At 35.1% G+C, this 561,338-nt stretch overlaps 81 protein-coding genes, 9 long non-coding RNA genes, 4 other non-coding genes and 7 pseudogenes across 113 annotated transcripts in view; 53 read left to right on the plus strand and 48 right to left on the minus strand.

The window, feature by feature from the left end:
* Positions 1-227: 227 nt before the first annotated feature.
* LOC106407086 (E3 ubiquitin-protein ligase RMA2-like) lies at positions 228-2,515 on the minus strand. Of its 3 annotated transcripts, XM_048734999.1 has the most exons (4): positions 2,277-2,515; positions 1,968-2,033; positions 1,614-1,677; positions 228-997 (listed from the first exon to the last, which is right to left on the minus strand). In XM_048734999.1, exon 4 carries the CDS (start codon positions 991-993, stop codon positions 406-408), a length of 588 nt encoding a protein of 195 aa, XP_048590956.1. In that variant the 5' UTR covers positions 994-997; positions 1,614-1,677; positions 1,968-2,033; positions 2,277-2,515; the 3' UTR covers positions 228-405. The 3 variants fall into 3 exon arrangements, with proteins under 3 accessions (XP_048590956.1, XP_013703333.2, XP_022568561.2); XM_013847879.3 differs by lacking the exon at positions 1,614-1,677 and having other exon boundaries at positions 2,277-2,512; XM_022712840.2 differs by lacking the exon at positions 2,277-2,515 and having other exon boundaries at positions 1,968-2,270.
* Positions 2,516-5,735: 3,220 nt separating this feature from the next.
* LOC106407330 (GPI-anchored protein LLG3-like) lies at positions 5,736-6,962 on the plus strand. The gene is made up of 3 exons (XM_013848172.3): positions 5,736-6,127; positions 6,211-6,267; positions 6,437-6,962. The coding sequence occupies exons 1-3, from the start codon at positions 6,046-6,048 to the stop codon at positions 6,775-6,777; spliced, it is 480 nt and encodes a 159-aa protein (XP_013703626.1). The 5' UTR covers positions 5,736-6,045; the 3' UTR covers positions 6,778-6,962.
* Positions 6,963-12,335: 5,373 nt separating this feature from the next.
* LOC106452836 lies at positions 12,336-13,321 on the minus strand. 2 transcript variants are annotated; one of them, XM_048735025.1, is made up of 3 exons: positions 13,106-13,321; positions 12,837-13,013; positions 12,336-12,638 (listed from the first exon to the last, which is right to left on the minus strand). In XM_048735025.1, the coding sequence occupies exons 2-3, from the start codon at positions 12,957-12,959 to the stop codon at positions 12,522-12,524; spliced, it is 240 nt and encodes a 79-aa protein (XP_048590982.1). In that variant the 5' UTR covers positions 12,960-13,013; positions 13,106-13,321; the 3' UTR covers positions 12,336-12,521. The 2 variants fall into 2 exon arrangements, with proteins under 2 accessions (XP_048590982.1, XP_013703625.2); XM_013848171.3 differs by lacking the exon at positions 13,106-13,321 and having other exon boundaries at positions 12,837-13,085.
* Positions 13,322-14,874: 1,553 nt separating this feature from the next.
* On the plus strand, positions 14,875-17,009 carry LOC106452853 (ETS translocation variant 5-like). The gene is made up of 2 exons (XM_013895038.3): positions 14,875-15,229; positions 15,383-17,009. The coding sequence occupies exons 1-2, from the start codon at positions 15,089-15,091 to the stop codon at positions 16,652-16,654; spliced, it is 1,413 nt and encodes a 470-aa protein (XP_013750492.2). The 5' UTR covers positions 14,875-15,088; the 3' UTR covers positions 16,655-17,009.
* A 234-nt stretch (positions 17,010-17,243) lies between these two features.
* On the plus strand, positions 17,244-20,154 carry LOC106407081 (annotated as a pseudogene).
* Positions 20,155-20,320: 166 nt separating this feature from the next.
* On the minus strand, positions 20,321-25,134 carry LOC106392615. Its single transcript, XM_048735003.1, has 2 exons — positions 23,664-25,134; positions 20,321-23,590 (listed from the first exon to the last, which is right to left on the minus strand). The coding sequence occupies exons 1-2, from the start codon at positions 24,537-24,539 to the stop codon at positions 22,871-22,873; spliced, it is 1,596 nt and encodes a 531-aa protein (XP_048590960.1). The 5' UTR covers positions 24,540-25,134; the 3' UTR covers positions 20,321-22,870.
* On the plus strand, positions 20,996-22,711 carry LOC125589791. The gene has a single exon (XM_048762344.1). It carries the CDS (start codon positions 20,996-20,998, stop codon positions 22,709-22,711), a length of 1,716 nt encoding a protein of 571 aa, XP_048618301.1.
* Positions 25,135-26,752: 1,618 nt separating the features above from the next.
* LOC106452913 (mannan endo-1,4-beta-mannosidase 5-like) lies at positions 26,753-28,774 on the minus strand. 2 transcript variants are annotated; one of them, XM_013895116.3, is made up of 5 exons: positions 28,147-28,768; positions 27,834-28,031; positions 27,630-27,752; positions 27,322-27,533; positions 26,753-27,252 (listed from the first exon to the last, which is right to left on the minus strand). In XM_013895116.3, the coding sequence occupies exons 1-5, from the start codon at positions 28,504-28,506 to the stop codon at positions 26,850-26,852; spliced, it is 1,296 nt and encodes a 431-aa protein (XP_013750570.2). In that variant the 5' UTR covers positions 28,507-28,768; the 3' UTR covers positions 26,753-26,849. The 2 variants fall into 2 exon arrangements, with proteins under 2 accessions (XP_013750570.2, XP_013750562.2); XM_013895108.3 differs by having other exon boundaries at positions 27,322-27,752; positions 28,147-28,774.
* A 5,751-nt stretch (positions 28,775-34,525) lies between these two features.
* Positions 34,526-35,457, minus strand: LOC106409221. The gene has a single exon (XM_013849883.3). It carries the CDS (start codon positions 35,217-35,219, stop codon positions 34,743-34,745), a length of 477 nt encoding a protein of 158 aa, XP_013705337.2. The 5' UTR covers positions 35,220-35,457; the 3' UTR covers positions 34,526-34,742.
* A 3,877-nt stretch (positions 35,458-39,334) lies between these two features.
* Positions 39,335-40,479, minus strand: LOC125575876. 2 transcript variants are annotated; one of them, XR_007314422.1, is made up of 3 exons: positions 39,953-40,479; positions 39,769-39,837; positions 39,335-39,665 (listed from the first exon to the last, which is right to left on the minus strand). It is a non-coding gene; the product is annotated as an uncharacterized LOC125575876 (long non-coding RNA). The 2 variants fall into 2 exon arrangements; XR_007314421.1 differs by having other exon boundaries at positions 39,335-39,837; positions 39,953-40,158.
* A 1,473-nt stretch (positions 40,480-41,952) lies between these two features.
* On the plus strand, positions 41,953-47,708 carry LOC125575873. Its single transcript, XR_007314420.1, has 3 exons — positions 41,953-42,243; positions 42,341-42,463; positions 42,591-47,708. It is a non-coding gene; the product is annotated as an uncharacterized LOC125575873 (long non-coding RNA).
* Positions 47,709-47,731: 23 nt separating this feature from the next.
* On the plus strand, positions 47,732-49,868 carry LOC106420499. The gene is made up of 2 exons (XM_013861344.3): positions 47,732-48,112; positions 48,429-49,868. Exons 1-2 carry the CDS (start codon positions 47,840-47,842, stop codon positions 49,677-49,679), a joined length of 1,524 nt encoding a protein of 507 aa, XP_013716798.1. The 5' UTR covers positions 47,732-47,839; the 3' UTR covers positions 49,680-49,868.
* Positions 49,869-64,884: 15,016 nt separating this feature from the next.
* Positions 64,885-66,384, plus strand: LOC106452931. Its single transcript, XM_013895127.3, has 3 exons — positions 64,885-65,206; positions 65,323-65,548; positions 65,749-66,384. The coding sequence occupies exons 1-3, from the start codon at positions 64,982-64,984 to the stop codon at positions 66,195-66,197; spliced, it is 900 nt and encodes a 299-aa protein (XP_013750581.2). The 5' UTR covers positions 64,885-64,981; the 3' UTR covers positions 66,198-66,384.
* A 5,865-nt stretch (positions 66,385-72,249) lies between these two features.
* On the minus strand, positions 72,250-73,342 carry LOC106364233 (early nodulin-like protein 2). Its single transcript, XM_013803859.3, has 2 exons — positions 73,001-73,342; positions 72,250-72,886 (listed from the first exon to the last, which is right to left on the minus strand). The coding sequence occupies exons 1-2, from the start codon at positions 73,185-73,187 to the stop codon at positions 72,441-72,443; spliced, it is 633 nt and encodes a 210-aa protein (XP_013659313.3). The 5' UTR covers positions 73,188-73,342; the 3' UTR covers positions 72,250-72,440.
* An 834-nt stretch (positions 73,343-74,176) lies between these two features.
* On the minus strand, positions 74,177-75,642 carry LOC106364245 (pollen-specific leucine-rich repeat extensin-like protein 1). Its single transcript, XM_013803864.3, has one exon. The coding sequence runs from the start codon at positions 75,616-75,618 to the stop codon at positions 74,374-74,376; it is 1,245 nt and encodes a 414-aa protein (XP_013659318.3). The 5' UTR covers positions 75,619-75,642; the 3' UTR covers positions 74,177-74,373.
* A 535-nt stretch (positions 75,643-76,177) lies between these two features.
* On the plus strand, positions 76,178-76,820 carry LOC106364254 (protein ARABIDOPSIS THALIANA ANTHER 7). Its single transcript, XM_013803876.3, has 2 exons — positions 76,178-76,444; positions 76,544-76,820. The coding sequence occupies exons 1-2, from the start codon at positions 76,262-76,264 to the stop codon at positions 76,697-76,699; spliced, it is 339 nt and encodes a 112-aa protein (XP_013659330.3). The 5' UTR covers positions 76,178-76,261; the 3' UTR covers positions 76,700-76,820.
* Positions 76,821-78,531: 1,711 nt separating this feature from the next.
* Positions 78,532-80,302, plus strand: LOC125575889 (annotated as a pseudogene).
* A 759-nt stretch (positions 80,303-81,061) lies between these two features.
* LOC106452950 (palmitoyl-protein thioesterase 3) lies at positions 81,062-83,389 on the plus strand. The gene is made up of 9 exons (XM_048735080.1): positions 81,062-81,452; positions 81,531-81,615; positions 81,718-81,837; positions 82,211-82,331; positions 82,420-82,470; positions 82,559-82,597; positions 82,679-82,801; positions 82,916-83,008; positions 83,101-83,389. The coding sequence occupies exons 1-9, from the start codon at positions 81,353-81,355 to the stop codon at positions 83,260-83,262; spliced, it is 894 nt and encodes a 297-aa protein (XP_048591037.1). The 5' UTR covers positions 81,062-81,352; the 3' UTR covers positions 83,263-83,389.
* A 1,315-nt stretch (positions 83,390-84,704) lies between these two features.
* LOC125589898 lies at positions 84,705-85,673 on the minus strand. Its single transcript, XM_048762665.1, has 2 exons — positions 85,058-85,673; positions 84,705-84,916 (listed from the first exon to the last, which is right to left on the minus strand). The coding sequence occupies exons 1-2, from the start codon at positions 85,671-85,673 to the stop codon at positions 84,705-84,707; spliced, it is 828 nt and encodes a 275-aa protein (XP_048618622.1).
* A 149-nt stretch (positions 85,674-85,822) lies between these two features.
* LOC106369735 (glutathione S-transferase T3-like) lies at positions 85,823-86,938 on the minus strand. The gene is made up of 2 exons (XM_048763040.1): positions 86,183-86,938; positions 85,823-86,014 (listed from the first exon to the last, which is right to left on the minus strand). Exons 1-2 carry the CDS (start codon positions 86,936-86,938, stop codon positions 85,823-85,825), a joined length of 948 nt encoding a protein of 315 aa, XP_048618997.1.
* A 2,003-nt stretch (positions 86,939-88,941) lies between these two features.
* LOC106452959 (palmitoyl-protein thioesterase 1) lies at positions 88,942-90,773 on the plus strand. The gene is made up of 8 exons (XM_013895163.3): positions 88,942-89,178; positions 89,249-89,333; positions 89,426-89,675; positions 89,762-89,815; positions 89,922-89,960; positions 90,032-90,154; positions 90,246-90,338; positions 90,430-90,773. The coding sequence occupies exons 1-8, from the start codon at positions 89,082-89,084 to the stop codon at positions 90,589-90,591; spliced, it is 903 nt and encodes a 300-aa protein (XP_013750617.2). The 5' UTR covers positions 88,942-89,081; the 3' UTR covers positions 90,592-90,773.
* A 502-nt stretch (positions 90,774-91,275) lies between these two features.
* Positions 91,276-93,510, plus strand: LOC125575882 (palmitoyl-protein thioesterase 3-like). The gene is made up of 9 exons (XM_048735061.1): positions 91,276-91,573; positions 91,652-91,736; positions 91,839-91,958; positions 92,332-92,452; positions 92,541-92,591; positions 92,680-92,718; positions 92,800-92,922; positions 93,037-93,129; positions 93,222-93,510. Exons 1-9 carry the CDS (start codon positions 91,393-91,395, stop codon positions 93,381-93,383), a joined length of 975 nt encoding a protein of 324 aa, XP_048591018.1. The 5' UTR covers positions 91,276-91,392; the 3' UTR covers positions 93,384-93,510.
* Positions 93,511-94,509: 999 nt separating this feature from the next.
* On the plus strand, positions 94,510-97,609 carry LOC125575890 (palmitoyl-protein thioesterase 1-like). Its single transcript, XM_048735093.1, has 9 exons — positions 94,510-94,747; positions 94,818-94,902; positions 94,995-95,244; positions 95,331-95,384; positions 95,508-95,546; positions 95,695-95,792; positions 97,013-97,037; positions 97,128-97,220; positions 97,311-97,609. The coding sequence occupies exons 1-9, from the start codon at positions 94,651-94,653 to the stop codon at positions 97,470-97,472; spliced, it is 903 nt and encodes a 300-aa protein (XP_048591050.1). The 5' UTR covers positions 94,510-94,650; the 3' UTR covers positions 97,473-97,609.
* A 546-nt stretch (positions 97,610-98,155) lies between these two features.
* On the plus strand, positions 98,156-98,275 carry LOC125579427. The gene has a single exon (XR_007317462.1). It is a non-coding gene; the product is annotated as a U5 spliceosomal RNA (small nuclear RNA).
* Positions 98,276-99,205: 930 nt separating this feature from the next.
* Positions 99,206-100,706, minus strand: LOC106378399 (homeobox-leucine zipper protein HAT1). Its single transcript, XM_013818535.3, has 4 exons — positions 100,274-100,706; positions 99,884-100,194; positions 99,717-99,796; positions 99,206-99,616 (listed from the first exon to the last, which is right to left on the minus strand). The coding sequence occupies exons 1-4, from the start codon at positions 100,422-100,424 to the stop codon at positions 99,331-99,333; spliced, it is 828 nt and encodes a 275-aa protein (XP_013673989.1). The 5' UTR covers positions 100,425-100,706; the 3' UTR covers positions 99,206-99,330.
* Positions 100,707-130,591: 29,885 nt separating this feature from the next.
* On the plus strand, positions 130,592-134,817 carry LOC125590246. The gene is made up of 2 exons (XM_048763704.1): positions 130,592-130,624; positions 133,880-134,817. The coding sequence occupies exons 1-2, from the start codon at positions 130,592-130,594 to the stop codon at positions 134,570-134,572; spliced, it is 726 nt and encodes a 241-aa protein (XP_048619661.1). The 3' UTR covers positions 134,573-134,817.
* Positions 134,818-135,781: 964 nt separating this feature from the next.
* LOC125607386 (pentatricopeptide repeat-containing protein At1g22960, mitochondrial-like) lies at positions 135,782-137,589 on the plus strand. Its single transcript, XM_048777270.1, has one exon. It carries the CDS (start codon positions 135,961-135,963, stop codon positions 137,272-137,274), a length of 1,314 nt encoding a protein of 437 aa, XP_048633227.1. The 5' UTR covers positions 135,782-135,960; the 3' UTR covers positions 137,275-137,589.
* A 507-nt stretch (positions 137,590-138,096) lies between these two features.
* Positions 138,097-138,902, minus strand: LOC106364307. Its single transcript, XM_048764008.1, has 3 exons — positions 138,889-138,902; positions 138,251-138,683; positions 138,097-138,168 (listed from the first exon to the last, which is right to left on the minus strand). The coding sequence occupies exons 1-3, from the start codon at positions 138,900-138,902 to the stop codon at positions 138,097-138,099; spliced, it is 519 nt and encodes a 172-aa protein (XP_048619965.1).
* Positions 138,903-146,821: 7,919 nt separating this feature from the next.
* On the plus strand, positions 146,822-148,697 carry LOC106452972 (transcription factor KUA1-like). Its single transcript, XM_013895184.3, has 3 exons — positions 146,822-147,258; positions 147,470-147,678; positions 147,797-148,697. Exons 1-3 carry the CDS (start codon positions 146,973-146,975, stop codon positions 148,376-148,378), a joined length of 1,077 nt encoding a protein of 358 aa, XP_013750638.2. The 5' UTR covers positions 146,822-146,972; the 3' UTR covers positions 148,379-148,697.
* Positions 148,698-152,990: 4,293 nt separating this feature from the next.
* LOC106452999 lies at positions 152,991-155,063 on the plus strand. Its single transcript, XM_048765972.1, has 10 exons — positions 152,991-153,222; positions 153,369-153,428; positions 153,526-153,565; positions 153,634-153,812; positions 153,913-153,951; positions 154,054-154,149; positions 154,301-154,361; positions 154,455-154,582; positions 154,667-154,758; positions 154,854-155,063. The coding sequence occupies exons 1-10, from the start codon at positions 153,175-153,177 to the stop codon at positions 154,966-154,968; spliced, it is 858 nt and encodes a 285-aa protein (XP_048621929.1). The 5' UTR covers positions 152,991-153,174; the 3' UTR covers positions 154,969-155,063.
* Positions 155,064-162,058: 6,995 nt separating this feature from the next.
* Positions 162,059-164,062, plus strand: LOC106452980 (O-fucosyltransferase 30-like). Its single transcript, XM_013895196.3, has one exon. The coding sequence runs from the start codon at positions 162,237-162,239 to the stop codon at positions 163,767-163,769; it is 1,533 nt and encodes a 510-aa protein (XP_013750650.2). The 5' UTR covers positions 162,059-162,236; the 3' UTR covers positions 163,770-164,062.
* Positions 164,063-164,144: 82 nt separating this feature from the next.
* Positions 164,145-166,160, plus strand: LOC106452989. Its single transcript, XM_013895206.3, has 10 exons — positions 164,145-164,399; positions 164,546-164,605; positions 164,687-164,726; positions 164,795-164,973; positions 165,074-165,112; positions 165,215-165,310; positions 165,462-165,522; positions 165,617-165,744; positions 165,829-165,920; positions 166,020-166,160. Exons 1-10 carry the CDS (start codon positions 164,352-164,354, stop codon positions 166,132-166,134), a joined length of 858 nt encoding a protein of 285 aa, XP_013750660.2. The 5' UTR covers positions 164,145-164,351; the 3' UTR covers positions 166,135-166,160.
* Positions 166,161-168,156: 1,996 nt separating this feature from the next.
* LOC125591525 (extensin-2-like) lies at positions 168,157-169,770 on the minus strand. Its single transcript, XM_048765931.1, has 2 exons — positions 169,628-169,770; positions 168,157-169,321 (listed from the first exon to the last, which is right to left on the minus strand). Exons 1-2 carry the CDS (start codon positions 169,706-169,708, stop codon positions 168,284-168,286), a joined length of 1,119 nt encoding a protein of 372 aa, XP_048621888.1. The 5' UTR covers positions 169,709-169,770; the 3' UTR covers positions 168,157-168,283.
* Positions 169,771-172,240: 2,470 nt separating this feature from the next.
* On the minus strand, positions 172,241-174,392 carry LOC125591491 (extensin-2-like). Its single transcript, XM_048765849.1, has one exon. The coding sequence runs from the start codon at positions 174,187-174,189 to the stop codon at positions 172,372-172,374; it is 1,818 nt and encodes a 605-aa protein (XP_048621806.1). The 5' UTR covers positions 174,190-174,392; the 3' UTR covers positions 172,241-172,371.
* A 2,327-nt stretch (positions 174,393-176,719) lies between these two features.
* LOC125591606 (extensin-2-like) lies at positions 176,720-178,533 on the minus strand. Its single transcript, XM_048766110.1, has one exon. The coding sequence runs from the start codon at positions 178,432-178,434 to the stop codon at positions 176,851-176,853; it is 1,584 nt and encodes a 527-aa protein (XP_048622067.1). The 5' UTR covers positions 178,435-178,533; the 3' UTR covers positions 176,720-176,850.
* Positions 178,534-181,136: 2,603 nt separating this feature from the next.
* Positions 181,137-183,312, plus strand: LOC125590599. Its single transcript, XM_048764346.1, has 3 exons — positions 181,137-181,682; positions 181,845-182,717; positions 182,842-183,312. The coding sequence occupies exons 1-3, from the start codon at positions 181,137-181,139 to the stop codon at positions 183,310-183,312; spliced, it is 1,890 nt and encodes a 629-aa protein (XP_048620303.1).
* Positions 183,313-185,857: 2,545 nt separating this feature from the next.
* LOC111211515 (B3 domain-containing protein REM7-like) lies at positions 185,858-187,010 on the plus strand. The gene is made up of 4 exons (XM_022712667.2): positions 185,858-185,992; positions 186,078-186,140; positions 186,221-186,583; positions 186,736-187,010. Exons 1-4 carry the CDS (start codon positions 185,858-185,860, stop codon positions 186,991-186,993), a joined length of 819 nt encoding a protein of 272 aa, XP_022568388.2. The 3' UTR covers positions 186,994-187,010.
* Positions 187,011-187,495: 485 nt separating this feature from the next.
* Positions 187,496-187,952, minus strand: LOC125591097 (uncharacterized protein At4g04775-like). Its single transcript, XM_048764595.1, has 2 exons — positions 187,785-187,952; positions 187,496-187,714 (listed from the first exon to the last, which is right to left on the minus strand). Exons 1-2 carry the CDS (start codon positions 187,950-187,952, stop codon positions 187,496-187,498), a joined length of 387 nt encoding a protein of 128 aa, XP_048620552.1.
* Positions 187,953-195,942: 7,990 nt separating this feature from the next.
* Positions 195,943-212,307, minus strand: LOC106378404 (extensin-2-like). The gene is made up of 2 exons (XM_048766059.1): positions 211,315-212,307; positions 195,943-196,957 (listed from the first exon to the last, which is right to left on the minus strand). Exons 1-2 carry the CDS (start codon positions 212,246-212,248, stop codon positions 196,074-196,076), a joined length of 1,818 nt encoding a protein of 605 aa, XP_048622016.1. The 5' UTR covers positions 212,249-212,307; the 3' UTR covers positions 195,943-196,073.
* Positions 200,424-202,443, minus strand: LOC106376185 (extensin-2-like). The gene has a single exon (XM_048766089.1). It carries the CDS (start codon positions 202,367-202,369, stop codon positions 200,555-200,557), a length of 1,815 nt encoding a protein of 604 aa, XP_048622046.1. The 5' UTR covers positions 202,370-202,443; the 3' UTR covers positions 200,424-200,554.
* LOC106355063 (thioredoxin reductase 2-like) lies at positions 202,715-205,317 on the plus strand. The gene is made up of 7 exons (XM_048765313.1): positions 202,715-202,753; positions 203,343-204,058; positions 204,282-204,339; positions 204,437-204,480; positions 204,570-204,687; positions 204,766-204,954; positions 205,047-205,317. Exons 1-2 carry the CDS (start codon positions 202,715-202,717, stop codon positions 204,045-204,047), a joined length of 744 nt encoding a protein of 247 aa, XP_048621270.1. The 3' UTR covers positions 204,048-204,058; positions 204,282-204,339; positions 204,437-204,480; positions 204,570-204,687; positions 204,766-204,954; positions 205,047-205,317.
* A 5,188-nt stretch (positions 212,308-217,495) lies between the features above and the next one.
* On the minus strand, positions 217,496-222,954 carry LOC106425442 (E3 ubiquitin ligase PARAQUAT TOLERANCE 3). Of its 2 annotated transcripts, XM_048766200.1 has the most exons (16): positions 222,428-222,954; positions 222,058-222,232; positions 221,660-221,756; positions 221,498-221,570; positions 221,236-221,402; positions 221,067-221,149; positions 220,922-220,978; positions 220,637-220,793; positions 220,407-220,558; positions 220,152-220,316; positions 219,781-220,074; positions 219,620-219,658; positions 219,239-219,539; positions 219,024-219,146; positions 218,849-218,933; positions 217,496-218,328 (listed from the first exon to the last, which is right to left on the minus strand). In XM_048766200.1, the coding sequence occupies exons 2-16, from the start codon at positions 222,221-222,223 to the stop codon at positions 217,705-217,707; spliced, it is 2,583 nt and encodes an 860-aa protein (XP_048622157.1). In that variant the 5' UTR covers positions 222,224-222,232; positions 222,428-222,954; the 3' UTR covers positions 217,496-217,704. The 2 variants fall into 2 exon arrangements, with proteins under 2 accessions (XP_048622157.1, XP_048622182.1); XM_048766225.1 differs by having other exon boundaries at positions 222,058-222,954.
* On the plus strand, positions 222,744-223,453 carry LOC111214968. The gene is made up of 2 exons (XR_002664105.2): positions 222,744-222,861; positions 222,987-223,453. It is a non-coding gene; the product is annotated as an uncharacterized LOC111214968 (long non-coding RNA).
* A 1,314-nt stretch (positions 223,454-224,767) lies between these two features.
* Positions 224,768-228,680, plus strand: LOC106425444 (formyltetrahydrofolate deformylase 2, mitochondrial). Of its 4 annotated transcripts, none has more exons than XR_007327794.1 (10): positions 224,798-225,080; positions 225,166-225,278; positions 225,490-225,640; positions 225,724-225,797; positions 225,878-226,037; positions 226,132-226,230; positions 226,303-226,389; positions 226,479-226,684; positions 226,978-227,269; positions 227,409-228,680. XR_007327794.1 is itself a non-coding variant. In XM_048766310.1 (8 exons), exons 1-8 carry the CDS (start codon positions 224,925-224,927, stop codon positions 226,623-226,625), a joined length of 987 nt encoding a protein of 328 aa, XP_048622267.1. In that variant the 5' UTR covers positions 224,768-224,924; the 3' UTR covers positions 226,626-226,804. The 4 variants fall into 4 exon arrangements, 2 of the variants coding, with proteins under 2 accessions (XP_048622267.1, XP_048622312.1); XR_007327793.1 differs by having other exon boundaries at positions 226,479-226,679; XM_048766310.1 differs by lacking the exons at positions 226,978-227,269; positions 227,409-228,680 and having other exon boundaries at positions 224,768-225,080; positions 226,479-226,804.
* Positions 226,776-229,030, minus strand: LOC106425443 (VAN3-binding protein). Its single transcript, XM_013866178.3, has 6 exons — positions 228,434-229,030; positions 227,837-228,233; positions 227,564-227,740; positions 227,435-227,484; positions 227,293-227,350; positions 226,776-227,225 (listed from the first exon to the last, which is right to left on the minus strand). Exons 1-6 carry the CDS (start codon positions 228,722-228,724, stop codon positions 226,987-226,989), a joined length of 1,212 nt encoding a protein of 403 aa, XP_013721632.1. The 5' UTR covers positions 228,725-229,030; the 3' UTR covers positions 226,776-226,986.
* A 1,645-nt stretch (positions 229,031-230,675) lies between these two features.
* On the minus strand, positions 230,676-231,829 carry LOC106425417 (probable aquaporin TIP2-2). Its single transcript, XM_013866147.3, has 2 exons — positions 231,376-231,829; positions 230,676-231,253 (listed from the first exon to the last, which is right to left on the minus strand). Exons 1-2 carry the CDS (start codon positions 231,751-231,753, stop codon positions 230,879-230,881), a joined length of 753 nt encoding a protein of 250 aa, XP_013721601.1. The 5' UTR covers positions 231,754-231,829; the 3' UTR covers positions 230,676-230,878.
* A 4,203-nt stretch (positions 231,830-236,032) lies between these two features.
* Positions 236,033-240,351, plus strand: LOC106425416. The gene is made up of 7 exons (XR_001285115.3): positions 236,033-237,866; positions 237,936-238,059; positions 238,127-238,633; positions 239,006-239,198; positions 239,295-239,423; positions 239,674-239,751; positions 239,993-240,351. It is a non-coding gene; the product is annotated as an uncharacterized LOC106425416 (long non-coding RNA).
* LOC111214970 lies at positions 240,331-241,744 on the minus strand. Its single transcript, XR_002664106.2, has 2 exons — positions 240,504-241,744; positions 240,331-240,385 (listed from the first exon to the last, which is right to left on the minus strand). It is a non-coding gene; the product is annotated as an uncharacterized LOC111214970 (long non-coding RNA).
* Positions 241,745-247,758: 6,014 nt separating this feature from the next.
* LOC111200341 lies at positions 247,759-249,923 on the plus strand. Its single transcript, XM_022691174.2, has 2 exons — positions 247,759-248,955; positions 249,488-249,923. The coding sequence occupies exons 1-2, from the start codon at positions 248,749-248,751 to the stop codon at positions 249,839-249,841; spliced, it is 561 nt and encodes a 186-aa protein (XP_022546895.2). The 5' UTR covers positions 247,759-248,748; the 3' UTR covers positions 249,842-249,923.
* A 1,766-nt stretch (positions 249,924-251,689) lies between these two features.
* On the plus strand, positions 251,690-252,550 carry LOC111214978. The gene is made up of 2 exons (XR_007327847.1): positions 251,690-252,210; positions 252,302-252,550. It is a non-coding gene; the product is annotated as an uncharacterized LOC111214978 (long non-coding RNA).
* LOC106425466 (asparagine--tRNA ligase, chloroplastic/mitochondrial) lies at positions 252,509-255,578 on the minus strand. Of its 2 annotated transcripts, XM_013866200.3 has the most exons (13): positions 255,085-255,577; positions 254,896-255,006; positions 254,700-254,804; positions 254,411-254,548; positions 254,247-254,327; positions 254,077-254,154; positions 253,924-253,992; positions 253,750-253,824; positions 253,551-253,634; positions 253,369-253,455; positions 253,107-253,277; positions 252,886-253,012; positions 252,509-252,772 (listed from the first exon to the last, which is right to left on the minus strand). In XM_013866200.3, the coding sequence occupies exons 1-13, from the start codon at positions 255,532-255,534 to the stop codon at positions 252,657-252,659; spliced, it is 1,692 nt and encodes a 563-aa protein (XP_013721654.2). In that variant the 5' UTR covers positions 255,535-255,577; the 3' UTR covers positions 252,509-252,656. The 2 variants fall into 2 exon arrangements, with proteins under 2 accessions (XP_013721654.2, XP_013721655.2); XM_013866201.3 differs by lacking the exon at positions 253,369-253,455 and having other exon boundaries at positions 255,085-255,578.
* Positions 255,579-256,521: 943 nt separating this feature from the next.
* On the plus strand, positions 256,522-256,602 carry TRNAL-CAG. The gene has a single exon. It is a non-coding gene; the product is annotated as a tRNA-Leu (tRNA).
* Positions 256,603-262,786: 6,184 nt separating this feature from the next.
* On the minus strand, positions 262,787-264,163 carry LOC125591279. The gene has a single exon (XM_048765312.1). It carries the CDS (start codon positions 264,161-264,163, stop codon positions 262,787-262,789), a length of 1,377 nt encoding a protein of 458 aa, XP_048621269.1.
* A 1,426-nt stretch (positions 264,164-265,589) lies between these two features.
* Positions 265,590-267,249, plus strand: LOC106425350 (cytochrome b561 and DOMON domain-containing protein At4g17280). Its single transcript, XM_013866085.3, has 3 exons — positions 265,590-266,376; positions 266,472-266,726; positions 266,812-267,249. The coding sequence occupies exons 1-3, from the start codon at positions 265,732-265,734 to the stop codon at positions 267,118-267,120; spliced, it is 1,209 nt and encodes a 402-aa protein (XP_013721539.2). The 5' UTR covers positions 265,590-265,731; the 3' UTR covers positions 267,121-267,249.
* A 22-nt stretch (positions 267,250-267,271) lies between these two features.
* Positions 267,272-269,842, minus strand: LOC106425351 (annotated as a pseudogene).
* A 1,959-nt stretch (positions 269,843-271,801) lies between these two features.
* On the minus strand, positions 271,802-273,753 carry LOC106425371 (L-lactate dehydrogenase B-like). Its single transcript, XM_013866109.3, has 2 exons — positions 272,991-273,753; positions 271,802-272,412 (listed from the first exon to the last, which is right to left on the minus strand). Exons 1-2 carry the CDS (start codon positions 273,597-273,599, stop codon positions 271,969-271,971), a joined length of 1,053 nt encoding a protein of 350 aa, XP_013721563.2. The 5' UTR covers positions 273,600-273,753; the 3' UTR covers positions 271,802-271,968.
* Positions 273,754-276,314: 2,561 nt separating this feature from the next.
* Positions 276,315-278,453, plus strand: LOC106425464 (protein WHAT'S THIS FACTOR 1 homolog, chloroplastic-like). The gene has a single exon (XM_013866198.3). The coding sequence runs from the start codon at positions 276,495-276,497 to the stop codon at positions 277,758-277,760; it is 1,266 nt and encodes a 421-aa protein (XP_013721652.1). The 5' UTR covers positions 276,315-276,494; the 3' UTR covers positions 277,761-278,453.
* A 2,070-nt stretch (positions 278,454-280,523) lies between these two features.
* On the plus strand, positions 280,524-282,745 carry LOC106425468. The gene is made up of 7 exons (XR_007327891.1): positions 280,524-281,425; positions 281,539-281,552; positions 281,636-281,703; positions 281,874-281,968; positions 282,032-282,316; positions 282,422-282,507; positions 282,620-282,745. It is a non-coding gene; the product is annotated as an uncharacterized LOC106425468 (long non-coding RNA).
* A 1,891-nt stretch (positions 282,746-284,636) lies between these two features.
* Positions 284,637-286,946, plus strand: LOC106425414. The gene is made up of 5 exons (XM_013866144.3): positions 284,637-285,324; positions 285,463-285,657; positions 286,181-286,249; positions 286,354-286,437; positions 286,537-286,946. The coding sequence occupies exons 1-5, from the start codon at positions 284,638-284,640 to the stop codon at positions 286,714-286,716; spliced, it is 1,215 nt and encodes a 404-aa protein (XP_013721598.2). The 5' UTR covers position 284,637; the 3' UTR covers positions 286,717-286,946.
* Positions 286,947-290,750: 3,804 nt separating this feature from the next.
* Positions 290,751-294,229, minus strand: LOC106425411. 3 transcript variants are annotated; one of them, XR_002653986.2, is made up of 8 exons: positions 292,950-294,229; positions 292,615-292,730; positions 292,252-292,411; positions 291,957-292,162; positions 291,771-291,869; positions 291,586-291,684; positions 291,343-291,494; positions 290,751-291,229 (listed from the first exon to the last, which is right to left on the minus strand). It is a non-coding gene; the product is annotated as an uncharacterized LOC106425411 (long non-coding RNA). The 3 variants fall into 3 exon arrangements; XR_001285112.3 differs by having other exon boundaries at positions 292,252-292,420; positions 292,950-294,224; XR_001285111.3 differs by having other exon boundaries at positions 291,586-291,679; positions 292,252-292,420; positions 292,950-294,222.
* Positions 294,230-294,846: 617 nt separating this feature from the next.
* Positions 294,847-297,571, plus strand: LOC106425457 (scarecrow-like protein 13). The gene is made up of 2 exons (XM_013866190.2): positions 294,847-294,998; positions 295,659-297,571. Exon 2 carries the CDS (start codon positions 295,747-295,749, stop codon positions 297,352-297,354), a length of 1,608 nt encoding a protein of 535 aa, XP_013721644.1. The 5' UTR covers positions 294,847-294,998; positions 295,659-295,746; the 3' UTR covers positions 297,355-297,571.
* Positions 297,572-298,794: 1,223 nt separating this feature from the next.
* On the plus strand, positions 298,795-301,673 carry LOC106437425 (microtubule-associated protein 70-5-like). The gene is made up of 11 exons (XM_013878319.3): positions 298,795-299,043; positions 299,143-299,228; positions 299,396-299,461; positions 299,553-299,723; positions 299,812-299,982; positions 300,072-300,227; positions 300,304-300,450; positions 300,544-300,615; positions 300,692-301,117; positions 301,211-301,362; positions 301,452-301,673. Exons 1-11 carry the CDS (start codon positions 298,983-298,985, stop codon positions 301,471-301,473), a joined length of 1,530 nt encoding a protein of 509 aa, XP_013733773.1. The 5' UTR covers positions 298,795-298,982; the 3' UTR covers positions 301,474-301,673.
* A 188-nt stretch (positions 301,674-301,861) lies between these two features.
* LOC106425405 lies at positions 301,862-303,713 on the minus strand. Its single transcript, XM_048766832.1, has one exon. It carries the CDS (start codon positions 302,417-302,419, stop codon positions 301,862-301,864), a length of 558 nt encoding a protein of 185 aa, XP_048622789.1. The 5' UTR covers positions 302,420-303,713.
* Positions 303,714-304,321: 608 nt separating this feature from the next.
* Positions 304,322-306,183, plus strand: LOC106437470 (ubiquitin-like domain-containing CTD phosphatase). Its single transcript, XM_022718017.2, has 6 exons — positions 304,322-304,673; positions 304,767-304,911; positions 305,189-305,303; positions 305,391-305,454; positions 305,557-305,722; positions 305,812-306,183. Exons 1-6 carry the CDS (start codon positions 304,396-304,398, stop codon positions 306,055-306,057), a joined length of 1,014 nt encoding a protein of 337 aa, XP_022573738.1. The 5' UTR covers positions 304,322-304,395; the 3' UTR covers positions 306,058-306,183.
* A 135-nt stretch (positions 306,184-306,318) lies between these two features.
* Positions 306,319-308,198, plus strand: LOC111215019 (putative WEB family protein At4g17210). The gene is made up of 2 exons (XM_022718013.2): positions 306,319-306,560; positions 306,633-308,198. The coding sequence occupies exons 1-2, from the start codon at positions 306,390-306,392 to the stop codon at positions 308,022-308,024; spliced, it is 1,563 nt and encodes a 520-aa protein (XP_022573734.1). The 5' UTR covers positions 306,319-306,389; the 3' UTR covers positions 308,025-308,198.
* Positions 308,002-309,885, minus strand: LOC106437469 (glucan endo-1,3-beta-glucosidase 5). Its single transcript, XM_013878362.3, has 2 exons — positions 309,477-309,885; positions 308,002-309,350 (listed from the first exon to the last, which is right to left on the minus strand). Exons 1-2 carry the CDS (start codon positions 309,791-309,793, stop codon positions 308,237-308,239), a joined length of 1,431 nt encoding a protein of 476 aa, XP_013733816.1. The 5' UTR covers positions 309,794-309,885; the 3' UTR covers positions 308,002-308,236.
* A 6,991-nt stretch (positions 309,886-316,876) lies between these two features.
* On the plus strand, positions 316,877-318,585 carry LOC106437479 (ras-related protein RABB1c). The gene is made up of 5 exons (XM_013878371.3): positions 316,877-317,119; positions 317,325-317,464; positions 317,544-317,626; positions 317,843-318,047; positions 318,240-318,585. The coding sequence occupies exons 1-5, from the start codon at positions 317,074-317,076 to the stop codon at positions 318,399-318,401; spliced, it is 636 nt and encodes a 211-aa protein (XP_013733825.1). The 5' UTR covers positions 316,877-317,073; the 3' UTR covers positions 318,402-318,585.
* Positions 318,586-321,937: 3,352 nt separating this feature from the next.
* Positions 321,938-324,085, plus strand: LOC106437457 (beta-amylase 3, chloroplastic-like). The gene is made up of 4 exons (XM_013878350.3): positions 321,938-322,591; positions 322,675-322,885; positions 322,969-323,079; positions 323,154-324,085. Exons 1-4 carry the CDS (start codon positions 322,059-322,061, stop codon positions 323,946-323,948), a joined length of 1,650 nt encoding a protein of 549 aa, XP_013733804.1. The 5' UTR covers positions 321,938-322,058; the 3' UTR covers positions 323,949-324,085.
* Positions 324,086-328,124: 4,039 nt separating this feature from the next.
* Positions 328,125-330,698, minus strand: LOC106437472. Its single transcript, XM_013878366.3, has 3 exons — positions 329,477-330,698; positions 328,813-329,071; positions 328,125-328,699 (listed from the first exon to the last, which is right to left on the minus strand). Exons 1-3 carry the CDS (start codon positions 330,556-330,558, stop codon positions 328,529-328,531), a joined length of 1,512 nt encoding a protein of 503 aa, XP_013733820.1. The 5' UTR covers positions 330,559-330,698; the 3' UTR covers positions 328,125-328,528.
* Positions 330,699-333,028: 2,330 nt separating this feature from the next.
* LOC106437404 lies at positions 333,029-334,439 on the minus strand (annotated as a pseudogene).
* Positions 334,440-339,500: 5,061 nt separating this feature from the next.
* Positions 339,501-342,309, plus strand: LOC106437384. The gene is made up of 5 exons (XM_013878278.3): positions 339,501-340,085; positions 340,317-340,415; positions 340,779-340,823; positions 340,910-341,047; positions 341,813-342,309. The coding sequence occupies exons 1-5, from the start codon at positions 339,699-339,701 to the stop codon at positions 342,164-342,166; spliced, it is 1,023 nt and encodes a 340-aa protein (XP_013733732.1). The 5' UTR covers positions 339,501-339,698; the 3' UTR covers positions 342,167-342,309.
* A 151-nt stretch (positions 342,310-342,460) lies between these two features.
* On the plus strand, positions 342,461-344,065 carry LOC106437476 (protein FIP2-like). Its single transcript, XM_013878370.3, has one exon. It carries the CDS (start codon positions 342,639-342,641, stop codon positions 343,878-343,880), a length of 1,242 nt encoding a protein of 413 aa, XP_013733824.1. The 5' UTR covers positions 342,461-342,638; the 3' UTR covers positions 343,881-344,065.
* On the minus strand, positions 344,020-347,883 carry LOC106425451 (annotated as a pseudogene).
* Positions 347,884-348,230: 347 nt separating this feature from the next.
* LOC106425359 ((S)-ureidoglycine aminohydrolase-like) lies at positions 348,231-350,775 on the minus strand. Of its 2 annotated transcripts, XM_013866093.3 has the most exons (13): positions 350,604-350,775; positions 350,383-350,511; positions 349,996-350,083; positions 349,836-349,912; positions 349,709-349,748; positions 349,537-349,603; positions 349,319-349,404; positions 349,141-349,222; positions 348,981-349,037; positions 348,858-348,896; positions 348,690-348,760; positions 348,567-348,620; positions 348,231-348,425 (listed from the first exon to the last, which is right to left on the minus strand). In XM_013866093.3, the coding sequence occupies exons 1-13, from the start codon at positions 350,641-350,643 to the stop codon at positions 348,356-348,358; spliced, it is 900 nt and encodes a 299-aa protein (XP_013721547.1). In that variant the 5' UTR covers positions 350,644-350,775; the 3' UTR covers positions 348,231-348,355. The 2 variants fall into 2 exon arrangements, with proteins under 2 accessions (XP_013721547.1, XP_048623026.1); XM_048767069.1 differs by having other exon boundaries at positions 348,858-349,037.
* Positions 350,776-350,930: 155 nt separating this feature from the next.
* On the plus strand, positions 350,931-354,213 carry LOC106425454 (ATP-dependent Clp protease proteolytic subunit-related protein 4, chloroplastic). The gene is made up of 8 exons (XM_013866189.3): positions 350,931-351,278; positions 351,771-351,974; positions 352,115-352,170; positions 352,391-352,517; positions 352,650-352,727; positions 353,000-353,113; positions 353,212-353,322; positions 354,016-354,213. Exons 1-7 carry the CDS (start codon positions 351,012-351,014, stop codon positions 353,281-353,283), a joined length of 918 nt encoding a protein of 305 aa, XP_013721643.1. The 5' UTR covers positions 350,931-351,011; the 3' UTR covers positions 353,284-353,322; positions 354,016-354,213.
* Positions 354,214-360,157: 5,944 nt separating this feature from the next.
* Positions 360,158-361,874, plus strand: LOC106437435 (expansin-like B1). The gene is made up of 4 exons (XM_048767178.1): positions 360,158-360,395; positions 360,740-360,849; positions 360,954-361,265; positions 361,486-361,874. Exons 1-4 carry the CDS (start codon positions 360,263-360,265, stop codon positions 361,681-361,683), a joined length of 753 nt encoding a protein of 250 aa, XP_048623135.1. The 5' UTR covers positions 360,158-360,262; the 3' UTR covers positions 361,684-361,874.
* A 1,209-nt stretch (positions 361,875-363,083) lies between these two features.
* Positions 363,084-366,246, plus strand: LOC106437385 (general transcription and DNA repair factor IIH subunit TFB2). Its single transcript, XM_048767210.1, has 15 exons — positions 363,084-363,388; positions 363,458-363,625; positions 363,796-363,864; positions 363,945-364,038; positions 364,166-364,266; positions 364,348-364,393; positions 364,473-364,532; positions 364,620-364,688; positions 364,783-364,866; positions 364,983-365,066; positions 365,169-365,254; positions 365,336-365,426; positions 365,559-365,639; positions 365,781-365,855; positions 365,943-366,246. The coding sequence occupies exons 1-15, from the start codon at positions 363,276-363,278 to the stop codon at positions 366,078-366,080; spliced, it is 1,359 nt and encodes a 452-aa protein (XP_048623167.1). The 5' UTR covers positions 363,084-363,275; the 3' UTR covers positions 366,081-366,246.
* Positions 366,247-367,179: 933 nt separating this feature from the next.
* LOC106437437 (subtilisin-like protease SBT4.8) lies at positions 367,180-370,607 on the plus strand. Its single transcript, XM_013878332.3, has 9 exons — positions 367,180-367,640; positions 367,739-367,833; positions 367,947-368,038; positions 368,113-368,365; positions 368,434-368,917; positions 368,998-369,227; positions 369,313-369,424; positions 369,514-369,730; positions 369,817-370,607. The coding sequence occupies exons 1-9, from the start codon at positions 367,476-367,478 to the stop codon at positions 370,362-370,364; spliced, it is 2,196 nt and encodes a 731-aa protein (XP_013733786.2). The 5' UTR covers positions 367,180-367,475; the 3' UTR covers positions 370,365-370,607.
* A 6,277-nt stretch (positions 370,608-376,884) lies between these two features.
* On the minus strand, positions 376,885-378,507 carry LOC106425397. Its single transcript, XM_048766680.1, has one exon. It carries the CDS (start codon positions 378,505-378,507, stop codon positions 376,885-376,887), a length of 1,623 nt encoding a protein of 540 aa, XP_048622637.1.
* Positions 378,508-379,211: 704 nt separating this feature from the next.
* On the plus strand, positions 379,212-382,313 carry LOC106425374. The gene is made up of 9 exons (XM_013866112.3): positions 379,212-379,471; positions 379,656-379,720; positions 379,803-379,864; positions 379,948-380,856; positions 380,950-381,028; positions 381,115-381,228; positions 381,328-381,444; positions 381,536-381,633; positions 381,738-382,313. The coding sequence occupies exons 1-9, from the start codon at positions 379,327-379,329 to the stop codon at positions 381,967-381,969; spliced, it is 1,821 nt and encodes a 606-aa protein (XP_013721566.2). The 5' UTR covers positions 379,212-379,326; the 3' UTR covers positions 381,970-382,313.
* Positions 382,314-384,512: 2,199 nt separating this feature from the next.
* Positions 384,513-385,342, plus strand: LOC111207628 (glycine-rich cell wall structural protein-like). Its single transcript, XM_022705856.2, has one exon. The coding sequence runs from the start codon at positions 385,016-385,018 to the stop codon at positions 385,283-385,285; it is 270 nt and encodes an 89-aa protein (XP_022561577.1). The 5' UTR covers positions 384,513-385,015; the 3' UTR covers positions 385,286-385,342.
* Positions 385,343-387,952: 2,610 nt separating this feature from the next.
* On the plus strand, positions 387,953-392,829 carry LOC125592381 (probable serine/threonine-protein kinase cdc7). Its single transcript, XM_048767448.1, has 14 exons — positions 387,953-388,485; positions 388,562-388,629; positions 388,736-389,425; positions 389,756-389,816; positions 389,905-389,967; positions 390,058-390,121; positions 390,206-390,383; positions 390,474-390,563; positions 390,777-390,804; positions 390,884-391,354; positions 391,435-391,496; positions 391,710-391,819; positions 391,913-392,000; positions 392,371-392,829. The coding sequence occupies exons 1-14, from the start codon at positions 388,092-388,094 to the stop codon at positions 392,659-392,661; spliced, it is 2,658 nt and encodes an 885-aa protein (XP_048623405.1). The 5' UTR covers positions 387,953-388,091; the 3' UTR covers positions 392,662-392,829.
* A 547-nt stretch (positions 392,830-393,376) lies between these two features.
* LOC106437386 lies at positions 393,377-395,097 on the minus strand. Its single transcript, XM_013878280.3, has 2 exons — positions 394,915-395,097; positions 393,377-394,544 (listed from the first exon to the last, which is right to left on the minus strand). The coding sequence occupies exon 2, from the start codon at positions 394,442-394,444 to the stop codon at positions 393,503-393,505; it is 942 nt and encodes a 313-aa protein (XP_013733734.2). The 5' UTR covers positions 394,445-394,544; positions 394,915-395,097; the 3' UTR covers positions 393,377-393,502.
* A 182-nt stretch (positions 395,098-395,279) lies between these two features.
* On the minus strand, positions 395,280-395,960 carry LOC106425367. Of its 4 annotated transcripts, none has more exons than XM_013866106.3 (2): positions 395,720-395,960; positions 395,280-395,544 (listed from the first exon to the last, which is right to left on the minus strand). In XM_013866106.3, the coding sequence occupies exons 1-2, from the start codon at positions 395,958-395,960 to the stop codon at positions 395,540-395,542; spliced, it is 246 nt and encodes an 81-aa protein (XP_013721560.2). In that variant the 3' UTR covers positions 395,280-395,539. The 4 variants fall into 4 exon arrangements, with proteins under 4 accessions (XP_013721560.2, XP_013721559.2, XP_048623592.1 ...); XM_013866105.3 differs by having other exon boundaries at positions 395,280-395,547; XM_048767635.1 differs by having other exon boundaries at positions 395,280-395,569.
* A 127-nt stretch (positions 395,961-396,087) lies between these two features.
* Positions 396,088-398,048, minus strand: LOC106425365 (pentatricopeptide repeat-containing protein At4g16835, mitochondrial). Its single transcript, XM_013866100.3, has one exon. It carries the CDS (start codon positions 398,032-398,034, stop codon positions 396,088-396,090), a length of 1,947 nt encoding a protein of 648 aa, XP_013721554.2. The 5' UTR covers positions 398,035-398,048.
* Positions 398,049-398,255: 207 nt separating this feature from the next.
* LOC106425366 (RGG repeats nuclear RNA binding protein A-like) lies at positions 398,256-405,974 on the minus strand. 3 transcript variants are annotated; one of them, XM_048767567.1, is made up of 8 exons: positions 405,430-405,974; positions 405,260-405,337; positions 405,079-405,166; positions 404,926-404,994; positions 404,718-404,841; positions 404,416-404,574; positions 398,801-398,851; positions 398,256-398,723 (listed from the first exon to the last, which is right to left on the minus strand). In XM_048767567.1, the coding sequence occupies exons 1-8, from the start codon at positions 405,593-405,595 to the stop codon at positions 398,544-398,546; spliced, it is 915 nt and encodes a 304-aa protein (XP_048623524.1). In that variant the 5' UTR covers positions 405,596-405,974; the 3' UTR covers positions 398,256-398,543. The 3 variants fall into 3 exon arrangements, with proteins under 3 accessions (XP_048623524.1, XP_048623511.1, XP_048623484.1); XM_048767554.1 differs by having other exon boundaries at positions 405,079-405,337; positions 405,430-405,597; positions 405,691-405,929; XM_048767527.1 differs by having other exon boundaries at positions 405,079-405,337; positions 405,430-405,918.
* A 2,592-nt stretch (positions 405,975-408,566) lies between these two features.
* On the minus strand, positions 408,567-412,159 carry LOC106425415 (phospholipase A1-Ibeta2, chloroplastic-like). Its single transcript, XM_013866145.3, has one exon. It carries the CDS (start codon positions 411,490-411,492, stop codon positions 409,954-409,956), a length of 1,539 nt encoding a protein of 512 aa, XP_013721599.2. The 5' UTR covers positions 411,493-412,159; the 3' UTR covers positions 408,567-409,953.
* A 262-nt stretch (positions 412,160-412,421) lies between these two features.
* Positions 412,422-421,635, minus strand: LOC106425425 (annotated as a pseudogene).
* Positions 421,636-427,720: 6,085 nt separating this feature from the next.
* Positions 427,721-428,868, minus strand: LOC106425396 (annotated as a pseudogene).
* Positions 428,869-433,824: 4,956 nt separating this feature from the next.
* LOC106437445 (polycomb group protein VERNALIZATION 2-like) lies at positions 433,825-438,987 on the plus strand. Its single transcript, XM_013878338.3, has 13 exons — positions 433,825-436,060; positions 436,211-436,266; positions 436,346-436,413; positions 436,517-436,569; positions 436,725-436,778; positions 436,864-436,923; positions 437,008-437,051; positions 437,143-437,273; positions 437,358-437,481; positions 437,576-437,624; positions 438,030-438,109; positions 438,293-438,382; positions 438,474-438,987. Exons 1-13 carry the CDS (start codon positions 435,905-435,907, stop codon positions 438,883-438,885), a joined length of 1,377 nt encoding a protein of 458 aa, XP_013733792.2. The 5' UTR covers positions 433,825-435,904; the 3' UTR covers positions 438,886-438,987.
* Positions 438,988-441,732: 2,745 nt separating this feature from the next.
* On the minus strand, positions 441,733-443,735 carry LOC106437440. Of its 2 annotated transcripts, XR_002653994.2 has the most exons (6): positions 443,648-443,735; positions 443,269-443,292; positions 443,073-443,137; positions 442,704-442,892; positions 442,255-442,377; positions 441,733-442,177 (listed from the first exon to the last, which is right to left on the minus strand). It is a non-coding gene; the product is annotated as an uncharacterized LOC106437440 (long non-coding RNA). The 2 variants fall into 2 exon arrangements; XR_001287265.3 differs by lacking the exon at positions 443,648-443,735 and having other exon boundaries at positions 443,073-443,289.
* Positions 443,736-443,887: 152 nt separating this feature from the next.
* Positions 443,888-446,601, minus strand: LOC106380001 (translocase of chloroplast 132, chloroplastic-like). The gene is made up of 2 exons (XM_048767866.1): positions 444,611-446,601; positions 443,888-444,394 (listed from the first exon to the last, which is right to left on the minus strand). Exons 1-2 carry the CDS (start codon positions 444,724-444,726, stop codon positions 444,043-444,045), a joined length of 468 nt encoding a protein of 155 aa, XP_048623823.1. The 5' UTR covers positions 444,727-446,601; the 3' UTR covers positions 443,888-444,042.
* Positions 446,602-452,831: 6,230 nt separating this feature from the next.
* On the plus strand, positions 452,832-454,503 carry LOC106437468 (uncharacterized protein DDB_G0284459). Its single transcript, XM_013878361.3, has one exon. The coding sequence runs from the start codon at positions 453,016-453,018 to the stop codon at positions 454,450-454,452; it is 1,437 nt and encodes a 478-aa protein (XP_013733815.1). The 5' UTR covers positions 452,832-453,015; the 3' UTR covers positions 454,453-454,503.
* A 1,080-nt stretch (positions 454,504-455,583) lies between these two features.
* Positions 455,584-456,897, minus strand: LOC106437464 (homeobox-leucine zipper protein HAT4). Its single transcript, XM_013878356.3, has 3 exons — positions 456,629-456,897; positions 456,130-456,508; positions 455,584-456,040 (listed from the first exon to the last, which is right to left on the minus strand). The coding sequence occupies exons 1-3, from the start codon at positions 456,786-456,788 to the stop codon at positions 455,722-455,724; spliced, it is 858 nt and encodes a 285-aa protein (XP_013733810.2). The 5' UTR covers positions 456,789-456,897; the 3' UTR covers positions 455,584-455,721.
* Positions 456,898-478,886: 21,989 nt separating this feature from the next.
* Positions 478,887-485,954, plus strand: LOC106437408. The gene is made up of 6 exons (XR_007328482.1): positions 478,887-483,692; positions 483,807-483,921; positions 484,013-484,070; positions 484,142-484,198; positions 484,278-484,322; positions 484,411-485,954. It is a non-coding gene; the product is annotated as an uncharacterized LOC106437408 (transcript).
* Positions 485,955-494,459: 8,505 nt separating this feature from the next.
* Positions 494,460-498,348, plus strand: LOC106437449 (peroxisomal acyl-coenzyme A oxidase 1). The gene is made up of 14 exons (XM_013878341.2): positions 494,460-494,775; positions 494,863-494,971; positions 495,061-495,122; positions 495,191-495,400; positions 495,486-495,573; positions 495,665-495,827; positions 495,955-496,153; positions 496,295-496,492; positions 496,687-496,818; positions 497,112-497,232; positions 497,327-497,437; positions 497,525-497,594; positions 497,690-497,873; positions 497,964-498,348. Exons 1-14 carry the CDS (start codon positions 494,638-494,640, stop codon positions 498,171-498,173), a joined length of 1,995 nt encoding a protein of 664 aa, XP_013733795.2. The 5' UTR covers positions 494,460-494,637; the 3' UTR covers positions 498,174-498,348.
* Positions 498,349-501,928: 3,580 nt separating this feature from the next.
* LOC106437409 (zinc finger BED domain-containing protein RICESLEEPER 2-like) lies at positions 501,929-504,584 on the minus strand. The gene is made up of 3 exons (XM_048766979.1): positions 504,462-504,584; positions 502,042-504,214; positions 501,929-501,960 (listed from the first exon to the last, which is right to left on the minus strand). Exons 1-3 carry the CDS (start codon positions 504,582-504,584, stop codon positions 501,929-501,931), a joined length of 2,328 nt encoding a protein of 775 aa, XP_048622936.1.
* A 2,727-nt stretch (positions 504,585-507,311) lies between these two features.
* Positions 507,312-508,192, plus strand: LOC106437428 (ethylene-responsive transcription factor ERF039). The gene has a single exon (XM_013878322.3). The coding sequence runs from the start codon at positions 507,399-507,401 to the stop codon at positions 507,942-507,944; it is 546 nt and encodes a 181-aa protein (XP_013733776.2). The 5' UTR covers positions 507,312-507,398; the 3' UTR covers positions 507,945-508,192.
* Positions 508,193-512,106: 3,914 nt separating this feature from the next.
* Positions 512,107-512,213, minus strand: LOC125579496. The gene has a single exon (XR_007317562.1). It is a non-coding gene; the product is annotated as a small nucleolar RNA R71 (small nucleolar RNA).
* Positions 512,214-543,914: 31,701 nt separating this feature from the next.
* LOC125592671 (probable glycosyltransferase At5g03795) lies at positions 543,915-548,402 on the minus strand. Its single transcript, XM_048768027.1, has 5 exons — positions 548,303-548,402; positions 547,629-548,207; positions 547,195-547,325; positions 546,772-547,120; positions 543,915-546,698 (listed from the first exon to the last, which is right to left on the minus strand). The coding sequence occupies exons 2-5, from the start codon at positions 548,073-548,075 to the stop codon at positions 545,985-545,987; spliced, it is 1,641 nt and encodes a 546-aa protein (XP_048623984.1). The 5' UTR covers positions 548,076-548,207; positions 548,303-548,402; the 3' UTR covers positions 543,915-545,984.
* A 7,665-nt stretch (positions 548,403-556,067) lies between these two features.
* LOC106437444 ((E)-beta-ocimene synthase, chloroplastic) overlaps positions 556,068-561,338 on the minus strand; it is a 7,195-nt gene continuing 1,924 nt past the window's right edge. Inside the window, exons 3-7 of the mRNA XM_013878336.3 lie at positions 558,287-558,677; positions 557,932-558,150; positions 557,282-557,420; positions 556,930-557,181; positions 556,068-556,576 (exon numbers count right to left, since the gene is read on the minus strand). Of these exons, the coding sequence (XP_013733790.1) occupies positions 556,277-556,576; positions 556,930-557,181; positions 557,282-557,420; positions 557,932-558,150; positions 558,287-558,677 (1,301 nt within the window). The 3' untranslated portion in view covers positions 556,068-556,276. The remainder of the gene's footprint in view (positions 556,577-556,929; positions 557,182-557,281; positions 557,421-557,931; positions 558,151-558,286; positions 558,678-561,338) is intronic.

Raw genomic sequence — 561,338 nt, forward strand, 5'->3', positions numbered from 1 at the left:
CTATTAAATTAATGTTTCCACTTTTCTATCTAACAGACTAACATTGTCTTGTTCGCCGTTATCAATCAAATGTAGGTCCCCGTTTCATGTATACTTATTTATTTTAGAAAATATTGTGATCCGACAAGCAACACCGTTTTGCGTCGCATTCGAATGCCACTATCATCGTTTTTTGGTACAAGATCGATGGAGTTGAAGATAAGCCTCTTTTTTATCACCATCCAAAATTATACAAAAAGCCAACTGGTGCCGTTTCTTGATTTTGACTTTATTATGTTTCTCATCACGCGTTTCAGGATTCAACACTCTTACACACATACACATACCAGAGATATATACACTTTTAGTTAGATCCATGTATATAAGTAATATGCACACTCATTATTAGGCGAAATGACATTATAACTAGAAGAGAAGTAGACACATAACCATGAAGCAAAGCAGGAATAAGTAGACTCTGCTTAGCGACTCATCCACCTGCATTGTCCGCCGCATTGACCGTAGACTTGTGTCATGGTCGCTACGGTACGGTGTTATGTTCGTAGAAGACTCTCCAAATAGTCTCCGATATACCATTTCGCATACCACACCCATCACTGGATCAGGCATTCTATACATGTACCGTTGACTCTCACCTTCTCCTAAACGTTGACCAACTCCTCTTGAGTCATAAAGCGGACCGGATGGTCTGTTCGGTACGTTTGAACCGGACTGGGGTATTTTCTGCCCCCGGCCGTAGATAGGGACAAGCGTAGCGTCCGAGACATCAGATTTGCAGACCGGACATTTTGGGGACTCCTTTTTATCGTACTGATCGACACGTCTTCTTGTATTGTTGGTGGAATAAGTCCACTTGTATATGCAGGGCCAACAAAACAAGTGGCCACATAATGTCACGACCGGGTCACGTACTTGATCCAAACATATGTTGCAGTCGAAGTCTCCTCTGGAGTCACCCAATGCTGCTGAGTCTTCTACCTTATCTATCTCCATTTTACTGAAATGAAATGTACAAGACAAACTCATTGACTTGACTAGTCGTTGTTTATAAAATGAGATTTCACCTAAACAGTACTCTGTTTTTAATTATAAGTAGTTTTACTTAAAAGCACAAATATTTAGAAAGTTGTTATCTAAAAAAAATATATCATTTAATCAATTAATTCAACCAATTATAAAAAGCTTAACATTATTTTATTGGTCATACAATATCCAATAAATAAAAAAAGTGCATTGAAATATGTAAACTACTTATATTGTGAAACAAACCTACAGACTACAGTATTATACTAATTGGTCAAGTAACTACTTCCAATATTGACAAAAAAAGATCCAACCCCAATAGAGGTTTGAAAAGCATTGATTTTATATATGGAAACAAGAAATATCATCAAAGATCAATACAAACTAAACACAGTCAGCTACACACCAATCATGATCTTGCTTTAAGAAAAAAAATTGAGAGAAAAAGGAAGATTATGATAATTAATTAAAAGAAGGGTAAAGGATCTCTAATAAGTTGAGGTTATGAAAGTATGGAAAGTGATAAGGAAATGAAACCCAAGCAGTGAAGCTGGCGTATTAACCAGCTAAGCAGGTTTTGAATACTTGACCTAATCACTTTCGTTTTTCATGCCTTGCTCTGTTTTCACTTAATCTCAAGCATACGTTATCATTCTGCATATACCATTTAATAAGAAAAAACACAAATAACTAAAGAAACCGAGTAGTTAATTAAGCAAATAAGTGATGACAAAGAGGAATCTAATCAAATCACATCACAAGTAGTTCATTTGAATGATCTGAAACTGTCATCTTCGTGCGTAGTATCCCAAAATAAACGGTGCAGATCTATTGATTTTTTTTTGGAGCACCAATATATTGATTTTATATATACACATACAAACGCAACGACATAGTTATATATAATAAAGAGTGATGATCCCAGGAGTTAAAAAGAGACGTACCCTTGGAAGAGGTTATAGGATATATAGATCTCTTCTGACTTGAGTGCTAATTAAGCCTTTCGAAACCTGCAGAGATTTTGTTTGCTTTATGTGACAATGGCTTGAAGACGAGAGGCGAGTTAAAAAGAGAGAGAGATGAGAACTGTTTGGAAATAGAGAAAGCAGAATGGGCAAGAAGAATAACAGATAGAGAATGGTGCAGAAGCACAAGAGCTTATATTATACACACACATACAATTATTATTTTTATCTTGTAAGGTGCAAAATTAAAATCCGCAAAAGTTATGATTTTAAAGAAGAAACGTCTACCTAATTAAAAATAAGTAGATAAAGTAACGAAACGCCATTCTTCCTTTTTAAAGCTTTTTTCCTATACTTGTTTAACTTCCGTAAGCCTCTTTCTTTAATTTATGAAAAGGTCAGCAACGGATGAGCATCGTTTATTAAAAGAAAAAGGTAAACAAGATAACATAAAACATGTTTATTCACAGCTAATAATATTTTTGGAACAACTCCATTATTCAGCTGATAAACCTATAAAAACGACACAAAACATTAGAAATTGCAAAATTTTCCCATAACTTTATCGATTTATCCATATCACAAGATAAGAAATTGGCGGCTTCTGTTTCTGGCAACACCATAGATACTCCCCAAAGTTTAATGACGTAAAAAAAATTAATGACGTGGGACTCCATGGCTGCACCGTTACGGCATTATTTTCCAATTGCTTTTTCTTATTTTTTTTTTTTGTCAATTGCTTTTTCTTGTTTTTTTTTTCTTTTTTCATTAATTATTTGAAAACTTCTGCTTATTTCGGTACTTTACTTTTTTGTATTCTTTCAAATTTTGTAATTATTAGGTGTTGATTAGTGACTTGAAAGAAGAAACGGTGCTGAATAAATAACAATATCAATTTGGTTTAGACAAAAAAAAATCAATTTGGTAAGTTGCTTCATTAAATAGAATTAGGGGAATAATAAATTTTCGTTGAAGCCTTAACTAAAGGCTTGATCAACCAATAGCCATATAGTTTAAACCACAAAAATAGGTTATACGTCGGGGGGAAAAGCCATTGGTGTTCACCAGACCATATTTAAATTCGTGTTATTTAATTAATTGTCAGTAGGCAACCCCAAATTCACTCCTTGAAATGATAAAACATTGCCTAAATAAATGTATTTGTTGTGCCGTCACCATTATGTTTGGGTCTAACATGAAAAACATGGTTTTGAAGATTCATGGTCACAGTATCTGCGATCAACTTACAATTTCGTGCATTATATAAATAAACATATTGCCTGACGTTCGTATTCACTTAAGTCAAAAAATAATGGGAAAATTGCCAAAAGAGAACAAAAAAATCAGGTTGTTGTCTATTTGTTATAAAACTAATTTTGTCCATTTTTTCTCGTTTTTACCCTTTGTATTTCTGAAAACTAATGAAATAAATAATTTTGTGAATCAAAAAAATTAATAAAATATCCATATACACAAGCTGGTAATTTTCTTTTGTTCAAAAAATTGGTAAATAAGATTTTTAAAATACGTTTTACTAAAAGTAGAATGTGTCTTCTACGAAAAATGGTATAGTAGAAAACGATTTCTAAAATAAACACATTCATCTACTTCTTTTAGAAAGCCCATTTTACTATTTACTAAATTTCTAAAAAAGAAGAATTTGCATTCTACTAATCGTAAAGGTATTCACTTTCCTTCCAAATGCATCTTCTACTTTTATAAAGTATTCTAAATTTCGGGGAATATGTTTTCTACAATGTACTCTTACGTCTACTCAAAGTAGAAAGTGTATTCAGAATTTTTATCATTTTTCTAAACTTTTAGAAGTCACCTTCTACATATAAGAATACCTGATTTTTTGCAAAAATTAATGAAATTTCAGTTAAGAAAATATTCTAAAAATCTCCTAGAAATATTCTAACTTCCTAAAACGTGTTATGGTCGATTTTACTTGAAAAAATTAAAAAAAAATGGTTCTCCATTCTCTTTTTCATCAATCTATGGTTTTTCCATAGCTTTTTTTTGATTATTCTCATAAACTCTTGTTCTCTATGATGTATATATATACCTCTTTTTTTCGATTGCCTTTCAACTGTTTTTTTTTTCCTTTTTTCTATTAACTTTTTTTTTTAAATTCAAATTAACTTTTAAATTCTGTTTAATTAGATTAAATATAGGGTTAGTTTTGGGATTATGAGAAAAATTATACTATTGAGATAACTTTATGTTGGTTTTATATCAAGGGGACAACAACCTTGTTTTTTTGTTCTCTTTTAGCAATTTTCCCAATAATAATATTCTCTCCTTTTCTAAATAATCCATGTTCTACTATTTTTTACTTGTTTCTAAAAAATCAGTATTTTAGATTTTTTATTTATTTTTAATAATAAATTGTAAACTTCATAAAATATTAATTGACAATTTTGAATTTATTGAATTAATATTGGTTTAAATTTATGGAAATTTGTTATAATTTTAAAAGTTAATGCATTAATATTTAAATATTAATTTTTTTTATTATTTGTGAAAAATCTAAAATATGCATTATTTAGAAACAGATAAAATATTATTTAATTAAATTTTGTTAATTTCACTAAATAACAAAAAAGTATAAATATGGCACCCATTCCAGGACTGGGAGAACATATAATTGGTAGTTGTATTCGGCATTTTTTAATAAAATATTTTTATAAAACGATTATTTTATTTTTATATATTTTTGAAAAAAATATTGGTACATATGAAAAATCGTCAACAAAATTAGCTGCGTAAATGCTATGTAGTAAATTAGATGTCATGACAACTGATGTGACGACTGGTGTATGATTTTGCTAAAATATAAATAAAATGTATGTTTCTTAAATTTTCAAAAGCACAAAATATTTTTATATGGTCATATAAAAGAAATGGTAAACCATTTTCTGGAGAGAGAATGTGAAAGTTTCGACGGCCACGCACTGTGAAAATCTGATGTGGTGCGGATTCGAACTCGGGTTCCTTGGAGATCCGCTTTAACCACCCAACCACAGACGCATGGTTTATACCGTCATATAAGCTGGTATAAATTAAACATATCACAATATGTTAAATATGAACCGATTGTCTCCCCGTTACTCGCGCATATCCGAACCGATTGTATAAACATAGCCATATCTCATGGCCAAAACATTTTGGGTCAAGTATTATTTATAAGTTATTGTTCGATTCTCGCACTAACGAGAGCATGGTGTTATATCTAACAATGACATTTTAGTTCTCTCGAGTGTTTTACAACTTCACCGAGGGTGTTGTTATATAAGGCATATATGTTTTAGAAATATCATTGATTAAGTAATAAGTGACGATTTGCACACCAAAAAAAAGAGTAATAAGTGACGAACCTGTTGAGAAAATACATTCCTGGGGCAGACATCAAGTTAAGAAAATACCTTTACTATTGTTTAAATATAAACATATGATAAAACATTGTTAACTGAACCTAAAACATATCTAATCACCCTACGGAGCACCCGTCTATCCCAAACAATTTTTTGTGTGTCATATAGTTCATTTGTAAACAATGATAACAAAAGGACTGGAATCCGAATACAGTTCTAACTTGTATTATATATAATACTATTGTTCAGTCGATAAAAAGAAATACTATTGTTCTAGACGTAGATATAAAAATAGATATACAAGTCTGTGATAATATTTTCGAAGTCTCATATCAAATTATTGGAGCAAGTTGCCTTTAACGATTAGAAGAACTGGGTCAATAAATGGGCGTCTCCCAGTTGATTATGGATATCAACTAGTGGTAGCTGAATCAAAATAATATACTTATTCCTTTTCTTTTCTATATACAATGTTTGTTTATTTGATGGTTTTTCAAAGATTAAAATAGTAAATAGTATTTTTGGCAGATCACTGATTCTATTGTTTATTCTACGTAATTATCCGGTACATCCGCAACATTTTTCTCTTCTCCTATAACTCAAACAAAAATAACAGCAAAAAAGAGTTTAAGAAAATCAAATGTGATAAAGACAAATACAGAGAAGGAAGAAACATAAGCATGGAGATTTCTCCTCATTGTTTGGTTTCTCTTCTTGTAACCCTTCTTTTGTCTGGACTCGCCTCGTCTCTCCACATCTCTCGTAATTTATAGTCATTTGATATTTTATTCATGTCTATAAAACTTGTTTTAGAGTTCTTTTTAATGGAGTGTATATATGTGCAGTTGATGAATTTGAGTCACATCCAGCCACAAGCCGAGCTCTTCTTCAGGCAAAGACACGTAAGAAATATAATCTCCCAAAATTTGAATCATTTTTTTTGTTGCTAAGACAAAATTTGAATCATTGATCGTAATAAGAACTCATGCATGCTCTATTGATGATTAGCATATCCAAACTCAAATTATAATAATAAGCAAGATTCATGTTAATGATCTGATAAAATAATAGCATGCAAGGAAGATTTTGCGAGCAAGAATTACACAATTATAACGAGCAAATGCAAAGGACCAAATTATCCAGCCAAGGCATGTTGCTCGGCCTTCAAGGACTTTGCTTGCCCATTCGCAGAAGCTCTTAATGACGAAAAGGCAGACTGTGCCTCTACAATGTTTAGTTACATCAATATCTATGGTCGTTATCCTCCCGGAATATTCGCAAACATGTGCAAAGAAGGCAAAGAAGGGCTCGATTGCGCCAACGTCACCGCTACCTCTTCTGCTCATGCATCACTCCCTCTTGTCTCCACACATGCATTGCTTATCACCGTTCTCTTTTTCTACTTCTTCTAAAGACATATGTTACGCTATGACATGAGATTTATTATATATGATGATTCCGTCGTTATATAATTAGTTGTTGAGTGACCCATTAAGTCGTTCCTGCAAAACCATAGCTGAAAATTTTCTTTCTTGTGTTAGGCTCTCGTGAACTATTTGTTTCTTTTTTCTCAGTAACATGCATAATGAGGGGTTAAACCCATATGATCTCGCATCTGTGATGAATCGAATCTCCTAACGAACTTCACAGATCGTAAGCTCTAGTTCTCTGTTACGCTTTTACCAAAACGCTATCTCTCTAACTCTCTCTCACTCGTTCGATAGAATAAGACCTCTAAAGAATCTTAAAGAAAGACACCGAGAATTTGGTAACCCAGTTCGGGATCCAATGTGGATCCTTTACATCTGGGGCTTGACGGCACAAGCAAAGGTTTCACTAATCACTTCAAGAGTCTTTACAAAGAAGATGATCAAGAGATGATACAAGAACAGTACACTCAAGAAACGATCTTCTTCCTCTCTCTGATTCTGTAACAACCTTCTCTCTCTCAGCTCAAATCAGCTGACACTCGATAATTGACTTCTCCTTTCTTCTTCTATATATAAAGAAGACCGGTACACTTGAGTCATAAGCCGATTCCAATAACCACCCCGGTTATCACCTTCTTATAACCTTGTACCAAGACGCTAATTGAACCAGCTCCGGTTTAGCTATTCTTATTGTTGAATGTCACCAAAATCATAACAATCTCCACCTTAACATCAACAATATAAGTCAATCCTCCTTTGCCGTCAAGCATAGCCATGCTTCTAGCACCTGGCTACTCCGAGCTCTGCTAACGCCTGCTCGAACTTCATACTTGGAATCACCTTAGTTAACATATCAGCTGAGTTCTTCGATGTGTGCACCTTCTGTATATCCACCTCTCCGGCTTCAATCATTTCTCGCACAAAACTCATTTTCAGAGCTACATGTTTTGAGACTGCAACATGTTTCATTCTGTCATGAAACACATTGTTCTTTGCCAAACATATTGCACTCTGAGAATCGCAACCTATACTGACCTCTGACTAATCATACCCCAACTCTTCTGTCAACCCTCTCAGCCACAAGCCTTCTTTAATTGCTTCCACCAGTGATATGTACTCAGCCTCGGTTGTTGACAATGCTACTACCTGTTGTAGACCTGATTTCCAACTCACAATATTTCCTCCTACCATGAACACATATCCAGTTGTTGATCGTCTTCGAATTAAATCTCCTCCAAAGTCTGAATCAGAGTAGCCCTTCACTCTGAATTTATCTGTATTTTTCTTGAATACTAACCCAACATCCTGTGCTCCCACCAAATACCTCAAGATCCACTGTACAGCTTGCCAGTGTTCTCTACTCGGATTGCTCATAAACCTACTGACAAGACCCACACCAAATGCCAGATCAGGTCTCGTGCTAACCATAGCATACATGATGCTTCCCACAGCATTAGCATATGGAAACTCATCATCAGAACTTGCTGAACCTTGCTCTCCTTCTTCCAGAGCCACCAATTTAAACTGAGCTCCTATAGGCGTAGACACACTCTTCGCTTCTTCCATTCTGAAAACTTGAAGAATCTTTTTGATGTATCTTGATTGAGATAACTTCAGAACTCCACCTGCTCTGTCCCTCTTAATATCCATGCCAAGTATTCTTTTTGCAGGTCCAAGACCCTTCATGTCGAACTCCTGACATAGCATCTCCTTGACCTTCTTAATATCCGTCATGTCCTTAGCTATCAGTAGCATATCATCTACATACAGAAGTAGATATATGTACTCATTCTCCTTCAGTTTCTTCAAATAGACGCACAAGTCATATTCGCTCTTCGAGAATCCATTCTTGATCATAACCTGATCAAAACATTTGTTCCACTGACGTGGTGCCTGCTTCAAACCGTAGAGAGACTTCACCAACTTGCAGACCTTATCTTCATGCCCTTTTACTATATACCCCTCTGGCTGATCCATATATATATATCTTCATCTATAGTGCCGTGTAAAAACGCTGTCTTAACGTCTAACTGTTCCAGCTCCAGATCTTTATCCACCACGATTGATAGCAGCAATCGTATTGAAACATGTTTGACTACTGGAGAAAAATCTCCTGATAATCCACACCTTCACGCTGTGAGTATCCTTTTGCGACTAACCTCGACTTGTGCCTTGGTTTCTCAATTCCCGGTATGCCTGGTTTAAGTTTATAAATCCACCTGCATCCAATAGCCTTCTTGCCTTCTGGTAAATCACTTAGGAACCAAATCTTATTTTTTTTAAGAGAGTCCATCTCTTCATCCATTCCTGCGTTCCATTTCTTCCAATCTTTGCTCCTCCTTGCTTCCTCAAAACTTGTAGGCTCTGTTGCTTCAACGACTTCAGCAACAGATAGAGCAAAAGCAACCTCTGAGTCTTCAGTGAACCTAGCAGGTTTCACAATCTCACGTCTTATTCGATCTCTAGCAAGTTGATAATTGCTAAGATCTTCGGTTTCATCAGTTGATTCTTCAATCATGGATTCTGACTCCGGCTCCGCAGCTCCACCTTCAGAGTTACCCCTTGACATAGTACCTGACGCTTCCCCTATTTCAACTGAACCTTCAACACTGGCCTGACTATCTGATCCCATCTGCTTCTGTTCTGCATTCTGATCCTTGACGATGTCACGATACAACTTGTCTTCCCTGAATACTGCATTTCGACTGATGATGCATTTCTTCTCCTCAGGGATCCAGATCTTGTACCCCTTTACCCCACTAGGATAACCAACAAACACGCCTCTCAAAGCTTTTGGTTTTAGCTTCCCTTGATCAATGTGAACGTATGCCACTGCACCGAACCTTCTCAGATGATTGTAACCAGGTGTTTTTCCAAGCCAAAGCTCTTCTGGAATGTTGCAGTCATTCGCTGCTGATGGAGTACGATTGATGACATAAACTGAGGTAGCTATTGCCTCTGCCCAAAACTTCTCTTCGAGTCCTGATTCGTTGAGTAAGCACCTCACCTTCTCCATGATCGTTCTGTTCATACGTTCTGCGACTCCATTTTGTTGTGGAGTATATGCGCAGGTCCTGTGTCTCTCAATGCCATGCTGCTTACAAAAGTTGTCAAACGCAACATTGCAAAATTCTAATCCATTATCAGTCCTAAGGCATTTTACGTTCTTGTTCACCTGATTCTCAACTAACCCTTTTCATTCTCTAAACTTACTAAAAGCCTCATCCTTAGTAGCTAAGAAGTAAACCCAGACTTTCCTAGTATAGTCATCTATGATAGAAAGAAAATATTGCTTCCTAGACAGAGACAAGTGAACATTAGGAGAACCCCACAGATCAGCATGAACATACCTTAGAACCGCATCAGAATTGTGCTTACCGACGTTGAAACTTAACCTTTTGTTCTTACCCATGACGCAGCTCTCGCAGAACTCTAAGTCACTGATCCTTCGTTTATCCAGAATCCCTTTCTCTACCAGCACTTTTAGATTTCTGATGCTGGTATGAGCTAGCCTGCTGTGCCACAGTGCTGTGTCGTCTTTTGATATAGCTGCATACGCTGAAGGCTCCAACGTATCTCCGTCTAGCAGGTAGAGACTCCCGCACAGAGTTCCTTGGAGAGCAAGCTTCCCGTTCTTGTAGAAGCTCGTCTTTCCTTCTCCACCTTCTTGTCTAAACCCCTGCATATCAAGTGAGCTGACAGAGATCAAGTTCCTTTTAAGATTAGGAACATACCTGACCTTTGTGAGATTCTTTACAGTGCCTCCTTTTGCATTTATCCTGATAGACCCAATTCCTTGAACAGAGACTGATCTATCATCTGCAAGAAGAACTTGACCACCAGCCACTTCCGAGAACTCAACAAACCATTCTCTCCTGGAAGTCATGTGATACGAACACCCTGAGTCAATGACCCACTTATCTCTTGAATCCTGGTCAGTAACAGCGAGTGCATCCACTTCTTGTAGTTTGTCTACCATCACCGCTGCTTCTCCATCTTCCTCATTCTCCATCTTTCTCTTTCTGGCGAAACAGTTTTTTTTGATATGTCCTTCTTTCTTGCAGTACCAGCAAGTGACCTTCGTTTTAGATCTTGACCGAGACTTATTGTTGAAGCCTCAGCCTCTTGAACTCTCTCTTCTTTCTGGTCTACCTCGAGTGACATAAGCCTCTCCAGACCTTTGTGAAAGACTGGAATCTTTCACTTCCTTCAGTTCTATCTCTTTGGACTTCGCAGCATTTGTAACATCCTCGATTGTCAACGTCTCTCTTCCGTACTTCAATGTCTCCTTCAGTTGATTATACTGAGACGGTAGAGAGCTCAACAGCAAGATCCCCTGAACCTCTTCTGAAACAGAAACATTTACACTGCTTAACCCGGAAACTAACTTCAAGAAATCATCTATGTTCTCATCTATAGATTTAGATTCAACCATCTTAAATGTATAGAACTTATGCTGTAGATGAATTCTACTAGGAAGAGTTTTGGAATTATACAACCTTTCAAGTGCAGACCAGATTGATGCTGCAGTTGTACAATCCTCAAGTTTCCTCAACACATGATCTCCAAGATTTAGGATCATCATGTTCATCGCCTTCTCAACTTTCTCCGACTTCTCGACTTCGAGATTCTTGATACGCTCTTTGAAGTCTTCCTCCTCCTCGCCTTTCTTCATCGTCACCTCAGAGCCTAAGGTCGCCGGTGCTTCCGTCAAAGCATCCTTGAGGCCGAGGATCGATAGATGCGCCAGCATGCGCTTCTTCCACAACGAGAAATCCCCTTGACCGTCGAAAACCGCAATCTTGATCTTCGCCATCGAATCCTTCATCGCTGATCGCACTCAACCGTGCTCTGATACCACTTTGTGATGAATCAAATCTCCTAACGAACTTCACAGATCGCAAGCTCTAGTTCTCTGTTACGCTTTTACCAAAACGCTATCTCTCTAACTCTCTCTCGCTCGTTCGATAGAATAAGACCTCTAAAGAATCGTAAAGAAAGACACAGAGAATTTGGTAACCCAGTTCGGGATCCAATGTGGATCCTTTACATCTGGGGCTTGACGGCACAAGCAAAGGTTTCACTAATCACTTCAAGAGTCTTTACAAAGAAGATGATCAAGAGATGATACAAGAACAGTACACTCAAGAAACGATCTTCTTTCTCTCTCTGATTCTGTAACAACCTTTTCTCTCTCAGCTCAAATCAGCTGACACTCGATAATTGACTTCTCCTTTCTTCTTCTATATATAAAGAAGACCGGTACACTTGAGTCATAAGCCGATTCTAATAACCATCCCGGTTATCACCTTCTTATAACCTTGTACCAAGACGCTAATTGAACCAGCTCCGGTTTAGCTCTTCTTATTGTTGAATGTCACCAAAATCATAACAGCATCAACAACACTAGTATCATCTGAAATGCTGCAGAACCTAGTAGTCATGAAACTAGGATGTCATAACATGTGTGACTTTTGGTAACTAATAATGGGCTGAGTTAATCTCCAAGGCCTTTAATATAAGAAGGCATGATTATCAAGAACAACAAATAGGAACATGCCTCTTGGTGGTGTATAAAGTTTTCCAGGGTGTTACATATTAACCCAAAGTTACTATAATGAGATGAAAAAAAAAAGAAACATTTAAATCAGTAATTTTTGTTGTTTTTTTGATCAATTGGAGAAAAAAATATAGCAAACTCTGACAAATGAGAATAATGGAAAAGGTCACCGATGAGCAGTAACAAGCGTCTCGATGAATCTTAACCCATCAAACCTTGGAGCAAACTTTTCATCTCCTTCATCTTCCGAACCTTTCTTCTTCCTCTGTTTTTCTTTTGAATCCTAATGAAAACCATCCAAGTAATTATAATATTACAATTAGTTACCCTTACACATCCGAACCAATGAAAACACAACCTATTTATGGCAAGTCTTTTATATTCAGCAAAAAGCTCGAGTGAGTGAGTACTTAAAGACAAGCAAGCAAAAACAGAGGTACTTAACGCTATGGTTAAACCCATAAAAAAAGGTTTTTTTTACCTGGCGGGAAAGATTGGTTTCCGGCAAAGAGAATGATAGGGAGGTGTTGGTAGACGCGGCGGAGATGGCCGTGGCGGAAGCGACTGCAGAGATAGAGGCTGCAAGAATTCCAGATTTCTTCATTTCTCACGCTTCAAGTTCGTTTTCTTCTACTCTCCTTTAATAAACTAAATAAATCTGTAACCGTTGGCAGATGAAGAGAACATGTTAACTTCCGATAATGGACGGTTTATATACGCAACGGGAAAAGTTAAACTATGCTATTTGACCATTTATCTATTATATTCCCTTTTTGCCCCTTCTTTAAAATGCCTTAAGCATGTTAAACTTGTGTGTCAGACACAGTTAGAGATGATTTGTTTTGATAGAGATGGGTATTCTCGTGTGATTTGCAAATTGATTATCTATTTATCTTCTAGAAGAGTTTTAATTGGACAAGAATGGGAGGAGAGGAGGGTTAATATAGTCAAAAATAACAAAAAAGTAATGGACTTTAGACCTCGAAGTTAGAACCACACAAAGAGCTACATGATTGGTTGATCTTATAAACGAACATGGGTCCATCATTGGTTATTAAGCCACCCACGTGTCCAGGACATTGCTGCCATTGTTGAGTTGGTGTTTTTCAGAATGTAATACGAAGTCAGCTTCTTTATTACACTGATTATACTCTTCTTTTATGCTGATAAGATAAGGTTTTTATGTGTGGATAAATGTCATAAGATAAGGTCTAATGGCGGGGAGAGAATGGCATTGATTTGAACAAGTGGATGCAGACTGACTTGTGGCAAAGAAGAGCTTAACAAATCCAAATCCATATGGTTTTCTGGTGAGATTTTTCTACGTCAAATTTAATGGTGCCACATTTATTCTTTGATAAGACATTATAACCTCGTGAAATTTTTACTCAAATTATGTTCGATTATTTTTCTTTTCTAAACAAAGTATTCCTAGTTAGGTAGAATAATTTACTAAACTTGGTCAAATGATATAATCGTTCACCTAAAGCATCTTATGGTGACATATAGAAACCGCTTAACTAATGTTTTATTATTGAAGCTTTTTAATTAGGATGTATGGATACAAATCAAAGCAGAAACTTTGCGGCTAGTTTCTTTATGGGTTTTATGATAATTTAATCACCTTTTGAAGGGCTTTATCCTTTGCGCAATATGATATTGCCAAAGTCATAATCGTGTCTAGCTAGTCCACATATCTTCACTTTTTCACCGGCCAAAATTGATTAGGTCATCCACATCCGTATCTTGATGTGAATCACTGATCACATCTAAAATCAAGAACGTGAATCATTTTACCACCAAAAGTGATTGTGGAATGTCTGCAAGAGTTTGAAAGCAATAGGTTATTACAAAGAGCTGAAGAGAAGAATCCGAAGCAAGTCAGTGTGTTATATGTTGGAGTCCTTGTCAATAGACAATAACACAACAGGGCAATCTCGAGAAGCGGTTTAATACTAATCATAACTCCAAACAAGTTTCAGATTTTTGAGTAGAAATCAAAGATAAATATAAGAGAACCACCAGCAGTAAAAGAGCAATACGATGGCTAGACTACAAAATACCAAGATCAAATCTCCTCTCCAAGTCCAACAATTTTACTTCGAGTGTAGACCTGGTCGCAGATTAGAGAAGCATCTTTAGAAACAAATCAAGGAAGAAAATTTATCAATGTCGCGAAGCTTGTTTCCTTCACATAGACATTACTGATCAAGTGATGATCATAGAGCATTCACTTTCAGTTTTATGACCAGAGGCACACCAAAGTACACAATAACCACACATGATGCACTATTTCTAAAGGGACCAAAAACTTTGTACTCGTGTCGGAGTTTCCGTCCCTCGACGTGTTACAAAATCAACCTCAAAATTTATTCTGGAGTAACTAGATAACAAGGTCGTAAGAAAATTCAAAGGTTATAAATTGACAAACAGAAACAAACGGGGCAAAACAAAAGTAATCAATATATACGGGGATGTAGATATAAAATATTAATAAAGAAGGAAAAAAGAAGTCGGTTTGGCTGTTTCCTTCTCGCTTCGTCCTTATCACAAATTAATCAAAACCTCCATTGAAAGAAAAAGATAGAAAACGTTTTCCTCCTGCTTTTGCATATTCTCGAAGCTTTGAAGAAAAACGAGAACACCAAGCTTTGCTTTACTCCCAAGACTAATCCAAGCGTTTTCCCCTTTTTGATTCTTAAAATCAGAAAATCGATATCAGCGTTGGGATCGATGGCGTCGGATCGGGTCAACTCGGGATCGAAAGGCTTCGATTTCGGGTCCGATGATATCCTCTGCTCTTACGACGACTTTGCCAACCAGGAGGACTCCTCTAATGGTCCCAACTCCGATCCTGCCATCGCTGCCAACAAGGTAGCGTCGCCTTTGCAAACGATTGTTGATTTTTTTTGGGATTCGATTTTTTTAAGTTTATAATTGTTAAGGTGTTAAATAGAAATAAAATATCATTTACTTGATCATATGATACAGAGCTGCTCTTTTCTTTTTCGTTTTTGGCCTCTGCAGGAGTTTCACAAGACCAGGATGGCGAGGTCTTCTGTTTTCCCTACAAGCTCTTACACTCCACCAGATGACTCTTTGAGCCAAGACATTATTAATGCAACTGTTGAAAGGACCATGAAGAAGTATTCTGACAACGTGATGCGCTTTCTTGAAGGCATCAGCTCTCGCTTGTCCCAGCTTGAGCTCTACTGCTACAACCTTGATAAGACTATTGGCGAGATGAGGTCGGAGTTGACTCGCGATAACGAGGAGGCTGATGCCAAGCTTAGATCTATGGACAAACATCTTCAAGAGGTGCATAGGTCTGTCCAGATTCTTAGAGACAAACAAGAGTTATTTGATACGCAGAAAGAGCTTGCGAGGCTTCAACTTGTGCAGAAAGATTCTTCTTCCTCTTCACATGGTGAGGAGCGGGTTGCCACTCCTGTTCCAGAGCCTAAGAAGAGCGAGAACACCTCAGATGCACACAACAACCAGCTTGCGCTTGCTTTGCCTCACCAAATAGCACCGCAGCCACAGCAACAGCATCAGCAGCAGTATTACAGGCCTCCTACTTCACAGCTTCAAAACACACCTGCACCAGCGCCCGTTCCTGCGCCACCAGCGCAGGCTCAGTTCATGCCCCCACCTCCTGCTCCATCTCACCCAAGCTCAGCTCAACCTCAGTCATTTCCGCAATACCAGCAAAACTGGCCTCCTCAGCCACAGTCCAGTGGAGCCTACCCAACATACTCGCTTGCGCCACCAAGCAACCAGTCTCCAGTAGAACCGTTGCCAAGCACCATGCAGATGCAACCACGATACGCTGGACCTCCTCAACAGTCGATGCAAGCTTACGGATACGGTGCACCACCACCACAGGCTCCGCAGCAGACAAAGATGTCTTATAACCCCCAGACAGGCGATGGCTATCTACCCGCAGGGCCTCCTCCTCCTCCGGGGTATGCCAATGCCATGTATGAAAGTGGTCGGATGCAATACCCACCACCTCAACCACATCAGCAGCAGCATGCCCATTACATGCAAGGTCCACAAGGTGGTGGGTACGCTCCTCAGCAGCACCAGGCAGGTGGTGGAAACACTGGGACACCACCTCCTGTGTCAAGATCAAAATACGGTGAACTGATAGAGAAGCTAGTGAGCATGGGTTTCAGAGGAGACCACGTGATGGCCGTGATCCAGCGGATGGAGGAGAGTGGTCAAGCTATAGACTTTAACGCCCTTCTTGACAGATTGAGCGCGCAGTCCTCAGGTGGGCCTCCCAGAGGGTGGTGAAGCCACGGTGGCTCCTTTACTTGTGTATGTTCCACAATAAAAACCGCTTCCTCCCTTTACCAAGGCTCACATCTCTTGCGTTAATAGGCCCTACTTTTATTGGGTCCCATTAGATTTGGGTCTGTTGTGCATTACTCCTCGATGCCCTCCCTGTCATTTGAGTGTTACTCTTGAGCCCAATATCTGATTTTGAGTTGCTTTTCTTTGTGTGTATGGAGGGAGTTTGTCTTTGTCTGCTTCAGCTTTGTGTTGGATCGCCTGCTTTTTTATATGGAACCTTGTGTATAGAAAATACCTGAACGGAAAGCTCCTTAATTTTAAATAATAATTCAAAACGAAATTATTTGTCTACTTATTCATTTGATATCTATGCTCTTATTTGAAAAATTAATACAAAATATATTCGAAAGTAAATCTGTAATATTCTTTTTTTTTAAACTGATTTATTTTTGATGTTACAATTATAATATAAAAAACATTAATCGACAATACTATATGTCTACTTTATGAATGTCAGACCTAAATGTAAAAACCTTTAAACTTTAATCAATAGACTATCCGCAATCAGTAACATTCATGAATATAATTAAGAACACACACGATCCTATATCTATACTAATACTAAAAGGGATATATGAGCCTCATCTAGACTATCCACCTCATCAAATTAAATCAACCAATTAGAGAGCAGTATGATGCCACATCACTCCATCTTTGTCGAAACCTTATGTCTCATCGTCTTCACCTTCTATGTTTCTATGTGTTTCTAACTTCTCTGATTCTCATCTGTAACGTCAGAGACCAACTCATAAAACCATTTATTTACTGCAACAATCGAGACCAAGAAACTGCTAAACCCTTTATTCTCTTCCCCTCGCGCCGCATCCAGAGCGACGCGTACAACCACAACCGCTCGACGAACCTCTGGAAGATGAGAGGATTCCTGACGAACAGCTACAGCCCCAAGAAGTTTCGATCCAGGCACAAGAAGCTCTGCTTCGGGCCCACGACGATGCCTGATTGCGTCGTGGTGTTTGATGCCGAGAGGAAGAGCTCGGTGATTCTGGAGGCGGCAAAGCTTCAGGTTCCCGTGGTGGCGATCGTGGATCCGAATGTGCCGTTGAAGTTCTTTGATAAGATTACGTATCCTGTGCTGGCGCGTGACTCGGTGAAGTTTGTAATGTGATTACGAAGTGCTTTGTGGCGGAGCAGATGAAGATGGGGATCGAAGATGGGGGCATGGTCAATGACTCAGCTGCTTGATTGATTTGGTTATGAGTAACAAAGTTTGAAACTTTTTTTTTTAGTATTGAATAATTGTTCTTCAGAATTTGAAGTTCTGAGTGTTTATTTTGCACATTTGGATTAATTTTGCAGTTGCAATGCATAGCCAACTGAAAAAGCTTCCATTGACTTTGCAGAATTCCTTACAGAAGCAGATCCATTAATTGTATCCCTTCCTCTCAAGTTTTCCAACTATGGTGCTGTCTTGAATGTAATCTATCTTCTCTTTTTCTTTTATAGCATTAGTAAGAAGAAATAGTTGTTCATTGTTGTGTGCAGGTTACGATTGAGAAGATCCAAAGATGCATTGATTTAAGGTAAAATAGTTTCTACATAAGTTATGTGTACCTGCTGTTATTGTATTGCTTTCAATCATGTTATGAGATTCTTAATTTCAAGTTATTGCAGATTTTTTAAGATGAAAATAAGGTCAATACTTTCCAAAGAGGATAGCTTCAGAAGCCTACCGAGCAATGATTATTTAGAGGGATATAACAAAGACGTAAGGTTATTGGTTTAGAGAGTTAAAACTAGCTCAAACGTCCACTGAGAAATTGTATTGATCTTTGTGTTTTTTCGCAGGAATTGAGCTTAGATGTTAACATGGCTTAGACTGTTGGTCTAGGAGGTTCAACTGGTTCCATAGGTGAATTACGTGGATGGATGGTTTGGAAGGGAATGCACACTCGCCAGTTCCTGCATCAATAACACATTATTGTTTTTTGACCCCACTAATATTCAATCCTGGGTACAAATCAAAATGGAAGAATAAAGTCCAAACCTCTCTAGGTGCCCAAAGGAGTTGGAACTGATTCCAATGAAGGGTTCGACCTCAGTAGAATGAAACGTCCCATGCTTCGTCTCCACAATCCTCATCTCAAAAACAAGATCCGTGGACGTAGCAGATATTGGAAAGAACTGGTGCTGACAAAAGGTAATTGGCAATGATTATTATTATATTTTGAGTCTTTGACCAGTAACACAACCAGACACCAATAGACTAACAAATTTGGTTATGTTGTTATAAACAATAATAGGTTCATATATTGTATTTGGGTAAAAGAACATGATGATTATGAGTTTGTCACGGAATCTCATTATCAGATGTAGTAAACTTCTTGGATGGTATGTGAGAATAGTTTTTCTTTTCCACGTTTATATTAATGTCTCAGTTGTTACTGTTGGTTGTTCCCATGATTATATTAAAGAGGATGCTCATGATTCAATGGTGTACAGTTACTAACATGGCTTCTCAGGTTTTGGGGAAAAGCTTACGAAGTCCCAAGCTAAGCAAATAGCAGGTACTTTGTCTTAAGTCTCATCTTTTCTTGGGTTTCTTATTAAATAAGGTTTTTATTTACTTAAACTGCATAGCAAACCATCTCTTCAACTTTCTTTAACTGATCACCCACGTCATATGCATGTCTTTTATTCCTTAACACCACATCTAGCGACCCATGTCTACTTTGACAAACATACAGCAGCTGGCAAGAGCTTTTTCAGAGGTATGTATATTTGACATCATCCATTTTGTAGTTGAGAAGCTATACCAGACTTTTAAACATTTTATCAGTTCGAAATACCAATGTACAATGCATTAGGTTGGAGTCTAATGCCGACACTAACCCAGGAGCTGTTCCTTCAGTCGTGTTTTTGCAAAGATATGTTGGGAATGTGTCATCACCTATGCACCTCTGGTATACCATTGAGCTCTCTCGATTAATACCTTTGCAGCTTTCCGAAATTTGTTTAAAATGTTGGCATAGTTACAAAACTCGAGCCTTATTAGTTGACCATAAAGATAACCACAATGATTCTGTCATAAAAGGGAGGCAACGGTGAATCTGGTGACGATATGCCTGGAGTGGCGTCAGTGACTTCCAAACCCACGTTGGTTACTAGCAATGCATCTGACTCGACTGGTGGCCCAAGTGTAGGTGGTAAATCACCCACCAAGATATTGCTCTCACCTGGCTTCAATGCAACCAAGAAAGTCCGCATGGCTTAAAATCCGAGAGGATTCACTTTTTTCCCCAACCCCAGCTTCTAAAATAATGCAACAGCAGCTGGTTTTCTTTTTTCCATTTCATCCCCATACAGCTTAAACGTATTTTCACATTTCAGTTAACTTTAGTATAATTTTATTTCAAGCTCATAAACTTTCTGGTCCTTCAAATATGTTCAATCTAGCAACTATTGGCTTTGTTAGGCTCCGACTTGAATCCATGTTAGGCTCTGACTTCAATATCCAATATGTCATGCATTAAAAATAGGGAAAATTGGGAAAATAGAACAAGTAAACTAAGGTATTGTCCCTTTAGAACAAAATAAACTTTTGTCACTTTTGGACATTCACTACCCTTTTTGTATATAAAAATTCATATTAATTTTTTTAGAAGGCAAAAAATTCTGAAAAAATTGTATATTAGATGTAGATAAACAACTGCATATAAGAAAAATAAATTTGGATTCAAAAAATGTTTGAATAATAATTTCAAAAATGGGGTAAAGGGGTTAGAAAATCAGATCTACCATCTACGGAGGTTTAGAATATATAATCTAACAAAGACATAGTGATCTACTAGTCGTAGCATGCACAATACACCGAAAACATAAACAACTACTGGAGAAGAATATAAATTCCTCATTCCCTCTATGCTCTACGTAACTGGTAGATTTGATGCGCTACAAAAACTAATTAACCTACTAAGGTAGGAAATGCATTATTCGGATTGTATTTTTGTCTACACCAGTGGTATACAGTATTCTACCAGGTCTTCTAATTTCTAAATAGATAGAATGCAAATTCTACCTAATAAAATTACAAAATCCGGAAATCTAGCCAAAAACGGTTAGGAAATATTCAGAAAATCTTTTAAATGTTTTGAATTTCCTTTTTTAATTGTCTTTCCTAAAATCTTGTTTTCTTGTTCAACATACCACGATTTCTGAAATTCAACGTGGAAGTTTTCTTCATTTTTTAGTTCTTTCAAACTTTTGTCATTCTAAAATATGAAGATTAACATATATGCTTCATGTGGTTTGTGGAAATCGTCGATGAACAATGGATGGGGATTTCTTGTTGATGAAGAAAAAGGAGGCAGGTTACTTACTTTGGACACAAGTTCAAGCTTTGAAAACCTAAAGGCTATGGTGTGTGAAGACTTTGGAATTGATGTAAACATGGTCAATATAGAGCTGAGTTATTTACCTTCCGATTTGATCAATAGCATCTACTCACCCCCTGTTATCATCACCAGTGAAAGACAAGTTCGAAATTTTCTTACATATGTAAAGAACAAAGCTTCGACGCAGTTGTGTGTGAGTACTCAAGCCTCTAACATAGCGGAAGAAGGTAGTGAGTCGCCTAACAGAGAGGAAGCGCTTATGGAGTCTGACGATTCAAGTGATATGGATTCAGAACAAGATGTTGAGGTACCTGACAGTGAAGATGACAAAAAGTGTGACAAAGAAAAGATCAATGAAGATGGTGTTCGCTTTTCTTTGGTAGATGTTGTGAAGAAGGGTCAATCTTTTACTTCCAAAACACTTTTGAAGGCAGCATTCGAAATATGTGCAATGAAAAATAATTTCGACTACGTGGTTGTCAGATCGGATAAAAAAGTATGGTACATTCGTTGCTCAGATGATGACTGCACATGGCGTGTTCGTGCAGAGGGTTTAACAGGCTCATCGTATTTTATCATCAAAAAGTATGTACCTGATCATTCATGTGCTGCCTCCAATAGGAAGGGTTCTGTTAGGACAGTTTCAGCAAAAACAGTGGGTACTCTGATCATGCATAAGTATGAAACTGCTAAAGAAGGACCGAGATCGGATGATATAATCCAGTATATGCGTATGGTATATGGAGTTGAGATATCCTATTCTTTGGCGTGGGATGCACGTGAATATGCAATCAACGCAGTTAAAGGTATTCCGGAGAAAGGTTATGAAAAAATTCCTAAATACTTGCATATGATGAAGGAAGCTAATCCAGGGTCACACACATTTTATGAAAGGGATACAAAAGGGAGATTCAAATACCTCTTCATCTCGTTTGGTCAGAGTGTTCGCGGTTTCTATGCTGCAATTAGAAAAGTTATTGTGGTGGATGGGACTTTTTTGAAGAGCAAATACAAAGGAGTATTACTAGTTGCTACAGCATTAGATGGAAACTCGAGTTTATATCCTATTGCCTTTGGAGTTGTCGACTCAGAGAATGACCTCGCGTGGAACTGGTTTATGAGACAACTTAATATGGTCATTGCTGACGACCATAGTTTAGCTTTTGTGTCTGATAGGAATTCCTCAATTGCTAAAGCTATTGCGAGAGTGTACCCGCAAGCTCATCATGGAATTTGCATTCACCACTTGCTGAATAATGTTGTAACATATTTCAGCGGGAAAGGTGTGGCTGGTTTGGTTGCTAAGGCTTCTAAAGCTTATCGAGCTGCTGATTTTCGTAAGGTCTTCACTGCTATTTTCGCTATTAGTCCTGAAATTGGACAGTATCTCATAGATGCCGATGTGAGGAAGTGGGCTCGTTGTCAGTTTCCGGGTTACAGATATGATATTAGGACTACTAACCCTGCGGAGTCGATAAATGCAGCTTTGCGTACGCCTAGAGAGTTTCCAGTGATACCTTTGTTGGACAGCATTAGGGAAATGATGACTCGATGGTTTTTTAAACGTAGAACTTTAAGTTCTAAGCATTCGAAGCCACTAACCATTGCTGTGGAGAATAGCCAAGTTCTAAACATTACAAAATAGCCAAGCTAACATGTCAAAGTTATCAGTTCACTTCATAGCAAACAAAAAGATACATTACAAGCCGATATGCAACATAGCACAATACAAGGACATTACAAAATAGTCAAACCACATAAACACTTACAACGGAAGATGTTTCGTCCTACATAATTCAAAGCTTCATGTTTTGGTTACCTTTCTTACTGGCCGAGGGCTACGACGAAGCGGAGGAGGATCAACACTCACAGATGCCTTGCCTTTGCCTTTTCCCTTTGCTCCTGAAGGACCCGGACTCTGTGATGATTTCTCTTGCTCTTTCCCAAGTGTTGCAGAAGGACAGAGAATCTCAGATGCTATGTCTCGTCCCACTGCAACTGAAGGACCCGTAATCTGCGACACTGTTGCCTTCAGTTGAGCCATCTCATTGTCGACCTTGTCAAAACGCTCTTGTATGTCCTTCTGCAGCAGCTCCTTAAAAGAATTGAAAGAAGAGTTGAACAAACCTTCAATGAAGGTCTTCATATCACCGGAGACAACACTGTTATGTTCAGCCGCTCTTTGACAAAGAAGTTGTTTCTTTCGAGACTCGACACCAGGATCAATTAGCTTACGCTTCCCCCTTTTTGTAACAACAGCTGGTTCCTCTTCAACAACAGCCGGTTCCTCCACAGGTGTTTCTGTGACATTTTCAACTTCGACATCCTCTTCTGCGTCAGATAACTCCATATTTGGAGGCAGAGTCTCAACTTCCCAAGTGAATTGCTTCCAGTCTTGTTTGGCACTGATCAGAGCAACAATGCGATTGACTCTTTCGTCATTCTTCTCATCTTCCCTAAAGAACTCAGCATTATCAGTTGCATCCAAGCTCCCAGTAGATGATATAAACGGGAACAGCTCTCCCTGAAAAAAATGAAACAATAAGCTTCAGTTGTTCGATTATTGAACTCAACTTTAATATAAGAAAGATAACTACCTTATCAAAGTTGGACTCTAGGCTGGTGATATCTTGATATGATACTTTTCCACTTCCTTTCCAATTCCTACATCTCACTTTCGTCAAGTTGTTTTTGATCTTTTTACCCACCATAGAACCGATGTCTGGGATTGCCTCCATAATCCATATCTGAAACGCATATGAGAATCCATCCAATACATAGCTGTTCTTCAGATGCACATCTTCCCTTGCTTTGAATATTGATGCAAGCAGCTCATCATAGGCGCGAAGACCCCAACGATACATCCTCATTTTCTCAAAATCCATCACCAAACGGATGAACTCGTGAGGGATAAACACTCTCAAATCCTTCGCAATGACGAATCCATGTATTATACACAGATACACTAGTCGCACCCTGTCCACATACGTCCACTCCTTACAGACTTTAAGGAGCTCATCCCTTATAACCAATAAGTTGATCTTCTTATTTTCCTTCAGCACCGTGCTCCAGAACCCCTTATCACTCTTCCAGTTATTGAAGTCTACGTCGGGTTCTTCTTTGAACTTCAATCCAGTCACAGCATAAAACTCTTGCATAGAAAACCTGAGAGGCCTCTTTGCAAATAGAAACCACAACTCGTGAAGCTTGGAAACCTTGAGCTGCTTGCATATGAAACTGTGAATAACCTTTCCTGAGTAAATAAGCTTGTTCTCTACGATTGCCAGAATCGGACCGAAGACAGGGTCTTTCAAAACTTCTTGATACTCATCCCTGAGAACCACCTTCAGCGTCCCCAGAATCGTGCGCCTACAGGTGTTGTTAATCTTATCAATCTTGGTCTCAGCTCCTTCTTCAATAAAGCGTTTTGGAAACTGGTAATCCATTCCTATAAAACATGAAATCAAAAACATCAACTCATTAGCCTTTTAAGTCCATTACGAATTCAAAACACAAAGCAAATTCAATACCAAACAAAATATAACTCAGAATCGTATAGAACAAGAACTACGATGACCTCACAATCAACTCAACCCACAAACGAAAATCAAAATGCGATTCGATTTGTATTTTTAAACAATTCATGCTCTTTATACTACATGCACGTAAACAAAAACGGAAAAAAATCAGAAAGGGGATTTCCAAACCCTAACCTTCAATTCTCTGTAATCGATGATTCAAAAAGAGTAAAGACGACAGAAGGAGGACGAAGGAGAGATGTGACGACGATATCGTCGTCTCCGACGAACTTGAACGGATAAAATAAAGAGAGAGTCGACGGCGGAATCGCCTTTTGTTCCTTATGAAACGGGAGTCGGAGACAAAGAAAGTGAAGCAATTTTTCACTGAATCCGTTTGTTTTTTACTTCTTACTATTAACCTATTTTATTAAAAAGGACAAAACAGGTTTTTCATTTTTTTTTGTTCTAAAGGGACAAAGTTTGGGTTTTTTATTGTAAGGGGACAAAGATATGCTTTTTTTGTTCCTTATCGGCAAAAATCCCTTAAAAATATGTGTATATATATATATTAACATATTGAATCACCAAGCGGGTTTATTATAACTTGGCTAAATTATGATCTTACAAATTTGACAGTGTGGTATGCTTCTCTCTGGACAGCAATTTAACACAGAAGCTGCTAACAAAACACAAATTCCAGAATTAGGAAAAAAAAAGCAATTTCTCCTGCATTCTTAAAGAAAAAAATGAATATGTAAATTTATACGTATACAATACGTACATCTTATGTTTAAACCGGCTTCCCTCAAACTTTGATCATCCACCAAAATATCATTCTACAAAATGTATTACACACTTCAAGAGCTTATTGTAAACCACCAGAGCGAACATGGTATGTGAGGGTAACATGAATGCCCACTAGACTCAGAATGAGGTATTTTTAATCCCAATCAACATGATGCGATTAATTTCTACAAGAAACAATACAATTATTTACAAAACACAATAAGTAAAACACTCAAAATTAAAAAAAAATTCACTATAAATTGAAAACTGAATATATACTGAAACAAACATATATTATAAAACATCAATTGGTGTTACATAATATATATTAATTATTATTTATGAAATTATTGAAACTAATAATATATTACTTTAAAATATAACTTTTTAAATTTTATCATATTACAGTTGATTTAGCTTGGAAGTGGGTGTATTAATTTATTATTGTGAGAAAATTAGTTATTGAAATAAAATTAAAATCTGATACTCTTAGAAATAGAAAAGTATTAGTTATTTTTACTTTTTGTTTTCTTCACCCCCCCCCCCCCCATATCAAATTGAAATAGAAATCAAATAGGAAAAATATAAATCATTACATTTTTTATTTTTGTTAATTTCAAAATTGTGTGTTCTCTAACAAAAAACAATGTTAGTTGTTTTTTTTAAATCAAACCAACAAAATTTAATACAATTTACAATTTGAACTTAGAATAAAACATATTATATTTATTATTTCAATATAAAGTACATTTTCAAAAAATTTATAAATTAAAATATATTTTAATATAAAATAGTTTTAGTGTAAATTTTTCCGTCCGTAGTGTGGCACACAACATATCCAACACTTTCACATATCAAAATATACGAATCTTGCGCGCAGCGCCGGAAATCCCCTAGTATCTTTATAAAAGTGCCAAATACACAAAAACCAAATTAAAATTGCGCGGAAGCAAAATCAAAGGAGGCGCCAAATAAAATTAATTTGAAGGAGCGGGGAAGAGTCTCGCGCGAAATAAACCTTAACCGCCTAGCCATGATTCTCCTCCCGCAGCTCCTGTTGCGGTTAAACGAAGGAGGTACATAGATCTCAACGATGAAGAAGAAGAAGAGATCTGTTTGGCTAGCATCAGAAGAAAGCTCTCTGATGATTTCGATAGAGTCGCTGGAGAGAGTGACTCCAAAGCCATTAAGAAACCGGTTGAATCAAAGTCCATCGTGAAGGATAAGAAGAAGAAGACTGAGTCAAGCTCAACGAGGTCGTCTCCAAGATTAGCTAAGCGTAGATCTAGTTAGTTAGTGTTTAGATTTAAGAGTATAGTTCTTATGTTCATATAAATATGAATCTCTTTGTTTTTGAATCTATCATATGAATCACTCTATGAACTCGAACTAAGTAATTATTTATTATGAGTTGGATCAAAATTAGAATCAGATCTCACTGTATACAAAAAACAACTCAGTGTACATATGATTCTCTCAATGTTTGTGGGAACAGAGTTTTCTCAACTTATGTTCCTCACGACGTCCTGTGACTTTACCCAACCTGCAAGATTGTTCGACCATTAACCTATACATGGGGTCTTGTTCGTGTGGAACAATCCCAAACTCGTCGTTGAAACCTTCCATGCCTTCCATGAACAGCTGCCACACCAGCGTCCCTGCCCCTGCCTTCCTTCTCTTTGCTGATTTGTACACCACATCGAAGATTGTTCTGTAGAAACGTTCTCTCTGCGATGGCTCGTAGTCTTTGTTCAGGTTCGAGAGCCCAAACTCCGTGAACAAGACTGGCTTCTTGAGCTCTTTCATCCCGTCTTCGATGTGAGATTGCATCCATTGCACCACGAACTTTAGCTTATCTTCAAAGGTTTGATTATGAAACCTGGGGAAGTATGTCTAAAGTTTCAGCCTTTCAGGAGCTCTTGGGAAGCAAATGTTACAACGGACTTACCAGTGATCAGGGTAGATGTGAACAGACGCGAAGTCTATGTTTGAGGAGTTTGAGTTTCGAACAAAGTCTGTTCCAAGCTCAGAGGGCCACATTTCTGGATTAACTGTCAGCCGTTTCGGGCTATTGGGACCGTAGAAGCCTTCAAGACCAACAGTGAGGAGATGCTTGTCATCAATTGATTTTATGAAGCTTGTCATTTCGTCTATCCAGTCCTGTGATCCCACAAGAACAACACCATATTGATACTTTTGTTGAACAGTAAACAATCTGAAAGTGATAACTAATAAGTGAGAAAATGCAGGACTGACTTGGAGAGTGTCGCCAGAGACATCAGAGGTGCATCTAGGCTCGTTTATCAACTCCCAAGCGAAAATCGTCGGGTCGTTTCTGTACTCTATTCCAGTTACTGAGTTCTTGCGAGTCAGCAGAGCCTGCAAAATCAAGAAAATAGAATCTGTGACTCAGTGAGAAGTGATGATTAACACACACACACACACACAAACAGTTAGTACCGTGAGATAGTTCTTGAAGTATTTGCGGATAGAAGGGTCAAAGAAGAAGGAATCATTAGAGGAGCTGAGACCAACTCCTTCTTGCCATGCCCATTGCACATACTGTGACTTCCCTCCGTACGCTTGCAAGTTGTTCACTAAGCAAAGAAGCAACCTAACATCATGCTTCTTCGCCTCTGCAATCACATGATCCAAGGCCTGAACAAACATTATACAACTTCCAAGTTAAACAAGAATCATCCATCATAGACAAACCATCTCAGAATTGGATTAATTCTAAAGCTATCATTTGTGACACAATCTTGAAATGTACCTTGAAGACTCGCTCATCGAATCTGCCAGGAGAGATCTGAAGAGCGTTGTATCCACCGTCATTAAAAGCCCAAGTTCTACAAACAGTGAGACCCATCTTGGCTCCAGTTTCGAGCATTTCACTCACAAGGTATCTGCTGTGTTCATTAACCGCATGGTCCATGAACCAATACGAGTTCCACCCATTCACATACAGAGCCTTACCGTCCACCACGAACTGAGTTCCGTTCCGTTTCACAAACCCTATCTCCGTTCTCCACTTGTGATTCAGCCACAAGTCCCTGAACGAGAGGTAGATGAAGGCTGCACATATCAAGAACCCAAGAACTGGTATCGCTGACCCGTTCCTTGCCGGAACCATGCTTGACAAACTTCAACTCAGGATTGACGAAGTCAGCTCTTGTCGGTAGAATAGAACCCAGAATTAGGAAAAGTTTTGTCCTTTCGCTTGGGTGAATGAATGGTCACTCAAATGAATCCAAACTTATGAAACCCAAATGGAAAATTATCTCTTTATACCAAAATAACAAGATTTGAAAAGCGCTCCCATTAGAAAAATGTGAGCTTGATTGAAAAATTGTATACCCACTAAGACAGATCTATATTTTCTGTATTTAGATTTGTTTCACTGTACACAAAATTGTATTATATGTAATCCCAAAGCCGAAGCCAGGAGATAATTGAATTTTAATTTGAAGTTATAGATAAAAACATAAACATTTAAATAAGTTTAATGATAGGATGATGCTGTATACTCTATCCATTTCAAAATAATACATATTTTATAATTTTCATACTTATTAATAAAATATAATAAAATTTAGTTATTAATGTATAACTTTTGTAATTTTACATTTCATATATCTTTAAACCAATAATGTTTTAAAAAATACAATTAATATTTTTGAAATTTACATTTTATTATTATTAATTAAAAAATACATTGAAAATATAAAAATATATTTTTTGAAACAATTTTTTTTTCTATAACATGTATATTTTTGAAACGGAGAAAATATTAGATTAAAAGTCTATTTAAATAACTTTTGTTTATGTGTCATAGGTAATTTTTTTTAAAAAGTACTAAAATTTGATTGGTTAATAATTTTTAAATTTTATTTATTATAATCAAGTCTAGAAGAAACAATCCTAAAACCAGTTAATATTAATTGTCAAACAATCCATATAATATCACATGTAATCATTAATTATAGCAATTATGAAAATTTTATTTAGTGTTTCATCATTTATTTTTCTTCGTTAAACATATTAAAAATAATTTCTAAACATCCATATAAATTTTTATTATAATTCAGCGTTAAAATAACTTTATTTTCCCATATAAATCATGATATATGTATATAATTCGAAACATATATGAAAAAGATAAACATTTGTATCTTTAAGAACAATAAAGAAAGACGTCAAAAAAAAAAAAAAAGAACAATAAAGAAAGAAGAGCCACATGCGTTGGAGTGTCACTGAAATAAGACATTTGAGAAATGTTCTTTGTTCAATCATGTTATAAATAATTATGAATTGTGAACCCCCACATGAATATAACCTTTCACTTTCACGTTTGAGATTAGATCCTTTCCAAGATAATTCCCTTACTTCAAAAATCAAATTAGTTAGTTCTGCATAATGCATAAAATAAGTACATTTTACATCTAAGTTATTAGTTGAAAATGTTAAGAAACAGCTTGGTGTTGTCCACGTTGTTATGATTGAATTAAAATAACACAGATAGGCGTGACAGTTACATTTGTGGTAATATCGTTTTTATCATCATTGTAGTTTAGCAACAAATATATATTAATTGTCTGAACATGTTCATCACAATCGTCTCCGCCTTTGTATTTTTCTTATGTTTTCTTGACTATTTAAAATTTTCAAAGTTTAAAGTTTAAAAACAGAAATCAGCTAGAATCTTAGGTAATACTCCTTTTCTGCCGACACCTTAGTACTATCTAGCACTCCAAGACAGAACTACTATACTTAAATGTTGTCGGTGACCCTTTTTCTTATTTTGCCGGTAATGCTTTTCTTGACACCTGAAAAATTTGTGAGGATGTAAAAGGTAAGTAATCGAAGTGTAAAGTTTATTATTAGCCATCTAAGATCTTGCAATTAAAATTAATTTAAAGAAAAAAGGATCCAAAAGCAGTCATTGTAAGTGTAACAAGAAAAACACTCAGACAGACCAATTATCCTTTTGAAACCATGATGTACACCACCAACCAATGAGACCAAATAAAAGTTAAAAGACAATATGAAATGCAATTAAAGTTATACTATAAATGGTGTGTGAGAACTCTAAATCTACATTGGATCATGAGTATGGAAACATGTTTGTCAAACATGCATAATAATATCTTTGAATTATCTTATAGACAATGCATTGACTGAGATTGAGCACCTTCTTTCTCACCTCTATTATTAATGATGCATGATGAAGAATGTGTGAAAGGGGCGAGATTCATCTTACTCAACACCTTTATAGGTTTTACCCAACAACATCAGTTTGACCATACCTACTCACATTCACTTCCTCTTTCAAACACAGTTTATCTTCTTATTTTGTCATCAAAATCAATCTATTTCATAATGTATAGGCTACAATCATATTATAAAACTAATTAAGAATATTAGACATCTTAGAGCAGGCTCAACGGTCTAATACCCAAAATAAGGTTCTCACAAAAGAAAAAGTTTTAGTTTAACAAATATTAATGAGACAATTGATTTTAGGCATGGACATATTCTCCGGGTCCGAAGATCTGAACCAGTATTTACCCGAAAAATCAGGTTTCATATCGGAGTTGGATACAGAAAAATACCCGGTTGGATAAAGTTTAAAATTTGGTCGGGTACCGGGTCGGATACGGGTAATATCCGAGATCCGTATGGGTCATCCAAAAAATCCGAATTAAACCTTAATTAAGATAACCCTAGTAATCTATTATGTTTGTTTTCATTTTGGAGATTAAACTTTTCTTTGGTTATATTAAAATGGTTATGTTATGTTATTGTATTGTAATTTTAGTTATCTTGTTTATGTTTTTTTTCGGATATTTAGAATATCTTCGATTCTTTTGGATTATATTCGGTTCTATCGGATTAAATGGTTTGGTATATACTGAGAGCCGGACCAAATCCATTAATTTTTTTGGTTATTTCGGATGTAACCGGATCCGACATGTACCGAACTGTATCCGAACAGGAATTTTAAATTATCCGATCGGTACCAATTTCTCTAGTTCTGAAATATCTGAAATCCAAAAAATTTGACCCGGATCCGAACCGGTTATCCGAATGCCCATGCCTAATTAATTTTAGAATTATGTTAAATGATTAAAATAGCTAAATGTTGACACGTGGCAAAAAAGTTATAGTAAAATTCTGAAAGTTCATTAAATGAGAACCTTTGCTTACCTTTTATTATAATTACTAATTTTTTCTTTATTTTTAATTATTAGAGACTTGTCAAAAGCCTTTTTTGGAGTGCTCTTAATATATTAATATCAGATTTTATAATTACCTATACTATTATTTGCGAAATGATTTTTTGAAACGAAATTCTCATGTTAAAAATTAGAGTGGTTAAACTCAATGATATTCAAAAACATAAAAAAAAATTATAAAAAAATTAGAATTTAAAAAAATATAATTCAAAAACATAATTTTTTTTTAATTTTTATTTATTTAAATAATAATTTATTATATATATAGATAACAAGGGTATAAGAGTCTTTTGTCATTTAATAAAGAATTTATTTTTGAAAATGTCCGTTTAGTGGTGGTAAAGATGAAAAATGGTACCACGAAAGTGGTAAACATAAAATTTCTCTTTTTTAATGAAAAGTTTATATGTAACTTCTGATATAATTAAAAACGAATTTATATTAATAATTTTAGATTTATATGTTATCCTAGATAATGATTATAAATTAATATAATAAAATTGTCAAAAGTAAAAACATATTTTTCAAAAAATAAGATAACTCTGTTGTTATCTGGAAATAATATTGTAAAAACATGATAATTCTTATATATAGAAGATAACTTTGTTGTTATCTGGAAATAATATTGTACAACATGATAATTCTTATATATATATATATATATTGTGTTTATATATATATATATATATATATATTTGATTTTGCTTCTGAAATGTTATGACTGCGCACAAAATACCTAGTCTAGTGCTATTAGAGAACCATATATACCAAAGCCTAGCATTTGGGCTCTCATCTAAATTTAAAATATACTCCCTCCATATAAGTCGTTTTAGATGAATTTTTATGTTCCAAATTATATAACGTTTTCAGTTTTCTATGTAAAATTTATTAACACTTAATGTTAAATGACCAATGATAATGGGGTTGATTGGCAAGTGCTTTAGAAGTGCTGTAAGATCTCTCTACAACATAAATTATTTCTACACCCCAAAATTTTGCCAATTATGCTTTGTAAAGTTTTTTTAAAGCTACATATTTTTCTTTCATTTTTATTTATTTTTAACTGTGGGAAGCCATAAATCTTGAGTATTTATTTTTTGCTTTGGAAAATTTATATGCAAGCCATTGAATCTTTTTAAACCAACAGCTAAAATTCTACAGCAAAATTATCTACAACATCAACAAAAAAAAATACAGTTTTATTTTTAAAGCAAAAATATAAAGTTACAGCTCCTTTCAATCATCCCCAATATACCTTCTTTTTAATTATTGGTTGATTTGTGGTTAGGTAAATAATTAATGATGTTTTTGTTTACAAAATATAAAAAACCATTGATTTTTTTAGTGTATGTATACAATTCTAAAACGACTTAAACGGAGGGAGTATCAATTATTAAACCACGACATTATCTGGATTTGAAAAAATCTAAGAGATTATCATTTGTAAACAAGATTAGCCCAACCAAATATCTATGTTTTCATTTACCAACCATGTTTTCCATCTATTCTATTAAAACATCAGTGTGACCAATTGATAAAAGTAGAATCCAATTATAATTTCAACCCGTATGTAACCATCACATATACACACCACGTATAAAAAGCATGACAGTTACCTAACTTTTTTACAGGAAACAGACGAGGTTATCAATTTCCCTGTAACCGGCGGGACCCATTACCTTCTACTATTTTTTCTTTATTGATGTAACTAAACTATTTAATCCACAAATTATTTTTTCAGGACCAGAAATACAAATATATTATTTTTTGAAATATTGTTTTTATCCTTTAGCTAAAATACGGGCCACGGTCCATACCTATTTGACATTGTTACTATTTGTTAAAAATAGAGAACATGTCTACGTATGTATAACAACATTTCAAATCTATAAATTTGCTGGTAGCGTTCAAATCCGCCTAAAGCACACTACACTACTAAAATTACTAACTTTATAATATTTTCATATAGGTGACCACTAGATTTATCTAGGATTTTCCGAGTCAACCATTACTGAATCACGGATCAATGAATTTTTTTTTGTTTAAACCAGATTTTATGGAGTTTTTAAAAATAAATTTTATAATTTAATCCAAAATATGAGCTAAATTATATGCAAATCATTCAATTTACCATTTTTATCGTGGATTATAATCAAATATGAAAATATCGTGAAATGATATTAAAATGATATTAAAATTATATTAAAAATTAAATTTAGCAAAATTTAGGTTATACAATAAATAAATATTTTTGAGTATATAGATCGTATTTAATTGGATCCGGGACCTAGTCTTATGGGTAGATGCCACATAGGTTTTCGAGTACGGATATTATTAATTACGTTAATAATTCAAATTGCTAAAAATAAAAAAATATCCTGATTTTATTAAAACCCAATTACATATTTCATCATCAAAAGTACTTCTATTAAAATGTTAAACATATTATAATCGACACAATTATAATGCTTTTTTGTAACATTTAAATGTAAATAATAATCAAAAACACAAATGTATATCAAATAAGTTTGATTTGTTTAAGAAATAGATCTACACTTTAAAAGTGCATATCAAAATCTACAATATACAAATATGATTATAAAGAATCGGGCATACGAGCATATATGACTTCAAAGATCTGAGCGTATGTCGGATCAATTTTTAAATTGATATTATTTTATAAAATAGATATTGGTTAAGATTTATACATAAATATGATCTAAAAACACAAATATGATTACAAATAAAAACAAAAATATGAAAATTAAATTTCTAAAAAATATATATACCCGCCGCTATTCACGGTAAATATTAAGCCCACTGGGCTCTAAACTCCAATTGTGGTTCAAAAGCATTTTTACGTGACAGAGACAGAGAGACCGACAAAGAGACAGACCGAAAGAAGAAGAAGAAATAATAGTAAAAGAAAAGTCATTCATTACTTCACGTGTTGGTAACTTGGTATCATGACGTGGAAGCATTCGATCTGACGTCAGAACTATCCAACAAAGAAGATCGATCTTCAGATTTAAGAACACAAAAATCTTGTTAAACCAAAGAAAATTACTGAGGAAAGATTCTGATGATAACTAGCTGAAAATGTTATTTTTAGTGACAAAGTGGCTAAACTGAATCAAGAAGAGATAGAGTAAGAATTAAAGAAGACGAAGTAAGCAAGAAGAGCGCAAAGAAGAGCCACAACGTTTCCTTCTTTGAGCAGAACCCTAAACACAAACCCAGCGATCTCTTTCGTCACTTTCCTCCCTTCCACCACGACTCTCCTCCTCGATTTTCCAGCGAACGCCATCGATACCACCACTGATATCCATATCACCACGATCGCCGGCACAGCTATGAACAGCGCCGCCGACATCGATAGAACTCCGAACACAACCCCAAGAAGCACCGAAGCGTAAACCGCCGGCCATCCAGACGACGTCTGATGGTTCTCTCCGTACCAATCTACAATCGAGTTCAGCGAGTTCCAAGAAGAAGACAGGAGGATCGCGTAGACAACAAGAAAGAGACAGACCCATGTTCTTCTCTTGCTTATTACTTTCAAAAACAGCTTGTACGAGGTCGTCCTCTCCTGTTCTTCATTGTCCGCCATTAAAACACCAGATCTGACTATGATCCTGTTCTGTCTGCTGGTAACACTTGTGGTAGTAATATATATGCTCTCTCTGTCTAATGTTCTTTCTTCTTCTGATTCCTTTTTTTGGGTGTGAGTTTTGCGGTGAAGAATTGTGAGAAAAGGAAAGTGGCCGTACGTTCGTTCTTTAGTTTCTACTTGAGGCCAGTCGAATCTGATGTCGCGTGAAATACACGCTCTTACTGGTGACCTCAGAGACTGGGCAGTGTTTTTCACGTGTCTTTTCTTAGCGGTCAAGTTAAAGTCTTTGCCTTTTCCTGCAAACTGACAGTTGGAGGGCTCAGTTTCCATTTTTATTTCCTCTCTATTTGCTTTTGCCTCGTATCTCCCCACAACGCACCGTTTCTTACTGATCTATATATTTTTTAAAAATTTGTAATTAGTTGTTACTATTCGCCTATTAGGGCATTGACGTGACCTCAGAGTTAATACTATGATGCTTTACAAGTTAACGAATAACTGTGCGATGTGTTACTTTCAAAGAAACATAAGAAAAAAAAACCCCACAGATATGAAATATTTATAGACTTTTCAAGACTAACATCTCTGTTAAAAGACAAGGTGGAAGTTGGAGAGAGAAAGTTGAAAGAGAGAGAAAGTAGATCTGCGGTGGTTTCGGCGTTCGGTCGGCGCGTGAGCGTCCGTGCCGACGCCGGAGTCCGTCGGCCTTCAGTTTAATAGTTTTGGAATTGTCTTCTCCTCATCTCCTTCAGTGGCCGCCTTGTCTGACCTCTGGCCAAACACCCACCGTGGTGGTTCTGATCTTGGAGTGAAGACGCGGTTACTTGGAGGGTTGGCGCGGTGAAGATGATAGTTGGTTGGGTCCTGTTTCCGGGAGGTGGAGGCTTCCACAGCTTCGCCGCCGCCGGTTCTTGTCGCCGCGAGGTGGAAGCTTCTTCAGTTTCGCCGTAGTCGGTTCTAGTCGCCGGGAGGTGAAGGCTACCACAGCCTTGCGTCGTCGGCTGTAGGTATATCAGTGGGTTTGTTTAGGGTTTTTAGGATCCGTTCTTTAGATCTGGTTGGTTGTCTTGCGGGTTTAGTGTTTGAGAGGTTGGGCCTTGTCGGAGGAGCTCTCGAAGAGTGTTGAGGCTCTCCGATGAGTTGATGAAGCGAAGAAAAGAGATGGTTTCGACGGAGGCTCTCCTGGTTATGAGCTCCGGCGAAAGGAAGTGGCGGTGATGTGGTACCGATGGAGACCTGCGGCGAAGACGGTCAAGTCGAGATGGTGGCGACGCGTGTCGTCCTGAGAGTTTAGATGCTCACACGTGTTCAGTTGCCACCCTCCTTGTTGCGTAGTTCGGCCGACGTCGTTCGGGAGTTAAATGGTTGGGCCGACGGCCCGTTAATGGATTCGGTTTTAATGTTTTGGGCCTGTTGCCTTTTAGTTGTATCTGGGCTTCGGAATATGTTATCTGGGCTTGGCCCGTTTTCTTTAATTAAAAATTATCCAGACGGAAAAAAAAAAAGACTAACATCTTTGACCGATAAGTTCATCATATCCAATAAATGTGGACAGCACGATAACAAGACTTTCACTATTATTTAACTCCAAGAGACTTTGATGGTTTATGTAGGGTGATGGGGACATTGCACTGGGGAAGTAACAGGCGTGTACACAGAGCTTTTCGACAATTCATATGGAAATTAATAGACTTCATCGGATTATGTTTACACCTATGCGATGTGGATATTATATCGAGCGGCTTTCTTTAAACTCAGAGTTAGGTGATTATTATAAGTATAATGCATAGAATTAAGTCAAACAATGTGTTGCTTGACAAATATATGAATGCGAGAGTAGCTGATTGCTGATTTCTGGTTAGCTAAGTTGATGGATCTAGATCAAGAAAAATGAATAATGAAGCAAAAAAGTTGAATTGAAGTCAATGTTTTGATACCAAGTTAAAAACTGAGATTAACCAAATTGTTTTCATTAGAATAATAAATACTAGGTTAAGATCAGCGCCTTGCGCGGAATGAGTATTATATAAATTATTTTTAAGTATTATATATTTTTTACATATTATGAAATAATAAATATATATTAAATAATTAAAAATTTAGTAACTATTACATATATAATTAAATTTGTACAAATACTTAAATAAATTTTATTAATCCAGACAAACACTTTTTCTATTTTATATGTTATAAAATTAAGTTTAAATGATATTAACATAGATATATAGTGTATTTTTAATATTGACATCTGTTAAAAAATATTTTATACTCATATTATTTTTGATCGTTTGTATTTTTTTATAACAAATTTTTTAAATCAATGATAAAAATAAAAAAGTGGGATGTTTAATAGTTTTAGTAATTTATAATTTTAAACACATTCAATGCAAAGTTTGAAATCTAAATATTAAGTTGTTAATAATTGTTCAAAATGTCTATCAAAAAAATCAAAGCAAATTTGAAATTAAAAAAAAATACTAATATACATATATATAATATTTATTAAACGAGACATCCTACTTATGTAATTTCGTAATCATTTGTGTCTTGTTATAACATAAATTTTAAATCATGGATCACAAAAATTTCAATGTTAGATTTTTAACAACTTTAGTCATTTATATTCGTTTTTCTAAATTTAAAATATAACATATGAGAAAAAATCTAAATTTTTATTATATAGTTAATGTGGTTGTTTAATTTATTTTAATAAGTTATAATTTAAAAAATGATAGAGAATAGACTAATTTTTATCAATTTTTTATTATTCAAAATCATTAATTGTCATATATACTTTAGCCACATTAGGTAATTCTGTGATTTTTATTTAAGGAAACAATGAAGAACATTTATGATTAATTTATGGTTAGTTTAATAAAAACCTTATTATATATTTATATAGATCAACATATTTTTCTAAGGATTTTAAGAATGATTGTGGTGATGACCAGTGGCGGAGGTAGAAAAAATTTCTAAGGGGGTCAATTTCAAAATTAGCATATATCATAAGGGTCATTTAGCTAAAATTTGCAAGATTTACCTAGGTTTTAAAGAATTATACATGTAAAAAAATTTTTATAAAATCCACCTGGGTCATTTGATCCACCTGCCAACACTCTGCCTCCGCCACTGGTGATGACATGTGGCTACAAAAATATGTTGTAATGCTTCTTTTTAATATATAGGGGATGTACAATGAAAGTATGTATACATACACTCTTAGCATACATGACCTATTTCTTTTGTATTAAATTATATACTATCTTCTTTTACCATAGAAGCACCAGTGGTCTAGTGGTAGAATAGTACCCTGCCACGGTACAGACCCGGGTTTGGTGCATTTATTAAACTTTGGTTATTTTTTTTTCTTTCAAAGCACTTCCTTTTGGGCCAACGGAATCTTTGAACTAGCTGGAGGCGCCGTAATTAAAGTATTGATCTAGTTGGGCACCCACCACCACGGTACCACCCATTCTCTGAATTTGGGCCGTTGGTTAAGACCTCAAAATGCTATAAGTTGGGCGAGGTTCTTCGTTAGGTTCCGGTTTGGGTTTAAAAACTACTTGCATCAATTCAGACATGTTCGTCTTATGTTCAATACCAATAACTGGGCTAAATCTTATAAAAATCCATTTAATATTTATATGAGGAGATCTCGACCCAGAGTCTAAATCAAGCGTTAACATCCACAACCATAATGATCAATCATGATTAAAACCATTGTGAAAAGGATAAATATACGTGTTTTTCAATACAACGATGTTTCTATGATTATTATCCACAGTGGCCAAATTTCTATTTGCATTTAACAATTTCTATCTTTTGGGTGCAGTTTAGACATGGCAGATGCACATGTACCCTATAAATGACGCATGAAGGATAAAGCGAGTTGCTTAAACAGAAATTAAACTAATCCTGTAAAATGGTACACAGCTGCAAAAAGGTATTAATTTAATACATGGAACAAGTGTCTCTCAGATGATAATCTTGTTTACAGATACGCTAACGTAAACATACAATCAAAAGTCTCTTTACTATAGACGAATTGGATTCCGGCTATCATCTTACTCTAAGAAATATCTAACACTACTTGATGGTTGAAAAGCATGTCGTTTTTCTTTTTTTTTTGAAAAAAAAGGCTTTCATTAACTACTAAAAAATAAAAATGTTTACAGGCATGAAACCATGGATAAAGAGCCAAGCCCAATAATAATTTGCAAAATAAAGAACCAAATCTGAAACCCAAAGGAAGTTATAAGTGGAGCCCATGATGAGAGGAAGAGAGGCCCAATTGATGGAGGAGTGTCGCAGGAGAAGTCGGACGGAAGTTACGAGAACCATAGTTGCATCATCTTTGACGAGAGGGAGGGATTGGAGTCTCTGAAACTCTGTATCCTGTTCCTGGTCTGAAGATCAATGACTTTGAAAAGAGAATCAACAGTCCTGAAAGTATTTTGGTGTAACCGTTGATTTCTTTCACGCCAGATCCAATATAATACCGATTTCCACAATAGCAGGGGGGATTGGGAGTGAAAGACCTACTTACTTGGAATAAGTCATGTTGCATGCGCTTAATATGGATGATCTTCTTTCGCCCTGACTCTGTCTGGGTATCCTGGTTCAAAGAGGTCATACTCAAAGGGTCATCTCACAACTACTGGTCTACTAGACCGAGCTCTTCTTTTTCATGGTTAGCAAACAAATTGTTGAAGATGAAAAATGTAGTTTACCCATTGATTCGCTTGCAGTTACAGAATGGAGCCACAGCAAGGTTTTGGTATGATAATTGGAGTCCCTTTGGCTGCCTGCACGACTACCTTCAAGCCTCACTATCTAGGTTTGGGATCCCATTGAATGCAACTGTCGCTTCGTTACATAGGAATGGAGTTTGGTCCCTTCCCCCGGCGAGATCGGATCACCAACTACAACTGCTTCCCCCGGCATGTCGTTTTTCTTTATCAAAACAAAACAAAAGTTGAAAGGAATGTTTTCGTTTGCTTATATGATTAACTAATAGAAAATCATCTCAAGTGTTTTTTTGCCTGAGAGAAAGTCATCTCAAGTTGCATATGTTTAAAGTTTTTAATCAGATCTAAATATCAGTATTATTATGTTCTCATGATCGTCAAAGTTATTCAATTAGTCTCTTCTCCGTCTATTGAAACGTTTCAATACAAGGTTAGTTGAAGAGATTAAAATGTAAGTACAAGAAATTTTTTTTTTGGGGTAAGTACAAGATTTAGTTTGATGAAATTTTTGTTTGGTGGGATTTTAGATCACGACCCATTACTAAGTGCTCATTGTTTTACCAAGAAGCCATGGTCGTACATGGAAAATACGAAGCAGGTGACATAAAGATATACTGTTTAATTTACAGCTACCTCATCTATTATCGTAGCCGTAACTAGGAAGGATACAAGTTAAGTAACTTAAGTTCATAATTTTTTTTGTTTTCTGAATAATTTCCTACAGATTGACATATTGACATATTGCATTACAAGTTTTTGTTTGTTTGTAGTGAGTATTTCATCTACCTTAGTCTTGATCTTTTCATATTCGTTAAATATGCTAAACAGCTTTCCATATAGCACATAGTTTTGGCATCAAGAAGCAGTAATTATTGTGACATAATTGATGATACTATTGCAATTAAATAATCTTACATTAGTCTTCGTCTTAATTGGCCCCTTTTCGCCTTCTCCCTTTTCTTTATTAAAGAGCCATTCATGTACTAGATTTAATTTTTGTACCACCTGTGCAGCTGTGATGGAGAATTTGTTGTCTTCTTATTATATAGACACAGAGAAAGTTCTATTTATTTAAGTTTTGATTCTTACCTTTTACACAAAATTCCAGTTACTAAAATATTTTTTTTGATGGTGAGGTTATTATAATATCACATCCAAAATGTATTGAATTTGTATGATCATTGCAAATTGACTTAATTTATTAATATAAATGACACTTTATAGGTAATTTTTGGAAAAGCTTAAGAAATGGAACTTTATCAACAGATTCAACACTTTAATTGTTTTTGGTTGGATATCAGATTGATGGTGGATTGTGATTTAATTATTGTTTCTTTACAAAGACAAATAAAATATCTACAGATTTTTTGGATTAGTGTTTAAGAATTTTAATTTTAGATGGGAATCTCCCATCAGTCCTAATGATGGGAGACAAACGAATTTATGAAAAAGATATTCCAACTTTGATTCCTTCTTATCCCACTCTTCCTTAATTCATCTTTTAATTCCACGAATATGAGTTCTAAAACGTAAATTAATAGTTTAAATCTCTCTCAGTCTTTACTTTGTTAAAGCTAAGAGCAGAAAACAAGACTTGAGTCGATTGAGTGTGTATCATATGTTGATATTGTGTTGGCTATTTATATTACTAAATGATAATGTTATTGCTCGTCGAAAATTTCCCTTCGCGTTTTATAAGGGTTGCTACTGGATTTTACATGTTTTATGTTTCTTCTTATCGATTGCATGTTGGATTACTGAACTCAGCTTTCTCTTTGTATACAAAAATTATAAAACTAGAGTTTAATAGTAGCAAAATATATAAACGGCGAGGTTTTTAAAACAAAACGACGGTTAGTAACTAGTTTGTCACATTTTCATATATTTACGTATCATTTATATACTAAAGCACAAGTCACTTAACAAATCAAATTTTGACAAATGGAAAATACTTTGAAAAAAATTAAAAAAACAATTTTCAAACAATTTAGCAAATACGTATCACAATAATCCATCCACGTTCAAACTCACTTGACACGATTTCAAACTGTTTTCCTCTTTTATAAATTTACTCTCAGTTTCTTTTCCTTCTTTTTCCATCTTCTCCAGCAAAACAAGAAATCTTTTCAGTCCTTTTAAAATTTCAATTTTCACGTCAGGTTTCTTCGTACCTTCTTTTTTTTTTGTACCAATTTTATTTTTTTATTTTTCATCTAAACTAATACTTAAAAGTCTATTAGTGACAATCTTTAGATTGATACCGTGGAATTGCGGTAAGCAATTGATAACTGGTACAGTAATTTTGAAGAGAATCAATTTTAGATCACTATGGCATATCTAACTTAGTTTTTTCTATCTATTGATTCACAGCCTCTGGAAGTCACGGTTTGGAGAGATAGAATGAAGCGAAGCATAAGCAAATTTTATTCTTGTGAAGGAACTTATAACTACACTCACGGCCAGTGATCTTCCGGTTGAATCAAAGATCATAAGGTTTTGGCCTGACAAAAGATTTTGCATGTTTTGCATGTTTTTCATTCTTTACTATTTTTCTCTTTGATGTGTTGACTTTTTTTGTAACATTTTTGATGTTTTATTTCTTGAATCAATTATTTTTCAGTATTCACTACTGCAATTGAGTTTGAATGTAAAGCTATTGCTGAAAGTATCGTGAAGCTTGCAGTTACGAATCCAAAGGTGAGTTTACTTTATTTAATTGTGGCTAGAGAATTCTTTTAATTTATAAAAGGTAACTATAGTTTAAAATTATAATTTTATAAATTCATCAACCTATAAAAATAAAGTAACGTGGGTTAATTTTGTTTAGATGTGTGTTTTTTCCAAAAAGATGTTAGGTAAATTAGCATTTTCTGATCAAATTAGGTAAATTCACATAAAATGTCAATTTTAAACTATAAAGATTTGGACCTATCAAAAAACTAAAAAAACTAAGACCTTTCAGAAAACAATAAAAATTAAATAGTAAATTTATTAGGTTCATCATATCTAAATTTACATTAAATTAAATTAAGTATTTTTTCTATTTGATATCATCAAATATATTATTTCAAGTATATTTTATATATATTTTCTTTATTTTGATTTTTTTACAAAACAGAGAATTGACCTGTGCATAGCACAGGTGGTAATACTAGTAATATAGTATTTTAATAAATTTAGACCTCGACTTTTATCATGGAACTCTTCTCTCTCTGTTTAGGTTTACTAGGTCCGCGTCCGCCCTACGGGCAGATAATGTGGTGATGTATTTTTATTTTTAGTTTATACAAAGAACATACAAAGTTTGATAAATTTGTCCGCCCTATGCAATATCATTTGATAAATTTGCCCTAAAAAAATTACAAAGTTTTTGAACTTGGGAAGTAGGTAGTGATCTTGTTATCCTTTTATTAATGTTTTTTTTGATGATTTCCTTTGGCCAAAAGCTATATTTACAACGCATCTTTCATGTAAGTTCAATATCTTGACAAAATTTTAGAGGCAAAGAATTTTGAATATATGAAAAAAGAGTGAAAAAGAAATCATACATATTGATCTGAAGGGTTTGTGGTTTTATTTAGAGAAGCAAAAAAATCATAAGAACGTATGCCGGCAATATAACTTTAAAAATAACATTGGGTATGCATTAAGAAATCTAAAAAACCTTCAAATTAATACTAAACCTAGCGACCAAGCATTTTTAAAAAAGTTAAAAGTAATACACACGAAGGTATGTTCGCTTGTCGAGTGTAGAAGATCGTACCCATATGGAATACTTTGTAGACATAAAAGGAAAATTTATGATGGTTCGAGTTAGGCGAGTACTTGATTTCAGACCTCTGGAAACAGACTTACTTTTCATATGCTTATTTGAAAAAAAATACGTGTAAGCTTATTCCTTGTCTTTATTCTCTGCATCAGCAATGTAAAAAAATATATGAGGTTTGATGTTAATGAGAGGGCAAGGGAGAAATATGAGACAAATTACTTGAGAAATGCCTACTACGTGAAGAGGTTTTAATGTTTATTCTGATATTCTTTCGTAAGGCATCATCATTACATGTAACTGTGTGTCTAATATATTGTAAAGATATATTAAAATAAAATAAATTTGAAAATAGCAAAATGAATATAAGGAAGATACATTGTATGTGAACATAAATATTTTGAGCTACTTATGCGTTTTTCTTTCTCGTGTTGATGGATAAGCAAACGAAATTAAAAGTTATTCTATCTGCCCATTTCATAATTCACTTCAAGCAAAAACTTAAACGCAAATCACACAGTTTTTTTTGTGGGACCTACAGAGTGTACACGTGGACCCCCTCTGGAGAGAGCAAAAACGGTGAAGAAGGCGAAGAGCTGGAGGCGTTCAGCATCGTGTTATCCGTCTCGGGTTGGTTTTTTTTTTTAATTATACCAATAGATACGAAGCCCAGTAAACCAAAACGAAGCCCATACATTGCCTCCAAAATCTTGTTATCCGTCGCATGTGGATCCTACGTGTATTAACCACCAATAGATACGAAGCCCAGTAAACCAAAACGAAGCCCATACATTTGCTTCCAAAATCTTGTTATCGGTCGCGTGTGGATCCTACGTGTATTAACAAAATGTTTTGATTGGTCTAATATATTATCCTACGTGGACAGACTAAAAACACTCTATATTTGTCTTTTAGTATAGGATAGATTAGGTTAGCGTTATTGTAAAAAGAAAAAGAAAGGTTAGCGTTATTGTAAAAAGAAAAAGAAAGGTTATCTTGTTGGTATTTATATATCCATCACAGATAATTTTATTCATAAAGACGTATTTGTGTTAGAGAAAAAGGGAAAAACTAGCAATATGGAGAAATCAGGGCATGCACACAACCAGGGGAGGAGGTAGAAAAAAATTTTGTAAGGGGCAAAACTAATTATATTCATAGAACTAAGGATAGTTTTGTTAAAAACATGGGGTCATACTGAAAAATAGTCAGTGTTTTACAAAGAATTTTTAAAATGAGTTGGGGGCACACAACAATTAACATAATTATAGCACTTTAATTTACGATAGTATAAGTATATGATACCTAACCTTTAGTTGTGTTTCAAAACAAAAACCTAACCTTCAGCCTTTTGTAGTATTAGCCTTAATAGTGTGTATGATTTTTAGCAATTAATTTACCTGTTTCAATTTGCTTGTCAAATACACAACTGATCAATACGAGAAATTTAATGGCCATTTTACAAGTGCTCTTAACGTATTCGTAATTATTAAGGCATATAGATCGGAAACCATCCTTTTCAAAAGCTATGATAAATCAACGTTTGTATTTTTTTTTTTAACACAAATCAACGTTTGTATATAATTCAAATTCAACCACACAAGTTAAAAATATGATGAAACGATAGTTCCATTTACCTTTCTCTCCTTGGTCTCTTGGGATCTACTCCTAGCCAGGGCTCTTTATCCCTCGTACAAATAGAATATTAATGGTTAATATAACTGATGATGGTGACAAAATATTGATATATAGTAGTATATGTTGCACATGTTCAATCTCTGATGTACTTCTAAGTTCTAATGCTAATGAAATGTATACATTTCCTAATTAGTAATTAGATATTTGAATCTAGACAATGATAAAGATTGGCACACTGGTAATGCGAATGTGTAAATTTCGTGGAGGAACTAACTTAACTTTACGTAATTGATGTACAAATATCAAAAACATATGCTTGATTGTAATCACACACGATAGCACAAAACTATATAGAGATAAAACATGCGACAGCTTTTACCAGCATTTATTCAATATTACTCAACATACATTTTTTTAACTCTCATTTTATACACCAGAGACATGTGGCTGCGTCGGTTGTAGTCATATTGACGTATATATGCAAAACGAGTAAAATATTATGATATTAAATATTTGTATCCATGTTGTATAGTATTAAAAAGACCACCGCTTAGAACATCTCTAAAAAATAGTCTATATTTTGACATTTGCAAAATTCTATATTTAAAGTTTTAAAATGTTCTTCTCCAAATATCAAATTTCAAAATTAACTCAAAATTATTTGTGTTTTACATTATGGTCTTTATATTTATGATGATTGATTACGCGTTTAAGCACACACCAATTAATCTAATGTGCCAACAATACCACAATCGAATGGTATGTCATTGTAGCATTTTAGGATCGAATCCACAAGGAACTAGTGACCTATAACACCAAGAATACACAAGCTTTCTTAATCTAAGCAAACAAGAAGATGGATGATTTGTAACAAGCTAAGATCCTAGAAATATAAACAAGGTGATCTCAAATCCAATCAAGAAATAAGTACAAGAACTCAATCAAATGCTAAGGATGGATTCATGGGTAAGGATAATTGATATAAGGTGACCAAGTTTCAATCTAAAGGTGTCAACTTTCAACCAATCTATCTACCTTAGGCCTAGACACAATCCTAAACAAACTCTATCCCTAGATGAATGCTCATTTACGTAGATAACTCAAGCATCAAATTCCTTTGGTTGAATGTTATCTAAGTAATCATTAATCTCAAGTCTACTAGCCATCTTAACACCTTTAACAACAAATTCCTTTGGTAAAGAATGTTAAAAGCTTAGGAGAGTTGGTTCAGGCATTTCATCAAACACCTTCCGGGTATGAAATGCCTAGAGCTCAACTTTAGAGAGGCCAACTCTAGAGTTGCATTAAAAGCACTCTACTAGCAAGGAACAAGATGGATCTATACTAAAACACCTTAGATCTAGCTTAATCACCCTAATCTACCTTAACCCATGAATCCAAAATGTGTCTACTCAATAATCTCCATGAGAAACCTTAAACCCATATAAGGATCAAGGCTAATCATGTTAATGAGCAAGAGAAATACAATTATAAGATGAAGTACTTCCTTAGATTATAGAAAGATTCAAGCTTTTACAAGTTTAGACAAAGTCTTGAGAGAAAATGAGATAAAAATAAAGTTTCTAGGTTTAAATCTATTTATAGAGGTGTACAAGTCGTGCTGGTTTAATTGAATTAAACCGGGTCAAACCGGAATAAACCGGTCAACATCTCAAAATCGCATCCACAGCGGCCATCGCATCCCGCTCCACCAAGTCGATATTGGACAGGGGCATGGGTCTTTTCCCAGCGGGTTCATCATCCCGTTTCACTAAGCCGCTGTGATGCTTGATCTTTTATGATGGATTTCCCGAGCGGGTTCTTCTTCCTGCGTTGCCAGTGGTCGCTGTGAACCACGCTCAATGCTCAACGGTGTCTCTCTCCTGCTCTGATTCACGCCGTCGTCGTCGTCAGCCCAAGCTTCAGTCTTCGTCGCAAATCAAGCCGTGACTGCGCCACCGTCTCCTCCAAGACGCGACCAAGCTTCCTCTGTGGCCGTGCTCAGCTCCACCGTAGTGCTCCGTCGTCGTCGTCGGCTCACGGCCTCTCTATCTCCTGTGGCCGTGCTCAGAATCTCCGCCGTGGAAGCTCCGGAATCGCCATCGGGAGTCGTCGCTTCAGTCTCCTCCGTGAAAGCTTGACCACGAGCTCCAATGGTGATCCACTGGCTGTCGTCCTTGAAACCTCCGCTTTCCACCACGAACTCCGCCACGGATCATCATGTTCAGGCTAGCTCAGATCCTCCGTAGTGACCTCAGCTCGAGCCGTGAAAGCATGTCCTGAAGCTCCGGAGTCGTCGCTTCTCGCCGTCGCAGCCATCGTCACGGAGAAGAGAAGGGACATCACCTCTAATGCCCAATCTCCTCCTCAATCAATCTCCTATGCACCATAAAATATACTATACCCATCAAGCATTAATGAATATGTGAAAAGACCAAAAGGACATATTTTAATTGGAACCAAGAATGTCCCAAACCAAAATCGGCATCCAACATAACTCGGGTTTGGTCGGATCTGAATTGGATTGGTCTGTAAAAAAAATTAAAAGTGGTTCTTATGTTTGTTGGTTTGGTCTAAAAAAAAAGAAAAAAGTGAATCCCGATTCTCCCCGAGCTCCCCTCCCCCCAGACCACCCAACCTACAGCTCCTCCTGCAGCTCCTCCTCCACTCTCCCCCTCCTCCACTCCTCCTCCACTCCTCCTCCACTCCTCTCTCTCTCAGCTTCTCGAACGCTGCCGGTAAGTTATGCTCTGTTCGAGCATTATTTCGGAAGTAGGTTTTGGGGGTTTTAATAGATTTGTAATTGTGACAAGTTTTGTTTAGTTTCGGGGTAAATTTCGGTATAATGAATTTCGGTAGGTGAATTGGAGTTGAGGGATAGGGATAAACCCTAGATTATTCAATTGTTCTTGATAAATTGTAGTAAAACTGAATAACTGGGTACAACTGGTAGAATTAGGAAAACAGGAAAAATTCGAATAACTGGTAAAACTGTAGCAGGATAATAGTAGGGGAAATTGTAGTGAGTTTCTTTTGTTTGGTTCCTTTTGGCAGGACACAATGAGCAATCACGTCAGAGATATACCTGGTAGTCCGAAAGAGAGCTACAAGATGTTGTATAGCTATTTGTACATGTTAGAGCAAGTGAATCCGGGGACAAAAACCTGTTTGAAATTGGATGATAGAAGTAAATTTGAGTACCTTTTCATAGCTTTGGGAGCTTGCATTGAAGGGTTTGCAGTTATGAGGAAGGTGATAGCTGTGGAGGGGATACGTCTGAAGAACGGTGGTGTTTTAGTTTTCGCGAAAGCTCAGGATCCTAATGGTCAGAGTTATCCACTTGCGTTTGCAGTAGTAGATGGTGAGAATCTTGCTAGTTGGACTTGGTTTTTCGAGATGCTTAAAAGTGTTATACCAGACTCTTCTGAACTGGTTTTCATTAGTACTCTTCATCAGAGCTTGATTTTCGCCATAGGAAACGTATTTCCACAGGCTCACCATGGTCATTGTTTATGGCATTTGAAGGAAAAGGTGAAATTACATGCTTGTAACGTCAACAAGAATATAGTCGGGCAAAAACTTATGGAGTTGGGCAGATATTACACGGTTGATGACTTCAATTCTGCTTACGACTCATTTAAGATAAGATGTCCAGCTGCGTACAAGTATGTGGAGGAATGTGGTATTGAAAAGGACAAATGGGCAAGGGTTTTTTTCCCACGTGATAGGTACAACTTGGATACAAGCAACACTCTGGGATCAATGAAGAACGTGTTTAAAGAGGCAACAAGGTGGGCCTTAATACCAATGCTGGATTGTATCATTAGGAAATTCTCTGATTGGTTCACTCAACGGAAGGATGTTGTTTCTAGATCAATGAATACAAGACTGGTGCCTCGGGTTGAGAACTACTTGCACGATCTATGGGCTGTTGCACATAAGTTACCTGTGCGGGAACTTGATAGTTACGAGCTTAAGTACGAGATCACTGACACTGCAGGAAAGGTGTTTTGGGCGACCTTGGTTGGAAAAACTTGTACTTGCAAGGTGTGGGACTATGAAAAGTTCCCTTGTCTGCATGGACTGGCAGCTTATATCTATTTCGCTAGGAATGTTGATGGCAGGCGCCTTGATATCCATGAGTTGTGCTCAAAATACTACTGGACGGAAATGTGGCATTTGGCGTATTCCAGAACACTTAATGTTGTGCCCGACATGGCTTCTTGGAATGTACCAGATCAGATCAAGGAGGTGAAGATCATACCTCCATATCGCATCAAGCGGCAAGGAAGGAAAAGAGTTTAAATTTGGATGAATTTGGAGTAATGCATATTTCGAGTAATGCATTTGGGTACTTGATTTTGTGGCTCTTGAACTTTGTTTCATTTCGTGTTGTATCGTGTTGTATGACTTGGAAAACTGCGTAAACTTGAAATCTACTTTGTTTTGTAATGACATTAGTATTATCTATATCAAAACTCGAATCTCATAGTTTTTTCTCTATCAAAACCTGAATATCATTGTTTTATATTTGTTTTCGCAACTCTAACATATATTTATAATAAAACTCGGTTATCAATTTCTGAAATTTAGGAAAAAAACTCTCATGTATCCCTTACGAGACCTTGTAATTCCAATAACACTTTGTTGGCCAAAGACATCTTACAAACGAAACTTTCGAGTTATATCTATTCGCTAAATATAATTGCACGGAACTATATATATAACAATTTAAACTAGTAATATTGAAGGTAAAACTAGATAACCAATTTTAATAGATTAGTAACACTAAATAAATTAGAAACCGACAAAAATATAACTATGACCAAAGTTGGGAATACTAGTATCTTGGGTATAACTATGAACAAATTTTTTTTGGGCAATTATCTCAACCACACAAATTTACTCCCCTCCCAAAGCCTTTCAAGTACTTTCAGTTTGACTTTTTATCCCTTTTTCATCTCTCCCTCTCTCTTTCTCTCTATTTCTCCCCCCATTTCCTCTTCCCCCCCTCTCTCCCGTGTCTCTCTCCCTCTCTCGTCTCTCTTCTCTATTTTGAGAATCGAATTCTCTTCCCCCCTCGCCGAGCAAGTGAGATGGAAAAAGTGAAGATGGAAGTGGGTTCGGGTTCGGGTTCGTCTTTATCGCAAAGGAGCCGCCGCCGATTTTCTTGTCTGAGGTTGTGTCACTGTGGCTTGCCGGCGAAAATAAGGCAAGCTTGGACTGAGAAAAATCCTGGTCGACACTTTTATGGCTGTCCGCGTTTTAAGGTATGAATATATGATGGAATCTGGATATAATGGAATCTGAATTTGAATTGGGTTTGAATTTTGACCTTATTGCAGCTTGGAAATGAATGCAATTACTTCTCTTGGTTCGATGAAGAGGTTGGTACAGAATGGCAAAGGAGAGCATTGCTTCAAGCCCGTGATGAAATCCAGGAGAAGGATAAAGTGATTGAGCAATTACAGAAGACCATTTCTGAAATGAAAAGTCACTTGGAGAAGAAGAAGACAGGGAAGGGCGGGGGCGGGAATGACGAAAATGAAGAAGATGACATTGTTAGGAAGTTTGAAGAATTGTATGCTTAGTTTAAGTGTGGTGTTGAAGAATTAGTTTTCCTAGTATTTCTAGTTTTCCTAGTTTTCATTAAGTTCTACAAGTTCTCCTAGTTGTCCTAGTTTTCATTAAGTTATCCTACTTTTCTTAGTTTTCCTTAAGAGGCACATTCAAAAAATAATCATAACTTCCATGATAACAAGATTGCAACATCCATGATAACAAGAACAAGTTCCATCCAACATACCTAATAAGTCAATAGGTTTCCAACATCCACACAACAACAAAATAATGGGTCCAACTTCCCACAAAATACATAACCGAGTTTACAAAATACATAACCGAGTTCTTCACTCCCTGCTTCCTTGCCCTTCATCCATAGCTTTCTTCATAAACGCCTCAAACGGAACCACCATCCTTTCCTCAAACTTGTCCATTGTCTTCTTAACTCTCTTTAGCTGAGTGCCAAACATTTTCACTTGTTTGATCAACTCCTCCATCATCTTCTTCTGGCTTGCGCCTCCTTCCTCTCCACCTTCTTCGTCATCCTGATCTTCGTCGACAGCCTCTTGTGCATTTGGATCACGCGCAGCAACGTCTACATCATACATCTCTTCAAAAAGACTGAATGTCCTTCCGCAAGACGCTTTATCCAACTGTCAACAGAAATATCATCGACATCAACGTCGTCCTCCTCTTCAGTCATCTCTTCCAAAAGAGCTACTTCTTCTTCTGTCTTGGTAGGAAGGATGCTGTGGATATCCCGTGACTGATACCAAAAAATTAAAACCAAAAAATAATCTTATGTTAGTATAATGCTACAACATTTTCAAAGTTTGTAGGGGAAGAAACATACCGTTATTTTGTCCAGTTTGTCCAGTTCCCGATTCAATTTTGAAAGTGAAAACCCTTTCATCCCTGCTGATTTAAAGACTGATCTGCACATCCTAGGACAGTCTACATCGACGTCTTCAACCTCTTTTCTGAACTTCAATCCCAACTTGGGAATTGCCTCAAAAGCAAGCAACTACATACCAATCATGTACAAACACTTAACACAATAAAATTAACAAATGATAAGGTGATTATCTTCAATTGCTTACCTCCAGTGGCAGACAGAAACCTGGAAGTGGCCATAAAGTCTTCTCTCTAACCCGGCCTCCAAAATGATCTATGGTGTGCGATATCTCCTTAACCATGTAATCAAACGAGTACCTCCCCCATGGAAAGTTTTCGCAGAACTCGAGATCGTCCACAGCTCTTTGGAAGAATTCCAAAACATCTCTGGCGCCTTTTCCTACTTTCGTTTGCGCACAGATAACACTTCCTAAAAAGAACAAAACCATCATCTTCAGCCGGTCTCTGTGTTCTCCCATAGCCAACAGCTTCGCTTTGACATCCTCAAGCCTTATTGATTCTCCCTTCTTGAAATGGCGCTTCACGAACTTTCTATCACCAAACTCCTTATACCCAAGTGGATAGTTGCGGCAGCTAAGACCTGAGATCAAAGCGTGTTCTCTCAGGCCATAGCGGATGGGAACACCATTCACAATGAACCACACTTCCTTCCTCTTCGAGCTATCCACTGTCCGCAATAGCAACATCCACATTCCTTGGACCATGTGGTTTGAGTCTTTCTCCAGGTGGAACACGTGACAGAATTGTGGATGCTTCTCAAACCACTTCCTCTCAGTATCACTCATCGGCGGTTCCAGATTGTCAAATGTAACCATAACGTCTTTGACGAAACATTTGGTCGCTAGCTTTATTTGTTTCTTGTACTCCGACTCATAGAAGTACATCCTCAACGGTTTGATTGCCTCGGTTGCCTCTAATTCCTGCAAGTAACATTGTGTTCTACATCAGTTATGCAAGTACTAAAACATAGTTCTCCTAAGTTATCCGAGCCTTTCCTAGTATATCTAGTTAAACCCTATTCAAGTTCCACACTTATTACCTCTTCTCCTTGCCCGAGAACCCCTTCACCATCACCATCAACATTTCCTAATTCCGCTTCCAATGGGGGTTCTCCTTGTTCTTGATTTTCATTTTCATTTTGACCTCTGTTCTCTTCGGGAGTCCCGTTCTCTTCTTCTCCGGTGTCTTCCTCCTCTTGGATTTTTTCTTCATCTTTGTTCTCTACTTCTTCATCGCTATTTCCTTCTTCCTCTTCATCTTTGTCTCCATTTTCGTCTTTCTCTTCTTGAGATTCATCGCTATTTCCTTCTTCCTCTTCATCTTTGTCTCCATTTTCGTCTTTCTCTTCTTGAGATTCATCGCTATTTTCTTCTTCCTCTTCATCTTCGTCTCCATTTTCTTCTTCCCTTTCTTTCTCCTTCTCCGATTCTTCTTTCTCTTTCTCCCGATCTTCTACATCCTTAGCCGGTTCTTCTACTTCATTCTCCTCCGCAACTCCCACGGTTCCAACAAAATCAACCGCCGGTGATTCCTCATCCGTCGTTTTTCTCTTCTTGGAACTCTTCTTCGGTTTGTTCTTCTTCGAGTTCTTCGAGGTCCCGCTCTTTTGCGGAGGAGGAGCCGTTGGAGGAGGCCTATCCTTTCTCTTACCCAGCCTAGTTTCAACCATGATTCACACGTTTTCGGTGAATAATCGAAGGGAAATCGAAGGAATCGAAGGGGAGTGGGATGTTCTAGGGTTACGTTTTCGAATTTGGGGGAAACCGTTGAGAGAGAGGGGATCCCGAGAGAGAGGGGAAATGGAAATAAAGGGGAGACTTGGTTTAAATCGAAATTGAGTGGTTATTTGGATTCGGGTTCGAGATGGTTAAAATCGAGATTGGATCGGAGGGTTTAAGTTGGATTGGGAACGGTTAAGTCTAATTTATGATCTTTGGTTCGTATTTCAATTCGATTCGGTTTTCTCTCCGGTTAAACTTGGTAAAACCCGTAAATAGTTTACCTTCCTTAGGGTTAACTGTAAATTCCAGCAATTTGCCATTTTATATTTTTTCCTTTTTGTTTCATGTCCTTCAAAGATTGACCGATAAGGAGGGTGGGCATTGGAGGTGATGTCCCAGAAGAGAAACAACAATGGAGATGTTCTATCAATTTGCGACCTTGGTCCCTGGAGTTTTTCTTGTTTACAATTCAGCCCCAATACTTCATAATTTGCAGCGATGCCTCTCAAATCAACCCCTGGACTTTTTATTGTGCGATTTAACCCAAGCAAGTATTCTGAATTTGCAGCATTGGTCCCTCGACTTTTGATGGTTTCCAAATCAGCCACTAAGTCTTGAATGCACAAGAACAACCTCACATTTTGGCTCCAAACTTCCATTTGTGCAATCCAACCCCTATGATATGCAAATGAGTATGCAAATGCAACATAAAGACCTAAATGCAATCTAAAATTATCATATTAAACTTAAATATGAATCTAAAATTCATTAAAATCATGAGATATCAATGATTAATATAAATCCATAAAATTTTATAACTAACTAACACATATACAAAATATATTACATAAATATTAATTAATAAAATTGTACACTAAAATATAAAATTATAAATAAAAAATAATAATTAAATATTATGAAAAATATCACATTATTCCATAAAATTATTTCCGTATATTTCATCTTCGGTTACGAAAAAATTGTTTGGATAATATTTTGAAGATTTTAAAGGTTCAGTAGCAAACTTGTTAGACTATTAGTGTTGTTGTAATATTTAAATTTGTGTAGCAGATATGTCTACATGTATCTTTTTTTAAAAAAATTATTAAGTTTTTTTTTGTAATATTCTTGTTGTCTACTTTTAGTTTTAAAATATTATAAATTTTATTTAATTTTATGTGTAAAACTTGAATTAAAAACAAAAAAATGAAATATTTCTGAGATATAAAAATTTTGAGGATTAAAACGGTACACGAAAAAATATTTAAGAATTATAAAATGATGTATAATTAATTGTAAGGACTAAAATGCAAATAAAAAGATGAAACTTCAAATTTTAAGTTTTGAGTACTGAATATTTCACTTTTTAAACTTCAAATTTTAAGTTTTGAACTTTTTTTTTTGGAGAACAAAAAATTATATATTTGAAATTGTAGAATTTATTTTGAAGATGCTTTCAGTTAAGTCGGTTTTAGGAGACAACAAGTTAGCCGGGTACACTGGATATAAGAATACAATAGTATTATCATGGTAACAACCATATATCTCGAACACATATATGCAAGTCTGTCTACCAAAAAATAAGATATCAAAGAACACCTCTGGATGGTTCCAATAAAACAAAATAATTCAATAAAGTAAAGAACCCACCAATGGGCGAAAAAACCAGTTGAGAGTCCGGTGCCAATCGACTTGAGAATGAATGACGACATGCTTCCAACATCTGTATAAGGGAATTAATTGCTAAACGAGTTTACTCTTGTTTTTGTGTATCTGGGATTAGCACATAACCATATATACTCATACCAATGTGCCTGTACACAGTTTTATACATGTTTAAGAAAAATAGTAAACTGATTTTCAAAAAATAGTTCAGTTATATTTTTGTTATCCAACATGTTTAACCACTGGTACCAAAGGTTATACGTTATTCAGATTTTCACTAGATTTACGTATATTACAATATTAAAAAAATCGGACATAAGTTGTACCGACCAATTGATTAAGAAACGACGATATGCATGATTACATTATTTGCATATTTCACATCTACTTTGTCAGTGTACTAGAACAACAACAAATGTTCTAACTGTTTAGTGTTTACCTTGCCTCGATGAGCTGGTCCACATGCTGCTACTACGTGACCCTTATTCAAGAATATTCCGAGCCTCCCCAAATCCTTCTTGAAAAATTGCGGAATATTCTACTTAAGCCAAATCATTTTTCGTTTTTCTTTGTTTAACCTCTCGTATGATATGATCTGTTCAGACTGTTCAACATTTTCATGTGAATGATCAGAGAAAACATCTGTCTAGAACTAAAAATTAAATATCAAACTCTGCCTAGCTATAGAAAATTTGATTTAACTCTATTACCACATTTGCCAATCCTTCCTGCCAAACTTAAGAAGATACCATTTGTTGTGTAACAATACGCTTAACGTGTTTTATTATCTGACAACCGATTAAGCATATTCGACATATCCAAAAGTATCTTTAGTCAGTTAAATCATTGTAGTATATGCGAAAAAAGGTTCCGGACATGCAGATGCATTAGTTAGATCAAAATATTGTTTTCTTTCTGTAAATATAGTAAAGCATATACTGATATACACTACGTGATACAAGATTGGAATAACTTTGATTACCAAAAAAACAACTTGGAAATTCTTTTTCAAACAAGAAAACTTGGAAACTAAAAAAAATTATATTTGTAAATGTACATTCACGCTAAATTTTTTATACATTAATTTTAGTGAATTTTGTCAAATAAAAATTAGAAAACAGGATCAAATTGAAATGGATAATTATATGTTCCTAATAACTTTTCTAAAACCGGCATGTTTCCTAATATAAGTTCTAACTTTCAGCCGATTTCCTCAATTCACTTTTTTTTTGGTGGCTGGACAAGGAGGCTCCATGTAAGCAGCTGGGATAAGACGTTTAGGACAAAAGAACACGTATATGGCTATCCTCCACGTAGATGTCTTTGTCTTTGTCTGATTTCTGGCACGTGGGTCCCGTTTTCCAAGATCAGGATGGTTTCTACCGAGCGCTTTCCAATAATTTAATAACTAGTTAATAATCCGCGCAAATTGAAATAAATGGTTAAATTTAATGTTTTATATTATACTAAGGGATTAGTGTGGGAATGTTGAATTTGTAATCCAGTCTGGTTTCAGTTTATTCTCTTAAGTGTGGAGTAAAAGAATTAAAATTTCTTCATATTGCTTTGTGTTACCATTCATTCATACCAAAAATATAGTTTTTGAATACATAACATCAGTTGGTTTTGTATGAATGTATGATTATTCGGTATGAATCGCATGAGTGGTTGAGTGAGAAAATGATAAGAATCTTCTAACTTCCTTGTGAAAGGAATGAATCAAACTGATTCACCAGATCTTTTCTGACAGATGCGTTAATCTTAACATCTTACACAGAAATAAAAAGATAGTCAAAACTAAATGATGAAACAAAAATAATTTCAGTTTTAGTAAGATGAAGGTTATGGAACACTCATGTTGGAGTCAATTAGAATCATCTCAATCATTATGCCACCAGCAGCAGAATAATGCTTCTACAAACTAATGATCCTCACCCGAATCTTTCACATTGGCTTGAATGGTTTCAAATTTGACACATGACTTATGGAATAAAAGTTCAGGGTTCTGATGTTTTAGAGCTGTGAATAAAAGTTTACTCAAGTGATTCTTATATACATAAACTTGATAATATACGATATTTATTAAAAAGTTGTACTGTGATATATATATGCGTTAATTCTTATTCTCGAATTGTAGGTCAAGTTAATATAAACTTTTTCTTATTATATGTTTATAATAGTATTTTACATATTGTAAGGTAAATTTATAAAATCGTAAATATTTTTAATTGATTTAAGCAAAGAGGATCAATAATGATCGACGATATTTCTTTATATGTAAAAAATTGCTTGGTAACTACTCTAATATTTATTGCTCGTAGATCATCTTTAACACATACGATATAAAACAATATTATAACGTTCATATACACCAATTTGCCATCGGTAAAATTTTTGAAAGATTTCTTGTTAATAAATGTAAAACACATCTATATTATTAAAAAAAGAAATACCCATTTGAAAATGCTCATACTTCATTAATTAAATTTCCTATTTGTTTGCCTGTCTTTTTTCAATTCCATTAATGAAATATCCCTAAATGAATATAAACTTCATATTTTTTTAAAAATTTCCTACTTCATTAATTATACTTCCTATTTTTTTGCTTGTCTTTTTCAGTTCCATTAATGAAATATCCTTAAATGAATTTAAAATATATATTTTATTTCTTGTCTTTTTAGTTACATTAATGAAATATCCTTAAATGAATTTAAACTACCTATTTTATTGCTTGTTCTTTTTAGTCACATTAATGAAATATTCTTAAATAACTTATGAGTTTTAATAATAAAACTCATAAGTTATTCTTACGTGCATAATTTTCATAATGGAGATTTTTCAAAACGTGCATCATTAAAATGTTATCTAAAACATGCACCACTAATATATAACATGCATCAATAAAACTAAATTTCGACCCACATAATCGTACGGGCATTATTTTTGAGTTGACTAAATTTAAAAATAATTATTTATTCAAAAAATATTTAAGAATGGCTATGTTTGTAAAACAATTTATATGGTATTATTGCTCCTACGATAATATAACATTAAGCAAAATTTTAGCATAATATAACTTATTTGTCATTTGTTAAATTTATGGTTTTTATTTATAATTTTTATTATTTATAATTATAATATTTTCATTTTATATTTGAAAGGTAAATAAATATTTTTTCTAACAATATTTTTTGTAAATATTTTGTTTTTTAAAATAATCAATTTAAATTGTTATTATCATTGAATATTATTATTTTTTACATCATTTTAGTTTTCGTTTACATCGAAACTAATCATATTTTAGGATAAATATAATTTAAAATTTTAATTTTCAGATTTTTCAAAAAACTTCTAAAAATATTTTTCAAAGGTTTTGTTATAATTGTTTAAAAAAAATATTGAGTTGCATTTCAAATAAATAGGTAAAGATATTTAAAAATATTTTAATTAAAATATGTAAAATTTAATATAGTTTTTTACGAAATGATTCAGATTAAAAAATTACACATAAAAGAAATCATGACTTATGTTAACTGGACGGGTCATTGTTTATATGATATCGCACACGTAAGAAATATTATGTTCTTACAATTTTCTAATTAACTCTATATACTCAATTTGCTTATATGATACCTCACACTCGTCAAAAAATAGATAGTTTAAGATGCAAAAAAATATTTACTTAGTGGATATAATATGATCAATTATTAAAAATATATCATTTAATAAAATAAATAATCAAAAATCAAAAATTCATCTTTGCGCTGGCGCGCGGGTCAGGGTCTAGTCTTATCTTTATTATACGTGCATTATTATATATAATAGTTAGAATTATGTTCATGTTATATGCATGGAAAAAAGTAAAACGTAACATATAAAACATATACAATATAAAATAACGTAACAGCCTAAAATTATATGATATAACTAATTTTAGCACAATCTTATAACTGACTTATACTATATAGAGTTGATTATTAAGATACCCAAGAAGCCGTGTCATCCACTTCCCTGTCTCCACTGTCCCTGCCAATGCATGCACACGTCGTGTATAAATCACGATCCCTAGAAACTTTGAAGATTGACACAAAAGACAATAGCTAAGCTTCCTCTCACACTCCTTACACAAACACATATGCTTACATGACAACAACAAAATACATTCCTCTCTCACTCCATAAAACTGCACATCATCGTCGTCGTTGTACTGTTTTCCCCATTGAACCAAGCGTGTCATCCACTTTCCTGGCTCCACTTCGTTCGATGCTATCTCTTGGTCGAGCGTGAGTTCCCTCCGGATTTTAGTTGAGAGCAGCGATCATGTACTCGCTGCACTTTGCACGTTGTTGCCCTAGCTCAGCTTCCATTGCTATTTGTTCGATACGCACCTCAAGTAAAGCTTCTCTTTTTTTTTTTATATCATCTCGAGTTCTTCGTCTTTCTCAGGGAGTTTCTGAACAACTATTTTCTCTATGAGGGATAATGTCTTCTATTGATTCTATTGACTCATCTGGATCTTCTCGAGCATCGCATGAGTAGCTAGTCTCCATGTTAAAGAGAACCTGTTAAAGAGAAAACAAACCAATAGATCTAAGAAGCTAACACAATAGATGTATCATCCATGGATAATGTTCATTACGCAAAACTCGTTTTGTTAACCAACTTCAAAACGTGATAACTCACAACAGAACTGAGTTGTAATAACTCGCAAGAGAACCGAGTTGTGATAACTCACAACAGAACCGAGTTGTGATAACTCGCAACAGTACTATAAGATGAAGGTGAAGGTGATAACTCGCAACAGAACCGAGTTGTGTCTCTACACGAAACTGATCGAGGAAGATGGAAGCTCAAGTACTCTTCGAGCAGCAACATTTCTCGTCTCTATATTATATTTAGCATGATGAAGGTGAAAAAGATATGAGTCCGTAGACATGAAAAAGCCATGAGTCTATAGACATGAAAAAGCTATTTAATATAAACCGAAAAAAATAAAAAAAGGAAATAAATTATGGTATTAAAGTCACCGCTTTTGTGAGAAGCCCTCACAGCGCGACACGTATGCAAAATTGAGAATAAAGCCTTCTCATGCATCCATGTCAAAATAACCAAGAGAGAATTAAGGAAAGTCTTAAGAAATGCTTCTCCTTTAATATATAGGGGATTGTACTTTTTACGCATTGCAATAGATATACATCTGAGTTTTACGGAGAAAAGTGGAGAATGAACAATGGATATAAAATTCAATCATACAAAATGGTTAATTTTATTGATGTCAAGTAATGAAACTCCATTTTTATAAAGACACCGTGTACGCATTATAGGAAATATGGTAACTTATTTCTTGAAAATGTAACGTTCATAAGTTTCGTAAGAAGTTTTTGAGACGGATATCCTAACGTATTTTCGTAATCATATATCATCACTATAATAATTTTTAAATATATATTATATTTTCTATTAAACTGATTAGTCGTATACAAAAAGAATATTTTCAATTATTTTTTTTAAAACTACAAATTACCTAATATAGTTAACATATATATAACAATTAATGATTGTAAATAATATATATTTGATAACAATTTTTGTATTTTTTAAATTTATATTATTAAAAAATTAAGCAATCAAATTAATCATATAATAAAATTTAAAATTTTTCTTATATGTTATATTTTGATTTTTTTGTAAACGACTATAAACTTTTAAAAATGGTAAAAATTCCACATGAAAATTTTGTCATCAATAGTTTAACTTTTTTTTGTTCAAGCAAAATATAAATAAATATAAATCCTATAAATATGAAGTCTCATTGATAAATATTTATATACTAGGTTAAGACCCGCGCCTTGCGCGGGATGAACATTATATATATAAATTATTTTATATTTTATATGTTTATAACATATTATGAAATAATAAATATATATTAAATAATTAAAAATTCATTATCTACTATTTATATAATTAAATTGGTGCGAACATATAAATAAATTTTATAAATCGAAAAAAAAATTTCTATTTGATATGATATATAATTAAATTTAAATGATAGTAACATATATATGGTATATTTTAATATTAATATTTATTAGATGATGTTTTTTGCTCATATTGTTTCTTATCATTTGTATCTGTTATAACAAAAAGTCTAAATTAGTGATAACAAAATTTTCACTGTGGGATTAATGGTTTAAGTAATTTATAATATTTTAAAAAATTAAGTTGTCAATATTTTTTCAAATTTTTTATCAAAAAAATGTTCAAAGTATATTTCAAAATTTAGATATTTATGTATTTTTATATGGCATATAGTTTAATTTAAAATGATACATATATTTATATATCTTTTATTTTTGATACTTATTAAATGAGACTTTCTACTTATATTATTTTTAAATTATTTGTATCATGTCATAACAAAAGTTTTAAATCATAGATCATAAAATTTGAATGTGAAACTTTTAACAATTTTAGTAATTTATACTTGTTTTTAAAAATTCAAAATATAATATATATATAATTTTTTTAATTTTTATTATATGGTTACTATGATTGTTTAATTTATTTTAATAGCTTAAAATTAAACAAATATAATTATAATACACACTTATTTTTCTCAAATTTTTATTATTCAAAATCATTAATTGTCATATATACTTTAGCCACATTAGGCAATTCCGTAATCTTATTTAAGGAAATAATAAAGCACATTAATAATGTAATTAATAATATATTTATTGTGGTTTAATAAAAAAGTTATTATATATTTAGATGGACCAATCTATTTCTCTAAGGATTCTAAGAATCATTGTAGTGATGACACGTGGCTACAAAAAAATGTTGCAATGCTTCTCAAATAATATATAGGGGATATATACATCAATATCATTTAAATTAAATTAAATACTATATAAAAATATAAAAATATGTTAATTTCAAAATTGCCATTGAAAAATTAGTGAGATCTTAATATTTTAATTTTAAAATTTATATCCAAAAATTTAACATAAAAACTTTTGTGATTAACTGTTTAAATTTTGTTACAGAAAATATGTCAATATTAATAAAATCATATGAGTAGGAAATATCAATATTTAAATATTCTACATATATTTTATATATATTTATGTCAATATCACTAAAGTTTAATTATATACCATATAAAGTAAATAAAATGATTACTTTGATCTATTTACTTAAAACATGATTGTAAATAAACAAAAAGTATTAGTTTTGATTTATGTGCTTACTTTAAAGTATATACGTTTATGTATAAAATTATTTTTTAAATATGTGGTATCTAATATGTTATTTGATCCTGACAATCCTAGAAATGCACTATTTCTTGAAATCGAAGAGATTTTTAATATTGGAAGCACTATATATATTATTTCATTCGGATTTAATAATCTAGTCTTGATTTTTATTCTTAAAATCCTTTTTGTGAAATATCATGATAAAATTCTAATCATATCCTTTTGAGTTTGTTCAAAGAATGAGAGATTGATCATTCGTCTAATATTTTTTTTCCTAATACCCTATCTAGCTATTATAATTTTAAAAATGAGAGATTTGAAATATTTATTATATTTTTTCTGGTTTCATTTAATAAATCAAATAGTTATTAATTTATACATAGTTTACATATATTAGAATGGTAAAATATTATATATATATATTTTTATCGTGTATAACTCTTAAGTAACTAAACCTGAAAAACATAGGTTAATAAAATAAGTATTTTATTTTATTGTTCTAGAATTAGATGATTTTTAGACTGAATTAGTGAATATATAGTAGACAAACATTTATATTTTGAGTATGCACTTATATTTTATAACAACTTGATATATTAGATTTGAACATTAATATGTGAATAGAGTTTGCCGGTGATTTTCTTAAAAATTATGATTTTTAGATATGTATTTGGAGTGAAACTAATTTTTACAGATGCTCATCTTTTTAAATACACACTTATGTAATTTACCGAGTTCACAAAAATAGTTAAAAAAAAACTCATAGCAGTGAAAAATAAAATTCACCGAGTTCACAAAAGTAGTTAAAAAAAAAACTCATAGCAGTGAAAAATAAATGAGAATGAAAGCACAATTTTATAGAGATTGAAAATGTTAATAGTAAACAAATCGAGAGCATAAAATCTAATCATCTTTTGTAATTTTACAATCGATGTTGCATATCTGATTTTGGTGATTTGTGTGAGCCACAAAACTTAATTTTTTTTTGTGCATATAAAGTCTTAAAAATAAGTAAATTGAATTGTAATATGTTAACTCTTCAACAACGATGATACATTTAAAATACTAACATTTTGTATCGTCATTTTATAATCGATGAAAATTGTAGTGTTGCAAAATGTTAAAACATTCGGTGAACAAACATAAGCTTAAAAGAACATGTGCGGTTATCATCTGGTATTATAGTATCTTCTAAGGGCCTGACTGGTTCAAACGCAGCGGTTGCGGTTGCGGCTGCGGGCGTTTGCGGATGCGGGTGGTTGCGGTTTCTAGCGGTTTTAAGAGATTTGTACGACTGGTTCTGCGGTTAAAAATTGGTGCGTTTGCGGGATAATTATGACTGGTTAACTACCAAATACAGCAGCGGTTAAATAATAAATTAACAATATTTACATTTTATATAATTATAAAAATATCAAAAATCATAATATTATAATAAATATGTAAATTATATTTTCAAAGTTATAGTTTTAAATTTTTAAAATTATAGAAAATATTTTTATTTTAAAATTTTATAATATTAATTAAAATATAATAGATATATTTTAGTATTTTTATAATTCCATTTTAAAAAATTTATTGAATATTTTTATTTTTGTATTTATATGGTTTTTAAAGAAAAAGAAAAAAAAATTATCCTCCCGCAACCGCCCGCAACCGCAAACGCTAGCTGGAACCAGCTTTTGATTTTAAGAGGTTCGGAGCGGTTTGAAGCGATTTGTAACGGTTTGGATGATTGTTTCGAATCGCTGTCAACCGCTACCAACCGCAAAAGCTGCGTTTGCGGGTGGTAGCGGGGAAACCAATCAAGCTCTAAGACGTGTTAGTTAGTTGTTAATGCATTAAGCCAATGACTTATAGCATCGTAAAAATCGTTATAATTATCTAGAATCAAACTCGACACGCTTTATCTATTTTCAGTTAATCTGACTACAGTTAGGTTAAGAAAAAAAAAGAAAAAAAAAAAGAAAAAATAAGAAAAATAGAAGTATATCGAAAAATCCATTAACAAATGGATTTTAATACTAATTTTCGTCTATTTCTAAAAAAGTACCGACTTAATTTAACAACAGATAATAGTTTTATTAAAAAGTAATAATAATTGAAACGTTTACATTATTAGGGATTGAGTATATCCGAATCTGTAATGCGGAGTTCTCGTGGTTGGACCATGCTGACATAGGAACTAGCTGTCTTTAGCCATTAGATCCACTTTTCACCCAATCATTATACGACACGTCAGCTTCTTACAAAAACAACATAGCATTCGAAGCACTAGTTCGCGGCGCCTTGTAGCTGCTTCTCCAACCCCTTGGGTAGGTCCCATCATTTAACCGGGTCCCACATAGGCTTCAGTACTATATATATCCTTCATGTTTAATCCTATTTTTCTTCACACCAAAAAGAAACAAAAGAAACAATTAGAGAAAATAAAACATTTTTCATCTTTCTCTCCCTCTCTCTATCTCTCTTCTTCCTTAAAGCAATGGATCGTCAAGATTCCGATGACATAATGAAGTTTCTCGACGGCATGGCTAGCTCCGACGATGTTTTATTTGGTTTCCTCGACGGAGGAAACCATTCACCGGAGGTTTACCCTGACACCGGTAGCTTCGCCGCCGGTGAAGATTCCGATGCAGAAAACGATGCAGCCGGTTGCAATTCCGAAGAGAACAAAACCTTTTGGCTTGAACAAGAACAACTTCTCCAGGTAATTTTTATATTAGTTATAAACTCTAAAATTATTCTCTCTTCTTTGATAGACGTTACATTTTTTTTACGTGGGATATCATTAATTTTGTTTTGGTAAAAATCTGTAATATGTAGGCGACACTGTATAGGACAAGTTCAATTGAGACAAAGATTCGACAAGCAGCGAAACAAGCGTTGAAAGAAGTGAGATCAGAAGGCACGCAATGTGTCTGCCGGAAACCCGTGCCCGGCGGTTGCCGTAGCTGTTTACGCGGCGAAGTGGCTCGCCGTCTCCGAGAGGCCGGCTATGATTGCGTCCGCTGTAAATCCAAATGGAGAAGCAATCATGAAATCCCTGCAGGTATAACAAATTAATCCCATTTTAAGTTAATTTTGAAATTATCCATAACATAGTTTACTAATCAAAGAAGATGATTCGTGAAAAAAAACACGTCAACGGAGTTGGCTAGATAATCTAAATATATACTATAATGTATGAAGCAAGTTGTCAATATTTTAATAGTTGGACTAACCATGATGTTTATTTATTGAAAACATTAGGTGAGCATGAATATTTGGAAATTGTGGACCAATCGGGATCGAAGAAAGTCGAGATCCGTGTGGTGATCGAGCTATCTTTCAGGGCTGAGTTTGAGATGGCGAGGGGTAGTGAGGAGTACAAGCGAGTCGTTGGAATATTACCTGAAGTGTACGTGGGGAAAACAGAGAGGCTAAGAACACTAATAAAAATATTGTGCATGGCTGCGAAAAAGTGCATGAAAGACAAGAAAATGCACATGGGTCCTTGGAGAAAACACAAGTATATGCAAGCCAAATGGCTCGGTACCTGCGAGAGAAAATCTATGAGGCTGGTTGCTGAGACTAAGACGGAGACTGAGGAGGAGGATATCATTGCCAAAGCTAAACAGAGAGTTTCTATGCTGAATTATGGTATTTTTGAAAACGTATCCGCCGGAATGGGCCGTCCGGCCGCCGTAGCGGTCGTGTGATTATATATAAGACGTACGGTATGATAAATAAGTTAGGGGGAGATTAAGTGAAATGAGTTTTGTATTGAGAGTTTGCGTGGAATTGTCTGACCGATGATTTAGTGTGCCCAAACAGGGCAACTTCTTGAACCCATTGTATACACACCGTTATATTAATAAAAAAAAAAATCTACTGTTTACATAAAAATGATATCATCGTATGTTCATTTGATTGTAGTCTATAGTCAACACGGCTTTGTAGGAGTCACTTTGGAACATGTACAAAACGTGAATAAAATAAAGTAACGATAAATAAAAACACATGAGCTCTGACCAGTAAACATTTCGGCAGAACAAGTGGAGTTAGAAGCAACTAAACAAAAACCAAAGAAAAAGAATTTATTAAGCACTTGGATATAGAGACATCCGAAACACAATCACTGCCAGACAGCACAAGAGGATATTTTTAGGCCTAATGCCTCTGTGGATTAGATGAACTTCTATCCGATCCACCATCTGCTGACTTTCTTGTTTAATATTTAATTTTTGCTAAGAAACCAGTTTGCAAGAGTCTTTACTGGCTAAAGACAAACATTTCATTTAAATTTAACCAGATCTTGATCCGCGCTTTGCAAGCGCGAAATATTTTATGATAAATTTTTTTATTAATAACTTAAAAATATTTTGTTAATTTATAAGAATTTTATGTATTTATATCAGTGATTTTAAATTCGAACCGAACATGCAGTCAACCGGTTAATCCGGTGATCCCATAATTCTATTTAGGTTTTTAAAATATCCATATTTAAAAAAAAATCTCCAAAATCCGAGACTAACCGATTGAACCGATAGATGACCGATATGTAATCCAATTAGATTGTTATAGTTTCATAATTTGTCACCTTTTAATCCAAAATAAAGTTAAATGTTTTGCAATTTTATAAAATTATGACATTTCTACACAATTTTGATAGAGAAAACGATAGATATAAAATAATTAAGAACTATAAATATGTGTTGACCGTATTACTCCTTTTATATAGTTTAATTAATTTTAGTATAATTGTTTTGTGTAATTTATTTTGTTAATAGTTGGTTTATATTATATTCTATTTAAATTTGTTATTAACAATTAGTTCAAGCATTTTTCTTTAGATTACATATATTTTGAATATTTTTCATAATTATTTTTGTTATTATATTTATTGTAGTATGTATAACGTTTATACATATATATATTATGTAATGGCCATTATTGAATTATTTTGTTACTTAAATAAATGACATAAACATTATTTAAGAATATAAATAAAAAAATCGTTAATTTGATTGATAACTGAACACTGTTTTTGTTATTATTTTTATCTGACCATCTTCTTAAGTTTTAAATAAAAACTAAACCCAATACCAAGAACACCTAAACCCTATATAGATTATATGTAATCTCAAAACTATAATTTTTTTAAACTTAATAAATCTATATATTGTCAGTTTCATGAAATATTATTGGATATAATTATTAGTTCTCACAAATTATTCAATTCGTCCAAATAAATTTTAATTTAAAATAAAAATATATAAATAAATGCAAAAACATATATTTTCGTGACTATTAGGTTTTAACAATAAATCTACCAAATTGATTTTGTATCATGTTGATATGGTTCACACAAAACATTTTAAAATTTAGACGACATTTGCACATTTATTATTCTGTCTAGCAACTTACCAAATATACCTATTTATTGTTAATAAATATATCCTACCAACATTAAGAACATAAATATTCAAATTTATATAGATAATAAATACTATATATTAGAATAGATTTTGAAGAGATTTTAGCTAAGAAAAATATTCTGAATTGTATCACCTTATTGGTACTCATACATTCATTTCTTACGTAATTAAATCTACTAAAATTATATATGTATATATATATATATTCACTTAAAAATTATATACATGGTTGAACAGTTGCCCATATCGCTGATTATATAAGTTTATTTTCTTGACAACAGATGCTTATACTGTTATACATATCTTATAATCTAAAATATGAATATAATTTATTACAGTTTTGTAAGAATTAAAGTAAGTTTTATATTCTGGTTTTCAACGTGGATAAACGGTTGTACATGATATATATCATTTGTGATCTATTTTAAAATAATTATACATACAGGATAACACATATTCATATATTTGCAATATACTTTACTTTTAAAATATAAAATTTCAAAATATTAAAGGTGAAATAATTAATTTTGATTTATAGTTTAAAAATATGGTAAGTCAGAATATTTATAAATAAAATTAATGTATTTTGTTTGATAAAAATACATTGTTAACAGTTAGCTAAAATAGGTTAAACAAATAGACTCATAATACGAGTCAAAATTATCCAAAATCTCTAAAATTATAGTTCAATTAAAATATCAAAATAAATTAAATACACCAATTTAAACATAAATCATAGAAAATGTTAAAATATATAAATTATTTATACAATTACACTTTTTATTACATAACATAAAAAGATATATAGCTTCATTTGAAAGTTTGGAGAGAAGTTTCGTTTATCGACAAACACATTGATATTGGTATAAACTCTTCACTAGGTTTGGAATACCTAAGGTTAAGCAAAAAGTTTATTTTTTTGAAAAAGTATTAATCCCGTGCTTCAGAGCTTCATTCAAAAGTTTGAATTAATTTTTGAAAAAATATCATCTGATTTATATGGGATTTTATCGTGACGACCAATATTAGATAGCGGGTTAATGATAGATTTTTACGTTTTTACCAAGTTTTCTCAAATTTTTATATATAAGGTTTTAACAAAATTCATACCGGATATGAATCACATGTTTTCTTCTGAGACCGTAGGTTTGGGTCACATATGAAAACACTGCTAAAACTATTAAAAATTCTACAAATATATATTATTAGAATAGCCCAAAATCTGCCAAGTAAAATTTTGTCGCATCAACAAATGTAACTCTTATAAAATACACATATATGCAATGATGACGTTGTAACATAAGAATGTACGTATAAATCTAAAATAAACTATTTGATAAAGTATAAATTTTAAACTAAAATTCTTTTAATTTTCCGATATAAGAAATCTTTGTAACTTAATAATGTACTTCGAAACATCAAAACCAAAATAAAAATTCATATCAAACATTATTATTACTCGGAAAAAACCTGCTTTTGAAGCGTGGGCCAAAATCTAGTTTAATTTAAAAAAATTACAAAATAAAAGTTAGGTACAACACAATTTTTTTGTTTTAATAAGAGAGTAGATGATAACCCGCGCGTATACGCTGAGTGAGTTTATATAATAATGTTTGTTTATTAAATAGTTTTAACATTTTGCAACACTACAATCTTTATCAATTATAAAATGACGAATAGAAATGTTGGTCTCTTAAAATATATCATCGTTTTTAAAGAGTTAACGTATTACATCTCATTTTAACTATTTTTAAGACTTCATATGCACAAAAGAAAATTAAGTTTTGCGGCTGACACAAATCACCAAAACCAAATAGGCAAATATCGATTGTATAATGACGAAAGAGGATTAGGTTTTCTGCTCTCGATTTGTTTACTATTGACTCTCCATAAGTGAGTTCATTTCCACCTCTATAAAATTGTGCTTTCATTTTCGTATTTGTTTTATTGATATGAGTTCAGTTTTTTTTTTAACTTCTTCTATGAATTTGGTGAATTAAATAAGTGTCAATTTAAAAAATAGACATCTGTAAAAATTAGTTCCACTCCAAATACATATCTAAGAATCAAAATTTTGAAAAAAATCACCGGCAAACTATATTAACAGATTAGTGTTCAAATCTAATATATCAAACTCTTATAGAATATATAAGTGCAGACTCGGTCTAGTATATAAATATTTGTCTAGTATATATTCACCACATCGGTCTAAAAATCATCTAATTCTAGAACAACAAAACAAATTACTTATTTCACCAGTTCGGGTAATATTTGAATCCAAACGGGTAATATCGGAACCCAAATGGATATCTGAAGATAACCAAACATAAGTATACTTAACCATATATTTCTAGTTTACTTCTCTCATTTTATTCAAAATATTTATATTAATGATGCTTATTGCTCAAAATTAGATAATATACATATAATTATGAACAAAAGTATTTGCTACTCACTTAAAATATATATCAAGCTCTTGTTTCTTGGATTAACAAAAATTGCATCTAAAATTTCAAAACAACAACTATTGTCTTTCTATTTTTAAAGTTTTATCTCCAAACCTATTAATAGTTTAATTTTTCAAAAATTAGAAAACTAGTTAAAATATATTTTAAATACAAAAAATTAAACAATGAATCATTTATTCTTATTTTTCATCAAAATTTAAATATCTGAACCCGGCCCATAATATCCGAACCCGAACATAAAATACTCGAACCCGACTCGAAGTGTAGAAATATACAAACGAGTTTTATACCTTTATACTGAAATGCCCAATACGAACCCGAACGTGTATCCGAACACCCACCCCTACGATATATGATCATCATTTGAATCTTGTTTGAACAAAAAAAAAAGTTAAACCATTGATCACAAAATTTTCAATGTGGTACTTTTACCATTTGTAGTAATTTATTGTCGTTTTTAAAAATTTAAAATATAACATATAAAAAAATCTATTTTTTTTATATGCTTAATGTGATTGTTTAATTTCATTTAATAGAATAAAATTAAACAAAAAAAAGGGGTTAGATAAATTGTTATCGAATATGTATTATTCATAATCGTTCATTGTCATATATATATATGTTAACATTATTAGGTAATTCCGTAGCTTTTATTTAAGAAAAACAAAAATATTCTTTTGTACACTACTAATTAATTTGATAGTTAATTTAATATAAAACACAGTATATGTTTATATAGACCAACTTATTTTTTTTAACAATTCTAAGAATCATTCTCGTGATGATATGTGGCTACGAAAATATGTTGTAATGCTCGGATGATATTTACAATTTAGGAAAAAAAAGAAAAGAGGTTAATAAACACCTCTCTATCTATATGTGTGAAAGTCTCTCATGGTGACAAGTGACGAGCAACCGAACCTAGCGACATGAAATGGTCATTTGTCATTGTTTTATCAGCTTGCTAATCCGTAACGTGTAATGACGCTAAAACCTCCTGTAACCTCGTCTGTATGGATTAGCTTTTTGCCTTTCCACAACTATAATAGGAACGACTACGTCGTTTACAGGTACATTATTCTTCTTCAACGCACTGTAGCTAATATATCTTGCGGCCAGGCCCGGTTGTGGAATATTTTGGGCCGAAACCCCAAAACTATAAAGATAATAAAAACTGTGAAAAAGCTTTAAAAAATCAATCTCTTCACGTCTCTAAATATTTATGTATGGGTTGGGCATAATATCCATACCCAAAATATTTACCCGAACCGATCTGAAAATAGGGTATTCGATCCGGTTAGATCCTGCCTAAATATTTGAATGAGATCATTTTTCAAAAATTCGAAAAAACCAAAACCGTACCCGACCCGTACCGAAAACCGAATGAGTATCCGAACATATCCAAACATATAAATAAATAAATATAATATTATTTTAAATTATATTTTTTATAGTATTAATACCTAAAATTAATTATAAATCAAATATATTAGTTATTTAAAATATTTATAGATAAATATAGATATTTTGGATAAAAATACTCAAATAACATTATGTATATGGTTGCTTTTAAACAAAAAAATTACCAATTTGAGCTATATAAATTGAGTATTTTGAGGTTTTAAGTTATTTTAGATAAGTTTGAGTAATTTGGATATAAACTACTTGAATCAAATCGAGTAGTTTGGTTACTTCGGATAAAACCCGAATCCACCCGGATCCGGGAGGATCTGACTCGAACCCAACCCGTTTTGGCTGTAGAATTTAAGCTGTAAATTTATTTGATGTATATTATTTTGCTGTAGATTTGTCAAACACTATCTTTTTGCTCTGGAAATAAATTTTTCTACAGCTATGATCATAGCTAGACACAAAACAAATACATGCTCTTTTTAGTATAAATACAAACTTTGATTAGTAAAGAAAAACACGAGACATGAAAAACATAACAAAAAGGACAAACATAACAAAGTTCAAACACAATTAATAAGATGGTTCAAGGAACATTAATATTAAACTCAATTATGGAGGATTTATTACCCTCGCCATTATAACTCTAAAGCACGAAACTTATAATAACCACGAGAACCAATCCTAGAGAGACCGCCCTAGGACTCACCAAACCGGCCGAATTGTGAGCTTTCGCTGGTCCTGGAGCCGGAGCAAGAGCTTCAGATTCAGAAAGAACCACTCTCGGAGAAGGCGCTGGAGATGACAAAGCCTGATGGCTTGGAGACAGAGTTGGTGACGGTGAGGGCGATGGAGATGGCTGACGAGGACTGTGGCTGTGGTGGGCGGCGGACATGACCTTCACGGGTAGCTTCTGACCTTTGAGACAATTTTCTGAGTTGCCGCTGACAAAAAAGAACGGACCTGAGCGGCTAAGAACATAGAGAGAGTCTCCGTCCGTGAGGGAGGTTATTGGGTGAGTAGTGTTGCATGTGTTGAATTCTTCTTCACTCACCTCCAACACTGAATCTTTCCCCTTAGGGTACTTAAAATCTAGCAAAATCAAAAGTCAAAATAGTTGATATATAGTATCATGAATTATGATGTTATTATTATGACATTAACACATGAATGTGTATATAGAAGAGAAGAGAGAGAGAGACTTACAAAGAGTGTCATTGACCTGAAACCGGCTTCGATAAGACCAATGAGAATAGTCCTCGGATGGAGTAAGGACCCAACCATCTCTCCCACCGACATAGAACTTGTACCCATTTGAAAACCCAATTGCAAACCCCAAACTCATTAACATCACAGTCATCAAATAGGCATCAAACCTTTTGATCAAACCCATCCCTCCAAACTTTAACTAGACCTCAAATAAATCAGTCTCTTGAAATGTGTGTTGCTCTTCAGTGCTTGTATGCGTATTTATAGTGAAAGTAGAGAAGTCATAGCCGTTAGCTTTTGGCTGCATCAACTTCGACTCTCTAGAGAATATGCAAAATTAATAAGAAGCGTTTCAAGTTTTGCTCCTCTTTTGTTTTCTTCACACGTTTCAACATGCAATGGACTTAACGGCCATCTCTCTTCTTTTCACACATTTCATTTACTCCCTCCTCAAATCACAAACAACCATTTAAAACTAGATCTTCTAATTTGTCAGTCATTTAATATAAAGCTGAAATTCAATTTTCTTAAAAAAATAACTTGCGTAACGTATTGTCTTCATTTTATATAAGAAAAAAAAAGTATACAAATGAGCTAAAAGCCTAAAAAAACCAACTAGAAGGAGTTCAAAATAATTAAAAAACTAATGTGCTTTTAAATGATCAAGTATGTTAAAAGAAAGGCTTTAAGGATTTTATCCTCTATATTTGCAGCCCAACTAGTTGGACAATATTAGAATAAACTATTTACTATTTTCTTGTAACAGAACATATTTCATCCTCTACGTTTAAAGCCCAACTATTTCTATAAGTGGATGGATGCTTTCTTCAGTATGCCTAGCTTAGAGAGGAGCTAATTGTGAAGCTTCAAAATATTCTTCAGCCACGTCTATTTAGCTTCTGATACAGCCAGCAATCTTCTACTGCTTCCTCTACAGTCTGCAGAAAACCCAAACCCTAGTTTCACTAGAAGTTGTGAGATGGAAAAGCTGGAACCTCTAGGGGTTTTGGGATCAGAGTTCGAAACTCGATAATGGAGCGACCAGGTTTGTGTTTTAGATTTATCTTCTTATCACTATTGAGCTGATCACACTTTAGTGAAATGCCCACCATTGACTATATTGAAGCTCTGTGATAATTGCTTGGCCTTTGTGGAACCATGCTTTCTAATTGAATCTTTTGTCAAATAATTGTGGTATGTTTTAGCTGTATGTCAAACAATATGAAACAGGTGGTGCTGGTTCTTTTAGTAAAGACGGATAGACACTTGTGTTCTGTATAAACTGTATAATGTTACAATCTTAGTGAATACAATTTAACCCACAATCCAATCTTCCTCACATTTCTTGTTCCTCCATTTTCTTTGAATCCCTATGTGTAGGCTGGAGCAGGAGCAGGAGCAGGAGCAGGAGCAAGGGAAGGTCCTGCAGCAAACGGAGACGCCTGAGGAGCCACGGCTGAGCATTCATGGTCATAGCAGTCTACAGGGTGGTCAAGTACATCTTCACAGACTTTGTGGCTCCGTTGGTGGGGTTTGTCAGGCAGACAGTTGTTACTATCGTCAAAGACTATTCCTCTGGAAGTCAGGTTCCTGCAGATGCCTTCTTCTTCAGAGAAATAGTTATCAGAGACGGTAAGGTTCTGCAGGCTAGGCAGAACGCAGACTCCAAGAGGGACAGCGCCAGTGAACATGTTATGGTCCAGATTCAGCAGCTCAAGATGGCCTAGCCCAGCGAGACTGTAAGGCACAGGACCAACTAAACTGTTGTAGCTCATGTCAAGGACTCTTAGCTTGTACAGATACCCAACTTCTGGAGGTAGACAGCCAGACAAGCTTGAGTTGATTAGGAGAAGCTCTTCTAAAGTATCTGCAAAGTGAGCTATGGTCGGAGGCAGACAACCGCTGAAATCATTGTTGGCAAATACGACAACAGAGGCGGTTGTTCCAGTGAAATCTCGTGGTATGAGGCTTGTTAACCTGTTGTTGTTCACAAAAATGGCGTCGAGAGGGTTGCTGAAGAGTTTCGGAGGCAAAGGACCTTCGAACTCGTTGTAACGAAGGTCAAGGTACTTAAGAGAAGGGAGAGAGAGGACAACATCTGGGAAAGGGCCTACGAAGCGGTTGTTGCTGAGGTCTAGCTCATAGAGTAATGATAGTTGGGACAATGAACGAGGAAGGATGCCGCAGAAACGGTTGCTGTTGAGATGGATGAGGGCGAGGTCAGAGAGAAGGCCAATGGGTTCGGGGAGGAAACCAGCGATGTCTCCGTGGTTGAGATCGATTCCAGCAACAACTAGAGTGTTTGGGTCGGAAGGGGATGGGGCACAGAAGATGCCAGTGTAGCTGCAGACTGAAGGACCGATCCAGTCTCCTGTCAAGTTCTTTGGATCCGAATATATGACCTTCTTCCATGCTTGAAGTGCACGGTACGCTTTCTGAAGATGGTTTGAGGAGTGACTTGTGTGGTGGTGAGGGGTATGCGTTGCGGTTGATACGAGAGAGACGTGAAAGAGAAGAAGTGAGGTAAGGGCATGAAATGTAATAGAAAGAGCCATTGGAAGACAAGTTATGGATCCTTTGTTAGGAGTGTATAACGATTTATATAGAGAGAACATTTTTGAAGTTTCAGTCTTTGGAGCAAGGATTGCAGAGAGGATGAATTAAGTAGTGGCATAAGCTCAATCAAGGAAAATGACTTAACTCCTTACTTGTAGCTATCTGAAGTGGTTTAAGTGGGATCTGAGGCTGACACTTGAAGACCAAAATCTTAGGATTGTAATTATAGCACTCACTCGCTTACAACCCAAGGAAACTAATCTTTGATATTTCAAGCTTTAACATAAGCTGCTATGATATTAAGTTATTAGCTAAAGGGTTTTAATTTATGAGTCTTTATCAAATGAAAACAAAAACATATACTAACAGTGTTAATCCAATAGTTTCTTTGTAATTTACTTTTGTTGGCAAGACGTCACATAACTAAGATAAAAAGACAACTTCACAGAGTATTGCATGAATTTATGGCCAAGTACCACTTAAAAAAATGAAGTGAGAAGAATAATATAAAGACAGGTCAGGTCTAACAAATTAACCTATACAATTTGCATGAATACTTACGACGGGAGCACGAGGGTTGCATGATTCTTTAAACCAATTACCATCGTATATTATAAAACTAATTAATCATTATATTATTATATAGAGATGAAATTTTGACGAAGCACAGATCATCGAATTTCTTTGGCTGCAAATAAACTAATGATGCATCGTACTTTATTGATCATGGCCTTAATCACGTCAGCGGTTTCAAGGAATGACGAAGAGCTGTGTAGGGACATGTTCGAAAGCTTCATTGAGGGAATGTCTATGCAACCTTCTCCACAGTACTGTAGGGGAGTGAGCCACTTGAATAACGTCCTCAAGCTCACGTCTCCAGTTGCTGTAATTAATTGATTCTTGTAACTCGTTTTTTTTCTTTTGCTTTTGTTTTTCCGATTTTTCACCGTAATGAACCGGTGGGTCCCGTGTTTTTGCATGTAGTTGCAGGGACTGGAGAATAAGAAGGAGAAGGGACGGGTAGGTAAACCGTGTGAATGCATGGAGTTAGAGGTAACTTGGAAAATAAGATGTGTAAGATGCGACCAAGATCCAAGCCCGAATGTAACCAAATATGAATCACATGTGAATGTCTTATAGATCTCTCTCTCTAAATATATATTGTGATGCATCATATGAAAGATCATATCTCTTAGTTTATGTGATTTGAGTTTCTAGTTAGATGTGTGTGATTAATCAAGAAAGATGGATTCAAAACTAATCACTAATTTTAATAGCAAAGCCTTGATTAGACAGATCACCAACTCCTTGGTCCCTCGTTAATGTGTGTGTGATTGATCATAGATCTTTATCATCTTGACAATCAAATGAAAATTCATTTAAATCTTGGGATAATTCAAGTTTTGAGAAATTGATCAATCCGTATTGGCAAAAAAGAGAGAAATTGATCGATCCGAGTTTCTATCACAGTGACGTATGTGAGTACACTACGCTACATTCTAATTACAGTAAAAACTCTATTAATTAATAATGTTAAAATTATGAAAATATATTAATTTATAAAGGTATTAATTTTTTTAAAAAAATTTCTTTTTAGATTTATATTTTTTTAAGAAAATTTGATGCATAAAAATAAAAATATTTTATTCATGATATTATATATTGGTAGAGTTTATAGATTTAAATTCTAACTATTTTTATTAGATTATGGATATATTTTATGTATGATGAATACATATCATATAATATAAATTCATCTTTATATGTCATTCAATAATAAAACTAAAAATAAAACTAGATTTTAAATTTATATGTATATATAAAATTTATATATGTAATAATTATTAATTTATTATTTTAGTGAGACCATATATTTACCGAAGATTTTTCTAATTATTATTACCTATTATTTTATCGAATTATGTCATATTTTACATCAGTCCAAACTATTTTTTAAAATTTATTTATCGAATTTATAATTTTCAAATATTAATTCATAGAGTTTTTACTGTAATAAGAATCAAAATGAACACTTAACATGGTTACAAAGTATAAGAGAAACGATGTCGTTTATTAAAACAAAGAAGAAACGTCAGTTGGAGAGAACGCGTTGCCATTGGACGACGCTGGTGATAATATTACAGAATCACCTGCTAGTACTAGTTCACATTTTTTAACGTCAAAAGCATTTACTTCATAAACTCCTCTCTGTCTCCATTCTTGTTTCACTTCAACCATCACCTAGAAGAACCGTCTCAAGTTTTTCTTAGAATGGCAGGCAGAGATAATTCTCCATAAGATGAAGGTACTAATTACCTATTTGATTCTTCTTTTTACTGTGAGATCTCCTTGATCTGATATGGTTTATTCCCGGCTACCCTTTTGTTGTTTGGCCATATGATTTGACTCGTTGTAGTTCTTCTATGTTTTGATGTTTAAGAGTGAGTTCGGATTTATATTTTAAGAAATGATTAAGAGACAAAATAGGTTGAAAATCTCATTTATATTAGAAGTAAATCGAAGTAAAAAAGGTGTTACAAAAGTGAAGTGATTTCGATTTTTGAATCGAGCTCGCTCTCACAAAAGTATTGAGATCGCTTAAATATTTTCTATTCTCTTTTCGCTCAGGAGAAAAATCAGTCCTTTGCTCGATTAGCAAAAGTCTTCTTTTATAGCCAAAATACACCCCCAAATAAGACAAAAGACAGCTCGTCGTCCTTCGTGATGAGATCATATATTAGGTATTTGTTAGAATGAGGTCATATATTCGCTGTGACTCGAGTTCAGCTCACTTCGTCCCTAGGCATTTAATGTGAATCACTGTATCATCTGTACTTTTCTGACCGGCCAGCACGCCTGTCGAGAGTATGGGCTCGAGCTCGCTTGGTCAGATGTCGTTCCTTACTTTTATCTGTTAGTTTTCCGAGTTTTGGGTAAAGGTCGGGTTCTGAGGATCGACTCTCCTGACATGAGAAGAGGCAAAATCAAGATGTGGAAGAACACCCACAGATGCAGTGATACTGCAGCAGTCTCTTAAGCTTGGTAAAGGCGGGTCAACCACTGTAACGGGGATACCAATAGATGGTCAAAAGCTAATGGTTGCTAAATTTGGAGACTCAAGGGCAGTGATGTCTAGGAATGGAGTTGTGCATCAGCTCTCAGTTGATCATGAACCAAGTAATGAGAGGAGATACATAGAGAAAAGAGGTGGATTTGTATCCAATATTCCAGGTAAAAGAGCTGTGTGTATATATTAGTTACTTGACTAGTTATGGTTTTGGGACCATATGTGTATATTAACTTTCATTGACGTGCTGCAGGGGATGTTCCACGAGTGGATGGGCAATTAGTTATTGCTAAAGCGTTTGGAGATAAAAGATTAAAGATACATCTGAGTTCAAAACCAGACATTACTCACCAGGCAGTTGGAGACCAGAATGAGTTCATTGTTTTTGCTAGTGATGGTATTTAGAAGGCAAGTCAAATGACTCAGTTGTTGGAGATGGATTTCATCTACCCACAAGGCCTGTCAAATAAAGAGCCCTGCACATGAAGTCGGTTCCACGAGCTCGGTTGACGAATTCGGCTTGACTGTTCGGCGGCTAGAAGTACGACTCGAAAACTCGGCCCAGATGTTTGACATGTTAAACTCAGTCCGATTCATTAGGTTAAACCGACTCAAAGTAAAATATCATCCCTGGATTTTTGGGTAGAACCTAAGAATTATCCAGGGTTCATCTTTAGACTCTCGTTAATGTGTTTTGCTGTTGGGTCGGCTCTGCAAACAAGTGTATGAGATTTATTCAGTTTACTAGTAGATTCTATGATCACATCATCGATGATCTCTCTATCTTTAGTCTCTAACAAATATTATATTAGTATTTATTTATTTTTTCCATCAAAACAAAGGTTATACTAACTTGATGGAATACATGATTGGGACACTGAAGCCGGAAAGCCACATAACTTTCGGAGACTAAGCCAGCGGATGAAAGAGCTATCCTTGGAGACTTTAGCCGGCGAACAACAGACATGTTCCCGGAACCAAAAGATAAAACCTTAGAGCTAGGATGAAACAAATTCAGAACAGATCCAACAATACAATACAGTGAACAATGTTAAAATTGGAAGGAACAAGAAGGAGAAGAAGGATAAAGTCATCAAAGAACGAACTTATTGATGGAGTTCAAGGCTACACTCTTTATTATGCTCCAAATGTCACCATAACATACCACTTAAGGAGCCAGAGCTAGAACCCTTGACACCTCCAAAGAAGACTCAGGGAGGAGGTCGGTAAACCTGACGCCTTCGATGAACTGATGATAATTAAGGAGCCAAAGGCCCAATACCTTCGAGACGAACCGGATATCTTGCCTGCAAGTAAATACCACAGAAGCCTAACTGTTGCAACACCTTCAACGGTTAAGCATCCTTCTGAACCCACCAATCACAACAACAGTGCAGACCACATAAACACTGAAATCGCAAACGAACAGAGCAACAGTTGAGGAAGAGGTTACCAAACAAACGGTGGGAAGGAACCAGGTCCAAAAACACCAGATACACAGATCCAAGCATGTTCAAACACTCCGTAATCAGCACCAACCAAACCCAAAAGCTCAACAAATGGATTTAAGATCTAATCTAAATCTGAAAGAAGAAAAACCCTAGCCATGACTAAAGCCAACTAAATAACCGAGAAACTAGAAAGAAACTACAACACGAAAGAAACAAATAAACAAATAAACCCGACCGCCGGTGGCTTGGAGAGCTGGACTCGTCGGCCATAAACACGATACAGATCTAAGATGTGCTAGAGAGAAGACATAAGGTTTTTAGAGAGAGAAGTAAATCATGTCTTTCTATATTTAGTATTTATATATAATTATCTTTACGCAAATAAACTTTAATGGAAAAAAGAAATTATACCAATCAAAAGTTGCCAAATGGCATGATCATTTCTCACTTTATATCATTTGTACCAACGTGTCTTGAAGAAGAGGCGTGTAGCTCATGTTTACTACACTCTCTCTCATTTTTTTATTTTTTTCTAATATTAGTTAGAGAAATTGCATCCTATAGTTACACAAAAAAAGTCAAATTAGCCAACTAACTTAAATCTCATTCTTTCTCTTCCACCATCTTCCTATCTCTCTCTACTCTCACTCTATAAATCTAATTTTAGTTTTTTTTTGCTATTTCCCAAATTCTCCATATTAGTTATGCAGAGAGACTTTCATTTTTGTCATCTATGCGCATGCTTTAAATGCAAGTATAATAGAATTTTCAAAATCCCTAAATGTTGAAAATTTGATTATCTTTTTTAAATTGACTTACAAGATATTGAATCTATATCCGGTTCATCTAAGAGGTTTATACCATATATTTTAAGCTTCTAAAAAAAAAACTTAAGTGTGATTTCCGAAATCTGTATTAGGTACCAAATATTTTTGAAATTCATTTTAAAATTTTCCTTTTAGAAAAAAACACTTTTAAACTTTAAAATGTGAAATTTTTCAAAGTTCAAAATAGAGTGTATTTTTAAAAATGCTCTAGTACTTCATCAGATAAAGTTTCTTTCATCAACAGCAAATTCAATTCCAGAAAAGGGGTTAAACTTCCAAAGAATTCAGTCACCAACCAGGCAACTACCACGTAATAAATTCTCTTCCTTGCATTTATGAATAAAGCACAAAAATTAGATTGATCTGTAATGACTAGCCTATATACTTCTTTCATCATTGCTTCTTGAAATTCCTCCAAAATCAAAGTATTTTTTCCCCGAGTTGTTTCATGATGAAGAGTTTCCAGCGATCTGCTCTCCTTTTGATCACCTTGTGCATTTTCTTCTTCATTCCGGTTTCAATCTCCGTTCCATTCATCCTTTTACATGGTAATCAACGATCCTTTCTCTATCTCCTCTTTTATGTTTGCTACTTTTAACGAGTTAAAAACATTTTGACTGGAACAGGGATTCGAGATCAATGCTCCAATGGTGGAACGATTAGCTTCACACAGCTCCTTAGCAACCTCTCCAGCTCCCCTGGCTCTTGCTTGTACGGACTCAACTCATACCTTCTTCTTGCTTCATCCTAATTTTACCAAAAAAGGTTTATCTCTGTCTCTTTCTCTCTGTGGGTTTATGTGTCATCTTATAGAGAAATAGGAAATGGAGAACAAGACTCCGTGTCCATGCCGCTTACGCAACAAGCGAGTATAGCGTGTGAGAAAGTGAAACAGATGAAGGAGTTGAGTCAAGGTTACAACATTGTTGCACAGTCTTGTTTGATCCAAAAATGGTGTTTATCTTTGTGATGTTTGTTGGAATCAATCAAATAAAGAATCTAAAGATAAAAGCTTAGATTCTTGAAGTTTAGGAGAAATCTTAAAAGAATCAAATGAAAAATGAACATCAAAAGAGTTTATTGATTTAAGATTGTATTACATGTAGGATTACAAGTGTAAATAAATCTAATAATCCATAAACCCTTTGTAAGAAGTGTTCTAGTCTAAAATGGAGAAGAAGAGATCCTTTGATAAAGAGAGTTGTATCTCTATTTATACAAAGAAGAAGCTAGGGCTTCATAGTAAAATGAGTCTAGTTTATTGTCTAATGGGCCTTGAGGTAGGATGTAAATCCACCCCCAACAAGTCTCAAGGAAACTTAGTCGCTAGAGGCCTAATTGAGTTCTGTGACAATGCTCCTCCTGTCCTCAACTATGTTTCCTTAGGAGGTCCTCACGCTGGCATAGCCAACATCCCCAAGTGTACTGTGAGTTTTTTTATATTCCCTTTCTCTTTGTCTCTGTGTCTTAATCACAACAACAACAACAATGGGTTTCTCCTTCTCTGTTTCCAAGTCTCCTGTGTGCCAGCTACTGAGAACAGATGTCTACAGCGACTATGTTCAGGTACACCACATTTTCTCTCTCTCTTCTTCTTATATAATCAAAATCTTAAAAGCATTATTAGTAACAGCACCTTCTAATGAATCTGCAGGATCATATTGCTCCAAGTGGTTATATCAAACTTCCTAATGTAAAAACTCAAAACCTCAAATAATTTCTTACTTAAATGAATACCTGCAATTGACAAAAATCTTTGTAATTTTGCTCTCAGGAGATGTCAAAGTACCTGGAACACTCCAAGTATCTGCCAAAGCTCAACAACGAGAGACCTAACGAGAGGAACTCCATTTATAAAGAACGTTTCACCAGCTTGCACAACTTGATCCTCGTCATGGTGGCGCCTCCTAAACCAATTAATGATCCTTGAGATTCCACCCAATTCTTGAACAAGATTGTTGGATGATTAGATCATAAATAATATTGTTATTCTTCGTTTTCCTTAAAACAGTTTCAGGGTGATAAAGTAGTGATGCCTAAAGAAAGTTGTTGGTTCGGATATTACCCTGATGGAGCTACAACACCACTTTTGCCTCCTCAACAGGTGAAAACCTTAAACTGGTCCTCATATTATCATTTATTTTCGTGTTCATCAATCAACTACTTGTGTTCTGAAACTATGTATTCTTTCTCCAGACGAAGCTCTATACGGAGGATTGGATTGGTCTGAAAACATTGGATGCTGCTGGAAAAGTGAAGTTTGTTGGTGTCCCTGGAGAGCACCTTCAGATGGCGCATGATGACGTTGTAAAGCACGTCGTGCCTTACCTCCAGAACAATCCTACGTTTCTTTCTTAATGCAGACTCCACCAAAATTTAATGGAAGACAGTGGTATCTTATTAATAAGTGAAGAAGTTTAGTATAAACTAAACAAATGCTTTGATTATCTTCTCATTTTATCAAAGAGAGCCAATTTTATGCAAATGGTTTTCGTTTATAAATAATTTTCAACAGGTGCGAAAACTATTCCAACAGGTACTATATGACTAAACCGGCACTCCATACACTGAATGTATTTAAATCCTTTTATATAATAGGATGTATACGATGTTTTCTTCTTCATATATCCAAATATTTTTTAAAATTATTACATTCTATTGGATTACAGCATATTTTTGTGAAGAAAATAAAGGCTATGATTTAAATTTTCAAGTCAAAAAGAAAACAAACACCAACCACGGATGGCGCCATCGCGGTCTTTAATACTTTCATTTCAACATATTAAAGAGAGTTTAAAGGCCCGGCCATACACCAACCACAATTGATAAATGATCTTCCATTTCAAAATAAAATTATTGTTGTGAAAATTAAAATTTCTTAATGGTAAGCGTTAGTTGAGCTGAGCCAAACGAAGATGATCAAGTGTGAAAATATCTTGTGTTATTAAAAAAATATATTGTTGTGTAAATTGTTTTTTTTTTAATGGTAAGCATTAGTTGAGCTGGGCTAAACCAAGAAGATGATCAATGTGGGAAAACATCTTCTTTTATTAAAAATAATTATGGTTGTTGTGTAATTTTTTTTTTAATGGTAAGCATTAGTTGAGCTGAGCTAAACGAAGAAGATGATCAAAGTGTGAAAAAATCTTCTGTTATTAAAAAAAAAATTATTGTTGTGTAAATTAAAATTTCTTAATGGTAAGCGTTAGTTGAGCTGAGCTTTGTTAATGGTAAGCGTTAGAGCATCCACATTAGTGAACCCCCCTTTGGGGTTCATAGCATTTTTTTAATATTTTTTGGATAGGGCCATGAATAGTATTGAACTTCTTGCTATTGTGCTTCTACATTAGTGAACCTCTCTAGGAGTTCATAAGAATTAAATAATATATTTATAATTTTTTTTTTACTTTTGAAATTATTTTGAAAAGATAAATATAATATTGTAAAATATATTTTATAAATAAAATTTATTCATTACATTGATAATTGATGAAGATACAAAGATTATTCATCTAAGTTACCAAATTTTTGCCATACATTTTCAACTAAATCAGCTTTCAAACTATCATGTTTTCCTGAATCCCGAACTTCATTGCGCATGCCTAGCATGTTATTCAAATGCAAACTTTCTCTCCTTTTGACTTTCGAATTTCTGCTTGACTCTCCTGACTCGAACTGAGAAGTATCACTTAGAGAGTATCCGCCTCGTTCGTTCTCCACAATCATATTGTGTAATATGACACAAGTTCTCATAATCTTCCCTAACTTTTCCTTGTCCCATAGCCGACCTGGGTTTTTTACTATTGCAAACCTCGATTGCAAACCCCGAAAGCCCTTTCGACATCTTTCCTAGTGGATTCTTGATGTTTAGCAAACAGCTCTGCTTTATTACCTTGAGGAAGTGGGATGGATTGGATAAATGTTGACCAATTCGGATAAATTCCGTCAGTAAGGTAGTACGCCATACGGTAAGTGTGATTGTTGACCTTGAATTTAACTTTAGGTGCTCGACCTTGTATAATGTCATCAAAAACAGGAGACCGATCAAGAACATTGATATCGTTTAAGGTACCTGGTAATCCGAAAAATGCGTGCCATATCCAAAGATCTTCTGATGCCACAGCCTCTAAGACAATTGTCGGCTTTCCTGAACCTCGTGTGTACTGCCCTCTCCAAGCCGTAGGGCAGTTTTTCCACTCCCAATGCATACAGTTAATGCTACCAATCATTCCTGGAAACCCGCGAACCTCTCCAATATCGAGTAATCGTTGAAGATCTTCCGCGGTAGGTCTTCTTAGATACTCTTCACCAAAAAAGTCTATTATCCCATTAGTGAAATGTTCCAAACATAAAAGTGCCGTACTTTCACCAAGTCGGAGATATTCGTCATACGTATCTCCCGATTGACCATATGCGAGCATACGTATAGCTGCCGTACATTTTTGAAGAGGTGATAGGCCTTTCCTTCCATGAGCATTTCGTCTTTGCCGAAAGTATGGAACACCTGTACTTAGCCGCTCGACAATGCGAAGGAACAATGGCTTGTTCATTCGAAAACGCCGCCTAAACATGTCCGGTGGGTAAGTAGGATTTTCCTGGAAATAGTCATTCCATAGTTGAATGTGGCCTTGTTCCCGATCTCTTTCGATATAAGCTCGTCTCTTTGGTTTGTTGGCTTGTACAAGTAGAGAGTCGACGATATTATCAAATTCTTCGTCAAAAAATTCTTCAAAAGCTTCATCTACGCCATCTGACGATGAGGACGACATTTCTTATAAAGAAAAAAAAAGAGATAAAAGAAGAACAATTGATTTAGAGTTTTTTAAAAAAAATTAAAAAGGGAAAAAATTGAAAAAAACAAGATAGAAGAAGAAAATATGATTAAGAGTTAAAAACCCATGAAGCAAAACCCATCACACTAGAGTACAACTACTACTACTACGATAACCCGTGAAGCAGAACCCATCAACCTCAGAAAAAAACGTGACCTGCAGAAGCGCTTGTAGAACCCGTGACCTTGTAGAACCCGTGACCTCCAGAACCCGTGACCTCCAGAACCCGTGACCTCCAGAACCCGTGACGTCCAGAACCCGTGACCAACAACCTTCACCTGCAAAACGAGACATAAGAAGAGAAGTTTTAGTCAACAAGTAATGAACTAAGCAAATCCGCAACTAAGTACAAGCAGTTATCAAGTAATGAACTAAGCAAATTATGAACTAAACAACTTAGAAAACTAGAAAAATTATCAAATTGTCACCTAGAGCATCTCAGAAACTAGTTTGTCCTTCAGAGCCACCTCACTCTCAGTTAGAGTTTCTAGTTTCTTAGAGAGTAATCGATCTAGTATTTTTTGTTTCGATAGGTTTCGTTTCAAGTCTAGAATGCTCTCTAGTCGATCAAATGCTGCTTCATTCCCCTTTTTCTTGCGTTTGGCTGATTTGCAAGCCTTCACACCAGGAGGCCTAGCCTCATCCGAGTCAGGGACTGACTCTGCAGCCTCCTTTCGTTTCTCCTTTGCACCATCTTTTGCGCAAGAGGTCGATCTCCACTTTTGATCATACCTCAGCTCCCTCCACGCGTGTTCAAGTGCGAACTTCGCGTGGTAGTCGTTAAAGAAGATGTCATGAGCAGACTTCATGACATCGTTCTCATTTTGCCCACTAGCTTGCTCTTTCAAAGCCGCCTCATAGCTTCCAACGAACTTACACACCTGCTCATTAACCCTTCCCCACCTCTGCTTACACTGACTCCACTCTCTAGGAGCAAAGCCAATGACCTGAGCGCTTGAATTAAAGTAATCCTCTATTCTTTTCCAAAAAGACCCTAACTTCTGCTGGTTACTAACTATGGGATCCTTACTGGTGTTCAACCAGGCACTAATGAGGACAATGTCTTCTTGTGTTGTCCACTTTCTCCTCTCCACCGGTTTAGGAACATCTGAGGACCCTACATCTATGGTTTGAGTGGTTTGACTGCACTGGGAAGATAATAGGTTTACAAACCCGGGAGAATTAAGAGAAAAGGGATCCATTTTGGTTTCAGGTTGTGTTTAAAATTTTTTGGTGTTTTTTGACAAGTGCGTGGTGATTTAGAGTGATTTTTAGAACTTGCTTTGTGTTTACAGTAGTTGGTTTGAGTATCTATAAAAGGTGTTTCTATCTACCTAACATTCATTAGCCTTAATTAGACAACAAGTTTATCACAGAATGCATTCATTACACATCAAATCAATTTTTAAAAACTCAAACACGTTTTCGACAGATAGCATTTTATGACCATTCATCACAGCAACCAACCAACAACTAGTTAATGAAACCTAAAATCTAGTACAGCTCCTACTCTAGATATTTAATGAAACTAGTTGAGTTCCTACTTAAGTTAAGTATCAGTTCAACTACAACAAGCAACCTACGCGGAAAGAACTTCAACTTCAGTTTAGTAGGAATGTTTACCTGTTGGATTTCAGTCGAAACAGACATTCTCCAGAGCAGCCACCTGCACTGTGAGGTTATACACGTCACCAGTGAGCTTATCAAGCAGCAAAGTCAGCCTTTTAACTTGTGCCTGCAGAAGGAAAAAAATAAACCTTGTTACTGAATATGTAAAAACCAATATTTAGAAAAACAAACCTTGTTACTGAATATGTAAAAACTTTCTACTAGATACTCTTAGACAAAGTGACAAACCTCAACACTCTCAATCTGTTTATTGAGAATGGGCACCCCCTTTATCACCTCATCAGCCTCCTCAACACGCTTACGCAGGCGTACCATCTCCTCCTGCACACCTATAACCCAAGGCTGTCGATAATGCAAACCATCAGCCTTGGTTAAACCATAAACACATGAGAGAACATATTTTAAAATTTAACTAATAATGAAGACGCTGAGTAATGAAGGGAAGCACGGGTTTGTATCTAACCTCGTAGTTAACGCAGCTGAAGAAGCGCTTCCCAGGCTGAGTGTCGAACTCATCCTTCACTCTCAGCTCGTCAATCATTCTCCCACCACAAGCACATCTTCTGGGCATCCCATATTCCGAATCGGCCACGTCTCCCAGGTGGTTTAAGAACTCTAGTTGCCTCTTACTATCTCTTATCTCTTCTAAGGGATCCATCTGAAACACAAAACTTGAAATGATTAGCCCCTATTTGATTTTCAATACGCAAAAGTCTAACCATTAATCGATCAAACGAACCGTCTATCCAACCCAGTTTACTATTTCAAACCAATTATCGAAACCCCCAAATTGATTTTTTAAACCCTAACTCGATAACCCCTATTTGATTTTCAATCCGCAAACCATTAAGCGATAATTAGAATCCCTATCCGAGGTTATACAACCGTAAATCCAAACCCATCTCCATTTCGAACCCTAACTCGACATCAGAAATTTTTACGAGAATTTCCAAAAGCGATTTCGACTACAAAACTCTTCTATATAAACGGTGAATCGAGTCGATACTCACCTCTGCTCCTGGAGGAGACAATCCGCCGTCGAATCGATCGAGAAAAGGAGAGAAAAGTGGAGAGAGATCGGCGTCGCACGCGAAATCGCCGGAGGAGGAAACCCTAGCTTTTTACGCGAAAATGAGAGAAATGATTCTCTCTCCGCTTTCCACCGCGTGACGTCGACTCCCCTTCTCCAGTGAGAATGCGACACCTGTCGTGAACCCGTATCGGACAGGGTCACTCGTAAGAGGCGGGTCGCGAGATTAAACCTAATTTCTCATTTATTTTTATTACCCGGGCCTATGATACTGAGCCCATGAACCTGTTATAAACCCTTGATGGGGTTGCTCTTAGTTGGATGAACAAAGTGTGAAAACATCTTCTTTTATTCATTTGCTGTTGCCTGTTGATATTACTTTTTCTAGTACTAACTACCTTCTCGATTTATACTAACAGTACGTTTATTTTTTACCACTAAAAATAGAATGTATGATTTATAAATTTATAAAAATCTTTAAAATAAAAGGTGTGTTTTCTAACTCAGCTAAAAAATCATTAAAATGCATGGTTATACAAAATAAGTAAGAACCAGCAACCAAATAAAAAGGCAATTTACCGTAGGCCTGTCTCTATAAATATGATTGAACCACAAGAAGATAGACTAGTCTGTACTTCTTTGTCTTCTTCTCAAGATTAGCGATAGTTATTTCTCTGAGTTCTTCCATGGATAAGAGCTTCAAGCGATCTGCTATCTTTGTAACCTTCACCATCTTCTTCTTCACTCCGGTTTCAATCTCTGTTCCATTCATTCACTTACACGGTAATTAAAGATCTTCTTCCTTTTTTCTTTTTTTGATCGATACTGAACCTAATGGATAGGATTGAGACAGGGATTAATGATCAATGCTCAAGCGTTGAAGCTAGAAGCTTCACACAGCTCCTTAGGAACCTCTCCAGCTCCCCTGGCTACTGCTTGTACCGACCCAACACACTCAAATTCTCTTCTTGTTTTCATCATAAATCTTGCTAAAGGGCTTATCTCACTCTCTCCCTCTGTTATCTTGTAGAGAAATAGGAAATGGTGAGAAAGATTCCATGTACATGCCCCTTATGCAGCAAGCGAGTATAGCGTGTGAGAAAGTTAAGCAGATGAAAGAGCTGAGTCAAGGTTACAACATTGTTGCACAGTCACAAGGAAACATGGTCGCGAGAGGTTTGATTGAGTTCTGTGACGATGCTCCTCCTGTCCTCAACTATGTTTCCTTGGGAGGTCCTCATGCTGGCATCTCCATCATTCCCAAGTGTCCTGCGGGAGCTGTAAGTTCTCGTCCCTTTTTTCCTTGTCTCTTTTGTCTTAACAACAAGTTACATTCATAATAACAACAATAAACTTTTCTGTTTAGAGTTATCCACTTTGCCAGCTGCAGGAAACAGAGGTCTACAGCGACTCTGCTCAAGTAAACCTTTCTCTCTCTCTCTCTCTCTCTCTTCTTCTATTTCTAATCAAGATCTTAAACCATTATTAGTACACTTCATTAACAACACCTTCTAATGACTATGCAGGACCATATTGCTCCATGTGGATATATCAAACTCGCTACTGTACAAACTCTAATTCTTAAATATTTATATGAATAACTCTGTAGAGCTAAGCGTTGTTATCTTATTCACAGGAAATATCAGAGTATATGGAACACAGCAAGTTTCTACCAAAGCTCAACAATGAGAGACCTAACGAGAGGAACTCCACTTATAAAGAACGTTTCACTAGCTTGCACAACTTGGTCCTAGTTATGGTGCTGTCTCCTAAAACCAATGATCCTTGAACAACATTGTTGGATGATTAACTCATGAATCTTTGTTTTTTAATTTTTTTCTTAATAACAGTTCGAGGGTGATACAATAGTAGTTCCTAGAGAAACTTGTTGGTTCGGATTTTACCCTGACGGAGCTACGGCACCTCTTTTGCCTCCTCAAAAGGTGAAAACCTTAAACTCATCATCCTCAGTTTCATTTCTTTTTCTTATCATTAGCCAACCCCACTTGTTTCTGAAACTATGTTTTTTTGCAGACAAAACTCTATATTGAGGACTGGATTGGTCTGAAAACATTGGATGATGCTGGAAAAGTGAAGTTTGTCGGTGTCCCTGGAGATCACCTCGAAATGGCGCATGATGACGTTGTGAAATACGTCGTGCCTTACCTGCAAAACCAGCTTTCGTTTTCTTCTTGATGCAGATCAACCTAAATTCATGAATAAGGGCGTCCTCATTAGTAATGCCCTTTCCGAAGAAGAAGTTTTTTTGATCAATGGAGTAATTTTTTTTGAACTATTCATCATTGTAATAATTACGATAACATAAGTTTCATCATTTCTTTTCTTTTAATAATAAGAATCACAATAAATACCTTTAACGGGTGTGTCTGATAATTACTCCCTCCATTCGTTTATACATGACGTTTTAAACCTTTTATTTTGTATCAAAATACTTGATGTTTCCTGAAAACTATCCATAATATAATGATAAAGAATTTATTTATCCCTTATACATTCCACATAAGTTGAAACATTCATTACTCCATATTCACGTTTACTCTATTTTAAAGGAAAAAATAGAGTATATATGGAAATGCCCTTAGAAGATTTTGAATATGTATCCGGTTCATCTAACGAGGTTCATACCATATATTATAAGATTCTACAAAAAAAAAAAACTTAAGTGTGATATCCGAATTCCGTATTAGGTACCAAATATTTTTGAAATTCATTTTAAAATTTTGCTTTTAGAAAAAAAAACACCTTTAAACTTTAAAATATGAAGTTTGAAACACCTTTAAACTTCAAAAAATAGAGTGTACTTTTAAAAATGCTCTAGTACTTTCATCAAATAAAGTTTCTTTCATTAACAGCAAATTCAATTCCAGAAAAGGGGTTAAACTTCCAAAGAATTAAGTCACCAACCAGGCAACTACCACGTAATAAATTCTCTTCCTTGCATTTATGATTAAAGCACAAAAATTAGATTGATCTGCAATGACTAGCCTATACTTCTTTCCTCGTTGCTTCTTGAGATTCCTCCAAAATCAAAGTATTCTTTCTTCGAGTTGTTGCATGATGAAGAGTTTCCAACGATGTGCTCTCCTAGTGAGGACCTTGTCAGTCTTCGTCTTCTTCATCCCGGTTACAATCTCCGTTCCATTCATCCTTTTACACGGTAATCAACGATCCTTTCTCTATCTCCTCTTTTATGTTTGCTACTTTTAACGAGTTAAAAACATTTTGACTGGAACAGGGATTCGAGATCAATGCTCCAATGGTGGAACGATTAGCTTCACACAGCTCCTTAGCAACCTCTCCAGCTCCCCTGGCTCTTGCTTGTACGGACTCAACTCATACCTTCTTCTTGCTTCATCCTAATTTTACCAAAAAAGGTTTATCTCTGTCTCTTTCTCTCTGTGGGTTTATGTGTCATCTTATAGAGAAATAGGAAATGGAGAACAAGACTCCGTGTCCATGCCGCTTACGCAACAAGCGAGTATAGCGTGTGAGAAAGTGAAACAGATGAAGGAGTTGAGTCAAGGTTACAACATTGTTGCACAGTCTTGTTTGATCCAAAAATGGTGTTTATCTTTGTGATGTTTGTTGGAATCAATCAAATAAAGAATCTAAAGATAAAAGCTTAGATTCTTGAAGTTTAGGAGAAATCTTAAAAGAATCAAATGAAAAATGAACATCAAAAGAGTTTATTGATTTAAGATTGTATTACATGTAGGATTACAAGTGTAAATAAATCTAATAATCCATAAACCCTTTGTAAGAAGTGTTCTAGTCTAAAATGGAGAAGAAGAGATCCTTTGATAAAGAGAGTTGTATCTCTATTTATACAAAGAAGAAGCTAGGGCTTCATAGTAAAATGAGTCTAGTTTATTGTCTAATGGGCCTTGAGGTAGGATGTAAATCCACCCCCAACAAGTCTCAAGGAAACTTAGTCGCTAGAGGCCTAATTGAGTTCTGTGACAATGCTCCTCCTGTCCTCAACTATGTTTCCTTAGGAGGTCCTCACGCTGGCATAGCCAACATCCCCAAGTGTACTGTGAGTTTTTTTATATTCCCTTTCTCTTTGTCTCTGTGTCTTAATCACAACAACAACAACAATGGGTTTCTCCTTCTCTGTTTCCAAGTCTCCTGTGTGCCAGCTACTGAGAACAGATGTCTACAGCGACTATGTTCAGGTACACCACATTTTCTCTCTCTCTTCTTCTTATATAATCAAAATCTTAAAAGCATTATTAGTAACAGCACCTTCTAATGAATCTGCAGGATCATATTGCTCCAAGTGGTTATATCAAACTTCCTAATGTAAAAACTCAAAACCTCAAATAATTTCTTACTTAAATGAATACCTGCAATTGACAAAAATCTTTGTAATTTTGCTCTCAGGAGATGTCAAAGTACCTGGAACACTCCAAGTATCTGCCAAAGCTCAACAACGAGAGACCTAACGAGAGGAACTCCATTTATAAAGAACGTTTCACCAGCTTGCACAACTTGATCCTCGTCATGGTGGCGCCTCCTAAACCAATTAATGATCCTTGAGATTCCACCCAATTCTTGAACAAGATTGTTGGATGATTAGATCATAAATAATATTGTTATTCTTCGTTTTCCTTAAAACAGTTTCAGGGTGATAAAGTAGTGATGCCTAAAGAAAGTTGTTGGTTCGGATATTACCCTGATGGAGCTACAACACCACTTTTGCCTCCTCAACAGGTGAAAACCTTAAACTGGTCCTCATATTATCATTTATTTTCGTGTTCATCAATCAACTACTTGTGTTCTGAAACTATGTATTCTTTCTCCAGACGAAGCTCTATACGGAGGATTGGATTGGTCTGAAAACATTGGATGCTGCTGGAAAAGTGAAGTTTGTTGGTGTCCCTGGAGAGCACCTTCAGATGGCGCATGATGACGTTGTAAAGCACGTCGTGCCTTACCTCCAGAACAATCCTACGTTTCTTTCTTAATGCAGACTCCACCAAAATTTAATGGAAGACAGTGGTATCTTATTAATAAGTGAAGAAGTTTAGTATAAACTAAACAAATGCTTTGATTATCTTCTCATTTTATCAAAGAGAGCCAATTTTATGCAAATGGTTTTCGTTTATAAATAATTTTCAACAGGTGCGAAAACTATTCCAACAGGTACTATATGACTAAACCGGCACTCCATACACTGAATGTATTTAAATCCTTTTATATAATAGGATGTATACGATGTTTTCTTCTTCATATATCCAAATATTTTTTAAAATTATTACATTCTATTGGATTACAGCATATTTTTGTGAAGAAAATAAAGGCTATGATTTAAATTTTCAAGTCAAAAAGAAAACAAACACCAACCACGGATGGCGCCATCGCGGTCTTTAATACTTTCATTTCAACATATTAAAGAGAGTTTAAAGGCCCGGCCATACACCAACCACAATTGATAAATGATCTTCCATTTCAAAATAAAATTATTGTTGTGAAAATTAAAATTTCTTAATGGTAAGCGTTAGTTGAGCTGAGCCAAACGAAGATGATCAAGTGTGAAAATATCTTGTGTTATTAAAAAAATATATTGTTGTGTAAATTGTTTTTTTTTTAATGGTAAGCATTAGTTGAGCTGGGCTAAACCAAGAAGATGATCAATGTGGGAAAACATCTTCTTTTATTAAAAATAATTATGGTTGTTGTGTAATTTTTTTTTTAATGGTAAGCATTAGTTGAGCTGAGCTAAACGAAGAAGATGATCAAAGTGTGAAAAAATCTTCTGTTATTAAAAAAAAAATTATTGTTGTGTAAATTAAAATTTCTTAATGGTAAGCGTTAGTTGAGCTGAGCTTTGTTAATGGTAAGCGTTAGTTGGGGCTAAACGAAAAAGATGAACAAAGTGTGAAAACATCTTCTTTTATTCATTTGCTGTTGCCTGTTGATATTACTTTTTCTAGTACTAACTACCTTCTCGATTTATACTAACAGTACGTTTATTTTTTACCACTAAAAATAGAATGTATGATTTATAAATTTATAAAAATCTTTAAAATAAAAGGTGTGTTTTCTAACTCAGCTAAAAAATCATTAAAATGCATGGTTATACAAAATAAGTAAGAACCAGCAACCAAATAAAAAGGCAATTTACCGTAGGCCTGTCTCTATAAATATGATTGAACCACAAGAAGATAGACTAGTCTGTACTTCTTTGTCTTCTTCTCAAGATTAGCGATAGTTATTTCTCTGAGTTCTTCCATGGATAAGAGCTTCAAGCGATCTGCTATCTTTGTAACCTTCACCATCTTCTTCTTCACTCCGGTTTCAATCTCTGTTCCATTCATTCACTTACACGGTAATTAAAGATCTTCTTCCTTTTTTCTTTTTTTGATCGATACTGAACCTAATGGATAGGATTGAGACAGGGATTAATGATCAATGCTCAAGCGTTGAAGCTAGAAGCTTCACACAGCTCCTTAGGAACCTCTCCAGCTCCCCTGGCTACTGCTTGTACCGACCCAACACACTCAAATTCTCTTCTTGTTTTCATCATAAATCTTGCTAAAGGGCTTATCTCACTCTCTCCCTCTGTTATCTTGTAGAGAAATAGGAAATGGTGAGAAAGATTCCATGTACATGCCCCTTATGCAGCAAGCGAGTATAGCGTGTGAGAAAGTTAAGCAGATGAAAGAGCTGAGTCAAGGTTACAACATTGTTGCACAGTCACAAGGAAACATGGTCGCGAGAGGTTTGATTGAGTTCTGTGACGATGCTCCTCCTGTCCTCAACTATGTTTCCTTGGGAGGTCCTCATGCTGGCATCTCCATCATTCCCAAGTGTCCTGCGGGAGCTGTAAGTTCTCGTCCCTTTTTTCCTTGTCTCTTTTGTCTTAACAACAAGTTAGATTCATAATAACAACAATAAACTTCTCTGTTTAGAGTTATCCACTTTGCCAGCTGCAGGAAACAGAGGTCTACAGCGACTCTGCTCAAGTACACCTTATCTCTCTCTCTCTCTCTCTCTCTCTCTCTCTCTCTCTCTTCTTCTATTTCTAATCAAGATCTTAAACCATTATTAGTACACTTCATTAACAACACCTTCTAATGACTATGCAGGACCATATTGCTCCATGTGGATATATCAAACTCGCTACTGTACAAACTCTAATTCTTAAATGTTTTTTTTTTTTTCTAATTCTTAAATGTTTTTTTTATCTCTCTTTTTTCTACTGTACAAACTCTAATTCTTAAATGTTTATATGAATAACTTAGTAGAGCTAAGCGTTTGTTATCTTATTCACAGGAAATATCAGAGTATATGGAACACAGCAAGTTTCTACCAAAGCTCAACAATGAGAGACCTAACGAGAGGAACTCCACTTATAAAGAACGTTTCACTAGCTTGCTGTAAATTATAATAGAATAGATATATTATTGTGTTGTGTTTAATAAGAGAATACAATATGCATATATATAGTAGTAACATTAACATAATGTTAACACTAGATAATGCTAACTTTCCTAAACACTTAATGTAAATATGCTAGAATATCTTGAGAGTAACTTGTTCTTCAAGTCTTTCCTTTTATTCTTGAGGGTCTTCATGGGTTTCACAGGCTTCACAGACTTGGTCCGTAAGATACATATCTTCCGGCCCAACATATCTCTAATACTCCCCCGCACGACAAACGTGGGATGCAACACGCAAATCTGCAATCACAAAGCAGACCACGTATGTCGTGGACACTATGTCGAGGAAAACAAATCAGTAGATTCCTTCGAGAATAAACTTCAACTTAGACAAGGAGGGATGAAATCTTCAGCTCTTCTTCGGTCTTGACAATGAGAATACATCTCGTGGGCGCAACTGCAACTCCATAAACAATTATCCTTGACTTGGACAGTCCATAACACGGACTAAAAAAAACTGACCTAAGAATTTGAGCGTTCAACTAGAACTCCCCCGTAATGGTTAAACTATAACCAATAAATCCCAAACTATGAGAAAACAACTCTTGAGAAATTCTAAACTATAGAAAAATCTCAGATAGAAAATAACCCATGTGAAACTACAAACCTTAACCCTCAATAATTCTCAAGCATTCACCAAAATAGAAAAAAAAATAATAATAATAATAAATCCTTTGACTTAAATAACATACTTAACAAAACCCTGATACTTATTATTAAGAAGTATCCCTAATGAGAGAACTTGACGTTGACGTCTTCGTCTGGATCGTCGTCACCACCTTCTTTGCCATCATCAACACCACCGATGATAAGCATCTTCGAAGTTTAAAACTTATAACGCGGAAGCTTAATTTTGATCCCTAAGAATCGAATGCTCTGATACCATGTAAATTATAATAGAATAGATATATTATTGTGTTGTGTTTAATAAGAGAATACAATATGCATATATATAGTAGTAACATTAACATAATGTTAACACTAGATAATGCTAACTTTCCTAAACACTTAATGTAAATATGCTAGAATATCTTGAGAGTAACTTGTTCTTCAAGTCTTTCATTTTATTCTTGAGGGTCTTCATGGGTTTCACAGGCTTCACAGACTTGGTCCGTAAGATACATATCTTCCGGCCCAACATATCTCTAATACTTGCACAACTTGGTCCTAGTTATGGTGCTGTCTCCTAAAACCAATGATCCTTGAACAACATTGTTGGATGATTAACTCATGAATCTTTGTTTTTTAATTTTTTCTTAATAACAGTTCGAGGGTGATACAATAGTAGTTCCTAGAGAAACTTGTTGGTTCGGATTTTACCCTGAAGGAGCTACAGCACCTCTTTTGCCTCCTCAAAAGGTGAAAACCTTAAACTCATCATCCTCAGTTTCATTTCTGTTTCTCATCATTAGCCAACCCCACTTGTTTCTGAAAATATGTTTTTTTCAGACAAAGCTATATACTGAGGACTGGATTGGTCTGAAAACACTGGATGATGCTGGAAAAGTGAAGTTTGTCGGTGTCCCTGGAGATCACCTCGAAATGGCGCATGATGACGTTGTGAAATACGTCGTGCCTTACCTGCAAAACCAGCTTGCATTTTCTTCTTGATGTAGATCAACCTAAATTCATGAATAAGGGCCTCATTAGTATGCCATTTCCGAAGAAGAACTTTTTCTTGATCAATGTAATAATTTTTTTTTGAACTATTGATCCTTGTAATAATTATGATAACAAAAGTTTCATCATTTGTCTTTATCTGTTAATAATAAGAATCACAATAAATATCTTTAACGGGTGTGTTTGATAATTATAACTTTTTCATAAGCTTATTAGACTGTGTGTCAAATTTTAAAGTGTTTATTAAGTAGTTTTCAGATTATAACCGTTAATTAGTTTAAAGTTGTATCTTTAACATTTATGTCTTTCAACTCTTTTTTTCTCTCATATAGACTATATATCTCATTCTTCAGTCTTATTATGATAGAGGACATAATGCAGATTTACAAATCCTTCTACATTAGCTGAAAAAATGAAAAACGAATATATAATGTGCATTTTGATTTCGTGAACATGAGTTATGGGTTTTACTGGCAAACGAGGAAAGATAACCCTTTATATTTAAAAACCAAACTTATTCCAGGCCCATAAAAGCCCACGAAGAGTAATATTAATTCAGCAGCCGCCTTTGTGGCGGTCCTTTCCTTTAACAGTCCCACATCGGGAGACTGGGAGAAATAAGCAGTAGAAGAAGTACTATAAATACATATCACCTTCACAGAGCTCAAACCACGCAGCCATGTGGTGAGCACAAAGCGAACTATTCTTTCGCCTTTTACTAAAGAATACCGTGTGCTCTCCATGCTTAAGTGGCATACGCCTATTTTTGGAGGGACCCGCTCTCGAGTGGGCCCAACAACAATTAGTTGTAAGCTTCAACCAATCCGACATGAAACACTTGATAAGCTTCAGTTTCTTGTTTATATTTTGTTTTTGCATATATATTGTTGTTTACCATTTCTTAGGATATGTTTTACTACAATAAGGCCGATGAAGATAGTGTTTGTTCTTTGATTACAGACTGAATAAACTAGGTTCTTTGGTTTGAATTCGTCGGTGATCATATCGAACATTGTGATAACATTGCGTCGTTAGATAGTATTGGTCCATGTCTGTCATCTGTACACAATACAGAGTCGAATTGTGATTATGGTCCTTATGGCTAGTAATCTTTAATTACAGAATACGAGAGACTAGTTCTGCTTTTCACTAATTTAAACATGGAAATATAAAGAAAGTCACCAAAACTCCATGTTTATGAGACCAAGCTTTTCACTTAAGTTTTCCTCAGATCCTAGAGAGACCAAATAAATGTTATTCATCACCCAATTCCTTCCCTCAAGAATCCCAAGAATTGCATAATGAATTGAGTCAAACCGATTATTTTAGCCGCTACTTCGGCTGTAAAATTTGTCCCACTAAGTTGGCCCTAGTAAGACCCAGTAGAATTTCATAAATTATACTTTGTTCTCATTATACTTGGTCATTGGAACATCATTGGGTTAAAATTTCATAAATTATAGTTTGTTCTTACTATTTTCATTAACCTGACGTTTGATTTTTTTCTGTATGTGCCATTCCTAAATTCATTATTCTTTTATGACATTTCAGCATGATCTTTTTCTTCTTCTTTTAGCATGATCTTTGTCAAACGTAAATGAAGATAGAGGCCATCATTTTGTCAACACGGTAGTGCGTTTAAAGAAGATCTGAGAAAAAAGGAATAAATTGTTTTCCCCATTCTTTTATGTTTTGTTTGTCATCAAGAAGACAAGAACAACTAATTTAATCAGATTTAAGTAGTTTTTAAAAATGAAAAAGCTTTTAAGGATACATAACGAGAGTCAATAATCTAAAAAGTACAATGACCCACATAATTAATCATATAACCCACAGAACCGGAATAAAGTTAAGACCTAGGATGCTTGACATCAAAAGTTGACCCATGGGCCATTTGGAGCCACGGGTTCAAAGACACCGACCTTTGGCTGTGGTTCGATGGTCCGCCCACGCGTTCGCATGATGGACACATGAGAAGCGTGGTCGGTGGACTCATCTTACCATACAACCCCGGTGAAAGCTTTAGTGCCCTTAGTTCCGCTGCCTCTTTCTCGAGCCGTCTGTTCTCTTCTGTCAATTTCTCTACGCATCTCTTCAAATACTCGCAATCTACTTCGGTTTGCTTCAACTTTGTCCTGTTGTCCACAAAAAAATGGTTGTATATGTTAAATAAACATTGCTCTAAAGGGTTAAAACGGTCATTTAATATCCTATTATGAGTTCTTTGACTCTCACCTTGCTCTTCTGTTTTGGAACCACACTTCCACTTGTCTTGCGGTTAAACCTAGCTTCTTAGCCAAAGCCAGCTTCTGTTTCTGTAGATTTACCATAAAGCCCTTGTTAGATCAGATTATTTTTATACTAGAGAATAGAATACTCTGAGGGTGGAAATGATTACTTACGGGATTGAGAGTGTTGTGCTCCTTGAAAGTGTCTTCGAGAACAGCAGATTGATCTTTGGATAGCCTGAGCTTCTTTCTACAAGCCTCTCCTCCATATTCTTCTTCTTCGTCGGAGGTTCCACGTGAGGAAGATCGGTCCAGAGCGATGTCTAGGTCATCTCCGCTACCTTGTCTCTCGCTCCTCCTCTTGCCGCTCACGGTGCTCGAGATCGTGCTGTTTGGGGAAGAAACTCCGGTCTCTTCCTCCAACTCCACCGTCGACGGCAAGCTGTTCACGTCAATTTTCCTTAGAGATTGATGGTTTTGATGATCTGCAGAAAAGGGGAAATGGGTCATTTCGAGATCTGTTTGTTTCTTGGTGAAAAAGGTTTGTAGAAGAAATAAACGTACCTGAGGAGGATACAAAGGTCTGGTTCCATGGGAACATCTGGTGATTAGACATTGGTGAAGAAGTAGGTTTGAGATTTAGCTGGAGAGGATGTTGATTTTGTGCAAACCCCAAGCTCAGACTTAAACCCAAATCATCTTTTCCCATCATCATGATATTATATATATTAGGCCTTTGAATATTAGTTTTCCTCAAGAACTTCAAACAGTAAGGTTTTGGTAGATGAGAATATAAAACGTTTTGAACTTTATGGGTAGAAATGACAAAAGAAACCTTCGAAGTGCTGAATTTGCCTCAAAGGCTCTAACTTTGAAAGTGGAGGAAGTGTAAAGAGGACGACACGATCAACCTCTAGGGTTCTTATGGAGAGAGAGAGATAGAGAGATGTGAAATGGGGATGAAGAGAGGTGATTAATATAGGAGTTGAATGAAATGAAAGCTTGTCAGGTTGGCCAATTATAATCTATAATGGCCTTTTGACATCTCTATTATTTTATCCCCAACTTGTTCCCTCTTTGTCTTCTCTTTTTCTTTTTCTTCTTCTTTTACTATTAGTCTCTTATACTACATCATATAGGTCCTCTCTTTAGTTAACTATTTCCATAAGACATAACCTAAAAGTTATTCCATTATGTATGGAATCCAAAGTCTAGTTTCAAATCTATTCTACACTCAAATTTTCAATATATTTTGGCTGCAACTGGATTGTAAATATTTGGAATGGAATGATGTAGAATGACATATTCCATTAATTCCATAAAAAAAATTACCATTTGACATAAATGGAATGGAATACTCATTCCATCAATTCCAAAAATAAATAGAGAAAATACAAAGAGAATCATTCCATTTTTTGCTGTATTTCATTCCTACCATTCCATTTATTTTAAATTCCACAAATTCCATATTTATTTACCAGTTACACTAATTATTTATGTTCTTACAAATTCGTGCGCAAAAGCCCCCCATGTTATGAGGATTTGAGGATATATGTGGCGCAATCCCCGTTTTTTATTTAGCAACAAATAGTTACATTACATACATGATACATATAGAAAATATTACACTCCATATAGAAAATATTACACGGAAAGACAGTTTCCATCTTTCTATTAACATAACTAGTGAATAGTCACAACTTTTAGACTATTTTTAGAAGGACACAACCTTACAACATATAACTTTTAGAAAAGACACAACTCTCTACACATATTTTTCAAAAGACACAACCTTTCAACATAATTGAAGTTCACAACCTTAGGAATTAATTGGAAAAGACACAACCTTACAACATAGAACTTTTAGAAAAGACACAACCCTTTACACTACTTTTTCAAAAGACACAACCTTTCAACATAAGTGGATTCACAACCTTATAAATTAATTGAAAAAGACACAACCTTCCAACATAAAACTTTTAGAAAAGACACAACCCTTTACACTTCTTTTTCAAAAGACACAACCTTTCAACATAAGTGGACTCACAACCTTTGGAATTAATTGGGATTGCTATTATTAGTAGATAAGTCACATTCTGCTACTAGGACAGTTTCTTCTAACATGTTCTCTTATTTCTAACTAAATAAGTACATTCGTAACTAGACTGGTGAATGACCCAAATAATTTTCATTTTATCGATTTTTTTTGTCATTCAATATCTTCTATTCTTCTCTCTCTTAATTCATAATTCCTTCTGAGTTCTAACAGATACACAACACCCACAACCACACACAGCCACACCACCACCACTACCAATGATGACTCCAGCACCAAAATCACCATCGGACCCAAAACCCAGCTTCACCACCGATCAAAACACCACCGTCACCTGGTCCGTATCCACAATATCCCGGACCACCTCCGCCATATCCACCAGCTGCTGTGTGACCCGCGTAACATTGAAAAGGGGCGAGTCGATCCAATTCGGTTGATGCAATTAAACCTTAAAATTTTCAAATCTAATTTAGATCTGTAAAGTTTCATTTGAAATGACTAAATAGTGATGAAAACGAATGAAAAAACTAGAAAAATGTGGAGGCCGCCATTTTTGAGTTTGATAAATCGCAGATAGGTTACAGAGAAGGAGGAGATGACATAATTACAATTCTGCCCCTCACTGAAAAAACAGAAAAATAAAAAAAAAACAGTTTTTAAGTGAGATCGAACTCGGGTATGTTGATTAAAAACACATTCACTTACCAACTGAGCCGACAAGTCTTACAGACAATTATTGGTTGTTCTAATATTCAAACCACCAACATATGTTAAAACCAATTCAGTGTACAAATCTATTGGTGCATAGGTGAATTTTGTAAAATTGTGTACATGTGGACAGTGAAATATCTGCAAAGATGTACACATGTACACATATGTAATTTGTGCATATGTAACCATGTACACATGTACACGTGTACATGACATGAGCTGTACAAAATAAAATTGTACATAAAACAACTATCTTTCTACATTGAAGCATGATCCCATATTGAAACAAATTGATCGAACGAGATTTGCAAAAAATATTTCACAGGCACACATGCTTATGCATTGAAAGCTAGGTTTGGAAGGTTTTCTTTCTTTTTAAAACACATCTAAAGGTGTTCGCATGTTTAACATATATACTTTCAAAAGAAATTTACATGTACACATATATGTTTTTAACTATCGACAACGGCTAACTTGTATAATATACATATTATATTTTATCAGATATTTACATGTACACATATATTTGAGACTTATGTTAGATGTCTAATATGTTGTAAATTTGTGTGCATTCGCTAGACATGTGTACATTAAAGGTTGGTGGCGTACTATTTGTACAACAAATATGATCGTGTACATGTGTACAACACTAGAAACCTCTGTGTACATGTAGATGTTTTAGCAAGTGAGATGCATGAATACACAGAGATCAATAGCTGATTTAAAAATCATTGTCGTTAACAACTCTATTGGAACTTTAATGGAACATGTTTACTTTGTTACAATGATATATTTAAAGTGAATAATTGAAAGTTTAAGACTAAATTAAGAAGCTATTTATGCAATTTGCAAAGTTAAAAGTCCAATAGAAAACTTCCAGAAGTTCAAGGATTCGTTCGTGTAATCATGGAAGGTATGGTATGTACAATTAAAAAGTGAGGATTCAATTTGAAAAGGATATAATTGCATATCAGAAACTTTTGGGGCAGATATGAATATACTCAAAAGTCGAGGGACCAGATGTGAAATAAAGCCAAAAGTGGCCATTGTTGGTCCTCGAGCTTTTGCGACGAAGGAGATCCGTGTCGGAGAAGCTCGAACCGGTCATGGCTATTCTTACAGCTCCAAGAAGGCGATCTGATGGTGATGAATCGTGGTGGTATGAAGAGATCATGGCTTGATTTCATGGGGAAGATAAAGGCTCAAAGCTCGCGGCTTCAGGTGATGACGGAGAATTGCAAAGAATGACGGAAAAGAAGTTTCACGGCCGGTCAACTTCTTAATTTTCATCATTTTTTTCATTAAAGCCACTGTTTTCCAGAATTTCTTTTTGGAGTTTCTCAGCCATTAAAATTGTTTCTCTGTTAAAAAAAGAGAAAATAAAACTAAAATTAAAAATTGTGGGACCTATTTAATTTCAAGAATAAATATAGTTAGCTTGTAGTTATAAAAAACTGCTTTAGTAGCAATAACTGCCTTATAATGTGATAAAAACTCATAAACTGCCTTATAGTGTAAATAATTCATACATATATAGGTAAAAATGGCTCTAGTCAAATACTCTAGTACATGGAATATGGAGGAATACGTCTATTGTCTTGTAAAACTCATGATTTGAGGACATCCACGAAGACTCATTATTGCATTAATTTGAGACCATGCCAGTAAAGAAAAGGTTATTTTGATATAATTTCTTCTTCGCGTTGTTAATTGCTTAAATAATTGCTGATATTTTTCTAAATAATCATTTATATTCACGATGTACATAGTTTGGTTATATATATGAACTTATATATAATTTTTTACAAATTCCCACAAACTTGCATAGATTTTATAAGAAAACAACCATTCTTTCTCTCAGTGATATCATTCTTAGTGTGTAACATCAGGCATCACAAATTGTATTTACTGAAAAAGATTGTTTCAATTTAGTTTTGATGGACTTTCTATAAAAGGGTATATATTATAAGAAAAGAAACTCAATCAGTCAAGATCACACACGGATGAGACCAAATATCAAAGAAATAGTTGGCAATAATTTGTTGATCAATTTTAGCAAAAAAAAAATTGTTGATCAAATAATGATAAAAATTGACTAAATCAAGTGGTTGGTACAAAACACAATCCACATGAATCTGAACTCCTTCAAAGCTGTGGGCCAATCAACTGTTGTGATCCAATCATATCCATGTGGGATGCGGGATCTATCATTACAACAACACCATACTCATGGATCCAATACTAATTGACTGTTCCTCTAGCTATGTTCATGTAAAAAAAATTGTATACTTTCAGATCCATTATAAAAAGGTAATATTTTAGAACGTAATATTGAATAACAAACTTATAATAAGAAATCAGTTAAGATACAAATATCATAATTCCTTTGTAATACTAATTGCATTTCATTGTAAAAGAAATTTAGAAATTTCTACATAATAGAATGTAAACTATGATTTAAAACGCCTAGTCCCAAATTTACCTCTGAATTACCAACCACAATACGTTTTAGTATATAATCTCTATTGTTGACAAGAAAAATTGAGAAGTATATTTTTCACCGTGGAAAGATATTTTTTTTTCTGACGCTGCCTTATGAGGATATACATATGACTATGAGAATATACGTATATAACTGCATCACCTGAGTTGTCCTATCGAATTCACATTGCGTTATGCTGCAGATTTCTTGTAAGTTATATTTCGTTAGCATAATTCTACATTTTCTTTGACTCTAAATGTAGATTTACTGGTGTAAAACCATTAATAAATTCTTAATCAAACAACTCAACAATGGACTTTCACAAATATGATTTGTTAATTTAGCAAAAAAAAAGTGAGAGATGATTTGTTAGGGTTTATGAATTAATGAACTCAAAAAATTAATAAATCTACAGTTTTGGGCTCGAGAGAGTAACATGGGCAGGTGGGTCTACTCACGTGCCTATAAGGGACCCGAAAACACTCGACCCGGCCGTGGGTTTCCTTTTGTTTCCTCACGAGCAGACATTTATTATTTGGTTCTACGCGCCACAATCATTTTCACTTCTTTGTAATCATCATTATGCGCAAAATTTGGAAAATATAGTTTTTTTTTACAACTAGAAATTTGTTATGGTAAATATCTATACTTTGTTGTTGACAAAAAAAAATATCTATACTTTGTTTTGAACTTGTAGTAACATAAATCAACATTTTGATTAGCAGTATCAAATAATCTAAGAAAATAGAATCTCGATTCCTACAGAAGTAATTTTCTTTCTGAACTCGGACATTATATACATGTGACGTTTTATCTTAAAACCACAGAGTACTCTCAACCAGTACGTAAAAAAAAAGCAAATAATCAAGAATAATTTGTTTTAAAATTACTAATCGTATTTTCTAATGATGTAATCATTTGATGCGTTTATATGTGTTTTGCTTTTTCGGTAGGACTAATAATTCTCGATCTTGTTAATCATGTTTGATGCATAGCTTAATTATTCTCTACAGAATTGGCTGTAGGCTAATGTCATCATTGGGGAACTTTAAATGTTTGGACCTAACTTCCCTATCATGTTTTCGAATATTATATAGTCTTTCGAACATGTAATAATTCGATTGTCTAAAGTTTATTCTACTTCAAAGAAAATACTCATCAATACTATTAAAACATGTCCCATTGATAATAGTTGAATCCAATTAAAAAAAATATACATCATCTACATAAAACTGCTTATATCACTTTATCAATACTATTAAATTTTCACGGCAGTTCTAGCAATTCTAAAATCCTACTTTTCAGGAAAATTTGATTGCCACTTTTTAAATAAAACGTAAACAACAATAACAAAGCAGTTCCATAACCACTAATGTCCTATTTTTAAGGACTACAAACATATAAAACTTCTATTTTTCAATTAAAAAATCTATTCTACTAAACTCAATTAAGAATTTTACGTAACCACCTTACACAACCAATTAAACTCCTATTATAAAGGCAACAAATTTTATAAATGACAACAAATTTCGTGAAATATATATACAACTCCTATATCTAACTCATTATCCTGAAATATATGTACTCCTGTGACCCCAAAATTTAAAATCAACAAAACTTCCATATCTAACCAAAATCCAAATTGTCACTATTTATTTAAAAATTTTATTTTTCTAGATAGTTTTTTTATAAGAAAATTAAATTATTTAATCCATCTATTCTATTAAATTAGGAACATGATCAGTTGATATTATTATAGAAGTATTATTTATAAAAATATATTCTACGGGTTTTAGTTTAACGGGTTTTAAATAGGTTATTCGATTAAAAATATTTGTTAAATGTTTAGTGAAGACCTTATTAACCCATTTACATATATATATTTAACAAAATATATTAAAAATTATCTTTCAAATATTTTTCAAAACTTTTGTTCGGTTTTCTGTGCGTGTTGGATTTGATATTGGTTTTCGGATATCTCTTAAGAACCATTCAAGTATATATGCCAAATCTAATAGATTATGAAACTTTGATTTTTGGGTCGATTCCGAGTCAGATTTTTTGGATACGAATATTTTTCTTGACTAATTATGTTAGGTAACTACTAAGAAAATATAATATGTTGCAAATTTTAAAAATAAAGTTTAAAAATAATTTTTGAAATACATATGACATATAATTATGCAATTTGACATATTTAATATAGTTACCAAAAATTATATTAAATTAAATTAATACTAAAAACAAATATGATTACAAAAATAACACAAATACAAAAATTAAATTTCTCAAAAAAAAAATAAACAAAAAATAAAAGGGCGGGTCAGAATCCAAATTGTCACTATTTATTTAAATCCAAACGCAGCTTTTGCGGTTGGTAGCGGTTGTCGGTGGTTTGCAACAATCACTCAAATCGCTATAAACCGCTTCAAACCGCTACGAATCTCATAAATTCAAAAGCTGGCTCCAGCTAACGTTTGCGGTTGCGGACGGTTGCGGGAGGGTAAAATTTTTTTTTTAAAACAATATATATACAAAAGTAAAATTATTTAATAAAAAATTTAAAATTGAGATTATGAAAATATTAACATATATTTATTATATTTTAATTAATATTATAAAATTTTATAATAAAAAAAATTTCAATAAATTTTCAAAAATTAAAATTATAACTTTCTAAATATAAATTTTATATTTATTATAATTTTATGATTTTTGATATTTTTATAATTATATTAAATGTAAATATTGTTAATTTATTATTTGACTGTTACCACATTTGGTAGTTAACGAGTCATAAGTCACCCGCAAACGCACCAATTTTTAACCGCAGTACCAATCGTACAAATCTCTTAAAACCGCTAGAAACCGCAACCGTCCGCATCCACAAACTCCCACAACCGCAACCGCAACCGCTGCGTTTGAACCAATTAAGCCAATTAAGACGTTGTCGCGATTTTTAACAATTCACGTGGCCCTGGATCAAAATTTACAAAATTCATATTTAACGTCATGGCAAATTATTATGTATAATTATAACATTATTATAATTATACATGAAATAAAAAAAATGAAAACCATATAATTTTAACGATAGCACATGTAGAGTATCCAACATCACAAATTCAATCAAATTATCAAAACCTCTTACTAATAGTAATTAAAAATTTAACACATATGATTACAGAAAAATACAAATATCATTACAAAGAAAAATATGAGACAGAAAATTAATATTTTACAATAAAATAAAACAAAAAATATACCTGCCCTTTTAAGGGCGGGTCAAAATCTAGTTGGCATCTTAAATAATGAGCAAGAAAGATGGCTAGCAGTAAAAAGAAATAATTTCACGTAAATGTTTTATTAATTCTTGATCGATATATATTATATATTATTTTAAGGAATCATATGTTGTGAATATTACTGTTATACCTGCGTTATTATTGAGATTCTAGTATCGACATGATTAGTTTTATAAAAAACTAAATAATGGTTTGGGAATCTATGTTTTCTTTTAAAAATATGAGATGGTGAAGTAGAGAATATGAAGAAGCTTCAAGGAATGCTTGTAATAAAAAAGGACCAAGTTGGCGCGTGCGATATAGCCACCCATGTGGAACCGACGTGGCGCACACATTCCTAAACGAACCACACCACCCATGACAGCAAAGCACACGTGCGCTCTTGTCCACCCACACGTGCATTCCTGGCCAAATATTCCTATGCTCTTCTTCGTTGTCCCTAATCAACGGTCAAATTTCTTCCCGTTTACTTGTTCAACTTCATTCTATATATATATTAAAAAAAACAAATTGTAAATAAATTGATTTTCTTAGAAAAAAATTGATTTATATCTTCGTCATGATTGCAAGTTTAGATATTTTAGAAGAGCTACGTTAACAATTGTAGTCTATAATGCAAATGAAAGTATACTACTTTTACAATTGCAAATGGAAAGATTCATTTCCAGAAGTTTTGTTGACAATTTGTAAATGCGAAAATTTTGTTTACAATCGGAAATAATACTAAGATTTATTTCATATCTGCAAATGTGCATAGTATAAATGTATCACTGAAAGAAGACTAAATTTTTTAATACAATGTTCAAATGAGAAGGTTTAAATTTAAAAGATAACTTTATATTTATAAATTACAATGAGACGAATTCATTTATGGCTCTAAATGAGAAGACTTTTCCAAGTGCTGGAAAAGCACTGAAGAAAGAAGCACAATCACATAAATAATATCAAAATATATTCTCTCTATTTTGCAAAGAGTATCACATATTTCACATCATAATAAATAATTGTAAAATATACTAATATGTATTTATTTAGTATAAAATTAATTAATTAAAACTGATTTAAATAAAAATATATTGGTTATTCAAATAGGTAAAAAATAGATTTAATAGGTAAAAATAAGAATAACATTTTTTAAAAACAGAAAATAAACTTAAAATGATACCTTTTAAGGAACAAAAAGAATAATGCAAAACCTAGGCTGTCACAGGTTATCAATTTTAAAAATATCATGAATGAATGGAATTATAAAAAATAGAACCAAGTTTTAGAATAAAAAAATAGAACTCCATTCTACTTATTCCACTTGAGCCTTTTTAATTATGAATGTTTTATAAGTACATTCCATTTTTTTTCATACATTTCACAAGAAATCATTGGAATGAGATTTGTTTTTTATTCCATTCAAATGGCAATTTTTTTTTGGAATCCACAAGAATAAGTCATTCCATACAATTTTATTCCAAAAACTTGTAATCGAGTCTGAGTTGCACCCCTAATCTTGACACCATAGCAAATGTGCTACGAGATTAGGAGTATAGAAGTCCTCCTCCAATGCTAGATGATCAAGTTGGTTTCCAGAGGTAGATCCATGCGGATCGTATGAACCTCGAACGACACATTACAACTGCAACACTGGCTACAGCTCAAACCATCACACTTAGACCCATTTGTAAAATTAATACTTAACGTTAGCTTAAAATCAGATCGTAGGCATAATTTCTTTTGAAGACTTGGTACAAAGAAAAAACATGTCTAACCATACTGTCGAGTATTGTATAAGAATGTTGTATTACAGTATAAAATTATTTACTTTTACCAACATCAGATGATTTCCACATTTGATTTAACCAATTAACCTTCAAAAGGTTTGAACTTTGGCTAAGACCAAAAGGTGGGAATATATTTGAAACTTATTCTCTGGAAAATATACTAATTTCTACTTGTATGTTTTAATCTTTTGCTTATACATGGGTTGAGCTGTTGGTCATGTGATGCATCGGTTGAATATCTTTGGGCTATAATACGAGACACGTGCAGTTATATATACGGACTCATTTACCATCATTAACTAATACTCCAACAAAACGGGATTTAACGTGTAACGTTACTTCAAGATAATTAATCATATACCCTTCGTAAGAATTTTTTAAAACAGAGATAGCTATTGCTCAAAAGGTTTTTTTTTTCTTTTCAAAAATTATTGCTACCAAAATCGAGTTCATTAAATTAGAAAATACGAATACAACTTAAATTCTTTTATTATTGTCATAATTATTTTTATCTGTAAGAGCTAAATAAAGATCGACTGATCGTGTTATAAAATATGATTGAAGAAGGCTGTTCAAAGCGGCAGACTCAGTCACTTCACATGATGACATTAGAACACATTTATATAATCATTTTGTCATTCCAAAACCCCAGAATACATTAGCTAGTGGGTTTGATTATAATTTTGGGTTAAGTTTTTAATACTCTTTTTCTAATTTGGCGTCCGTGAAAACAAAAGGCCAAGTTTGAAAATGCAAATGAAGATAGATTGGGTAGGAGGCGTAGGAGAAAGAGTAGTCACACAATATGGAGATGAATACAGATGTTTCTATTTGTCGTAGAGATAAATGTAAACGTTCTTCATAACTGTAGGACACAAATTTGGACTATATATTTGTAGACTTATCACGTACCATCAGTCTTTAACATTTGTATGCGTTCTTCGTAACTGTACACCATCTATTCACAAAATTTCAAGTTTTATGTACCCATCACTTAGACCTGACGGGTTGAAATGCAGTAGTTTTGAACATGTGTTCTCTTGTGCTTTTTATCGAGCAATAATACATACATGGTTTAAAAATGGCCACACTAAATCATTTTGAAAAATACATAGAAAACCATAGTTTATGGTTCTAATTAATGAAACTGTAGATCAGTAACGATATGATTCTGCGTTTTGTCACTAATCATTTATCTCCTGTAGAAACATCACTATCTACGTGTAGTCACTATTATGTTTGGTCATTACATGTAATGATAACTGGAGCATAGTTCTAGAAGACGTTACTATATACAGGCCTGACTATATAGTCATCCCAACTGAACTTTGATATTTTAGTAGGGACGAAAGGTAATAATGAAATATAGCGTTAGCCCCTAGTCCACTTGGTGACAGGGTAAGGATTCATTTGTGCGTTGTGTTGTTTGTTGGTGGTTGAAAAGAAATACATCTCCACAATGACTGTGGTCTGTGGGTGACGTAGATAATGGCTCATGATTTATTCTAATCATGGTTTAACTAACTTTATATAACTAAGTATTTCATATTATAGCAATAGGTTTTTGCCGAAACCAATTAGATGAGCAAGCAAGTAATCAGACAGACCGTGTAAACCATCAGCGTACACAAATGGCCTGTGAATATACTTAAACTTTGCATTTGTTTTAGATATGAATTCAATAACATCTGAAATTTGATAATCCCATTCTATTATTTTTATTAAATGGAATTCGATATGAACATTGTATATGATTTATTTTAAGTGTGGTGTAATTAGTGAAAAAGTTCCTCTCAAATGAATCTGCTTTTTGGAAACAAGAGAAGCCCACTTCGAACATTATTCGTTTTTTTTGTTATTCGGTCAGACCTACATGTGACAGTGATTAAGTTTGGTTTGGAACTAATGTTTTAAAAACTGCTTGAAAGAAACAATTAAAATATTGCAACGAAACCGACAAAATGAGTATTTGGTTTGCTGTAGAAAAGCATAACCGGTGAGACTCGAATGATTGTGGACTATAACACTAGTAGAAATCTTGCTCATAGCCACGAAATACCTACGAAATTTTCGTGGCAAATTTGAAAATGCTACGAAAATACTATGAAAATAAAACGTAGCAAAAAAAGCCACGAAAATGCCACTAAAATGTCACGAAATATGAAACGTAGCAATTCGTACGTAAATCGTAGCAAAAAAAGTCACGAAAGTACCACAAAGTAAAACGTAGCAAACTATAGCCACGTTTTTTGCTACCGAATTTTCGTGGCAAACTGCTACGAAATTAAACATCCCTATAAACATAGCTAATTTGTAAAAAATATCTTTTTTGCTACGGTTTGGCCACTAAATTTTCCGTGGCTGTGTAAAAAAGCCACAATTTTATCACGAATTAGCCACTAAAATTTGAAATATTAAACCCTAAATATACTTTTAAAACCCTAAACTCTAAATAAAAATCTTAAATTCTTATTTTAACTTTAAATCTCAAACTTAAATTCAAAAAATAATGTTTTTCAGGTTTTACTCTTAAATCTTTAATCTAACCTTGAAACTATATTCCAAACCATACACTTTAAACCTAAACATAATACCCTAAATCATAAATTCAAACACCAAAACTAATATTTTCAAACTCAAATGTTAAACATAAATTACAATCTCTATACCCCAAATCAAAAACCTAATCTTTAAAGAATTTAACTATTTAAACTAAATAAATAATGCTCAATACATAATTATTAGTTATTTATATAAATATTTAAAATCTTTACACGAAAACTTTATCTCTTTGTTTGGTAAGCATGTAAACTTCATCTAAAATTAAAAAAAAACAGTATCTTTAATTCTAAGGCTTAAACTATTAAACCTAAACAAACCCTCTATAACCCCTAAACTCAAACCCTAAAACCTTTAATTCTAAATAAAAACTAAACACTATAGTATAACTAAACTTGCTCTTAAATCCTAAACTATAAATATACTTTAATAAAAGTGACACTTAACTTTATATTTTCATACTATAAACTAGTCTTTTATTTTGAACTAAATCACTAGATTATATATCATAAACATGACACTTAACTTTATATTTTTGTTTTGAACTAAATCAACATATCTTAAATCATAAACATAATTTTTAATATCTATAATTTAAAAATATAAAATTAAATAAAACATTCTCTTTTGTCTTCCATATATATTAAAACTAAAATGCTGTAAAAAAGAAGGTAGAATAGAGTAAACATAATTAATAATTACTCATAACTTTCTATTGGTTAAGATAAGAGGGTGAGGATCACAATTTTTGACCATTGATTAAATCTAATCAATGGTTCAGATTCATTTATTTGTGTTTCTTTCTCTCTCTCCAAAGTCTCTTCTCTCGATATCTTTTTCTGCCTTTTCTAATCTTCTTCTCTCTGTCTCTTCAACAACACAACTCTGTCTTAATCTCTCACAATCACTCACAGCCTTCTTCTTCTCCATATACAACAACGACGTTTAACAACGACCGTCGCGTTCTTCACCACCACCACCGTCACGCTCTTCACCACCATCACCGTCACGCTCTTCACCACCATCACCGGTAGCGTCTCTCTCTCTCTCTCTCCTTCTCTCTTCTGAGCGTTGAATCTGAGTTTATTTATTTTGGTAAAGGAAGGTGGAGGAGGCAGAGGAGATTGATGAAGGATGAGGTAGCAGAAGCGGTGGCTCGTGAGCTGAGCCGGCTTGAAGATTGAAGATAAGAAGCTACGGTGAGGAAGCAGAAGAAGCGTGACGGCGGAGGAGGCGTGAAGCGTCGCTTCATCAATAACACCACCGGTGGCTCCAGAAACAAATCGAGTCGCCGCTTCAGGCGAACTATCCGGAGGTGTCGGTGGTGAAGCTGGTGGCGGTACCGGTGGTTGAGCCGACGTATATATTTGTGTATATATATGTATGATATATATTTATAATTTGTTTTCTATATATTTTGTAATTTCATTAATAAAAATTATTTTTTTCTAATTTAGTAATTTATTTTTCATGAATTTTTTTTTTAATTTTTTTTTTTTAAAAGACACGTTTTAGCCACGATTTATTTCGTAGCTAGAATAGACACGCAAATTTTCGTAGCAAAATGTAACAATATTTGCCACGAAAATGTCGCAGCAAATCGTGGCAATTTGCTACGTTCTTTGACACGGTCAGTTTTTGCTACGATCGTATACGTACGATTTAATTTTCGTAGCATTTAGTGGCTTCCTCTCTATATACCCACGAAATTTGGGTTATAGCCACGAAAATAAATGTGGCTGTGGGGGCTTTTTTTACTAGTGTAACCAATATATATGTGATGACAAAAACGCATAAGATAACCTATGATATGTTCTAAACCCCTTATATAATTATGCCCATTATAGTAGTAGGAGTTCATAATTTATGGGACAAACCTTCTACAAAGTATTTTATAAAAAAAAACCTAAATTAAGCATGCTCATGCCAATAAAAGAAAACTTAGACCATGTTCAAATGCAGGTTTTTAGGGTGTGGTCTTAGTGTAATATAAGATACGTATTTTAGCTTTTAACTAAGAAACACTGAAAATATTTTCTCAATAAAAGATGTAAGAGACGTCTCTTAACAGAAAAATGTTAAATCATACTTAAAAAACTCCAAATGGGTATCTCTCATTAATCATGCTCTTACAACAAAAAACACCACATTTCCTATAGAAGGTTAAGAGATAAGCCTCATTCACATCATAGGTTATCTTGGACCTTTCAGATTTTAAATTCTGAAATGTGAGCCCATTGAGTTTATGGGGTGTTTGTGTTATCCTTTATCACTGTAGGGCCTTTGGCTTAAGAGTTAGATGCCATCTTTTGTCACATGAATATGTATAGTGAGCGTTTAGACAAATCCCTCATAATCTCATACCATCTGTATCTATACGCTTGCTTGAAATGTAATTGATTCTGATCAGGATTGTGGTTTAGTCGTTTAGGTTATGTCTGTCTGGTATGAAATGCGTGGAATATAGAAAACCACATGACTTTTGTAGACTAGTAACTCTTACCTAGAAATGAGTATGCTAAATGTTATGGATGATTTGAGGGTTTAATCCCTATAGAGTTAATGACAATGCAATTAAGTTAGGAAACTGTGCCGCTAATGCACTTATTCGCTGCGGGACAACTCTTTGTAAGATAAACTCAGATAAATACTTCAGGGACCTTATTTTGTTTATTCGAACAATGACTTTGTTTCCTTTTTCAGTTCCAAGACGATATGTATAGGTCGCAATATTCTTGGTTATACTTGTCGCCTAATATGTCTCTCCTGGAAACATAGATTTCTAGCTGATTGTGTGCTCTTTCAGGCAACTTCGATGTGATCTACATCTCACATATTGGAAGCTACATATCAGTTCAGACATTTGTGAAATTTTCTCAGACTTCCTTGTAATATGAAAGTATGCAGAACTATTCATAACTGTTAAGCATTAAACTGCATGTGTTGCTGCTCTCTTATTGTTCTTATGAGTCTCAATTCTATGGTTTGACAAACCATTCTTATGGTATATGTATTGCGTGAAGATTGTATAAGAACTCAAACGATAACAAGAACTAATCTCTTCTTATTAACCTCTTTGTGGAAACTCACTCAAAACCACAAACTCATATAATCTCACTCACAATCTCTCTTAACTATAACGCCTTTATATAAGGCTTATATATTTCCTAATCCTAATTGGAAACACTTGTATTTAGATAACTCCTAAACACACTTTGATCCTTATCTCTTAGGATCCCAATCTTCTTAGGATTAGGTTAGCTTGATCTTCAAGCTTTCTTCAAGCTTACTTCAACAGTCTCCCCCTTAAGCTTGAACTCTTTGTCTTTCAAATCTTGAACTCCTATTAGATCTCTCATCTCTTTATACTTTATTCTTCCCAATGCCTTGGTTAAAATGTCTGCCTTTTGTTCACTTCCTGGCACATGCTCGACTTCTAGTAACTCTTTCTCCACACACTCTCTAATGAAATGATACCTTGAATGTATATGTTTGCTACGCCCATGGAACACCGGATTTCTTGAGAGTGCAATGGCCGAACGATTATCTATTCTGATGATGGTTCTATTGAACAGAACTCCAGTGATCTCTCCAAGAAGATCTTGCAACCATATAGCTTGTCTTGCTGCCTCTGTTGCCGCCATGAATTCAGCCTCACATGATGATAGTGCCACTGTCTCTTGTTTCTGAGAACATCAGGTAATAGGACTGGAACCGAGATAAAATATATGCCCTGTTACACTCCTTCCATCATCAAGATCGGTATTGTAAGAGCTGTCACTGTATCCAACCAACTTCACCGCTTTATCACTTGATCTCCTGAAGTGAAGTCCCAACGTAGTAGTACCGTTTAGATACCGAAGGCATTGCTTCATTGCTACTCCATGTGACTCCTTTGGTTTTGCCATAAACCTGCTTAGTACTCCTATACAATACGACAAGTCAGGTCGAGTATGAAGTAAGTAGCGAAAACATCCGATGATCTTTCTGTAATTAGTTGCATCAACATCACTTTCTTCCTCGGACTTGGCAAGTTTGAGTCCCATCTCCATTGGTATGTGAACTGAGTTACAGAACTTCATCCCGGCTTCCTCCAAAATCTTCATAGCGTATCTGTTTTGACACAACGTTATACCATCTATATGTTGGCTTACTTCTATCCCAAGGTAATAAGTGAGCCTCCCGAGATCACTCATCTCAAACTTCATTGCCATCTCAACTTTAAACTCTTCGATCTGCTTTAGGTTTGTTCCTGTCACGAACAAATCATCCACATAAACGGCGACAACAAGAAGCTCTCCTCCTGAAGTTCTTCGATACACAGAAGGTTCCTTTAAGCACCTCTCGAACTTCAAGCTCAATAAGATCTTGTTCAACTTGTAGTTCCAAGCTCTAGGTGCTTGCTTGAGACCGTATAGTGCTTTCTTCAATTTATATACCTTCTCTTCGCTTCCATCCACTTCAAAACCCTCTGGTTGCGTGACGTATACGGTTTCTTTTAATTCTCCATGTAGAAACGCGGTTTTGACGTCGAGATGATGGATCTCCCATCCATGAGAAGCCGCAAGATTGATCAATAGTCGTATGGTTTCAATTCTAGCCACTGGAGCAAAAACTTCTTCATAGTCTATACCCTGTTTTTGAACATATCCCTTCGCGACCAAGCGAGCTTTGTATTTGTGGATACTACCGTCTGCGTTTCTCTTGACTTTAAACACCCATTTTAAACCAATTGGTTTTACTCCCTTTGGTAGATCAACCAGACTCCAGCAGTCAAGCTTAGTGATCGATCTTATCTCATCTTCACAGGCAAGTATCCATTCCTTAAACTCTTTTGCTTCATCAAAACAGCTTGGCTCATCATTTAAGCTTAGAAGAAGCTTTTCTCCTTCATACTCTGCTATCAGCACATAGTCGTCTAAATATTTCGGCTTTGAACTCTGCCTCTCAGAGCGTCTTAACATCGGACCACTAGGATTGACTATCGTCTCTGTTTCACCTTCACTATCTGAACTCTCCTCTTCTTCGGCCTCTTCTTTCACGACCACATCGCTTGGTTTAGGCTCATCATGCTCTGTTTCAATACCATGATTTCCAAACGTGCCTAGAACAACGGTGAAATCCCCAACTTGGTTCTTCTCTGTGTCATCATGCCTCCAGTTCCAGCCTTTAGTTTCATCAAACACAACGTCTCGGCTAACTACTATCCTTCTGGTTTGGGGATCAAGTAATCGGTAAGCCTTTGATCCTGGTTCTGTGCCAAGATGCACCAGCAAGCGCGACCTGTCATCAAGTTTCTTTAGTAGTTTTGACTCAATTTTTGCATAACAAATACACCCAAATACTCGTAGATGGGAAACATTTGGCTTCTTCCCACGATAGGCTTCATAAGGGGTAAGATCCTTGAGTGCTCTAGTAGCTATACGGTTCAGTAGGTATGTAGAGTGCCTGATTCCTTCTCCCCATAACCAATTTGGAAGAGCCATGTGCTTTAAGCAACTCCTTGTCATCTCCATCATCGTCCGGTTGCGTCTTTCAACGACACCATTCTGCTGAGGACTATAGGGAGCTGTGAGATGCCTTCTGATTCCTGACTCTTCGCAATACTTATTGAACTCTTCGGACACAAACTCTCCTCCTCTGTCCGTTCTAAACGTCTGTATTCGTTCTTTTGTTTCTTGCTCTACCCTTTCCTTGAAAACTTTAAATTTCTCAAGTGCATCACTTTTCTCCTTAAGCAATATCGTCCACATGTACCTTGAGTGATCGTCAATCAAGACGAAGATGTACCTGTTTCCAGCACTTGTAGTCGGTGTTATAGGACCACACAAGTCACCATGTATGAGCTCAAGTACTTTCTCAGCTCTGAAAGTTGTAGCTTGCGGGAAAGATTGTCTTGCTTGCTTGCCAAGTAAGCAGGAGCCACATACATTCTTTTCAATTTTGATTTGGGGCACGCCAATAACAAGCCCTCTTTGAACCATTGACCGCATTGATTCCAAGTTTATGTGTCCTAGCCGTGAGTGCCATCTTGTAGACTCGCCTGTTTCAGTTGTTAGTAGACTCATCGACTCTTTAATCTTCATTCTTACCTTGTATAGTCTGTTCTTTGACCTAGTAGCTTTAGCAATCAGTTTTCCTTCACGATCACGCATTATGAGATACTCATCTCTCAATCTTATGTCGCACCCCGACTCTGTAGCTTGACCTAATGAGATGATATTACTCTTTAGATCAGGTATATAGTAGACATCTAGGATTTTCCTTGACTCTCCATTGCGATCCAAGAACTCAATGGACCCTTTTCCCTTGATGTCGATACGTGAGTCGTCGCCAAACCTGACTTTTCCAGTGACTGTATCATCAATTGAGGAAAAATATCGCTTATCACCACTCATGTGATTGCTAGCCCCATTGTCAAGGTACCAGATGTTGTCTTCTTCGTTGCCAGCTTCATACTTACTCGGAACCACTTTTTCTTCATTCAAATATACAATCTCATTAAGCATAAGCTCGTCAGCTTCTTGGGTCTCATCTTTCTCGGTCTCATGAGCCTCCTGGAGCTTCAACTTTAGCTCAGGACAATCGTTTACATAATGTCCTAGCTTGTCACAACGATAACATGTGACGCGAGATGCATCTCGTGGTGCATAAGTTCTTCCTCTACCTCGTCCTCTATTCTGATATCTTCCTCCACGGCCTCTGTACCGGTTGTCTCCATTATAGCCACTGTTATAGCCGCCGCGAGCTGATTGTGTCTCGTTGTTTGCGTACATCAATTTGCCTTGATCATCTTGATCCTCTTCTTCTTCCGCAACACGTTCTTCATATGCTTTAAGACGTCCTACAATGTCTTCAAATGTAGTTGTCTTAAGATCCAGAACCTGCTCTAATGCAGCTACAACATGAATATACTTTTTCCGGGGAAGACACTTTAGAAATTTCTTAACCATCTTAGGTTCTTCAATCTCTTCTCCCAAACTAGCAGATTTTGATGATATCTCAGATAGTTTTCCGACAAAATCATCTATTTTCTCAATGTCTTTCATCTTGAGACGATCAAACTCTGCCATAAGTGTCTGCAATCGAGCTTCTTTTACTCTCTCTGCTCCAACATATCTTGCCTTGATAGCATCCCATACTTTCTTTGCTGTGTTAAGCTCGCCGACTTGTAAGATAAGCACCTCTGGTATTGATTGAAACAATAAGGCCATAGCCATGTCGTTTTTCTCGTCACCCTCAGCTTCTGTCTCCACAATCTCCCAGACCTTGTGTACCCTGAGTAGAACTCTCATTCTCATGGCCCACACGGTATAATTTGTAGCACTTAGTATAGGACACTTGATGGAGGACGATCCTCCTTCCTTCGTAGGTTTCGTTGTCGCCACGGTAAGGTCACTCATATTGAAACCTTAAGCTCTGATACCACAATATTGCGTGAAGATTGTATAAGAACTCAAACGATAACAAGAACTAATCTCTTCTTATTAACCTCTTTGTGGAAACTCACTCAAAACCACAAACTCATATAATCTCACTCACAATCTCTCTTAACTATAACGCCTTTATATAAGGCTTATATATTTCCTAATCCTAATTGGAAACACTTGTATTTAGATAACTCCTAAACACACTTTGATCCTTATCTCTTAGGATCCCAATCTTCTTAGGATTAGGTTAGCTTGATCTTCAAGCTTTCTTCAAGCTTACTTCAACAATATGTACTCTGCTGCCATTATATTTCACTTCAAATCATCATCATACTAACCGATTTTTTGCATTTCATCATCAATAACTCAAAATCACACCCCCATCTCTCTTTTTTTTCTTTTGAGCAAACCCCCATCTCTCTCTCTGTTTATAAATATAGATAGATTATATTATATGAACTTCCCCATATTTACTTGTAACTTTGTTCCTATTAAGTTTGATAATGAGACAAGAACATGTCTCAGCTGATATTTCGTCTTCCTATCTTTTACTGTTGTGACTCACCGGTATACCTATCTACCCTGCAACAAACCAGAAAACAGGTTCCCAACTAGTTAGTTAATCTCACAGCAAAAAACAAAATAAAAAGAAAGATAAGTCTACCTTCTTTCTTCACCAAAAATGCTCATTTTCCAGTAGGTGTATAGGCCTGACCATCACTGCAAATAAAATATAATCACCTGTTCAGTGTCGTGCGAAGGTCTACGGGGGCTTGAGGCAAATCTAAAAATGAGGCCTTTTAACAAATTTTTTTTGATAAAAATATAATGTATAGTTAAAAAAAATTAGCAGTACCATGATTTAAATTAGTAAAGATTAAGAAAAATTAATCACTTAATAGAACTCGTGAGTCTATGATTTATAAGTAGCTCTATAATAAACAAATAACTTTACCGTAGTATAAATTAGTGTGAGATGTTAACTTAATAAAGACAAAAAACTAATAGCACTAGAAAAGATAAATTAATGACGAGGTCTATACAGGAAGAAACATATACCTTAATACAAGAAGAGATGGTGATGATTAAATAAAAAGAGACAAAATACATATAGATCAGATCATGTGGGATAATCCGTAAGAAATAAGATGTACAACTTTAAAATATATATATAGATCATGTATAAAGTAGTTGAAATTTATTTTTCTTTTCTGTTTAGGGATTTTGATATCACAAAAGAGATCTTTCTTTCTAACTAGGGATTAACCCGGGCTACGCCCGGAATTTTTATTTTTTCTAATTTAAGTTGTTAAACTATTTATATTTAGGCTATGATATATATTTATATAAATGTTAAAGTGCATATCATAATTAAAATTTATTTTTAAATTTTAAAACGTTAAATTAATATATTTTTTACTATTTAAATATTTTTTGTAATTTTATTGGCTATCTAGTTATCATATTTAGCAAAACTATCTTTTGAGCGTTGGAATAAATGTTTTAGAGATTTTATTAAACTGCAGAGTATTTTCGGATCGATCACATGCTCAACATTCGATCGATCCGTAAAAAGATGGTCGATCTCCTTGGCCAGGTAAGTACAATTTTAGCAAAAATATCTTTTATTTTCAAATATTAAGTATGTAACTATTCTTTTTAATATTTTTTAATTATATTTTTTGATTAAATTATTGTATTATAATGGTTATGTAAATATTTTTTGTGATGTTTGAATTTGTGTTGTTGGTATACTTAACCTAGATGATATTGATGTTTAACAATTTATTGTTTTCTGGAAATAGAAAATAATGATATATCAAAATCATCTAGGTTAAATGATAGTATAATGTAAATTACATCCATTATTTGAAAATAACTATTTGTTGTTTTTATTTTTATTTTAAATTAGAAATTATTTTCATTTAAAAACATTATTCATATATAATATAATAGTTTAAGTTTGGAAGATTAATCTATATATATAAATTATGTATATTTTAAAAAAAAATAATTTAAGATATTATATATTGACTATCTGAATAAAAGCTGAATTTATTATCTTGAAAATCAGATATTTATAATTTTGTCTTCATGTTTTTTTTTTTTTTTGTCTTCATGTTTGTCTTCATGTTATACTCACCAATCCATCATTGATATTTATAACTCAGTATGTTTTTTAAAAAACTTAGTTTTAAGTAATAAACGAATTTAATAAATTTAATTCATCACCTATAATGTTATGTAAACTATATTTGAAAACTCTCTAAAATTATATTTTAAGCATAATATTATTATTATTATTTAATTTAAGTTATTTTAAACATAATATATGCTAAACCAACTTAAATTATATTTACAATAGGACCATCCTAAACCGGTTAGTAAACCAAAAACAATACTAAACCAACATGAACCAATACCTGATTCGGCGAGGAAGGAAGTGTTTCGGGATAAACGCTTGAATGGTTACTAACTGAAATGGTTTGGTCATGAGAGAGTTAGTATGAATATTAACAATAAAATTATGGATTAGATTAATTTAAATTTGTAAGAATACCTTTGAGTCTATGAAAAGCAATTCAATTCCCATGAATAAGTTTGGCTTTTGGAAGTTGCGGGTTTCCCAACAATGAATCCACCTAATAAAAAGTTTGTTGTTATAAAAAAATCTCAGTCAAGGTCATTAAAGGTTTCTGGGACGGCAAGAGTTGATGGTGAAACCATTTTTTTGCTCGAGTGCTTTGAAATTTTCCTTAATAGTGTGAGGTTGATGTGGATGGAATAATGAGTTTTATAGGGACTTTCTTGATGTAAAACTATACATTTTTTTAATGTGGTATTTCCAATTTTATATAATTTACTACCATTTTAAGATATAAGTACATTTTAAGATAGATGCTTAAATTTTAATGTACTTTTTCCATTTTTTAAAATGTTTATTTTCATTTCTTATATTTTTATTTACGTAATATCTATATTTTATATTTTAAAATAGATATTTAAATATTAATGTACTTTTTCATTTTTTAAATTGTGTATTTATTTATATTATATATTTTACATTTTAAGATAGATGTTTAATGCTTGATGAACTTTTTCCATTTTTTTTAAAAATTGTGTATTTACTTATTATTACATATATAATTCATATATTATATATTTACATTATTTACTTATTATTTATTTTCCTGTATATGTATTTCTATTTCTTGTACTTTTCATTTACTTAATATCTCTATTTTACATTTTAAGATAGATGTTTAAATCTTAATGTACGTTTTCCAATTTTTTAAATTGTATATTTCCATTTGTTATACTTTCTATTTACGTAATATCTATATTTTAAATTTTAATATATATTTTTAAATCTTAATGTAATTTCCCATGTGGAAGCACCGTAGCCTATTGGTTAAGGTTTAAAGGTTTCTACACCCAGGTCTGGGGTTCGAATCCCAGACTATGAAATTTATTGCAGATTACAGGAAATCCAGGTTTCAAGTCCCGGAGAGAGCGGTTTATTAAACAATTATACAGACTAAAGAGGAAAGGCTTGCAAGAGATCTTCAACATGGTGCAAGTAAATCTAGTCAAGCGTGGATCTTCATAGGACGGCTCAGGTGATGCAGTTAGGCATAGGTCTTCATAAGGCAAGTAGTATTGTCGGTTGTCGAATCGTTTATGTAATTTTTCTTATATCATAATTGTAAGATCATAATAAATCAGCGTTAAAAAAATGTAATTTCCCATTTTTTAAATTTGGTATTTACTTATATTATATATTTACTTATTATTTATTTTTCTTTATATTGTGTATTTCTATTTCTTATACTTTCTATTTACTAATAATTTTATATTTTAAGATTGATTTACATTTTAAGATAGATGTTTAAATACTAATGTACTTTTTCCATTTTTTTAAATTGTGTATTTCCTTTTCTTATACTTTCTATTTGCATAATATCTATATTTACATTTTAAGATAGATGTTTAAATCTTAATATATTTTTTCCATTGTTTTTAAGTTGTGTATTTCTTTTTCTTATACTTTCTATTTACTTAATATCTATATTTTACATTTTAAGATAGATGTTTAATATTTAATGTACTCTTTTCATTTTTTTAAAATTGTGCATTTACTTATTATTGTATATATAATTCGTATATTTATATATTTATAATATTTACTTATTATTTATTTTGTTTATATTGAGTATTTCTCTTTCTTATACTTTATATTTAGTTAATGTCTATATTTTATATTTTAAGATATATGTTTAAATCTTTACGTATTTTTCCATTTTTAATGTAAAACGGCAATGTTTAATAGACGAACTTGGACAAATAGTCAAATAGTTATATTTATGTTTTTTTTTTTATAAAATGGTAATGTTACATTATGAAGATAAACCGTTTTTTTAGTGAACAATGGTAATCTTACATATGTTTAATGTAAATTTTCCATTTTTTTATGTTGTATGTTTACATATTATTGTTATTTTAAATGTAAAATGGTAATCTTACATATGTTTAATGTAGTATTTCCATTTTTATGTTGTATGTTTTACATATATTTATTATTTTCGAAATTATATATAATTGTTTTTGTTTTTTTTATAAAACGGGAATGTTACATTATGGAGATAAGCCGTCTTTTTTAAAGTGAAAAATAGTAATCTTACATATGTTTAATGTAGTTTTTCCATTTTTTATGCTGTATGTTTACATATTTTTTACAATTTTCGAAAATAAGTAATATTAAAATGTAAAACTACATTTTATGCCACGTGTCATCTTTCGGGAGAAATTTTTTCCGCTGATGTGGACGCCCTATGGAGCCTCAAAAGCTGAATCCCAGACTATGAAATTTATTGCAGATTACAGGAAATCCAGGTTTCAAGTCCCGGAGAGAGCGGTTTATTAAACAATTATACAGACTAAAGAGGAAAGGCTTGCAAGAGATCTTCAACATGGTGCAAGTAAATCTAGTCAAGCGTGGATCTTCATAGGACGGCTCAGGTGATGCAGTTAGGCATAGGTCTTCATAAGGCAAGTAGTATTGTCGGTTGTCGAATCGTTTATGTAATTTTTCTTATATCATAATTGTAAGATCATAATAAATCAGCGTTAAAAAAATGTAATTTCCCATTTTTTAAATTTGGTATTTACTTATATTATATATTTACTTATTATTTATTTTTCTTTATATTGTGTATTTCTATTTCTTATACTTTCTATTTACTAATAATTTTATATTTTAAGATTGATTTACATTTTAAGATAGATGTTTAAATACTAATGTACTTTTTCCATTTTTTTAAATTGTGTATTTCCTTTTCTTATACTTTCTATTTGCATAATATCTATATTTTACATTTTAAGATAGATGTTTAAATCTTAATATATTTTTTCCATTGTTTTTAAGTTGTGTATTTCTTTTTCTTATACTTTCTATTTACTTAATATCTATATTTTACATTTTAAGATAGATGTTTAATATTTAATGTACTCTTTTCATTTTTTTAAAATTGTGCATTTACTTATTATTGTATATATAATTCGTATATTTATATATTTATAATATTTACTTATTATTTATTTTGTTTATATTGAGTATTTCTCTTTCTTATACTTTATATTTAGTTAATGTCTATATTTTATATTTTAAGATATATGTTTAAATCTTTACGTATTTTTCCATTTTTAATGTAAAACGGCAATGTTTAATAGACGAACTTGGACAAATAGTCAAATAGTTATATTTATGTTTTTTTTTTTATAAAATGGTAATGTTACATTATGAAGATAAACCGTTTTTTTAGTGAACAATGGTAATCTTACATATGTTTAATGTAAATTTTCCATTTTTTTATGTTGTATGTTTACATATTATTGTTATTTTAAATGTAAAATGGTAATCTTACATATGTTTAATGTAGTATTTCCATTTTTATGTTGTATGTTTTACATATATTTATTATTTTCGAAATTATATATAATTGTTTTTGTTTTTTTTATAAAACGGGAATGTTACATTATGGAGATAAGCCGTCTTTTTTAAAGTGAAAAATAGTAATCTTACATATGTTTAATGTAGTTTTTCCATTTTTTATGCTGTATGTTTACATATTTTTTACAATTTTCGAAAATAAGTAATATTAAAATGTAAAACTACATTTTATGCCACGTGTCATCTTTCGGGAGAAATTTTTTCCGCTGATGTGGACGCCCTATGGAGCCTCAACAGCCCGTTGGCTGAAAAAAAAAAAACAGCCCGTAGGCTGAAAAAAAAAACAGCCCGTAGACTGAAAAAAAAAACAGCTCGTATGCTTATTCTGTCTAAAATTAAAAAGTAAATAAATTTCTATGGAACAGAGATATACCACTGAGAAATTGTCTCTTGATCATGACAATCAATGACATTCAAAAAGGCAAGCACTAAACTTGATTATGCATTTGCCGTTGCTTCCTTTGTTCTCAGAAAGTTGTTTTTGACATCGCTGCCACATAATATTCCATAATTAAAAACTGACACACTCAAATATATTCAAATAAACAATAACACATATTCTTAAAAAAAACAATAACACATTCAAAAAAATTGAATCTGCCAAACTCTCCCCAACTCCCAGCTGTATTTAGTTATGCATAGATGTTAACTCTGAATCGAAGTCCTTACTCTTGTGTAGTTTCCATTTGTCTGTAATAAGAAACCTAATTAAGTACCTAGATTTGTTAGAAGATCTCATTACAGAGGATTAACCCTCGCATAAATGTTTAATTTGTTTATCTCAGATCTTCGCAGCAGTAGCTAACTAAACGATTGTTTGCTACATGGTGATTTGAGTTAGCTGGAGAGCATCCTGGAAAAAAAAATTAAATTGAGGGTAAGAAGAATTAAAAACAATTATTATGTTTAAACCCGGGTTAATCCCTAGTCTATCTTTACATAATTATCCCTAATGTTTAGGCATAAAAATCCCGGGCGTAGCCCGGGTTAATCCCTAGTCTCTACTAGTAAAAGGGAGCTTTTGAGGCTCCATAGGGCGTCCACATCAGCGGAAAAAATTTATCCCGAAAGATGACACGTGGCATAAAATATAGTTTTATAAGGGCGTCCACATCAGCAGAAAAAATTTATCCCGAAAGATGACACGTGGCATAAAATATAGTTTTACATTTTAATATTAATTATTTTCAAAAATTGTAAAAAATATGTAAACATACAGCATTAAAAAATGGAAAAACTACATTAAACATATGTAAGATTACTATTTTTCACTTAAAAAAAAAGACGGCTTATCTCCATAATGTAACATTACCGTTTTATAAAAAAAAACAAAAAACATTATATATAATTTCGAAAATAATAAATATAAGTAAAACATACAACATAAAAATGGAAATACTACATTAAACATAAATATGTTTGACTATTTGTCCAAGTTCTTCTATTAAACATTGCCGTTTTACATTAAAAATAGAAAAATACGTAAAGATTTAAACATCTATCTTAAAATATAAAATATAGACATTAACTAAATATAAAGTATAAAAAAGAGAAATACTCATCTCTACTAATAAAAGGGAGCTTTTGAGGCTCCATAGGGCGTCCACATCAGCGGAAAAAATTTATCCCGAAAGATGACACGTGGCATAAAATATAGTTTTACATTTTAATATTAATTATTTTCAAAAATTGTAAAAAATATGTAAACATACAGCATTAAAAAATGGAAAAACTACATTAAACATATGTAAGATTACTATTTTTCACTTAAAAAAAAAGACGGCTTATCTCAATAATGTAACATTACCGTTTTATAAAAAAAAACAAAAAACATTATATATAATTTCGAAAATAATAAATATAAGTAAAACATACAACATAAAAATGGAAATACTACATTAAACATAAATATGTTTGACTATTTGTCCAAGTTCTTCTATTAAACATTGCCGTTTTACATTAAAAATAGAAAAATACGTAAAGATTTAAACACTATCTTAAAATATAAAATATAGACATTAACTAAATATAAAGTATAAAAAAGAGAAATACTCAATATATAAAAAAATAAATAATAAGTAAATATTATAAATATATAAATATATGAATTATATATACAATAATAAGTAAATGCACAATTTTTTAAAAATGGAAAGAGTATATTAAATATTAAACATCTATCTTAAAATGTAAAATATAGATATTAAGTAAATAGAAAATATAAGAAAAAGAAATACACAACTTAAAAACAATGGAAAAAGTATATTAAGATTTAAACATCTATCTTAAAATGTAAAATATAGATATTACGCAAATAGAAAGTATAAGAAAAGAAAATACACAATTTAAAAAAATAGAAAAAGTACATTAGTATTTAAACATCTATCTTAAAATGTAAATCAATCTTAAAATATAAAATTATTAGTAAATAGAAAGTATAAGAAATAAAAATACACAATATAAAGAAAAATAAATAATAAGTAAATATATAATATAATCTCGAAAGATGACACATGGCATTAAAATATAGTTTTACATTTTAATATTACTTATTTTCGAAAATTATAAAAAATATGTAAACATACAGCATAAAAAAAATGTAAAAACTACATTAAACATATGTAAGATTACTATTTTTCACTTAAAAAAAGACGGCTTATCTCCATAATGTAACATTACCGTTTTATAAAGAAAACAAAAAACATTATATATAATTTTGAAAATAATAAATATATGTAAAACATACAACATAAAAATGGAAATACTACATTAAACATATGTAAGATTACCATTTTACATTTTTATTTTAAGAAAATAATATGTAAACATACAACATAAAAAATGAAATTAGCAAATATTTGAATCAAAAACTTAAATATCTAAGATATTAGTGGAAAATGGAAATATATTATGTTTGGATGTAATGTTAATGGAAATATATTAAGATATTAAGCGGCTTATCTCCATAATGGATGTAAAATCAAAGAAATTCAGCTTTTATTCAGATACTCAATATATAATATCTTAAATTATGTTTTAAAAAATATACATAATTTATATATATAGATTAATCTTCCAAACTTAAACTATTATATTATATATGAATAATGTTTTTAAATAAAAATAATTTCTGATTTAAAATAAAAATAAAAACAACAAATGTTTATTTTCAAATAATGGATGTAATTTACATTATACTATCATTTAACAAGTATTAGATACGTTTTGATATATCATTATTTTCTATTCCCAGAAAACAATAAATTGTTAAACATCAATATCATCTAGGTTAAGTATACGAACAACAAAAATTCAAACATCACAAAAAATATTTACATAACCATTATAATACAATAATTTAATCAAAAATACAATTAAAAAAATATTAAAAAGAATAGTCATATACTTAATATTTGAAAATAAAAGATATTTTTGCTAAAATTGTACTTACCTGGCCAAGGAGATCGACCATCTTTTTACGGATCGATCGAATGTTGAGCATGTGGTCGATCCAAAAATACTCTGCAGTTTAATAAAATCTCTAAAACATTTATTCCAACACTCAAAAGATAGTTTTGCTAAATATGATAACTAAATAGCCAATAAAATTATAAAAAAATATTTAAATAGTAAAAAATATGTTAATTTAACGTGTTAAAATTTAAAAATAAATTTTAATTATGACATGCATTTTAACATTTATATAAATATAAATCATAGCCTAAATATAAATAATTTAACAACTTAAATTAGAAAAAAATAAAAATCCCGGGCGTAGCCCGGGTTAATCCCTAGTCTACATTATAATGAACCAGTTTCAAGACTCCTCAGCATGTCACATCAACATTTTATAAGTTATATTTTAAAAGAAAATGAAAAAATGTCAAGTTTATGGCTCAAACTCGGGTTATTGACATATAAACACCAACATTTATACCACTAAACTAGATGATATTTTGTATATTGATAGCCGAAACTAATATATATTTATGAAGGTGAAAAGCCCTTGCTTCTTCGACTTCCCCTAAGGGTCGGGCCTACAAGTGTATTATGAGTTTTATTTTTAAATAAGATTCATTACGTTATATGAAAAAAAATTCAACTTTGCAACAATTATAGTTTTCCAATATTGTAAATTATCGTCATTTAACATGAGTTAGGATTCTTTTCATCATTGTCTGTGACAAGTCTGAGTTACAGAGTTGCGCCGTGTGTTTGTTCGTAATCTATTTTTTCACCGGTGAACTTTTCATCTCCCCATCTTAAATCGCTTGATCATAAATATTCATGATTTGTAGCCCCTCTGTAAACCCTATATATATGATTCTCATCTTTGATGAACCTAATCTGCATCTCCACAAAACTCATTGATTTCTCTTATCTTTAACCATCTTCTAGAAAATGTCTATATCTGCCTCTCCAGTTCCTCAAACCGGCATCCCCGACGTCTATCACTCAACCTTCGAATCTCTCCGTCTTGGTAGTAGTAGTCAGAACATAGTCTCTGGCCTCCTCCGCTTTTGGAATTCCCTAAACTTCAAAAAAGACAGGGAGTTTATGGGAATCACAGTTCTCTTCCTTGATGAAAATGTAAGTTATTCTTCGATCTATCACACTTATTTAACATAATTGTTTTTAATTGGTTTTCTCATTCTTTGTTGAATAATATTATTTGTAGATTCCGTGGTTTATGAGTTTATTCCCGTTAGACGTGCAAATCATTACATGCCATATTTGAAAGCATGTTCCATTGTGAAAGTCGATCGTTTTGAGGTTGTTAGGTGCACAAGCATGTACATGATAACTTATCATCCATTCCTCATTCGTTTCATCTCACCAACCATTATTGATGAAGTCATCACAGGTGCTCCTCAGACAATCTCCAGTCATAATTAGATTGTTCGACAATCTCCAAGTGATTGAAAACACAAATCTAGAACTCTCAGGTATATTATCATATTGCATCTGCGTTTATATTATGTTTCGATACCATAACTGATATTTAAACTCGCAGATATGGTTGGGTGAATCCGTTCTGTCCAATGCTCTGACCTTACCAAAGAAACAACTCGAGTCGTTATCTGGCTCCTCATTGATCCATAAGAAACAATCAACACACAATTTTCTTTATATTACTGTCTACATTATGCTAACATAAATAATCAAAAATATTTTCTACCCAAGATATGTGGTCGCCTATTTATCTCCCTTACTTATCAAACTTACTTTACACAAACTTTTATTTTACAGCTTAAAAAAACCACAACAACCCAAACAATCAAAACACCAAAAACTAGAATCCACGAATCATTAATGATCACCTCCTTTTTTTGTCTAAACTTACAAATAAACTTCAAAACAAATATACCAAACCAATCATCTTCACTAAAACTCAACGACACAATACATTGAGTCAGTTAAACAAATACAAACTACACGGCCAGCTATTTAACAATTTACAAACTTATTTTCGTAGATGCTTACGAAGAAGATGAAGATGACAACCAAAATCGGTGAAATTACCTAAACAAAAAAGTAGAGTAAGTTACAAACTCTGATAAATACAACTAACAATGATTAATTTTGTTTACATATTACCCATCAATTAAAAGAGAAACAAAGACAGCCACACCAAGAGATACAAGAGACAATCCCGACATACACAAATGCGGCAACAACATCTCCACCTAAGCACTCCTCTGGTCTTATGAAAATAGCTTATATGCTCAGTCTCAACATGTCAATGTTTATTGTCTTCTTATGAGAAATACATATATTCGTTTAAAACCCATTAAAACCCAAATACTCAGAATTGTCACTCATCTTATATATTAAAACAGAAGTCGCAACTTAATTCATGTGTGATTTTCTTAAAAATGGACCCTCACTAGAAATCATTTATCATTCATTTATTACTAATAAAATGGATTAATAATATATCATTCCTAATATAACATCGACTCCTAAAAACCCGGATTGGTTAACAAATTTACCTTGATTCATGTGTGATATTTTTATTTGGATCATCATTTAACTTTTTTATTAAATGTATTTCCTTAATGCTAATATATAATCTTTTAACTACTTAAATCATAATATAATTTGATATCTTTTAATTTAAAATATAAATATATGTATTTAATTTTCTTAACAAATATGTTGAAAAACATTATAACAATATCTTAATTATCAAAAAATTTATATAAATATTTTCACTAATTTTGTAATTAATAATGAAATTAATGTTATTATAAATTAATATATACATATATATATATATTATATATATATACTCAGTTATCTTTTATAAATTGAAAAAAATTATATCAAATTTTACTATTTTATAGTTATATCTATCATTTTAAAATAAAACATTGTATTTAACTAAATATGATAAAATTATTTTAAACTGATAAATTAATATATTTTATTTTCACAAACATTAAAAATGTATGCTAGAAATATAATATGTTGGTAGAATGGGTTAACATTAGTAAATTAGATTATTCATTTATAAAATTAATTTATCTTAAACTTTTATATATATAGTTATTATCTTAAATGAATAAACATAAAAAATATAATTTAATAAAAAATAATTTTAAAATATATATAATATAAAATACCAAATATATGTGATGGTTTGAAATAATCAATTAACTTATAGCATGAAAACTATCAAATTGTTATATTTAAAATAATTATATATAAATATTTAAATATATAAGTAACTTAAAAAATATATTCTAATTATGTAAAATATATATACATGAAAATTAATATCCGCACGGTTGTGCGGGTCCAAATCTAGCAATGTTGATTTTTTAATTATTGTTGCCCTTAATGAAACATGCAATGTTAGTAAAGAAAATGATAGGCTAAGGTAAAAAGGACAATAGGATCCTGCTTTAATAGTATAGATATACAACAATTCACTTCTATATTTAAATATAAGCATCAAACAAACAAAGATTTTATTGCCTCCAAAAAAAAAAAACAAAGAAAGATTAAAAAAATACAAAGACACAAAAAACAAAATAAAACAACAATTATATAACACATAATGATTCAATAAATGAATGTAACTTGATCCAAAATTATAGCACATGATATATTTTTAACATGATACCTATATTATATTCTAATTTATATTTTTAACATCATACCTATATTATATTCTAATTTATATTTTTGTTCTGTAATAAAATTATCTTAAAATTTAAAAATAAAATAATAGATTACTCAGTAAAACCAACGAAAAGAAAAATACAGAAGGCAATATAATATTTTAAACAGTCACTAATTATACGCTGAAACTGAATAATAATATTGTTAAAAGAACATTATAATCCCTTTAGATCCATAGTTCATTTAATAAATGTTTTAATACAATATATGTCAATTTTAAAAATATTTTGACTGTGAAGAATTTATTTATTTTTCTTATTAACTAAAACCAATAGATTTAAAAGAAAATATATAAGATAAACTAAAAAAATTAGTGGATTCAAAGCAAATAACAACAATTAATAATTCATAATTTACACATTCAATCTCAAATATAATTCCCAGTAATTTAATGTATTTACTGATTATAATAATGATAGGAAATCATTAAAAAATGAAAATGAGCCTACTATTTTAGGATCTTTTTTTTATTAAGCAAACAAGGTTTTTTAGCAACAAAACAACAAAATATAATATCAGTTAATATTATTGTCAACTATTTAAAATTTTGATGTAGACAAAACTGATCGTTTAATATAATCACACTCACAACCAACCGAACATAAAAACTTACACAAAAATAATATATTTGACGCCAACAACACATCCTGCGCGTAGCGCGGGGCCGTCCTAGAGGGATCGTATGAGAAGGACAAGAAGCCGTCTATACCGCAGCTTTCAGGAGCAGTGTGGGAAGCATGCTCGAGTTTCAAGAAGGTTCCTGCGACAAACATCACTGCCATCGGCAGGGCTATTACTCAGGTTGCTGTTTCCATGAAGGATGTCCTTAGGGAGATGAAAGAAGTGAAACCAGCTTCACCTGAGGATGAGGCATCTGGTGATGACGAAGATGATGATGATGATTTAGGGAATGATCTGTCTCCTGAAGAAATGGAAGTTGCTCAAATGGTAGCTGAGATTATGTCTGAGACCATTATGGTGATAAAAGAACTCATCCGAGTTATCACCGGGATGATCAAGCTGGAGAACCCGAAAGATAACAGCGGGTTTGTGGACTCGCTTGAGAAGCTGCTGAAGCTGTGTAAAGGAACTGGAGATCAAATCGATGAGATTGGAGCTTGCGTTTATCCTCCGCAGGAGATTGTTAAGATGAAGCAAGCGCTGAAGATAATACAGGGAAACCTCGATGAAGTCGAGTCCGAAGTTGAGGGTTTGAAGAGTGCTTCAGAGGCATTTACAGGAGCTTGCGGGAAGCTAAGAAGCTCGATTAAACACATGGAAGGTGAGTTAGACAAGAGATGTGAGGATGAAGTAGTTGCTGGAATGCAGAATGTTACTCTCGGCAGTTAGAATGTTTGGGATTTTGCAAGGTTTCTTCTGAAGTTACATTTTTGTGTGTTTTTAATTTTTTATTACAGTAAAGTCGTGTACTTTTTATGTTCCTGTCGGAAAGTAGCATGTGTCCTTTTAACATTCATGTAATATGCATTGTTCAATGTGTTGCGTTACACTTCCTATAACTTTAGGATGTAGCTTAGATTTTGCTTTCGTATCTTACCAAACTTGGAACAATGAAAACTTCATTTTGGAAACTAGATACTGGGAATAGATTTGAAACATTCTATAGACAAGATCATGTGTGATCACGACTATAGACTTTAATGAGAAGGACTAGTAGGTAATTTCACATGATAATGTTTTCCCCAAACATTTTTGGGTTATGGTTTTCTACTTTCTCTTACTCTTCTATAAACATTTATTGTAAATTTCATTTCGATTATGATCAGAAAGGTAAGCAGAGAACCGGATTTAACAGTGGTTTAAACTTTAACGATTTTAGACTAGGCCTGGGCATTCGGGTCGTCGGGTCGGGTTCGGGTCGGGTCCTTTGGGGTCTGGGTTTTTCGGGTCTAAGAGTTTAGGACCCGATAGGATAATTTCAAATTTTCGGTTCCGGGTCGGTTCGGATCATGCCGGATCCGGATCGGGTCGGATCTTAGATAGTTAGACCCATTCGGGTAATTAGAATTTATTAGTTCGGATTCGGTTCAGTTTCGGGTCGGGTTCGGTTCGGGTTCAATCTAAAAAAGACCAAAATATACAAAAAAATATCTGAAAATATTTATATATCCAAAAATATTCGAAATTTTATTCAAAATTTGTGTTTTTACTATATTAAAATATGTATATATTAAACTATGCGAGATACAACAACAATTTGTTGTCTCCTAGTGGTTGACCTCCATGTTCTCTAGACAATTAACCTGTCTTTGATTCCTCTTTGATGCATTTTATTTAATTTACATTATTAATTTGGGTACCCATCGGACTTCGGGTTTGGGTTGGGTCTAAGATCCGCGGATCCTCTGCAACAAGACCCGGTAGGATAATTTGATCGGGTCGGTTCCTATCCGAACCGGGTTTTTTTGGGTCGGTTTCGGGTCGGGTCTTCGGGTCCGGGTAAAATACCCAGGCCTATTTTAGACAAAATCCAAACCGGGATTATAAACTGGAAGGCAACGATTAAACCGATCCGGTTAAGAGAAACAATGAGATAAACCCTTGTTTTATTTTGGGTAGCCTCCGGGAGAATTGATTGACTGTCGCCGACGCCCACAGGGGAGGGGAGAGAGAGATGTCGTCACAAGGCTTCGTGGAACTTTAATGGCCGCTCCTCCTCCTTCTCCTTCAATTGATCCATTCCATTTCGCTCCTATGTGTTCCTCTCCGTCTCTTCAATGATCCTATGTCTCCGCCTCTGCCGCAGAGCTTCCAGATCCTTCTCCTCCACCTCCACTTCCACTTCCAACACCAGCTCCCTCTCTAAGCTACGCTTCCTCTTTCTACCATCCTCTCCTCCCAATCCCGAGTCCCATTACGCTCATCTCATTTTGACTTCCCACAGCTTCAATCCCAATCGCAAGTGGTCTCCCCACCAGTTCCATCCCCTCGTTACCGACCCCGATCTTCTAATCAGAGTCCTCAACATGATTCGCGAGAAGCCCGAGATCGCTTTCCACTTCTTCAAGTGGCTACAGAGCCAACGCGATCTCAAACAGTCATCCCTCGCCTTCGCTGCTTTGCTCGAGATCTTGGTTGAGAATGATCTCATGAGCAAAGCCCGTTGGGTCGCTGAGAGGAGCATCGATCTCGGTATGCACGAAATTTACGATCTTTTAATCGAAAAGAGTGTTGTTGATAAAGTGATTGCTTGCAAGATTCTTGATCTGTTGTTGTGGGTTTACACCAAGAAGTCTATGGTGAAGCATTGTTTGTTGAGCTTCGAGAAGATGATTAGTAAAGGCTTCTCGCCTAGCGTTAGAATCTGTAACTTAGTTTTGAGGCTTCTTAGGGATAAAAAGATGGTTAACGAGGCTCAAGAGGTTTATAGGAAGATGGTGGGGCACGGTATTACGCCGACGGTTGTCACTGTTAACACTATGTTGGACACTTGTTTCAAGGCTGGTGATTTGGTTAAAGTTCCGGAGATTGTTTCTGAGATGGAGAGGGAAGTTGTGCCTAACGTTATCACGTTTAACACTATGTTGGATTCTTGTTTCAAGGCGGGGGATTTGCGGAGAGTGGCCAAGATTTTGTCTGAGATGGAGAGAAGAGAGGTTGATGCTACTGAGGTGACTTATAATATACTGATTAACGGATTCTCCAAGAATGGTAAGATGGAGGAAGCTAGGCGGTTTCATGGAGATATGCGAAGATCTGGATTCCCTGTGACGACTTACTCGTTTAACCCTTTGATTGAAGGGTACTGCAAACAAGGCTTGTTTGATGAAGCTTGGGAGGTTGTTGAACTAATGCTCGATGCGGGTGTTTCTCCAACCGCATCTACTTATAATATTTATATACGCGCGCTCTGGGAGTTTAGAAGAACAGACGATGCTAGAAGGGTGCTGCTTGGTATGGCTGCTCCTGATGTTGTGTCTTATAACACTCTGATGCATGGATACGTTAAGTTGGGGAAGATTAGAGAGGCTTTTCTCTTGTTTGGTGAGCTGATTGTTAGGAACATCCCTCCTAGTGTCGTCACTTATTAAATCTTTACGTATTTTTATGTACATCTATGATTGCTTAGATAAAATCATAAATGTTATATTATAATTAAAATAAACAATCATCTATGATTGCTTAGGGATTTTTATGCCTAAACTTAAAGAAAGGCGAACTCTGAAAAGCAATCATAAATGTTAAGATGCATGTCAAAAAAGAATATTTTGACATGCTATAAAGATAGATGTACATAAAAATACGTACATCACCATGTAATGTTTACGTATTTCAAGGTATCTTGAGACTGTCATTAATAATTTAAACATTATATACTTATTATGTATTGTCATTTTTTCCGCTGATGTGGACGCCCTATGGAGCCTCAAAAGCTCCCTTTTATTAGTAGAGTATTAAAATGTAAAACTATATTTTATGCCACGTGTCATCTTTCGGGAGAAATTTTTTCCGCTGATGTGGACGCCCTATGGAGCCTCAAAAGCTCCCTTTTATTAGTAGAGATTTTTGAAAATTGACAATAAAACAAAATATTTTTTTCTGATAAAAGAAAAGAAGAGCAACTGTGAGGATTCAAACTTCAGTTGATAAGATAATGTGTTTATTAAGACCATTATGCTACACAAGAATTTTGAAATTTTGGGACCCTAAAATATCTATATATTTTGGGGGCCTGAGGCAAAAGCCTTTTTGATAACACATGAAGCACGCCTCTGCACCTGTTACGGGTTTCTTGTCATTGATTGAATGTTACAACACAAAGCAACAGTATCATATTCTACGGATCAATGTAGTTTGAAAAGGGTATGGTGATCCAAGCCTAATGGAGCGAGCAAGTGATTAGCGCACCCACCTTAGCCAGGAGAAGTGGATACTATGAAGCAAACAGCATTCATCCCGACAAGACACAGCCCAGGGAACATAACCTACACTCACAGTCACAGACATTCTAATTCAATGATCATGTTGGTGAAACTTTTGTGGTGAGGCAATTCGTCCAACACTTACATCGAGATGTTTCTGCAATGTCTTGGCCCTCTTTCTTGGTCTGCGAGATGGCTTGTTCCCGCTTATACAGAACACGTCTTCTTCAATCTCGTCTCTCGAGAGAGCGACCCAAAGCCTGTGGTTCTCGTTTTTAACCTCGACGCCGGGAGATTCCGCCGCGATTCCTCTCTGTCTGTTTGATTTCGGCGGCGGCTCCGTCACTCCGCTTGGTTTCAGATTCTTCACCTCCGAAGCTCCTCCGACGCAAGCCTTCCTCGGCCGCAGATTCCAAGTCCTCTTCTCCTCCTCCTCCTCCGGTTCTTCTTCCTCCTCTCTCTGCGGCGGGTGATCGTGCTCGGATGACGGAGCGAAGGAGGAGTAAGAGAGACGCGGCTGACGAGCCGATCGTAACGCCACCGTGCGGTTAGAAACAGCCGCCGATGGAGATGCGTTCCTGGGATCCACATGAGTTATACCAGAGACTTGGGGTCCAAGGGTGAGAGAAGAAAAAGCATGGAGAGACTTCACATTTGCCTGCGAAGTAGAGAAGAGAAGAGAACCCTAGAAGCTAAGCTTGGGAGATGGTTTTTCACCTGCGCGTAGAGAAGAGAGATCTAAAACCCTAAGAAGCTGATAAGAAAGCAGAGAGAGAGATTTACCCAAACGTGTGCATGCCTATGTTTCTAATTCTTTTTTTGTAAAAATATTTACTTTCTTTGATTCTTCTTCCTCTTTCTTAAGACATGTCTTACTTTTCTCAATTTAATTTGTTTTATCAGATTACGACAAAAATGTCATGATCTGTTGTTAAGTTAACAGACTCTCAGATTAAGATACTGCAAAACAAAATGGTAAATTCGTATCCACGCAAGATCAATTCTATTGGTAAGAGCCCATTAGGGTGCTAATGAATAATTTAGGAGTTAATCTTGTGATTTGATAAGTTTAGAGTTTTTTTCTTTTTTTTTAATTGAATGATTGAGTGGAAGCCCCTTTAGTTCAGTGGTTTAACTAAGGGTTCATTAATGCTTCTACACCAAGAGGTCTGGAGTTCAAAGTCAAACCCTAGAAAACGCAAATTATGCAGATCATGGAGAAAAATTGTTACAAAAGGTCTTCAGCATGGTGCAAGGACGTATCATCGAACATGGATTTCATAGGGCGGCTCGGAGCGATGCAGTCAGACGTGCATTCTCATATGATGGTAGAATTATCGGCTGTTGAATCGTCTATGTAATATTTCTCATCGTTGTAATAGCATAATTAATCAAACGTTAAGAAAAAAATTGAATGATTGGATTTCATAACATATAACATGAAAGGAAAACATACATAAAATTTAAATAAAAATGTCATAAAAGCATATTAAAAATACAAATACAAATCATAAACGAGAAAGAAACGATTAGTTGAAATCTTGGTTTGAAAAAAAATTGGAAATGGGTCTAAATGCATCAAGTTGCAACTATTTTTAATCACAGTCAAACAGTTCTTTAGTGATCTTTTTTTGGTACAGAATATTGCGGTGATAAGCCATAGTTGTTGTGGTGGTATTAAGGGACACATGTCCATTGAAGATGATGCTGCACCAACTCAGAGGTAACTAAAAACTATATTTGACTTGGCACATCGAATCAGTCTTCGAATCATATGAAGGAGATCGAGATGAGATTCGAGAGAGAAGAAGGAATGATCGAGAATGGAGGAGGAAGAAAATTGATTTCGCACGAAGGAGAGAGAGACACATTAATGGGGTCCAATACCGAACCGACACGTAAGAGTTTCTTACCAATTCTAAAGAGCCCACGCTAAACAGCGGTTCTCTGTTTTTTTTTGCCTTTTTCATTTTTTTTTCTTTTTTGCTTAAAACATGTGCTAAAAAACTGGTATAAACGATGAAAAATAATTATTTTTCTGAACACTGCGTGTCTAGCTGTCTATCTTTTTGTTAAGTGTTTTTGGTGTTTATAGAAGCTTCCAATGACTGAAACTTTTTTTTTTCAAAATACATATCTTCCTAGCATGTAGAATATGCAACCATATAATTAAATGATCACTAAATTTTATAATAATCGAACTGATCTGTAAGGTTTTCGTAAAGTTTATAAAACTAATCATCCTACTATATAAAAGGGACTAAATTCAAGGCTTTTGAGACTATCCACCTCAGCCAAAATATTCTCATCCAAAAAGAATTATAAATAAATGTCATTTAAAAGATAATTAACTAACATACAACTTTTGATATTTCTAAAAATTTTAAATTTATAACTCCTAATTTATTAATAGAATCATATATTTATATTGAATTATGCTCTATTTTTAATCGTTAAACTTCAAGGATAAATAAATTATTAATTTATAATATATATAGTTTATAACTTTATATTGTAGTTATAAATAAAGAGAAAATAACCGGGGAGGGTGAAGAAGCTCATGTAAAACTATGTAATTAAAATGGTAAAATGGTGAGTATGATAAGGTGAATCTAAGAAAATTTGTTGTACAAATTATGATGCTTTCTTCGTCCACTATAATGATTTAAAATAAAATATATATTCACATCAATCAGTCAATATTTGTTGTTTTTTTTTTGGTAAGATGTTAAGATTATCATTTTCGCAAAGGTTACACTGTTGTTTTTAAACAACTTATTACAACAAGGAAACAAAAACAACCAACAACAACTCAAGGTAAAAAAAGCCTTAAGGATGTCTTATACAAGAAAGATAAAAAGAAGTAGAGAAGAGAAGAAAGAAGAACTTGCCGGGTAAGAGAGAAGACGGTCACGCATCATACGGTCGAGAGAGGCAAGGATGACTGATGAGGGTGAGGAGACAGCTGTGAACACACGAGCATTACGCTCTTTCCACAGCAGGTAGATTGATCCAGACTGCAACAGAGTGTAGATCAGCCGGAGGAGAAATCCAAACTTCAGCAGCAAAAGGCTCCCATATCAAGCGAGAGAAAGAGCACTCAAAGAAGAGATGATGGTGAGTCTCTATTTCCAGATTACAAAAGACACATGTTCTGGAGACATTTAACCCCCAACGCCTCAAGCGATCCTTGGTTGGCAGTCTTCTCCGCAAAGCCAACCATGATATAAACGCATTACGTGGAATATGTTCCTTGAACCAAATAGTATTGTGCCAATGTAATGAGATAGTTTTTTCTCGCCTCAACATTATATAGGCTCATTCGAAAAAATAACAAAAAAAATAAAATTAGGTTCAAATTGTGTAATAGCGAGTATAAGTTAATATTCAATGGGATTTGTCATAGAAATTAAAGAGAAGACACAACTGAAATATATAGTCTTTTCTTAGTTCCGTAAGCTTGTCTTCTCAGGAAAATATAGAGTTGTTTTGTCCATTGCTTCAAACAGTCACAAATCTCAAATCACAGAGTGACCTTTTGTATTTTCGGTTGCAGTTCCCTTCTTTAATCTATACATCTCCTAGCTTTTAATCAATTCACTATTAATGGTCCCGATTCTTAACCTTCCGCGAACCCTCTTTTTATATACTTCATCTTCAACGAGGAACTCTTCAACTAAAAAAAACTCATCGACTGCTCTACTTTATAACATCTCCTTGAAAATGGATCTCTCTGCGGCTCCAGTTGCTCAAAACCGGCCTCTGTCACTCAACCTTGGACTCTCTCTGTAAATTCCACAGTAAACATACAAAATTTGACAAATGTTCAGTATTCCTTCGGTGGCAGCAGTAAGTAGTACTCTTAATCTGATGAGCACGGTTATGTGATATAAATCTTGGCTATATAATTTACTTGACATTCTTTCATGTGAATAGAAGACGGTTTTGGCCTGGGTAAAGGTTATATGAGGAATATAGCTGGAAGGATTGATGGACGCTGTTTTCATAGTGGAAATTTCATCATCATTGTCGAAAAATGCTTAGAGGTTGATTGTTTGTGGTTTTTGCTTTAGTTTTTGGTTTTTGTTTTTGCAAAAACCATTTTTCATCCAATCAAGTTTTAGTTTTTAGTTTTTGTTTTTGTAGAAACCATTTGATTTGCCAATCAAGATTTCTAATAAATAGATTCCCTAAAATTTAGGGAAACTAGTTTTTGAAAAGTTTAACCAATTTGTGAAGAAAAACTAAAAACCAACTTTTGTGAGCTTTTAAAAGGAAAAACGAATTTTGATTTTTTTTGGATAGAAACTACAACATTTAATTAATTAATAATTAATAAATAACATTTTCATAAAGATAAATAATCATACAATTTTTTGGTACATTAGCTATAATTTAAACAATAATGTGATATAACTTATTTGTGTTTAATATCTGTAAAATAAATTTATATAGTTTATAAATAATTTTAATTAATTTTAAAACTTAGTTATTAATTTCTCTATATAAAATAATAGAATAATTTTAATAATTACTAGTCACATAATATGTTTTAGTAATACAATATATTGTATTAGTCATGAAAAATAAAAATAGCCATTCAATTTTAAGAAAATATAAATAATTTATATGAGAAATTTTATAATTAGTTTCAAAATTTTAAGTATTTTTATTTTTATATAATTTATAATATTTAAAAAATATTGCTATATAATTTTATAAAATTAAAAGTAATTTATATAAGAAAAATTTCTAAGTAGTTTCAAACTTTTAAATATTTTTATTTTTTTGCAATATATAAATTTTATGATAAATATTTTATTATAATATAATTTTTAATAAAAATATAATAATTAAAATATGTTATTATATTTTAATTTAAAATAATTATCACAATATTTTGATAATTTTAATTGTAAATATAAATATTTATTTCTATTTTGTTGTATTATTTCAAAGTAACTCATTAATTAATTTTTGCAAAAATAAAAAAAATACTGCAAAACCAAAAACCAAAATCTAAATCTAAAAACCATAAACTAAAAACCAAAAGCTGAAAACCAAAAACCAAAATCTAAAAACCAAAAAATAAAATCTAAAAACCAAAAACTAAAACTAAAAACTACTGAAACAATCATCACCTTAATCTTTCAGCAAAATGTAAGATACTGAGACTGAGTTTATTTTCGTTGAGCAGGAATGGAAAGGAAAACGCCTCCACCAGGCTATATTTGTCATTGTTGCAATGTTTCTTGTATATATGTCATATTTGTGAAATCTTTTGTTATTTACACAATGCTACTGTTGCTCAATCGGCTGTTGTCCCCGCTACCTTTTACAAGCTCCGCCTAGGCTGTATTATCCCTGTCTCCTTCGCTTCTGGGATTCACGGAACAAACGCAAACTCCCCCTTCAGTGATTCTCTCAAGACCATCTAACCGTACCTCCCACTTAGCTTTCGTTTCATTTCAATTGTATTTACCCATGTTTTCTCTCCTTTGAACTTTGGTTGTCTCTTTGATTTGATGAAAACTACTTCCTACTAGTTTAAGATTACTATGACTTTAGTTGACAAAAAAATATGTTTCTTTTACTTATTTACCTAACCCCAGCTTTATAAATCAGTAAAGTTTAATGTCAACAACATAAACGTCGGTCATGTAAACAAGAATTTTTATCATTTCTGAGTTAAAAAAGAAAACTAAAATAAAGATATTATAACCTTTTCTATTTTTAAATTTTATAAAAGATGCAATTTTAATTACTAACTCTGCAATGAACTTTAAAATAATTTTCCTCGCACCCAGAAAACCACCAGAACAATAAACTAACTGTAACACATATAAAACCATTAACACAAAATTTAAAAAAATTCAGTTAAACAGCAAACATATAATTGTATCTTTGGGTTAAGCCATTTGAACACTAAAAATAACAAACTCATAAACCCACCCAATGTAACCAGGTCAAATAACACAAAGCGACCTACGGTTTACCAAAAAAGGCCCACAAAACACGTAATATACAATTCTACCCACACCTACTATACACAGTCTCAATAACAACTTCACAAACTACGTCAACTACTTGGCAACTTACGGTAAGGAAAAAAATAAAAAACCTCGCACTTGCGCGGGAGCTTGTCCCTAATATGTACTTAATAATTGTTTCGCCATTTTGCCTGAAAATTACTATTTTTAAATCAAGATGGAAAATTATATGAGATGGAGAATAACAATACTGAATTTAAAAGCATCACTTGTGAGAATATCTCATCTTGTGTTTTCCAAAAATGAATTTAAATATTTTTAACGATGTATAACTATATTATTATAAACTATTAAAAATATTAATACAGATTATAGTATTTGTATTTAGCTGTAAACTATTTAAAAAACTCAGAGAAAACAATGCTAAAATTTCTGATAAGTTAGCATGCTCTGAATTACTTAATTGTGAGTATCTTCTAAACATTTACAGTTTGCTAATAAATTGATAAAATAGTTAATGGCGTTACTTTAGTGGATACGGTTGTGCTTGTTTTGCCATAAAATGGTGACATTCAAAATTTGATCATCAATTTGATCATCAAAATTTGATCTACGTCATTAATTCATTATCATGTTTAAGCTGAACAAAATTTTGTTAGTGCAAAGATGACACCACAATTGAGTAATGCAGAAGATAAATCAAGAGACAAATACACAAGCAAACACCAATGCTTTTATTAGAATCTCCTTTAAACAATCTTTACAAGACTTGCTTATTCAGCTTTTACACGTCTAGTGTTAACACCCTAACACACGCTACTGAAAGATTCCTAAGTTACCCGCTTATGTCTCTTTTCCGTCAAATACTTCAGCCACTGCTTCAGTACGACCCAAGAACACCTCCAAGAACTTCTCTCTCTCTATAAGATCAGCCTCCGTGTCTCTATCTCTATACAGACGACCCCATAGCTATCTTATAGTTATTCTCCATGTTCCCGAAACCCTAGTCTCCAAGGCAACATGTATGGACATCTTCCATAACAATAAGTGCAACTTTCCTTTTTTTGGAATGCACTTATTCCTCTTTCTTTAAGTCATAAACTTGCTCTTCAAGTTTATTCCCCTTTCCATATCTTCAAGATACTCCCTTGCTCTCCAAGTCTACACGACTCCAGCTCAGCATCTTGACTCCACATGGACTTCACCACTCACTACAACGTCTGCTTCAGCAACTACGTCAGCGGCTACTTCAAGGCAGACATCTTACATCTTCAAATTTTGGGGCCATATAAATAGATGTGCTTCTCATATACATACAAAAGCCTTTTCAACTCAAAATCTACTAGACTTCACACCTCATTAGGGCTTCCATCGGTTTCTTATAAATCAAGTAAAAGTGGTCAGAACTAAAAACTAACCTATATACCTTATACGGGCCGAGTATTACAAGCCCAATAAGTGAAACATAACAAGGTAAGAAAAGCCACGTTGACGGCTGATATACTTCTCAATTCTCATGCTATCCTATGATGAGATCCAGAAAAAGTCTCATATGTGGAAGTACTAGTATTGCCTTTTCTAATATTCGTTCTAATAGTGACCACGTGGCTGAGATAAGTGGGTCCTACTTATCTGCATCCATGAATCATGACAATACACGTACGTGCTTCGAGCATAGAAATATGTCGTGAACCTCTTTGCTTAATCATGTTTAGCATTCTTGTTACTTGTGGCAGTTATTAAGAGATGTGGTTTCATGTTGATTACATTGTAGCATTCTAGAAATATTCAAATGTTTTTTTTTGAGGTTTAGCAAAGAGTTGTTCAAAATTACAAAAGAGAGCTGTTCTTATTTTTTTTGTCAAGAGAGAGTTGTTCTAAATGAAACTATTTAGTATATGATATTATGATTCATTCATATCGATTCAATTATAAAAAGTAAACACATATAATATAATCTCTCCGAACCAAGACTAGTAACATTAAAAACACAGGAAACTGGTAATTTTTTTTGGTTTCAAGTTGGATCAATTTAAAATATAACATAATTTAGGAATACAGTAAATTTTTGAAATTTTAATATAAATATTGCATTTTTAGCTTTTAAAAACTAAAATTCATCTACATTTTTTCATTTTAATATTATTTTGTTGAATTATTTCTAAACTCACTCAACATATATATAATTATGTATTTCAGTAAAAATATCATATATTATAAGAAAAATAGAAATGAAAACCAAATCTATAAGCTAATGTAAATACTATTTTCTATTTTATATTAAAATATTCTAAATATATGAATGCGAAAATTAGAATAGCTTTAAGTTAACAATTTTCTAATTTAATAAGATATTATAGTCTAAAATTATTAATTTATAACTTTTACTGTATTTAATATATATACTGATTAAATATTATCCGATATGATTTAAACTTTTAAACAACATCTCAATATATATACTGAAAACAAAAACAGTCTAAATATATAACACCGTAAGAAGTTACATGTTTTGGTATTTAGTCAAAATATTAAGATGAATTTATGAGCATACTCGCAACGATTTGTTGAAAAAAAGTGGAATTTATCAAAAAATAGTCTAAATCTAAAGAAAATGATAAATAGAAATCAATTGCTTTGACTAGAAGTCAACGAAAAGATGAAAAATGAAAAAAAAAAAATCTACCTGTGACACAGCCGATAACATATATATTTATTTAGTGTAATAAATCCGACCAGATAAACATCCCTTTGTCTCTCTTCTCTCTCTCTCTTTCTCTTACCGTTCATCAGATTCTGTGCGTCCGAGAGATTATCTTCGATCCGATCGACGGCGGAGGACCTGAATTCGAGTCCGATCAGATCCGATCGACGGCTATGACTCGCCGTTGTTCTCACTGCAATCAAAATGGCCATAACTCACGTACATGTCCTAATCGCGGTGTTAAGCTCTTCGGCGTCCGTCTCACAGAGGGTTCGATCCGGAAAAGTGCCAGTATGGGTAATCTCAGCCACTACTCGGGCTCTGGATTGAGCGGGCTTGGCGGAACCGCGTCGAACAATCCTGGTTCTCCCGGTGATGGCCATGACCACGGCGTCGGCGACGGTTACGCCTCCGAGGATTTCGTTCCTGGCTCTTCTTCTAGCCGCGAGAGGAAGAAAGGTATCTCTCTATGCGTTTTCCAACTTTATGGGACTTCCTTTTGCTTATTGATTACAGTAACGTTATCTTCACAGGTTTGTTTTTTTCTTGAGGATGTTTCTGAATGATATCATATGAGTTCTAGATTTTACCCTTTTGGGAATTATTTATAAATTATCTGACTTTTAATGGATTTGATGATATTTTTTTTTTATGTGATGGATGTTGTTAGGTAATCCGTGGACAGAAGAGGAGCATAGGATGTTCTTGATGGGTTTACAGAAGCTGGGGAAAGGAGATTGGAGAGGTATCTCCAGGAGCTATGTGACGACGAGGACACCTACTCAAGTTGCAAGTCACGCTCAGAAGTACTTCATCAGGCAGTCTAATGTCTCTCGTCGCAAGAGACGTTCTAGTCTCTTTGATATGATTCCTGATGAGGTTAGTCCCTTTTCTTTATTGTCTACGCTGGTCTCTTTTTGTGCTTGTAAAGTTCACCTTATGGGTCATCACTCCAATGTAAATAGTGTTTTTTTGCCGTTCGTTATTCTAATGGCAGTTAACAGACGTTATGGTGGATTCTCAAGAACAGCAGGCAGAGGACGTTCCTATGGAAACACAAATGCAGAGCACTGACTCTGTTCCAGCGCCATTGATCCTGGAAACAGAGGAGTGTGAATCCATGAAATCCACAAACTCTAGTGCTGAGGAGCCGCCAACTGTAACAGCTTCCTCTTCTTCTTTCACACCAGAAGACACCACCCAAACGCAGCTACAAGTACAACCGCCTGGTTCGTTCCCTGTGCTGTACCCGACTTACTTCTCACCATTCTACTCATTCCCCTTCCCGGTATGGCCTGCTGCGTATGTCACCGAGCCGGCCAAGGAAGAGACTCACGAGATACTCAGGCCAACAGCTGTGCACTCAAAAGCCGCCCCTATTAATGTTGATCAGCTTCTTGGCATGTCTAAGCTCAGCCTCGGGGAGTCTAGCCAAAACGGTGTATCAGAACAGTCTCTTTCATTGAAACTCGTCGGAGGTTCGTCTTCCAGGCAGTCAGCCTTTCATCCAAATCCTGCCAGTGGTGGTGGTGGTTCGGACATGAACACCGTGATTCATGCTGTCCAAAAATCTGCCTGATGCGATGGTCTCCCAGATTTGTAGCTGTAGCCAAGTGACTCACTGTCATTAACATGACTAGCAACAAACAACAATTTGCAGACAGATTCCGGGGCTGAGCTCTCGGATTAGTTCTTTGGCTATATTAACTTAAAAAATAAAGATTGTTTTAATTGGTTTGTTTTTAACTGCTTAGTTCGTTCAGCTTTGTTTATTAGGGTGGAAAAGAAAAAGAAGATGAATGTTATTGGTCTTTGCCTTTCCTTTGTTTTTGTTCAGCATAACTCTTAACCTTGTTCAAAGATGTACCAAAGCTATTTAAAGAGTTTTAAATTGTCAATGCAGTTTATACTTTATTTCAGCTAAATATTAATTAGTTGAATACTAATTGTAAATATAATACTGTAAATAAGTTTATTTACCTCTGTGAACTAAGTGACTAGGCCCAAACCTATTCCAAACATACCAAAAGTAAAAAATAGAGGGATGGGCTTCAATGCACAAAAGATCAAAAGCCCACACGATCGTTCTATATCCTTCACAATTTCAATTGTCAGGTTTGAATGGTAACCAAGGGAACGAACAGGAACACTGCATTCTTTAATGTTCCTCAAAAATGTTACCATTCGTGAGGAATATTTTTTCTTTTTCGTTCCTTCTCATTCCTTTTTTTGTAGAGAATTATAATGCAAATTTGTTCCTTATTAATTTTGATAAGGAACCCTTGTTCCTCATCGTTCCCAAAATTTTATTCCTATTCATTCTTTTCCTAATCATTCCTAATATTCCTTGATGGTTACCAGTCACACCCATGTATATATAATCTGATAAACATATGGGTTCAACTGGTTAATTTCATCTGATAAATATATTCATTGATGGTTACCAGTCACACCCATGTTGTGTTTTTCATCTGTGTTCCTAATTTCCATACATCATAGACCATATATATATATACTCATAGATGAAGAAAAATAGATTAATTTAGATATATTTTTTGTAAAAAAAATCGCTGAAACACGTTTTAGGAAAGTAAAAAGATTTCCAAATATTTTTAAAATATTTTGTAACTGAACTTGCTATATTTTCGGAAATATGATTATTATTATCCATAGAATGTAGTTTTTACTCTATGTAGAGAACAAACAAATAATTCGTAAACAGATTCTACATACGTACCTTTTGAGTTGCCTCTACATTTCGTATTCGTAGAACTTTAGAATTTCTGATAAAAGTAGAAGTTGCATTTCGAAGAAATGTTTTAGAATGCGTAGACTTCATTCTTCATATTTATATTTCTATTTAGAAGAAGATTATTGATTCTAGCAAAAATAGAATAACTTGTTTAACCTAGAATTCAATTTCCACCATGTCATTTTTTTATAGAAGATGACATCTTCTTTCTGTAGAACATAATTATAAATTTTATTTTAACAAGTTTTACAGCCCAAAAATTACCAGTATGTATTTATGGGTATTTCACCAATTGTTTCTATTTTTATAATGTCTTGATTCATAATTTTTTTATTTCATTAATTTTGATAAATGGAAAGGGTAATTAAGGCAAAAAATGGGACAAAAATTTTTAAACTAAGAGGATAAAGTATGTGTTTTTTTTCTATTTTGGCAAATTTTCCAAAATTTATAACGAACCCAATCCGGAATAAGAATTAATGTAAAATAAAAAAAAAACTTGAAAGTTAAATAAGGCTAATAGAGTCAATGACAACATCATATACTCTCTTATGTACTAGTTTAATGTTTGTATTAACTTACTATAGGTTATTCTTCTTGTTTAAATACATTTTTAATGTTTTCTTGATCATTAAGTGAAGTTTGTATTGTTATTGTAGAGTCATTGAAATTTTTTTGTACATATGTTATCATTTATATATTTTGGTTTGTGTGATCTATGAATTTTTAGTTGTTCAACCAATATAAATTATTATGGCTCATCATTTTTATCATGTAATTAATAATAAATAAACATTAAACCATCAATACATGCATCTTATATATACCCACAAAAAATTATGTACATGTTGCAGACCATATTTCATTTTTTCTTAAGATTTTTCATTAAACAGTTTAGTGTATTTGTAGGATTCTATAGTTCATTTTTGTTTAAGATTTTAAACAATTAACTTCTTTTTTTAATAGATTTTTTTCAATTTAATTAATTATATATTTTATCTTACACGTACGAACATATATTAATCATATTTTTACCTACTCATCTATGACAACAATATCATAATTTACAAAACAAATTACGACAGCATTATAAGATGTAGTAAGGATAATAAAAAAATCGAGTTCTATCAAGAAATTAAAAAACACTAATGTAATATTTTTCTTGTAAATAGTTTTGTGAAAAGAATATGAGGAAGCTTAAACCTAAATATAGATGTGAAATATTTTTAATTAAGTTCATAATTTCCTAAATATACAATTATCTATTAAAAAGAAAGTTAGTAATTTATAAAAAAAATACTTGGAGTACTTTTACAATTTTCTTTTGTTTAGGCTAAAAATATATATATTAATTGTGTTATAATTTGTAGTAATAATTTTACTTTTCTAAATATTTTAAATCTTAAACAAAAGAGATTTTAATCATATTTTTGACACATGCCATAATCTCAATTTTTATTGACACACGTCGTGATCATGTTAATTAGCAATTTTTAAAAACCAAATTTTATATAATAAAATAAGTTTGTTTTAGAATTATTACAAAGACGGCTTTATAGTTTTACTTGTTTTATGAAACTCTTGTTTAGTAGTTTTATTTGTACAAGAGCATCTAGAAAAATATATTATATTTTGAAGTTTCAAATTGTTATTATCCGAAAACAAAACTTCAAATCTAACTTTAAAAGTATTTGTATTTTATATTATGGTCTTTGTATTTGTTATAATTAATTTAAATCTATTAAAATTATAAATAAATATCATATATCCTTTATATACTAAATCACAAATCATCTAACCAATCAAAATTTGACATATAATTTATGTTTTTACAGTTGGTTCGTATTAACCAAAGCTTTCAGTGTTGATCTGGAGTGATATATGCAAGATTTGGTTAAGTTTTGCCGGTGGAATAGGGATAAGATCTGTCATGTGTCTTCAGGCCCGACTCTGGGCTAAAGCTCATAAAGCTAGGATTTTGGGCGCCAACTATGATATAAATTTTAGGGGTGCCAACTTTTATCAGTTCTTTTTGGTCTAGTGGCTTGAGATATTCAATTCCTAATGAGAGATGTTCGGTTCAATATATATTTTTGTCATCCTTTTTTCCTTTTTTTTTATAATAACTGAAAGAATTTTTTATTCCGTAGTGACCAGTCTTAGTTTCCCGTTTTATATATTCTTTTCATTAAATGATACTATTAGATTAGTCATATAAAATCAAATAAATCAACTAATTTCCTTTTCTATATCGATGACATTTATTAAGAGAATTGATTCATCTTTTTTTCCTCTTCATGTTTTTTGCTAGAACACTGATTTGTAACAGAATTCCAACAAATTCGACCGTACTCTCTTTTTCTATTGTCAATATATCTCTTACGTTTTACTGTTGGGTTCTAATACTATCTCATATGCTATTTTCTACCAATTATTTTTGTTTTCTGTATTTTTAAACTAAAAACATACATGAGGTTTATTGTTGGGTTCTAATACTATCTCTTCCACTCTCTCCTACTTCAACAAGGATTCAGTAAAGAAAAATTAATCTAAAACGAATTCAAAGTGATCGTTGTATTTACCAATACATGTCTTGTTCTGTTTTTCACTAAAAGTAAATTATTCTAAATTTTGCATTTATATAAAGTGTTGCTGAAAAAAAAAACAGTTAGGTGAATACAAGATGAACTAGAGTAATCTGAAACCAATGACATTATCAAATAACCTGTTAAATGCAGAAAAACACCAAAGAACCGTTGTTTTATTAATATAGTAGATCAATTTATGAGTGTTTTTGATGAAATTGTTAAGCGCATTATTTTGTTCGTGCGCTTTAGAGCATCTCCAATGTATATCTTTATATTTTTTTTTTAAAATAGAGATCTCTATTATAGAGGTGGATTTGTTCTAATGTATGCCTCTATAATAGAGTTCCTCTATTTTAGAGAAAAATATAGAGGAATCCTACTTTTTACTTCTATATTTAGAGATGAAAATAGCAAATCTGTATATTTTCCTCTATAAATAGAAGAACTCTATTATAAAAGTATACATTGGCGCAAATCCACCTTTATAATAGAGTTTTTCTATTTTAGAGGAAAATATAGAGATAAAAATAGAGGTAGGTTGGAGATGGTCTTAGGCGCCATACTACTCCAGACCGGCATTGTGTGTCTCTCCATTTTGAGGTTTTGTTGATGAAAATATATGCTTTGTGTTGGTTTGGTTATATAGGAAATTGTCTTTTGTTTCAGTTCTGTAAGTTTTGTTGAGGCTTTTGTGAATGGATTTTGTTTGTGGTTGCACCAAGATTTGTAAACCAATGTTGGTTGAACCGGTTTTGATCACCAAATCAGTGGTTTGGGTGAGAAAAAACGGAAGCAAATTCAACCGGGTTTTAAAAGTTACGTCAGTTGTAAATAGGTAGCCAATGAGATGCAACCACGTAAGCAGAATCAACGCATAGCTCCACGTGGAGTGATACCATTAAGCGAATTGAATCGGTCGCTTGTTGGGTCCCCCGTCGGTCACATCCACCGCGAACAGTTGGACCGAAGTGTATATTTGTGGATCTGCGATCTGATCGGTTTTGCATCAACGCGCGACGTTATCTTATCACCGCCATGGCTGCTCCGTTTTTCTCTACTCCCTTTCAGCCTTATGTCTATCAGGTTTTCTTCTAAGTCTCCTTCTTGATACTAGGCGCACGATCCAAGCTAATCTAGTTTTGTGATAGTCACAATAATTAATAGTGAATTATCAATATTAATTTTGTATATGTAAGGTTATCATCTCACAAGTGTGTTATTTGATGCAGAGTCAAGAAGATACAGTTACACCTTTTCAAATTCTGGGTGGTGAAGCACAGGTTGTTCAGGTACCTGGATGAAACATTAGTTTGGTTTTCTAGTCTGCGCAATTTTGTGTTTATGTTCTGTATCCTCAAGTTCTTGTAACCTCGTTTTTGTTGTCAGATTATGTTAAAACCACAGGAGAAGGTCATTGCTAAGCCTGGTAATTTCCACTCTTTTTTCAGCATCTTCTTTATCTCTATTTATAGCTGAATTGATATGGTGCTGTAGGTTCAATGTGCTACATGTCTGGTTCCATTGAGATGGAGAATACTTATACCCCTGAACAAGAAGTTGGTGTTGTACAGTGGGTTTTAGGCAAGAGTGTTAGCAGTGTGCTTCTTCGCAACACCGGGCAGAACGATGGTTTTGTCGGTATCGCTGCACCTTCTTTGGCTAGGATACTCCCAGTTAATGATCCCCTAGCTTGCCATGATTTTCTTCCTTATTGTTATTACTAACTATGATGCTTACTATACCTTCTTATGTGTTTTGGTTCTTTACGTGAAGATTGATTTGGCAATGTTTGGTGGGGACATCCTTTGCCAGGTAGATATCTAGCTCACGAACCGTCAATTTATTATTGATATATTTATGTATTCTCCATAGACCAACAATCAATGATGTGACCTTTTCTTTCATGTTATGTAGCCAGATGCATTTCTCTGTTCCGTCCATGATGTGAAAGTGGTAAACTCTGTTTACCAGAGACATAGAGCTAGAAACATTGCTGCGGCTGGCGCTGAGGTAATGAAAACAACACATTGCAACGGCCTTTGACACACTTTATTCAAAACTTATTTACATCTTTCCTAGTTACTTCGTTTAGATGCCACTATGAGAAATTATCTATGTATATATATATCTCTGGCCTTAACTCACGTAATTGTTGTTGTAGGTGTTTCTGAGACAACGGCTATCTGGCCAGGGACTTGCTTTTATTACTGCCGGTGGCTCTGGTATGCATCTAAGGTTTCTCTCAACTTAAGGCCTTTTACCCACCCCACCCCAAAAAGAAACCAAAACTGATCCTAGTTCACTTGCTTCATAAGTTGTACAGAAAAACCTGGAGGTGGGAGAAGTTCTCACCATTGACGTTTCTTGCATTGCCGCTCTCACTCCCTCCATCAATTTCAGAATCAACTACCATGCTGCACCTGTAAGACGGGCAGTGTTCGGGGTACGTTTGCTTCTTTTTGTTTTCCCTTCCTAGCAAAATGATCTTTACTCACGTCTCTACAACCTTCTATATTTTACCAAAAAGGGTGATAACGTAGTAACAGCGACGCTGACGGGACCAGGCATTGTGTTCATCCAAAGCTTACCGTTCCATCGACTCTCCCAGCGAATCGCAAGGTCAAAAGATCTATCTCTCCTCTTGGTTGGCTTTTATTTTATAAGGACGAACTATTCAAAAATTAGACTCACAAAAGTGATTTGTTCTTTTATAGGTCGGTGACTTCCCCAAACATGAGGGAAAATCCACGATTTTTAGTTCAAATAGGATTATTCTTGTTCCTTGCGTACGTTGTAATTGCATCTTCTTTGATCCTTACCGAAATGTGAAACATAGACTTCCTTTCGTTTTCTTTTTTTTTCTGCTGCTGTTGTTGCAGTAGATTGGACATGTAATACATACTTTTAAAAGCATGTTTAGTGGATGTCTGAAGCAAACAAACCACACGGCAGGAAGATTTCAAGAGTTCATCAATCTGACATGAACAAACACGTAGTTACCATTTTTGGAAGTTCCGCAAAACTATGATGGAGGGTAGTTTAACGGGTACACAACACAAACCTGAATTTTATCAGCCAGAAAAACACTCCAAAGATTACATCTAAACAAAATCTCTCGATATTTTATATTATTTTAAATATAAATTAGATTTTGATCCGCGTGTCCGCCCAAGGGTTATTTTTAAAAATATAATCCTATTTGTTTTCGCGTTATTTTTTAATAATATGATGCTATTTGTTTTTTTTTATGTCACTATTTTGGGTTGGACAACAAACTTGAATTCGAAGAACCGAACCGATCCCTATCCGAATAAGTAGTACCAAATCCGAACAAAAATTGATTAAATATCCGAATTATTCAAAATTTTGGTATTTGAAGAAATGAAACCTAATCCGATCCGAACCGAAGTTCGTTTTGGTATTTAATTTTTTTTAATATAAATGATGCATACAAATTATAAATTAATTTAAAATTAAAAATAAATAACAATCAATTATTATAGTATATTTACTTTAGAAATATTTATATCCGTGCATGAACACGGACTAGTAGTAACAAAAACATATACATATATAGATTTGTAGATATTTTGGCTACTATAATTGCGGTGCGGTGCAGTGCGGTTTGTAAATATTCGGAGCCATAATGTTTTTTTTTGGTTCGTTTAGGTATTTGAGATTTGAAAAACCAATAAAATAGGGTATCAAAGCGAGATGTAGTTAAAAGAGCATATATTGTGTAAATGTCGATTTTTCTCTTTTAATTTCAACTACTAAATTAAACATAATATCATTTGATAGGTAGGACTGGTCTGAAAATTTTAGTTATCTAATCTTTCTCGCATTAACCATCATCATATGAAATTTGATAATCTATTTTATTGGTCACTAAACTCAAGATGAATAAAAAAATAAGTAAAACAAAATAGATCTATTTTAAATATTTAATTTATTCACAACTAAAATAAAACGTAAAATTTTATTGTTTTTACTATTTTTTATTATTTCATTTACGAATTATATATTTATTTACTATTAAAAATCATAAGATAACTAAAATAAGAAGAATAAACTAAAACACAACACAAAATCTAAACCTAAAACCTCAATCACAGAGAAAAGAAAAAATCATAGTTACGCTGACTCAATAAAGGTCCTGAGCATAAAGGAGATCAAGAACGAAGACTAACTTACCTCACCTTACAATAGAGTGTCTTGGCCAGGAAAAGCTTGGGTCAGAAAATGGTAGAAAATAAAATCTGAGATAAAATAATTTCTCAAACAAAAAAGAGTGTGATCAATCATCAACGCAAAGAACCAAGAAAGCGGGCCAGAAGAAGAATAACCACCGGAAGGCCAAAGTCACCCCGAAGCTTGAAGACACATACCTAAAGCACCGGAAACACAACAACCTGCTAAGAGGTAAGAAGGTTACAAAATAAACAAGTACAAACAAGGCGTACATGCCAGCGAAGAACCACAAAGCTCTGGATAGAAATGACCAAACCTTCAAAATACTAACTGCTCACACATATACCAAAGGAAAGAGGGGAAAATGAAACAATCGGAGGGAGTGAGAATGAAATCCAACCACCGAGAAACCAGAGCCCAAATTTGAGACTAGAAACAACCTTAGAAGCCAGCATAGCATACACGGAGAAAAATACTATCCAAACTTGGAGTGGCAAACATGGCGAAATGGAGAGCCACCAAAGATGCGAACATCGATGAAATTTACAACGAAATGAGAGAACATAGAGGGAAGGGGAGATAAAACGAAATTAGCAAAACATAGAGTCGTGTTCGAGTTATGAAAGAGAGCATAGAAGTCATATCGCCAAAAACCAAATCTTGAAAACCAACGCGAGCAGGAACTACCGAAGGCAAGCCAAAGATTAGGAAGACAACATCAAAGACGACTAACTCTGACCCAACCCACAGAGATGCAGTCCCTAACATCAGCCAAAATCTAAAGAAGCATAAGAGCATCCAATATTGACCAGAACATCCTACAACTCCTTAAAATAAAACCACACAACTAGAAACTCATAAACCCAATCTACAAAAAGTACTAGATAATCTCACAGGAGAAAAAGGCGTGGAAGAACAAGAGCACGGAGATGAGTCTTTTTATGGTGATTGTGAGAAGCACTGCACACCGAAAAGGTAAACAAAATACATAGATGGTGTCGGCTCAAGTTCAAAGTATGGGGAGAGGGAAGAAAACATTTTAAAAGAATAATGTTCAAAATTTTGAAAAAAATAAATAAACTTTTGTCCCTGAAACTGATAATTTTAAAATCAACAAATGCCTAAATGCAAAGTTATTTAAATTCAATATGCTTTACACTAGAGACTTACTTTACCACTAACAAGTACTACTATAAACACCACAACACATTATTGAAAAAACAAATACAAAATATATTAGCCTATAACCTATTATTACATATAAGACAATAAAAATACTAAATTTGCTCTTAACAAATAAAGACAACCACATAATTATTCATCCAAAAAATAAAATTGACAAGAATAAAATAAGAGTAATTCTTGGGTTCACCCCCTAAGGTGAACCTCTAGGTTCACCAACCAATAGAATTTCATTATTTCAAATTTGATATCTTCTAAAAAAGGAAACAAAATATTGTCAAGTTATATTATGTTTTTAAAATAAAAAGGTAAAAAAAATAATAGTTACAAAAAAAAAGTTTTTTAAAAAAAAATATTATTAACGTCGTCAGCAAAATACTAAACCCTAAATCCTAATCCCTAAATCCTAAATCCTAATCCCTAAACCCTAAATCCGAAACCCTAAACCCTTGGATAAATCCTAAACCCTTGGGTAAATCCTAAACCCTTGGATAAATCATAAACTCTAAATCAAAAACACTGAACACAAAAATCATAAACCCTTGAATGTTTTAGCGTTTAGGGATTAGGATTTAGGGTTTCGGATTTAGGGTTTAGGGATTAGAATTTAGGGTTTAGGGATTAGGATTTAGGGTTTAGTATTTTGCTGACGACGTTAACAATATTTTTTAAAAAAAAACTTTTTTTTTGTAACTATTATTTTTTTTACCTTTTTATTTTAAAAACATAATATAACTTGACAATATTTTGTTTCCTTTTTTAGAAGATATCAAATTTGAAATAATGAAATCCTATTGGTTGGTGAACCTAGAGGTTCACCTTAGGGGGTGAACCCAAGAATTACTCATAAAATAATATTCCGTGCGGACACACCTCTCGTATAAAAGTAAAGTGGACCTTTTTTGACAACGTTCAATTTTCAGCCAATTGTAACATTTACAACGAATAATTGGTACACTAAATCCAAATGATAATATTGTTGATGTTTCATATTTTCTTTAACTGAATAGATATTTCTTGATAACCTCCATATGTCGGATGTGGTGTATTTTAGGGCCTTCTCTTCTATATTGTGGTGGAGGAGATGGTGGTGCCCAGTAATATGGGGAATTCTTTTTGGTGGATATGGTGATTTGGTTTTATGGACTGGGGAATATTTCTGTGTTGTTGGGGGAGATTCATAAGATTAAGCTGCAGCTATGATGGCGCTAAAGACCACAACATATATAAACCATGCAATGCCCTAATCCCATAATTTTGGGGGATCTCATTCTACCCGTAGCTGCTCTATTTAGTTTCTCTTCTTTGTTATGATATAGTTCAACGTGAAGTCCATTGATATATAGTCGCTTTTTGTGTAAAAATACTTGAAGTACTTTTACAATTTTCTTTTGTTTAGGCTAAAAATATATATTAATTGTGTTATAATTTGTAATAATAATTTTACTTTTCTAAATATTTTAAATCTTAAACAACAAGAGATTTTAATCATATTTTTGACACATGTCATAATCTCAATTTTTTATTGACACACGTCGTGATTATGTTAATTAGCAATTTTGAAAAACTAAATTTTATATAATAAGATAAGTTTGTTTTAGAATTATTACAAAGATGGGCTTTATAATTTTACTTGTTTTATGAAATTCTTGTTTAGCAGTTTTATTTGCAGAAGAGCATCTAGAAAAATATATTATATTTTGAAGTTTCAACTTGTTTTTTTTTTGTCATCAACTATACATATTCATATTGATTCTGTAAACCAAACCGGGTGATCTGCATCCATGTGAATGACAAAAGACGGTTGCTTCCTAGCATTGCGTGCTAGACTATCCGCCTTTGAGTTTTGCGTCAATGGTACATAGATAAGCTCTGATCGGGTGAAAAACTCTTTCAGGGACTTGATGTCTTCCAAATAACTTGCAAAAGCTGGCCGCTCCTCTGGTTTCGAAACCATCTTCACCAATTGAAAACAATCCATTGCAAACTTAACCTGAAATTGACGTAAATTCGTCATACATTCCATTGCCCATAATAACGCCTCCATCTCCGCATGAAGAGACGAGAGACTAGCCCGAACATTCCTTGCCCCCATCAATCCATCAAACCCTACCAAAGTACTGAGCCAACCTTGTCCTGAGAAATTAGAACCTTCTTTCCACGAACCATCTGTAAAACACCATCTTCGAGGAATTGATGGTAATATTGTATTTATTTGTGGAGCCGTTCCCTGAGCATTTAAGACTTGTGCTTCAGCCCATAATGTCGACTCCGTTTCTGCCAGTTTAAGCGTATCCAAGGGATCCATATCCAAATTACTGAAAACTTTATTATTCCTGGCTTTCCAAATGTACCAAAGTATCCAAGCAAACTGATGATCCTCCATCTGCGGGAGGACTCTCCAAAATAGATGATCCATATTTGTGAAGAGTGCTTTTGTTGGGAAAAAAGCTGGGTTTGCTGGTATCTTCGAAAGCGCCCAAACCTGAATAGCTGGAGGACATTCAAAAAACACATGATTTATCGATTCCTCATTAGCTCCACACCTTACACAACAAATATCCCCCTGAATCCTCTTTGATTGTAAATTCTTCCGCACTGCTAGACACCATGTCACTAATTGCCATAGGAAATGTTTAATCTTTGGTGGACAACGTATTTTCCAACAGAAAGCCTTTAAAATATCAACCATGGGGCCAATCAGTAATGGTGGTCTTTCTCTGTCTGGATAGATCCTCTCAACCTGATACCCTGATTTGACCACATATTTCCTGTTTTTTTGTAAAATGTGATCCATCTTTATCTATCCGCTGAGTCCTGCTCAATGAAATGCTTTCTATAAGTTTCGAATCTTGGGGATCCACCAAAATCCGAATTGCCTCCAAATTCCAAGTACGCGAAGCAGAGTCAATGAAAGACTCGACTTTAATATCCGGATATAAGTTGTGTTGAATTTTATTAGCTGATCTTGAAGTTTCAAGTTGTTATTATCCAAAAACAAAACTTCAAATCTAACTTTAAAAGTATTTGTATTTTATATTATTGTTTTTATATTTGTTATTGTTAATTTAAATCTATAAAATTTTTATAAATAATTATCAGATATCTTTTATATACTAAAACACAAGTCATCTAACCAATCAAAATTTGACTTATAATTTATGTTTTTACAAATTTTTTTTAAAAAGTGTTAAAATAAAAAATAACTGTAGGCAACGGTTGCTGAAAAAAAAAACCCATCACCCACAAACTTCCCTTCTCAATTCTTATAACCACACAAAAGAGGTGTCTCAGTTTGTCATGGTTTAACTATTTTTACAAATATGTTTTTTATAATATTAAGAGTCTATTGTATATCTGTTTTTGTATTACCATTTGAATTTCATAGTTGGTGTTGACTACAAAAAGAGGCGATGGAGAAGTATCTCAGAATGCAAATTCAACCCAAAAAAAATCAGAATGTGTTTTCTTTCACCATGTAATTTATCTATTTGATCTTTATAAAAGGCTTCAGATTCCAAGAAAACTTTCGAACCAAATTGTGAATAAAAGTTTGATTTTTATATTTATTTTAATTTCAATTTTTTGTTATATTAAAATAAAATTATATTTTTGTTGACAAAAAAAAATTATATTTTCCAGAACACTAGAATTTGATTACAAAATAATTTTAATGCAAACAAAAACTGCAAGGGGTGATGATACTAGTATATGAATATTAAAGAAATATTAATTAATAAAATTTACACTAAAATATAAAATTTTACATAGAAGTACATAATTAAATATTGAATAACATATATGTAAAATATCAAATTATTCTATAAAACTATTTCCGTAATACTTCATATATGATCAATAAATTTTTTTTTTGATAAGCTCTATCGGCTGATCCGGTCGGTCCTGAAAGGAACACAATTAATGCTACATGGTGGACCGATTATTTGTTATGGCCTAAACCATTTAGGCCAAATGTCAAGCCCAGACGGACCAAATAGTGATAAAAGTAAAATGAAGCTTGAAAATTATCTTTACAAAATGAAGCTTGAAAATTATTTTTTACAGAAGTAAAATTTAAATTATAAAAAACAAATTTGAAATATGTGAGATATAAAATTTTTAAGAATTAAAATGATAAAAGACAAAATATTTTAGAATCATAAATGTGATGTGTAAATAGTAAAGACTAAAAAATAAGAAACTTCAAATTCATATTTTTGAAGTAGTGAAACTCCATTTTAAATTCTTTTTTGAAAAGCAAAAAAATTTCATATAACCGAGGTTTTTTTGTAGATGCTCTAAAACTGTATTTTTTTCAAAGATTGTCTATAATTCTACAACTATTGCACTATCGAAGATTTTCTGTAATGTTTTTTTTTTCAATCTGTATAAGTATAACTGATGCGATCTTTAAGATCCTAGAGGTCCTATTCTTACAAAGTATCACTAGTATTGATCAGGGTCGGCTATGAGATTTAGGGGCCATAGCCAATAAGTTTGTTACGAAGATGTTCTTGTTCCTGCTAATTTATTACATTTTTCATTTCGGTTCATCATTCAAAATCATAACCACAAACGTACAGTGGTTTTGGGGCAAAGTAAGACGTGGCTTAGCCTAAAATCCAGAAAACGCAGCGTTTTATCGGAATCTACACACGAGCAAAACCATAACACAATGATGGCGTCTCAGTCAGAAATCTCAAGCAAAGAAAAAAAAAGAAAGAATGAACAGCTTCTTCAGTCCCAGTAGAGCAGGCCCGAAGCCATGGCCGAACAGGAAGAAGCAAACCAACAAATCCGCCATCTGTCTCTGCTCCGTCTCTCTACTCGCTGTCCTCTTCCTATCCGTCTTCTTCATCACCTACTCCGAGATACCCAAATCCATCTTCTCCATCTCCTCCGCCTTCTCCGGATCCGTCGAATTCCCTCAATGCAGATCCGAGGTACTCTCACGAGCCCTCCTAGGCCAGAGCTTTCTCCTGTACGCTCCCCACAGCGGATTCAGCAACCAGCTGTCGGAATTCAAGAACGCTGTCCTGATGGCGATGGTTCTGAATCGGACGCTGGTTGTTCCTCCCGTTCTTGATCACCACGCTGTCGCTCTCGGTAGCTGTCCGAAGTTTAGGGTTTTGAGTCCGAGCGAGGTGCGTGTCTCGGTCTGGAACCATTCCGTTGAGCTGCTTAGGTCTGGAAGGTACGTTTCGATGGGTGATGTTGTAGACATTTCGTCTCTCGTATCGTCTTCCGCTGTTCGAGTTATTGACTTCAGGTACTTCGCGTCGCTTCTCTGTGGTGTTGACTTGGAGACTCTGTGTTCTGGTGAGTTAGCTGAGCAGTCTCAGGCTTATGAATCGCTGAGACAGTGTGGGTATTTGTTGTCCGGTGTTCGTGGTAATGTAGATGGATGTTTGTATGGTGTTGATGATGATTGTAGAACCACTGTTTGGACGTATAGAAACGGAGGCTCTGATGGGAGGTTGGACTCGTTCCAGGCGGATGAGAAGCTTAAGAAGAAGAAGAAGATAAGTTACGTGAGGAGGCGGCGAGATGTGTATAAGGCTCTTGGACGTGGATCTGAAGCTGAGTCTGCGGCTATTCTTGCGTTTGGGAGTCTCTTCACGGCTCCGTACAGAGGGTCTGAACTGTATATTGATATAAAGAAGTCTTCTGGTGTTCCGGAGGTGAAGTCTTTGATTGAGAAGGTTGAGTTTCTTCCTTTCGTTCGAGAGGTAATGAGCGCTGGGAAGAGGTTTGCCACGGGAACGATTAAGGCGCCGTTTCTCTGCGCGCAGCTTAGGTTGCTGGATGGACAGTTCAAGAATCACCAGGGGAGTACGTTTACGGGTTTGAACCAGAAGTTGGAGTCTTTGAATTTGAAGAGTCCTGGTCCGGTTCATGTGTTTGTGATGACGGATCTTCCTGAAAGCAACTGGAGTGGGACTTACTTGGGTGATATGTCTAGGAACTCTACGAAGTTCAAGCTCCATTTTCTAAGGGAAGAAGATGAAGCAGTAGTGAGAACAGAAAAGGAGCTTGCTTCCGCTGCTCACGGACAGAAATTTGGGTCGATTCCGATGAGTCTGGACAGTATAAAGAAGATGCAGAAGCATTGTTCGCCTCAGAAAGTATCAAATGTGCAACTATACGTAGAGGAAGCTGTTTGCAGCTGTGCTTCACTGGGGTTCGTTGGGACTGCAGGGTCCACTATAGCTGATACTGTAGAGATGATGAGGAAGTTCAATGCTTGTAGTAGTTGAACTCAGACTGCATTTCTGTGATTCTGGTTTCGGTTGGTTCGTATTAACCAAAGCTTTCAGTGTTGATCTGGAGTGATAGATGCAAGATTTGGTTAAGTTTTGCCGGTGGGATAGAGATAAGATCTGTCATGTGTCTCTCCACTTTGAGGTTTTGTTGATGAAAATATATGCTTTGTGTTGGTTTGGTTATATAGGAAACTGTCTTTGTTTCAGTTCTGTAAGTTTTGTTGATGCTCTTGTGAATTGATTTTGTTTGTGGTTGCACCAAGATTTGTAAACCAATGTTTGTTGAACCGGTTTTGATCACCAAATCAGTGGTTTGGGTGAGAAAAAACGGAATCAAATTCAACCGGGTTTTAAAAGTTACGTGAGTTGTAAATCTGTAGCCAATGAGATGCATCCACGTAAGCAGAATCAACGCATAGCTCCACGTGGAGTGATACCATTAAGCGAATTTAATCGGTCGCTTGTTGGGTCCCCCGTCGGTCACATCCACCGCGAACAGTTGGACCGAAGTGTAAATTTGTGGATCTGCGATCTGATCGTTTTTGCATCAACGCGCGACGTTATCTTATCACCGCCATGGCTGCTCCGTTTTTCTCTACTCCCTTTCAGCCTTATGTCTATCAGGTTTTCTTCTAAGTCTCCTTCTTGATACTAGGCGCACGATCCAAGCTAATCTAGTTTTGTGATAGTCACAATAATTAATTGTGAATTATCAATATTAATTCTGTATATGTAAGGTTATCATCTCACAAGTGTGTTATTTGATGCAGAGTCAAGAAGATACAGTTACACCTTTCCAAATTCTGGGTGGTGAAGCACAGGTTGTTCAGGTACCTGGATGAAACATTTGTTTTGTTTTCTAGTCTGCACAATTTTGTGTTTATGTTCTGTAACCTCGTTTTTGTTGTCAGATTATGTTAAAACCACAGGAGAAGGTCATTGCTAAGCCTGGTAATTTCCACTCTTTTTTCAGCATCTTCTTTATCTCTATTTATAGCTGAATTGATATGGTGCTGTAGGTTCGATGTGCTACATGTCTGGTTCCATTGAGATGGAGAATAATTATACCCCTGAACAAGAAGTTGGTGTTGTACAGTGGGTTTTAGGCAAGAGTGTTAGCAGTGTGCTTCTTCGCAACACCGGGCAGAACGATGGTTTTGTCGGTATCGCTGCACCTTCTTTGGCTAGGATACTCCCAGTTAATGATCCCCTAGCTTGCCATGATTTTCTTCCTTATTGTTATTACTAACTATGATGCTTACTATACCTTCTTATGTGTTTTGGTTCTTTACGTGAAGATTGATTTGGCAATGTTTGGTGGGGACATCCTTTGCCAGGTAGATATCTAGCTCACGAACCGTCAATTTATTATTGATATATTTATGTATTCTCCATAGACCAACAATCAATGATGTGACCTTTTCTTTCATGTTATGTAGCCAGATGCATTTCTCTGTTCCGTCCATGATGTGAAAGTGGTAAACTCTGTTTACCAGAGACATAGAGCTAGAAACATTGCTGCGGCTGGCGCTGAGGTAATGAAAACAACACATTGCAACGGCCTTTGACACACTTCATTCAAAACTTATTTACATCTTTCCTAGTTACTTCGTTTAGATGCCACTTTGAGAAATTATATATATATATATATATCTCTGGCCTTAACTCACGTAATTGTTGTTGTAGGTGTTTCTGAGACAAAGGCTATCTGGCCAGGGACTTGCTTTTATTACTGCCGGTGGCTCTGGTATGCATCTAAGGTTTCTCTCAACTTAAGGCCTTTTACCCACCCCCTCACAAAAAAAAAAAAAAAACTGATCCTAGTTCACTTGCTTCATAAGTTGTACAGAAAAACCTGGAGGTGGGAGAAGTTCTCACCATTGACGTTTCTTGCATTGCCGCTCTCACTCCCTCCATCAATTTCAGAATCAACTACCATGCTGCACCTGTAAGACGGGCAGTGTTCGGGGTACGTTTGCTTCTTTTTGTTTTCCCTTCCTAGCAAAATGATCATTACTCACGTCTCTACAATCTTCTTTATTTTATCAAAAAGGGTGATAACGTAGTAACAGCGACTCTGACGGGACCAGGCATTGTGTTCATACAAAGCTTACCGTTCCATCGGCTCTCCCAGCGAATCGCAAGGTTAAAGGATCAATCTCTTTTCTTGGTTGCCTTTTATTGTTTAAGGAAGAACTAACTATTCAAAAATTAGACTCACAAAAGAGATTTTCTCTTTTACAGGTCGGTGACTTCCCCAAACATGAGGGAAAATCCACGATTTTTAGTTCAAATAGGATTATTCTTGTTCCTTGCGTACGTTGTAATTGCATCTTCTTTGATCCTTACCGAAATGTGAAACATAGACTTCCTTTCCTTTTTTTTTTTTTTTTTTTTTCCTGCTACTGTTGTTGCAGTAGATTGGACATGTAATACATACTTTTAAAAGCATGTTTAGTGGATGTCTGAAGCAAACAAACCACACGGCATGAAGATTTCAAGAGTTCATCAATCTGACATGAACAAACACGTAGTTACCATTTTTGGAAGTTCCGCAAAACTATGATGGAGGGTAGTTTAACGGGTTACACAACACAAACCTGAATTTTATCAGCCAGAAAAACACTCCAAAGATTACATCTAAACAAAATCTTTCGATATTTTATATTATTTTAAATATAAACTAGATTTTGATCCGCTTGTCCGCGCAAGTGTTATTTTTTTAAAATATGATGCTATTTGTTTTCGCGTTATTTTAAACAAATATGATGTTATTTGTTTTTTTTAATCACTATTTTGGGTTGGACAAAAAACTTGAGTTTGAAGAACCGAACCGATCCCAATCCGAATAAGTAGTACCAAATCCGAACAGAAAGTGATTAAATATCCGAATTATTCAAAATGTTGGTATTTGAAGAACTGAAACCTAATCCAATCCGAACCGAAGTTCGTTTTGCTAATGCACGGGCGTTGTTTTGTTTTTAAAATTAACAGAAATGTTATTTTTGAATTATATAATTTACAATAGAAATAAATTATATTGTGAAGGTTATGTTTAATAGTAATTAGACCATTATAAGTGGACAATCTCTCAAACTTAGGATTATTATAAATTTCTCAAAATTATTTAATTATATAATTAAAAAAACATGTTGCTTTAGAGTTTCTAAACTGTTGACCGAAATCTCTTCCCAATGGGAGTTATATATGAAGTAACAAATTTTAGGAGAAATCTCTTCTAAACATGTTGCTTTAGAGTTTCTAACCATTATGCAGTTTTTGCCATGTCTAGAGAGCATAAATTGAAAAGGATATAATAAAAGGTTCATTGAAAATAATTTTACTAAGCAAAAATAATAGGGTTTGTAGTTTCACTAACCCGGGCTTAACCTTCATCTCCTACCTTGAATGTTTTTTACAACTATTGTCGCAATCGTTTTGTCAGAATATATTTTTACTCGGATCTAGAATTGTAGATATGGGAGTGTGGATATGATTTTTTTTTGTTTGGAACATGTGTGGATATGATCATTAGAAGTTTTTAATCTATCTCGGTAGAATCGTAGAAACTAAGATTTTACTAAGAACCAAAGGAGTAGTTGCAAGAAATTTAGGAATTTATTATTTTGATATAAATTTATAGCATCCTTAGTTTTCTAGAAAATATTAGCAGTTTGAAAAGTTAGAAGATCGTGGATACATAGTTGAGAAATATTAGGAATTTTTCTATTTTATATAGCAAACAATAAATAAAATTACGGATGTTTTTTGATTTTTTTAATATTTGTGTTTTTTTTAATTATAAATTACTTGCCACCTGTCAATATTTGATTGACGGTGTGACTTGTGCTTTAGTATATAAGGGATATATTCTATTGTTTATAGAGTTTTTTAAAAATTAAAGCACATAATAAATTTTAATTTTTTTAAAATAATTTAAATTGGTTATCCAAATCCGAACCGAATCCTCAAAGATCTGAACCGAACATGAAATTCCAAAAAGACCTAAAAACGAACCCGAACGCCCATCCCTAATCACTATTATATATCCTATATGTGTCATCATAGGTTACAAAAATATGTGTTATCATATAATTAATCATATTTTATACGTACCATCAAATAATTAATCTTATAATTAATAATATTTTATACATACAATCATATAAATAATCTTATATATTATATTTTTAAATTCAATGTGAAATATAAAACCATATTTTAAGTTGGTGTTTGAAATTGGGCTTTGTATTGTATTTTTCTTATATATATTGAAATTGTTTTTCTAATGGTTATTGGAAAATATGCTAATAAAAATCAAATTTTGAATATATGTATATTTTAAAATATATTTTTAAAATAGGTGCATCCAAAAAGTAGCCAAATTTTAGTGGTATTATAAAACCATAAAATAGAAGAGGCAACAACAACGGAAAATCAAAAGACAATTTCATCAAATAAAACAATAGCAATGAATCATGTTGCTTGTTAAAGAAACAATTTAAAAATTAGTAGTAGGGCATTTTGTAGACATATGGTGGAGGTGGTGGAGACTTGTAGGAAACTTTTGGGGAAGGCGAGTAGTATGGTGGGGAGCTGTAGACATATGGCGGTGGTGGAGACTTGTAGTCAACCTTTGGCGAAGGAGAATAGTATGGTGGAGGTGGTGGGGAGCTGTACACGTATGGCGGAGGTGGAGACTTGTATTCGGCCTTCGGGGAAGGAGAATAGAATGGTGGAGGTGGTGGTGAGCTGTACACGTATGGCGGTGGTGGAGACTTGTAGTTTACCTTCGGGGAAGGAGAATAGTATGGTGGAGGTGGTGGGGAGCTGTAGACGTATGGCGGTGGTGGAGATTTGTAGTTTACCTTCGGGGAAGGAGAATAGTATGGTGGAGGTGGTGGGGAGCTGTAGACGTATGGCGGTGGTGGAGACTTGTAGACCATCTTTGGCGAAGGAGAGTAGTATGGTGGAGGTGGTGGGGAGCTGTAGACATAAGGAGGAGGAGGAGACTTGTACTCTACCTTCGGAGAAGGAGAGTAGTATGGCGGAGGTGGTGGGGAGCTGTACACGTATGGTGGTGGTGGAGACTTGTATTCGACCTTAGGAGAAGGAGAGTAGTATGGTGGAGGTGGTGGAGAGTTGTAAACGTATGGTGGTGGAGGAGACTTGTACTCTACCTTCGGGGAAGGAGAATAGTATGGTGGCGGTGGTGGAGAGCTGTATACATATGGCGGTGGTGGAGACTTGTAGTCTACCTTCGGGGAAGGAGAGTAGTATGGTGGAGGTGGTGGGGAGCTGTAGACATAATGCGGTGGTGGAGATTTGTATTCGACCTTCGGGGAAGGAGAGTAGTATGACGGAGGTGGTGGGGAACTGTAGATATATGGTTTTGGATGTGGTGTATATTTAGGGCCTTGTCTTCTATATTGTGGTGGAGGAGATGGTGGTGCCGAGTAATATGGGGAATTCTTTTTGGGTGGATATGGTGATTTGGTTTTATGGACTGGGGGATATTTCTGAGTTGTTGGGGGAGATTCATAAGGGTAAGCTCAGAGCCGGGCCTGAGCCCATTTCTATGAAACATTTGAATGGGGCCCCAACATTTTAAGGGCCCCATTTTTAAAAAAAATTCTATATATTAGTTTTTTTAAAAAGTTTTTGATATAATACACATCAAAACATAACTTTTGAATTTATATATTTACATATAATTGTTAAAAAGATTAAATGAGTTATATTATAGTGTGAAATTATATAAGATATGTATGATTTGTTTTATTTAAATGTAATTATTTGATTGTAAAAAAAAAAATTGAATGGGGCCCCAATTTTTGCAGGACCGGCTCTGGGTAAGCTGCAGCTACGATGGCGCTAAAGACCACAACATAAACCATGCAATGCCCTAATCCCATAATTTTTGGGGATCTCATTCTACCCGTAGCTGCTCTTTTTAGTTTCTCTTCTTTGTTATGATATAGTTCAACGTGAAGTCCCTTGATATATAGTCTCGCTTTTTGTGTAAAGTTTATATTATTCTCCCCACTTGGTTTCGTGTGTGGCACTTCCAACACATTTAGACGACGTGCTTAAGTTGTTTATTTTAAGATGGTGATTTGTTGAGCATAAGAAATGGTCCAGATTCTTTGGCAACTTTCTATTGTTTTAAGAAATTTGTTTGCTTATTTTTTATTTAGGTCCCAAGATTAGTGAAAATGAACAAAGTGCATAACTGGTGATTATTTTAGACACAAGTAAAAAAAATAATTTGTTTATCAAATGAATGTGGGGAAAGCGAAGATTATTCCATTATTACCAGTAACTTTTTATCATAAAATCAAATACTTTTACATATTTTTGTGAATGTTATAACACAAACTATAAATAAAAAACTTGAAGTCATGGGAACATCTCCGGCTACACTTCTGTTTTTATGAACATTTTGACGAGTATGTTCCATGTCTAGTTTTTTTTTTTGAAAAAATGTTCCATGTCTAGTTGTATTCAGTCGATTGTTTGGTTGCTTTTATATCATCAGCACTCTCCATATGGATTCCTCATCTGGCTTTTATCTACCAGTAACAGTTTTAAATAGATCATATATAATACACATATATGTAAAACGTACATGCATGTTGTTTTCCTAAAGGAAGTGATCGATAAAAACTATTCTTATTAATTGTTTAAATCCTAAGAGAAACAAAATTTTCGTTTATCATTCATGTATGTTAGACACAAATTCATATACTATATGTGGACAAATAGTCATATCGATACATACAATTTACCAACGTCGTTTCATACATGATCTAGGGTTTATCCTTATTATTTGTACTTTATTATTTTCAGATGAAAAATAATTATTTACACTCCATATAATTTTTTATTCTTGCAGTCTAAAGATGAATGAATAATGCTGGCAGCAAATGGTGGTGAATCATTTTAGTAATTTAGACCGACCAAAATAAATACATGCATCATCTCATTAAAACTCATTAGCGCGTCCTTTAGAATTTTATATCACAAATTGGCAATGTCTATGGGATGCTCTTCGCTTGTGTTCATTCATATATACCCTCAATATTACTAAACCTAACTAATCCATCTTCAATAGGCGCACTGGAAATCCATAGTTACTCCTAGACGCAAAAACAAAGATGTAACATATCACATTTACCATGTAATTAATTATATTCTAATTTGAGCTATGCACCTGAAATTTTACTACAGTGAAAAGTCTATATACTAATAATGGTGGGACTATAATATTTTAATAATTTGCAGACTTATTAATTTAGAAAAAATCTATTTTTTAAGATTTTTTTATATTAAAATTTTAAAATAAGAAAATATTTGATTGTATTAATTAAAATTTTTGAAATGGTATTTTCGTATAGCTTTTACGTATATAAAATATGTTTCAAAGACTTTAATTTTCATTTTAGATATAATTTTACTAAAGATCATCAAAATATATTGAAATCAACAAATTGTATTTTATCACAATGTCTTTTTATTGTGAAAAACAAAGAGATTCGCCTAGTTTTTGTTTGTTGTTAAAATGTAAAATTTATTGATCAATGAATAATATTAGGAATTTACAATAGGTTATGAGAGGCTATAAGAACTATAAAAGAAAAAAATATACAATGAATGTAAAAAATGAATTTCAAGATCATGTGAGCTAAGCCGTAACTTCGAACCACCGACACATCAAGCCTGTAAACTTGTGGTCAGCCTTATATCGAAGAGAAGTAATCCTATTTTGCATAGCCTTATTAATGATCCGAACCACATGTTCCACTGTCCGAAACCCCGTTTGGTGTCTTCTCTCATTCCTCTCTTTCCAAAGATTCACCTACTTACAAAACAGTCGTAGCTAAATATAAAAATAAAGTCGATTTTTATCGACAAAGTTAAATTTCAGGAAATTGTTACATTTTCAACAAATAATTTATAAACCGAGGGATTCCAAATATTAGTATTGTTAATATTTCCTCCAATATCTACCGTCCTTGAAATTTATTGGGTAGTCGGCTACCAATCCGACCATATTTAATTGTGTAATTGAGGCTATATATTTTGGTTAGATAAAAAGCATTCAGAATAAACAACAACATCAGTTAGTGAGGCGTAAAAAAGATCTATAAAATTCTAATACACATATATGGGTTTTGGATTTAATATGCACTACAATAGAATTATGTCAAGAATGTTTTATTTCAATTCAGCTTAATTACTCAAAATTATCTTGCTGGTGCACAGATTATTTCACTAAAAATAAAACTACAAGCATACATCAACAATTTTTCAATGTTTCACCAATATGAAACTAATGAACAGAATTCCATATAAAAATGACTAAATTTAATTTAAATGCTAATTATTGGATAGGAAAATGTAATTATTTCAAATTTAGAGTGAGTTTGAACAACATCTACCAATAAATAGGTGCATCCAAAAAGTAGCCAAATTTTAGTGGTATTATAAAACCATAAAATAGAGGAGGCAACAACAACGGAAAATCAAAAGACAATTTCATCAAAAAAAACAATAGCAATGAATCATGTTGCTTGTTAAAGAAACAATTTAAAAATTAGTAGTAGGGCATTTTGTAGACATATGGTGGAGGTGGTGGAGACTTGTAGGAAACTTTTTGGGAAGGCGAGTAGTATGGTGGGGAGCTGTAGACATATGGCGGTGGTGGAGACTTGTAGTCAACCTTTGGCGAAGGAGAATAGTATGGTGGAGGTGGTGGGGAGCTGTACACGTATGGCGGAGGTGGAGACTTGTATTCGGTCTTCGGGGAAGGAGAATAGAATGGTGGAGGTGGTGGTGAGCTGTAGACGTATGGCGGTGGTGGAGACTTGTAGTTTACCTTCGGGGAAGGAGAATAGTATGGTGGAGGTGGTGGGGAGCTGTAGACGTATGGCGGTGGTGGAGATTTGTAGTTTACCTTTGGGGAAGGAGAATAGTATGGTGGAGGTGGTGGGGAGCTGTAGACGTATGGCGGTGGTGGAGACTTGTAGACCATCTTTGGCGAAGGAGAGTAGTATGGTGGAGGTGGTGGGGAGCTGTATACATATGGCGGTGGCGGAGACTTGTAGTATACCTTCGGGGAAGGAGAGTAGTATGGTGGTGGTGGTGAGCTGTAAATGTATGGTGGCGGTGGAGACTTGTAGTCAACTTTTGGGGACGGAGAGTAGTATGGTGGAGGTGGTGGGGAGTTGTAGACGTATGGAGGTGGTGGAGACTTGTACTCTACCTTCGGAGAAGGAGAGTAGTATGGCGGAGGTGGTGGGTAGCTGTAAACGTATGGTGGTGGTAGAGATTTGTATTCGACCTTAGGAGAAGGAGAGTAGTATGGTGGGGGTGGTGGAGAGCTGTAAACGTAAGGTGGTGGTGGAGACTTGTAGTCTACCTTCGGAGAAGGAGAGTAGTATGGTGGCGGTGGTGGAGAACTGTATACGTATGGCGGTGGTGGAGACTTGTAGTCTACCTTCGGGGAAGGAGAGTAGTATGGTGGAGGTGGTGGAGAGCTGTAGACATATGGCGGCGGTGGAGACTTGTAGTCAACTTTTGGGGAAGGAGAGTAGTATGGTGGAGGTGGTGGGGAGCTGTAGACGTATGGAGGTGGTGGAGATTTGTACTCTACTTTTGGTGAAGGAGAGTAGTATGGTGGAGGTGGTGGGGAGTTGTAAACGTATGGAGGTGGTGGAGACTTGTACTCTACCTTCGGAGAAGGAGAGTAGTATGGCGGAGGTGGTGGGGAGCTGTAGACATAAGGAGGAGGAGGAGACTTGTACTCTACCTTCGGAGAAGGAGAGTAGTATGGCGGAGGTGGTGGGGAGCTGTACACGTATGGTGGTGGTGGAGACTTGTATTCGACCTTAGGAGAAGGAGAGTAGTATGGTGGAGGTGGTGGAGAGTTGTAAACGTATGGTTGTGGCGGAGACTTGTACTCTACCTTCGGGGAAGGAGAATAGTATGGTGGCGGTGGTGGAGAGCTGTATACATATGGCGGTGGTGGAGACTTGTAGTCTACCTTCGGGGAAGGAGAGTAGTATGGTGGAGGTGGTGGAGAGCTGTAGACATAAGGCGGTGGTGGAGATTTGTATTCGACCTTCGGAGAAGGAGAGTAGTATGACGGAGGTGGTGGGGAACTGTAGATATATGGTTTTGGATGTGGTGTATATTTAGGGCCTTGTCTTCTATATTGTGGTGGAGGAGATGGTGGTGCCGAGTAATATGGGGAATTCTTTTTGGGTGGATATGGTGATTTGGTTTTATGGACAGGGGGATATTTCTGAGTTGTTGGGGGAGATTCATAAGGGTAAGCTGCAGCTACGATGGCGCTAAAGACCACAACATAAACCATGCAATGCCCTAATCCCATAATTTTTGGGGATCTCATTCTACCCGTAGCTGCTCTTTTTAGTTTCTCTTCTTTGTTATGATATAGTTCAACGTGAAGTCCCTTGATATATAGTCGCTTTTTGTGTAAAGTTTATATTATTCTCCCCACTTGGTTTCGTGTGTGGCACTTCCAACACATTTAGACGACGTGCTTAAGTTGTTTATTTTAAGATGGTGATTTGTTGAGCATAAGAAATGGTCCAGATTCTTTGGCAACTTTCTATTGTTTTAAGAAATTTGTTTGCTTATTTTTTATTTAGGTCCCAAGATTAGTGAAAATGAACAAAGTGCATAACTGGTGATTATTTTAGACACAAGTAAAAATAATAATTTGTTTATCAAATGAATGTGGGGAAAGCGAAGATTATTCCATTATTACCAGTAACTTTTTATCATAAAATCAAAAACTTTTACATATTTTTGTGAATGTTATAACACAAACTATAAATAAAAAACTTGAAGTCATGGGAACATCTCCGGCTACACTTCTGTTTTTATGAACATTTTGACGAGTATGTTCCATGTCTAGTTTTTTTTTTTTGAAAAAATGTTCCATGTCTAGTTGTATTCAGTCGATTGTTTGGTTGCTTTTATATCATCAGCACTCTCCATATGGATTCCTCATCTGGCTTTTATCTACCAGTAACAGTTTTAAATAGATCATATATAATACACATATATGTAAAACGTACATGCATGTTGTTTTCCTAAAGGAAGTGATCGATAAAAACTATTCTTATTAATTGTTTAAATCCTAAGAGAAACAAAATTTTCGTTTATCATTCATGTATGTTAGACACAAATTCATATACTATATGTGGACAAATAGTCATATCGATACATACAATTTACCAACGTGGTTTCATACATGATCTAGGGTTATCCTTATTATTTGTACTTTATTATTTTCAGATGAAAAATAATTATTTACACTTCATATAATTTTTATTCTTGCAGTCTAAAGATGAATGAATAATGCTGGCAGCAAATGGTGGTGAATCATTTTAGTAATTTAGACCGACCAAAATAAATACATGCATCATCTCATTAAAACTCATTAGCGCGTCCTTTAGAATTTTATATCACAAATTGGCAATGTCTATGGGATGCTCTTCGCTTGTGTTCATTCATATATACCCTCAATATTACTAAACCTAACTAATCCATCTTCAATAGGCGCACTGGAAATCCATAGTTACTCCTAGACGCAAAAACAAAGATGTAACATATCACATTTACCATGTAATTAATTATATTCTAATATGAGCTATGCACCTGAAATTGTACTACAGTGAAAAGTCTATATACTAATAATGGTGGGACTATAATATTTTATTAATTTGCAGACTTATTAATTTAGAAAAAATCTATTTTTTAAAGATTTTTTTATATTAAAATTTTAAAATAAGAAAATATTTGATTGTATTAATTAAAATTTTTGAAATGGTATTTTCGTATAGCTTTTACGTATATAAAATATGTTTCAAAGACTTTAATTTTCATTTTAGATATAAATTTACTAAAGATCATCAAAATATATTGAAATCAACAAATTGTATTTTATCACAATGTCTTTTTATTGTGAAAAACAAAGAGATTCGCCTAGTTTTTTTTTGTTGTTAAAATGTGAAATTTATTGATCAATGAATAATATTAGGAATTTACAATAGGTTATGAGAGGCTATAAGAACTATAAAAGAAAAAAATATACAATGAATGTAAAAAATAAATTTCAAGATCATGTGAGCTAAACCGTAACTTCGAACCACCGACACATCAAGCCTGTAAACTTGTGGTCAGCCTTATATCGAAGAGAAGTAATCCTATTTTGCATAGCCTTATTAATGATCCGAACCACATGTTCCACTGTCCGAAACCCCGTTTGGTGTCTTCTCTCATTCCTCTCTTTCCAAAGATTCACCTACTTACAAAACAGTCGTAGCTAAATATAAAAATAAAGTCGATTTTTATCGACAAAGTTAAATTTCAGGAAATTGTTACATTTTCAACAAATAATTTATAAACCGAGGGATTCCAAATATTAGTATTGTTAATATTTCCTCCAATATCTACCGTCCTTGAAATTTATTGGGTAGTCGGCTACCAATCCGACCATATTTAATTGTGTAATTGAGGCTATATATTTTGGTTAGATAAAAAGCATTCAGAATAAACAACAACATCAGTTAGTGAGGCGTAAAAAAGATCTATAAAATTCTAATACACATATATGGGTTTTGGATTTAATATGCACTACAATAGAATTATGTCAAGAATGTTTTATTTCAATTCAGCTTAATTACTCAAAATTATCTTGCTGGTGCACAGATTATTTCACAAAAAATAAAACTACAAGCATACATCAACAATTTTTCAATGTTTCACCAATATGAAACTAATGAACAGAATTCCATATAAAAATGACTAAATTTAATTTAAATGCAAATTATTGGATAGGAAAATGTAATTATTTCAAATTTAGAGTGAGTTTGAACAACATCTACCAATAAATAGGTGCATCCAAAAAGTAGCCAAATTTTAGTGGTATTATAAAACCATAAAATAGAGGAGGCAACAACAACGGAAAATCAAAAGACAATTTCATCAAAAAAAACAATAGCAATGAATCATGTTGCTTGTTAAAGAAACAATTTAAAAATTAGTAGTAGGGCATTTTGTAGACATATGGTGGAGGTGGTGGAGACTTGTAGGAAACTTTTGGGGAAGGCGAGTAGTATGGTGGGGAGCTGTAGACATATGGCGGTGGTGGAGACTTGTAGTCAACCTTTGGCGAAGGAGAATAGTATGGTGGAGGTGGTGGGGAGCTGTACACGTATGGCGGAGGTGGAGACTTGTATTCGGTCTTCGGGGAAGGAGAATAGAATGGTGGAGGTGGTGGTGAGCTGTACACGTATGGCGGTGGTGGAGACTTGTAGTTTACCTTCGGGGAAGGAGAATAGTATGGTGGAGGTGGTGGGGAGCTGTAGACGTATGGCGGTGGTGGAGATTTGTAGTTTACCTTCGGGGAAGGAGAATAGTATGGTGGAGGTGGTGGGGAGCTGTAGACGTATGGCGGTGGTGGAGACTTGTAGACCATCTTTGGCGAAGGAGAGTAGTATGGTGGAGGTGGTGGGGAGCTGTATACATATGGCGGTGGCGGAGACTTGTAGTATACCTTCGGGGAAGGAGAGTAGTATGGTGGTGGTGGTGAGCTGTAAATGTATGGTGGCGGTGGAGACTTGTAGTCAACTTTTGGGGAAGGAGAGTAGTATGGTGGAGGTGGTGGGGAGTTGTAGACGTATGGAGGTGGTGGAGACTTGTACTCTACCTTCGGAGAAGGAGAGTAGTATGGCGGAGGTGGTGGGTAGCTGTAAACGTATGGTGGTGGTGGAGATTTGTATTCGACCTTAGGAGAAGGAGAGTAGTATGGTGGGGGTGGTGGAGAGCTGTAAACGTAAGGTGGTGGTGGAGACTTGTACTCTACTTTTGGTGAAGGAGAGTAGTATGGTGGAGGTGGTGGGGAGTTGTAAACGTATGGAGGTGGTGGAGACTTGTACTCTACCTTCGGAGAAGGAGAGTAGTATGGCGGAGGTGGTGGGGAGCTGTAGACATAAGGAGGAGGAGGAGACTTGTACTCTACCTTCGGAGAAGGAGAGTAGTATGGCGGAGGTGGTGGGGAGCTGTACACGTATGGTGGTGGTGGAGACTTGTATTCGACCTTAGGAGAAGGAGAGTAGTATGGTGGAGGTGGTGGAGAGTTGTAAACGTATGGTGGTGGCGGAGACTTGTACTCTACCTTCGGGGAAGGAGAATAGTATGGTGGCGGTGGTGGAGAGCTGTATACATATGGCGGTGGTGGAGACTTGTAGTCTACCTTCGGGGAAGGAAAGTAGTATGGTGGAGGTGGTGGGGAGCTGTAGATATAAGGCGGTGGTGGAGATTTGTATTCGACCTTCGGGGAAGGAGAGTAGTATGACGGAGGTGGTGGGGAACTGTAGATATATGGTTTTGGATGTGGTGTATATTTAGGGCCTTGTCTTCTATATTGTGGTGGAGGAGATGGTGGTGCCGAGTAATATGGGGAATTCTTTTTGGGTGGATATGGTGATTTGGTTTTATGGACTGGGGGATATTTCTGAGTTGTTGGGGGAGATTCATAAGGGTAAGCTGCAGCTACGATGGCGCTAAAGACCACAACATAAACCATGCAATGCCCTAATCCCATAATTTTTGGGGATCTCATTCTACCCGTAGCTGCTCTTTTTAGTTTCTCTTCTTTGTTATGATATAGTTCAACGTGAAGTCCCTTGATATATAGTCGCTTTTTGTGTAAAGTTTATATTATTCTCCCCACTTGGTTTCGTGTGTGGCACTTCCAACACATTTAGACGACGTGCTTAAGTTGTTTATTTTAAGATGGTGATTTGTTGAGCATAAGAAATGGTCCAGATTCTTTGGCAACTTTCTATTGTTTTAAGAAATTTGTTTGCTTATTTTTTATTTAGGTCCCAAGATTAGTGAAAATGAACAAAGTGCATAACTGGTGATTATTTTAGACACAAGTAAAAAAAATAATTTATTCATCAAATGAATGTGGGGAAAGCGAAGATTATTCCATTATTACCAGTAACTTTTTATCATAAAATCAAAAACTTTTACATATTTTTGTGAATGTTATAACACAAACTATAAATAAAAAACTTGAAGTCATGGGAACATCTCCGGCTACACTTCTGTTTTTATGAACATTTTGACGAGTATGTTCCATGTCTAGTTTTTTTTTTTGAAAAAATGTTCCATGTCTAGTTGTATTCAGTCGATTGTTTGGTTGCTTTTATATCATCAGCACTCTCCATATGGATTCCTCATCTGGCTTTTATCTACCAGTAACAGTTTTAAATAGATCATATATAATACACATATATGTAAAACGTACATGCATGGTTTTTTCCTAAAGGAAGTGATCGATAAAAACTATTCTTATTAATTTTTTAAATCCTAAGAGAAACAAAATTTTCGTTTATCATTCATGTATGTTAGACACAAATTCATATACTATATGTGGACAAATAGTCATATCGATACATACAATTTACCAACGTCGTTTCATACATGATCTAGGGTTTATCCTTATTATTTGTACTTTATTATTTTCAGATGAAAAATAATTATTTACAGTCCATATAATTTTTTATTCTTGCAGTCTAAAGATGAATGAATAATGCTGGCAGCAAATGGTGGTGAATCATTTTAGTAATTTAGACCGACCAAAATAAATACATGCATCATCTCATTAAAACTCATTAGCGCGTCCTTTAGAATTTGGGAAGTTTACTAGAATGTTACATATTTTAGGTGTATTGACTAGAATGATACAGATCTTTTTTTTATTACTAGAATATTTTCGATACCAAGCGTACCCTTTTTTTACGTTATGAGAAAAAACGTATTTACGAGAATGCCATTACTTTTCGCTGCCACGTAGGCAAAAAACCGGCGTCACGGAGGAATTTGCGTCCGTATTTTCATTAAGTCAGCTGTTAAGCGATAGATACGTAGTTACGGCCGATTTATCTTTACGTTACGGCTGACTTAATACATACGACTGACTTAAGTGAAAGTGGCTGACTTAAAACTATAAGTCAGCTTGCCGATACAACTGATTTACAGAAATCCGGCTGAGTTATGTGATCACGGCTGACTTAATGATACAAATGACGGCTGACTTATACATCGGCGGTTTGATTTCTGGAAAATTTGGCTGAGTCGTGGTTAAGAAACGGCTGAGAAACTTTTTTTCAGCTGAGTAAAGGAACATGGATGGGCTGGGTTATTGAAGCCACGGCTGAGTTATGGGATGCTGTTACGACTGGGTTTGTATTAGTCAGCCGTTAAAGCATGGATAAACAGTAAACTCAGCTGCTTTGCGGCTGACGTATGAGCGAAAGATTAATTACTAGAATGTTCTCGTTTGATGGCTGATTTACGTAACGATACGGCTGACATATGGTTGTTCATCCTTATTGCGGCTGACTTACCGTCAAAAGATTAATTACTAGAATGTTTCCATGTATCGGCTGACAAAGTGTAAACATGATGGCTGACTTATTTTGGCTGAGTTACTGATTTGTTTGTCGGCTGATTAATCGATGTTCCATGTCATCTGCCATGTCATCAACTCGGATTTGACATGTCATCACTAACGGTCGCCCAATTTACAACTGAGTTACGAGACCTTTCAGTTGTCTTCTTCATCTTATTTTTGAATGATTACACAGCCTTTCTTTTCTTCTTCATCATCTCAGTTATCTATCCTCTTCATCTTTCTCATATGGTAATGGATCCCGTTATTATTGTTTCCGGTAAATGGATTATGAAAAAACGATATGTATTCAACGTCGACAGTAGAGGGTGTAGAGTTCTTCATTTAGGTGAGAAAACTAAACTTGAAGATTTCACAAAGTCTGTCATCGACGATTACGGTTTGAATGATTTGAAGGTTCATATTCTGCTTAGCTACATATTTCGAATAAAACATTGAAAACAATGGCGCACAACACTCCACCAGTTTACGTGTCCAACACTCGACAATTGCAATGTTTTCTAAGCTTAAAGAAAAGCGAACAACTACGTCTCTGTGTGGAGATTACAGAAAAAAAGGATGACAACTCAGACGTAGAAGCTTCCGAAGAAGAAGCTTCAGAAGAAGAAGCTTCAGAAGAAGAAGCTTCAGAAGAAGACGCTTCAGAAGAAGAAGCTTTAGAAGAAGAAGCTTTAGAAGTTGAGTCTATAGAGAATGGGAGTTACGATGGTTGCAGTTTGGAGGATGAACAAGATGAAATTGAGAATGACTGCTTTAGTAACGTTGAAATACACGACGTAGCCGGAGAAGATGAAATAGGCAAAGAAAACGAAGAAGATGATGAATTTGAAAGTCGATTTGATATGTTCGATGACTCGGACGGTGCGTCATCTGAAGATGATAACTTCAGCACATACGGTGAGTCACCTATCGAAGAAGACGAAGATTCACCAACGCTACCTTCCAAGAAGAGATATCAGAACTTCTTGATGAGCGAATCTAAAGGGAATCTGGAGGTTTTGAAGTTGGAGATGTCGTCGTTAGACCTTGCGGTAGGACAACGATACTTGACTAAAAAGCATTTGAAGAGACGACTGAAACTTTTTACAGTGAGGCATCAATTTGATTTTGATGTAGAAATATCAAACCTGACAACATACGTTGTTAAGTGTTGGGTTGATGGATGTACATGGAGAGTTCGTGCATCTACCGAAGGATTGTCCCCGCAGTTTTATATTCGTATTTACGACTCGGATCATGCATGTTCTGTAACTGAGCGTTCTAATCGATCTCGAAATGCAACACCGGATATTTTAGGAGAGTTGTACAAGAACTTTCTCGGCGACGTTGGTCCGGCCGTTCGCCCTGAGAGTGTCGGAATAGCTATCACTAAGCAGTTTGGTGTAAAGGTAATTATGTTACAACGGCTGAGTTATGGTAGAGTATAGGCTGGGTTATTTTATGTTAGAAATGGCTGAGTTACAAAACTATGGTTGAGTTATGTTTACGTTGTGACCGTCTTAATGATATGATGTGGCTGAGTTATGTAAATTGTTTTTTCATGTGAGCAGATGGAATATTGGAAATCACACCGGACGCTTAAATGTGCAAGGGAAATCGATGAGGGCACACCTGAGTGTGGTTTTGAACTCTTGCCTTCTTACTTATACATGATAAGAAGGGCAAATCCGAATACAGTTACGCGTCTTCAAATCGATGAGCTTGGAAGATTCATGTATGTGTTTCTTGCGTTTGGTGCGAGCGTTAATGGGTTTCCTTTCATGCGCAAAGTTGTTGTCGTCGACGGTACGTTTCTTAATGGTAAATATAAAGGGACGCTACTCACAGCACTAGCTCAGGATGGTAACTTTCAGATTTTTCCAATAGCCTTCGCAGTGGTTGACACTGAAAATGATGATTCGTGGAATTGGTTTTTTACGCAACTAAAAGTGTTGATTCCTGACCAGGAGGGTCTTGCGATAATATCAGATAGGCATAACTCGATAGGGAAAGCAATTACAAATGTGTATCCGTTAGCTGCTCGTGGAATATGCACCTATCATTTGTATAAAAACATATTGGGACGGTACAAAGGAAAAGATGTATTTCGGCTGGTGAAGAAAGCGGCGAGATGTTTTAGAATGTCTGACTTTGATATGATTTTCGAGGAGATTGAAGCACTTAATCCTGATCTCCACGGCTACCTCGAAAGAGCTGATGTCAGACTGTGGACACGTGTTTATTTCCCGGGCGAGAGGTACAATTTGATGACTACGAACATAGCGGAATCAATGAACAGAGCATTATCGCATGCTAGAGGTCTTAACATTGTTCGAATATTGGAATCGATACGGGTTATGATGACCAGATGGTTTGCTGAACGAAGAGTGGATGCCAGATCGCAGTCAACCACACTCACGCGCGGTGTGGAGAAACTATTACAAGTAAGTCAGTCGTAACAGTAAAATAAGTCAGTCTTTAAATCTAATAAGTCAGTCGTTATATTGCATAAGCCAGCTTTATAAATAATAAGTAAGCCGTTTCACGAATATTGGGTTTTGTTAATAGGGACGTGTAAGTGCCTCCCGGGATTGGACGGTTCAAAGGATTGATGACCATCACACTGAAGTTAAATATGGCGCTGCTGGCGAGTCTTTGAATGTTGTTAATTTGGTTGAGCGAAAGTGCACATGTCGGCGTTTCGATGTCGAGAAAATACCATGTGTACACGCAATCGCAGCTGCAGAGGAAAGAAATGTTTCTCGTATATCACTGTGCAGTCCTTACTATAAAAGCACTTATTTAGCTAGCGCATACGCTGAATCGGTCATGCCGGTTGACTCAGCGCTACCTGTTCCAGATAACGTGGCTAACGTACAGTGCTTTCCACCGTTTATTCGTCAACAACCGGGAAGACCTAAAAAAAATAGGATGAAATCTGCTTTAGAAGTTGCACTTGCAAACAAACGTCCTAGGAAAGAGCACATATGTTCTCGTTGCAGTCAAAGTGGACATAATGCGAGAACTTGTCCGATATAAGCAATTGCTTTTCATGTTGTTTTGTAATACGGCTGGGTTTTGTGTTGTAATACGGCTGGGTTTTGTGTTGTAATACGGCTGGGTTTTATTTTCATTGATTTGCACAACGGCTGGATTATTAATTGTAATACGGCTGGGTTTTGTGTTGTAATACGGCTGGGTTTTTTTGTTTTAATGTTCTATGACGGCTGCGTTAATGTTTTTCAAATTTTGTATTGTGGTTGGGTTTTTATTTTCATTGATTTGCCCGCTTCCCATTACTCAAGAGAGACACAGACATCGAAAAACGAAATGTCCGTACTTAATTGCCCTACGTTACGTAATAGCCCCTACGTAATTATTGATTATAAAGTGGAATACGAAAGTAGCGAATTAAATTAAGAGAAATTAATCTTCATTGGCTGAGATAATGTTACTCACACGCCTAATAATTGTCGTGATTTCTAATGTCAGCTCTTTTATTCAAACGCAGTTGAAAAAAACTTCCCCGCTAGAAACACGAAACGTCGCGAAGTCAACTAAGGCTGAGTTATTGTAATACACGGCTGAGTTATGGATTAAATTCCCGCTCAAAATAAGAAATAAGAAACGCCGCGATACGAAACTACAACCGTTAACTGCAGATAAATAAGGTACTTCTCAAACAATTACACATCTTCAACTCTCTATCTTTTACACAACTGTCCTCTCAGAGAAAATGGAATATTTCCCTCTGCTTGAATTGCCTGAAGATCTTCAGGCAATGGTGGTTGAACGTGTGGCCCGTAACTCCTTCCAAGATCTCTACCGCCTCAGAGCATCGTCCAGGTCGATGAAGGCGTTAGCAGAGATGCGTAGGGTATACCATTATTTCGATGTGTTATCCTTTCCCTGGGGTCTCATTATGCCATCTCAGTTGTTGAAAACTTGCTACGCTGAGAACAATCCAAGCACAATTTATGTAAAGGGTGTACAGTTTTTCTACTCATACGATGAGCAAGATTATGGCCTTTCTCTCCTCAAGCGTGCAGCAGATGCAGGATATGAGCGTGCAGTGTATACACACGCTATGACTCAAGCAATCTTTTACGGTGATGCGCAGTATTTTCGGAGAATTCCAAGAGCAACTGTTGACAGGGTCGGGAAACTTGTTCGAGATGCGAAATGGGGATGGGGTTTGTGGCATACTGACGAGTTCCGTCAAATTAAGGCCATGTTCACTTCTACTTATGTTCCGTCCTTCTACCTTTGCCAATGTGCAAATGTTGTGGACCGACAATGTCTCTGCCTATGGCACATTGATGTGACTAAGGACGACAACATGTGTGAGCGCTGTTTCTGGATCAAAGAGATTTCCTTGTTCTTTCGTGATTTTGAACCGATAAGCCTGTTTAGGGACACAAGTAAGTGGTGAAGATGTCTCTGCATCAGAATCTTATCTTTTTTATGTTTTTTGCTATGCCATTATGTATGTCGAACAAAAAATTATATATTCTGTTTTTATGGCTGACTTATTTTCTTATGGCTGAGTTATTTTCATCTTATGGCTGACTTATTTTCATCTTATGGCTGAGTTATTTTCATCTTATGGCTGACTTATTTTCATCTTACGGCTGAGTTATTTTCATCTTACGGCTGAGTTATTCTCATTTATTCATCTTATGACTGTTTTTTGATTGTTCACCTAAACGTTAAGACTGATATTATTACATGTTACGGCTGAGTTGTTGTTTCGGAAGAAATTAACAACGGCTGAGTTAAATCCGAGTTACATAAACATAGACTGACTTATGAGTACAGAATCTGAGTAAACAAAGAAGTAGTAGTAGCAACTAATACATTTAAGACTTCATCCTAAGACATTCAATAATTTTTATGATCTCAGTTATGTCTTTCTTCATATCATCTAATTCTGCTTTTATAGCGGCCAAATCCTGCTCTATCGTCGCGAGTTTGTTTGCCACAACTACAAACTCTTCATCATGTGCTTCATCAAGCCATTTGAAAACATGGTTTTGACCCGAATTTGCTCCACATCGATAAAATCTTCTACCCGGATTCTTTATTGTACCTGACGTTAACACAATGGTAGCAGCTCCACAGTCGCACGTCCTTGGAATTCCACGCTGTAGATCCATCTAATTTATACATCATAGCACACAAAAATAATGCAAAATCGAACAAGGCCAAAATACAAAAAATAATTCAAAATCGATTTTGGACGAAAGAGACTTACTTTAGGTTTTAGAAGTCGACTCTGGTTTTTCCTTTATCTTTTACTTGTAAATATTGGAAATATAATAGGGAAATCATATTAAATATAAAGATCACGCGTGTCCAAATAAAATAAACATATAATGACCTCGATATCGTAAATTACTCGGACATGCGTGTCAGGACATAACTCGACACTGAGTTAAATTATGTATGACTCTTTTGGCCAACTTTTATTTTTCGACATCATTAAATATTAACAATTTTACGACTGAGGTTTAGTTTTCGGTATTATTAATTATTAACAATGTTACGGCTGAGTTTTATTCTTCGGCATTATTAATTATTAACAATGTTACGGCTGAGTTATATTTTCCGGCATTATTTACTTTACACAAGGAAAAAAAAAAGAAATCATTTTCGTCCCAACGCGAAAAAAAAGAAAAGCTCTCGACGACAGGCGATTTCGAAGCGTCTCGATACGAAGGTAAAACCGAAGCCTCTCTTTTGCAGATTTGTGGATTCAGCTTAGGTTCGATGATGTTTTCTTCCCATTCTTTTCTTGTTTGCAGATGCCTAATTCGCACAAACCTCATTTCTTGAAGCCTCTGCTTCCCGATTTCCACAGTGGCGTGGTAGACACACACTCTCTATTTCTCATGTGTATATGTTCCTATTTTAGAGTTTGCTTAACTTTGGCTTTTCTGACCTGCAGACAATACCACTTGGCTTCTTCTCACAGCACATAGAAGGGAAGACAAACCGGAAAACATGGAAACTAAGATCGGACGCTACAGATCAAACTTGGGAAGTGATACAAGAAGGCAGGAGACTCACCGGAGGTTGGAAAGATTTCACCACAGCACATGACCTTCAAATCGGTGACATTGTCATCTTCAAACACGAAGGAGATATGGTGTTTCATGTCACACCATTTGGTCCTAGCTGTTGTGAGATTCAGTATACACATCCTCACATCATCAAGGAAGAAGCCGATGCGGATGATGCTCCTTCTTTCTCATTTGACTATTGTTTTCAGGCTGAGGTCACTGCTTCGAATCTAAAAGAAGACAAACTTGTGAGTCGATTTTCAGTTATAGACCATATTTAGTTAGTTATTAACATATGGTTTGATCTGTTCAGTGTCTTTACGTTCTGTGTTTGCAGTATTTAGTTAGTTATTAACATATGGTTTGATCTGTTCTGTGTCTTTACGTTCTGTGTTTGCAGTATCTTCCTGAGGGAGCTACGACTTGTACTGCTTTGAACAAACAATGCCAAGAGATAATACTTGTCAACAAAGAGGGAAATTCATGGACTGTGAGTTTGCGATTTAGCGAAGCAGACGGCATGTATTACATCAGAAGAGGCTGGAGAAAGTTCTGTCGTGCTAACAGATGCGCCATAGGAGACTTATTTGTGTTCAATGTGGTTGGAGATGGGAAAACTACTCCACTAATGTGTGTATGTCCGGAAAGGGAAGAGTGATTTTGAACCTAAACTTATGTATGTCGAACCAGAAATTTATGTATGTCTCTTTTTATGGCTGACTAATATTCATATTATGGTTGAGTTATTGTTTATGTTATTGTTTGATTATGACTGACTTCCACTGAACGTTATAGCTGAGTTACTATCTTATTATGACTGACGAATACTCATATAATGGCTGGGTTATTGTTTGATTATGACTTAATTAACGTAACGGCTGAGATGCAGTGAACGTTATAACTGAGTTATTAAAACATTATGACTGACGAATACTCATATTATGGCTGGGTTATTGTTTGATAGTGACTTAATTAACGTAACGGCTGAATTGCAGTGAACGTTATAACTGAGTTATTAAAACGTTATGACTGACGAATACTCGTATTATGGCTGGGTTATTGTTTGATTATGAATTAATTAACGTACTGGCTGAGTTGCATTGAACGTAATAGCTGAGTTACTAAAAACATTGCGTCTAAATTATGATTACAACACATGACTACGCAAAGAAATAGTGCCAAAATATGGCCATACCAAACCCACAAACCACCACTGGAAACATCAAACACTTCATCTTTTCCGCTTTACCGAGTTCTTTCTCCAACCGACCAACGTCTACTCTCAGATCTGATATGCCTTTGGTCATGTCACTCATCACCGATTTCATATCTTCTACCTCTTCCACCAAGCACTCGTCCGCCCATTTGAATAAATGTCTCTGATTTCACCAACATGCCCAGCTCTTAGTATCACATTGACAGTATAATGAATAAAATTAAAAATCAAACCTTAATATATCCTTTGCGACAGCAATAGTACAGTCTTCCTGGATTAGCCCGTGATGCAGATGTACATAATTCAGCGGGTTCACCACACCAACACTGTTTCGGCGTTCCTCTTTCCACATGCCGGCGGTGAAAGTAAGTGTTACCAGACACAGATGATGAAGAAGACATTTTCTTTGAATGAAAGAGAAATTGGTGTGAAAGACAAAGTTAAAACAATAGTGGTAGTAATATAAAATCATTTTTTAAAAAAAATTCAAATAAAGAGGAATAATTTAAATTAATAAACTATTAAATGCCTCGATATTAGGTTTGAGCCGTATTTTTCCACACACGTGATGCACTTTAATTATGACGAATACTCAATCAAATCAAGAAATACGAAAGGTTCTTTATTATTTTATCAAACACTTAAGTTGAATTCGTATTACGGCTGTGTTAGCGTCTATATTTTGGCTGAGTTAACGTAGACGTATTGACTGAGTTACATTAAAAATAACAATACCTCGATTATGTAAATAATCCGATACATGCGTGCCAGCCGTATAATAATGAGTCTCGATATTCTCAATGCAAACGAAATTTCTCATGCACATAATAATAAGAGAATAAAGGTCTCTAATAATAGTAGTCTCGATAATGTAATGACGGCCATAATAATGAGTCTCGATATTCTCAATGACGATGGAATTTCTCGCACGTATAATAATAAGAGAATAAAGGACTCTAATACTGGTCTCGATTAAGTAATGGCGGCCATAATAATACATTGAAAATAGCGTTAACTATGGCTTTGTATTTTTACAATATAAGGCTGAGTTATTAGTATCTTAATTCGTATTACGGCTGAGTTACTTAACTGAAACACTGACGTTTGACTTTATAAAACCTTAACGGCTGAGTTAAACAACTTTATAGAAACTAAACGGCTGAGTTAAACAACTTAATAGAAACTTAATGGCTGAGTTAAACAACTTTATAGAAACTTAACGGCTGAGTTAAACAACTTTACAAAAACTTGACGGCTGAATACAAACAAAAACAACAAATCAATTTCTAAAACCAAAATTATCAGGACCAAATTCTTCAAACATGTGGACAAGATCACGCCAAACTCTAGTTAGCATCCACGCAGGCTTCTCACCCCCATGTGCCCACCTCCTCTTCAAGAGGCGCATCTGACAACGAAACACCGTTCTGGCCACCAGATTAAAATTTGTCCAAACTTGAAAATTATATCTTCGTGCCCACGTGCGTTTGCGCTACAACAAAAAACCAATTTCCAAATGTAAGTGCTGTTATTATGTCTAATATCAAAAACAATTCAAAGATGTTGTCCTTACAGCGAGTTGAAGAAACCAGCGTTCCTTAAAATGATCGGGAATGGCGCGCCATGTCGGCCAATCATGAACCCATCCTTCTGCTAAAATCGACGGGATGGCCAGGGAGAGATCGCTTAGAAATTTAAACCAGATTACGCTGTCAAGCAAGACACCCGGGCCAGGGTATAGAACGGGAAGGTTTTCACGATTTTCAGAGTTTAGTATCTCATTGACTCTGTTCTCTAACCTTTCTGAATAACCAGGAACAATCATAACTTTGTAAGGCGATATAGAGATATTGTTTAGGTTTTCTAGTGAGATAAGGCGAGAAGGTGCAAGAGAAGGGGGCTATATATAGGGGAAGTATAGAACATTAAAGGTCGCGAGATAAAATATCTAAAATTTTCGCGCCATATGTAAATATTAACTTACACTAACAGGCTGAGTTATTAAGACCTTTACGGCTGATTTGTTGTTTGCCGTTTAGGGTATAGGGTTTAGTTATTTAGGGTTTGGGTTCCGAATAAGATTGTTTAGGGTTATGATTTATGATGTACGAACCACAAGATATGATAAATATCACAAATTCATAATAAATAACACAATAACAGTTTACGTGTTTTGAATCATGCTCACACCTCATATCACTGCCTAGAGTTTTAGGTACTCGTAAGAGACAACATATACCTCAAGATTATAATCGATTCCAAACTCGTATAGTCAACAAAGATCATGCTCACACATTGAGTTATTATTAATTATTTTGATAATTGGACTTTATATATAACATTCGAATGAAAAATTATTAATTATTTTGATTCTAGGGTATGTTTGAGGTATGACTGAGTTATCAATGAGTACTGGCTGAGTATTACTAATCGATACGACTGAGTTATTACAGCAGTTATCCAAAGTCAAATAGTTAACATAACAACAAACACAGGTTCACAAACAAACACAGTTTCATTATGAAAACAAATTGTTCATTCCAACATTTCCTCCTTCCTCGAGGATATCTGCTGCCATCTTCACCCGTAACCCTTGAATATTACTATCGTTTATGCCATCAAAAGTTACACCAAGCGCTAGACACTCCACAAACTTCAACGAATAAACCCCACAATCACCTGACATGTTGTTTTGTGGAATGTATCTTTTGCTCCTCCGTCTGAATGCGAACCTCTTCCTAGAATGCTTTCGGAGATCGGCAGGAATAAGCTCATTCAACATCCAGGGAAGCATCTCCAGTAGAGGTCTAAAAGCATTTAGCATTTTTTGCTCACTTTCGGGTGTTGACTCTCCATAGATTGGATCGTAGCAATCTATCTTCTCCTTGATCAGATCCACGTGAAACGCCACCCAGTGATTACCGCCGGTTTGAAGACATCCGTACACGTGATCCACATCTGCATACCACTTCAAGTTTGTTGTAAATTCTTCGGGGAATCTCCCGTTTACCAACGCTTCATAACCACAGTCTTTGAACTTGAACGAAGCAGGTTTCATCCTGAACTGCCTGTAATCGAGGGAAGCCCAAGAACTTAACAACCAAGGGTCTATGAAACCAATCCGCTTGGACCAGAATGGAGTGGGATCTCGCATGGACCTTTGTATGAGGACGTTCATATACGCAGCGATATGCTAGACAAAGAAAAATAATAAGTCAGCCGTAATATAATGAATTAAATATATAAGTCAGCCTTTATAGAATATATAAGTCAGCCTTAATAAAGACTTACATTATCAAACACCCATCCATATTCTTTGTCAGGCCACGGTCTTTCATGCATGAGTATGCTGTAGAAGTCACTCTCATGATCAGCTGAGGGTTCTTCTGGTTTATCTTTAGGTGCTGGTGGTTTGGGTGGAATTGCCTTAATGTGTTGCTTCAGTTTTTCCAGTCGCGCCGGATCAACAGGTGCGCAAGGGTCGTATATTACTGATGAAGGCGTAATGTTCTTCCTCATGCAAGTCGTCTGTCCATTGTCTCCAATGTACGGAAAATCTGGTGCTGAATCAAGGTTCGTCAATGAAAACCCTTGTGGAGATAACTTAACTGATTTCTCCCGAAGTTCCTTTATCACGGAAGATCTAATCAATTCAGCTGGCTCGACATCAGACTCCGCCGCCAATGCGTTATCTTCCGCAAGAACTTCGTCGTTGGTCACAACACATTCCTCAGACCGCTGTAACTCAGCCTCTTCTTCTTTCTTCTTCTTCGGTAACTCAGCCTCTTTTTCCTTCTTTTTTTTCGGTAACTCAGCCTCGTCTTCCTTCTTTTTCTTCTGTAACCCAGCCTCTTGTTTCTTTTGTAACTCAGCCGCTTTTCTCTTCTGTTTCTTCTCCTCGTTCTCTTTTTTCTTAGCCTCTTGCTTCTCCTTCCTCTTCAACGCAGCCTCTGCCCGCTGTGCTTTTTTCTTATCCTCGATAGCCTCATCCTTTACAGTAACAGTACGCTTGGCCTTGCCCCGTAAGCCGCGTCCATAGGCTGGAACGTTGGCATCCTTACCATCCTTAGCATCCTTAGTAATCTTTGCAGGAGAAACACTGATGAAATCAATTTCATTAAAATCATCACCCAAAATCCTTCTCACCACTGTATCCTTCTCAAGCTCCGAATTCTTCTTTGCAGGGGTCTCAGCTAACGCTGGACTTTTGACTGACTTCTGCTGTTTCTGCTGCGCCGGCACCGGACTTTTGACAGCCTTCTCCTTCCGCTGCGGCGGCACCGGACTTTTGACAGCCTTCTCTTTCTGCTGCGGCGGCTCTGGACTTTTGACAGGCTTTTTCTGCTGCGCGGTTCTGTCACTGGAGTTTTTACAGACTTCTCCTCCTGGGCCTGCGGTTCTACCACTGGACTTTTGTCCGACTTTTCCGGTGGCGACCTCCTACGAGGTGATGATGTCACCGATAAAGATTTTTCTACGCCGGCGGAGGAGAGTTTAGCATCGTTGTCGGGAATTTTCCTTTCCCCCAAAACTTTCAGACTCTGCTGCACTACAGCTTTCACCACGTTATCTAGGGTCTTCTCGTCCATCACTGGCCGGTTCCGGTCAAAATCGTAAGCGTCAAATTTTGCTGAAATATTCTGCAGAGCACTCACAAGATTCGTCAGAGTCGCTTTGTCCAATACAGCTTCCTCCTCGCTAGAACCCTTTCTCGTTTCAGCAGCTTCTTTCTTCTGCTTCTTTGTTGATGGCTCAGCTTCTGATGAAACTCCCTTCGTTTTCTTCTTCTTCTTCTTCTCATTCCCCTTCCCCTGCTCATCCCTCTGTACTTCCCAGAAACCTTTCACGTATCTACCTGCGTGTATGTCTTCTACCAACCTAACGAGTTGTGGGTCGTCAGGTTCATCCGACCATACAGGAAACATCTCTTCAATTGACTCCTTCATAACCATTCTCCTCAAACGGACCTGCAACACCAGTTTATCATAAACTCAGCCATCAAATAACACAAAACCAAGCCATCAAATAAATTAATTCGGTCACAATATAAAATAAACTCAGCCATCAAATAACACAAAACCAAGCCATCAAATAAATTAATTCGGTCACAATATAAAATAAACTCAGCCATCAAATAGACTAATTCGGCAACAATATAAAATAAACTCAACCATTAAGTAGCTGTTAACTCAGTCGTATAAGTAGCAGTTAAACATTACCTCGCCATGATCTTTGATTTCGTCAGACAAGACAGTATCAAAACTTGAACGTGTACGCCTTCCACCCCATCGCAAAAGAGGAACGTCTTCATTGTTGACCACTCTCCCAAACTTCTCACCGAAACAGACGATGGACTCATACGCCCAAACCAATAAAACGTCCTTCATGCCGCTTACTGTGTATGACTTTCCATCTGGACACAGTGTTTTCAGAGAGTCAACAAGAACTTCGTATGCAGTCCGACCCCATGGATACGACCTCATGGCTTCATCGTCGAATACCCTTATTGCACTTTGAAAGGGTATCCTTGAATTGTGATGCAAACAGTACAGTCCCATGGCTTGAAGAAATAACATCCCCAACCACTTACGCTTTTCAAAACTCCAACCAGGACAGAACTCTAATGCTGCCTTCAACTCCTCCCAAAACTCTTTGTATTGATCAGGTTCAAAACTTTCTGTTGGCAATGGACCTGTGTTTAACCCAGTGATCTCACCAAACTCGAGCAAGCTAAACCTGATAACATCATCAACCACAACATACCATATCTCCTTTTTATGCACTCGCAGCTGTCTACATAGCAGATAGTGTACGGTCCTACCAGACCAAATGCTTTCGCGTGAAAGTAGCCTAGCAACTACTCCAATGGGAGAGTTCACCAGTTCTTCCCACACATCGAGTCCTATTGTTTCTTTAATGTGGGGGAAATGTCCTGCACGGAAATTATGATTGATATCTTTACCTTCTAGGTTAGAAGGGTAAAGTCTTGGAGGGTAATCACGTGGTTCGACTTGACTAACATCCATCTGATCATATAACACAACAATAAATCAGCCACAACATAAAAATAACACAGCCATATCATAATATTAAAATATATTAGGTCATATATATAACTCAGCCATAACATAATAATTACTCAGTTATAACATAACCATAACTCAGCCATAACATAATAATTACTCAGTTATAACATAACCATAACTCAGCCACAACAAAAAGCCCTAATTCAGACACAACAAAAGCCTAGACAATCACATATCTCAGCCGCAACATAACCCTAACTCAGACACAACAAAATCCTCGACAAACCCATAGCACAGTCAACATAACCCTAACTCAGTCGCAACAAAAACCTCGACACACCCATATCACAGCCTCAATATATAACTGACCCACAAACTCAACCAAAATACAATATATAACGTCGCGACATCTTACCGGAAAAGATGAACTCGTTGATGAGAATGCGGTGAAGGCGATTTCGTACAGACGACGGTTTCTAAAAACTCCGACGAGACAGAGTTCAACGACAGAGAGTTATAGAGAGTTCAACGACAGAGAGTTAGAGAGAGTTCGAAGAAGTAAAGAACAATGTCGACGAGGGTTTCGAAGGGTGAGAGGATTTCGGTTTGCGGTTCCTTCTTCGACACAACACAGTTCTTCGTGTTCTTTTTTTTTTTTTTGACAAAACCGTATGTATGATAGTGATAGTGATAGAGACGGTTTGGTTTCAGAAAATAACTGATGTGATGTGGATTTTTAATAACTGATGTGGCTTTGATCTTTAAAATTAGTTTCAGAAAATAAAACATAACAAAAGCCCCTTATTGTAAATTACTAGGAAAGAGAAAACATTCTAGTAATAAAACAAAGATGTACAACATTCTAGTAATAAACCATAAAATGTGTAACATTCTAGTAATTTTCTCTTAGAATTTTATATCACAAATTGGCAATGTCTATGGGATGCTCTTCGCTTGTGTTCATTCATATATACCCTCAATATTACTAAACCTAACTAATCCATATTCAATAGGCGCACTGGAAATCCATAGTTACTCCTAGACGCAAAAACAAAGATGTAACATATCACATTTACCATGTAATTAATTATATTCTAATATGAGCTATGCACCTGAAATTGTACTACAGTGAAAAGTCTATATACTAATAATGGTGGGACTATAATATTTTATTAATTTGCAGACTTATTAATTTAGAAAAAATCTATTTTTTAAAGATTTTTTTATATTAAAATTTTAAAATAAGAAAATATTTGATTGTATTAATTAAAAATTTTGAAATGGTATTTTCGTATAGCTTTTACGTATATAAAATATGTTTCAAAGACTTTAATTTTCATTTTAGATATAAATTTACTAAAGATCATCAAAATATATTGAAATCAACAAATTGTATTTTATCACAATGTCTTTTTATTGTGAAAAACAAAGAGATTCGCCTAGTTTTTTTTTGTTGTTAAAATGTGAAATTTATTGATCAATGGATAATATTAGGAATTTACAATAGGTTATGAGAGGCTATAAGAACTATAAAAGAAAAAAATATACAATGAATGTAAAAAATAAATTTCAAGATCATGTGAGCTAAACCGTAACTTCGAACCACCGACACATCAAGCCTGTAAACTTGTGGTCAGCCTTATATCGAAGAGAAGTAATCCTATTTTGCATAGCCTTATTAATGATCCGAACCACATGTTCCACTGTCCGAAACCCCGTTTGGTGTCTTCTCTCATTCCTCTCTTTCCAAAGATTCACCTACTTACAAAACAGTCGTAGCTAAATATAAAAATAAAGTCGATTTTTATCGACAAAGTTAAATTTCAGGAAATTGTTACATTTTCAACAAATAATTTATAAACCGAGGGATTCCAAATATTAGTATTGTTAATATTTCCTCCAATATCTACCGTCCTTGAAATTTATTGGGTAGTCGGCTACCAATCCGACCATATTTAATTGTGTAATTGAGGCTATATATTTTGGTTAGATAAAAAGCATTCAGAATAAACAACAACATCAGTTAGTGAGGCGTAAAAAAGATCTATAAAATTCTAATACACATATATGGGTTTTGGATTTAATATGCACTACAATAGAATTATGTCAAGAATGTTTTATTTCAATTCAGCTTAATTACTCAAAATTATCTTGCTGGTGCACAGATTATTTCACTAAAAATAAAACTACAAGCATACATCAACAATTTTTCAATGTTTCACCAATATGAAACTAATGAACAGAATTCCATATAAAAATGACTAAATTTAATTTAAATGCTAATTATTGGATAGGAAAATGTAATTATTTCAAATTTAGAGTGAGTTTGAACAACATCTACCAATAAATAGGTGCATCCAAAAAGTAGCCAAATTTTAGTGGTATTATAAAACCATAAAATAGAGGAGGCAACAACAACGGAAAATCAAAAGACAATTTCATCAAAAAAAACAATAGCAATGAATCATGTTGCTTGTTAAAGAAACAATTTAAAAATTAGTAGTAGGGCATTTTGTAGACATATGGTGGAGGTGGTGGAGACTTGTAGGAAACTTTTGGGGAAGGCGAGTAGTATGGTGGGGAGCTGTAGACATATGGCGGTGGTGGAGACTTGTAGTCAACCTTTGGCGAAGGAGAATAGTATGGTGGAGGTGGTGGGGAGCTGTACACGTATGGCGGAGGTGGAGACTTGTATTCGGTCTTCGGGGAAGGAGAATAGAATGGTGGAGGTGGTGGTGAGCTGTAGACGTATGGCGGTGGTGGAGACTTGTAGTTTACCTTCGGGGAAGGAGAATAGTATGGTGGAGGTGGTGGGGAGCTGTAGACGTATGGCGGTGGTGGAGATTTGTAGTTTACCTTCGGGGAAGGAGAATAGTATGGTGGAGGTGGTGGGGAGCTGTAGACGTATGGCGGTGGTGGAGACTTGTAGACCATCTTTGGCGAAGGAGAGTAGTATGGTGGAGGTGGTGGGGAGCTGTATACATATGGCGGTGGCGGAGACTTGTAGTATACCTTCGGGGAAGGAGAGTAGTATGGTGGTGGTGGTGAGCTGTAAATGTATGGTGGCGGTGGAGACTTGTAGTCAACTTTTGGGGAAGGAGAGTAGTATGGTGGAGGTGGTGGGGAGTTGTAGACGTATGGAGGTGGTGGAGACTTGTACTCTACCTTCGGAGAAGGAGAGTAGTATGGCGGAGGTGGTGGGTAGCTGTAAACGTATGGTGGTGGTGGAGATTTGTATTCGACCTTAGGAGAAGGAGAGTAGTATGGTGGGGGTGGTGGAGAGCTGTAAACGTAAGGTGGTGGTGGAGACTTGTAGTCTACCTTCGGAGAAGGAGAGTAGTATGGTGGCGGTGGTGGAGAACTGTATACGTATGGCGGTGGTGGAGACTTGTAGTCTACCTTCGGGGAAGGAGAGTAGTATGGTGGAGGTGGTGGAGAGCTGTAGACATATGGCGGCGGTGGAGACTTGTAGTCAACTTTTGGGGAAGGAGAGTAGTATGGTGGAGGTGGTGGGGAGCTGTAGACGTATGGAGGTGGTGGAAATTTGTACTCTACTTTTGGTGAAGGAGAGTAGTATGGTGGAGGTGGTGGGGAGTTGTAAACGTATGGAGGTGGTGGAGACTTGTACTCTACCTTCGGAGAAGGAGAGTAGTATGGCGGAGGTGGTGGGGAGCTGTAGACATAAGGAGGAGGAGGAGACTTGTACTCTACCTTCGGAGAAGGAGAGTAGTATGGCGGAGGTGGTGGGGAGCTGTACACGTATGGTGGTGGTGGAGACTTGTATTCGACCTTAGGAGAAGGAGAGTAGTATGGTGGAGGTGGTGGAGAGTTGTAAACGTATGGTTGTGGCGGAGACTTGTACTCTACCTTCGGGGAAGGAGAATAGTATGGTGGCGGTGGTGGAGAGCTGTATACATATGGCGGTGGTGGAGACTTGTAGTCTACCTTCGGGGAAGGAGAGTAGTATGGTGGAGGTGGTGGAGAGCTGTAGACATAAGGCGGTGGTGGAGATTTGTATTCGACCTTCGGAGAAGGAGAGTAGTATGACGGAGGTGGTGGGGAACTGTAGATATATGGTTTTGGATGTGGTGTATATTTAGGGCCTTGTCTTCTATATTGTGGTGGAGGAGATGGTGGTGCCGAGTAATATGGGGAATTCTTTTTGGGTGGATATGGTGATTTGGTTTTATGGACTGGGGGATATTTCTGAGTTGTTGGGGGAGATTCATAAGGGTAAGCTGCAGCTACGATGGCGCTAAAGACCACAACATAAACCATGCAATGCCCTAATCCCATAATTTTTGCGGATCTCATTCTACCCGTAGCTGCTCTTTTTAGTTTCTCTTCTTTGTTATGATATAGTTCAACGTGAAGTCCCTTGATATATAGTCGCTTTTTGTGTAAAGTTTATATTATTCTCCCCACTTGGTTTCGTGTGTGGCACTTCCAACACATTTAGACGACGTGCTTAAGTTGTTTATTTTAAGATGGTGATTTGTTGAGCATAATAAATGGTCCAGATTCTTTGGCAACTTTCTATTGTTTTAAGAAATTTGTTTGCTTATTTTTTATTTAGGTCCCAAGATTAGTGAAAATGAACAAAGTGCATAACTGGTGATTATTTTAGACACAAGTAAAAATAATAATTTGTTTATCAAATGAATGTGGGGAAAGCGAAGATTATTCCATTATTACCAGTAACTTTTTATCATAAAATCAAAAACTTTTACATATTTTTGTGAATGTTATAACACAAACTATAAATAAAAAACTTGAAGTCATGGGAACATCTCCGGCTACACTTCTGTTTTTATGAACATTTTGACGAGTATGTTCCATGTCTAGTTTTTTTTTTTTGAAAAAATGTTCCATGTCTAGTTGTATTCAGTCGATTGTTTGGTTGCTTTTATATCATCAGCACTCTCCATATGGATTCCTCATCTGGCTTTTATCTACCAGTAACAGTTTTAAATAGATCATATATAATACACATATATGTAAAACGTACATGCATGTTGTTTTCCTAAAGGAAGTGATCGATAAAAACTATTCTTATTAATTGTTTAAATCCTAAGAGAAACAAAATTTTCGTTTATCATTCATGTATGTTAGACACAAATTCATATACTATATGTGGACAAATAGTCATATCGATACATACAATTTACCAACGTGGTTTCATACATGATCTAGGGTTTATCCTTATTATTTGTACTTTATTATTTTCAGATGAAAAATAATTATTTACACTTCATATAATTTTTTATTCTTGCAGTCTAAAGATGAATGAATAATGCTGGCAGCAAATGGTGGTGAATCATTTTAGTAATTTAGACCGACCAAAATAAATACATGCATCATCTCATTAAAACTCATTAGCGCGTCCTTTAGAATTTTATATCACAAATTGGCAATGTCTATGGGATGCTCTTCGCTTGTGTTCATTCATATATACCCTCAATATTACTAAACCTAACTAATCCATCTTCAATAGGCGCACTGGAAATCCATAGTTACTCCTAGACGCAAAAACAAAGATGTAACATATCACATTTACCATGTAATTAATTATATTCTAATATGAGCTATGCACCTGAAATTGTACTACAGTGAAAAGTCTATATACTAATAATGGTGGGACTATAATATTTTATTAATTTGCAGACTTATTAATTTAGAAAAAATCTATTTTTTAAAGATTTTTTTATATTAAAATTTTAAAATAAGAAAATATTTGATTGTATTAATTAAAATTTTTGAAATGGTATTTTCGTATAGCTTTTACGTATATAAAATATGTTTCAAAGACTTTAATTTTCATTTTAGATATAAATTTACTAAAGATCATCAAAATATATTGAAATCAACAAATTGTATTTTATCACAATGTCTTTTTATTGTGAAAAACAAAGAGATTCGCCTAGTTTTTTTTTGTTGTTAAAATGTGAAATTTATTGATCAATGAATAATATTAGGAATTTACAATAGGTTATGAGAGGCTATAAGAACTATAAAAGAAAAAAATATACAATGAATGTAAAAAATAAATTTCAAGATCATGTGAGCTAAACCGTAACTTCGAACCACCGACACATCAAGCCTGTAAACTTGTGGTCAGCCTTATATCGAAGAGAAGTAATCCTATTTTGCATAGCCTTATTAATGATCCGAACCACATGTTCCACTGTCCGAAACCCCGTTTGGTGTCTTCTCTCATTCCTCTCTTTCCAAAGATTCACCTACTTACAAAACAGTCGTAGCTAAATATAAAAATAAAGTCGATTTTTATCGACAAAGTTAAATTTCAGGAAATTGTTACATTTTCAACAAATAATTTATAAACCGAGGGATTCCAAATATTAGTATTGTTAATATTTCCTCCAATATCTACCGTCCTTGAAATTTATTGGGTAGTCGGCTACCAATCCGACCATATTTAATTGTGTAATTGAGGCTATATATTTTGGTTAGATAAAAAGCATTCAGAATAAACAACAACATCAGTTAGTGAGGCGTAAAAAAGATCTATAAAATTCTAATACACATATATGGGTTTTGGATTTAATATGCACTACAATAGAATTATGTCAAGAATGTTTTATTTCAATTCAGCTTAATTACTCAAAATTATCTTGCTGGTGCACAGATTATTTCACTAAAAATAAAACTACAAGCATACATCAACAATTTTTCAATGTTTCACCAATATGAAACTAATGAACAGAATTCCATATAAAAATGACTAAATTTAATTTAAATGCAAATTATTGGATAGGAAAATGTAATTATTTCAAATTTAGAGTGAGTTTGAACAACATCTACCAATAAATAGGTGCATCCAAAAAGTAGCCAAATTTTAGTGGTATTATAAAACCATAAAATAGAGGAAGCAACAACAACGGAAAATCAAAAGACAATTTCATCAAAAAAAACAATAGCAATGAATCATGTTGCTTGTTAAAGAAACAATTTAAAAATTAGTAGTAGGGCATTTTGTAGACATATGGTGGAGGTGGTGGAGACTTGTAGGAAACTTTTGGGGAAGGCGAGTAGTATGGTGGGGAGCTGTAGACATATGGCGGTGGTGGAGACTTGTAGTCAACCTTTGGCGAAGGAGAATAGTATGGTGGAGGTGGTGGGGAGCTGTACACGTATGGCGGAGGTGGAGACTTGTATTCGGTCTTCGGGGAAGGAGAATAGAATGGTGGAGGTGGTGGTGAGCTGTAGACGTATGGCGGTGGTGGAGACTTGTAGTTTACCTTCGGGGAAGGAGAATAGTATGGTGGAGGTGGTGGGGAGCTGTAGACGTATGGCGGTGGTGGAGATTTGTAGTTTACCTTCGGGGAAGGAGAATAGTATGGTGGAGGTGGTGGGGAGGTGTAGACGTATGGCGGTGGTGGAGACTTGTAGACCATCTTTGGCGAAGGAGAGTAGTATGGTGGAGGTGGTGGGGAGCTGTATACATATGGAGGTGGCGGAGACTTGTAGTATACCTTCGGGGAAGGAGAGTAGTATGGTGGTGGTGGTGAGCTGTAAATGTATGGTGGCGGTGGAGACTTGTAGTCAACTTTTGGGGAAGGAGAGTAGTATGGTGGAGGTGGTGGGGAGTTGTAGACGTATGGAGGTGGTGGAGACTTGTACTCTACCTTCGGAGAAGGAGAGTAGTATGGTGGAGGTGGTGGGTAGCTGTAAACGTATGGTGGTGGTGGAGATTTGTATTCGACCTTAGGAGAAGGAGAGTAGTATGGTGGGGGTGGTGGAGAGCTGTAAACGTAAGGTGATGGTGGAGACTTGTAGTCTACCTTCGGAGAAGGAGAGTAGTATGGTGGCGGTGGTGGAGAACTGTATACGTATGGCGGTGGTGGAGACTTGTAGTCTACCTTCGGGGAAGGAGAGTAGTATGGTGGAGGTGGTGGAGAGCTGTAGACATATGGCGGCGGTGGAGACTTGTAGTCAACTTTTGGGGAAGGAGAGTAGTATGGTGGAGGTGGTGGGGAACTGTAGACGTATGGAGGTTGTGGAGATTTGTACTCTACTTTTGGTGAAGGAGAGTAGTATGGTGGAGGTGGTGGGGAGTTGTAAACGTATGGAGGTGGTGGAGACTTGTACTCTACCTTCGGAGAAGGAGAGTAGTATGGCGGAGGTGGTGGGGAGCTGTAGACATAAGGAGGAGGAGGAGACTTGTACTCTACCTTCGGAGAAGGAGAGTAGTATGGCGGAGGTGGTGGGGAGCACACGTATGGTGGTGGTGGAGACTTGTATTCGACCTTAGGAGAAGGAGAGTAGTATGGTGGAGGTGGTGGAGAGTTGTAAACGTATGGTGGTGGTGGAGACTTGTACTCTACCTTCGGGGAAGGAGAATAGTATGGTGGCGGTGGTGGAGAGCTGTATACATATGGCGGTGGTGGAGACTTGTAGTCTACCTTCGGGGAAGGAGTGTAGTATGGTGGAGGTGGTGGGGAGCTGTAGACATAAGGCGGTGGTGGAGATTTGTATTCGACCTTCGGGGAAGGAGAGTAGTATGACGGAGGTGGTGGGGGACTGTAGATATATGGTTTTGGATGTGGTGTATATTTAGGGCCTTGTCTTCTATATTGTGGTGGAGGAGATGGTGGTGCCGAGTAATATGGGGAATTCTTTTTGGGTGGATATGGTGATTTGGTTTTATGGACTGGGGGATATTTCTGAGTTGTTGGGGGAGATTCATAAGGGTAAGCTGCAGCTACGATGGCGCTAAAGACCACAACATAAACCATGCAATGCCCTAATCCCATAATTTTTGGGGATCTCATTCTACCCGTAGCTGCTCTTTTTAGTTTCTCTTCTTTGTTATGATATAGTTCAACGTGAAGTCCCTTGATATATAGTCGCTTTTTGTGTAAAGTTTATATTATTCTCCCCCACTTGGTTTCGTGTGTGGCACTTCCAACACATTTAGACGACGTGCTTAAGTTGTTTATTTTAAGATGGTGATTTGTTGAGCATAAGAAATGGTCCAGATTCTTTGGCAACTTTCTATTGTTTTAAGAAATTTGTTTGCTTATTTTTTATTTAGGTCCCAAGATTAGTGAAAATGAACAAAGTGCATAACTGGTGATTATTTTAGACACAAGTAAAAATAATAATTTGTTTATCAAATGAATGTGGGGAAAGCGAAGATTATTCCATTATTACCAGTAACTTTTTATCATAAAATCAAAAACTTTTACATATTTTTGTGAATGTTATAACACAAACTATAAATAAAAAACTTGAAGTCATGGGAACATCTCCGGCTACACTTCTGTTTTTATGAACATTTTGACGAGTATGTTCCATGTCTAGTTTTTTTTTTTGAAAAAATGTTCCATGTCTAGTTGTATTCAGTCGATTGTTTGGTTGCTTTTATATCATCAGCACTCTCCATATGGATTCCTCATCTGGCTTTTATCTACCAGTAACAGTTTTAAATCTTTATATATAAAGTTAAGTTTGCTCTCTCCTTAGGGCCTCCACGTCAGTTGCCAGGTAGATAAGTCACTTCCTCACATATCGACACGTGGCACCTGTATACGAAACATATCGTTTCATTAAGACGAGAATCAGGTTTTCGTACTCCTTCTCCGCCATTATTTCCATCGTGAAGAATCTCCTCTTAGGGTTTTCACAACATCGATTGCTCTTCTCTTAATCAACCCAAACACCACAGTTACAGATCCATCACTTAAACGCCTCTTTAATCCATTAACTATGATCGGGTCTTCAATACGAATCTCTCTTCTCTAGAACGGTCTATTTGTTAGTATAAATAAGTATGCTTTTCTCCTCCAGAATTTCATCGACATCGTCGACACGTTCTGGACGCAATCAGAGCGGTTCGGCACCGAGATCTTCACGGAGACAGTCACCAAGGTCGATTTCTCCTCGAGGCCGTTCAAGCTCTTCATGGATTTGAGAACTGTGCTCGCCGATGCCGTCATCATCTCCACCAGAGCTGTCGTGAAACGGTTGAGCTTCGTCGGATCTGGCGAAGGCGCTGGTGGGTTCTGGAACCGAGGGATCTCAGCCTGTGCTGTATGCGACGGCGCCGCTCTGATCTTTAAGAACAAGCCTCTGGTAGTTATCGGCGGCGGAGACTCTGCGATGGAGAAGGTTTATATAATCCACAGGTGCGATACGTTTAGAGCGTCGAAGATCATGCAGCAGAGGGCGTTGTCGAAACCTAAGATTGAATTGATTTGGAACTCTGTGGTGGAGGCATATGGAGATGAGAATGGGAAAGGTGTGCTTGGTGGTTTGAAGGTGAAGAACGTTATTGTTAGTGGTGATGTTTCGGATTTGAAAATATCTGGGTTGTTCTTTGCGATTGGTCATGAACCGGCAACGAAGTTCTTGGATGGGCAGCTTGAGCTTGATGAGGATGGGTATGTGGTGACCAAGCCTGGTACCACTAAGACGAGCGTTCTTCTCTACGAGGCTGTGGATTTCTAACTATATAAAAGGTTAGCTTTCATCCTCAGAAGTCCTAACACTAGAAATTTATGCTTACTTTGAATGGGCTAACTTATCTATCTCTTCAAGTTCTTATTAGGTTTTCTAATAGAGTTTAGATCATTTATTGATTTCTTGCTATTTTCCTTCAGTCAACTTATTTGTTCTAATTTCCATTCTTGGGCTCTTTGAGTTACTGTTAGTTTCTTATAATAGATCGTTTATGATTTGCAGGACGCTCCAGCTCCTATGCCAAAAGATACAAATTTGGATGTAATTAGAGTCTTAGCTGGTAAGCAATCCAACACTCAATGTATTTTTATGTCTATAGACTCTTCTTATATGATGTTTCAGATGTCTTAAAAATAAATGTTTTCTTTTCTGTGCAGATGTAATAAACCACCTGATTCTCATATATTGCAAAGCCTCAGAGGTAATAAAGAGACATCAACTCCTTATTGCGTTTCATGTTCTATTTTTAGAAGTTAAAGAACATTTTTTGGTGGTCTTTTATATGATTAGTTATTTGCAAGACATGGTTTGATGGTTATGGTGAACTCAGTATGACTGCAGCATAGAATTGGTGGGGTGTTTTACAAAAGTTCAGAACTCATCAGTCCGTATAACAACTTGCTTAGCTGTAGGTTCTTTTCTTGAAAGCATACTCCTCTGTTCATAATCATTAAAGTATATTAACATTTGAAACTTTCTCTTTAAGGTGGGATTGTTATAAAGATGGTTGTTGAAGGTGAGTAACCATATGTTGGATGGGAGAAGAAGCGAATAAGCAAGTCAGAGTTGGATGGGTTTCCTTTAATTTACATTTTATTGATGGAGATGGCATGAACAACAGAAGAAACTCACAAAAAGTCATCAGGCTGTCATTCAATTGGCTGCAAAAGGAAAAGTAAGAGAATACTTTTGTACTAAGCTTAGCCATACCTAATATCTCTAGACTGATTTGTCTTATATTTATTTGATGACGTTACTGTCCTACAGGTTCAAGTACATGAGAGGATGAACAATACAATTAATCCAACAATTGGCAGAAGAACTTTCAATCAATAGACTGAAACCCGAAAGGAAGAGAAGCAACACCTTCTTTTTCTTCATGTGCCTTTGCAGCATGATGATTTAGTGTAGCTTTGTCAGCAGATGCCGTTCTTAAGCCAAAAGAAGATATAAATGCTGGGAGTATTTGTATTTTTTAAACTAACGTTGATTAACACTTTCACCTGAGAGGTACTGTAATAGAAAGTTATTTTTCATTGATAGCCGTGTGATCGTGTACTATTACCGCAAGCCATGGAATTGGTTTAACCAAACCGGGTTTAACATCAGTTAAACCTTTCTTAAAACGAGTGTACAGTTTGAGAATATTATAATGTAAGATACAAATCCAAATTATTGAAACTAACCAGCAATAGCATATAGGAATACATATTCTGACAAACTATAGAAATTATATTCAGATAAATGAATTAAAACAAAAAAAATGCTATGACCAAAATGAGATGTCCCAAAACTAACGTTGGAAAATTAATTAGATCGTGGAACAACATTCGTGGAGAAACTGAATATATTAAAATATTTTCCTAATAGTATCAAATGAAAACACAATCAGACAATGCGTAGCATATAGTTCTTACGTTTTATCAGTTTCATGCCGACTAAGGAATATATTTTTTAAAAAGTGAATCTCAGAGAATCTTTTTTATTTGTGTGAAAATTATGAATAAAAATACAACTAATAATTCACATATAATCAGTATAAATATCTTTCAGAAATTGGCTTGGAAATAAATATAACAAAATCTAACAAATAAAACCATAAATATTTGATAATAATACATAAAATAACCAAAATACTTAAAGACATTTATAAAAAAAACATAATATCAATAATAAATATGAAAAATTACAAGAGAAAAATTAGAAAATTTATTTAAGATACTATTTTACACATTATATCAAGGGTTTGTAGTAATTAAACCTTTTCACTAAAGATGAATCGTAAAAAATACGTTCAACTAAATTTTTTGTGAAATAAACCTTTTAATTTCATTAACATATGTTATCTTCCATCTATAAAACTGTAATGGAGAGTGACATATGTTAACGGTTTATATGTTGAGAGTTTATAATGTTGAAAACTTAGATGAAGTTTTTTTTACAATTCAAAAATAGTTAAGGAGTTTTATCACTAAAAGTTTTAAAATATTTATTATCATTTATACATTGTTTTAGATTGATATAAGCCTTTAAACTAATATATAAATTTTAATACATTACTTTATAATCGATTTATAAAGCTTCATAAATATTATATTTTTACGTATGATTAAAATGGTTTCACAATGATTTAACATTATTCGTGATACTACTGAAACATAAAGTAATACAATAAATCAAGAATAATATATCAAATATAATATTTTATTGATAAAAACAAAATATAACTTATTTGTTCAGAAATCAATGAGAATAAAAATAATCATGCATTATTTATGGGGAATAGAAGGAAAGTAAGAGCCGGAGGACAAAAATCATGAAAATAGGAAAAGTGTGTCCTACTCTAAATACAAAGATTGAATTCATGAATGAATTATCCTCGACACCACTTAAGACTTAATATAACTTAGAAATGTTAAAGTATTTGATATTTGACAATGAAGATATAAATACATAAATTTTCTTATATCACCATTGCCAGATATCAAATAATTTAATATTTTGAAGTTATATTAAATTGTAAATAGTGTTGAAATTTATTAATTTAGGATGTATAATAAATTTTATATTAAATTAATGTATTTAAATTTATAAATTAATTTTAAAGGCTTATAAATCAATCTACGAAAATGTATAAATGATAATAAACATTTTAAAACATTTATTAAATTTTAGTTATAAAACCCCTCAACTATTTTTGAATCGTATAAAAATCCGTAAACTAAGTTTTCAATATTATAAACTCTCAACTTATAAACCGTTAACGTATGTTATCCTATGTCACAGTTTTTTAGACGAAGGATAACATATGTTAACGAAATTAAAGTTGATGGTTTATTTCACATGATTTTTAGTTGAGGATTTTTTTTTATGATTCATCTTTAGTTGAAGGTTTAATTACTAAAAATCCTTTTTATAAAATATAAGCTAACGGGAAAAGTGAATCTCACAGCACTTTTCTCCTTTTTGTTCACTAAACTTAATATAAGGAAAATAATTAATAATTAATACAATTTTTATTAAAATATTAGGGAAAATAAAAAAACTTCGTAAAAGAGTAATGACAATAAACTCAAATAATAGGTAAATTCCCTATACATACCATACTACACTACTTACACCACCGAAATAAAAAATAAATTGAAACATTTAAATATTTGGGTGTACACGAATATCAATTTGATTCTTTTAATTGCTCAACCCCTAGCATCGATGACTAGATACAAACCCAAAACTTGCCTTTCAGACGATAACCTGCCGGTCCACTACGTCAAAAGCATGCAAGAGTGTTTCCAAAACATCAACATAAACTTCAGGTTCCAAAATCTGCAAGCAACAATGGTTGGTTCATACAACAATGAAATTTACGTACGACATAAAATATTATGCAAAGGAGAGCCCAATATCAGTAAAGCATGCTTTGGTATGCTTGGATGAAAACTAATAAAAACGTAAGTTGACCAATGCTGGAGACGCATCAAAGAATCGTTTCACATTGTTGAAGTAACCAAACTACCATGCTATTCAAAACTTTTAGGAATACAAAATCAATGATTATATACCGCCACAACAACATTAAAAAGCATATGCGACACTTACTATATAATATATACATATAAAAATTGTTTACCTAATTAAAGGAGTAGATGTAAAGTATTATCGCCATATATGTGTCGAAAATAAAAAAAATGAATTCAAAGTAAAAAAAGTCTAGCATAATCCCATAATCGAAAGAAAATTAAATTAAATAGTTGTATAGTGTTTTCTAAGAAAGGGTTGTATAGTGCAAAAAAACACCACACTATACAACAATCATACGAGGAACAAATAAGATCTAACATGATAATAGATAACTTAACATAAGACAACAAACTAAAATAGTTATTCCACTAAAATAAAAACCTCCATTCAGACAATCATAACTATTGTATGCGAAATTTAGTCAACAATGACTTTGATGCTCAATCTTCTAATAATAAGCAAAAGAAATTATGGATACGATAAATAACAAAGAATATATACATATATATATAAACCAAATTCTTAAAGCTGAAAATAATTATAAAAAATATCATTTAACAAATATAAAACACACTCAGTGAAAATATACAGTAATATAGTTATATACATCACACGTCAAGTATATCCCGCGCGTAGCGCGGACCGACCCTAGTAGATCATATATAATACACATATATGTAAAACGTACATGCATGTTGTTTTCCTAAAGGAAGTGATCGATAAAAACTATTCTTATTAATTGTTTAAATCCTAAGAGAAACAAAATTTTCGTTTATCATTCATGTATGTTAGACACAAATTCATATACTATATGTGGACAAATAGTCATATAGATACATACAATTTACCAACGTCGTTTCATACATGATCTAGGGTTTATCCTTATTATTTGTACTTTATTATTTTCAGATGAAAAATAATTATTTACACTCCATATAATTTTTTATTCTTGCAGTCTAAAGATGAATGAATAATGCTGGCAGCAAATGGTGGTGAATCATTTTAGTAATTTAGACCGACCAAAATAAATACATGCATCATCTCATTAAAACTCATTAGCGCGTCCTTTAGAATTTTATATCACAAATTGGCAATGTCTATGGGATGCTCTTCGCTTGTGTTCATTCATATATACCCTCAATATTACTAAACCTAACTAATCCATCTTCAATAGGCGCACTGGAAATCCATAGTTACTCCTAGACGCAAAAACAAAGATGTAACATATCACATTTACCATGTAATTAATTATATTCTAATTTGCGCTATGCACCTGAAAATGTACTACAGTGAAAAGTCTATATACTAATAATGGTGGGACTATAATATTTTATTAATTTGCAGACTTATTAATTTAGAAAAAAATCTATTTTTTAAAGATTTTTTTATATTAAAATTTTAAAATAAGAAAATATTTGATTGTATTAATTAAAATTTTTGAAATGGTATTTTTGTATAGCTTTTACGTATATAAAATATGTTTCAAAGACTTTAATTTTCATTTTAGATATAAATTTACTAAAGATCATCAAAATATATTGAAATCAACAAATTGTATTTTATCACAATGTCTTTTTATTGTGAAAAACAAAGAGATTCGCCTAGTTTTTTTTTGTTGTTAAAATGTGAAATTTATTGATCAATGAATAATATTAGGAATTTACAATAGGTTATGAGAGGCTATAAGAACTATAAAAGAAAAAAATATACAATGAATGTAAAAAATGAATTTCAAGATCATTGAGCTAAACCGTAACTTCGAACCACCGACACATCAAGCCTGTAAACTTGTGGTCAGCCTTATATCGAAGAGAAGTAATCCTATTTTGCATAGCCTTATTAATGATCCGAACCACATGTTCTACTGTCCGAAACCCCGTTTGGTGTCTTCTCTCATTCCTCTCTTTCCAAAGATTCACCTACTTACAAAACAGTCGTAGCTAAATATAAAAATAAAGTCGATTTTTATCGACAAAGTTAAATTTCAGGAAATTGTTACATTTTCAACAAATAATTTATAAACCGAGGGATTCCAAATATTAGTATTGTTAATATTTCCTCCAATATCTACCGTCCTTGAAATTTATTGGGTAGTCGGCTACCAATCCGACCATATTTAATTGTGTAATTGAGGCTATATATTTTGGTTAGATAAAAAGCATTCAGAATAAACAACAACATCAGTTAGTGAGGCGTAAAAAAGATCTATAAAATTCTAATACACATATATGGGTTTTGGATTTAATATGCACTACAATAGAATTATGTCAAGAATGTTTTATTTCAATTCAGCTTAATTACTCAAAATTATCTTGCTGGTGCACAGATTATTTCACTAAAAATAAAACTACAAGCATACATCAACAATTTTTCAATGTTTCACCAATATGAAACTAATGAACAGAATTCCATATAAAAATGACTAAATTTAATTTAAATGCAAATTATTGGATAGGAAAATGTAATTATTTCAAATTTAGAGTGAGTTTGAACAACATCTACCAATAAATAGGTGCATCCAAAAAGTAGCCAAATTTTAGTGGTATTATAAAACCATAAAATAGAGGAGGCAACAACAACGGAAAATCAAAAGACAATTTCATCAAAAAAAACAATAGCAATGAATCATGTTGCTTGTTAAAGAAACAATTTAAAAATTAGTAGTAGGGCATTTTGTAGACATATGGTGGAGGTGGTGGAGACTTGTAGGAAACTTTTGGGGAAGGCGAGTAGTATGGTGGGGAGCTGTAGACATATGGCGGTGGTGGAGACTTGTAGTCAACCTTTGGCGAAGGAGAATAGTATGGTGGAGGTGGTGGGGAGCTGTACACGTATGGCGGAGGTGGAGACTTGTATTCGGTCTTCGGGGAAGGAGAATAGAATGGTGGAGGTGGTGGTGAGCTGTAGACGTATGGCGGTGGTGGAGACTTGTAGTTTACCTTCGGGGAAGGCGAATAGTATGGTGGAGGTGGTGGGGAGCTGTAGACGTATGGCGGTGGTGGAGATTTGTAGTTTACCTTCGGGGAAGGAGAATAGTATGGTGGAGGTGGTGGGGAGGTGTAGACGTATGGCGGTGGTGGAGACTTGTAGACCATCTTTGGCGAAGGAGAGTAGTATGGTGGAGGTAGTGGGGAGCTGTATACATATGGCGGTGGCGGAGACTTGTAGTATACCTTCGGGGAAGGAGAGTAGTATGGTGGTGGTGGTGAGCTGTAAATGTATGGTGGCGGTGGAGACTTGTAGTCAACTTTTGGGGAAGGAGAGTAGTATGGTGGAGGTGGTGGGGAGTTGTAGACGTATGGAGGTGGTGGAGACTTGTACTCTACCTTCGGAGAAGGAGAGTAGTATGGCGGAGGTGGTGGGTAGCTGTAAACGTATGGTGGTGGTGGAGATTTGTATTCGACCTTAGGAGAAGGAGAGTAGTATGGTGGGGGTGGTGGAGAGCTGTAAACGTAAGGTGGTGGTGGAGACTTGTAGTCTACCTTCGGAGAAGGAGAGTAGTATGGTGGCGGTGGTGGAGACTTGTAGTCTACCTTCGGGGAAGGAGAGTAGTATGGTGGAGGTGGTGGAGAGCTGTAGACATATGGCGGCGGTGGAGACTTGTAGTCAACTTTTGGGGAAGGAGAGTAGTATGGTGGAGGTGGTGGGGAGCTGTAGACGTATGGAGGTGGTGGAGATTTGTACTCTACTTTTGGTGAAGGAGAGTAGTATGGTGGAGGTGGTGGGGAGTTGTAAACGTATGGAGGTGGTGGAGACTTGTACTCTACCTTCGGAGAAGGAGAGTAGTATGGCGGAGGTGGTGGGGAGCTGTAGACATAAGGAGGAGGAGGAGACTTGTACTCTACCTTCGGAGAAGGAGAGTAGTATGGCGGAGGTGGTGGGGAGCTGTACACGTATGGTGGTGGTGGAGACTTGTATTCGACCTTAGGAGAAGGAGAGTAGTATGGTGGAGGTGGTGGAGAGTTGTAAACGTATGGTGGTGGCGGAGACTTGTACTCTACCTTCGGGGAAGGAGAATAGTATGGTGGCGGTGGTGGAGAGCTGTATACATATGGCGGTGGTGGAGACTTGTAGTCTACCTTCGGGGAATGAGAGTAGTATGGTGGAGGTGGTGGGGAGCTGTAGACATAAGGCGGTGGTGGAGATTTGTATTCGACCTTCGGGGAAGGAGAGTAGTATGACGGAGGTGGTGGGGAACTGTAGATATATGGTTTTGGATGTGGTGTATATTTAGGGCCTTGTCTTCTATATTGTGGTGGAGGAGATGGTGGTGCCGAGTAATATGGGGAATTCTTTTTGGGTGGATATGGTGATTTGGTTTTATGGACTGGGGGATATTTCTGAGTTGTTGGGGGAGATTCATAAGGGTAAGCTGCAGCTACGATGGCGCTAAAGACCACAACATAAACCATGCAATGCCCTAATCCCATAATTTTTGGGGATCTCATTCTACCCGTAGCTGCTCTTTTTAGTTTCTCTTCTTTGTTATGATATAGTTCAACGTGAAGTCCCTAGATATATAGTCGCTTTTTGTGTAAAGTTTATATTATTCTCCCCACTTGGTTTCGTGTGTGGCACTTCCAACACATTTAGACGACGTGCTTAAGTTGTTTATTTTAAGATGGTGATGTGCTGAGCATAAGAAATGGTCCAGATTCTTTGGCAACTTCCTATTGTTTTTAAGAAATTTGTTTGCTTATTTTTTATTTAGGTCCCAAGATTAGTGAAAATGAACAAAGTGCATAACTGGGGGGGGGGGGGGGGGGGGGGAGATTTACTATTTGCATTTCATACTATGGATATACTACCGAAACTTTTTGACTATTTGAAATATTAGACTATATGGAATAGAAGATATATAACATGCTAACCAAGTAAATGTGCCTTCAAGTGTTCTATATTGGGAAATAATTTATAGATTGTATTTGGGTTTACAGTTTCATGCATAGGGTTTAGATTTAGTAAGTAGAGGTTTGGGTTTAGTAAACCATATTATATACATTCTATTTGGGTTTATGCTTCTTTAATTAAAGTTTAGCTTTCATAATCAATGGTGTGTCTTTCTTCTTTTTTTGGGTCATTATTTCATCTTTTGTACCAGCAACTTGCATATGTGGAAGGTATAATCGGATAATATGAAGCTTAAATGTTAGTTTATTCATTTAGGGTTTAGTGATTAAGATTTAGAGTTTAGTATTTGAAAGGTGGGGGTTGAGATTTGGATTTAGTGACCCTATCATATATCGGTCCATTTGACAATTAATAAAGAGTGTTCTATTTTGTTCACCATTATGTACTATATTATTTTTTTGTTCCATTCTATCTGGATTTAGGATATATACTTGGGTTTAGGGTTTAGGGGTTAGTGATTAGGATTTAGGATTTCGTGATTAGCATTTAGGATTTAGTATTTGAAAGGTGGAGGCTCAAGTTTGGGTTTAGTGATACCAATTTAGGATTTAATATTCAAAAGTTATGTATGAATTTAACATTTAAGAGTTGTGTGTTGGGTTAGTCATATATTATTTCTCATATGAAATGAAACCATCCTTTTATTTTTCATCATGCACTAAATTCATTTCAGTTTCTACACCGTTACACTACAAGAAAACTCAAGCTTAACGAGGAAAATTAAAGAGGAAAAACAAACCTCGTAAATTTACGTCAACTTTACGAGGAACTTACGTGAAAAATAGTATCATCGTTATTTCCTCGTAAACTAACGACAAAAACAGTTCGTCGTAAAGTCGATGTAACGTGACATGTCATTTACGAGGAAATAACGATGATATTATTTTTCACGTACGTTCCTCGTAAAGTCGACGTAAACTTCGTGTGTTATTTACGAGGAAATGATTTACGTGTGTTTAGCGAAAAAAATTTTGAATCCACCAACTTTGTAGGTGTTACACGTTTTTTTTTTGCACCTAATTAATTTTCGTCGTAAATTCATAGGAAAATTACAACTACCAGATTCGAAATTTCCTATAAATATGGATGTTTGAACATCATTTTAAACACACCAACAACAAAAAACGTAAAAGAAAAAAAAATGGCTGGCTCCGGAACTATTTACGAGTTGCGGAAGTGGATGTATATGCACAAGATGCTAACGGGAGAGTGACGAAAGAATACCTTGCGGGGCTGGAGACATTTATGCATCAAGCAGATTCAACACCACTCGCCCAAGAAAGTGGTAAGATGTTCTGTCCTTGTCGGAAATGCAACAATTCGAAACTGGCAAACCGTGAAAATGTTTGGAAGCATTTAATAAATAGAGGTTTCACGACAAATTACTATATATGGTTTCAACATGGAGAAGGTTTTAATTATGATCAGAATGAAGCTAGTAGTAGTAATATCAATTTTCAGGAAGAACCGGTTGATCATCATTTGCATAATGAACATAGTTACCATCAGGAGGAGATGGTAGATTACGATAGGGTTCATGATATGGTAGCTGATGCATTTGTAGCTCATGATGAAGATGAAGAACCTAATATAGATGCAAAAAAGTTTTACGAAATGTTAAACGCGGCGAATCAACCACTTTACAGTGGTTGTAGAGATACGGTGGTTGTAGAGAAGGTCTCTCTAAATTGTCGTTGACTGCTAGAATGAGGAATATTAAGACTGATCACAATCTACCTGAAAGTTGCATGAACGAATGGGCGGACTTATTTAAAGAGTATTTGCCGGAAGACAATGTGTTTGCTGATTCTTATTATGAGATTCAGAAACTGGTTTATAGTCTTGGGTTGCCTTCGGAGATGATAGATGTTTGCATCGACAACTGCATGATCTATTGGGGAGATGATGAGAAGCTAGAAGAATGTCGATTCTGCAAGAAGCCACGATTCAAGCCGCAAGGACGGGGACGTAATAGGGTACCGTACCAAAGAATGTGGTACCTATCAATTACAGACAGATTGAAAAGATTATATCAATCAGAGTAGACTGCTGAGAAGATGAGATGGCATGCCGAGCCTAGAAACATTTCAACAAAGTATATCTGGATTTCGTTAGCAATAGCCGCAATGTGTATCTCGGACTATGCACAGATGGATTTAGTCTATTTGGAATGTCAGGGAGAGAATATTCATTATGGCGAGTCTTTCTTACACCATACAATCTGCCACCGGAGATGTGCATGCAACGGGAGTTGCTATTCTTGACCATATTAATACCTGGTCTGAACCATCCAAAAAGGTCCCTGGATGTTTTCTTACAACCACTGATAAAAGAGTTGAAGGATTTGTGGTCAACAGGGGTGAGGACGTATGACTGTTCAACGAAGACGAATTTTACGATGCGAGCGATGCTTTTGTGGACCATAAGTGATTTTCCTGCCTATGGGATGTTGTCTGGATGGACTACACATGGGAGATTAGCTTGTCCATATTGTAATGGAACGACAGATGTGTTTCAACTGAAGAATGGTAGGAAGACAAGTTTGTTTGATTGTCACCGTCGGTTTCTTCCCATTGGCCATCCTTACCGAAGAAACAAGAATTTGTTTAGGCACAAAAGGGTTGTGAGAGACACTCCTCCTCCATATCTAACTGGAGAACAAATTGAAGCACAAATCGACTACTTTGGAGCTAACGAAACAGTCGTTGACTAACGTGGAAATAACGACGAAATTAAAAAAATAAAGAAAGCAAAACCCGTTAATTCCACGTAGGAGAGAATCGTCGTAAACACCCCGTAAAGTAAATGAAGAACGCGGCCCTCTTTAATTCCACGTAGGACGGAATCATCGTAAACACCTCGTAACATAAATCGTCGTAAACACCTCGTAGTGTAAAAACTAGAAAAAAAAATAGAAGAAATATACTGGATTTACATGTGGCAAGACTTCCAGTAATTATATTACTTAAGTCTCACCAACATAAATTCCAATATCTTCTTCTCTTCCTTTTTTCTCAAATATTTATAATTTGAATAGGATTTGATTTGGGAGTATGATGTGAGATAGGGTGTGATTTGGGAGTTTGTGTGTGGGTTGAGAAGGAGAGTTACGAGTATATTTATAGGGAAGCTTTCCTCGGTAATTCCACGTAAGCTAAATCGTCGTAACTTCCTCGTATATTAAAACACGGACCTTTGTAATTCCTCGTACAATAAAACGGGGGCCTTTGTAATTTGTCGTTGTTTCGTCGTAAAAAAAATACGGGCCTCTGTAATTCGTCGTAACCTTACGAGGAATTTGCGACGGTATGTAATCTTATATATACCCCCGAGCGCTCACTCTTTCTTTCCTCTCTACTTCCTCTCCATTTCCTCCCTGTTTCGTTGCAATGGTAAGCCTCTCTAGTTCCTCTCTAATTTGGTTAGTTTAGGATAGATTAGGTGGTTAGTATAGGAAATTTAGATAGGTTTACGGATCTTATGTTATTTAGTGTTGATTAGGTGGATAATGTTGAGAAATATACTGTTGACGAAAATTTAAAAAATTAATTTTTTTTCTCAGGTTCGCAAAGGTAGACTTACTGCCCATTACAGAGAGATGTTCGGTGAGCCGGGTAGTCGTTTATACCCGTCGTCTTCTTCAGCTCCCGGTTCTTCGGGTCAGGAGACTGTCCCCGAGACTCAGTACACTCAGAGAGTCTTTGGGTCTCCTTCTTCTAGTGCACCATCGGTTCCTCATGTGCCTCTCCCGGTGGCTCATCCGACGATGCCTCCTCCTGTGCCTCCTCCGATGGCACCTCCGATGCCCGCCGAGATTCATCCCGATTTGATGGTGCCTCCGAGTGCTCCTTACTCGCAGTACACTGTAGAAGACATTCTCCGTCTGCCAGGCAGAGAAGGTTTACCAGTCATCGACCCCGACTGACCGGACGGAACTTTGTGGTATGTTACATTTTTTTTTTATTCGTATTAAATTCTTTTATAACTTTAAAAATAATTTGTATTTTCCAGGTTTGGGATTAACGAATGTCTTGCATCGGACGTAACCGACATGATGAAAGATTACTTCTCCATGCCACATCCGAACTATAGTAAGACGCCTCACTACGTCAGAAAGACGTGGTTCAGAATTTACGCTGTAAGTTTTTATTAATTACGTGGAAAAGCTTTACGTGCTCTTTACGACGAAGTGCTTTTCTTCGTTTTTACGACGAAATTATTTCTTCGCTATGTTACGACGAATTAGCGAGAAAATATGCTTTACGACAAACGTTTAATGACGAAACGGATTGCCTCGGTAATTCTTCGTAAACTTGCTTTTACGACGAATTCACGAGGAAAAACGCCCTGGTAAATTTTTTGTTTTCTTGTAGTGTTAATTCATTTATTTATTTCATGGAACATCATTAATCTAAAATTGTATGTGGTAATAAACACAAGTTACGTGGATATCATCCATATCTCTCGTTCTGAACAGTTATCTACTACAGTGTCCACACCTTAAAACGTCAAAGTTATCTCTTTTTTCTTTTTTCACCAATCACTTATAACTAAAATAGTTAGAACAAGATAAATTATAGAATAAATGATAGCTTCTTGTTATGTCAACATCAGTGTCATCCACTTCATTTCTATTATGAATTTTGTTATTGGACAAATAAGCCCAAGATTATATTTCAGTTAATCAAAAAAGTAGATGTCATTCTGAAGACTATACAAGATGTAATTTTATATGGTTTGAGAATTGATAACCTCCAATAAAAGAAGCTTTTTAGAAGATAAAAAGTCATAATGAAGAGCATCATCATTGAGTGAGAAACAAAAATCCATTTATATTTACAGAAGAAAAAAAAAGTCGATTACAATGACTTATTTCTTTAATTCTCACAACATAGCAGATTAAACATATCTGCGACCTCAGTGTCACAAGGCATCCTCTTTCATTGTACCATGCACATGACTCTCTATGAAAGGAGTTTCAATTCTGAATGAATCAAGCGCGCCACCTTTCTCCTTTTGATCGCTTCGAACGACGGAAATGCTCGTCACCTACATCGGAATCTGCCACCGATGGAGACCGCTCGTAGTACCTTGACGGCTTCCTCTTGAAATGCCTGTCTTCATCATCACTGGATTCGTATTCTGCCGACTCTCTTTCCCTCCCACTATGACGACGAGTCGATGAAACGGCGGCAGCCGTCGAGGTCTCTGGCGGCGCGGGAGAAGACTTCGACGTTTTACGTTGTTTGCCTGAAGATGCCCCCTCTGGAAAGCTTATCCTAGAGAATACGCCGGACTTGTGGTTATCAACGAACTCTGAAGTTGGCTCCGATGATGGCATGTCCGATCTCTTACGGTGCTTACGATCAGATTCCCTGTGACGCTCTCGGCTTTTATCATCATCCCGGTGGCGTTCCCGGCTTTGGTCATCGTCCCGGTGGCGTTCGCGACTTCGATCATCATCCCGGCGGCTGCGGTGATGATCATGCTCAGATTTCTTGCTAGGTACTCGGGAGGGCGAGTTGACCCTTGGCCGAGATGACTGACGCTCTGATGATAATCCCTCCGATCGCCGACGACGGTCGTAATTAGGGGTCGGAGGCGGAGGTCCATGTCCCTATTCATTGTACAACAAGGCATCAACAAATGGTCGTAACTAGTGCACTACAAATTGATTTGTAATAGCGCCGAAAATTTGTCTTAAGCCCATAATAAATGCACTAGGCCCAACAAATGGCCCATCTAACCACTATAAAGCCTTTGTTTTAACCTGGCGTGAAGATTACAAAAATGTTTTTAGTTTAAAAATAGCGATATGCATATTAAAAATAGTTAACGTTATTTAGCATCACTTTAATCAATATATCTTTTTAAAAAAATATGAAATATACCCGATATCTACATTTTAATATACAAAATGCAAAAATAAAATCAATAACTGATGCACTTTTAGCAATTGAGGAATCATTCCATTTTCCTTTTATGTAATGATAGATAAATGCAGGGAGCGATAAGGGATTAGATTTCAAAGAGAGAGTGAAAGTGTGTTGAAAACGTGCAGTGTCTTTCAAGCCAAACCAGTTGGCTGAGAGATATAGAGTAGCGAGAGATAACTGAGACAACAAAATGATACATACAGATTTTGGCTTCATGGGTGAGGAAGAGTCTGCCGAGTTGTTATTCATCATTCTGCTCTTCTCACCTTCCCTCAAGACATTCCCTCTGCACCACATACAAAACAAAGAATCAGCTAACATGATGCAGCAGAAGAAGTGTGAGAGCATGAGGGCAGTGACAGTAAAGTGTTATTACCCTTCTGCCCGTCTCTCGTTTTCACGCTTTCGTTTCATCTCAGCTTTCCTAGCTTCGAATTCCTCTCTCCCCGGCATCATAGGACGTTGGACATTCATACGGTTCCCCATCTCCGCAAGGTCCCTTCTCAAGTCAAATACAAATACGCCATTAAATATATATATAAACTTACTAGCTATAACGAAGAAAAAACATTACAAACAATCTATGAGTACCTGTGAGGTGGTGGTATGTTAGGGAACCCAAAGCCCTGTGCTGCAGCAAAAGGATCTTGATGCAACATACCGCCATACATGTCCATGGGGCCTAGTCCATAACCAACAAAAGGTGGCATCCCGCCCGGATAAGGCCCTGTAAATCCATTGAAACCAGGATGAAAGCCATTGAACCCTGGTTGAAAGCCGTTGAAGCCCGGTTGCACACCGTTGAAGAAATGATTACTTGGACCTGGACCCATCGGTGGCGGCATCATATAGTCGGGGCCTGCTTGATGCTGCATGGGGTTCCATTGCATGTCTGCAAACATATCACAATCTGTTAAGCATCTCCATACAATTAATATAGGCTGGGAAGAAAGAGGATTGAGTAATAGCTACCAGGTCCAGGCATCCGAGGTTTCTTTTTCTTCTTTTTTCCTGGTTAAGAGCAAGAGTATACGTTAATTATTGAAGATGTTAGTCGCCAAATATCAATGCACACAATTTCATAAGCAACTCTTTCTCTTCTTTATCATAAATGAATGACAGCCAGTTACTACCTTGATCCCCGGGAACAGCCTGCTGCTGTGTTTCTTCCTTGGGAGCTTGCGTATTCACCTGTGAAACTACTGCTTCCTTGCCATTCAAGCTTTCGGATGCATCAACTGGTTTATCCACTTTAACTATTTCTTCAGACACCTTAGGAGCACTTGTGATCTCCGCTACTTCTACTGAAGGCTTTGGAGTTGAAGTCTCAATGTTGTTACTAGGAGCTGGTCTCTTTTCCCCTTTAGATGCAGCAGAAGTAGTAGGAGACGGAACCTTTGGAGGTGGGCAACGTGCAGACTCCATATCTAAGATTCAATATGCATTAGTTTAGCGATGATGGTACAAACAAATAGAACAGAGTACTAACGAGAGAATGAGTTACCTTGGACTTGGCACATGCTGCCAGCGTTCTCAGCACTACTGTTACCAGACTCCATGATACGGTTTATAGCATCCCTGAGGGTCTTGTTTGGTAGAAGATCATCAGCTAGTACATTGGTGGCTCCACAAACACACATTGACTTTGCAATTATGTGATCCCTGATACCTGAATTTGTAGATTAATGAAGTCAAAAAGCCATGATCTGAAATAGATAATGATTAAAGAAGAACTGGCAAATTTGACAAGAGAACTTACACTTGTCACAGAAGCTCTGGTAGCAGCATTTACTCGTCAGGGCAGCATCTCTCATCACTTCTTTGCACAAGGGGCATTTTAGTTCAGGAGGAAGCTCCCCGACAGAACGTGTTACTGACCGCAACCCCTCCATTTCCTTCTCAAACGCATCCCTGAGGTTTGTTAAAATGACACAAAAACATTCAGACTGAATTCATGTGAAAATGTAAACTTGTGACAACAAAACGTACTCATTTGGTTTCAAAACTGCAACAGCGCCACTTGGCAAGGAATAAGAGCCGTCTGGGGTCGCCACTAGCATAGACTTGGGAATACCAGTAGGTGGTTTAACTCTCTTAACATCATATGTAGAATCGCCATTTGTAGGGCAGTGCTGAATAAAATGTCCTGAGTAAGAAAACAAACGCTTAGTACACAGTTCTATTTTCCGAGGATATATAAAACCATACACACTTGAGACAATATTAGAACCGTAACCATCAATAATAACAAAATATTCTCCAGAACTGACATACCAGGAACATTGCAACGATGGCATATATATCCTGGTGGCGGCGTTTTCCTTTCCATTCCTGCTCAACAAAAGTAAACTCTGCTTCAGAATCTTGCATTCTACTGCAAAATTAAACTCAAATTTTGGACAATAATTGATGAACTTACCATTACCAAAACAGCGTCCACCCGTCCTTCCAGACATACCCCTCCCGTAACCTCTGCCCGGGCCATAACCATCTGCACCTTGTCTGTCGCACGGAAGAAAAATAAACAAACTGTTAGGCCAAGATTTAGTTAACATGACCGTGCCTATCAGTTAAAGAAGACTACTTACTGCTGCCAGTCTAATGCTGGAGTGTCTATCAACGCCTTAAGTTTGGTTTCTTCATCTACCTTCTCATCGGCTGGTGCAGGATCAGGACATGGGTTACTATAATTGACAGCTGTGGCAGCAGGAACTGAATAAAAATCATTCCCAAACTCGTCAAACTCATCTTCAGCCTATAACGTAGATTAAAGGAGTGAGTTAATACCAAGATAGTCGAAGTCAGTGCTAATAAAAAATAACCAATAAAAGATTGCCGTGAACAACTCACAGCAGATGCAACGGTAGCAATATGATTGTTCACTTCAGTCTGAACATTTTCCACTTTCTCCTCCACTCTCGGCCTGCAAAGCGTAGTAGATATTTACATCATTACACATGAGTCAAAGGAAAAAGAGACAAGAGACTAAGATAATGGGGGTTCGGGGAATACTCTTGTTGGTTGATAACTCTGATGCGAGGGCGTCCAGGGACCCGGCGAATTAGGACAGATGTATTCTTTGGGATTAACATTGCTTCATCCAGATATTCTGAAAGAACAATAGTAGAGAAGAAAATATATAAAGGCCAAATATATAATTCTAGTGATTCACAACCAGAATCAATCAAGAACAGTTTAACCTCAGAAGTAATAATATTCAACTAAAAGAAAACTCAGTATCCAACATTTAACTGATGGTGTCGTCATCACCATAGGTTTAACCAATTTAATTCAACTGATTCAATTAACAAGGAAAGTAGCTCACTTTTTTACTTAAGCAAGACAACTAAACGACACCACAGCTCTTCATATAAAAACACATGAGTAAGATGAGAGGAAAAGAAACAAACCTTCGTTAGTTTGGGCATTAGAGATGACAATGTCAAGGTCTTTACCACTGCCCAAATGCTTAGTTTCGTAAATTTTCTCTTTGAGAAAACCAACTGATATAAAAGGACCATCCATGGAGATGGTATCATAAGCCTTGGCACTCTTAAACTTGTAATAAATTGCCATTCGATTTATCTGAATAATGGAATAAAAAAATACATATATATGATATTATTATTACTAACTTAATTAAACCATTATGAAAGAAACAAACTCACAAAGACTCTTAAGAATCTAGGCCCTTCCGCAAATTAAAAAAAAAAATTATATAGGAGGAGGCCAACAAAAAAAAAAGTAACTACAAGAAAAAAACTCATATGGTTTCTGTACTTGTCCGATTCGACTTCACAAGGACGAAACCTCCCACGCGCGTCAAGACACCAGCAAGCAACAGATCAAGGGAGAATTTTCCGACAAGCTCCGGATCCAGATTGGGGAGAACGTCCGTGTTAGATCGAACAGCGTAGATGGAAGGGACAAAGCTCAGCTAAAGATATCTCCAATTAAAATCTTCACGAAACTGCAGAGACAACCGATCGATCGAACGAGTGGCTTCAAATCAGCAAATCTTGAAGCTCCAAGCACCGAAAGATCCTCAGATGAGATTTTGAGAAGACGGATCTCGAGGGTTCAGAAATCGAAGATTGTAACCGATGGAAATCTTGAGAGCACTAGGGTTTGTGCAATGGGGGATCTATCGTATCCAAAAGAGACCTTCCCCTAATTATCTTATCGTATTGCTGCTTTTTGCTAGTTGGAAAACCGTAAGGCCCATTATACATAGCTAGTTTCTGTTTCTATTTTGTTTACTTTCTTATCTAATGGGCCTCAATATTGGGCCTTACGTGAGGGAAGCCCTGATGTGTTTTGATACTTTATTTTTTGTTAGGGGTTTGTTGTCTACCGGGTGCATGTGAGACGTGGAGGACGCAAGAGGCCTGTTCCCAAGGGTATGAGAAACCCACTAACCAAGGAACGTGCTGATCGCAAACTTGGTAGCCTAAGCTACAAACCCTCGCTTACTATCCACTGTAGCATTATTACTGTCTAATAATAGGAATTGAACTGTTACACGTTGGCATGTATATATGTGTACTGATAACTGTTTAGTTCACGTTGCTGATATGATGATGTATGTATCCGGTTGATTAATGATGGTTGTCTTTCATTTACTTAGGACTCTACTTACAAGTACTACGAGATTATTCTTGTGGACCCTGCACACAATGCCGTCCGAAATGATCCAAGGATGAACTGGATCTGCAACCCAGTGCACAAGCACAGAGAACTCAGAGGGCTCACCTCAGAGGGAAAGAAGAATCGTGGTCTTCGTGGAAAGGGTCACAACAACCACAAGAACAGACCTTCACGCCGGTCTACCTGGAGGAGAAACAACTCCATCTCCCTACGTCGTTACCGGTGATCAACCTTTATGTTTTGTTTTTTCCCGGAGCTGTACATCTTTTGGGTTGGATTTTTTTCCGAAATTATATATCACATCTGGATGTAAAAAGACTATTTTACATTCAAGTTCAAGTTTTGAACTTCTTAAAACTTGCTAATTTTCTTAGATAAGTTTGATGGTGATTTTGTTTTACTTAGTATGGAGAATTGCTAGTACCTTATATTTTCTGGTTAGAGCCTTCCTTCAGTGAAGCTGACCTTCAGATTCTGAAGGGATTGGCGGATTGAGTATTCCTCCGTTTGTCGTATTTCAAAATCCAAATTGTGCCTTACCCGGCCAACACAAAGTAGAAGTTTGCCATAAATGACAGTCCACCCTTAAAGAGACAAATATGTTGGCCGGGTAAGGCACAAGTTGGAATTTGACATATATATATTCCTGATGAAAGATATCAACTGCGTTATTTTGTTGATGAATGGAGAAGAACAGATGCACGTCTTGACGCAAGAAATGGGTGATTTGACATTTCAAACTCCAAGCTTAGATGGGTGACAATGCGTTGTAATAAGCTCTGAGCAATGGGATAAACAAGGTTAGATCCATTACAGAGGACAAACAAAGAGTTGTCAAAGATTCTTTGCTTGAATCCAAGATGTCGAACATAGGCAGCAGCAAAACATGTGTTCCACACCCACGGAAGGCTTGCTTCAAATCATAGAGAGAACATTTAAGCAGAAACAAATGATCTATCATTTGGTCTTATAAAAAAAATATAAAGATCACCTTAGAGGAAAGAGTTATTAACTTCAAGCTAGTAAAGGGGACAGACACGAGAGCCATAAAAAGTACAAAGGTGATGGTTGCCATTTTGACGAAAGTAATTGAATAGGTTGTTGAGATTTTCCATTTGTAACAAAAGTGTGCTCTTATAACGACCAAATTCTATACATGCATTAAATGTGTGTTTAAACAAACTATATAGAACGTAGAATGTTAGTATTCTTTGGACTAGCACAAGAACCCCACTTTCTCTCTTCTTCTTTTTTTTTTTTTTTTTGTAATTAGAGCATCATATTCTACATTTACAGAATTGTTTCATAAGTATCTCTAGCTACTAAAATATGAGACAAATTGCAATGGATAATGTGAGAAGAGAAATTAATTTCGAAAAATTCAAGAAACATTATCCAAATGAATTTCTTAGATGCTGACAGAACTATTGTTCGTGCTTTTTAGCAACAAAAAAAAACTATTGTTTGTGCTTTATACAAATCTGTTTATAATATAAAAAATAAAATATTTATATCTTTGGCAAAAATGTGAAGTAGCAAACGCCATGAAAAGGAAAGGAGATGAGATATAAAACTAGTGCGAAGGAGCTCCTCCCATAACTGGAAAAAAAGGTGGTTGCTTTGCTTTGCGATGATACGAAGAGTCTCAACAACCTCGTCTCTATCCGCCACAGCATTGGGATCATTTATGAAATGGTCCTTCAAATCTTCTCATTTTCACGGCGAGTCCCTCGATTCCTCTGTCTCTCCCCTTCTCATCCCCGGCGTCCACGTCTTCCATTGTCCGGTAACGCACCGCGTTATATCAAATCCAATATCCATTCGTTTCATGTCTCCCACAACGAGTGACTCTTTCTTTCTTTCTTCTTTAGGATGTGGTCGGGATTGTAGCGAAACTATCAGATTGTATTGCTGCGAAGGGAGGCAACATTCTTGGTTACGATGTGTTTGTTCCTGAGAACAAGAACGTCTTCTACTCTCGAAGGTATACTTTCCAAGTTTCCCTTTTTATACTTCAAAAGATTCTCTCTTGGCTATTGTCTGAACCAATGTTCTTCAAGTGAACAATTTTTCAAACTGTGCAAGTAAATTTGGATTGTTTTGAGTTCTGTTGTGTTCTTATATATTGATAATGTAGTTGAAAGTTTCTATTTTTGGGGTTTAGTTTGTGATTCAAAGGTAACTTCTTTGGGCAGCGAGTTTATATTTGATCCAGTTAAATGGCCGAGGAGTCAGATGGGTGAAGATTTCGAAACTATTGCCAGAAAATTCAATGCTATGAGCTCGGTTGTACGAGTGCCCTCTTTAGACCCCAAGTACAAGATTGCTCTTTTACTCTCTAAACAGGTAATAAATAGATATCACAAACATCCTTTTCTTTCTTGTTGTCTTTTCCTGAAGTTGTGTGATTGATTTGCTCTGTCTTGTAGGATCATTGTCTGGTTGAAATGTTACATAAATGGCAGGACGGGAAGCTTCCCGTCGATATAACATGTGTGATAAGGTTTTACTTGTGACTCTTTTCAATGAATCTTGAATGGGTGCAGCTAGTGATTCAGGAATACTTTTCTGTGTGTGTTTCAGTAATCATGAAAGAGCTCCAAACACTCATATTATGCGCTTTCTCCAGAGGCATGGCATCTCCTATCATTATTTGCCAACAACCGATCAGAACAAGATAGAGGAGGAGATTTTGGAGTTGGTCAAGGATACTGACTTTATAGTTCTCGCTAGATACATGCAGGTAGTCTCAGTTTAATGAATGTATCTCCTTCAGTTTGTTTGCGTCTCTCTGCAGGAACAGCTTTATACTGATTGGAACATTTTCCTTTTGACAGGTACTGTCTGGTAACTTCTTGAAAGGTTATGGAAAAGATGTTATCAACATACATCATGGCCTCCTACCATCATTCAAGGGTAGAAGCCCCGCGAAACAGGTTTCTCTGAGTTCTCTGATTGCTCTACCTTTGCATGAGCTGTGTTATTCATATTTTAGATTCTGTTGGTAGGCATTTGATGCAGGTGTGAAGCTAATTGGTGCAACGACTCACTTTGTTACAGAGGAACTTGATTCTGGTCCTATCATTGAACAAATGGTTATTCATCTCCCCAACTGTTTCATTTTCTTTTTATTCTGAGGGTTGTATTGTTTCTTCAGCAGCGTCACAATTTTTGTTTTTGGCAGGTTGAGAGAGTTTCACACAGAGACAATTTGAGGAGCTTTGTTCAAAAATCAGAGGACCTCGAGAAGAAGTGCCTGATGAAAGCTATAAAGTCTTACTGCGAACTGCGAGTATTGCCTTACGGTACACACAAGACTGTAGTATTCTGATACGCTCAAACATGAAAAGCTCTCACATGATTTCTTCATATGAACCACTTACAAGTAAGGTCATACTCATACATACCATACCACTCTTAAGATTTATCATTTTTCATAGTTTACACGTCCAATGTCTTGTCTTTAGCAAATCAGAAACTATTTCACTTGAAATAAAAGGTTTTAACTCAGATCAATGTCTTTCTGTACATAGCAATGCTTCCTACCTCTTAATGTGATCATCTGAATAACATGTTGGTGCTTTATCCAAAAGTCTTATGACTGAGATTGTACATTGCCAGTTTTTTTGCAAATACATCACAACAGCAAAAATATGGATATATATATAATAAGATATATACAGGATCCTGCATCATCTGTGATTGGTGAGACTTAGAGATCCCAGCGAGCACTTGGCAGCCTCAAAGCAGTTTACTTGGCGGAGAAGAGACTGTACCCCATCAACCCATCTCTGCTTGTGAACCTTGTTCTTGCACTTGAACTCCAAAAGGCCCTGTCCTGTTTTCAGACCAAAGTAGACTTCCTCTGAGTTTTCCCTCTCTTTCCTGTAAGGCCAAGCTGATTTCTCATCGCAGACTCCATAGACAATGCCTTCAAAAAAAGGACCAGCAAGTTCAGAATGTCTGTGTTTTCAGGTTATTCATTAGGAAACGCTTACATTTGATCTTCTTTGAGAATGCACCTCCAACATGTTTGCTTTTGAGTTTGATTATAACCTTGAGTAGCATAATAAGCATTAGATCAGAAGTGAACTGAGATGTGTTGTGTGTTTAGGAGGATTCTAATCAAATTTGCTGTACCTGAGACTTCTTGTTGATATAGACGCAGACACGCTTAGTTCTCTGCACTCCTGAGAGAAAAAGCACAAGAAAGAAGAGTTAAGCTCTCTGTCTTATCTCAGTGAGCTTTTTATTTGATCAGAGACTTACCATTTCGCGCGCATTGCAACAGTTCTCCTTCAAGTGGAAGATTTGGTTCTTCCAGTCTAAACTGAAAGTTTGCAGGCCAATGAGAGTCAGAGAAGCTTCTCTCGAAAGGTGTAATAGCTGCGTTTTTCCTTGCTTCCTTTGGCTGTCTCGCCTTCAGAGCCGCTTCTCCTCTCAAAGCTAGTTTCCATTCAAAACAAAATCAGATCCAACGAAGCCAAAGGCTTGTGAAACTACTACAAAGCCTAGACTAGTTTTCTGAACAAGAGACTTTACCCGTTGCAGCAGCGGCTGTAAGAGTCATGAGATCACCAGGGCTGTGGATGTCAACAGATGACCTAACCGTGGAAGCAACACGTGCACGGTCAGCACCGGCTCGCTCAGCCATCTCAACACAGTGTGAGGCCAGCAGTTCTGTGGCTGAGCCCAAAGCCAGAGCCATCTTGGAGCTTGACCTTTTGCAATTGCTTACAGATGTCACAGAGGCTACACCTGCAGCCAGAGCCGCTATAGATACTGCAGAATGCACGTGTGCGTTCTCAACACGCGCCTTGTCTTTCTTCTTGAGATAGTTGGTGGTGTTGCTGCTGCTGCTGTGTTCCCTGTGGTGGTGAAACCATTTGGATAGTGTCCCTGCTCTACGTGTGCCAAACGAGTTCATAGTCTTCCCAGTCTGAAATCAAAAGACATGAAAAGAGTTGACAATGTTTTCTTTATCCATTCCAGTTCCCAAGAACTTTGTTGGGAACTGGTGAAATGATTGTCATAATACAAATAATAAAAAAGTCTTTTGACTTTAAGGCTCTCCATGATTCTGAGAAAAGTGGGTTTGATCAGTAGTATTGTGGAAAAGGGATGAAAAAAGTGTCATACCATGAGTGGATGTGCAGCAGCAGCATCAGGGAACAGAACAGGAGTGTTGTTTTGTGCAACACAAAGCTGTTCTTGTTGTTGTCTATGTTTGAGTGCAAGTGCTTTGGCGATTTCAGAGGTAGAGAGACTCCAGGATCTTGAGAGAAACTCCATAGGCTCTTTTGGTGTCTGAGGCTGTGGAATGGATGAGAAAAGCTCTTCAGCTTCTTCCAGCTCTTCCTCCATGTTCTCTGATCCAAACAAGGAAGAAGAAGTATCCTTCCAATCTGGATAAAACCCACCACGTTCCATTTTCTTTTTCCTATGTAAATCACTGGATTATGATTTAAAACTCTGATCAAGCTTTCTTGAATATGAAAAGCTGACGTGGGACAATTTATTATGTTGGGAGTAAAGAGTTATGTTTCTGATCAAAAACCATGTGACCAAAACAGAGAACCAGCTCTTGAGTTTCAGAAATAAAACTTGGAAATGAACTGTCAACTTTTTTAAAAACTTTGAATGATAATAATAAAACTGAAAAGGAACAACTTTTGGAGATGAAAAAGGATGATGTTGACTTAGGTGGAAGAGAATTAGAGGAAGAGCATAAACACAAGTACACAAATAATAGAATCTTTTCTTTTTTATGAGCGAGAGAATTATTCAAACCACTCAAATTTTAAAAGTACGTGGGGACTAACAACTAAGATAGAGATTACAATAATATCTGAATCGAGTGTTTAATCACCGTAAGATTCTTGGAAAATTTAGCAACTCGTCTCCATGTTCTTGTATATATATATGTCTGGATAAAGAGAGGATATTATTGTAGTTTAGAGAACATTGTCCATGATTTTCAGGTAATATCTTAATCTGGTAGGACGGTTTGTGAAACCAGAAAGAGGCGACAAATGCATCGGTTTTAGAGCATTTTGTCTTTTCAGCGGACGGCTCTCTAAGCCGACCAGCTCCATCGAATAATAATCATACGTAAAAGAAACCACTTTATTTTTCTATTAATGTACTCTTTGAGTAGTTTCACGGATTAACAATCTTTTATGTCCTTGTATCTAGGCATTACTAATTTGTTTATCATTTGAGCACTCAAACGGTTGAGTACCCTATCAGTTAAACAAAAGTTTCTTCAGCCCATTAGAGTAATCAGTAATCCTTTAGTTTTGAGTCTGGTGATGTAGCTGGGCTTCAAATTGGCCTCTTAAGTAAAGGCCGGATATAGAGAAATATTTGTCTTTGTATAAACATCTTTTTGATGAGTTTGAAATATTTTGAATCTTTATTTCTTCAAAAGATTCCACAATACATTTATTGTAGTTTGTTTAACTTTCAATCCATTCAATGTTTTGACAAAAATCTTATGTGTTTGACAATTAACTACTCTCTCTGTTCTGAAATATAAGGAGTGTGATTGGAAATACCTTTTAACGATATTAAAGTAGAGTAAATAACATTTCTGCTCAGTTACTCTATTTATTCACCAATCAGATGAAATTTTCTTTCAGCCCATTAACGCCAAAAATGAATAAAAGCAGAGTAAACTATTACTCTATCATTGAACAAAGAGAAATTTTTACTCTTGAATTTTATTTTTCTCTTACCTCACTTTTTCACCTTTACTTTTCCACCACTTTACTCCAATTAGTACCAATCACACTCAAGATGTTTAGAATAATTTTTATGTTTTAATATATAAGATGTTCTTATTTTTCTAGATAACTTTAAATTTATCAAAAACTGTATAGCTAATCAAATTTAATAGTTTTATTTTACAATTGGTTGAGTAGTTTTTAATTTATAATTTTAATAATATTTTTTAGGTAAAAGTAATTTTCTTAATAAGTGTGTACTACCTAAAATATCTTATATTTAGGAACAGAAGAATAATTAACTAGGTTAAATGATCAAGTCATATGCGTATAATTGGTTAAACTTTGAAGTGATGCTTATTTGGAAACTCAAGAACTAATACTTTTCATCCATAACCCCACTTTATAATTTATTCCATAATGAAATTTGAAATAAAAAATATTTTAGTGCCACTCTGTTTTCCACTTTATAATGGCGTAAACACGAATTTACTCCATAAATGAAATAATGTTTTTTTGTTCATTATTTTGTTTTCCAATTAAAAAAATAGATCTAGCTAGAGTAAACTTAATTCCATTATAGAATTATTCCATTTTGTAAGAAAATTGAATTTTACATGAGATGTTTTTAATAAAATACTTTCGGGATTAACATAGAGCATATCAAATAGAGTTTTTCAATAACTTCCGGTCGGTGATCACTTTTAAAGAAACTGAAAATATACATATTTTGTTATTAACTGACAACCACATTCAAATGATATTGGAAAGAAACTGGACCATTCCACACAACAACAACAACAACAAAGCCAATACTGTGGCTTAAGAAGCCAAACAAATTAAAAGCGTAGAGGAGTGATCAAGGGTAGCTTTCTGTGGTCGGAGCCGGTGCGTAGGATCCGATGAAGACGTCACCGTAGATGAGTCCAGCTAGTGCACCACCGACAAGTGGGCCTACCCAGTAGATCCATATCTGAGAGAAGTCACCACTAACAACAGCTGGTCCAAATGACCTGGCGGGGTTCATAGAGCCTCCGCTGAATGGACCGGCGGCAAGGATGTTGGCACCAACGATGAAACCAATGGCAATAGGAGCAATGGTTCCAAGCGATCCCTTCTTCGGATCAGCTGCGGTGGCGTAAACTGTGTACACCAGAGCAAATGTCACCACAATCTCCATCACTATTCCTTCAACCGCTCCTAAACCGGCTGCTACTCCATGGGTCGGTACGCTCTACATAACCGGAGACAAAATCAAATTCTCGGTTAATAAACCATACATTATAAATCAAACCGGATATTAAAACCGCCACAACATTTTTTAGTCACGGTCGTTTGCACAGTTTTTTTCTGTACCTCGCCATTAGTAACGAAGGCTAGGAGGAGACAAGCGACGATGGAGCCAAGGCACTGAGCTATCCAGTAAAAGAAACCGGTGATGACAGTGATGTTACCGCCGACTGCGAGGCCGAGAGTCACGGCTGGGTTAAGGTGTCCACCGGAGATGTTGGCGGCTATGGACACACCGACGAAAAGAGCAAAGGCGTGAGCCACAGCCACAGCGACAAGACCAGCTGGGTCCAGGGCCGCATTGGATGTTAGTTTGCCAAAAGCAATAGCAGAACCAACGCCGGCAAACACGAAGAGAAGAGTTGCGATAAACTCAGATAAGTAAGCCTTTAGAGACGCAACGCTAAAGGAATCACCTAAACTTCCAATTGCAATCTTCACCATTTTGATCCCAGAATAGCTAATACGATTATATTGATTTTGGTTGGTGATTGGTAGCTCTTTATATTGTGGCTTATGAGTTATGATCATAGAGGTTTATATAGCAAAGAGATAATGAAGTTGTTAGCCTTACTCTACTTGGCAGTTCGCCATTGGGTGCCGCCCAAACCGGCAATTATTTAGACTATGCAGTTTGTATTAATTACAACTAATAATTATCTTAAACAATTCTAAGAAAATGATGGATAAGCTATTTTATAATATGTAAAGAACAGAGTATTATGTTGTCATGTTAATATCATGAATTTAATTTAATGCCGTGCCACGCCAATTATGATATAAGGGTCGTATTCCTTTATTTATCTTACCATTTTATTCTATTAGTGTGGGAGGTGCTAAGTATTAGTAATTTAATATGGATTAGGAGCTAAATCAAGTACCCCCATTGCTTCGTTTGGAATTGGAGATATATTTGACTTTAAAAAGAATTACAAACATCTGATGGTGCCATTAAATAAATTGCAAAGCTTATGCTTGTTTAAATTACTTTCTCCGCCCCACTATGAAAGAAACAATTTTTTATATTTTAGTATATATATGGTTTTGATTAAATTGTTTTTCCTATTGTGGTGTTGCAACAATCTAAGGAATAAACTAGTTTTCAATAAACTAGAACCTAATCCTTGTAAGTATGTTCAACTTGCGGTAGAAGATTTAAATGAATAGTTACAACTTACAAGTTAGTCGGAAAATCGTGGGAGAAACTTTCCAAACATCTTCAGATATCTATTGTTTCAGACCGAGAAAGACTCTCTAAGTTTTCGTAAGGTCTGTTCAAGCCCATTGGACTTACCCACTTGTACAAGTTACGCGCAGACAATCTATGGCTTAGTCGACGAAATACATTAAGTCAAATAGTGACATACAAAGAATGAGAGGTCACGACGGGAGCTGCTAAGCCAGACAAAGCTAAGCTTCTTAGAGGAAAGAACATACAATGATACCTAAGTCCAAGACTTTCAGACCCGCCCCAAGGCCAAAGACAAACATGTTGCTGCAACTAGGATCATTCCTAGCAAGGACTCGCATATAAAAACGAGTTTAAATATGGAATCTGATGATGACGTTGTTAAGAGTGAAGTGAACAAATGCAATGTATATGTAACAAATAATAGCGTTACATCCAAGGGAAAAATAATCGTCTAGCCCAACCCACAAATAATCCAACAATTTCCCAACCCACAGAAACTCAGAAACATCAAGGTTGAAATCTAAACCCAGAAAATAACCCAATATAGTATAGGTTTACTTATGGATACCCAAATTATTATTTTATTTGTTCAAAAAGATTATGTAGAATATTAATATCTTTTTGTATGCAAAATCAAATTATACGTTTTATATACCATTAAAAGATAATTTTCATATCTATGCATAAACTTAAAAATCACAATTACAATAAATCAATAATATTTTTAAATAATAATTGTATATATTAAATCAACCATCAGACGGCATTGATAGTTAAAAAATCTGGTACACCGAGGAACATATGTCACTAGGTTACATGTGAGAAACAGTACTATCAAACAAAATAGAGATTTTGCATTTTTGGTAGAAGAACTTATTTTCAAGTTTTAGCGGGAAACCAGTTTTTCCGATTTTGATGGGAAAACTCATTTTAGCGGGAAAATTCGTTAATGGTATTGGCAGTAAAACTCGTTTTACGGTTTGGCGAAAATTTCATTTTTGCGGACTTTGATGGAAAAATTCATTTTTTTTTTATTTTTTCCGGGAAAACTCATTTTTCAGTTTTTGGCGAAAAACTTGTTTTGCAGTTTTTGGCAAAAAAAATGTTTCTGTGGTTTTGACGGAAAAACTCGTTTTTGCGGTTTTGGCAGGAAATCTTATTGTCAGCGGATAATGAATGTTGAATTTATTAAAAATGGTGAAAGAATATAATTTTATATAATTGAAAACCCATGGGTACACCATGACCCTTTTATATTTACCCAACATAAATACAAGTTTTAAAATGTACTAGAGCATTTTTCCGTACTACGCGCGGATTATGTATTTTGAATTGTTAAATTTATCTTTTTTGATTTGTATGAGAATTCTTATTTTTCTAACATCTTTTAAATTTTTTTATTCTAAATTCAGAATAAGTGTTTTAATTTTATTTTAAATTAGCATTTTACTGTTTTTATGCTTTATTTATTATATATATGAAGAAAATTCTTCAAACCGTATCAAATTCATTTATTTTGTTGTATAATAGGTTGCTATTATTTGAAACCGAAAATGCGTAAGACGAATAATATGATAAATATGATGAATGCATATTGGAGTTATTTTTCATAGTATAGTTGTGTTACTTTGAATCATTTACTTGAAAATGACTAATATATCATTATAAATAAATGCATTAAAAATTTTCCAATTACGCAGTTAATAGTTTTGTTCTAGGTTGACATTAACATTTTCAAATTGACTATTATGTACTGATCTTAGGAAATAGTACTGAGACCATTTTTAATATGTGTGATAAAACAAATTTAGTAATTTCTAATATATCATAATTTAAAAGTCTGTTTCTAATACATAATAGTGTAATAGCTTAATTCTAAAACAAATATTTTTTTGCATGTTATTTTAAATCTCTTTTATTTTAAACGAATATCTATGCTTTTTTGATTTGATGCATTAACCAATTGGCCAGCTACATTTTTGGGTGAGTGTTATTCTTCCATGATCACACGCTTAAAAAGACTACCAATGTTTAAGGTGAATGTTATGTTTTTATAATATTTCTTCCGTTTTATTTTAGATGTCGTTTTAGATTTGTGTATACAAAAAAACATTTAATTTTATATATTTCTAAAATAAAAGCATCATTTGTTGCACACAGAATTACATTTCAACCACTAAAAATAGAATGAAAAAAATAGAAAACATCATATAACATATAAAATTAATATTTTTTTCATTGAAACTATAAAAATACACTAGATTTTGACCCGCACGCCCGTGCGGGTGTATTTTTTTAAAAAAATATGATGCTATTTAATTTTTATGTCACTATTTAGTGTTGGGCAAAAAAACTCGAATTCGAAGAATTGAACCGATCCCAATCCGAATAAGTAGTACTAAATCCGAACCGGAATTGATTAAATATCTGAATTATTTTAAATTTTGGTATTTGAAGAACTGAAATCTAATCCGATCCGAACCGAAGTATTTTGGGTATCCAAAATAGATTTATATACTTATATATATTAATTATTTTTAGATTTAATATATATAAAAAATCCAGAATATATATGCTACTTTTAAGTTCGCTTAAATACTTGAAAATATATACAAATAATCAAACGTAAATATCTTAAATAGTTAAAATATACTCAAAACTCCAAAAATACTTAAATAATTATTAATTCTCTATCCAAATATTTAAACCAAACCTATTTAAATTGGTTATCTAAATCCGAACAAAATCCTCAAAGATCTGAACTGAACACGAAATCCCAAAAAGATTCAAAAACGAACCCGAACGCCCACCCCTAATCACTATTATATATATATCTTATATGTGTCATCATAGGTTACAAAATATGTGTTATCATATAATTAATCGTATTCTATATGTGTCATCATATAATATATAAATAATCACATATATTGTATTTTAAAATTTAATGTGAAATATAAAAACCATAATTTAAGTTGGTGTTTGAAATTGGGATTTGTATTGTATTTTTCTTATATATATTGAAAACATTTTTATAATAGTTATTGGAAATGTGTTAGTAAAAATCAAATTTGAATATATATATTTGAATGAATTTTTGATATAAATCAATTTTAAATTATTATTTTGATTTGAATATATATATCAAGTAACAAAGACCCATTACTTTTTAATATAATGTAATGGACTTACAATTTTTTTTAGTAGCATAAACCCATTTTTTTTCCTAACTTACTGCTATCCATGTTTCCAAACAGTATTTTTTTTTAATTACTATCCATATTGCCAAACAATCTTAATGTACTTCAACTTTAATAATATAGATATTTATCATGAAACAAAAACATTTACAGTACAATGACAATTAAATTTAAATGAAAAGAGCTGTAATTTTTGAAATTTCGTAAGAATAGTATCATAATTTTTGATATATATATTTATGTTCAATTAAAATATAATTTCTTAAAAATTCATATACCATAAGGGTTAAAGTTTCTTACATTCGCAATAATTAAATTATTTTCTTTTATTCGAAATATTTAAAATTTTCTGACATTCACAATAATTACATATATTGAAAAGAGATTCGAATGTGTATATTTTTTTTATTTACACCAACTAATAATCTAAAACTCTAATATACTATTCCCTTTGTTTCAAATAATATAGTTTTACAATTTGACACATGCTAATAAAAAAATATTAAATCTTAGTTATAAATGCATATTTTTGTGGTTTTATATATTCCTACAATTTTAAAACCAGTAAGAATTCAAGAAATGCAATTAATATTTTTGAAATTTTGAATTAATCGTTTTTAGTTGATAAAAGGTATCGAAAATACAAAAATATATATTTTTGAAAAAATTCTTTCCTCGAAAACATACAGTTTTATGAGTATAATTTAAAGTCTCATAATCCCAAATAAAACTTAAACATTTAAGATTTTGAATGTTACAAAAACAGGTGGACCCAGTAACGTTTTCAAATTTACAAATTTCATTTTGTAATACAAAAAATATTCACCTTCGAGTGATGATTATTTAAAAGTAATAGTAAAAAAACATTTCTTTTGAATATTTTTTGTCGAGGAGATTGATTATTCTTTGTCATTGATTCCTTACCTGCTACTACAGTTTTTTACTATGCAAAATCGAATTACTTCTGAAGATTGGTTATGCATATTAGGACATTCACAACCCCTTTAGTATCGGGAAAAACACTTTTTTTAAACACAGTGGAGAATCAAACCATTTGATTTGATTTTAAAGAAAAAGATAAAATGTAACAACATTCATTCGACTCATAAATTAAAATATCAATGATCTTTCACTTTTATTAAGCTTCAAACTTTTAAAAGATGCAACAACGTCACTAACACAAACTCTACAAATAATATGCTGTGTGCAATTTAGATACTAAGGAAAAAACTAAAAAATAAAGTTACTACTTGTCTTCGCATACTCGTTTGGGGTAGCTGGGCGTTGTGCTTGATCTGCATAGAAGAAAAAAGACATATACAAATCCGCAAGGACATGGTAAGAAGCTTAAGATCTGCTGCATCCATCTCTTCAGGGCATATAAGACATGCATTCATCCCATCTTCACCTTATTTCTTCTGATTATACGTCCTATTTTTTCTACTTAAATTGTGATGAATTGCCTTTTTTGGTGAAGCTTCTTGGTCGCACTTGCACTCGCCTGCTCTTCTCCATACTGCAGAGAGAAGCAATGAATATTGTTATCTTTTGACATTAGCACGAGCTGTTAAGGCGTGATTCCAAAATCGCCATCTGGAGTTACAAAAGCTTTTGGTTTATCAACGTAGCTAAGGAATGTGAACACTTTAAGCTCCACAGACTCAGATTGTACAAAGCTAACACATACAATTATACAAAATTACCTTCCTGGCACCCCATATCCGTCAAACAATTAGCAGCCTAACAAATAAATTAAAAGAGCTTTCATTAATCTGTAAACAGACGCATATTACACAACGACCATGATTCAACAGCCACAAAGTAAACTTACCAAACCGCGCATAGCAACTCATATAGATATTCAACGACCATTTGCTAGGTGATGTTGAACTTACCCTGTCAGTTTAGGAGAGAATTGTCGAGCGTCAGACAATTGTCTAATTAGGTGTTCCCTACTGGACTGGTAGAACGATGGATTTTTTCCAATTTGCCAAGGCTGAATAAAATTCAGTTTCATTACATATTCTCATATAATTGTTTTGTGATCATATATGTATATTCAACTTACCCAATTCTTCTTTTTGTTTTCGTAAGTTAGATTGTCTTTTATTCAACTGAGACATGTGTTTCACGAAAATCAAAAGAGGTGGCTTGAGGTACTTCAGGTGAAATGTAATATAAGAAATCATATAAGTAGAATTGATTTAAAACCTTTTTAGCCAAACGCTTCTTAGTATGAGGAGGAGAGGGGCGGATCTACTGCGTGGTCTGGAGGTGCTATCTGGGATTGTGGTCATTCTCTTCAACCTCATTCTCACCAAGGCTGCTTAGACTGAAGCAAGGCCCTCCACTCCTGAGGTTATAAATCTTCTTAGTTCTCTCTCATTTGATTCATTTCTCATCTCTTCTTCTTATTTTTACTTAGCAGCGACAACCGTGCTTAACTGCGAGATATCTAAGGCTAAACCTAAATCAGACTGAGCCATGGAGAGCAAGGCGGACTCTTTCAGAAGAAGTTAGTAAAGGAAAGTGAAAACTGAATATCCCTTTGTTGTGGAGTTGACTATTTTAGACGAATAATGAGATTCTTGGGTTTGGTTTTGAAACAGGGATTCTCTTGAGCTTGAGAAGAAGACACGAGCGACCATGAACGCGGTATGGAAAAGACCACAGATCGCTTAAATCGCCAAATTGTGAACTCCGAGAATGATTGTCAACGTGGAGATCAAAGCTAGAGCAGCAACTGCAGCTACTGAGGCGGATTAAGGCTTAGTTAAAACCTTTACTTGCAAAACTAACTTATAACTTTGTGAACCTGTTGATGTAAGCCCCTAGATTCGTTGCAAGTTATGTATGAAAACTCAGATGATGCTTTTTGCTTACGAAAGCCATGGCAGGCCACCAGCACCCTGAAGCTAACGGTTCTCACCAGGTACACATAAGCGATCTTGGTAGAAAGATAGTAGCTTTACTTGATCATCTATTCGGATTCCTCCTATATTAGCTTGGATAATTATCTACTGTTAGCTTTCCTATTTCAAATAGATATAAAAAGAATAATTGTTTGTGTTTTAGAGTTTTCTATAACACTGCAACATACCCGAGTCCATAGAACCTTATCTCATTGCATGGATCCAATGCATCAAACTCGAGTTAATATATGTCCGTAAACTTGGGATCTATATGATTCATTTAGTTTGTTTACAAGAGACGGTTTCAGTTACTGTCATTTTTATAAAAGTGTAAATGTGTCCCGGTATATTTAAATTGTGAGCTGATGTTTCCTGGGAAGTTTGTGCTACAGAGAGAAGATGAGTTTTCGTCACTGGTGGAAAGAGTATGCAGATTGCAGCCAAGGCCCTATACCACAAGTTGTTCCTAAAAATAAATCGAATAAGCAGTTAACTGAAACTCTTTTAGAAGCTTATGTGTCTTCTACTCTATATGAAGTTGAAGAGGAGAGAGTTGGTGTACCTGTTAAGCGTCGGCTATATGAGGTACCATCGTTCTTTGCAGTGTTGTAGAATTTTCATTTAAATGATAACATGTTGAACCTTTAGAGTCCTTATATCTAGCTTATGTTTCTGACCAAGGAACCATAATACTGTTGGTGGACTTGGTGAGGAGGCATTGTTTCCTGTATACTGGAATGGAGATAGTTGGCCTGTGCTGAGAGTCCAGAAACTGTTACCGATCACTTGGAACTTCCATATTATAACAAGGTTCGATATCTTTTACTAGATTATGTATCGATTTACGATTTAAACTATTAAGATTTTCTTCTACCTGATGTTTCTTACGGTTTGAGTTTTTGGTTTTAAGTTTCATATACAAGATGAAGCTATGTGTTTTTTTTTGGCTCCCTTCTCTCTCTTTTTTTTTGTTGTTGAGAAATTCTTAAAGTCTTACACATACATACTGCTGACAAGTAGACAACAGACCTGAGTTTTGTTTCGATTTTTTTTCATCCAGGTCTGGCGCAGAAGAAGGGACAAACCCTCTGGGTTTTTTTGCATCTCATATGCAGATTTGAAGGTTCCAAGAATATGTGTGAGTTATCATTTATATGTTAAAAAAAATTATAACTTCCTTTTCAGCCGAATGATTGCATAGAAAATACTGCCGTAAGTTATTAATGTAGATACTTCAGTCTCTCTTTATCGGGGAGGATGATACTTGGAAATCTTGGCTTAATGCGGTTAAATCTCAAAAATATTCTGGAATTAAGTCTCACATTTCTTTTCTATCTAAGTTCTATGATTTGAATCATATTTCTTGTGCTTCTATTCAGGAGAACTAGGCCAAGAACTGAAGAGATCGTAAGAGCTCAAATCAAGGGTTTGCAGAAGCGCCAAATTGTAAATTGAGATGTTATCATTTTTTCCTTCTTTTTTTTTGTAACAAATGAGATGTTATCTTTTCTTTTGTTTTAGTATATCATTTTGGTCTATGATTTTTAAATCCATGTACATAAATTCAACTTAATTTGAACGCCTTCCCCTCATTAGTACGACTTTTACAATGTTCGATTATTATCACACACAAAAAAACTAAATCTTTAGGCTTATACATATGTTCTTCATATTGTTGGTCCTAATGCTAAAATCAGTAAAAACAAATTTTATATGATTATGATCAAAACATGTCGGTTGCTATTCACTTTCTCTGAGTTGGGAGTAAACACCTGATGGATGGTACATTTTTAATTATCCAAAAAGGAATTAGTTAGCTATGTAACCATTACAATATTCTGGTTTTGTTATATAGATCCAAATAACGTGTGATATAAGTTATAACCTTACCTCAATACCAGTCATATCAGAGTCAACAATACGTCTTTCTTCACTTATCCTCAGGATAAACATAGTTTTTTTTTTTTGAAATCTCACAACTTTTAAAGAAAATGCTCATGCCTAGCTTGATATTGATATATTGCTCGCATGGTCGCTTAATATTTTTTATTTTTTTAATTCATTTGTTAATCAAATAAATGTACTAGCTCATTACATGTTCTTCCATTAGAGAAATATTTTCTCTTTTGGTTTTATGGCTATCCCTCTCTCAAATCTTTACATATTTATGCAAAAAATATCTTTCAAGACTATGAAACATCTCACACACATAATCCAAATAAATTATCCCCGAAAAAAAAATCTTAAAACTCAGTGACCTGATTCTATACTAATAAAAATTAAAAGCAATTAGCATTCAAAGTTATCCACATAGAATTATAAATAACCAATTAGATATGTTTAGTCAGCATTGTAATTGCATTTTAAAACATTAGATCTTCCATATCTTTCAAAACAAAATGAAAATCAACATAAAAATAAACTAAAAACATTTAAATTTTGATATTTATACTAATTTTTGGAAACTAAACATAAAAGTTTAACTAACATAAAAATATGTCTTAAATGTAAAACTTTCAAAAATTTATTATGTCACAATAAATTTAAAATCAATTTCTTAAAAAAGGTATGTTAAAATCCGTATACAATAACTAACAAAAAGTTCCTACAAGAAATCAAATTAATATCAAGGCTAATTATTTGAAAAATTAATGTATATTATTTTAATTAATTATTAAGATATAATAAACTGCCATTAAATATAAAAGATTTAAGAATTTTTTTTAAAAAATCAATTAAAAGAGAAGATGATGTCTTAGAAAGACATAAATCTTCTAAGAATTCATATTTGTCAAAATATAAATTAGTAGTATAAATTACTAACATGATAAAAGTGACCTAAAAGTTAGATTGATATCTATGCTACCTCTTTACAAATTTAACATCACCAATATTATAAGTTAAGTTTTAGAAATAATAAAAATTCCCTATCATTTTAAAAATGGATATAAATATCTAAATAATCAAAATTTTAAACTATTTAAAAGGTACTAAATTGATATTTAGAATGATATTATGTAAATCAACATAAAAATTAAACTACCATGAAGAAACAAAATAAATCTTAAAATAGTTAAAATTCTTAAAAATAATATTTGTCAATATGAAATAGAAATCAAAAAAAAAAATATATATATATATATATATATATATATGAAAACTATAAGCTGAAAAATTATGAATTTAATAAGTTATTTAAAGCTTTTGATTATGCTTAGTAAAGAGTAAGTCACATTACAAAGATTTTTTTAATTGTTACCTCCAGTATATCAATATACTGTTAGATTTGTCCATCATTTATTTATAATGATCTACAAAATAAGTTTGTGTAAAAACCCATTTAGGTTAGAGAATCACCTATCGATCCATTTAGAGAAATTTTCTCTCTATTCCAACTCCATCTTTAGCTTTTTAATAGTTAACCTAAGAACAATGGAAATATGTTTCCACTCTGACATACAAACAATACTGCAAAGTTATAAATTTTCTACACAATACAAATGACTAATATATCTACATATGTGTAATGCAATCTACACAAAGTACTCTTACGTAGTATCTAAACATGGAATCATTCATATTGAATTTTCTAAAAGTTTCACAATTTTATATTAAAAAAATATTTACAAAATAATAATTACCAAACAAATTATAGCTTCAAAATTTTAAAGATTTATTGAATCATTTTCATTGGTCATCAAATTTACATATTTAAATATTCAAAATGATTACACATTTATGAAAAAAAAATATAAATATATATATATATATATATATATGAAATAAGGTGATTTACCTATTATTCAAATAATAATTAAAAATGCAATCACATGATGTACAAAAAAATATGATTTACATAAAATAATAGAAAATATTAATATTTTCATAAATAAAGTATTTGAATTTTTAATAAATCTTTTAACATGATCGCTAAACTCTTAATATAAACTTAAACTATGTTTACATATAAAATAAAAATTAATGATATTCCTAACAAAAAGTTTATAATTGTTCAAAATCATTTCACTCTAATTTATCCAAAAAAACAAATAAATGATATAATATAAACACCAAAATAGACTCAATCTATTTTAAACTTTGAAGTTTGAGATATAAATTTTATAGAAAAATAAACCGCGCGCAGCAACTCATATAGATATTATATTCCTTTCAACAACTGAAATGATTCAACATGATTCAACAGCCACAAATATCTCTATAATATTATTTGAGAAGTTAATTTTCTACGTGTCGATCTCACATTAATTTTTACGATGGTTAATCACTGAGATACCTTTAATGAATTAAAATATTATTCTTACTTGCACTATTAAAAATTATTTAATAATTTATGCCAATTAAATTATTAATTTTAGTTTCCTTTTTTCTAATTTTCAAATCATGAATTATAAAAAGGAAATGTTCATATAATAAAAAAAATATTAACAAAAATAAAACATATATTTTGTAAAAGTAAATTTATGAGAATGAAAATATATTTTATATATAATGCGACTTCATAAAAAGGAAAGTTTTTAAAAATAGTTTTGATGTTAAAATAATCATCTTTGTAAAACATAATATAAAAGAACATAATATTTTTTAAATTAATAAAATATTTTATTGATATGAAAATATTTTCTCAGATTATTACCAAAGTAAATTTAATTAAAATATACTAAAAATCTTTGGTGAACTAAAAGTATTTTGTAATTGTACTGTTGAGATCTTTATTCATTTTTTTTTAATTTTAATTTTGATTTATATTATGTATATAATTGTTTATCAATTACACAAATAAAAATATCTACAAAATTTAATGAAACCTAATATACCACTAACTGTGTTCAATGCTTACTTTAATGTTTTTAATTTTGATATATTATACAACATAAGATACCTATAATAAAAATAAAAAAATGTGAATTTTTATGGTTAGTATTATTCAGATTCCTTTTAATTTGTCTTTCATATAAATAAAGTATAAAGTTACTAATAATTTGAAAAATTATTATGTAGATATCGATATCAGTTCATACGTTTTAAATATTTATCGATAATGTCTGTTTATAAAAATATATACATATCATCACTTCAGTTTTTATACTACTTTTAAAAATCAAAATATAAAATTGTACAAAATAATTACGACTATAATTACATCTTTAAGATGAAGAACTAAATTAACGTAATAAATAAAACTAATCAAAATTAGCTTAACTAGAGGCAAGAGTAGTTAACTTCGATTTGAAGAAACATGTGTAACTCAATATAACCCACAAATGAGTAATTTGCATAATACAAATTTCTATACCAAAAATCAAAAGTTTAAATACACAAAACTAAATTAATTAAAATTTTATTCTATTTCAGCACAAAAAAATAGGTTGTTGAAAGAAAAATATTATGATTATATATAAAGAAATAAATGCAATCTGGTATACTCAAGTAATAACTAAATCGAATTAACATTATATATCCAAATTACATGTCTAAGTAAAATGACATAATATTATTTGTACATATCGTTTGTGTTGTATGGTTTTATGTTTGTAGCTCTATGAACTTTTGTAGTCCGAAACTTTAAGGTTTTCAATGAAAGTGTTGTTCCAAAAAAAAAAATTGAGAGTTGTTATTCAAAGTTTGGAGCTAGTATCTTATCACACGGTTCTGCTACTAATTTAGCAGTAAAAAAAAATTGGACATTTTGAGGAATGTGCAATAGATTGTGAAGCTCGGTCAGTAAGAGACTGCAATGAACGTCACTTTAGGGCAATCTGTCCACTATTAGTAGACAAAATGTTAGTCCATTCGTTCGTTGCGAGTGTCGTAGTCGCCGCTGAATTGGCTGGTGATGAGTTGTGAGTCGCAGTATACGCTAAGTCGTTTTGCTTTGACCGCCTTCGCCAATCGTAAGCATGCGATAAGAGATTCATATTCCGCTTCGTTGTTGGAGGAGGCAAAGTCAAAACTGAACGATTGCCTGATTAACTCGCCATTCGGTGACTGCAGTTGAACTCCTGCACCCGATCCTTTGTTTGTTGATGAACCGTCGACGTGCAGGATCCAATTTTGGCTTGGGAGGATCAGATCTTGTTCCAGTTCGGGTGCAAGTTCGATCAGGAAGTTGGCTAGAATCTGTGACTTAGCGGCTGTTCGATTCTCGAATACGATGTCGTGTTTGCTAAGCTCGATGGTCCACTTTGACAGTCGACCTTACTTATTCGTGTTCTGAATTACGGTGCGAAGGGGCTGGTTAGTCAGTACTTCAATCGTGTGTGATTGGTTAGTCAGGGGCTGGGTTGAGTTTCAACCGCGTGAAGTGACTTGACCAGACTTCCATTGTGTTCCCGAGCTTATCGGCGAACATTCAATTGACGAGTCGTTGGTAAGTCGCTCCTGCGTTTTTAGGCTGAATGGCATGACCTTGTAGCAGTAAGTCCCCCTCTTGATGATGAACGTCGTTTTCTCTCAAATATCAGGATGCATCATGATCTGATTGTATCCTGAGAATGCATCCATGAAGGTCAAGAGTTCGTTTCCAGCAGTCAACTCAACGAGTTGGTCAATGTGCATGAGCGGGTAGCTTTCCTTCGGATAAACTTTGTTTAAGTCGGTAAAATCAACGCAAATGCGCCATTTTCCGTTCTTCTTTTTGATGACTACTGTATTGGCTGAGAGCAGTCGTTCAACCCCCTTCATTTACTGCTTTTGATCGCTCGGGACCGAGTTTTTGTTGTTTTTGGCGGATGGGTTTGATGGTTGGATCAACGTTTAACTTGTGAGAGGTTATACCTGGGTCGAATGCCCTTCATATCCAAGCTCGTCCATGTGAAAGTCAACATGTTTTGCTTCAGTAAGTTGCCGACTGTCTGTTGCATCTGGTCGGACAGATAAGCGCCGATTCTGACCAATTTGCTCGGGTTGGTTTCGTCGATCAGAATCTCGAGTATTTCATCCTTTTGGGGGTGGATGTTATGTATCTGCTTTGAGATTGCGTATATATATTGTATTGTTTTCTAAAAAAGCATTTTAGTAAAAAGTTAAAACATAAATTATATAATTAAATATTAATCAAATAAAAAAATTTAATTATATAATAAAAAATATAATATTAAGTTATTTTAAGATTTATTTTAGTATAATGAATATAGTGAACAAAGAACTTTTCAAAAATTATGAAAATGTTTAAGCCCGCATTGCGGGCAAAACACCTAGTTTAATTGTATATAATCTATATATATAAAGAAATGTTCGCCTCTCTCCCGTAAAGCCACGTCATCAATTCGTGCATTCTAGGAGCGACACCTGTCCGCTTTAACGAAACGCTGCAGTTCATTTATTTGACATTGTTTCTGTTTGGGCCTTTATTCATGTACGTTGTCTTTGTTAATAAAGCTTTACAAAGTCCATTAAAACCCGTACTGATAAAGTGTCAATTCATATGCTGGAAACGCGTCATTTTCTATGAATGAGACATTTCAGTAAATAGAGTAACCTGTGCGTGGTACGTGTCATCATCTAACTATTTGCGACTCAATTGTCAAGGTACTGTTCATCTTATGGGTTACGTGATTTTATTTTGGGCCTGACTTAAAAATTATTATAGGATTTACATTTGTAGACTTTTTCATTTCTTTTTCTTGGGAGATTCATTACTACGATTAATTACATAATATATAAGCAAATCTACCAAAAAATATCACACAGAAAAAAACAAAAAAATGCCAAAAACAACAATAACAATTGTTAATAATATCAATTACTAACATTTTCCAAAACAACTATGATAATTTTGACAAAGAGTTCCACTACACAAAAAATCTCATTATCCTCTATTTTATAAACCCTCACAAAAAAAATGATGGTATTAGAAAACTCGATCTCATTCTCTTTTGATTGAATTTGATTGATTTATGTATTCTATAGTGTTATAAAACATAACAATATAAAATCTTACACTTCGGAGTTAAAATAACAACAACACTAAGAATTCGAAAGTTTATAGTTATATAATTTAAATATAGTGTAGACTCATAATCATACTCAAATCCAACTTAACATAAAAGAAAATTTACGAAAAATATTTCTTTTCTAAGAAAATATATCCATCCAATCCTGATAATAAAGACGCTAGAATAAAATTTAAAAAATACATGAATACTGATAAAAAAAAACACCTTCTAACATCTGCTATGGTACATAAACTTTTTTTTTTTGTAACTGGACGTAACCAATTTAAAAGTAATTAAAATCTAACTTTAACTAATATACAATTAACTAAATCAAAGTTTAAAATACACAAACCATTAACACTGAACATGCATCACACATTATATAATATTAAATAAAAAACCATAATACCATATAAATAAGCAGCCGTATAATGAAATCTCAAGACTACTAAAAACATATTACAAATAAACAGAATATAAATATACCACATCCCACATATGTTACCAAAACATGTATAAACCTAACAAATATATATAGTTTTATATAATACAAATATATATTAAATATATACTATACCGGTTCAATTAATATTTAATATACATCCCGCCCGTAGGGCGGACCGACCCTAGTTATATATATAAAGATACTAACAATAGAGGTTGAGGGAAACAGATTCTCAAGTCATGACTTCTTCCTCTAATTATTTTTACGTATTGTATTTTTTATATATCATAAAATAATATGTATTAGATATATAAAAAGTCACTAACTATTACATATATAATTAAATTGATGCAAATATGTAATAGATTTTATTAATCCAAACAATCACTTTTTCTATTTTATATTGTATATGATTAATATACATAGATATATAGTATATTTTTAATATTTATATATTTCAATGAAACGTTCTACTCATTTGTTTCCTTTTTTGATGATTTGTATCTTTTTATAACAAAAACTTTAAATAATTGATAACAAATTTTCATTCTGTGATATTTAAAAGTTTTAGTAATGTATAATTTTTAAAAACATTCAATGCAAATTTTAAATTTTAAATATTTGGTTGTCAGTGTTTGTTTAAATTTTTTATAAAAAATTTTGCAAAGCAAATTTTAAAATTAAAATAGTTATGTATTTTTTATGATATATAGTTTAATTGAAAAGATATTAATATATATATATATATTATTTTTTTTTTTAATTTTGGTATTTAGTAAATAAGACTTCATACTTATATGATTTCGTAATCATTTGTTTCTTGTTATATAAAAAATTTAAACCATGGATCATTAAAACTTTAATGTGAGACTTTTTAAAAATTTAAAATATACTAGATACAGAAAAGTCTAAATTTTTATTATATGCTTAATGTGATTGTTTAATTTATTTTAATAATTTAAATTTAAACAAAAATGATAGAGGGTGCACTTATTTGTATCAAATATTTATTATTTAAAATCATTAATTGTCATATATACTTTCACCACATTTGGAAATTTCATAATTTTTACTTAAGGAAAAATTAAAAATATTAATAATTAATTTATGATTAGTTTAAAAAAAAAAATCTTATTATATATTTAGATGAACCAACCTATTTTTCTAAGGATTCTAAGAATCGTTGTGGTGATGACACGTGGCTACCTTAAAAGTTATAATGATTCGCTTTTAATATATATGGGATGTGTTATAAAAATTGAAGATAAATACTCTTATGATAATCTTAAAACATTTCTTATCACAAAATAGAACACAAGGGTCAAAATGACTAAAAAATCATATTTTAAAGATATATTAAAATAAATAAAATTTATATAGTTTTTTTTAATTGTATTTTTAGTTTCTAAAATAATATTCAAAATTTCTTGTTGAATTTTTTTTCTCTAAAGTTTTATTTTTAAAATTTCCTTTTTCGAAATATAATGTTGATTCTCCTTTGAAAGTTGGTTTTCTTAAATAGAAGTAAATATTTGCAAATCATAAGATACTTATGGTTTTGACCAAGATTGACCAAGAAAAAGAGTAACAATATTTACAGTGGTATCCAGTGAGATGACCAAAGTTCTATCCATAATTTTAATGTATATATAAGTAGCACAACAATATGAATAGAATACACTAATAACAGAGGTTGAGGGAAATATATTCTCTAGCAAGTAGCAAGTAGCAAGTCATGACTTCTTCCTCTAAATGTTTCTTTCTTGGTTCATTGGTAGTCTTGTTACTACTTTTCTTAGGATCAACTTCGACCATGGCCTTAACAAAAGACATTAATTCAACATGCTATCGTTATTCTGTCGATAATTCTTTTGTCCATAACAAAACGTTCTGCCTGCAAACGCTCACAGCGTATCCTCCCGCAGTCTCTGCAACTAACATGGTATATTACTAACTAACCGCTCATTTGTTTTCTATCTTGATCCAACCATTCTGTTGTTCGTTTTTGATTTGACATTGCACCAAAAATTTAAATTCAACAGATTTAATTTAATTGTTTTAACCGGAAGTAAAGAACAATTAAGAAAAATCCTACAAATAAATCACAAAATAGGTAATTAACTATTTTTCAGGCTTGCGTTTTAGATTCCAGTTTTCTTTGTGTTGGGAGGAGATAAAAAGGATGTTAGGGTTTAAGATTCATGATAATCTATGAGGGTTCAAAATCTTAGTACAATATTTTAGATAAATTCATTGATTTTACTGGTATGTAATCTGGCATATTTGCTTATTTACCAAGTTAATTAATTTTTTAACAAGCGTATTTGAGAAAAAGTGTACGGGAAAAGGTTAAAACCTTTATTTTGTAAATGAAACTATGTAAATAAGTAATCACTATTATGGAAAAAATTGTAGGATAATTATTATTCCTGAAAAACAAAATCTCAATAAAATTGTGTTTTTTTAATATATAGGTCGAACTTGTGAAAGTGACACTCGACCTTGGATCGACCCAGGCCAAAGAAAGGGCAGGTTTCGTTGCCGGATTGGAAAAAGAGCCTACATTTAAAAAATATTTTGAGACGTGCAGTGAATCCTATGCCACAATAGTGAATAACTTTAGAGGTGCTCGATTAAGTATGGAGGATGGTGCCGCGGGTGCCGCGGGTGCAAGCATTACAATCCGTGAAACTTACGACGATACACAAAGTGTGAAGGATACAATCGGCAAGAGCACAGACAAGGCCTCGAAAAAGCTCATGGAGATGACATTAGTTATGGAGGATTTCGTGGCTATAGCTAATGCAGCCATCAGCGTAATATTTTAATTATTAAACTTTTCATGTGCTCAAATCCTAAAGATAATATTTAAATAAAAAATAAATATAAATTTCAATTCTGATTAATAAATGCAGCATATCAGCATTATTGGTAATTGTCAAATCCCAGTTCTCATAAACCCGGGATGATTTTTTTTTTTAATTATTAACTTGATTTAGCTCAAAATCCATTATTTTTTGTTTTTCTTTTTTTTCCGCATTGTAAACTGTAGTGTTTCCTCTTCTTTTTCTTTTAAAAAGGAGCATTTCCCTTCTATTTTCTCCCATTTAGAAACCAAAACGAAACCATACAGAGTTCCAGAAAGATCTGAAAATTTTCTCTCTCTCTCTCTCTCTCTCTCTCTCTCTCTCTCTCTCTCTCTCTCTCTCTCTCTCTCTCTCTCTCTCTCTCTCTCTCTCTCTCTCTCTCTCTCTCTCTTGCTATTACCGAAAGTAATCACCTGGGATACCCATCACGTCATTCAATAAACTCAGCAAACTCTTTCCTTTCTTACAGAAGGCCTCTTGAGTCACTGTAAGCACCTGATGACGCACATAGAAAGGAAAATTTTGATATTTCCACATGAAATCTTTACAGATAACTGGCTAACTAATGAGATTCCAAATCAAGAAAAGATAATGTTTAGCTCTTGCAATAGCATGACATTGGCTAAAATTATATATATCACCAGGAAATACTCAATTTGTTTTTGAATGAAAAAGGAAAAACACTTTAAAAGACATAGCCTGACGTGTTGGCAAAAGCTTTAGAATATAACCACGTACAATTGACGATTCTATAAGAAAGTCATTTGATCAGCAACATAGGGTTCCCATCAATATATTGAGACTTGATTTCATCTATTGTAGATAGGATCGAACGAAACAGAACCAACTAATATGGTTATCGAAATTACCTGGAGCCGAGATCACAGCTTCCTTGCTCATCTACTGGAGGTTCTCCTGAGAGTTCGACTGGTTCTTCTGAGATGCAGAACCAACGATTGGCTTGGCTTTCTTGTGATAAGGAGTTTCTCTGGTATTGGTTTTGCTTTGTAGCAATGAGAGAAACAAATGAGAAAGAGGGGGAAGTGAAAGCAAATCATTAAGAAGAGATTTAAGCAGACGATCTTGGCTTTCTTGTGATAAGGAGGTTCTCTGGTATTGGTTTTGGTTTGTAGCCATGAGAGAAACAAATGAGAAAGAGGGGGAGGTGAAAGCAAATAGATTTAAGCAGACAATTGATTGCAGAGGAGGATGGGTAACGGAGGTTGGATTAAGATGAAATTCAGGGGGTGACTGATTTTTCCGCTACCACCCGTAAACGCAGCTTTTGCGGTTAGTAGCGGTTGTCGGCGGTTTGCAACAATCACTCAAATCGCTTTAAACCGCTTCAAACCGCTCCAGATTTCATAAATTCAAAAGCTGGCTCCAACTAGCGTTTGCGGTTGCAGATGGTTGTGGGAAGGTAAATTTTTTTCTTTTTTTTAAAACAATATATATACAAAAGTAAAAATATTTAATAAAAATTTTAAAATTAATATTATAAAATTTTATGATAAAAAACAATTTCAATAAATTTTCAAAAATTAAAATTATAACTTTCTAAATATAAATTTTATATTTATTATGATTTTATGATTTTTGATATTTTTATAATTATATTAAATATAAATATTGTTAATTTATTATTTGACTGTTACCGCATTTGGTAGTTAACCAGTCATAAGTCACCCGCAAACGCACCAATTTTTAACCGCAGTACCAGTCGTACAAATCTCTTAAAACCGCTAGAAACCATAACCGCCCGCAACCGCAACCGCTGCGTTTGAACCAGTCATGCCCTCAATAGACGATGTAATCATACAATACGGATTAGGATGCGTCGATCGGCGTTTTTTGGATTAGGGCTTTCTCAGATGTATTTTAAGATGGGCTAAATATGATTTTTTTTAGTGAGTGTCAATTGGGGACTTTCGAGCCCAAACACAAATTTATATTATCATTAGACTTAAGTGGAGATAATATGGCAGATTAATATTTCTTGATTGGTTGATTAAATTGGATGACGTGGACAGGCTAACCTTTAAGCTTATTTGTCTTTTAGTATAGTATATATATATATATAGATACCCATGTTTGACTCAATTAATTTTAGATGAGTCAAAACCCAATCCATTATTGGGTAAACCCGTAATATCCCGAGGGAACAGGGGAGGAGCAAACAACATCATCTTTCCGAGGCCAAGATACTTCTCTTTAGGCACTGTTAATAAAGGGAGGCTAGCAAAGATTGAAGAGGATAAGGCTAACTCTTCAAAAGCATCACATGGAATGGAACCATGTAATCTGTTCGTAGGATTGAGCCAACTTCTAGAGTAAGTATCCGGGAGATTACATTAATTCACAAGTGGTAATTGCATAATATAACTTAAATTTATTTTTGAATTTGTGTGTGTTGCTCTTCAGCTACTTGAAGGTCTGCAATCATCGATGATGGCCTCGAAGATTCCTTCGATGTCACACAGCAGAAGTCACCAAAGCAAAAATTAACTGTAGAGGTGATCTTATTAGAGTGTTGAATAGTGTGAAATAACTTGGAGACAACCCATAGGTCTATATTGAGCTAAGACTGCTTACTTTGTTTGACAGGCAAGTAGGTGGTGAAAGGATGTATAATATGAAACCAATATTTTTATATTTTTTTCCTGTGGTCGATTGTTTCAACTTACTAATGGCACATAATAATACAAGAACTTGGAGGATGAAGAGAAAAAAAAGAACGGAGGTAAGGTTGTGTAGAAGAATGATAATGAGATATGAATCAGAAGTCCGCAGAGCCAGGTGAGCGTGGGAAAGGAATAACGTCTCTGATATTATCAATTCCAGTGGCAAACTGAACCAGCCTCTCAAACCCTAGCCCAAATCCTGCGTGAGGAACTAACAACATACACACACACACAATAACAAAAGCACTTCATCAGCCTCCAAGTTTCTATCCTTTCTTAACCATTCAAAGAAGAATATTCAATATTCAAGGAGGAGAAAGAAACCTGAACCATAGCGACGGAGGTCGAGGTACCACCAGTAGCTCTCTTTGTCGAGTTTCAACTCATCAAGTCTCGCTTCCAACACTCCAAGTCTTTCCTCTCTTTGGCTTCCACCTATCAGCTCCCCTACCTTTTCTCACCAAAATCCCCACATCATTCATTCATTAACAACTTCTTCTTCTTATCTAACAAGTTTTCTTTATGCGTAATGATCTTAATCTTACCCGAGGCACGAGCATATCCATTGCTGCGACTGTCTTCCCATCATCATTCTCACGCATGTAAAACGCTTTTATCTCCTTTGGATAATCTCTTATTATCACAGGGCGACCCCCAAATGCCTCTTCTGTTATGTACCTTTCATGCTCGCTCTGCAAATCCAGTCCCCACTTCACCTACAAGAACCAGAGATATTAGAGAAGGAAATGCATAATGAACCAGCTCAAATCTATTCTAAAGGAGAAAGTAAAGATTAAAGCCTTTTACCGGGAATTCAAAATTTTTGTTTGCTTTCAGAAGAAGTTCAATGGCGTCTGTGTAACTCAGCTGAAGAAATTCTTTCTCAACTACGTCCTTAGATTGTAAAACAGTCATAATATCAGCCAGTGCAAACTACATAGATATATTATTTTCTGATCACAAAGTGAAAATCAATCAGAGGGACATACACTCAAGCGATGAATGATTCCTTTCTCAATCCATGTATCAAAAAACTCCATGTCTTCCTTGCAATTATCAAGAACGTATTTAACCTATGAAAAAGATAAATTCCAATGAAAACAATTCTAGACGGCTTTACAAAACTGACAAGCTCATATATATATATATATATTTTGAAGGAATATATAAAGTGAAGCAGCAACATACGACGTACTGGAGGTAGGCGGTGGCACAAGCCATGTCATCATCCAGGTCGGCAAAAGCAAGTTCTGGTTCAATCATCTTTTATATTGTAGAAAGAGAGAGGTCTTTAGAAAAGTGCACATAGGGAAATAAACATTCAATTTGTGAGTTTTAGCTGGAAGATGAAGTAACGCTGACCCAGAATTCAGCCAAGTGCCTGGAGGTGTTGGAGTTCTCAGCTCGAAATGTAGGACCAAATGTGTATATCTGTAGAGTCATACAGATGAGACATCTTTAGCCAATAACCAAAATCTAGCTCACAGGATACTACTCGAGGAAGTAATGTTTTACATCTGAGAGAGCGGTGGCATAAGTTTCTCCATTGAGCTGCCCAGAGACGGTCAAGAACGCTGGTTTCCCAAAGAAGTCCTGAGGAGTGAATACAAGCACGAAATGAGTTACAGTTGCAAGTTCATCTCTTACCATTCTTAAGATAAAAAAGGTTGGTGGTGGAACAATACCTGAGACCAATCGACCAACCCTCCCTTTGTTTTCGGAATTGCATCGATGGAAGTATTGGTGGTCTCATGGGAGCTGGGGATCTAAAACGTGAAGTACAGCTTAGTTGTAACTATATCCTTCTGAGTTGAGAGTTGTAGTACTTGTGGAGAGCCAAGGTACTTACGAGAGTGGTGACACAGAACTGTTCACCAGCGCCTTCACAATCGGAGGCAGTGATAATAGGGCTTGCCACCCAGACAAATCCACTTTCTTGAAAGAACTTGTGTGTAGCATACGCCAGAGTATTCCTAACTCTAGCCACCTGATACAAGATGTTATAAAAATATTCAAGAAACACACAGAACATGATCATTTCTCCGGTCTGGAGTTTATGGACACCATACAAAGCAAATGAAAAAAAGGAAACTTTTGTCCTTAGAAGACGCAACAATCAAGTAAGAAAGAAACATTACCGCGCCAAAAGTATTGGTTCTGGGACGAAGATGAGCCTTGGTTCTCAAAAACTCCCGGCTGACCCTCTTCTTCTGGATGGGATAGGAAGAGTCACACTTTCCAACCTAACGATATAGTGACAACAAGATTCATTGAAAAAAACGTAATACTTTCAAAATCTCAAGGAGTTCCAAAAGCAAAAGACAGTAGTAGTACCAGAATGATTTTGTGAACCTTAAGCTCCACCTTTTGCTTAGTCCCCTGGCTGGCCACAATAGTACCTTGTACACATACAGATGCTCCAGTCAAAACCGAACCAGCTTCTACCTATTTTGATTATCATCATTTTAGCTAATGAAAATGTCTCTCTTTTTTATTTTAATTCAAGTAAATAAGCATTGTTACCTGATCATACCCCTCTGCGTCCGGATTCATCACACATTGCAAGTTTGATAAGCATGAGCCATCGTTTATCTCGATGAATGTGACACTGCTCTGAGATCGAAGTGTTCGAACCCAACCCATAACGCTGAGGCTCTGCCCCACCCGACCCAGACCTTCGTCTGCTCCTCCTTTCACTTCAGCTATCCTCAGCTTCTTCCTAAATTCTCCGACTTTACTCCCAATTCGTTGCTCATGATTGTTCTTTCCGTCACTGGAACTGGGAGATACAGAAGTAGCGGTGCAAAAGCATCTCCGGCGAGAATTTGCCGGAGAATCTTCGAAAAGCGGGCGGCGATGAGGGCGGAAGAGAGAGTAATGAGAAGGATTAGAGATGGGGAAGAAGGATAAGAAACGGAGAGTAGAGAATGGAGTGAGACGGAGTGACGTCGCCGGCAGAAACGCCGCCGCCATTGGACTTCGCCGGTGAGTTGAAGTATTTTGATAAATGAATTCACTACAAAGCTCTCTCGTTTGGTTTCTTATCATCATTACATTGGGCCTGTAATGGATAATGCATTTTTAAGCCAGTTTAATCTAATTGGGCTTGTCGAGGAATAAACTGAAAGCAAATAATATCCAAGAAACCACACCAATGGCTCCATCGAAAATCACCGTTATACTCTATGTTCTATGTACCGGGCACGTATCGGATAGGTATTTATGATTTGCTTCGTATGTCACAGATATCTAATTTTTCGATTTACTTTGTTTCAGAAAAATACGGATATTCGAAAAAACGGATATCCGAAAAATAAATAAATATTTGCGGATATTTACGAATACTTACGTCTGATTAATACAAATAATCTTAAAAGTTTGATACAAATTTGTTTTTAAAATATTTTTTTGCATGATATATATGATAAAAATTTTAAGAAGTAGTAAATCTACATATTTCATTATTTTGTAAATCTTTTGAACTTAATTAACAATAATAATAACACAAAACTTAAGAAAAAAATTATAATTGTCATAAATATGTTCTTTTCCTTTTATGTAATACTTTTATATAAGTAATAATATGAATAGAATTTATCAAATCATACGTTAGAATAATAATTATATAATTTTATACATTAAAAACTTTAAATATAATCAAGATATACATGTATTTATATATTATCAGATCAGATCGGATATCCGATTCTCAAAATTTTAATATTTGTGATTTGCTTCGATTTTAACGGATATTAATTTTTAATATTTGCTTTGCTTCGAAAGTTTACGGATATCTGGAATTTTTGGATCGAATCGAAACGAATAACAAATCGAATCAAATTTAACGGCTAAAATGTCCGGCACTACTATAGACTCCCTTGAGATAATGAGATATATGAATGTAGGTATTGGTATTTACAAAACTATTAATTTGGGTGTCGTTGAATAATAGGCATCAAAGTCAAGATGGCCGAGTTGGTCTAAGGCGCCCGCTTCAGGTGCGGGTCCGAAAGGGCGTGGGTTCAAATCCCACTCTTGACATTATTTTTGTCTTTCTTTTGTCATTTTTAGTTCCTTTTGCTATCTATTCTATTAAAATGAAAGCAGTTTTGATAAATCTACTTATAAATGTTGTTTGGACCCTTTCCTTTTATTATGTTTTGGTCTAACTCTATTTATTATAACAAACTTTATCAACTGAAAGGACATCATCGTTTATTATAACATCATGTGAGTTTATTTATCGGACCTATAAAGAATATTTTTAGAATATACGGACAAATCTTTATATTTAACTAAATGAGACTATTATCTTACCGAAAAACGCCATCGTATATCTTATATAAGCAATAATATAGCTTTATAATAACTATAGATTAAATCCCTTTTATATATTTGCTTTTATATTTTATATTTTGATAGTTAATATATATATATATATATATAGTTGTGTGAAATAATCTTTCCAATACCAACATATATATTTACACTTCATAATTCCTACACTATTAAACAAACAAACATCATTTTTAAAAACATTTCAACCAAATTTCAAAAACGCAGATGCTTGATCACATCAATATAAATCATGATGACTCTATTCTTAAAAAATTTATATGAACACAAAATAAAAATCAATTTAAATTTTTATTTTTACCGGAAAAAAACCTGCGTTTTCTAAGCGCGGGTCAAAATCTAGTTTTACTTTAATCTTGTTAATGTTGATACCCGTAGGAATAGTGAAAGGATATATTCAATATAAACTAAAACATTTTAAGTTAATAAGAAGTAAATAATATATACCTACCAAAAAAAAGAAGTAAATAATATATAAATTATAATTAGTGTAGATAAAATATAATATGTTGGATCATCAAGCGGGTGGAGGGTCACGCATAAACAGTGAGGCTCGAGCCTCAGCTCTAGAATGGTTGACTACATGGGCCAAAAGTAAGTCGACACGTGGAAAAAGGGTCCCACATCCACATGGTGGCAGTTGAGATGTTGACTAAATGACCCTAAGCTCCTAAACCCAACCCAACCCAACCCAACCCAACAACTAGTAAACGGTTCTCTCACAGACCGATGAGGTTGCTCACCTGCATTCACTCCTCTTTGCCTCCAATATCCTTTCCTTTTGTTATTATACTGATATCTCTATACATGGTTCCACCTATCAGTGCAAGTACAAGACAATAACTCCAAACATAATTAAGCTCTATAACATTCAATTATTTACTTACTTTTAGGTTCTAGATACCTACCCAATAGTAGTTGTAAGATAAACATAGACAGACAGACAGAGAAAGAGAGAAAGAGAGGTGATGGTAAAGAAGTTGAGTTGGTGGAAACAAAGGCAGGCGAGACAGGTGTGAACCGGTTGTTGTTGACTCTCACCATTCATTACTAAACCCATGAAGTTTCATTAGTTACCCTCTATAAACCAGTTTTGTTTCTCACCTCTTTTAAGACGAGGAGCACTATGGTTGCATCTAATGTTGTATATACCATTAATTCTCTTTAAAAAAAAAAAACAAATGATAACAGCTAAACGTAATATGAACTAAACAAAAAAAAAGTGTAATTGAAAAGTTATGATCTCTCTATTAGACAGCTTAACCAACAAAGCTAACCCCACTTTCACTTCATATTTAATCTCTCTTTCTCTCCTCTTCTTTCTTCAACCATCTGCTTCTCTTAACATCCGAGTATTTTTTTATCAATGAGCATCTCAATGATGAAGTTCTTGAACCAAACCCTTTGTCTCTCTCTTGTCCTCTGCATATCCATGACTACTATGTCCTTTGCTCAGACATGTTCCAAATACAAATTCTCCAGTAACAATGTTTTTGCTTCCTGCAACGACCTTCCTTTTCTTGATTCTTTCCTCCATTACACTTATGATTCTTCCACCGGGACCCTCCACATCGCTTACCGCCACACCAAACTGACCTCTGGCAAATGGGTTGCTTGGGCCGTGAACCCCACGTCTACGGGAATGGTGGGAGCTCAAGCGATCGTGGCTTATCCACAATCAGACGGCACTGTCAGGGTTTACACTTCCCCTATCAGAAGCTACCAGACAAGTCTACAGGAGGGTGATCTGAGTTTCAACGTCTCTGGGTTGTCTGCAACTTATGAGAACAACGAGATGGGCCCCCAGACCCAACATACGATTGTGAGCGAGCCCCTATAACCACGCTTTCTGCAATTGCTTGTGCTACACTGTTATTCTGATCAGATACATAGCATATAGACCATACCTCAAAACAGTGTAAGAGAGCTAGGATTCGTTGGATAAGGGGTAGGAGATCCATATAGTGATAGGGGTGTAGGAGGGACTGTCTCACCTCGAAAGAAGAAGCTTCAAAGATAACTTTCTTGACCCGCAAGCTACCCATCGCTTCTATAGCCCACAGAAGAGATTTAAGGTCTGACTCCCGTTTATAGGCAGAGGAACAGAAAGCTCGACGACTATGATGAATAGGACGCCCACAGCTATCTCTTGTGATCCAGCTTGCTCCCGTAAACGGTCCCAAACTACTCCAAGCCATTCCAATGTTACATTTGATGGAACCCAAGGGAGGCTTAGTCCATATATTTTGAACAGTAGGAGGTTGAACCTGTACTTCCTCGCATGCCAGAACATTCGAATTAACCTTATTCCAAATCTCTGCTTCTTCTAGAGCTTTAGTAACCATTGAAGAAGCTGATATACGGGTCTTTTCAAACATCAGAGCATTCCTCCCCTTCCAGAGATTCCAAAGTATCCAGGGGAAAGATTTGATGTTGCTCTGCCTCCAACTTTGTTTTTTTGTACCCGCCACAAGGTAATGAAGGTTGAGGAAAATGGATGTAGTGGAGAATCCTGTGGGAGGGGGCTCAATATGTGCAAGTCTCCAGGCCTCTACTGCTGTAGGACAGAGGAACAATACATGACAAATCGTTTCCGATGCCTGACCACAGGCTAGGCAAGTCGAATCTACGTGTATACCCCTGGACTGAAGACGTTCTGACACCGCCAACGCACCAGACAAAGCTCTCCAGAGAAAATGTTGGATCTTTGGGGAAGTCTTGAGTTTCCAGATGCTTTTCCATAATTGCTTCTCCACTGGAGGGAGAGGACGAGGAGACGGGTTGTTAGAGTTATGGATCACAGACAGCATTTTGTAGCCACTTCTCGTCGTATACACACCATCTTTTGTAAAACCCCACACATCTGTATCTTGCTTATCCAAGGAGAGTTTGATTTTAAGAATCCGAGCCGCATCCTCTTCAGTAAAGGTATCAAACACTTTCTGAATATCCCAAGCAGAAGAATTAGGGAGCCTCAAGTCACTGACCAATAATGTGAGGTCTACGATACTATTTTGGCGGTACATGGGGGGCCTCGACTCATCATCCAGCAACCAGTTAGAGGTCCACACATTAGTCTGTTCCCCTGACCCAATAGTCCTTAGCATACCTGATTTTAAAGCTTCTCTACCATGGAGTATGCTCCTCCAAATGAAAGACGGACGGGAACCAATACTAGCTTCCAAGAAAGACCCATTTTTGAAATATCTGCTCTTTAAGACTCTAGCCATTAGAGAATCAGGTCTCGAGAAAACTCTCCACGCTTGCTTACCAAGTAAAGCTTGATTAAAGCGTCCCAAATCATGAAAACCCAGACCACCCTCTTCCTTGCCCTTACACATAGTGTCCCAAGATACCCAAGGTAATTTCCTTCTTGAGCCTCCATTGCCCCACCAGAAGTCTCTCATTGCCGAAGTAAGCTTAGCACACAAATCTTTAGGCAATTTAAAGACTGACATGGCATAGACTGGAAGTGCCATACCTATAGACTTCAAGAGAATTTCCTTGCCTCCTTGAGATAGAGTGCGAGCAAACCATCCATGTAATCTATGCTGCAGTTTTTCACGGATGTAATTAAGAATATTCTTCTTAGAGCCTTTAAAGACTTCAGGTAGACCAAGATATGTGCCTTCTCCACCTTCTTTCTCAATCCTGAGGACCTGTTTAATGTCTTCACGCAAACCCAGGTCAACCAAATCCCCAAAAATGATAGAAGATTTAGCCGGATTGATTTGTTGACCTGACGCATCCCCATATAATTTCAGACATCTGAGGACCTCAAGACTCTCCATCATATTGGCTCGACACATCAGTAAGCTGTCATCGGCAAACAATAAATGATGCACCGCCGGGCCTTGCTTATCTAGTTTGATCCCTTGGAGACGTCCCTTTGCTTCTGCCTGATTAAGAATACTAACCAAAGCTTCTGCGACGATGATAAATAGAAAAGGCGACATGGGATCACCTTGTCTAATCCCCCGCTCAGGTTTGATGAAGCCATGCGTTCTTCCATTCAAGAGGACTGTATACGACACTGTACTTACACATGCCATCACCCAACAGACCCATTGACGAGCAAAACCCATTCTCTCCATCAAAGTCTCTAAGAAACTCCACTCCACACGATCATAAGCCTTTGACATATCTGTTTTTATGGCCATAAACTGCTCACTTATTGACTTCTTAGTCCTCAAGCCATGGACCATTTCATGCGCAACCACTATGTTATCAGAGATGAGCCTCCCTCCAACGAAAGCGCCTTGAGTATCTGAGATGATGGAATCCATGATCGGCTTGAGTCTTTCAGATAATAACTTAGAGACTATCTTATACTGCACGGAACAAAGGCTAATAGGTCTCATATCCTTCATCGTTTCCGGTTTAGTTATCTTGGGGAGGAGGCAAAGTTGAGTGTGATTCCAGCCAGCAGGTAAGGAGGAGGTGCGAAAGAAACTCCGTACTTCTTCAGTGACCTGAGGACCCACAATCTGCCAATAGTTGCGGTAAAAAACGCCAGTAAGTCCATCCTCTCCTGGGGCACTACTACCTTTAACAGAGAAAGCAGCTAGTCTGATCTCCTCATCAGTTATCTCCTTTAGCAACGTCTCATTCATCTCCGGAGTTACACGTCTTTGAAAGCCTTCAAACAGGGTCTCAAGGTCTGAAGGGTTAGTACTCATAAAGAGGTCCCGGAAATATTCCACAGCTAAGTGGCCTTTAGCACCTTCAGAAAAGTGTTCAACGCCTCTTTCATCTTTCAGCATTAGAATGTTGTTTCTGATTTTCTTTCCTTTAACAACATTATGAAAGTAAGATGTGTTTTTATCACCTTCTCTAAGCCACTGCTCTCTACTTCTTTGTCTCCAGTATCTTTCCTCCTCCTTGTACGCTTCAGCCAGCTCAAATCTTAACAGCTTCATCTTCCTAGCACTTGGCCAGACCTTAGCGATCTCAAACTCCAGTTCCTTCTGCAGCCGTTGGATTTTAGTCAAAGAGTTGAACTGAGAACTCTTTTTCCATCGGGAAAGCTCCCTTCTACATCTTGATAGCCTATCCATTACAGAGGATGTCACACCATAAGCGTCACCACTCCACCCTCTTGTGATAGCTTCTTCAATTCCCACTTTACCGACCATTCTCTTATCAAAATAGAAACGACCAAACCCTCTATCTTCCGGCTCCAGAGAGAACGATAGTAGAATAGGTCGATGATCAGATGGCCACATTTCCAAATACTCTAGATTGGCTCGGGGGAAGAGTTGGAACCATTCATCGTTCCCAAAGCTCCGATCTAAGCGGCACTGTATCCATATATTATCGCGCCATCCCGCCCAAGACAGAACGTTACCAATCGATCTAACTTCTTTGATCTTACAGTTCTCCACCATATTGCGGAAATCCCAAAAAGTTGACTCATTGCGCAGAGAACCTCCAAGCTTTTCTGAGTTGTCCAGAAGCTCATTGAAATCACCAATAAGTATCCAAGCATTGTTTCTAGACAAACCAATGCTCTCAAGTTTTTCCCAGACGGTGTGTCGACGCTCCCTTACAGGGTCTCCATAGACACAAGTCAAGAAAAAAGTAACCGAACCAAACTTCACACTAAGGTCAATGATCCTCTTATCAGCAGACAGGACCTCAACCTTATAACAATCTTTCCAAAGCACTGCTAAGCCTCCACTCAAACCAATAGGCGCCACAGTGAACATCTTATCGTAACACAAATCTTTTTGTAAACCAAGCATGTAAGTATCTTGTTGCTTAGTTTCCGTGAGAAACAAGAAATCCGGAAAATACTTTTTACGCATTTCCGTCAAACGACGAACTGTCTCGGTGTTTCCCGCCCCGCGACAGTTCCAACTCAAAATGCTCATTGGGATGGCAGCGGCCTCAAAATGGAGGCCACCGTATCTTCTTTGGTTTTAGATGTCTTGTTTCCCTTCTCAATCTGAACTCCCTCTGCTTTCCTTTTGGAGGAAGGCGCCCCTTCATCTGACTGCTCATGAACCGGTGTGGACTTGGACTGCACATTCTTCGCTGGTCTTATATGTCTTACCCAAGCTGGAGGCCGGTTCCTTCCATTTCTCCTACCCCTCGATGACCCGGTTTGAGAAGACCCTGAGGCTCCTATAGTAAAGACTGCCGGACGTTTTGGTGCAGGAGCAGGACTTATGCTTTCACCAGATAATTGTACCTCAGAGGAGCTATGAATACGTTCACCAGCAGGAGCTGTCACCGCGTGAGCCACCATCCTCGTCTCACCAGAGGCAGACTCAGACACGCCATACCCAAAGACATGACCTTTCTCTTTTTCCAAATTATGAGAGATTTTAGTCAAAACCGCAGGAGGGTTAGACTTCTCCAGCTCAATAGATTGTTGAACGCGTAGAATGCGTGCACGGCGCTCCGTCTCATTGGAATGAGAAATATATTGCATCGCCATAGCTCTGTCTTCTGGAGGTAGCTCAGGAAACAGAGGAGGGAAACCCGGGGGACCTTCTAAGCGGTTTGTAGTAGGAACTATATCAGTTTGCTCCTGAATGTTCTTTTCCAAAGGTTTCTGCACATGCCTTTGAAGACGTTGTTTAGAATAAGGACATGCCGACTTCTCATGTGTCAAACGACGACAACCATAGCACCTCTTATGAATTTTTTCATATTCATATTCAATCACCACAACATCCCCCGAAGGAAGGTTTAGGTTCTTCACTTCAAAGGCAGGATCAGTTGCGGAGAACATGACCTTAGCTCGTATATACTCTGTTTTCTGAGATCTCTTGGGGTCATAAGCGATCTCAATCACTGCCCCCACTTTTTTCGCCAGCATATACATGGTATCAATAGTGTAGTGGTTGATAGGGATGTTTCTGATTCGGATCCAAACCTCAAACTTGGAAAGGAAGTCTCTAGGTGGAGAAGGAGTCCAACGCTCTAAGATCATGGTCCAATGATTGTAAGACCAAGGTCTGTCCTTTAGGACAGTAATCAGATCTTCTTCACGCTTGAAGACAAACTGGAACCGGTCTCTGGACAGCGCAATACCTCTGACTCTGTCATACAGACGCCATGCTTGAGGCATAAAGTCGATCATTCTTGCCATGTTTTGAGCATCGGGATTCAGAAGACGGCCAATAATGCTGAGAGCATTTTCATCAAATAGATGAAACTTGGGTTCATCGGGGAGAATGATCGGATCGTCATCCTCAAGCGACATAGAACGGATAGCCACATGAAGTTTGTCAGCCATGTTACCGGAGACGTGAGATACACGGCGGAGGGGAGGAGAGCTTGTGGGTAGCAAATCTGTGAGAGATCCAACCTTAGTGCAATTAATTACGCAATACTCGGAGATGATTTTAAAAGACAGCATATTAGAGCGCAAAATTATAGAGTAGAAAAAGGAGAAATGGAAAGAAACTAATAATAAAGGAAAGAGAGATATTCAATTGATAACCAGAAGCGGCAATACGTGATAGAGAATTTTTTCAAAAGGAGAGAAAGAGGAAAGTGACAGGGTATGAAATAAATGGGAAATGAAAAAAGGAAAACTATCCCGAAACTACCGTAGCTAGGACAGCCGGTAAAGAGAGTCCACTCTACGGCGAGGGAGAAAAGGAAAGCAGTGAAATGCGATTTCCGGTGGAGAGCCAAAATAAATCGGTTGTTAGATGATCAATATAAATCATGATGACTCTATTCTTAAAAAATTTATATGAACACAAAATAAAAATCAATTTAAATTTTTATTTTTACCGGAAAAAAACCTGCGTTTTCTAAGCGCGGGTCAAAATCTAGTTTTACTTTAATCTTGTTAATGTTGATACCCGTAGGAATAGTGAAAGGATATATTCAATATAAACTAAAACATTTTAAGTTAATAAGAAGTAAATAATATATACCTACCAAAAAAAAGAAGTAAATAATATATAAATTATAATTAGTGTAGATAAAATATAATATGTTGGATCATCAAGCGGGTGGAGGGTCACGCATAAACAGTGAGGCTCGAGCCTCAGCTCTAGAATGGTTGACTACATGGGCCAAAAGTAAGTCGACACGTGGAAAAAGGGTCCCACATCCACATGGTGGCAGTTGAGATGTTGACTAAATGACCCTAAGCTCCTAAACCCAACCCAACCCAACCCAACCCAACAACTAGTAAACGGTTCTCTCACAGACCGATGAGGTTGCTCACCTGCATTCACTCCTCTTTGCCTCCAATATCCTTTCCTTTTGTTATTATACTGATATCTCTATACATGGTTCCACCTATCAGTGCAAGTACAAGACAATAACTCCAAACATAATTAAGCTCTATAACATTCAATTATTTACTTACTTTTAGGTTCTAGATACCTACCCAATAGTAGTTGTAAGATAAACATAGACAGACAGACAGAGAAAGAGAGAAAGAGAGGTGATGGTAAAGAAGTTGAGTTGGTGGAAACAAAGGCAGGCGAGACAGGTGTGAACCGGTTGTTGTTGACTCTCACCATTCATTACTAAACCCATGAAGTTTCATTAGTTACCCTCTATAAACCAGTTTTGTTTCTCACCTCTTTTAAGACGAGGAGCACTATGGTTGCATCTAATGTTGTATATACCATTAATTCTCTTTAAAAAAAAAAACAAATGATAACAGCTAAACGTAATATGAACTAAACAAAAAAAAGTGTAATTGAAAAGTTATGATCTCTCTATTAGACAGCTTAACCAACAAAGCTAACCCCACTTTCACTTCATATTTAATCTCTCTTTCTCTCCTCTTCTTTCTTCAACCATCTGCTTCTCTTAACATCCGAGTATTTTTTATCAATGAGCATCTCAATGATGAAGTTCTTGAACCAAACCCTTTGTCTCTCTCTTGTCCTCTGCATATCCATGACTACTATGTCCTTTGCTCAGACATGTTCCAAATACAAATTCTCCAGTAACAATGTTTTTGCTTCCTGCAACGACCTTCCTTTTCTTGATTCTTTCCTCCATTACACTTATGATTCTTCCACCGGGACCCTCCACATCGCTTACCGCCACACCAAACTGACCTCTGGCAAATGGGTTGCTTGGGCCGTGAACCCCACGTCTACGGGAATGGTGGGAGCTCAAGCGATCGTGGCTTATCCACAATCAGACGGCACTGTCAGGGTTTACACTTCCCCTATCAGAAGCTACCAGACAAGTCTACAGGAGGGTGATCTGAGTTTCAACGTCTCTGGGTTGTCTGCAACTTATGAGAACAACGAGATGGTTATCTTGGCAAGTCTGAGTCTTGCACAGGATCTAGGGAATGGTGGAACCATTAACACTGTGTGGCAAGATGGTTCCATGTCTGGAAACAGTCCTCTGCCTCATCCAACTTCTGGCAACAATGTCCGCTCTGTCTCCACTCTCAATGTGGTCTCAGGTGTTTCTGCAGCTGCCGGAGGTGCTGGAGGAAGTTCCAAGCTCCGTAAACGCAACGTGAGTTTATTCTTCTCTTGACATTGTTTCCTATCATTTTTTTTTTTTGAAAAACAGAGAATAATGATTGGTTTGTTGATAATTGGGGGGCTTAGATACATGGAATATTGAACGGAGTGAGTTGGGGAATCATGATGCCAGTAGGGGCAATCATTGCCCGCTACTTGAGAGTCGCCAAATCAGCAAACCCTGCTTGGTTCTACATTCACGTTTTCTGCCAGGCTTCTGCTTACATCATTGGTGTGGCCGGATGGGCCACTGGTCTCAAACTCGGTGGCGACTCACCAGGGATCCAATATAGCACCCACCGTTCTATCGGGATTGCTCTCTTCTCCCTAGCAACAGTCCAGGTATATAATACACACGTTTACATCCAGAAGAAAATGAGCAATTTAAAGCGTTCTAAGCTGGATCATTTCTTGTGTTACATGTCAGGTTTTTGCGATGTTTCTGAGGCCGAAACCAGAGCACAAGCACAGGCTCTACTGGAACATATACCACCACTCGATAGGCTACACGTTGATCATCCTGGGGGTGGTGAACGTGTTTAAAGGGCTAGACATATTGAGTCCTAAGAAGCAGTGGAAAAACGCTTACACTGGTATCATCGTTGCTCTCGCCATTGTCGCCGCCCTGCTTGAAGCCTTCACTTGGTATGTGGTCATTAAGAGAAGGAAACTAGAGGAATCTGCTAAATCGGCCCCGCATGGAGCATCCAACGGCTCTCGGTCTCAGTATGCTTAAGACTAGCACTAGAGCTGTTTCCTTTTCTCTGTGCATAGAGCGTGTTCTTTTTATGATTTATCTGCTTATCTATCCATTTTCAGTAGGTTAATGTCGAGTTCCCATATGCGTTTATGATTTTTGCCTCTACTTTCCCTTCTGAACAGAGAAATAATAATTGCCATTTTATTTTATCGGACACTAAAGGAGGTGTACATGTGGATTTTATATAATCTAAACGAGCCAGGCCAGTCAATACTCAATAGCTTAGACACAGAGATGGAGACATTACCTAATACGTAACAACAATCTTTGATGCTCCAAGATTGTCTTTCAATGATTAGAAGGTATGGGCTTCTGAGTACACGAAGTGCGTGCTCAAGCAAGATCTCGGGGCTTAAGGCTTGCGATCTCGCTTACCACATGAGCTTTATCTGCTTCAAAGCTTTCGTCCTCTGCCACCAAACAAATATGAATCATAAGCATAAGAAGTTTGTTTACGGTCAGAATCAGGTCCATTCTCTAGTAATAGTAATACACAAGTCTCATAACCCAAGTTCCATACCTTTGTCAAGTTTGAGATCAGCCAACAATCTTAGAAGCTTGTTTCTGTTTGCCACCAAAACGTTGATGATGTCTGAGGGTTTCTTTTGGTTTGCAACAAACAGCTGTACAAACATAACAGTATCTGTTAACTTAGATTTTTCCCTTCAAGTCTATATTTTCAAAACTAAACTACATCACTCTATGACAGACATTTTCCAACGTCTCACTGATTATGTTTCACTAGGTAAAACTACTCCATGACTATAGGGGACAGGAAAGGTACCTTGAAAACATGGAAAACTTCTATTTGAATAGTCTTGCTTGATTCCTACAAGTGAGTTTTCATCCACAAGCTCAAGTTACTCCCTATACTAAATCAGTTTGGTTGAGCCACACATCGAGGGCAAAATAATTCAGGAAATCGAGTAAAGCATCATACTCTGAGAAGATTCATGAGAATTCTCAAGTTATCCATTGAGCTCACATATTTCGTCATCACAACTGAGTTTGACCGATCCAGTAATATATCGCCCAACAACTGTAAAAATTTACACATTATGCTCTGTTACTGCAAGCGTTTTCATGATCACACATTTAAGATATCATATCACCACTCCTCAAAGTAACTCTACCTTAATAGCCTGCCGCCTGGTTATATAATTACTTGATTCAAGAAGCTTTGAGTTGAAGTCTGCAAAAAACTGTGACCAAGAACAGCTGAGAATCAAATGCATTGTCCGAGATGAAGCAGTTGCATATGCTTTGAAGCAAAACATTATGATTTGGTAAATTGTAAGAGAAGCTACCCATTCTTCGTTCTTAGTGAGAAACTCAGCAACTGTAGACTTTTGCCTAGTCAGAAGTTCTTGCAAGAAATAAATCACAGAAGTAAAGTGATAACGGTGTGTTTTACAGAAATCTAAAATCATGGTTTCAGGGGAAATCTCAAATATGTTGCAGTGTACAAGAACCTTGAAAGTTGCAGCAGCATCAGCAGCAATGTCGAAATTGGGAAGCTGTACGTAGTAAAAAAAACTTCTTCACATGCTGCGAGTCCAAAACATATCTGGACCAAAGAAAGAGAAGTGGTTTCCAATATAATATGCTCCATAAAAACACAGCTACTAGTAAACTGTTTTCACTATATACAAATTCGGAAGAAGAATTTTCTCTTTGTCTATGAGAACATATAGGATGTAGTGTGTGGTAAGAGAAGGAAACATAAAAGTAGCTTACTTTGCAACAATCTGATGGCGGATGCACTCTCTAAACATAGTACCATAGAGTGTAACGCCAGATCTGTGTGTTTCAAAGCTGAGAGAAATCATATAAAACCCCATATGAATGAGATAAAAAGAGTTAGACTTTAGATCTCTAAAAGCCACTAATGAAATGGTCAATACATATTCAATCTCATAAACTCACCCGTCCACAAGAACATCCATAAGATCAATGTTGGACTCGAGATAATCAGAAGCAACAAGACGTGAATTGACTTGTGTAGCATCTTTCCTGCCCTAATAAGAAGAAAAAAAATACAAATTATTTATTGAATGCAGCCAACAACTTCATCTCAAGTGGCTTCTATGTTACCTCCAAGCTCAAATAGGGAAGAGAAGTGATCAAGCCACGAAGAGTCTCACCCTTAAAGAACTCCAGAGTCAGCTGGGCACAAGCTTCAGCTACAGGCTCAGCTTCACTGTTTCCATAGAGAATTAACTTCGACTCTCGTAAGCTCTTGCTTAGCTCCGCTAGCTGCAACGCAATTGTCACAAATCAGAATTCGAAGATCAATGCGCAGCGAAGGATTCCTTCTATAAATTGAATCACAGGAACTGAAAATTGGAGGAACCTTTTCTTGGCTTTTGGACTCGCGAAGGTCGGGTGTGGAGACAGATCGATCGGCGTAAACGAGGAGATCGCGAGTCTGTCGAACGATGTCTGGGGGAGTCCGAGGCTTGGATTTGAAGAGACCTTTCATCTCCGCCTGAACCGGAGACAAATCTTCTCCGGCTGGGCTCACCAGGCAGCAGCATTTTCTTTTGACCCGCACGATTCTATCCTCACAGTTTACTAATGAATTCACTAGAATTTCACCATGCTTCAAAGAGATCCCTTTGTATTTTTCAAAACTGTATTTTTTTTTTTTTTGAAAAAAAAATCAGAGTGTATTGATCTAAAGTCTATTGAGAAAGTGTTTAGTATATTGAGCTAAAGTGTATTGATTTTTGAGAATTTGTACTCCCCCTACACACAACATTTACCCTATTTGCATTCCATACCTTATTTTCCCCCCCCCCCCCCCCCCCCCCCCAATTTTCTTCTCCCCATCATTACCATTTTCCATCCATTCTATGGTATCCCACTTTGTTTAGTATATTGAGCTAATTTACTCTTGATTTTTTGGCTTTTGAAGATAAATGTTTAAACAAGACGATTTTCTATTTGTTAATCATAATAATAATTTTAAAACTTATTTTTTTTGTATTACTATTGGTATAAAGTTGTTAATTACATAAAATAATGTATTTGTAATCACTTTAATTTTGAATGTGTAAAAACTAAAAAATCTGTTAATTTTAATAATATATTTTTACCTTTTTAGTTTTTTTTTTTGAATTTAAACAAACCAATAACATATTCATATTATTAACAACATAACTTATAGCTGCAGTACACAATTACTGACGATTGATCAGTGTAGGAATGGACACTTTACCCGATATCCAAAGTCGAATCCGAACCCGATCCGAAAAATCTGAACCGCAATCCGAACCAAAGTAGCAAAATATCCGAACAGGTATTGAATTAGAAAAGATTGGATATCTGAATCCGAACATGTAATATCCGAACCCGAATGGAATCCGAAGATAACCGAACATATGTATAATCAAGAGTGGACGTTCGGGTACCCATTCATGTTTGGTTCGGATCTATTCGGGTTTCGGTTTTTCGGGTTTAAAGATTTTAGCCCCATTCGGGTATTTCTAAATTTTGGTTCGGGTTCGGTTCAGTTCAGGTTCGAATAAACCATTTAAATTATTTTAAAAATTTTAATATTCATTATATGCTTATAATTTCTCAAAATCTATAAAACCAAAAAAATATATTGCATATAAATTTGTATAATATATGTCAAAATATCTAAAATTAACATATAAATTGGTTTGTTTTGAATATTTGGATAGAAAATCAATAGATATTTCAAGTATTTTGGTGTTTTGAATATATTTTAGGTATTTTAGACATTTACTTTTGACTATTTATGTATATTTTCAAGTATTTTGACAACTTAAAAATATCTTATGTGTTTTGGATGTTTTTAATATATATTAAATCTAAAAATAAGTAATATATTTAGGTATATAAATCTATTTCGGTTACATTCGGGTACCCGAGATACTTCAGTTCATGTCGGGTTTTGTTTCGTTTCTTTAGATATCAAAATTTTAAACTCGTTCGGATATTTAATCAGTTTTGGTTCGGGTTCGGTACTTCTTTTTCGGATTGGGTTCGGTTCGGTTCTTCGGATCCGGTTTTTTTGCCCAGCCCTATGTATAATAAACAATATATTTCTAGTTTACATCTCTCACTTTATATAAAATATTTATATTGATACTACATATACTTTAAGTTCATATGATATACATAAAATTACAGAGAAAATGATTTTTTACTCATTTAAAATGCATGTCAAACTTTTTATTTCAAGAATTAACAAAAAGTTACATTTAAAATTTTAAAACAATAACCAAATTAATGTATTTTTTAGTTTCGAAATATTGTGTCTAAATCTATTAATCATTCAATCTATTAAAGATAAAAAAAATTAGTTAAGTGAAAGTTATATTTTTAACTACAAGAAATTTGAGAAATGAAAATTTTTAATTTTTTTTTCAAAATCTAAATATCTGAACCCGATCTGAAATAACCGAACACAGACTAAAAATATTCGAACCCGACCCGAAGTACATAAATACCCGAACAGGTTCTCTACCTCTAAACCGAAATACCCAAAAATCTGAAATACCCGACCCGTATCCGAACGGGTACCCAAACGCCTACCCCTGGATCAGTGTATTATGATTTTGACACTCGGATTGTGCAGAGACATTACCATATCACCGCACCATTCTTCTGTTTAGCTAAGCATCTGTAGAATTCAAAACTCGGAATCATTCTTTATAACCACGCATTTACATAAGATATAGTGATATAGAGATAAAACTTCGACACCAACATCCGTGTGATGATTGATGATTATTAATCATAACAAAACAAAAAGTTGTTTTTAAAAAAATGAAGCAGATGGAGAGATGATGTTCAAAGTCCCAACTGGCTTTGCATCTCCAATATAGTCTTCGCCGATTTCTGCAGCTTCTCAGCCTCTTCATCAGTCATATGCACATTAGTCACAGCCACCACACCGTTACGTCCAAGCAGAGCCGGGAGACTGAGGAATACGTCACCGCCCTCAACACCATAAAAGCCACGAGCAAGTACCGTGACTGGATGGATCTTACGCTGGTCTCGGAGGATGGTGCGAGCCAGGTTGGCAACAGAGTAGCCAATGGCCCATGAAGTGTAGCCCTTGAGTTTAATAACTTCATAGGCACTGCCAACGACGGTCTGGTGAATGTCCTCAAGGTTTTGTTTCTCATAAGCTATCTGTTGCTTCTCCAAAAAGCTTAGCAAAGGGATGCCTCCCACACTTATGCTTGACCACAATGCCACCGAGCTATCCCCATGCTCTCCCACGATGAATGCCTACAACAACCATTTGATCGATCAGATCTATTAAAATCGAAGAAACTGCAAACACCTAATTAATTCTCTTGTTGGAAATTATTAGGCCTGACATTCTTCCAGACCTCGATAAACTGGTTCAGACCAAACGAGATCAGTACATTTTAACCTACTAAGCATTTCTGATTTACAACATGCGGGTCTCCATTCGTATCCGAATAATCTAATTTTTTTTCTATATATATTATGTATTTTTAGATATTAGGATATATTTTTGGTATTTCAGTTTTGTATTCGAGTTTTCATATGTAGTTTTGGATTTTCAGGTAAAACTTTGGAATTTAGATATATATATTTAGTTTTTCCTTAAAAATTCATGTATATTTTCGGGGCATAGAGTATTTTTAATACTTTTTTATACTAAACATATTCAAACCAAACAATATTCGAAATTTTTTTGATATTAAATGGTTTCGAAAAATGAAATCCAAACCAATACGGACCCAAAAAACAAATCTAAAATCAAACCGAAAATTTTAAGGTAACTATATATGTAGTAGGTCCACAAAAATGCATATGCCTAGTACGCTAGAACTGACCTGCACATCCTGGGCATTAACGTCGAGATGATCTGCGATCAAGAATCTGAACCGAGACGAGTCAAGATTAGTACCAGACCCAAGCACTCGATTCACGGGAAAACCGGAGAGCTTCCACGCCACGTAGGTCAAGACATCAACGGGATTGGAGACGATGAGTAAGATTGAATTAGGAGATAGCTTCGCTAGTGGAGGGATGATCTGGCGGAAGATAGCTACATTTCTCTGAAGGAGATTGAGCCTGGACTCCCCCGGATTCTGTCTTGCACCGGCGGTGACGATGCATAGATCGGATCCTGCGGTGATGTTGTAGTCAACGGAAGCGGTGAATCTAGTGCGGGGGAGGAAAGCAGCGGCGTGCTGGAGATCGAGCATCTCGCCTCGAAGCTTATCAGGGTTAGCGTCAACGAGTGCGATCTCGTCTGCGAGATCTTGAGTGAGGATGGTTTGAGCGATGGCCATTCCGACGTTTCCGACGCCGACGACGGAGATTTTGGTGCAGCGGTTGGAAGGGATAGGAGGATCGGAGTTGAGGATGGGTTTGAAAAAGGCGCTTGTGAGATCCAACCCACCTGGACCGAACGATGAACTGGATGCGTTCTTCTTCATTACAAATCAAAGTTGCTTGCTTTGTTTTTTCTTCGAGTTTGGGTTTGAATGTCTGAGAGGGAAGTGTACTTATAGGGGAAACTGAAGTATATCACATTTTACATTTTTGTCCCTCTGTGTTGTTTTTAATGATATTTTATCTATTTCATACATATTAAGAAAAATTAAATATATTTTATTTTACTTTTTTTGAAATTTATTTTGATTAAATTAGTGTTTATTTGTTTTAATAAAATTCAACCATTCATATTTTATATTTTTTTACTATAACATTAACTTTTAAAATATACAAACAAAAGCTAAAATATCAATTATTTAAATCTAGAAGAGATACTGCTATATTAACGTATTGTTCAAGTCTCATCTAATTTAATAGTTTACGGTTTGAAACAGACCGCAGCCCACTGTTTGGGTGTTTGCTTTTAGCAATTCTTTTTCTCTAGATGGTTTTAGCATTTAGAATCCTCTTAACGAAACCTTGAAAAGAATCAAAAGCGGCTTTGTTGAAATAGTGATATTATTACTTGCATCGGTCTAAGAGACTTGCTAACTTTGCTATTTGCAAAGATCCAGAAGATTGAATAGTATAAATTATAAAAAGGTCCAAGTCTTCAATTTATTTAAGACCAAGCACCAAACGTATTAAGTCCTTGGGTCCTTGACAATGCAGCTGCATGTTATTAATACTAGTTGTCTTTTATGCAATTTAAGAGGAATGGTATGAAGGATAAAAGTTTTGGAAGAGTCATCTTTGTTTGTCAAGAAAGAAAAGTTGATAATTTGACTTTGACTTGTGCATCAACCGACAAAGAATGCATATTATTGCTAACCAACTTGGTTTTAATTATCACGTACGAAAAGGTAATTTAACTCTTTAGACGTCAGTCTAAGTGTTGTTATTATTGATCCGATGTAATGGTGAGAATGAGTTCACGTGTGGTAAGGATGAGCGAAAGAGATGCAATTAATATTGATCCAATAGAACTTTCTCGGTCTCTCCATTCATCAATATTTGCCACTTTGTGATGAGATAGAGAATGCATGCATGCATCTCCTCTCAACGATCTCAAAGTATGAAGTACCTACATGTTCTTCCGCTTCTTTAACCATCTTTCTCTTACTTCCACCTCCCTCACCAAACACTTCATTCTGATCCCCTGTGCCGTGTTGCAGAAGCATCCTTCTATTATGTCATATACATATAATATTCTGGGCTGTGATATATGGAAAAGTTTAAAAGGATTGATTTGGTTACCTATGTCACCAAAGTTGATTTATCTTTTCTGTCACACATCCGTTTAGAACTCTAGAATTAAGCGTGTTTGATCTGGAATAGTGGAATGATAAGTAACCTATCGGAAAGTGATTTGCAATACCGTGTGAGTGAGTCCAAAGCACGTAAAAAGGTCGATTGTGATACTAGGATCAGTAAACAAGTCTTTAGGGCCTTGAAAAATTAATATACCGACCGCTAGAACGGGATGAAACCTACGGATCGAAAGAGCGGGTGTGGGTGGCCCATTAACCATGGGCAGTCAGAACGTTACAAGTGGTATCAGAGCTGGTTAGCCATCTCGGTTTTGACTCGGGAGGCGTCTTGAGACCTGTCATGGGCGGAACAAGGACGTTGCGTTCTTTGAGAGGGGGTGAATCGTAATATCCCGAATTGTGATATATGAAAAGGCTTAAAAGGATTGATTTGACTATCTATGTCACCAAAGTTGATTTACCTTTTTCGTCACACATTCGTTTAGAACTTTAGAGTTAAGCGTGTTTGAGCTAGAATCGTGGAAGGATGAGTGACCTATCGAAAAATGATTTGTGATACCGTGTGAGTGAGATCAAAGCACGAAAAAATGTGGGGTGGTGATTGAAGTGCCAATAAACAAGTTTTTAGGGTCTTGGAAAATTAACGCACTAATAAGACGAGGCTCTCGGCCAGGCGCCGTGTGCGGTCGGAGCGTTACAATACCATCGAAGGAGTCTCCTCTGTTCCGATTGTTCTTTTACTAATTCATAAAAGTTTGGCTGATACGATACATCGAGTTTGCATCTAGAGTCTAGATGGGCCAGCACAATCAGATAGTTCTGCCACGACGCGGTAAACTTTTCTTTGCTATATCGACTAGCTCTTTAAGAATTCCGTGAGGTGTCTATGGTCCCTGTTGTTGCTTCGAGAGTTTTGGAAGATCCACGTGGGAGGTGGAGCCAGCCATTAATGGTAGAGATCAACTCCTAAGTCCTAACCAAACTACTTCAACAGATTTTCTGCTGTTAGTTAACTCTCCAACAATGTCTAAGATGTCTTTAAACTTTGTGACATAGACCAATGCCTCCTTTATTATATAGCCTTCCCTTCACTAAACTTATTAAGCGAGCAAGGTTTGATGTTAGGAAGAGCAACAACATCAATACTCATCAATGGAAGCGCCCATCAATTAGGTGGCTCTCAAGCGGCCGGTGAAGCGACCTCGTCGCTGTCAAATTCTAAAATCCATTCAAATCTTGAGATGCGAGTTGTTGACTCTAGAAGCTCTATCAAGTTTGACGGACTGTTTCTTCGGACCCTTTTTGTATCTAGTCAGTGGACTTTAGTCAAAAAGGCTTTTCTACGGGCTTGCGTGTTCGTCTCCCACCACACGATCTGCTCTCGCAAACCAATTAAAAATTAAAGCCGGTTTAGCATATGATCTGATTAATTTTGAGAACCGGTTTAGCCAAACACTCCTCCACAACCTCTTCCCTCATCAAATCTCCAGTCCACTTCGTCGTTTTCTCATGGTAATTAGGGTTTCTGTGGTACCCAACTAAGAACACATTGCTTCCCTCCACTCTAAAAGTGCAAGCTTTCAATCCGATTGTGCTTCTAAAGGTCGAAGCTTTCCTTCGACTGATATGGTTAGGGTTCTGGGTTCTTCTACTGCAATCCAACATCATACCAAGTCGATCCCACTCTTAATCCGAAGATTCTCGCTTCCTTCGACAAGGAAAGACCCGGACCTCGAATCTGCTCTCTCACGCAACAAGAGATGGATAGTCAACAGCCGTCTCAAGAACATCATCCTAAGGTGTCCCAACCAGGTAGCACCCGTTAAGTTTCTACAGAAGAAGTTCAAGACTCTTGATCTCCAAGGGAAGGCCTTGAACTGGCTTAAGAAGTACCCTTGTTGCTTCGACGTTTATCTCGAGGAAGATGAGTATTACTGTCGTTTGACGAAGCCCATGATGGCCCTTGTGGAAGAAGAGGAGCTTGTTAAAGAGGCCCAAGAGCCTGTCTTGGCGGATAGGCTTGCGAAGCTGCTTATGATGAGTGTTGGCCAGCGTCTTAACGTGGTGAAGCTTAATGAGTTGAAGAGGAGTTTTGGATTTGGGGATGATTATGTGGTTAGGATAGTGGCCAAGTACGCGGATGTGTTTCGGTTGGTGAATTATAGCGGTAGGAAGAGTTCTATGGAGATTGAGCTTTTGTCTTGGAAGCCTGAGTTGGCTGTTTCCGCTGTGGAAGCTGCAGCGGTGGGGAATGAGTGTGGTGGGTCTGAGGCTAGCTTCTCTTGCTCTTTGCCCACCACGTGGACTAATCCTTGGGAGAGGTTTATGGAGTTTAATGCGTCTCCTTACATATCTCCGTATCGAGAGCCTGGGGAGGTTGTGGAGGGTTCGAAGGAGAGTGAGAAGAGAAGCGTTGGTTTGGTGCACGAGTTGCTCTCGCTGACGCTGTGGAAGAAGCTGTCTATGGTGAAGCTGAGTCATTTCAAGAAGGAGTTTGGGCTGCCTGAGAAGCTAAACGGTATGCTTCTGAAGCATCCAGGGATATTCTACGTTTCTAATAAGTATCAGGTTCACACTGTGCTTCTTAGGGAAGGCTATGATGGCTCGGAATTGGTTCAGAAAGACCCGCTCGTTGTTGTCAAGGATAAATTTGGGGAACTGATGCAGCAGGGATTGTATGAGTATAATCGAAGGAGGTATTTGGCTAATCTTGAGAAGAAGAGGGAGAAAGGTATTGAATCTGTGAAGTCTGTGGTGAGGAAGAGAGACGGGATTGACCATGGGGACGACGATGTTGATGAACAAGAGAATCATGGGGGTCGACCAGGCGGTATGTTTGATCCAGAAGAAAGAAAAAGGTTCTATCAGATTCTCTTCAGTGACACCCAATAAGAGCACTTTGGTAAAGTTGAGACATTATTAGCTGAGAATTGCTAAATCTTCACTGAGTTTGGGACAGACAGCTTGTTAAGTTGTGGTCACAGATGCTACCTAGTTGTTCCCAGGGAATGCAACTTCAAGTTGAAATCTGATTACAGTCTGGGACAGCTAAAAATGCTTATAGTTTTCGCCTATTGCCAGAATCATACCCAATGCCATTTAGGGGGTGTGTGTGTCAAGACTGAAGAGTTGGCTGAGCTGAGTTAAATGTTTTATCCTCCAAGAATAGTGACTGGGGAGTGTGTTATACCTCGTGAACGTGGTTTAGTAACTCAGTGAAGACCTTTGCACGGCACTTGTAGTTTTCGCCTATTGCCAGTATCATGCCCAATGCCATTGTAGTTGATGCTCGTAATGAGACTCATTCCACTTTCTTTTTCCTCCGCCTCAGTATTCATTATCTTATCTAGTAACACCTCTCTCTTTGTTATCCAACTGGTGGAAATTTATACTTTTCGTACCTCATATATGTTGAACTAAAGCCTTTGGTTCCTTTATGTTTTGAGGCAATGTTGCCATTTGCACATGGTCTTTTTTTTGTTTATCGTAGTACAGTTTGGTTCACAAAAGTGACTTTGTATTTTGGCACTTTTCTCTGTATTTGTGGGAAAGAAAAAGCTGCATTGACCTGGGTGTCACTGTCCTGGAACCCATCTCACCCTAAACGTGGAATCCATGTTTACATCTGTCCAACACACAGGGTGTCACCGTCCTGGAACTCAGACACAAATGATGTACTCTGCTTCAGTGCCTGCCAGGTTCAATCCAGGGGACTAGACAAGTGTAGGGAAAGCTTCCAAATGAGAGGCCTCAGGCTCAGGGTCGGTTTAAGGTCGTGCTGGAGGACTGGGCGGAGGCAACAATGTAAGGCAGCATGGAGAGAGAGGACGCAGATAGGAGGCGAGAAGAAGATGATGAGAAGGAGAGAGGCGTTGGCAGTAAAGTCGTTGGGCCCCGTTCGTTTGTACATGTGGAAGATGCATCCAGATGGTCCATCTAGATGTCTTATCCAGATGCTCCATCTGGGTATTGTTCGTTTCTTCATTTCGTCCATGCATCCAAATGAATCATCTGAATGCAACTATGTTCGTTTGCTTGTCATTTTTTAACTTTCATCTGCATCTAGGTAGACTTGTTAATAAAATGAATAAAATATAATTTTTTACGTTTCGGCGGAAAAATAGTATTTTTATGGTTTTGGCCGAAAATATTTTTGCGGTTTTTGAGGAAATATATGTTTTTCGCGAAAAAGTGCATTTTTATGGTTTTGGCGGAAAAATACGTTTTTTACGGGTTGGACGGAAAAAGTGTGTTTTGAAGTTTTGGCGGGAAAAGTGTTTTGCATGAAAAGTTTTTTTTTCACGATTTTGGCGAGAAAATACATTTTTTCCAGTTTTGGCTGGAAAATACATTTTTTCCAGTTTTGGCTGGAAAATACATTTTTTCCAGTTTTGGCGGGAAAATACATTTTTCCGATTTTGGCGGGAAAATATATTTTTCCGGTATTGGCGGGAAAATACATTTTTGCGGTTTTGGCGGGAAAATGCGCTTTTCCGGTTTTGGCGGGAAAATGCGTTTTTCCGGTTTTGGCGGGAAAATAAGTTTTTTTCCCTGGTTTTAGCGGGAAAAATACAATTTTCCGGTTTTGGCGGGAAAATGCGTTTTTCCGGTTTTGGCGGGAAAATGTGTTTTTCCGGTTTTGGCAGGAAAATGCGTTTTCCGTTTTTGGCGGGAAATGCACTATTCTGGTTTTGGCGGTAAAATTTCATTTTCCTGTTTTGGCGGTAAAATACATTTTTTCGGTTTTGGCGGGAAAATGCGGTTTTCCGGTTTTGGCGGGAAAAGACATTTTTCCGGTTTTGGCGGGAAAATATATTTTTCCGGTTTTGGCCAGAAAATTATGTTTTCTGGTTTTGTCGGGAAACTTCTGTTTTCCAGTTTTGGCGGAAATTCCGGTTTTGGCGGGAAAATTATATTTTTCGGTTTTGGCGAGAAAATGCGTTTTTTTTTTGTTTTGGCGAGAAAATGCGTTGTTTCCGGTTTTGGCGGGAAAATGCTTTTTGCGGTTTTGGCCGGAAAATGCTTTTGAAGTTTTGGCAGGAATATGCGTTTTTTTGGGTTTTGGTCGAAAAGTGTGGTTTTACTGGTTTAGCCGAAAATGTGTTTTAATGAAAATGTGTGTTTTATGGTTTTTTGCGGAAAAATGCATCTTGCGGTTTTGGCGGGAAAGTGTGTTTTTCCGTTTTGCGAGAAAATACATTTTTTTGTTATAGCGAAAAAATGTATATGCAAAAAAAAAATAGAATTTACGGTTTGAAAATAATATTTTGATTTTAAAAGATCATTTTTGTCATTAATTATTTTGGACTGAACTAGATGCATCTGCATCCAGATGCACCATCAAGACTCACCTTCATTTAGGTGAGAATTTGAGATGAGTTCAGCTGGGTGATCCATCTGTATGTAGCATTATAATGCACTAAACGAACATCAATTTGCATCTTCACCCAGATTGATCACTTGGATGAGCAAACGAACATGGCCTTGGTCTCCAGCTGCAACTTTGTGACTTACATGCAGAGGTAAGTTGGGTTTGGGGTTCGGATTATAGCAGCCGCACTGGAAGTTAGACAAGTTCCCAAAACCATCGTGTCTTGCTGAGTTTATAGAGAATGAAGTAAAAGAAGGCATTTAATAAGAGAAGAAAACACTAAACTATCTATACTATATTAAAAGGGATATATGAGCTCCATTGAGCCTGTCCACGTCAGCATAAAAAATCAACCAATAGGGAATCAGATATTCGCCACGTCAGAAGCTCCGCGCGTGTCATTTGGGCCTCGCATTCTACAGGCCCGATAATGTTCGGAATCGAGAAACCCGTGGCTCTCTGAAGCCCCCTTTCCCCTTTCCACGAAGAACCAACCCTAATTTATCAAAATGGATCTTCGACCCCCTTTCTCTTCCTATTCTCTGTTTACTACGTTACACGAATCTTTATGGCGATGGAGGCTTGCCGCAGAAAAACTTGCCGTCGCCGGCTCAACCTCCGTCTGAGAGCCAGAGAACCGCGGCGGAGGAACCAAGGACCTCAGCGACAACAATTGGAGCCTAGAGCACGTCGCCCGCGCTTTCTGTGAACACCGCTATGATAAACCTGAGAAGAAGTCGAAGCCGGTGCCATTATCACACGACCGTAGTCATACTGAGCTGTGGTATCTGCACGGATTCTCAGAGAATGAAGGATCGGCCTATACGATGAAACAACTAATTTTGCTATAAACCACTGCATCATCATCCAGTTTAAGATACGTTTTGTTTATTAGCTTTGGTGGTTGATAAATGGAGATTTGAAAGCGGTTTCTAAATTAGTTGAGCTACCTATTTTGTCTGTTCTTGAGTTAAGTTGTGGACTTTTTCATCTCTGAATTTTCAACATCCTTGAGCTGGTTAGGTTTAGCTTCTTTTTCTTTAAAGTTTAGGACTTCTTCCATCTTTTGATCTTCATCTTTTCGTAGGTCTTTCAATTCGGTGGCCTGGAATTCTAACGGGAAAAGCTTGCTTCTGGCTCTGTTGATCAAATGGGTCATATTTGGTAAATCAAACCTCACGCTTAGGTAGTGTCTTTGCCTTTCTGCTGGATATTTTTCAGTCTTTTGTCTTTCTACAAGTACTGAAATTTATATAGGTTTTATTTGTTTTGAATCTAATGAGACTTCCTTCCCTACAGATTTTTGTTTACAGGTTAGGTTAGTTCGTATGATTGAAAGACGAAAGTCGAAACTATGTTTATAGCTTCACTCACACATGATATTATTTGTGGGAAGATCCAGATCACGGGTCTCATTCCTCTCTTTGAATTCACTGTTAACGACATCTCAAGCAAATCGACAACGTAAGGATCCTCTCTTCTTATTTATCATGTTTCCTCAGATTATTGAAAACCAACTGTTGCTAACGTATTTTAGCAAAAAAAAAATTAAAAAACTTTATCTAACGTCTGTGTGATTGCCCTCCAGATATTCGATGTCTGATTAGTTGTTGTTTTTCACTTATCGTTTGTAGCTTAGATAAGAAGATATGGGTTTACATGTTCATCACTGCTGCATGTAGGAGCTGGATCATTCATTCTCCAATAAATTCTGGCTCAGTCAAGACATGTAAGCTCCAATAAGTCTTAGTCCCCTTTGTTTTTTTTTTAAATAGTTCTTCCCTCTTTTCAGTTCTTGCAGGCGCTCTTTTGATATTTGTAAAGAGAACATTTTTACCAAATGGATGTATATTGCAAGCAATTTATCATTGAGCATAATGATATTAATTGCCACTCGATTTCCCATTCAGGTAACAATACTCTTTTAAAATAATTGTCACATAATGATTGTTTGCAGGAATAGCCATTACAAAAGAAGCTTTGGGATTTTGGACGGTGAAGTTGTTTCGAAAGATGGGGTGTGGATGCTATTGTTTCCCAATTAGTGAAATGGGTGATGCATGCTATGCTGCCACATGTATTTTCCAAGTCAAAGTGCATTTATTTTTTAATTTCTATGCTATCGTAAATCTAAATGTCATGCTCAAAGTAGTTGTAAGTGATATCCTCTCTATTATTTCAGAGCACAATGGATACTCTTTTGGCTATGGGAGCTTTCGTTTCAGCAAGATTTCTTAAGTTTCTTCTTAGCACAACGGTTCACAATAGGTATATATGTTCACTTGCATTCTCTTTCGGAATCTTGAATAAATTTTTATTGCATAATAAACTCAGTTGTTGCATAGTTTGAGAGTGATCTTTACCGTTTGCACTTACGCAGGAAAAGCTTTGTGGTTCAAAGTAAGAGACTGGTCTTTGCGGGTTAGGGACGTCCAGTGCATGGATGAGCTGATTTTCTTAGTCCTGGAAGTGGATTGCAGAACAGTGTCTCCACGTCTCCTTACGGTATGTTTTCATATGCTCTTACATTGTTTGTTTAAGGGAAAGTCTCTATTGATCATCTTATGATTATTTTTTTGGTTTAAACTTATAGTTAAGTGCTATATTTAGCCACTCAAAACACATACAAATAGGTAATATTCTAAAATATTCAACTTGGTTAGGACTTTGGTTTCCCTTGCTCCAAAGGTGGTCCACAGACCATCCAAAACCTAACAAAACAATTCCATCCAAGCTTAACCGAAGAGGTAATCCTTTTTTTTTTATGTCTGTTGAATTCAACTTTCCGCATGATCCATTGTTGGTAAATTTTGTCTTCTCTTATTTTTTTTTTAAAATATGGTTGGATCAAGAAACCAACAATGTCTATCTTTTGTTTTCTCTGTCATAAGCAGTAGCTTAGATGCTTGGCGAACCAGCAATGTATTTCTTTTCTCATAGTTGTAACATGGTAGAGGAATAGATGAAGTATGTGCGCGCGCACACGTTGGTGGAAGAAGAAACCATTCACACGTGTAAATCACACCTAGGATAGAGGCAAAAAAACAGTTTGTGTACAGATGATTTTGCAAAAGTTTGATTGTTTATCTTTACGTTGCAGGAGAAGATTAAAAAAAAAGAAGGAAAAGGCCTCAAATTTTTCTTCCTTGAAAAAAGGTTCAACACCCAACCAATCAAGACCCGAGAAACAACATGGTCCTTTAATGGCAGCCATGAACTCGAGTGTTCTCACCTGTAGCTACGTAATCTCTGGCGCTGGCTCAGAAGAGCTGAACCAGAAAGTGTGTTTAGTGAATTCATCAGTTGGGTTTGGTTAGAAGAACATACAGTTCCCGGTATCAAAGCTGTCCTAAGAGTTGGTGGTGATGTGGTTAATGGAAGAAGATCCGCCATGGTTATCTTAGCTGCTACACTTTTTTCCTCTACTTATGGATCTGCTTCCGCTAATGCTGGCGTCATTGATGATTTCTACGAAAGATCAAAGCCAACAAAAGTAAAGTCTTGAAACGTTATGAATCATGTTGACATCTCTTAAAAAACCTTTTTATAATGCAAAGTAATCTATTTCTGATGATAGGAACTGAATGATAAGAAAACTTTAGCAACAAGTGGAGCAAACTTTGTTAGAGAATCCACTTTGATTATATGTTTATTTTTCCTTAACACTCTAATTATATGTTTGTTTTCAAATAATAGATATCTCTCTCTATATACAAGAGTTACTTGAAATTTGCTTTTGTAAAAAAATTAACAATATTGACGACACAATACAAATCCAAATTATCAAAAAAAATGTTATCGATATAAACCCCCAAATTTGTAAAAAAAAAATTATCCAGACTCCCAAACTATTAAATTCTTTATAAAAAGTTTACAACTTTCAAAGCCTCCAAAATTTAGGGATAAGTTTTTGAAGGACATTAACACTTATCCAATAACAACTCTCCCCTTTAAACAAATGAAAACGATATGAATTGAAATACCTAAAATATTGTTTTGTTAGATCAAGATAAGTGTTAAATTATAACTAAAAAATATTATAAAATTAACAAATGTTCCACACGAAATGCAGGAAAATAAATTATCAAAATAGATAATAGATACAAATGTATAATTGCAATATTAAAAATTTGAAATACGTATAATTGTAATTTTTGGTATTACAATTTAAAGATAACTTACAATTTAAATAAACTATACATTTTAAAATATTTTTAAAAAATATGATACATTATGTACTTTTTTTAGTTACTAACCCGCCCTACGGGCGGGTCAAATCCTAGTATTGAATAATTTATGTGTCGAGTTCATCGTCAAACAATGTTATTAAATTAAACGGTTGACAAAAATTCAAAAAAAAAAACATACAATAACGGTTAAATCTTTTTTAAGCCCATTATGGGCCCAATAGAGATAAAAAAAAAGTTAATTTTAGGTAGAAACAAAGAACCAAATTTGAAATTTGAAGAGAGAGAGAGTGTGGTGACACTAGAAGCCAAATATTCCCTCTGCTTCTTCCACAAATTCAAAAATCACACACACTTACAGATCGATCCTCCTTCCCTGCAACTACAACCTTCCTCCTCGAGCCTCCCTACCCAGAAAAAAATGGCAGCTCGATACAACTCTTACGATTCTAGATCATCCGTATCTTCCTCAATCCAATCAGATCCATCTTCCTCCGCCGAATTCAAATCCAGCAAGGCCATTGTCAGATCCAAACCTTCCTACTTAACCAAAACAGCTAAACACGATGCTAATCCTGGGAACCTCACTTGTATGATGAAGAAGCTCATGGACATGAAGAAATCTAATCCCAAGGGCAAAAGGGTCGAGCTTGTGATTCCCCATGAACTCAAGAAGCTTGATACTGTTCGAGGAGGAGGGAAGAGTGCATTGGGAACACTGCAGAGGAAGCTGTTCGGGAAGGAGAAGGAAAAGGTGAAGGCTTTGACAGAGGTTAAAGGGAACACGAGGACTCTCTCTATGGTTCTGAGAAGCGAGAGGGAGCTCCTGAGCATGAACAAGGACCAGGAGATTGAAATCTCTGAGCTTAAGTTTCAGCTTGAAGAGAAGAACCGAGAAGTAATTGCTTCATTCATTCACTCCTCTCTTTAAAAGCTCGATTTAGCTGTTTAGGGGTTTTGCTTCAGATAGGTTCATGAAGAGGAGATTAGTATTAATGGGTTTTGGATAAAGTTGATATTTTTGTTTGTTGTGCAGGTGGAGAAGTTGAAGGATCTCTGTCTGAAGCAAAGGGAGGAGATAAAGTCGCTGAAAAGCGCGCTTCTGTTTCCAGATGGGATGAACAGCGAAATGCAGGAGCTGAATGAGGCGAGGCAGATCATCCCTAACCTTCAGAAGCAGGTTCTTTCACTCAATGGACAGCTCCAATGCATTGCTCAAGACCTTGCCGAGGTACTTTTGCTTCTTCTTTTTGTTTTTGTTTACCTGAATAGTGGATAACATGTGATGTAGAGGGAGTCTTGTGTTAGTGAGCTACCTTAGTTGGTTTGTAGTGGATTTAAGCCTTGTGCGGACACTTGACATTTCATAAACTATAAGTCGAGTCAGTTATAGCCAAAGAGCTAATTTAGCATAAATGGAAGTTCAGGCACAAGAGGGCTCTGGTCTAGTACATTGGGATTTAGATTTGAGACATCTCCAGTAATTACTATCTCGGTTGTTCAATAGTTTCTGTTTCCATTTTGATCATCCATTCTTCTTGTAAAGGTTGATTTAATCAAGGAGGATTAATAAAAGATAATTAATACTTTTTATGAATCTATCATGTAGCTTATGGGACTTGAATCTTGAGTATAATGAATGGTTCACTCTTGGGAAGTTTATTCAGGGCATTGCTGCAGCAACAGTTCATCACTATATATAGCTTTTAGTAGTATTGTCTGATAATAAACACAATTGGGTTCTTTCTTATCAGGTGAAGGCGAACAAGTACATATCAGAAAGCTGTTACTGGCAAGCACAGACTTCTTCCTATGATTCACTGGTAAGCAAAATAGGATCAAAAGTAGGGAACTTTGAAGAGTCTTAGTTTGGAAACCAACAAACATTACTGGCAGGGTCTTATTATTTTTGAATGCATTATATCAGGAATTCAGCTCAGGCAGCCCTGATAGATTGGCTCTGGAAGATCTGAATCCGTGCTTAACCCCTTATGCCAAGATAAAGCCCAAGGTACTTGCTTTTTAACCTTGACAGGCAAAAAGGTCACCTTGTTGGCCATTGGCTCACAAGGTAGACGCGGCTTAAAACCTTTTATATGTCTTTGCACAGGAGTTTGCGAGGGTGGATTCAGCAGAAGAGAGCTTATCGGGGAGAAGTACTGTAACAAATACAGGAGGTAAAGGCAAATCTAGTTCAAAAAGTGTGAAGATGTCAAGGAGCTCAGAGGGAAAGGCAGGACATAGATCAGAAGAGAGCACAGGATGGCATAGAGGTGGGAGAATGTTTTAAGGTAAAACAAAAATGCTTCAACATGTAAGCTTGCACCTTCTTCTTTTTCCACTTTGGTATATGTGTATGTCTCTTGCTCTCATTCTCAGAGAGTAGTATGATTTTGGTAGAATCATGTGGAGACATGATCCGAGACTGAGTTGAACAAGTTAAAAAAGTGTTATGTAAAATAGATGCCTTTTTATAATAAGATAAGGTATTATAGATGAAGAGAGATCAGATTTGTTTAATTTGCGTTCTATTCTTCTCAATTTGATGACCACATGATAAAATCATCATTAGTTTTGTTGTTAATATACAATCGACGTATTAACAGAGATCATCAAAGACATTAGACAGAACAATATCTATACAAGTTTTATAAAGAAAAACAAGTCCTACTGTTTTACCAATAATCGTTATTTTTTATACAGCTGACAGTGACATTTACCTAAGTAACAACTACTCCAGTACGAGTATACAATTTTACATAACTTAAGTATGAGGATTAGACAAGAGGAATATTGTTAATTTGCCAGGTTCTGGTCAAATGTTGATCCCATGCTTATCGTTAGAACATAGATATTTTTAAAGAAGAACGGTATTCCATCCATGATTCATAGTTATTACGTCTCGTGCTCCTACGTAAGCGTTTCTTGTTTGAACAACGTCAGCCTTTCTTTTCTCTGTGGGTGATTACAGTTTCACAGAAGTTACCTTTCTGCCAATAATTTTACATTTGTTTTTTCTTTTGGCTTTAGTCTTTCTTTATAGGACCAAAAAGAGGGATTGGCAAAGTGAATAAATAAAGTAGTCCTGTTCTTCTGTCCATCCATGAGTTATGATAATTATAATACTTGTAAAACGGAGTTGCAATATTACTTCAAACTATAGTTGAATACGATAGAGAGAGGAGGCAACTGATATTGTAAGTTATTTTTAATGGAACATTATTGTATGCAAAACCCCAAGCTGTTTAGTTTTTTTTTTGGTAATCAAGCTGTTCAGACTTTGTCGGAAGAAATTGCTGTGTCCTAATATACGACGAGACAGAGTGAAATTGCTGTTCATACTTTTCTATCACATCCCTCTTCTTCTTTTTTTACCTTTCTATCGCTTCTGAAAATGCGAGAAAGAAAAAAGAAAACGTGTTAATTTAAGGATTTGTTTCTCTATTTATAGTCATGTTTCTGTTTCGTCACCCTTACAAAACACAATCTGTGGGCATAATTTTGCCATGCAATTCACATTTTTGTATCCATATATCCAGACATCTCTTTACAACACTAACTAACAAAACACTAAATGGAAAAGGACAGGTGTCAGAGAGTGAGAGGAGATTAGGAGGTTCCACGAATGTCCTTAATATCTAGGCCCTGGATTTTTCTCCTACGTGATATGTGATGTAACGCAAACGCGTTCTCTATCTCCTTTTCCTCTTTAGCCCTTCGCGTTACTCTTCTTTTTACTATTTTGCCATCTGACCTCCGTACAAGTTCTGAAAGATATTTAAAACGACATGTACACAGTACACAAAAGTCTGCCAGTTGAATATTCGTACGTGACAGAGATTGTGTATTATTCTCCAAGGCCAGAGTTACAGGGCCAACGCAAATCTTGGAATGGTAAAAAGAATAAAAAGAACAATGGAATTTTTTTTTGTGGGCAATACTAATCTAAATATATGCAACAATACAGCCTATGCATACATTTTTTTTTTGGGTAAAACAGCCTATGCATACATATTTACGAAGATTTCATTTTATGATATTTTCCACTTTTCTAACAACAAATCTGAGAAATTTATGATAGATTGGAACTTAAGGTAGCTCAAACAGTGTACGAGCTATTGCTAATTAGTAACTATTCATATAGAGAAGTATTCAGAGTTCTGCTGTAAATGTAAAAATCACTATTTTACATGTTTTTTTTGTCTCTGACCCGAAAAAGAACTACTGCATATATAGGTTTTGAATTCTTTAGAGCATCTTCAATGATATTCTATTTTTCATTATAAAAGAATTTAGAATAAACTCTATTATATAATTTTTAAAAAAAAATAGAGTGTGAACCATTGAAAATGATCTTAATAATACCAAACACAAAAACATCTTATCGATTGTCAACAACTTTTCATTAGAGATACATAATTTGTATCAATCAGATCATAAGAGAGCATACCAAGCGAGCACAGATTTGTTTTCACTGACGATATTGACAACTTAAGGCAGCATACTATATAAAAGTGACCAATTAGTCTTCAACACAAATTGTGATAAAAAAAAAAAAAAGAAAAAGTCTTCAATGCAAATTTCAAAGGTCGATCAAGAAAAATAGTTTTTTTTTTTCAATTTCGGTTTTACTATATACAAACAAAAGCATAAAAATAAATTAAAACTACGACTTCGGTACCTTATATTATATTTATATTCTTACACGCTCATGGAAATGTATTATATAGTTTTTTTCTTCTCATATGTCACATTTGTTTTGGTATGCTGTATCCAGAAGCTTGATATAATCCCATTTTCATTAGTTTATAATAGTAGCGTGTTTGTTTGGAGCACTGTGTAGTTTTATGTTATCAAAGACGAAAGATATCCATGACTTCATAGATTTTAGTGTAAAATTCGATTTTCTTGTAAAAATAGGATGTTCATAAATGACTCTATTTTGAGCCAAAAATGTCAATCAATTAATTAAATTTCACTTATTTAGACAAATTAAATGGTAACAGTATAATTAAAAACAGCCAAGCATTATTTTACAAATTTTGATTGAAATGGTGTTCTCAGTCTCTAAGTTATAATGCTACTAGGGCCGGTCCGCCCTACGGGCGGGATGTCTATATTTGTGTTATGGATATTTGTAATTTGTTTTGTTGTTATTAGGTTTTAAGTATATGGTTAATTATGAATATGATAGTAGTGTTTTTGTTCATTTTTTACCAACATCTCAAAAACTATCAAGCATAGCTACACATCTTATACATCTTGCAACATCTTATTCAAGTGCAAGAACTATGTGGAGGCCGTGTGATTTATGAGAACATGTTTTGACATCATGGAAAAGTCAGTTGCTTCAAAAGATCAGTCCATAACCTTCCCAATGCAGTGACTCCTTCTCAACCGGACTGTTAAGAGGAATTAGCAATAAAGGCTCTAAAAATCCGTTAGAAGTCATTTGGTAGATAGAGCTATCTTCTCTCCATACCATCATCATCATCAATTACTATGTTTCTTTTGTCATCGGAAAAAGATTAAATAAAGTCTTTTGTTGGGTTATATAACCAAAAGCAGTTGTAGAGCAGTTGATATTAATGGATATATCTCTTTGATTTGTATTAAATCTGTTTATATTGATGGTTAGATCCCTTTGTGAAGGTGAAGCTGAATGTTCGGTTTCTAAGCCAAAGGATAACTTGTAAAGTAGTTCAGTTTTCATGGTGATTTGAATAGAAGGAACGTATTTTTTGTGTTATATTTTGATGTATTAGTGTACTTAGATAGCTGAGGTAAATATTGTCACCTTCTTGAAATGTTTGGACGTTTTGGTATACTGTTTTTTTTTTAATTGAAATGGGTTTGTTATCTATGATAGAGTTACCATGTTTATATTTTTATGAGAGTAATATTTTTGTTGTCTTTATGAAAATAACTGTATATTTTAACGATATTAGTTTCTTATAAAAGATATATCAAAATAGATATTTTTTTAATGGTATTGTAACGACCATATTTTAATAAACTAATATAAGTTACCAACACCCAAATGTTCAGTTTACTTAATACTATCAGTTTCTTGAACCATATGTGTCTGTGAACAAAATTTGTCTTTTTAAATATATTAATATTTAATAGGCGAGGTATACTTGTGAATGTAAAAAGAAAGATAGCTGGCAATCGGTTGAGAGAAATTGCATGACCCCAAAGTCATCAGTATAAAGTTCCACTCAGAGTAATTCAGAATACCGATATAGCCATTGATTCTCTCTTGAGCACTTTTTTTTTCTGTTCAATTATTGTCTTGAGGACTGAGGAGTCTGATGACAAAAATAAAACCTAACGGACTTGCTTGTAATTATAATTGACACGACTCATAATCTTACTGATTCAGAAATAATTTTGCTTTGGTTCCAGCTAATAAACAAATAAAAATATAATGAAAAATGTATGCTTTTATAAATTCCTCAAACCAAACCTCCATGAAGAAAATAAGATACTTTTTTACCTGTAGTGCAACAATAATAACCTTCTTCTCTTGTGCTTCTGTAAAACCAATCCTCTTGGCGTGTCAGTTTACAGCAGAGAGGGGAGATCTCGAGTCCGACACAGCTGCTTCATAAAGAGAGGAAGCACGTATAAGGTGTTGTTGCTGCTGCTTTGCATCACCATTTGCCTGTTTAAACAGTTTCCCATCTTGAAACGCTCTCAGTAACTCCTCAGATGCTGGAGCTCGAAATTCCTCAATGGACTCAATACTCAGTATCTCGATTGCTCTTTTCCTCAGCCGTTGAACACGAAGGTTCATCTACCTGTTGGCACAGAAAAAACAACAATTATACTGTCACCAGACTGGTTAAAACCACCTACAATGTCTCTGATATGTTGCGGTTTGGTTTGTAAGGATTGAAATCTTAAAACTTACTATATATTCATCAAGAAGACATTTCCCTGTGTTGTCTGTGATCTCTACGATCTTGTGATTGTGATCACTCTTGAGCTCAATCAAGTCTTCGTAGCACGGGATGATCATGGAGTTGATCTTAGCGCATGCATCATTATTGAGTTTCAACGGATCTGACAGAAAAAGGGGTAATCTTTCAGCAAAAAAAAAAGAGAAGAATATTTTATCCATCTCTGTAAGTTCAAAGGAATTAGTAAAACTCACTGTCAATGGAAGTAAGAAGGCTGGCGTTAGCAGATTAAAAACATCAAGAGATGATGATAGAACTGAGAGCGTAGGTTCTCATTGGCGTCCATTCCTACTCTTTTGAGAGATATTGAAGTGATAAGTGACTTGAAACAGATCAGAAATGGTGAAAAAAAGATAAAAGAACTGGTTTCCATTCATACCTAACGATTGAGTCAACAGAAGCTACATTGTTCCGTTCTAGACTGACCAGTGATTCTTGAGCTTTCCTCCATTGATGGGCACTCTCTGCCTTCTCCAAGCTACAATGATCCATTGATCATGCATGACAAAAGCTCAGTTCTTGGACAATATAAAAGTTTATGAGCTTTTGAAATTTATTTATATACCAATTCAAGAGGACTTCTTGCATCGTCTTCTTCCCACTCTCAACCGCTGAAGTGTCCTGGTGATAGTTCGATTCTGTTTTCACCATGTGAAGTTCTCTCGGCTTTAATGGAAGAAGTTGAATCTTACATCGTTGACATCTCATGCTGTGTAGGGTGGTTGTTCTGGTGGATGCGCTCTCGCGTAGATCTTGTACAGCCATTTGGACCTGAAAGAAAATATAAAAAAGTTTCCTAAAAGCTGGTATCACGGGTGTCTAGAGTCTTGAAGAAATCCACTGTTACTTTCGAAACTGACCTTGCTGAATCCACGGCTTGTGAATGTGCCTGCACAATATCAAATGTTTCAACCACCATATCTGATACACCTTCCCAAAGTCGAACTCTCATACAGCTTCATTCTTCTCCTTAGTGGTCTCTCTGAGTTGCTTTTCAAGCTCTCTAGCTTCCTCAGGGATCTAAACAAACTAAAATTCCATTCTAAAGTAACTCAAATAGAAAGAAAAATACATTTTCTGATTAGAACATAGGAAAACATAAAACATCTAGTCTCCCCTGTTGTATGGTTCTTATCAAAGAGTTGCATTAGTAAGAACATAGAAAACATAGAATGATTAGATAAATGTGGAAAAAAAACAATAAAAGAAAGGAAGAAACTCACGTAATAGTTTCTGTGTGGCGTCTTACATGTCAGAACTCTATGTTCTTCATCTTTCGTGACAGCAAAATTTTACGAACTACCACTCTTATGATAATATTCGATGCTTCTCTTTTAAGCTGCACAATAAAACCATATACAACCATATCAATACCATGATAGATTCCAAAGATTGTCAAACCCGTATAAGCAGAACATTCATATTCGAATCTGTGATTATTTATCTGCTGCGTTTTAATTATTACAGAAACCTAAGTTAATCTGCCAGCCTTGACCACGAAACACATATTAGTTAAATCTTTGGATTAGCAAAGTTTTAGCTAAAACAAAAGAATTACCTGAGCGTCAAGAAGAAGCGTTTCGACCTCCATAAGCTCGCCGCTTCTATTCACATTCTTGGCCTCCCAAAATCTGAGCAGACGGCGGTGGTGCTACAGCGACGGGTTGAAGTCAAATCCATTCTAAAGGATATGAACAGATTAACGCCACATAGATCAGCCGTAAAAACTCGTCTCCCATCACCTCCAACAAACTCCATGGTCGGTTTACCGTGTCGGCACATTGAAGAAGAGGAGAAGAGACGAACTTGCGTCATTAGAATTAGGGTTAGGGACAAACTCTGTTTATTTGGGCCGCATTGGGCAACGATTAAAATCCAGAATATCTCTGAATAAATGATACGATGCGTTTCACTCTGATAGGACACGTGTCAAACGTAGGGGCAAGAGACGTGGATGGCCTAAGGAGAGATTAAACCTTACTTTATATATAAAGATTTATTAAATACAAGACGCTGTCAGACTCAATTAAAAATAAAATGACCAAATCACATACTGTTTTTTTCATAAATGCAAATTCGAAAAGAACACGACATATATCAAACATTAAATTAAATTAGTAAGATGATAATTTGATCTCTAACCTCTACAATATGTATATTTTGATCTCTGGTGTTTTCTCAAGAGAAATTTTGCTAAATCTTTCTATAAGTCTGTTAAATGGTCGTGAGGTGGTTGATTGACAGAGTTTGTTATCTTTAGTTTCAGCAAGTAAGCACAACAAAACAGAGTCATTCCTGATCTAATATGTATGGGCAGAAAAGTCTTATATGGCGAGATAGGAATGCAAAACGACACGAGGAGACTCCAAGAACACCGACAAATTTGATTAAAAAACTCACATTCAAGTGAAGAATCAAAATTTCTTTGAGATCCATTAAAAACCGGGACTATGGAGAAAGTAAGCAGCTCTGGTTAGCTACAAGAAAGTAGACAAGTATGGGATGTTTTTTTTTTATATTATAAATCACGTTAAAAAACTTTATTGTACAAAACAACTGTTTAAAAATATTATTTAAAACATCCATTCACAAAAAAAAGCATGACATACGAACAAAGTAACATTATATTCCAAACGGAACATTTTTTCATGCTACCATCTATAATAGTTCTGTTAATTTCACTAAATATTATTTGAGGGTATTAAACCCTAAGAAATAAAAAAATACGATCTTTATCTCATAAAAGTCAGTAATTTTGGGCTATTTATGAAAACTATAGGAGGAAAAAAAAAACTAATCATGGCAAGCGTAATTAATGAAGAAACAGTAGCTTAGCTACAACTGCCGTCCAAAAGTCAAAGGTCATAGTGGCAATCTTAAGTAAATAAACAGAACAAAATGGGCATTTAATAGGGCAATTGTCAATAATAGCACCTTTTGAAGTTTATGTCTCAAAAATAGCACTAGAAGGAAAAAGTCACAAAATGACATTCATTAAAGGGTAAAATATCTATAATACCCTTGGTTTAAAATTAAATAAACAAAATAAAATAAAAAAAAATAAAAATAAAAAAAATAAAAAAAATAAAATTTTTTTTTTATAGTTTCAGATTATATGTTTTCAGATTCGAAAATTTTATAATTTTTTTTTAAAAAAAAAATTCAAATTTTTTTTTATTTTTTTTTCAGATTTTATTTTTATAATTTAAAAATACTTTTTGAAACTGTTTTTAAAATTTTTATTTTTTATTTTATTATTTATTATTTATAAAATTTTAAACTCTAATTCCAAAACCCCACCCCTTAACCTTAACTCTAAACCCTAAGGTTTGGATTAATTAACCCTAGGGGTATAAGTGTACATTACCTCTTTAATGAAACCTATTTTTGTGACTTTGAGCCTTGAGTCCTACTTTGGGAACAAAAACTTGGTTTAGTGTTATTCTAGTCTTTTTCTCCATTTAATAGGTCCATGACAATTTATATCCTCTTCTTCTTCCTCTTCTTCTTCCTTAACAAGCTTTAATTTTCGAGTCTTCAAGCAAACCTTCTTCTTCTCTCTGTCCCCTTCCAACAATCTCATCCCCCAATCAACAAATCATTTCAGGTTAGCTTCCCTGATGATCTATGCACACTGCTTTCTCTTTTGTTTCTCATCTCATCTCATACTATTCAATTCCATTTGTTTAAAATTGCTCCTCTTTTTTTTTTTGTTATTTTAGGCGTTTTGATCATAGGCTTTTTCTGAATCGTAGCTTTTATTTTCTTGTTGATTGTTCGTTCGGTTTGAAGGATGTGATTTTGGGGATTATTAATACCCAGTAGCCAAAATCAATTTGTCTATGTCTTGTGTTGATTCTAAAGTACCAAACTTTTTACTGATTTAATGTAAAAAATCATGACTTGAAACCTTAATTTGATTCTTTTCAATCCAATAGTTGAACCCCTGATTTAGGGTTTGACTTCAACCCTGAAACAGAGAGTGGAAAGCTTCTGTTTTTGGTAATATGAATCTTATGGCAGTAACAAGAGAACCGATCTTTGTTTCCTGAAAGATGCTAGATCTGTTTTTTTTTTTCTTCTGATGATTTGATTGTGACTTGTGAGCATACCTTTTTGTATGTTTGTAGAATTGTTCACAAAGACGCCTTTTTGGAACTAGACTTTTGTTTTTTTCACTTCAATCACAAACTAAAGTTTCTGTCTTTAGTTTCTTTACTCTGTTAGTAGCTCACTTGTCCACTTCCCTTCATTTATATGGAGACAGGTTCGGTTCAAACAAAAGAGAGAAGGACATTAAGATAAAAAAGACAATCGATCAGAGACGGTGCGTGTTGCTGAGTTATTTTTTCCAAATGCAAACGTCTCAGAAACATCACAGTGCGGCTGGACTGCACATGCTGTATCCTCAAGTCCACTGTTCACCTCAGTTCCAAGTCATAGACAAGAAGAATAAGAAGAATGCCTTCTCTGATACCACCCCATCTAAAGAAAGCTTCTTCACCCTCGAATCCTCCACTGCTTCTGGTCCTCTTCCTTCCTACGAGTCCCCTTCCGTTAGCATCACATCTGGCCGCAGCCCGTTTTCTCCTCAGGCCTCATGCATCTCCGACCTCCATCCTTCCCCTGAAAACATCTACGAATCTCCCTTGAGTGGTGCGTCTTCTCACGTCTATGATGAAGCTCACGTCAAGAACAAGATCCGAGAGCTTGAGGTCTCGCTGCTGAGTGTTGACCCCAAAGTTGAAGAGTACTCAGGCTTCAGCCCCGCTGCTGGGAAGTCATGGAACTGGGATGAGCTCTTGGCGTTGACTCCACAGCTGGACTTGAAAGAGGTGCTGGTTGAGGCTGCTCAGGCTGTCTCTGAAGGGGACTTCGCTGCAGCGTGTGGGTTCATCGATGTCTTGGAACAGATGGTGTCGGTCTCGGGCACTCCGATCCAAAGGCTAGGTACTTACATGGCGGAAGGGCTTAGGGCGAGGCTTCAAGGTACTGGCGGCAATATCTACAGAGCGTTGAAATGCAATGAACCAACGGGGAGAGAGCTCATGTCTTACATGGGAGTTCTCTATGAGATCTGCCCTTACTGGAAATTCGCGTACACAGCTGCAAATGCCGCCATCTTGGAAGCAGTGGCTGGGGAGAAGAGAGTCCACATTATCGATTTTCAGATTGCACAGGGAACACAGTACATGTTTCTCATCAACGAGCTTGCTAAACTCCCCGGTGGGCCACCGTTGCTTCGTGTTACTGGTGTGGATGATTCCCAGTCCAGGTTTGCCCGTGGGGGAGGGCTTAACTTGGTAGGTGAGAAGCTCGCGAACAAGGCGCAGTCGTGCGGTGTACCGTTTGAGTTCCACGATGCGATCATGTCCGGGTGCAAGGTCCACCGGGAGCATCTCGGTGTGGAGCCTGGCTTTGCCGTCGTTGTGAACTTCCCTTACGTGCTGCACCACATGCCTGATGAGAGCGTGAGCGTTGAGAATCACAGAGACAGGCTGCTCCATCTGATCAAGAGCCTCGGACCGAAACTCGTGACGCTAGTGGAGCAAGAATCCAACACCAACACCTCTCCCTTTTTGTCACGGTTTGTGGAGACGCTTGATTACTACACAGCGATGTTTGAGTCTATAGATGCGGCTCGGCCAAGGGATGATAAGCAGAGGATCAGCGCGGAGCAGCACTGTGTGGCGAGAGACATAGTGAACATGATAGCGTGCGAGGAGGCGGAGAGAGTGGAGAGACACGAGGTGCTTGGGAAGTGGAGGGTGAGGATGATGATGGCCGGCTTCATGGGCTGGCCTGTCAGCTCATCCGCAGCGTTTGCAGCGAGTGAGATGCTTAAAGGTTATGACAAAAACTACAAGCTAGGAGAGAGTGAAGGAGCGCTCTATCTCTTCTGGAAGAGGAGACCCATGGCTACATGTTCCGCTTGGAAACCAAACCCAAACCAGATTGTGTGATGACATGGTGGTGAACTGACAGTGGATGAAGAACAAGAGCACAACACACACATCTGTCGCATGTAAAGTTTTGAGGATGTGCAATGTTGTTTTTAAGTTGTAACAAAAACTATGCAAGTCAACTAGTTATATATATTTGTATACAAAGTAAACCTGGTTGTTGTGGGATTGGGTGTTACCGTGTTAGTAATGATATATAACCAAAGCTTTAATTTAATCATTGTTCTATAATCTTCTGTAATACCAGATGAGTCAAGTGGCGGCTGAACCAAAAGGTTATGTAGTTAAAAAAAAAATATTAAGACCAAATCTACAGGTCAGATTATGTTCTGTCTGATAAGCCTCTAAAAGGATTTCACCAACCCACAAAACCAATGGGTGAACAAAGTACAGGTCATCACCTCCATTTACTTTTTTTATAAGGTTCAAGCTTCCTTTATTGCTTTTAGTTCTCCATATAATATAATAATAACAAATACATAATTATTTCTAAGTGTTGTTTGTCTAATGATCTTATCATTGAATCATCTAATAAGTTAGTAGCAAAACCATAAGACTTGGAAGCAAAGAAGAGAGTCTCATTTAGTTGAAAACTTATTTTAATTCAAAGAGAGATATTGAGTGACTTCCACTAATACAAAGAAACCTTGGTCTGTGCAATGTTTTGCGGTTAAGCTATTAATTGCTGAGGCAACACCTTTTCACCCTATTGCTTTCAGTCTTCCAAGTTTCAGCCTTTCTCACTCTTTCTAGCAATCAAACTACAAACTCTCTTGGATAATATTATAGTTTTCATTCAAAACTTATCGTAATTGTTATCTGTTGTTACCTACATTCATAGCCTTATCAAAACTAATAAAGACAAAAGGATACAAGAGAATATAATTTTTAGTTAATATAAAAAAGAGAGTTTTCACCTAATGAAATACTTCAATCATTTGAGTTATCTTTATCCTTATGATTAGTGTCTTTATATCTGTCAATATGCTGCCTCTCCTTCCAACTCCTTTTGGCTTATTCTCTGCTTCTCTTGCTTTAGACATTTATCTTTATTTATAATTTCCATTTGAGGTAGAACCATATCCCTTTTTCAAATTTTATTAATAAAATAAAATACATTGGTAAACGTTTGAACATGAAAAATATGCACTAGCCGGTAATTATGATGATGGACCAAAATCTAATTTGAAAACTCTATGTAACTGAGAGAGTCAAATGAAAGTAATAATTTGAAAAAGAAAAAAAGTCAACAACTTGAAAGCATTTTAGAATTGAAGATAAAGAGGAAGATAATGAGTATGATGAATGTGAAATGAAATGGGTAGTGAAAGAGAAAGAAGAAGAGGGAAGGGTTGGTTACTGTCAATGTTGTGTTAATGTCAATGGCTTGAAATGTCGACGGTTGCTTGAGAATGAGGGAAAAAAAAGAAGTTTAGTAAGTTTAAAACTTTCTCTCTCTCTTCTTAAACGTCAATTCCTTTAAGAAATGGTCTATCTCTCTCTAAAAGCGTGTGTGTATATATATTAAACGCCTCCATTATCTCCTGTGTATCATTCTTTGAACTGCTTAGACCAAAACTCATATCTATTATACTGCAACAAAGGAGGAGGAGTCTTTGAGAGTAAACATGACCGCAGGAGAAAACCCTTTTGCATCAAACACCTCTTCTCTTCAAAACCAGCTTAGAGGTTCTTTCTTTTCTTCTCTGAGGCTTCTTATTCATCAATCCTTCTGAGTAGCTGCTTCATATTGAGGGGTGTGCTGCTTTCTTTTTTTCTCTTTTGCAGAAAAGGACAAGGAGCTATTGGCTGCTAAGGCTGAAATTGAGGCTTTGAGAACAAATGAAGAGCTCAAGAAGAGAGAATTTGGGGAGGTATGTAAGTTAGCATAAACATGATAATTCCCATTTGTATGTTTGTGATGATCTCTTCCACTATGTCTTACCTACAAGTTTTCTTGATCAATGTTATGTTTTCCATATTTAAACACTTATAACAAGTTTCTTGAGCTCTGCTGACGCTACTTGGTTGTGTGTTTCAGCTCAGGGAAAACGTGAGGAAGTTGGAGGAGAGACTAGGAATCTCTAAGAATCTTGTTGTACAAAAGGTGCGTTTACACTCAAAGACTTGTCATCTTTTCGAGTGATAGAATGACTAGAATAATAAGTTAAGATTATGACATGATTGTGGAAGAGCAGGAGGTAGAGATGAAGAAGCTAGAAGAGGAGAAGGAAGATGCATTAGCGGCACAGGACGCCGCAGAGGAAGCACTGAGGAGGGTTTACACGCACCAACAGGAAGATGATCCTCTACCCCTTGAATCAGTTATTGCTCCTCTTGAAGCTCAGATCAAGTTTCAAAAGCATCAGGTCTTGATTTCAAACTTGTTACCATCTCTCTTCTTGTGTGTGTTACAAACATCATGTATTGACTATAGCTTATTTTGTCTGTTCACAGATCTCTGCGCTTCAAGAAGACAAGAAAGCGTTGGAACGGCTGACAAAATCAAAAGAATCAGCGCTTCTTGAAGCAGAGAGAATCTTGAAAAGTGCACTTGAACGTGCTTTGATTGTTGAGGAGGTTCAAAACCACAACTTTGAACTTCGACGACAGATTGAGATCTGCCAGGTAACAAACACTCTTGTAATACAAATTTAGCATTATTCAGAGAAACATTTAAACCTGTGGCTGGCTATAAAAGCGAAGAAAACTTGCAGGAAGAGTACAAGTTTCTTGAGAAAATAAACCGGCAGAAAGTGTTGGAGATTGAGAAGCTCTCTCAAACCATTGGAGAGTTAGAGGAAGCAATCTTGGCAGGAGGAACAGCTGCAAATGCAGTTCGAGACTATCGTCGCCAAATCTCTCAGCTCAATGCAAGTATTCTTTTATTTACATTCTCACATTTGTTTTCAAGAAACTCACAATATTGTTTTCAACATCAACCAACAGGAAGAGAAGAGAACCTTGGAGAGAGAGCTAGCCAGAGTCAAAGTATCAGCAAGTAGGGTGGCTCTTGCCGTTGCTAACGAGTGGAAAGATGAGAATGATAGAGTAATGCCCGTAAAGCAATGGCTTGAAGAGAGAAGGCTTCTCCATGTACTTCTTTTCACTTACACAACCAATACATAGTGACTGGTCTATATGGAAAACTGAGTGTTGTTCTGTTGAAATTTGTGTGTATGTGTGCAGGGAGAAATGCAGAAACTGAAAGATAAACTGGCTGTTTCAGAGAGAACAGCTAAGGCTGAATCACAGCTAAAGGTGGTGGATGAGTATATTATTAGTCTTGTGGTGCAAGTAAGTGTAGTTTCTAATGCTTCTAAGTAATCTAATACAGGAGAGGTTGAAGCTGAGGCTGAAAACCGTAGAAGATGGCTTGAAGAGTCCAAACATGTTTACTGTCTCTCCAACAACTACAAAAGCTGAAAAGTCTGGCAAGATTTTAGGGTTCTTGACTAGTGGTGGTGGTGGATCAAAGAAACGATCTACTTCTCAGCCAAGAGGCTCAATTACTAGTAGAATCCATGCTTTAAATCAGCCGATCAACAGAGGTGAAGAAAGAGACGGAAAAGAGAACTCAAAGGTTACATCAAACGGATCAGCTGATCAGCATGAAGGAAAAGCTGAGGAGGATGGAAATGTTGATTCTGAAGATATGGTGTCAGGGTTCTTGTATGACAGGCTTCAGAAGGAAGTAATTTCTCTAAGGAAAATCTGTGAGAGTAAAGAGGGTACTATAAATGCCAAAAATGAGGAAATCAAGGTACACTGATGACTGAACCTTCTTATTCTTGTATCATCTATTTGACAATATGAAACCTTACTTAATTACAAGTTAATATGCATATGTACACAGATGTTGTTGAAGAAGGTGGATGCTCTAACGAAAGCAATTGAAGTGGAGACAAAGAAGGCAAAGAGGGAAGCTGCGGCGAGAGAAAAGGAGAACGCCTTGGCGAGCTTGAGTGAAGAGTCAAAACGATGTAGAAAGGCAAACTTACCGAGAAGGTTTGTATCTTTCTTTTGAGAACATACAAAACAGTTAAACATCAAGAAAAAAATGATATTTATGTGTGCTATGATGACATGTTGTGCAGCCGCGTACACAAATCATGTTGAATATGATGTCCAGTAGAGGAACAAGATGCTTCTGGGAAGGAAGATATCAAAAGAATATGGTCTTAACTTCGGTGTACATACTAAAAGAAAATGAAACTGAAGCTTTAATGAAAGAAGAGATGTGTGCGTTTGTTATCTCGTTTGGATTGTAAATTATGTTTTTAGATACTGAAGCAATACTACTTATCTCTCTTCTCCTATCACCTTGTTGAGTGATTAGCAATTATCATGACAATCTAAAAGTAAATCATAGTCTTCTCAATACAAGCAAAAAGATTTGAGAATGAAGTAAACATTATATACAAAAATAGACTAGTTCTCTTTCTCTCAATAAGTGAGAAGGAACCATATAGAAAAATATCAAATATCAAACATCAATCTAAAATCTCTATTTACATGGACCTCTGTGTAAGGTGATGTTGCCTGCTGTGTAGACTCGCAAACCGTTGGATGAGGAAACGAGTTTTATGCCTCTTTGAGTCTTGGTGGGAGAGCATTGATATGGTTTAGGAACAGAGAGTGGTTTGATGGAACAAGCCTTTTCTAGGTCAGGAATTGCATGGAGATGAGAAGGAAGATCAATGGTGAATTGTCCCAACGCATTTGTGACAGCTTTGATCCATTTAGATCTCTTCCTATATCCAGTGTGGCACTTGATGCCAACCGTAGCACCTATATGTATAAGAAGTGAGAAGAGACTAACACCATGACATGCATGGACTAATCTACTCATTGCTACTTGTTTACAATACTTACCAGGAATAGGTGAGGAGGAAGAAGAGAGAAGAGATGCAGTGACAAGGACGGAGGAGAGTTTGTCTTCGCCGTAGCCAGCCATCTCCACCATCTCTTTTCTGTTCCATCTCATTATTTCCCCAGCTGCTTCACCCAAAGCCAACATGAATACCAAAGTCAAGCTGCTACATAATAAGAACCTCATCTCCATTTTTCAAAACTTTATAATATGCAAACAACTAGGATAAAAGGATATGTAAATGCAACAAGCAAGCATGTGTGCATATATATAGACCCACAAAAAGATGATGGATTGGTTTGTATTAAAATTTTAAGGATATGATGCCCTTAAGTTATTTTTTTATATAAATTAGAAAGGCTAAAACATCTTCCTTCATTTGACATTTATCTTCTCTGGTCAATTTGGCAGACTTTTTAATATATATCTCTTTATTTTGTTTGTCTAATCTTTGTTTCCTTCTAGATTTTCTTAATAATATGTTTGATATAGGTTTTGCGACGTTTCTTCTTTTAAGTTTGGAGGGATGGTCAAAGCTGCCCTAGCTGTTTTTTCTTTTCTTCCAGACATTTGCATTATCAATTATTTTTCTTCTTTTTGGGAGGGGTTTTGGTGGGTTGGTAGCTATATCTTCAATGAAAAATACAAAAAGTTTATCTGGATGATGTGTCTTTGATGATTTACTATAATTTAATCTTTTAATTGAATGTGCACCATTAGAATTAGAGACAAGATCTAATCAATTTTCTCATTTAAACATAATTTTTTGGATAAGAACCTGTGTTTACAGATGAACTTTAAAGTAACAAGACATATTTACCAATTTTTTTTTAAGAATATTATCTTATTTTAAAAAAAATTCGAATATTTATGTTTTTGTTGATGTATCTATGTATTATTTAAAGGTTTTTTTTTGTTTTTTCTCCTCTTCAACTACATTAATTTATCGTAAAAAGAGCGAATAATCAATAATTGTTGGTAAAATAATATAAACAAAAACATTTCATATCAATACACAAAAAAATACATTTAATAGTTTTAAATATTAAAATTGTAAGAGTTTTCTTCTTTCGATGATTTTTGGCTATTATATTTAAATATTATGAAATTAGGTATTTCGTCTGTGCATGTAAATATAATTATTTTATGAATACTTATTAGTATATGCATTATAAATTTAAAGACTTGTATAATTAGTTATATTTATGCTTTTAATCATTCTTTTTTTTTTAATTTTTGTTCTCATCTCATTTCTTATTTTTTAAACACCAATAAAATCTATAAAATGAGAACTTGATCATATATCAAACATAATAAAGTACAAAAGTGAACTTTTGCTCTTTTAATCCTCTTTATCTATTTAAACCAGCAAAAAAAAAACTTCAAAACACAAGACCAATTAATATTTGTAATTTACAATTTGGCCACTATAAATCAGTTTTGTAAATAATAAAGAGAAAAAGACTAGGATAGCACTAAACCAAGTTTTTGTTCCCAAAGTAGCATCCAAGGCTCAAAGTCACAAAAATTGGTTTCATTAAAGAGGTAAATATACACTTATACCCTTTGGGTTAATTAATCCAAATCTTAGGGTTTAGAGTTAAGGGGTGGGGTTTTGGAATTAGGGTTTAAAATTTTATAAAAAATAAATACTTAAAAAAAAAAAAAATTTAAAAACATTTTCAAAAAGTATTTTTAAATTATAAAAAGAAAATTTGAAAAAAAAACTAAAAAAAATTTCGAAAAAAAAATTTCAAAAAAAAATTATAAAAATTTCGAATTTGAAAACATATAATCTGAAACTATAAAAATTTTTTTTTTTCATTTTATTTATTTTTATTTTATTTATTTTTGTTTGTTTATTTAATTTTAAATCAAGGGTATTAGGAATATTTTATCCTTTAATAAATGTTTTTTTTGTGACTTTCTCCTTCTAGTGCTATTTTTAAGACATAAACTTCAAAAGATGCTATTATTGACAATTGTCCAATAATAAAATATAAATTGTTTTTTAAGTAAAATGTCAAATATAAAATATTAATTTGGTAAATCAGTCTCAAACTTTATATATTGACAAAAGAAACCCTACTCTGTTGGGGTTTAATTGTAAAACTTAACCTTCCTATTGTCGGATCCGAAAGTCTCTCTCTCTCTCGATTTTGCGTTAGATGGCTTCGTCTTCTTCATCATCTCCGACGCCGGATGCTGTGACCGCGATGGACGAGGAGCTGACTCTGATAGTCAAATGGAGCGGGAAGGAGTACACACTCCGAATCTGCGCCGACGACTCTGTTGCTGAGCTGAAACGTCGCATCTGCTTTCTCACCAACGTCTTGCCCAAGCGCCAGAAGCTTCTTTACCCCAAAGTCGGAAACAAGCTCTCCGATGACTCTCTTCTGCTCTCTCAGATCCCTCTCAAGCCTTCTCTCAAGATGACCATGATCGGGTCCTTCTCTCTCTTCCTTTTTATGCCATTTCGTAACCCTAATTTTACAATTGATCATGTGAACTAAATGGATTGAAAGTATGGATTTTTCAGTACTACGGAGGATGATATAATAGTAGATCAAGTAACATCGGATGACGTTGTTGATGACTTTGAGCTTGGTAAGGAGGAAGTGGTGGATATTGAAGACAAAGAGATTAATAAGCAGAAGCTGAGGAGGAGAATTGATCAGTACAAGGTCTGTTCTGAGTTTTGTGTATTCAAAGTTTTGAACTTTAATACATTTGAATGTCTCATTGGTACAAACATCTTCTCCTTCAGTGGAGATTCGTGGTCTGTGTTTCATGTTCTTGGATTTGGCTGTTAAAATCTTTAGTTATCGGTTTTGTTGAATAAAGAATGACTATTAGCTCGTGAATGTTTGTGATTTAAGCCTTTTTCGTTCAATGTAAGAGTAATGAATGCTTTGTGTCATTTTTCTCAAAAGGTTCTTCATTTGTTGTGTGATTTTGCAGATTAAGCTTGTTAATCCATGTCGCAAAGGCAAAAAACTGCTTGTTCTAGATATTGACTACACTTTGTTTGATCACCGTTCCACTGCCGAGAACCCGTTGCAGCTTATGCGTCCCTGTAAGTTGTAGTGTCTATTATTCATTTCTCGTATCCATTTGATTGATGAGTTATTATCTGACGATTGTCTGGATTACCTAAATGCAGATCTTCATGAGTTTCTTACTGCTGCTTATGCAGAATATGATATCATCATTTGGTCTGCCACTAGGTGATGCTTCTCTTTTCTTTGATAATTTCTTCTGAAATCATCTGTCATGTTATCTCTCCATCTTCTTTCAGTTATTTGATTATCCGTTTTTGGTTTCTGTAGCATGAAGTGGGTTGAGTTAAAGATGGGAGAGCTTGGTGTGTTGAACAATCCGAACTACAAGATCACAGCGCTTCTCGACCATCTAGCCATGATCACAGTTCAGTCAGACTCTCGTGGGATCTTCGATTGCAAGCCACTAGGTTTAATTTGGGCACTATTACCTGAGGTACTATTATCCCATCACCACCACCGTTACTTGTGTTATTATAATCTTTATTCTCTTTCTCATGGATTTGATTTGTTGTTATATTGCAGTTCTACAACGCCCAAAACACCATCATGTTCGATGATCTGCGAAGGAACTTCGTGATGAACCCTCAAAACGGTCTTAAAATCAGGCCGTTTAGGAAAGCTCATGTGAACCGAGACAAGGATGACGAGCTTGTATTGCTGACTCGGTACCTTCTGGCAATAGCAGAGCTCGATGATTTGAGTTCTTTGGATCATAGCAGATGGGAGACATTCACAGAAGATAGCGTCAAAAGGCGCAGGCACACATAAAACTTTCTTAACCCTATTGCCGTTGTTTAGATATGTTGTTGTTGCTGGCTACTTCGTATGTTTTATGGTAACTTTGTTAGTATATTCACCTTAAGAAATTTCTAAATACTATAAGGTTTCTTATTATAGGATTCAATGATTTCATGTCTAAAAATAGAAAGAATAGATGTAATGAAGGGGCCTTAGAGAGTAAAACCAAAGACATGAACGCAAAACATGGTTACCCTCTGGTTCATTATTTGGATTCTGGAAGACCAAACATCGAGATGATCAACATCTCTCTGTCTCTGCTTCATTACGTAAAAACAAGACGAAACATTTTGTGTTGAAAGATGATAAGAGCAGATGCTCCGGTGATGCCTCTCGAGACTCCTCCTCGGAGCAGTGAGGTTGGAGAGATAGACACACGTCCTCCCTTTCAATCCGTTAGAGACGCCGTTAGTTTATTCCGCCAAGTTAGCTTCTCAAAGCAACAACCACCAAGTCTCTCCTCCTCCTCTCAGGTACATTCATTCTTCTCTAGCTTTTTAACTCTCACTACCATTTCTCTGAACTAGTATTCTTTCTTCTTTAAGGATGCAACGGATGTGCCAGATAAAGAGACACAGCTTCTGTTAGCAGAACAAGAAATGAATAGAGTCCATCTCTGTCTTGACAGCTCTGTCAAAGCGAAAGCACGAGCTCTCTCTGATCTCGACTCAACTCAGCAAAAGGCCGCTGACTTGAGGGATAAACTTGAAACCACCAAACAGTCAAGAAAACGTGCGATCCAGACCAAACACACCATAAACCAACGGTTAGAGAAACTGCAGTCTCAAAACCAAGAAACAGAGAGCGTAAGAGAGAGTTACATCTTAGCCACCGCAGAGCTGTTCATGGCTAAGGAGAAGCTTGTGGAAATAGAACAAGAGTTCAGCATCTCCGTGGAAGAAAGGTTATCTGAGCTTCAAAGAGCAGAGGAAGCGGAGTGTTCATCAATGGTTAACTCCCAAAAGATCAATGAAATGTTAGAAGAGATAGCAGAGATGCGTGACACTGCTGAGAGATTGAACTCTGATGCTGATAAGAAGAAAGAGGAAGAGGTAAAGATAAAAGAGAAGAGCTTTGATGCGAGAGAGACTTATGCTGAGATGAAACGAGAGGCTGAGCAGAGGCTGGAGGATCTGAGGAGCGACTGTGACCCTGAACTAAGGAAAGATATTGATGAGCTTGCGGAGATATCTGCTGAAAACCAGAGTTTACAACGAGAGATCAAACTTGCTCGTGAACTCAAAGAGGCTAAGAGTGCGATGCAAGAGATTTGTGATGAAGAGAGGTCATACAAAAGCTTGGTGATATCACTCACGGTGGAGTTAGACGGTGTGCAGAGAGAAAACAGAGATCTGAAGGAGAAGGAAAAGGAGAGAGAAGAAGTTGAAGAAGAAGAATGGGTAGAAGAGAGACTTAAGGTTGAAGAAACCATGCGTGTAGCAGAGAGAACAAGACAAGAAGCGGAAGAGACGAGGATGCACGTGGACGAGCTCAGGAGAGAAGCAGCAGCAACACATACCGTGATGGGTGAAGCAGCGAAGCAGCTGGAGATAGTTAGAAGAGCGGTGAAGAAAGCGAAAACCGCAGAGAAGAGAGCTGTGGAGGACATGACGGTACTTACTGAAAAGAAGGAGAGCTTGACGCATGATGATCCTGATAAGAAGATTAGAATATCGTTGAAAGAGCACGAAGAGTTGAGAGGGAAGCACGAAGAGTCAGAGAGAATGGTGCAGTACAAGGCGGAAACGGTTGATGCTCAGCTGGAAGAGATCAACGAGAGCAGAGTAGAAGGGGAGAGCATGTTGGAGGAGAAGATGAAGGAGATGGAAGAGGTAAAGGAAGCGACTGATACTGCGTTGAGAAGCGCAGAGATTGCAGAGGAAGCACACTGCATCGTGGATGCTGAACTTAGAAAATGGAAACCAGAAGAATTGTAGTAGATGATGATGTTGATATTTAGGTACAAACTACATTGACAACAAAGATACAATAGTTGTAGTGGAGACTAAAGAGAAAGAGACATTTCAACTTGCTTTCTAATATAAACTCCAAGAAGATGATGATAATACAATATGCTCAAGAAAGTGACTTCAAATACAATACATTCAATATGAACCTCTCTATATATGTAATTTCTCCAGTATATCGCTCATAAAATGTAACACCGTGTGAGAGCCCAGACCACCAGTCCAATGCAAATGTGGTAGATATCCCACCTTGCCATCAGCTCAGAAGCACTAGACGATTTATCTGTAACGCCAACAAGAAATCTACAATCCCCAACTGAAGGATCTAGGAAGGTGACCATACCAAGCCCATCAAAGTCGCAGCTCTTCTCATTTTGCATCTGCAGCTGATAGTAACTGTTGAAAGCATATGAGATATTATCCTTCTCCCCAAGCTGGCTGCATGATCCCCCGTCGTTGAGCGTTGTGCAATCCGCTTGACTGCAAGCAAGCCTCAAGTGGTCTGTAACTTGGGTCATGTCCTTCTCTGGGTGAGCCACACACCACCTGGAAGGTAGGTACTGAACATTCTCCGCATTCTTGAGCCCTCTGTTGCCTAGTCCTAAGTTGAGACGATACTTAGCCTGTCCATCAAAAGAGAAGATCCCCCAGTGCCTTTCAAAGTTACCAGGCAGTGTGCTCTTAGCTCCTTCGTCAAGCAAACCGAAAAGATAGACATCCATAGGAGGTGAGCCAGGCCTGAGCGGCGTCCCTTTGTTGCTCAACAGATGGTTAATAAGCCCTTGGTTGAAAACCCGCGCCGCAGTGAGGTTAGCACCCACTGCTCCATCCGTAGGCCAACCAATCTCCCCAATAACTATAGACATTTGACCATACCCAATCTTGGCGAGAGCAGAGACAAGAGTGTCGAAGTTCCCATCAAACGCATTGTAATAAACATTAGGCCCATCAAGAACCGGGTGACTACTTCCCTCGAAAAACGCAAAGTCTTGCGGGAAGTCGGAGTTTTGATAGAGACTAAGGAAAGGATAGATATTGACAACAAAGGGGGACCCATTTGAGTTTAGAAACGAAACCAACTGAGTCATGATCTGCGTTAGCTCAGGCCTAAACGTCCCTTGAGAAGGAACGTTAGACTCATACGCATCCGCGTTGCAAGGAACCACCAGCTTCACATAGCTAGCTAGATTTGCTTTAACCAAAGACTGCTGCAAGTTAACCATAGCTGGGACAACATAGTTCTGATACGCACCGCCGTAACTCGTCAAGAACGGCTCGTTCCCTACAGCAACGTACCTACACATTCACAAAGATTGAAACTTTGCAAGTGGGTGAATAGCCTAAGAGCATAAAGATTGAAACTTTGCAAGTGTGTGAGCATATAAGAACATAAAGACGCATACTTGGTAGAAAATGCTATACCTGATATCAGCGCCACCTTTGCCCATGAAGCGAGAGAGGTTCTGCTGGACGAAGAGATCGGAGCTGAAAGTGGAGAGCAGCTCATTGGGAATGCTGATCATGACTTGGATTCCAGTGCCCATTAGAGCTCGAAGTGCATCTGGGTTTGAATCAAAGAGCTTTACTTTGGTTATTTTGTTTGCTTTGAGGAGATCCACCACTGTGGAAGGTCTCAGCTTGTGAAACGACAGCGTTCCCCAGTTCACGCCGATTGCGGAATGAGCATGATGGGCTGCGAGAAGAAAGGAGAGAGTAAAGAGAGCTACACCGCTTCCCATCTTTCTTTCTTTTTTCTCTCTCTGAGCTCTCCTTCTCTCAGTGCCGACTGAGAAGCATTTTAATATTTTATACAATTTTCAACAGCTTTTTTTCCTCTTTCTCTTGAAGTGGTTGCGTGCTGTTATATATTCACGTAACTGCACGCAGTGCAATCACAAAACACCGAAACGCCAGAAAGTTGCTAATGAGCTACGATACATTGTAATTTTAGGGAAGCTCACTCAACTAAATTTTGTTAAGAGTTTTAATACCCAAACTAGATTTTGATCCGCGCTTAAGAAGCGCGGGTTTGAGGTTTTTAATCTTTAATAATTTTAAATTTAGTATAAATTTAGTAGAAGTAGTTATCATTGATTTTTGAAAAAAAAAAGTGCTTTTTCTCTCAAAAAGTGCGACATAAAGTGCGATTCAACAGTGCTCCCGTCTTCAAAGTCATCGGTTCGATGACTCCGCCGGTTCCGCCACCGCCGTTACCTCCGGAACCAGTGCCTCCATGTGCTCCGTTGCTTCCGTCTCCCTCTTCCTCCTCCCCACCCGCTCCCTCTTCCTCGTCCCCACCCGCTCCCTCTTCCTCCTCCCCACCCGCTCCCTCTGAGAATGCTATTCCCGGTGTGGCTTCTAAGATGGTTGACTCTCAGCCTTCTTCTTCAGCGTCGCAAGGTTCTCAACCCACTTCAAAGGCGACCACTTCCAAAGAGGCGTTTAATTGGGCAAAGAACCTCGATTCAGCTGCTCGTTTTCCGGTGGCCAATGCCCCGGTTTCTACTTCGGCCGAAGGCAGACCTAGGGTTCGTATATCAAATGGGGTTTTCGAACGAGGTGCAAAGATTCACAGTGACTACATTGTTGGAATATTTTATGGTAAAGCTCCCTCTTATGGTAAGATCTGGGGAGTCCTCAACTACTTATGGGGCAAAGACAGGCGCGTTACAATCAATCATCTGTCTAAGAACGCCTATCTTTTTTACATCCCTTCTCCAGTGCTTCGTAACCGTATCTTGCAGCACGAGCTATGGAGAGTGGGTGACTCCCCGTTTTTCGTTACAAAATGGAAATCAGAATTCTGCACAAACCCGCCTTCTCTGGATAAAGCTCCTGTTTGGGCGACAATCAACAATGTTCCCTTTGATTTAATCACTCCGGAGGGTCTAAGTAACGTCTGTGTTCCACTGGGGAAAGTAGTTGATTCTAAGCCTTTCACTAGTATCTCTTCTGCGGAGGTCAAAGTTATTGTGGACCTTACCAAGCCCCTACCGGCAGAGATTGAACTTGAATGCGAAGATGGTAGCATCCTTCTTCTAAATGTAATCTATCCTTGGCTGCCCCCGCTATGCTCCTTATGTGGGGAAAGAGGGCATAAGGAATCTCTATGCCCAGCTGCTCCTCACCGTGCAAAGAACCAGGATAAGCACAGACCCTCTTCTAAGAAGTCTCAGAAACCTAATTCCCCGGCCCCGAACCAGGAATGGCGCCAAATACCTCCCTCCTCTAAGTCTGTTGCTGTGCCTCAGGAACAAATCTTTAAGGAGATTCAAAAGGATATTCAGGAGAAGGGTCTTGAGACGAGTTCCTCTATTCAAAAAGATCTGGATCCGGTAACTCCCTCTGTTCCTGCTCAGCCCGTGGTGGTCTTGGCCTCAGACAAATTGGCTACCGATTCTTCTTCCTTGGTAATAAGTGAATCTATGGAGATATCTCCTGATGCTGATGGTTTCATCAAGGTCTCCCCTAGATCAGCGCAGCGGAGCATGGTGGTGGCAAACAAGACGCCAGTTACCACTTCAAATAACTTTGAGCTGCTGCAGGTTCATACTTCGGATCAAGAGACTACTGAGGGTAATAAGATAGTCCTTTCAACAGAGTTCTCGCCTTCTTCTTCGGCCTCTGTAACCAGGAAGCAGAAGAAGCGCAAACTTCGAAATTCACCAGTCTCCGGTGGTATCCTTTCACTTGGTTGGAAGGACGATCACTCAAATAACTAATTTCTATGTCAGAAACATTTTTTTGGAACGTGAGAGGCTTAAACGAACCATCAAAGCATAGCCCGTTATCTACTTGGCTGTATAGTAGGTCAATATTTTTTGGGGCGCTTTTGGAGACTCATGTTAAGGAAGCAAGCAAGCATATTATTTTGTCTTCTATTGGATCAGACTGGTCACTGATTGATAATTACTCCCACTCGGACTTGGGAAAAATTTGGATTATCTATAAGCCTTCAATAAAAATCAAGGTATTGTATACAGACCTGCAATCTATTATCAGGGCCGGGCCTGAGAAATTTTGGCCCAGAAGCAAAAAAAACTAGTGTAAGGTTTACATCATTATTGGCCCTTTAAATATATATATCTGTACGGCCCCAAGCACATGCTTTATGTGCCTTTATTCAGGCCCGGCCCTGTCTATTATGTGTGAAGTGGAGCTGGAGGATGGCGGGGTCTTTTATTACACAGCCATTTATGCCTCAAATGATGAAGCGGAGAGGAATGAGCTGTGGTTATCTTTGAGAGACACTTCTGTCTCATTTGGCCTTCATGACAAAGCTTGGCTAGTAATGGGGGATTTTAATGAAATCCTGCATCCCTCTGAAACTTCGAACGAAAACATAGTGAGAACTACAAGAGGCATGAGAGATTTTGGTGACTGTCTGCTGGATTTGGAATTATTTGATCTATCTTGGTCAGGACCGCAATTCTCTTGGTTAAACAACAGACCATCAGCTCCAGTGAGAAAGAAACTCGATAGATGTTTGGCAAATGGTTGCTGGGTTATGAAGTTCCCGTCTAGTCATGCCTTATTCGAGGCTCCAGAGTTCTCAGATCATTGCCCCTGCTTTGTTAAGTTCAAATCGGATCCTCCAAGATTTGGTACTAGGCCATTTAAATTTTATAATCTCCTGCTAAAGCACCAATCCTTTCTGGATTCAGTTGCAGAGGTGTGGGATTCTTCAGGGAGCAGGGCTCTTTCTCTCAGAGACTTCGGTTTCAAGTTAAAGCAGCTGAAGCGTCCGATGAAAACTCTTCTTAAAGATAACTACAGCGACATAGAAAAGCGGGTAGCTGCGGTATATGAGGATCTTTGTTTCAAACAACTCCTAGCTCTAAATGATCCTTCCTCTTCTAACATACAGGCTGAACTGGATGCTAGAGATATCTGGTCCTCTCTTCGACTAGCTGAGCACAGTTTTTTCATGCAGAGATCGAGGATCAAATGGATGTGTCATGGTGATCAGAATACTCCATTCTATCATCGGGTTACGCAAGTAAGGAATTCAGGCAATGCTATTAAGTTTCTGCTATACCCTGATGGCTCTCGAACTAGTACTCTTGAGGAGGTTCACCATCTAGCCATCAATCATTTTCAGTCAATACTGTGCTCAGTCAGAGGTGCCTTCTGTCCTAAGCTACCAGAATTTTTGGAAGCTCTTATTGTTCTGAAATGCTCTGATCAACAAAGAACCCATTTCCTTATACCTTTCCCTCAGGAGTTGATTCAGAGTACTCTGTTTAAAATGAAAAAAAATAGAACACCGGGGCCAGATGGTTTTCCAGTAGAGTTCTTCATTGGTGCATGGCCAGTTCTAGGATCAGAATTCACAGCGTCAGTTCAAAAATTCTTTGAGCTCAGCTTCATGCCGTCGTCTCTAAACGCGACGTCCCTGATTCTGTTACCCAAGCGGCCGGGAGCTGAAACTATAAGGGAGTTTAGGCCAATTGCGTGTTTGAATACACAGTACAAGCTGATCACTAGACTGCTTTCTGACCGCCTAAAGTCTGTTCTGCCTGGTCTAATTTTACCAAACCAAACTGCTTTTGTCGCGGATAGGCTCCTCCTAGAGAACGTCCTGTTGGCATCTGAGTTGGTTCAGGGTTATCACAGGCTATCAGATAGCCCCAAAATCACCCTGAAGATTGATATAGCAAAGGCTTTTGACTCGGTGCGATGGGATTTTGTTTTGAGTACACTGGAAGCATACTTTATCCCTCAGCAGTTTATCTCGTGGATCAGGACCTGCATATGCTCTCCCTCCTTCTCGGTCAGCATTAACGGGGTTTCCTCAGGTTACTTCAAGGGCAAGACTGGATTACGCCAAGGAGACCCTTTATCCCCTATACTCTTTGTTATGATGATGAATGTCCTTTCTCTGATGCTTAATAAGGCTGCTAATGCTGGCTCCTTTGCTTATCATCATGACTGTTCTCACTTGCAGCTTACCCACCTATGTTTTGCCGATGATCTTTTAATATTCCTAGAAGGATCTGTTGACTCCTTGGTGAGTGTTTTGGAGGTTTTGAAGGAGTTCGAACACATGTCAGGCCTAGCAGTTAATATCGAAAAAACATCCATGTTCAGCTGTGGAGTCCCTGAGGATACTCTTCAGTTAATTGCTGATAGCTTCAATTTGCATCGGGCGCCACTGCCCATTAGATATCTGGGTCTGCCGCTAAGTTCCAAGAGACTCTCGGTGAAGGATTATGATCCCCTTCTGCTCCAGATAAAGAGGAAACTTGGTTCTTGGACGTCAAAATCTCTGACTATGGCAGGTAGATTAACTCTTATTTCTTCTGTGATCTCTGGCATCACAGGTTTCTGGATGTCCGCTTTTCTACTCCCACAGTCGGTTCTGCAGAAAATAAATAGTCTCTGCAGTTCATTTTTATGGCATGGTACTATTGGAATATCAACGGGAGCTAAAGTGGCTTGGGAGGATCTCGCAATGCCAAAGGCTGAAGGGGGTCTGGGCCTTCGAAATTTGAAGTCAGTCAATGAAACATGCATCCTGAAGCTAATATGGATGATATTCTTCAAGGGAGGCTCTTTATGGGTCGCCTGGCTGAGATCAAAATACATATCCTCCAGCTCTTTCTGGGCTTTATCTGATAAGAACTATGAGTTCTCCTGGATGTTCAGATCGATACTCTCTCTGAGGCATAAAGCTTTACCCTTTATCAGTATACAGATCAAGAATGGAGATTCAACCTTCTTCTGGTGGGATCCTTGGACACCATATGGCATCTTACGAGACTTTTTAGGTTTTGATACCTCTCTTGGTATCCCTCTAAGTGCAACTGTTGCAGATCTCCACAATGGTAATGGTTGGGCGCTTCCTAATGCAAGATCAGAGAATCAGGTTTTGCTTCTGTCCTATATCTCTAAGCTGCATTTGTCTGCTGGCTCGGATCAAGCAGTCTGGTCAGTAAATGGAGCAAAAAACAAAGAGTTCTCCTCTAAGCAAATTTTCAACGCTATCAGAAGATCGGTGTCTTGCAAAATCTGGGCTCCTTTGGTGTGGCATAAGGCCTCTATTCCTAGGCATTCGACCACTACATGGTTATTTATTCTCAATAGAAACCCCACTTTTGATCGCCTTCTATCTTGGAATGTTGACGTGGAACCCATTTGTTTGCTGTGCGGGGAGGGTGATGAATCTCGAAATCACCTTTTCTTCGAATGCTCTTTCTCCTCAGTGGTGTGGCGATCCTTACTAAGGAGATTTCGCTTGTCTTCAGTGCCTTTATTGTGGTCTGATATTTTGTTGTGGCTGCCTACTGCTCATCCTGACGCTATGGTTAAATTGGGAATTCTTCAGGTGTGGCAGGCCTCCATATATGAGCCCTGGAAAGAGAGGAACAGACGTTCGCATGAGGGTCTAACTCATCCACCTGCTCGTATCATGAGATACATATCTGAAACTCTGAGGGATAAATGCTCTGCGCTGTTATCTCTCGGCCACCCACTAGGCCCCCGCCTTGCAAGGTTCTGGTTCGACCCTCCATAATTGTTGGTTTTACTAGCTAATCTGTTTCCTCCTCCTATCAGTGATGTCTCTGATCCCTCTTCCTTCTTCTGTATTATGTAAAATGGTGCTTACTTGCCTATGTACTAGACTCCTTTATTAATGAAAACCCTTTAACAAAAAAATAACTATTGACTTTTAATGTTTTTATTATTCATTATTTTTTATAGTGTGAGATTTGTTTAAAATAGATTTAAAGATGATATGTATGTTTTTAGTAGTAAAGATATTCATTATTTAAAATATATATTTTAATTATTAAACTGTATTAACTAATATTTTGAAAATCTGATTGGACCGTACGATCGAACCAGTCGGATCCTGACTCGCTCTTCTAACTGGTTCTGAATTGTGCTAAAAATCGAATTTGAGTTAAATCGGACCTAGTTCAATATTAAAACCCACTTTTCGCAAATTCAAGTTAAAAAATAAAAAAAAATGCAAATTTTAATAAGATTTCATCAAAATTTAATATTGTTTTCTACTACATATATAAATAAATTAGTTTTAAAATGGGACATTAATATTTAAAAATATGTACATTAATATTAATCTGTTTGTTATGACTATTTCCTTAAGTTATTTTATGTATTAAGAAAATAATAATAAAATCTTTAGTTAAAATATTGTTGTTAGTTATAATATCTCTTTTTGTATATTAAGGAAATTATGAGTTGATATATGGAATATTACTTTTGCTTAAAAATAGGCTGAATTATATGGTGTTAGTCTAACTAATAGGTCCAAACAACCTTGCATAAGTAGATTTTTTAAGAATGATTCCCTTTTAATAGTATAGATCTTTAAAAATTTCTTAAAATACCATAAGTTAGATATTATTTTTTAAAAATAATCTAAACATTGAATTTAGGATTTAATGATTACTGTTTATGATTTTATTATTTAGAAGGTGGAGTTGAGTTTATAAACCTCTTCTTAAAATCTTGCATAAAATATGTTACTAAATTGTTACAAGTTACATATCAATTATTCTTATATTAGTGTAACACATTTTTGTTCTCAAATGTAGCAACAAAAGAGTATGGAGACTATTTCTTTCAACAAGATTAAAATAGAAAGTTTATGGACCCAAAAATAGTGTGTTTTATTTTAGTGTATGGATTTCTTTGTTATCTACTTATCTTTCATGTTTTCCTATATTTTTTGTTCATTTAATATGCTCTTAGTTTATTTTATAATTGCATTTTGTTGTGTGATTGGTCTACGGAGCGTGTAGATTTCCTATTTCACGATACTTTTATGTATGAAAAATGTATTCATCCAATGAATTAACCCCAGTGATCTGGAAACTGCATGTGGTTTTATAAATAAATAAAATGCCACACAGTGCTATTATTTAATAAGGAAACGCTAGAAAACTTTTGACAAAACAGGTTGATTGCTTCGTTGGATTTGCTGGAAATTAACCGCCTCCATCATTTATAGAAAAAACAAAGAGAATCTGCAGAATTCGATTTCTTCAACATGTCTTATGCCTACCTCTTCAAGTATATCATCATCGGCGATACTGGTAAACTCCTCCATCTTCATCTCCTTTTCAATCCACTAGGAGGATTTGAGATGGAATCGAATCATTATGATCCTATATATATATATAGATGTGTGTGTTTTGTTGCTAAAAAAAACGATAGATCTGGATCTAGTTCGTTAGGAAATTGAGAGATGAAACAACCGTTTTTAGGGATGATGGATGTTGATTGATGATGATGATGCAGGAGTAGGGAAATCATGCCTTCTGCTTCAGTTCACGGACAAGAGGTTTCAGCCGGTGCATGATCTCACCATCGGTGTTGAGTTTGGGGCGAGGATGATCACCATCGACAACAAGCCCCTCAAACTCCAGATCTGGGATACCGTACTCTCTTCCTCAAGCCTTTGAATCTCGTTTTCATGAAATTATCATTGGTCTTTGATTTGTTCCCCTATTCTTGCAGGCTGGTCAAGAATCATTTAGGTCTATTACAAGGTCCTACTATAGAGGTGCTGCTGGGGCTTTGCTTGTCTACGATATCACCAGGTAAAAGCACTTGCCTTTTGTTATCAAGAATTGGCTTGATCGTGTTTCTGTGTAGTTGTAGACTTGTAGTAGCTAGATGTTGAGAATGATCTTCTTGACACAGTGATATAGGCTGTATTTGTTGAAATTTTCCTTCTTTTTTCTGTTAGAGAACGAGAACTAGAATTGTCTGTTGCGGGTGAAGATACTGACAATATTTGTTCACACTGTTTGCAGGAGGGAGACGTTTAACCATCTAGCTAGCTGGTTAGAGGATGCAAGGCAGCATGCAAATGCTAATATGACCATTATGCTCATTGGGAATAAGTGTGATCTTGCTCACAGGAGGGCTGTCACCACTGAGGAAGGTGAGCAGTTTGCAAAGGAGCACGGTCTTATTTTCATGGAGGCCTCTGCCAAGACTGCTCAGAATGTCGAAGAGGTACACTAACATCCATGCATTCCCCCATGTTATCGCTCATATCCTTTCTCTTGTGTCCCTTCGTGTCCCCCTCCAGTTCATATATGAGAAAGAATAACATAGAATACCAGAATTAGATTCCACTTTTTACACCCCACACCAGTAGAAGTGCTAAACCATGATTTTGATGTGTGTGTTTTGAATCATTGCTAGGCTTTCATAAAGACAGCGGCAACGATATACAAAAAGATTCAAGATGGTGTGTTTGATGTGTCGAATGAGTCCTATGGAATAAAAGTTGGATATGGAGGAATCCCGGGGCCATCAGGTGGAAGAGACGGATCCACGTCCCAAGGAGGAGGTTGCTGCGGCTAAGATAGGGAACGTTGTCTATATCCTCATGTTAAAAAAAATCATCACATATGATGTAAGCAAAAAAAAATTATCTACGTTTTTCAATAGAACTTGTAAATCGTTTTGGGTGTTCGGTTTGGTGACTGTGTTGTGGTGGATTTCGAAACTGATTATTCATTTATCTAAAAAGATGTGTTTTACGTTATCTAAGAGTGTATGATTTGAGGTAGGCGTGTAGTCCATTCGCGTTGCAATAGATACGGTAATGTGGTTAGTTCACAGAGTAAATGGTAACTGGCTATATTTTTGGATCCATTTGCCAAGTCGAAGGCGGAAGTGTACATGGTAAGATGCAGAGAAGATATATACATACAAATATTAAAATCTGTTTAAATAAGTTAGTTCAGAGACAAAGCATGTCGAAGATCTTGTTTATTAGAAGTAAATAGGGGATCTATATTTCCCAAATTGTAATCACTTTCGTGTTTAGATGAGCACACTGAAAAAAGTTGAAGCAGACTTGGAACATTGTAGAAGAATCTTAACTCTTAAGTCATAATAAAATTGCGGCCGGGAAGAGTTGTGATCACACATCAAACTTGATGATGTTTTTGTCTCCCTGCATAGTTACCGTAAGATTGCAACACTGTAATGTAAAAAACAATGATATGCTTGGACAAAGGAGAATCGTAATTATGTATTACGATATAGCACTTGAGAAAGGAGGTCAGTCTTGAGATCATCTTTCGTTTAATCCATAGAAAGGTGTTCTAAAATTGGAGATACCACACATTCGGTTCTATTGCAGCCTGATTCAGAGAGTAAGAGCTACATGCCAATGATCCAATTCTGAGTAAAACGGTGTTGTAAAATCATTGTCGAGTACTCTAGTTGGAATAAGTCCAGAGTTCGAGTTTGGCTCTCTACACACAACGTGTTTGGGCAGAGAAGAGAATCACATTCAGTTGGGTCCATGAGCCGGTCCTGAGATTCACGTATTCACTTAAGGCCGCAGTCGAAAAGAAAAAAAAAAAGCTGGTTTTCTATATTTTCCTAAAATATTGGCTGTTTTTAAAGATTATATTAACCTGCAAAATTTGAGGCTGCAAGCGGATGCTTGCTTTGCTTGGTCTTAAGGCCGTCTCTATTGCAGTGTACTGTCAATGTCAAATGTTACCGGCCTGGCAACAACGGTTCAGCTTTACCCAATGCAGAATATTGAAAACCTCTCTTGTTGGTTCCTGAATCAAAAAAACAACTACAAAATATCTCTGCATTATTCTGTCTACATGTAGACTAGAAATATCTTCCTTGGATATTTTTTTTATGGGAAACAATGTCTTGTCCTTTCTGAAAATGATTCAACATAAGAAGAATGGGAGATAAAATATCTTGTAATAATTTATATTCGAAATGATATTTGTATTTGCTTTTTGTTAAAAGAAACTCGTTTTCTCGTATTTCTGTTGGATGTTCACTTATCAGTTATCACATTATACAAAGCAGAAAAATTATCTTACAGACAATTTGACAAACTAAAAGCTTAACTGTTAAGGTTCTGCCCTCTTAAGGTCTCACAAGTTCAACTTAAAGTTAAGCCTAGATGATGATACCATTTGACCATTGTCTAAACTCCTAACCCCCAAAACCAAATCGTCGTAGGTTGTGGCGCTTTATTACAATCTGTCTTTAGATACTATATGTTTCACAAGACGCTACATACTTATACGAAGATTAGTTTAGCGTTTTGCCCTATACGAACAAACCAACCGAATCAAGTTCGTTAAGCCAATACAACAAGTCATCATCCCACGGTTTACATGGTTTATAACTATAGTTTTTAATGCCAAGACAGAGAAGTCTAATCAGATCAGATAAGGATCAAGCAGTAAAAACTGATGATTCAAGTCAGAAATTATGTATAGTAAGAAATAGGAAGATAAAGAATAGTGGGGAGGGTTAAGTTACGTAGGAAGAAGTCTCACTAACTTGCTGATGCGTGTGTGAACACTGAACAAGTCCATACGCTTTGTACTTTTTCCACCATCGGTCCATAATAAAGCTCAAAAGTTTCCGTGGACATAAAAGAAAAAGGTATCAAACTTTGTTTACTTGCTCTAGAAGAAAGAAAGAAAAGATTTCAGTGAAAATGACAATAAGATTTTTCCCTTAATAAAAGATTAAAAGCCAACTCAACAATATAACAATGCCATAGTCATTAGTTTCCAACAAACAATGCTTACCGTAGAGTTTTCTTTTTAATATACCAAAAAGAGTCACAATAGATGTCAAAAAAAAAGAAAGAGTCACAATAAAGCGTGTTGTCACAACATGCAAGCATATATCATTGTTACCCGAACAAAACCGGAAACCGAACATTATATACATCTAGATACATTAGCACGAGATTACTCTAGTCTTTGAATTAACAGAAGGACCAATAATAGATAATGGGAATGTATGTTCAAAAATTATAACCCCTCCCCGTTTTATTTACAACACATTTTTCTAGATTGGGATACGGAGAGCGTACATATTTGAGTCAGTGTCCAACGTCATACTCCCAGAACCTTGTGAATAGAAAAGCACAAGCCAAAAGGTGCCAAAGCGATAAGGATCAATTTCCTACCACTCAAAAAAACTAATGGTGAGAATTAAAAACGAGAATAAAGACAACAACATTGTCCTCGATGAAGAAATAGCCAAAAGCGCAATCTATGTCACCTGAATAAAGACCAGATTGTCACTTTCAAATGAGTCAGCTAGAAAAAAATAAATATAGAGAAAGATTCCCAATATTATTTGCAGTCGGCCTGGTCTCGTTTCGAACAGAACATGTGAAACTCAAATGGCTTATAAAAGATCAAAGGCACAGGTATTAAGCATTACATACACTATACTGATAAGGGCTCATTGCATCAAACTGGCGTCACTTTAAACAATTTAAATTTAGTTTACTTGCTCAACCAGGCAAGATGGCCATGAGAACAAATCTCAGTGAATGTTTTTTGTTAGAAAATATTAGATGGGGCAATGAACTGGTGCTTAGTTGGAAACACACAAATCTTACAGGAAGGAAAGTCCAAGGAGAAGAAAAAAAAGGCAGAGTTAACAGCCACCACAAGATATTGATTTTAGTACTGAAATAAATCCTTCCTTGCACTTATCTTCTTTTTGAAACTAAAATCAAGAGACCTTTTTTTTGAACACCAAAATCAAGAGACCTTAAAAAAAACATTTTAAGCCACACGAACCATGTGTTCAAAGCTTATCTATATTATCAAGAGCAAATTTCAAGATTAGATAAATATTGCAGTATAGTGAGTAAATGAATAATTTACAAACATGAGGATAAATAAATTTAATTACATACACTTGAATACACGGATGAATTTAAAAATCTGTAGTATGTGAAATCTACACTTTTTCATTTTGGTATGTGTGTGAACCATGTGATATGTGAAAAATGGAACTAAAGCAACCTTTTATGATATTTTCTCTCCGTTTTAGTCAAATATTGTCCTTTAAATCACAGCCAATCAGTTTTCTTTATAATATGCAAACACACAAGCACCATCTTCTCTCAAACACACAAACATATCTCTTCTCTCAAACACCAACATTTCTATTCTCTCTCTACTCATTTTTTGTTCAACTGATCAACAGAGAGAGAAAACGATGGAGTTAACACTAAATTCCTCAAGTTCTCTAATCAAACGTAAAGATACCAAAAGCTCAAGAAACCATGAAAGCTCCTCCAACATGTCATTTGCCAAAATGAAGCCACCAACATATCAATTCCAAGCAAAGAGCTCGGTTAAGGAAATGAAGTTCACTCACGAGAAAACCTTCAAGCCAGAAGGTGAAGAAGCCACTGAAAGATGGGAGAAGCTCCACGTTCTCTCCTACCCACACCCCAAGAACGACTCCAGCGTTCCTGTTTTCGTCATGTTACCGCTGGACACGGTGACAATGTCAGGGCACTTGAACAAACCAAGAGCCATGAACGCTAGTTTGATGGCTCTAAAAGGAGCTGGTGTGGAAGGTGTAATGGTTGACGCTTGGTGGGGATTGGTGGAGAAAGATGGACCTATGAAGTATAACTGGGAAGGCTATGCCGAGCTTATACAGATGGTTCAGAAGCATGGTCTCAAGCTTCAGGTTGTTATGTCTTTCCATCAATGCGGAGGAAACGTTGGAGACTCTTGCAGGTAATGAAAGGCCTATAATGAATAAGATCTTGTCTCTTTATTTCTAGCTTAGCTAATGGTTTGTCTCCTTAAAAAAAATATAGTATACCCTTGCCCCCATGGGTGCTTGAAGAGATCAGCAAGAACCCTGATCTTGTCTACACAGACAAATCTGGAAGAAGGAACCCTGAGTACATCTCCTTGGGATGTGACTCTGTCCCTGTCTTAAGAGGAAGAACACCTATCCAGGTCTACTCAGATTTCATGAGGAGCTTCCGTGAAAGATTCGATCATTACATGGGAGGAGTTATTGCGGTAAGCAGAACATGAATCAACTTCATATAACATATGAGAATTATACATTGACCTAATCATATTGTATCATCATGTTATTACAGGAGATTCAAGTGGGCATGGGACCTTGCGGAGAATTGAGATACCCTTCATACCCTGAAAGCAATGGAACATGGAGGTTCCCTGGAATTGGCGAGTTCCAGTGCTACGACAAGGTATGTTAAGACATGACATGATGAGAACATCCAAACACTTTGTTCTAAGATCACGATACTTCTTGATTATGCAGTATATGAGATCGTCCCTTCAAGCATATGCTGAATCAGTCGGGAAGACTAACTGGGGAACAAGTGGACCACATGACGCCGGAGAGTACAAGAACCTCCCGGAAGACACTGAGTTTTTCAGGAGAGACGGAACATGGAACAGCGAGTACGGAAAGTTCTTCATGGAGTGGTACTCAGGGAAGCTACTTGAGCATGGAGACAAGCTCCTAGCTTCAGCTAAAGGAGTCTTCCAAGGAACCGGAGCTAAGCTATCTGGAAAAGTAGCCGGAATCCACTGGCACTACAACACCAGGTCACACGCCGCTGAGCTAACCGCTGGATACTACAACACAAGAAACCACGACGGGTATCTACCAATAGCTAAGATGTTCAACAAACATGGCGTTGTCCTAAACTTCACCTGCATGGAGATGAAGGACGGTGAACAACCGGAGCACGCGAACTGCTCGCCGGAAGGTCTGGTTAAGCAAGTGCAGAGCGCGACGAGGCAGGCTGGAACAGACCTAGCGGGGGAGAATGCGTTAGAGAGATACGACTCGAGCGCGTTCGGACAGGTGGTTGCAACGAATAGGTCGGATTCGGGAAACGGGTTGACAGCGTTTACGTACCTGAGAATGAACAAGAGGTTGTTTGAGGGTCAAAATTGGCAGCAGTTGGTGGAGTTTGTGAAGAAGATGAAGGAAGGTGGTGGTGATGGGAGGAGGAGACAATTATCTGAAGAAGACACTACAGGAAGTGACCTTTATGTTGGGTTTGTCAGAAAAAGCAGGAAGGTTGAAGAAGTTTCCCTAGTGTAAAATTTCCACTCTACATAGGTACACATATAGTGTGGTATGAATAATAAACAACAAAACAGTATACTGTTAAAGCTTTTAGAATGTGCAGAAAGAAAAGATGATGTACACTTATGTTATAAAATTTTCATCTTCAAACTCTCATCTCTTTATAATATGCTATTTGTTTCTCTTACAATCCTCCTCTTTTCCCGATCCTCGATCAATATGCATTTCTTGTGAACTGAATTGTTTGGTAAATTTTTCATATGAGAACACATCATTGTTTGTACAACAATTGCTCATCAGAGCAAAGCTCAAGAAATTATTACCAACATTCTGGAAATCGTAATTGACAACAATTGAAATTGAAACAAAGAGCTTTTCAAATCAATTGGATTACCTAGCTATATGTACCTGAAGAAGATGTGGATCGTTTGAGTTATTGGAATGAAGAAAGATGTTCTGGTCGAGAATGATTTGAGTTGAGTTTTTATTTATTAGTCATATTATTATATGAGTCCGCCTAAGACTCATTAACAATAACCTAGTTTTTCGCCACTATAAATACATCTACTAACACACTCGTTATTCTTCTCTTTCTATCGTTTCCATAGCACAACAAAAATGGGCGGTGCATTCAGTTTTCTTGGAAACAAACGCACTCGATTCTCATTTGCCGATAAAGAATGACTAGAGAATTTCTCAACTATATGTAAGTCTGCATTTTTTTCATTACACATTTTATTTTGTTTTTACATTCATATAAATACATTTATTAATAAAAATTATGGGGTCTGTTTCTTAATTATGTTTTAATTTTGAGGACTGTTTTTACAATTACCTGCTTGTATTCTCAATTTGATACAATGTTTTTTTCAGTGTGCTTATCCAATTTGTGAAATGTGACTGCTCTTCTCTTCTCTTCTTTGAACGCTCTTTTCACCAGTTATTTACATCTATGATGTTTTCATATTAATTTTGGCAGCAGTTGGTGGAGTTTGTGAAGAAGATGAAGGAAGGTGGTGGTGATGGGAGGAGGAGACAATTATCTGAGGAAGACACTACAGGAAGTGACCTTTATGTTGGGTTTGTCAGAAAAAGCAGGAAGGTTGAAGAAGCTTCTTTAGTGTAAAATTTCCACTCCACATAGGTACACATATAGTGTGATATGAATAATAAATAACAAAGCAGCATACTGTTTAAATCTTTTAGAATGTGCAGAAAGAAAAGATGATGTATACTTATGCTATAAAATTTTCATCTTCAAACTCTCGTCTCATTATAATATGCTATTTTTCTCTCTTACAATCCTCCTCTTTTCCCGATCCTCGATCAATATGCATTTCTTGTGAACTGAATTGTCTGGTAAATTTTTCATATGAGAACACATCATTGTTTGTACAACAATTGCTCATCAGAGCAAAGCGCAAGAAATTATTACCAACATCCTGGAAATCGTAATCGACAACAATTGAAATTGAAACAAAGAGCTTTTCAAAACAATTGGATTACCTAGCTATATGTACCTGAAGAAGTTGGGGATCGTCTGAGTTATTGGAATGAAGGAAGATGTTATGGTCGAGAATGATTTGATTTGAGTTTTTATTTATTAGTCATATTATTATATCCTTTCCATAACCTAGTTTTCCGCCACTATAAATACATCTACTAACACACTCGTTATTCTTCTTTTTCTATCCTTTCCATACCACAACAAAAATGGGCGGTGCATTCAGTTTCCTTGGAAACAAACGCACTCGATTCTCATTTGCCGATAGGGAATGGCCAGAGAATTTCCCAACTATATGTAAGTCTGCATTTTTTTCATTACACATTTTTTTGTTTTTACATTCATATAAATACATCTACTAATAAAAATTATGGGGTATGTTTCTTAATTATGTTTTAATTTTGAGGACTGTTTTTACAATTACCTGCTTGTATTCTCAATTTGATGCAATGTTTTTTTCAGTGTGCTTATCCAATTTGTGAAATGTGACTGCTCTTCTCTTCTTTGAACGCTCTTTTCACCAGTTATTTACATCTATGATGTTTTCATATTAATTTTGAAGTATAAAATCTATTGTTGTTATCCGTAGGTACATATATAGTGTGGTATGAATAATAAACAATAGAGAGTGAGAACAAAGCAGTATAGTGTTAAAGCTTTAGAATTTTCAGAAAGAGAAGATGATGTACAACATTTTATATGACTATGTATGCTATGAAATTTTCATCTTCGAACTCTCTCATCTCATTATAATATGCAAATTTTTTTCTTACAATCCTCTTCTTATCCTGATCCTCGATCAATATGCATTTCTTATGAATTGAATTGTTTGCTAAATTTTTCATATGAGAACACATCATGGCTTATACAACAATTGCTTCTCGGAACAAAGTGCAAGAAATTATTATCAACATTATGGAAATTGTAAGTGGCAACAATCGAAATCGAAACAAAGAGCTTCCATCTTCGAATCAATTGGAGTACCTAACTAATGAATGGGGGAGGAGGAGAAGAAGAATCGGCGACGGAGTTCTTCGATCAAACCGCCAAGCTCTTTTCTCGACGGAATGGAAAGAGGAGAAACGAGAAATGGATAATACGGAGCTAGTGATAAATGCAGAAGACGATGGAGAATAAGCCGTAGATTGCCGCCATTTGGATTTCTGCATCTCTTTTATGGTAATTTTTCGGTCATTTCTCCTTAGAATTAATTGCAGGAGAAAATCATATGATGGGCATGTGCCAATATTTGAGAACAGTCCCCATTTTAAACTTCATGCGTTAAATCAAAAATAAAATGTACACTTTTTTTAATTAGAAATTGCAAATTCATCCTTCACTGCTCCATTATTACTAATTCTCTCCAAGTTCTCTCTCTCACTAAATCAAAAGTAACTAACTAACGATGCTGTCATCTGAAGGTTTCTCCTTAACAGTTTCAGATTTTCTTTTTGGCTCTCTTTTTCGTTTGTTCATGATGTTACGTTATGTTGTAATCCTAAACCCCTGGTTCGATAATATTCCTAGCCTAATAATGTATGGACTGACAAGTGCGAAATCGTCTTGGTTTCTTTTCTTGCTCTAGCCTAGATTTTTGCTGGGAAAGAGGCTGGTGGTTTGGAGGAGGAGAATTTAAACATTGGGTTCAAGGAATCTGTTCTTGAGGGTTATCATTTTGGTTTTGACAGATGTGTTTCGAGGTAACTTCAGCTGCCCACTGTTGCTTGCCAAGTATGTAAGTATGGATGATGAAACTTAATTGTTTGTTTGACCCTTTCCAAGTGCGCTGGCCTTACTCCCTGAGGAGCTAAAAGAGAATCTGATTGATGAAGAGGAAGCAAGAGACAAGTTTCAGAAACTACATAATTCATTGCATGCTCTCTCAATAGATAACGCAATCAAGTTGCTCTATGAAGTAAAGGAAGGGGAGTTGGAGAAAAGGGGCGTGGCTCTGTCTTGGGGACCTTAATTTGTTTCTGAGCTAACTTCTTTTTTGTAACACCTCCTAAGATTGAACTTGAAGTGAGCTGCAAGGATTTGCGGAAAAGTTAAGGATGCTTGTGATTTGCTTTCTTCTGTTGTTCGTCCAGTCTTACTTGTAGTTGAACCTCGTCATTGACAATATACTGTCAGTTCATTGTACATTATATCTTGTTGGGTTCTGTCAAGTTGATCCATATCTGGATTTTCATGTCATTTTCTATTTTGAAAGAAATGTACTAGGAAGAGGTGTTGTTTTCACACGCTGGACAAATGTTTTGTTGCTTCTTCTCTTACATGGGTTACAAAGATCTTTTGTTACACTCAGGAATTGACCTTTATGTGGGTTTTGTGACAAAACTTTTGTCAGAAGTAAGATCAGTGATAAGGTTGAGGAGGCTTCTCTAGTGTAGATTCTCACCCGGTGGATAATAAAGAATAAAGATATCTCAAACAGTACGCATTTTTTTTGTCCCTTACAATGTTATATCAATCAATCAATCTGGGTTTCTTGTGTATACATAAAAAAAAAACAGAATTTGGTAAAAGTTTAATACTTTCAAGGATAAGTTTATTTAATGTCAGTTTTGTACAGGATCAATTCATATCTATAATAACTGTCAGATTTCTATATTATCTTTGTTGGGGGTTTGTGAAGTTGATTCAAATCTGGATTTCTCATGTCATTTTTTCTATTAAAAGCAATCTTAGTGGGAAGAGATGTTATTTTCACACGTTTTTGTAACAAGAAGACAATGTTTTGTTGCTTCTCTTACATTGGGTTACAACGATCTATTGTTAACACACATTGCTTACTCTTCAACAACCTCTATGTACAGTTTATAAAACCAGCCTTGCTTATAAAAACAAGTCTAAAAGAAGTGGGAGGAAACCTGTATAGCCTTGCTCCGTAGCCCAGATCTATTATTTATTTACTTATGAGATCTCGACATTGGTTCCAAGTGGTTCGTTTACCTTCACAAAAATCTCAACGTAGATGCAAATTTTTGAGTCTCTTCTCTAGACGTCTTTCTATCTCGTGTCATCCAAGAAGTTCGAGGTGAGATTCATGGTTGCTGACTATGTCAAAAGCTTTTGCCACAGTAACTACTCACAAGGGATCATCGCCGCCGCCACTACTGTAATATGTTTGGGTTTGAACAGCCTTTGTAGCAGCAACTCTAGCAGCATTAGCTGCTCGGTTTGCGACCATCACTGCTCTGTTTACTCTCTCTTCCACTTTCACTACTTCACGTGCTTTCTCAGCTGCTTTCCTTGCTTGCTGTAAACAGAAGAGAGAAAAGAGATAAGGGTTAAAACTCATAAGCGTGATCCATTTACTGGATACATTGTGAAAATACAAATTCTTCCAAGATAAAGATTAATAGGCGCTACCTGGACAGTGTCTAGAACCTTGGAGTGACTGATTGAAAACGATGAATCAGGACGGGTGGTCTGCTCGGTAGGACAGCTGAGAACACCGTTTTCCCAATGCCCAGCCTGTGTCTCACCGTTCCTGAATGTGTACATACCAAGCCCTTGCCTTCTCCCTTCATGCCACGCTCCTTCATACCGATGTCCGTTTCCAAATAGATACACTCCAAAACCATGCATCCTGTCTGCAAAGTACTCTCCCGCATATGTATCACCATTCCTGCAATAGGGACATACATGGCTTTCAAGTCAGATGGGTAATCGCTAAAAAAAGGGAAGATGATGCAATTGTTTTATGATCAACGCTCAAGTCAGCAACAAAAAAGGTGAGGGGCGCCTAACAATCCATCATCAAGAACTCATGATTGAAAGCAATACACTTTTAGAACGTCCCCACTAGCAACATATACATGGACCTAAGACAGAACCAAAACTTTTCAGAAACCATAGTTATTTACCAAAACCATTAGACATCAATAACATGTGGCTTTAAAGTTCATCCTTATACCCAAAAGCTCAACCATTTCTACAAACTTAAATGACTATAATAGTGTTCGAGCCAATAAGACAAGACAATGCACAGAGCTAACAAACAAACCAACATAAAAAACTGATGATATCTCACCTGAAATAATAGTGACCAAGACCATGTTTAACACCCCATTTAAACTCTCCAACAAATCTGCTTCCATCCTCAGAGGTATACACACCACATCCATGGCTCTGTCCATTAGACCACTCACCAGCATACACATCCCCTGTATAAAACCTATAGATTCCAGTTCCATGTCTCATCCCTTGCCTGTATTGACCTCTGTACCTACTTCCTTTAGCCCACGTCTCAACTCCAAAGCCATCATACTTCCCATCAACCCAATCTCCTTCGTACTTACCCTTCATCGAATAGTAATAAACTCCACTCCCTGAACACTTCCCCCTAAGAAACTCTCCCTCGTACACATCCCCAGAGCTGTACTTCTGAACCCAAGAGCCGGAGTTAGTCTTCTTCTCCGTAACAGGCTTCGACCCGATTGACCAAACAACCTGTTTGGTCCTCTCTTGAGAGGAGGAGGAGGACGAGGAGGAGGAGGATCTTGTGGGGCTGAGGGAGAGCAAGCGAGCGATGAAGAGACGAATCGAGGGTAAGTGAGGGAGAGCGAACTTGAGAGAGATCGAGAGGATGAACGAGAAAGCGATGATGGAGAAGACGAAGAGGAGGACGACTCGGACACTGATTAACAGGAAGAAGATGTAGAGAGGAGGAACGGAGAGGAGAAGCAGGAAACGGAGGTGGAAACATATCAAACGAACTCGGATGACTTGACGGAGCAGCTTCTGATTCGACGGAAGAGAAGACGAGAGAAACGACAAAAGACCCAAGCTTCCACGGTCGCTTCCTCCTCCTCCGCGGCGGAAATCGTTAAACGGATGAGAGGATTGAGCCGCCGCCGCTGCAGGCCTCTTTTGCGGAGACGATGAATCTGGGATTTCAACGGTGAGATGGCTCTGGGCTTGCGATTGATTATAAGGGTTTGCTCCAATGGCGCTTCGGTACGTGGGTTTCTCTGGGGTTAGCGTTTCGGGTACTTGAAGGGGGCGATGATGCTTAATCTTTGGTTTCGGATCCAAATCGGAGGAAGGTGGATAACTGGCGGCTTCTTTTCCGATGAACCGCCGTTCTGCTACAGTTGAATTCTTTAGATGCATTTACATACAGAGTCTGGAAGGAAGAAGGGTGGAATCGAGATTAGGGTTCTTAAGAAATTAGGGTTTCTGTGATCAGAAAGACGCGAAATGATGATGATGATGATGATGATGAAGAAGAGGAGGATCTCTGTTTTGAAGCTAAGGTAAAGAGAGGGTTGGTTAAATAAGTCCCTCGCGTTTCGGTTTATTTACATCTTTGCCATTCGTCCCCACTTGATAATTAAGTTTTGTTTTTTATGTGATTTGTTAAATCCTTCACCTCACTAATCATAGAGTATTATTCTGATAAGATACCAGATGACTCCCCTTTTTTTAGTGTGATAAATTAAATGCTTAGAGATTCAATGCTCAAACATTTATGCCGTGCATAAAAGTTTAGGATTCAGGTTGGTGAATTAATTCTCTCCTATTTAAGACTATTTTAGGTCATTAATATGTCAATCTATCCTACTATATAAAAGGGACTAAATTCAAGGCTTTTGAGACTATCCACCTCAACCAAAATATTCTCATAAAAAAATTAGCAATAGACATAATTTAGAAGATAATTAACTAACACAACTTTTGATATTTCTAAAAATTTCAAATTTGTAACTGCTAATTTATTAATAGAATCATATATCTATATTGAATTATGTTCTATTTTTAATCTTTAGACTTTAAGGGGTAAATAAATTATTAATTTATAATATATAGTTTATAACTTTATATTATAGTTATAAATAAAGAGAAAATAACCGGGAAGGGTGAAGAAGCTCATGTAAAATTATGTAATTAAAATGGTAAATGGTGAGTATGATGAGGTGAATCTAAGAAATTTTGTTGTACAAATTATAGTGATTTCTCCGTCCACTAAAATGATTTAAAATAAAATATATATTCACATAAATAAGTCAATATTTGTTGTTGTTTTATTTGGTAAGATGTTAAAATTATCATTTTCTGAAAGGTTACACTATTGCTTTTAAACAACTTATTACAACAAAGAAACAAAAACAACCAACAACAACTCAAGGTAAAAAAAGCCTTAAGGAGGTCTTATACAAGAAAGATAAAAAAGAAGTAGAGAAGAGGAGAAAGAAGAACTTGCCGGGTAAGAGAGGAGACGGTCACGCATCATACGGTCGAGAGAGGCAAGGATGACTGATGAAGGTGCGAAGACAGCTGTGAACACACGAGCATTACGCTCTTTCCACAGCAGGTAGATGGCTGACTGAAAGTAGAGCTTGATGACTAGAGTAGCATGCACATCTGTGTTGACGCGAGGTTGATTGATCCAGGCTGCAACAGAGTGTAGATCAGCCGGAAGAGAAATCCAAACTTCAGCAGCAAAAGGCTCTCATATCAAGCGAGAGAAAGAGCACTCAAAGAAGAGATGATGGTGAGTCTCTATTTCCAGATTACAAAGGACACACGTTCCTGAGACATTTAACCCCTAACGCCTCAAGCGATCTTTGGTTGGCAGTCTTCTCCGCAAAGCCAGCCATGATATAAACGCATTACGTGGAATATGTTCCTTGAACCAAATAGTCTTGTGCCAATATTTGTTGTTGATAGTGTTTATATTCTTTTCTGACATTAGTATCCATATTTTTTAGTAAACTGATCCAAAGAGATTAGTTTGTGGAGCTAACCAAATGAGGATTATAGTGTTTATTTTAGAAAAAGTAATAGGTTGAATGATAAATGGCGTGCGTGCTTTTTCACATGAAAATCTGCACATATATTAAAATTGTAAGATTTGAATCATAGAGAAAATAGTGTATATGACTGAAGATGGTCCATTCCGAAATTAAAGATGGTTAAAATTATTCTTTGTCAAAATGCATAGACGTGAATTTTATATGAATAGAGTTCTCTTGTGCCTATAGGCTCTTCGCAATTTGAAGAAGAAAGAACATATTGTGTGAAAATCTTTGGCTCGGTCAAATTTTATCCAATTGTTTAAAAGCCCAAAAAACCCATATGTACTGACTTTTTGATATTTTTTTTCTGTGATTTGAATTTAAAAATAGATAAAACTTTCGATAAGTTATGTAAACTCAGAACAAGTATTTAGCTTTAGAAAGCATTTACATGTTTCAAACTTATAATATATACATATATAATGTTTAAAATTATGCATATAAAACCTGTGTAAAATGTGCCTAAATATGTTTATCTTCTTTAATGTGTTAATTATACTATATATAATATTATTTTAAAATTTCAAAAAGTTTATGTAACATACAAAAACTATCAATAAAACTATAATTCTCCATCTACAACAAGAAAAATGAAAAATTATAAACATATAAATTTAAATTAAGAAAAACTGACATTGAAAAAACAAAAAATTAATATAAAAAAACCGACAAATAATATTATAAATAAAATAAATTTATAAGACACAATCCGCGCGAAGCGCGGAAAAAATCTCTAGTACTATACTAAAAGGAACTAATAAAGCCTTCTAAAGCTATCCACGTCACTTATTAAATTTAGCCAATCAGAACATTTCAATTAAAATTTTGGGCTTCTGTTTCTAATGTACCTATATTAAGTGAAAAATGCCCAACGACAGTGGGTCAAGAGAGTGTTATTAGCCCAGTTCGAATAAAAAGCAATTAGCCCAATTCAAAAAGAGCTTCCAATCCTACTATGGATCCACGCCGTCTCTTCTCCTCCCCACTTCGTCTTCTCGGCTTGAAACCTTCTCGGCTGAGTTCTCATCGATTCACTTTCACACATTCAATTTTCGACTCCCGATGCTGTCGGGTATCTCGCCGGAGATCAAGTTCGACGACAAGTTTAAAGCTTTGAGGCTGGAGAGGAGAGTAATCGAAGTGGGTATTGGTCCTTTGATGAGATTATCCGATAAGTCGATGAATGTGAGATTCGAGTGGAAGGATTTTGGGATGTTCCCGGAGAGATTGGCGTGGGAGATGGTGAGGGAGACGATGTCGTGCATGTTCCCGAGGATGACGAATAGCCCCGAGGTGGAGACAGGGACGGAGGAGACAGTGATGTCGGTGAGGTTGACGAGGCGAGCGAGGGAGAGTCCCGAGAGGCGGGGGAAGGAGGAGACGGCGGAGAAGGAGTGGAGCGAGTCCGGGAGGTGAGGGGGAGCGGAGAGGGAAGGGCAGTTGTGGAAAGAGAGGGAGGTGAGGGAGGGGAAAGGGCTTTGAGGGCTGTGGAGGAGATGGAGAGATCGGAGGAGCAGTTTGTGAAGGAGAGGGAGGTGACGAGGCGGAATGGGGAGCCGGTGTCGCAGGTTACGACGGTGGTGGGGGGTTTTTTGGAGGAGGAGGAGTGGTGGTGGTCGCAGGGGTTCTTGAGGGTGGGGATGTTGAGGGATTCGAAGGCTTTGAGCTGCTTTGGGTCGAGTGGGGAGGTGGAGGATGTGCGAGGGGGAGTGGGGGAGGTGCGTGGGACGGGGGAGATGGTTGGAGATGGGGTTGGGGAGAGGGAAAGGAGCGGCGTATATAGTGGCTGAGAAGAGGAGTAACGGTAACGGAAGTAAAGGCTAAGTCTTGGTGTAGAAGACATGTAATGGAATAATACCAGTCTTTGTGAAAATGGGGTTTTACGTAGTCTTTGTGAAAATGGAATAATACCAGTCAATGGTGCGAAAGAACTTGCTCATGAGATCATGCAGAGAAGGTAAGAAGACAATCTATACTGATAATATAGATTTTCACGTAAAAGCAGCAGAATCTATCAATTAACCACAAGAATAATCTCATTTCCAAATATTTTAAAAAACTAAAATAAAAGAATTAACAGAAGTATTGAATAGCATAAATTAAGGCCTTATAGAACAAGTCAAACCCAAGAGAGTAAATGTTATTTTCTTCCAATAACGTAAAAAAAAAATATTTTCATATCTTAACCATTAACATCCTTCTTCAACCTTCCTCCGAGAGAATTAAATTTCCAAGGTTTCGTCATAAGAAAAAGTGGAAAGACACTATACCTAAAAACACTACAGAAAAACCTAGCTTTCTGTTTCATATCACCAAAATCAATAGTGAAATCACCATAGGAACTATCTACCAAGCTCTAACCAAAGCACTACTCCAAAAGACTACGCAAGTATAAGAAATTCTTTTACAAGCCAAAAGAATACAAATCTTAATATGGCTCTCTATCTGACAATTGGTTTTCTTCTAAGGTCCAGATATGAAAGGAATGGAGAACCCACCTCCTACATCCCCTTTGAAAACTGCAGGTACGTAGTATTATATAGAAAAATATAATAATCTCCACCCACATGATCTTTCTTTTATATTGAACCTGACATATGTACAGAGTAATGTCTTTTGTAATGGAATTGAAAATAATTCATATATTTTTAATAACCAAACTTAATGTCACCTTCACAAAAAATTATAATACAAATGGCTTTCACCCAATTTTTTGTCTCCTCAGATATTATAAAATTTTAACTCATTCGAATTACTAAAATAGGGATCAAATGGCTGAAGAGTATAGCTGGTGAATTCTTCTTATAACAAATTGCTGACAGAATTCGTAAGTAAATAATAATAATTGCATCTTCCAATTTCGAATGATAAGTCGTATTGTTCTAAAAAAATTCAAAAGCCTTGCAAAACTTAAGATCAAAAGTCTTGAAGGAACGTAAATTGGAAATTCCTGAAAACACAACAACCATATAATCGATGAAAATATTTTTTAAATACATAACTCATATATCGTTTTGATAACCTAATAAAATAGAAAATAAAATATATTGTAGTATAATTACATACAAACTACAAAATTAAGAATTTCACTATAGATGGGGTGAAGCTGCTCTCGACAAATCTGATAAAACTAAAGAAGGTTAGTAATCAATTTTTGAAAAATCATAGATTATTTTTTTCATTGAATTATTTGTATGCTATACCAAGAATCATATTTTAGTATTTGTTTTAACTACATATAATTGAATTAACTAAATATAAATTAACTAAACTTAAAATAAAAATAGATTTGTTTTCTGAAATTATTTTAAGAATATATATGTATATATCTAAAATCTTAGACTTAGATAGATTTTTCTATCTATCTATTTTGGTTACTTATAATAAATAAATTTGTATAAATAATTGTATAGTTATCAAAAATTAAAACTAATTTTTTAAAATTGTTGATATATAAAATACTAAAGATTTAACGATTAAGTATTTATTTAAGTATATAATTTTTTTTTTTAAGTTTTGTTATGAATTTGTATAATTATATTAAAACAAAACAATATTTCGAAATTGATTATCATATTCGAATATATTTATTTTAGTGATGATGTATGAATTATTATCATAATTTGAAAATTTACTAAAAAAACAATATCAACATGAATTGTAATATATGAGTTATTACCTTAACCAAAATTATAAATTAACATTAAATATAATTATATATGTCATATTTAGCTATACAATGTGTCATCAATATTAATAGCCATGTCAATATTACATAATGCCAATATTCTGCTACTTAAACCCCAAATCCCCTAACTCCCGTTAAGTAGCCAAATTCATAAATATACTTATTCGACAAAACAAAAAACTTTAAAATATTTACTAATCCGACCATGCACAAGCATCCATTCCCTATTCCATCGCGATAGGATAACAATGCAACCAACTCCTCAAAAAAAAAATCAAGCTCTTTTGCAAAAAAAATAAAATAATTTTAACACCTAAAATTTTTTGTTTCCAAACTTCTACAGGGAACACACATAAAAAGAAAAAGAGGACGTCCACTCGGATCACGCAACAAACCAAAAGGTGTGTCATGACTCCTAAGATATAGTATTTCTTTATTCAAAATCATACCATTTTAAATTATGAATGTATTTCGTAGTCCACCAGATATGCAATCTACCAGCGTTCAAACCAAAGTTTTATGATTGTAAGTTTAAGTGAATTATAATAATATATTCTTTTTTTTGTAACTGATAAAATAATATATTCTTCACGGTATCTTTTCATAACTAATTGAGTTATCAAACTTGATCGCATAGGTGGCTTTGATAAGTGTGACCTTTATGGTGTACAATTCTTTTCAACCTAAAAACATTATTGTTCCTCAATATCTTTCATTCTGCTTGACTCCAACAAAATATTTTCTCATCTGTTTTTCTTCCTTTAAACTAATTTATTATCATCTATTTCCTGACATTTTAATCCATCCAACTATGTCAAAAACTTATAGAAAATGTCAACTTCCAAACAAAACATAATTGAACTTAGCAAATAAATTCTTAATAATATTAAAAAACGTTATTTAATAATTTCTTCAACCCCCATTTTCCGCGCGTAGCGCGGACAAAGACTCTAGTAACTTGTAAAAGTGGCAAGAGAATTTATCTAGATGTTTTTGTTGAATTGTGACTAATACAAGGAATTTGACTTGTGCAGTCTGCTTCTACGTGGCTGCCATGACAAACATCACAATTTTCATGTTTTTAATTACACAGTTATACTACTTATATTGTTAATCAAACATAACACATCAAACCTATTATTAACATGATGTTAAAAAAACTTAATAATATATGTAGAATAATAGAAGACTGGCGATTTCGCATATTTTGACTAGTAATTAATAGAATTGTATTTCTATTCAACCATTCTAATAAAGACCTTAATTAATGAAATATAGTATTGTCATCTTGCCGCCCAAGCATAGATAGCAAGGTGATATTTGGATTTGTGAAAAGCCTGAAAGGTAAAGTGACTTTTTAGTTTATATCCCTGATAAGAACAAAATCTGCATATATATTAAAAGTTAAGAAGTAGAACCATATGTGTCATCAGATAGTTATGTTATATGTTTTGTATGGATTAAAGACATTAAGATAAGTCCAAGTAAGGTCATAAAGGCAACTTCCGAATTAATAATCTTATTATAAAAATAACAAAGGCCTTAAACATTACTCCTACAATTTAACAATGAAATTGAAAAACTTTACTCATAGACTGGTACCTAAACAAGAAAAAGTCCAACGACGATTTTTAATGGATTAAGATGGGATTTCAACTCCCTATATTTATAATCATACATCATATTTATAAATAATAGACCTTAATTAATAATAAACTCTAAAGTATGAATTCAACAGTTAAAGGATCTGAATTGGTATGGTAATACAAAAATCGCAATTAACAAATAGAGTTTTGAAATAAGAGAAACGGTCATCAATTCAATCAGGAATATATTAACCGTGTCATGACTCTTGACTTAATTAGATTCATGATCACAGATCGGCCGTTTAATTTGATAACTCTTTTTCTTCTAGTTTAAGTAAAGGAAGATTAGCATAAGGGGTAGTACTGTAAATAACAAGATGATAAGAGGAAAGATGTGTCACCTGATGGTTTGAGATGGTAATCTATAGCCACGTGTCACCAATAAAGCGGCTATCTACAAATGCCTTGAGACGATAGAAACGACACCGTTCAAAACCGATCCAATGAGTGGAGGGATAAGTTTAGGCAACTTGACTTTCTAAATATTTATATTCTCATATCATCCAAAAGTGCATGTCTTTATTCTTTTTTTCTATGGGCTCCCAAACGCATCTTTCCAATGTAGATAGTTAATTGTTATCTACATTCAGACAGAGCCTTGCAAAATAAAAATAAAATCTTGAAGTTGTAATGATGGAAAGGAACAAAGCTAAACGACGAGATAAGGTTAATAAATGTGGTTAATATAAAATTCAGAACGAACAATTGCAAGTACAACGTAACCTAATAATAAGTTAATGTGTTGAATTATCAAGTGACTGATTATATGTATATAGCATATTAAAATGATCATAATAGTTCCAAATCAATATCTGACTCAATAAAACTTGATTAGAAAAATTGTGTGTGTGTTTTCAACGGGTTGTCTCTATAATACGTTTTCAATGCACAAAAAAAAAAGAACAATTTGTTTTTGTTTTTGCTTTTGGGCCTTAATTCAACCAAACTATCCGCACATAAATAGATGGAGCAGATTCACATTGAAGAAAAATGGAAGTTTCGTTCCTCGCCTTGATTAACCTGACCAGATAGCGAATCATAAGCCTGACCTGAAGTTGCTGCAAAACAATTTGGTTGTGTTGGGATTCATCAGTGGTTACGTCAGAGAATCCGTCATGAATTGATTCATGATTTGATGATGAAAATCAAACAAGATTGAGTAATTTAAACCAAGACAAAAACGTCATATTAGGAAAATAAAATATTATTTTTATGGAGATATGAAAGTCGACAGGATCCTGAAAATATTACTTTCATGGAAATATATAAGTTGCAAGTATTTTGGAATATTTCCTAATAGGTTTATGAAAAGGGACTAATGCCCTAATCCGACTAAGTTAACCTAATAGACTCCTACTATATAAGATGAGTTCGTGTGTACTCTTTCTCCTTTGTCCAAGAAAAGATCTAACTTGGTTTGTGAGCTTTGGTTGTGAGAAAATAAGAGGTTATATATTCTTTGTACTTGAGATTATAGTGGATTACCTTTTGCCAGACCCCAGTGAATGTAAATCATTCTAGGTGAACTACTAGATAAACAATTTCTTGTGTCCATCTTCTATCTTTTCCGCATTCTTCTTCCTATCTCTATTATTCTACAAACTCAACTTTTTTACTTACTTCGTCGAGTTCGTCAGAGAGTGTATCAGCGAGTTTGTGTGTTTGATTCTGGTTCTTGAGTCAAACAGCTTCGTCGTTGTGGTTCAAGAGGTTATGTGTCTTGTTGTTGAAGCATATGCAACCTGAAATGGACGTTTTATCGGATCTCGTATGCGGCCCAAATCATAAAGAGCAACGTATATAGTGTGGTGGATTACAAAATACTGCAGCATTTTGTGATAGAACTCTCTCATCAAGTCATCAACCTATAGTTTATTCCCCAAAACGGCAGCGTTTTGTTGTCACCTCAATATAAACGTCGAACCAGGAAACTTCCTAAAGAGGACAAAGCATCAGATCACAATTCGCGCGAGTTGACTCACTAAACCATCTCTTCTCTCTCTTCAATATTATTCATAGATTCCTTTCGTTATTTCAATTTCACATGAAACTTCACTTGTCTATTCTTTTGGCTTTCGTATATTCTTCACACGTGTCAACTAATCATCGGAGTTTCCGGCGATGCCCCGTCGATTAAACGACGGCGTTCGTGGTCGTTTCACCTCCACCGCTCTCCTCTTCATCGGTCTGATCTCTTGTCTTACCGTCTACGCCGTCTTCTTTAATATTCTCCGTCCCCGTCCCCAAGATCACACACTCGATTCGGCCGTCCGGTTCACGGACTCGCGAGATCATGCCCGTGTAGACGGCGGCGGGTGTTGCGGTGGAGTGGCTAATCTGGAGCTGTGGGGACCGGCGGTGAAGTGGGGGACGGATTTCAAGTTTGAGTCGCCGGGTGAATGTTGCAAGGCGTGTAAAGCTATGTGCAGCGGTAACGACGGGCCTTGCTTGTGCGATACGTGGGTGTTCTGTGGAAACAAACAGGCTTGCGGGCCCAAGTTTGGAGAGGTGAGCCTTATCTCTTGTGATCGAAGAATCGAATTGTGACGTTTATTGATTTGATTAACTGTCCTTGGATCTTGCCGCCTAAGTGTTCGACAAAATGCTTGTATCACCAAAAAAAGAAAAGCAAACTTTTGGTGACTCTAATGTGGTGATTAGTGATGCGCAAAAGACTCTTGCAGTTCGATTCAAGTTAACGTGGAGGTTTTCTATGTGTTTTGTTTCTTCTCTGCGCAGTGTTGGTTGAAGAAGCAGAAAGATGTCTTGGTGCCTGATCGACAGGAAGGTGGGCAGAAAGTTATGTGGACATCTGGGCTTATCTTCGGACAAGGCCAGGTAGTACCCGTTGATCGCAAAGCTGATGCATTAGGTTTACTACTTCACAAAGTTACTTAAATTGTGCTCTCAGTTTCCTAAAAACATATACTTACTCAGCCTGTTTTGTTTGGTTTTGTCTACCTGAATGGATGATAATAACTGTGCTCTGCTCCTCAGATTTCATAAGATTATTCAATTTGCTCTTAGTTTCCTTCTAATATGTGAAATTAATGTGTCGGATGATGTTACTTTTGACTGTGATAATCCACATCTTATGCCTCCCCGAGTTTGTTGTGATGATAACTCCTCTGCTTTCCTTCTTATCATGAAAACAAAAATAGTGTTTGGGATAATACTGATTAACTGTCTTGCTTCTGTTAGGGCATTGTTGGTTTTGAGACTGAACACGGTGTACTTCATGTCAAAGTAAGTGTATCTTAGTTTCTTTGTCTTTTTTGTACTCCCAAAGGGAAAGTTCCAGATATGACGTGGATGCTTAACTTTTGTTGCAGCTTCACCCTGAGTGCGCTCCTCACTCAGTGTACTACATTCTTAGTTTGTTAACTCAACGCCACTGCGCAGGCTGCCGGTTTCATCGGGCAGAGAACCGGGGATCATATTGGGACTCAGAAGGCTATCATATAAACAATGTAAGATACCTTTCACAGATTTGCCTTTTAAGTATCAGATGGCTTGCCAGTATAGAATCTATACTATAGATCATAGCAGCTAAGCCATTTTCTCATAGTATACATATTGATTCTGGTGTTATGATCTCAATTTAATAAACTCTCTGATATTTGATTCATCTATTTTACCTTTTATTATAAAACATTCGTTTTTCTGTATCGAAATTCAGATGTGTGATAGACTTTTAGCCATCTGATTATACGTTTTATCAGCTAATATCTCTTTGATATCAAACATCACGTGTGTGAATCAATAGCGACTGACTGCTGGTTTAAACCCACATTATAGTTCTATGCTGGCTCTGGTTTCAGAATGTATCGAGTATGCTTGTTGCTGTTTCTACCAATTTAATTTCCTTTGAATTGCTTGTTCGTTTCGCGTGTATAATGCCAGACACAACAGATTTTAACTGGCCCATAAACCGTGACTGGTCTGATCGCATAGTAACAACTGTGATCCATGTGTTATGCCTATGATTTCTATCAATTTGATACTCTTGAGCCTTTTGGTTCATCTGATTGCACATCTTTCTTCTTATAGAATGTGCATCTTCTAAAAGATTCTACACTGTAGAGTTTAATTGCTTTTATCAACTACCCTTTTTGTTGCTTCGACCGGTTCATTTTTCGTTTTAGTTTGTTGATACCAGCACACTTTTTATTCTGTAAATGAACATATATTATGCTTGTTATGAAAAGTCTCGTCCTTTCTCCACGTTCCTGCAGGCTCCCTACGGTCCACCATACGCCATGATTCAAGGCATACTCCAGCCCGAGGGAAACATCTTCACGCCAGTCCCAACCGAGCACTGCCCAACCATAACCCGTGGCTCTGTTGCATGGGTCGGATCAGGACCAGAATTCTTCATCAGTCTAGCAAACCACCACGAATGGAAGCAATCTTACACTGTATTCGGATCTGTTTTACCAGAAGACATGGACGTTGCTGAGAGGATTGCAGGTTTACCAACAATAGCCGATGTCTGGAACAGCGTTAATGTCTCTGTCCTGGAGAAACCGGTGTCGTTAACTGTACGGAGAATGAAGTCGGGCCAAGAACAAGCAGAGCCCGGTTCGTGAAGAACAGTCGAGAACTCAGCTCAGAATAGTATTGTTTTAACCTTTTTTTTTTCTCATTGTGCATAAAATAGTGATGCTACGTAAAACGTAAACAAGCCTGAGAATATTTTTGCATTTAAATGGAAGTTTATGGTTAATACTAATATTTCCAAATTTTCCAAATTCGTAAACATTAAACCGGAGGCAAACCAATACAAATCGAATAGATTAAAAAAATACCAAATAATGTGAAACGAAACCATTGGTTTATTTATGCTTAACCGGTAAATAGGGTTTGTTAAACGTATGCGGCGGAGGTGGAGAAGGTGCGTCGGGTGCGCACACGTCACCCACTCCACGGCGCACTTTAGTACAACTCTTTAACCGGCCACCTCCTCTCCTAACTTTTCTAACCTACGCCTCTCCTCCGCCTCTTTATTATCCCTAACCCACCGCTCTCTCCCCTATCCCTAATTTCTTCTTCTCCGCCGCCATGTCAACCCCCGATGGATCTCCCGTCGCCATGGCCGTCGATCCTTCCACCGCCGTCACCGTCGCGTCCACCACGACCAGGAGAGTCCCGCCTCCGTGCTGGAACGACGAGGAGACTGCTGCCCTCGTCAACGCCTACAAAGACAAGTGGTTCGCCCTCCGCCGCGGGAACCTCCGCGCGGCTGATTGGGACGACGTCGCCGCCGCTGTCTCCTCGCTGCATACCCTCGGAGGTCCGGCGAAATCAGCGATCCAATGCCGACACAAGATCGAGAAGCTTCGGAAACGTTATCGCGGCGAGAAGCAGCGGTCTCTCAACCGACCAGGCAAGTTCTCTTCCTCTTGGGATCTGTTCCCTATATTGGATGCGATGGAGTTCGCGCCGGTGACTCCAACCGCCGTGGAACCGTACGATCCGGATCTGGATAACGACGATGAGAGTAACGGTTTAGATGGATTTAGGGTTAGGTCGAAGAGGTCTGGGAAATTCGATTCGCCTCGAGATGGGTTTGGGGTTAGATCTAGGTCAAAGAGTCAGATGAAGATGTACGGCGGTTTCGATTCAGATCACGACTCAGGAGGTGGGTTTGGGTTGAAGAGGAGGTACAATGGTAACCCTAAGGTTAGTGGTGACTTCGATGCTGATTCTGATGAAGAGATTGTCTTAGTGCCTAAGGCAACTAGGCTTAAGGGCTCACATGGTAAGCCTTCTTCAGGTGAGTTTGGTGGTGGGTTTCCGTTGAAGTCCTTTGGTGATCGGAGTTTCGCTTCTCATGGGTTCAAAGCCAAGAACTTTAGTAAGCCTGAAGCCAATTTCTCTCCGGAGATGGATTATGATGATGAGTTTGATGAAGGGTTCAACCCGAGGATTCAACACTCTAGGAGCTCGTCGCGAGCCAATGGTTATGGAAGAAAGGACGGGAGTTATCCCCGGAGCAACAACACGGGTGTGTCTAATGGTTATGGGTCGTCGTCTAGGTTCAAGCACGAGCAGATGAATGCAGCAGATGTTGAGTCTGACCCGATTGATGAAGTTGTGTCTTCGGTGAAGATGTTGACAGAGATGTTTGTGAGAGTGGAGAATTCGAAGATGGAGATGATGAGGGAGATGGAGAAGACGAGGATGGAGATGGAGCTGAAGCATTGCCAGATGATGCTTGAGTCGCAGCAGCAGATCATAGGCGCGTTTGCTGAAGCATTGAGTGAGAAAAAGAGCACGAACGCAAGGAGGCCTGGTTCGTAGTTTCGAACTGTGTGTTCATATGGTATTAATAATATGATCAAATCGCTTTTGAGTGTAGTAGTACCAAGTGTCCTCTTCCAGTTACTAGGAACAGAAACTGCAGTTAAGTTTGATGGTGTAATGACACTTTTGAGGTTTTCATTGTTGGCATTTTTGATAATTCAGATAGTAAGATAATTGAGTAATACAAATCTAGCAGAAGTATAGAAACTCGTTTTACACAAGGCTAAATAGCACTGCACCAAACAGACATGTAACATAGATAGACCTGAAGTTGCAGGGAAGATAATCTGGAAGCAGAGATGATCCCAGACTTGCACTTTTGAACGCTTCACATTTTTTTTTACAATAGCTCATGAGGTGAGCTAAATACCTGGCCGGAAAGTCTACTCGACGCCTGCGCCATTTGTTCAGAAAGAATACCGCAAACGGAGCAAACACTATGATTGATGTAATCGCTGGGTACGTGAAGAGGAAAACTTTCAATATGACCTCCCCAGGGCGGTGTTCCGTGTGTGAGGTTGGAAATGTAATGTTTAGCATTGCGAAATTAGCAGTCCGTAGAGCTGCTATGGAACCATAGAGAACCTTCCACATGGGGAGTCCAACTGTGAGAATCATGATCACATATAGAGATCAGAAGAAAGCTATCCCATTGGGGATATAGAAAAATATGGCTACGTAGAAAGTCATGGTCATCTGCCCTGCCAAGTGGTCGTCCCTATCACCGCGCTTCGAATCCTCCTGCCAAAATCCGCCAGGGGGACTAAGATTAGCCTGGTATGTAGCTGTTACTATCAGTATAGCCACCACAAGTATCACACTGCGACTGTCGTTGCTGTTCAGAGATGCGTTTCTAGTCTTGCTCAGATTGGTCAGCCCAAAGGCATTATTCCATTTCTCGATAAAAGATGGTTTTTTGCTCAAATATTTGGCGAGAGTTGTTATGGTAGTAGAAACTAGTCTTTCTCTAGCACTGTTGAATAGGCTACTAGTTGCTTCAGGTGAAAAAAGAGGAGATTGGTGAATTTGGAGTATATCCATCGCAGTCTTACCATCCAAGTTCTTCGCTTTTGCTTTCACGCTTCCACGTAGCAACTTCATGACCTGTAAAATCAAGGGCATTTAACTCCGCTTGTATGCCAAAAATATCTCAACAACTTTCACAAAGAACACAACCGAAGAAAACAAATTAACAGATGATGCTAGAGCAATATGAGATCATACATTTATTCATGAACTTGTATGAATAAAACAAAAACCTTAGGGGGTAAAAGAGGAACTAAATGTAGAGAGACTTTTATAAACTCTTAGACTCGTATAGGACGAGATCCAGACTATGTAATTTAACTCTCTTTTGGATAACTTCTCCTAACTAGACTTGAATCAAGATCCCTATTAGGTGAGTTAGAAGTTTTAGCTACTAAACCAACTCGTTGTTTTCTTGGTATAAAAAAAGAAGGCGTTTACCTCAGGTTGATTAGTGAGTGCAGCAATATGCAAGACTGTTTTACCATCTTCATCCTTCCAGTCCAAGACCTCCTCCCTGTTGGCTCTCTTAACCCATCCCAACAGAACCTTAGATGCCTCAAACCGGTGGTTCTTCACAGCAATGTGAACTGCTGTCTCACACTTGATCGTCAAATCATCTATTGAAGAAGGACAAGAACACAATAACTCACCCAACAACTCTGCATCGCCTAATCAAGCTGCATGATGCAAAGGAGTAATCCTTCCTCTTCCTTTGATGGTGACTAAGCTGATGTCCATTGCTATAAATCCTCTCACCATTGGAATGTGGTTGTTTTGCAGGGCTAAATGCATAGGGCTGAAACCTGAAGCATTTAACTTCAAAGCAAGCGACGGCTTGAGAGTCATTAACTCCATGGCAAAGTGAGTTTGTCCTTTCTCTGCTGCAGTGTGTAGTGGCGTCTCACAAAAGGGCACTCTATCAAAGTGTTTTAGAATATATGGATCTTCTGCAACCAACTTGTAGTCTCTCAATATCTCCATCTTGAGCAGCCTTCTTGATTCTCTCATAGATATTATCATCTTGATTAGTAGTATCTGATACTCTATTGACATCCACGACAATAGACATAGCTTCACTAGTCATCCAAGCGGCTGCCTCCACAGTAATTTTGTTGACACCTGCTAGCACAAGCTAAAGTTAAAACAAGAAAATACAAAGGTCTTCAATCACCTGCCCACTACCTACAGCATGAAAATTAATTTTGATTAGTTCCGAGAAAGTGACAACTCATTTACTGATCATTTTAGTAGATGATCTTTATTAGAATCAAATGGTTCTCTTTAAATAGGAATGAACTTTGGCCAGCTAGCATTTTATACAGGACATTTTAGAAATAAGAAAACTGACAATAAGCTATATTGAAAAGTAAATATTCTAATAAACTTTTTTGTTCTCCAATACTTGAACTTCATCTCCAAGTATGTGTGCTTTTTTTTTTGATAAGTTCCAAGTATGTGTAAGACCATCTCCAATGTATTTCTCTATTTTTTCCTCTATAATAGAGGAATTCTACAATAGAGGTGAGTTTCTCTCCAATGTATTCCTCTAAAAAGGAATATTCTTAAAAGATTCTTTTTTTTTTTATATTTTACACTTCTAACTTGTAAATGTTGAAAATTAACCCATTCATTATACTTTTTGAATTTTTTTCATAAAATTGCAATATTATTTAAATGAAACATTTTATTACAAAAAGACATTAGACAACAAAAAATTAAAACAAAGTACCATTATCTAACAATCATTATTACTAAATTTTCCCCATAAATGATCAATTAATGCATTCCGAAGTGAGAAATGAGCTTCTTTATCTTTGATTTTTCTGAATCGACTTAGAAACTCTTGGAATCGGTTATCTTCATTATCTGGTATTTGGACTTCCGGAGGTGGAGCTTCTCTTCCAATTCCAATCGGTGCATCGAGATCACGCTCATCCTCAATAATCATATTATGTAAAATTATACATGTAGTCATTATATCATGTAGTATTTTATTTTTCCAAAAACGTACCGGTCCTTTCACAATCGCAAAACGTGATTATAAAACTCCGAATGCACGTTCTACATCTTTTCTACATGCTTCTTGTTGTGCTGCAAAATATTTTTTCTTTGGACTTACTGGCTCATGAATAGTTTGCACTAGGGTTGACCATTTCGGATATATACCATCGGCCAAGTAATAACCCATATTATATTCTTTACCTTGAATGACATAGTGGACAGGAAGAGCAATACCTTGAGCGAGATTGGAGAAAAGGTGAGAAGACTCCAACACATTAATATGTTTTAATATGTTGTATTAATTAATATTTAAATAAAAAGTCTTTGACTTTTAAATAAAATAATATTTTTAAAAAAATTATAATTGACTTTTAAATAAATAATAATAATTTTTATTTTGATTATAACGGCAGTTATTAAAATTAAAAATTAGTATATAAACAAAAAGGTGTGATTTTATATGTAAAATTATATTTCTTCGTACACAAGTATTTTAGTTACAATCATAAGAAATTAGAGGACTACTTTATAAATAAAAAAGTTTGCCTCTATTATAGAGGAATGCTATTTTTTCCCCTAAATATATAGGAAAAAATAGTAATTTCTATTTTAGGAGAAGAAATAGGGATGGATTGGAGCTGATTTTACTATATTATAGCATTTAGAGGTAAATATAGAGATGAGTTGGAGATGCTCTTAAAAGAGCATATTTTCTATGGGAGGACTTTGATTATTATTACTTTTTAACAATAACATGGTCCCCCGTTGAACTAGCCGACTTTTCAAATGACATCTGGCTTGCATTTTAGCATAGAGTAAAAAAACTGATTCTTTGTAGTTTGTACTGATCTCACGTCTTGTAAGTATAATAGTTGATCCTTTGTCGCTGATGTCAAGTCTTGTAAGTACAACACCATTGAAACTATAAAATAATAATAATAGGAAACTGAGTGCTACAAGTTTGGGTGTAGGATAAGTTGAAGGTGATTCATATTCTTTCTATCATCTGCATCATAGTAAACCAAGTGAGTCCTATTCTATTTTCAAGTAGATCCTGAAAAAATAAAATAGGGAGGTAGCTTTGAAGGTTTCTGTCAAATTATATTGGCCAAAGCTCACTTGCTACTCTCATTTTACAACTTATAGTACCTACCACACTCTAATTCAGATGTGGGGAGAGACATACAAGACTTGTATACCACGTCTTCTTTTTTGCACGAACAAGCATAGTTATGGAGGATCATTGACTTCTTGAAGGAAGCCGAAGTTGAGCATCATCAGATGAAACGTAAGCAACCTCTTTAATGCGATTTCATGTAGTAGATGCAACTGACATTTCGAATTTGTTTTCTTCATACACTTATGACACGAGTAGCTAACGTTTTTTAATGAACATGAGGCTTTTACGAAATCACACCAAGTAAGTAATTTAGATATTTTGATCACAACGGATTGCGATTGACATCTTTGTACAACAAATACCGAGACCTAGTCTTTCCCAGCGCAGCATACCTGAAACAGCAAACAGTACCTAAGAGTGTGTGTGTGGTCGAATGATCTTTCAGGTTATCAAGACACAGTTCCAATAGTTTTTGATCCTTGCAAAGGTTTGAAACATAATATAATTTTTTAAGTTATGGGACAGTCTCTTACCATTGAAGAACAAAAGGAGCCATCCATATGACATCACCAGCCTGAACTGGATACCTATTTATAGAGAAAGATCACATAAAAGTTAGAAACACTTCTTATATCATGTAAAATGTAGCTGCATACCAGTTATCGCCCAATCGATAAATGCCTTGGCCCTCCAGAAGCAACAAACCATGTTGGTTATAATGGACTTCCTGTTTGACATTTCAAAACCATATGAGAAGACTGAATCAAAAAGAGCAACTGATGGCATCAAGATCACTATGGTAATGAAGCTAAAGAGATCTGCACCTTAACATTGAGAAACTCTCCAGGCTGAAAATCCATAATCTGCATATGACAGAAACAACAGTAGTTAAACTTAAGAGGTCTAAAGAAGCTAAAGGATTCATTAAATAAAAACAAAGTGGTTACATGGATGTTTAAGTCATAAGCAAGGGAGACAGGAAGAAGTTTCCGCAGCTCAAAAACCTGTTATAATAACAAAATGGGGTTTTTAGAGATGACTGATTTAGAATCTAAAACTTGAATTGTGATGCATTCTGAGAAGAGTGGAGAAGTTTTGCACACTTACCTCACCGGGAGTCTCAAGTAGTGGTTGCTTGTCAGTGGAGCCAACGATAAGCTCTGTTGTGTGACTTCCTAAATGTTCATACCTAGAGATGTAGTAATTCCGGAGAAGTTTTAAAGTTATACACCGTAGAGAGGAGACCTGTAAATTGCTTTGTCATATTAAGGGTAAGAAGAAGAACCTCCGCTCAAAGACAACAAGTGTTGCAGACTCGACACAGTCCAAGGAATGATAAAAGTTTGGAGGTAGGTATGCATATGAATCAACCTACAGTAAAAAACTGGATTATAGGCAGAAAAATGAAAAAAACTAATGGAAAAAATCTTGCAATCAAAGTTGAGTAGCAATGATGTAACCAGAAGAATGCTTGGGTAAATTGTTTTTTCATACAAATCATACCGTCAATTTTTGTGAAGAACTGGATGTGTTAGTAAGTGTCACAGCACCCTCAACCACGAATACAAGACTTGGAGAAGATTCAAGACATTTGAAAGAAATTAATAAGCATAATGTAGATTATAAGTACAAGTAAATGTTAAATAGAGAGAGGAGCTCATATAAGTAACAATACCGCTCTATGTCCTTTGGAGGTAAACCTGAACTTGACATTCCTGCAAGAGACAGTAGATAATCAGCTAGATAAGATGGTCACAAATATTGTACGAGTAGATCAATAAGAAGATATATTGATTACAGACCTTTCATTTTAGCAAAGTACATGACAAAGTGAGAACCCATTGCAGGTGTGATCAAATACGCCCCTAATGTATTTGTCCTGTAAAATTTGAGCAACAGATAAGCTTTAAGGACTTGTCAGACTTTTGTAGCTATAAGAATAAAGAAAAAGAGATCATGTACCAGTCAGGTAAAGGGCTGTATACATGACTTTCTGGTGTTATCAACGCATGATCTCGTTTGTATACACTTCTTGTATACCCCGGCAAGTCTAAAAAACAACGGATCAACACCAGATCAGAAAATGCATCTAAATATACAAAAGGGGATAATTTTTTAGAAGGAGACGAATCTGTATCCATAAAACTGAACTTCCATGCTTACATAACTTCTATGTCAAGTACCTAAGTGTGATCAAAAGTTTAAAGCTTTTTGCAAGAGAAGAGGCTAAATGATTAAAGGACTATCTAAACCGGAATAAACCCAACCCTATTCGATAAGAAACCGAACTTAACCAAGTATCAAACTTTGTAATGATGACACCAAGAGAATAAGAAAAGATTTGGAAACCTTGGAGGTGGGAAGGAGAGAGTGTTGGATTCGTGACTTTCCAGTAAATGGGTTTCGTCTTCTCATCGATCGAAGGCGAAGGCGCTGAACAAAACCCATCGTCGCTTTTCGAAGCTTTAACCAAAAGACCTTTTTGAAGGCAAATAAGAAAAGTTTTGATTAGTTTCACAGTATGCTTACAAAAGCTTCTGAATAATAATAATCTAAAGATTCGTACTTACTGATAATAATGATGAAGACGATTAGGTGAAGTGAACGCATTTTCGCTGAGGATTATAGTGGGAACCGATTCAGGTTCAGTACATTTACTCATTTGGTGGTTTATATAAAACCACACAAAATCAGAATACGACAGAAGATTTTGTCAGTGGATGTTTTGTTTGCTAGTCTCGTGAATTGGAGTTCCTCGGTTTAGCTAATTATCGCGTTTATTTCGGTTTATTCGAATAAAATCAAAACCGGTTTAAACTCCCCGTACCAGAGATAAACCGAAACTATTGGGCCTATTCTTTGAATTTGTATAGCCCATTAATACAGTTAGGTAGCCCGATTCGACACGTATCATCTGTTATCGTTTCGGGGTCTCAGTCGACTCTCTCTCTAGCTTTCTCTCTGCAACCAAGGAAAAAATGGAGGTAGCAGCAGCGACTGCGACGAGCCTCACAACGCTCCGAGCTCGTTCCCCAGCGATAATCCCGTCGTCAACACGTAACCTGAGATCTAAAGTGAGATGTACTTCGTCTTCTTCTCTCAGAGCTTCCCTCTCGAACGGCTTGCTCTCCCCGTACACCGGAGGAAGCATCTCTAGTGACTTCTGCGGCGCCAAGCTTCGTCCCGAGTCGCTTAATCCGTTGAATATGTCCAGCTCCAAGCCTAAGCGCGGTGTTGTCACTATGGTATACATTTCGCATCGTTTCTCGATTAACAAAGCTCTACACTGTTAGGTTATCGTAATCGAGGTTTTCGTGGCTGTGACTGATTCAGAAATTGAATTGTCTGGCGAACCAATAGATTAGAGAGAGAGAGAGAGAGTAGATATAGGCAATTAGCTCTCAGTGTGAAGAGTGTTCATGCCTTTCATTTGTTTGATTGATGGAAGATGCTACATGTTTAGATAGAGGGTTGAGTATTAAGCATGAACCACGTTATGCGATTGCTCAATGAGAGTTCAGTATGTGTGTGCCACTTGCATATGCATCAATTGCTCTGATCTTTATGGCAATACATATTGTTACGAATCATCTGGCTGTCAATAGGGAATTTGGATATTGTGTATTGACCTGCCTATCGCAGTTAATTTGCAATGTTTGTTGATTACTTTCACCTTTGGTGAGATTTTATTTGTTTTCATGGCTCTTCTGAGTGTGCTTGCTTCTTTCCATCAACAGGTTATACCTTTTTCAAAAGGAAGTGCACATGAACAACCTCCTCCTGATTTGGCATCTTATCTGTTCAAAAACCGGATTGTATATTTGGGAATGTCTCTTGTACCTTCAGTCACTGAGTTGATACTCGCGGAGTTCCTTTACCTACAGTATGAAGACGAGGAAAAGCCTATTTACCTCTATATAAACTCGACAGGGACGACTAAGGTAGGCTTCCGTTAGAAAATCTGCCAGATTTGAGAATGCATGCTGAATAGTGAACTTGAAACTGTTGTTTGATGTAAATGTCTAAAACCATCACCTAATCTTCATAATGTATTAAGAGAATCTGTTTTCTTACATTTCAGAATGGTGAGAAGTTGGGCTATGATACAGAGGCTTTTGCAATTTATGATGTCATGGGGTGAGTAATCTTTATCCCTCTTATTTATTATGTCATTCTCGTATCTCTTTCTTAGCAAGAATCTATGACTAAACTCTAATTCTTGAACTGCTTTGGCCAAGTATTCTAAACCGTAATTGAAGAAGATTTGCATCTTAAAAAATTTCTTGACTTATTATTTTGGGGAGACGGAGCATATATATTCATCCAAGAACAACGCTTATATTATCTTTGACTTTAGGTATGTCAAACCACCAATCTTTACTCTTTGCGTTGGGAATGCTTGGGGTGAAGCTGCTTTGCTTCTGACTGCCGGTGCTAAAGGAAATCGTTCTGCATTGCCCTCATCAACTATAATGATAAAACAGGTTATTCCTAATCTTTTTCTTTTAGATTCTAACTGGCGACGGTTCTTTCCAGATTTGAAGCAAGTTAGGCTTAATGATTCATATGCGCCTGTTACTCATCTGTTTATTTTCTTTTGTTTGATGACTTTGTAGCCCATTGCTCGATTTCAAGGACAAGCAACCGATGTTGAAATTGCAAGGAAAGAAATCAGGCACATAAAGACAGAAATGGTGAGAAGATCAACTTTTTTATGAACTCATATAGATGAAAATCAGTTCCGGACCCTTGTGATATACGTAGAATATCATTGTTTAATCTTCATTGTACAACATTTTCTAGTTGTGTACGTGAGATATGTTTAACATGCGGAGAATGACTTATGCAGTTACTAGCAAAACTAAAATTGATGTGTGCATTATCTTTCCTTTACTCTTTACTTTTACCTTCAAACTTATCTGATATTATTACACTTGTTTCTGTTCTATGTAATGTTATACTCAAGGTCAAGCTGTATTCAAAGCATATTGGTAAATCACCGGAGCAGATTGAAGCTGACATGAAACGCCCGAAATATTTTAGTCCCAGTGAGGCTGTTGAATATGGGATCATTGATAAGGTACGCTAAATGACATATGAGTGATGTTGTTCTCCGGCAACATAGACTGGTTATCTTCTGCAGAGTTGACTCATTCTCTCCCTGTAATTTGTTTGCAGGTGGTTTACAACGAAAGGAGCAGCCAAGACAGAGGAGTAGTGTCCGACCTTAAAAAGGCACAACTCATCTAAATGTTGGAAAAGTCTTCTTAAATCTCCCGTGATTAACAGGTAGATGTTGAAACTTTCTCGCTTTCATTCTGCATATCTAGTGTAATGATGATGAAATGGCTTTTTAGAATTTAAACTTTCTATACAATGAATAAAGTTTACACTTCCCGCATATTCTGGAATCATGAGCTACTTTCGTTATGTCAATGTTGGACCAATGATTCCATAGTTAGGAGCATTTACTAATAAAGAGGAACACCTGTAATATCTCAAATACTTTTTACACCCCACAAATGGTGTATGATAATTACTTAAGCGTTCAAGCAAGCGAATACACACACGGGGACATACATTTGGTAATGTAAGTGCGTGTAGTGGCCTCGAGTCTTCTAGTTTTGCATCCCCTTTAGTTCTAATAGTTACTTCCCATCTTCCTCCTTTGTTTCTCTCTTAGGACCCATTTTCTCTTAGTGGTATCATTTTCATTGCCCATTACAACAAACTTCACTATTGATGGCCGACACATGTCCAAGGATCCATGCACTTACAAACATCAGAATTCATATATCATTTACTGTCTTAAACAAATTACTAATCTAAAACCCATGTACCTGCTTTAATCATTTGCATATTAACATCTAGCATGATAGGTATTGGTGACAAAGTAATTTTAGTCTACTTGTAATTCTATTGGCTTCTCCTTTTTAATACTTACTTTATTATGAAATTGTCATCATGTTGCTTTGGTTTTAGGTTGGTGATCTGACTGTGGATCAAGGAGACATCGACACCGAACCAAAGTAAAAAAAGGTATTGAAAACATCACTTAGTGCTTGAATTTTAGGGTTATTTGAACAGAAACAAACCCTTATGTGTAATGCCTAGAAACAGAATTGGTGTATCTTCACTATGTTTCAAACATTTAAAATGATTCAGTTTCGTTATTCGTAAGTTTAATGTCTATTTTCATTAGTATTTGTATTTGTGTGTGAACCATTTCTTGAATTGGATGGATACATTAATGAGCGATGACATAACACTTTAAACTTACCAACCCCATTATATGTAAGCCCTTTTCCTATAAAAAGCCCACACTTGTCAGAAACACGCAATGTTTTGTTTCTTTCGTTTATTGGACTTAACGTGTCAACTGTTTAAATGACGTCATCGGTACATTACGTGCCGGCGAATACGAAATTTACCGGCGCAAGAATTTAACAAATGAGTGTGGGTTCCCACATTGGAATAACATGGAAACGAATTGTGTTTTTCGTTTCTGGAGTGAGAGTGAGCCGACGAAGAAAAAGAAGCTAAAGAGTGATCTAAAACAGAACCAATTGTAAGGTTCGAGTATTCCATTTCCTAGCACTGGCGGAACCATATTTCAAACACTAACTTAAATTATAGTTTTTATATTTCACATTAAATTTTAAAATATAATATATGTGATTATTTATATGATTGTACGTATAAAATATTATTAATTATAAGAAAACTTATACGATTAATTATATGATAACACATATATTGTAACCTATGATGACACATATAGAATATATATATATATATATATATATATATAGTGTTCGGATTCGTTTTCGGATCTTTTTGGGATTTCATGTCCAGTTCAGATCTTTAAGGATTTGGTTCGGAATTGGATAACCAATATTTAAATAGGTTTGGTTTAAATATTTGGATAGAGAATTAATAATTATTTACGTATTTTTGGAGTTTTGAGTATTTTTTAACTATTTAAGATATTTACGTTTGATTATTTGTATATATTTTCAAGCATTTATGCGAACTTAAAAGTATCATATATATTTTGGATGTCTTTATATATATTAAATCTAAAAATAATTAATATATATAAATATATAAATCTATTTTGGACACCCAAAATACTTCAGTTTGGATTGGATTAGGTTTCAGTTCTTCAAATACCAAAATTTTGAATAATTCAGATATTTAATCAATTCCGGTTCGGATTTAGTACTACTTATTCGGATTGGGATCGGTTCGATTCTTCGAGTTCAAGTTTTTTGCCCAACCCTAAATAGTGACATAAAAAGCAAATAACATCATATTTTTTTAAAAAATACATCCGCACGGGTGTGCGGGTCAAAATCTAGTATATATTATTAGCGTTTTGTCATTTTGCCCCGGATAGAAATTCATCATAGATCTGCCACTGTTGGCTAGTCAAGAAATCCATCAAATGTTCCACCTCGAATGAGTTTATGGAGTATATTGTTATTCAATATTATACCGCAATGAGTTGCTCGCTAGATCATATCGATCATCGCAATATACTTTTGTTTGGTCTAGCTACCAGAATAATCCGCTTTGGTGGTAAAGGAGTTGCAACTGTAAATTCTACCATTGGGATCCAATTCGTGCTGGGAATGATTATTTTCAATGTTCGGATTTTCGGCAAAGAAGTGAAAAACACTTTTTCGCAGTAAATATTTGAACCTCGCAACATCATATACATAAGAAATCCGAACTTTGCCTATAACTATATCAAACTTGATCACATAGTTTAAAAATCTTAAGAGCATTTCTATTTTACCTCCATATTTTAATTTAAAATAAAGGAATTCTATTACAAGGCAGGATTTTTTTTGAACACAATATTACAAGATTGGATATTGTTCGAATGTAAAACTGAGTTCATCTACTTTTTCTTAACAAAAATATAGTGGAATGTTTTTTTCTCTTTTTTAATATAGAGAAAAAAACATTTCTTTGTATTTCCTCAAAATAATATTTATATATTAAAGAACCATACATTGAAGCAAAATATTTTTTTATAATACAAATATATAGAAATAAGCTAGAGAATATTTTATCTCCTAATTAATCGGAAGGAATTTATTTCCACTACCCTCACTTATGTAGTAGTCGGTGATAGTTTAATATATTTTGTATTTTTTTCCAGTAATGTGTTGTTGTGTGTATAGTACTTGTTAGTAGTGAATTGAGCATATAATGTAAAAGTATATTGAATTTCAATAACTTTGCATTTATGCATTTGTCGATTTTAAGATTAATGGTTTCAACGTCAAAATTGTATTTTATTTTTTTTTTTCATATTTTTGAACATAATAACTTTTAAGATGTTTTTTCCTCTCTCCATATTTTGATCCTGCACCGTCACCATCTCTGTTTTTCGTTTACCTTTCCAGTGTGCGGTACTTCTCACCATCACCGGAAAAAGACTCACATCCTGCTATTGTTCTTCCTCGCCTTCTTCGTCGGTGAAGTTATACAGAATTTGTTGTAAATCAACTTTATGAGTTCCCAGTTGTGTGGTTGTTTCTCATAATATTGTAGACTTTTCCAGTTAATATTGGTTGCTCCTCTTCTTCTTTAGATTTCAGCTGATGTTAGGAACTGCATCTCTTTGGGTTGGGTCAGATTTTAGTTGTCTTTGATGTTGTCTTCTTCGTCGTTGGTTTACTGTCAATAGTCCTTACTCGTCTTGGTTTTCAAAATCTAGTTTTTAGGGATCTGACTTCTATGCTCTCTTTCATAGCTCGAGGACAGCTCCACAATTTGATGATTTTGTTTTGTCTCCCTTTCCCTCTCTGTTTTCTCATCTCGTTGCAGCTTTCATCGCTGCTCGTATCTCTTGTAGCTCTCGCTTTCACCATGCTTACCACTCTAGGTTTGGACAATGTTTTCGTTTGTGTATGTTATGTGGGCTTTGAAGGTTATTTCTGGTCTCAAGCTTATTCTCTGATTTCGCGGTGGTTGGTTTTTATTATTCTCTCTCAGATTGTTTTTCTTCTTCCCATGTTTCCTTTGGTATAGGTGTGCAGAGTTAATCTCTTGGAGCTTTGATCCTTTCTATCCAGAGCTTTGTGTTTCTTCACTTGCATGGGCGCCTTGTCTGTTCTTGTTTAGTTTGTGAGGTATTTCTTACCTTTTTGCTAGTAGTTGTGCTTCCAGTACTTTGTACATGTATCTTCTTGCTTCTTGGTGACTTTGGCCTTCCGATTATTATTCTCCCTCGGGTCCGCTTTCTTGGTTCTTTGCGTTGGTGCTTGATCGCGCTTATTTTTGTTTGGGGGATTGCTTTGTTTCAGATTTTATCTCTCTATCTTTTTTTTTTTGACTTGTTCTGGCTAAGACACTCGTTCTTGATCTCATTTCAGCTCTAGACCTCTATTGAATTAGTGATATTATGGCCTTTTGTTTTCCAAGTGATAATGGAGGTTTTAGGTTTAAATTTTGTGGTGTGCTCTAGTTTCTTATTTTTAGTTTGGTTATTTTATACCTTTAATTGTAAAATAAATATATAATTTGTAAAAAAAATAATAGAAAATAGTAAAAATAATAAAATGATGATTGCTTATGTTGTTTTTAGTTGTGAATAAATTAAATATTTAAAATATATTTATATTATTTTACTTATTTTTAAAATTTTAATGACCAATAAAATAGATTCTCAAACTATAATGATATTTAATGTGAGAAGGATTAGATAGTGCACAATTAGAAAGTGATGGGATAAATTGTAATAATCTAAAAGAAAAAGGATCTAAAATACAAAAAAAAAAACATGTGGACACATGTCAACAAACTCTTATTTCATATGTCATAAGAAGAGAAAAAAGTCAAATGATGAAAAACTATGTTTTTTTAACGTTGATTAATATATAATATTACAATTATGAGAAAGATTACATAGACGATTCGACAACTGACAATACTACATGCCTTATAAGGATCTACGCTTAACTGGATCACCTGAACCGTCCTACGAAGATCTACGCTGACCGGATTTACTTGCACCATGTTGAAGATCCATTGTTAACCTTTCTTCTATACTCTGCATAATTATTTAATAAATCGTTGTCTCTTAGAATTGAAACGTGGACTTCTTATAATGCGCAATCTGCAAGAAATTGCATAATCTGAGATTTGAACCTTAGACTTGGGTATAGAAGCCTTTAAACCTTTAAACTATGATTGAAAAACTATGGTTTAGTGACAAGTTTAGAGTTTTTAAATGACAACCTTTTCATTTTAATGGAGAAGGGGTGTAGAAAAGTTTCGACATTAGAGCATCATTAACCATGGATGCTTAAGGGGTGATTAGATTTTTTTTTTAATTAAGAAAAAAGGAAAGAGAAGAAGAAGAAGTGATTAATTAGACATCACAAGCACTTGTTGCTTGCACTGTTCGTGGGTCTCACTGACACGTGGTGGCCTGCGATTGGTTCGTTTTTTTTTAAAAAAAAAAATTATTAGAGAAAAAACCAAAAAAAAAAAAAAATTAAGCACCCCAAATGGGGTGCTAGGGTTAGTGATGATCTTAGGGGTAGTTAGGAATTGGGTCTTACTAAAAATTGTTTAGCTAACGACTGAGGTAAAAAAAATTGTGTGTAGTCCATCGGGTAAAGTACGTGTAGACATTATACGCTATTACCCAAAAGAGTAATTGTGTTAGCAACGATGAATGTGTATAAAGTCTTAACTTTTCATGAAATGATTATCTCATTCACAAGAATATTATATAAACTATGACAAAGAGAATTTTTATAGGAAGTTAGGAGACTGAAAATATCATTATAAGTGGATTACAACCAAACCAACAACAAAGAGGGTTTACTATATATATATGAATCTCATTTTATTAGACTTATAGAATCCTTTTTGTCTTTCTCCTCCTACTCTTACATTATATAAAAACGATTAATTTATTCAAATAAAGAGCAAGGCTGCTAATCATATACCCTACCACCCAATGTGTTTTATTCACATCACTAAAAATTATGACATACATAACAAGGATTACGTGGTGTGTTTATCTTAATTTGAACATCAATGAACAAACATATTTCGTGAAATACTTTAGTCAATTTGTGAATTATATAAAGTAAAATGCTTTTTTCCAATTTGCCATATCTATGGATGCGCGCGATAGTAAGTTAAAACCAACGTGCGTGTGTTTTTATAGGTTTTTGTTTACTTCAATGTGTGGCATGGAAGAAAAATTTATTCGTAAGACAAACCAGCCGATCAAAGTCAGATACTCCAAATGAAGATTTGGACTCGAGTCACTCACTGATCAAGATTCAAGCAATATGAGGAAGAAGAAAAAAAAACTCTTCTGCGATAATGACCTAAACTAGATCATGTTTTGAGGTTCTTCCAAACCCTATCCAATAGCAAGTTCAATTTGGGAGGATGTGAACTGATATTTTTCCAAACTATTTCCAAGGCATAAATAGATTGTATAGAGGTCATAATAAATTAATTATAGGTGAGGCATGCATAAAACTTGAACTCAAGACATAGGTGTCAAAAAAAAAAGATTTTAACCATCTCAGCACAATAATAACATCTGACCCCCTCCAACCAAAAAGGCTCCGCCACTGGGTACAACTTGCTAGCCCATATATTTTATCAGATGATCTATTTGGTTGTTAATATTTTACACAATCTGAACTACTAAAATGCTAGTAGTGAAAAACAATGAAAACTCTGCGAGTCCAAATATTAGCACGCTTGGCATATTCTATTGACTTCGTTCACTGATTACACCAAACAACTAATCGTAAGTCAATCTTATAACTATTAGGTGTCATGAACTTCTCGTTTTGGAGGCACAACCTATCTTTCTTTAATAATTACTAGACCCCAAAGATATACCCCCACCATTGTATTTTGCTGTATTGGGCAGACGATGTATATATGATGTAAACATTTTATTTAATACATTTGACCCTCTCAAGCTAAATTATCAAATCGGGTAATGCAATTACGCGTTATAACTTATATATAGCTAGATTACTTTTTGCCAAGTGGAAAGAAAAGAATAGTAACGATGCTCGATCAAATTGCATATAATACTGTAATAGACACCCATACCTTCAACTATAAATACCTTGTTAAACTTCTCCTCTGTCTTCACATATCTTCTGTAACACATATCTATCTTCCCAAATCACTTGTTAAAAATAATCTTACAATAGTTACATATAACAATATGAAGACATTTAACGTCTTGCATCTTCTGCTTGTTCAAGTCATTGTCCTTTTGCCTCTCATTTGTTTATCTGATGACTTTGTTAGCTCTAGAGCTACTTATTATGGCAGTCCCGATTGCACAGGAAACCCTCGTACGTATTATTTTCTTATATTTTTGTATCTTAATTATTTCATTTCTTTTTAGTATTCTAAGCATGTTTGGTAACCCTACATCAAAAGGAACAACTCAATAGTCAATTCTATCAAGCTTAACTAATTATTTTATGTAGCATATACATATAGGTTTATCTAAACTCTTAATTCATATATATATGAAAATGATTCCGTTAAGTTTCCATGTCTCTTGTTCGAATATGACATTACGTTTAGTAATTAGTTTTTTTTTCAAGAATCCATTGGTAAAAAAAAATTTTGATTTCAGCAAAAGGAAAAAAAAAATTATTGATGATAATATGAATAATTGCTGATTATGCAGGAGGAGCATGTGGGTATGGAGAATTTGGAAGAGATATCAATAATGGTGAAGTGAGTGGTGTTTCATCGAGACTATGGAACAATGGAACTGGATGTGGTGCTTGTTACCAGGTTTTTATACATTATCTAATCTAATATATTATCAATAACAATATGCTATAGACCGTGTCACTATCATTACTAAACTAATATCATTAATTGATAATTATTAAAAGGTGAGGTGCAAAATACCTCCGCACTGCAACGAGGAAGGAGTATACGTAGTAGCTACGGACTATGGAGAGGGACATGGCACAGACTTCGTTTTTAGCCCAAAGGCTTACGGCCGTATGGCGCGGCCAGGCACAGAGGATCAGCTATATTCCTTCGGTGTGGTCGACGTTGAGTACCAGAGGGTCCCCTGTAAGTACGATGGGTACAATCTTGTGTATAAGGTCCATGAGAAAAGCTATAACCCTCATTATCTTGCCGTCCTTATCTTGTACGTTGGTGGTGTCAACGACATCCTTGCCGTTGAAGCCTGGCAGGTAAATTGATCTAAGATACAATATGAAAAACGCTAACGTTTTGAAATCTTGTTCCACGACTCCTTTTAGCTCTAGTTCTAACACTTTGTCTGAACTCAAACACAATGTATTCCACAATGCTCGTTATTAAGAAAATGTATTTCTTAAGACTAAAAAGATAGTTGTAAGCAGAGGGTTTGATGTTTTTATGACAATTTTTGAAAATTGATATATGATTCAGGAGGATTGCAAAGAGTGGCGACGCATGAGAAGAGTGTTTGGAGCGGTTCACGATCTGCAAAATCCACCAAGAGGCACTCTCACTTTGAGGTTTTTAGTATACGGAAGCGCCGGTATCAATTGGATTCAATCTCCAAACGCTCTTCCCGCAGACTGGACCGCCGGAGCCACTTACAACTCCAACATTCTACTTACTTGATTCCTCTTTTGCAGCTCTTCTCTATCTCTTTCTCTAGTGTGTTTATATATAATGCATGGTTTCTCATGTGTAATGGCGCTATACATATTTAAATAATGCCCTCTAGAATAGGGATAATCATCGATCCAGATTTATATAAGTATCATGTATTGTGTCTAAGATTTTCATGATTATAATAAGGTTTTGATTAATGAATATATGTAACAAATAACTAAAATTGTCGTATATTCTTTTTGATACAGCAAGGTCAGTCGTAGACCTCGAAATTTACCTGAAATAACCGTATCACGGGCGAAAACTGAAGAGAACACAAGAACCCGAATATATTCTACTTTAAAATATTTTGAATATCTAGACCAAACTAAAAAAGGAATGACTATTTAAAACATATAAAAATAGTATATATAGTAAAATAGTCTATATTTAGAATCAAAATTCTCAAAATACAAGTTGATTCATATGATTTTATTATAATTACAAAATAATGAGTCCAATTCATTATCCAGTCAACTACTATACACCTCGACGTATTTCGGAAAACTAGTTAGTTTTGGATTCAAGTGGCATTTCAACCATGACCACAATTTATCCGCTGATTTTTAAAGATCAGTTAGTTCGGATCTAAACTATATAAGATAGTATTCTAGAATCTTTTTGACTATTTGTTCGAGAACTACGATTTTTGGTTCTGGAACTGAATCATTTCGATATCGGCTCTAATTTTTAAAAAGAACATACTCATTAGGATAGACTAATTTGATCTTATTGTTGTTGTAGTTAAAGAAAGCAACCCCAAATACTCCTCTAGAAAGATCAAATGAATCATAATTGATAAAAAGTTGCTCAATATTTTCTTTTGGTCAGCTACATAAAATTTAGAGAAATTCCCAGCTAAAAAAGTTTTTGTAACAAATATAGACCTTAAAAATAAAATGACCAAAATAGACTTAAATGTTTTATCAAAAAAAAAAATATACACTTATAACATATAGTTAATTAATCTAGATATTAGGGTTTACAGTTAAGCGGTGAAATTTAAGGTTTAGAGTTGAGGAGTGGGTTTTGGAGATAGGATTTCAAATTTTAAAAAATTAAAAAACAAAATTAAAAAATTTCAAAAAAAAAATGTTATTTGGTCATTTTAGTTTTTGAGTTCTAGTTTTGTGACAAAAACTTAAAAATGTCTATTTGAGATAATTGCCCTCAAATTTATCTAAATAGTTTATTATCTTTTGGATATTTTCTTTTTGGTATTACTTTTTAGATAATTCGTTTTCATTTTTAGATAATTTGTGTACTTTTGTATAATTTTAATAAAAACGAATTTAATAATCTAAATTACCCATACCAATATTTAAAACAGATACGCCGTCGTACAGAAAATATACAAAACCGCAGCTTTCTTTAGTAAAGAATTAACCAAAGCAGAGAGGTGAAGAAATCGATCTTCTCTGTCTTCGATTTTAGGGTAATAAATCGATAGTGGAGTTTCATTCTTCTTTTGGATTTAGGGTTTGAAGAGGAGATGCTCTAATCATCTACCTCTTTCAAAACCAATCCCTGCGAGAGTAGCAATCCCCAAATCAACGAAGATGCCGCAAGTTAAGATCATAGCGAAAAACTTCATGGACATGGTGGCCTCTCTTACCGCCATCAAGCTCGACAAACTCTACAACAATGTCTTCATCTGCGAGGCCATTCTCAGGTTTAGTTTTGTTAAAATCCTTGTAAAAAGTTTGTGAGATCTCACCTTCTTGATTGTGGGTCGAATCAGGTCTCTGCCGCCTCTCGCCAAGAAATACGTATTGCAGTTGCTTTTCATAGATGATCCTGTACCTTGCACGAGGATTGAGGAGTGGGTGCTTCCTGGTGGCCTCTCCAAGCACAGAGTTGCTATAGACCGGTTGATTCAACTCAGGATTTTTACTGAAACCGTAGATAGGTATGCTTTTTATTTTATCTGAAATCTAAAGATATCAACTTTGAAGTTTTATAACGAGTTAGAGTAGTTGAGTTCACTCTGCTTAGATTTATTATGATTGATATGTGGCAAGGTGATAGTTCCAACTCTTTTGGGTTTAATGTTTAAGGCTGCTCTTATGACGTTTTCAGGAGAGAGGGAACCTGTTTCAGCCTAAATCCTACATTTCAGAACAATCTTCAGAAACATATTATCTCCGGGTAAAGATACTAAAGTCTTCTTTTTTCTTTTTTGTTTGTTTCTCGAGAAGATGCTAACGAGCTAAGCTTGAGATTTGCAGGGGAGTTTTGCCTCGGGAGCCTATGAACTCCAGCAATGGCATTAAGCTTCCAAGTCTACAAGAACTCGAAACCTATGCACTCCAGCAATGGGAGGTGTGTCTGGTTTCTAAATTACGTATTCATAATACTTGTAAGATGGAAGTGATGTGTTAGAGAAATATATTTCAGTATATATTTTTGGTTAGTAGTATCTGATGATTTTGTGTTTATGTTTCGTCAGTGTTTTCTGCTACAACTCATAAATTCGGGTCAAGGTGAGAAGCTAACCGGCATCAGTTCGTCCATGATGAAAGTCTTCCAGCGAGGTTTATTGAGTCAGCGGTATAGTTGCTGTACATGTCTATAGATGTATAACGGTGTCATATATGCTGATTATTTCATACTATTCATGTGGTTTTACAGAGACAGAGATGGCCCGAGATTAACTGAGAGTGGCTTTCAGTTTTTGGTATGCAATGCAAGACGTTACTCATTGATCTCTTATTACGTGTATTCATATAAGTAACCTTATTGATCATTAATTTCAGCTGATGGATACAAATGCCCAGCTTTGGTACATTATCCGAGAATACATATCGAATGCCGAGGTTTGTATCAAGCCTTGACAAGGTCTGGTTAATAAGTTGGTATCTTTGTTTTCTCAGTATGAATAACCAAATTCCATTGGCCTTCAGGAGCGAGATGTAGATCCAGCGGACTTGATTTCGTTTTTGTTAGAGCTCAGTTTCCACGTTACCGGTGAGGTATAACAGAAGTCATTTCAATCGATCTTGTTCTTTTGTAATAGAAGATTGTTAACCAATTCGTTGATCTCAAACATTCTTATACACATTGCAGGCGTATAACTTAAATACCTTGACAGATGTTCAAAGAACTACACTTAAGGACCTTGCAGACTTGGGATTAGTCAAGCTTCAACAGGTTAGGCCATTGGTTATATTATTTTTTTCATTACCAAAAGGAGATCAACTCTGCAACAGTTAGAGAGATTATAGAGGTATTATCATATGCTGAACCAATCTTTATAATTATTATAGGGAAGGAAAGACAGTTGGTTTATTCCTACTAAGTTGGCTACAAATTTATCAGTCAGTCTTGCAGATTCATCAGTCCGAAAAGAGGTCACACCTTTTTTATTCTCCTTTTTTTGTCCCATTTCGACTTACTACTACCAATAGTTCTCTTGATTTTGCGTATTATTGTGATTTGTTATACCTCACCAGGGATATGTCATGATGGAAACAAACTTCAGGATGTATGCTTACTCAACATCTAAGCTACAATGTGAGATATTACGTCTGTTTGCGAGGTAGAAGCTCGTAAACACTGCTCTGAAAATCTAGTGTGTTCAAATCCTTTAGGTCTAAGCAGTTGCTCCTCTGTTTTCCAGGATAGAGTATCAACTTCCGAACCTTATTGCTTGTGCAGTTACAAAAGAAAGTTTGTACAATGCATTTGACAATGGCATCACATCAGACCAGGTAAGAGTTGGTTTCGTCTGAAAAATATTTACAGTACAAGAATCTTATGCTCTCTTTGAACTAAGACCCATTACTTTCCTTGAAATGTGTCTATGAATATTCTTTTTCCCCTTTTGTTTTTCGTGGTTGCAGATTATAACTTTTCTCCAGCAAAATTCTCATCCACGATGTGCCGATCGAGTCCCGTCTATTCCAGAAAATGTCACCGACCAGGTCTATACTCTCTATTCTCTTCTCCCATCTCGTGTCATTTAGGATTGGTTTATAGCTTGATAAAATTGTATACACTACCTCCACTTTCCATTCGTTGTGTGTGTGTTTGCTAACGAAGGTAAATGCATTATTTTTTGGCAGATCCGGCTTTGGGAGTCAGATCTGAAGAGAATCGAGATGACTCAGGCTCACTTCTATGATGAATTTCCTTCAAAGGTAAAACCCGATTCCTCTTTCTCTATATACATTCTCATATCTGAGAGCCATCATAGTAAATCTCGATAGCTGGAACTGTGTTGGCAGGATGTGTTTGAAGGAGCTTGCAACTTTGCTAGACAGTGGGGAGGCCTTCTTTGGGAAGACTCTAAGAGAATGCGACTTGTTGTGAAATCCGAAGTTCACAATCAGATGCGTGAGTATCTTCACACCCAAGGCAATTGAGAAGAAAGAAGAAACTCGACCATTTTCTTTTCTTATGTTAAAACAAAAAAAAAAGTCAAATGTTTTGATACTTCAAGATATGTTTTGACATGATGGTGTATAAACTATATTGACAAAAAGAAACTTTGGAGTGAGAAGGAAGAAAAGTGACAAACCATATTCTCAATCTGCTTATTCAAATTCTGCATCTGTTCAACCATACGGCGGACTTCAGATAGTACAATCTTCTCTGGGAGTCTGTTTATTTCTGCTGTCCTTTGTTGGGCCTGCAAGAGCAAAGTTTACCATCATTTTGATCATTTGTATCAGATAAAAAAGAGCAACCATGACCAACCCTTGCTGGAAGTCTTATCGTATTGTTGAACGGTAAAACATCAGAAGTCTGTCTATACGATTAGGCAAAACTCTAATGCAAGGAAGATCTGAGTTCATCAGTCACTTTACTAACAACCCAACTTTACTACCTCAGATGCTATTAAATTATCATAAACATAGATGTACACTATATACTGAAGTAAAGACCCTCTCCATACTATGGTGTTGTTTGTTTGCTCACTCAGAAGATGCAAATCGATGTTCGTTTTGTACATGCTACATCCAGATAGATCATCCATCCGAATTTTAAAAATTCATTTCAAATTCTCACATAAATAAGGGTGTGTCTTGATAGTGCATTTGGATGCAGATGCATCTAGTTCAGTTCAAAATGATAAATGAAAAAATAACCTTTTAAAATTAAAATATTGTTTTCAAACCAAATATTATATTTTTTTTTTTTGCATATACATTTTTCTGTTATAACTGAAAAATACATTTTTCCACCAAAACTGAAAAACACACTTTTTCGCCAAAACCGCAAAAATACGTTTTCCGCAAAAAAAAAACGTAAAAACACACATTTCCATAATATTTCAACTTCTAAAAATATTCTCATTCCAACATTTTAGTTGTTGCAAATCTTAACGATTTTGTAATTTCTTTCTTTCAAAATGATACTAGTTGTTCAGAGAAAATTTCAGTTCACTAATACAAAAGTTAAAAATACAAGAACTAAAAATGAACTGATTAAAAAAAAATTAACGTGAACACATTAAATTGTTTGCGGTGGAGTTAAAAACGTGTGAATGCATTAATTGTTAAATAATTGTGAGGCCAACACGTCAGCATATACTCAAATTGAAATCAATGTGAAGCTGTCACATGTTTAATCTAGTGTGAAAGCATTAAATGACAAAACTTCTCTTTTAGTTATATATATCTTTTAGTAATATATATGGGATACAATGTTGACTAAAACAAATCAATGTTCAATGATATCATTAATGTAAAGTCTTTCAAATTATGGTAATATAAATGCAATAAGACAAAAAGAACCAGAGGAGTTTTCTACTATTTATGCATCTTATCATGCATGTACATCCCATAAAAAATTTACAGATTACTTCATCTTATAAGAAAATGGAGAAATTACCAGCAAACTCATTTTGTGTGCTCTCATGTGTACTCGTCTTGTTCTTGAGTTCAGTCTCAGCAGTTACAGATGATCCTCAAGATAAACAGGTATGGCCTCATAATTAACGATTATCAAGTATTTTGTTTATCTATTGATTGAATCCATTCCATCATACATACATGACGATATAATATAATTCATGAAGGTGTATATTGTCTACATGGGATCACTTCCGTCTGGGCTAGAGTACAGACCAATGTCTCATCACATGAGCATCCTTCAAGAGATCACCGGGGAAAGGTGCTAACTAACAGATTCATTCTCTAACCATTAATCAGTTATAATTTGTTTGCGTTATGATGAGGATTCTAACAAGTGATACATGCATCATACACAAAAATTTATATATACAGTTCGATCGAAGGTCGTTTGGTGAGAAGCTACAAGAGGAGTTTCAATGGGTTCGCTGCCCGGCTCTCTGAGCCAGAACGACAAAGAATAGCCGGTGAGTAATCTTTGACAGAGACACACTTATGTTGTTAGATAACTTACACCAATGTATTATTTTTTGTCTTTTAGAAATGGAAGGAGTTGTGTCTGTGTTCCGGAGCAAGAAGTTACAAATCCAAACGACAGCGTCTTGGGATTTCATGGGGTTAAAGGAAGGAAATAAGACAAAGCGAAACCCAGCCGTAGAGAGTGACACTATCATTGGTGTCTTTGACACTGGTATTTGGCCAGAATCCGAAAGCTTCTCGGACAAAGGCTTTGGTCCTCCTCCAAAGAAATGGAAAGGTGTTTGTTCAGGCGGCAAAAACTTCACTTGCAACAAGTAAGTAATTCTCCAAAATAACTCTCTTATAAGATTAGAGATTGATGTTGTTTACCAATGTATTTCAGCAAGTTGATCGGAGCGAGAGACTACGAAGGCGAAGGCGCTAGGGACGTGGACGGCCACGGTTCACACACATCATCCATTGCGGCTGGAAACGCAGTTGCGGGGGCAAGCTTCTTTGGAATCGGCAATGGAACCGCTAGAGGCGGCGTTCCAGCTGCTAGAATTGCTGCTTACAAAATCTGCGACAGTACAGGGTGTAAAACAGATGCTATACTGTCTGCATTCGATGACGCGATAGCAGATGGTGTGGACATCATCAGCATCTCCATCGGGGGAGTTGCCATTAGGTACGAAGAGGACACAACCGCCATCGGGGCTTTCCACGTTATGGCCAAAGGGATCCTCACTGTGAACTCAGCCGGTAACGACGGTCCGAAACCAACCTCAGTCGGTAGCGTTGCGCCGTGGATGTTAACCGTTGGAGCCAGCACAACAAACCGTGAGTTTCTGACCAAAGTTGTTCTCCAGAACGGCAAGACACTTTCCGTGAGTATCAAGTAACATTCCTATGATAGCAGTATCTTCTCTGTCCCTTCAAATGACTCTTTTGTTTTTGTCTTAAAAAGGGGAGATCAGTGAATACTTTTGATCTGAAGGGAAAGAACTATCCTCTTGTCTACGAAAGATCTAAGGTCAAGGGAGAAATATTGGTGAGCAGAGAAACAGTTAGTTCAGAAACAGCTGTTGCAACCATAATTGAAGACGACATAAACGTTGCCATCGTTAGCGCTCGTCCCCTCTCTGCTCTTTCACCAGATGACTTTAACTTTCTTGTCTCTTACGTTAACTCCACAAAGTAACTCTCTCTCTGTTTCATGCATTTAAATATTCTCCAGATTTTTGTTTTGTCTTGATATATATCTTATGTTTGTTTTCCTCAGGTCCACGCAAGGCACTGTTCTAAAAACTGAGGCAGTCTTTAATCAGGAAGCTCCTAAAATTGCTTCCTTCTCTTCTCGTGGTCCAAACACTATCGCTGTTGACCTTCTTAAGGTGATGACATCTACTTTTCTTTTGTTTAATGGCTGTTCGATTTGTTTACAAACATTGGCGTGAGAGACAAAAGGTTTATTGAAATGCAGCCGGATATAACAGCACCAGGAGTGGAGATTCTCGCTGCGTTTTCACCCTTGGGTTCACCATCCGAAGACGAGGTACTCGACCCAAGACATGTGAAGTACTCTGTTATATCTGGAACTTCAATGTCTTGTCCACACGTTGCCGGCGTGGCTGCCTACATCAAGACTTTTCATCTTGACTGGTCTCCAGCCGCGATCCAATCTGCCATCATGACAACCGGTGACGCAAATTAAAATCATATACATCTTTTAGTTTCTTGTCTCACAAGTAAAACCTTCTGTTTTTATATAGTGTAACATTTGCAGCTTGGTCAATGAATGCTTCTGACACTGGGGTTGCATCAACCGATTTTGCTTATGGAGCCGGCCATGTCGACCCAATAGCCGCTCTAAATCCTGGACTTGTCTACGACCTGGACAAAGCAGACCACGTCACCTTTCTCTGCGGCTTGAACTACACTTCAGAATCCCTTAAACTCATTTCCGGTGAAACTGTTACTTGCACTGGAAATACCTTACCAAGAAACCTCAACTATCCTTCAATGTCGGCTAAACTTTCGGAAACTAATAGCTCCTTCACCATTACTTTCAACAGAACCGTCACCAACGTCGGTACCCCCAACTCTACATACATATCGAAGATTATCTTAAATCACGGGACTAAGCTCAGTGTCAAGGTCTCTCCTAGTGTTCTAGCTATGAAAACTGTGAAGGAGAAGCAGTCTTTCACCGTAACTGTTTCAGGCAGCAGTATCGACCCACAGCTGCCTTCTTCTGCAAGTTTAATATGGTCTGATGGCACTCATAAAGTTAGAAGCCCTATTGTTGTTTATACTGATGTTGCTAATGATTAAATCTAATAAATCATCATATTCAATCTAATAAATCAATATAATCATTATGTTTTAGTAATCTCGTTGATTCTATGATCTCTTGGCTTCCAATATATGCTAATGTCTTGAGCACACTTATTTAGCTGCATAAATTATGAATATTTTATACGCCTCCTTTGGGAAGACCCTAAGAGAATGCGACTTGTTGTGAAATCTGAAGTTCACAATCAGATGAGTGAGTTTCTCACACCCAAAGCAAGTGATAAGAAAAGGAGAACCACCAACATTTTCTTTTCTTATGTTAAAACAGAAAAAAGTCATGATTTGATACTTCAAGATATGTTTTGACATGATGGTGCATAAACTATATCGACAAAAAGAGGTCGCTGTGGGTTGGTTCAACCAGAGCCAGCTTATAAGTTTCTCTTGCACGCTAAACAGACCACAATCTCGGTCTTGATTCTTCTATTCAGTCGATCATATATTTATTAAAATCCAACAGAGAATCTGAAACATTGGACTTGTTTGAATCTATCCTGTTGTCACCAACATGAATACAAGAACTGTCTTTTACTTCGCTTGAGCTTTCTCATTGGAAGAGGATTCTGAATCTTGGATCTTCTCTCCCATGTTTGTCTCTACAGTTGCATTTGCCCGAGCGAGCCTCTCAGCTTCTTCAATTTTTCTTATGGTTTCCTCTTGTGTTGCGTTCATCATTGTCCCCATCGTTTTCTTCTCTGATTCTAGCTGAACCTCCATTATGGTACCAGCTTGCTTGTCTATCGGTTTGAAGTAGTCTTCAATCTGAGCCTCCTGTATTGGTAAAAGACGAGAAATAAATTTAAGACATGAAAGCTTTTCTAAAACTTGACACTGACGAAAGCAGACCAAAAAGCTTTGTGATTTAAGAAAGACACTGGAGACTGCTTTCGCTTTTTCCTTCCAAAACTCAATAATGCTTTTAAGAATCGTAAACACCAAGAAACTAAAAAGTGTTTTCCCTTCTTTGAATGTTACGGGACCAAAAGCATTTGAAGGGCACAATATCTCAAACATTTTGTACCGCAAATGTAGTAGACACATTGTCTATATGTCAGGCAAACGATAAACTCAAATGGGAGTAAAATAAAATCACTAGAAAATTCTGGAGTGAGAATGAAGACAAGAAATTAACCGTATTCTCAATCTGCTTATTCAAATTCTGCATCTGTTCAACCATACGGCGGACTTCAGATAGTACAACCTTCTCTGGGAGTCTGTTTATTTCGGCTTTCCTTTGTTGGGCCTGCAAGAGCAAAGTTTACCATCATTTGCAACCATGACCAACCCTTGCTAGAAAAAGTAATAAGTATTGTTGAACATATAAAACACCAAAAGTCTATACTAATAGGAAAACTCCAATGCAAGGAAGATTTGATTTCTTCAACTGTAGTTTACAAACAAACCAAATTTACTATTTACAGATGCATCCAAATCAATCATAAACAGAGAAGTACATACTGAAGTAGAGTAGAGATCCTGCATACGTGAAACAAGGCACTCATCAACACCCAGGGTTATATCATCTTATGTTACCAACCAATTCATTCTAAGGACAATAGATAGAGGCAGCATAAGAAGAAGAGAAACCTGCTGAATACGCTTCTCGAGTTGCAACCTGTAATTACGGATTCGCCTTTCTTCATAACCAGAGAGTACTCTCACATAGAACATTGCTTTTCTCCCAAACTCCAGCAGCTTCTTCATCTTTCTAATAAACACTCAAATGGATTCTGCAATTATTCAAATTCTCCAGCTTTATCACACAGCCAAAAGATGCTTTACAACAACAACTAAACGTGGACTTGGCTGAGAAATTGAATAGCTATTGTTCGTCGCGCATCAGTTTAAGTCAAAATCGATCACACCGACGACGCATAATTGATAACATATAATCAAACACACAGATCTGAAGATCAAACGATGGAATCATTCGCATCCTAGACTACGAAAATGAAGGAAAACACGCAGCAAATCGAGAAGAAAATACACAAGTGAGAGTTTATACAACTAACCCCGTTTAAGTACTGTATTACCGATTGATAAACTCCGGTTACTACAATCAACGGTGGACTCCGGCACCGGCGGCGAGATTATACCGTTTCCGATCTCTCTCGCTTGACTCACTTACCAAAGATTGAACCATTACTTCCATTTCCAGCTATCTCGTCTATAGTGGGCTCCAAATGGGCCCTTTTTACTTGTCGCGGGCTTGGCCCATCCTAAACATTCTGCCAAATTTATGTTTTTAAATTATAAATACAATTTTAGGTATCTCCAAAATAATTCATGTTTCTTCCAACATTTTACATTTTTTTTTTGGTAGGAACATGGGAGAGTGACTCCCAATTTATTTAAAAAAGAAACCCAAACTTCAGCTTACAAGACGAGTTTGTCGTAGCCGCAACGGTCCAACAATATCCTCATGAACTAAAACAGCGACCTCAATCGGTGCCACAACAAAACTATGAAAACCAAACGGAAGAGTAAATGCAAGGTTAGCCAAACCATCAGCTAAGCGGTTTGCTTCCCTATATACATGAACAAATCGGACCAGCCAGTCCCTTGTCAAGAAGCCATGGCACAAGCGTACCAGGAAAGACAGCGGATGAGTGTCCCCAATCCATATCGTAAGAAACTCCATCACCATCATAAAATCGACCTCTACCTCCAATCTTCTCACCCTTTTCTCCCAAGCAACCACTAAACCATAGTACACACCCCATAACTCCGCTAATGGTGCCGTACAGCTACCTATATTAACCGCAAAACCTCCACACCACTCGCCTTCTCCGTTTCGCAGTGCTCCCCCTGCAGCCGCCGGCCTCGGGTTCCCATGTGATGCCCCGTCCGTGTTCAGTTTCATCCACCCCACACAAGGTGGCTTCCATCCACCATTATCTCAACCATATGTCTCTCCTTTATGTGAGCATTCTCTGCTCTATTTGCTGTTATAACTCCCTTAGCCAAGTCACGTAAGAACTTGACTCTATCTCTCCACAGTCGGGTATCACCAAATACATTTCCACATCTCCACTTCCATCCCCACCATAGAGTCAAAGCGAATATAGTAGCCCACGGAACACCACCACCTGCATTGTTATCACATAGGTTCTTATATAACCATTCCAGTAACGGCATTCTGAAGAAAGCCTCCCTTCTCATTCTCGGAACAAATCTCTCCCATATACCTTTTATCGCATGACAATCACGTAACACATGTATTATAGTCTCAATTCCTCCTCTGCAAACCTGGCATAAGTCAGTCCCACTCAAGTGCCTTCGATGTCTCTCTGCATTTGTCATGATTGCTTGGTTTGCCACTAGCCAGAGGAACATTCGAACTCTCTCAGGTGCTACAACGCGCCACATAGATCGAAAGAAACTCCCCATCTGCGGTCTTGGATTTTCATCTCTTGTAAGCAAGGTGTATGCAGACTTCACCGTAAACTGCCCATTCGGAGTCTGCCCCCATGCCAAACGATCCTTTGCTCCAGTAACAGTATCCACTACTACTGCCATAAGCTCTAGTCTTCTCTCAGCTGTTACAAACGGGGTAATTCTATCGAAATCCCAACCTCCACCTTCCCCCCCACATATCTCTAACTGTTATATCTTCATATCCTTTTGGAAGCCCTGCAATCACTTCAGTCATGAGTGGTTGGCCTGCTATCCAACTATCCATCCAGAACCTGATATTCCTCCCATTACCAGTGATCCAACTATGGCCCACAAGAACAACTTCTCTTATCCCCATTACCACACTTTTCCATGTTGACGAGCTAGAGCTACTCCCTACCATCCAATCTGTGTCATGTATGTCCCCCACGCCGTACTTACTTCGTAAAACGTTGGCCCATAAGCTCTCAGTATCGTGTAACAGACGCCATCCTACTTTAGCTAACAAAGCTTTGTTCATATCTCTCGACACCCTGATCCCCAAACCTCCAGACACCTTCGGTTTGCATATTTTATCCCAAGAGACTAAGTGTTGTCCACTTCCCCACACGAAGCTCCTCGCTAGGCTATCAAGCTTCTCCAGTATACCCACTGGCATGCTAATCATACTCATCGTATGCACCGGGATTGATGACAGAACCGACTTTGTCAATGTTACCCTTCATGCGAGGCTTAATGTTTGTTTCTTCCATCCTGCTAGCCGTGAAGCTACTTTCTCCAGTACATCTCCAAAAGTATCTTTATTAATTCTTTTATGTAGTATCGGCATACCACTTTCTCTGCTTATTCTCTCTTCTCTTCCTCTAGAGACATTATTAGAAAAGAAAATCTTTGATTTCTGGAGGCTTACTTTCTGACCAGAGGCTTTACAAAACTTCTCCAACACTTTCCTGATCACTCGAAGCTGCGTCACCGATGCCTCTGCAAACAGGATTAAATCATCTGCGAAGCAAATGTGAGATAGCTGTGGACCACCTCTCGACAATCTTATCGGTTTCCATCTTTTATCCTCCACTGCTTTCTCAATCAGTTGACATAATCTCTCATTGCATAAGACAAACAAGTACGGGGACAGTGGATCACCTTGTCGCAGTCCTCTTGATGGCTTAAACGGCTCAGATTTTTCCCCATTCCACAAAATACACATTGATGGACCAGACACACATTCCATAATCCTCTTGACCCAATTCTCAGACAAACCAGCAGCCCTTAGTGTATCTTCTAGAAAATCCCAACGCAGCCTATCATAGGCTTTCTCCAAATCCAGTTTCAACAGCATCCAACCCTTGCGGCCTTGCTTCTTTTTCATCGAATGAACAGCTTCCTGAACCACAACAATGTTATCCGCACTCAATCTGCCCGGGATGAAACTAGACTGAGCAGGACCAATCAGTTTAGGCATAATACTCTTCATTCTCCCTACCATGGCTTTCGTGATAGTTTTAAACAACACATTGCAGAGACTTATAGGTCGAAACTGAGTAATATACTCAGGCTTCGCCACTTTCGGAATTAGCACCACGAGTGCATCATTAGTATTCTCCGGCAACTTCCCCGTCTCAAAGAAAAGAAGGACAAACCTGATCACAGATGCACCAACGGTCTCCCAGCACTTCTGATAGAAAACTGGTTGAAACCCATCCGGACCTGGTGCCTTAAAGCTTCCCATAGCTCTCACCGCCTTCTCTACTTCCTCCGCAGAAAACGTTTTGTCAAGATCCATTCTCTCTTGTCTTGTAAGCCCCACAAATCTCCTCTCCATTAGCATTTGTGTGTCTGTATCCACGTCTTCCAGAGAATATAGTTTTCTGAAATAATCCACCGTTAGCTTCTCAAGTTCTTTTGCATCTGATACCCACTGAATTTCATTTTTCTTTAGCATCTCCACTCGATTTCGCTTTCTCCTAATGATTGTCGACATATGAAAGAACTTGGTATTTCTATCTCCATGCACACACCACTTCTCCCGCGACTTTTGGAGCCAGAGCACTTCTTCTTGCTCGAGGACGATCTCAAGTTCTTTTAGTAACTCTCCCTCATTTACCAAGATATCATCAGAGATGTCTTGCTCAATTTTATCATGTATCTCTGTAATCTGCCTCAACAAGTCCTCTTTTCTTCTTTGGATATTTCCGAAAACTTCTCTGTTCCACTTTCGGAGTGTCACTTCCAACCTCTGCAAAGCCTCTCTTGTATCAATATCACGATCCCATGAAGCTGTTAGCAAGTCTTGAAACTCATTGTGTTGTAGCCATGCCACCTCAAAACGAAATGGACGTCGACGTGCATCACCCTTCACCTCCGGTGTGAGCTGTAAATACAAAGGAGCGTGGTCTGATGCTAAGAAAGGTAAATGCCTCACACTTGCCTCCTGCCACCTGAGTCTAGACTGGGCACAACATAATATTCTATCCAGCCTTTTCGCTACAAATGTGCTTTCAGTTTTCCCTCTTTTCCATGTGAACTGGTTGCCATGAAATCCCATATCAATCAGTGACATATCATTTATCCAATCACCAAACTTTAGAGAATCCTCAGACAATCTCCCATTCCCACCACTCCTTTCATCTATCCTCACTATTGTGTTAAAGTCTCCCCCAACGAACACTGGGCCCTCCGCATTACGCAAAACTTCTTCTAAAGCAGCCCATAAGCCACTTCTACGGCTCGGTGAAGGGGCCGCATACACAACAACCAGATTAATCACCTCTGCTCCGTTCCCTATTCGAGCATGTATAAACTGATCCGACGACTTGACCACCTCAAGCTCTCATATCTCCTCCCTCCATAACAGCCATAAACCTCCACTCTGGCCACACGCATCCACCCGAAACGAGTTCTCAAACCCTAAACCACGACAAATCCGGCCTGCCGCTTCTCCACCAGCATGAGTTTCAAAAACAGCAAGTATATCTGTCTTAAACTTCTTCACCAAATATCTAATCGATCTTCGAAATTGGGGTTTATTTGCCCCCCGGCAATTCCACAGAATGCACTTCATCAGATCTTTATAATCAATAGATAGAATCACCGGGGCAAAATGTTATGTCTCCACACTCTCCAGGACTTCTCGTTCTTGGCTCGCACTAGCTTCTGCCTCATTCAATTCCAGATTCTCCATCTCTGAAAATTGCACATGAGTGTTATTTTTATCGTACACATGCCCAGAATTCTTCTCATTTCTGTCTAGCTCCCCATCTCCTGCGAAAACACCATCTGGTCGGCCGACATTTTCCTTCTCTACTCGTAGTCTCTTCCCTCTCGCCGATAAGCCACTCTCCCCACTTATTGGGCCAAACACCAAACCCCGCATAGGCCCAACATTTCTCAGTTTGGTCTTATGAGGATTTGGGCCTCTCATGTTGCTAATCTTCTTATCTTTTGGACCCAATCGAGCAGGCTGTCGGTTCCCTCTGTTCCCATTGTTTCCAAACGAGAATTCCTTTCCAGTCTCTTTGCTCGCTCCTTCAGAAACTATATTAGTAGTATTCTCATTTTCTTTATTCTCTTCTCTATTCCCACTCTCCTCCACTTGTTCCTCCATATCCTCCTCCACATTCAACCCTCCAAACCTATTCGAAACCCTTATCTCCTCCGACATACTCTCTTGACGATCCCCCCGACTTTTACTACCGATCAACGTCTTGTTTCCTACCATCTCCCTACTTTCATTACTCCGCAGTGTAACTCTTCTCTGCCCATTCTGAGTTAGGCCTTTCCTCGCCTGTCTCACTAGGATAAAATCTGTATCCATACCTGCAACCTCCGTACTCTTTTGTGTCCTTTCCACTGGAACAACCGCATTTATAGGAGTTTTCTCCAGTACCTTACGTGGGCATGAACAGGCTAGATGTCCATACATACCACATGACGAGCAGATCATCGAGATTCCTTCATATGATATGCAGTACCTCTCACCATTAATCATCACTGTCCCTTTCAATGGCTTATTAAGGTTAACCTCCACACAAATTCTCGTAAATCTAGCTCTTTCGACTTTTAACGTGGTACAGTCCACCTTGATCGGTTTTCCTAACCCCTTGGCAATCCCTATCAGTATCGTTTTATGATAAAAATTAACTGGGATATGTGCTAAACGAACCCAAACCGGTGTCGTAACTATCTCGTCCCTCAGCGGATCAAACTCGGGCGTCCATGCTTGCACCATAAGGTAACTCCCAAAAGCCCTCCATGGGCCACCTGATAACGCATTCATATACTCCTCCTCTACTCCAAAACGAACCATGAAAAAATTCTTCGGGAGATCCATCACAAACATTGATCCCGCAGGTTTCCATAGCTCCTTCAACCTTCTCGTTAAGCTCAATAATGTGATACTCCTCCCCAAGACCTTAACAATCATACATCTCTTCCATAAACTATTCATAGCACTCAAAACCTCCTCTCCAATCGTTATCACCGGTTCTCCATCCTCACCATTAGGGAACTCCAGTTTCAGATTTGCTTCCACAAAAGTCTCGTCCACAATCTCCTCCGGTACATGCATGCCTCCTTCATTGCACCCTAATACCTTCTTCACCCAAGAGCCTGGAGCATCCGGTGGATCTCCGGGCGGTCTCCCATGCTCCCCGATCTCTTCCATAGTCTCATCCTGCACTTCCTCACCCAAAACCCTAAAATCACCCTCCAAAGCCCTAGCCGTCATTATTCTACTCGTTAAGTGTACTTTGTTTTCACTTTTCCAACATTTTACATTTTACATTGTCAGCAGTTCTGTTTTCGCGTATTTTTCCAAATTTCATGAACCTAGAATTTCACAAATAATATCACTATTATAAAGTATAAACTAAAAGAAAAAGTCAGCATATTGTTGTATTCATGGTTTTATATTTTAGGACTCCAAGAATACCAACATCACATAAATTTTGATCTGTCGTTATTAGAAACAGTGATATTTAGTTGTAAAAAAGTTAACCATAAGACCATTTACAAAATAGACATGGATTTAGAAAATGACATAGCGGGAGAGATGATAGGAAAGCAAGATATAAATGATGATGTGTCATTTATGTTTTGGTCAGCGGTCAATGTAGAATTTGATCAAATTTGTAAAGATTATGTATGGAATGTAGAAACTAATTTTGGACGTAGATGGTATAAGATGAACATATTGATTGCAACAATGGAAGTATGAAAACGCCATTTTATCCAAAAAAAAAAAACCTAATAGTTAATTTACCTTCTTTCACCCAGCTAAGTAGCTAACGGCTACTGCCTAAAGCCGAGGAGTCTTTATGTGAGAAGATGCGTTTGAAGGCTCCAGTGAATAAGAAACACAGTAGTTGACGAAAATACCCCTGAAAAGAGACCATTATTACAAGAATCTTCGTAACGGCTAGTTTTGTGATAAAGGATCCTTCCTTCTTCTTCTTGTCTGAGCTGTGTAGACCAACGCACCAAATCACACACTCTACTCTCTCTCTCTCTTTGAAAAATCTCTACTTTCTGATAGTCTTCGGCGTTAATGGAGGAGTTTGAGCACATGATAGTGGAGGAGTTCAACGAAGAAGACTTCTACGAGAACATAGAAGCACCCAAGTTTGTAGATCTCACCGCACCAGATCATCGCCCAGAAGGAGACGACCGTTACTGGTTCTGTTCCAGAGTTGGTAAGAATCTTCTTCACTCTCTTACATTAGCTTTTCCTTTTGTAAATGCCACATAGATCTGAGAACACAACACAGTGAAGTTTGATCGATCTGAAAGTTGCTATATTAGGGGTTTTAGTGATGAACAAGAAGCTTGTGATTTTTTGATCCCTTTTGACTTTCCCTGGTGGTAATGTGTACTTAGGATGTGACCAGAAGCATGAAGAGTTCATGGATTCTGAAGCAATCTACAAAAACTTCGTTCTTCGGGTTAGCTGCAAAAAGCTCAAACCTTTTTTTTTATTTCTTGATTAGATTCGTGACTTTGATGTTTAATCAAACATTTACTTAGGTGATGGCTGCTAGGAGTCCAAGTGTTCGTCTTCGTAAAGCTCTTTACAGAAAAGATTTCAGGTATATGAATTTAACTTAGAGAAGAGCTTCACTGTGATGATGTGTGTTTTTAACATTACTCTACATGCTTCTTGTTACTACAGTGTTGAACCTAAATGTCCCAACACGGTTCCTGCAAAGCCTTCGAGATCACGTGTTTCTAGATTGGCTATGATCTCATCTATTCCTCACAAGGCTAATAACTTGAGGTCAAAAGAAGTCAAAGCTATTCCAACAAGCAAGATTGCAACTCCAAAGACAAAGGCAGTAAAAGGAAAAGAGTCATCGTCAGTTCCTCACAAGGCATTAACTGAGAGAAAGAAGAAGCAAATGCAGAGTCCAGCAGCTTTCAGGAGTGTGCAGCATCCGAGACCTGCAGCAGCAACTAGAGCCACTGAAAGCAGAGTTGTTGCAAAGGCTTTGGTCTTTGGTTCTCCAAAGAAGCTGGTGAAACTGAAGAGATCTGTGGAGCTAAGCTCCTCGGTGAAGAAGCTGTGCAGTGGGATGAGGAAGCTTGAGGTTGGAAGCAAAAGAAAGGGTTTGGGGGTTAATAATAAGGTTGAGGCTTCAACAACTCCATCTAAGAAACCACTAAGGACACGAGAGATGAAGAGCCGAGTGTTTGATTCAGTTCTGTCACAGAAGAAACAGGTTGGTGAAAAGGTCAAAGGTTCTGCTACTTTGAAAAAGAGGGTCAAGGAAAAGAAAGAGCCTGTGGTTTCCTCTGATCCTTCAAAAGCTCATGAAGCTAAGGGAAAGGAACATGAGAATCAATTCTTGGTAGAAAACAAATCAGAAGAGAATGCATCGGAAAATGCATTAGCTTTGGACTGTGATGACAAAGAGAATGCTACTATTGTAACGGTCGATAGAGAAGATACTTGTGTATTGGATAAAGTAAAGCAGTCTGGTGAGACTACGGAGACTGAAGACAAGGAAAATGTTGCAAATGCAAGTGATGTTGATGCAGAAAATGATGACAAGGAAAATGCTTCAGCCTTGGACAATAACAGGTTTTGTAAATTGCTGTTGATTTGGTTTACTTTGGATCCTATCTGCACACAAAACCTCACCAGATATATACTTGTTTTGTCTGAATCTTGCAGGAAAGTTGACCAATCCCCCAGCCCTATGGTGAAAAGGAAAGTCTTTGGCAGGAAAGAAACTTGCAAAACCACTCCAAAGGTATATAAGTTTATTCTGTATAATTTTCTGATGAGATCTTCTCATGTTTATATTATGTGTTGCTAATGTACTTTCTACTGAACCAGGCGATGACGATAGCAGATAAGTGTTTCAATGGCAAGACTGTTTCGGCAAATCCTACTGTGAAGTATACAAAACCTAAGCTCACCAATCCAAAGCCTTTCCGACTAAGAACTGATGTATGATACAATACAACCAACCAAAGAGATATTTATTCTCTAGTATGCAACTCTGCTCGGTTTTTGGTTTCTGATGGAAGAATATTTACATGATTACAGGAAAGAAGAATCCTCAAGGAAGCAAACGCAGAGAAGAAACCACAGTGTGCTCTTGCCAAGGAAGAAGAAACTACAAACATTCTTGGTGTTCATGCTGAAAAACATCAGACAGTTAGAGTAAGTTCTTTCTGAAACATTAAAATCAAAGCATATTATGTCTACTTTTTTTGTTTTGGTTCTTTTTGTGACATACGAATTTCAATTGCAGCTGGAGAAGAACACAACTTCCAGGGTAAAAGCTTCTAGAGGAACATCCACAACACTTGTTAGAGACGATGCCTCTGGAGATATGGTGACTTCCAAGAGGTAGAGAATCTGCTTTATCATAAAAGAGCTCAAACATGTTCTGACTTGTCAAGAACAGTTGCTTTTACTTGGCATGTAACTTACAATAGTGTGCATTTCCTCAGGGTTGCATCAGGTACAAAGAAGCAAGTGGCTGCAAGTAAAAGAGTCGTAACCATGGAGGAAACCTCGCTGATGAACGGAGAATCTAAGGAAGCTGCAATCATCAACAACAAACCTTCTGTTTGTGCTGTTGCTTCAGGGGAGAAAAGACATGCAACTGTCCCAAAGGGTCCAAACTTCCATAGCATTCATGTACCTAAGAGCTGTACAAAGAGAGTGGCATCACATGTCTAAAATCTTCGGTTTAATTCACACGAGAGAGTCTTGTAATTTGGATTTATCTTTTGAGAAGTAAGAGAAGTGAGATTGTTTTAGTGTGTATAAAACACTTGCTCATTTTTACAATTGATCCATTAAAAAATCATCATTGTTAGGTATTATAGAGCTTAGAACATCTCCAACCCATTGCTATATTCACCTCCGGATGCTATAAATAGAGAAAAAAAATAGTAATCTCTATTTTAAAAGTATACTTTTTTATTTTCAAAACAGTCTTTCAATTTTTAAACTTTTATAATGATAACAAAAACAATTATTTTATAGGAAAATACAGTTTTTATAAAAAATAAAATCACACTTTTTCTTTACCGAACAATCTTATAATGAAACTTTAATTTAAACAAAGTTATAGTTATATGAAAATTTTATAAAATTAAAACTAAATAGGGTTGATTTTCAACTTTCATAAATAAAAGATACTTGTTGTAGAAAAACAAAATCTTTTGAGAATATTCTTTTTTAGAGATAAAAATAGAGGAATACATTAGAGAGAAACACATCTCTATTTTAGAGTTACTCTATTTTAAAGATAGAAATAAAGGAATACATTGGAGATGGTCTTAGAGAAGAGCTCGAGAGATTCTACCGTGGCAACTGAAGTGACCTCCCTTGCATCCTTTTATGACTCTTATTCTTTATGTAATACCCTTGGAGTTGGGACCCTATCAATACCCATGCCTTTAAAATAGTATTATAAGTAATTTTTTTTTGTAAGCACCGTACCCTATTGGTTAAGGTTTAAATGTTTCTACACCCAGGTCTGGGGTTCAAATTCCAGACTATGCAATTTATTGCAGATTACAGGAAATCCAGGTTTCAAGTCCCAGAGAGAGCGGTTTATTAAACAATTATGCAGACTACAGAGGAAAGGCTTGCAAGGAATCTTCAAAATGGTGCAAGTAAATCTGGCCAAACATGGATCTTCATAGGACGGTTCAGGTGATGCAGTTAGGCGTAGGTCTTCATAAGGAAGGTAGTATTGTCGGTTTTCGAATCGTCTATGTAATTTTTCCTATATCATAATTGTAAGATCATAATAAATCAGCGTTTAAAAAAAAATAATTTTTTATAATTTATCTCGAAAATATACTCATAAGGTATTTTAGACTTTTTTAAAAATAAAAAGGTATTTTAGACTTTTTATTTAAAAATATGTGACCCTTATTTGTTAACAAACGGGGAAAAACGAGATTAGATTGGGGATAGCACCGCTTGTCTCCTTATCACTCCATGTACTCCATTCCCTAATGTTTGTACTTACTCCAAGAGTTGGGAACCTTTCTCTGTTTCAAATGGTTTATTACCTGGTTGCCTCTATGAAAGAGTAACATCGTTTAGTTGGTCTCGAAGAACATATACTGATGTGTCCACCGTCACGGAAACTTCACAGTTCTATTTTCATGAATTTAATTTTGATGTAGTTAAGTAGTTTTTTTAGTTTATATCACGATGTTTATTAGAAAAATCAATACACCCTCTTCTCACTATATAACATTTGTAATCATGATTAGGCATAAATCATTTATATTCACATTAACCATATAAATCTAGAGAACGTTTAATACGATGTCAAGAAAACATGTAATTTATATATTTGTGTATCCGTTCTCTTATGAACAAAATTTAGTAGCTCTTCTCTGCACTAACCCAAAAGCACAGAACTTCGTACTGTTAAACAAAAATGTACATATTATTTCCGTAATAAAAAAAAATGTCTCAAGTTTAGTAAATTAGTAATGTTTTCCAAGCGCTGGATCTGAAAATTCGAAGGCCATAAATATTTTTTAAAAGCTTTTAAATTTTTTTTTTTTCAAAATTTAGAGACTTACACTTATGTAAGAACCTCCAAAAATTTTGGAACGAAGGGCTCATGGGTCTTGCCCAGATCAGCACTGTGTTTTCCTATTGTCAATACGTGTAATTTGTCAATGATGTTAAAATTCTAAAATCTTAAACTCTAAAATCTCTAAAATCCTAAACTCTAAACACTATGAACCCTAAATTCTAAATTCTAATGTCAGCTTTAACGGCGTCATTTTTTTTTTCTAGCTTTTTTTTTTTAAATCAATATTTTTTTCTGTTAATTATATATGGTATTTTGATTGGTGATAAAAAAATAAAGTGAATTTGACAATTAACCGTATCCGGTAAACACAAGTATATTTTTCTTGAAAGGGCAATCATGTGCACGTCCCTTACTTTTTTGTTGTCCTCTTGGGTCACAGGACTTATCCCTATTTCCTACCATTATTCACCACCCCAGTCATATTCTTCCATTCTCATTTTCAACTTTTAAATTTGAACTTTCTCACATTTTTCTTAAAATTCAAATCGTATACATGGATCCTTTTATGAAATAAATGTAATGGATACATAATAAAATTAATAATGATTCTATTGAAAAATCCAAGATCACGACATCTTGTTCTTTACGGATATGCGATTCTAATCTTACCCATGACACAGCTTGCAATTTTAGCTTTTTCTTTGATTTCTAGAAAGGATTTTTTTTTTAATTAATATTTCGTTAAAACAATTACGTCGAGTGTATAAAATAGATATATAAACGTTTATCTCTCTATTGTCTTTCTTCTTGAGAAATTGTAATCATACATATTGATATCATCGACTTAGAACGAGAGATGTATTGCTAATATTGTGTTAATGTTTATGTCATATGATATGAGTTATGACTTATGACTAAGAATTGGCAAACTTGGTCAGTGACACTTAATAGGATAGAAATATGAATTTTTATCACATACATCAACGATAAATTTATTAAGCAAGCAGATGTCTGAATCGTACATATCAAAGGTAAACATGATAAAACGATGAAAACTATTGGCTCGAAAAAATAAAAGTAAATTACAAGAAAACGAAGCTGACCAATGCAACATAATCTCAAACGAGGAGCAAATGAGCTGCCACAACGAAAGAAAATGCTACAACGTCGTTTCTTACATTGAAAGCTCCTGAATCCGGGGAGGCCATTGGTGGCATGGGTCCCGGAGAAGGAGCAGATTCCATTGCCGGCATCGGTGGGGAAGCCATGTCAGGGACTGATGCGGGGCTTGGGCCCATAGGAGTAGTTGATGGACTCATTGGCGTCATAGGTGATGGAGCCATGGGCATTGGTGGTGGAGCCATGGGCATAGGAGGTGGAGTCATCATCGGCATAGGAGGTGGAGTCGTCATTGGCATCGGAGAGCCGCCGCTAGGCATTGGTGGCATGGACATTGAGCCAGAAGGAGCCATCATGGGGGACTGAGCTAATGAAAAAGAAACTAAAACCATAGACAATGTCACCAAAAAGAGGGCTTGTGAAGAGGCCATGGTTATGTGTGTTGAATAGTGTGGTTTACCGTTTACGTAAAGTGATATATAGAGAGAGATATGTGAGATAGAAGAGTGTGAGAGAAAAGTGAAATGTTCTTTTGTGCTGTTGGTGATATATAACTTACGGATTATTTGTTTTAAATTGTTGGACCGTTGGAAATTTTGTATGACACATATCAGTCGATGGATAAGTATGAGATGCTGATTTATTTTCCTCCACATACATGAAATAAAAGAGGAAAATTCCAAAGTGAAATCTCTTTGTTGGTACAGATAGAATAATCAATATACATGAAAATATGGATATTTATAGTTATAATGCCTTTATTTATTCTTTATATCTTTTTTAGTGAACCACCAATTCTATTCACGGGTTGGTTATTAAGGGGCCATCTAAGTTATTCGAAATGTCATAAATGATGTTTTCTTAAAATTAAAATATATTCCCTCAGTTTCAAATTATATGATATTTTAGAAAGTTTATGTTGTTTTAAAATATATTCTCTTTGTTCCTAATATAAGATGTTTCAAAAAAATTTGATGTTTCAAAAAAATTTGATGTTTCAATATATAAGATGTTTTCAACTTTCTAGGTAACTTTTACTTTATTAAAAGATGTGTAACCAATCAAATTTAATAATCTATTTTGTAATTGGTTAAATACAATTATTTTATAGTTTTAATGATATTTTTTAGACAAAAATAATTTTTTTTATATGTGTGTTTTTTACTAAACATCTTATATTTAAGAACAGGGTAGTATGATGTTTTAAGAAATGTTAAATTTAAATTTATTGGAAATTGTTCAACCAATAAATTTTTACCGTCTTTTTATAATTGGTTGAATGATTTTAATTTTTTCTTTTTTTAAATATATTTTAAAATAATATATTTTTGTAATCTTTATGTACTAAACCAAAACATCATATAAAACGTAAAAAATATTATTTTATCAACCCCAAAGGGCATCGGGAATATAGTCTCCGACCGACAAACCAGCCATACATGGGAGGTTAGGTTACAGAGAAGCAAAAATCAGAGAACAACAAGCCTATTTATTCTAAGGGCATCTCCAACCCCACTCCATATTTTACTCCAAAATTGAGAAAATGGAGTGGGAAATGGAGTAATGAACAAAAAATAAAAGGATTACTCCATTTATAGAGTAATGCTTTTATTTTTTGTTCATCACTCCATTTCCCACTCCATTTTCCCAATTTTGGAGTAAAATATGGAGTGGGGTTGGAGATGCTCTAAGCAGTAATGTCATAAATGTCATAAATGATGTTTGCTAGCCTGATATACTAAGGCTTCGAATGGTGACCAAGGAACGGAGGGGAACACTGAATTCCTTATCATTCCCAAAAAAAATCACCATTTACAAGGAATAATTTTTCCTTTTTGTTCCTCTCCATTCCCTTTTTTGTAGAGAATTATAGAACAAAAGCATTCCTTGTTAAATTTGATAAGGAACCAACATTCCTTTTCATTCCTGCAATTTTATTCCTATTCGTTCTTAGTGTTCCCGAAAAGGTCACCAGTCGGAGCCATATAATCTAGTAGGTTGTCAACATTCCTTTTTTTGTGTGTGTTAAGACTTAAGACTATTAGTATAAGTTGTCAAGGTATATATCCCGTGATATCATTACAAAATATAATCTAGTAGAAAAAGGATAAAGGACCATAATGCTTTGTTATCCCATACTGTATTGTTTGTCTCTCACGAGTACTCACTACTTAGTTATAATCTAGTGTGTAATGTCATAAATATGGACTGTTGTAACAAACAAAACAGTATGGGATAACCATAAGTCTTAACCATTATCTAACTAAGTAGTATGTAATAATTTTTTTTTATCTTAACAGTCCATATTTATTTTACAGCTGTCCAATCTCTAATTCCGATAAAAATAATTTAAGTACAAATTATTTTACACGTACATTTTGTCTTTTAATCTTCATAACATTTCTATTTTAATCATTCTAATCACAAATTTAATCTAAAAAATCATTTTAGACACTATTTATTCTTTAATGATTAAGAATACTAACTATTTTGTAAGTAACTATTTGGATATATCTATATAGTAAAATTATTGTAGTATTTTCAAAAATTATATTGTTTGACTGATCTATTATAATAAGTTTAATTAAAATTTATATGTAATTAAAATTTTGTTATAAATTAAATTGATCCCGGTCAACAATTTCTATGGCTCCATCACTAGGTGAAATCATATTTAACTATCCCGTAAATCGCAAAAATGGCAATCTAATTTTTTAACAGAAACTACAACTGTCAAGGAATCTGTCTGAATTTTTTTTGGGAACATATGTAAGATTGTTTTACCAAAATTAAGGGGAAAAAATAAGAAAATAGGAGAAAATGGTCTCTTATTATAATTGATCATATCTTTGGGCCTAATTTTTTAGTTAAGATTTTCACCACCAAAAAATGTTTAATTTAGCCGAAAACATGAGTGCCCCACAAAAACGTATTTGTAATGGGCCTGATTCTCATAAGTCCGTATTTCAGCGAATACAAAGATGAGCGCCCATTCAAAAGATAAAATGAGCGGTCAGAGCGGGAACATTTCAAGGTACAAAAGACTCAAAAACAACGTCACAGGCTCCGCACGTGCCATCATCCCGCCCTTTCTCCATTTCCCCCAAATTCTCAAATTCTCAAATCCCTATCTCTCTCTCTCCCTTCCCCCACAGATTCACATCACTTGACAATGTCCGAAGACCCGAGTCGACTCGGAAGCTCAACAGCCGCCGGAAGAGAGCTTATAGCTCTCGGACTCACCAATTCAGACGGCGACGAGCATCTTTACCACCAACAAGCCTCGGAGTTATGCCGTCACCTACTCCACCTTGGCCACTCCGAATCCGTTGCGCATCTTTCTTCACGGTGTACACACTTGCGAGCTTCTCCTGAGCTCGTCAAGTTTCTTTGCTCGATCCCTAACTCCCCTATCTCCCTCACCGAAGATGGCGCATTCGTGACTCTCTCGTGCGAGTTTCTCTCCGATCCGGCTAGTTTCGCGTCTAGTCTGGGTATGCACGATCTGTGTAAGAAGATTTCGCGTTTTACGGATTCGATGTCGCCCAAGCGTAAGCATATGAGAGGTAAATTTTCATTTTAGTCAAACTTACATAGTAATACTCAGCTTTGCTTTGGGTTTAACATTGAATTAACACTCAGAAAACGAGGAACAAGAGGAGCTACAGCTCATGCCGTTGCCAAAACGAAGCCGTAATAATGAAATCAATGTAAGTAATCTCTTAGTTAAAGATTAAGGACGCACTGTATAATTCAATTTCATAAATGAAGGATTGATTGATTTATGTGTGATTGATTGAATTTTTTTGTTGCTAGGCGAGTTACAGAGCTAATGAGATTACAACTATTGTGAATGGTTCCATGCTTGAGACTCTTAAAGCTTTTGAAACCCAAGCTTCGCTTATAAGTTTAGGTGGAGAACTACTGGCATTTGACCAAAGTCCTTGGTCTAGTGGTTGCGAGATGTTCACCAATGTTCCAGTGGATGTTGATCCTATGCATTGCTTGGAGGAGATCAAGCCAGATTCGCCATTTCCTGGAGAGGTTGGATATGGTAACCAACTTGAGATTGAAGATTTTCAAATTGTTGACAACCTAAGTTTAATCGAAGAAGAAGATGAGGATAACAACGAGGATTTGTTACCTGAGGGGGAGATACAAACTCCCAATGTGCAGTCTGAACCCATGCCATCGGAAAATGAGTTAAGATCAGTGTACATTGTGGAGGATACTGAAGATAAGCTTGCCTTGAGTTGTAACCCATTAAAGCAAGAGGACCAAGCTGTAGAGATCTTTACTACCCCTGTCAAAGAGATGCCTTTGAAGCCTTCGGCTATAACAGTTAACCAAGATAGTTATTTAGTACATAAAGCTCAGGATCTATGCAAATCGTCTGGAAACAGCAAAGGACATAGCTGTTCTCCTGAGAAAAAATACACCAGGAAAAGTAAAGCTACTCAGAAGGCAAAACAGAATCTGAACTACATTCAACCTAAAGACCAGAAGGTAGACACAGGGGCGGCTTAGCCATAGGGGCAAAGGGGCGTGGGCCCCGGGGCCCAAACATTTTTCGTATAAATAGCACTAGTAAAAGGGCCCACTTTTAAAAAAAATTAAAGATAAGGGCCCATAAATATTAAATTTATCTATAAATATATGTATTAAAAAATAATTTGCCCATAGGCCCAATATATCTTTGAGCCGGCCCTGGGTAGACATGTCTCTTTCATCTAGAGTTAGGCCTTTGCAAATCCACTTTTCTATAGAATACTTCTGCAACAGACTTTTAGCATAATGCACTATATTAATAGCTCCATATTTGTTGTTTAGGATCAGGCAAAGCAGAACACATTTCCAGATTTTGATTCTTACACTGTTATAGAGGAAGAAGGCTCAGGTAAATATTTCCTGACTATGTCATCTATAGTCCTCTTCTGTTCAAAGTTGAAAGAACTTAGTTGGTTATTGGCTAAACTGAACTGTAGGTGGCTACGGGATTGTTTATAAGGCAAGGAGGAAAACTGATGGAAAAGAGTTCGCCATTAAATGTATGTGAACATAATGATATATTGCTAGATTTTGTCATTGTAGCACTTTGTTTTTGGTTTGAAAACTTGTCTTATGTATTATTTACACAGATCCACATGCCGGTGCTCAAAAACACTATATTAATAATGAAATCAGAACGCTCGAACGTTTCGGGTAAGTAACTAAGTATGATCTGGTTATGATCCTCCTTTATTTTTTTAACAATATCTGAAATTGCCTAAATGTTTGTTCACATAGGGGGAAAAACTTTATAATAAAATATGAAGGCTGTCTCAAGAACGGGGATTCCGATTGCATTATCCTTGAACACGTTGAACATGACAGACCTGATCTTTTGAAAAGAGAAATAGATGTGTATCAGCTACAGCTGTACGGCTACTGCATGTTCAAAGCTCTGTCAAGTCTTCATAAGCAGGTAATGAAGATTTAGGACTAAATGTTTGAGCATTCATTTTTAAATCACTCTACTAACGGATTCTATTGTTTTTATTCTGCAAATGTGAAGGGTGTTGTTCACAGGGATGTTAAGCCAGGCAACTTCCTTTTCTCTAGGAAGAGCAGAGAAGGTTATCTCATTGACTTTAACCTCGCCATGGTAAGCAATTCGATGTCACCCTTCTCTTATCAATACTTTCTAGCAACAGCTATTGGTTAGTGTTTCATATAATATAATTTGAGGTTACCAACCTGTTCAATTGATACTGAGGTTAGTGTCCAACAGAGACACTGAAAAGCTTGGCTAACGCAAACATTTTTTTATGATCCCACCCTCTGATATTAATCTCATTTTCGTTTGTGGCTTCATCAGGATTTACACCAGAAGCACAGGAGAGCCGGTAAACTTCTCCCCTCATGCATTTGTCTTTAATTATGCAAACAAATGGAAACTAAAGCTAGCTCTTATATGTTTTGTAGATAAATCAAAAGCTGCTACAGCTCTCCCAACTGTCAGCAAGAGGCATCAGACATTGATTAACGCTCCTGAAACAACAAACCGAGTGACCAACAAATCTTCTCAGAAAACTCTAGCGCCCAATAGCCTGAAGAAAGCAGCGGGAAAGATAAGATCTCGGAATGACATGAGCAGATGGGAGAGATTCAACAGCCAAGGGGGAGAAGGATCTGGCTTAACTTCAGCCAAAGATGTGACCAGCACAAGGAACCACCCTTCAGGTGAAAAGAAGAGAGAGCCTTTGCCATGCCATGGACGGAAAGAGCTTTTAAACTTTCTGCAGGAGACAATGTCTGGTCCAGTTCCAAACCATGACGTATCATCCAAAGCTCCTACGTCTATGAGAAAACGTGTCGCTGCTCTTCCAGAGAAAGATGATGGGCTTGTTTATCTGACCCCAATGCCGCTGCGCTCTAACGGTAGGCCTGAAGCAGGTATATTTCTTGTGTAATCGTTAACTCTCGTTTTGATTAGATTAATTTAAACCGTAATAAAAAATTGCTGACTTTACTAGGGGATGTAATTAAAAAGAAAGACGGTCCTTGCTCAGGAACCAAAGGCTTCCGTGCTCCAGAGGTACGTTAACTGTTACTATCTCTGACTTCCGCTAAAGCTTTGCTTATATGTCGAAGAATGCAAGTGGGTTCAGGCTTTTAAGTTGCTAGTTAATACCATATATGAATATTGGGCGCTGAGAACTAAAAATGCAGGCCTGAGCTACTCATTCGAACATCTAAGATGGGTAAGCTAATTCTTTGGGTCTATTCTTGGCTGAATTGGCTTGTGCAGGTTTGCTTAAGATCGTTGCACCAAGGACCTAAGATAGACGTGTGGTCTGCAGGAGTAACTTTGTTATATCTAATGATGGGAAGAGCACCTTTCACTGGTGACCCTGAACAGTTAATATTTATTCTTGACTGAATTTGCTATCACTTCATTCCATTCATTTTTTTTACTTTCTAGCCTTCTTACAAAGCCCTCGTAATTCTCAGGAACATAAAGGATATTGCAAAACTACGAGGCAGTGAAGAATTATGGGAAGTTGCCAAGCTGCACAACCGTGAATCTTCTTTCCCTGAGGTAATAACCGCATCTTATCACCCTTCTACACTTTTTCATCTATACCATGCTCTGCTCTTAAGTCTAGAGAAAGAGAAGGTCAATATGGCTATAAACATGTTCTGCTCTTAATTTTAGAGAAACTTGTCCTCAAGATTGCGCAATTAAGTCGTCTTATTAATAAGTCTAGAGAAAGAGAAGGTCGATATGGCTATACACATGTTCTGTTTTATTCATTTGGATTCATTTTGCGTTCTATGCTTCAATCGCAGTCTCACATCCTGATAAAATCTTAAACGTTTGTATTACGTTATTTGATACACTGTATATATAGATGACGATCGCAAGAGATGATGAGATATGAAATTTTGTGTGTTTATTTCTTTTCCAGGAATTATATGAATCAAGGTACTTGAAAGGGATGGAGTTGAGAAAATGGTGCGAACTCAACACAAAACGCAGAGACTTCCTAGACACGATTCCACGGTCGCTCCTAGACCTTGTTGATAAGTGTGTGACCGTTAACCCAAGGCTACGAATCAGCGCGGAGGATGCTCTGAAGCACGACTTCTTCCATTCAGTTCATGAAACCCTTAGAACACAAAGGGTCCTTAAGCAGCAGCAGCAAACGCAATTGCATCCTTCGGTGGTTGCTGACGCAGTAGACCAAACAATACACTAATATTACAAATGTAAAGTAAAATAGTAACTTGAATTTTACTTCTTTTTACTCCAGTCCACACCGCACCTTGCATGACATGCAAATTTAGTAACGTTTTAAGTTTGTTTAATTGCAGAGAGGACTCAAATGTAATTTTAAACAAGTAAAGAAGGGTAGAGTTTCAGACTATAGTTGTCACGGCAGTACAATGATTTGGAACTCATGTTTGAATGTCATATCAGTACTTATTCCTGCCACATGTATTTCCTTCGCCATTACAAGCAAACGTGTCTTTACTTCAAAGGATCAGAGCATCACTCTTTGAGTGTTGAATGTCTCTGCATCTAAGGATGGTAATGGTACGAGCTCTCAAACTGAGTTCAACCAACAGTATGAGGACAGTGACAGAGAAATTGGAGAAGCAAGAAGCCACATGTATTTCCTTGGCTATTACAAGCAAACGTGTCTTTACTTCAAAGGATCAGAGCATCACTCTTTGAGTGTTGAATGTCTCTGCATCTAAGGATTGTCATGGTACGAGCTCTCAAAATGAGTGCAACCAACAGTATGAGGACAGTGACAGAGAGATTGGGAGAAGCAAGAAGCCAATGCGGGTAAAAAGCTTTGCTATAACTCTTGATTCTTTTTTTTCTCAGGATGAACTAGAGAATAGACATTAGGAACTGAATAGATCATTTGATTCTATTATGCAGAATTGCAGATGACACTAACAAAATCCAAAGAACCTTCCAACTTTTTTGCTTATAAAATGCAATGAATAAATCAGATTTGGGAAAACAAAAATGTATATCACAAATTCACAAGAGAATTAACAAAAAGAAGAAAAGTGTTGCAGCTAAACTTAAATAGCAAGACCCTCTTCATCAGCAACATCTGAATCACTGTTCCCATGACGTTTCCTACACTCACAGTAAAAAACAGTGACTACAACATAACTCAGCACCACCTCTGCCCCATACATACACACCAGTTTCCACCCATCCCACCCACCGGACAGAACCACAGACCTCCACCACGACCCCGAGCTCGAGTCTACATCCAGCTCCTTCGCCAGCTTCTCCATCCCATGACCAATCCAACTCGATAGAAACACAAACACACCCGCCAAAGCCAACCCCGTTATCCTCCTCCCTTTCATCAACCCCGTTCCTTCCTTAACCGCGTCAAAACCGTATCTTTCTTCTACCACAGAGACCACAAGCCCAAGCCCTGTTATAGCAATAATGTATACCTCAATACCTAAACTGAGAAATGTGATGAGGTGACGCAGTGTGGGTGTGTAACCGAAGATAGCTGACAGAAACATGGGAACCGGTGAGTAGAGGAAGAGCAGACCGTAGACTACAATGGAAGTCGCTGTTACTCGCATCCACGAGGACTTCACCGAAGCAAATGAAGATTTCAGAGATGGGTTCAGGCCCTGGTGTGAGAAGGAAGTTGATGTGATGACGGCTATGGAGACGATACAGGAGAGGATGAAGGATGGGACGAAGTACCGGGACTTGAGACGTAGAAGAGAGACAGCGTCTTGTCTAGACTCTTCCCATATCTGTCTAGCTTCGAACCGCGTGTGGACAACGTTGGCTAGGGCTTCTAAGCGGAAGACATGGTTTTTGAGACGAAAGGAGGTGAGAGTTAAGGAGAGATGCAAGGCCGAGAGAGGGATGGCTATGAAGGCGAAGATTGGGAGTAAGATGTGTTTGTTTCTGAAGAGAATCATCAAGGAGTCAAGGAGTGTTGTGGTGATCCTTGTGGAAGAACCAGGTCGCTTTACTTCAATCATGGTTCCCAAAGGCGCATACGAACCTTCTCAAGCTTCAAAACGCTGTTGGGACAGCTTAAAGGTTAAAACTGAGTCGATGTTGTGCTTCTAGAGAATGTGCCTGTTAACAATGAAAGCTCAAAACTTTTAGCAATCCATACAAGACAACGACTCTTTTAGCGATTATTACAAAAACAGAAACTGAAACAAGGTTTTGGTCCAGAGATCATGCACAGTTGACCGAAATGTTAAAGACTTTATCTACGTACCACCAACCACGACGTTTTCAAAGTTCAACAAGTATAAACCTTAATCAAATCAGAACTATGTTACGTTTCCTAAACATCAATCTAACAGAGAAATCAAAACAGAAGTAAAGTTTCGATTATCGATCTAAGAACTTGACGGTTGGATCCTAACTCTTACTACAGAATAACAGAAACAATTAGGTTTATCAAGCCATCACGATTTGATTTGAGATCGAGACCAACCTGAAGGATGCGAAAATCGAAGAAGATTTGCTTGGAAGGATACTGATTCATTGAGTTTAAATTGAGAGACAGAACAAGTCAATGAGCGAGCATTGTGTTTTTATTTTTCCCAAGTCACTGTACATGCTCGTAAGTTTCTTGGATTTGTTTTGTATTCCAAATTATTATTTTTATCAGACAGATCCCGATTTTATTTTAGGATATCCTATTTGCATTAATCTCGACCTTTGTCATTAAAATAAGGTAGATTAAGTTGAAGTTTGATCTTTTTGTTCGACCAGTGATTAGTGATTACTAGATTATCATCAATAAGTAATTTTGTTTTCTTTTTGTTAATTGAGTTGTGTTGTTGACATAGTTTTACATACTTGAAATTTCACATTTTATTACATAACAGTGCTGTTTAGCCAAGGACTAAATAAAGTTTGTTGGAAAAGAATAAAAATCAAGGACTATATAAATAGTAATCTCAAACAGAAATTTCACTCAGACAATACCCTATGAATATGTGTGTGGGTACAGAAAAATCATTCGACTGGCTGGCCCCATCTCATCGAAGTCTTGCAGTAAAAAGATGTTTTATTCCCATGTAAACAATTGTCTTCTTCCACTCAAATCAACTCCTTCAAGCTGCTGACAAATTCCAGGTCCATCACTGGTTTAGTATTGCGACTATATGATCAAATTAAAACCAGATATACTAAGTTTCGCAAAATTTAATGAAATGACTGAATCAATTTCTGAATCTATGGATGAAATCATTAACCAACCACGATTAGTTTTTCTTTCCAAATTCTCGGTTTACCTGAATGAGAAAAGAGCCAGAGGATTACAACACAGAGCAGAAGAAGGAGAGGAATGAAATGGATGACGTTTTCTGCAGATCTCAACCGTGACTTCTCTCTCTTCCCCGGTTGAGAACTCGGGTCGTACCTTGGCAACAGCAGCTCCACATCATCTTCCATAGTTGCAACACTCTGAGATCGAGGCGGAGACGGAGATGGTGATTGATCAGAAACTCTTGAGCCGCTCGCCGATCTGCGCATCCTTCCTTCCTTAACGCAACTTTGTCAAGTCAAAGGTGGAAACTTTATTCACACACTAACGTATTTAAATACTGTCCTCACATCAGATTTGACCTGTCCAGAGTCAAATCTCTTGTCTTTTATTTTTTTACCAGTAACCGCCACAAGAGCAAGACCCATCTTTGAAATGGTGAAACCTTGTCGTGTCTCTCACTACAATCTCTCGTCTCTCTATCTCCGACATAAATTCGATTGCTTTATGACAATCACCGCAGATCCTCAGGTTCTTGAACACTTGTATCCGTGACCCCTCAGGGAGTTTTAAACACCCATAAGCAACAGCTAACTTCTCGCTATGCCATAACAAGAGCCTCTCCTTCTGCTCTTCCTCTACGTCGTGTAAAGCAAACTCTAGCTCCGGTTTGTATCCAGCTAGTCTCATCTTCTTCTCCATCTCCTTCAGCTTCTTGTGTATTGAGTCTAGCTCCGGGTGAATCCTATCGCTTGATCTGAAATGGTGAACCTTGTTTCGAATCTCGATCCAGCTATAACCAGGTGCCTTCACAACGTTGCTCTGCTTCATTCTCTTGCGAACCCTTGCAACGTCTTCCCAACGGTTTCTCGAAGCGTATATATTCGCAAGCTGTACATACCCGGCTGCGTTACTCGGGTCAAGCTCAAGTAGTTTCTCAGCTGCGAGTTCACCCAAGTCCACGTTCTTGTGCACCCTACAAGCCCCCAAGAGCGTCCCAAAGACAGCAGCGTGCGGCTTAAACGGCATTGATCTTATCAGCTCCAACGCCTCCTCCAGCTTCCCAGCTCGGCCCAAAAGATCAACCATACAAGTGTAGTGATCAGGCCTTGGTTCCACCCTGTAATCTCTCACCATGGAATCGAAATACTCTACGCCAGTATCCACCATCCCAGCATGGTTACAAGCCAGCAAAACAGCAACAAACGTTATCCAATCCGGTCTGGTCTTGTTAACCCTCATCTCACGGAACAAAGACAAAGCCTTCTCAGCTTTCCCGTGCTGTGCGTACCCGGAGATCATCGCGTTCCACGCCACAACGTCTCTCATCTTCATCCCCTGAAAGAGCTTCCAAGCATCACCAAGCTCTCCACATTTGCAGTACATGCTTACCAGAGACGTCAACGCGGTAATGTCATTACACAGTGTAGATGATTTGCACACTATCTGATGAACTTGCCTCCCAAACCGTAAGGCCGATAACTCGCTGCATCCGAGCAGAACGCTGCTCAGTCCAGACGAGTTAGGCCTAGCGCCTTCCTCTAGCATTGCTTTAAAAAGCTTCAATCCATCCTCCGCGCGAGAGTTTTCGACGTAACCAGAGATCATAGCGTTCCAAGTTACGAGGTTTTTATCCACTGTCATGTCTTTGAACACAGCCTCAGCTAATTCAACCTTCTTGGCCTTCATGTACCCTGTGATCATCGCCGTCCACGCCACCACGCCTCTAACGGGAGCCGCTTTGAAGAAACGTGACGCCGTTTCCAAATCCCCACTCTCTACGTAACCAGAGATCATTGCATTCCAAGAAACCTCGTTCTTCTCAGTCATGGCGTAGAACAGTTCCCGCGCTTTTTCCATTTCCTTTCTTCGTGCGTACCCTGTGATCATCGTGTTCCATGACGCAGCGTCCTTGAACGGAGCCTGGTCGAAGAAGCTCTGAGCTTTCTCGAAGTTTCCATTGCGAACGTGGCAAGTTAGCATGATGTTGTAGGAGAAAGTATCTGGTTCAGGGATTTCGTCGAACAGCTGGTGTGCTTCCTTAATTCTACTTGGATCTTTACAAAACCCAACGAGAAGAGAATTCCATGTGACGGTGTTCTTAGCTCTCATTCCGTGGAACACTCTGAGAGCTCCGTCTATATCTCCAGAACGTACATGTCTTGCAATAAGCTTGTTCAACGGGAAGATCTGGTTTTGATCAGAAGAAGGTTTAGTCGATGGCTCTGGCGATGGAAGAGAGGAAGAGGAACATGATCCCACCAAAATGGCATCTGGGTTTCCAGTGGAACGAGAAAAGAATCGAACTTTCCATGGCTGATGAATGTTGAAGCGAGAAAGCATTTCTCTGGGTTTATGACGTAACAGGACAAACTAATCGGTTCCTACAAAACATCAAGGGAACGTCTTGTTTCACAATGTTTTTGGTAAATATACTTTACACACAAAACACATACCATCGGGAGAATCTTAAATCACACAACTGTTAATAGAAAATAAACTATTGAATCTTTTTAATATTTGTCTATTACAGAACTATGAACATGAGGAAAGAGATGACAGAGTGAACTCAAAGAAGACTCAAAACCGATAACATTAGACTTGGCTGTCTAAAACAAGTTTTCATAAACAACAAAACAACGACAAAGAAGTGGTAAACTAAAAGCGAGTAATGTTTCAAAAGTAATTAAAAAAAGGAAAAAAAAACGGTCAGGCATAAGTTTGCAGAAAATCTAAAAACTGACAGACAACTAAAAATTTACAACTGACAACATACATGCAAACAGTACGACTCTCGCATGAAACTCCCGCATGAGTGTGTGTTTCAGACGTGTGTTCATGGATGGATCTCTTTACTTGCCCCCAAGAGATGGGAACTGAGCAGTATCCGCAATGGCAGGCGCAGCTTCACTACGGTTACCACTAAATCCACCACCACTTGAAACACGACCACCTCGTCCACGGCCACCACGACCTCCTCGGTAGTAGTTCTCACCCTCCGCTGGTTTCAGAAACTCATTAATGCTCACAGCCTGTAAATTACAAAACACATCCATAAGCAAACTTACTGACTTCTACAAACTGTTTGATTCTGACAACAGTGTAAAACCTTCTTAGCCTTCTCTTCTTTGTCATCTTTGCGTTTGTCCTTGTCTGAACCCTGAGAAATAGATCAAAAATCAAGGTTAAGACTGCTTCCAGTCGACTGTTAGATATGAAGCGTTACGACCTCCCTTGCTATATGAGTATACGAGAAGGAAGAAAGGGAGTCAGCAGAAGACGACAACGGAGAGCTGTGACGTGGCGCAGAGGACCACTTGAGTATGCGGTTATGAGGAATAAGGAATAAAGATGGTGAGCTGGAGATCTTGTTAAACATCCCACGTGATGTGTTGGCTGCGTAGGAACCTTTTCTATTTATATGAGCGAGTATTGTATTGGAGAGGCATCAAGAGATTTGATCATAAAGTTGTAAAGGGAGAGAGAGACCCTAAGATACTCTCTAGTTTGTTACGATCTTTCTTTATCAATACGAATCTCTTTCGTTTCTTAATACAATCCATAACAACTTGGTATCAGAGCCATTTCTTTACTGGACCCGATGGCGCCTGGGAAGAAAGCGGAGATTGATGCGACGTTAGATGGATTGAGAGAAGAGATGAACAAGATTGGGGTGGTGGAACGTTCGATGGAGGATCTCAAGGAGAGTGTGATGGAGATCCGAAGTCGGATGAGCGTGATGGAACGTTTGGAGAAGCGTTTGGATGAGACCGAGGAGACGAGGAAGAAGGAGTTTGCGGCGTTGTTCCAAGCAACGCTGCAGAGTCATATGGAGGAAGAGATCTCGCCACCGATGCAACGTTCGGGAAAGCAGATCGCAACCGAGGAGGAGGGTAGCGGTCTCTTTCGCGCCGGAACATCGGGGGTTCGATCAGAGTCTGTTACACGGGTCGGTGAGGGTCGACGTGAGGTGGAGTATGACGGACGTAACCACTCACGGAACCATCTTGATCACCAGTGGCAGCAGAACGAGTTAGGACCCGATGATCTGCCGAGAAAGCTGAAGATTCCGATCTTCGACGGAGAAAACGCAGAAAGCTGGGTCCTCCGTGTTGAGCAATATTTTGAACTTGGAGAGTTCTCAGAAGAGCGGAAGTTGCGAGTGGTGAGGATGTGCTTCGATGGGGAGGCGTTGATGTGGTACCGTTGGGAACGAGACCGAAATCCTTTTTTGAGTTGGGATCAGATGAAATACCGGGTTTTGGAGCAGTTCTCGACTAACCACGAGACCACCGCTCGAGAACGGCTGATGACGTTGAAGCAGGAGGGCACGGTGAGGGAGTATATCAAAGACTTCATCTCGCTGGCGTCAAACGCGCCAGAGCTCTCTGATACGGTGCTAGAAACGGCGTTTATGATAGGGTTAAAGCCGCAAATCAAGGCGGGGGTGAAGTTGATGGAACCTCGGAGTTTGAGGAAAATGATGAGTGTGGCAAAACTTGTGGAGGAGTGGGTTAACTACGGCGATCCTTCACCGGGGACGCAAACCGGAAAGGGAGTTAAAGGAGGTAGTCAAACGGTGTCGTCTTCCTTTTCGACACGTAGTGGGCCGAATCTGAGTAGTGGGTCTGGGCCTCAGAACAATCAACGGCCCAAGACCTATCAAGGGCAGGAGAAAAACACGGTCGCGGAGAAGAAGCCGGCGAACCAGAACTCAAATTTCAACGGGAGGAACAGGGCGCCGTTCCGTCGACTATCGCCGGCGGAGTATGCGCGATATAAAGCGGAAGGCTTGTGTTTCCAATGCGGCGAGAAATCGCATGCCAGAAGAGACTGCCCAAATAAAGAACTGATGGTGCTGGTTGTCCAAGAAGAGGAGGTCGATGAGAAGGATCAGGAGGTGGAAGAAGAGAAGAATGAGGAGGAGGCGATGGAATTTGCGGAGTGTGCAGCCTTATCCTCGCGATCGATGATGGGTATCTCATCACCTAAGACGATCAAACTCCGAGGGTCGATTCAAGAGGTTCAAGCTATTGTGCTCATCGACAGTGGAGCCACCCACAATTTCATCGACTCCCGTCTGATGAGAGAGTTGGGGCTCGTGGCTGAAGAAACGCAAAGCTTTGGGGTTATAACGGGATCGGGGAGGCCGGTCAGAGGAGGTGGGATTTGTAGGAATGTCACATTGTCGATGCAAGGATATTCCGTTACGTCGGACTTCCTGGCTCTCGAACTCAACAATGTGGACATCATACTGGGCATCCAATGGCTCGAGACGTTGGGAGAAATGAGAGTTAATTGGAAGCTGCAGATCCTGAAAATTCCCATGGAAGGGAAGTTGATTACGCTTCAAGGAGTCCCGGATCTTTGTAGTTCCGAGGTGACATTCAAAGCGATGAGAAAGTTGTTGGCACAAACTGAAGTAAGTGTAGTTGTTGAGTGTAGGGCTTTACTCCCGGAGGAGAAGGGTAAACAAGGAGCACCAGTGGCTATGCAGAAGTTACTGACTCGGTTTGAGCAAGTGTTTGCTGAACCAAAAGGGTTGCCTCCGTCCAGAGGGAGAGAACACGCTATCACTCTCACTCAAGGAAGCAATCCAGTAAGCGTAAGACCATTTCGTTACCCTCACGTGCAGAAGGAGGAGATAGAGAGGCAAGTAGCGGTGATGTTGAAGGCAGGGATTATACAGGAAAGCATTAGTCCTTTCTCAAGTCCGGTTCTCTTGGTCAAGAAGAAGGATGGAAGTTGGCGGTTCTGTGTTGATTACCGCGCTCTCAACAAGGTGACGGTGCTTGATAGCTACCCAATACCCATGATAGACCAGCTACTGGATGAGTTACGAGGAGCTGTGGTGTTTTCCAAGCTTGACCTACGTTCGGGGTATCATCAGATACGGGTCAAGGCAGAGGACATACCCAAGACGGCGTTTCGTACACACGATGGGCATTACGAATTCCTCGTAATGCCGTTTGGATTATCTAACGCACCAGCCACCTTTCAATCCCTCATGAACGAGATATTCCGTCCCTATCTCCGTAAGTTCGTGTTGGTATTCTTCGACGACATACTGATCTTCAGTAAGAGTCCTCAAGAACACACGTTACATGTGAAGTTGGTGTTAGAGAAGTTGCAGCAACATCAGCTCTATGCAAACATGAAGAAATGTGAGTTTGGAAGTACGAGCATAGAGTATCTGGGGCATATTATTTCAGAGAATGGGGTCGCAGCAGATAAGAAGAAGATAGTGGCGATGACAGAATGGCCAGTACCTCGAAGCGTTAAAGATTTGAGGGGCTTCCTGGGTCTCACAGGCTATTACCGAAAGTTTGTCAAGGACTATGGCTTGATTGCAAGACCTCTTACTGAGTTACTCAAGAAGGACAAGTTTGGATGGAGTGCTACAGCAAATGAAGCTTTCACAAGACTCAAGGAGGCTATGACAACTGTTCCAGTCCTCGCTTTGCCTGATTTTCAGGAGCAGTTTGTGTTGGAGTCAGACGCCTCGGGTAGAGGGCTGGGCGCGGTCCTTATGCAAAATCAACGGCCAATAGCGTTCTATAGCCAAGCGTTATCAGAAAGGCAGCAGCTCAAGTCAGTCTACGAGCGTGAACTCATGGCCATTGTATTCGCAATACAGAAATGGAGGCACTATCTTTTGGGGAGGAAGTTCATCGTTCGAACAGACCAGAAGAGCCTCAAATTTTTGTTGGAGCAGAGGGAGATTAACTTGGAGTATCAACGGTGGTTGACGAAACTCCTAGGGTTTGACTTTGATATTCATTACAAACCTGGTTTGGAGAACAAAGCTGCCGACGCCTTGTCACGGCGTGGGGTTTCTACGGAGCTGATGGCTTTATCAATACTGACAGCCATTCAACTTAAGGACGTCGAGAAAGAGTTGGCTCTGGATCCTGCTCTCCAGCAGTTACGCGAGGAAGTGCTAGCTCATGTAGGAGATCACAAGGACTATGAGGTGATCCAGGGAAGGTTGTTGAGAAAAGGGAGAATTGTTTTACCCAGAACTTCTTCATTGATTGGGGTGATACTGAGAGAACTCCATGATGGGCTCATGGGGGGTCATGGAGGTGTACAACGTACACAGAAGAAGATAGGGGACATGTTCTACTGGACAGGAATGATGAGTGATATAAGGAAGTACGTAGCTGCTTGCTCCATTTGCCAGCGCCACAAGTACTCGACTCTGGCACCAGGGGGACTGCTACAACCATTGGAAATTCCAGTGGCAATATGGGAGGATATAGCCATGGACTTCGTAGAAGGGTTACCAAAGTCAGAGGGGTTCAACGCGATCCTAGTGGTCATAGATCGTCTCTCGAAATATGCCCATTTCATCAAACTGCGACATCCGTTCACAGCAACTGAAGTGGCCCTTGTGTTTGTTCAAGAGGTAGTGAAGCTGCACGGTTTTCCTAAAACCATTGTCTCAGACAGAGATAAGGTTTCACCAGCCAGTTTTGGAAGGAAATGTTTAGACTGGCAGGCACATCCCTGTGTATGAGCACAGCCTATCACCCACAATCTGACGGCCAAACTGAGGTAACTAACCGAGGACTTGAGACGTATCTTCGCTGTTATACGAGTGACAAACCAAAGGCTTGGTCAAGGTACTTACCGTGGGCAGAGCTATGTTATAACTCGTCGTTCCACTCAGCTATCAAGATGACCCCGTTCAAGGCAGTCTACGGTCGTGACCCCCCGTTCATCCTCAAATACGAACAAGGGTCCACTTCCAACGCTGACTTGGAGAGTAAGTTGATTGAGAGGGATAACATGCTGAGTTTGATTCGCGAGCACATCAGTCATGCACAACAAGTAATGAAGAAGCAAGTCGATGGACATCGCAGAGAGGTAGAGTTTGAGCTTGGGGATATGGTGTATCTCAAGCTCCGTCCTTACAGACAACAGTCTCTCGCAAGGCGTGCCAATGAGAAGCTATCAGCCCGGTTTTACGGTCCATATGAGGTAATTGCACGAGTGGGCAAGGTTGCTTATCGGCTCAAGTTACCGGAGGATGCGAAGATACATCCTACTTTTCATGTGTCACAACTTAAGAAGGCTATTGGAGATGATAACACGATCTCTCCACTGCCTCCTTTACTTACAGCAGAGGGAGTGCTGGTAGCTCAGCCAGAGAAGGTGTTGGGGTCGAGAGTGAGTCCTGTATCAGGCCAAGACGAGTTGTTGATTCAGTGGAAGGGATTACCAGATTATGAGAGCTCTTGGGAATGGAAGAAAGTGATTCAGGGACAGTTTCCAGAGTTTGACCTTGAGGACAAGGTCAATTTTGCAGAGGGGGGTAATGTTAGATATGAAGCGTTACGACCTCCCTTGCTATATGAGTATACGAGAAGGAAGAAAGGGAGTCAGCAGAAGACGACAACGGAGAGCTGTGACGTGGCGCAGAGGACCACTTGAGTATGCGGTTATGAGGAATAAGGAATAAAGATGGTGAGCTGGAGATCTTGTTAAACATCCCACGTGATGTGTTGGCTGCGTAGGAACCTTTTCTATTTATATGAGTGAGTATTGTATTGGAGAGGCATCAAGAGATTTGATCATAAAGTTGTAAAGGGAGAGAGAGACCCTAAGATACTCTCTAGTTTGTTACGATCTTTCTTTATCAATACGAATCTCTTTCGTTTCTTAATACAATCCATAACATCGACAACGAAGAAACAAGACAGGGAAGTAATATGTCTTTACCAACTTGATGAAGATTTCATCGTTAGACTTCTTCTTGTTTGAGAGTTGTTGCATTGATTCAAACACTTTGGTATCAACTTTCCTCTCAGAGGTGTTCTGAGATTGAAGTGCCTTTCTCTTCTCCTCGAGTATTTTCTCATACTCATCCAGAGTCATTTCCTACCAAAACACAAACCAGTAAGCAATCAATACGAATAAAAAGCCAAGACAAGTATATAAGTTGTGTTCCATGTCCTATTAACAATACCTAGTGGTGTAACTGTAAATAACAACCTAACATCTCTCTTAATTCCTCTAATTACCTTAACCTCAGGCTCTTTCTGCTCCTCAACTTCAGTAGTGTTCTCCTTGTTAGCATCATCATCAGCAGGCTTCTCCACAACATCCTTCTCGTTTTCAACCCCAGCTGCTACTTCTTCAGTCTCGCTAAAAGAGACAAAGAGCTTCTTTTTAGTCCAAATTCACAATCATTTTCACTTAAAAACAAGCAATCAATGACAAAATGCATACACAGCAAGAACTTCTTCTCCTGGTGTTCCCCAGTTTCCACGACCAGCTCCTTCACGTTTGAAGTCACCCCTATAACCATAACATAAACTTAAGCTTTATGAGATTGATGATAATATGCAATAGAATAAGAGTAAGACAGACAGAGAGACAGACCCTCTGCCAGTTCCACTACGACGCTCAAATGCCCTTCGAGGACGTTCACCTTCACCAGCTTCACCACGTCTACCACCACGCGGAGGACCTACACCACCACCACCACGTCTCTCATAAGAAGGCTTTGAAACGTCTCCTTCCTCAGAGGGCTTACTGTATCCCCCTGAATATCCATTGTTACCTCCACGGTTGTAACCACCACGACCACGGCTAAATCCACCACCACCGCCACGTGGAGCATCACTCCTAGCCTCTCTCACTAATTAAGAACAAGAACAACATACAAAACAATCAGATACCAAATACAAAAAAAAATCCAAACAGAAGAATAGAGTAAAGTGGATCTGAGACCAGCTTGAGAAGGAGGAGGCTGCTTCGAAGACGGAGGAGTTGACTTAGCAGGCAAGCCTGAGACAGGTGCAGGCTTCCTGGACTTATCAGCAGCGATGGAGACGGCGAGCTGGCTCGGATCCTCAGCATCGTCATCCAACAGATCAAAAGGGTTCAAAGTAGCCATTCCTTAAATCAAATACGAGTTATTACAGATACTTACTATCACACAGAAGACAAACACAACTAGTAACAACTAAGTGAAGCCATGGATTAACTAACAGGTCTAAAGAGAGAGACAAAAGGTCGGAACGAAGGAGACGACGATAAATGGGTGTTAGGATAGGAACTGTGACCGAAAAAGCCAACACGTAATCACTAGATATGATGATGTGTAATTGTGTATTCTATTCTGATACCAAACCAAAACAAAAACAAAAACAAAAACTCACATTATGTTATTTGTTTTATGGCCCATTTTAGTATTATTTGGTTTTCTTGGCCCATTTTAAATATTTTGCAATTACTTAACATGAAAATAGTTACATGTGATAATGTTTATATTGAAAACATGATATTTTTTTTTCCTCTGGTATTTTATTAAAGGTACAAGATCCAACAGGATCAAGCCCAACAAAACAGAAACAAAGCCCAAACTACGGGTCGGACGAAACTTAGCAAAGGCCCAACACAAAGGCCCAACATTTACAGAAACTTTGAGCCCAAACCCAAAGAGAGAGAACCCGTTGAAGAAAAAAGCTTGCACCATCCACCACGTGTTCGGTTACCCTGCAACCAATAGACACGCGTCAAGACATGAAAAACTGTCTTCCTCCGGCGAAACTGAAGCGGCTGAAAGGAACTCCGATGAATCGGAGCCTTAACGGAGAAGAACCAAACACAATTCTTTTGAAAACATGATATATAAACATAATTTTTTGGTCAAATAAACATAACTACTAAAACCAAATATGATTCATATTAGTTACAAGTGAAAATGCAAAATAAAATAATAAGAACAAGTTTTGAATTATGAAATTTTGTTTTATCATTAGTTAGTTACATTTTGGATTACTTAACTAACAGTATGTCGGTTATACAGAATATAATAAAAAGTGCATCCCGTCAAAACTCAAAAGTACTCTTGTTTTCTTTTCTTCTCCTTTTGAAGGCTATCAAAAGTACTTTGTTGGATTCCTATTATCAATAGACGAAATGACATTTCTACTATAGAGTAACCAAGGTAATGTTATTCTTACTTTGTGTTCCGCATCACCATACATGCGCAAGCGTTTATTCTTTGTGATTTTGTTATATAGGCTGTAGAGAACCCGAGATGAAAGAAAAGATAGGAAATCTATCTTTTCAGAATAAGACGGTTTAGCTTGATGTTTTGACAGACATTTTTTTTTTGTAACTGTGTTTTTTCAGACATGGCTACACATATTTTTGTTAACATTAAAAATATACAATGGTAACGAACACCCTCATTTTATTTTTTTCGTTTCCATGCAAGGACATATTTAATTATCTTCACGCCTTTGTAGAAGAATTAAACAACGCCAAAAGTCTTACATTACACAACTTTTATCATCGGCCAATGGCGACTACTAATAAATAAAATAAATAGCTTTTTTCCCATCCAAACAATAAATAATAATAGCTTAATTAATGAATTGTATAAAAATCTATACTATACTAAAAGGCCAATATGCTGAGTCTCTAGGCTGCCACATCACCAAAAATAATCAGCCAATCAGAACATTTCGTTTGGACATGTCAAACAGGCTTAAGTCGCTTCTGGGCTTCACGTTTTCATTTAATTTGGAGTGGGCTGGGCTTTGTTTGCATCTTCTTTAGCCTCTCTTTTTTTTTAATTTTACGTGATGCTAATAAAGAGTGAGCGATAGGGCATTAAGGCTGAATCACATGCCAATAATAAAGTGTGTGTTATTAAAGCAACCAACCATATTATTTTTTCATTACTTAGTGAATTTTTTTTGTAACAACAATATTATTCAACAAAATTACTTAGTGAATATTTTTTAGTTTGAGTCTACTTCTGTTTATTTTTAGTGTTGGAACGTAAATCTAAGATTAACCGTTTAAGAAGAAAAAAAGTTGAAGTGTCTTGGATTCGTTTGGTTTAGAAACTATTCCCACTGTTTCAAATTGTAAGTAATTTTACATAAAAATACTATTATTTAATACTCATAAGTTTAACCAATTATAAAAAAACAGAAATAATTTAATTAGTCACACAATATTCAACAAAGACAAAAGTGCATTAAAATGTTCAAACTAATTATATTTTGAAACAAAAACAATCTTTCTCAAATTAGCTACTTATGAAATAGAGGAATAATAAGTACTCTCTCCGTTTCAAAATAATACATGTTTTAGAATTTTAACACTTTTTAATAAAATATATTAGAACTTAGTTATAAATACATAGTTTTTTTGTAATTTATATTTCCTATATTTTTAAGCCAATAAAAATTTAAAAATATAATTAATGTTTTTAAACTTAACAATTTTTCATTATTAATTTACAAAATTTGAATTAAAAATATAAAATATGTATTTTTGAAGAAAAAAAATTTCTCTGGAATATTCACATTTTTGAAAAGGAGAGAATATGAATTTATTCCAAAAAAACAATGTTCGTCTCGCTCCCAGAAACAAAGGAGGAGTTAGTTTCCAGCATTGTCCACATCATACATGTTGTTTGTCTCCATCAAACATTTATAAATGATAATGTCAATTTTAGTTTTCAAATTTAAAATATTAAAGAAAATAGTTATCTTTTTAAGATAAATTTAAAAAGTGATATTTAAATTTGAGGTAAAGTTTTAAATTAAATTCCCCAGAAATCAGAATATGCATTTGTTTCTCCAAAAATTCTAAAAGTGATCTTCATGTATAAATGCCGCTTCTTTTTTTTTCATTTTTTTCCTTCTATGTTTTTAAAATTATTTTTTCAAAAAATCTTTTGGTTCATACACTATTATTCTTTGTATTTAATTAGCAAACAATTTATCCATAAATGTATATTAATTTACAGAAGTCCGACACCAAATAAGATATAAACTTATCCTACTATATAAAAGCAGCTATTTTGGAGACTTCTAAGATGTGCCACATAGGCAGAAAATTCCTGGCCAATCAATCTACCTATTCATCTGAGACTGGACTGATATCTATGTCAATTATGAAGCCCAAACAATTTATTTGAATCCCAGTTAATACTGAAGTCAGCCCAATATCCATTTACGGTATATGATACCAAGAAACTAAAAAACTCATTCTATTTTATGAAATTACATGCTTTTGTTTAGTCTTTCGTCACAGTGACCGGAGGCATGTTGAATCACAAAGCTTCTCACGCATCCCACTATTATGCTATTTCAATTGAGGTTCTTAGTGTTGTTCTAACTTATATTTAAAAATAATTTTTATTAAATGTTATAAATTTTATTATTATCTTAATAAAATTTAATATAGATTTGATATATATTATATCAAATTGTATAAAACTAATAAAAATGATATAAAATTGTATAATTATCAAACATTTGGCCTAAACAATATTTTTAAAATTTTGTAGATATATAAGAAACTAAATATCATATGATTAGATATTTAGATGTTTAAAAATTGCATATTTTAAAAAGCTTTAGTAATACAAATTGTATAATTATATAAAAATAATAATATTACTAAATCTGGAATGTTATATATGAATATATATTTATTTTATAGATGATGCATAAGATATTACCAACATTAAATAAAATTATCTGTCTCATGTTTATTTTTTTAATTGTAGAGATGACATGTAGAAAAATGCCCAAAATGACCCTAATACCCTAGATATATAGAAAATATAAAAATTTGAAATATAATACAATAATTATTTGTAGATCCAAACTGGTACGTTTAACTTTATGGGACAAAGAGACGTCTAATTTCAGGGAGTTAAATCCCATATCTACCAAAAAAACCAAATCGTAATCATCCCAAGTATCATTCTACGGTTACATGAAGGTAATAAACTAAACATAAAGTTTATGTCAAACTAAATGCTTACAAATATTTCACTTTTTCAGGGAAACTATCACTCATAACCACACCTGGATCGCGCTTCTACTTTGACAACGATATTGATATCATACAACGCTTCCAAAAGAGGAATAAATTGCTATCCTAAACTTCATAGCAAACGACACCAGTCAACTTTTTTAAAATTTACGTTACAGCTTTCTACGTCAATTAAATAAGTACACTCAAATATTATTTTCTCTTACGAATATTAAATTCATCAACATAATTTATTATTCAAACTTACTTTAGTTTATAAAAAAATGATCACCGCTTCCAACGTCTTCGCATTATAAAAGAAACAAAACTTAACTTACACTTTCAGAAACATCAAAACTCCCAATCTTAATTAAACTGTTCTTTAATTAAATATGTAATCCGCGCGAAGCGCGGACACGGGTTCAAGTAAAAAATAAAAATAAAGTAGGAAGAGAAATTCAGAGGTCACGATGACGGACTAGGCAAAACATCTCCATTATCGACAATACTATCACGGTTGAGTCTCAAAGACTTTCCAGTGTACAAAACCTTGACGTTAGACCGTTGCTCATCCAACAGCTTCCTCAAACTCCTTTTAGCGTTTGCCCGAAACGGACAGTTCGAAGCCAAAAACCCGTCGACTAAGTGCAAGTACGCCTCCAGGTCATGACAGCACGCCACGTCAGCGTTAGGTTTCAAGTACGGAGACATCTTCATGTCCACGCGCAGCTCAGCTCCCACGTGCGAGTAAGCCCATGGATTGTTCCTCTCCACCATCTCCATTATACGATTCTGCTGCCCCTTCTTGCTATTATTATCTTTGTCGGAGAATATCCCGGGGACTTTCGTCACCACGTCCTGGCTGTTCACAACGCGGAGGACTTTCACTCCCTTGGATACTAGCCGGTCAGCGAACTCTCTGTTCCCTACACGAGGCCCGCCGAACGAGAAAACCGACACCGGAGGCGCGTTGGGGACACGCTCGGCGATATCGCCGGCTGCGAGGAGAGCGATGGCGGCACCGAGGCTGTGTCCGGTGACACTAATGCTCAGCTCTTCTCCGGCGTAGAGATCCACAAGCCGGCTGATTTCTCCGACCAGCGACTCGGCGAGACTCGGCGCTTGTTGGCTAGCCGTCGTGTAGAGGCTATTGAACCCGCATTCAACTTTAGGCCGGGTCGGGTCGGATGGATCGGGTTTTGGCTCAGGCATGGAAACCAGATTCGGTCTGAAATTCTCTGACCACTCGAGCAACGTGGCGGTTCCTCGTAGCGCGATGACGATCTCTCTCCTCCCCATCCGTCGGATCTCCCTCGGATCATCACAGACAGCCACGTACCCAACCCAGCTAGTCGGTTTAGTCATCCACCTAAGATCAGGTGCCACGTCATCGATCCATTTAGGTAAACGAACCGATGACGTGGCGTAAAGACTTTTGGTCACTTTAAATGAACCATCTGGTAACGCGATGTCTCTCGGCGAGCCTTCCGGGTCCGAGTGAAACGCGTGATAAGACGCCTGCACAAACTCACCGTAACGGACAATCTCTCGCCGTAGATTCTCGTCTAGAGGATCAAGCAACCCGGCCCAGTTATTGGACCCGTGTAGCTCTCGCCAGTTAGACCCGAGTTTATTCTTAGGCGAACGCTCCTCCGATGATTTTGAGAGAAGTCTTTGAAGCCGCTTTAGAATCCTCGGAGACATTTCGTCAACGGCGGCTTTCATATGAGGCCAGATTCTCGCCAAACTCAAACCTCCTAGTAACGTAGACGTTGACGTTGTCGTCTTAACTGGACGAGAAGATACGTTATTGTCGTGATTATCTGTAGAGGTTGTGGAGGTTTTAAGAACGTTCTCAAGGTTTCTGAGATGTTCTCTGTTTGTTTTCCGTGCCGTAGAAACGGAGAGTGGCTTCGTTGGGATCAACGTCGAGGTTATGGTACTGCATGTAAAAAGTTTACGTTGTGGGTGGAATAAGTCGGTGTTAGGCGTAAGTATCTGCATGGGCGATTATGGAAAGAGAGAGAGCGAGAGGGCTCAGGTTATTATGTTGACAAGAGCAGAAATGCTAAACGAATATGATCATCTATTTAAATGCAAATGTTGATGGTAGCTAGCTGTTTCGATTTGTATTTGATTTTTATTACTATTTTGACTCTCGTTTGTTGACTTGACTTTGTTTTTATTTGATTTGTTTACATCCTTTATGTTTTAAGGAATATTGAAATTCTTTAGGACCAGTATTGGCTGGCTATTTTCTAGGATATTTTGGACCGTTTCCATTATACGTCTTTAAACGTTCCGTGAATTTTCAAGAAAAGTCTTGCTATTATCCTTTGCACATGCAAATGATACAAAATATAAACCACAAATGGTACCTGATGACCATACCACAGTACGTATAAATGTACTTAATATTTTTTTTAAATGAAATTTCAAATTTATTGATCATTGGAGAATTTACAATGAGGTGGTTACTATGCTAGAGTGTAAAGAATAAAAGAATAAATTGTTTTAAAGAGTAGATATCTCAAACCATCTTCTCACTAGACCTTCCAACTTTATGAGGTCCCCTGTACCTGAGAGAGCTGATGGGATTCTTCACCAATTTCCCTATAGCTCGGGTTGTTATGTCCACTGAAGCACAAACACCTCCATGCCTTCGAGCATTTACTTAATATTGTAATCTTGATAACAATAAAAAATCGAACTAGCTCGAGGATCCACATGATTACCAGTAAATGCATGAGGGTGTACCATAATGTGACCGAAATGAATAATAAACTAGACATTATGATTTTAGATATCAGCAGTTAATCGAATTGTATCCATTAGACTGTATTCATTAAGTTAATCGTTTTACAAATTTCTTTTGTAATGAATACATATTTTTCTTATTTTAATATATTACTTAAGTTTTCAAAGATATTTCAGTGTTATAATATTATTTCCTATAATAATAACAAACTAAACTAAAACTAAACCTATAAAAGTTGAAGCTAAAAAGAAGAAACGACAATGCAAAATATTCCGAACTAGCTAGAATAATTTGGTCAAACAAAAAAAAATATTCTGAACTGATCTATTATATGAATACTGTTGTTTTGCCATTTAGATGGACGCGTCTGACTTGAAGCAGTACTCTTATTATTATTTAGATGGAATATAACGGTTTTGGTCTATTATGCCGTCTTCCTAGATGCTAGGATATGTCTGGACTGTGTCCTGTAAAAGGGACAATCCGTATACGACAGAAAATCAATGAACCTTTGTTTTATTGTAAAAGTAAAAAAAAGTTTCTGCATTGTGCTTTAAAGTTTTTTTTTTAAATCCTGAAGATTCATTAGAACAACCTTATTGGTATTATCTACCAAAGTATGTATAGACATTAGAGCATCATTATTGGTGAGCTCTCAAAGAGTCTCTCACCATTAACAATAAATAAAATAATTGAAAAGAAAAAAACAGAGTGTAGAGAATACCTTCATGAAGAATTTTTTTTATAAATTTGAGAACCAATTTTACATGTGGCAGTCATTTAGTGTGCCAACACTTATAAAAATTAAGAAAAATGAAAAAAATTTACTTTGTCTTTTGTGAAAAACGTGATGATTTCTACCTTTAATGTCGCTCTTAAACATAAATAAAATAAATGAAAAGATAGAGAGAAAATGAAAAAAAATGTGGAAAGAAGAAGAGTGGGGTTCAGAGATATCCAACAAACAAAATTTGGATATTTTTCTAACATATCTCATTTACTGGTTAGTTCATCATTTTTTATCTGATTAAAAATTTATCTAAAAATAGAATTATGATAAATTACTAGGGGTTGACACCATTGGTCATGCTCTCCAAACCAGAAATTATACACAGGTGGATATCGAATACAAATCAACAAGTACATACTTGGAAAATAAGCTCTAAAAAACAAGGAGACCAAACCCCAACTACGGAGAAACAATACTAATCAGGCTAAGAAAAGCATAAAAACTACTGACACACAAAAACCTACTAACAATAAACGAATACGAAAGTGAAGGACAACGATTCTATGACCAAGAACAACATGGGAACAAATCAACTAATAATAAGCTTGAGGAAGAAATCATCTTCGCACTCTAATGGCGAAAGGGAGGAAAAATAAGGGTTCACTTCTACTGCTACACCAATAGACAACCATTGCCTCGATGAGCCACATAACCATCATAATCTCAAACCACCCAATAAGGGAATCAAACCAATTTCTGCTACATAAGGAAGGCATGACAGTGAAGAGAAACACCTCTTCTGCAACTAGACCAAGAGCACCAGATTTCACCAAGAAAAAGACGAGTACCACCGAAAGAAGTATGACAGCTCCAGACCAACAAGGGGCTCCGGACCAAGAGGGGGCTCTAGACCTCATGTTTGATGGTTGGCCACAAATCAGACGTGAAGCTTATACTTCCTAGAAGTCTAGCCAATTCCTTGTTCAAGGTTTCACTTGTTTTCATAAAACTGGTACACATTTGCTTTTGTCGTGTTCCAACAAATGAATTTGACATCAACATTCAAGTACTTTCATTCTCTCTCATTTTTTCATACTAACAATATGAGTATGGTAATTCATGCTGAATCATTGATTTATCTACCAGCTGCATGAAAATAACATGGTCATACTTGCGGGCTTTCTGGCTTCAACACTGAGATGCATGTTACAAAAATTATTTGTATACTGAGTTCATCTATTATGATGCCTTCTCCAACCGGTTGTCCCAAGTGAGTGAGAGCTCCATGGGTACTCATTCTTACAGTGATTGCATACAACTTTCTCTTCACCGTTGGATTTTTGAACCACAACAAAGTCGTTTGACACATCCAACTATTTGCCTTGTCTCCTTCTGATCACCCATTTCGTCCTCATCAGATTCATCTTCAAATTTTACTAGTGGTTGTTAATGATATTGTATTCATTAGACGGCATATCTTAAATTAATAGTTTTACATATTTATTTTGTTAATATATTACTTAAGTTTTCAATGAAATTTCAGTGTTATTATTATTTTTTGGTTGAAAAATGTGAACTAAACTAAAAATTAAACACGTAAAAGTTGAAGCTAACAAATAAGAAACAATAGTGCAAATTATTTCGAACTACAACAGTTTGATAAAAAAAAATTATTCTGAACTGTGCTATTTTATGGATACTGCAATGGGGGTTCGTCACAAAAGTGGTGAACCCTACAACTACAAACACATATATAATATATATATATACACATATATATTTTAAGAATTTTAATGGGCAGAACTTCCATTGGAGATGCTTGGAGGTGCTCTTATAGATCAGTTTTGGTCTATTATGCCATCTTCCTAGATGGTAGGATGTCTGGACTGTGTCTTGTAAAAGCTACAATATACGGCAGAAAATCAACAAACCGTTGTCTTAATAGTTAACGTGACACCCTATTTTAGCATGTACGGATGTGCTGTAATAAATTAATCCAACCATATATCAATTTGTAGACCGCTTTTCCCATTTTCTAATAATTTTTAGGTTAGGTTGTTTATGATCATGTTGTCTATCATAACATTCTTGTAACTAGTAATTACAAGAATTTCTGTAAAAGGAAATTCAGTTTTCCCTCAAATTTGATACAATTTTTCAAATTAATTTAACTTTAAATGTAATCATTTTTATAAATATTTTAAGTTTATTATGAAAAAAGTTTAACTTTCATGGATCATTTATAAATGTTTAATAATTATTTATAGAAGTTTATAAAGTCAATCTCTTAAATACTAACCTTAAAATAATCATTAAATCTTAAATTTAAATATTAAAGTATTTTTAATCGAATATATTTTTGAAAAATAATACCCACTTATATTATATTTAAGCAATTTCTCTTTTTAAAATAAAGAAACCAAAACACCGCGTAGGATTATATGATGTAAACTTTGACGACAGAGTTGGTCAAGTAATACAAGTTATAATTTATTTTTTGTACCACCGGTCGACGTTATGTACGAACTATAGGTTTGTTTTAATTCTAAAAAAGAAAGAAAAACAACCGTTTAGGTGTGAAAGTGAAAGTCCCTTCGTGGACATCCGATGAAGAAAGGTGTGAAAGTGAAAAAGTTATGGTTTCAAAGATTAATGCATTTAGAACGGACCTCGGTCCGGCAGTAGTGGATGGACTTTAAATGCAAACATATTATGGGTTCGATCCTTCTGTTACGGAAAATAAGTCATATTAATCTGGTCACCACTACTGCGGATACATCCATATGAATACCCGAGAAAAGACCTATTGTGGGCTGCACCTTCCACCCAAAAATTAGGTCTGTGTTTTTAATAGATTCGGATTTAACTCTTTTTAAGTGAAAAAAAAAGATTAATGCATTTAAACAAGTATGTCAAACAAATGTGGAACACTATATTTGTTGACAACGTAGTTCTGTTTGGTGACAGGATGAAAAAATTGTATTTCTTCTGTTTCAAAAAGATTTATGTTTTAGAAAAAAAATTATTTCAAAAAGATACATATTTTACGTTTTCAATGCATAAACTAATTGCAAATTGTAAAGTTCGGAAAATATAATTGTATTTATTAAAATTTTATTGGTTAAAAATTGTGGAGAATAATTGATTACGGAAAATAATATATTGATAACTAAATCTGATATTTTTTTTATTAAATGTGAAAAATCTAAAATATATAATTTTCCGAAACAGAGGAAGTAGATGTCTTTCTTTATGTAAAAGAAATATTATTGTAATATACTGTTCCCATCTTCCATTCCATGCTTACATTGCTTAGTTTTTTAATTTTTCATTGTGTAAAGACCTTTAGTTTTTAAACCCTTTATCAAAAAGACCTTTAGTTCAAAAAAGAAAAATAACCGTTAAACCAAATAAATTAGAAGACCGCATAATCGATGGACCAGACTATACTTAAATATTATGAAATCTCGTACTTTTGTCTAACGACTCTAACAATACAAATGTTTGAAAGAAACAACAAATTTCGTGAAACTTTTCTTTCATTATTTATTTGTTACATCATATTGCAGACGTAATAAGTGACGTCTTTGGTCCAAACTGAACAACCATTCAACATTCAAGAACTTTCAACGTCATAAATCTACGATTTGCGGTACTTTGTGTATATATTTCTAAACTTTGAACCCTATGCAGGAGTATTATCAACAACAAAGTATCTTTCCAAAATCTCTCACTCTATAATAATATTAGTATGTTAAATAAATAATTTAGCAAAAAAACGTTGAATCCTATTCACCAGCATTAATGTATAAATATTATTTTTGAAAGTGCAACTATTATATAATGCAATTGTTCATCTACAAACATGAGCGGATCTAGAAAAATATTATATGTGGGGCACAATAAATTTTCATCTATAGTTTTTATAAATATTTTTTTTACAATTTTTATTATATTATTGTTAAAATACTATATGCTTACGATAAATCTTCCAACTAAATAAATATTACAAATGTTTTTCTGAAAAGATATATTTTATGCTTTCAATACATTTTATATGACTTAGTAATCATAAATTGTAATCTTAAAATAATAATTACATTTACTTAACTACTAGTATTAGTTAATCATTTATTGTCAGATTTGATATATTTTAATACATATAAAACATAAAATATTTATCTTTTCAGAAACAAAATGAGGGAAAAACGAAATTTGAACTTCACAATTGATATTTACGCAATAAAACTGAACAAATTAGACAAATATAACTAATATAATAAAGTTTAAGGGAACAAAAAATAACACAAATAAATATTAAAACAAAGAGTAATTATATACATTAAGTTTGACAAAAAAAATAAATAACAAAAGATGAATATTGTCAAACGTGGGAGCCTGGGACACCACTGACCTAATTTAACCAAATATTCCGGATTAACATACTCAAAATTGTGTTAAAAACAAAAAAAATATAAAGTTAGTGTGGGGGCATGTGCCCCCACCTTGCTATACGACTAGCTCCGCCCCTGTCTACAAATGCTAAACACTATCACAACTCAACTTAGAGTTGCATCGACTATATATATTTTAGAAAATTAAGGTATCTGTGGATCCACTATATTAAGCTATTAGTTACATAATTCAAGATCTTGTACGGGCAAAAGGAAGAAGTTTTGTTAGAAAAAAGAAGAAGGAAGAAGTCTTGGGAAACGTCACAAGCTATGACTCACGACTTCAACAACCTGGGTCACACGCCTGTGATTTATAGAAGTATATAGAAAAGAAAAAAATAACAGGTCCAATATTTATGTTGCATTCAAATACCTAATGCTAATGCAAATACGTGACTATTCATTCCCATGTAATTTCTGCATGCTACTCGTTCAATATATAAAAAGTACCGGACGTAAGCATTATTTCCCAACCAACAAATCTAAAATCATTAGTCAAAAATAATAATAATCTGAAATCATATTTGAAGTTTTCAAATCACATGTTAGACATTTTATATATACACATCACCTTTGCAGAATTTATTCCGGATGAATCTAAAAATGTGAAAACAGAATATTAAACGTAAGTGCTCCTTCATCCCTTGTCAATTACTCATTGGCAGTTGTTGGTTTCACTCCAACAAACTCGAACTAACTAATAGACTGCCCCTTCTTTCTCCACGTTTCTTTATACGCTGTTTCCATGTATCACATACACCAGAAGGATGTGCTGGTTTATGATGCCGTGATCGACCACGCGAGTGGCATTGAGGGCAGGGGAAGGACTGCAGCATAATTTTATAGAAACCCATCACCGGGAGGATCGGTTCCAGCCAGGAGCTCCCGGACGGAATCGAAGGTCATGGCTAAGAAAAGATTTTGGGATGATGGTGAATGCATTCCGCAGCAAAGTTTGGGTTTTCTACACATATCAAAATCATGTCCAAACAGATGTGAATGCAATGGGACATTAATTCAAACCATCAAGAAAAGACAGAGATGTCTGCACCAAATTAGGAATGTCTATGAAATAGTGAAGCTACAAACACCGATCTTACGCTCTAGAATGATCAAAACATTAGACAAAAAAAGAGGCACTCACACAAAGCGGCAGAGGTAAGAATGAGAGGACAATTTGGTCTAAGGAAGATGCTGTGAAACTAAAGTCGAATACGGCAAAACATAAACAAGGATGAAAAACAAACTTAAATAAATATATGAGTATTTATTAATCAAGGAAGATGAGGAAGTAAAATAAGCAACAAACAAATAAGAAATAAGTGGACTAGTTAAGTTGCACTAAGCTTGGAACATATGAGCAAACAAAAGCAGTAAGAACTTTGTCTGCACATTCTCTGACATCTGCTGCTTTGAAGGATCCATCTACTCCAATGATGTAACTCAGGAGGTTTATGTGCTCCAGTTTCCTCTTACAATCTGTTCTCTCATCTGCGGGATCCATCTAAAGCACAAAACAAGAATTGATTAGCACAAAAAAAATGTAAAATACGATCATACCAACCGTCTATCCAACCCAGTTTAATATATCAAACCACAAATCGAAACCCCCAAATTTTTTTTTAACCCTTAATCGAAAACCCCTATTGGATTTTCAATCCGCAAATCTCGGACCATTAATCGATAAATAGAACCCGTAGACGAGGTTATACAACCCTAGATCCAAACACATCTCGATTTCGAACCCTAACCCGAGATCATAAAATCTTTTGACAATTCACAATGGCGATCTCGACAACAGAAGGCTAATATCTAAACGTCAATCGACTCGGAACTCACCTCTGGTCCTGGAGGAGACAATCCGGCGCCGAATCGATCGAGAAAAGAGGAGAAAATGGGTGAGAGCTCGGCGTCGCAAATGAAATCGCCACACAGAGCAAACCCTAGCTTTCTCGCAAAAATGAGAGAAATGATTCTCTCTCCGCGTTCAAGCGCGTGACCTCTACTCCCCTTCACCAATCAGAATGCGACACCTGTGCTGAACCCGTATCGGACGGGATCACAGGTAAGAGGCGGGTCGCCAAATTAAACCCAATTTCTCATTTATTTTTATCCAAAAGGCCTCAAAACCTGCCCATGAACCTGTTTAAAACCCTCAATGGGGTTGCTCTAAGCTACTTCACGAGTGGGGTTTTGTATATCTGCGTCTTTATCAAAAAACACCGCAATTTTCATCTCCTCGTCAATGAAGAAACTCGCAGATACCGGAAACTGCCACTGAGGGTGAATGAGCTGTCTGATATCCGCCGATAAGAACACCTTGTTATTCCAGGACATGGCGTTATGCTCATCAATCTTATTGGAAATCCAGATCTCCAACGTCAATATATCCCAGGGCTGGAATAAAACCACAACCTGATCTTCTCTAACACTAGATAGACTCACAGTATCTTCAGGATAAGTATCCTCAAACGGTAGAGGCAAATGCGACCAGAATGTCTTTCTTGTGAAATCAAAACAGACTAAAAAACTATTCTTAAACTGTATTTCTGAAGCAAACCAGTAGGTATTTCCCTTGAAAGTTAGGCCGCGTTCACCATATCCTATCATCCAGTCTCGAGGAAGGAGATCAAGAATCCTCCATGAATCAGAACTGAATTCTAGATTCTGAACTCAACAACATAGTGGGAAAATCACTAAATCTCAAGATTTTGTGGGAATTACTGCTACTGTCGTACCCAAGAGCATACGTATATCTGTCCACTAAGTGGTTAGGCTGTAAGTGGTAATTATGAGTGCACTCGATCCACCTGGTTTGCCCCCAATAAGGGTTCCAAAACCACGAGCCTGGAGTGGTCTTTGGGAATGCATAACAATAAACCGTGGCAATGAAAGATTTCACGCACATCGATTTGATCTGAACCGTCTGGGCCAATAAGTTTAGCTTCAGGCTTTACACATGATTCAACGTTGTTGTTGATGTTGGAAAGATTGAATCTCATTAAAAAAAACCTATAATCCATAATCACCACAAGAGGGTCCTCCATTGCTCTTTCTGCTACTTTTGCGTGATGAGCAAGGTGCTTCTTTGCAAATACGCCACATCTAGACAACTTGTTCCACTTTTTGCAAGTAGATCGGACTGGTCTCAGAGATGTCACCGGAATTCGACAGAGCACCTCCTCAGCCAGTTCCCTTGGAAGATCAGACATCTTCATCTGAAAGAGAATTTAGTTAAATCCAAACTTGTCACTATTTTCCTTCTTGTTAGAAAAAAGTTAGGTCAACCTTCAATTAAACAAAACAAAGTAACTTACTTGTCCTCGTTCTGTCCTGAGATTACAGATTTCTTCAGCCTCTCGATATATAACAACTGAAACGCAGAAACTCTCAAGGATAATGATTCGATTAAAGACAGAAGAAAAAAACACAAACCCAAATTAATTAGCAGAGAAAATAAATTAAAAAACTTAAATTTTCTTGTTTGTCATTCCCGGCCTCGGCTAGATAGATAGATAACGAAAACAACAACAACAACACCAACCGAAGATACAAAAAGACCCAAAAACCTCAACCCGGTTGGTTTGCTTTATGTCCAGTAAAATTAAATTTAAAAGCCCAAAATACCACTGTACTTTGGAAATCTTGACATAATCAGATGGTGCGGGTAATATACAGTAGAACCTCTATAAATTAATACTCGATAAATTAATAATCTTTCTAAATTATTAAATTTAGCCGGTCTCAATTTGGCCGATTCAAAATTTGACACAAATTGATAAAATAATAAAATAATATTTTTTAATAAGATTTAGTAATACATATAAGATTTAGTAAAGAAGGGTTTCACTCACTCATAGGCCATCCACATCAGATTTCATGTCACTAATTTAGAGTCTATGGTGTCACGGTCAATCAAAAGTCGATGTTTCATTAATTTTTGAATTTAATGGGTTTTATGTGTTTACTACGGTCCAAATACATTTTTTCTAAAAAACGGTATACGAAACTTAGGAAAAGTGCTGATAGAACCAAAATCGGGAAGGATCACTTTAGCTGGGTGTTGGATATGAACCGAGAAGCAAATGGCGCTTCTGGAACTGAGATGGATTGAAAGGATCGTCAAGAGATGCGGAATGGCTCTTGATATACCCACGATCTAAGGCTAACCACCTAAGAACGAATGTAGTGTGTTGGCTAACCACCAAACGACACACAAAGATGATTGGCTGACCACCAAATCAACAAGCCGGTTCAAACCGATGAACTAGCTAAGAACTCTCTCTCTCACACTCAGAGAAGAAACTAAATAAACAACCAAAATGAACTGATTTTATTCATCAAAGGGACTACATATTTATAGTGTTTTGTAGTCAAAGACAATAAAAGAAAATGTGGGAAAACAATGCATAGGAAATATAAATTTGACTAGATCTAGTCAAGGCACGGAAAATAGAGAAGACTAGATCTGGTCAAGGCACGGAAAATAGAGAAGACTAGATCTGGTCAAGGCACGGAAAACGGAGAAGACCAGTCAAGATGTCTAGATTCATCCGAACCAGATGGATGCACAGGGTAAAGATAAGGACGCTTGCGGGACTGTCCGGATGGTCCGCCGGATGAGAATGCATGTCCGTCTTTGGATTTTTCACCACCCAAGCTAAGTCTGGCTCGACCCAAGTCAAGTATGGCACGGTGAAAAACATGAACCTCGGTTGAAATGTTCAGAACGTCCTGAACTCCATGCTGAGCTGGTTCCATGTAATGATTCGTGGTCTGCGGCACATCATTCCCTTCCTCTTCAAAAAGATTTGTCCTCAAATCTGAAACATTAAAAGGAAAAGGATTATAAGCAAAAGAACCATAATCAGAACGTTGCTCACCTTGAGTTTGGTCCGGTTTGTGAATGGAACAAAATCCTTCTCTATGACCACAATTTTGCTCTCCACCTGGCCCTTCCTTCGGTTCATGTGCATAGTCATCGAAAATTGGTAAAAGGTCTTCTTTTTCTGGCTCGGTTTCAACTTTCTCCAAAGTCACCAACGTTTTCTGTTTTTGACACTTGTTGGCATAATGACCGACCTTATGACATTTGAAACACCTGGTAGAAAGAGCCTTGCTTGTGGTTTTCACAGCCTTGCTTTTATCAGAAGACAACACATTAGTTTTCAAATCAGAATTTGAAATAGAAGAAGAATTACTTTGTTGTTTTGGTGCAGAAGAAGTGTTGTTGTTTTCCTTCTTTTTGAGTTGCCGGACAACATGAATCGCCTTATGCAACATCTTTTCCAAGCTGGCATAAGTCTGAAGCTTGTTCTGATCAGGCACATCACAGTTGCTTCTCTTGGCTTTGGTGAAGGGACGATCACGACTTCTGACCAACTTCTCATCATCGCACCTGTTTTGTCTCTTCTTTTGTTTCTGCACAATGTCAAACCCATTAGAAGCAAACTGTTTCTTATCAAAAATCAATTGCTCCTTTTCAAAAACAGTTTTAAAAGGAAAGTAGACGTCTTGTTGTGGTTTTGATTTCTTGAGAAGTCCAAACATCCTGAAAACACTTAACAAAGTTAGCAAATAAAAATCCTCACACTCTCAAGTGTTTAGCTCACGATTTTTAGATGGTCACTCAGAGTTCTTTCACTGGTTCAAAGGATGATAGGCAGTAAAAAATCAGCAGTCAAAACTCAAAACAAACTTTAAGGGAAAAAGAAAAGAAAAGAAAAATGAAGAGATTTTTGTGTGGATCCGCCTTAACTGTCCTAAGGCTGGGTTTCTCTTCAGCCAGCAGGGTTTCTCTTCCACCACTCCCCCTGGATTTCTCTTCAGAAGTGATTCAAGCCAAAACTTTCACTCTTTTTTTTTTTGATCGATTTTTTTTTTTCTCCTTTTTTTTTTTTTTTTTAAATAACTGGCGATCACAAGGGAGTAAAGGAACAGCCCGGATCCAAAAAGAAATAAGAAAAGAAAATCGTGGAGAGATGAGAAGATGAAATGAAAACAAACCAGCCAAAGTGGCTCTGATACCACTTGATAGAACCAAAATCGGGAAGGATCACTTTAGCTGGGTGTTGGATATGAACCGAGAAGCAAATGGCGCTTCTGGAACTGAGATGGATTGAAAGGATCGTCAAGAGATGCGGAATGGCTCTTGATATACCCACGATCTAAGGCTAACCACCTAAGAACGAATGTAGTGTGTTGGCTAACCACCAAACGACACACAAAGATGATTGGCTGACCACCAAATCAACAAGCCGGTTCAAACCGATGAACTAGCTAAGAACTCTCTCTCTCACACTCAGAGAAGAAACTAAATAAACAACCAAAATGAACTGATTTTATTCATCAAAGGGACTACATATTTATAGTGTTTTGTAGTCAAAGACAATAAAAGAAAATGTGGGAAAACAATGCATAGGAAATATAAATTTGACTAGATCTAGTCAAGGCACGGAAAATAGAGAAGACTAGATCTGGTCAAGGCACGGAAAATAGAGAAGACTAGATCTGGTCAAGGCACGGAAAACGGAGAAGACCAGTCAAGATGTCTAGATTCATCCGAACCAGATGGATGCACAGGGTAAAGATAAGGACGCTTGCGGGACTGTCCGGATGGTCCGCCGGATGAGAATGCATGTCCGTCTTTGGATTTTTCACCACCCAAGCTAAGTCTGGCTCGACCCAAGTCAAGTATGGCACGGTGAAAAACATGAACCTCGGTTGAAATGTTCAGAACGTCCTGAACTCCATGCTGAGCTGGTTCCATGTAATGATTCGTGGTCTGCGGCACATCAAGTGCCCCTTTCAAAGTGGCCGTCGAGCAACAATTCCCGTTCAGTCAACTGTCAATAGAAATCCAACGGTGTCACCGGTGACGAACGATTCCGATCAATGTCAGCCGGAAGCCGAATAGACTTCTTTAATCTAGAGCCGTTACGGAAATTAACTTGGTTCATGCATCTTCATTAACATTCACATTAATACCTATTCTCTACTTCTCACACGATCTCACATTCAATGAATCTCTTCATTCATTCCTTTGTGTTAATCTTCCATTATAAATACGAAGGTTTTCTTCCAAAAAAAATCATCAGTTTATTTCTCTTAATAAACAACACAAAAAGGTGATGAAAAAAAGATTTGTTAAGCTCATCGTTGTACTTGACGGATCGTGACAAAAAGTGATAAGAAACAGAAAAAATGAGATGAGAAACAGAATAAACAGAATAAACAGAGAAGAAGAGAAAAGAGGAAGACAATAGAAAAGAGGATATAACTTTTTTTAGTGAACCTTTTTCTAAAAGATCTATTTATCTTTAGCTCACAATAATTTCCAATATCTTGGTGTTGATTTTTCATTACTGTGGCTCCCTAAAAGGTTGTTGGCCCTGATCTCAAGGATACAACAGTTAGTGCAGACACTTATGAATATAGAATCATGTGTGAGTATGCATGATTGTGATTTGTGAGTATATTTCAATTACATCTTTTCCATACCGACTAGATTGTGAATTCTATTTAACTTGGCTGCTTCTGTGTCCCCAATATTAGCTGAGTTTTGATATATACATAGAATGCATTTTTTCTTATTATACTTCCAAGTTTGAGTCTGCATATATCACAATAAAATGGGGATGGTGGACAAATGAGCTGGGTGTGGAATACTAAACATGTTCTTACATGAAATTGAAGCGTTGTAGTTTTGTCCAAACACTAACTTATGCCTTATTTAGAACACTCACTTCCAAATAACACATGTACTCTCTTCTCGACAAATGACACCTGCTAACCTATTAAAAACAATCACAACGTTGACACATTTGAAAGAAAATTCGTCCAATTGCACCTCCTATTTTGGATAAAAACAAATAGAACTAATACAATATGAAAAACAATAGTTTCAAATGTATATATATATATATATATATATATATGAAAATAATGTTTCATTGGACATCAACCTAAAATAATATTTTAGCACATAATTAATAATATAATATCAAAGACATAAATTTTAAATATATTCATAAGAAAAAAATATAATCTAAGATTTTTGTATTAAAAATTCTTTTACTTATTATCAAAATTATCATAATTACAGTAGAATAAACAAAGAAAATATGTAAAACTATTATGTATTCATGAACATTTTAATATTAAGATGATCATGATCTATAACAAGAATAACAACACATACACAATAAAAGTTAATATCACCTTAAATTTTAAGTAAGCTAAACATTTTGAAATACTCTTTAACTGATATATTTATGTATTTTTGGTTACTAACACACTCGTAGCGTAGAGAGAGAGAGAGAGAGAGAGAGAGAGAGAGAGAGAGAGAGAGAGAGATTACTAACACACTCGTAGCGTAGAGAGAGAGAGAGAGAGAGAGAGAGAGAGAGAGAGAGAGAGAGAGAGAGAGAGAGAGAGAGAGAGAGAGAGAGAGAGAGAGAGAGAGAGAGAGAGAGAGAGAGAGAGAGAGAGAGAGAGAGATGAGAGAGAGAGAGAGAGAGAGAGAGAGAGAGAGAGAGAGAGAGAGAGAGAGAGAGAGAGAGAGAGATGCTAATAGTAAAAATTAGTTTTTTTGGTTAATTATAAATTAAGAAAATAATATATCTTATATACATCTATTGCAAATGTAAAACTAAAACACAAACCAAAAGTCATATAAAACATAATAATCCTGTTTACAAGTAAATTATATCCCGTCTGTAGGGCGGGCCGGTCCTAATTATATCTAAAACCACGTTTTATGCAATATATACTGTATATACCAAATAATATAATAAAATTAATATAAATATCAAATTTCAAAAGAAAACAATTAATTAATAACATTTCAAAGTCCCAACATTATTTATTTATAGAGGTTCTACTGTATATACCTAACAAATTTTAAATTTAATATGTATTGTTATACAAATTTCAAAGTACTAAATTAGATATATTTTAAATTAATATTAAAAATTTTATAACTTTGATAATTATATTGGTTGTCAGTGTATTAAAAAAAATTTGTTTCATATTTTTAATTTTGGGATTTGATTTTGGATTAAATGTCTTATAGTAATAATCAGATTAAACTTGGATTTGTGATAAAACTTATTATACTTGTGGATTGAAAAGAACTCCAGTGACATTAAAGTTATTATAAACATTCATAACTCAGTAGAACATCAACATATACCAAAAATAAACATTAAATAATATCAACAATTTAGATTTAAAAAAAACCGTGAGAAAAAAGACAATACATTGAAAAAATCTACCTTTGTATGTTCTTAAATTATACTTATATTATGTTTATTATTTGTCAATTTATTTATATTATTTGATATTTTGTCCTATTTGTTTCATGCTTCCATATTTTAAAAACATTTTAATTTAATTTTCATTTTTTGTTTATATATTATTTACTATTTTGGTTTAAATGTATTAATTTCAACATTTGTATTTTGTGATTTTGGATTAAAAACAAATTTGATTTTTCCATGTATAAATATAAATTAATTTGTATATGAATATGATTATATATTCAAAATATATATGACAAAAAAAATTTCCAAATATATAAAATATTTGGCATAAATATTTAATTTACAGTCTATGACACATATTTCAATGATGATATGAATTTAATAATAAATTTAATATCGTAATAATATGTATTTAGATCAATATTTTTAATTAGAATCAAAGAACCTGTTTCTACAATATTAACCATGTAAATAATAAATTAAACATAATATAAACCTAGTTATAATATTTATGTTGTAATAACTGAATTTGGATTAAGAGAACAAAACAGTTTCTTTTTATTATATTTACTAGGTTGTAGTCTGCGGATAATTAGATTATAAAATTTTGTTGCATTAAAATTGTATTATTTAAATACCAAAAATTTAGAAAAATATTATTTACAATTTCATAATGATTTGATTAATTTAAAATAAATTTTAAATTAACCTTAAGTATTTAAATTTATTATATTATTTTATGAAAATATAGCTAAAATATGATGTCTCGTTTTTTTGAACAAAAATTGTTGTCTCGTTTTCCTATAGTGATGCATATTTAAATAAAAAAATTCTGTTAAAAACTAAATTAAGCATTTGAGTTGCACCTAATTATATAACTAATATCTCAAAAACACTAATATGTTTTCTCAACAAAATTTGGACTATATGCCAGATGTATAAAAATGACAATATTGAAAATCAGTTAAATTTTTAGAAGAGAAAAACGGAGAAGTAATCTTTAATATCTATTGGTTCATTATCTTTCAATAATGTTTTTGGTTTTTGTTTAAAATCCGGCAACAATTTGATAACATGTTTATTCTATGTTTTCTTTATGCTCTGATCACGTACTGTCACCATTTAATTTATATTCACCTCCCCTACATCAAATGCATTTCATGGCTTCCATTTGGATCCCTCTTTTATTCACAACTAGCTATATGCCCGCGCTATGCGCATAATGTCTGTCACTAATGTTGTTATATTTTTAAATATGTGTATATTATAAATATGTAAAGAACACTAATCAGTTCTTGGACTTGATTCTCGTGTAGCAGCAAGAGCAAGACTGGTGGAAAGAAGAAGCGTAAGGAATACAATTTAGTAGTGTAACCATTGTACTAAAAAGTAGGGCACCAACCAACCCATCAACCCGAAAGAATCAAAACAGACTAAGAAACTATTCTTAGACCGTGTTTCTGAAGCAAAACAGTAGGTATTTCCCTTTAAAGATAGGCCACGTTAACCATATCCTATCATCCAGTCTCGTGGAAGGAGATCAAGAATCCTCCATGAACTGAATTCGTAGATTTTGAACGCAACAAACATAGTGGGAAAATCACTAAATCTCAAGACTGTGGGAATTACTGCTCCCGAGAGCATACATATACTTGTCCACTAAGTTCAGGCTGTAAGTGGTAATTATGTGTGCCCCCAATAAGGGTTCCAAACAACGAGCCTGGAGTGGCCTTTGGGAATACATAACAATAAACCGTCACAATGAAAGATTTCACACACATTGATTTGATCTGAACCGTCTGGGCCAATAAGTTTAGCTTCACGCTTTACACATGATACAAAGTTGTTGATGTTGGAAAGATTGAATCTTATCAAATAAACCCTATAATCCATCAACATGACCACAAGAGGGTCCTTAGCTTCTTCTGCTACTTTTGCTTGATGAGCAAGGTGCGTCTTTGCAAATACGCCACATCTGGACAACCTGTTCCACTTTTTGCAAGTAGATCGGACAGGTCTCAGAGATGTCACCGTAATTCGACAGAGCACCTCCTCAGCCATATCCCTTGGAAGATCAGACATCTTCATCTAAAAGAAAATCTATATAACTGAAACTTGTCACTATATTCTGAAAGCAAGTCTACTTCCCTTGAAGTGTTTCATCTATTTCATGTCAATCTATTTTATTAATATAGAAGTCATAATTTCATTTCATGTGTGATATTTTAAATTGGACAATTATTTAATTTTTTATCAAATATATATATATATATATATATATATAATATCTTTTAATATCTTTATTTTTATTTAAAATAAAATAAATATTTGTTTAAGAAAATTCTAACAATATCTTATAAAAAACTTTTCAGAATTATTTTAAATTTTATTTCCGAAAATTTATTAATTTTAAATGTTATCATAAAATATAATCAGAAATTTAAATTTAATTTAGTTTTTATTATAAATGATTTTTAAAAAGATTTTCTTGGAAAGAAATATCCATTTCTATTTAAATTTTAAAATAAAAATACCTTATTTATTAAACACATAAATAATGACTTATTGCATGTGTTATTTTTTAATTTAAACTATCTCTTAGAGGTGACAAATCTAAATGATTTTATTATGTAACATTACAATTGGTGTAACTGATTTTTAAAATTAATCTAATATTTTTATTAATTGTTAAATTTTAATTTACACCCCCTTTCATATATGACACATTTAACCTCTTTACATATCGTATATATAAATAGTTAGTCAACTATTATTAGCGTTGTACATATTCCATTGAGTTAAAAAAACTATTTAATTTTAATATTTAAAAACTATATCCAATTGGTGCATTAATCACTATATATAAAGTTTTACATCTCCTACTCCAACCATAAATGGACGAACATTATATATATGAAATACATTAAACATGAATACACTTTTATCGTCTATACGCATACTGATGTCATAGTATGAATGACCTATATATGTCAAAAAGATTAAAATTCATACTCTATTCTATATAAAGAGAACACACATTTATCAAACTGGTTTAATGTTACAATATATAACAATTCCAACAAATTTTAATTTTACCTCATATTTGCGCCTTCAAAATGCGCCTTTGTTTGATCCTTGACTTTGCCATTTGAGCGTTTTTTTATAATTAGCTTTTGGTTATGATATAAGGTTAATTTTTTGGATAAAAGGTTAATTTGTAGTATTTTATTAGTTTGGGTTTGGGGTTTAGAGTAAAATATAAGAATACAATTTGAAAAATTTAGATTAGTAGTTTATGTGTTAAGTTTTTGGTGTTTAAATTTGAAAAGGTTAATTTTTGTGTTTGGATTTTATGATTTGGTGTAGGGGTGGGCGTTCGGGTACCCATTCGGGTTCGGTTCGGATCTAATCGGGTTTCGGGTATTCGGGTTTAAAAATTTCAGCCCCATTCGGGTATTTCTAAATTTCGGTTCGGGTTCGGTTCGGATCTTTGCGGGTTCGGTTCGGGTTCGGATAACCCATTTAAATTATTTTTAAAATTTTAATATTCATTATATGCTTAAAAATTCTCAAAATCTGTAAAACAAAATAATATATTACATATAAATTTGTATAATATATGTCAAAATACCTAAAATTAACATATAAATTGGTTTGATTTTAATATTTGAATTCAAAATCAATAGATATTTCAAGCATTGTGGTGTTTTGAAGATATTTTAGCTATTTTAGATATTTATTTTTGACTATTTATGTATATTTTCAAGTATTTTAGACAGTTTAAAAATATATTATATATTTTGGATGTTTTTAATATATATTAAATCTAAAAATATAATATATATTTAGGTATATAAATCTATTTCGGTTACATTTGGGTATCCGAGATATTTCGGTTCGGATCGGGTTCGGTTTCGGTTCTTTAGATACCAAAATTTTGAACCCGTTCGGATATTTAATCCATTTCGGTTCTGGTTTGTTACTACTTTTTCGGACCGGGTTCGGTTCGGTTCTTCGGATCTGGGTTTTTTGCCCAGCCCTAATTTGGTGTATAAGGTTTAGGGTTATAGTGTATGGTTCGGAATATAGTGTTTGAAGTGTAGATTTAAGTTTTGGAATTAAATTTCTTAAAATGTTAAATTTTAAGTTTAAGTTTAAGATTTGTTGAATTTTGAAAATATTAGATTTAATGTTTAGATTTATGATTAAGGGGAATTTAGTTTATATATATGGTTTAGGGTTTAGAATATAGTGTTTGATTTTAGATTTAAAATTTGAGATTAAATTTTTAATATGACTAAATTTGAGTTTAGATTAACGATTTTGAGGTAAAGTATGAAAATATTAGAGTTAAAGATTTATTTTTAGAGTTTAGGGGTTAAAAACATATTTAGGGTATATAATTTCAAAAAGCCACAAAATTTTCATGTCAAAATTGTAGCTAAAAGGTATTTTATGAATTAGTCACGAAATTTTCGTAGCAAAATCGTGGCTGCCACATTTACGTTCGTAGCAAAATCGTAGCAAATTTTGCTACAAAATTGATACGATTAGCTACGTTTTGCGTTTCGTAGCAAGTTCGTAGAAAATTCATAGTTTTTTTCATTTTGCTACAAAATTTACGTAGCAAATTCATAGCTATAGACATATTTTTTACTAGTGTATCACCATTTTGCTTCCTAACGTGATCAGGACAATGTCAACTAGGTTGCTATTCTGCAGCTTTTTTTTAACATTAACAATTCTGAAGATTTGGCATGGGATTATTTATGAATTGTGGAAGGAGTGAAGCTCGTGCTTCCACTGCGGTTTGTCTCACTCGGAGCTGTCTACTTTGAGGAAGGTCTTCATTGTCATCTGAAATAAGTTCACGTTCCTAAAGAACTGTGGTAGCATTTGGTCTACGTTATTTAATCCTCTACATCTTCTGTTTTTGTTCAGTTGTGCTATCAGCCCAATCGGACCATTCCACATTTCTTCCATCTATTTTAATTTCCCCTTGCTTTGTCTTTCTCTTGTTGTTGCTCTTTTGATTTTCCTTAAAATTTAATATAAAGCCTTCGATAAAAATGTCTACCATAATTCATTTTATATAAATCCTTTCATGTTGAATCGTCAGACGTTGAGTCCGCTGACTGGAGAGTTGTGTTGTGGTTTCAAGTGGCGGAGCCAGAATGTTTTTGTACCGAAACTCAGAATTATTTTGTGAGATCAAATTTTATTTTTAATGGGACAAATATAATTTTTTTAAAACAAAAATATACATATTTTATGACCCCACTGTTCCTTAATTGCCTCCGCCCCTTCAACTTTCGGTTGCTGGAGATTAGGTTTTAGTTAGTTGTTTTTTTTACGACAAACAACTATTTTATTACTTAAACTTGAAGTGGTATGGGTAATAATCAGACCGAAATAGAAAAACCAATAACAAAGCTCTCTATGGAAACACCTTAGAATCGTAGCCAAAAAATCAGAAATTTCATTTTGCGTTGTTGGGATGTGAGAGATCTTGAAATCCAGAAAGCATATCTGAAAAGTCTTTATCACCTCCAATTATATTGCAAAAATTGGCAATTCACGAGGATCATTTATCATTGCAATTAGATCCTTATACTCCATTCAAAAGCTTTGGCATGTTGAATGTTGAAGCATGCTCTCAATGGCCATCGCATTGCTTTCACTTCTGTATGTAAAGCAGCCTTTCGCCTTCTTAATTTATGCGTCTCCAAAAGTTGAATCTTCCCCAAACCATCTATCCAAGCCCATCCACATCCACTAAACTGAGATGTAGAGATCCATGAGCCATATATCATGCAAATATTACCCTAACTTAAGACTTGTGGTTCTTTTATTGGATGTTCTTGTGGAGATGGGGGTATTGTCTCATTCGCTTTTTGCATATTGTATTAGTTACAAATGATTTTTGTCTATATCCATAAATAGTTTATCATTTCGAGACTTCCATATATACCTTATTATCCAGGGATAAGATTTCTATCTAATTTTGGTTCCTCAATGCTATTCTTTCTCAAGAAAAAGTAGCCCATATTGGCATAGATACTCGTTATTGAAAAGATATATTGGTTAGATGGAGTTGTTGATAAAGACCATGCTTGTAAAATTGGTGGACATTCGAATATGGCATGAGTAACAATTTCTTCAGGTTTTCCACATCTTAACCAATAATCATCGCATCGCAAATAACATGTTGTTTTATTTGCATCATAAAACGTTGTTTTATTTGTATAATAACACGTTGAATAATATAAAAGGTAATATACATGAAAAAAATATTTTTGTTTTATTATTATCATTATAGAATATACTATATATAATAGCAAATATGTTTGTGTTTCCCGCCGTCATCATTTTATAGAATCTTTTTTTATCTTCTGGTTGAGTTTATCACAATTTTGTAATCTATGGACAAGCTCTTTTTCGTTTATAAGATTCGACATCAAATTGTTTTAGCAAAGTATGTATCCATCTTGGATGCACCATTTTACATGGCTCTTTTTATTTCTGAACAATACACCCTTTCATATGTCTCTTTTAATTTTTGAACGACACATCCTTTCACATCTATACTATTAAAGCAGGATCCTATTGTCCTTTTTACCTTAATCTGCCTTTTTTTTACTAACATTGCATGTTTCATTAAGGGCAAACAAATAATATTAATAACACATCTATATTAGATCATTTTTTTCGGATCCAACCCACATCAGATCTCTCTTTGGCCATTTGGACCGATTAAGAAATCAGATCCAATTCTCACATTTTTTTCCTTTGAGTCATTGAGTCCAAGTTCAAATAATTTTTTTTCAACTATTCTTAATTATTATTTTTTTCTTTTCTTAATATAATTTAAGCATTCATTAAAAAAATTGAATTTTTTATTGAAAAGTATAAATCTTTATTAAAAGCATATAATTTTTAATTAAAATATTAACCACATAATAAAATTAATTTATCAGAGTTATACCAACTTAATTAATTAAAGAAATAAAGTTTAATTTTTTAAACAGAAATAGTCATTTAAAATGAAATATGATAAATAAAAATAAAAAGTTTAAGTCTTTTATACAATAAAAAACAAATATATAAAATATGATATTTGCTAAATATTGTCAATTGAAAAAAAAAATAAATAATAAATCTGCGCTTTCAAAGCGCGGATCAAAATCTAATATCTCTTTAAATCTCCGTACAATCTGACTTTTCACATGCTTCTTTTAATTTATAAAAGACCTATATATCCTTTCACATTCCTCTTTATTTTTTCTGGAAAAAAAAACACCTTTTATTTAATTGATATATTGAAGTGTTTTGTTATCCTAAATGCACACCACCATCATTGTCTATATATAATATCAAACATATTTTTGCTCTTCGTTGGCGTAATCATTTTTGTAGGACAAAAAATTAATCCAACTGTTGAGTTTACCGCAATTTATTATTGGTTTATAGTTTGTTATTAGGTTATGAAATTTTTCGCCTATATTAAGCAGCATTCCGAACCGGTTTGATTACCAATAGTTATATGAAGAGCTCCATAAACGAATATACACAATTTTTCTTTGAATATATGTGAACATAACGCAATTCTTCATAGAATATATGTGATTCTTCATTGAACATATGTGACTCCTAACATAGTGTAACTGATATATGATATATTGCAAGGAGAAGAAGTTACATTAGTTCATAACAAGAATATTTCTAAAGAGAGAGAGAGTACTGATATTTTAGAGAGAGAAAACTTTGAGGAATCAAGAAAAAAGTAAACGGGGACAAGTGGTTGATTTTCATATCTGATTTCTTCCCCGACTCTTATGTATGTTTCCTAAACGCACTAAATCACATTCATCACTAAACCATGCTAAGGTATGTGTTCGGTTTATACACTTCTGAATTTAGATATTTTACAATGGCATCAGAATGAGAGAGACAAATATGTCGTGAGAGACCTCTTAATTTCTCATGCACACCACCTTTATTTTCAAATTAGTGAGATATCTGGATTTTACCCTTCATTTTATCATCTTCATCATTCTTTAGTAGAACTATTTCTCTCTGCATTTTTTTTTAATCTCCAATCTCGCAGTTGATATGGTACAACTTTGATCTCCCTTGCATGAGACATCGAACTGGTTTGTTGCCACCTCTTGTGGAATGTTTTTTTTTTTAATTTATGTTTGGTTTGCGCCCATATTATGCAGCATACCAAACCGGTTTGATTAACTAATTGTTATATAAATAGCTCAATAAACGAACATACACACAATTCTTTGTTGAATATATGTGAACATACGCAAATATTCTTGAATATATGTGATTCTTCATTGAACATAGTATCTCTAAATTGTTTGTATATATGAGACATTGCAAGGAGAAGAAATTATATTTATTCATAACAAGAGTATAAATATTTTAGAGAGATAAAAACTTTGAGGAATCAACAAAAGGGCATTAAAAGGTGACAAGTGGTTGATTTCCATCACTTATTTTTCCCGGCTTGCATTTGTTTTCTAATCGTATTAAGTCATATTTATCGTTAAACCAAGATAATATACATGTTCAGTTAGCTCGTAAATTAAAATAATAGTTATAAAAGGATATGAATAGGGAATATAATTAAAATTGTGGTATGTAGAAAAATAAAAAAAATTCTTTTATTACTCATAATATAATATAATAATTAATTACAAAAGTAAAAATATAGAAAACATGTTTTAAAATATTTGTAGTTATATGAAAATAGTTTTATTTTGTTTTATTACTATCATAATATAATAGGTATAAAATCTGTAGTATATAGGAAACCAATTTTTTATTACTATCATTTTACAGTAGACTAATTAATTATAAGGAAATCTAAAGGAAACAAATAGAGTAAAATACAAAGTCAAATGAAAAGAATCTCAGAGAAGAAAGACCAAAGAGAAACATTGAATTTGGCGTTGTCATACTGTCTTTAAGTTCATTCTCATCCTCATCATATGTATCTCTCTCTACCTCTCTTCTTCTTCGAACACATCCTACTCTCTCCGATCAGGTCTTTACTTTCTCTCTGCAGCCTCTCATATTACTCTAGCTCTCTCTCCTATTGTCTAAAATGTTGATAGTATCTTTTATATTTGAATTTTCATCTCTTGGATCTTGATTTCTTGTTGTAGTCTTTGATTCTAAGATTGCCTTCTTAGATTCAATGCGTTTGTTGTTTGTTTCTCTACTGCAGAAACTTCATTCGAGAATGAGTCAGGAAGACAGCCAAGCTAAATCATCACATGATGGCGAGAAACACTGGATGTATTTGAAGCCTGTTCGTCTATACGACATGCTTCTATGTGACTCTCCAAGCAAAGTAATGAATTGCTTTCCTTTCTCTGGATCCATTTTGTTAACAAATTTCAACTTTTCTCTATGGTTTTGCATTAAGCTGATCTCTAATTTGTCTCATGGCGAATGTGTGATTTTTTTGCGTCTAATGTTTTCTTAATCTGTGTCTATGCAGCAACGGTTTCTTCGGAGAAACTTGAACTACAAAAATCAAGAAAAGGGCGAGACAAGGTATGAGACTTCTTGTTGTCTCCAATACTTCTATGTTTCATGGTATGCGCTTACATTTTTGTGTCTTTTTTTTTGTTAGGTCCGCATCTGCTGGGATGGTACTTTTCAACTTTAAGGACTTTGATAACAAAGTGCAGAAAACTCAAGGTCAGTTAGTTTCTGTTCTTCCTGTAATTCCATCTCACTCTCTCTTTATGTTTATCTAGTTTTATTTTATTTTTGTTATTTTAATGTATATATTGTGGTGCAGTTACGAAGAATTGCTCTTGTCCCTTTTGCAAAATGCTATGTGGTAACTTCAAGGTGGGCAACTATTTCTACCGAAGCCTAATTAATACATGCCGTTTCATTTTATGCTACTTTGCAGTCTGCGGTTGCATATGTTGTGTTCTTGTTTATCTGAGAAAACATGTTCCAGATGGAGTTTACAATCTATTGTTTCTTGTGTATGTGTGCAGGGGCTGCAACTTCATTTGAATTCATTTCATGAATTACTTGAATTTGAGTTCATGGTATGTGGTTCTTATGGAACTCTCTTGTTTTGCTATGTTTTTTTTTATATATGAAATTATAGTAAAAGTGTCTTTCCTATTGTAGACTTCTGAAGAAAACCAGACAGTTAATGTCTCTGTAAGACTTGATGCTTTCAAAACCAAGGTCATTTTCTATAAACTTGGCAATTTGAGAAAACCCTACAACTGTTTAAAATATTAGTTGATATTCCATTTTTTTTTACACCAGGACCAACGAAACATTCGAGAAAAATTTGGGGATCTCTCCTTTTGGTATCTTTCAGAAACTCTTAATTGATAGCAGCAACTGCTTCCTTTAATCTTGTCGATACCTCTTTATAAACCCAACCATAATGTTTTGCAGCTCAAAACCTTTCAAGCGTACACAAGTAGGTGGTAGAAATATCCCCAAGCGGCTTAATGTAACCATTTTACCAATGGATCCTCCTTTTTTAGCCGATGACACAGAAACTGGAACCTCCCTGCTGAACAATGGTAATAGCTCTTCTTGTCCTGGTGGTATACCTTTTTGGCTTTGCACTTGATTTCTCAGTCCATAACTGATGTACAAATGTTTAGGAAATCCTGTGGCAATGATGAATGTACCAGATATAGGTCAATCTTCTGGCTCTGGTGCTAGAGAATCTGAGGGCCCTGCTGCTAAGACAAGAAAGTTATCTGAAGGGACATCAGAGGCTAGAAGGTTTGTTTACCATTCCCTGTTGTTCCAAATTGTTCTTGCTATTATGAATAAGTGTTTATTGTACTGCCGTATTGACTGAGATTTTTTCTTCCAGAACTTCACTTCTCCAGACACGCCAGTTCTATCATTCTCGCACACTTCAGGTGAATCAATCAGTTCTATCACCGACTTCTTTTGTATGTTCTTTGAATTGCACGTTATGATATCTTTTCAAAGTATAGTTGGCCCCAGTTCACGATACTCTAGTTTGATTGTTCTTGTTCAAGTTTGTATATATGCTTCTGTTTGTATCCCCATGGACCCCATGTGGTCTATATTCTATTGTTACAAACAAAAAACTGCATGTTTGTGGGACAAAGCCAATGACTCTTGAGGAAGTAATGTCTGATCAAGACAGCGACGATGAAGTCGATGATGAAGTTGCAGACTTCGAATATCGTCATGTATTCCATGATTTCTTTCCGCACTCATTAAATAAACAAAGAAAAAGATTATGGTATACAACGTAACATGCTAATGGCTTTTGAACACTTTAAAAAATGCTGCAGATGATTGATGATTTGGAGGATGTGAGCCCGACTGAAAAAGATTTCATGCATCTTTGGAAATCATTTGTAAGATATCAAAGGTAATATACTTTTATTACTCTTGAATGCACACATACACACAATCATTCGATAGGCGCATGTTTAATGCGAGGTTCATGCTATCTAAAGAATAACTGATCTAATATATCCACATAATCTTGAATAGAATAGTCCACAAAAATATATATGTCCCAGATTCCATCTCTTAATGTTTCTGGTTTCAGGGTGATCACTGATGGCCAGGTTCCTTGGGCATGTGAAGCGTTTTCAAAGTTTCACAAGAAAGAGTTTATCGAATCCAAACCACTACACTCGTAAATTTCCTCTCGTATATATTATATATATACAGACGTACAAATAAAAAATTAAAGAAAATAACAACGTTTGTGTTTCAAAAACATTCAGATGCTGGAGAATGTTTATGATCAAACTGTTGGAGTATGGGCTTATCGACGCTGTCACCATCAATAAGTGCAATCTCATAATCGAGGATAGCGAAGATGATCATTCAGTCAACACCAACAACAATAACAGTGTAGATTATGGTAATAACAGTGTAGATTATGGTATTGACCTCAACAGAAATGATACGATGGATGTTGACCATATCGGAGTGGATCTTGGCATTGGCCTAGGGAGGAACACTGCGATGGATGTTAACAATAACAATGTGGATCGTGGCATTGACCTGAACCTTACGATGAATGTTAACCCTAGCAATGTGGATCGTGGCATTGACCTAAATAGGAACGATGTGATGGATGCTGACGAGGATGTCAATGACAGCTCATATCTCTCTCTCTCTTTATCTCTCTAAATTGTTTAGGACAATGTAGACTTTTTAATTTTCAAACTGATGGAGACATTAAACAAAATTTGTTTCTTCTTTCTTTTACTTATTTTTCTTCTTCTAGTTTTATTCATCTTTATTGTTCTATTTCTGGCAAGGTATTTTCTGACCAAACAATACTGTGAGAAAAATAACAAAGAAATTTAGTTTTTCCAGAAAACTATCAACTTGTTGATATCTAATCAATTTTTTGATAATAAAGCTATGCTATACCATCATATATGGAAATGTATTAGAAATATTAGAGATTTTTCCGGGCTACGCCCGGGTTATTTTCCATATATTTTAATTAAATTTAAATTACTTTATAATTTGTATCTGAATATAAATATATTTTTATACTTAGACTGATTACAATATATACTATAATAAAATCACATTATTGATTGCTACATTTTTATTAATTTACTAATGTCCGAAACCTTTAACAACATAACATGGTGTTAGATTTATATGAGCTACCGAACTTCTAATGTCAAACCAAAATAATCTAATGGTAATGTTCTTTACATTGGAGTATATGGATATTAAAATGGGGAAACCCACCCCATTTAAGACACATCCCATGTTGTAAAAAAAAAAAAAATTAAGACACACTCCATTCAAAAGCTATGCCGTTAGATTAATTTTAAAATAGATCTATTAGAATTTTTCATTTAGACCCTCAAATATTACATTGACTCATTTAAACTTGTTTTGACCAATTTAAAATGATATATGATCTTCTGTTTTTAATATTTATTTTTAATGTAAGACTATTTGGAAGAAAAAACACTTTTTAAAAATATTATAAAAATATTTAAAGATTGATTATGGAAAATGAGGTTTTAGTTGTTTTTTTTTCAAAAAACGCAGATTCGATTTTTTCGGCAAACCCGTAAAATTAGAATTTTCCTCTAAACCGCAAATCGGATTTTCATCTAAAACAGCAAATTAGATTTTCCCTCTAAAACCGCAAATTGTATTTCTCGATAAAATAAAAAAAAATGAAATTTACTGCCAAAATAAAAAAAAAATTGTTTTTTCCCGTCAAAACCGCAAGAGCAAAATTTTCCGCCAAAATTACAAAATTAAAATTTTCGCCAAAGCTGTGAACTTGAATCTTCCCGCCAAAATCGTAAACATAAAAATTTCAGCCCGCTAAAACAACAAATTCTTTTTCCGGCAGAACCACAAAATCAAATATTTTTGCCAAAGCCGAGAAAATCAAAATTTTCAGTCAAAACCACGAAATCAATTTTTCCACCACAAAAAGAAAACTTCCAGCCAAAACCGGAAATCAAATTTTCCTGCGAAAACCTTGAAACGGAATTTTTTCGCCAAAACCGTAAAACTGGATTTTTCGCTAAAATAGTAAAATTAAATTTTCTCGCTAAAAATGGAATCACGTTGTCGTGCAAAAACCGTAATATCTTGGATTTTTCCGATAAAACCACAAAAATGGATTTTCCGCTAAAACCACAAAATCTGATTGTTCCGTTAAAACCGAAAAAATTGGATTGTTCCGCTAAAACTGCAAAATCAGATTTTCTCACCAAAACCACAATTTTATTTTTTACGTCATATCCATGAAATCATATTTTCCCATCCAAGGAGAAAAGTTCTGTTTTTTGTCTTGCATATACTTTTCGTTCCTGTTGTCAATGTTTTTCGTTTTCTTAGCTTAGGAAAAAGTCTTAGGGGAGGGAAGAAGTTTGGAGATAATTTCATTGACATGGTTTTGCCTTTTGCTATAAAGTATAGCTTTTGGTGTGGAATATATATGTTGTTCATATTTAATTATGATGAAATTAATATAATTTTAGATGACTTGGTCAGCTTATATAAAATTATTTTTCTTTTTGATCAACATGAAAAACTAACTTTTGTATTTTTGCTCTTTTCTTGTATGTAAAGTCTTCTCTACAATCAATAATTTAAGTCACTTTTAAAGTTAATTTAAATTTTGAAATGCAATGATTTACAATATGCTGTAACAAATATTTATTTTCTACAGGTTTCATTTCTTTCATATATCACCACTTTTTAAAATGATGTAACATCACAATACTGTAATTGTTAGAGAGATAGATAATTAAATTATTTAATTTGCAAAATTATTTTCTTACTAAACTGATGGTAGTTTGTCATATGCGCGACTTGCTTACTTGAAAAAAAAAGATGTGAAGAGTACGCCAAAACAAAAATATTGTTTCAACTTGGCATAACTATCATCAAAACTAACACTATTCCATATTTCCATGTTAATATATTAATCACTTTCTTTTATTTGGCTCAACCTTCATACTTTTCATTAACCAAATAGTTTTACACACTATCACTCTTCACTAAGACATTTAACCAACTTGGCAACAGAATACAATATAGGGGCATTATTCTCAAAAGAGATCTTCCTTTGCAATTTTGTCTGCCACTCTATTCTCCTCTCTAGCTTGAAAGGCTACCTTGTGATCTCCTATCTTCAAGATCATGAGTTGAATATCTTGGATATGGGCGTTGAGAGAAGGCCATGGTTACTCTTCTTGTAAAGCTTCCACAGGACCCCTGGAATCAATTTCATAAATCACTTCACAAAACAGAACCTTACAACCTTAAATCTCTTGGAAGATCACTTTCTATTTTCTCTTGGCATATTTTATTAGAGTCCACTTTAAAACGTCTTCTTAAAAAATAAACACAAATATATTTGCCGCATCACAAATGCTTTCTTTATGTGCAACACCAATTGCTGTATCACTAAAATCTGTTGATCATTCCACACTGCAAAATAATTTATGTCCACCATCACGTGCTGTAAGAACTAAAAAAAAGGAATAAGGCGTTGGTAACATGTTCATATTCAATTCTAAAAAAAACATGTTCATGTTTAAAGATTTGTCTGCTCGCACAACACAGAAACAAATTTATATGATCAGGTAACCGGAGAAACATATTTGCATAGGATAAAAGATGGTGTTGCCGCCCAAGTCTGAGACTCCTGTTGTTTCAGGAAAACCAGAAGTAACTCTTGCATTATTACCTGAATATGGTAGCGAGTAACGTCTAGTGGTTTTCTCAGACCCTTGTTGCGAGGGGAAGAAGTGCCATGTAGCCTCAGCTTGCTGTCGCAGATTTAGTAGCTTGCTTGTAGCTTACTCCCGAACTACTATTCTGATTACTATCAATTTGTTTTAATCCTCAGGATGTTCCACCACAGTCTGATTTCATCATTTTTCTCTTCAACCTGGATTTGGCTACTCAATCTCCTCTTTTTTGGAACCTGTCAAGGTTGAACAGAATTCTCAATAACAGGATTATGTATTTTTCTCAAGCCTCGTTTCACCTTTTCTAGATCACCTTGAGGATTCTTTGCTGGTGGTGGTAGCTTTACAGATTGGCTTGTTGAGAATTCTTTGTTGACAAAATCAATCTTCTTCCTGACCAATGCAACTTCTTTCTACTCGTTATCATGCTAAGCTTCTGTATGCAATTCAACCATAGAGCTTCTTAGAGATCAAACATTACAATACTGAGAAGAATCAAATGGTTCCTCTCGTAAAAAAGAAAGAGATTTGATCCACAAAACTCATCTAAGCCCTAGGAACCAGACTAAATCCAGCTTTTCGTGATATTGATCACTTCACCCAACACAAAAGTTACGGAACAAATCACACAGAACCCAAAAGAAAAGTATATTTCTTTCTTTTCAACACATTTGCCAAGTCGTGAAATAAAAATTCAAGTACACATTAAAAAAAAAAACTAAATAAGATTTTAAAATGGGGATGATTAGTTTTCATATATACCTCACGGATCAAGGCAATGCGCTTAGTCTCTTCCTCGAGACAACCAAGCTGAGCTTAAACCCTTTGCCCAATCTCCATCTTCCTCTCTATCTCCTCGTCTTTCGCTCCAGATTCTTCATCGTGTAACTTCTGCTTTTGGAGCTTCGTTTTGATACTCAGTGAAATCCGACCAACGACCCCTTCATGTCACTGAAAGAAACGAATTGGAGCAGCAGACACATCTTTTAATTTTTATACTCTGTTAAGCGGGAGATTGTCTTCCAATAGCTTTTGGAAAATGAAAACGAAAAATGAATGACCTCAGACAAAATGGCAACGTAAGCAGTTAGAACATTGATCGATCCAAGCTGCAAAAAGAGGGGAATGTACCTTTAGATTGACACCAAAGAGTTTCAGATCAGTTGTGGCTTTATCATCTCAGATTCAAGTGAAGCCTGCAATGAAAATAAAGACAGATAAGAGAGAAATATCATGCAAAGAACCTTATGTAAATTTAAATCCAATTTGTTAATGTACAAATGTCAAGCTAAATGCAAAGTACAACACTGCTAAAGGAAAATTTTACGGAAATTTGTATGTCTCATCTACCCTGTTACAGAAAAAAAACCAAAGTTCAATAAACAGGATGCTTTATAAAAAAAGCCTCAAATAGAGTGATGCAAGACAGAGAAGAAGACCTGAAACGCCAACCATTTCTTCTCCTCAAGACTGAGGAAAGGCCGAGTACTCTACCTAAAGTCGGCTGCTTTCCTTTCTGGTTCACAATTCTCAAGCTTTTGATGATTCAATCTGTTCTTGTGCTGATCCACTCTGAAAGAAAACAAAAGTTTGAGTAAATTTTATTAACTTTTGTTCTTCTCTGTTACAGAAAAAAACCAAAGTTCAGTAAACAGGATGTTTTATAAAAAAGCCTCAAATAAAGTGCTGCAAGCAGAGAAGAAGACCTGAAACGCCAACCATTTCTTCTCCACAAGACTGAGGAAAGGCCGAGTACTCTACCTAAAGTCGGCTGCTTTCCTTTCTGGTTCACAATTCTCAAGCTTTTGATGATTCAATCTGTTCTTATGCTGATCCACTCTGAAAGAAAACAAAAGTTTGAGTAAATTTTATTAACTTTTGTTCTTCTCTGTTACAGAAAAAACCAAAGTTCAGTAAACAGGATGTTTTATAAAAAAACCTCAAATAAAGTGATGCAAGAAAGAGAAGAAGACCTGAAACGCCAACCATTTCTTCTCCACAAGACTGAGGAAAGGCCGAGTACTCTACCTAAAGTCGGCTGCTTTCCTTTCTGGTTCACAATTCTCAAGCTTTTGATGATTCAATCTATTCTTGTGCTTTTTTATAAAGCATCCTGCTCTGCACCTGATTCCCCCTCGTCACCATTCATTTTGGAAGTCAGAAAACCTGGTGCAGCCTCTCCCTCAGTTATATGTTGCAGGTTTGCCTCACCATGGGTCTCTCCACTAACCTTGGAATCTTTCACTTCCTTGTCATTGCTATTCTCTTCTTCCAGATCATCCATGGAATGTTCAGGAGTTGCCTTTGAAGGTAAATCCTCGTGCAACCCATCATCGGCTTGGAAACCGACAATAGCTTCCACAAAGACAACATCAGAAACCAGTAATATATTGTTCTCTACTTGGTCATGGATGATTCTATCGTCTCCAAGCTTCTTCTCTTCCTTCTCTGACCTGCTCAGAAGCATAACCAAAACGAAATCACCAATCATTGCACCAATCAAACAAAAGACTTAAGGTTTGATATAAATTCCAACAACCCTAACAATAAAATAGAGTAGAAACAAAACAATAGCTCAGGATTATCACCACAAACTATAGAGTACTCATCTATTTTCAAAGATATACATAGAAGAAGAATTCATTGAAAATGAAACCATAAAAGCTTACCCGAAAGAGAGGAGAACAGCTTTCTTCTCAGGGGAGACGATTCCATTTTCAGAAAAAGAAAGTGTAGCTGTCTCGCTGACATTCCCTGCACCTGCTTCCCCTTCATCACCATTCATTTGGGAAGTCACAAAACCTGGTACAGCCTCTCCCGTAGTTATATGTTGCAGGCCTCACCATGGCTCTCTCCATTAACCTCTGGCACTTTCACTTCCTCTGAAGGAAAATCCTCGTGTAACCCATCATCGGCTTGGAAAGATTCAGGCTTCGAACTGTCGATAGCTTCCTCAAAGACCTCATCTTTGGTATCCCTCGCATCAACATCAGAAACCATCAATTCAATTCTCTTTACTTGCTCATCGCTGACTCTATCTGCAAGCTTCTTCTCTTCCATATCTGACCTGTTCACAACCATCAAAAAGAAAATCCTTCAGTGAACCAAACGCCACCAAGAGTTCCAAGTGATTCATCACAACCTCCGTCTGAGAACCTGAGAACCAGATTGCTTCTGATCTCCTCTTCCTTCTGACGTTCCTGAAGACGTCATGCATCGTATCGGCCGATCCTTCATTCCCTTAGAACCAGTGAAGATACCACGGCTCAGTTCTGTGAATCTCACGATCTTCTCGTTTCTCCTTTGTTCCTCCGCCGCGGTTCTCTGGATCTCAGACGGAGGTTGAGCCGGCGACGGCAAGGTTTTCTGCGGCAAGCCTCCATGGCTGCGTTTAGATCTCATCGGAATCCTTCGAGATAGAACAACACTTCTTTTAGGATCACCTGATAACGTGGATTAAGAGAGGAAAAGTAAAGGGTTTCACGATTTGATCTAGCAAAATGGGATCTGGAAAAATGAAAAAGGGAAACGTCGATTCTATTGCCTTTCGGATCGCGAAAGGCGTGAAGAAGAACCAAAGCAATGGAGCTGGGCTTGATGACGTGTCAAAAAAAAGTCTCCTGATTGGCTGATTTAGTTGTCCTACGTGGACAGCTTCTCTGATGCTCATATAACCCTTTTAGTATAGGTTAGATAAGTGTCTATAGAAAGGTTTTATATCCCATTTTGTTCATTATTGATAATTGGCTACATAGATTGCACTAAACTTTAACTAAAACATTTGGGTCAACGATCTATTTCCCAACTATCATATATCATCAGATATCTACCAAACTATGACCTCGTTCTAGTTCTCCATGAATTTAAAGTTCTAAACTTATTTCTCTCCGAAGCATAAGTTGTAAATTTATTTTTCTCCAAACCAATTATTCAAAACTTAATAACTTATAGACCATGGTTTTTATTGGTTTACTATTAACCAACCAATTATAAATTAGTTAAATCAATCAAAACTCTAATTTTTATTTAAAAATTTTGTTTTATCAAAAAAAATTAATGAGCAAAAATAAGATTCTCAGAAAAGAATTGATTCATGAACATCCACTCCTTCGTTCGATCTCAAACGGACATCTCAATAACTTTACGTAAGCCATATAATTGATTCATCAAACATAATTCTCAGACAAATTTGTTCTCTTTCTCGTCAAACCCATTAAGTCATCAAGAGAGCAATCAAAGCAATATCCTTATTGATTTTACTATCACACTCAATAAAATTCTTCGGAGATGGTTTGAAGTTTTTGACTGATTTTGGAGCATGGAGTTATTAACTAACACAAATTTTTCTTTTCTTCCTACAGATAGATATAAGAACCTTTATTCTTTGTTAGGCTTCATTCTTTGTAAATCCTTCTAGTTGATGATCAATAAATTCAAAATTTCATCAAAAAAAAACTCATGAATATATTGACAAGCCACCCATAAGGAACCTCAGAGACATGTATTGCCAGACAAGATTCTACAGAGATCACAAAACTAGTTTGCTGAGGAGGAAGTTATAAATAGTCATTTTCCCAAAGTCTTTTAGAAGTAAATCTTTCATAATATTTTTCAAACGGCAAAAAATGTGCGCAATTACCTACTTACAATTTTTTTTCAAGATATCCAAATGAAACAACTTTCCATAAGTCTTTTAAATAGAAACATCGAGAATCATATATACTATTTTCTATATTTTCAAACTTTTGAACTTTGAAACTAGTTTGATAAAAATTCAGATATTTCTTAGTCTTCATTTACTTTGTTATTCAAAATAATTTCAGAATTTTTTTATCATCTTGTATCAACCCTCGTAAATAAGATGACCGATGATTTATCAAAATTTATATAGTGCTAAAAAGCGTCAACCTATTTCTTATAATATTTATAAACACCTAAAATAATTAACTGTGACTTACAAAACAAAATTTATCACATAGTCAGTCTATATATATATATGTGTGTGTTTTCTGAAATTCGAAAAAGTTAGAAATTAAGTCAGAATGATGTTTAGGGCTTAGAGTTTACATAAAATAACGAGGAACCGAAACAAAATATGAAGTATGTGTGAAGGGTAAATCATTTTGATGTTTAGGGTTTCGGTTAATAAGATACACAGAATTTATTTGACACATTTCATAATCCATATATCTGAACTTACATTCAACTATTAAAATAATTTGTATAACTTGTTAAAATTGTGTTATTATTTCATTTTATTTTTATCTTATGTAATTTTATAGAAAATGTGGAAATTTAATATTATTACATTATGTTTTCAGATTGGATTCCACAAACACACATATTTTCCAAAATAAGAAATGTATGATAGAAATTTTCAGTATGATATAAAAACAGTTGTTCATAACATATAGTTAGTGTGATAAAAATAAAGATGTTGATTGTAAATATAGCACAAACAGAAAATTTTATCAAAAATACTTTTTATGTACGTTGTATTGTAAGATGTTGAGTTCGCTGACTAGAGCTATGTATCATGTTTTCAACTTTTGATTGTTAAATTGTTTTCACCTTTCAATTGTTATTTTACCTTTATCATAGACTACAGAATACAAAATTCTAAAAGATAGTATATAGGAAAAGATGGTTTTTGTTTTATTATCATCATGATACAATAGAATAATTAATCATAAAAATGAAATATAGGAAGATGGGTAAAAAAATCTGTAGTATATATAAAATATGCTTTTTGTTTTATTAATATCATAATACAATGGAAATGAAGTTACAAAAGGAAAAATATAAGAGAAAATGCTTGAAAGACTTTGTAGGTACATTAGGTACGTGCATATGGAGAAAACTAATACAGAAGTCAGCAAAGTAAAAAGACATTAAAAACAAAACAAATCTCAGAGAAGAAATAATAAAAAGAAACATTGAACTTCACGTGGTGATGACACATTGTCTTTTTGTTCATCCTCATCCTCCTTGCGCTCCAGGGCTATATATATCTGTTGTCCTCTCTTCTTCTCCAACACAACACACAGGTCTTTCAGTCTTCAATACGAACCTTCCGAGTTTTTCTATACTACGGCCTACTTATGGCAAAAAGTAAGAAAACTCGTAAGGTTGATAGCATAGACCGGATGACCTACCTGATCAAAACCGGAGACAAAATTCAATGGTGGTAATAACAGTCAGAGTCGTGCTTTAGGCATAGAAAACGAGGCAATTGCCTTAGGCCCTCTTTTTTTTTTTTTTTTGAACACTCTTAGTCCCTCTCTAACATAGTAAATTTTGAGGCTTCCATTTGGAGACTTGTAGCAAATGTTTCACCTAGATGGTCCACGGCCCTAGGCATCCATGTTGTCACTGTTCTTGTCTCTAACCGAAAACTACAGGTTTCTGTGACGAAGCTAATGACTCTCAAGGAAGTAATGTCTGATCGAGATAGCGAAGATGTTATTAAATTTTGGATATTGAAAGAACACCAGGTTCTCCATGATTTCTTCCCGCAGTCATTGAATGAAAGACGAACAAATTATGGTTTACTACGTAACAGTGCTAATGGCTTTTGCAGACGCTTTTTAAACTTGAGGATGAGAGCTCGGATGGAAAGAGACTCATGTTTCTATGGAACTCGTTTGTAAGAAAGCAAAGGTAGCTACGTACTTTTCTTACACTTGAATGCGAGATGCATGATAAGTATAGAAAAGGTGATCTGATATATATGCAGAATCTTGAATAGATTAGTCTACCAGAATATATGTCCTAGATCTCATGCATATCTTAATGATTTATTTTGAAGAGATTTTTTCTCTAAATCTCTAGTCAAATTTAAATGCTCTTGGTTTCAGGGTTTTCGCTGATGCTGATGTTTTTTGGGGCATTGTGAAGCGTTTTCAAAGTTTCACAAGGAAGAGTTGATCTATTCCAAACCACTCCACTCGTAAATTTCTCTCAATACAAATAAAATTGTAAAGACACTTGTGTTTCAAAAACATTCAGGTGCTGGAATTTTTTTTTTGCTCAAAATGTTGAACTATGGCTTCTCACCGTTGTCAGTGTCACCATCAACAAGTGCAATCTCATAATCGAGGATAGCAACGTGGACTCAGACAAACCCAACAACAATAACAGTGTGGATCGTTGCAGTGACCTAAACATATACAATACGATGGATGTTAACGATAATAGTGTGGATGGTGGCATTGACCTAAACAGTAATAATAAAACGATGGATGTTAACAAGAATTGTGTGGGTCGTGGCATTGACCCACACAATAACGATTTGATTAGTGTTAGCACTTCAGGGGCGAATCTAGACTTTTATTGTACTGGATGCATCAATGATAAAAAACTTAAAATACATGCAGAAAGAGACTCGAACTTGTAACATTATGGGTGCACACCAAGGATGTTTCTACCATTATACCTATGGAAATTTTAATATTTCACACACAAAAACGTAAATATAAATATTTTAGTGGGTGCACAAGCCCCCGTAGTCTATACTGTGGCTTCGCCCTTAGCAGTAATAGTGTGGATCGTGGCAATCACCTTAACCGTAACGATGTGATGAGTGTTAACAAAAACAGTGTGGATCGCAGCTTTGACCTAAACAAGAAATATATGACGGATGTTAATGAGGACGTCAATGACAACGAAGACAAGTAATAGGAAGATCGATCTTCGAATAAAAGAACCTTTTCATCGGGCTAAACCCTTCATCTCATCTCTCTCTCTTTTATATAATTGTTCAGGACAATGAAAAAACTTGTAGGCAAACTGATTACATTTTTAATTGTAAAAAATGGAGTATGCGCAACTTTTTTCTCTGTTAATTTTAAAAAAAAAAACATTCCCCAAATAAATTGGTGACATTAATAAAGTTTTGCTTCAACTTTTTTCTTGTTCTCTATTGTCTCTCAGTGTATATCCTACTCTTAATAGAATCTATCATCAAATGGGATTCTCAAGCTGAGTTTCGCAAGTTGGATCTCTCAAATGAATACATAAAGGTTTTTGGAATATTTGATTAGTTACAACCATTCTTAATCGTTCCCTTCTGGTAATTGTTTTTTGTGGTTACCCTCTTGGTAAACTTTTTGTAAGCAATTACAAACTCTTCTCATATTAATATAAAATTCACATTTTGCAAAAAAAAAAAAAAACTTATTAATTATTTTGAACTTATGGGGAACATGGAAAGTCTCTAGCTGTTGTTCGACAAAAGTCTTTGGTTTCCATGGGCAGCTCGAAAGAATCAAGCCACATGAAATCTGTTTCGAGCTGTCGAACCAACTTACTGTATGTTTGGCTCGCCTTAGGTGACTATCCCCTTTAAGGTTCTTAGACTAGGCCTTGAAAACAAAGAAAAGTATGTTGTAGACCAATTTCACAGGTGTTCAAGCCTGCATGGGATCTGATTTGTGCAGTTCTGAATAGGTTATGGGGTCGAGAATGTAGGATAACTACTAGGAAGTTAGGAGATTCCTTGTTCATCTTCACTTTTTCCAATGAAACCGCTCGTCAATGGGTATACAACGGGAGTATGGCATACTGTCAAAACACCTGAGATTTCTTGTCTACCGATGTGAATTAATCTTAAAAGTATCCATGATTCTTACTTCACTAGATTAGGTATTAGTCATATATCATCTGGTTTGGGTGAACCGATGCTTAAGCACAACTCGTTTAGACCCAACAAACATGGGAAAGATAAGATATTCTTTGAGAACGAAATGGATTCCCAAAGCAAACACGGCAACATTTACTTGGTTGATGTTGAATATTCATGGATCCCAACAACATGTGAAAGATGTGGAGCCTTTAGACAAGGAAGAAAAAGTGTCTCCTTCCTCTTAAATTGCAAGTTGCTCCATCAAAAAAGCAAACTAAATCTATAAATGAAGAGGCTCAGTAGTTGACATAGTCTAATTGCTACAACACCCTTCCAAAACTATGTGGGAACTGGTTCTGTTTCAGAAATGGCAATCCAGCAACAACAAGTCTATACTTCTCACTCAGCAACAACAAGTGCGGATGTACCTTTAGAGCCTAACCAACTTGTCTTTGCTGCTACAAAAACTGAAAATGAAAGGAAAACTGAGCAAAAAAGGATTGAAGTTGCAACAAAATTTCACTCTAACTCACACACTCCTGGGCAACAAGCTCAAGAGATCACCATATTGCTGCTTGTAAAGATTCAACCTATATTTCTCTCACACAATTATATGAGGTAATTTATATCCCTTTGAAAATCGCTTGAGCTACACTAGCAGTTGGGAACACTGCCCTTCTCAAACAAATGTTATGGAATCAAATCCATCCAAATGCTATTAGTCATCAACCCTCGACACATGATCACTTAATTGGTTTTTACTCGCCTATCATCCAAAACAACCAATGTTTTTTTATTGAACCGAAGATTCATCTAACTTATGGGAAGATAATGGGTTCTAATGAGTTGGCTGAATCCTTTGGTTATAATTTAACTAGAGGAGAATGGTCAATTAAACTAATCCAAAAAATCCAAGATCGGGAATGGACTAAAGTTAGTGTAAAAGGTAAACACATCATTGTGGCGGAAGGAATATAATCACTAGCTCATGTCATTTTTTCTTGTTGTTTAAGCGTTCATTGATTGAGCTTCCACTAGGATTATGTGTTTAATCCGTTACTTGTTGCTTACTTTTCCAAACTTATGGATGCAAATTCCTATAAGTTTAGTTTGAAAAACCTTGTTTCAAAAACAAAAAAAAAAGGTAACAAGGATGGAAAATAGCTCAAAATCTAGAATTGGCTGTAAGTTAAAAGCAATGGTTTTACTTTGTGCGTATAATTCAGACGTTAAGTTGAAGTTCGTTTCGTAAGTTAAACTAACTCATACGTCAACTCTATTAGCTGCAGAAGATTGTCTTCAGTGTTGATGGATATAAAGTATATAAAGGTAGCCGACCAGTGATCCACCGCCCCCATCAAAGTGGTGTCAAAATGATGTGGTGATGATTAGACTCTTTTTACAATTTGACGTGTCAGATTTACTTCAGTGATTCTTGACTAACCCATCAAATCTGAAGCAAAAAAAACTAGTTTTAGAAAACAAAAAAAAAACTAGTTACATCTATCTAAATAAAATATTTACTAAAACCATTACATTTTTTTGTCGACAAAAACCATTAAAATTGAATCGTTACATTATAATAAATGTATTAAACTAATTACTTATGTCAATATGATTTGGTTACTCATTCTGTCATATTCTATTCTGAAATTGGACTATCATTTCTATGTTTTCAGACGGGTACTGCGTAAGAAAAAAGCTTTATCGTTAGCAGACCAAAAGAAAGGAATACAGATTCTTCCGGGGTCATATGCCTACGCGACCTCCCTGTAATATTCTCTATATTATTTTATGTATTATCAAACTAATTACCCTCTTTATTATACACTTTAAAGCTAACAACTTTAATAATCTGCTACCTTTATTGCATTAGCCGACAATGATTATCAGCTGGTATTTCTCTGTTAATTATATTTCATAAATAACTTGTGTTTGCATGTTAAAATAGTACTCCCTCCGTTTTTTATTATAAGTCGTTGTAGAGAAATTTTTTTGTTCCAAATTATATGTCGTTTTCGGTTTTCTATGTAAAATTTATTAGTAATTAATGTTGTATGACCAATGGTAGTATATCTTTTATTTTTCTATTGGTTGAATTGTGGTTAGGTAAATAATTAATGATGTTTTTGCTTAGAAAATATAAGAAATTAATGGTTTTCTTAATCTACGTGCATAACTGTAAAACGACTTATATAAAAAAAACAGAGGGAGTATAAGAAACAAAAAAAAAAAAGTTGGTAGTGAATTCACACATCAACTTGGATTTCATATTTTGTTCTCTTCAATGCCTTTCCTATTCTTACATTATATTTCAAACCCAAAAAGAAAACAGAACTTAACCTCTAAGTCTTAGCATTTCTCCACTAACTTGTCTTTCTCTTCTTTCCAAATCATTTTTTCATCCCCAAATAAAGAACCTTTAGGACAAACACCAACTTTCTCTCACCAATGGTGGAAAGAAGAAGCTCCAAGAAGACAACCCAATTGGGTAACAAAGAAGATCAAAACCCTAGAAAATTCTACTCTCGATTCCTCTTCAAAGCCCTTATCCTCGCCGTGTTCTGCTCCATCGTACCTGTCTTCCTTTCTCAGACACCGGAGCTCGCTAACCAAACCAGACTCCTCGAGCTTCTCCACCTTGTTTTCGTGGGACTCGCCGTCTCTTACGGTCTCTTCAGCCGCCGGAACTACGACGGAGGTGGATCAAGCAATAACGACCACAAACCTGATCATAACAATACTAATCCGCATGCCTACGTTCCTAAGCTTCTTGAAGTATCCTCTGTTTTCAACGTGGGTCACGAGAGTGAATCTGATCCGTCCGATGAATCCTCCGGCGATCCCCGTAAGATTCAGACATGGAGGAACAAGTACCACATGAAAAGTCCCGAGGTTGTTCTTTCCAGAGAGAACAAGACTCGGTTCGTTGATCGAGTTGGTTCAGGGGTCAGAGAGAAGCCTCTGCTTTTGCCTGTTCGTAGCTTGAACTATTCTCGTGTTCCTGATGACTCCGGCGGCCCATGGGAGAAAGTGAGATCGAAGAGAGAGCTGCTCAAGAGTCTCGGTGATGATGATAACAGCGATGTGCTTCCTTCTCCTATTCCATGGAGGTCCCGATCATCATCGTCAACGGAGGTTGAATCTCAGACGTCCATAGCTACGGTTGAATCTCAGCCGTTGATCAAGACTCCGGCGAATCTGACGTCATCTTCATCTTCTTCGCGACCTTTACCTAAGCTCACAACTGAGTCCGGTGTGGAAACGGATGAAGACACCGTGAGGAAGCAGAGGTTTCGCCCATCACCATCATCACCTCCTTCTCCTCCGCCTCCGCCGCCGTTGCCGGCGTTTTACAACTCGGCTTCGAGAAAGGAAAATTCTTTTGGAGTTAACAGGATGGAGTCTAGAGAATCATCAGTTCAGAAGAAGAAGTTTCCAGGCGGTGAGTTTCATCCTCCGCCGCCTCCGCCACCACCACCTCCGATGGACTACTACAAGTCGCCTCCGACGAAACTCAGAGCAAGCAGCGAACGGAGAAAATCTTCGGAGCAAAAGATGAAAAGAAACTCTCCTAAAAAGGTGTGGTGGTCTGATCCCATCGCTGAATCGAAGGAACATAGGGTTACTAGAGAAGAAGACACGGAGAAGAATAATGATGGAAGAGGTTTCTTGGGGAGCAAGGCAGGTGACGAATCGGAGGATGATGAACACAGCGAGGTCGAGGAGAAGAAGATAGAAAAAGATGAAGGAGCTTGTGGTAACAACAGTGACGTGGACAAGAAGGCTGATGAGTTCATTGCAAAATTCAGAGAACAGATTAGGTTGCAAAGAATCGAATCCATCAAGAGGTCTACTAATAAGATCTCTGCTAATTCTTCAAAGTAGAATGTATTAAATATGTTTGGATAACAGACGATAAATAATGTTTTCAATTTACTCTGGTCCTCATCATCAAGAGGAGGTCTACTTATATATGTTTAGGCAGAAAGATAGGAATTGGAATTGAGATTTATGAGATTAGAACTCAAATTGGTTATACATACTGTCATACGATTATACATATTATATATTTCACTACCAAGAATAATGTTTTGATTATCTGTCTTCACAACTGGTCTTATCCAAAATTGGAATTTAAAGAACAGCATGATAAACTACAACAAACCTAGTTGCTTGTTTAGTAATGGTGTCAGCATACTTGTTTGCTTGGCATCCCCGAAATTGGAAGGATGGTTGTAGCAAACTCCTTTGTTTGTTCAAGATAACTTGGATATGGATGTGCAGTCTAGTCTAGATCATTCTTGTCGTGGGGATTTTAACTGATTGCATCAAGATGGTCGAATCACTTTCAGAACATAACTTCTGAGAAACCCAAAATATCAAGCCCAGCATTGGCCCAAACCAGAGCAATTGCCTCTCAAGCAAGTCCAAAGTCTCTGGAAATGCTTTTTCTCCAAATCATTTGACGTCTCTTTTGCATCTCGGGAGCACCTAATGGCCCATTTGCTCATCCTTCATGTTCATCATTAAGGCCTAGGTCCGGTGCATACCCATTTCTAGAACAACAAGTGGTATGAGAATGACCATGTGTTTTTTTTGGGATCAACAACAATTTGGTAATGTCCTCTTCAGGGGTATGTTGTAACAAAAACACCAGTATATGTGGTCCCAAACTAAATAATTATATAGTACCACTTTTCTCATTTTAATCACTTACAAATAAAAATTTGCTGATAAGACTATTAGAAATTTGAACTATCTTTAGCTCACTATTTGATATTTAAACAATCACTAATCAATCGCACGTCTTGGTTTGTCGCAAGACGCTAGTTAACTTAAAAGTTAAAGCTAGATATTATTCTTACAAGGAAAAATTACTCAATATATTTGTCGAAATTAATAATTGCAATAACCGCCTCCCCCACCAAATAAAAAAAACTGTTTCAAGTAATAAATATCGAATAATTGGCTGTAATTGTAAACATCTGTTGTTACTTGTTAGCATCAACATGATGATTTAAGGGAGAAAATATTAATGTATTTTTTCTAAAAATAGTACATACTACTTGTTGACAACAACTACATGCATCTGGTCCCCAAGAAACTGAGTAAAATGACCGGAATGCCTTTTGGTTGCAAAACTAGAGAGAGAGACTAGGACCGAGGACGAAACGCGTCAAACGTCAAGCCGTGAGAAACCCTCGTAGCAGGAGCCCATGGATTGACCGGCAGCGACCTCTGGTGGTGTCCGGACGCAGCAACTTGAGGTGGTGGTGGTGGGACCGACACGTGTTCACATGAAGGGCACATGGTCAGTGTGGTGGGTGGGTTCATGTGCATGTAGAACTGAGGAGAGAGCTTAAGCGACCTCAGCTCCGTTACCTCTTTCTGTAGCCGACGGTTCTCTTCCGTTAGATTCTCGCAGCATCGCCGTAAGAACTCGCAGTCAACCTCCGTCTGCTTCAGCTTTGTCCTGTTCAAATTACCAAAATACCCCCTTATAAGTAAACCAAAATTAAAAGAAAGATCTATATGGTCTTTCTAAGTGTTGTGTTTCCTTACCTTGCTCGTCTGTTCTGAAACCAAACTTCCACTTGTCTTGCTCTTAATCCTAATTGCTTAGCCAAAGCTTGCTTCTGCTTCGGGTTGAGAGTGCTGTGATCCTTGAAGGTCTCTTCGAGAATAGCAGACTGATCTTTGGAGAGTCTAAGCTTCTTCCTCGAGTTATCACCGTCTTCATCGTCACTGATACCTCTTGAGCCTTGCGGATCTGTGTCCTCTTCTCTCTCGCTCCTTTTACCGGTGGAGCTCGAGACTGTGCTGTTCGGAGAAGATACTCCGGCGTCTTCGTCGCCGTATTCCGCCGTAGAAGGTGGTTGGTTCACGTCGATTCCACGGATGAAGGTTCTTGTTTCTACACGACTCGAATCTGAGTATGGAACTGCATGCATCAGATTAAAAAGGTGAGACCTTTGAATAGTTTTCCCGGAAAATATATTTTTCTTTTTCTCGGGAAAAAATAAAACAGAGGAACATATATATATGGAAAGCTATAACGTACCTGAAGAATTAAAACTCTCGTTGAAGGAAGATCTTCGAAGTAATCCAAAAGAAGAAGAAGATGGAGTAAGAGAAACAGATGGGTTAGATTTGAGATTCATTTGTTTCTTGGGAAGATTCAAGCCTAAGCTCAGACCCAGATCGTCTTTCTCAAACATCATCTTTTCAGAAAGAAAAAAAGAAGACTTTTCTTAGGGTCTTCTTTTGCACTAAAGTTTTCTGCTTTCTTTTGAGAGAGAGAGAGAGAGAGAAGAAATGATGAAATGAGAAGTGAGGAAGGGAATGATTAATATAGAGAGGTAGAGAGAGAGAATGATGTTATTTTTTTATAAATAAAAATATTAAAAAAATTCAATCATGAGTGTGTGACTAGCTGGGGGCAAAACAATTATTATTTAAGTAGAATTAATTATTAAAACTTTAAGTTCATGAAAATAATTTTATAATCACAAACTTTGCTTCTTTGTCCCCCTCTTGTAACTCTCTCAACCGAAGCAAATGATCAAATCTAAGAAATATGATAAAATATAGTCACACTAGTAATGATTATGTCAAAGATACATTAACATTCTTAGTCAAAGGTTATATCAAACCATCACTAATTTTTAGGATATTCATGACTTTAGAATGGACGGACATATCTTCCTCTTGATTAATATACAAACAAATATCACGAGAACAAAATCTACTAATAATAAATGTTTTATTTACAATTTTTGAACTGCGGTACAGGTATTTCCTTCTCTTTTTAATCCACCCAACTGTTATAATTTTCAAAATGATTAAATTGTTACGTCGTGAGTGAATTTGAACTAGTCAAAAAAAAAGTTATACAAATATCTTTGAAAAGTAATTGGACATTATATTTTCAAGATACTATGCAACAACCTTACAGAATTACCATATACACTAGTCAAATTTTAATAATTTTCTAGGTATTTATTAAGTTTTTGCACGATTTGACTGTATTTTAAGAGAATACTACTCCATGTCTTAAGTAGAAATGATAATGCAAATCTATGATGTTGATTGCTATTGTCGAATAAAAGAGTATAAAAATGATTACCCCATCTTAATGGCCTTAAAAGGCCAAGAGTCACGCTTGTTGCACTCTTTTAAACCTTTACTTTTTCACTTTTTGTTTTGTTTATAATCTTACGAAACTTTTTTTAAGCATTACTTATCAAGTTAACTAATGAAAGCCAAATAAAACGGTTGCATTGAATTCAAACTTCTTTTGTGAGAAAAGAAAGTAATGAATTCAAACCTCTTTCAGATTTTCTGTTCTAACGCATGAGTCGACCGCATGAATTTTGTCGTTGAACTACTTAATGACCAAAACAGTACTCTAGACTACGAAATAAAATAATGGTAAGCCTTATTGATAAATATAATGATGTTGGTGATGATGAGAGAGTCATCATATGCCATAAATGTTTGTCTATGTGGTAGTCATGATCTTAATTAATTAAAAACAAGTATTTGTGGTTGAAATCCAAGAAATTATTTATCAAAATATGCAGATAAAATAATCTATTTATATTTGAAAATTACTTTTAAACTATTTTACAAATATAATACTAACTATTTACTTTTAGTAATTTTTTATTTATGCTTATTTTTGTTTTAATTTATATAACAACGTCACTTTCATGTTTATATCAAAATCTATGTCATCAACTCATTTTATAAAAAGTAACGGATTAACTAAAAATATAAAATGTTAAGATTTTAAATACAAACGAAAATTAAAATAATTTTTCAATACATATTGTATTGAAAACTGAAATATTTTATTTTAAATGTAGCAATTTATTATAACATTAATATTAAACGTGGTCTCAAATCTCAAATCAAATTTTACTATTGCACTGTATATTGACCATGGTTAGACGCCGTAATGAAAAATCATTTTAAAATGAAGTTGTTACTTGTGAAATTATACAAGTATTTAAAATCTTTTTAACAATTTTATAATGGCACAGTTATATTTTGTTATCATAGTCATAGAGGTCGACTAATCAACGTCAAAATAGGTTCCCTTAATTAGTTGCACCAAGATTTTTCTTCCCTTAAAATCCTTAAAGGTAAATCAATTCAGCATTAACAGTGAGGGTCCCAATGACAAGCTAAAAGAAGAGATGGATCATAAAAACTGAAAAAGAATTGGACGGTCACGATTGGACACCGAGAAATAAAAGTCGAGAAGAAATCATACGGTTCAGAAACGTTTTCAATGTTGGCCCCCACTTAATCCAGCTATATGCTATGACAACCATCAAATATGAATTGGATCGATATGATTGGAATCAGACACACATATCTTTTCGTCGATATGATTTTCATAATCAATGTGGGTCCATTTCATAGTCGTTTTTTGTATGTGCAACTACAATGGTCACATACGAGCCAGATTTTGAAAAGAAGCTTCAATTTTTTAAAAAAATTCTTGGGAAAGATGTGTGTTTAAGTAAATAAACGTTTTTTTCTTGTTTGAGAAAAATAACATTAAAAATAACGAAAATAACATTTTCGTTTAGTGTTAAATAAAGATTTTAAAATTAGCCTTTATTATTACTAATAAATACGGAATAAAATTTTGTTTACGTGGAGGACAAAAAAATTGTATTTTTGGCATGAGAGACAGAAATAAAACTTGTTTGCCATATTTTTATTTCAAATTTTTTATTAATTAGGTTTTTTTGCTCGTAGCAAAACTGATTTTAATATTTGAAAAAATCTATTTGAATTTTGAATGTTTCGGTTAAAGTTTTGGACCAAAGATATGAATTTGTTACACCTACATATTCAATTTACTATGGATACACGGTGAATGGACAAATCTTTATTATATCGATTTCCTAGCGATCTAAATTTGCGAATATTTTCACCAACAAATTGTTCACCTCTTAAATAAATTTAATGATTCGACAAAATCTGCATATTTGATGCTCAATTAAATTTTTTTGAAGACAACCACCACAGAAGTGTGTGGTTTAGATAAGATCTTGTATTTGATAAACACATAATTGTGGCATGTTTAGGATTCTGTTTTTGTGAACACAAATTGTTTTAGGTATCAATATTTGATTTTAGATCTATTTATTTCCTTGTTGATGTTAATTTCCATCGACAAGATGGATGATTCTACATTCTGAAGGCCAATAATCATTCAACAAAATAATGTTTGCCCCATAAAAACATGATGGCTTTTTATAGGCTATCCATTACATAAACAAAAAAAATGATGACAAATTTGACAATGCCATTGTATGATAACATTTGTAATAATATGACAATGAATTGTAAGATACATTTTCAATAACATTATAATAAGATACATTATAATAAGTACATATTTGCTTCTCAAATTAAACCCAAATTATTTTTATATTTAACAATAGGTAGATATACTTTCCACTTTTGAAAAAATGTTGCGGCTTATATTTAAAAATAAATCTAAAGATTGACCGCATATTTGTGCGGATGTTGAATTTTTTTTTATAAATTGATATTTATTTTTCATAACTAGTATTATATATTTTATATGTGTCACCATATAACTAATCGCATATTCGTTATTTGAATAATTTTAGATACATCATAATCGAACGCGAATCGAACCGAATAATATGATTACTTTTGGTTACTTTTATTTTTAATACAAAATAACCGAATCCATTTTGAATACATTGGTTATTTGAAGAAAAAATCTAAATGCTTATACATCAGAACCGAATCCAACCGGACTTGAGAAGGTCCGACTCGAAACCCATCAAAAAAATTTATAATACCCTAAAGGAGCCTAATTTCAATACTCAAAACTAGATATCCGGAATATGACTTGTACCGAAGCATATATCCAAATACCCATGCATAACCAATTCTGTAAGAGATTATTTAAAAGAATAACAAATATTTCTAAACCGTTTTGAATTTTTGTCACAAAATAGAGCAATTTCATTCGGACATGTCAAATTATTATGGTTAAAATGAAAAATGTAAGACCCGATCCCGGACACTCGTCCGACTTGGACCTCACACGACCGAGCCATAGGCGACCGGTCCGGTTTGATTCATTTTAAGTTCTTATCCAGTTTAAGTTTAATGTCCAAGTAAGGTTCTAACCAGGGATTCTCTAACTGATAAATCAATACTCTGAAGCAACAAAAAGTCTTAAGTCCGCTCTGTAAGGTTTAATGTCCAAGTAAGGTTCTCCATTTGTTGAGGCATACAATAATAGATTCTGGATGTGTTAATTCTAGAAGTATCTTAAAAAAAATTATACCAGTAAAAAGGCTAGTTAATAAAATCAGGTTTTAAGATTTCTACAAATATGGATCTAAAAAATTGTAAATTTATTCATACCTAATTAATCAATATACAAATAATAAACGAGTATTTGCTTCAATTCGCTAATTTTACTCTTTAATTTATTTGCTTTCTTCAAGTTAGTTCTCGTTCGTTCATAGCAGAATGATGCTAACTATTCATTTCAAGGTTGTTCATGCATTCCCATATAATGATCACTCTCATAGCTACATGGACATGGTCGTACACTCAAATTTTCTATTCCAAAGATAGTTGAAAGCAATTATTAATATAGTTATATGTTAATTCAAGAAATGTATTAAATCTCTACGTACCAATATACTCGATTTGCTGAGGCGAATAATAATAGAGTTTGGATGTGTTAATCCTAGAATTGTCTTAAATCTCTGTGTATTAGTAATAAAAAAAGACGGATTTTGAAACTGCCATAAATCTGAGTCTAAAATATTATAAATTTATATATTCACATAATCAATATACAAACCCTAAATGTATATTTGTTTCAATTTGTTTTGCTCTTAAGTTTGTTTGATTTATTCATGTTAGTTTCATTCATAAGAAAATGATGTTATCTACTCATTTCAAGGTTGCTCAGACATTCCTGTTTAGCGGCCACTCCCATAGCTACATACATGGACATGGACGTACTCAAATTTTCTCTTCCAAGAGTGATTGAAAGCAGTTGTCAACTCGTGTTTGAACCGATGTGGTACGATTCAAAGAGTGCGAACCTCATTTCTCTCTTGTAATATGAAGGGCCGACGAGATTTCCTCAAACTATCATATAGCATCAGATGTCTCCCAAACTACGATCTCGTTCTATTTATCCCTGAATATAAAGTTTCAATCTTTGTTAAATTTTCATACTTATATCCCCACGTATATAAAGTTCGAAATCAAAGTGCCCATAGAAGATAGTTTAAATTGGCATATTGGTTTAAACCAAACTGTAAATCATTTCAAACCGTACTTAACCAAATTTAAACCCGATTAAAACCCAAAATTTTATATAAAACCAAAAAACCACCCGATTTAGAACCAGGCCCAATTAAATTATTAAACGATGACCAACTAATTTAATTGTTCTATCACAAACAAATTCATTAATATAACCAAATTTGTGTTTAAAAATTAAACAAATCCATTAAATGATTTTGTTTCTTCTTCCTCGTGCAGGGTAGATATGATTTAAGGTTTGTTTTAAACCAAATATGAGTTTAGATATGAGTTTAGTTTCTTTGAAAAACCCAAAAAACCTAGACCAAACATCATGTCACTCTTGACTTGAGACTGAAACTAAACTCATATTTGGTTGAAAAACCCATAAATCCATTTATTGTTCATCATCTCTTTTGTTTGGAGTCATAAAAAAAATCTCTTTCGTTTGGAAAGCAACCAAATATCAATTGCCATTGTAATATTTTAATTGTTATTGTGTGAAGAGTCTATAGCAGATAAAGCTTGAAACTTTTTTCAGAAACAAAACATCTTCGCCAATTAAAAAAAAGGTCTAGACTATACACGTCTATTGATCAAAAACAGAAAAAAAAAAAACAGAGATATGAATTGTTTCATTTATAAGCACTGTTCATCATATTATTTTCGTTTGGAAAGCAACCAATTCGTGTTACTTTTCATCGTCACTTTCGAATACTGTTCATTGTTGAGTCATGAATATTGTTTTAACACAAAGAAAGGGTTTTAGGGTTCTTAGTAATTTCAAATAAATTGTTTTGGCGATTTTAGTTTTGTGGGATTTACTAAAAATGTATTTTTGGGTTGGGTTTTATATCTGGTCAGGTTTTATTTTATCTAGGGTAAGATTTGGTTCTGTTTGGTTTACTATTCTGAATTTAAGATTTTTAATTAGGTTTGACAAAACCGACATATTTGGGGAAATAAAGTCACAATTTTATATTCGGAGATAAATAGAACGGAGTCATAATTTGGAAGACATATAATGCTATTTGATAGTTATTGTGGAGAAAGTTTGATTGACGAGTTATTGTGGAAGACAAAGTTTGATTGACGAGTTATTGTGGAAAAATAACTCGTCCACCCTAATAGAAATTGCAATACTTGCATGTTAACCAATAAAAGATAGAGGATGATTGGTAGCTGCTCTAGGTTCTGTAGACAGCTACAAATATTTCACAGCCATAAAAATTTGTCAATCAAACTTTGCTTTATTTTTTTAAAACCTACAGCTGAATTTCTTTTCTTTATTTATTTTTGCTGTAGACAACACTTTATCAACAGTTTAGAAACGAAACTTTAGAAAATTTTAAGAGTTCTGTGAGTTTTATAACATATAATTAATGTTTATTAATTAGATTTTCTTTTAAGAAAGCAAACCGAAAATTCTACAGCCACAATAAAATTATACAGCTTAAATTCTATAGTAAAAAAATAAAAGCTACAGACTTAACCAATCAAACCCATAAGCTCTGAGGTTGTTTTTTCCACTTGTGTCATCTTCTCTAGTGGAAATGGAAACCATAGTTGCCTATTATTACTTTTAATTATATTTACTGATTTACGGAAACTACATGTTACTCAGTATTTCTCTGTTTGATTCAGAGTTGTAGATCTTAAAATGACTGGATTTTAGTTAGAAAAATTGTTTAGAAAGAATCAAAAAAATAGAGGTGGAGTTCACGTGAGGATGCAGAAAACAATGGGGACATTCTTAGAAAAACAGGAGTAAACATTAAAAAAAAAATTCAAAAAAGAAAACATTAGAATTGTATTTATTGTAAAAAATATATTATAGAAAGGTGTAATGTAATTTATAAATAGAACATCAGATATCTAGTACTGGTATCACATTAAGCGGAAAAAGGGGAAGAGAAGAAGAAATGAAAAAGAAAGTCACGTGGACCCAACATGATATGAGCCAGTGAGAGGCCTCGAACCACGTGACGTTCACACACGCTAGTGTCGAATTGTCGGTTCACGCGCTGACAGAAGAAGTCATGACAATCATACGATACTGCTTGTTCGTCCCTAAAAACAGGATAGTCCATGACCATTCCCCATCATGAGCCTCTCTTCTTCTTTTTTAATCCTATTTCGTGTTTTGCCCATTTAATAATAGTACTGCGTAATGACTAAAGCATGGCCTCCGTTAATGATACAGGTTCGATCCTACACAGTTCCACGTACACTTTCGGCTTGATTGGAAACAATTTTATTGTGTTTTTTAACCAAAAAAGCTTTCATATTTTAAAAATTGAGGTTTTTTTTCTTACCAAAAAAAAAATTGAGGTTTTTTATTTTTATTATAACAGCTGAGAAAATGAATTAAAAAAAACCGAACCCATTAACCAATTTACAAAAACCGATCCAACTCTAACCCTAGTAAACGACAAACAACAGAACAAAATAGAAGATCATTTGCCAAACAAGCTCACCGGAGGCAAACTGAAGAGAGGCTATATCGGCTAAACCGCCAATTCTAGGAGCCGAGCCGAAACAGAGGAGTTGCTTTCGTTTGGAGACGAAAACCAAAGAAAAAGAGCAAAGGTGAGAAACCACCACTACCATACACTACAAGAAATATGTATATTCTTAACGCGGAAAATATGTTATAGTAGGTGTTTCATAACGAATTCATAAATGCTATGTTATCGGTAGCCATTATAGGTTCTCTATGATAACATTTTTTTAAACGGCACGAAATATGTAGATATGATAGTAATATTTGAATGTTATTATTAATTTAATTATAACACTACTTTTGTACTATGATAGGTCATTCTACAATAAATAATAATAATTCTAATTTAAAATAAAATAAAATAATTGAAATTTAAACCGGAAATTGTTTTATAATTAAAAATAAAATAAATATTATTTTATAAATTAAAATTGGTTTACAAATAAATTTCGATTTACAAAACTAAATCAGAAATTAAAAATAAAGTCAAACCACCACAATTCTAAGTCGATTTACACTAAACCAAATTAAAAAGAAAACTACACCTAAAAAAAATAAAGACTCCAACCGTGAGTTGAGTGTTGCAACCATTGCTTAGTTCTCACGAGCCATCTCTGCCACGTTTGATACTCCATTTCCATATTGCTCAACAGATTCTCGAGCTCGATGTTCTTGCTTACTGCTCTTAATATCTGTGGTTTAATGTGATCTTATCATATATGTTAGAGTATGTGGTTTAGGGTTTATGGTTAAATTTTTGAAATAGGTATATGGTTTGAGATTAAGTTTTGAAAATTTTTAAGTTTATAGTTTTATATTTAAGATTTGGTGTTCAAGTTTTAAATTAAGATTTTATGGTCTTTAAAAAGATTATGATTAAGAGTAAAGTTTAGTTTTGTGATTTAGAGCTTGACTGGTTTTCTCGCTACCACCCGCAAACGCAGCTTTTGCGGTTGGTAGCGGTTGACAGCGTTTCAAAACAATCATACAAACCGCTACAAATCGCTTCAAACCACTCCGAACTTCTTAAATTCAAAAGCTGGTTCCAGCTAGCGTTTGCGGTTGCGGGCGGTTGCGGGAGGATAATTTTTTTTTCTTTTTTTTTAAAACCATATAAATGCAAAAATAAAAATATTTAATAAATTTTTAAAATGGAATTATAAAAATACTAAAATATATCTATTATATTTTAATTAATATTATAAAATTTTAAAATAAAAATATTTTCTATAATCTTAAAAATTTTAAACTATAACTTTGAAAATATAATTTACATATTTATTATAATATTATGATTTTTGATATTTTTATAATTATATAAAATGTAAATATTGTTAATTTATTATTTAATCGCTGCTGTATTTGGTAGTTAACCAGTCATAAGTCTCCCGCAAACGCACCAATTTCTAACCGCAGAACCAGTCGTACAAAACTCTTAAAACCGCTAGAAACCGCAATCACCCACATCCGCAAACACCCGCAACCGCAACCGCAACCGCTGCGTTTGAACCAGTCAGGCCCTTAATGTTTGGATGTTGGAATATGAGGTGTAGGGTTAAAGTTTAGTATTGAAGACTATATATAAGATTTGTAGTTAAGTTTTTAATAATTTAGTTTTGAAGTTTCTATTTAGAGTATTGAATGTATAGTTTATGTTTGAAGTTAGAATTTAGGATATAGAGTTTCATTAAAGATTAAAAATTTGTGTTTTTTTTTGTCATCAGCTAAAACAGACTCAAACAGATTCTGTAGACACCATGTTGGATGCTCTGTATCCATGTGAACGACAAAAGATGTCTGTCTCCTATCACTGCGTGCGAGGCTGTCCTGCTTAATATTTTGTGTCTTTGGTACATGAATGATCTCTAAGCTTATAAAATTTTCCTTGAGAATCTTGATGTCTTCTAAATAACTTGCAAAAACTGGCAATTCTTTTGGTTCCGAAACCATCTTCACCATTAAAGATTTGTGTTTAGAAAATTAAATTTTAAGATTAAGAAGATTCAAAATTATAATATGAAAAAACTATAGTTTTAGGGGTTGTCTGTAGAGGTTAGGGTTTTATACCATGTTTAGGGTTTAGGGGTTCAAATAGTTTTTTTAGCATTAGAAAAATGCTATTATATGTCTTTGATAGCATTACTGAAACCGTTTAAATAATATTTTTGGCACTTAAGTATAATTTCTCTATAAGTATTGGCGGAATCAGTGACTTGATTTTCTCCTTCACTTAATTTTTAAAATAGCATTAATTAAATGATATTTAGGTTTTACTCTATCATAGCGTTTATCTAACGCTATTATATAATACTAAATTTTTTAAATCATCTACAATAGTAGTTCAGTAAAACGTGCTATAATAATTTTCTATCAATTTAATTTTTTTTGTAGTGATAAACTAATGGCAGATCCAGCAGAGATTTTAAGAGAGTTCGATATATTATTTAATATGAAAAATAAATACGAAAAACGATTAAGAAGGGATCAAAGTGAGTATGGTTCAATATATTGAAATTACATTCTAAACTACTTACATATTTCTAAGGCCCTAGTAATGTATACAAATAAATGTTATGTGACATATATGGGATGTCAGGTGATACCCCTCATTTATTAGTAGATCAGTCATTGCTACAAATGGAGATGAGAGAACCATTGAATCCAAAGAATAAAGAAGAAAAAGGAGAAGCTTAAGAGAAGGAGGAGCCAAAAGGAAATAAGATCGGTATCGCTGGTTCGGAGCACATGATTGGATGGGACAAAATCACACCCATTTACTGACTCGTCTCCATAGCCACTGAGATCCCTAACCATATTTTTGAAACTGTTCTCAAAGCGAACCGCAAACTTAAGAAGAGAGCCCAATGGTTCCGATCTATAGCTAAACCCCACCCATATGTCGCTCCTCTTCACCGATAGACCTTCGTTGCCATGCCGTTAGACTGGAAACCCTATACCGCATTGAATATGTATAAAAAATTGAAGAAGGCTTAGGGGGTTCTAGTTCAAATATGCCCCACAGATTTCAAAGGAGAAGTCGAAACCATTGCACCACCGCAAACCACCGTGCGTCACACAGCCGTTCCAGATCCAAAATACCACTGCTATCGGAAAATTGAGAAGGTCGTCAATGAAACACATGATGAAAAGAAAAACAAGTAAAAGAAACGTTTTCTTGACACCAGAGAAAATTTGTGTCGGATCACAAAAAGATGTCTGCAATTTATAGTATTGGTATGAACGTTTTTATTTTTATTTCTATGTTCGAAATTAGAATTGATTTATTTTTGTTCAAACTCGGCAGTTGAAATAGTGGTAAGAAAGCACGAAAATAGTCAGCAGTTCGGAAAACACTCTTAAAGTGCACATTGTTGAAAAACAGTGTCGGTTTTATTTACTCTTAGAGTGTAAATAATCTACAACCATATGTAAGTTAAACACATCACTGCTTAACAAATAAATATTTTTGTATAAAATCTCAAATTCTATACTTTGACTGTTATAAACAAGAATTTTCGAAATAAAACCTTGTTTTATCTTTATCTTTTAAATAAATTTTAAAACAAATTTCATTCGTAATTGACTAACAAATAAATTTGGTAAAATTGGAATATAGATTCTGCTCACAAAACGGTAGTTATATGTTTAGATAACTCATTTTTATAGATGTATACTCCCTTCGTTTTATTAAGTGTCACTTGATATTTTTTACGGAAATTAAGAAAATTGTGTAATAGACTAATATATCTCTATTTAATAGTATTTGATTAATTAAATGAGATTCATTTAAATAAAAATCTATTTTTATTCAAAAAGGTAAAAAGTAGAGTTAATGTATAAATTTATATTAAAATTATAGAATGACATTTATTTTGAAACAAAATAAAAAAAACTTAAAGTGACACTTATTATAAAACATATGGAGTATTTATTATTCTTCAAATATTGTGACGCGTCTGCTCAAATATTTTTATTTTAGAAGTAATATGGTAAAAAAATGTTTCCAAAAAATATATTGTAAGTTCTTTTTTTGTATATACTCCAGTAATTATTTTGTTCTATTGATTTTGTATTGCCAATCGGATCCACCTGCTAAGTTTTGTCCAGTGCGTAATTTACTCTCGTCCTTATATCACAACACGACATGTGACTCGAAGTTCGAGTTTGAGATGTCGGCTATGGTCGTGGGCTCTAAGCTAGGCGGCTGGGAATCATAGGGTGAACTTATGGATCATCATCTCCACAATTTTTGTATGTAACCTGGTCCCCTTTTCTCGATAGTGTTTTAAGTTACATTATTACACATTTACACCTATGAGTAGGTGGTGCGATATTTTCTGCGGGTATTTCACTGTACTTAATGGTTCAATTATTGCGTTCATCTTGACCAATCTTGTTGTCGGTCGATATTTTTTCTTTCTTCAATATTTTTCGTATTTGTGTGACACATTTTTTTGCTTGCCAAGTGTCATGTTGATATAAATAATTGTCAAGCCTAATTAAGAAACTTTTATGATATTACAGAAACCACGATTCATATGAAACATATGAGTGTCTCTTAGTTATGGCCTATGGGAAACGCTTATCACTATCATGTCAGTATGTCACTATGTTGATCTTACAAACCGATTGAAATTTTATCATATAGCATATATCAATACGTCCCTGTTAATGACCTTGTCATAAAATTAAAATAAATAAACTCCAAATTAGCTAGCTTTGAATCAACTGATACTAGTTTTTTTACTGTAGATGTGAAAGCTAGTAATTGCTGAATAAAATGAAAACAACTTTCTATGAAACTAAAGGAGAGTATGTTTCTAGAATTGTAATGCACATATATATATTAAAGTTCAATATATACGTGTGTGTGTATCTGGTTGTTCAATACAAACATGGAAATAAGTATAAAAGATTTGATAAAAATTTAGTAAAAAAAAAAGATTTGATAAAAGGGGTTTTTGCCAAAACTAACCCACAACTTGATTTTAATCCCAAACCTATACCCAAACTTGAATCAAATGCAAAACTAACCTAAAAGCCTAGTGAAATTACAGCTCAGCCCCTTGTGACCAAACAAAAAAACAGAAGCCATTTTTACGAATATAGCCCCATTAAATCGTCTGAGTCGTCTGAGATGTTGGAAGTCGTCTGGACGACTGAAGTGTAAGTCGTCTGGTACCAGTTTATTTTAAAAATAATTTATAAATCTTGTAAAAAAATATTTTGATGCGTAAAAAATAAAAATCAAGTAATTATAAACAGTTTTAACTAATATAAATTAAGATATGATAAAATTGATTTGTTTTGAAGATAGATGAGTGAAAGTAGTGAATCATGAAATACTTTGGTTTAGGAGTTTGGCAAACATATGTTGTAGTATTGTATGTATTGTTAGGGTTAGATTTTGGAAAACTAAAATATTTTTTTCAAAAATTAGTTTTCACCTATATGTGTTTATTTTTGTGTATAGTAAACACTTTTCAAGTTTGATTTGGTTTTATGAAGTGTTTAATTAGATAATTAAGTTTAGGGGTTATGTTTAGGGTGTGGACGACTTATATTTCAGTCGTCTGTTGAATAATTTACCCGGACGACGTATATTTCAGTCGTCCAGACGACTTACTTGTAAGTCGTCTGGGAAGTCTTCTATTTTAGTTTCCCGCTAAAAATATTTAATTTCCCGCTAAAAATATTAAACTCTTCTGGACGACTTACATGTAAGTCGTCTGTTTTAATTTCTTCACCAGACGACTGAAATGTAAGTCGTCCAGGAAGTCGTCTGAGTCAAAAATATTTAATCTAATTGGATTTTTTGTCTCCCTATAAAAAGAAAAATTTACACATTCTCTCTCCTCCTCTCAAATGGCTGCAACAAAAATGTAATGTTCATCATTCTAAAACTCTCCAACCTCTCTCTAATTTCTTTGACTTCAAAACACCAAACTTTATATGAATTTTTCAGTTTTGTCTCATGTATTTCTTACTAATCTATCTCTTTTGCAGGTTTTTAATCAAATGGTACTCATCTTCCACTAATTTAGAGGTAGATCTATTAATTTTAGATATGTATTTTTGTGTGTTCTATAAATGTAGATTTATCTAATCTTCCACTCATTTTCTCTATTTTTAAGTCATTTGAACGTTTTTGGATATGCAGGTTTTTCAGATCTGGATTTGATGTGCAGGTTTTTCAGATCTGGAAGACTTCTGGGACGACTTACCTGTTAGTCGTCTGGAAGTCGTCTGGACTTCTTGGAAGTCTTCTGACAAAGTCGTCTGGACTTCCAGGAAGTCGTCTGGACTTCCAGGAAGTCGTCTGGACTTCTAGGAAGTCGTCTGGATTTTTCTGAGCGTTTTGGTAAGTTCTTATGTCTGATTTTTCTTCATTTGGTAACTTCTTGTTGTATAAAGTTCTTACTTTTTTCCCAAACTAAAACTCTCCAAACCCACTCTAATCTCTTTGACTTGAAAACACCAAACTTTATATGAATTTTTCAATTTTGTCTCATGTCTTTGTTACTAATCTATTTTTTTTTTGCAGGTTTTTAATTAGATGGTACTCATCTTCCATTAATTTAAAGGTAGATCTTTTATTTTTAGATATGTATTTATGTGTGTTCTGTAAAGGTAGATTTATCTAATCTTCCATTCATTTTTTCTGTTTTTAAGCCATTTGAACGTTTTTGAATATGCAGGTTTTCCAGATCTGGATTTAATATGCAGGTTTTTCAGATCTGGAAGACTTCTGGGACGACTTACTTGTTAGTCGTCTGGAAGTCGTCTGGAAGTCGTCTGGAAGTCGTCTGGAAGTCGTCTGGAAGTCGTCTGGACTTCCTAAAAGTCGTCTGGACTTCCTGCAAAGTCGTCTGGAAGTCGTCTGAACTTCCTAAAAGTCTTCTGGCAAAGTCGTCTGAACTTCCTGGAAGTCGTCTGGACTTCTTAGAAGTCGTCTGGACTTCTTAAAAGTTGTCTGGTCTTGTCTACTCAAGTGGAATCCAAGCTTGTCTTTGTAGATGAATGATCTATAATAGTTTTGTTTGTGGTCTGTTTTGTGAATTGCATGTATACTTTTTTAGTTGTGAATTTTTTGTAAAATCAGTAATAATGTTTTCCAAGATGTATTAAATGTGCTAACAATGTGTTTACACATTTACAAATCAATGAAATAATAGACTTCAGTAGCCTTTTTCTTATCTTTGGATCTCTCATATGCAATAATAAACTCCAATGGCCTTTTTCTCATCTTAATAAACAAGAATGTTGGTAAGAGATGAAAACAAATAATAGTAACTAGTCAAAGCATATCATATTTTTTATAAGTTTGCATTGAAAAACTTAGTCAAATTTAGTAAAACTAAGGGAGAGAACATATTTTGTAAATATGAGTTTTACATATCTTGAAGTTACTTATCACTCTTAAAAATACAAGTTATTCAAAAACTAACGTAGAAGACTTAAAAACTAGTGGAGAAGACGCGGACGACTTCAATCTAAGTTGTCTAGACGACTAAACTATATGTCGTCTGGTCAACGCAGAGGTTATTTTTGCAATTGACTTTCAAATCTGTTATTTCGGACGACTGAAAGTTAAGTCGTCTACTATTGTTTGGTTAAAAAAAAATCCAAAAAAGCTAGACGACTTACATTTCAGTCGTCAGAGGTTAGTTTTGCATTTGACTGGATTATTTCAGAAGTTTGACTTTTTGGACGACTTACATTTCAGTCGTCTAGTGAAAATTAAAATAATAATATTTTTTTAAAAGTAGACGACTTACAGTTAAGTCGTCATAGGTTAGTTTTGCAATTGAAAAAAAAAACTTCAAGATTTAATTATATACAGACGACTTATAATTCAGTCGTCCACGAGACGACTGAAATGTAAGTCGTCCAGGATTTACGAGGTTTGACCAGAATCTCGGAAAAAAGTCCTGGACGACTTACAATTAAGTCGTCTGGTGGACGACTGAATTATAAGTCGTCTGTGTATAATTAAATCTTGAAGTTTTTTTTTTCAATTGCAAAACTAACCTATGACTACTTAATTGTAAGTCGTTTACTTTAAAAAAAAATATTATTATTTTAATTTTCGCCAGACGACTGAAATGTATGTCGTCTGGGAAAGTCAAACTTCTGAAATTATCCAGTCAAATGCAAAACTAACCTATGACGACTGAAATATAAGTCGTCTAGGTTCTTTGGAATTTTTTTTGAAACCAAACAATAGTAGACGACTTAACTTTCAGTCATCTCAGGTTACAGATTTCAAAGTCAATTGCAAAAATAACCTCTGCGTTGACCAGACGACTTCCAGGTAAGTCATCTACAGCCAGACGACTGAAAGGTAAGTCGTCTACAGCGAGACGACTTCCCAAGTAAGTCGTCTGACGAACAGATCTGGAAAAAAACTCGATGTCATACCTTAAATTGGTGAGATAAGTTCCTTAGCATACATACGGCTTCTCCAAGCACACAGAATCACAAACGAAAGTCACCCACCCATAATCGTTAGCTTCTATGACTTTATGAACCATAAAAATTTTAGAATCAAAATCTTGGGTTTTTTTAGCTTATTGTGGAGAGAAATTGAGAGATATGTTGTGTTTAGTTCACAAGAATGGAAAAAGTAGAAGGGTAAATCGATTTTGGGAGCATTAAGAGCTTCAAATTGGTTGTTCATGGTGGTTGTGGTATTGATGACAATGGCAATCTTGTAATTACTTGAAGATGATGAGGGTGAGAGAGTAAAAATGTCATTTTCGAAAAAAAAAAAAAAAAATTGATGGCATTTTCGTAAATTATATGAACTTGTGGGGTGAATAGGGCAAAACCAATTTTCAAAAAAAAAGGAGGTTAGTTTTGTGTTTGACTTTAAGTTGTAGGTCAATTTTGCAAAAATTCCATGATAAAATTGATTGAATTTTTATGGGAGATGAGATACTTCCATTATTTCTGAAGTGAGATATTTCCATTCTTAATAGAAAACGAAACAAAACATCAAACAAAATAAAATTTAGAAACTGTAACATGCAAAAACTTGATAGAATGAACGCAAGTGAGATAAAAAAAAATTAATGAAAAAAAGAAAATCGATGAGTTTTTTATTTCATTCACGTTAAATGATATTCCCTCTAGTTTCACAAAGATATACTTAAAAAATGTCTCATAAAAACAGACTTTTTATATTTTCTATGAAAAAGTTATGATCTTCCAAAAAATTAATTGACTTAATTGAATTACTATTGGTTAAAAAATATTGAAAATTAAAAATTACAGAAAATGATATATTTATTATAGTAATTTAATGTGTTTTCTTAATATATGTAAAAACATTAAAAAATATATCTTTGTGAAACAGAAGGAGTATAATTTGGTTAAAGAATTAATGAAATTACTCATTCTAAAGCATTTCATTCAGAAAAATAGATAATTCAGTTGCAACCAAGTATTGAAAACTAAACTTTGGGGCATAAATTTTCGAGATTTTAATACTTTGGGAACATAAATGGGGATGAGAAACCAATAGTATTAAGGGTATCTCCAACTCCTCTCTATTTTCTATTATAAAATAGAGTTTCAAATAAAAATGTTCCAATAGTACTCTATTTTTCATTCTATAGTAGAGTAAAAAAGAGTTTACTCTATATATATAGTAACTTGTTTTTTTGTTAGTTTTCATCACTATATTTTCTACTCTAAAATAAAGTACCATTAGAGTATATCACAACTATATTATAGTGTTATTCTATTTTAGAGTGAAAAATATGGTAAACGATTCAAAGGCATCTCTAACCTAATTTTATATTTTACTTTAAAATTGAAAAAAAGTGGAAAATAGAATAATGAAAAAAAAAATAATAACATTACTCTGTAAACGAAATAATATTTTTATTTTTTGTTTTACACTCTATTTTCTATTTTATTTTCTCAATTTTGAAATAAAATATGGAGTAAAGTTGCGGATATTCTAGTTGCCCTCTAGTATTAATCATGTTGTTTGGATATAGGTGGTCCATTGTCAATATACAACGTGGCATATTATCACTGGCAAGTATTTAATCATTAATTGTGTACATGCCTCCTTCAACTAATTGACAAGTCAACATCCCACGTGCGAATCGTGCGGCCCTTGCTACTCTCCATCTTTACACCGTACGAGGCTCGTGTGTCCACAACTATATCCCGCGTGACATACACGTGAACTCTACCCCCTCTGTTTTTTTTTTCTTTTTGGTGTTATATTACTTTTCTTTTTGATAATCTAAGTAATCCGAACATCCTGAAGAAAACCCGACTAGCACCTAAGTACACTTCAGCAGAATGTATTCTAGAAGGCTGCCTTTTTCACCCCAATTTAATCGACGATAACCAGCAAAATTTGAATCCGGGTTCGTATTGGAGCCAAAGCTCCCTCAAAACCATTAGACCATATTACTTTCTCCATCATAATAATTTGTATAATAATTTGTGTTAAAAAGTACTGTTATTTTAACATTTTTACTATACAAAAATGTTACTTAAATTTTTAATAAAGTTTATATATATATTTAAATTTCAATAATAATTCTAAATTATATTAATTTCATAAATAATTTTATTTATCTCAAAAAATATTAATTAAATAATTATAATTAGTAAAAATAAGATGAAAATAGTTAGAAATACATTAAGTTAGACAAAATTACAACATATTTCAAAAATATACTTAATCAAAAAATATTTAAATATTTGAGTCTAAGATTTAATGGTTATTATTTAGAATTTAATATTTAAGGGCGGAGTTAGGTTTCTAAACTTCTATAAATATTTTTAAAAAATTATAAATAATTTATGAGGGTTAATTTTTTTTATATAATAAATTTAAGATATTTATAAAAATGATATATCATTTTAAAATAAATTTGGAAAGTAATATCAAATTTAAATTAAAGTTAGAATTCCTCATATTTTATATATTTCACTATTGTATTTTTTAAATACGTGTGATTTTGTTGTCACGGATTGCTGTCTTGGGATTTCTAGTCTAAAACCACATGCATGTCCAAATACAGTAATATATATTAAAAAAATCCAAATGTACAGATGTTGTTGTATATGTAAGTAACATACATATCAGTTTAACCTATATATATACTTTTTTTTTGTTCATGTAAAATACTAAATTATATATTTTTAGAGAATAATATATTTGTGCAGATATTGAATAGGGGGATATTCAATTCATCTTTGCTATGGGACAACGGATCGAGATCCCACGAAAGTGAACTTAATTATTATTACTATTTTGAGAACTGAGTGAATTCAATTATACAGCCATTAGATAAATAGGATCAGTGGAGAATCTATAATGATTTTCTAGTGGGTGCAAAAAATGAATAATGAACAAGGGGGTGCACAACAACATTAAACCACTTCTTCTAGCTGATTTGTATGAAATTTTACATGAAAAATTGTTAATATTAATAATATTATGGAGGCATGAGCTATCATGTTCAGTGCCTTGGTTTTGCTCTTATTCATAATGAAAATATATAATCAGAAACTATGAACAGTAGCTTTTTCTATATTTTTTTATTTATATGTGTGATATAGGAGAAAAATATTTGAAAAATTAGCTTAACCTTTTTTTAAATATAAAATTATAATAGGTGGTTAGTAAAATTATTAGTTACAAATGTATTTATTTATAGCATTATAACTTAAAAACTTGTTATACATATTCTAGGTTTAATAAATTGTTTCTGTCGACAAAATGTTTTTTAAAAGGAATCAAATTTAGTAGAAGTATTATTTATTTGCAATCGCCATAATAAATAAGTAGGTTTTTTGTGTTCAAAAAAAAAAAGAAAAAATGTAGGTTTTAATTTGAAGAAGGATAGAACGGTACGAAACAATCAAAAAACATTTTCCATGAAGCTAGTCAATTAAAGGGAAACAACAAGAGAGTGAAAGTGGGTCCCATAGAATGACCAAAGAGGCATGAAAGACATGTGAAGTTCACGTGAAGTGGACCCTACGTGGGATCATTAATTCGGGATTAGGAAAGCAGATGTAATTGACAAGTTTATCCTTCAACGTAGTGTCTCTCAGTTATGGCGTTGGCACCATCAGTACCTTTGTCCGATTTGACATCCGGTTTTGGGTGTCTTCATTCTCTAATCATGACTCCTCCCCCAATTATTTGAACTACACTGATAAGTAAATAACGACGACAAAGAAATAAAAAGAGAGTGTTTGACAAAAAAATAAAAAAAATAAAAAGAGAGTAAATAACAAAAAAATTGCAACTTTTTTATATGTCAACTCATTTGGCTGTCTATCGTTGTAGCTGTCGTTTCTCTTCGTGTAACTTATCTTCACTGTTTTTTTGAACTGAAAACCTTTTTTTTTTTTGATCAAAGAACTGAAAACTTATCTTCACTGTTTTACATAAATATTTTGCTTGTTAAAAAAAGATATATAGTTTGCTTAGAATTATTATTTTTTGGCCGATACTAAGAATTTTCTTTTTTTGCTGCTTAGAAGTTTTTGCTGATTTAATTTATCGTATGTGTTCACAACCATAAAAACTTAGATTTCATATATGCAGGACCGTCTCAAATTATATCAAAACCATGTTAAAAAATATTAACTATATAAGTAACATTACTCTATAGAGTAAACCATTAAAGCAAATCCAACTATTTTATAGTGAAATATAAAAATATTTTCAGTTCAAAAAAAAAATATTAACTATATATTCAATAGCTTTACCTATATATATTTGGGGCTTCTCCTCGAATTATAAACTATAAATTTAATAATACATTTTTAGAAATTTAGATCAAAGTTATGTATTTATTTTAGAAAATTTCTTTATATTTTTTTTTTAGGCTCAGGCTTTGTTCGACTGCTCCACTAATACATGCTATTAGACGACCATTATACTATTAGACGGCCATGCATGCATATTATCCAATGGCATGTGTTTTGACATGATAGTGTAATATTTGAGATTAAATAATACCATAAAATGTGGGTTTTAACCTAGAAAATTACGGATTCAGGTCCAACACTATGATATTCTAAAAATAATAATCTAGCAGAACATGCAAACTTATAATTATAAAACTTTGACAAAAGAAAATGTTCTACATAATATCATCTTTTCTGTTAAAACACACAAAAGACGACTTTTTCTATGGTTTTGGTACTCTTTTTTAGCAAATTTTGATTATACATTTGGTTATCTAACAAATTAGCAGGTGTTTATAAATTACAACATATATGTAAAATTAACGAACGCATGTGTATTTCAAGCTCTAGAGTACGTTTGTGTATTTTACTTGTACTTGATATCTTAACCCAAACCTGACCAAAAAATTTTCAACCGAAACCGAACCGAAATATAAAAATATCCGAATGAAAATTGAGTTAAAAAAATTTGGATATCCAAAATCGATAGTTTATATCCGATATCTGAATGATTACCCAAAATACCCGAACATAGATATAGATAAACCTAAACTTACATCTCCCATTTCCCATTTTTCTCTTCGTCTTCTTTTCTGTGACATTGAAAAAGCAATTGTACATAGTTGAGTTCTCATTTTTTCCATCTTCTTTATAAAAGTTCAATACATACAGAAACTCATATTTATGGCTGGTTACAAATAGGAATCCCATGATTTAAGTTTTTTGCTCCAAGACTGGATTTTCAAAACAATCAAGAGATTTATGCGCAATGCTACTTAACATCATCTTTGTTAAGCCTAAGGTATCAATAAACTCTGAATTTGTGCTTCATGTGCTTAGACGTTCACACTTGTGGATTTACTGTTCTATGGAATTACAGAAACGATGAAAATGATGAATCATAGAAGTTTTTATAAAAATTTGTTAAGTATTCGGTTATTTCGATATATTCGAAATATCTGAATCCAAACTAAAAATATTCGAAACCGATCTGATATGTAAAATAAAATACACAATCTATATATTTTTACTGAAATACCCAAAAATTCGAAATATCCGATTCAAACTTGAACGGAATCTGCACACCCAGACCTACTCTAGAGTTTACACTTTTATCTCTAAAATTTCGCTCAAAAATATCAATACTATTAAAACAGAAGCAATTTTTATCTACTTACAAATAGTCTAGGTTGGACCATTATATTTAATTATATTTCCTATTATTTCTATTCATATCTAATTTAATTATTAAATATACATCATACCTAAAATTAAGGAACTAACTAACTAATCTGTTATTTTTTAAACTAATGAATTTAATTTATATTAATTCGAAATTTAAATAACTAATCAATTATATTTTAGTTATTAATGTAATAAATACTTATATATATATATCTATTTATTTGTATATATACAACTATATATTAATCCAAATGCAAAAAAAAAAAAATTGTTCAAAACCTTCACCAAATACATAAAAAATATAATTTTTATAGTTAGAGTATTAAATAAATATATATATATATATATATATATATATATATATATATATATTTTATATATGATAAAATAAATATTAATAGTAATTATACGATGAAACATGTTACTGTTGATAGGTTTATGAATATATTTTTTACGGGTTACTCAAAGAGACATGGAACATATATATCTAATATAAACTAATTGAACAAATATGTTAACACAAATATATCATAAAACATTACATTAACATGAATCGATGCCAGAGAGTAAGGGTTAGTATTATAATTATTTAAAAATATAATTATATATATAAATTATAAAAATTAAGAATTAAATATAATAAAATATATATATCAAAATAAAATAATAAATATTTACATTTCTATTGCGAATAATGAAATTAACTTTTAAATTTAAAATAAGCCATAGACAAAACATCAAAAAGTATCTAATAACTTGTGAATAACAAAAGTAAAATAACTAAATAAATAAACAATTTTTTTTTCCAAACGTAAATCATTAATTTGTAATAGACATATACATATTATTGATGCTCAAATCTATTTCATTTTTAGTATGCATCCTCTCAAATATTGATCCATTAACAAGATTAAATTTTAGTTGGACTAAAATTGTATTTAAATTGGAATATCACTTTCATAATATATTCACTATTCATCTGATTCATGAATATATATTACAATACTCTAAATATAATAATAAATCAAACCGAATTACATATTGGGTCATCTACCAGCTCAACCGATAACCAGATCTCGGGTTTTAGCGGTTGTTACGGGTTTTATAGAATTTTTAAATAACAGTTTTTTTTTTTGAAAACTAAAATGGATTACATATGAGCCACCGAATTTGCCAATTTTAATGCGGATCGGGTCGGATTTCAAAACATTGAATATAATGTTCTATTTGTAATATCTAAGTGTAGATACAATTAAAATACAAATTTATATCAAATAAATTTGGAATGTTTCGAAAATAATTCCGCGTTTTGAAAGTGCGGATCAAAATCTAGTACTTATATTAAAAATATTGCGAAGCGTAGAAATTAAGTGCGTGGTTACCTTTTCTGGTTCGTAAAGAGACCGGTGAAAACTGGCAGTTACGAGGACATTTTTCTCAAAAATTAAAACTTACGAGGACATCGACATATCTTTATGATCAAATACCAATGTAATAAATGCAAATAAATGACACCGTTTTGTAATATAAAAAAAAATGACACCGTTTTGTATTTCGATTAAATTAGAGATCTCATATGACTTTCACGGGATTAAATTTCCGATTGCATATGACATCACGACTTGCCCTTGGAAAATAGATATATTGACTAGTTTTTTTTCTTTTTTCTTGACTAGGTGATTTATAAAATACAATACTACGTGATACCGTGATTTCTCGACTCATTGTTTCTTAACGCATACATTTAACCGATACTACAAGATGTGCAAATGATTTTTGTGTGTAAATTTTAAATGTGATGCTCATGCTCCATCAGGGGCGGATCCAAGATGGTTTTTAGTATGGGACACTTAACCATTTCAATAACTAAAAGCTTGATATAAGTATACTTAATTAAATTTAACACTAGATGTCAATGAACAAAAAAATTAGGGTGAGGCACATGCCACACCCTCTAATACAGTGGGACCGCCCCTGTGCTCCATCTTTAAGATGGTAAATTTGTAGATTCGATAATTACAACATAGAGTAACCTTTCTGTTTCAAAATACGAGATAAAAATTTCTGCTTTGACATTTTCGAATATAGAATAAAGACAAAACCTCTAAATTAAAGGGGACTAAATCACCACGGAAGTTCTTTACAAGGAAATATATATAGCAACGCATCAAATATACATTTGATAACACTTTTGCACAAGTATTTCAAAGAGTTTAAGATGGGTTCTGATGTACTAATAGTATAATATCATAATAATAATAAAAATAAACATGGGCAAACCACGAAGGGATCGATAAAGAAAGAACATTAATGTGAAAAAAGGACAGGAAGGGGTCGAAAACTAAAAGCAAGTTGGTTCGAGCGTCACCACCTTCACGTGGAAGGGACGTGGAGCTCGAAGTTCTACACTCGATTCCGAATCATAAGACAGCGAAGCACACGTGTGTCCTCCTCGTTTTGCCCCATAACGCTTCATCTCCTCAACTGTCAGATAATAAATCGCCCTAAATTCGATGACTTCCCATATACTCGTAGCACTTCCAGCTACAAGTCGCAAACACACACTTTGACTTAAGACTTAAGACACATATTAATTGTACGATATTATGAACGATGTACCATACGTATTTCCAAAAGAAATGCTGAACTTGGTGTTATAACAGCAAGCACTAACGTCATGCAAAAATCAATGATAATTGATTCATCACCGATAGACAAAATGACAATGTCTATAGTCCTAAAATATAAATTGTCAAATATATATGTAACGAAGATCTTATATAAGAATGTCAATTATATGGTCACTTTTATCCACAAAACTTTTATTTTTACGTTCACTTTATAGATAGCATGTAATAAAAATAAAAATACTCACCGAGACAACCAGTCATAGCCGTCTGATGAAAGTTGGAGGAACCAACATCGTGCACTGCTGACAAAATCCCTCGCACATGCGGCTACGTGCATTTCCAAAAATAATCAAAGTGGCTCGGAAATGGGTTCGGTTCGGGGTGTGGTCCCACGTGTCTTTACCATGTGACCGTCTGAGCTGGCACATGCGATTAACCGCTAAATCAAAACGGCAATAATCATTTGTTTCATTAGATCGATGATCACTAGTTATTAATCTATTGCTTAAAAGCTGTGCCACACGTGCAACCTCGTCATGGATACTCAGATGATCTCTATGCTTTATTTTATTCACGCCTTTATATGCTTGATTTACATATATACCCTTGGCTTGGAATCATATAGTATCATTATTGTTTTTTTTCTTCTTTCAGAAGTGAGTTATTTGCAAATGTAATAAGCATGTTTATAGCTTGGTTGGTGGGATATATATATAATTTTAAAACTAAACGTGTCTTTTATCATTACTAGTATAATTTATACTATATTAAAATAAAATGGAAATACATTTAATATCATAATGACTATTGACTGATTTTAAATAGTTATAATTATCAAGGAAATAAATAAATTATAACATTTTTCTTGATTAGTGTGTAGAATACTAAAATCACACTTGTTGTGAAAATAGAGAGATAATAAGGTTGTGCGACCAAATCAATAATGAGTCGAGATTTTGCAATCAAATATCGGACATACTGATCTCTACATATCACACTATTAAGGAAGCTAAATCACACTATAAATTTATGTTGCCAAGGTGTCTGTTGCTTAAAATGATGAAAGTTGTTCTCCCACAAACTTATATTCTATCTGCCCATCAACCATATACAATCATTCTTTTCTCGAACTTGTCCTCTTTAATCTTTATATCATTGACCGCTGAAAACATTCTTGAGCTTGAACTTGCACCGGCCCAATATCTTCTCTAACCCTTTGTCTTGCGTCTGGTCCAACAGAGACCCATTCAAATGTGTTAACTAAAGTTAAGTCTAAAAACAATCCTCTTTGCATTTTTTCAATTTCGTATGCTTACTGTTAAACACACACACACAAAAACACATTTGATCGTTTGATCTAAACATATGAGGAAAACGCCGATAAATAAAAAAATACTAAAAAACGTGGATCTTGATGAGACTCTAATTTTGATGGGCCCAAAGCCAGTAAATAAAATACTCAGGTCAGAAATAAAGAAAAAAAGCTGAAACGGTAGTGTATGGTACTTTATGTACATGTTTTGACAAGTACGGATTAGATTTAGAAAAACATGCAACCGAAGATCAGGAGAGTGAGTTTCAACAAAAGAAGTAATGTCAACGGTTCTTCAGCTTCCGATACCGACCTTTCTTGGCCGGAAAAGCTCTCTACTTCCCGATTGATTCGTCAGATTCTCTTCTTTTTCTTCTTCTTGTATCATACACCTAACATTAAATGCTTCTTTGTATTGACTATATAAAATGCTTCTAATTTGAGTTTGGAGCAAACATTATATGTGTGAGCTTTGATGATTATTTTCAATTCTTAGGCTTGTTTGAATCATGGATTCTTCTATCTCACGAATCATGGCGTTCCCGAGGAGTTGATGAAAAGAGTGTTCAAGGAGAGCAAGAACTTGTTCTCTTTTCCTCTTGATGAGAAGATGGTGATGGTTCGACGTGGTTTTAGAGGTTACTCACCTTTGTACGACGAGAAAGGTTCTTATTATTATAGCTCATGACAATTGTTCGATCACTCCAATGAACACGTGAGTAATTCCAGCTTCTCGTAACAGGTGATTCTAAGGAGATATTCACTTTTGGATCTTCAGAGGGAGTTTTAGGTCAACATTACCCTAATAAATGGCTTTCTGAAGGTAAAAAAAAGTTTGTTGTATAATCATAATTTCTTATTTTGTTTATGTTTATTTGATCTATTTTATGGATTTTATTATTAGACCTTTTGCCGCTATGGAGGCCAACCATGGAACGCTACTATAAAAGTGTTGTATAAGTACCAGGAAATGCTTATTGACAATATTTTTAAACCTTCTACAACTAGCTATTCAATTTTGTTGTTTGGTTCTCGTATAATATTGAATTATTTTTATTTCTATTTTATTAAGTTTTTTAATTGCTCATTAGGGATGTTGGCAAGAAATTGCTTGGCCTAGTGGCCTTAGCGTTGGATTTGGAAGAGAACTTCTTTGAAAGATTGGGAGCCTTCAATGATCAAGCAGCAGTTGTTCGCCTCTTACTTTATTCAGGTCTTTAATCACCAAAAATCTTTTGTAGCATGTTTAGGGATAATATTTTCAGTTACAAATGAGTCACTGATTGTGAGATTGGTTTGAGAGTCTTACTTTTTTGTTGCATCACAGGAGAGTTGAATTCATCTGAAGAAGAAGAAGAAGAAGAAACATGTGGGGCCTCTGCTCATTCAGATTTTAGAATGCTAACTCTTCTTGCAACAGATATGGAGTTCCAGGGCTTCAAGTATTAATTAGCATTCATCTCTCATACTTTGCTTATCAAGAAAGACAATTTCCACTTCATTGTTTCTAACAAATGTTTACATACTAAAAAGGTTTGTAGGGATAAAGATAAAGAACCAAATGTTTGAGAAGATGTCCCTGGAATTAAAGGTTATACTAACACTTTGACTGACACTGTATTGTAAACCGTAACTTATGAGGACGTTTGTGTAAACAACCAGTGCTTTTATTGTCAACATCAGAGACCTCATGGAGAGATGGACTAATGGGCTTTTCCGGTACACAACAAAAGTTCCACTCTTTCATTTCAGGGCATTATATTGATTTCAAAACCTCACTCTTATGTGCGTTTTATAGATCAACAATGCATAGAGTGTGTCAGTTGGAGAAGAACGTTACTCGGTATGAACATACACACATTTCTTGTGTTGCGACTCTGTTTTACTAATCATCATTCTATCTAATATTTGTTGGTTTGATTACTTGAAAGGTGGCTGTATTTCTAGATCCAGACCCAAACTGTGTTGTGGAGTGCTTGGAGAGTTGCTTTAGTGAAACATCCCCTCCTAGGTATTATCTGAATTTTGATTGTTAAGGGTGAATTTCAACTAATAAAATGTTTTGGTCTTTAATCGGAAAACCAAAAAGGTTGATTTGTGAATATATTTCCCCTCAGGTTTCCACTGGTCCGAACCAGTGATTATTTCCACGACCGATTCAGCCAATCCCTCATCTCGAGACTTTGCCTTATTAATAAAAAAACTTGTGTGTTGTGTCATCAAAAACTCGGAAGTTTCTGCTGCCTCTACGTTGTTGATAAACCTTAATATTGTTATATATGGTCCTTGTGACTAGATGGGCCAAAACGATAAGACTAAGAGCATGCTGAATTTCGAAAAACAGTTCTCTATGCTACTTATAAAACTGTTTGATGTTGTTGTGTCTTTAATAAGGCATGTCTTGAACAAGGACTCTTCTATGTAGAGTCATGACGTCCCAGAAGAATTGATATAAGGGGGTGTTTTCATGGATAGCAAAGACTTCTTTAACCTCCCACAAGAGGAAAATATAGCATACAATCCTGCAAAGTAGATATTACTACAAACCATGGAATCTTACTACAAGAATGTCCTGTAAGCTTGCCGGTTCCTTTTTTATTTTTCTGCAAAGTAATTATTGAACAAAAAATTGGATCATCATAGATGCAGGTCTTCTCTAAACATTTCAAATTGAAAATAGGTTTCAAGTTTGTATTAACAGTTAGATTTGAACTTTGATGGTAGGGATACATATAAGCTATTCTAGGCGATGAGATCGGTAGTACAAATATGTGCAACCTTATGTGCATGTGTGTGTTCTTGAAATATTCAACTTATAAAAGAGATATGTAATTTCATATATATCTCCTCCTTTGATCTTCCATTTTAGTTTCCTAGATTGACTTGCTTGTTGGTGTTTGATATTTTGCTTTGCTGCTTTAAGGTCTGTGTGTAGGTGGTGCAGTCGTATTAATGGTAACTCAGCTCAAATCTAAATTTCTAGAGACCTGACTTCTTCGATTGATGAACTTATACAAAATCAATGCAAGGCTCAAATTGATGACATAATCGAATCAATGCAAGACTTTAGAGAAAAAAAAACTCTAGTTTATTATCTTTCAAAGACTGGTTATCAAAAGCAACACTACAATGACTTATATAGGTTATAAGAGTCATCTAAATCTCCAAACTCACCTAAAAATAGGAAAACTAATAAAATGAAAACATAACAAGAAAAGGAAATCTGTTAAATGAAAGCCGACAAAGAAAAATGGTCGCTTGGCGCTGAAAGTATCATGATGCTGCATCAGGTCTCTTGGGGTTAGAAATATTCGACTTCGAATCGGGCACTGGATCAAAGATACCGAACATTAAACACGTCTGAGGTCCTGATGTTAGCCCGAAGTTGCAGGCGATAAGCATTGTCATTAATACGCTCGAGAACCTCGAGAGGACCAATCTTCTTCGCTTTGAGTTTGTTATACGCATGAGCTGGCATCCTGCCTTTAGTGAGAAATGCCCATACAAGGTCACTGAACTCGAAGACAAGCCGTAATTTATGTTAATCAACATCAGCCTTGTATTTAATTGCAGATGATTCCAAATTCACAATAACCTTCTCACGCACTTGATGAATGTTGTCGATGAAGTCATCAGCGACACCATGAAGCCGTGTGTTGTCTGGAAGAGTGGACAAGTCCAAGGAACCTCGAGTAAGAACACCATATATAACTTGGAAGGGACTGAATCCAGAACTTCTATTGAGCGCATGGTTATGAGCAAACTCAACTTGAGGAAGATTTGAATCCCATGTCTTAGTAGAATCCCCAACGAGGTAACGAAGCAAGTTTCCTGAAGAGCAGTTTGTGACCTCAGTTTGTCCATCCGTTTGAGGATGATATGCATAACTCATGTCGAGGCTTGTACCAACATTTTTCAAAGCGATTGCCAAATGATCCAAGAACTGTGAATTACAATAAGAAATTATAGAAGTCGATAAACCATGAAAACGATACACCTCTCGAAAGAATAGAGTTCTGACTTATAAAGCGTTCGTTGTACGTTTGCAAGGCACAAAGTGGACCATTTTTCGAAAATCGATCAACAATGACAAATATGGAGTCAAAACCTTTTTGCGTACGAGGAAGTCCCAAGACAGGACCATAGTGTGTTTGGATTGGTCAAGGAAGATAAAGACCAGCGTTTGTTGCGTGCCCTTTTGAGGTTTGGCACATCATACAACGCTCGACGAATCTGTCCACATCACGCCGTATGGACGGCCAATAGTAATATTTGGAAATCAAATGTAAATTCATGCCGCATTCGATATATCCTTCATTATGTATCTCTGCAATGAGTTGAATACGGATACTACAATCAGGGACGCAAAGTCGATCTTCATAAAAAAAATAGCCATTTTGAAGCGTATAGTCACGCGATGTACCTGCTTGAGCGTCCAAGAGAATGCGGCCAAGAAATGCATCAGAAAAGTACATGTCCGCGAAAGCTGCGAAGCATGGGACAGAGACGTACAAAACAGCCAATACGGAATGTCGACGGCTCATTGCATCATCGACTCGATTCGACACACCAGAAATGTGTTTAATAACAAAAGAAAATTACTGCAGATAAGACACCCACGCAGCATGACGAGCGGATACTTTGTCCTGACTGTTCAAGTGCTTCAATATGTCATGGTTGGTGAATAGAACAAACTCCCTATGGAAAAGATAATGTCTCCAATGCTTAATTGCTTGAACTACAACGTAAAACTCAACATCGTAGGTACTGTAGCGAGCTATGGCGCCTCCCAATTTCTCGTTAAAGAACACTATTATTCTGTTAGATTGACTCAAGACCGCACCAATTCCTGTTTTGGATGCATCATAACGTAGCTCAAACACTTGAGTGAGATCAGGCAGAGCCAAAATAGGAGCTGTCATCAGCTTTGTTTTGACAATCTCGAAAATTACACCTGCCTCAGGAGTCCACGTGAAGGTACTGTTTCGACGAATGCAGTCCGCAAGTGGCGCCATCAAGCTACTAAATTGTGGAACAAATCGACGATAAAAAGATGCCATACCATGAAAACTTCGTCTCAAACAGCGTAGTAGGAGTTAGCCACGATTTTATTGCATCCACTTTAATTGGATCCACAACGAACCCCTCTACAAAAGCAATATAACCGAGAAAGTGAACCTTAGGAGAGTCAAACTAACACTTCTTCAATGTAGGATAGAGTTGATCACAATGAAGGACAAGAAGTACTTCTCGTAAGTGCATGAGGTGCTCAGCTAAAGTCATGCTAAAGATCAAAATATCATCAAAATAAACGACCACAAATTTGCCAATAAAAGAATGCAAAGATTGGTTCATGACGCGCATAAAGGTGCTCAGAGAATTTGACAAACCGAAAGGCATGACAAGCCATTCAAAAAGTCCTTCCCGAGTTTTAAATGTCGTCTTCCACTCATCTCATGGCCTGATTCGTATCTGATGATATCTTCTTCGAAGGTCAAGCTTAGAGAAAATCATTGCAGTGCTTATCTGGTCCAATAGATAATCAAGATGAGGGATGTGAAATCTGTAGCGCACTGTTATCTTATTAATAGCACGACTATCAACACAAATTTTCCACGAGCCATCTTTCTTTGGAATAAGTAATGCTGGTACTGCACAAGGACTTAAACTCTCATGTAAAAATCATTTGACCATAAGATCTTTAACATGTCGTCTAAGGTCTTCATGCTCACTTGGACTCATGCGGTAATGAGCTCGATTGGGAAGAACTGCGTCTGGATCTAGATCAATGAGGTGTTGAATATCTCTGAGCGGGGAAGACCAGGTGGTAAGTCGCTGGGAAATAAATCGTGAAATTCGTCCAACAATGTTGTGAAGTCAGATGGAATCAGTGGAATTGTAGAAGAAACCAATGAGTTCACCAGTATGAGACACACCCTTCTTCTCGTAGTGCCATCTCGAAAGGTTTTCGTTGAAGAATGAGGACATGCGCTGAAGATGTACTTTTCTTCTCTGGTAATGACGGTTGGAGAGTAAAATTGTGATTGTTATGGTGAAAGCTATAAGTGTTGTGATACCCATCATGTTGAATCCGATGATCAAATATCCATGGCCGGCCTAGGAGTAGGTGACATGCGTCCATTCAAGCTACATCACAGTGAATTTTATCTTTGAATGTTCCTCCAATTGAGTAAGAGATGAGAGTACGGCGAGTGATGAGAAGGTCTGTTTTATGATCCAGCCAATCCAATTTATAAGGACATGGGTAGAGTTCCGTTGGGAGCTTTAGTTTGTTGATGACATCTTTGGCTACCACATTTTCACTGCTACCCGAATCAATGATAAACTTGCAAACTTTACCATCAATGGTGCACTTAGAGTGGAACAGGGTATGTCGTTGAGGGTCTTCGTCCATGATTCGTGGAGCAAGACACACATGGCAAACCATGAGACATGGTCCATTATCAGCGACAAGATCCTCTCTTTCTTTAATGGTTTCTGGCACTTCTTCACATATATGACCTCACCATTGTTATCAGAAGCATCGAGTAAGAGACCTCGGCGGTTATGAGTTGGGAAATTAGCTTGGCGATGACCAATGTCTCCACATGAAAAGTAACAAAGAGAGCTTAGTCGAGAAGTGTTCTTGTGTGTGAACATAACAATGGTTGTGTCACTTTTACGAGGGATGTATGCGTCAGTTGAAGTGGTTTGTGTAGGAGTACGGGACGGACGAGCTGTGGACTAAGATTGTATTTTCAATGGTGAGGGCCTGTTGATGAGCTTCCGACAAGGTTAATGGGTTGAACAAATTGATTGTGTGCTGAATTTGCTGACGAAGGCCTGCAGTGAATCTAACAGCGAGTTGGCGCTCATAATCTTGAATATCAACCTGAGTAAGTAGTAAGAAAAATTTTGTTGAATATTCTACAACAAAACGAGATCCCTGACATATGTTATGTAGTCTCTGGAACATAAGCTGATCATATTTATAAGGCAGGAATGTTTTATTGAGTTTCGATTTAAGCTTGTCCCAAGGCATTATCTTAAGCTTCCTGAGATGAGCTCGTGTAGATTTCAATTGCGTCCACCATGCTGCTGCTCTATTTCGAAATTGCATTGTAAGAACATGAGCACAACAGTCCATTGGTGCTATTTTGAATTCTAGCATTTCTTCAACTGTGACAATCCAGTCGAGAAGTTTTCCAGCCGAGGAGTTGCCATGGAATTCTGGAATCTCTGTTTTAAATCATGTTTCCCATTGAAAACCTTCATTGACTCCTTCACCAGCATCACGTGCAAGTGTGCGGTTATTACGGAGAGGGTCAAACAGATTATCAGCAAACTGGTTCTCATCTCCATCATCTTCTCTGTCTGTGTCGTCGGCTTTGTTATTGGCGGGGATGTCAACAAGGGGTGAGGGTGCATTTCCTTGAACATTGAGGTTCTGGTGGATGGCAGTGATGTTTTGCATCTGGGCTTTAAGCTCAGCGATTGCATCACGGGTAATTTCTGCTTCGGTTCAAACATGAACTCGTCTTGGTCTTGCCATGTTGAATGGAAAAATTCAAGGAGCGTAGCAAAGCTCTGATACCAACATGACGCAGCGTATCAATGGTAACTCAGCTCAAATCTAGGGATTTGGGTTACTCTAGAGACCTGACTTCTTGGGTTGATGAACTTAATCAAAATCAACGCAAGGCTCTCGAATTGATGACAAAATCGAATAAGGTTTTAAAGAAAACTCTAGTTTATTATTTTTCAAAAACTGATTATCAAAAGCAACACTACAATGACTTATATAGGCTATAAGAGTTGGCTAAATCTCCAAACTCAATTTTTTTTTGTTTAACTCTCCAAACTCAGCTAAAAATAGAAAAACTATTAAAAATAAAACATAAAAAGAAAAAGTAATCTGTTAAAAGAAAGCCGACAAAAAAATGGTTGCTTGGCGATGAAGGTATCATGATGCTGCATCAGTGGGAAATGCTCTGCTTGATTGCCTTGGCATTGGATATAGATGAGGACTTCTTCGAACAAGTCGGAGACTTAATGATACTATAGATTTTTTTCGCCTTTTATGCTCTATATCCAGGTATCTACGTACATCAATTTCTGGTTAGATTGATATTATTTAGGGGCCCCTATTATTTATAATGAACTTTGATAAGAGTTGGATCTTTACAAAGCAAGGGTACATTTATCAAAATATATGTAACCAGTGGATCATATCTGCATCTGTTATGATTATAGATGAAGTGGTTTGTGCACAAAAAAAAGGTGAAGTGGTTTAGTCGGATGTAGAAACATATGGGGCCTCAGCCACTCAGATTTTGGAATGGTCACTTTTCTTGACTGATGAAGTTCCAGGACTTCAGGTGAATATTTCTTAGTCTTTTTTTCTTACATCCAAATATTTCTTAGTTTAGATTGTAAATGTTTTCATACACTTTCTCTTTTAGCAATGTCCTTAGGCTATCAGCAACATTGAGATAAACATTTGGGTTTCTGAAAAACAAATATAAGTATTTAAAATAAAAGAAACTATCACAGGCTGACAGGTGTAGTATAAATGGTCTTAACCGTTTACAATAAGACATCTGTAGAAAAGTTTTTTTAAAAGGTTGGCGTGAGCTCTTCCCGGAGAGACGTCCCACTCTCTCTTTCTAACTTTTTCTGATTTTTCTACTTTTATATTATTGAGAGACTATAAGAGAGCTTCACATTGCTCGTGCCCTTAGAACATCTACATTGATGAGTTTTTCACTAATTATATTAATATTTAATTGGTGAATTTCTCAGGAAAAAGAAAGAGAAATTTATAGTAAAAGCTTTTCTGAATCAAATATTAGTATAATTAGTGAAAAATTATGGTGAGACACACTAATGTTTTTACACCGTATTTGAACTCATTTTTAGGTTTATAAAGACACATGGAGACAGACACTTATTTGGGAAAACGTACCTGAAATTCGAGTGTTAGTTTACCTTGTAGCTTCTCGATTTTGGAGGTTTGTTGATTAGAGCTAGCCTACGCAGCTTTAGTCTCTAGTCTATGGCTTTTTGTTACGAAATGTGAAGAAAAGTTTTTGATTGAAATAATGAAATGTTAGTATTCGACTTTTACGTTTTGCATGAAATTGTGCTCTCTCTCTCTCTCTCTCTCTCTCTCTCTCTCTCTCTCTCTCTCTCTCTCTCTCTCTCTCTCTCTCTCTCTCTCTCTCTCTCTGCCTTGATCGAACCCATGAGCTGGACTGCTGGAGCATAGTCCACATACCAAATGGCATGAAATTGTGCTATTAAGAATACAATTTATTGTCGTTCACATGGATGCAGAGTTACCATTGTGGTTTGCAGAATTTTAGATGAATCTGTTTATCTTAATGTCAAAAAAAAAACTTCCTCCATCTTAAACTCGATATAATTTCAAGTTCTTAACACATATTAAAAAGATAAGAAGATAAATTAGTATAAAAACTACATTAAAATTATAAAATAATGTTTATTTGGAAAAATTTCCAGAAAAATGTTCTAACTAAATTTAGTTAACCTTTTTAATGCTTTATTTTTTTGCTATTCAATTTAATACTTCAAATAGTGATTTTTTTTAATTTTATTATACTAATTTTAAAATATGATCATTTTAATACTGAAAGTCTGAAATTGTGTTTATTTTAAGAAAAATTATTAATACGCCTTTAAACAAAATTTAAATGATTTTTCAAATTAAAAACAAATCATTAGGAATAAAAGGAACTAAATCGCTTATAACCTAATACTTTTTACTTCTAATTTTAAATTTTAATATTATATTTAATTTAATTTGTGGAACATAATACTAGTATATTTATTTTTCATTCAAAAATAATTTCATCCAAACTTTAGTTATTTTTGTTCCAAAAGGTTTAAAACTAAATTAGAAAAAATAAGATTTTTTTAAAAGCTACTCTCTCTCTTCTCACTGTTCTCTCTCTGGATCTTTCACGGGGGAAAAGAAGAGACGAGAAGCTTCACTTTCGATTCAATCTTATGATTGAATCGATTTTTTGGGTGTAAATATTTCCGATCTGCAGATCGATTGTGTGTTTTCGCAAGGCGAATTCTCTCTTCGCTAAGGAGATTTAGTTTCGCCAAAGGCGATTTTGATGTGTAGCAGTTTCATCCAAATCGAATTGTTTATCAATCTTTCTTCGATTGGTTAAAACATAAATAAACCTTTTAGATCGATTCTTCTCTTTGTTTTTACTTAATAATATACCGTCTAGTTAAGATGTTTGTTTTCTCTTATTATTTAGATACGCTCAGGTTTTGATTCGGAGATGGTGTCATCCTTTGTTTCGAGTTCGAGCAGAGTCTCCATGATAATCAAAACCTCAGATTTGGAACGCGCTTTGAAGATACACGGTAGCATTCTGACAAGATTCTATCTTTGATTCTACTGAAGCTTTTCCCTGGATAAATTCTAGCAGTTGGAGAAGATGACCTTGAAATCGACGGCGATTGGAGGCATGAATAACGTGCAAGCAGCCTCAAACAAGTTTTGAAATGAAGATCCGTGAGTTTTCGGCACTGCCTTCTTCTTTCACGGACTGGAAGAGATGAAGCCATGAGTTGACCACGTATTCATCATGCAATCTATCATTATCTTTAAGATATGGGCTTTATCTGGGCCAAATTGTATTCTAAACTGTTTGTAACAATGTCATTTGAGCTTTCGTTTATTGAAAACGAAAGTTGACAAAATTTTTTTTAAAAAAAATTGATTTAAAAAAAAATTCTTTTGAAACTTATCAATGCTTTTATAAAACATAATTTCATTATTAAAATAAACACAATATATTAAAATGAACAAAATAATTATTCAACTACTAAATTTAATATTAAAAGTTTTAATAAAATTTAGTTGATGTATTTTTATAGATTTTTATTTATTTATTTTGTAACGATAAATTTATTTATAACAATATTTAATTTATCTACGCAGTTGAATGAAAAAAACATGTTTAGAAATTTAAGTTTGATTTGTAATGAAAAACATGTCTTCCCTAAAAAATAATACTCAGTCAACGATATATAAACTAAAAAACCGTGGGATTTGGACGGAGTTTACGTATTTGGACCATACTGCTACACGTGACTGATTTTCTGTGGTTCTAGCTTAAGCGACAATTTTTTTTTTAAAACGAAGTAGTGTCTTATAACAAAACGACAATAGTTGCCTACTTTTCTTTTGACGTTGTCAAGACCTAACACCTAAAACAGATTGATGGGAAACAAAACTTAAAATCGAATTTTACTACGCTGCATACATAGTTGACAAGCAAATCCATTGGACGGAGAAAATGAGCAAAAACATTAACAATAATTTGGAAATTCATTATATTTATAATAAAGTTTGTTTGGTAAACATGTTACGAATTATGTTGTTTATTAAAAAATCTCGAATTACCCATACATAATGCAATACAAGCATGCAGGCCCGCCTCAAAAAACTTTTGAACCCGTGGCAAAATGATATAATATTTTCTTTAAACATAAATATCTATACTAATTTAAATTTTTTTGGGCTTTGATCTTTAATTTTTTACAAAAAATTGGGCCATTTTTCAATACTATTTATACAAAAAACAATTTGGACCCTAGGCTCATGCCCCCTTTGCCATCTTTCTAAGCCGGCACTGCAAGCATGATGCGACCATATCTCTTCACGATAAGAAGGCAAAACGTTATCTTATCTTCAATTTCAAAACGTTTATCATCGTTATCCTACTTCAAATGCATGCGTACATACATGATTGTTCCCATTTGGCCGAATATATATTATTACACGTTTGTCTGATACCACCGTCTTGTTAATAATTTTTCTTTTCAAAACGAGATTTGGTCTCACTATCCATTGAATAAAAATTGTTCTTATACGGAAAAGAATCTAATATTGCTCATTTTTTACGTGGGTTTCTATTTATTGTCGATACTGTGACACGACTGGATCTGAGATAAACCCGATATTATTCATCTATTTATTTCATAAAAAAAAACTCAAATATTATCTCTCTCTCTTCCAACTACTCAGCAATTAAATCGGTAGAGGCACGGCACCAAAAGCATTTGGCTCTCTCTTCTCTTTGTTATTTTTCTCGGGAAAGTTTTAGGTAATCATGGAGGGAATTGATCACCTAGCCGATGAGAGGAACAAGGCGGAGTTCGATGTCGACGAGATGAAGATCGTCTGGGCCGGTTCTCGCCACGCTTTCGAGGTTTCCGATCGAATCGCCCGCCTCGTCGCCACCGATCCGGTGAGTCTTCTCGATTATATGTATGAATGATTACGGTTAGGGATTCTGTTTCCTGTGTAATCGATTCGTGAATTTCGTGTTATAAAGGTATTCGAGAAAAGCGATAGAGCTAGGCTGAGCAGGAAGGAGCTGTTCAAGAGCACGTTGAAGAAATGTGCTCACGCTTGGAAGAGGATCATCGAGCTTCGTCTCACTGGTATCGATTTTTTGCTTCTCTCACGCACACCCTATTGTTCTTATTAAGAGTTTCGAAATGACGTCGTTTTGATTGTTGTGTGGTTACAGAGGAAGAAGCAGGAAGGTTGAGGTTCTTTGTTGATCAGCCTGCCTTTGTTGATCTTCACTGGGTACCTTCCTTCCGCCTTTATAGATTATAGTTTCTTCTTTGATTCATGTTTTTGTGTTTCTTCTCTAGGGAATGTTTGTGCCTGCTATCAAGGGGCAGGGTACAGAGGAGCAGCAACAGAAATGGTTGTCTCTAGCCAATAAGATGCAGATTATTGGGTGTTATGCACAAACTGAGCTTGGTCATGGCTCTAATGTTCAAGGACTTGAGACAACCGCCACTTTTGATCCCAAGACGGATGAGTTTGTGATCCACAGCCCAACTCAGACTTCATCCAAAGTGAGTATATACTACCAGGACACCTTTGGTTATGAGTATGCACTGTCTCTTACTTGTGTTGACATTTTCATCTGTCTTTGAATAGTGGTGGCCTGGTGGCTTGGGAAAAGTTTCTACACATGCTGTTGTTTACGCTCGTCTCATCACTGACGGCAAAGACTATGGTGTCCATGGTATGTACTGGGAATTTTTTTTTTTTTTATCTTTTTTGTTCCATTTTAACTTGCTTGGTATTTAATTTTATTGCCTAATTTCCTCTTCCAGGATTCATTGTGCAACTGCGTAGCTTAGAAGATCATTCTCCTCTTCCGAATATAATTGTTGGTGATATCGGGACGAAGATGGGTAATGGAGCATACAATTCTATGGACAACGGTTTTCTTATGTTTGATCAAGTTCGCATTCCCAGAGATCAAATGCTCATGAGGTCTTCTTTCTCTTAGTCATTTTGTTTGGTTAATTCATGCTGTACTGATAGTGCTGGAGGAAATGGCTCGTGCTGAAATATGGGCTTATGGTTCTGTGCATTCTTCTCTTCTTCCAAAACGTTTCAGGCTGGCAAGAGTTACGAGGGAAGGAAAATATGTTCCATCGGATGTCCCAAAGCAGCTAATGTATGGTACTATGGTGTATGTGAGACAAACAATTGTGGCAGATGCTTCAAATGCACTCTCTAGAGCTGTTTGCATAGCTACAAGGTACAGCGCAGTGCGGAGGCAGTTTGGCGCCCGGAATGGTGGCATTGAGACTCAGGTACTTCTTATTCACGCTCATTTTACAGGAAAGGATCCTCATGGTTGTTAGTATTATTTTTTCTAACCCTCACTAACGTCGGTGGCCATTATGTTGTCTAGAAAAGGGAATATAATGTATTACTGCATACTATCTTCACAGGTGATTGATTATAAAACTCAGCAAAACAGGCTATTTCCTCTGTTGGCATCGGCATATGCATTCCGATTTGTTGGGGAGTGGCTTAAATGGCTGTACACGGATGTAACTGCAAGACTGCAGGCCAGTGATTTCTCAACATTGCCTGAGGCTCATGCATGCACTGCAGGATTGAAATCTCTCACCACCACAGCCACTGCGGTACGCTCCAGAACTGATCCTTTAAGCTCACTAGACTAGACTAATCGGTTTTGTTCCTCTAGGGGGCCCACCGCTCACATTCCACTCTATTACATAAGTAGATTCCTAAGATTTATCTCATATTGTAATATAAATAAACAGCTCTTGTTGTATTAAGACTTGAAACGTCAGCTTAAGCTTACTGTTGGTTGCAGGACGGCATTGAAGAATGTCGTAAGTTATGTGGTGGACATGGTTACTTGTGGTGCAGTGGGCTCCCTGAGCTGTTTGCTGTATATGTTCCTGCCTGTACATATGAAGGAGACAACATTGTGCTACAGTTGCAGGTATTTGCTATCTAACTTTATTAAGTTCGAACTATTCTCACATACTAGAACAACAGTGTCAGCACGGATAGATTTATTAATGTCTCTCTGGACTTTTGGTTGTGAGCTTTGTCCTTCTTAGATATTATGGTATGCATGTTTTCTCAGTTTCACTGCTTACACACATTTAGCTATATTTTTATGTTTTTTGGTTCATTGTGCTTCCCAAATCTTTCTTTTTTCCAAAGAATAAGAACGGGTCTACTGGCATTTGCGGTTATTCACGTAATTGTTCAAAAAACGGTGTTTTGTAGGTTGCTAGATTTCTCATGAAGACAGTGTCCCAGCTGGGATCTGGAAAGGCTCCTGTTGGCACAACTGCTTATATGGCTCGGGCACAACATCTTTTGCAATGCCGTTCTGGTGTTCAAAAAGGTGAGTTTTCAAGTTCATATGTTTTTTTTTTCCTTCTCCCCGCTACATACGGCTTCCTGGTTAATGATGATGATTTTATTATTTGGGCATTTAGCTGAGGATTGGTTGAACCCTGCTGCGGTAGTGGAAGCTTTTGAAGCAAGGGCTCTGAGAATGGCCGTTGCTTGTGCCAAAAATCTCAGCAAGTTTGAGAATCAAGAACAAGGTAAACTTTTCTAACTCCATGTCAGATCTTTAGCCAAAGGACCAAACTCTACAAAGGTTTCTCACAAAAAAATTCTCATATCTACAGGATTCTCAGAGCTACTGGCCGAGCTGGTTGAGGCGGCAATTGCTCATTGCCAATTGATTGTTGTTTCCAAGTAAGCTTCTTCTTCACCATTTCACATTTTGATCAGATATGCTTGGTGATTCTCTCGAGTCAGCTCCTGAAGTTCACCAACTTTGTCTTGGTTAGGTTCATAGCTAAGCTAGAGCAAGACATAGGAGGCAAAGGAGTAAAGAAACAGCTGAACAATCTGTGTTACATTTACGCTCTCCATATCCTTCATAAACACCTCGGAGATTTCCTCTCAACCAACTCCATCACTCCCAAACAAGCCTCTCTCGCCAATGACCAGCTCCGTTCCTTATACTCACAGGTTCGTCATCTCTCTCAGTTTCTCTGCATTTTGTTCCTTCAAAAGCTGAGTAGTTTATAAAATCAACATGTTTTGTGGTCCTTGTTATAGGTCCGCCCTAATGCGGTTGCGCTTGTGGACGCCTTCAACTACACCGACCATTACTTGAACTCGGTGCTAGGACGTTATGACGGTAATGTATACCCGAAGCTCTTTGAGGAAGCATGGAAGGATCCATTGAACGACTCGGTGGTTCCTGATGGGTACCAGGAATACATTCGACCCTTGATCAAGCAGCAGCTTCGTACCGCCAGGCTCTGAAGAGTTTGCTTTATAACACATTCTTCTTCTCTTTTCAGTATTATTGTCTTGAATAAATTTGCCGGTTTAAAAACTGGCGATACCCTTATTTATGTGTAGCAAATGTAATGGCTGACACATACGTCGGAGTTTTAGTACTATTTTTAAATTATAAATTAAACATAAGTTATGTCTCGTTGCTAAAAGTCTTAATCCTCAATACATTAATCCAACGGCGGTCAATGTTACTTTTCCGAAGATTTAGAATCTAGAGGAGGGTTCAGATCAGTGATAGAGAGAATAGTTAGTTTTTACTTTGATGCAGAACGTCATATTCTCACTATACTGAGAGACACTCCTTGTACCCACTTTACTCATCAAATCATTTTCTAAATTTGGATTCGATCATCTTCCGAGCCTCTGCAAGAGGGATTGTAGTGTCAATATATACTGTTGGATCATGGTTGGGACAAGTGGATGAAACAACAAATAGGTCAACAAAGGTATAGGTAAAAGTGAAGTTTAACGTGGACGGTTTTATTTCACTTGTTATGAAACTTTAGATCAGAAGCTGGTGGTCTTCAACAAGTTTGTTACTACATGTGATACACTCTTTAACATATACTAGGGTTTTGATCTGCGCCTCCACACGGATATTGGTTATTTCATTTTTATAAATTAATATTTACTTTTCATAATTAATTTTATGTATTTTAAGTATGTTGCCATATAATTAATTGTATTCAAAAGATACAGAATGAATAGGGATATATTAGTTATTTTGATATTTTTAGGTTCCTATACATAACCATATAAATTTGAGAAGACCCAACTCGAAACCCACATATAAATTATAAAATCTAAGCGGGACCTTTAAACCCAAAATAATATGATACCCAAAAGAAACAATATATTTGAATGGATACCCGAGTGTCCATGCCTAACTGATTCTATAAGCAAATAATTTTTTTTTATCTCTATGTGTTTGACTAAATTAAGTGAAACAGAAAAAAGTTTTTTATTTAGTAAAATAGTTATATGGTCTGAAAAATTAAGTGACAATATATGTAATACGTTTTAATGTCTTGAATTATGTGTTTGGCTATGTAATTTTTCACCGATTGAAATTAAGATAAAAATAGTAAAATAGACTAAACCAAACTTTTAATCAAATGCAAAACTTGATTATTTTACATTTTGATTTTATAATTGGTACAAAGTTAATTTTGATTAACTAATAAATAAAAATCTACAATATTATTATTTTGTTAATATAATTAATGATGTGATTTATTGTTAAATTAATATAATTAATAAAGTATGTAAGATGAATGAAAATAAGGAAATAAAAGATGTAATAAATCTGTTTGAAAATAAGGTTAGTTCCATAAGTGAAATTACTAAAAGGACAATATACTTATTTTTTATACTGCTATCCATGTTTCAAACAACATTATACTCCTTTTTATATGGCTATCAATGTTTCCAAAAAATTCCTAAATGTACATCGGTTTTAATAATATAGATCTAGAGATTGATCCGCGCACCGTGCGAATATTGGTTCTTATTTAATACATTGATATTTAATTTTCATAATTAATGTTATATATTTTAGATGAGTCGTAATATAACTAATTGTATTCAAAAGACCTGGACCGAATCGGGTAATATGATTATTTTTGGTACAAATATCGAACATGTTTCAGATACATTTGTTATTTAGATATTTTAGGTTCCTATATATTAGAACCGAACTCGTCAAGACCGAGAATGACTCAACTCATAATCCACACATAAATTTATAATATTCAAGCATACGTAATTTTAAAATAATGTTATCCAAAAATAACAACTTGTACATAAATGGATAGCATATGTTCATGCCTAACTGATTTTATAAACTAATAAAAAGACTATTTCTATGTGTTTGGCTAAATTAAGTGAAATAAAAAGAATTTTTTATTTAGTAAAATAATTATATGGAGTAAAAATTTAAGTGACAATAAATATAATACATTTTTATTATTTTGATTTAAGTTATCATTTTATTCACAAAAATGTTTTTGAATTTTTTTGGCTACGTAATTTCCACCGATTGAAACTAAAATATATAAAAAAAAGTTTTAGTAAAACAAACTAAAACGTACGTTCAACCATATGCAAAAAAACAGTTATTTTACATTTTGATTTATAATTGACACAAAGTTAATATTGATTAACTAATAAATAAATAAAAATTACTATTATTATTATGGTAATATAATTAATGATGTGATGAATTGTTAAGGTAGTATAATTACTGAAATTATTAAATTGAGTGAAATATGAAAAAACAATTAATGTAATTATATTAATAAAATTACTAAAAAGATAATATATTTTATTTTATACTGCTATCCATGTTTCCAAACAATTTTATTATATACTGTTATTTATGTTTCCAAACAGTACTAAAAGGTATTTTAGTTTTAATAATATAGATATAATAATTGCCGAAGGAATCTTTCACTTTTTCAAACATATACTTTTTAGTTATTATAGTTTCCTATTTTTTTGAAAAGTACTAATTATTTTTTTATTTTTTTTATTTTAAGATCTAAATAATTAACAAAAGAACTTAGCATTACTACACTGATTTAAGTTATATTTTTAATTAACAATAGTACATGTTAAAATTTAGTGAATTGTTATTATTACGTGTGCTATGTTTATTGGAGACATTTTGTTTTATATAATAAGATAATTGGAATAAAAATTCTTTTATATTTTCCTTTCATCAAAAATTCCCCTTTTATATATCACAGATTAACTAGATCTGATTTAAATAATAAAAGACTGCATATAGTTAGAAAAGTTGGACCATAAATTTATGTTAATTAAGTCGGGTATGTTTTAATACAACTATAAAATAGTAATTGTTTGTTGTTTTTATTACTTTGTAATTTAACTCACAATATGTATGCACATATTTCGTAAATCCTAAGAAACAAAATTTCATCAAATAGTATAATAAAATTGATTTGCTTAAACTGAAACATGCATGTGAAGTTTTCAGGATTGTGCTTTGTTGTCAATTAGCATCATTTCCACGACATCATGCTTCAGACTAGTCCTGGGCATTCGGATACTCGGTTCGGGTCGGGTCGGGTTATTCGGTTTTCGGATTTTTCGGGTTATGTCAAATGTAACCCGATTAAGAACCGGTTAAATTACGGATCAGATCGGTTCGGTTTATATCGGATCCGGTTCGGGTTTCTATTCTTTTTTGGAATCCGAATGAGAACCGAATTAACACCGGTTCGGATTTTAACCCGAAAAAATCGTTTCGGTTCGGATTTTAACCCGAAAAACCCGAAAATACAACATAAAAAAAAACATTCTAGAATCAAACTATCAAAGTATCAAACTGAAACAATATCATAGAAACTGAAACAACATCCTCAAAGGCTCAAACAAACTGAAACAAACTGAAGCAACATCCTTAAAACAGAAACAACATCATGAAAGCAGAAGTAACATCCTCAAACAAACAGAAGCAACATCCTTGAAACAGAAATAACATCCTCAAACAAACTGAAACATAATAAAACCAGATAAAATGTTCTTCAAGACACTTCTAAGCAATGCAAACAGAAGAGACCTACAAAAGAGAGCAGAGGATTAAAACTTGAACTCGTCAACAAGCAATGCAGCTGAGACTCAAACTCTATCAGTAAATAAGAACATGTACCTTGCTTAGAACTTGATTCGCATGACACATTCTCAGCCTAAGACTCTCAGGTTTGGAAGTGCAGCTGCGGCTCAAACTCTACACAAAATGAAAAAGAGAAGATTAAAAGCTGAACTGGAATACTCAAAACTTAATACAACTTAAGAACTAAGAACATACCTCTTTGTAGTTCATCTTGTAATTCAATCTCAGCAATCAGTTGCTGAGTTGAAACCACGTTTCTTTCATTGATTCGAATCTCACACTTAAGCCATTGTTCTGTGCACATGAGAACCTCAATCATGTAGTGGGTCAAGCAACTTCTCGATGGATCAAGGATTCGATTACTTGTGCTAAAGGCAGACTCTGATGCAACAGAAGAGACTTGCATAGCTAGAACATCCTTAGCTATGGCAGCTAAGGTCGGGTACTTTGAACTGTTGATCCTCCACCAACCTAAAACATCAAATGGAATTCCTAGAGGATTGGGTTTAGGAATTTCTACCTTCTCCTTCAAGTATAGCTCTAACTCAGTGCTTGCATCTTGAAATCCCAACTCGTTCACCATTTCCTTGTACAAGGAATCCATTCTTTCATACCCATACTCATTCTCATCAGAAGAATCCATCGCAGCCTCATCTTGTGACTCTTGGACACTCTGACTCTGAGACGATGAACCAAATGCTGGAGCAGTGTGTGATGCTGCAGAGGCGTTGTACTCATCAAAAAGCCTTTCCATGACATCAGTGACTGAGTCGTAGAGCACCTTACTTTGTGGACTATCTTTCCCATAAAGCTTTTCAAAGCAAAGACCAGCAAACTTCATCTTGTTCCTCGGGTCAAAGACACTTGCAACAATCAACAGCCTATTAATGTCTTTTAGACCATCCCAATACTTATTAAACTTTGCCCTCATAACCATAGCCTTTGTCCTAAGCTTCTCATCCGTACTAGTACTCAATGTAATCAGATTCCTTTCTATGGTGACAATCTCATTGTAACACTTGTAGGAACTAGGCGAGTTAGAAGCAGAGACAACTAAAGTCGAGTTGTAGAATATTACCAGGAACTTAACCAAACCCTCCACTTTATCCCAATCCTCTGAAGTTGGTGGTCCAACCCTCTTCTTGCCCTCCACAGTCTCTTGAAAGTGATCATTGTAAAGCTTGTCCTCAACTTCCATTCTATCAAACGCTGCTCTAAACTTCAAGGCCCTTGACAACATCAGGTAGGTTGAATTCCATCGTGTCTTGCAGTCCAAAGATAAGCTACCTCTTGTCATCCTTGCTGACTCAACCTTCTGATCAAATGATTCGACTCTCTTAGAAGAAGCTCTGATATATTGTATGGCGTTCCTTATTGCACACACACTCGCATCCACCTCTAGCATACCATCTCGCACAACCAAGTTGATGATATGAGCACAACAACGTAGATGCAGAAGCTCACCTCCCAGCACTAAGCACTCAGGTCCTAAAGCGTTGAATGCATCCCTGAACAACTTCAGAGCATTAGTGTTCGCAGTGGCATTGTCTACTGTTATTGTAAACACTTTCTTTATCCCCCATTCAGCCATACACTCCAGCAAGACAGAGCATATTGTCACCCCTTTATGATCCGCTACATGCTTGAAACCAATGATGAACTTCCTAAGTTTCCATCTATCATCGATGAAGTGTGCCGTGATGACCATGTAGCTAGCTGCTGTACTTGGTGCAACCCAAATGTCTGTTGTTAAAGAAACCCTTTGCTTGTTGCCACTGATCAGCTGCATCAAATCTGATTTCCTCTTTGCATACAACTCAACAATATCCCTTGTTGCTGTTCTTCGTGAATGTGGCTTAGGAAGATTCACCTTGTTGCAGAAGTGCTTCCATCCCAAACCATCAACAAAGGATAGTGGCAACTCCGATATGACAAGCATCTCATTAGTAGCTTCCCTTACAACTTCATTAGAAACCCTCGCCAGCTTCAACTGAACACCATCTTCATCATCACTTTCGGCATTCAGAGTATGTTGAGTCTGAGACTGACTTTGTACCCATGTCTGATGTTCCTTGCAGATACCAAGATGCTTCTTGAGACATGAAGTGCCATTGGACGTTGCACAACGCATAACTCTACCGCAATAGTTGCAGCTGCATTTGTTCCGATTATCCTTCAGTCTTGTGTAATGATTCCAAACTGTTGACCTTGTACTTGTATTCTTCTTCTTCTTAACAGCTGCAGCTGACTTGGTCTTCCTTTTGTTTCCACTTGCAGTAACAGGACTAGTTGTCCCAAACTCATCATCGTTTCCCTGAGTTTCATCATCATCTCTGATAGCTTCACGTTGAGGTGATGAAGAATCCATCTGCAAAACAAAAACGAGATATCAACTTGAGTTCTGAATACATCAAAATCACAAAATATAAACTGCAAAGTGATTTACTCTAACTCTATTATGGAACTAGAGCACAATCTAAAGTTATCAACTTGATAAAGAACACACTTCTCAAATTTCATTCTCAAATTTCAAAACATCACAATCACAAACATCATTATCGACTTATCACTTTAACATAAAAAAAATTAAAGAAGTAACAAGTTCAAGTTCATACCTTCGATTGATTCGTTGAAAAAGCTGAGAGAGGATATGTTTCAATTGGAGAGGGAGATGGTGAAATATAAGGGAAGGGAGAAGGGACAACATCCTTAAAGGATTCCAGTTTCTCAAGATGCATTCGAAATCGCAATCGTTGCTTAGGACTCTACGGTTTCGTTTGTTCGAGAGTCGAGAAGAAAAGTTAGAAAACATCGAGTCCCAAGAGACACGCCTAACCTAAGAACAATAATGACAGGTTGTTGGTTTGTTATTCGGTTTTCGGGTAAACCGAACGGTTCCGTGTTTTAATCCGAACCGAACCGAAATCCGAATCACAGAAATTTCAAAACCGATCGGGTTATTAGGCAAAACCGAAGCCGAACATTTTCGGATTTTTCGGATCGGGTCGGGTCGGGTTTTGCGGATCCGGTTTATATGCCCAGGACTACTTCAGACCCTTATACTCCCTCTGTTCCTGAAAATAGGATTTTTTAGATTTATTTTTTGTTCTAAAATGATAGATTTTCTAAAACTTTAAAGTACTTTTAGTAGTTAATGTTGAAAAATTGTATACTTTTAAAAAACATTAATTGAAAATATTTGAATTGGTTGAATACTATTGGTTGATATTTATTGGAAAATATATAGTAAAATAAATAATAAATTCAATTGTAAAAAGTTAATTGTTTCCTTAATATGCATGAATATTCTAAAAAATCTTTCTTTCAGGAACAGAGGGAGTATTTATTAAGCATTTAATAGCCGAATTTGGTAGGTGAATAGTTGTAGTGCAAAATAAAGTTTCGGTTGTAACTTGTAATCCTCTTTTATAAACCGGTGTTTTATAAAAATATACTAACAATTTGAAAAGGGCATTCCTCTTTCATTTTCTAATGGTCAGTAGTTAAACTATTTACGAATCAAGACATGCATATAAAACATACACACAGTTTTAAGAATAATAAACATGTAATCACTAAACTTGTAATTCTAGTTTTATTTTATTTTGTCGTATAAATAAGTCGTCAAATGGACCCCGCCATAAAAAACCAGCACGTAACTTGCTCCCTCTAATTATAATGTATACATTTTCAACATCATATACTTTGTACATATACTGATATACATAACGTGTGTTTATGTCGTTTTGCGTACGTGCGTCGTCCGCAGCAATCTTCTACACAATTTCTTTATTAGAAACCTTTTACAATTATTATTCGCATATTCGCAAATGTCAATTGAAAAATGTAATTCGTCAATTGCTTCTAAGTACAGATATTGACAGGTTGTTAATTACTGTTGTAACATTGTCACATTTATAGTTAAATACAGTTATCGTTCTGTTTTTTCTTAAATGCTCCGTTAATAAATTTTAACTAAGAACTATATATGTTTGTTCACAGCGAGATAACTTAAAAGAGACTAATATTATTTATTTTTTATTATTATAACTTTACTTTTTTTGGAAAAGATTATTATAAGTTTACTTCCACAGCTAATTAACTTTTTAATTATCATGAGGATTAAGACTGAAGCATGTAATTTTCCAGATCCAAAAGTAATACTAGTTTCGTCTTTAATATCCTTCAATTATGTGAATTCTAAGTTTTATTCTTGGATATTTTCAACGGAGATAGTAACACTTGGTTGCACTGCTAATTTAATTAATTATGATATTTAGAAACTGGATTACAGATGTATTCACTAATACTAATCGTTGTCTTTGTCAAAATCCAAGTGAAAAACGTGAGTGAACTTTGTAGACGGACATAGGTCATGGTCGGAAAAACGAAAATATAACATTTTCGGAGAACTAACAAAAGATCGAAAAATAAAACAAATTTTGAAGTAATACAAAAACTACACAAGGGACCACAACTTCCACTTAGACCAACATTATCAGTTAGTCCCTTAAGGGTCCCTAAGGAGGGGGAGGGGCCACAAAACATCAGGACCGAGGAAAAAAGAAGAGAAAAAATCCTTAAATAAGGGACAAATGAGGTGAGTCCTTGTAAATCCTTGTACTATTCATTTGGGGACTTTTATCTGGGGACCTATTGATAATGTTGCCCTTACTAACTTTTCCCTAAAATTTACTGTACGTGCGAAAATGTCTAGGCACACGGGAAATAATCAATCTAGAGTTATATAAAACTTAGTTTGATATAATCCACATGTAGAAAATTGCTTCTGATAGATTTCTTAATATGAAGGCTAGAGCGTATGTCAGAAATTAAAAACTTTATAGTTTAGAAGTGTCAAATCTTAACAAAATTTAACCTAAAAAGAACTCCACGACTTTCATTTAAAAACCAACTAATAGTAAATTAAAAGGTAACATGTTCTCAATTATTGTTGACGTAACATTCTTAACATCTATATCCATAAACTAATATCAAATTTGTTTTAAACTACTTTGGTTAGTTAGTTCTATTAGACCTTCAAAAGATAATTATAGACTCAATACTTATTTAAAAATGTTCAAAACCCAATCAGAATAATGTAATAGAGATTGAATCCGACAAGGTTCAGTTACGTGTATTTAAATTGGAAAGTCTAATTAGATTATTTAGGAGAGACACAAGTGATAAAAGTACACTAGCGTGATACAAACGAACAAGTGTCCAATTCAGGGCAAAGTAATGAATATTATACATACACAAAGTAAAGTATTATTATTGCAACAAAAAGTATTATTATTGCAAGGAAAAACAAAAAGAAAAAGAACAGAAAAAATCTTAACGCAGTCAAGTCATTTTTAGCTTTTAATATTTAATTTTAGTTTTATATATAATAAAAATAAATAAACATACACACAAGAATAATTGCTTCGTAGTTTTGGATGTATATATTAGAAGAAGCAAACCAGGCTCTCTTCCACGACTATTCCTACTCTCTCACCCCAAACTACAAAAAAACACATACAAACTTTTTCCTTATCTCCTTAATTTAGATGCAAGACTCTTCTCTTCCCCGGTCGGAACGTAATCTCCGGTCACCAGTGCCGGAGAGAAACGGAAAGAACACGAAGTCTAAAAATGAGCAAAAGAGTGTTTCTAAGCATCCCAATTTTCGTGGGGTCAGAATGAGACAATGGGGAAAATGGGTGTCTGAGATCAGAGAGCCAAGAAAGAAATCAAGAATCTGGCTCGGCACTTTCTCCAAACCGGAGATGGCGGCGCGTGCACACGACGTGGCGGCTTTAGCCATCAAAGGCGGCTCTGCTCACCTCAATTTCCCTGAGCTCGCTTGCCATTTGCCGAGACCGGCCAGCGCAGATCCTAAAGACATTCAAGCCGCCGCTGCAGCAGCCGCAGTGGAATGGAAAGCCCCGGAGTCACCGTCTAGCACGGGGACGTCATCTATGACGTCATCTTCAGTCGCGGACGACGCTTTCTCCGACCTCCCTGATCTTTTGGTAGACACGAATGATCACAAAGTGGACGGTTTCTGGGACTCGTTTCCCTACGAGGAACCTTTCTTCATGGGAAACTATTAGGAAACTGAAAGACGGCAACTTCCGGCTGGTGAATGTTTTTTCCGGTAAAGATGGGAGATGGTGTCGATATGTAAGTTTTGTCTTTGTGGGGAATTTTTGCTTTTTTTTTTTATTTTTTTTATTTACGTGTGAGTAAGTTTCCAAATGTATGACGTGTAAGTAAAGAAAAAGGTACAGGTTTATTTATTTTATTTTCCTTTTGTTTTTTTTGTACAAATTCGAATGTAATTAACAAAATGTTTTGTTTATTGCGTTGTTTAACCAAATGTTCCAGGGGTCTGAAAAATTAAAATAAACATGTTGTGCCGAAACATGTTATGGAATATTATCCGATATTTGGTTAAACTAGCTGATATTATGGAATAATGTGCCGAAACAACATGTTGTAAATTTTACATGATATGGTTAACTCAGCTAGATATATAATATGTTATTATATTTTAAAACCCACGTATAACCATTGCTATGATGAAACTGTAATCTCATCTTCACTCACCTGAAAAAGATACTTACTAATAGTATTTTGTTACCTAATAAAAATAAGCATAGGATTATCTTATTAACACAGCTAATTTTTGTATAAAAGTAGCACGACTATCTTAAGCTTGCGTGTTGTCTCCTAATTTTGACCCTTTGTTTCCACATCTTTTAGTTCTGTCTCACAAAACCTTTACCTTTATTCCCTCCTACCATCTCAAAAAAAAACTCTTTATTATAGAGTTTTGCAGTTTCAAGGTATTCTTCTCCAAAAGCAAAACTTCAAATTTAACTTCAAAATTATTTGTAATTTACACTATATTCTTTATATTTGTCTTAATTCATAAAAATTTTATAGATAACTAGCACATATATAAAAATATTATAGTAATATTAATTAATAAAATCTTACACTAAAATATAAAATTATAAATAGAGATACATAATTAAATAATAAAATACAAGCAAAATACCACATTATTATATAAAATTATTTTATTAATGCTATATTTTCGATTACACATAATTTGTTTGGATAATATTTTAGAAGTTCCAGAGAAAATTTACTAGACTATTAGTGTTGTTGTAATATTTAAATTTGTTTAATAATTATGTTTTCATGTATCTTCTCAAAAATATTTTTTATTAAGTTTCTTTTGTAATATTTTCGTTGTCTAATTCTACTTTTAAAATATTATAAATCTTATTTTGATTAAAAAAAACTTTTATGTGTAAAATTTAAATTATAAAAATAAATTTGAAATATTTAAAATATACAAAAGTTTTAAATATTAAAACTATGAATGAGAAAATACTTAAGAATCATGAATATGATGTATAATTTATTATAAGGATCAAGATTCAAATAAAAAGATGAAAATTCAAATTTAGAGTTTTGAGTAGTGAAACTATAATTTTTGGAAAAATAACAATCGTTTATTCGTTATTATCAAATTCAAAGTACATTTTCTATTTTGGTTTAAGTTTTTTTCTATTCGGTTTAGTTTGATTTAAATTTGTTTGAATTTACTTGATTGAACATCCCTGCGTAAAATTACAAAGAAGAAGATGATAAATTAATACTAGAGACAATCTTTGTGGTCTTTTTTGTCCACTTTGGTTTTCTCCTTTTTCTCAAATCATCTTATTGGCCCTTATAAAGTTGGAAAAATTTAAAGGACCCACTGGCCCAGCAGTCAATTTATGTGTTGGTGTATTTAATGTATTTTAGTTAGTACTGATTTTCATTCTATGTTTATATCATATCAATTTTCTATGAGCATCATCATTGCTAAAATTCATAGTTTAAGTATCTAAATTCAATAAATTATTATTTTCATATATTAAATATTTAATTAAATTTTAATTTCTTTGAAAATTAAAATATATATATATATATATATATTATTTATATAAATTTCTAATATATATACCATATTTTTCACATAAGAAACTATTCTCTCATTTAAAAGTAATAATTGTTGAGATATTTTATAAATATTTACCAATAAAAATGGTATATATTTAGTGTATAATATTATTTTGCCAAATTAAGTTTCGGTATATTAGTATGTGATATCTTGCATATTTGCATTGTTTTATCCATTCATCCATGAGCATTTTCATCATATAGATTATGATTTAGCCATGTCTAAGTTGCATTTTGCATTCATTGTCCTTATTAGGTGCTGGAGTGTGCCATAGAGTGATTTGAGATGTTTGGGAGCATTGTGATCCAAAAAGGGGTGAAAGATGAGCATGGATGGAGCTTTTAGAGAAATCTTCTGTTGCTAAGATTTTGTGGAAACACAGCAAATTGAGTTAGCTTTCTAATGGAAGTGGTTTCAAGTCATTTGAAGATGTAATGAAGGAGTTATGACCAATTTACTAGAGGCATATCCACCCTGTTCGAGCATCCTGGAGCGATCTCTCAGAGCGACCTACCGAGGTCGCTCCCAGCCAGAGCGACCAGTCCAGAGCGACTACCTCAAGTCAATCCCAGCCAGAGCGACCAGCTCAAGTCACTCGCGTTTTGACGCAGCGAGACACGAAAAAATGCGTCGGGAGCGACCTTCTGGAGCGACTATGCTAGGTCACTCCGCGTGTTTTGCTTGGACGATTTTTATGTTATTTCAGGGGCCTTTTGGTCATTTGTTTTGATGTTTTACACTTTCTAAACCTAAGTTAAGTACTTTTGTAAGCCATTGGGGGCAAGATAATCTCTTTTCTAGAGGAGAACTAGTAAAAAACTTCTTTTGATTCAGATTTCATTGCTTTCATCTTGTGTTCTTGTTGATTTCTTATCTATTTCTCTACATGATTAATTTGAAATCTAATATGGGTTTAAGAGGAATCATGGAGATTAGTGAATAATCACCTTTTGAATTCATGGATTAGGGAGATCAAGGGTGATTAGGTTAGTTCTAGGATGTTTTAGTGTAGATCATTCTTGTTCCTTGCTAGTAGAGTATTCATAATGCATCTTCTGAGTTGGCCACTCAAAAGTTGATCAATAGGTATTTTCCACCCAAAAGGTGTTTGATGAAATGCCTGAGACAACTCTCCTAGGCGTTTAGTATACTTTGCCAAAGAAATTTGTTGTTAAAAGTGCTAAGATAGCTAATAGACTTGTTAGTAATGATTGCTTTCATATTATTCAACCAAAGACATTTGATGTTTGAGATATGTTAGCAAATGAGCATTCATCTAGACATAGAGCTTGCTTAGAATTGTGTCTAGGCTTAAGGTCGATAGTTTGATTGATCATTTGCCATCCTTAATTCAATACTTGATCACCCAAGGTCTAATCCCTATGCCCATGAGTTCTCTTTTCCCTTAGTCAAGAAAGTATCATTCTGTTATTGCTTTCTAGTATAGTAGTAGTTTAAAACCCATTTAAATCATTGGTTACACTTAGATTAAGTGAGTACTTGCATTGTCGGTGCTTTGATATCCCTCAGAACTGGTTCGACAATCTTTTATACTATATCATTTGTCTTAGGAGTCTTGAAAACTCCTAACATCAAATTGGCGCCGTTGCCAAATTCTGAGTAGATTTAAACATTGAGATTTAGTCACTTGCTTGAGACTAAGTCATTTTTATTTTCTTTTGTTACTGATTCTCTTTCTTCACCTCCCTTTAATCTACAGGTGTATGAACTTGAGGAGCAGGGGTCCATCAAACCTAGTTCCAAGAGCTGCAGACATCAGAGCTTTAGAGAGAGAGTGTGCTAGAAAGAGAAGAGAAGAAGAGCAACAGGCTCACTTGCAGAGATTGGATACTGATATGGGAGACATACCTCAAAACCAACAGCGAGCAGCTCGACCCATTGGCACTTACGACCGCCCCAACATTCATGGTCATAGATTGGGAATCCGAGCACCCGCTGTGGCAGCCAACAACTTTTAGATCAAATCAGGACTCCTCAACGTGATCGAGAACAACAAGTATCATGGCTTGGCTCTAGAGGATCCATTTGATCACTTGGACAGGTTCGACAGCTACTGTGGGTTGTCAAAAACCAATGGTGTGTCCGAAGATGCCTTAAAGCTCAAGCTATTCCCTTTCTCTTTGGGGGATAAGGCATGTCAGTGGGAGAAGTCTCTACCCAGCGACTCCATCACCACTTGGGATGACTGCAAGAAAGCATTCTTGGAGAAGTTCTTCTCTACTTCAAGAACTGCTAAGCTGAGAAACGAGATTTTCAGCTTTCAACAGAAGAACTTGGAAGGCTTCAGCGAAGCCTGGGAGAGATTCAAGGGCTACCAAGCTCAATGCCCACACCATGGCTTCTCTATGGAGAGCTTGCTGAGCACATTCTACCGTGGTGCTCTTCCTAACTACAGAGCCAGACTGGATACAACTAGCAATGGGTTCTTCTTGGGGAGAACTGAAGAGGATGCAGAAGAGCTGGTTGACAACATGGTAAAGAGTGATGCAGTCTACAGTGGAGACCACGGCAGAGGCAGTAGAACAGATGATAAGCAGACGAGGAAAGAGATCAAAGCTTTGGAAGACAAGATCGACCTACTCATTGCTGAAAAAGCCACCCAAGAGCAGCTGAAGTTTGTTGGTAACTCCAAGCAGGAAGATCCACCTGCTGTCAATGAGGTTGAGGGTTTGGAAGGTCAAGAAGAGTTGTGTTTTATTAACAACAATGGTAGCTGGTACAAAAAGGAGCCCAACTTTCAGTACAACAACTACCAACAAAAATCCTATCCAAACAACCAACAGAGTGGTTATCCGCCTAGAAACAACCAGCAAGGCAGCTATCAGCCTCAGCAAAGCCCCTCGTCTGGTTCCTCTGCTCCTCAAGAGAGCAGCACTGATACCTTACTGAAACAAATCTTGGAGTCTCAGACTAGAAGTGAGAAGCATGTTGGTTATGAGTTGAAGAACCTTCATTCCAAGATTGATGGGAGCTACAATGAGCTCAACAACAAGTTCTCACACCTTGCTTCTACAGTCAAGAATTTAGAGAATCAGTTTGCTTCCATGAACACTCACCAGAATCGCCAGCAAGGATCTCTACCTGGAAAATCTGACCAAAATCCCAAGGAGGCCAAAGCTATCACCTTTACGAGTGGTAAACAGTTACCTCCTAGAACCCTCACCAAGGATGCTTAGAAACTAGGTGAAGAGGTGGCCATCAACTTAGATGATGATGTGGTAATTGTTGATGAGAAGACCAATGATGAGATTTTGGAGAAGGTTATGGAAGCTAAAGGTAAAGAAAGGTTGGAGAGAGAAGAAAATAATACAAGATGGTGAAGTTGCTGTTCCAACAAGTGAGAATGTTTTTGTTCCTCCTCCCTATGAACCCAAGCTTCCATTCTCAGGTAGATTCAAGAGGCATCTGCTAGAAAAATATAAGGCTCTGTTTGAGAAGCAAATGAGTGAAGCTCAGGTTGCAATGCCCATCATTGATGCTTTCATGTTGATTCCTCAATACAGTAAGTTCCTGAAAGATATTGTAGCTGCAAAGAAGAAGGAGATGGAAGGCATGATGATTCTTACCCATGAGTGCAGTGCCATCATCCAGAGGCTTGATGTTCCAGAGAAGTTAGAGGATCCAGGATGCTTCACACTACCTTGTGCTCTTGGACCTATGGTATTTGAGAAATGTCTCTGCGATTTGGGAGCTAGTGTCAGCTTGATGCCTTTGTCTGTTGCAAAGAAGCTTGGATTCACTCAGTACAAGAAGTGCAGACTCTCTCTGGTGTTAGCTGATCGTTCAGTGAAGTACCCTGTGGGCATCTTAGAGGACCTCCCTGTGAAGATTGGAAGGTATGAGATACCTACAGATTTTGTGGTGCTTGAGATGGGTGAGGAGGCTCAAGACCCATTGATTCTAGGAAGACCATTCTTAGCTACAGCAGGAGCTATTGTTAATGTGAAGGAAGGCACGATTGATCTCCATTTGGGTAAAGAGAACATCCTCCACTTTGACATCAAGAGGAAAATGAGGAAACCAACTGTGTTCGGGCAAGCCTTCTACATTGAAGAGATGGACACTCCTGCTGATGAGCACCTTGAAGAGTTACCACCTGAGGACGACGAGGAGGGAGCATCTCCCTCTACTCATTCCCCATAGAAGGTAACCCACCACACTCCCCTGTATATACCATTCATTTTTGTATATTAGTCTTCTTTTCGGTATCTCTCTCTCTACTTGACAACACAGAGACTGTGTAACTCAAGTTTGGGGGAGGTACCAAGTATTTGATCATGTTTGCTTTGATGTTGTTTCATTGAGTCATGCATTGCATACCTATTTGCATATAAAAAAAATCAATCATTTAGTTTGCATCATTTGCATTTCTAGGAGAGTCTAGAACATATAGGTTTCATTCACTTGCATTGGGAGCAATGATTTTAAATGCCTTGTAAGGTCACTACGTTGCACCTGAGTAGCTTTTGCACCTCTCAAAAATACTTGTATGTTTCGAGCCTTGAAAACTCTTCCTGAAACTTGTTGATTGCTGAAACTCAGTCTTTGAAGTCAACTACAACCTTATTTGAACTGAACGAACTTAATGCTTCTTCCTCATGGTCCTTTGTGTACTGAGTCATGGCTATACACACTTGAGTTGTCACATCTTTTATGCCAATCTTTTTTGACAAACTCTAGTGGTAGACCACTCCCAAAACATTTCCCTCCTTTTAAGCTTTCATTGTTTGATGAGTGAGGTCTTTTTCGGAAAGTCTTACATGCACATAATGTTGAGAGTATCGGGAACGACAATGCTTGATCTTCATTCTTGCTAGATTGGGCACTCTATTGTCTAGCTATAGGTGGGGGGGGGGGTGAGTGTTGTGATTATGATTTGGGAGAAATGAAAAAAGAAAAGAATAGACTCTTTGTGCTTAAGTGAATTGTTTTATTGGGATAAGTAGAGAAGCCTCTAGCTCAAGTTTTGAAAAGTCTTGGCCCCTAGCCTTAAAAAAAAATGAAAAAAAACCGAAAAAAGAGAAAAGAAAGAAAAGAGGGCTAGCAAAGTTGTTAGGAGCTAAGAAATGTTTTGAGGTTGTGAAAAATCCCTTGTAGATTTCAAAGAGAAAGAGCTGATGTTCTTAGAATCTTTTGGTGAGAGATGTGAGTTGGGTTTGACATTGAGAAATGATTGTGTAATTGTATGTTTGGGAAAATGGTAGAACAATGGAGATTGAGCATTGTATGCATGAGTTGATCCTTTTCTTAGATATATTATGTCCAATGTTAAGTCTACTTGTTTCGAGAGTAAACCACCTTAAAGATCATATGTTTTGAACCTCTTGAATCACTTGAATAAAAGCCTTCACTTACTCAACCAAATGATTTGGACCAACTGACCATTTGCAAGAATTCACCTAATGTTTTGTGCTTAACGAATGTGAGAGTTGGTTGATTTGAATATGTGGATGATTGATGATGAGTGTAAGGGCAAAAAGAGTTGAGATAGGCCTAGAGAATCTAGAGTGTAATAAGAGAGTGTGCTAATTGTGTTTGCTAGTTGTGTTTCTTTTGGTTATGAGCTCCCACCTTCAAACTTCTCTTCCTATGAGTTTTAGAAAGTTCACTTGTGGACAAGTAAAAGAACAAGTTTGGGGGAGTTGATATCTTGCATATTTGCATTGTATTATCCATTCATCCATGAGCATTTTCATCATATAGATTATGATTTAGCCATGTCTAGGTTGCATTTTGCATTCATTGTCCTTATTAGGTGCTGGAGTGTGCCATGGAGTGATTTGAGATGTTTGGGAGCATTGTGATCCAAAATGGGGTGAAAGATGAGCATGGATGGAGCCTTTAGAGAAATCTTCTGTTGTTAAGATTTTGTGGAGACACAGAAAATTGAGTTAGCTATCTAATGGAAATGGTTTCAAGTCATTTGAAGATGTAATGAAGGCGTTATGACCAATTTACTAGAGGCATATCCACCCTGTTCGAGCATCCTGGAGCGATCTCTCTGAGCGACCTACCGAGGTCGCTCCCAGCCAGAGCGACCAGTCCAGAGCGACTACCTCAAGTCACTCCCAGCCAGAGCAACCAGCTCAAGTCACTCGCGTTTTGACGCGGCGAGACACGAAAAAACGCGTCGGGAGCGATCTCCTGGAGCAACTATGCTAGGTCACTCCGCGTGTTTTGCTTGGACGATTTTTATGTTATTTCAGGGGCCTTTTGGTCATTTGTTTTGATGTTTTACACTTTCTAAACCTAAGTTAAGTACTTTTGTAAGCCATTGGAGGCAAGATAATCTCTTTTCTAGAGGAGAACTAGTAAAAAACTTCTTTTGATTCAGATTTCATTGCTTTCATCTTGTGTTCTTGTTGATTTTTTATCTATTTCTCTACATGATTAATTTGAAATCCAATATGGGTTTAAGAGGAATCATGGAGATTAGTGAGTAATCACCTTTTGAATTCATGGGTTAGGGAGATCAAGGGTGATTAAGTTAGTTCTAGGATGTTTTAGTGTAGATCATTCTTGTTCCTTGCTAGTAGAGTATTCATAATGCATCTTCTGAGTTGGCCACTCAAAAGTTGATCAATAGGCATTTCCCACCCAAAAGGTGTTTGATGAAATGCCTGAGACAACTCTCCTAGGCTTTTAGTATACTTTGCCAAAGACATTTGTTGTTAAAGGTGCTAAGATAGCTAATAGACTTGTTAGTAATGATTGCTTTCATATTATTCAACCAAAGACATTTGATGTTTGAGATATGTTAGCAAATGAGCATTCATCTAGACATAGAGCTTGCTTAGAATTGTGTCTAGGCTTAAGGTCGATAGTTTGATTGATCATTTTCCATCCTTAGTTCGATACTTGATCACCCTAGGTCTAATCCCTATGCCCATGAGTTCTCTTTTCCCTTAGTCAAGAAAGTATCATTCTGTTATTGCTTTCTAGTATAGTAGAAGTTTAAAACCCATCTAAATCATTGGTTTCACGTAGATTAAGTGAGTACTTGCATTCTCGGTGCTTTGATATCCCTCAGAACTGGTTCGACAATCTTTTATACTATATCATTTGTCTTAGGAGCCTTGAAAACTCCTAACATCAGTATGTGTACATGTTTACACTGTTGAAGCTCTTAATGCACCAAAGTTTCAATTTTTACTTTTCATATCTCACTACTTATGCACACAAACTACATATTTTTCACTTTCTCTCTATATTCATCAAAAATAAAATCCAAGATTTTGATCCTAAACTTTGTAAGATTCAAACTCAACAATCTTGGTCATTAACAAGTGGATATGTTTCGTGGTGAAGTTCTATGTGATACGAGAAGCTAATCAAGTTATCTCACTGGCTGAAAGTATGAAGTTGATTTTGTTTTCCAAATCTGTTCGTCAGAAGACTTCCGTGGAAGTTTTATGGTTGTAGAAGACTTATACAGAAGTCTTCTAGTCAATACATAGGTTAGAATTTTAAAATCCAAGCATGTTTATTAATATGATTTTTAAATTATTTATCGTTGTTTACAGAATAAATTTATCAGAATTTTAAAATTATTTATATAATGTTATAAATTATTTTAAAAAATATAAATTCTACTATATAGTGATTGAGAAGTCACATAAATGATTTTTTATTACGTGTTGATCATAAATGAACTCTTCAAATTGTTATAATTTGATTGACCGATGATTTTTTAATTTTATTTATTATAATTATATCTAAAAGGAAAGGATAAGTCAATTACCACTTTCCAAATAATCTACATAATATTAGAAATACTTTTTTATGGTAGCTAATTGCTGAAACTAAGAAAGAGTAATAATGCGATCAATTTTTTTTATATATTTATAAATTACATAAAATGTGATATAATGATTTTATATTCGTATAAAAATAATTATATTTGTATATCAAGTATCATAATAACTATTAATGTCTAAAAATTCAATGCATGCTTTATAAATCATTTATAAAATTATTTATATTGGCTTATCAGATGTTTTAAATAATTATAAGAGGTTCTAAGTCATTTATAGAAGCTTATACATTAATTTATAAAATGTATTTTGAAAATTTATCCTCCTATTACAATACTTTGAATTTTTTCATTTTTAAGGATAAAATTCCTCAACTATGTTTACTTAGTGTAGACACTCCTAAACTAAATATTTACTCGTAGGAATGGTAATTATGACCTGTTAGAGTTTAATTCATTAAATAAAGTTAGTTTATGGAGTTTTTTGTTAAATATTTTGTTTGAGGGTTTTTACCCAAAACAAACTTAGTTGAGGGGTTTTAAAGTTAAAATTTCTTATTCTTTCCTTATTATCTATTATTTAAATCCTTATAGTGGGATTTGTTTTATCAAAAACCAGTTGCAATAAACTGACGAGATATATTCTTTCCTAATATCATCCATTTAATATTTAAATATATATATATATATATAGCAAGATTTGAGTTACCAAAATTAGGTATATATTACATCCAGAATATCTTTAAAAATTTATCAGAAGATATTATATCTCATAGCTGAATTAAAATTTATTAGAGGATATTCTATCTCATAGCTTCTCTTGAAAACTAGGTCATTTAGAAACTTAAACTAATTTGCTATATAAATATCACGCCACCCCTATTAGTTTCACGCATCTATCTTTTAAGTTTTTATATGTTTTTGATCGTTCTAATTTAAATTCTACTTTTGTGATCTTGCGTAGGTGTATGATAATCAATAAGTAACTCATATACGGGAACACCATTACTGGTAATTTTATGGGGGATTCTTCTTCTCCGTTTATTTTTATTCTCTTCCTCTCCATGTTGTATCTCTATCTATATTTTGCATCAGTAGTGATTCAACTAACAAAAAGAGGCGACTCTGTTTATCCAGGAACTGATCATCCCTTTCGAAAAAGGTAATTCTTTTTTTTATTATGTTAAATCACTTATCAAGAATATAATATAAGATGTGTATGCTAATCAAGTGCAATTTATTTATTGTGTGTGATCCTCTTTGGTACGTCTGAGAGCCAAAGGTAATCTCAAAGCTTATTAAAAACTTTGAAACTCATTGACGTTGTCCTATCAATTATATAATTTGTTATCTTTTGGGGATTGTTTACATCTTTAAATATTTTTGTTAGAATTACCTTTTTTCTGACTCAAGGCTTAGAGAAGAAAACCGTAAATCATCTCTGATGTTACAATGAAACCAATGATAATAAATCTCAGGTAATTCAAATCTCTCTTTTATATTTCATGACTGATTTTTTTATTGGGTTTATGCGTGAAATATTTGTTTTTTCTCAATTATATATTTCTGATGTTTTAAGATTAGTGTTAAATGTGATCATTTGAAGCATAATGCATTCTCAGAACACACCTCCATGATAAACACTTCTATGTAAATTATGTTAGTGATTTTGTATCTGAGTATTGTGACTGATGTTCCAAGAGAGAAAGCGTATCATCTCAAACCGAGATTGTTGGGAAAGGTATTTGGTTTATTGATGTAATTGGATAATTGACATCTAAAGGATACATTTTATTAGATAGTACCAAGCAGTCCTTGTAAACCTTTTGAAAACTTTTTGAACTAACAGAATAATCATGCTTAACCTATAAGGAGTTCAAAGAGTTATGTATCTAAAGGATACGCTTTATCAGATATAAATGATATGTTTTATTAGATAGTACCAAGAGTCATTTTAAACTCAAACAATGCCATGTTCTGAGTTGTACACATTGTATTGACTTTTTTTTTCCTTGCGGTGTGTATTCAGATAGCAGTAGTGAAGTGCAGATATGAAGTAATATCAACCAAAGTTAAGAGAAAGGTCTTTTAAAAGCAGAGATAATCACATGGGCCTCTCTTGAACATGTTAAACAACCAGCAGTTTTGCAAGACCCGAATTTCTTAAACATGTTTTCTACTTTCTTTTTTTCTTTTTATTTAGTTTCACCTGATGAGAAGTTTGAATAACAAACTCTTGACAGTGAACAAAAAAAAACAAACTCTTAACATTTTAAAATTTATATTATTTGTTTGTGTAATGGTGCAGAGGTTTCAATGAGACCGGCTTATAGTTCTTCCAAGAAAGTATTGGTGAATGACAAGGTTGAAGCTGAAGTGAAGAAGAATAGAAGGATGATAAGCTTGAAGGAGACGCTGCTTTGAACAAGTTCTTCCGTGAGATATATTTGAATTCTGATGAGGATATGAGGAGTGCTAGAGCAAATCATTTGTGAGTATCTATCTATCTATATTCCTATTTAGTCTTTCTTCTCTCATGGAGATTACAATGTTTTGGCATTTTGATTGCCTCTTTTGCAGTTTTGCACAATCAACATGTGGAATCTAATGGGACAGTGCTTTTAATAGACTGGAAAGATGTTGGTGCTAAGAAAAACGAGAGCACTCTTCATGATGATCTGACGCTCAAGACATGAGAAATATGATCTTATATGATGTGTGGGTTTTACCTTAATCTAGACAGAACTCGAAGCCTTGGTCTTAAGGTCTGGTTTCTCTACTTTATGGACTTAAGGTACTTTGTATTTTTCATAACTCATATTTTTTATACGAAACACTGAATTTTTTAATCTAAACGTTCTAATGTATTCTTTGTTCATATGAACATAGTATAAATATCAATATGTAACATCGAATTTTTCATATTAACCACATACATGTAACATAAGTATCATATAGTTGTAAATATGTAATTATCAATTTAATAATAATGTTAATGTATGCACATGCGTGCGGGCGGTCCACCTAGTAAACTTAAAAGGAGTTATAAAACCTACAATTAATGTCATTTTTCTATGCGACTGATCTTACATAGGCCATAGCATCGCAAATCTCAAATTTGTCTACAAAATGCAAAATCTAATCTCAAATTTGTCTACAAAAAGAAAATCTAATCATATTAATATTTATAATTATTTTCTATGTATAATACTAACTGATAGGATCTCATTAGTATGCCAAAATAGGAGTACAATATTCCTTAACATCATGCGACCATACATGAAAAATAAATTGTGCAGAATTAGCAATATGATCTGCAAATAATAAAAATATACACAAAGCGACAATATGATCAACAAATAATAAAAATATACACAAAGCGAATAAAAAATGGTAAACCATTTTTCGGAAAGAATGTGAAAGCCCCAGAGGCCACACGCTTGAAAATCTGGTGTAGTACGGATTTGAACTCGGATCTGCAACGCACGAAGATCCACAGAACGCCTTGACCATCCGACCACATATGCGTGGTTAACAAAGCGAATAAATCTTCTTCTATGTGTACCAGGTCGTGAAAAGATCTATAGTTGTAACACATTTTAACGTTTTGTTCTAGTTTATTTTTAAAATGATCCACATATCACCAAATATAAATATACGTTATATTGTTAATTAGTTGAAAAAATATTAGATCCATCTAAATTGTCAGGGGTAAAATATTAAAGTGTTTATGGTCTAATGGCAATAGAAACTAGTTGAATTTTTATGTCTTAAAGTCAAAATCTTTTATACATAACATTATTGTTTAAATTTAAATTTTAAAAGCTGCCTTTAAACTTTTTAAAATGAGTTTAGAGTCCAAAATTTCCATTTTTAAAATTTTTTTAGGTGATTAGTTGAACATATATTTAAATATCTATAGCAATAAATTTATATCAAATGAGTTTTATTTATCTATTTGTAAATTAGTATACAATTTTCAGACATTTCATTCATAAATTACAACATATATAAATGACTAAGGCACCTTGTGTTGCAAGTTTGGACACGACAATGAAAGATACTATGGGTTTTGTACGAACGTTAGATTTATATATCTATAACAATAAATTTATATCAAATGAGTTTTATTTAGAGTTAATTAGCGTCCATATACCCAGAAACATCTTATATTTGCACTGTACCCCTCATAAATAAAAAATAATTTCAGTTCAAATTTTGCCTCTATCAATTTAATCCAATTGTTTTATGTAAGTGTGTAAGGTGTGTAAGATAAGTAAGGTGTGTAAGCTTTTTGTTAGAAAAATGATTTTTTTTAGCTTTTTCTCATTATCTTGTTCTATTTTTTTCCTTTCCTCTCACATACACAATTCTCATCTGTATTTTATTTTTCTAAACTTTACTTTCTAATTATTATTTCAGTTTCTTCCGTTCCAAATTCAACTCACTTTGTATTTTAACTATATCCAACATAAACACCAATCGCTGTGGTAAAACACTATTTTTATGTTGGAATCAAATCTCCCAAAATTATATTTTAAAAGTGTTGTGCTGGACAGCTATGGAAACTAGGTCCTCTTTCCAAAGAATTATACATTGTTTCATACATGATCTGTTACTTAATAAATTGATAGATACATGCTTTGCGAGTTGATATATTTTTTGATAAATTGTTTGTTATTTGCTAAATTATTTTGTTACTTGTTGTTATCTGATAAAATATTTGTTATCTGGTATATGTTTTGTTACCTGATATATAATTTTGTATAAAAAATTGATAGATGATTTGTTACTTGGTACATGTTATGATAGCTAATATATAATTTGTTATTTTGTACATGTTATGTTAGATCATATATAACACTATATTTTAGCGACTATAAATTACATTAGCTGAAACCTTTATGTGTTGTCGTTGTTGTTAGACTGTTTGGAAGATTCTCCAAATATATTCTTTTCATATGCTCGTGGTTTTTCTAAATTGAGACTAATAAAGTGAATGTGTAAATATAAGATAAAAGTGAATGTGAAAGTATATGAGGAAAGATAATATAAAAAGAAAGAGAGTGGAAGAATGTGTAAGAGAAAATAGAATATAAAAGAAAAAATTGGCAAATTGGGCAAATCGCAAGTTTGATATTAGGGAGTTGGGACACCTCAAGTTTAAATTAGCAAATTGGGCAAATCGCCTTTTCGAGAAGTGTGAAATGTCGACAGAGGGCGCGCGTGGTTCTTGATATTACGACCGTGCCACCGCTTATTTTTTTATTTAAAAAAATCAAAAAAAGACCTAATAAAAACAAAAACAAAATTAAAAATTAGAAAAACAAAAACATCCCATCAAAATATACCAGAACCACCTTTAAACAGCTGCAATTGAGAACCAAACATAAGAAGATTCTCACATAAGAACCACCCTCGACTGAACCCAGATCGGCATGGTATCCCCGTCCAGCGTAACGCCCTCGAGGAGGGTGACTCGTAGTCAATCCGCCAGTGATAGAGAAGCAATTCCCAAGTAAATTCCCCGAGAAGGCAAAAGTAGAACTCGTTATGAAGGTATCTCCTTTCACTAAGCTCCGCTGTGAAATTCTTTGGGAAAAGTTTTTAAAAATAAAGCGTTGGGTAAATGTCTGGATTTGGTCATTGTATTTCAGTAATGACCACGGAGTCAAAAGTAGACGAACCTGCATCAACCGACCAAGAAGAAGCTGCATCCACTGAACAAGACGAAGCTGCATCCACCGAGCCGGAATTTATTGTCACCAGGCCGACTTTCCCGGAAAGACTGTTCGCACGTAATTGCTATCCTGCCAAACCTCGACTGAACATCTATTCAAAGGCGAGTATCATTGGATCGTTAGTGAAGTTGCTAAGAGGCTCCCCTGAAATGAATTGTCTGCTAGGAAGTCAGTTTAGAGCTCTGTTCCACTTACCTGTAGCGCGCTGCTCTAACTCTGCGAAACTTGTACATTCTCTCCTCAGCCGTCAGCTGGTTACGATGCGCCTATATGAGCTCTGGTTCTTGTTTGCAGACAAGCCACTACATTTTTCTCTGCGTGAGTTCGGAGACATCACCGGGCTGAAATGCGAGCCTGAAAGGGAAAAAGTAGGAAACGGGTCAGAATCTATCGATGCCACACCTGGACGTATGTGGAAAGAGTTGTTTGAAACTGAAGATGAAGACGTGACTGTACCAGATGTTCTTCGTATGCTTGAACAGCCTAGTCTTCCTGAGTGGAAGCGGTTGCCACTAGCTCTCATTGCGCTTGTAGATGGGCTCCTGGTTTGTGGTCACAAACTTCTTCGTGTGACGCCTGCTTACGTCGAGATGCTGGAAGACACCGGATCATTTCTTCAATATCCATGGGGAGAGAGGCATTCGTCAGCACTCTGTCTAGATTGACACCACCTCAACCTTCTGATCCTTCTAAAATGGATAAATCCCTTTCGGTCATGCGCCTTCGTTTGAAACAGCAGTCAACAGCGTGTTATGGGTTCCCTCTGGCGCTGCAACTTTTTGCTTTTAAAGCTATCCCCTCATTGCTTGAGAAAATTCCCGAACCTAATAAAACCACTTCTTTCTTGCAAGAACCAGAAGGATGCGACTCAACAAATGCACTTCTGAATTTTGAAGACATACTTCTGGTGGAAACCCAAAGAGAGGTACAATGCTGTTGTCTATCTTATTTGCAAAACAGAAGTTAAGACGCTCAAACTTTGTGTACTTATGAATGTTTGTGTTCTTTGTTTGAGGTTATTGTTACGTATCCAATCCCAGATGAAGGTGGGGATCCAAAGTGGAAGAAAGAAATAATCGATCCCCGAATAGATAACTTAGTTCGTCGAATGCGGGAAGGGCACGAGTTCAAAGCAACAGACTTTAGAGGAGGTGATTCATCCCTTCCACCTCTGAAGGCAGCAGAAAAGGCTGAAGGTGTTGGTGTCAAAAAAAAGTGTCAAAAGCCGTTTAGGCGGTTTGGGAAAGCCTGTGATGAACGTGGAAGTTCGACTCAGGCGCCTGAGCGTCCTATTCGACCTCGTCGTGGGATATGTAAACAGGCTGAACCAGGGAACTTATCAGATAAGGAGCAAGAGCTCAAAGAGTGGATACGAGTTGAACTGAAAACCCAGTTGGGTAAATTGCGGAACGAGATTTTTGACTGGTTGCATCATGATAGGGGAGGCTCGTCCACGGTTCCGCAAAACACAGCAGCGGGTAAAACAAACAGAGACAACGGTCACGCTGACCCAACCGGCATGGAAGTTCCAAAGAAATGACGTCCGTTCAGTGGTGATGGTAATGATGAAGCTGAAATATTTGGGTCTGATAGTAAGAAACATAAGAAGAACAACAGCGATGGGTTTAGCGATGAGGAGACGATGAGAATGCATGATAATCATTGTGATGGTCGCACGCCAAATGCTCGCTTCTGGGAAAAGGTAATCAAACTGCTCCTACAATTTGTAATGATAAACAATGCCTGAATCCCGGTCTAACTTTTTTGAGGAAAATTCAACGTGTAGGTAGATTCAATGGCGGGCGAAGGCCCCTCTTTCTCGAAGTCGGCAAAGATTCCAGAAGCCGATGTTTCAACGCCTATTGGACCAGAAACTGTATCAAAGCCAGCTAAACCAACTCTCCCGGAACCGTTGGAGGTAAATAGATTATAACAATGAATTTATAGGCTCTAAATATATTATGTTTGCTGTTCAGCTTGGTTTGGCCAGGTATTCAGCGTAGATTATCAGTTGTTCGTTTTAGCTTGTGAGGTGTACAGGAATACTGATTTGTTTGGTCAGGTATTCAGGTTATTTAGTTAAGGTATTCATGTTAATTTATGAGGTGTACAGGAATACTGATTTGTTTGGTCTGGTATTCAGGTTAATTTAAGAGGTATTTTGCTTAAGTAGTCAGGTTTACAGATCTGTTTGATAGTTTTTAGGTGAGTTTCAGAGGTATTCATCTTAGTTAGTCAAGTGTTCAGCTAATTTTACCAGGTGTACAGATTATGTTGATTAGGTGTTCGGATTTTTTTATCAGGAGTTCAGTTGAGTTTGTCAGGTATACATCCAAGTTGTTAGGTGAACATATAAACTACATCTGAATCGAAGAATTTGAATGAGCTATATCTGAACGTTGTCAGGGCGAGGGGGAGATGGGTCTCCAATATCAGGGCTAAATTTGTTAGCAGAAGAGGTTGAAAAGGGGACACGGAGTGACAATGTGTATAAAGATCCACAGGAGAACACTTGTAGGATGCTTACCGTTTGGTCTCATCCTGAATCTTACGTCCTTCCGCCGGAGGAACAAGGTGGTAAAGCGTCACCGACAAATTCTGAAGATTACAAGACACCGCCAGAGGATGATCCGATGACTGAATCTCGCACACCAAACGTTGGGAATTCGAAGCTGAGTCGATATCTGACTAGGTCATTAAAAAAAGCAGAGCTAGGAGGGAAATGTATTCCAATAAGCTCAACAAAAAAAGATGACATCCCGACGAAGCGTATTCCGAGACGTTCAACAAAGATTGGAGGAGTGTACACCCCAGACAGGAGACTGAAGAAGCTTTTCCAAAGCTGCAGGAAACCCAAATATACGCCCTTAGCAGACTTGGAGATAGCGCAGTTTCAAGAGTTTCAGTCAATTCTCCGCGAGAATCCGGCACAGTAAGTTGTTTGGATATACTATATAAAATTCTTGGACTGTCAAATGTTTAATATTGACTTTTGGTTTGTTTTCAAATTTCAGGGAATTTGAAATTGTTATTGGGATCCATGTCTCAAATAAGTTCTTCCTGTCGTTGGCGAGGCCAACAAATTGGGTCAGTACCGAGGTATTCAAATCATCAGAACTTAATTTGGTTTATTCAAGTTACAACACGGATTTCAACCGATTTAATGTTCTAATGGTTTGTACATATTTTTCAGCACATTTCTGTGCTAATTGGTATGCTAGTAAGGCGACATGGACGCAATTACCTGAGTGGGAGGTGCAGATTTGTAGACTACTTCAGTATTGCGGGCATCATATCAAAGTTTGCAGAGTTCGAGAAGGCCTCAGATAAATTGGGATTCAACTAGGGAGGGCTTGTCAGTTACAGTTTCACCGGAAAAACGCGGCGTCGGAATGACAAGAAGGGGTTGTTGGTTGATGTGGACAGGGTGTACGCCCCAATGATGTGGGGAAAAGATCATTGGGTTGGTCTTGTGATTAACTTGACATGCAGACAAGTGGAGATTTTGGACTGCAACATTTCCCATAATGAGTCCGATAATGAGGTGAACAAGCACATGGCTTATCTTCTACGCGCATTGCCTCATGTCTTAGCTGCGTTTTCGCCTCCTTCCGATAGTAGTCATCCTGAAGAAGACCAAGCATTTTCATGGGTGCGTCCAGACAATATTTATTTCAACGAAAGATCTGATGACTGTGGACCATGCGCGGTCAAATTTCTGGAAATGCATGCAGCGGGATACTCCTATGAGGATATGGGGCAGATCGATGACAAAATGGTGGACATATTCCGTCAGAAATACGCGATGGATACCTATGAAGAATTTATTGGAAACGCAAAAGTTCAAAACGATGGTTGAAGACGTGTATATTGCCTGCTTCATTTCGTTTGTTAAACCGAATTGTTAAACGGTTTTTGTATCTTTCCATTTATCCAGACACTATAATTCAAACAGATCAGTTTATCTTTGATGGTTTTACATCGTCTTTCTTATATAGTTAGGATTTAGGGTTTAGGGTTGCATGTTTAGGGTATAGGGTTTAGGGTTTAGTTATTTGTTTCAAAGGAAAATAATTTCAGAAGTAGTTGGTGTTTTTACTGTTTCATTTAATAAGTATTAGTGTAAAATTTAAAAATTGATTGCAATAACTATTCCCGTGAGTGTGTTAGGTACAAAATGTGGGAGGGGACAATAACTTTCCTATTAACTCATAAGATTCCTTTGTTTATTTCTTTATTCTATATATACATATTCAATGCGTGTGATAAACATCTCCAACAGAACTCAATAGTATGGCATCTCTAAACATCTCCAATCTTCCAGAAGAAATTTTGTGTAAAATAATAGAGATGGTGGGAGCGGATTCATTCTACTATCTTGGTGGTATTTTGCGGGCTGGGAAACGCGGTTATGCACTTGTCCACGAACCCTCCGTCTTAAGGAAGTGTAATGTTCAGCCAATGGTCACGTTTGCAACATGTCAAATCTGCACTGGTGGTCAGTTTTGGGAGTTTTTCATCAAGTGCGTAACAGCTGGCAACACAAACGCTATCTACTATGAAGGGCTCTATGCAGCACTGATGGTAGGTCCTGAGAAATGTATTAGAATATTGCAACCAAATGTCCCAAATCATGATTTATCTACTTTAGCCGTCGGCATTTTCAACGTGTGTATTGGCAATGACAAGGAAGCCAGTAAACTGTTTCAGCAGTTTGCAGCTAATCACTATGACCTTCGCTCGGATGCGATAGTTGGACTAGGAGCTGATCTAGAGTGGCGATTGATATCATTTGGAGCGCCATACATGAACAGATATGGTGCATCTTTCAAATTTTTGGATGATGAGGTCATCAGGTCACCAAGCTGCCTTTATGGCCATGATTACACAGTCGATTTTGAAGGTTCTTGTAAAAACTGCAGGCTATTTTGGATATGCTGCAACATTTCTCACATCCTCTAGGACTTTATTTATGTTATCCTCGATGTTACCTCTTTTCTATCGTATAGCTTAAGTATTCGTAGACCTTAAGTATTCGTATACCTTAAGTATTCGTCAATGTTATCTGTTTTCTCTCGTATACCTTAAGTATTTCGTCAATGTTATATGTTTTCTCTCGTATACCGTAAGTATTCGTATACCTTAAGTATTCTTATACCGTTTAATCAATCAAAAGTGAGTAAAGATAAATACTAATGGAATTATGAATAGAGATGTCAATTAGGCTGTCCATGTCCAATGGGTATGTCCAAATGGACAAAGCATTTTATTGGGCATTATTTTTCTTAAGTCCTAATTGACATTAGCCCATCTAATTTGGACTTAATAGGTTTCAGTCCAATTGGACAACTTTAAATTTTGGGCTCTCGTATACCGTAAGTATTCGTATACCTTAAGTATTCGTATACTGTCAGTATTCAAATACCGTCAGTATTCGAATACCGTCAGTATTCGAATACCGTCATTTTTCGAATACCGTCAGTTTTTGTACACCGAATCTTATGTTTTCATGATAATTGTATGAGTAAAGAAACGATAAACCGATGTTGGAGTTTGTCTCCTAGCTTTGATGGTATACGTCACTTTCCAAAATAACAGCTAATGTTATACTCGACAACGGAATTAGAACAATGCTTAATGTGGTAAATGCATGCCTAAAGTATTCGTCAATGTTCTATGTTTTCTCTCGTATACCTTAAGTATTCGTATACTGTTTAATCAATTGGGTTGTCCATGTCCAATGGGTATGTCCAAATTGTACGTAGTCCAAATTGTCCAAACCCAAAATAGAACCATAAACCATTCCATGTCCAAATGGTTTTAGCCCATCTAATTTGGACTTAATAGGTTTCAGTCCAATTTCACAACTTTAAATTTTGTCCCAAATATGGACTTAATAGGTTTCAGTTCTTGGTTAACCCATGGTCATTAAGCCCATTAACGGATTTCATGATTGATTCGTCATCAGCCTTATCCTTTTCACGACGTCTTCTTGCGTCTTCCTCACGGCTTCGAGAACTGAGGTACCGGTTCAATAAAGTCGTCATCCTCGTCTTCTCTTACCAGGATTTCATGTGTCTGACCACCCGAAACACACTGAGGTACCGGTTCGACAAAGTCGTCATCCTCGTCTTCTCCATCCGGAGTTTCATGTGTCTGACCACCCGAAACACACATAGGTACCGGTTCGACAAAGTCGTCATCCTCGTATACTCCATTAGAGGTATCATGTGTCGGTCTAGACGAAACACATTGAGGGACCTGCCCAACTAAATCATCACTGTCGTCAACTTCCCGAGTATGCATGTTGAACGGCTTTGGAGGAGTCTGGAGAACCAACATTTGGGAGTTGTTGTCCAAACTTGGGTCCTCTTCTTGATTTGGATCTGAATGATTCTCAGTGTCGGCCACTTGATCACTTGACTTGACACCTAAATTGTTACTTGCTTCTTCAATATTCTCCATCGAAATCCTAGATGAGCCTATGTAATCTCTACCCTCATCTACGTAATCTTCGAAAGTTGATGGTGGGTTTGCGGTACGCTGTTTGTTTGTAGATGGACCACTGCCTTTGTTTGAAGAAGGATTAGTTCATCCACTCCTCGTTTTAGTCACCACCTCACCACGTACACCTCCATATGTTACGTTCGTTCGACAACCACCACCTACCCCTCCATCATCATCCTTATCATCGTCCCATTCGCAATTTCGTCCAACAAAATCATGCCATAAATTGTAATCATAATCCTCATCGTCGTCATCTTCGCCTTCCCCTAACGCAGCATCTTCAGTCGTGTCCACTTTATTCTGAACTTCACATATAGTTCCATCCACTTCACGCATCCCAAAACAATTTGAGGCATAAACTGCTTCAATTTCCGCAACTCCCATCAGAATTATTTCATCTTCGGTCAAATCAGTCTCACCGTCATTAACTTCATTCCGGGTGTGCACATCAGCAGACGTACTCCCAACTTGCATTTCGTTGCTGCTGGCAACTTCTTTGGACTTCAAAAGATTCCCCATTGGCCTCAGATAAAGGATTTTCCCATCTACTTCCTCTTTGAATGTGACAAATACGTTGATGTACTTGTCCACCTTACGTGCCGAAGAGAACAAGTCGAAATCCTTGTCGTTGGAAATTTGAACAGGAGCTTCTCTTTCACCAACAGCACAAGATCCGTGTTCACGAAGCCAATATGACATCTCAACGGCAACAGACGTTCCAACTAGACCGTATGACTCAAGAATGGCCCGCTTCAAGGCTTCAACATAAGTTATCAACTTCGCATAGACAGCGCTCCCTATACGGTCGCTATCAAGTTTAAAATCCCAGTCACCAGTGCCGTACATAATCCACCGTCCAGAGATTACAACGATGTATGAATCGTGAACACCTACGAAAAATAGAACATAAATTAATTTAAAAATTCAATGTGCTAATCAGAAGCAATAAATATAGTTTCGTACAAAAAAACACCTGAATTCCGAACACCCTCAAATCTGTAATAAATGATTTCAGCCATAACTATAATGTTATAAATGCAATGGTGTACGGCTTATATATGATTTACCTTCGATGCTAGATACAGAACACCCACCATCCGCCATACCCTTTCCTCCCTCACCATATCGGATGCAGCTCATGCCTCTGTGTGTAAAATTCGCTGCCTCAAGTTCCCGAGTTTGGTAGCCTTTTTTACTCATCAACAAGGAGACAGGCAAAGAGATAGAGTTCGTACGTTTTTTGTATTAAATAATTAATATTTGCCCTGTTTTTAATTAATAAATTAAAGTAAAACACATGTTTTCCAAAGTCACCAGTCATTAATGGCCACCTTGGAGCCGTTGTTTCCCGCTAGAAATCATCACATATAAGGCTTTCAAGTTTTGGGGTCAAATAGCCCAAAAACGAAGCCCAATACCATGTTTCCTTCTGAAATTAAAATAATATAATATTAAAATCGTCTCTTACACGCACATCCGGCGCGCGTGTGTCGGTTTTCCAGAGGCAAGTTTTTCTGGGCAAAAGACAGCTTGGTCCCACGAATTTCAGCTCAAGATTGTTGGGCCAAAATGTTAAAACTGTCCACTTTTTCTTCTCTCTTCTACTAGGTTGCCCAACAACCTAATTAAAACATGGGCTTGTCCAAATTTCTAATTCAAACTTGAAAGTTACCCTATCTTCTAAATTTCCCAATATAAAAATGTGTAAGAATGTGTAAGAGGAAAGAGAGTGTGAAGAACAATATTTTTAGAAATCCAATGTAAGAAATGTAGAGCAATCTACAAATATGTCAAATCATGTGTAAATTGTTAATTTATGTATATTGAGCTAATTCTCTCTTTTATTTATCTATTTGTAAATTAGTATACAATTTTCAAACATTTCATCCACAAATTATAACATATTTAAATGACTAAATAGGGGTTATTGGTTGTTGTATTTTAATGGATTTGAAAATCCAAACAAAATCTAGTGTTATTGGTTATGTGATTTTCAAATCTGTATTAAAATCATGTGTTATTGGTTTAATGATTCATAAATTCTATATCAAATCAAGTGTTATTCAATCGTACGGATTTACTAATATATTTGATTTTATAATAGATTTGAATGGATTTGTTTGGATTTTTTAGTTAAAAATATAAAAACTTAAATCCGAGGGAAAACCTCCGGATTTGCATATTTTACTTGGATTTATAAATACTATATGGATTTCTAAATCAATCAAAATATACAAACCAATAACACCTCCTAAGACACCTTCTGTCGCAAGTTCGGACACGCCGATGAAAGCTGCTATTGGTTTTGTACTAACGTTAGATGTATATCTTGTTGTGTATTTAGCGGCAAATGTCGAAACACCATCCTTCCTATAATTGTTCTGATATATAATTTTTAATATTAGTAGAAATACCGTGAAACGATTTTATAAATATGCCTTATATTAAGGTAGTGCTTGTGTGGGAGTTTGTGAACCGTGTATTGCAATCCCTACACCAAATTAACATCATTGTTAAATTATAGCAGCAGTTTTGATTGAATATGAATATGAATATGATTGAGCTGTTGATGCTGCATTCCGTATTTACTTAATTGCGGATGTCATGTCAATAACGATTCTCACTTTTATTATACCGATTTTTCAATTAATTTATTTAGTGATTTGATTAGACCTAATTGTTAATATTGAGACATTGCGTCTAGAAATTAATTCCATGTTCATGTCGGCTAGGTACGAATAAAACATTTATTACTAAATATTTACTTTTTGTTCAGTGTATATAGTTAAAAGTACAATTTTATTGAACAAAAAATTATTAGTCTTATTACTATCATTCAAGAAAGTGCTAAACACTAAACGGATTAACAGACTCCTAGATTATTAATTAAACAGTTTATACATTTAGAAGTTATAACTGTACGGATATAGTATTTTATATTGAATATTATTAGTCACAAATTATAAAATTCATATAATTTTATTTAAAAATATTTTATACTATAATATATTAATTATTATAATTTATGCATAATAATATTTAGATGGTTTAGCGACTAAGCACTGTCTAAACAGTTGTTTAAAAAACTTCTTACAACACTGCTTATACTAATCAAATTGAAAAATTGACGAAAATAATTACAAAATAAACTTATTTTCAATTATATCTAAAACAATTTCCTAATACAATATATCATCTTCATCAAATACACAAAATTAAGACTATACAAAAATAAATTTATTAAGTAAATATGCTTCATATAGGAACAAAAATAATTGAGTTCAGAAAGTGAGTTAGTCAAATTCTCGTTGAAATGATTTTTGAAAATAAATCTAAACCATTTAATTAAAAATTATTTTAAATTTTAGAACCCCAAATAAAATTATATTAATTGAGAGCCTGAAATAAATGCATTTTCAATATATCATAGGTGCGGACAGTGATGGCGAAGAGTAGATCGAAATTGAGAATCCTAAACCTTTACTTAGAAGATCTAATATTATTACCTCCTTATTCGTCGTATTTTTCTTTACAAAATGGGAGAGCTTTTAATTCATACTCTAATAAAACAGAGGAAGTCACATAAATTTATTTTAGATAACATAATTTAAGTAACGTGGGGCTTTTACCTAAGCATTTTCTACTGATTGCTAAGATTTTTTTTTTCTATACTGTAGTCGTATGTTCCAAAATCAACATTAATCAGAATATAATCATTTTATGATAAATGATTAGACTAATCCAAAATATAATGATTAGGTGTGGACTTAGTGGAATCACTTCTTGTCTTTATCATCCACACCTCTTAAACTGTTCTTTATATCCAAACTTTTAAGAGTAAATTGGCTCAAAATACTAAAAGAAGTTAGATATTAAAAATTTACCTAACACACTAAAATTTTGGGGTAAATAGTGATGATAGAGTAAGCAAAATAACGATCTTATCCCCATTTGCAAAGATCTCTTCTACAGATTTGATCATGTCCACAATAGCTTCCATGCTCGATAGGGATACCATGGTCATATAGAGAAAAGAACAGTGTCAAACAGTGTGTTTAAGAGCTTGATTGTTTGTAGTTTTTGCTTTAGTTTTTGGTTTTTGTTTTTGTAGAAACTATTTTTCATCCAATCAAGATTTTGGTTTTTGTTTTTGTTTTTGTAAAAACTATTTGAGTTGCCAATCAAGATTTTCAATAAATAGATTCCCTAAAATTTAGGGAAACTAGTTTTTGAAAAATTTAACCAATTTATGAAGAAAAACCAAAAACCAACTTTTGGGACCTTTTATGAAGAAAAACGAATTTTGATTTTATTTTGTAGAAACTAATATATTTTAATTAATTAATAATTAATAAATAATATTTTCATAAAAATAAAATTATCATAAAATATTTTATACATTAGATATTATTTAAACAATAATGTGAAATATTTTAATTGGTGTTTCATATCTTTAAATCAATTTATATATTATAACTTAGCTATTAGTTTCTATAAACAAACAATTGAATTATTTTAATAATTATTAGTCACATTAAAAATAACAAATATTATAAAACATAATATGTTTTATTAATACAATATATTGTATAATCCTGAAATATAAAAATTGCCATTCAACTTTAAGAAAATATAAATAATTTATATAAGAAAATTTATAATTAGTTTCATAATTTTATGTGTAATTTATATATATATTATATAATATATTTTCATAAAAATATAATAATTAAAATATGTTATTGTATTTTATTTTAAAATAATAATCACAGTATTTTGATAAGTTTTAATTGTAAAATCTAAATATTTATGGCTATTTTGTTGTATTATTTTAAAGTAATCTATTAATTAATTTTTGAACATAAAAAAAATACTGCAAAACCAAAAACCAAAATCAAAATCTAAAAACCAAAAACTAAAAACCAAAAGCTGAAAACCAAAAACCAAAATCTAAAAACCAAAAACTAAAATCTAAAAACCAAAAACTAAAACTAAAAACTAATGAAACAATCATCACCTTATAATAAATTGCATAAGTAGGGAATACAAATACTCAACTTTAGTAGAGTCAATATTTTTGAGATTAGCTAGTGTATTCCATATACATATCATTTAGTTGAGATATGTTTATCTATTTCAATACATAACTAATGTATCACTGAAATATCATCTTTTTATTACAATTACTATAACTAGCATCTCATACACGAGTACAAACGAGAGGTTCTTGACTGAGAAAAAGAAGAAAGAAAAACAAGTTGATGAGTGAGCAAAACAAGCCTCAAGAGTGTCTATCCTGGATTGCTTTTTCTTTTTGTGTAGATACCAAATATGTACCCAAGATAGCTTGGAAGTGAACCTACCAAGTCTAGGTTAGTTACATATGCGACTCTGAGTTGAAACTAAGGCGGGCAAAAGTTTTTTTCTAGTTTTCTTGTTTGAGTAGCTATAATAGAGGTGATATTTTTTTTTGAAAAGAATAATAGAGGTGGTCTTGCGAAGTCATCACTAGTTTTAAGTACAACGAGAAAAGTTACTAAATCTTTTATTGTTAAATTTTAGTTACAACTAGAGCTTGGTCCGCACATACCAAAGTTTTTAGATATTTTATAAATGTATAACATTGATACAATCGTAAACATTTTAAATATATGATTTACATTTTAATGTTATTTTAATGTAATTCTATAATATTATTGTTTAGATTTTTTTGACATTATTAATAAATAAACATTTGTTTTATATATTTTACTTTCTGTTTAATTGTTATTACATAATAATATAATTAAAAATACAATAAAATAAATTCATAATAAAAAATAATAAAAATAGGCGTCCCCTTCAAAATATTTTTTTTAACTTCTACTGTTTGCATACAAAATATTTTTAAAATTTATTTCGTTATACTATAGAGTAGATATTTGTTTAGGATCATTTATATTTCCCTGCTTTGTTTCAAAAAAAAAAATACATATATATAATTTAGCATCTATAATTTCAGTATATAGCAGAATTTATAAGAAAATATAATTTTATGTTTAAATAATTTCGAATTATTATTTTAGTAAATTTTATACATGGTTTACGAATTTAAACTCCTTTTAATGGTGAATGATATTTTAAATGGAAGATTTTTTTAAATAAAATAAATTAATTTGATATTTCTATTTAATATAGTATAGACTATAATTATAATATTTATGAAAATAGCATAAAATTGTATATTTTATTTTATAATAAAATATTAATTAACATTGATTTGAATAATATTATACTACTGATTACGAAATTAATGAATACATTATTATATAAAATATTTAAAGTTTCAGTAAGATTTTTTTTTCTAACAGATTTTTTATAATTAAAAAATAAAATTAAAACAGTTTTATAGATGAAGTTGTTATGTGATATCTTAATGATGCCAAGATGTAAATAGAAATAAATGAAATATGATTTCTAGAGAAGGTCCATTTTAAAAAAATAAATCAAACATGAATAGAAGTTGTGACTTTTCAATTGAATATATATTTTTATATTAAATTAATATAATTTTTATTTAATATAATATAGACTATAATTAGAAAGTTTATGAAAATAACATACAAAATTTTTATTTATTTTTTAATAAAATATTAATTAACATTGGTATGAATAATATTATACTACTAAGTACGAAATTAATTAATGCGTTTTAATATAAAAATATTTAATTTTTATTAATATATTTTGTTAACATATTTTTATAAATTAAAAATACAATTTAAAAAATTATTGGTGAACTTGTTATATGGTTTGATTATATGAGATGTGCTATCTTAATGATGCAAAAATGTTAATTAAAATAAATTAAATATGATTTCAAGAGAGAGTCCATTTAAAAAAAAAAATCACACATGCATAGAAGTTGTGAATATATTGTTATGTTTAAATAATTTGGAATTATTATTATAGTAAATTTTATTCATAGTTTACGAATTTAAACCATTTTTAGTGGTGAATCATATTTTAAATGAAAGATTTTTAAAAATAAAATAAGTTAATTTAATAATTTTTATATTTAATTCATATAGTACTTTTATTTAATATAATATAGACTATAATAAGAAAGTTTATGATAATAGCGTACACATTTTATTTTTTATTTTACATTAAAATATTAATTAACATTGATTTGAATAATACTATAGTGCTAATTATGAAATTAATAAATAAATTATTATACAAAAATATTTACAGTTTTAGTAAGATTTTTTGTTCACAGATTTTTATAGTTATAAAATAAAATTAAAACAGTTTTATAGGTGAAGTTTGTAGGAAAATTGCCACAAATACCACATTCATATTACAACTTTTCACGTTTACACTAATCACTTTTACTCTCACTTTTAATGAAGGGTAAAAGACATTTATACCCATAGGGTTAACTAATCTAGACTTAGGATTTAGAGTTGAGGGGTGGGTAAGATTTTTGGAATGTGAAATTTAGTATTCTAATAAATATATAAATAAATAATTAAAAATATAAAAAATATTTTCAAACATAAATTTTAATTTTTTTTAAAAAGTTTGAATTTGAGAAAGTATAATTCAAAAACATAAGAAAATTATTTTTTTTATTTATTTAAATAATGATTTATTATATATATATATATAGATAACAATTGTATAAGAGTCTTTTGCCACTTAATGAAGAATGTATTTTTGAAAATATCCCTTTAGTGATGGTAAAGATGAAAAGTGGTACCATGAAAGTGGTAAACATAAAATTTCTCCAAGTTTTTATATGTTTTGACTATATAAGATGTGATATCTTAATAATGCCAAGATGTAAATGGAAATAAATTAAATATGATTTCTAGGAAAAGTCCATTTAAAAAAAAAAATCACACATGAATAGAAGTTGTGATTTTTTTTATAGAATATAATTTTTCTATTAAATTCATGTAACATCTATTTAATATAATATTGACTATAATTAGAATGTTTATGAAAATAGCATACAATGTTTTTATTTTTATAATAAAATATTCATTAATATGATTTGAATAATATTATACTACTAATTAGGAAATTAATTAATTGTTATTATATAAAAGTATTTAATTTTTAGTAAGATATTTGTTAAAATATTTTTTATAAAATAAAAATAAAATTAAAACAGTTTTATAGGTGAAGTTGTTATATGGGTTGATTATATGAGATGCGATATCTTAATAATGCCAAAGTGTTAATTAAAAATAATGATATATGATTTCTAAAGAAGTTCCATTTAAATAAACAATCATACAAGAATAGAAGTTCTGACTTTTGTTTTAATAGAATATATATTTTGTATCTATCACTTAATAATCTGAATGATTAAAATAGATGTTTTCAACATGCAAGATTCACATTAAGAACAAATTGTTTAATCACTAGTAGCCCTGGGCAGTCGGGTATTCGGTTTGATTTCGGGTAGGAACCATTCGGTTCCGGATATATCGGATAAATCATTCTTGTACCTAATAGGTACTTATGAAATTTTGGTTTGGTTTCGGTTCGGTTTTGGTTTGGTTTCGGTTCGGTTTCGGATACCCGTTTAATTTATGAGCAAATATATATACAAAATATTTTAGTTAACATGTTAATCTAAGTTGTCTAGTGGTAACACACTTGCATATTCGTCAATCCAACTAGAGTTCGAGTCACTAAAGTGTTATTTTCATAAGTATTTGATGTATTTAATATATAAGTACCATATATATATATAATATTAGGGAGTACATAAAAGATAATGTGGTCAGGTGGCTACAATGTTCTCATTCTTCATGTCTAACATGGTTTCGAGTGGGGTTAATGATATTTTATCTTATATGAAAAAGCTGAAACTTGTTTTTCGGATATTCGGGTACCCGTTTGGTTTTCGGTTTGGTTCCGATTCGGGTTTGGTCATTCGGATATAGAAATATAGGAACATTCGGGTATTTTAGGGTTTCGGTTTAAAGACTTTTGTACCAAGTTTAAGGTTAGATTTTCAGATGATGCAATTTCTTGCAAATTTAGAAAAATGTCAAACGTTTCAAAATATTGCAGGCAAAACCCTTTGTTGTAGTTATGTTCTATGGAAAGAGCATGTCCATCGAAAATGTCGTACATTCATAACCATTCCATTCATTGTAGTCATGTGCTACAGAGAGAGCATGTCCATCGACCATCAGTCAATTCGAATGTTATGATGAAACTGCATTTGGAAGCGTTGTTTGGTAAGTTGTTCATCAATATCGTAGGTAATTGATCATCATATGTAATAGATTAAAAATTATATGAACATATATTTGAAATTTGACCTGCTAAAAATGAAAATACGTAATGGATCTTGTTATTATCGCCAAAGTAATATGGTAAGAATAGAAAAGTCGTTTATCTAACCCACACAGAAAAGAAAAGTTGTTTGATTCTCTTAATATATAGGGTTAATTTGCCATCTAACCAATTTTGGAAAGGAAATGAAGAATATGACACTGATTTTGACGTTATTAACTCAATAACATTTAGTGTACAATTGTGCCGGTTATGTCCTTCCTCTTTCCAGGTAATCGGTAACAAAAAAAAATATATAACGTCGACATAAAGAACATGTGGATGAGGATAATGATTATATCGTTGATGATGAGTATGTGTATTGGATTATTGGTTATATGGTCTTGTGGTATTTATGGTGGAAGACGCATGCAAGAAGCTTAGAGATATAATCGCGGTTTACTGAATAAGAGAAACAACGATTAACACATCATTGATGATGTTATGTTACGGGTACAAAATAATGTTATAAATTCTTTATAAATAATACAGTATAAAATATAATAGTTTTCCAAAATAAAATCAAGTAGCTACTATTCCATTTACAGATCCCACCAACTCTCTCCTAACATCCCCAAAACACTAAACCCAATTCCCCCTCCCCAGCTCTTAAATACTAAACTCTAAACCCGAATCACTAAACCCAAACCCTATTATAAACCCTAAACTCTAATCATTAACTCTAAATCCAAATATAAAATACAATATAAAGTTATAATACATATAAAGAATATGTGAATAGAAAAAAGAGCTGTTCCATTTAACGGAAATGACATAGAAATACAAGAGCGTTGTAGATTAAAATATACCCAAATATAAAATACTATTCCATTTATAGACTCCACACCAACACTCCCCTAACATCCCCAAAACACTAAACCCATTCCCCCCCCCCCTCCGCAACCCTTAAATACTAAACCCATCATCCAACCCCTAAATATTAAACCCTAAACTCCAATCACTAAACCCAAAACCTGTATTAAACCATAAACTCTAATCATTAATCCTAAACCCCAAATATAAGATACGATATAAAGTTATAATACGTATAAAGAATATGTGAATAGGAAAAATAAGCTATTCCATTTAGCGCAAATGGTATAGAAATACCAGAGCATTGTAGATTATATAGTTTTGTAGTTTGAAAGGTGAAAAAGAATAACACTGCTCAATCATTAAACAAATAAACGTTATATTACTTATTAACCCTTAATGATTAATACGAAAAAGAGAAATGTTAATATGCCATCATGTTCCATTTCATTGAAATAATATAGAAATACAACGGGAGTGTATATATTAAATAGTATAGTAATTACATTTCTGCAAATAATACTACTATGTTATATACCTTTTTACACTGGGTAGTTGCCGAATCATCTTCTACATATCCTCATATATTTCCGACACAACACACATTCATTTGTCCACCACCATTACTTTTCATCACCAGATTTACATAATATCCCAGGTCCATCTTAGATTGTGGATGTTCCAGTTCTGTTTGAGATATTAATGAGCAAAACAGAGTGCGAAGACAGAAGGTGGAAGGAATTGATCTTTTGATTCCATAGAGTAATCGCTGATCGGAAAAAAAAAATTAACAGAAATAAATTGATGATGAAAACATAAAAAAATAATAAACAGATGTAGTTGTTAGTTACAGATATCTGGTAAAATATTGAAGAAGACAGGAGAAAAAGGTTAACCGGTTGTCTTCAAGGGTAGTTTGGTATATATTTTAGAAAATACGTTGAATATCTTGATCAAATTTTTTTTTAGTTAGTTACCTAATTATAAAATTTTTGTTGGTCATACTGTCCAATTTCTCTAATATATATATATATATATATATATGTAAATTTTTTATTTGATACATTTGATCACCTAAAAATGTTTTAAGATGAACAAATTAATTTTTATATTGACGATCAGTTGGAAAAGTTAAATTAGAGAAGGGAAAGTATTACTTGAGTTGGTTCGATTTTGCTAGTTAGAAACGGTTAAGCGTGTAATTTATACGAATATTTTATAGTTATTTGATTATTTATTTTATTTATTTTGTATCCATTCAAAAAGTTCAGGGAATTACAAAAAGAAAACAATGCATTAACAATCAAAATTTTGTATATTTTTAACTATGTGTGAAAATTTTAAAACATATATTTTCAAAACAGAGGGAATATGTTTTCTGTAACTAGAGAATATGTTAAACATAAATCATGTCACCGTAAATTTATCATTCTTGGGTAAATTAATTGTGTGTGTGTTCGTATGTGGTTGGTTCGACTGAATTATTGTGTGTAATAATGTAAATCTCGCTGTTTAATAAAGGCGGGTACCAAAAGTTGTGGTTCATACACTTACAAGAATCCTATTGGGAAAAACAAGATAGTGATGTAGAAATTTCACGTCGAGCAAATCCATGTTCGATTGCGACACGTTTACTCTCATCATTGTCTTCCACATACATAAATTAATACACATATACATACATCTACGACTATCATATACTCCATATATGTGTATATATATACAATATACAAACTAGACAACACCAACAAACCCATATTAAATAAAAAGTTCATAGTTGACAAAAAAAGGTTGATTTTTAAAACTTTTAAATGATAAGATGTTTCAAATGGTCTTTTAGTTTTGTCACCTACTTTCGAGGCACATTCTAAACTTTTTTTTTTGACATCAGTCATTTTTTTATTTATGCATTAGTGTCAACTCATTTTATATTACTATTACTAGTCTTCATTTGATAGTGATTAACGATTATAGTATATTATTTTGTTTTAAAATTGCTTAGGACAATATGAAATAGCATAAATGGTTATAACTGATCGAATCAGTAAAAGTAGAATAAAAAGCTGATAATCGTAATAAAGTAAATTCATTTAAAATTTAAACATAAAGTAAATTGAGTTATAATTGTTGACTAAAGTATATGATACCATTTTATTTGTTTTTTCTTTTGTTTTTTGAATATAGTGGAGAAATATGTTTTCTTGTGAATCTTTCTCTTTGTTGAAGATCTAATATAGAACTTTTGTTAGATGGTGGGTTACTGCTATATTAATAATTGTAGTTGTTTTCTTTTTTGCTTTAAACTTTTTCGTTGTTGTTTAAATATGAACATTTTCTGTTGGTATTGTTGATTAATTTGACATTCAACTGATGTAGCAATTTATGTGGATGTGACTATTTTTTTAAAGTGTAAAAGTATTGCTTTATGGAAGTTATAGAAACTTTTCATGTTAGACAGAAACTTATAGTTCATTTTTAGTGTTTAATAATGTAGTGCTAATGTCAATACTACTAAACTATTTGTTTGAGAAAATGGACAAATAAAAATACAGCAAAACTCTATTAATAATGTTGGCATTATATAAATTAATTAATTTACAGAATTATTAATTTTTAAAAAATAATTTTTAAATATATATATTTAATGAGAAAAAATAACTTGATTCACTATTTATATATTCATTAAAATTTATACATTCGACCTGCATATCCTTTTTATTATATTATTTAATGTATATGAGATATGTATCATATAATTTAAATGTGTTTTAGAGACAAATTTTTAGATATTATAAAAAAAATCCATTCAAAATCGAAAACAAACAGTACAATATATTATTTATACTTATAGGAACTTTATATATAGAAATTATTAAATTATGATTTTAGTGAGACTGTATATAAACATGGGATCTTCAACAAAGTATTATCTTATTATTTTATCGATTTGTGTCATAATTTGAATACAAAATAAAAATAATAATTAATAAATTAAATCAAATTTGTAATTCAAAATAAAATGCCCTCAAAACTAATACGTGCTATCCATTCTAAAATTATTATTTTTGTTTCCCCTTATAAAATAAATAAATAAACTCAAGATTTTATTTTTTATCGGTTTGAATACGTTTTAGAATCTTATATATTTTTGTGCTAACACTCAAATAAAAAATAGGCCCTAAAAACTACAAAAATTGTAGGCCCATACAAATATTTTTCAGGTATGTGCTCAAGGACGGCCTGGGTAAACTTTATGTATATCATGCAAAGACGAAACATATACATGTTTCATGAAAAATTACACACGGGAAAAGCGTGTTGAATAAAGTGCACATGTCATAAAATGCAGCTAATATCCTAACTAAACATGTTTTGGTAGATAAGTTCATGTATTAAATTAAATTTATCCAGTGTCTTTCAAGGTTGGAGGAAGAAAAAACCCTCTCAATATAAGAACAAGGTTTAAATACATCTTCCTGTGTTTAGAAAAATCGTTTTAGAAAATATTTTATATTTATTTTTAATATATTTTTATCATACAATAATAAATTATAAATTTCAAAAAAATAATTATGTTTATTAAAATATACGATGGTGGACAAATTTGCATAAAATGTTTAAAGTCTTCATTCTTTATGGTTTACGTGGACTTGACATCATGAGCTTGGTTTTCTCATAAAGAAAAAACGCAACATGCATGGTGGCAGTAGTTGGGACATACCTTCGCAATTTAAGCCAATGGGTGGTGGAAGTCAAGTGTCAAAAAGTTCCATTAAATATAAAACTTTTTTTTTTTTTTTTTTTTTTTTTTTTTTTTTTTTTTTTATAAAACTTACTGAACACAAGTATTGTTTTAGTAATGTATATGATATGTGGGGATTACTAACACGTAGACACATAATAATACGTAGAGGACCACCCGCCCATCAGCGATGTACATGTCACAATTATAGATGGTCGATGGAATTGGTCCAATTGTTTAAATCATATGGGCCATTACTTATTCCTAAAGCAATACCTTAATTACTTCACGACTATCACCGAAACAGTTTTGCTCGATGTACTTAAAATTTCTTTTTTTCTTTCTCTTAGGATAATCGGAAGGTTTAGGTTTACAGGTTGATCAAAAATAGTTTTTAATAGGTTGATACAAAAAGGTTTAGGTTTATGTATACGGACATACGTTCATGTACGACTGCAGGTATTTATTTATTTTAGCAGCAAGAACGGCTTAATTTATTTATGAGGATATTTTCCTAAATCAAATAAATTTATATATCTTCAAACAATTAAGATATTTTTGTTGATTTTCTGTTAATAGATAATTTGTTTGCTGTTAGTAATATAGAGTTTGATTAAGTATATGACCTTATCATTTGTGTAATTAGCTAATACATTTTCTGAACCTAAAATAAAAGTTTTATGATACAGTTTTTGTTGGTCACAATGTCCACACTTATTTCAACAATAAAAGTAAATTTATACTTCATACCCAATTATAAAACTTATATCAAATCTTATTATATAAAGCTTGGTTTTTCAAAGTTGCTAATTAACATGATGATGACACATGACAATTAAAAATTTAAGATGATGACATGTGTTAAAATATATCATAATTAATAAGATAAATATAATAAGATAATAACCCAAAGGAATTATTTAATAGTGTTTTTTTAAAATCCTAAACCAATAGCAAAATATTAGTTCAAAGTCGATAATTAATATGATGGTGACACATGACAATTAAAAATTTAGGATGATGACATGTGTTAAAATATATCATAATTAATAAGATAGATATAATAAGATAATAACACAAAAGAATTATTTAATAGTATTTTTCTTATTAAAACAAAAAAATTGTAAAATAAATATTTCAAAATTTCCTTCTAAATAATAAAATTTCCTATTTAAATAGTAAATTTTCTTTTTAAGAAATCATAATCCAAAATTTATTACAATTATTCACATCAATATATAATATTAAACTCTCCTGGATTTTGTCACAAAAAAATTATTGCTTAAAATCGGAAATTCTTTCATACAAGAAAAATATTTGGTGTGTTTCTTTTCTTGATATAGCTTTAAATTATGGGTTGCACAAAAAAAAAAACTTTAAATTGTTTTACCATTATCCTTACTAGAGATTATCATAATTATCATAAAATCCAAGAACTAAAGTGAAACAATATTTTCATTTTTTATGTGTTAGTGATAACATCAAATAAAATTCGTGCAACGCACGGGTCCATTGGGGGGGGGGGTCATTTGGGCCATCTTTTAAGCCGATTAATATTCAATATAGGCCTTAAAGAACGAGCCTGTCAACTAGTGCAACTTTGTTTTTTTATATATATAGCAAAATCTGTGCAAGGCACAAGTCTAGATCTAGTATTTAATAATACAAATATGGATATGGTGCTACAAAGAAAAAGAGATCTGATTGGATCGGAACAATTTGTCATCTTTCACCACCAATATACGGAAAAATAGACTCTACATTGGGGGGATTATTTGGACCATCTTTTAAGCCGATTAATATTCAATATGGGCCTTAAAAAACGAGCATGTCAACTAGTGCAACTTTGTTTTTATACATATAGACATAATAAGGATGCTGTCTGAAACTGGGGACATGAGTATAAGTTTGGTTCTGATGGAGAAGGTTAAACCAAGTAGACTGTACATTGGAGGGGGGGGGATCACTTGGGCCATCTTTTAAGCAGATTAATATTCAATATGAACCTTAAATAACGAGACTGTCAACTAGTGCAACTTTGTTTTTATATATATATACATAATCAAGGATGCTGTCTGAAACTGAGAACATGAGTAAAAGTTTGGTTCTGATGGGGGATCATTTGAGCCATCTTTTAAGCCGATTAATACTCAATATGGGCCTTAAAGAACGAGTATGTCAACTAGTGCAACTTTGTATTTATATATATAGACATAATCAAGGATGTTGTCTGAAACTGGGAACATGAGTAGAAGTTTGGTTATGATGGAGAAGGTTAAACCAAATAGAGTGAAGTATCATATGAAACACATCGTATCTTCTAGGTTTAGGACTCCACAAAAAATGTTTCTGAACCATCTTCACGTTGCTCTGCATCTTCAGATATCTCCTCATCGGAATCTCCAACAGTATTTCCTTAATCCGTGGAATATCCTTCTCCGGCACAACCACTGAGAACGCAGACCAATCAAGCACTTCGCTGAACGGCAAGACGAAGTTATCAGCAATGATTACGGGGACACACTCGTAATATATAGCCTCAACGATTCGTGGACTGTTCACTTCGTACCCCATTGGACATAGACAGTATTTGCTTGACTTCATGTGTTGCACGTACGTCATTTTACGAGCTACGTTGTGCGGAAGCGGACCGTAGATTTTCATGTCGTCGTCTTTGTTTCTCCAGTGTTTTAGAAGCTGTGGACGGACACGACCGTGGAGGTTTCCAGCGAAGAAAGCGAGGATCGGACGTTGGGAAACTCTGTTTCCGTTTCCTATGTTACGGAGCGGCCTCCCGGCGTTTCTTATGGAAGTCTCCGGGAGAGAAACGTCTCTTCCGGGGACGAAGATTCCATCTGATAAATCTGCGTTACATAGAGCTTTAATAGTGTTTTGTCTTAGCTCCGGGTGCTCGCTCACCGTGTAAGGACCCTTACATACAATGATGATTTTAGAAGACATCATTAAACGATTATTATTTTGACATATAAAACATATTACATACCCAATCGTGGCAAGCGACGAGGAAGTGATCTGATCCGTGAGTGCGGTTCCAGAAAGGGTATTTGATGGAGAGCATGTTGACGTAGTCTCTTATAAAGATCGATAAAGGTTTAATGTTATGTGATCCAGGAACAAAGATAGCATGCTGAAGCTGTTTCACACTGTACGGCATGTAGAACAAGTGAGCCTTCTCAGGGTTCTTGGTTACAAACTGTGTGTTTGACTCCATTAGCTTCATGAACCAACCTTCTGAAGCATATATACCATTCAAATGCGGTTGATGGAATATCGGTTTCTCTCCGTCGGGGTATATGTAGACCTTTAAAATAAGTTCCATAAGCTCATAGCTCCTAAAACAAGGTGACACACATTTATGTTAAACTATGGTTTTAAAGCACTTGTGTCTTTCTTATATAGTATATACCTTTTGAAAATTGAGAGATTACGAAACACTGGAGCAAACAGTTCCGTGTCATTCACGACTTCAGGTGCTCGCTGAATTTCCAGCTTTGCAAAAGCTAAAGCTTCCTTTGGTGGCAATGAAAGAGCACGTCTCTGCACAAGTCCATTGAGGTGAGATAGGACAAAAACAAAGAGAAACCTTTGAAACCTCTAAAACTATCCGCATTATGAATATCTCAACATCAGTGTTTCTCCAATTATATTACTATCTAATTGGGGAGCCTCACCAAAAAAGTTGGAAAGACTCACGTGAAAGTCTCTCATTTTAGAAATTTCCACATGAGGTTTTCAACTTTCTTGAAAGATTTTTCTATTAAATATACAGTAATTGGTAAAATACTTATGTTGATGAGATATTTTGAATGCGGATGCTCTAATGATTCTGATATTACTAACCTCTGAGGAAGAAAGAATATGTCGTGGTGCTGGTGGAGGATCAGTGAGAATGAGATCGTCTTTTGTCTTCTTTCTTCTCTTCCTTTTTTGTCTTTTCCTCGGTAGATTGGTTTCTTCATCTACACGTTTGATCTCGGAGGAAGAATTCATTTTCACTACAGGAGTCGTTGTAAGAGAAGGAAAGCTTTCAACCTTTGCTTCACTAACAATTTGGATATTCAAATGAAGAGAACCGTTCAAGTAGATAGGCGAAGAAGAAGACTCGGTTTCTTCATCATCGGAGAAGATAGAAAATGTGGGTGTGTGAAGAAGAATAACAATGGTGGTCATTATAGAACCGAGAAGAAACGCGTTTCTCCATCTGATCCTTTGCCTCCTGAAACTTCTAATCAATTCCTTCATCGAAACCTCTATGAATATCCTCAAAGGGCTTTTCATCGTCACCATCTACACAAATCAAATCTCACCCTAACTCGTTTCTTCTTCTATACGCAACAAACAACGCTCCATTGGCAGATTCTCTTTTGAATCCCCGAATCAAACTCACAAACCCTAAGTTTAGAAGTAGATCAAATAAACCTGATAATACACAAAAACAAGGAAGAATACATTTGAGATTCCATTAACTGCATGAAAAAAAAACCTAATTCGAGTTAAAGTATGGAACGTGGTACCTTGGTGTTTACGGTGATTGGAGATAAGAATGGATCGGAGATTTATTTTTCTCGATCCAGAGGGAGAGAAGTGGAGGATAACGGTAATGTTAATGTTAATGTATATATTCTCCTCCTTATTAATAGCTTGAGTTGTCTATATTTAACCTTAAATTTTAGTCTAATTTAAGAAATAATCAAACTCGGATCAAATCATATTTTAACTTTCTACTTTCTAGTGTGAGCTGACATGTGCGTTTGCCAGTCTATACACTAAGGGGCGACTGGTTTTCCCGCTACTACCCGCAAACGCAGCTTTTGCGGTTGGTACCGGTTGTCGGCGATTTGCAACAATCACTCAAATCACTCTAAACCGATTCAAACCGCTCCGAATTTTATAAATTCAAAAGCTGGTTCCAGCTAGCGTTTGCGGTTGCGGACGGTTGCAAGAGGGTAAAAAAAATTTCCTTTTTTTTAAACAATATATATACAAAAGTAAAAATATTTAATAAAAAATTTAAAATTGAAATTATGAATATTAAAATATATCTATTATATTTTAATTTATATTATAAAATTTTATAATAAAAACAATTAAAATAAATTTTCAAAAATTAAAATTATAACTTTCTAAATATAAATTTTATATTTATTATAATTTTATGATTTTTGATATTTTTTATAATTATATTAAATGTAAATATTGTTAATTTATTATTTGACTGTTACCGTATTTGGTAGTTAACTAGTCATAAGTCACCCGCAAACGCATCAATTTTTAACCGCAGTACCAGTCGTACAAATCTCTTAAAACCGCTAGAAAACACAACCACTCGCATCCACAAACTCCCGCAACCACAACCGCTGCATTTGAACCAGTCAGGCCCTAAGAGCATACTCAATGAGGGTATCTATCGATGGGTTTTTTAATATACATACACATCCCATATCCCTTATATATTAATTGAAAAGCATTACAACATTTTTTTTGTAGCCACATGTCATCACTAGAATGATTCTTAGAATCCTTAGAGAATCCCTTAAATATTAATTGAAAAGCATTACAACATTTTTTTGTAGCCACATGTCATCACTAGAATGATTCTTAGAATCCTTAGAAAAATATGTTGGTCCATCTAAATATATAATAAGTTTTGTATTAAACTAACCATAAATACATTATTAATGTGTTTCATTAGTTCTTTAAATAAAATTACAAAATTTTCTAATGTGGATAAAATATATATGACAATTAATGATTTTAAATAATAAAATTTTGATAAAAATAAGTGTATCTTATATTATATTTTTTTAATTTTAAACTATTAAAATAAATTAAAAAACCATATTAACCATATAATAAAAAAATTAGATTTTTATGTATATGTTATATTTTGAAATTTTTAAAACGAGAACAAATTATTAAAACTGTTAAAAGTCTCATATTCAAGTTTTGTGATCCATTGTTTAAATTTTTTGTTATGACATGATACAAATGATTACAAAATCATATAAGTCGAAAGTCTCATTTAATAAATATTAAAATTAAAAGATATATAAATATATATATATATATCATTTTAAATTAAACTATATGCCATATAAAATACATAAATATTCTAATTTTGAAATATACTTTGAACAAATTTTTTTTGATAAAAATGTATATATCATTTTAATTTTTTAAAAATATTATAAATTACTTAAACTATTAATCCCACATTGAAATTTTATTATCAGTAACTTAATTTTTTTACTATAACATATTCAAATGATATAAAAAAATATAAGTAGAAAGCATCATTTAATAGATATTAATATTAAAATATACTATGTATATGTTGCTATCATTTAAATTTAATTATATACCATATCAAATAGAATAAATATTTTTTTAGATTATAAAATTTATTTATATGTTCGTACCAATTTAATTATATAAGTAATAGTTACTAAATTTTTAATTATTAAATATATATTTATTATTTCATAATATGTCAAAAAAATATAATACATAAAATAAGTTATATATATAACATTCATCTCGCGCAAGGCGCATATCTTAATCTAGTATAGATATTAAAAGAGAAGCATTACAATATTAGAAGCATGACATGTGTCATCATGAGAATGATTTTCGAAAATTTTTAGACAAGTAAGTTTGTTCATCTAAATATAAACTATAGTTTTTATTAAACTGTTCATAAAATCATTTATTAGTATTAAAAGTTATTTTAATTCTTTTCTTAAATAAAAAGTTACGGAATTACCTAATGTTATTAAAATAAATATATATATAACAATTAATGATTTCCAATAAACAAATTTGCTAACAATTTGTATACACTCAATCATTGTTGTTTAAATCTTTATTATTAAAATAAATTACACAATTGCATTAACCTTATAATAAAAAATAAATTTTTTCGTATATGTTGTATTTTGAAATTTTAAAAACGAGTATAAATTACTAAACTGTTAAAAGTCTCAAACAAATTTAAATTGCCAATGGTTTAAATTTTTTGGTCTAATAAGATATAAAGTTATAACCCACATGAGTAAGAATTTTTATTTAATAAGTGTATATATTAATATATATATATATATATAATTTAATTAAATTACATATCATATAAAATACAAACTATATATTGATATTTGCATTGAAAAAATATTGCGAACTTAACTAATATTTTAATTTTAAAATTTGCATTCAATTAAAAATGATTATAAATTACTAAAACTATTAGACATCTCAAATTAAAAAGTTTAGTAATGGTTTAAATTTTTGTTATAAGATGACAACAATCATAAAACCATATGATTAAACACTTCATTTAATAAACAGCTTTACTAAAAAAAAATATTTTATATCCATGTTAATATCATTTAAATTTAATTATATAATATAGAACGGATAAAATTGATTTTTTATTTATTTACCATAAAATGATCGTTAATAAACAAGTGATTGTTTGATTTATATGCGCAAGCCAATTTAATTATATACATAATATTACCGATTTCTCAATATTTCAATATATATTTATTATTTTATTATTTCATAATATGTAGAAAACATAAAATAAATAATAATATATAAATATAGTTTGCATATAATATGTTTATCCCGCACAAGACGCGGATCTTAACCTAGTATATGCATAATGAGAGAAATACATTGGTAGATATCATTAGATATGCTCTAAAAGCAATTTTAAAGGATAATTCTTAACAAAAAATTTCTAAAAATACATATATGTATATGTCTATACAAATATTAGTATTAGTTTTGATTATCTTAAAGTTATGGGAAATACAACCCAATTATCTTCTTTAAGATATTTAAGGGTGAATTTCATGTATTTTAAGATATTCATACTTAAATACTACTCCATCCGTTCCTAAAAGATCTATGTTTTATAATTTTCACACTTTTTAATAAAATATATTAAAACTTAACTATAAATGCATAGTTTTTTGTAATTTTATATTTCATATATTTTTAAACCAATAAGATTTTAAGAAATGCAATTAATGTTCTTGAACTGCACAATTTCTCATTATTAGTTGACAAAACTTATGTTGGAAATATAAAATATGTATCTTTTTGAAACAATTTTTTTTCTAGAATATGGATCTTTCAGGAATGGATGGAGTGATATTTATATGTAAGCAAAGTCTTTGTTGTTGCTGTTGTTGTTAGCCATCATTTATTTATGTGTGTTGGTTTATAAGAACACACTGATCATTGGTCAATTTAAGGCAAAACAAGAAAGGCAGGTGGTAACAATTTTTAATGATCTGAATAAACAAATCAAGAGTAATTACAATTAAGTATTACCTATTTCTCACATTCACACGACGCTCGACCATCATTGGTCATCATGGTTTGTCCTCAACTATGATGTCACTCTTTTATGTTTTAATATTATGAAAGATTATCTTTTTTTTCTCCTTTAAATTTGGTGATATTGGGGTTCATGTTAAGAACAACAAATAAATTTTTTTAAGCAAGAAAAAAAAGAAAACAACAAAGAAATTACTCATAAATACCTTCTACTCCTCCAGACAACGCTCCACAAGTGGAGAAGTTTAGCGTAGGAGTCTCGGTCATTTTAGTCACAGAGCTTTCGGGTAAAAATCTCAAATACTCTTAATGAGACAAAATTTATTCTGGCATACTCTTACGAATTCTAACATACTCTCTATTCTTAATGAAACAAGAGATTTTCAATTTTGCCCTTACGTTTTCCTTCCTCAATTGAAAATTTAAATTTTGAATTTTGGGTATCAAATTCAAAATTTGAATTTTGAATTTTAGTAAAACTAAAAACCAAGTTGAACCAAGTTACACGACTGCCGAAGTACAAACTTGGTATAACTATGTCATAGTTTTACCAAGTTATACCTCGAAGATGGTATAACTAGGTTGTAGTTTTACCAAGTTGTACATTTGTCAAGGTACAACTTGGTAATACTATAACCTAGTTATACAGTTTTACCAACGATTGCATGAATTGATAAAACTAGTACAAAGTTTTACTAAGTTGTACATTGTCGAACAACTTTGTAATACTTTGAACCTAGTTTAACCAAGTTCTACAGTTTTACAAAGTTGTACTTTAACGATTGATTAACTTGGTAAAACTTTGTTTCTGAGTTGAAGTTTTACTTTCACATTTCTCATATATTCTTGCAATCAAGCTAGATCAGTAGTGCGAGAGAGAGAGAGAGAGAGAGAGAGAGAGAGAGAGAGAGAGAGAGAGAGAGAGAGAGAGAGAGAGAGAGAGAGAGAGAGAGAGAGAGAGAGAGAGAGAGAGAGAGAGAGAGAGAGAGAGAGAGAGAGAGAGAGAGAGAGAGAGAGAGAGAGAGAGAGAGAGAGAGAGAGAGAGAGAGAGAGAGAGAGAGAGAGAGAGAGAGAGAGAGAGAGAGAGAGAGAGAGAGAGCGAGAGAGAGAAAGAGGAAAGAGGAAAGAGGAAAGAGAGAGGAAAACATATGAGATTCGAAGAAGAACTCTAAAATTGCGAACAAAGAACAACAAATCAAAAAAGAGAAGAAACATATAAGATTCGAAGAAGAACAAAAGGAAAAGCAGAACAACCGAAGAAAAAAATTAAAGACAAAAAAGATTTGGATCGAAGAATGAAAGCGAAGAAAGAAAAAGAGAAGAGAGAAAAAAAGAGAAGTGAGAAAGAAGATGAAGAATGGAAATGAAATCTAGATCTGTAGAGATAAGAGAGAAAATTAGGTTTAATGGCATGTTGTGTAAATAAGTATATTCATATTGAGTATATTGGATTTTTTATCAGATTTCGAATTAAAAATAAATAAAAATGAAATAAACTATAGTTGAAGAGTATCTGAAAAAAAAAATTAAAAGAGAGAAGTATTGGAGCAATTGATTCCGAGCTTTCTCTAGTTTCTTATCTGCCAAAAGTATGTCTCCTTCAGTAATTAAGATACCAGAAAAATTAGCTTGACATGTCCACTTAGGAAAAACAGTAAGTTAGCTTTGTTTATCTTCTAGCTCAAAAACGATTTCTTGAGAGCATGACAGATCTTTAGGGACCTACACCAACTGTTTCTGATCAGGAGTTTAGATTATGTAATCTCTATTAAATAGTGTTTTAATACATTGTTGGTTTATCCCTTTCAAATACAAATCAAACCTCTCTTTACATTATGTAAATTTCAAGCTCTCTTTGAAAATAAATATGTTTGCACGATTAGTATTTTTCAGTGTGATGGTGATAGTGATAGTGATTGATAACTTGATTTGCAATAAACTAATCCCAATCCATTCACTAGAAAATCATAAACATGATTGCTCATTAGACGGGTAGCTTAATACCCGTCAGTGGCTTTGAATTTGCAATAAACTATTCATTCTTCCAAATTAGTTTTTTTAAATAAAATATAAAGTTTTTTTCTCTTCACCAAAACTGTGGATAAAAATAAGAAAAGGTAAACTTGTTTTTAGATAATAACTTTAAACTAGACTTTGATCCGCGCGTCCGCGCAGTTTCTTTTTTCAAATTCTACACCAATATTTATTATTGTTTACTATACTTTTTTATATTTTAGAGTGTTGCATTGTTGATATAGTATTTTATTGATATAGTATTGTATTTTGATAAACAAATCAAAGTGATATATTGCATAAATTATTTTATATTTGATTTATATAGGCCGCATGAATAATATATATTGTATTTGTATATATATATATATATATATATATAACCAATTAGAGTGAATATTAATATTTTTCTGAAACCAAACACTTTTTGAAAAAATCTTAAGAGGATATTTTACAAACCAATAAATCTCATATTTTAATGAAAAATTACTAACTTTCATTTTTGTATTCTTATATTTCATGGTTTTTATTTTTTAAACTAAGGTCATATTATATATTAATAATAAAAAAATAGTTTTGAAAATATGATTAAGTCTAATATTTTTAAACTAAGGTCTCATTTATTTAGTTTTCTCTGTATTTTCAAAAAAAATAAAGTGAGTTTTTAGAATAAAAAGTAAATTCTCTTAAAAAGAGAAAATTTAACTAATAAAAATATGATAAAAATGAAAGTTCTAAATCAAAGTGAAAAAAACATTAATATGAAGTAATCTCTCATATACAAAAAAGTTTCATTGGAAAGTTTCTTAAGCCATATTAATAAAGATTTAGCATTACCAATAATAACATTCAGTAAGAAAACACTCTCAATAAAATATGTCAAATAAATATCATAATTTTTGTACTGCTGAGTTGAATTTGAAAACAATTTGTAGAAAGTAAGTAACATTCATCTTTTTGTACATTATATTATAAATGTAAATTATTATTAATTAAAACATTCACATGCCTTTTGTTATGCAAGGATTTATCGCACCTAATCGTGTACATCATTATGAAGCTTTTCTCAAGCAGCTCTACCTCTGTAGCCTCACCAACTTCTTTGCGAAGAAGAACATATGCCACATACCACAAATACACAAGTTGCTTTGCTCACTTCACTTCTTTATTTCGAAGAGGGAAAAGAATATTTAAGTTATCAATTCAGATCCGAGCAATGTTGGACTATGATTAAAAATTCACTTAGTAGATTCAAAATAGATTCAAAGACAAAGTATTTAACAAATACGTTCATAACGGAACCCCTAATTTGGTGCTTTAAAAGGATAATTACAAATAAACACATGCATTTACGTGTTTTATTTTGGAACATCAACTTTATTTTATGTTTATTTAAGTTAAATTATATTTATTTTGGTGCAACTATCAACTATTTATTCTGTTGTTATTTCATTAATATATAAAAATCACTTATGATATTTTTCTTTGACCTAAAAAAATACAAAACAAAGTAATACACTACTATCACCAACCACTATCAAATGGATCTAAAAATCAATTATCAATTCATCAGAAACCAAAACATACGAACCCGGTGCGTAGCGCCGGAATACCACTAGTTTTTAATAAATTAAACCATTTCATAAGAAACATTTCTCACTTAAGTATATTAAAATTTTGGGAGAATTTCTTCATTGAGAAACCATCTCTTATCTTTCTAATCCTTTTGTAATTTTTATTAGTGAAAAACTCTGTAAAACTCTTATTAAAGATAGCTTTGTAAAGCTAGTTAAATAACATTTCTAATGTTCTCAGAGCAACATTATCGGTGATATACTAACAGTCAGTATCTAACTACTATAATACTACTAAAACCAATATAATTATTTCATAAAGGAAAACGTAAAAATGTGAACCAATAAAAGTGATGCAAGTGGCGTTAAAGCATTTTGAAGGGTTCTTAAAAGTTGTATTTACAAGATCGATTTTTACTGTTCTGTCCCAATTTTTTATTTAAAAAAATAAAATAATCAGTTGAAATCTATCCTCATCTCTTTGTTGGAGAAGCTCTCAACTAGGGTCAATTATTTTCCCTGATGAAAAGTATATATAAAATGGGTAAATACAGAATTTTACATCTGAAATGGAACGGGATTGAAGAGTACGGACTGGATGTGATCAACGATCTTGGCTTTCTCGGGACAGCCGTGGCCATCACCGTGCTGGTATATACATTGTACCACGCGGTTAAGATTTGCGGCAGCTGCCACGAAACCACTTGGAAGAGAAGAAGTGTGTGCCGCGGAGTTTATGACGTCCCACGAGTCGATGATCATACTTTGCATCTGTTCGCGTGCCGCATCCTCCTTGGCTCCTGTCTCGTACATGTAGCATTGGACTGACTTTGGTGAATCTCCTCTTGCCATCTCTTCCTGTAAATCATGAAAGTTTAGTGCTTTTCATTTCAATGATGTATTTATGAAACATTTCAGAATTGTTGTCAAAGAATTAGTGTTAATACTTATGACGTTTAGTGGTAAGTTAAAGTTACTGATTTTTTTTCTCGTTTCTAATAAAAGTATACCACACAATTGTTTATATGGTATATTGACTAGATAGCCAAATCGTAACCTCGTATTTTCAAAACGACATCTGTCAATATCGTTAATAAGTTGGGGTATTTTCAAAAATATATTGTTACTTTATCTTTTAACACACAGTTTTATATAATATGGAAAACACATCACTTATTTGTTGTTATGAAAAATTAACAAGGAATGCATACAGTTGAGGTGGCAAGATCATTGGCGAGACGGAGAATGGTGGCTGAGCTCCTGACAATAGAGTGGTGGTTCTTAGACACATCGGTTAGATTTTGGTCTGATATCTGGTCGCAGAGGATAGAGAAAAAGTGGAGCAATATCGTTGGAACAGAACTCGAGATCAAACCATTTTGCATGTATTCGTTAAAACTTGGTTTGTGTCCAGTCTTGTACCACTTCGCTTCGGTTAGGAACGCTTTGAATAGATCCGTCCACTAGGAAAATATCATTAAATAAATATATATATATATATATATATATAACATCAATTTTGTTATATGATATTATATAAAAGAAATATATAGAAAAACTTACAACTTGTTTGAGGTAAGGGATGATGTTACGTCCTTTGTCTCTGAGCACATCATAACCAATTTGATTGATCTCATTGTATAGAAATAGAAAACAAATTTGCATGTATTCCGGAAGTCTTTCGACTAAATTCACATCCCATCTGTAAGGGACAGTAAATAAATATATGGATTAGGATTGGTATAATGGGAGACAAAATCCAAATTACAATCACATTTTTCTACCCCACATCTTTCCAAAACTTTTCGTAGATTTTAGTACTTCTTTAGGAGGAAACAACTGTTATATATGGTGCACATGTAGTTGTAAAACAATTTTTTTTCTTTTAAATACTCTGCATACATAGTACTGAAAACTACATCTCGAAATAATTTTCAATTTTCGTTTATAATCATTTCTTTCATTATTTTGTAAATGGCCCATAGTTTATCATTTAATAACTAATAATTAAAATTTATTTGATGATCCAAATAACTTGGAATAATATCAAATTAATCAATACATATCTCCAGAATATAAAACCCTAATAAAAAGTTAAATATTCTGTCCAAGATATATGAAAAAATTTAAACTTATAATTGTAGAACTTTCTAAAAATACTGTTCTTGAATCATGATATTTTCATATGTTTATTATAGTATTAATATACTTACCTTTCGACCACATTTGTGAAAATCTCGAGCTCCTCTAATGTACCATAGATATCGTAGATGTCATCCATGATCGCAATCAACATGAATAATTTAGTGAGTATCTTGCGGTAGTATTTAAACTCTGGCTCGTAAAATATTCCAATTGTCCAAAAGTAACTCTCTGTGATTCGGTCTCTTACAAAATCAAGTTGTTTCATAAGTCCTGTGCTGTTCCACCAGCTACATTAAATTTGTGACAAGAAGCTAATCAATGAACATATACATATATACACTCATTTATCTTCCAGTGTTTTAAAAAATACCCATATATCTTCATGTGAGATAATAAACATGTATATAATCACTTGATAGTTACCTCGAAATTAATTTAAGCTCTTCTTGATGATTTGCTTGTAAAATATTGAAATCAAGTGCTGCAAACTTTAGCAAGAGTGGATCCATATCATGCTTTTTCCGGTACACATCTATGTACCATCTTGCTTCTATTCTCCTAGTGCTCCAATGGTACGGATTCACTAGGGCTCGTTTCACCATGTCTAAGATATAAGTTTCATTTGTCCCCAAAATAGTTGTGCTATTCTCCGCGATAAACTCGGTTAATCGCTCATTTGCAAAACATCTAGCCTCCTTGAGTTTAAACTCTGAATCCATTGAAAAATAAGAAGCTTCGTATAGAGAGAGTACACCCTTGATGGGTAAAGTCTTTCTGAATATTCCATTTTCACTTTTGAAGATGTCAAAATCATCTGTCATATGAAATAGACATAACTATTAATTATTTACTGTTTACCAAAAGACTGAACTACTCAGCCCGTACCTTGGTGTTGACACGATCCCTTGATTAGTCACATGTTTGTTAATAGTACTATAAGAGCATCATTATAGGTGGGATTTATTTTAGGGCCCTTAACTATTATTTATTATTATTTTTTGCTTAGGGACTAAAGTAAGGGATTTGGCTAAATTAGTTGATTATTGGTGGGACTTATGTTGTCCCTTAGTTAATTTAATTTATTATTTTAATTAATAAATAATGACATATATAATATTTAAATAAAACATTAAAAATTAAAATGTAATATTAAAATTGAAAACATAAGAAAAGTACATTTTTGAAAGAAAATACAAACATCATAATAAAAAAAATAGAAAACATAAGAAAATGACATTATTGAAAGAAAATACAAATTATATATTATTTCAAGGATTTCCAAATTTAGTCCATATATTTTCAATCAAATCATTTTTTAAATATTGATGGACTTGTCTATTCCGAACGCTCGTTCGACGTTCAAGTGTACTCCCGACAGTTGAAGGCATATTGACGGAAAATGTTTCCACATCTTCTTCTTCAAATTCCTCAACGTTGTAATTCGTTCTTGATGTTCGTTCATCTTCGACAATCATATTATGGAGTATGATACATGCTCTCATAATATTTCCTATTTTTTCTTTATCCCATATATTAGAAGGATTTCTAACAACGGCAAACCTAGCTTGTAGGACTCCGAAGGCACGCTCGACATCTTTTCGCACAGCTTCTTGGGTTTGAGCAAACAATGAATGCTTCTGAGTTTGTGGTAGTCGGATAGATTGAATAAATGTAGCCCATTTCGGATAAATACCATCGGTGAGATAATATGCATAATGGTATGGATTACCATTAACATAGAAGTTAACTTGTGGCGCTATTCCGTTAATAATGTCATCAAAAACGGGTGATCGGTCAAGAATATTAAGATCGTTCATAGTACCTGGAGCTCCAAAAAACGCGTGCCATATCCAGAGGTAATATCTTCTCCCTGTTTAACATACGCAAAAACTCGCTAAGCACATACATAAACAAGCACAAGCCTTCTTCACAGGCTAAGTAATTAAGCAACGACCATAGCACATACCTTGATCATTCCTAGTGTTAGACGTTGCAAGCTCTGGCTGAGCACCACAATAGCAGACCTGCGGGAAACCAAACTCTACCTCCGGTTGCGGGGGGTAGTGAACCGGTGAACAACGTTCCAAGCTTAACTCAGCTTGGTCGCGTCGTATGAGATCCTCCGTCTCGCTGTAGTCACTGTCGTCATTGTTTCCAAATAAAGTCTCGTCTTCTGATGGCTGCGAGTAGCTGTAACGTCCCATTTTTTACTTAACCTGCAGACATTGTCGAGCCATACTAGTTAGAAACATAGAACATGAAACTCAAACATTGAAAGAAAATCAGAAACAGATAAATTTACAGATAAACAATAACACAAACATTGAAAGAAAATCATTCATTTAACGAAACCGGAACTACATAGACCAAACACAAAGATAGAGCAAACACAAACATAGAGCTATTCTAAAAATTAAAGTGTCGACATACAAGAACTAGAAACAAGAACATTTAATTTTTTTTCAGAATAACTCGGCTAGGAGCTTATTCTTCGCAGATTCTTCCCTCTCAGTCAATGGAACAGGCTTGGTAAGGAGAGTGTCTAGTATTGCTAGCCTCGACAGTCTCTCCTTCCTCACCATTGATTCTATGCCACCTCTTCTTGCAACAACCTTGCTCTCTCGCACCATCCTCTCTTCCATGAGCACTCTCTGCATAATACTTAGCAACCCGTATCCAGAAGGCCCCCGACCTCTGCTCATTTGCAACAATCGAATCCTTCGAAGTGTTGAGCCACGCACTGATCAGCACCTCGTCATCTGCAGGGTTCCACTTGCGTCTTACAGGACGGGCAGCTTGTGCGTCTACTGGTGCGTCGACTGGTGCGTCTTCAGGTTGTTGAGAACTGAAAGCCGGAAATGTATCTGATTCTGCAAAGTTGACACTAGAATGAAAACTTCCATAAGGGAAGTTTTCATGATAAACGCTTCCTTGTTGACTGTGAAGCAGTCCTACGTAGCTAGCGGACTGACTAGGAAGATTGCTTGGATCCATAGAAGAGAGTAAGATAAGAGATAGAATGGAGAAAGAGTTATGAGATAGAAGAGATAAGAGATAAGAGATAAGAGATTTTATAGCCTCAAGTGAAGTCTATAAACTCATAATGGTGAACTCCCAACAAGAAATGTCAAATCCTAACTTATTACACCAAAAAAAAGCTATCAACTTTCGTAACAACATCATTAATGTAAGCGGATTTCGTTTAAAACCTACTGTATACAATGTAAGTAAGCAGAAAACGAAGTCAGTGTCTTTAATATACAACTACCACACACAACTTGAAATTAGTATTCAAGTTTTAAATCGTAACAACATCACTTGTATTGAATTTTTTTAAAAAATAAAACAAGAGACGACTTGAAAGATGAAGTGTAGAAGCTACATTTATTCTTATATGAACTATTACGTAAACGATTTCACATATTTGATCTATGAACTATGGCTACGCGGAGACACAAAACCAGTTATAGGATCC

This window comes from Brassica napus, chromosome A1 (assembly GCF_020379485.1).
Source record: "Brassica napus cultivar Da-Ae chromosome A1, Da-Ae, whole genome shotgun sequence".
NCBI lineage: Eukaryota > Viridiplantae > Streptophyta > Magnoliopsida > Brassicales > Brassicaceae > Brassica > Brassica napus.

Bases quoted from the DNA above. Each gene is read 5' to 3' on its own strand.
- LOC106425405 (XM_048766832.1), bottom strand. From the start codon at position 302,419: ATGGAGATGAGGTTCTTATTATGTAGCAGCTTGACTTTGGTATTCATG.
- LOC106437464 (XM_013878356.3), bottom strand. From the start codon at position 456,788: ATGATGTTTGAGAAAGACGATCTGGGTCTGAGCTTAGGCTTGAATCTT. The intron at 456,509-456,628 runs GTACGTTATAGC...TGATGCATGCAG, and splicing joins CGAGAGTTTTAATTCTTCAG to TTCCATACTCAGATTCGAGT. The intron at 456,041-456,129 runs GTAAGGAAACAC...TAATTTGAACAG, and splicing joins TTTCAGAACAGACGAGCAAG to GACAAAGCTGAAGCAGACGG.
- LOC106452853 (XM_013895038.3), top strand. From the start codon at position 15,089: ATGGCGTCGGATCGGGTCAACTCGGGATCGAAAGGCTTCGATTTCGGG. The intron at 15,230-15,382 runs GTAGCGTCGCCT...TGGCCTCTGCAG, and splicing joins CTGCCATCGCTGCCAACAAG to GAGTTTCACAAGACCAGGAT.
- LOC106437468 (XM_013878361.3), top strand. From the start codon at position 453,016: ATGGTGGAAAGAAGAAGCTCCAAGAAGACAACCCAATTGGGTAACAAA.
- LOC106437479 (XM_013878371.3), top strand. From the start codon at position 317,074: ATGTCTTATGCCTACCTCTTCAAGTATATCATCATCGGCGATACTG. The intron at 317,120-317,324 runs GTAAACTCCTCC...ATGATGATGCAG, and splicing joins TATCATCATCGGCGATACTG to GAGTAGGGAAATCATGCCTT. The intron at 317,465-317,543 runs GTACTCTCTTCC...CTATTCTTGCAG, and splicing joins AACTCCAGATCTGGGATACC to GCTGGTCAAGAATCATTTAG.
- LOC106437445 (XM_013878338.3), top strand. From the start codon at position 435,905: ATGCGTTTGTTGTTTGTTTCTCTACTGCAGAAACTTCATTCGAGAATG. The intron at 436,924-437,007 runs GTCATTTTCTAT...TTTTTACACCAG, and splicing joins TTGATGCTTTCAAAACCAAG to GACCAACGAAACATTCGAGA. The intron at 437,482-437,575 runs GTTTGTTTACCA...TTTTTCTTCCAG, and splicing joins GGGACATCAGAGGCTAGAAG to AACTTCACTTCTCCAGACAC.
- LOC125607386 (XM_048777270.1), top strand. From the start codon at position 135,961: ATGATCCTATGTCTCCGCCTCTGCCGCAGAGCTTCCAGATCCTTCTCC.
- LOC125591606 (XM_048766110.1), bottom strand. From the start codon at position 178,434: ATGAGATCCCCAAAAATTATGGGATTAGGGCATTGCATGGTTTATGTT.
- LOC125591279 (XM_048765312.1), bottom strand. From the start codon at position 264,163: ATGGCTGACAAACTTCATGTGGCTATCCGTTCTATGTCGCTTGAGGAT.
- LOC106425454 (XM_013866189.3), top strand. From the start codon at position 351,012: ATGGAGGTAGCAGCAGCGACTGCGACGAGCCTCACAACGCTCCGAGCT. The intron at 352,171-352,390 runs GTGAGTAATCTT...CTTTGACTTTAG, and splicing joins GCAATTTATGATGTCATGGG to GTATGTCAAACCACCAATCT. The intron at 352,518-352,649 runs GTTATTCCTAAT...ATGACTTTGTAG, and splicing joins CAACTATAATGATAAAACAG to CCCATTGCTCGATTTCAAGG.
- LOC125575882 (XM_048735061.1), top strand. From the start codon at position 91,393: ATGACTAGCCTATACTTCTTTCCTCGTTGCTTCTTGAGATTCCTCCAA. The intron at 91,737-91,838 runs GTACGGACTCAA...GTCATCTTATAG, and splicing joins AGCTCCCCTGGCTCTTGCTT to AGAAATAGGAAATGGAGAAC. The intron at 93,130-93,221 runs GTGAAAACCTTA...TTCTTTCTCCAG, and splicing joins CACTTTTGCCTCCTCAACAG to ACGAAGCTCTATACGGAGGA.
- LOC106355063 (XM_048765313.1), top strand. From the start codon at position 202,715: ATGAATGTGGGGAAAGCGAAGATTATTCCATTATTACCA. The intron at 202,754-203,342 runs GTAACTTTTTAT...TCTCTTCTCTAG, and splicing joins AGATTATTCCATTATTACCA to AACGGTCTATTTGTTAGTAT.
- LOC106420499 (XM_013861344.3), top strand. From the start codon at position 47,840: ATGTCCCAAACCAAAATCGGCATCCAACATAACTCGGGTTTGGTCGGA. The intron at 48,113-48,428 runs GTAAGTTATGCT...TCCTTTTGGCAG, and splicing joins CAGCTTCTCGAACGCTGCCG to GACACAATGAGCAATCACGT.
- LOC106380001 (XM_048767866.1), bottom strand. From the start codon at position 444,726: ATGAATGGTGATGAAGGGGAAGCAGGTGCAGGGAATGTCAGCGAGACA. The intron at 444,395-444,610 runs GTAAGCTTTTAT...GCTTCTGAGCAG, and splicing joins GCTGTTCTCCTCTCTTTCGG to GTCAGAGAAGGAAGAGAAGA.
- LOC111215019 (XM_022718013.2), top strand. From the start codon at position 306,390: ATGATAAGAGCAGATGCTCCGGTGATGCCTCTCGAGACTCCTCCTCGG. The intron at 306,561-306,632 runs GTACATTCATTC...TTCTTCTTTAAG, and splicing joins GTCTCTCCTCCTCCTCTCAG to GATGCAACGGATGTGCCAGA.
- LOC106425464 (XM_013866198.3), top strand. From the start codon at position 276,495: ATGGTTAGGGTTCTGGGTTCTTCTACTGCAATCCAACATCATACCAAG.
- LOC106437470 (XM_022718017.2), top strand. From the start codon at position 304,396: ATGGCTTCGTCTTCTTCATCATCTCCGACGCCGGATGCTGTGACCGCG. The intron at 305,455-305,556 runs GTGATGCTTCTC...TGGTTTCTGTAG, and splicing joins ATCATTTGGTCTGCCACTAG to CATGAAGTGGGTTGAGTTAA. The intron at 305,723-305,811 runs GTACTATTATCC...GTTATATTGCAG, and splicing joins TTTGGGCACTATTACCTGAG to TTCTACAACGCCCAAAACAC.
- LOC106364233 (XM_013803859.3), bottom strand. From the start codon at position 73,187: ATGGGTTTGATCAAAAGGTTTGATGCCTATTTGATGACTGTGATGTTA. The intron at 72,887-73,000 runs GTAAGTCTCTCT...TGATTTTGCTAG, and splicing joins TCAGGTCAATGACACTCTTT to ATTTTAAGTACCCTAAGGGG.
- LOC106425457 (XM_013866190.2), top strand. From the start codon at position 295,747: ATGCAAACGTCTCAGAAACATCACAGTGCGGCTGGACTGCACATGCTG.
- LOC106452836 (XM_048735025.1), bottom strand. From the start codon at position 12,959: ATGAAGAAATCTGGAATTCTTGCAGCCTCTATCTCTGCAGTCGCTTCC. The intron at 12,639-12,836 runs GTAAAAAAAACC...GGTTTTCATTAG, and splicing joins AAACCAATCTTTCCCGCCAG to GATTCAAAAGAAAAACAGAG.
- LOC106452999 (XM_048765972.1), top strand. From the start codon at position 153,175: ATGGCTGCTCCGTTTTTCTCTACTCCCTTTCAGCCTTATGTCTATCAG. The intron at 153,952-154,053 runs GTAGATATCTAG...CATGTTATGTAG, and splicing joins GTGGGGACATCCTTTGCCAG to CCAGATGCATTTCTCTGTTC. The intron at 154,759-154,853 runs GTCAAAAGATCT...GTTCTTTTATAG, and splicing joins CTCTCCCAGCGAATCGCAAG to GTCGGTGACTTCCCCAAACA.
- LOC106437428 (XM_013878322.3), top strand. From the start codon at position 507,399: ATGCAAGACTCTTCTCTTCCCCGGTCGGAACGTAATCTCCGGTCACCA.
- LOC106425443 (XM_013866178.3), bottom strand. From the start codon at position 228,724: ATGGAACGTGGTGGGTTTTATCCAGATTGGAAGGATACTTCTTCTTCC. The intron at 227,741-227,836 runs GTAAAGTCTCTT...AATGGAAACTAG, and splicing joins TACAGCCGCTGCTGCAACGG to CTTTGAGAGGAGAAGCGGCT. The intron at 227,351-227,434 runs GTACAGCAAATT...ATGCTACTCAAG, and splicing joins ATATCAACAAGAAGTCTCAG to GTTATAATCAAACTCAAAAG.
- LOC106437409 (XM_048766979.1), bottom strand. From the start codon at position 504,584: ATGCATCTTGAGAAACTGGAATCCTTTAAGGATGTTGTCCCTTCTCCC. The intron at 504,215-504,461 runs GTATGAACTTGA...TTTGTTTTGCAG, and splicing joins TTTCAACGAATCAATCGAAG to ATGGATTCTTCATCACCTCA. The intron at 501,961-502,041 runs GTATGTTCTTAG...CATTTTGTGTAG, and splicing joins ACAAGATGAACTACAAAGAG to AGTTTGAGCCGCAGCTGCAC.
- LOC106425466 (XM_013866200.3), bottom strand. From the start codon at position 255,534: ATGGCGGCGGCGTTTCTGCCGGCGACGTCACTCCGTCTCACTCCATTC. The intron at 254,805-254,895 runs GTACTACTACTG...CTATATCGTTAG, and splicing joins AGGTTCACAAAATCATTCTG to GTTGGAAAGTGTGACTCTTC. The intron at 253,278-253,368 runs GTAAAAGGCTTT...TGGTTCTTGTAG, and splicing joins ACAAAAATTTTGAATTCCCG to GTGAAGTGGGGACTGGATTT.
- LOC106425365 (XM_013866100.3), bottom strand. From the start codon at position 398,034: ATGCTTTCTCGCTTCAACATTCATCAGCCATGGAAAGTTCGATTCTTT.
- LOC125592381 (XM_048767448.1), top strand. From the start codon at position 388,092: ATGTCCGAAGACCCGAGTCGACTCGGAAGCTCAACAGCCGCCGGAAGA. The intron at 388,486-388,561 runs GTAAATTTTCAT...ATTAACACTCAG, and splicing joins CAAGCGTAAGCATATGAGAG to AAAACGAGGAACAAGAGGAG. The intron at 390,122-390,205 runs GTAAGTAACTAA...TTGTTCACATAG, and splicing joins AGAACGCTCGAACGTTTCGG to GGGGAAAAACTTTATAATAA.
- LOC106364307 (XM_048764008.1), bottom strand. The intron at 138,169-138,250 runs GTAAGTGTTGGA...CTGTGAGTGTAG, and splicing joins CATTGCAGAAACATCTCGAT to GTTATGTTCCCTGGGCTGTG.
- LOC106407330 (XM_013848172.3), top strand. From the start codon at position 6,046: ATGGAGATTTCTCCTCATTGTTTGGTTTCTCTTCTTGTAACCCTTCTT. The intron at 6,128-6,210 runs GTAATTTATAGT...ATATATGTGCAG, and splicing joins CTCGTCTCTCCACATCTCTC to TTGATGAATTTGAGTCACAT. The intron at 6,268-6,436 runs GTAAGAAATATA...ATAAAATAATAG, and splicing joins TCTTCTTCAGGCAAAGACAC to CATGCAAGGAAGATTTTGCG.
- LOC125590599 (XM_048764346.1), top strand. From the start codon at position 181,137: ATGTTCGATGACTCGGACGGTGCGTCATCTGAAGATGATAACTTCAGC. The intron at 181,683-181,844 runs GTAATTATGTTA...TCATGTGAGCAG, and splicing joins CTAAGCAGTTTGGTGTAAAG to ATGGAATATTGGAAATCACA. The intron at 182,718-182,841 runs GTAAGTCAGTCG...TTTTGTTAATAG, and splicing joins GTGTGGAGAAACTATTACAA to GGACGTGTAAGTGCCTCCCG.
- LOC106437384 (XM_013878278.3), top strand. From the start codon at position 339,699: ATGCCCCGTCGATTAAACGACGGCGTTCGTGGTCGTTTCACCTCCACC. The intron at 340,416-340,778 runs GTAGTACCCGTT...TGCTTCTGTTAG, and splicing joins TTATCTTCGGACAAGGCCAG to GGCATTGTTGGTTTTGAGAC. The intron at 340,824-340,909 runs GTAAGTGTATCT...CTTTTGTTGCAG, and splicing joins ACGGTGTACTTCATGTCAAA to CTTCACCCTGAGTGCGCTCC.
- LOC106364254 (XM_013803876.3), top strand. From the start codon at position 76,262: ATGATGCATCGTACTTTATTGATCATGGCCTTAATCACGTCAGCGGTT. The intron at 76,445-76,543 runs GTAATTAATTGA...TTTTGCATGTAG, and splicing joins AGCTCACGTCTCCAGTTGCT to TTGCAGGGACTGGAGAATAA.
- LOC106425367 (XM_048767635.1), bottom strand. From the start codon at position 395,960: ATGCGCAGATCGGCGAGCGGCTCAAGAGTTTCTGATCAATCACCATCT. The intron at 395,570-395,719 runs GTAAACCGAGAA...ATACTAAACCAG, and splicing joins CTGGCTCTTTTCTCATTCAG to TGATGGACCTGGAATTTGTC.
- LOC106425374 (XM_013866112.3), top strand. From the start codon at position 379,327: ATGGAGGAGTTTGAGCACATGATAGTGGAGGAGTTCAACGAAGAAGAC. The intron at 379,472-379,655 runs GTAAGAATCTTC...ATGTGTACTTAG, and splicing joins CTGGTTCTGTTCCAGAGTTG to GATGTGACCAGAAGCATGAA. The intron at 381,229-381,327 runs GTATGATACAAT...ACATGATTACAG, and splicing joins CTTTCCGACTAAGAACTGAT to GAAAGAAGAATCCTCAAGGA.
- LOC106364245 (XM_013803864.3), bottom strand. From the start codon at position 75,618: ATGTTCTCTCTATATAAATCGTTATACACTCCTAACAAAGGATCCATA.
- LOC106425366 (XM_048767554.1), bottom strand. From the start codon at position 405,595: ATGGCTACTTTGAACCCTTTTGATCTGTTGGATGACGATGCTGAGGAT. The intron at 404,842-404,925 runs GTATGCATTTTG...TGTCTCTTTTAG, and splicing joins GGAGAAGAAGTTCTTGCTGT to CGAGACTGAAGAAGTAGCAG. The intron at 404,575-404,717 runs GTAATTAGAGGA...GTGTTTTGGTAG, and splicing joins AGAAAGAGCCTGAGGTTAAG to GAAATGACTCTGGATGAGTA.
- LOC106452972 (XM_013895184.3), top strand. From the start codon at position 146,973: ATGACTCGCCGTTGTTCTCACTGCAATCAAAATGGCCATAACTCACGT. The intron at 147,259-147,469 runs GTATCTCTCTAT...GGATGTTGTTAG, and splicing joins TAGCCGCGAGAGGAAGAAAG to GTAATCCGTGGACAGAAGAG. The intron at 147,679-147,796 runs GTTAGTCCCTTT...TTCTAATGGCAG, and splicing joins TTGATATGATTCCTGATGAG to TTAACAGACGTTATGGTGGA.
- LOC125592671 (XM_048768027.1), bottom strand. From the start codon at position 548,075: ATGGTGACGATGAAAAGCCCTTTGAGGATATTCATAGAGGTTTCGATG. The intron at 547,326-547,628 runs GTTAGTAATATC...GGACTTGTGCAG, and splicing joins ATATTCTTTCTTCCTCAGAG to AGACGTGCTCTTTCATTGCC. The intron at 546,699-546,771 runs GTATGTAATATG...ATTGTATGTAAG, and splicing joins TCGTCGCTTGCCACGATTGG to GGTCCTTACACGGTGAGCGA.
- LOC125589791 (XM_048762344.1), top strand. From the start codon at position 20,996: ATGAACAATGGATGGGGATTTCTTGTTGATGAAGAAAAAGGAGGCAGG.
- LOC106437449 (XM_013878341.2), top strand. From the start codon at position 494,638: ATGGAGGGAATTGATCACCTAGCCGATGAGAGGAACAAGGCGGAGTTC. The intron at 494,972-495,060 runs GTATCGATTTTT...GTGTGGTTACAG, and splicing joins CATCGAGCTTCGTCTCACTG to AGGAAGAAGCAGGAAGGTTG. The intron at 497,233-497,326 runs GTGAGTTTTCAA...TTGGGCATTTAG, and splicing joins CCGTTCTGGTGTTCAAAAAG to CTGAGGATTGGTTGAACCCT.
- LOC125575890 (XM_048735093.1), top strand. From the start codon at position 94,651: ATGGATAAGAGCTTCAAGCGATCTGCTATCTTTGTAACCTTCACCATC. The intron at 94,748-94,817 runs GTAATTAAAGAT...GGATTGAGACAG, and splicing joins TCCATTCATTCACTTACACG to GGATTAATGATCAATGCTCA. The intron at 95,547-95,694 runs GTACAAACTCTA...TCTTATTCACAG, and splicing joins GATATATCAAACTCGCTACT to GAAATATCAGAGTATATGGA.
- LOC106437386 (XM_013878280.3), bottom strand. From the start codon at position 394,444: ATGATTGAAGTAAAGCGACCTGGTTCTTCCACAAGGATCACCACAACA.
- LOC106437469 (XM_013878362.3), bottom strand. From the start codon at position 309,793: ATGGGAAGCGGTGTAGCTCTCTTTACTCTCTCCTTTCTTCTCGCAGCC. The intron at 309,351-309,476 runs GTATAGCATTTT...GTGAATGTGTAG, and splicing joins AAAGGTGGCGCTGATATCAG to GTACGTTGCTGTAGGGAACG.
- LOC125590246 (XM_048763704.1), top strand. From the start codon at position 130,592: ATGGGAATCACAGTTCTCTTCCTTGATGAAAAT. The intron at 130,625-133,879 runs GTAAGTTATTCT...TCCTGCGCGTAG, and splicing joins TTCTCTTCCTTGATGAAAAT to CGCGGGGCCGTCCTAGAGGG.
- LOC111207628 (XM_022705856.2), top strand. From the start codon at position 385,016: ATGGGTCCCGGAGAAGGAGCAGATTCCATTGCCGGCATCGGTGGGGAA.
- LOC106376185 (XM_048766089.1), bottom strand. From the start codon at position 202,369: ATGAGATCCCCAAAAATTATGGGATTAGGGCATTGCATGGTTTATGTT.
- LOC106425350 (XM_013866085.3), top strand. From the start codon at position 265,732: ATGAGCATCTCAATGATGAAGTTCTTGAACCAAACCCTTTGTCTCTCT. The intron at 266,377-266,471 runs GTGAGTTTATTC...TGGGGGGCTTAG, and splicing joins CCAAGCTCCGTAAACGCAAC to ATACATGGAATATTGAACGG. The intron at 266,727-266,811 runs GTATATAATACA...GTTACATGTCAG, and splicing joins TCTCCCTAGCAACAGTCCAG to GTTTTTGCGATGTTTCTGAG.
- LOC106425415 (XM_013866145.3), bottom strand. From the start codon at position 411,492: ATGCAGATACTTACGCCTAACACCGACTTATTCCACCCACAACGTAAA.
- LOC106452959 (XM_013895163.3), top strand. From the start codon at position 89,082: ATGGATAAGAGCTTCAAGCGATCTGCTATCTTTGTAACCTTCACCATC. The intron at 89,334-89,425 runs GTACCGACCCAA...GTTATCTTGTAG, and splicing joins AGCTCCCCTGGCTACTGCTT to AGAAATAGGAAATGGTGAGA. The intron at 90,155-90,245 runs GTGCTGTCTCCT...TCTTAATAACAG, and splicing joins ACAACTTGGTCCTAGTTATG to TTCGAGGGTGATACAATAGT.
- LOC106425442 (XM_048766200.1), bottom strand. From the start codon at position 222,223: ATGGCAATTTATTACAAGTTTAAGAGTGCCAAGGCTTATGATACCATC. The intron at 221,757-222,057 runs GTTTGTTTCTTT...TTGTTCTTTCAG, and splicing joins TAATGCCCAAACTAACGAAG to AATATCTGGATGAAGCAATG. The intron at 221,403-221,497 runs GTGAGTTGTTCA...TCTACGTTATAG, and splicing joins TTGCTACCGTTGCATCTGCT to GCTGAAGATGAGTTTGACGA.
- LOC106452931 (XM_013895127.3), top strand. From the start codon at position 64,982: ATGGATCGTCAAGATTCCGATGACATAATGAAGTTTCTCGACGGCATG. The intron at 65,207-65,322 runs GTAATTTTTATA...TGTAATATGTAG, and splicing joins AACAAGAACAACTTCTCCAG to GCGACACTGTATAGGACAAG. The intron at 65,549-65,748 runs GTATAACAAATT...TGAAAACATTAG, and splicing joins CAATCATGAAATCCCTGCAG to GTGAGCATGAATATTTGGAA.
- LOC106425397 (XM_048766680.1), bottom strand. From the start codon at position 378,507: ATGACGGCTAGGGCTTTGGAGGGTGATTTTAGGGTTTTGGGTGAGGAA.
- LOC106452989 (XM_013895206.3), top strand. From the start codon at position 164,352: ATGGCTGCTCCGTTTTTCTCTACTCCCTTTCAGCCTTATGTCTATCAG. The intron at 164,400-164,545 runs GTTTTCTTCTAA...TATTTGATGCAG, and splicing joins TTCAGCCTTATGTCTATCAG to AGTCAAGAAGATACAGTTAC. The intron at 165,523-165,616 runs GTATGCATCTAA...TTGCTTCATAAG, and splicing joins TATTACTGCCGGTGGCTCTG to TTGTACAGAAAAACCTGGAG.
- LOC106452950 (XM_048735080.1), top strand. From the start codon at position 81,353: ATGATGAAGAGTTTCCAGCGATCTGCTCTCCTTTTGATCACCTTGTGC. The intron at 82,332-82,419 runs GTGAGTTTTTTT...TCTGTTTCCAAG, and splicing joins CCAACATCCCCAAGTGTACT to TCTCCTGTGTGCCAGCTACT. The intron at 82,802-82,915 runs GTGGCGCCTCCT...TCCTTAAAACAG, and splicing joins ACAACTTGATCCTCGTCATG to TTTCAGGGTGATAAAGTAGT.
- LOC106378399 (XM_013818535.3), bottom strand. From the start codon at position 100,424: ATGATGATGGGAAAAGATGATTTGGGTTTAAGTCTGAGCTTGGGGTTT. The intron at 99,797-99,883 runs GTAAGTAATCAT...GTAAATCTACAG, and splicing joins AGCACAACACTCTCAATCCC to AAACAGAAGCTGGCTTTGGC. The intron at 99,617-99,716 runs GTGAGAGTCAAA...TGTGGACAACAG, and splicing joins TTCCAAAACAGAAGAGCAAG to GACAAAGTTGAAGCAAACCG.
- LOC106378404 (XM_048766059.1), bottom strand. From the start codon at position 212,248: ATGAGATCCCCAAAAATTATGGGATTAGGGCATTGCATGGTTTATGTT. The intron at 196,958-211,314 runs CACCGCCACCAT...ACAAGTCTCCAC, and splicing joins GGTAGACTACAAGTCTCCAC to CACCGCCATACGTATACAGT.
- LOC106425444 (XM_048766310.1), top strand. From the start codon at position 224,925: ATGATACGAAGAGTCTCAACAACCTCGTCTCTATCCGCCACAGCATTG. The intron at 225,798-225,877 runs GTTTTACTTGTG...TGTGTGTTTCAG, and splicing joins GATATAACATGTGTGATAAG to TAATCATGAAAGAGCTCCAA. The intron at 226,038-226,131 runs GTAGTCTCAGTT...TCCTTTTGACAG, and splicing joins TTCTCGCTAGATACATGCAG to GTACTGTCTGGTAACTTCTT.
- LOC106407086 (XM_048734999.1), bottom strand. From the start codon at position 993: ATGGAGATAGATAAGGTAGAAGACTCAGCAGCATTGGGTGACTCCAGA.
- LOC106437457 (XM_013878350.3), top strand. From the start codon at position 322,059: ATGGAGTTAACACTAAATTCCTCAAGTTCTCTAATCAAACGTAAAGAT. The intron at 322,886-322,968 runs GTAAGCAGAACA...ATGTTATTACAG, and splicing joins ACATGGGAGGAGTTATTGCG to GAGATTCAAGTGGGCATGGG. The intron at 323,080-323,153 runs GTATGTTAAGAC...TTGATTATGCAG, and splicing joins AGTTCCAGTGCTACGACAAG to TATATGAGATCGTCCCTTCA.
- LOC106437437 (XM_013878332.3), top strand. From the start codon at position 367,476: ATGCATCTTATCATGCATGTACATCCCATAAAAAATTTACAGATTACT. The intron at 368,039-368,112 runs GTGAGTAATCTT...TTTGTCTTTTAG, and splicing joins AGAACGACAAAGAATAGCCG to AAATGGAAGGAGTTGTGTCT. The intron at 369,228-369,312 runs GTAACTCTCTCT...TGTTTTCCTCAG, and splicing joins TCTTACGTTAACTCCACAAA to GTCCACGCAAGGCACTGTTC.
- LOC111211515 (XM_022712667.2), top strand. From the start codon at position 185,858: ATGTTACGGCTGAGTTATATTTTCCGGCATTATTTACTTTACACAAGG. The intron at 186,141-186,220 runs GTAGACACACAC...TCTGACCTGCAG, and splicing joins CCGATTTCCACAGTGGCGTG to ACAATACCACTTGGCTTCTT. The intron at 186,584-186,735 runs GTGAGTCGATTT...CTGTGTTTGCAG, and splicing joins ATCTAAAAGAAGACAAACTT to TATCTTCCTGAGGGAGCTAC.
- LOC106452913 (XM_013895108.3), bottom strand. From the start codon at position 28,506: ATGGTTCCGGCAAGGAACGGGTCAGCGATACCAGTTCTTGGGTTCTTG. The intron at 27,753-27,833 runs GTACTAACTGTT...TTGATTTTGCAG, and splicing joins ACTTCAAGAACTATCTCACG to GCTCTGCTGACTCGCAAGAA. The intron at 27,253-27,321 runs GTAAGTCCGTTG...ATACTTCCCCAG, and splicing joins CACATCTACCCTGATCACTG to GTTTCATAATCAAACCTTTG.
- LOC106392615 (XM_048735003.1), bottom strand. From the start codon at position 24,539: ATGTTTTTGATTTCATGTTTTATAGGAATGGATTACCAGTTTCCAAAA. The intron at 23,591-23,663 runs GTAGTTATCTTT...CATTTTTTTCAG, and splicing joins TAGAGTCCAACTTTGATAAG to GGAGAGCTGTTCCCGTTTAT.
- LOC106425371 (XM_013866109.3), bottom strand. From the start codon at position 273,599: ATGAAGAAGAACGCATCCAGTTCATCGTTCGGTCCAGGTGGGTTGGAT. The intron at 272,413-272,990 runs GTCAGTTCTAGC...TGGTTGTTGTAG, and splicing joins TTAATGCCCAGGATGTGCAG to GCATTCATCGTGGGAGAGCA.
- LOC106437435 (XM_048767178.1), top strand. From the start codon at position 360,263: ATGAAGACATTTAACGTCTTGCATCTTCTGCTTGTTCAAGTCATTGTC. The intron at 360,396-360,739 runs GTACGTATTATT...CTGATTATGCAG, and splicing joins CGATTGCACAGGAAACCCTC to GAGGAGCATGTGGGTATGGA. The intron at 360,850-360,953 runs GTTTTTATACAT...AATTATTAAAAG, and splicing joins GATGTGGTGCTTGTTACCAG to GTGAGGTGCAAAATACCTCC.
- LOC125589898 (XM_048762665.1), bottom strand. From the start codon at position 85,673: ATGTCGTCCTCATCGTCAGATGGCGTAGATGAAGCTTTTGAAGAATTT. The intron at 84,917-85,057 runs GTTCAGGAAAGC...ACATTATACAAG, and splicing joins GAGAGGGCAGTACACACGAG to GTCGAGCACCTAAAGTTAAA.
- LOC106437425 (XM_013878319.3), top strand. From the start codon at position 298,983: ATGACCGCAGGAGAAAACCCTTTTGCATCAAACACCTCTTCTCTTCAA. The intron at 299,724-299,811 runs GTCTTGATTTCA...GTCTGTTCACAG, and splicing joins TCAAGTTTCAAAAGCATCAG to ATCTCTGCGCTTCAAGAAGA. The intron at 301,118-301,210 runs GTACACTGATGA...ATATGTACACAG, and splicing joins CCAAAAATGAGGAAATCAAG to ATGTTGTTGAAGAAGGTGGA.
- LOC106425414 (XM_013866144.3), top strand. From the start codon at position 284,638: ATGGGCCCAATAGAGATAAAAAAAAAGTTAATTTTAGGTAGAAACAAA. The intron at 285,658-286,180 runs GTACTTTTGCTT...CTTTCTTATCAG, and splicing joins TTGCTCAAGACCTTGCCGAG to GTGAAGGCGAACAAGTACAT. The intron at 286,438-286,536 runs GTACTTGCTTTT...GTCTTTGCACAG, and splicing joins ATGCCAAGATAAAGCCCAAG to GAGTTTGCGAGGGTGGATTC.
- LOC125591097 (XM_048764595.1), bottom strand. From the start codon at position 187,952: ATGTCTTCTTCATCATCTGTGTCTGGTAACACTTACTTTCACCGCCGG. The intron at 187,715-187,784 runs GTTTGATTTTTA...TGGTGAAATCAG, and splicing joins GTCGCAAAGGATATATTAAG to AGACATTTATTCAAATGGGC.
- LOC106437385 (XM_048767210.1), top strand. From the start codon at position 363,276: ATGCCGCAAGTTAAGATCATAGCGAAAAACTTCATGGACATGGTGGCC. The intron at 364,394-364,472 runs GTATGCAATGCA...CATTAATTTCAG, and splicing joins AGAGTGGCTTTCAGTTTTTG to CTGATGGATACAAATGCCCA. The intron at 364,867-364,982 runs GTTAGGCCATTG...TAATTATTATAG, and splicing joins GATTAGTCAAGCTTCAACAG to GGAAGGAAAGACAGTTGGTT.
- LOC106425417 (XM_013866147.3), bottom strand. From the start codon at position 231,753: ATGGTGAAGATTGCAATTGGAAGTTTAGGTGATTCCTTTAGCGTTGCG. The intron at 231,254-231,375 runs GTACAGAAAAAA...CCGGTTATGTAG, and splicing joins CCTTCGTTACTAATGGCGAG to AGCGTACCGACCCATGGAGT.
- LOC111200341 (XM_022691174.2), top strand. From the start codon at position 248,749: ATGACTTCTTCCTCTAAATGTTTCTTTCTTGGTTCATTGGTAGTCTTG. The intron at 248,956-249,487 runs GTATATTACTAA...TTTAATATATAG, and splicing joins CAGTCTCTGCAACTAACATG to GTCGAACTTGTGAAAGTGAC.
- LOC106437472 (XM_013878366.3), bottom strand. From the start codon at position 330,558: ATGCATCTAAAGAATTCAACTGTAGCAGAACGGCGGTTCATCGGAAAA. The intron at 329,072-329,476 runs GTGAGATATCAT...TCCCTATTGCAG, and splicing joins CTTGGTCACTATTATTTCAG to GAATGGTGATACATATGCGG. The intron at 328,700-328,812 runs GTAGCGCCTATT...TTCTGTTTACAG, and splicing joins AGGTTCTAGACACTGTCCAG to CAAGCAAGGAAAGCAGCTGA.
- LOC106369735 (XM_048763040.1), bottom strand. From the start codon at position 86,938: ATGGATCCCTTTTCTCTTAATTCTCCCGGGTTTGTAAACCTATTATCT. The intron at 86,015-86,182 runs GTTTCTGAGATG...CTCGTTTTGCAG, and splicing joins TGGCTCTGAAGGACAAACTA to GTGAAGGTTGTTGGTCACGG.
- LOC106425359 (XM_048767069.1), bottom strand. From the start codon at position 350,643: ATGCGTTCACTTCACCTAATCGTCTTCATCATTATTATCA. The intron at 348,761-348,857 runs GTGCAGATCTCT...AATGTCAAACAG, and splicing joins GAGAGTTTCTCAATGTTAAG to GAAGTCCATTATAACCAACA. The intron at 348,621-348,689 runs GTATGCAGCTAC...CTCTATAAATAG, and splicing joins TATCGATTGGGCGATAACTG to GTATCCAGTTCAGGCTGGTG.
- LOC125591525 (XM_048765931.1), bottom strand. From the start codon at position 169,708: ATGAGATCCCCAAAAATTATGGGATTAGGGCATTGCATGGTTTATGTT. The intron at 169,322-169,627 runs CCAGAGCCGGTC...CTCTGAGCTTAC, and splicing joins CCATCGTAGCTGCAGCTTAC to CCTTATGAATCTCCCCCAAC.
- LOC125591491 (XM_048765849.1), bottom strand. From the start codon at position 174,189: ATGAGATCCCCAAAAATTATGGGATTAGGGCATTGCATGGTTTATGTT.
- LOC106452980 (XM_013895196.3), top strand. From the start codon at position 162,237: ATGAACAGCTTCTTCAGTCCCAGTAGAGCAGGCCCGAAGCCATGGCCG.
- LOC106409221 (XM_013849883.3), bottom strand. From the start codon at position 35,219: ATGGCGGACAATGAAGAACAGGAGAGGACGACCTCGTACAAGCTGTTT.
- LOC106437476 (XM_013878370.3), top strand. From the start codon at position 342,639: ATGTCAACCCCCGATGGATCTCCCGTCGCCATGGCCGTCGATCCTTCC.